General features: G+C 41.9%; 1 protein-coding gene and 1 non-coding gene across 4 annotated transcripts; both read left to right on the top strand.

Annotated features, from left to right (window-relative positions):
* The first annotated feature begins 240,244 nt into the window (after positions 1-240,244).
* Positions 240,245-574,245, top strand: PBX1 (PBX homeobox 1). Of its 3 annotated transcripts, none has more exons than XM_052636768.1 (9): positions 240,245-240,463; positions 243,704-243,777; positions 474,300-474,544; positions 480,615-480,805; positions 488,265-488,400; positions 494,104-494,263; positions 501,392-501,504; positions 502,797-502,886; positions 574,124-574,245. In XM_052636768.1, the coding sequence occupies exons 1-9, from the start codon at positions 240,273-240,275 to the stop codon at positions 574,142-574,144; spliced, it is 1,221 nt and encodes a 406-aa protein (XP_052492728.1). In that variant the 5' UTR covers positions 240,245-240,272; the 3' UTR covers positions 574,145-574,245. The 3 variants fall into 3 exon arrangements, with proteins under 3 accessions (XP_052492728.1, XP_052492727.1, XP_052492729.1); XM_052636767.1 differs by lacking the exon at positions 574,124-574,245 and adding an exon at positions 534,142-534,864; XM_052636769.1 differs by lacking the exons at positions 501,392-501,504; positions 574,124-574,245 and adding an exon at positions 534,142-534,864.
* TRNAF-AAA (transfer RNA phenylalanine (anticodon AAA)) lies at positions 362,420-362,491 on the top strand. Its single transcript has one exon. It is a non-coding gene; the product is annotated as a tRNA-Phe (tRNA).
* Positions 574,246-576,716: the final 2,471 nt, after the last annotated feature.

The following is a 576,716-nucleotide window of genomic DNA, read 5'->3' as shown; positions in this document are numbered from 1 at the left end:
CAAATTTCTCCATTCTTCCATTGAAATCCAACTACAGTTTGTAAATGTCACTTCTTTGAGCTAAAAATGGAAACCAACAAGAACCCAAATTTTGTCAATGCAATAATGATCTGGCTTCAATAATATGAGCAGAGTGAAATAAGGCAGAATCTATTTGGAGATCACAAGGTCAAATTTTATTTCTATATTTTTAAATATATTATTTCTATATTTTATTTCTATTCAAATTTTGTTTTGCTTATTTGATATGATTGTGTATAAGATGCTAAATAAATAGAAGCTATAATTTTGGCAGTCTTAATGATTGCTACTTCAGTGTTTGAACACTGAACAATACTCACAGAGTAAGCAATTTAATAAACTAGCAATTGCTCATGCAAGGGCAATTACCCCCATTTTGGTTTAATTATTAATGTGGGTTTTTTATATTCCCAACTTTAGCAAGCAATCTTGTTGTAATGAAAAAGTACAAACTGTTACATGCTACAATGATTATAAAATGATCATTTTATTAATATTATGGAATATTATTCCTAATTTATTAACAGGAATATTCCACTAATAATATCTCTTGAGGCTCTGAAATTCTGTCTTAATTCTGTCTTTATCCATGGGGAATGCCAAAGTTAGAAAAGCCAGTTCTGTACAGGTAAAGTTATAGAGAAACTTAAGAGGCACTGGATAATCTGTGACCATATTTATTTCTTTCAGAGACCTAGTATGATTCTTGAAGTCTCATTGTTACAGGGAATTTGTGCAAGGAAAAGAATAATCCTGAACCACTTAGTGCTATATGTGAAAGGGAATCCTGAAGAAACTCTGTCATGGGGTACTAGAAATACTAATATCTAGAGGTAGGAGTGTGAGGTGGGAGAGAGATCAAAACACAAGGGGTGGGGCACTTCCTCGATGTCCAGGGGTTAAGACTATATGCTCCCAGTTCAGGGAGCCCAGGTTTGATCCCCTGGTCAGGCACCTAGATCCTGCATACCTCAGCTAAGACCTGGTGTAGCCAAATAAATAATTTTTTAAAGGCAAGGGGTTAACTTCAAAAGCCAGTTCTGTTTTCTTTCTTTTTTCAATTTATATTTATATACATATATATATCATGAAGTCGCTCAGTCGTGTCCAACTCTTTGTGACCCTATGGACTGTAGCCCACCAGGCTTCTCCATCCATGGAATTTTCTAGGCAAGAGTATTGGGGTACTGCAATGTACTTTTTTAGATCCTTTTCTTATACAGGTTATTACAGAGTATTGAGTAGAGTACTCTGTGCTAAATAATAGGTCCTGATTTGTTATCTATTTTATATATAGTAATGTGAATATGTCAGTCCCAGTCTCCCAGTTTATCCCTTTCCTCTCCCCTCCTGGTATCTGTGTTTATTTTCAACATCCATGACTCTGAATAAATCATATAAGGCATCCTTCAAATAGACTGGATTGTGAAAGGGCATCTTCCCTGGACACCACTATAGCATTAAGAACTGCAGTACTGGAACTAAACTCCTGCCATTACTACTCCATCGAGCCTCCCATTCCTGATGACCTCAGTCATGACTAGAAGTCCAAGCCTGCTAGGCTATTCATCACCCTAACTCCACACCACATATTCTTTACATATTTGTTAGTGTGACTCAATCCTTCCCTCCTCCAGCTCTCCTAAATCTTCACTGCCTTCTGGAGCTGTCATTCTGTAGCCACCAGCTCCCTCAAATGACCCAATTTCATTCCACATCCTCTTCTGGAAATTTCACTTTACAAAAAAAATTAACTGTATCCCAAAGTCTTTACTTCCTCTACTGTCTATTCCAATGTAAGCGTATTCATCTTACACTAGCAGACCAGAAAGTAGGATTAGTTTTATTTTATTCTTTATAGCTAACTACATCTCTGTTCCTCTTATAATAATTCCTTCCTCCTCTAAGAAACTACCCAGTTTTACTTTCTGTTCTTACCATTATCTCTGTTAATGTGCACCATTCATTGAAATCTTGAACTCCTTGCACACAGTACTTCTTTCCAACCTAATTCTAGTTATAATATGTGGCAATTTCAATTGGTTATTCGTGTGAGTAACTCTGTCCTCTCAAAGCCTTGACCTTTCAGATCTTTGAGCTTTTCATCCCCAAAAACCATTAGCTCCACTCTACATCAGCCATTCTATCTGTATTAGTCAGTTTTTGCTTAAGGGTCAGTAAGAAACAGCTCCAACATCTCAGCACCTTGTAACAGGAAAAGATACATGTTTTTTCTTACTCATGTGAAATGTCAGCTACTGGTAAGCTGCAGCTCTGCTCCATATGTCTGGAATCTAGTGTGAAGGAGCAGTCCCTGTCTGAAACATATTGGGTTGTAGGGGGAAAAAAACACAAACAGAGAGAGGGAGGTCAGGAATGACCCAGTCATATGCTGGTTCTTAAAGCTGTTGCTCAACAATGATCAGTGTCACTTCTGTTCATATCCTATTGACCAAAGCAAGTCACATGGCCAAGCCTGACTCAATCAATAAAGAAAGTATTAATATGTCCCTTTCACAGGGTATAACATGAGGGAGATCAAGGCACATGTTAGGGAAAATCAGGCATAATACTGATACAGGGAGGAGAATATTACATAATTTAGAATAATAGTATAATTTATCACACTATTCCTTTTTCCAAAAAATATTTTATTATCAGAAACATCTTGATCATGCCTAAAATCTTGAATGCTAACTTCCAACTCTCTGACACCAACTTTTTATCCTATCAACTTTCTTATTCAAGTGTAACTACTATAGTTAATTCTACATCATTATAACCTATATACCATTGTTTCACTACTTTCTCACTATCCATCTATCTTCTTCTTAATTAATTTCTATTCTTGTTCTGTTTAGAAACCATGGTCCTAATGAAAACAATAATAAAAATCATAGTGGGAGCCATTCCATATCCTGCACTGGTCTAAACATTGTGCATGTAATAATGTGTTCAATACATGCAACAACCACAAAGTATAGAGGCTTTTATTACCTCTGTCTTCCTGATGAGGAGACTGAGGTGCACATATACTAATACTGTGTCCAAGATCACAAATTTAATAAAAAGAAAGCAGATACCTCACATTTAGCAGTTGTACAGTATTGTGCAATTACTCCTTTCCTTAAACCTTCAACTCCTTTGTTCCCAGTAGGGATAGCTTTTCTGTGCTATACATGAGGAACTAAACAGGAGGAAAATCACACAAGTAGATTAAAATGTTTTGCATTAAGCATGATCTCAAATGTAGTTGTACTCTATACTGCTTGGCATATCTACTCCATGTTTCCTGGGTCTCCAAGAGGATTCTATTTTATCTTCTCCACTTTCTTCTCTTCTCATAAGTCATACTTCTTCCCCTTACCCCTCATTCTCTGCTGATGACCTTGACTCTTCTATACAGTCGTTCCTTGGTCATTGCAAGTACCCCTGGAAGTGAAGTCGCTCAGTCGTGTCCGACTCTCTGCGACCCCATGGACTGTAACCTACCGGGCTCCTCTGTTCATGGGATTTTCCAGTACTGGAGTGGATTGCCATTTCCTTCTCCAGGGGATCTTCCCAACCCAGGGATCGAACCCAGGTCTCCCGCATTGTAGACAGATGCTTTACTGTCTGAGCCACCAGGGAAGTACCCCTGGAGGAAACCAAAATCTGAGGATGCTCAAGTTCCTTATATAAAATGGTACAGTATTTGCCTATAACCTAGGCATATTATCCCCTATATGTCAAATCATTCCTAGATTACTTATAGTGTCTAATACAATGTAAATGTTTTACTTTTTGAAGTTGTCTGAAGTTTTTTCTGAATATTTTTGATCCATGATTGCTCGAATTTACAGATGCAGAAGAACCCACAGGTATAAGGACCAACTGCATTTAGATATTCTAAATACATAAATATTTAGTCACTCAGAAATCCTTGATGGCCCATTACTACATCTACAAAACCACCTGCATCTATATCTATTTTTCTTTTTGTTCTTTCTTTCAGTTACAGTGGAATAATTTATTTTGTTTTTCTAAGGGTTATTATTTCATGTGGGTTCTGAAACCCCTTACTTTTTATAGACATCTCTCCTCTTTTGCATCACAAAATTTTTATTCCTCTTTAGTGGCATAATTCAGCATACAGAAATTCTTTATTTTCTCTCATCCTAAAACAGCTCTTCCTTGATGTGTATCTTCTCCACTCCTCTTCACAGTCTAAGTGCTCACAAGAATTGTCTATGCTCTTCTCCCCTTCCTTATATTCTATTAACTCTCCAAGCCACTGTAATCTGATTTCTGCCCCCATCATACCATAGCAACTATGACTGCCAAGGTTATCAAGGGCTGAAACTGAGAGTTACTTATCCGTCCTTATCTTATTTTCTTCCTTAAAAAGTGCTTTCATGATTTTGTGTTAATCTCTCTCTTATGGCTTTCCTCCTACAACTATAGTTACTATTCATTGTCACTGGAACATGCATTTCCTTCACTAAGCCTCTAAAAGCCAAAGTTTATGACCAGTAGAACCTTAACCCTTTATTCTTCTCCTTCCTTTCTGGAAGATCTAACAGTGCTCCTCCATTCATATGGTTTTAAATGCCATCTATATGTCAATAATTACCCACTTATTTCTCAGCCAATACTGCACCTCTGTGTTTTCTTGTATAACCAATATTTACCAAATATCTCTACCTTGAGGCTTCTTGATTACCTCAAGCTCAGCATATGCCAATTTAAATCCTTCAGTTATCTCCTCCTTCATATATATCTATTTATTTTGCAGTATTTCTCATCTCAGTTCATAGCAGAACTAATAACACAGTTTCTCAAGATAGAAACTTGCTTTCACCCTTGAGCTATCCTTCTCTATCATCCCAAATTCTAATTGATCATCAGTCTTGTAACGTCTCTTTTATCTTATTTTTTTTTATTTTACTTTAAAATATGTATTGGTTTTGCCATACATTGACATGAATCCACCACGGGTGTACATGAGTTCCCAATCCTGAACCCCCCTCCCACCTCCCACCCCATATCATCTCTCTGGGTCATCCCAGCGCATCAGCCCCAAGCATCCTATATCCTGTATCGAACCTAGACTGGCGATTTGTTTCTTACATGATAGTATACATGTTTCAATGCCATTCTCCCAAATCATCCCACCCTCGTCCTCTCCCACAGAGTCCCAAAGTCTGTTCTATACATCTGTGTCTCTTTTGCTGTCTCACATACAGGGTTATCATTACCATCTTTCTAAATTCCATATATATGTATTAGTCTACTGTATTGGTGTGTTTCTTTCTGGCTTACTTCACTCTGTATAATCGGCTCCAGTTTCATCCACCTCATTAGAACTGATTCAAATGTATTCTTTTTAATGGCTGAGTAATACTCCATTGTGTATATGTACCACAGCTTTCTTATCCATTCATCTGCTGATGGACATCTAGGTTGCTTCCATGTCCTGGTTATTATAAACAGTGCTGCGATGAGCATTGGGATACACGTGTCTCTTTCAATTCTGGTTTCCTCGGTGTGTATGCCCAGCAATGGGATTGCTAGGTCATAAGGCAGTTCAATTTCCAGTTTTTTAAGGAATCTCCACATTGTTCTCCATAGTGACCGTACTATTTTGCATTTCCACCAACAGTGTAAGAGGGTTCCCTTTTCTCCACACCCTCTCCAGCATTTATTGCTTGTAGATCTAAACGTAAGACCAGAAACTATAAAACTCCTAGAGGAGAACATAGGCAAAACACTCTCCGACATAAATCACAGAAGGCTCCTCTATGATCCACCTCCCAGAATACTGGAAATAAAAGCAAAAATAAACAAATGGGATCTAATTAAAATTAAAAGCTTCTGTACAACAAAGGAAACTATAAGCAAGGTAAAAAGACAGCCTTCTGAATGGGAGAAAATACTAGCAAATAAAGCAACTGACAAACAACTAATCTCAAAAATATACAAGCAACTTATGCAGCTCAATTCCAGAAAAATAAACAGCCCAATCAAAAAATGGGCCAAAGAACTAAATAGACATTTCTCCAAAGAACACATACAGATGGCTAACAAACACATGAAAAGATGCTCAACATCACTCATTATAAGAGAAATGCAAATCAAGACCACAATAAGATACCATTTCACACCAGTCAGAATGGCTGCGATACAAAATTCCCTTTTAGAATATACCTGGAGGGACTTCCCTGTTGGGCCAGTGGTTAACACTCTATGTTTCCAAAAAAGGGCACAGGTCTGCTCCTTGGTCAGGAAACTAAGATTCCACATCCCTGTGACATGGCCAAAAGAGAAAAGAGGAGACCTAATATAATAAAATATACCTGGAATCTATCAGTTTCTGTCAGTTTCCACTGCCTTAAATTCAGCTACTGAAATCTCCTACTTATACTACTAAAATATTTTCTTTATGATTTTTGTACATCCTTCTCTTGTTTCTGTAAATACTATGTCTTGCAAGGTAGATAAGCTAATGAAAATAAAACTCACATTTAAAATTTCCAAATAACTCATCAAATTCTTTCCTCCTTACAAAACCTGAATAATCAGACTCCTACCCCATTCTCCATCCTCATTTGAGGTTGTTCACCCCTCATCCAATATTCTTCCTCCTCTTTGTCTTCTTTTAATTCCTTGAACACATAGTTTTCTTTCTACCACAGGGGATATCATACTTTCTTTGTGAAATACTTTTCTGTACTTTTCACATGTGACTAGCTCATTAGTTTCCTTTAGGTCTCTGTTTAAATGTTTTAAATCTCAACCATATTTTTCCATCTTTACCACCTGGGTTTTCACGTTTCCGTTAAGGCCCCCATAGGTCATTCTATAGCATCTTCAACTCTTTTGTGGATCTTATTACAATGATTGCATGTGTATTTCTTCATATGCTTGCCTATTATTAGACTCCTCGCCACAACAAGACCCCCATAAGACAGGATCCATGCCTGTTTGATTTATGAACATATACTAGTTGTCTCCAGTAGACTGACATACAGTAGATGCTCAATAAATATACTTCTTGAACAAATGTATGAATTTTATTTCAAGTTATCCAAATCTCAGTTTCCTAACATTTAGAAAAGGAGAATTATTATCTAGGATTATGCTAAAAATCAGTGGTCTAAATAAAATAATCCCTGATAGAGTCTTTACACAATAAATACAAAGTCTTCTTTCCTGTATTCATGTACATCTTTCAGGTCATATCACAAACAGGAGGGCCTAAAGTATAAAACAATTATTTCAATGAATTAAAAAAAAAAAAACAGAATTCAGAGCCTAAAAGAGCTAGAAATTGTGGTTAGGGTACCAGAGAAAAGGGAGCTACAGGCAGAGAGGAAAAGACCTTGAAATCTCCTTAAAGTCACTGTGAGTCTAGCTGAATAAGTAAGCCATTTATTCATAGAGTGAAATTCCTTAAAATGAGGCAGCCATAAGTTGAAAATTTTCCATAACTCACACAAGATTGGGAGACGTTTGCATTCTAACCAAAGTACACAGACTTTACCGACTATCTGAACTAACAGGAGAGAAATGAAAGATCAGACCTCAGTCCAGGGTCTGAATTAGTCCTAAGAAAAAGTTAGCACCCTAGACTTACTCAGTAAATACAGTAGACTATTACTCAGCCATTAAAATATATATACAAATCAACTTATTTGCAAAGCAGGCTTACAGATTTAGAAAACAAATTTATGGTTACCACAGGGGATTGTGGGGCTGAGGGAGGAACAAATTAGAAGTTTGGGATTGACATATACATACTACTGCATATCAGATGGATAATCAATAGGGACCTCCTTTATCGCACAGGAAATCCTCAATATTCGGTAATAACGCAAATGAGAAAAGACTCTGAAAAAGAACAGATACATGTGTAAATGGAATCACTCTGCTACACACCTGAAACTAACAAGACATGTCAAATCAACTGTACTCCAATATAAAATAATCTTTTTATTGAAGGCTACCGCCCTAGGCTTACTCAGCAAAGAAAAAGTAGGCTCAGAAAGATGTCTGAACTGCAAGTAACTTAATGATCTAGCAAAATAAAATCATCACAGTTTATATTAAACATAAAAGTGCCAACATTAAAGCTGTAACATGACAATATCTAGAATCCAAAAAAATAAAATAAAATACTAGGTATACAAGGAAGTAGAAAATGTAAATTATAATCAAAAGGAAAAAATAGTCAATAGGAACAGGCACAGAAATAGCATACATGGAATTTAAAGGAGCTCTCAAAAATCTGATCAAGGCTTCATAGGGAAGCATAGACATAATAAGGAAAATATGAAAACTACTGAAAAAAGTCAAATGGAATTGGAGGATCAAAAAACATAATATCTGAAATATAAAAACTTCAGTGTGGGTCTACTACCAAATGAATGATCAGTGAAACTAAAGCATAGCAATAGAAACTAGCCAACTTGAATCACAGAAAGAAAAGAGGCTACACAAAACAGATGAAGAAAAAAGACTGAACACCATCCATATGACTAGTAGAATATAATTAAGTGTTTATCATGCAATCATGCATGTAATTGGAATCTTAAAAGGAGATGGACCCAGGAAAAAATATTTGAAGAAATAATAACCAAAATTTTTCAAAAATATGGTAAATCATGTACCCACAGATACATGAAGCTTAATAAATATCAGAGAAAAAACACAAATAAAATTACATCCAGATACATCACAAACAAATCACTGAAAACCAATAGTTAAGAGAGAAATTTTAAAGAGCCCGAAAAAAGAAAAAAAAAAAAGGTAAATCATATTCAGAGGAAAAAATAAAAAAGAATTACTACTAACTACCTATTAGGGGAAAAAAAGTACAAATCAGAAAATAATAGAAAGATATCTTAAAGTGCTAAAAGAAAAAAAAAAAAAAAAAAAAAAACCTGTCAACCTAAAATTCTATACCTTTGAAAATATCCCTCAAAAACAAAAGTAACATAAATATCTTTTAAGACCAACAAATCTGAAAGAATTCCTCACATCAGATCAGCAATATAAGAATGTTAAGAAAGAATATTAAACTAAGTTCTGAAAGAAAATGATACCAAGATAGAAACTCTTATCTACCCAACAGGAAATGAAGAATACTAGGGGTAGGGAGGAAAAGGCAATGGCACCCCACTCCAGGACTCTTGCCTGGAAAATCCCATGGACAGAGGAGCCTTGTAGGCTGCAGTCTATGGGGTCGCTAGGAGTCGGACATGACTGAGAGACTTCACTTTCATGCATTGGAGAAGGAAATGGCAACCCACTCCAGTATTCTTGCCTGGAGAATCCCAGGGATGGGGGAGCCTGGTGGGCTGCCCTCTATGGGGTCGCACAGAGTCGGACACGACTGAAGTGACTTAGCAGCAGCAGCAGGGGTAGGGGAGAGATAAACTGGGAATTTGGGATTAGCATACATATACTGTGTGTGTGTTAGTCGCTCAGTCATGTTCAATCCTTTGTGACCCCATGGACTCTAAGTAGCCTGCCTGCTGCTCTGTCCATGGGGATTCTCCAGGCAAGAATACTGGAGTGGGTTGCCATGACCTCCTCCAGGGGATCTTCCAAATCCAGGGATAGAACCCAGATCTCCAGCATTTCAGGTGTATTCTTTACTGGCTGAGCTACCAAGGAAACCCAGCATATATACACTGCTGCTGCTGCTGCTGCTGCTGCTAAGTCACTTCAGTCATGTCCGACTCTGTGTGACTCCATAGACAGCAGCCCACCAGGCTCTGCCATCCCTGGGATTCTCCAGGCAAGAACACTGGAGTGGGTTGCCATTTCCTTCTCCAATGCATGAAAGTGATAAGTGAAAATATATAAAATAGATAAACAACAAGGACCAACTGTATAGCACAGGAAACTATTCTACATCTTATAGTAGCCTATAATGGAAAAGAATATGAAAAAGAAATATATATTCTGAATAACTTTGCTATATAACTGAAATATTATAAGCCAGTTATCTGATAATTTTTTTAATGCCAGAAATAGTGGATGTGTGGGTAAATACGAAACACTGAAAAACATTCAAGGTTTTTCAAATAATAATTGATTATTTAAAACAAAAATAATATATTTTGGAGTTTACGTCATGCAGAAGTGAAAAACATGAAAGTAATAACAAAGAAATTAATGGGTGAAAATGCATATTGTAAACATTTTATATGTTACCTGGTATAGTAATCTAAATTAGAGTAGGATGAATTAAGGATGAGATTTTAAATAATAGAGCAAAAAGTAAAAGCTTAAAAGAGATGTGCAGTTATTAAGGCAATAAAAGAAATAAAAGTGAAATTACATAAATATGCAATAAGTCAAACAAAGCAGGAAATATGTAAAATAGAAACAAAGAGCATAAAAGATAAACAAAATAGTAAATGACACAAAACCCAACTATATCAACAATTACATAAAATTAGATTAGTATATCAAAGGATATCATCAAGAGAAAATACAATCCCCAGAACAGGAGGAAATATTGTAAGCCATGTATCATATAGACTTTTAACCAGATAAGATATTTGTATTCAGAACATATAAGAATTCTTACAACTAAACAACATAAAGACAACCTGATTAAAAATTGACAACAGGATTTAAACAGGCATTTTTTCCAAAGATAAACAAATGACCATAAGATGCTTAACATCATTAGTCTCTAGGCCATCACTTCAGTCACGTCCAACTCTTTGCAACCCTATGGACCACAGCCCACCAGACTCCTCTGTCCATGAGATTCTCCAAGCAAGAATACTGAAGTGAGTTGCTGGGCCCTCCTCCAGTGGATCTTCCAAACCCAGGGATCAAACCCACATCTCTTCTCTCCTGCACTGATAGGCAGGTTCTTTACCACTAGCACCACATGGGAAGCCCCATTAGACCTAGAGAAATGCAAATCTAACCCATACTGAGATATCATTTCACACCCTCTGGGATGTCTAAACAGACACAGACAATAATAAATGTCTTCCAGAAGCTAAAGAAATTTTTGAGAACCTTCATACATTGCTGGTAGGAAGATTAATAGAGCAGCCACTTTGGAAAACAGTTTGGCTCTTCTTGAAAATGTCAAATATAATAATTACCATGAAAGTGAAAGTGAAAATTGCTCAGTTGTGTCCGACTCTTTGCAACCCCATGGACAGTGCATGGAATTCTCCAGGCCAGAATATTGGAGTGGGTAACCTTTCCCTTCTCCAGGGGATCTTCCCAACCCAGGGATCAAACCCAAGTCTCCCTCATTGCAGGAAGATTCTTTACTAGCTGAGCTATCAGGAATAATTACCATATGATATAGCAATTACAATCCTAATATATAGATACTATGTAATATCTGTATGTTAGACATATGCCCAAGGAAAACGCATGTCCACACAGAAACTTGTACACAAATGTTATAGCAGAATTATACATAATAAACAAAAAATGAAAACAATTCATATGTTCATTGACAGATGAATGGATTTAAAAAATGTAATATATCCACACAGTGGAATATTATTTGACCATTTATAGGAATGGAGTGCTGATTCATAGTACAACGTGACTGAAACATTATGCTAAGTGAAAGAAACCAGTCACCAAAATACCAAAGACCATATGTCATATCATATATTTAGTGATAGAAGATAGATTACATGCTGGTGGTCTGGGGGCTGGAGTGGTGGAAAAGGAAGCAAAGTGGGGAAGAAAAGGTTGATGTGTGACTAGTACCAGACAAGGTTTCTTTCTGGGTTGATGAAGATGTTCTGAAAAGCATTAGTAGTGATGGTTTCACAACTCTGTGAATATACTAGAAATCACTGCATTATGCAATTTAAAAGGATAAATTTTATGGTATGTGAATTTTATGTCAATAAAACCATTAATTTTTTAAATGCACACATATATATATGTCTTTAGTCAGTTTTAGCTGAGACCACCTGGCAGAAATGGCTGAAATAAGGAGAGAGAAGGTTGAAAATGACCTTGACTTACTAAGAAAGAATCTGAATTCTAAGCCCTGCTCTTAGGCAGCTTATTGCAGGTGTCCTCTTCTTAATACATCTGGTCATGTTTAATATAGACTCTTTAAAAAAAAGAAAGAAAGCAGCACCAGGAAATGGAGGAGAGGAGAGAAGAGGAGAGTAGAGGAGAGTTAGCAGGATCACAGAAAAAGGCTGCTAACAGAAGGTGCCTAGTTACTTTCAAAATAGTCTATCTTTGATTAATAAGCTTGGTGAGAAACATAGATGCCCTACAAGAAAAGAATATGGATGTTTTGTTGCAGACTAAGAAAATAAATTACAGGACAGTGATTTAAAGAAAGAACAGCCTTGTTTTGCCTTTAGGGAAAAAGACATTTCCAGTATACTTTCCATGCTGGTCAGGAGGAGGAACCAGGAGCTCTGCTCTGGTGTTAGGTTCAGGTTCAAATATAAATTCCCCATCAGTTGTTAGCTGTGTAATTTGAAAGTCATCCTTTCTGAACCTCAGCAGTTTTCATTTGTAAAATGTGAATAATAAAATATATTTCATGGGATTGATATATAAATTAAATTAGACGGTAAACAGGAATTTTTACGTCTAGTGTCTATCACAATAATCCATCTATATCCTCTGCTTTTCCTCAACTTGTTTCTCCATTATTTCCCAAATAGTCATTAAATGTGTGCTCTGAACAGCACTGTGGATACAGAAACTTCCCAAATGTTGGGATATATTTTGGGTGGAATTAGCTGTGCACAACTCTAATCTGGTAAAGCCATCATGCAGAAAGAGAACATGTCTAATTCATCTTTTTTAACCTCAGTACTGAGAACAGTGCCTGGTGAAAAACAGGAATTTGATAGTTATTAGCTGAATAATTGAATGTACTAATTCAAAGCCATGCCTGCAGGGCAACCCAAGATGGGTGGGTCATGGTGGAGAGGTCTGACAGAATGTGGTCCACTGGAGAAGGGAATGGCAAGCCACTTCAGTATTCTTGCCTTGAGAACCACATGAACAGTATGTAAAGGCAAAATGATAGGATAACGAAAGAGGAACTACCCAGGTCATTAGGTGCCCAATATGCTACTAGAGATCAGTGGAGAAATAACTCCAGAAAGAATGAAGGGATGGAGCCAAAGCAAAAACAATACACAGTGGTGGATGTGACTGGTGACTGGTGATAGAAGCAAGATCCGATGCTGTAAAGAGCAATATTGCATAGGAACCTGGAATGTCAGGTCCATGAATCAAGGCAAATTGAAAGTGGTCAAACAAGAGATGGCAAGGGTGAACGTTGACATTCTAGGAATCAGCGAACTAAAATGGACTGGAATGGGTGAATTTAACTCAGCTGACCATTATATCTACTACTGCAGGCAGGAATCCCTCAGAAGAAATGGAGTAGCCATCATGGTCAACAAAAGAGTCCAAAATGCAGTACTTGGATGCAATCTCAAAAACGACAGAATGATCTCTGTTTGTCTCCAAGGCAAACCATTCGATATCACAGTTATCCAAGCCTATGCCCCAACCAGTAACGCTAAAGAAACAGAAGCTGAACAGCTCTATGAAGACCTACAAGATCTTTTAGAACACCCAAAAAAGATGTCCTTTATTATAGGGGACTGGAATGCAAAAGTAGGAAGTCAAGAAACACCTGGAGTAACAGGCAAATTTGGCCTTGGAATGCAGAATGAAGCAGGGCAAAGACTAATAGAGTTTTGCCAAGAAAATGCACTGGTCATAGCAAACACCCTCTTCCAACAACACAAGAGAAGACTCTACACATGGACATCACCAGATTGTCAACGCCGAAATCAGATTGATTATATTCTTTGCAGCCAAAGCTGGAGAAGCTCTATACAGTCAACAAAAACAAAACCAGGAGCTGACTGTGGCTCAGATCGTGAACTCCTTATTACCAAATTCAGACTCAAATTGAAGAAAGGAGGGAAAACCACTAGACCATTCAGGTATGACCTAAATCAAATCCCTTATGATTATACAGTGGAAGTGAGATATAGATTTAAGGGCCTAGATCTGATAGATAGAGTGCCTGATGAACTATGGAATGAACTTCTTGACATTGTACAGGAGACAGGGATCAAGACCATCCCCATGGAAAAGAAATGCAAAAAAGCAAAATGGCTGTCTGGGGAGGCCTTACAAATAGCTGTGAAAAGAAGAGAGGTGAAAAGCAAAGGAGAAAAGGAAAGATATAAGCATCTGAATGCAGAGTTCCAAAGAATAGCAAGAAGAGATAAGAAAGCCTTCTTCAGCAATCAGTGCAAAGAAAAAGAGGAAAACAACAGAATGGGAAAGACTAGAGATCTCTTTAAGAAAATTAGAGATACCAAGGGAATATTTCATGCAAAGATGGGGTCGATAAAGGACAGAAATGGTATGGACATAACAGAAGCAGAAGATATTAAGAAGAGGTGGCAAGAATACACGGAAGACCTGTACAAAAAAGATCTTCACGACCCAGATAATCATGATGATGTGATCACTAATCTAGAGCCAGACATCTTGGAATGTGAAGTCAAGTGGGCCTTAGAAAGCATCACTATGAACAAAGCTAGTGGAGGTGATGGAATTCCAGTTGAGCTGTTTCAAATCCTGAAAGATGATGCTGTGGAAGTGCTGCACTCTAAATGTCAGCAAATTTGGAAAACTCAGCAGTGGCCACAGGACTGGAAAAGGTCAGTTTTCATTCCAATCCCAAAGAAAGGCAATGCCAAAGAATGCTCAAACTACCACACAATTGCACTCATCTCACATGCTAGTAAAGTAATGCTCAAAATTCTCCAAACCAGGCTTCAGCAATACGTGAACCATGAACTTCCTGATGTTCAAGCTGGTTTTAGAAAAGGCAGAGGAACCAGAGATCAAATTGCCAACATCTGCTGGATCATGGAAAAAGCAAGAGAGTTCCAGAAAAACATCTATTTCTGCTTTATTGACTATTCCAAAGCCTTTGACTGTGTGCATCACAATAAACTGTGGAAAATTCTGAGAGAGATGGGAACACCAGACCACCTGACCTGCCTCTTGAAAAATCTGTATGCAGGTCAGGAAGCAACAGTTAGAACTGGACGTGGAACAACAGATTGGTTCCAAATAGGAAAAGGAGTACGTCAAGGCTGTATATTGTCACCCTGCTTATTTAACTTATATGCAGAGTACATCATGAGAAACGCTGGACTGGAAGAAACACAAGCTGGAATCAAGATTGCCAGGAGAAATATCAATAACCTCAGATATGCAGATGACACCACCCTTATGGCAGAAAGTGAAGAGGAACTAAAAAGCCTCTTGATGAAAGTGCAAGAGGAGAGTGAAAAAGTTGGCTTAAAGCTCAACATTCAGAAAACAAAGATCATGGCATCCAGTCCCATCACTTCATGGGAAATAGATGGGGGAACAGTGGAAACAATGTCAGACTTTTTTTGCGGGGACTCCAAAATCACTGCAGATGGTGACTGCAGCCATGAAATTAAAAGACACTTACTCCTTGGAAGAAAAGTTATGACCAACCTAGATAGTATATTCAAAAGCAGAGACATTACTTTGCCGACTAAAGTCCATCTAGTCAAGGCTATGGTTTTTCCTGTGGTCATATATGGATATGAGAGTTGGATTGTGAAGAAGGCTGAGCGCCGAAGAATTGATGCTTTTGAACTGTGGTGTTGGAGAAGACTCTTGAGGGTCCCTTGGACTGCAAGGAGATCCAACCAGTCCATTCTGAAGGAGATCAGCCCTGGGATTTCTTTGGAAGGAATGATGCTAAAGCTGAAACTCCAGTACTTTGGCCACCTCATGCGAAGAGTTGACTCATTGGAAAAGACTCTGATGCTGGGAGGGATTGGGGGCAGGAGGAGAAGGGGACAACCGAGGATGAGATGGCTGGATGGCATCACGGACTCGATGGACGTGAGTCTGAGTGAACTCCGGGAGATGGTGATGGACAGGGAGGCCTGGCGTGCTGTGATTCATGGGGTCGCAGAAGGTCAGACACGACTGAGTGACTGAACTGAACTGAACTAATTCAAAGAAAATTTGCAATTTTCCTACCTCATAACTTGAGCTTTTTTATCAAGTGCAGAACTAACTCGGAAAAAGTTATTCTATAAAACCCAGATGGGCCAGTTTTTAATGAAAATTAATATAAGAAATCAAGGTAGCCTGATATTCAAGTCACTTCTACATAAATTGTCAAAACCAAGATGACTGCCGTTCTGCTGGTGGAAATTTTATGATGTGAAGACTGCAATTTGGCTCCATCACTTATAGGCTATTCTGTGTTGGACAGGTCATTCAGCACTTTCAGCCCCAGCTTCAACTTCTAAACAGTTCCGTTGTTCAGTTGAAAAGTCGTTTCAGACTTTTTGCAACCCATGGATTGCAGCATGCCAGGCTTCCCTGTCCTTCACCATCTCCTGGAGATTGCTCAAGCTCATGTTCAGGTAATCAGTGATGCCATCCAACCATCTCATCCTCTGTCACCCTCTTCTCCTCCTGCCCTCAATCTTTCCCAGCATTGGGTTCTTTCCTGATGAGTCAGCTCTTCACATCAAATGGCCAAAATATTGGATCTTCAGCTTCAGCATCAGTCCTTTCAATGAATATTCAGGATTGATTTCCTTGAAGACTGACTGACTGGTTTGATCTCCTTGCTGTCCAGGGGACTCTCAAGTGTCTGGTGTGTCTGGTGACAAACATCAATTCTTTGGCACTCAGTTTTCTTTATGATCAATAGGGATCATAATATATAAGTCAGGGAGTTGACAGCAATGTCCAAAGAATACATGTAAGTATTTTGCATACCAACAAAAATTTGTGTAAATATGAGATATAATCATTTTCATAATATGTTTAATACCTGTTTTAACTTTTACCAGTTAAAGTTGTCCAGAACAATTTTTCTACACTAAAATGTCACAAGTATAACTTTAGAACAATGAACATGTATGCGCATCAAAAAATGCTAAAATTCACTAATAAAACATTTTTAATGCATTGAATTTTTTAACAATGTGCTCACTATTATACGGTGGGTTTCTCAACAGTCAACTACAAATAAAAAATTTATCTAAATGCTTATATGTGAAATCTAAAAAATGATTCAAATGAACTTATTTACAAAATAGACTCATGGACACAGAAAACAAACTTGTGGTTATGAAAGAGGAAAAGAGGGGAAGAGAGGGATAAATTAGGAGTTTGAGATTAACATATAGATTACTGTATATAAAAGAGATAACCAATAAAGACCTGCTGTATGACACAGGGAACTATAATCAATATCTTGTAGTAACTTAAAATGGAAAATAATCTGAAAAAGTATATATATATGTGTGCATATATATATACATAATATATATGTATATATATAAAGCAAGTTCAGTTCAGTTCAGTCACTCAGTCCTGTCCGACTCTTTGCGGCCCCTTGAATCGCAGCACGCCAGGCCTCCCTGTCCATCACCATCTCCTGGAGTTCACTCAAACTCACATCCTTCGAGTCCGTGATGCCATCCAGCCATCTCATCCTCGGTTGTCCCCTTCTCCTCCTGCCCCCAATCCCTCCCAGCATCAGAGTCTTTTCCAATGAGTCAACTCTTCACATGAGGTGGCCAAAGTACTGGAGCTTCAGCTTTAGCATCATTCCTTCCAAAGAAATCCCAGGGCTGATCTCCTTCAGAATGGACTGGTTGGATCTCCTTGCAGTCCAAGGGACTCTCAAGAGTCTTCTCCAACACCACAGTTCAAAAGCATCAATTCTTCAGCACTCAGCCTTCTTCACAATCCAACTCTCACATCCATACATGACCACAGAAAAAACCATAGCCTTGACTAGATGGACCTTATTCGGCAAAGTAATGTCTCTGCTTTTGAATATACTATCTAGGTTGGTCATAACTTTTCTTCCAAGGAGTAAGTGTCTTTTAATTTCATGGCTGCAGTCAACATCTGCAGTGATTTTGAAGCCCAAAAAACTAAAATCTGACACTGTTTCTACTGTTCCCCCATCTATTTCCCATGAAGTGATGGGACCAGATGCCATGATCTTCATTTTCTGAATGTTGAGCTTTAAGCCAGCTTTTTCACTCTCCTCTTGCACTTTCATCAAGAGGCTTTTTAGTTCCTCTTCACTTTCTGCCATAAGGGTGGTGTCATCTGCATATCTGAGGTTATTGATATTTCTCCTGGCAATCTTGATTCCAGCTTGTGTTTCTTCCAGTCCAGCGTTTCTCATGATGTACTCTGCATATAAGTTAAATAAGCAGGGTGACAATATACAGCCTTGACGTACTCCTTTTCCTATTTGGAACCAATCTGTTGTTCCACGTCCAGTTCTAACTGTTGCTTCCTGACCTGCATACAGATTTTTCAAGAGGCAGGTTAGGTGGTCTGGTGTTCCCATCTCTTGAAGAATTTTCCACAGTATTATATATATGTATGTGTATATGTTTTGCTCTACATCTGAAACTAACACAAAATTATAAATCAACTATACTTCAGTATATTTTTTTAATTTTATGTAAATAATAGCACCATTATTACTCCAACAAAGAGATACAACAAAAATGCAGAGAAACATTTATGTTTCTCACTGAACCACAGAGGTGAACATTCCAAGTTGGGGAGCTACTACATTCCATGTACCATTCATGGATCAAAGGTTCCTTCTACTCTGGTGCTGCAGGGCATTGTCCTCCTCTACATAGCTGGAATAAGTTCAAAAAGTTGGGCTGGAGAGAGGAAACAAAGAGGAAGGACTGTATGGTCTGAAGAATTCACTCACCTAGAAGCAGCACATTATGCAGAATTCTCATATTAGTCATGATCTACATTAGCAATGATTGCACAATAACACTACAGGAAAAGTAGGGTACTAGGTACACATTTAAAAAACAACATGATAGCAAGTGCTACCTTTCATTCAGTGCCATTTGTATTTATTTATTCCCCTCAACAGTCCTGAGACATATTATCCTAATGTCAGCAGTGAAGAGATGGGGGCCAGAGTGACTCTAACATTCTAAGGTCAAGCAGATACGAAATGACAACCAGAGTCACCCTGGTCTCTCTGATCCATAGTGTATGACCTTTCTATTTCACATTTGTTTCTTATTAGCCACAAAAATTTAGAAAACTGCCAGACTTTCAGAAAAACAACTTTTCACCTAGACTTGCAAGAACTTCATATTAGGTGGAAATTTTTCATTTTTATAGCTCCTTACAATTTATAAAGTGGTTCATGCTTGGCCTCATTTGCTTTTCATAACTCAGTGAGGCCAAAATCAATGCATGATTACCTCCATTTCTTAGACGAGAAAGGGGAGGGTAAAAGTATTTAAATAATTTCCTCTAAGAGGGAAAAACATCAGTGTTCACCATCCTGATCCCACGTCAAGGAATATTTTTTAAACAGCGTGATTATGTTACACTGATATTGATTACAATAGGATTTTACTTGTATAATCACTGGGAAATTTATATGATGATGAAACATGTAGAGAATTTGGAAGAGAGCCACCAAATTCAAGAATTAGGAATAACATTTAAAATAGAAATTGAGGGACTTCCCTGGAGGTCCAGTGGCTAAGACTCCATGCTCCCAGAGCAGGGGGCATGGCTTCAATCCCTGGCCAGGGAATTTAGATCCCACCTGTAGCAACTAAGAAATCCTGAGTGCTGCAGTTCAAATGCGAGCAGTACCAGGCTCCTCTGTCCATGGGATTTTCCAGGCAAGATTACTAGAGTGGGGTGCCATTTCCTTCTCCAGGGGATCTTCCCGACCCAGGGATTGAACCCCAGTCTCCCGCATTGTAGGCAGATGCTTTACCCTCTGAGCCACCAAGGAAGTCCAAAATAAATATAATAAAATAAAATAGAATTGGCTACCTTTTAGGAAATGAAACAGAATGTGATCAAAACTGGCTTTATGTTTCAAGAGAAAATAAATTAGTTTTAAATTGCAGCAGGAAAAGAAAAGAAAAAAAAACAGCTGTTAGATATTAGAAAGCACTTTTGCACCAAAGGAAAAGAAAAATTATATTGAATCTCCTTACCTAAAATCCTCTGATTCAGGATCAACAACTGAATTAGACAACACTTAGGTGCAGCTGAGTAGTGTCTTGCCCAGAGCTTTGAAGCTGGAGCAGAGGTTCCTAGCCTGCACCCACATATGTTCTAGACAACTCTGGGATCGGGAACCTAAGTCTGTTTTATGTTCATAATTATGCCCCATGTAATTCATATGATGTTAAGCAAGGCACTGAATCCTATTGAACCTACATCCTCAACTGGAAAAATTTGATAGCAATCCCTGCCCTGTGTCATAAACCTCACATGAGATGACCTAAGTAAAGGCACACTGTCAACCATAAATGCCTTCACAGTCACATTCATATTTCATAATTTTCTTGATTTAACCAATGTCAGTATATTTCACTTTTTACATACACAATTTCCCTCGATACTCTATCTTGTTTTATTTCTCATTTCATTTAAAATAAACACTTTACAAAGTCTTACTGTATAGCATAGGAGGATATCCTGTGATAAACCAAGATATGGAAAGAATAAGATATGTGTATATATATATATATATATATATGCACATACAATATATGTGTATATATATATATATATACATATATATATAATTGAGTCACTTTGCTGTACAGCAGAAATCAGCACAACACTGTGAATCAATTATACGTCAACAAAAATGTTTTAAATAAATACTTTGATATTATTTTTCATATGTCTGCTTAGACAATCAAGAGATTTTCTGCAAAAATCAAGACTGTATCAACCTCAATTAAAGCATCTGTAAACCAGAGAATATTTTGTTAGTCCTTCAACTGTCAAAGATAGTTCTAAACATATTCACAAGTCTGTCCATTTCCTAGGCTTATTACCTGGCCCTTTTGGAGCTGCTATGTTATTATTAATATTGGTGCTAACTTGTTTTGGCTTTGCTTTTTAGCATTACCTTTTTCCTTATTGGTGTGTTTTTCTAAATGGAGATGCTACAAGTCCCCCTTCCTCATGCTAAGTGGTCCTATAAAAATTGAATTTTCCATGAAGATATTCCCTAGAGTGTGAAATCAAAGCAGAATTAAGCCTGAGGCATCACTGCAGGATTTGGTATGAGGTTGAGACTTATAAAGGCTTCTCTGGTGGCTCAGAGGGTAAAGTGTCTGCCTGCAATGCAGGAGACCTGGGTTCGGTCCCTGTGTCAGGAAGATCCCCTGGAGAAGGAAATGGCAACCCATTCCAGTACTCTTGCCTGGAAAATCCCATGGACAAAGAAGCCTGGTAGACTACAGTCCATGGGATCGCAAAGAGTCAGACACGACTGAGCGACTTCACTTCACTTCACTTCACTTCACTTCACTTGAGGCTTATAAAGGGCCAGCCAACAGGAAACACGAAATATGAAACCAACTCTTGAGGCAAATCATCCTCATCTGTCAGTTTTTCAGTAACTGGAAGATACACTAGCATATTTCAACCAGTTGAAATCAAACTGTTGAATCAAAAACTTTCAACCAGTTTTATTTTTCATGACAAAATTGCTTTAATGCCAGATAGTTTTGTGGCAAAATGCTTGTGGAAAACATTTATGGCAAACAAGTTCATGGAGAAAACACTGGACTCTGACACAGCCATGCACACACGTTGCCATGGATGTAACAGATGGCAGAGTAAAAGGGCATGCGCTCATCTTCTCCTATGAGAACTCCAGAATTACAACTCACTGCTGAACAATCATTGACAGGAGAATATTGAATCCTACCAAAGAAAGATACTCCACATCCAAGGTCAGAGGAGAAGCCCAAGGAAGACTATAGGGGTGACTGTTTGAACTCAAAGGGTTCAAACAAAACCCTGTATGCACTAGGACACAGAGACCCCACAGAGACTGAGGCAGACCTTCCTTTGAGTGTTTGAGTGTCTCCTACAGAGGTACAGGTCAGCAGTGACCCACTGCAGGGTCAGGGGTTCTGGGTGCAGCAGACCTGTCTCACACAGCCTATGCCATAAACCCACTTGGAGGAGGTTGCCATTAGCACCACCATAGAGCCAACAGGCAGATGACCCACAAACTGCAAAACAATTATACCAAAGAAATCCTCACACTGTTAAGAAAGTTCTAGAACCCACAACAGATTTTCCAACCTGGGGAACTAGCAAAGGGACTGAGAACCCCCAGGGAATTTGACTTTGAGGCCAGTGGGATTTGATTACATAACTTACACGGGACTAAGGAAATACACTTGTGGAGGGCACAAACAAAACCTTCTGCACACCAGGACACAGGAGAAAGGAGCAGTGACCACACAAGAGACTGACCCACACTTGTCTGTGAATGTCCAGGAATCTCTGGTAAAGGCATGGGTCATGCAGCGTGTGGGCTACAGAAGGGTTGGGGGCACTGAGTGCAGCAGTGTTTGCATGGGACTTTTTGAAGGAGGTCACCATTATCTTCATTACCTCAACCCTAATTTGGTATCAGGTCAAACAACAGGGAGAAAACAGTCTCACTCATTAAAAAAAAAAAAAAAAAAACTGGATAAAACATTTACTGAGCATGGCCTCTCTCATCAGAATAAGACCCAGATTCTCCAACAGTCAGTCTGTCCCATCAGGAAGCTCACATAAGCCTCTTATCCTTATCAATCAGAGGGCAAATGGAATGAAAATGACAGCCACAGAAAACCAACCAAACTGATCACATGGACCACAGCCTTGTCTAACTCAATGAAACTATGAGCCATGCCATGTTGGGCCACCCAAGGTAGATGGGTCATGGTGGAGAGTTCTGACAAAATGTGGTCCGCTGGAGAAGGGAATGGCAAACCACTTTGTTCTTCTTGCCTTCAGAACCCCATGAGCAGTATGAAAAGGCAAAAAGATATGACACTGAAAAATGAACTCCCAAGGATGGTAGGTCCCCAATATGCTACTGAAGAAGAGTGGAGAAATAACTCCAGAAACAAGGAAGAGATACGGCTAGAGTGAAAACAATGAACAGTGGTGGATGTGATTGGTGATGGAACTAAAGTCTGATGCTGTAAAGAGCAATATTGCATAGGAACAAGGAATATTAGGTCCATGAATCAAGGCAAATTGGAAGGGGTCAAACAGGTCAAGAGTGAATATCGACATTTTAGGAATTGGTGAACTAAAATGGACTGGAATGGTTGAATTTAACTCAGATGACCATTATATCTACTACTGTGGGCAGGAATCCCTTAGAAGAAATGGAGTAGCCATCATAGTCAACAAAAGAGTCTGAAATGCAGTACTTGGATGCAGTCTCAAAAACAACAGAATGATCTCTGTTTATTTCCAAGGCAAACCATTCAATATCATGGTGATCCAAGCCTATGCCCCAACGAAGTTGAAGCTGAATGGTTCTACAAAGACCTACAAGACCTTTTAGAACTAACACCCAAAAAAGATGTCCTTTTCATCATAGGGGACTGGAATGTAAAAGTAGGAAGTCAAGCGATAACTGAAGTAACAGGCAAGTTTTGCCTTGAAGTACAGAATGAAGCAGGGCAAAGGTGAACAGAGTTTTCCCAAGAGAACACAAACACTCTCTTCCAACAACAAGAGAAGACTCCACCTGTGGATATAAACATATGGTCAATACCGAAATGAGATTGATTATATTCATTACAGTCAAAAATGGAGAAGCTCTATACAATCAGCAAAAACAAGACTGGGAGCTGACGTGGCTCAGATCATGAAATCCTTATTGCCAAATCCAGAATTAAATTGAAGAAAGTATGGAAAACCACTAGACAATTGAAGTATGACCTAAATCAAATTCCTTACAATTATACAGTGGAAGTGAGAAGTAGATTCAAGGGACTAGATCTGATAGAGTGCCTGAAGAACTATGGAAGAAGGTTCATGACATTGTACAGGAAGCAGTGATCAAGACCATCCCCATGCAAAAGAAATGCAAAAGACAAAATGGTTGTCTGAAGAGGTCTTACAAATAGCTGTAAAAAGAACAGAAGCAAAAGGCAAAGGAGAAAAGGATAGATATACCCATTTGAATGCAGAGTTCCAAAGAATAGCAAGTAGAGATAAGAAAGACTTCCTTGGCAATAAATACAAAGAAATAGAGGGGAAAAACAAGATGGGAAAGACTAGAGATCTCTTCAAGAAAATTAGAGATACCTAGGGAATATTTCATGCAAAGATGGACACAATAAAGAACATAAAAGGTAAGGACCTAACAGAAGCAGAAGATATTAAGAAGAGGTGGCAAGAATACACAGAAGAACTGTACAAAAAAGATCATCATGACCCAGATAACCATGATGGTGTGGTCACTCACCTAGTCAGACATCCTGGAAGGCAATGTCAAGTGGGCCTTAGGAACCATCACTATGAACAAAGGTAGTGGCAGTCATGGAATTCCAGTTGAGCTATTTCGAATCCTAAAAGATGACCCTGTGAAAGTACTACACTCAGTATGCCAGCAAATGTGGAAAACTCAGCAGGGGAGACAGGGCTGGAAAAGGTCAATATTCATTCCAATCCCAAAGAAAGGCAATGCCAAAGAATATTCAAACCACCACACAATTGCACTCATCTCACACGCTAGCAAAGTAATTTTCAAAATTCCTCAAGCCAGGTTTCAACAGAATGTGAAGCATGATTTTCGAGATGTTCAAGCTGGATTTAGAAAAGGCAGAGGAACCAGAAATCAAATTGAAAACATCCGTTGCGTCATCAAAAAAGCAAGAGAATTCCAGAAAATCATATATTTCTGCTTTATTGACCTCGCCAAAAACTTTGATTGTGTAGACCACAACAAAAATTTGATTGTGTAGACCACAACAAACTGTGCAAAACTCTTAAAGGGATGTGAATATCAGCCCACCTTATCTGCCTCCTGAGAAATCTGTATGCAGGTCAAGAAGCAATAGTTAAAACTGGACACAGAAAAACAAACTGGTTCCAAATTGGGAATGGAATACGTCAAGGCTATATATTGTCACCCTGCTTATGTAACTTTACAGAGTACATCATGAGAAATGCCGGGCTGGATGAAGCACAAACTGGAATCAGGATGTAGGGAGAAATATCAATAACCTCAGATATGCAGATGACACCACCCTTATGCAAGAAAATGAATAGGAACTAAAGAGCCTCTTGATGAAGGTGAAAGAGGAAAGTTAAAAATTTGGCTTAACAATGTTGAGGAAGAAGAATGGAACTGGAAGAATCAACCTGCCTGACTTCAGACTATGCTACAAAGCTACAGTCATCAAGATGGTATGGCACAGAGACAGAAATATAGATCAATGAAACAAAACAGAAATCCAAGAGATAAATCCACACACCTATGGACACCTTATCTTCAACAAAGGAGGCAAGAATATACAATGGAGAAAAGGCAATCTCTTTAACAAGTGGTACTGGGAACACTGGTCAACCACTTTTAAAAGAATGAAACTAGAGCACTTCCTAACACCCCACACAAAAATAAACTCAAAATAGATTAAAGATCTAAACATAAGACCAGAAACTATAAAACTCCTAGAGGAAAACATAAGCAAAACACTCTCTGACATAAATTACAGCAGGATCCTCTATGACCCACTTCCCAGAGTAATGGAAATAAAAGCAAAAATAAACAAATGGAACCTAATTAAACTTAAAAGCTTTTGCACAATGAAGGAAACTATAAGCAAGGTGAAATGACAGCCTTCAGAATGGGAGAAAATAATAGCAAATGAAGCAACTGACAAAGAATTATCTCAAAAATATACAAGCAGCTCCTGCAGCTCAATACCAGAAAAATAAATGACCCAATCGAACACTGGGCCAAAGAACTGAACAGACATTTCTCCAAAGAAGACATACAGATGGCTAACAAACACATGAAAAGATGCTCAACATCACTCATTATCAGAGAAATCCAAATCAAAACCACAATGTGGTACCATCTCACACCAGTCAGAATGGCTGCTATCAAAAAGTCTACAAACAATAAATGCTGGAGAGGGTGTGGAGAAAAGGGAAGTCTCTTACACTGTTGGTGGGAATGCAAACTAGTACAGCCACTATGGAGAACGGTGTGGAGATTCCTTTAGAAAACTGGAAATAAAACTGCCATACGACCCAGCAATCCCACTGCTGAGCATACGCACCAAGGAAACCAGGACTGAAAGAGACATGTGTACCCCAGTGTTCATCGCAGCACTGTTTACAATAGCCAGGACATGGAAGCAACCTAGACATCCATCGGCAGATGAATAGATAAGAAAGCCACGGTACATATACACAATGGAATATTACTCAGCTATTAAAAAGAATGCATTTGAATCAGTTCTAATGAGGTGGATGAAACTGGGGCCTATTACACAGAGTGAAGTAAGTCAGAAAGAAAAACATCAGTACAGTAAATGAACGAATATATATGGAATTTTAAAAGATGATAATGATGACCCTATATGCGAGACAGCAAAAGAGACACAGATTTAAAGAACAGAATGTTAGATTCTGTGGGAGAAGGTGAGGGTGGGATAATTTGAGAGAATAGCATTGAAACATCTATATTATCATATGTGAAATAGATCATCAGTCCAGGTTCGATGCATGAGACAGGGTGCTCAGGGCTGGTGTACTGGGATGGGATTGGATGTGGAGGGAAGTGGGAGGGGGGTTCAGGATGGGGAACACATGTACACCCCTGGCTGATTCGTGTCAATGTATGGCAAAAAACACCACAATATTGTAAAGTAATTAGCCTTCAATTAAAACATATAAATTAATTTTTTAAATATCAACCTTAAAACTCAATATTCAAAAAACACAATCATGGCATCTGGTCTCATCACTTCATGGCAAACAGATGGAGAAACAGTGGAAACAGTGGCAGACTTTATTCTTCGGGCTTCAAAATCACTGCAGATGATGACTGCAGCCATGAAATTAAGACGCTTGCTCATTGGAAGAGAAGTTATGACCAACCGAGACAGCATATTAAAAAGCAGAGATGTTACTTTGCCAACAAATGTCTGTCTCATCAAAACAATGGTTTTTCCAGTAGTCACGTATGGATGTGAGAGTTGGACTACAAAGAAAGCTGAGCACCAAAGAATTGATGCTTTTGAACTTGTGCTGCAAGGACATCAAGCAAGTCAATCCTAAAGGAAATCAGTCCTGAATAGTCACTGGAAAGACTGATGCTGAAGCTGAAGCTCCAGTACTTTAGTTCTTTAGCCAGATGCAAAGAACTGACTCATTGGAAAAGACCCTAACTCTGGGAAAGATTGAAGGTAGAAGGAGAAAGGGACAACAGAGGATGAGATGTTTGGATGGTATCACTGACTCGATGGACATGAGTTTGTAGAAGCTCCGGGAGTTGGTGATGAACAGAGACACCTTGCGTGGTGCAGTCCATGGGACCACAAAGAGTCAGACACGAATGAGTGACTGAACTGAACTGGACTGAACAGGAGAGAAGATGGGAGGGCTTTCAATGAACTCTAATTTTGCTCAGTGTCACCCTCAGTCATTCTCTCCCATCAGGAAGCTTCCATAAGCCTCTATTCCTTTTCCATCAGAGGCCTGACAGATGGAAAGACACAATCACAGAAAACTAACCAATCTGATCACATGGACAACAGACTTGTCTAACTCTAATGAAACTATGAGTCAGGCCATGTAGAGCCACCCAAGATGAATGGGTCATAGCGGAGAGTTCTGACAAAATGTGGCCCACTGCAGAAGGGAATGGCAAACCACTTCAGTATTCTTGCCTTCAGAACCCCATGAAAAGGCAAAAATATAGGACACTGAATGATTAACTCCCCAGGTCATTAGGTACCCAATATGCTACTGGAGATGAGTGGAGAAATAACTCCAGAATGAAGAGATGAAGCCAAAGCAAAAACAACAACAAGTTGTGGATGTGACTGGTGATAGAAGCAACGTTTGATGCTATAAAGAGTAATATTCCATACGAACCTGGAATGTTAGGTCCATGAATCAAGGCAAATTGGAAGTGGTCAAACAGGAGATGGCAAGAGTGAACATCAACATTTTAGGAATCAGAGAACTAAAATGGACTGCAATGGGTGAATTTTACTCAGATGACCATTACATCTACTAGTGTGGGCAAGAATCCTTTAGAATTAATGGAATAGCCATCATAGTCAACAAAAGAGTCTGAAATACAGTACTTGGATGGAATCTCAAAATTGAAAGAATAATCTCTGTTCATTTCCAAGGCAAACCACTCAATATCACTGTAATCCAAGCGTATGCCCCAGCAAGTAATGTTGAAGAAGCTGAACTTGAATGGGTCTATGAGACCTACAAGACCTTCTAAAACGAACACCCCAAAAAAGATGTCCTTATCATTATAGGGGACTGAAATGCAGCCCCCTATAATAGGAAGTCAAGAAACACCTGGAATAACAGGCAAATCTGGCCTTGGAGTACAGAATAAAACAGGGCAAAAACAGGGCAAAGGCTAATAGAATTCTACCACCTCCCCCCCTTAAAAAAAAAAAAAAAAAAACGCACTTGTCATAGCAAACACCCTCTTCCAACAACACAAGAGAAGACTCTACACATGGACATCACCATAGAGTCAATACCAAAATCAGATTGATTATATTCTTTGCAGTCAAAGATGGAGAAGCTCTATACAGCCAGTAAAAACAAGACTGGAAGCTGACGTGGCTCAGATGATGAACTTCTTAAGTAAAATTTAGACTTATGTTGAAGATAAGTATGGAAAACCACTAGACATTCAGGTATGACCTAAATCAAGTGACTTATGATTATATAGTGGAAGTGAGAAATAGATTCAAGGAATTAGATCTTATAGACAGAATACCTGATGAACTATGGACAGAGGTTCGTGACTTTGTACAGGAGACAGGGATCAAGACCACCCCCAAGAAAAAGAAATGCAAAAAAGCAAAATGGTTGTCTGAGGAAGCCTTAGAAATAGCTGTAAATAGAAGAGAAGTGAAAAGCAAAAGAGGTAAAGAAGATAAAGATAAAGAAGGATATAACATTTGAATGGAGAGTTCCAAAGAATAGCCAGAAAAGATAAGAAAGCCTTCTTCAGTGATCAGTGCAAAGAAATAGAGGAAAACAATAGAATGGGAAAGACTAGAGAACTCTTCAAGAAAATCAGAGATACCAAGGGAATATTTCATGCAAAGATGGGCTCAATAAAGTACAGAAATTGTATGGACCAAACAGAAGCAGAAGATATTAAGAAGAGGTGGCAAGAATACACAGAAGAAATATACAAAAAAGATTTTCAGGACCCAGATAATCACGATGGTATGATCACTCACCTAGAGCTAGACTTCCCGGAATGCAAAGTCAAGCAGGGCTTAGGGAAGCATCACTGTGAACAAAGCTAGTGGAGGTGATGGAATTCCAGCTGAGCTATTTCAAATCCTAAAAGATGATGCTGTGAAAGTGCTGCACTCAATATGCCAGCAAATTTGGAAAACTCAGCAGTGGCCACAGGACTGGAAAAGGTCAGTTTTCATTTCAATCCCAAAGAAAGGCAATGTCAAAGAATGCTCAAACTACCACACAATTGCACTCATCTCACATGCTAGTTAAGCAATGCTCAAACCTCTCTAAGCCAGGCTTCAGCAGTATGTGAACAGTGAACTTCCAGATGTTCAAGCTGGATTTAGAAAAAGCAGAGGAACCAGAGATCAAATTGCAAGCATCTGATGTATTATCAAAAAAGCAAGACAGTTCCAGAGAAACATCTATTTCTGCTTTATTGACTATACCAAAGCCTTTGACTGTGTGGATCACCACAAGCTGTGGAAAATTTTTAAAGAGATGGAAATAACAGACCACCTTACCTGCCTCCTGAGAAATCTGTATGCAGGTCAACAAGCAACAGTTAGAATTGGACATGGACATGGAACAACAGACTGGTTCCAAACTATGTCAAGGCTGTATATTGTCACCCTGCTTATTTAACTTATATGCAGAGTACATCATGAGAAACGCTGGGCTTGATGAAACACAAACTGGAATCAAGATTTCCATGAGAAATATCAATAACCTCAGATATGCAGATGACACCACCCTTATGGCAGAAAGTGAAGAAGAACTAAAAAGCCTCTTGATGAAAGTGAAAGAGGAGAGTGAAAAAGCTGACTTAAAACTCAACATTCAGAAATTAAGATCATGGCATCTGGTCCCATCACTTCATAGCAAATAGATGGGGAAATAGTGAAAACAGTGAAAGACTTATTTTTTGGACTCCAAAATCACTGCAGATGGTGATTGCAGCCATGAAATTAAAAGACACTTGCTCCTTGGAAAAAAAAAAGTTATGACCTACCTAGACAGCATATTAAAAAGCAGAGACATTACTTTGCCAACAAGGGTCCATCTAGTCAAAGCTATGGTTTTTCCAGTAGTCATGTATGGACGTGAGAGTCGGACTGTGAAGAAAGCAGAGCGCTGAAGAATTGGTACTTTTGAACTGTGGTGTTGGAGAAAACTCTTGCGAGTCCCTTGGACTGCAAGGAGATCCAACCAGTCCATCCTAAAGGAGATCAGTCCTGAATATTCATTGGAAGGACTGATGTTGAAGCTGAAACTCCAATACTTTTGCAACCCTGATGCTGGGAAAGATTGAAGACAGGAGGAGAAGGGGACAACAGACGATGAGATGGTTGGATGGCATCACCAACTCAATGGACATGAGTTTGAATAAACTCTGGGAGTGGTGATGGTCAGGGAAGCCTGACTTGCTGCAGTCCATGGGGTCACAAAGATTCGGACATGACTGAGTGACTGAACTGAACTGAATTTAGGTCAGTAGATTCAATGAATGCCTTCGAGGGGTGGATAAGAAATGGCTCTGGCACTGAGCTCCCACGCCAATAGCTACAGATGTCAAGTATCTAGTCTTCTTCATATGTCATTTTATTGCATTTCTCAATTTATTCTGCTTGGTAGATACTTTAGAATTTTAATTCAGATAGTTTTTGACATCTAATCATTAAAATCAAGAAATTAAAAATGAGAATCCATCCTATTCAATAATTTAATAAAGTTTAATTTGAAGCCGATAGTTTTCCTAAAAGATCAAATACGTGGTAGGGGAAGAATGAAAAGTAGGAAAAACATAACAAATTTTCTTTTCACAAGATTTTTCTGAGAGTGGCACAGCTCCAATTACACATTGCCAGCTCTTCATCTCAAGATGCCCTTGACTATTACATTTTTCTCTATTAAAAAATAAAAAGTAAATCAAACAACTAAGCTTGAAATTTAAGACAGACCCACTATCTCTAGCACTGTCCCTACTGAGTAAGTATGGGCTTCTCCTATGCCCCTTTTTCTTCATCACAAAGCTGGATAAATACCCTTTGCAACTCTGGCTTTTCTCATAATATTTAAGTTCTCAATACACATTTTTAACTGTAGAAAGCCACCAAAAGAGTGTGGTAACTCATACAAGATACCTAGAAGAGTCATAAAGTCAGGAAGTACACTGGTAGATGCCAGGGTGTGGGGGAAGAGGGGGGGGAATGGGTACTTAGTGTTTCATGGGGACAGAGTTTCAGTTTAGGAAGGGTAAAATTTTTGGAGATGGATGATGACAAGAGTTGCACAACAATATGTATGTACTCCATGTCACTGAACTGTACAGTTAAATATGGCTAAAATAATTTTTTATATTATGAGACTTTTGCCACACACACATACACACAAAACATTTAAAACAAATGTGGTGAAATGGATTTCCGATAATTTTCTTTTCTTTTCCCATTTACCTACAAACTAACTCTTCTGTAGCTTTCAAAGTTTGGCCTTCAATGTACACTAAAAATCTCTACAGTTCTGCCTCAAACTTCTACATTTCTCAACTCTTAATTTTGACATTACAGGAGGAAAAAAAATTGCTCCCACTTTTTCTCTTCATCTCTTATGTTCATTCTCATTCAGACTTTTAACCTCTCTTGGAGGAGACCTCTTCCTTGTCTTCTCTCTTTGCCTTCTCTTAAGTTTCCATTGAGAGAAGTGGGCATCTCCTCTACCCTCCAGAAAGGAGAAATACTTGAGTGAGCTCCACCATCCTTCCTTTATTCCCTGTACACCCATCCACATGATTATGAGAAAAATAATTAACAGATAACTGAGACTAGGCACTGACTGAGAGTCCAAGAGCAAAAAAATAAAATTATGAAATAAACTCTATCTTATCTTGCTCTTTATCCCTCAAAAACAACCTGGTCTACAGTGAGATGAGTTTCTCTCTGCTAGCTGACCCTGTGGGGTCAGCTCTTCATAGCTAGATCCTTACCCATGGGGGAAACTTGCTCATCTCTAGATTCTCATCCTGTGACTAAAGTGGGTAGGTTTGTTAGAGACCCAGACACAGAAGGTTCTATTGTGCTCCCCAATCCAGTCCAACCAATTAAAAAGCTAATATCACAATCTCTATTTGGCTTCTTGTCTGTTCTTAATTGCTTAGAAGCCAAAACAGAGACTGGTGAGTGATTAACATCCCCTAACACCAACATTTCCTCTTCTTTTTCTGTCTCTTTGCCTCTTGATCTTAATTAATTCTGTGCAGCATAATATGTCCTGAGCTGCTTTGTCCGTAAGAAGCTACTTAAAATTAAATCATGGACATAATGAAGAATTCAAAATAGCCCTTTAGTAAGAAAATTCTGACTCTCTTTCTGTTAATATGTGAAATAAATAGAGACCATATTGTGGGCCTAGCATGACACCTGGCACACAGTAAGTATAAAACAATTATTTGTTGAAAGAATACTAACTACAGAAATATTTTTTGACAATTTGTCCAAGGACTTACAGAGTAGCATATGAGAAAATGTATAGATTTTTTTTTTAACCTAAGAGTACCATATTTCCTGATTTTAAAAATCTAACATTTAGATATTTTAAAGTAATGATTATAGGAACCTTACAGATTAATTGGGGAAAAAATGTAAATTTCAACTGTTTGACCAGAGACCTTATTGCTAATCAATCCATCATCAAAATGGGGCATTTTTCAACCAGACTGATTCAATATAAAAACATCAAGGAGTTTTCCTAAGGTATCCATTCATTCATTCACTAACTGAACTTTTATTTCTGCTATAAGAAAGATACTGCACTTGGAAATAACGTGAAGAATGTGACTTTTTCTGCCTTCAGGAGCTTATAAAATAATTCACATATATAAATGGTTTTAATATAGGAGCCATTCCATGATATATAAGATGTATTTTAAGTAGTAAAAAAGGCCTGGGAGTTCCCTGGTTGCCTGGTGGTTAGGATTCCAGTCTTTCACCGCCATCGCCCAGGTTCAATCTCTGGTTGGGGAATTGAGAAGCCAAATGGTACAACAAAAAATAAATAAGCAGAAAGACAAATCAGCTATGCTCTGTTTTTGTTGTTGTTGTTGTTGTTGTTGTTGTTGTTGTTTTAGTAGCAAGGTGGAAGATTTGGAGGGATGGGGAAGCTTACTTACAGTCATGTAAATAGATAAATCTGTTAGGAATTAAGGTAGTTTAGGGAAGAGCTGTGGAGAGGGAAGTTCAAGAAGAAGGAAGACCAAAAACAGTAACACAGAAAAGAATGCAAATCGAAGCACAATTCACAGTAGGCAAAAACTCCAAATAGCCCAAATTTCTATCATCAGAATGCATGTACTATGGTATATTTATATAATATAGCACCATGTGCTGTGTGCTGTGCTAAGTTGCTTCAGTCATGTCCAAATCTTTGTGATCCTATGGACTGTAGCCCACCAGGCTCCTCTGTCCATGGGATTCTCCAGGCAAGAATATTGGAGTGGGTTGCCATGCCCTCCTCCAGAAGATCTTCCCTACCCAGGGATCAAACTCGAGCCTCTTACATCTCCTGCATTGGCAGGCCAGTTCTCTTACCACTAGCACTGCCTGGGAAGCACATATAATACCATTAGACTTACCTGATGGCTCAAATCGGATCTCAAATGGGAATCTGCCTGCAATGCAGGAGAGCTGGGTTCAATCCCTGGGACAGGAAGATCTCCTGGGGAAGGGCATGGCAACCCACTCAAGTATTCTTGCCTGGAGAATCCCATGGACAGAGGAGTCTGATGCATACAGCAATGAAATTCATGAGTCAACACTAAGTGCAGCAACATGGATGGACATCATGTGTATAATTTTGAGCAAATTAGGCTAGATATAAAAGAGAATATATTGTATACAATTCCATTTATATAACTTCCCAAGAGGAAAACTGATGGGTTAGGATAAAGATAGTGGCTGTGGTCACCTTTGTGAAATAAAAGGGGTAGTGACTGGGGAGTGGGGAGCACCAAGAGAAGCTTCTGGTGGACCAGGGAACAGGTAGAGTTATATTTATTGATCTATGTTGGTGCTCACATGTATGTATTTGCCTTGCGAGAATTCATTAAGCTGGACATTCATGTGTTATGCATTGATAACATATGTGTATGTGTGTGTATATATATGTTATCCCACAATAAAAACAAAACAAAAAGTACCCACAGAGATGAAAAGCTCAAGATATATGAAGAGGGAGAGAACGAGATGGTGGAGGAGTAGGTGGACACGGAGAACATCTCTCTCCATGGATACATCAGGATACACCTTCAGACACAGAAGTGTACGCAGAACACCAGCTGAGAGTGGGCAGAAGTACCTGACCAGAGGAAAAGAATGTATAGAATCACACAAAACTCAGTAGGATGAAGGAACTAGGGGGAAAAACAGGAGTGTTCATAGGACTGGACCTGCCAGTCCAGTCGGCGACTGGGGGAACTGAAGGAGGGGTTCAATCCCCACATTGGGGCAACTGTCTGAGTCAGAGGAGAAAAATTTAAGGCTGAGAGTGAAACAGCTGATCTGCAGCAGTCTAAGTGGAATGAGAATCAGACAGTCCTTGCTGCAGCCATACATATCCCAGAGATTAACGGTGGTCTCCTGGAGGGCGCAGAGGCTGGGAGATGGAGTTTAGGGATTGTGAAGCAATCCCAGGACGAGGGATGCTGTGGACTGCAGAGAGACAGATTGAGGGGAGGTGAGGGAGGAGATCATGGTGGGAAATGCTGGTGGAGGAAAGCCAGGCAGCCGTGGAAGCAAGGGGATACTGTTGAGTCACGTGTAGGGGATGGAGCCATCACCATAGCCTCTCTCTCCCCACACACCAGCATCAGGAGCTGAACAATAGAGAGGCTGGCCCTTCAAACAGCTGATGCACTGAACTACAGAGTAGGATCACACCCAGGGTGCTCCTGTCCATGACTGATGTGCCAAACTACAGAGTAGGACCCCAGCCAGGGGGGAGCCCTTCTATGTGCCTGATGCCCTGAACAACAGAGAATGACCCCAGGCAAGCGAGCCCTCTAAGTGCCTGAACAGGCAGACTGGCCAAAGAGGCCTTCTGATTGCCAGCTACAAGAGACTCAAAAAAGACTCTGATAGGGCCATAACTCCTGTAGCAGACACAGTCTGTGCCCCTGCACACTTGGTACCGCCAGGGTCCCCGCAAGCCAAGCAGCTATGCCACCTTCATACTCAACTCTCACTGGGGCAGAGCTGCCACAGGGGAAAAGAAAATGTCTTGCATCTATGGGTGCAGGGTTGCTTTGGTCATGTCCAACATTTAGTGAACCTGTACACTGTGGCCTGCCAGGCTTCTCTGTCAGAGAGGTGGTTCTCCAGGCAATACAGAAGTGTATTGCTATACCCTCCTGGAGCACTATATTTCCTGCTGCCCTAGCCGCCAACTCCCCTGAGTACCTGGTGCTGCCAGAACCCCTGTGACCCAAGCAGCTGCACCACCTCCATACCCGGCCCTCACAGGGGCAAACCCAAGCCCTCCAGTGCAGCCTCAGAAGCTAAGCCCCAGTGGACGACCCACTATAGAGGTGGAAATAAAACCACAATTGAAACTGAGGGGCAGTATGGCTAAGGAAGAAGCCCCAAAACCTTCCCACCAGCTGTGCTAACTGTAGATTAAATCCACAAGATCAACTAGGCAGGCTGTGTCTATGGAATATAAAAAAGGACAATGAGAGCTCCCACAAAAGAAAATGCACTAGTTCTGATACTTGTGGACAACAGAGGCAAGAACACACACGACTAGGACCAGATTAGAATCTGAGCTGCCCCCACAGCAGGTCCAGAGATTAGCGCAGTGTTGGAGGGCATTCTAGGGAGGTAAGGTGGACTGTGACTCCCAGCAAGGGAAAGGACCCTGACAGCAGTGACTCAAAATCAACAACAACAACAAAAAATTTATTCTTATTTTTTGACTTGTTGTGTAGATTCTTTTGGATTCTTTCTTCCGTTTTTCCCCCTTTGTTGTAGTTGTTGATTTTATTGCACTATGAAATCCAATTAAGCTTTTGAGTTGGCTTTTTTTCTCAGCCACATTTTTTAATTGTTGTCACAAACCTCTGCCTCTACACTGGGCTTTTGCAGTTTGGTAGGAGTTTTCCTCTTATTTATTTTTTTCTCTTTTTTTAATTTTAATTTATAATTTTTGGAACCTATTATTATTTTTCTATATTTGTTACTTTGTTTGCTTTTCCTACCACACTTTCTCTTTGCAGTTAACCTTTAATATTTATAAATCTTCTTTATCTACCTGTATTTAATTTTGCATATCTATTCTTTCTTTCTTTTCTTTCTCTCCTTTCCTCTCAACATAATTGCTACTTTTATTTTATTCCCCAAATGGCACCTTGCTTCAGTTTTGTTTTCCAGTTTGTGTTTAAGTTAGTTTTGTTCTTAACTGGTAAATATAATTTTGATTTCCTTTGTTCACCAGATCAATCTACTGTACTTTATTTTTGTTGGACTGTTTTCACTTTGCTCATGGGTATATATGTATATGTATATATTCCATTATTTTACTTATTATTTGCCTGACTTTGTAACCACCATTTGTCTGGGGTTCATCTTTGGTTTCTCGTTTTTGGATATTTGTTTTAATCTCACTTAATGCCATAAGGAACCACCTGTAGAATCTTTGTTCCTGACCAGAGATCAAGCCCTGAGCCTTTGGAGTGGGAGCACTGACTCCAAGACCCTAGACTACCAGAGAACTAACCCTAGGGAGTATCAGATAATGAGAATTCACACAAAGGAAACCACTTGAAAACAAGATCCTGCATCACCCAACAAACAGTAGCAATCTGTGCAGGATGCCTCATCTAAACAACAAACAAAACAAAAATACAAACCCAATCATCAGCAGACAGGATTACAGCCTCACTCAGCCTTGTCCATCAAAGGAAAAACAAACAAACAAAAATTCAGCACAAATCTCACCCCATAGGAAGCACACACAAACCACTGAACCAACCTTAGGAGGGCAGAAACCAAAAGGAAGAAAGAATTCAACCTTCAAGGAAAGAATTCAACTTTCCTTGAAGTCAAGGAAAGGAGACCTCAAACAAAATAACTTAAAAAAAAAAAGAAAAGGCAGAAAAATACTGCACAAATGAATGAATAAACTAGAAACACAGAAGTCCAAATAAATGAAGAGGAAATAAGCAAACTACCTGAAAATTATTCAGAAAAATGATAGTAAAGATGATCAAACCCTTTGAAAAGAAAATGGAGGAAATGCAAGTATCAATTAACAAAGACCTAGAAGAATTAAAGAATAAACATACAGAGACAAACAACACAATTACTGAAATTAAAAATACTCTAGAAGGAATTAATAGCAGAATATCTGAAGCAGAAGAATGAATCAGTGAGCTGGAAGATAAAATGGTGGAAATAATTTCTGAAGAGCAGAATAAAGTAAAAAGAATGAAAAGAGCTGGCATCAGCCTCAGAGACCTCTGGGACCATATCAAATGCACCAACATTTGAACTATAGGAGTTCCAGAAGAAGAAGAGGAAAAGAAACGGTATGAGAAAATTTTTGAAGAGATTAGAGTTGAATACTTCCCCAACATGGAAAAGGAAATAGCCAGGTCCAAGAGGCACAAAGAGTCCCATACAGGGTAAACCCAAGGAGAAACACACCAAGACACATACTAATCAAACTAACAAAGACTAAACACAAAGAAAGAATATTAAAAGCCTCAAGGGAGAAGCAACAAGTAACATACAAGGGAAACCCCATACACTTAACATCTGATCTTTCAGCAGAAACCCTGCAGGCCAGAAGGGAATGGCAAGATATGTTTAAAGTACTGAAAGGGAAAAATCTACAACCAAGAATCCTGTACCCAGAAAGGATCTCATTCAACACTGATAGAGAAATAAAAAGCTTTCCAGACAAGATAAAGGTAAGAGAATTCAGTACCACAAAACCAGATTTACAACAAACATTAAGGAGACTTATATAGCCAAGAAATACAAGAGAAGAAAAAAAGATCTACAAAACAATTGAGAAAATAGCAATAGAAACATATATATCAATAATTACTTTAAATGTAAATGGATTAAATGCTCCAACCAAAAGACACTGAATGGATACAAAAACAAGACCCATACATATGCTATCTACAAGGAACCCACTTCAAACCTAAAGACACATATAGACTGAAAGTGAGAGGATGGAAAAATATATTCCATGCAAATGGAAATCAAAATAAAGCTGGAGTAGCAATCCTCATATCAGACAAAATAGACCTTACAATAAAGAATATTACAAGAGATAAGGAAGAACACTACATAATAATCAAAGGATAAATCCAAGAGGAAGATATAACAATTGTAAATATCTGTGCACATGACATAGGAACACATCAATACATAAGACAAACACTAACAGATATAAAAGGAGAAATTGAAAGTAACACAATAATAGTAGGAGACTTTAACTCCCCACTCATACCAGTGGACAGATCATCAAAACAGAAAGTTAGTAAGGAAACACAAGTCTTAAATGATATGTTAGATGAAATGGATCTCATTGATATCTTCAGGACATTCCATTCAAATGCAGAAGAATACACCTTCTCAAGTGCACATGGAACATTCCCCAGGATAGACCACATCTTGGGTCACATATCAAACCTCAGTAAATTTAAGAGAATTGAAATCATATCAAGCATCTTCTCCAACCACAATGCTATGAGACTAGATATCAAATACAAGAAAAAAAGTGTAAGAAACACAAACACATGGAGATTAAACAACACATTTCTAAGTAACCAACAAGTTACTGAAGAAATCAAAATGGAAATCAAAAAATTTCTAGAAACAAATAACAATGAAAACATGAAAACTCAAAACCTATGGGATGCAGCAAAAGTAGTTCTAAGAGGGAGGCTTATAGCAATACAATCCTACCTCAAGAAAGGAGGAAAACATCAAATAGACAACCTAACTTTACCCCTAAAACAACTGGGAAAAGAAAAACAAAAATAACCCAAAATTAGTAGAAGGAAAAATGTCGTAAAGATCCGAACAGAAATATATGAAAAAGAAATGAAAGAAACAAGAGTAAAGGTTAATAAAAGTAAAAGCTGGTTCTTTGAGAGGATAAACAAAATTGACCAGCATTTAGCCAGACTCATCAAGAAAAAAAAAAGAGAGAGAGAAGAATCAAATCAACAAAATTAGAAATGAAAAAGGAGAGATTACAATAGACAATGAAGAAATACAAAGAATCATAAGATACTATTATGAATAACTACCTGGCAATAAAATAGGTAACCCGGAAGAAATAGACAGATTCTTAGAAAAGTTCAACCTTCTAAGACTGGACCAGGAAGAAATAGAAATTATGAACAACCCAATTACAAGCACTGAAATTGAAGCTGTGATAAAAAATCTCCCAAAATACAAAAACCCAGGACCAGATGGCAGCACTATTTACAATAGCATGGACGCAATCTAGATGTCCATTGACAGATGAATGGATAAAGAAGTTGTTGTACATATGCACAATAGAATATTACTCAGCTATAGAAAGGAATGGATCTGAGTCAGTTCTAACGAGGTGGATGAACCCAGAACCTCTTATACAGAGTGCAGTTAGTCAGAAAGAGAAAGATAAATACCATATTTTAACACGCATATATGGAATCTAGGAAACAGTACTGGAGAATTTATTTACAGGGCAGCAATGGAGAAACAGACATATGGACATGGCGAGAGGGGAGGAGAGGGTGAGATGTATGGAAAGAGTAACATGGGAACTTACATTACCATATGTAAAATAGATAGCCAACAGGTATTTGCTGTATGGCTCAGGAAACTCAGACAAGGGCTCTATATCAGCCTGGAGGGATGGGATGGGAAGGGAGATGGGAGGGAGGTTTATAAGGGAGGGGATATATGCATACCTATGGCTGATTCATGTTGAGGTTTGACAGAAAACAGCAAAATTCTGTAAAGCAATTATCCTTCAATAAAAATAATTAATTAAAAAAGATACATAGAGAGACTAACAAATCCATCTGGACTAGAAGTTTAAAGTGAATGAAAGGGAAATAATTTGTAGAGACCAAGCATCTTGATTGGGCTTCCCTGGTAGCTTAGATGGTAAAAGAGTCTGCCTGCAATGGAGGAGACCCAGGTTCAATCCCTATGTCGGGAAGTTCCCCTGGAGAAGGAAATGGCAACCCACTCCAGTATTATTGCCTGGAGAATCCTGTGGCTGGAGGAGCATGGTGCGCTACAGTCCATGGGGTCACAAAGAGTCAGGAATGACTGAGCTACTAACATTTTCACTTTTTTTTCAAGCATCTTGGTAGGAAAGTAGCTGGGCGGGGGGTGGGGGTGGGGGATGGGGGGGAAGCACCATTCAGTAATTATGCATTCCCTGTCTCTTCCCTACCAAAAGCCCACCCAAACTCCTAAATATTGTCATAATTCTTTCTAGGTTTGTAAACTTAGGAAAGGGTGTTTGGGACATGATGTTTGGGAGGGATATGCAGTGTTTGGTTTAATGTTGCTTTATACTTTGCGGCAGAGGAAGGAGTTGAAACAGCTTGGTAATGACACAGTTTATTCTCAGTTTAGCAATTCTCTCCTACTCTCAAATTAGAACAAATTACCTGTCTGTGGAGGGGTCAGAAGTTTCACTGGTGATGGAGAAGTGAGAGGGCTTTTTTAAAAATATTCCTGAGTTTTGTTGACTATAAAACAGGGTGAAAGAAATGGAAAGAAAAGCAGTTTCCTACAAATGTCTGGCATTTGTTAAGTACTTCTGTCAATATTTTCTCCTTTCAACAACCACTTCTTGAGCACCTACTGTGTGCCAGGCCCTATGCTGTGTTCTGGCAACACAGACCCAAATAAGACATTGTATGAACTAAGTAGTATTCAGATGTGTTCAACCAGCCTGTCTCCCCTAGAAGAGTGTGATCATTAGAAAGAGAAAATACCCTGAGGGTTATGGGAGTCCAGTGGGCACTGGGAGGGCCCTCCTGTTCATAGTCAAACTTTGCTGCTTTGGACTAGAGTCAACTTGGCAATGGAGTATTTTGTAGAACATTTGTAATAGATTTTGCCAGTAATAGGGCAGAAAGGATTTGCCCAGCAATTTACTGATGGAAACAAGGGAAGTGTTAGCCTAGTTGAAAATGAAGGGCTTTAGAAAGAACATTTGCATTCAAACAAAGAATATGCTAATTATAACAGAATCTCACTCGCTTGTTAAAGCAGTTACAAGAATTACCAATGCAGATACTTCTGTTCCTTCTTTCCCCACTGACAGGGTTACCATAAGGACCTCAGATTAATAAGCATATCTATACATCTACATGTAGTATATACAGAAATCTCACATCTTCGGATCTACTTTTGAACTCTCTTCTAAAACTCTGGACATGTTAAACCAAATAGACATTCTGCAGGGTCATTATAGCTTCCCTCTAGAATCTGCTCCTGTTTCAGGGCTGTCTGTCCCAATTACTGGCCAGTCAAGTCCCCCAAACCAGAAGCCTCAGAGCCTTCCCAGACTCCTGCTCCTCCCTTACCCCCAAGCAACCTACCAATTGAATCATTTTGTTCCATCTTCCAATTATCTCATGAATTCTTTTCCTCCTCTCCATCACAAGTGCACGAGTTTCTAGTCCTTAGTGAACATGTCTCAGTGAACTTTTAACATGAATTATATTTCTCAGTATTCTTATCTCCTGCCTCTCCTGGCTTCAGCCCACTCTCCTCAAGGCCTCTGCTAAAGATAGCTTTCTAAAATGTAATTCTGATCACATCAGGTCCTTTCAAAAACTACTGCCAGGAGAAGAAGGAAATTCAACTCAAAACACTAAACAATAAAGTGTGGGCAAAGGATATGAGCAGATGTCTCTTAGGAAAGGAAAAAAGCAAAAGTTTCTTACACATTCACAATAAGAGAAATGCATATTAAAATGACATGGATTCACCTGTCAGATTGACAACTCAAAAGCAAAACAAACAAAAAGTTTCATAGCAGTTTCTACTGGGGAAGCCATAAGGAATTGGCACTTTTGTATAGTGCCCATGGGAGTGTAAATTGGAAGAATCCTTTTGAGAGCAATGTGGCAATATTCCTCCAAATCACAGAGACCTGCAACACTACTTCAAAAAATGTATCTTATAGATACACACTCACACTGGAGAAATTACTCATATACAAAGTTTTGGGGGTTTTTTGTTTGTTTGTTTTTTGCAAAAGCAAAATATTAGAAACATAAATATTCTTTAATAGGAGACATTAAATAAACTATCATGTACCCACAGAATGGAATTATGTGGCTGTTTAAAACAAAGAAGAAAAGGGTAAAAAGAAAATAACAGAATAGTTTTGCATATACCTATATGGAAAGATCCTCATTATGTGTGAACACAGGCAAGGGGCAGAAGAGTACAAAGTCTGTTCGTATTAAAAAGAAGAAATAAATACCCACATATCTGTATTTAAATAAACACAGACAAAATAAATATTGGAGCATTAAATAAGGCACACATAGGAGTGGTTACATATAATGTGTGTGTAATTTTGACTATATTTCTTTTTATGCATCTTGATTGTTGGACCATATGAATATATTACATGTTCAAATAGTTAAATAAACTTATCTCTCAGATCATGCCTTGACATGGCACCAACACCTCGTCTTCATTACTGCCCTGCCCACCTCTATGTTCTTAGCTGCTGCTCTTCCACCTCAACCACAACTCACCCAAAGCACATCAGTTCACTGAAACTCTCATTAGTCTCTTTTCTTTAGTTGACTGTGAACAAATTTTCCTGCTCAGAACACCTTCCTACCCTTCTCCCTACTCTTCCCTCCCTACCCCATCACAGAACACTAGTCAGTCTCATAAGAATTCTCTCCCAAGAAACAGTGAGAGAAAGCAAGCAAAGCATGCTTGCACGTGCTCACTGTTTCCAGAATTTGCTCCAGCACCACCCTTCTTACAGGTATTTTTTTGAGGAGCTTACCATCCACTTAGGACACAGGTCAAGGGTTGCTCCTAATGATGCTTACCTGCTCTTCCCTGAAAAAGCTCCTTCTCCCTTCTCCCATAATATCCCTCAAAGCTATAGCATTTAACCGTGTTGTTTCCATGTTTCATTATCTAGTTTCTTCAGTAAAGTGCAAACTATCTAAGGGAAGTGCTTTTCCCTTAACAGTAATAATAGCTAATATTTATCACTTCTACGCTCTATGACACTACTACCCAAATAGAATTTTCTCTGAAAATGGAAATATCTGTAGAGGCGGCCAAGAGGAGCTATCCCACTTCTGAGGTCAGGGGTGGAGGCCGAGAGGACCAACCCCACGTTCAAGGAACAGCGGCTGTGCAGGTGCAGGAGGGCCGAGAGGAGCTACTCCACATTCAAGGTCAGGAAGGGTGACCTCGTCCAAGGTGAGGAGAAGCTGCTGCACTTTGCTGGAGCAGCCATGAAGAGATACCCCACGTCCAAGGTAGGAGAAACCCAAGTAAGATGGTAGGTGTTTCAAGAGCGCATCAGAGGGCAGACACACTGAAATCATAATCACAGAAAACTAGCCAATCTGATCACATGGACCACAGCCTTGTCTAACTCAGTGAAACCAAGACATGCTGTGTGGGGCCACCCAAGATGGACCAGTCGTGGTGGAGAGGTCTGACAGATTGTGGTCCACTGGAGAAGGGAATGGCAAACCACTTCAGTATTCTTGCCCCATGAACAGTATGAAAAGGAAAAATGATAGGATACTGAAAGAGGAACTCCCCAGGTTGGTAAGTGCACAATATGCCACTGGAGATCAGTGGAGAAATAACTCCAGAAAGAATGAAGGGATGGAGCCAAGGCAAAACAATACCCAGTTGTGGATCTGACTGGTGATAGAAGCAAGGTCTGATGCTGTAAGAGCAATATTGCATAGGAACCTGGAATGTTAGGTCCATGAATTGTGGCAAATTGCTGCTAAGTCACTTCAGTCGTGTCCGACTCCGTGTGACCCCATAGATGGCACCCCATCCCTGGGATTCTCCAGGCAAGAACACTGGAGTGGGTTGCCATTTCCTTGGCAAGGCAAATTGGAAGTGGTCAAACAGGAGATGGCAAGAGTGAACATAGACATTCCAGGAATCAGCTAACTAAAATGGACTGGAATGGGTGAATTTAACTCAGATGACCAATATACCTACTACTGTGGGCAGGAATCCTTAGAAGAAATGGAGTAGCTATCACGGTCAACAAAACAGTATGAAATGCAGTACTCAGATGCAGTCTCAAAAACGATAGAATGATCTCTGTTTGTTTCCAAGGCAAACCATTCAATATCACAGTGATCCAAGCCTATGCCCCAACCAGTAATGCTGAAGAAGCTGAAGTTGAAAGGTTCTATGAACACCTACAATACCTTTTAGAACTAACACCAAAAAAAAAGATGTCCTTTTCATTATAGGGGACTGAAATGAAAAAGTAGGAAGTCAAGAAACACCTGGAGTAATAGGCAAATTTGGCCTTGGAGTATGGAATGAAGCAGGGCAAAAGCTAATAGAGTTTTGCCAAGAGAACACACTGGTCATAGCACCCTCTTCCAACAACAAAAGAGAAGACTCTACACACAGACATCACCAGATGGTCAACACGAAAATCAGATTGATTATATTCTTTGCAGCCAAAGATTGAGAAGCCCTATACACTCAGCAAAAACAAGACTGGTAGCTGACTGTGGCTCAAATCATCAACTCCTTACTGCAAAATTCAGGCTTAAATTGAAGAAAGGAGGGAAAACCACTAGACCATTCAGGTATGACCTAAATCAAATCCCTTATGATTATACAGTGGAAGTGAGATATAGATTTAAGGGCCTAGATCTGATAAACAGAGGGCCTGATGAACTATGGAATGAAGTTCATGACATTGTACAGGAGACAGGGATCAAGACCATCTCCATGGAAAAGAAATGCAAAAAAGCAAAATGGCTATCTGAGGAGGCCTTACAAATAGCTGTGAAGAGAAGAGAAGCAAAAAGCAAAGGAGGAAAGGAAAGATATAAGCATCTGAATACAGAGTTCCAAAGAATAGCAAGGAGAGATTTAAAAAAGCCTTTCTCGGAGATCAATGCAAAGAAATAGAGGAAAACAACAGAATGGGAACGACTAGAGATCTCTTCAGGAAAATTAGAGATACAAAGGGAACATTTCATGCAAAGATGGGCTCGATAAAAGACAGAAATGGTGTGGACATAACAGAAGCAGAAGATATTAAGAAGAGGTGGCAAGAATACACGGAAGAACTGTACAAAAAAGATCTTCATGACCAAGATAATCATGATGATGTGATCACTCATGTAGAGCCAGACATCCTGGAATGTGAAGTCAAGTGGGCCTTAGAAAGCATCACTATGAACAAAGCTAGTGGAGGTGATGGAATTCCACTTGAGCTATTTCAAATCCTGAAAGATGATGCTGTGAAAGTGCTGCCAACAAATTTGAAAACTCAGCAGTGGCCACAGGACTGGAAAAGGGCAGTTTTCATTTCAATTACAAAGAAGAGTAATACCAAAAAATACTCAAACTACTGCAAAATTGCCCTCATCTCACATCCAGTAAAGTAATGCTCAAAATTCTCCAAGCCAGGCTTCAGTAATACGTGAACCGTGAACTTCCAGATATTCAAGCTGCTTTTAGAAAAGGCAGAGGAACCAGAGATCAAATTGCCAACATCCACTGGATCATCAAAAACACAAGAGAGTTCCAGAAAAACATATATTTCTGCTTTATTGACTATGCCAAAAGCCTTTGACTGTGTGCATCACAATAAACTGTGGAAAATTCTGAGAGAGATGGGAATACCAGACCACCTGACCTGCCTCTTGAGAAATCTGTATGCAGGCCAGGAAGCAACAGTTAGAACTGGACATGGAGCAACAGACTGGTTCCAAATAGGAAAAGGAGTATGTCAAGGCTGTATATTGTCATCCTGCTTATATGCAGAGTACATCATGAGAAGCACTGGGCAGGATGAAGCACAAACTGGAATCAAGATTGCCAGGAGAAATATCAATAACCTCAGATATGCAGATGACACCACCCTTATGGCAGAAAGTGAAGAGGAACTAAAAAGCCTCTTGATGAAAGTGAAAGAGGAGAGTGAAAAAGTTGGCTTAAAGCTCAACATTCAGAAAACGAAGATCATGGCATTTGGTCCTATCACTTCATGGGAAATAAATGGGGGAACAGTGGAAACAGTGTCAGACTTTATTTTGTTGAGCTCCAAAACCACTGCAGATGGTGACTGCAGCCATGAAATTAAAAGACGCTTACCCCTTGGAAGAAAAGTTATGACCAACCTAGATAGCATATTAAAAAGCAGAGACATTACTTTGCCAACAAAAGTCCGTCTAGTCAAGGCTATGGTTTTTCCAGTGGTCATGTATGGACATGACTGTTGGACTGTGAAGAAAGCTGAGCACTGAAGAATTGATGCTTTTGAACTGTGGTGTTGGAGAAGACTCTTGAGAGTGAGTCCCTTGGACTGCAAGGAGATCCAACCTGTCCATTCTAAAGAAGATCAGCCCTGGGTGTTCTTTTTGGAAGGAATGATGTTGAAGCTGAAGCTCCAGTACTTTGGCCACCTCGTGAGAAAAGTTGACTCATTGGAAAAGACTCTGATGCTGGGAGGGTTTGGGGGCAGGAGGAAAAGGGGACAACAGATGATGAGATGGCTGAATGGCATCACGGACTCGATGGACATGAGTTTGAGTGAACTCCAGGAGATAGTCGTGGACAGGGAGGCCTGCCGTGTTGTGTGATTCATGGGGTAGCAGAGTCAGACACGACTGAACGACTGAACTGAACTGAACTGAATGGCTAAAAATGTTGAGTACTGTGTATTTATTTATCATTTCTAGTGTTGGGACTTTGTGTGGTGTCTATATCTTTGCTCATTTTTCGCTGAGCTACCTTTGTTATTATTTTTCAGAAGTTCTTTCTGAATAAGGCCCTTGGTCACTCACTGGTTCACCAATGAGATTTTCTGTCAATCTATTGCTTCTCTATTCTTATCTTTGTTTGTATTATATTGAATTGTCCTTTTGAGTCAATTGTACAGTTAAATTGTTTTAACTGTACAATTGTTAAACTGTAATTATACAGTTAAATTGTACAGTATAATTGTTTAATTGCTTAAAGAGGTTTAATTGTACAATTAAACCTCTTGAGAGATTTAAATTTTTATGACTTCAAATTCTTCAAATTTCCCTCTATTGTTATTACATGTGGAGTCCTGTTTAAGAAATATTTGCCTACCCTCTGTTGCAAAGATATTCTCATTTTTTTCTAGAAGTGTTAAGGTTTTAGTAGCTGACTCTGTATAGAAGCATATTTTTCAACTGTACAAAATTGTGTGACCAATAAAGTGTAGAAGTACAGGAGTATGCTGGACTGTTGTTTAGTTGCTAAGGCGTATCCAATTCTTTTGCAACCCCATGGACTGTAGCCTGCCAGACACCTCTGTCCACGGGACTTACTATGCAAGAATACTGGAGTGGGTTGTCATTTCCTTCTCCAGGGACTCTTCCTGACCCAGGGATTGAACTCACATCTCCTTCATTGCCAGGCGGATTCTATAGCAGATGCAGAAACACAAAGTTCCCATGTTCTCGCTCTCTTTCCCACTTTATATCTAGCTCTTCTTTCTAACAACTTGACCTTGTGACCAACAGCCTACTAGAAACTGCTATGAATTCACAGCAGCTTTAGCCATGAAGAACCAACCACCTTTTAGAGGCTTCTATGCCACCCCCTTCTGTGGTCCTTCTCTGGCAGATTTACTGCAAGCATTGACTTGTTCAGCTCTACTGGGGCTGGTTAGCAAGCTCTCTTTCTTCAGCCTATACTTCCCTGCTTACTTCCACATTTGTGTAAAGACTAAATTCTATGACAAATGCCCTGTTTCATTATACTCAGAGTAGTGAAGCTTCCCTGATTGAGTCCTGTGAGGATTGAGACTGTGAGGAAGAAGTGGTGCACAGAATGGAAGGAGGAATGGAGGAGGGACTGTAAAACTCAGTGTCACAGAGGCTATTGGAAGCCACTGGCTTCTTCCTGCAACTGCAGCTGAAACACTGTGGTGTCATGGCTGAATAGTATAAAGGAAAACACACTATGTTTCATTCTCTTTTTTGCCACTTATTGTGTCCTCTTTGATAAGTCTTTTTAGCATTCATCTTCAGTTACGTTGTCTTTTTTTTTTTTTCTTTTTTTTTTTTTGGCTTGTTCTCTTGTCTCAAGAAATTCTTTTAAGGATACCATAAAATACAGTGTTCCATGCTCTGATCACTAACACATGCACTTTAACGTGTAAGCATTACTATCCTCATCATTGCTGTTATCATTCTTATAATTATTTGTTTGCATCTATATCAGGTAAGATAAGACTGTCATTCTGGATACCTTTGAAAGACCCAAATGAAAATTTAGAAGAGAAAAAAGGATTGAGAGCTGCCAAGTTGCTCTGAAGTTTTTTGATTCTCTGTGGAGTTCTGTTATTTTCCTTACACCAATTCCCCTTGACCACATAGACCAGAGCTGGTTGAACCACTCTTGCCCATGGGAGAATTAATGTATATTAAGGTTAAGAAATCATGTCTAGCCTTACAAAGCATCCTATCCAATAAGCTCTCAGCCACACCACAGGGTCTCCCACTCAAGGTGAGTTTATCTTAGATGTAAAAAAATAAAATAAGTACTTCAGAAAATAGTTTAGTGACATGCATCTGCCTTTTTCAAACTAATTGATGTTACAGTCCACTTTCTTTCCTTTGACTCAGTGAAGCAGAGTGGGAGTGTGGGAGATCTGAAATAACCACAGAAATAATAATAAGGGAAAAACATGGTATCTTTGGAAAACCATTTATTCAGTGGGGCTGAGTTCCAGTCTCAGCTTAGGGAGTAAACTTGGGGAGCTCCAATAAACTCTGGCATCTGAAAAGCTATAAAGTGGTGCCAGCAAAGTTGTTACCAAACTGATGTTCTGTGCTGGGGACAAGGCTCTGATCTGGCCTGTGGAATAGCCAGGGCATGGAGTGCAGGGCTGTACATCTCCTCTTTGCCTAGTTCAGTTTTGCACCTCTCTGCCTCCTACTTTATAAAGTTCAAAATAATATTTTACTAAAATTAAAATTATTTTGCTAAAAGAAAAAATAAAGCTTAAAAACATACTATGCCAAATATTCTGTAAAATGATCTGCAAGTCTAAATACTGTGAAATATAAGTTACAACCAATTTTCTATATCCTAGCAGGAACCACACATTGATTTCAATCATGTGAAACCTTATTTACTCATTCTTTTGTATTTTAATTAATTAATTCAACAAAAAGTTATTGAATACTAAATATAGAATTTAAGGCTGAAGGGGAGAAAAAATAGTTTTAAAACTTCCCTTTTCCATGGTCTCTCATAGGTCTAGGGGGTCAGGCAGACAAATAAAAAACTATAACAAGATGTGATAAACATAATAGAAATCGGTAAAAATTTCTATAAGAATGTAAAGTAGTCCATTTATTCTGCTAGAGGGCTTTTGAAATGTACCATATGAAAGTTTTCTATTTTTGCAATTCATTGACCTGCAGAATTTTGTTTGGGTTTATATTCAAATGAGTTCTTCATTTTCTGAGGAATGGAGAATAGTTCTAAGATATGCTGGATAACAAGGATAGGCCATCAGAGTTAGAAAATGTGCCACAGATAATTCACAAATGCAAAAACCTACATATGGACAATTCAGAAATTGTTTGACTGTCAAGTTGAAGAAAATCTTATGAAGACCATCCAAATGTATCCTTTCAAGTACACATTCTGTACATTACTGTAATATGAACAATAAGTATACTGGGGAAAGAGCTATGTTTTCCAGGTGCCTAAATCACTGCATCACGATCCTCTCTCACTAGGTTTGCATTTACTCTCAAGACACATATTTCACTTGGCTTGTTGACAGTTTATGAAGGGCAAGAAGAATTTCTCCCTCTCATGTCTGATCAAATGCACAAAGAGAGGTGCCAGCAATTAACTTAAAACTTTGGCAGCATCATGTCCCACGCCTCATTTAACAATAGGTCTACAACTTCTGACCCCAAAATAACATCGTTCATCAGTAACTTTTTCCTTCAGTTGCCTGCTGCTCACTTATCATAGATTTGTAGCCTTGAACCCCTCTTTGCCCCTATAAATTTCCAAAATCACAACCTTTCATGCAATTTGTGAAAATGTTTAATGCCAAACACAGAAAGTTATGCTTCCTTGTCTATAGTGAACAGTGTGAAACAAAAAGTTATAAAAAATTGGATTTTGAGGCTTATTTTCCAAACAAGTTTTTCATAATGCAAAACCTATTTATTCGTAGACACCATTAATTTCCTTATTAATACTGATGACTACTCTAACAAGATCCACTGAATATAAAAGTATTAATATTTGACATAGCTGGAATGTTATTCAAAGTGCTTTATTCATAACCATTTTGTCATTAGCAATACCTTGATTGTTTTCCAGCTGGAGATAGAATTCTAAATAAATTAAAACTCAACAACTCAAATGTATGCAGTTCATTATTTTCAGCACCAATTATTGGATTTCTATGATTATTTTTCTCTGATGCAACCTTTAAGACTCATCTTAAATGCCACCTCCTCTATGAAACCAGTCGCCATCTCAACTCATACAGACTCTCTCTTCTAGGAAGGAAGAGCTTCCTAGGCGGTTTACTTACCACCAATTCACTTTAAAAATACACCATGTCTTGGAGTAAAATTTTGCTAACATTCCTGTTAGTGGTTGTCTTCTTTACACAAAAGTATCTCCTTTCCCCAAGGAGTAATTATTTCATATTTCATTTCATGTGCTGCGCACCAGCAACCACTCATTGATTTATTCAATCATGCATTCATTCAGTAGCTATTTGATGAACCATTCTGTTCAGTTCAGTCACTCAGTCTTATCCAACTCTGCAAACACATGGACTGCAGCATGACAGGCCTCCCTGTCCATCACCAACTCCCAGAGTTTACTCAAGCTCATATCCATTGAGTCGATGATGCCATCCAACCATCTAATCCTCTGTCGTCCCCTTCTCCTCTCGCCTTCAATCTTTCCCAGCATCAGGTCTTTTCAAATGAGTCAGCTCTTCGCATCAGGTGGCCAAAGTATTGAGTTTCAGCTTCAACATCAGTCCTTCCAACGAACATTCAGGACTGATTTCCTTTAGGATGGACTGGTTGGATCTCCTTGCAGTACAAGGGACTCTCAAGAGTCTTCTCCAACTCTACAATTCAAAAGCATCAATTGTTCGGCACTCAGCTTTCTTTATAGTCCAACTCTCACATCCATACATGACCCCTGGAAAAACCATAGCCTTGACGAGATGAACCTTTGTTGGCAAAGTAATGCCTCTGCACTTTAATATGCCGTTCAGGTTGGTCATAAATTTTCTTCCAAAGAATAAGCATCTTTTTATTTCATGGCTGCAGGCACCATCTGCAGTGATTTTGGAGCCCCCAAAAAATAGTCTGCCACTGTTTCCACTTTTTCTCCATCTATTTGCCATGAAGTGATGGGACCGGACTCCATGATCTTTGTTTTCTGAATGTTGAGTTTTAAGCCAACTTTTTCACTCTCCTCTTTCACTTTCATCAAGAGGTTCTTTTGTTCTTCTTCACTTTCTTCGATAAGGTTGGTATCATCCGCATATCTGAGGTTATTAACATTTCTCCTGGCAATCTTGATTCCAGCTTGTGCTTCTTCCAGCCCAGCATTTATCATGATGTACTTTGAATATAAGTTAAATAAGCAGGGTAACCATAAACAGCCTTGACGTACTCCTTTTCCTGTTTGAAACCAGTCTGTTGTTCCATGTCCAGTTCTAACTGTTGCTTCCTGATCTGCATACAGATTTCTCAGGAGGCAGGTCTGGTATTGCCATCTCTTTCAGAATTTTCCACAGTTTATTGTGATGCACACAGTCAAAGGCTTTGGCATAGTCAATCAAGCAGAAATAGATGTTTTTCTGGAGCTCTCTTGCTTTTTCCATGATCCAGCAGATGTTGGCAATTTGATTTCTGGTTCCTCTGCCTTTTCTAAAACCAGCTTGAACATCTGAAAGTTCACAGTTCATGTATTGCTGAAGCCTGGCTTGGAGAATTTGGAGCATTACTTTACTAGTGTGTCAGATGATTGCACTTGTATGGTAGTCTGAGTATTCTTTGGCATTGCCTTTCTTAGAGATTGGGATGAAAACTGACCTTTTCCAGTCCTGTGGCCACTGCTGAGTTTTCAAATTTTCTGGCATATTGAGTGCAGTACTTTCACAGCATCATCTTCCAGGATTTTAAATAGCTCAAGTGGAATTCCATCACCTCCACTAGCTTTGTTCATAGTGATGCTTTCTAAGGTCCACTTGACTTCACACTCCAGGATGTCTGGCTCTAGGTGAGTGATCACACCATCGTGATTATCTGGGTCATGTAGATATTTTTTATACACTTCTTCTATGTATTCTTGCCACCTCTTCTTATTATCTTCTGCTTCTGTTAAGTCCCTACTATTTCTCTCCTTTATTGAGCCCATCTTTGCAGGAAATGTTCCCTTGGTATCTCTAATTATCTTGATGAGATCTCTAGTCTTTCCCATTTTGTTGTTTTCCTCTATTTCTTTGCACTGATCACTGAGGAAGGCTTTCTTATTTCTCCTTGCTATACTTTTGAATTCTGCTTTCAAATGGGTATATTGTTCTTTTTCTCCTTTGCTTTTGGCTTCTCTTCTTTCACTGCTATTTGTAAGGCCTCCTCAGACAGCCATTTTGCTTTTTTGCATTTCTTTTTCTTGGAAATGGTCTTGATTCCTATCTCCTCTACAATGTCATGAACCTCTGTCCATAGTTCATCAGGCACTCTGTCTATCAGATCTAGTCCCTTAAATCTATTTCTCACTTCCACTGTATAGTCATAAGGGATTTGATTTAGGTCATACCTGAATGGTCTCATGGTTTTCCCTATTTTCTTCAATTTAGGTCTGAATTTGGCAATAAGGAGTTCATGATGAACAACTACTATGTCAGAAACTGTCCTGGACACCAGGATTACAAACCTGTGTCCCAAACCTCAAGTAACACAGTTTAATAGGGAAACAAATCAGTACTTACCATGTAACATGAATAACATATTAATAAAAGTAAAAACTGGGAGAAGGGGCCACATAGGGATAGTAGATTTAGAGGCATAAACTACTATGTATAAAGTAAGCTACAAGGGTAAGGCTTCTCAGGTGGCATTAGTGGTAAAGATCCTGCATGCCAGTTCAGGAGATGTAAGAGATGAGGATTTATCCCTGGGTCTGGAAAATCCCCTGGAGAAGGGCATGGCAACTCACTGCAGTATTCTTGCCTGGAGAATCCCATGGACAGAGGAGTCTGTCAGATTACAGTCCATGGGGTCACACAGAGTCAGACACAACTGCAGCGACTTAGCACACATGCACATGAGCTACAGGGGTATATTGTACAACACAAGGAACATAAACAATATTTCATAATAACTATAAATGGAGCATGACCTTTACAAATTGTGAATCACTATACTGCACACCTGTAACATATAATATTGTACTTCAACTATACCTCAATTGTAAAAAGAAAATTAATGGGACCTATGAAAAAAATAAAACAAAAGTAAGCAGTGGGGGATTGGGAAACTCATAGGAAAGACCCTTAAACTAGAAAGTGGGTCATTGTTGACAACCTCGCAAGTGGGAAAGTAGGGAATATATTCGAATGAAAGGATGATCATAAACAAAAAAGCCTCGAGTAAACATAGCTAGCACAGAACTACTTAGAAAGAGATAGTCTGGAAATCATTTGATAGTTGAAATAAAATGAGCAGAGTAGGACCTAGTGAGGCTGGGGATTGGGGTGAAAATATAAGCTAAATAAACTTTAGGTTTTCCCCATTTTAACACAAAATATTAAAAAGTACCTGCAATTTTATCTCATAGTTGGAAGTCTTATGTGGAAAACTACTCTATAAACAATGCAAATAAACTAATTACTAAATATTAGATTCACTTCTTAAGAGAACAAATAAGATCCTCATTGGTGAAAAAAGAGATATTTAGCTACCTGAGGCAGCTTGCCTTATACAGGAAGCTAAATATTTTTATTTCCAAGGATGGGTGTATTTTACTCACTAAGATAAGCCTTGATTATACCCTTCCTTTCTAGGATACCAGAGGGCTGGGTGCTGTGTTGGTGCTGTTCTTCTTGAGCTAAATACCTGTGTATGTGCTGGAAGGACAGGGTAGGAAGGAGGGGTCAAATAAGAAACTAAGAATATACTTAATTGAACCATTTTATTTATTGTGTAGGAGCCAGAGATTCACAACAGGAGGATTTTCTAAAATAAACCAACCAAATAAATAGTGGCATTTGCTTGCCATGACTCAAATCTATCAGGAGATAATAATGATAATAATATCTACCAGTTATTAATAATCTATTTTGCACCTGAAAATGTACTAGCAACTCTATGTATTCTTTTGTCATCAAGACAACCCTAAAACCTAGATATTATTATTTGCACTAGAAAGTAATTAATAAGTGTTTGTTCAATAAGTGAATAAAATCTCTGCCTAACAAATTACTCCCAAAAGCAATTCAATTCACTCATCCAACAATAAAAATTGAGGAAATGCCACGGGCCATATACCTAAAAAATCTTTCAGTTTCCTGGGAACCTGAACCCAGTTGGCCCTTGTAGAAAACACAAACATCCATGCACATATAACTCATCCAAGTTACTTAACACATACTAGGTATTTACTGAATAATTGAACAGATTGAATGAATGAATGAATACAAGAAAGGTGAAGATGCTCCAAAGCCAGTACAGCAGTCCCCAGTTATCCATGCTTTCACTTCTCATGGTTACTCCAGGTCATCCACAGTCCAAAATATTAAATGGAAAGGTCCGGAAATAAATAATTCAGAAATTTTAAATTGTGCAACTTCCAGGTAGCATGATGAAGTCTTGTGCTGTCCAGCTCTATCCTACCCAAGATGTGAGACATTCCTTTGTCCAGTATACCCTGCTCATTAGCCACTTTGTAGCCCTTTCACTTATCAGATCGACTGTCACAGGATTACAGTGCTTGAGTTCGCCTAACTCTAATTTTCTTTATAATAGCCCCAAAGCACAAGAGTAGTGATGCTGGCAACTTGGATGTGCCAAAGAGAAGCATAAAGTGTTTCTTTTAAGTGAAAAGACAAAAGTTCTTGATGTAATAAGGGAAGGAAAAAAAAAAAATCACATGCTGGGGAATTCCCTAATTCCCAGCAATTAGGACTCAGTATTTCCACTGCGGGGCCCTGGTTTCAATTCCCAGTCAGAAAACTAAGATCCCTTAAACCAGACTGCACAACAAAAAAAAAGAAAAGAGAGAAAGAAAAAAAAGTCATATGCTGGGATGACTAAGATTTAAGATAAGAATAAATCTTCCTGTAAAATTGTGAAGAAAGAAAAAAAAATGTGTGCTAGTTTTGTTGTCACACCTCAAACTGTAAAAGTGACAGCCATAGTGTAAGTTAAGTGCAGAGTTGAGATGTGAAAGGCATTAAATTTGCACAATTAGCTATTTTGAAAGATACTACATTCACATAAATTTTATTACAGAATATTATTATATTTATTCTATTTTATTATTCTCTGTTATGAATCTCTTACTGTGTCTAATTTATAAATTACACTTTATCAAAAATATGTATGTGTAGGATAAAACATAGTATTAATATATATAGGTCAAGTACCATCCACGGTTTCAGGCATCTATGATGGCATTAAGGGTCTTGGAACATATCCCCCAGGGATAAGGGTGGAATACTGTATACTAAGGGACCACTAGAAAGACCAAAGAGAGAAACCACACTGCTTCATTCTGAAATAGAAAACCAAAACAAGCCTTTTTCCTTCAACTTTGGGGGGTGGTAACTTTCATTCTCAAATTCTGGGCTTTCCCACACTGCCACAAAACACCCCAAAACCAGATAGAAGAAAGAAAGTAGCAAGGAGAGAGAAACTGAATGTCACCAGTCTCTGCCTTCACAATAAAAGAGTTGGGACAAATTCGATGGATTTGATCAATGGATCTAACAAAATAATTTGAAACTTTATGGCTTATTGATCAAAGAACTATGCCTGAGAGGTGCCCATCCATCACCTTTGAGGCCAGAGAACTCCCAGAGAAAACACTGCTCCTGCTGCACATCACAGTCACCCTTCTGTATTCAGAAGTTCAGTGACTCTGTCTGCCAGAAAAACATCAGCAGGGCTGAACAAGGCAGTGTTCTTTCTGCAGGGGAAAAGGAGAGGATGAACTGTCAGTAGTCAAAATGAACCAGAAACTGAGAACATTGTGACTATAATGCTCACCATGACTTGTCAGGTTGATGTAGGAATCCTAATTCCACAGACAAGGAAAGTGAGGCTCACAGCAATTAAATGACTTATCACACAGATAGTAAGAACATTTGCTCCAGAACTTTACACTCCCTTCCCCACTCCTCCTCTCCAGCCAACTCATTGGACTCTATAAGGATATAATTTCTAGGGGAGTCCTGGGCCAGAATAGTTCAGGAACTACAATATTCATTTAAAAAATATTTTATTTCCATCCTTCTAGAATTCATTTTTCAAGGAAAAAAATTATTAAGCAGTTCCAAGGTGCCATGTATTAGTCGCAGTCATGTTTGACTCTAGTCCCATGGACTATAGGTGCCAAGCTCCTCTGTCCATGGAATTCTCCAGGCAAGAAAAGTGGAGTGGGTAGCCATTCCCTTCTCCACGGGATCTTCCTGACCCCAGGATCGAACTCGGGTCTCCTGCATTGCAGGTAGATTTTTTACCATCTGAGCCACCAGAGAAGTCCTTTCCAAGGTGCCAATATTCTTCTAAACACTGGGATAAAACAGTGAACAAAGGAAGACAAAGTCTTTCCCCTCGTGCAGTTTACCCTCTGATGTATAAGACAGAAAATACATAATAAGTAAATGTGCATGTGTATTAACTAAACAGCTTAGATTCCATGGAGTGTGAACCAAAAATCATCATAAGCTCCTTTGAATCATCATAAACTTGTTTGCATGTGCTATGCTGAAACTTTTCTCCAGAATCCCCAGTGATATCTAGGGCACCCAGCCTATCTTTTCTTATCATTTCCAGATAGTATTGAATGAGTCTCATTTTTTTAAATTTGAAACTCCAACGCAAATTAATATTGAAGTACTACTCTCTCTTCAACTTTTAGGTTTCAGTGTATTCTCCATCCTGGGCTAAGAAATGGGCAGCAGGAAAGGCGTGGGGTACTTTATGAGTTTCCTCTCTCTTTTTTGGTTCTCTTTACTTCTCATTCTGTTACCTCCTATTCCTTCAGGATTGGTGGAGAGTGAGAGAGAAAGTAGATGCACAATTAAGGGACAGGATAAGGTCTTAATTCTCTTCCTTTATCTATGATACAATGGATGTTGGCAATTTGATCTTTGGTTCCTCTGCCTTTTCTAAATCCAGTTTGAACATCTGTAAGTTCTTGGTTCATGTACAGTTGAAGCCTCACTTGGAGAATTTTGAGCATTACTTTGCTGGCATGTGAGATGATTACAATTGTGAAGTAGTTTGAACATTCTTTGTCATTGCCTTTCTTTGGGATTGAAATGAAAATTGACCTTTTCCAGTCCTGTGGTCACTGCTGAGTTTGCCAAATTTGCTGGCATATTGAATGCAACAGTTTAGCAGCAGCATCTTTTAGGATTTGAAATAGCTCAGCTGGAATTCCATCACCTCGACTAGTTTTGTTCACAGTGATGCTTCCTAAGACCCGTTTGACTTTGCACTGCAGGATGTCTGCCTCTTAGTCTTAGTTCAATGCCACCAAACCAGCACTACAAAACAAGCTTTATGACAAAGCTAAAGGAACTTCTCTAGGTGGAAAAGAAAATGCCACAACTAGAGACATGAAAATAATGAAATAAGAAATCTCACCAGTAAAGGTAAACACACAGTAAAGGTAGAAAGCCATCCACACACAAATACGACATCTAAATCAGTAATCCCGAGAGGAAGAGAATACAGGATATTTGAAGTGCATTTGAAACTACGAGATCAGCAACTTGAAGCAACCATGTGTGTGTGTGTGTGTGTGTGTGTGTGTGTGTATGTATACGTGTATATGTGTGTATACACACACACACACACATGGTTGCTTCAAGTTATATCAAACCCAAGCTATATCAAACCCTCGTGGTAATCACAAACCAAAAATCTATAATAGATGTACACACACAAAAGAAAAAGAAAGAAAAGAGACCTGCAAAAACAAATCCAGGAGACGGTCCTAAGATGGCAGAGGAATACGATGGGGGAGACGACTTTCTCTCCCATAAATTTATCAAAAGAACATTTAAACGCTGAGTAAATTCCACAAAGCGACTTCTGAATGCCGGCAGAGGACATCAGGCACCCAGAAAAGCAGTCCATTGTCTTCAAAAAAAGATGTTTTATCATCGGTGCTGTATAGAAGGAGAAGTCTTGAGACTACTGTAAAAATAAGACTGAAAACCAGAAGCAGAAGGCTTAAGTCCAAATCCTGAGAACATCAGAGAACTCCTGACTCCAGGGAACATTATCAATAGGAGCTCATCAAACGCCTCCATACCTACAGTGAAACCAAGCACCACCCAAGAGCCAACAAGTTCCAGAGCAAGACATACCATGCAAATTCTCCAGCAACACAGGAACACAGCCCTGAGCTTCAATATACAGGCTGCCCAAAGTTACTCCAAAACCACTGACATCTCATAACTCATTACTGGACATTTCATTGCACTCCAGAGAGGAGAAATCCAGCTCCACCCACCAGAACACTGACACAAGCTTTCCTAACCAAGCCACCTGTACAACCCCACCCATAGCAAGGAAACTCCACAATAAAGAGAACTCCACAAACTGCCAGAATACAGAAAGGCCACCCCAAACACAGCAATATAAACAAGATGAAGAGGCAGAGGAATACCCAGCAGGTAAAGGAACAGGATAAATGCCCACCAAACCAAACAAAAGAGGAAGAGATAGGGAATCTATCTGACAAAGAATTCCAAATAATGATAGTGAAAATTATCCAAAATCTTGAAATAAAAAAAGAATCACAGATAAACAGACTGGAGACAAGGATTGAGAAGATGCAAGAAAGGTTTAACAAGGACCTAGAAGAAATGAAGAAGCGTCAATATATAATGAATAACGCAATAAATGAGATCAAAAACACTTCGGAGGCAACAAATAGTAGAATAACAGAGGCAGAAGATAGGATTAGTGAAATAGAAGATAGAATGGTAGAAATAAATGAATCAGAGAGGAAAAAAGAAAAACGAATTAAAAGAAATGAAGACAATCTCAGAGACCTCCAGGACAATATTAAACACTCCAATATTCAAATCATAGGAGTCCCAGAAGAAGAAGACAAAAAGAAAGACTATGAGAAAATACTTGAGGAGAAAATAGTTGAAAACTTCCCTAAAATGAGGAAGGAAATAATCACCCAAGTCCAAGAAACCCAGGGAGTCCCAAACAGGATAAACCCAAGGTGAAACACCCCAAGACACATATTAATCAAATTAACAAAGACCAAACACAAAGAACAAATATTAAAAGCAGCAAGGGAAAAACAACAACACACAAGGGGATTCCCATAAGGATAACAGCTGATCTTTCAATAGAAACTCTCCAGGCCAGGATGGAATGGCAAGACAGACTTAAAGTGATGAAAGAAAATAACCTACAGTCCATATTACTGTACCCAGCAAGGATCTCAGTCAAATATGAAGGAGAAATCAAAAGCTTTACAGACAAGCAAAAGCTGAGAGAATTCAGCACCACCAAACCAGCTCTCCAACAAATGCTAAAGGATATTCTCTAGACAGGAAACACAAAAAGGGTGTATAAACTCAAATCCAAAACAATAAAGTAAATGGCAACGGGGTCGTACTTATCAATAATTACCTTAAACGTAAATGGGTTGAATGCCCCAACCAAAAGACAAAGACTGGATGAATGGATACAAAAACAAGACCCCTATACATGTTGTTTACAAGAGACCCACCTCAAAACAAGGGACACATACAGACTGAAAGTGAAAGGCTGGAAAAAAAGATATTCCATGCAAATAGAGACCAAAAGAAAGCAGGAGTAGCAATACTCATATCAGATAAAATAGACTTTAAAACAAAGGCTGTAAAAAGAGACAAAGGCCACTACATAATGATCAAAGGATCAATCCAAGAAGAAGATTCAACAATTATAAATATATATGCACCCAACATAGGAGCACTGCAATATGTAAGACAAATGCTAACAAGTGCGAAAGGGGAAAATAACAATAACACAATAATAGTGGGAGGCTTTAATACCCCACTCACACCTATGGATAGATCAACTAAACAGGAAATTAACAAAGAAACACAAACTTTAAATGATACAATAGACCAATTAGACCTAATTAATATCTATAGGACATTTCACCCCAAAAAAATTAATTTCACCTTTTTTCTCAAGTGCACATGGAACATTCTCCAGGATAGATCACACCCTGGACCATAAATCTAGCCTTGGTAAATTCAAAAAAATTGAAATCATTCCAAGCATCTTTTCTGACCATAATGCAGTAAGATTAGATCTCAATTACAGGAGAAAAACTATTAAAAATTCCAACATATGGAGGCTGAACAACACACTGCTGAATAACCAACAAATCACAGAAGAAATCAAAATACGCATAGAAATGAATGAAAATGAAAACACAAAAACCCAAAAGCTGTGGGACACTGTAAAAGCAGTGCTTAGAGGAAAGTTCATAGCAATACAGGCATATCTCAAGAAACAAGAAAAAAGTCAAATAAAGAACCTAACTCTACACCTAAAGCAACTAGAAAAGGAAGAAATGAAGAACCCCAGGGTTAGTAGCAGGAAGGAAATCTTAAAAATTAGGGAAGAAATAAATGCAAAAGAAACAAAAGAAACCATAGCAAAAATCAACAAAGCCAAAAGCTGGTTCTTTGAAAGGATAAATAAAATTGACAAACCATTAGCCAGACTCATCAAGAAACAAAGGGAGAAAAATCAAATCAATAAAATTAGAAATGCAAATGGAGAGATCACAACAGAAAACACAGAAACACAAAGGATCATAAGAGACTACTATCAGCAATTATATGGCAACAAAATGGAAAACTTGGAAGAAATGGACAAATTCTTAGAAAAGTACAACTTTCCAAAACTGAACCAGGAAGAAATAGAAAATCTTAACAGACCCATCACAAACACAGGAATTGAAACTGTAATCAGAAATCTTCCAGCAAACAAAAGCCCAGGTCCAGATGGCTTCACAGCTGAATTCTACCAAAAATTTAGAGAAGAGCTAACACCTATCCTACTCAAACTCTTCCAGAAAATTGCAGAGGAAGGGAAACTTCCAAACCCATTCTATGAGGCCACCATCACCCTAATACCAAAACCTGACAAAGATGCCACAAAAAAGAAAACTACAGGCCAATATCACTGATGAACATAGATGCAAACATCCTTAACAAAATTCTAGCAATCAGAATCCAACAACACATTAAAAAGGTCATACAACATGACCAAGTGGGCTTTATCCCAGGGATGCAAGGATTCTTCAATATCCGCAAATCAATCAGTGTAATACACCACATTAATAAATTGAAAAATAAAAACCATATGATTATCTCAATAGATTCAGAGAAGGCCTTTGACAAAATTCAACATCCATTTCTGATAAAAACTCTCCAGAAAGCAGGAATAGAAGGAATATACCTCAACATAACAAAAGCTATATATGACAAACCTGCAACAAACATTTTCCTCAATGGTGAAAAATTGAAAGCATTTCCCCTAAAGTCAGGAACAAGACAAGGGTGCAACTTTCACCACTACTATTCAACATAGTTCTGGAAGTTTTGGCCACAGCAATTAGAGCATAAAAAGAAATAAAAGGAATCCAGACTGGAAAAGAAGTAAAACTCTCACTGTTTGCAGATGACATGATCCTCTACATAGAAAACCCTAAAGACTCCACCAGAAAATTACTACAGCTAATCAATGAATATAGTAAAGTTGCAGGATATAAAATCAACACTCAGAAATCCCTTGCATTCCTATACACTACTAATGAGAAAATAGAAAAAGAAATTAAGGAAACAATTCCATTCACCATTGCAACGAAGAGAATAAAATACTTAGGAATATATCTACCTAAAAAACTAAAGACCTATATATAGAAAACTATAAAACACTGATGAAAGAAATCAAAAAGGACACTAATAGATGGAGAAATATATACCATGTTCATGGATTGGAAGAATCAATATAGTGAAAAAGTGTAAACTATCCAAAGCAATCTATAGATTCAATGCAATCCCTATCAAGCTACCAACGGTATTTTTCACAGAGCTAGAACAAATAATTTCACAATTTGTATGGAAATACAAAAAACCTCGAATAGCCAAAGCAATCTTGAGAAAGAAGAATGGAACTGGAGGAATCAACCTGCCTGACTTCAGGCTCTACTACAAAGCCACAGTCATCAAGACAGTATGGTACTGGCACAAAGACAGAAATATCGATCAATGGAACAAAATAGAAGGCCCAGAGATAAATCCACACAGCTATGGACATCTTATCTTTGACAAAGGAGACAAGAATATACAATGGATTAAAGACAATCTCTTTAACAAATGGTGCTGGGAAAACTAGACAACCACTTGTAAAATAATGAAACTAGAACACTTTCTAACACCATACACAAAAATAAACTCAAAATGGATTAAAAATCTAAACGTAAGACCAGAAACTATAAAACTCTTAGAGGAGAACATAGGCAAAACACCCTCCAACATAAATCACAACAGGATCCATTATGACCCACCTCCCAGAATACTGGAAATAAAAGCAAAAATAAACAAATGGGATCTAATTAAATTAACAGCTTCTGCACAACAAAGGGAACTATAAGCAAGGTGAAAAGACAGCCTTTGGAATGGGAGAAAATAATAGCAAATGAAGCAACTGATAAAGAATTAATCTCAAAAATATACAAGCAACTTCTGCAGCTCAATTTCAGAAAAATAAATGACCCAATTAAAAAAAAAATGGGCCAAAGAACTAAATAGACATTTCTCCAAAGAAGACATACAGATGGCTAACAAACACATGAAAAGATGCTCAACATCACTCATTATCAGAGAAATGCAAATCAAAACCACAATGAGGTACCATTTCACGCCAGTCAGAATGGCTATTACCCAAAAGTCTACAAGCAATAAATGCTGGAGAGGGTGTGGAGAAAAGGGAACCCTCTTACACTGTTGGTGGGAATGCAAACTAGTACAGCCACTATGGAGAACAGTGTGGAAATTCCTTAAAATACTGGAAATAGAACAATCCCACTGCTGGGCATACACACCGAGGAAACCAGAATTGAAAGAGACACATGTACCCCAATGTTCATCGCTGCACTGTTTATAATAGCCAGGACATGGAAGCAATGTAGATGTCCATCAGCAGATGAATGGATAAGAAACTGTGGTACATATACACAATGGAGTATTACTCAGCCATTAAAAAGAATACATTTGAATCAGTTCTAATGAGGTGGATGAAACTGGAGCCTATTATACAGAGTGAAGTAAGCCAGAAAGAAAAACACCAATACAGTATACTAACGCATATATATGGAATTTAGAAAGATGGTAACGATAACCCCGTATGCAAGACAGCAAAGAGACACAGATGTATAGAACAGTCTTTTGGACTCTGTGGGAGAGGGTGAGGGTGGGATGATTTGGGAGAATGGCAATGAAACATGTATAATATCATATAAGAAATGAATCGCCAGTCTAGGTTCAATGCAGGATACAGGATGCTTGGGGCTGGTGCACTGGGATGACCCAGAGAGATGGTTACAGGGAGGGAGGTGGGAGGGGGGTTTAGGATTGGGAACACGTGTACACCCATGGTGGATTCATGCTGATGTATGGCAAAATCAATACAATATTGTAAACTAATTAGCCTCCAGTTAAAATAAATAAATTTAAATTTTTTTTAAAATCCAAAACAATTAACAAAATGGCAATAAGAACATACATATCAATAATGACCTTAAATGTACGTGAATTAAATGCTGCAACCAAAAGACATACACTGGCTGAACAAACATATGCTGTTTACAAGAGACCCACTTCATATCTGGCATGGCCTTTTCTGTTATGGGGCTCTTTGTGGTTCCTTTGATGATCTCCTCCCTCTAGTGACCCTTAGAAACATGTCTTGGCACGGTTCTTGTTCCTCTCATTCAGGTGACCTCCAGACTTATGATCATTATGACCCCACCCACTCACTTACCTTTCTAACCCACACCCTTCCTGTGATGGTCTATATTACACCTCCAATCTTTCTGCTGGGTGCTTTCCACTGGCAGGAAATCCTCTTGAGAAAGATCCTCTTCAAGAAGATTAAAGGCTTGATTGGTGATTCAGATGTATCTGGTGTGCTGAAAAATGTGATTATCTTGGTCCTGCCATCAGTGAAGAAGGCTTGTTCTCACTGTGGTTTTTGCTCACTCTGCCTTCTGAATGGCTCCAGCTAGTCACTCTGGATCCAACCAGAATGACTGGTCTCTATAGACAGGAATCTGGTGTTGATCCCCATGTCTACCAGTCTCCTACACACACCAAGATCCCAGGGCACAGGTTACATTTGCTAAGCAGTTTTCATGTAGACAATTTACTCGGCTGATTTTAAAGGGGAAGTTCGCCTTCCCCCAAAGGGAGTCAATGACCAGCATTGTTGTCGTTTGGTTTACAAGTCATGTCTAGCTCTTTTGTGACCACATGGACTATAGCCCCCCAGGCCCCTGTGTCCATGGGGTTTCCCAGGCAAGAATACTAGAGTGGGTTTCCATTTCCTTCCCTGTGGGATTTTCCTGACCCAAGGATCAAACTTGTGTCTCTTGTATTGGCAGGCAGTTTCTTTCCCACTGAACCACCAGAGAAACCCAGTACAGCCACTGGCAACTCTTTAGAGAGATACTTGCCCTCTAGTCTTCCTCTCATCAATCATCTCACCTCTGCTTCCATGTCCTTGAGATATGTGAAGGGCCAAGAGCTGCTGGACAAGTTTTTAAATGTCCACTCACAGATATAAAGATCTGACACTTTTAAAAGATATATCAGCAATCCTAAAGGAATCAACTCTGACTATTTATTGGAAAGACTGATACTGAAACTGAAGCTCCAATACTTTGGAGCTGATGTGAAGAGCTGACTCATTAAAAAAGACTCTGATGCTAGAAAAGTTTGAAGGCAGGAAGAGAAGAGGACAACAGAGGATGAGATGATTCGATGGCACCACTGACAAAATGGACATGAGTTTGAGCAAACTCTGGGAGATGGTGAAGGACAGGGAAGCCTGGCATGCTGCAGACCATGGGGTTGCAAAGAGTCAGACACAACTAAGTGACCAAAAAACAACAGCAATTAACACATCTTGCTCCTACCTTTGAAACCTCAGATAAATCTAAGACAACAGAAGTATATCCTTGTAAACACAATGTAATTTCACATAGTAATGAGTGTTATGAAAAACAAGAAAACAGAGATATGACAGAGAATGTCAAAATGCTAAGTTGTAGGGACAAATCCAGACAGGGTCATAAGAGAAAACCAGTTGAAGGAAAAGACACTGAAGCAGATGCCTGAGCTCTGAGGGGTAAGTCATGCAAAGATCAGGGGCAAGAGCATTAAGCAGAGGAATTAGCAAATGTGCAAGCCCTAAACAGTAATGAAATTGATGTATTCAAGAAGTAAGAAGAGGGTCAATGCAAGAAGAGTTCAATGAAGGAAAGAAGTGACAGAAGTTAATATAAGAGAGGTGGGTGGAGACAAAATCGTGTGCTCACACAAGGCTTTGAGAGTGATGGACATCTTTGAAGAATTTTGAGCAGCATAGTACTATGAGTCTGGTTTCGTATTTCGAACATCACTCTGGCTGTTAAATGAATTCTAGATGGTGGAGTTGTAACCATCCATATGTGCAAACTATGTTGAGGATCTAGTGAGAGCATCATGCTTGATGTGTATGTTCAGCTTAGTTATAGAACAGATACACAACAGGGCAATGAAGGAGAAATATGATGCTAAGACTCTTTCTACCTTTCTTGAAGTATTATTCAGTCCAATGTCTCAGATTTGAGACTAGAGGTTGGAAAGGATGTATTCAACATCCCAGCAAGAGTTGAAAACAACGTAGTAAAGTTAACAAGTGTTAAGGAGAGACAAGAAAGCCTTATCTCTCCTTAGTAAGGAGAGATAAGAAAGCCTTCCTCAGTGACAAATGCAAAGAAATAGAGAAAAACAATAGAATGGGAAAGGCTAGAGATCTCTTCAAGAAAATTAGAGATGGGATGGGCACAATAAAGGACAGAAATGGTATGGACCTAACAGAAGCAGAAGATATTAAGAAGAGGTGGCAAGAATACACAGGAGAACTGTACAAAATTGATCTTCATGACCCAGATAATCATGATGGTGTGATCATTCACCTAGAGCCAGACATCCTAGAATGTGAAGTCAAGTGGGCCTTAGGAAGGAACATTACAAGCAAAGCTAGTGGAGGTGATGGAATTCCAGTTGAGCTATTTGAAATCCTAAAAGATGATGCTGTGAAAGTGCTGCACTCAATATGCCAGCAAATTTGGAAAACTCAGCAGTGGCCACAGGACTGGAAAAAGTTAATTTTCATCCCAATCTCAAAGAACGGCAATGCTAAAGAATGTTCAAACTACTACACAATTGCACTCATCTCACACGCTAGCAAAGTAATGCTCAAAATTCTCCAAGCCAGGCTTCAACAGTACATGAACCGTGAACTTCCAGGTGTTCAAGCTGGATTTAGAAAAGGCAAAGGAACCACAGATCAAATTGCCAACATCCGCTGGATCATAGAAAAAGCAAGAGACTTTCAGAAAAACATCTACTTCTGCTTTATTGATTATGCTAAAGCCTTTGACCATGTAGATCACAACAAACTGGAAAATTCTTCAAGAGATGGGAATACCAGACCACTTTACCTGCCTCCTACCAAAATCACAGTGTTTATAAGGATGAACCCTAGTCTGATCTCTCATCTGGGAAGCACTTCAGTGATCACTGCCTGGTGTCACTTAGAAGAAGGAGAAAGGTGGGAGTTATTTCTTCAACCAGATCTTTGCAAAGGACAAGTGCCTGAACTATCAATTGATGACAAAATGCAGTATCCAAGCAATGTGTAGTCTATTTGAAACAAATATTTAACTTGAAAAAGATGTTATAAAAAAAAAAAAAGAAAAAGATGTTATGTATATCGTAGCAATATAACATTGGGTTCTTCTGATCCATAAGCAGCAAATTTATACCTGTTTCTGAATTAAGCACAAGATAGAGAACAGCTGTTAATATTTTTTAAGAATATTTTAAATGGTGATTTTATATAATTGAAGAAAAAGGCTTGCTAATTTTACCTAATGTTTCATCATTAATCTCAGGACAACTTACTTCAGGGCCCAAAAAAAAAAAAGGTGGGGGGGAAATCATTTCCCAAACAGGACTATGAGAGTGGATGTAGGCACTAAATTCTTGAATTTTTCTAATCCATCTCTGACATAATAGAATCATCAATTTTGTGTAAGAGATTTAAATCTAAAACCTGAAGATGTTTTTAAAACAATATTAACAACTGTTAGATTTTAAAAGAATAACTGATCACATTTGTCTTCAGTCATTATGCATTGCTTTGTTTCGATCACAGTAATTTTTTCTTCAGTGCTTTGTAATCCTACTATTAGGAAAAAGTAAAGGGCTCATTGCTGTGTGATTTTAGTAGATTTGGCTAAACTACTAACAGGGGATTTTAAAAGTATCTGAGGGATTTGATGGCTCCGTATAATGTTCTCCCCGGAGAAGACAATGGAACCCCACTCCAGTACTCTTGCCTGGAAAATCCCATGGACAGAGGAGCCTGGTAGGCTGCAGTCCATGGGGTCACAAAGAGTCGGACACGACTGAGCGACTTCACTTTCACTTTCACTTTACCTGCCTCCTAAGAAATCTGTATGCAGGTCAGGAAGCAACAGTTAGAACTGGACATGGAACAACAGACTGGTTCCAAACGGGGAAAGAAGTATGTTAAGGCTGTACATTGTCACCCTGCCTATTTAACTTATATGCAGAGTACATCATGCAAAATGCTGGGCTGGATGAAGCACAAGTTGGAATCAAGATTGCCGGGAGAAATATCAATAACCTCAGATACACAGGGCTTCCCTGGTGCCTCAGAGGTTAAAGCGTCTGCCTCCAATGCAGGAGACCCGGGTTCGATCCCTGGGTCAGGAAGATCCCCTGGAGAAGGAAATGGCAACCCACTCCAGTATTCTTGCCTGGAGAATCCCATGGACTGAGGAGCCTGGTGGGCTGCAGTCCACGGGGTCACAAAGAGTCGGACACGACTGAGTGACTTGACTTTACTTACTTCAGATACACAGATGACACCACCCTTACAGAGAAAATGAAGAGGAACTAAGGAGCCTCTTGCTGAAAGTGAAAGAGGAGAGTGAAAAAGTTGCCTTAAAACTCAACATTCAAAAAACAAAAATTATGGCATCCGGCCCCATCACTCCACGGCAAATAGATGGAAAAACAATGAAACAGTGGCAGACTTTATTTTCTTGGACTCCAAAATCTCTGCAGATGGTGACTGCAGCCATGAAATTAAAAGACCCTTGCTCCTTGGAAGAAAAACTATGGCCAACCTAGACAGCATATTTAAAAGCAGAAACATTACTTTGCCAACAAAGGTCCACCTAATCAAAGCTATGGTTTTTCCAGTAGTCAGGTATGGAGGTGAGAGTTGGACTATAACGAAAGCTGAGTGCCGAGGAATTGATGCTTTTGAACTATGGTGTTGGAGAAGACTCTTGAGAGTCCCTTGGACTGCAAGGAGATCAAACAAGTCAATCCTACAGGAAATCAGTCCTGAATATTCACTAGAAAGACTGATGCTGAAGCTGAAGCTCCAATACGTTGGCCACATGTTGCGAAGAACTAACTCATTGGAAAAGACCCTGGTGCTGGGAAAGATTGAAAGCAGAAGGCAAAGAAGATGACAGAGGATGAGGTGGTTGGATGGCATCAGCGACTCGATGCACATGAGTTTGAGCAAGCCCTGGGAGTTGGTGATGAACAGGGAAGGGTGGTGTGCTGCAGTCCACGGGATCACAAAGAATTGGGCGACTGAACTGAACTGAACTGAAACATATTCAAGAGAAAAGCCTTAAAGAAAAGTTATTTGCACTCTATTTCTGCATAGCAAATTACTCCAAACTTGATAGCCTGAATCAAGGAAAGCATCTTTTTATAAAACCTAATTGTTTCTATGGGCTTTCCTGGTAGCTCGGCTAGTAAAGAATCCTTCTGCAACGCGGAAGACCCTGGTTCTATTCTTAGGTTGGGAAGATCCCCTGGAGAAGGAATAGGCTACCCAATCCAGTATTCTTGTCCTTTCCTGGTGGCTCAGAGGTTAAAGTATGTGCCTCCAATGCGGGAGACCCAGGTTCGATCCCTGGATTGGGAAGATCCCCTGGAGAAGGAAATGGCAATCCACTCCAGTATTCTTGCCTGGAGAATCCCATGGATGGAGAAGCCTAGTTGGTTACAGTCCATGGGGTTGCAAAGAGTCGGACACAATTGAGCGACTACACCTTCACCTTCAGATGGTAAAGAATTTGCCTGCAATGTGGGAGACTGGGTTTAATCCCTGGATTTGGAAGTTCCCCTGGAGGAGAGCATGACAACTCACTCCAGTATTCTTGCCTGGAGAATCCCCATGGACAGAGGAACCTGGCAGCCTACTCTCCATGGGGTCACAAAGGGTCAGCCATGACTGGGTAACTAAGCACAGCACAGCACAATTGTTTCTATAGGTGAAGAGCTGAGGGAGGGCTCAGCTATTGGCTTCTGAGTCAGGGTGTCTCGCGGGGCAACGGTCAGTTGGAAGCTGAAGCTGGAGCAGTGAGTAGAAGGTACGAGGGGCTGGGTATGCATTGCTCCATCTTCATTTAGTATTAGGGCTTCTCCATGTGGTTTCTCAACCAGGGCGACTTTGAATTTCCTCATATTATGGTGACTGCAGTGCAGTTGAAGAAGCCAATGGCACCCCACTCCAGTACTCTTGCCTGGAAAATCCCATGGATGGAGGAGCCTGGTAGGCTGCAGTCCATGGGGTCGCTAAGGGTCGGACATGACTGAGCAACTTCACTTTCACTTTTCACTTTCATGCATTGGAGAAGGAAATGGCAACCCACTCTAGTGTTCTTGCCTGGAGAATCCCAGGGACAGGGGAGCCTGGTGGGCTGGCGTCTATGGGGTCGCACCGAGTCGGACACGACTGAAGTGACTTAGCAGCAGCAGCAGCAGCAGCAGGGCAGTTAAATTATTTACATGAAGGCTTAGGGCTCCAGTACAAGAATTCTAGCTCACCAGGTGGAAGCTGAATCTCTTCTGCCACGTTCTGTGGTTACAAATGTATCATAGTCCCTTTCAAATTCCAGAGGAAGGGATACAGAACCCCACCATTTCCCAGTGGAAAAAATGCCAAGGTCACATTCCTGATAAAGAATTGGAAGTATTATTGCAACCAACTTCTGAGGAGTTATTTATTTATTTGGCTTATATATCTATTTTATTTACCCTGCAGTTGCTAAGTCATGTCTGACTCTTTGTAACCCCATGAATGGCAGCATGCCAAGCTTCCGTGTCCTTCACTGTCTCCCAGAGTTTTCTCACACTCATGGCCATTGAGTTGATGATGTCATCCAACCATCTCATCCTCTGTCACCCCCTTCTCCTGCTGTCAATCTTTCCCAGCATTACAGTCTTTTCCAATGAGTTGGCTCTTTGCATCAGATAGTCAAAGTACTGGAGCTTCAGTTTCAGCGTCAGTCCATCAAATGAACATTCCAGGTTGATTCCCTTTAGGATCGACTGGTTTGAACTCCTTGCAGTCTAGGGGACTCAAGAGTCATCTCCAACACCATAGTTTGAAAGCATCAATTCTTTAGCACTCAGCTTTTTTCATGTTCCAACTCTCACATCCATACATAACTACTGGAAAAACCATACCTTTGACAATATGGACATTTGCCAGCGAAGTGATATCTATGCTTTTTTATATGCTGTCTAAGTTTATCATCCCTTTTCTTCCAAGGAGCAAGTTTCTTTTAATTGCATGTTATCATATTACTCCTCTATATTATTGTCGTATTTTTTTTAATCAGCTCTTAGTTGTCCAGAATTTCATTCATTATATTCCTTAAGTTTATGTCCCCATGACAGTGTCACCATTGGCTCATATACTGGCTCAAATATTGTTGATTTATAAAAACAATTCAGATTTTTGTCTTCTCTTGAGAAATTGAATAATCCTCTAAAATAATGGTTCTATTTCACAGCAAGGCAAAAATTAACGGCAACTCAGAGAGTTGTCCCCGTTCATACAAATTTCAGCTGTCTCCTGATCAAGAAATTTCATGTTAGTTGAACCACTGGGCTTGCACTGTTATTCTTCTAATCAAGTGGAAAGTAAACAATTATATTGTGTTGAGGAGGATTTTTTTTTTTTGCCTTTTTAAATTGAAGTATGGTTGCTATATAATACTATAAGTTACAGGTGTACACTATAGTGGTTCACAATTTTTAAAATTTGTACTCCAGTTATAGTTATTATGAAATATTGGTTATATTATTTCATTGTAAAATATATTCTTGTAGCTTATTTCACACCTAATAATTTGTACTTCTTAATTCCCTGTGCCTATCTTACACCTCTTCCCTTCCTTCTCCCCACTGGTAACAGTGATTTGTTCTCTACATCTGTGAGTCTGCTTCTTTTATTTTATATTCACTAGTTTACTGTATTTTTAGATTCTATACATAAATGTTATCATACAGTATTTGCTTTCCTCTGTCTGATTTATTTCACTTAGCATAATGCCCTCTAGGTTCATCCTTATTACTGCAAATGACAAAATTTCATTCCTTTTTATGGTTTATATTCCATTGTATATGTATTAATATACCACATCTTTTTATTTATTCATCTGTCATTGGAAGCTTTGCTTGCTTTCATATTTTGATAACGGTAAATAGTACTGCTATGAACATTGGGGTGCACGTATCCTTTTGAATAATTTTTTGCTTTTTTCTAATATATGCCCAGAAGTGGAATTATTGCAGCCGACTTTGGAAAATACAATCTGCCCATGATACCTAAAGTATAGAAAACTATTTCAGGAAGGGTTAAGAGAATAGTGAAAACACAGGGAAGAAACAGGAAAAACGGCTTTTGGCAATCAGAAGTATTTAGTGGTAAATCAAAAAAAGGGAATAGAATCAAGACACTTATTTTGTACAACACTAGGAACAAAATATCTGCCTATAACAATAGGTGCCTATAATCATGTAGATCTATATGTGTGCGCACACACACACACACACACACACACATACACAACTATAGCTCCCAGAACCCTCTAGCCCAACACTGTAATGACTTCTACTCTGATCAGTATTTTTTATCCACAGTGATTGTGGCAACTGGCGCCTGAGCTCCACTACCTCTATATACATTTATATATCCTTGGAGAGCTTCCTCTGACCTTCTGGAGAGGGCTTGCTAATGGTTGTCCTCTCAGCTCAGGGCAAAGTAATTTCCTTGGAATCCTATTGTCATCCATCCTCCTCACATGAACAGCCTGTAGAAGTGGAGTTGCAAAGTGCATGGCTTGGATGCCAGTGGATTGGCAGGGCTCCAGCTTTTTACTCTCAGCAACCTTGTTGTGCCATTTCATGTTAAATATAGAACATAAGTGGGCACGGTGAGCATGCTAGTGTCCCAGACAAATTCTAATTCTTCCTGTTCCCCATCTATCACTATCTCTTTATCTCTCTCTTTTATGTACTTATCATCACAGTGCTTACTTAATTCCAGTCCTTTTATTTTGTAACAAGCTAATCCACACTTTTGTAGTGGGACAGTCTGCTTAAAAACATCACAACTAGATTTCCCCAGCAGTCCAGTGGTTAAGGCTCCACACTTCCACTGCAGAAAGCATGGGTTTGAACCCTGCTCTGGAAACTAATCCTGCCACCCATGCCCGTGCAATCAGAAAACAAGCAAAGAAACAAGACACATCACAATTACACATTCAACTAACTAATGTTAGTTGAAATTAACATTTCATCTAACCAGCACTATCTCACCAGAATCCTTAGTAAACCAGAAATGAGAGTAAAAAAACATCAAATCATAGAAGCCAACTTTATATTTTAAAAAGTTGCCAAGAGGTTTTGATTTGCATTTCTCTAATAATGAGTGATGTTGAGCATCTTTTCATGTGTTTGTTAGCCATCCGTATGTCTTCTTTGGAGAAATGTCTATTTAGTTCTTTGGCCCATTTTTTGATTGGGTCGTTTATTTTTCTGGAATTGAGTTGCATAAGTTGCTTGTATATTTTTGAGATTAGTTGTTTGTCAGTTGTTTCATTTCCTATTATTTTCTCCCATTCAGAAGGCTGTCTTTTCACCTTGCTTATATTTTCCTTTGTTGTGCAGAAGCTTTTAGTTTTAATTAGATCCCATTTGTTTATTTTTGCTTTTATTTCCAGAATTTTGGGAGGTGGATCATACAGGATCCTGCTGTGATTTATGTCGGAGAGTGTTTTGCCTATGTTCTCCTCTAGGAGTTTTATAGTTTCTGGTCTTACATTTAGATCAAGAAATGCAAATCAAAACCACAATGAGATACCACTTCACACCAGTCAGAATGTCTGTGATCCAAAAATCTGCAAGCAATAAATGCTGGAGAGGGTGTGGAGAAAAGGGAACCCTCTTACACTGTTGGTGGGAATGCAAACTAGTACAGCCACTATGGAGAACAGTGTGGAGATTCCTTAAAAAATTGCAAATAGAACTGCCATATGACCCAGCAATCCCACTGCTGGGCATACACACCGAGGAAACCAGAATTGAAAGAGACACATGTACCCCAATGTTCATCGCAGCACTGTTTATAATAGCCAGGACATGGAAACAACCTAGATGTCCATCAGCAGATGAATGGATAAGAAAGCTGTGGTGCATATACACAATGGAGTATTACTCAGCGTTAAAAAGAATACATTTGAATCAGTTCTGTTGAGATGGATGAAACTGGAGCCGATTATACAGAGTGAAGTAACCCAGAAAGAAAAACACCAATACAGTATACTAACACATATATATGGAATTTAGAATGATGGCAATGATGACCCTGTATGCAAAACAGCAAAAAAGACACAGATGTGTATAGTGGACTTTTGGACTCAGAGGGAGAGGGAGAGGGTGGGATGATTTGGGAGAATGGCATTGAAACATGTATACTATCATGTAAGAATCGAATCACCAGTCTATGTCCGATGCAGGATACAGCATGCTTGGGGCTGGTGCACGGGGATGACCCAGAGGGATGTTGTGGGGAGGGAGGTGGGAGGGGGGTTCATGTTTGGGATCGCATGTACACCCGTGGTGGATTCATGTCAACGTATGGCAAAACCAATACAGTATTGTAAAGTAAAATAAAGTAAAAATAAAAATTAAAAAAAAAATAATAAGTATAATAAGCCAAAAAAAAAAAAAGTTGCCAAGAGGGAGAAGAGGTGTGGGAGGGATAAATTGGGAGTTTGGGATTAGCAGATGCAAACTAATATATATAGCACGAATATCACTGTTTCCATTGTTTCCCCATCTATTTCCTATGAAGTGACGAGACTAGATGCCATGATCTTCGTTTTTTGAATATTGAGTTCTAAGCCAATTTTTTCATTCTTCTTTCACTATCATCAAGAGGCTCTTTAGTTCCCCTTTGTGTTCTGTCATAAGGGTGGTGTCATCTGCATATCTGAGGTTATTGATATTTCTCCTGGCAATCTTGATTCCAGCTTGTGCTTCATTCAGCCCAGCATTTAACATGGTGTTCAGTTCAGTCACTCAGTTCAGTTGACTCTTTGTGACCCTAAGGACTGAAGCACACCAGGACTCCCTGTCCATCACCAACTCCCAGAGCTTACTCAAACTCATGTCCATTGAGTCAGTGATGCCATCCAACCATCTCATCCTCTGCCATCATCCCCTTCTCCTCCTACCTTCAATCTTTCCCAGCATCAAGGTCTTTTCCAATGAGTCAGTTCTTCACATCAGGTGACCAAAGTATTGGAGTTTCAGTTTCAACGTCAGTCCTTCCAATGCATATTGAGAACTGATTTCCTTTAGAATGGGCTGATTGGATCTCCCTGCAGTCCAAGGGACTCTCAAGAATCTTCTCCAACACCACAGTTCAAAAGCATCAATTCTTCTGCACTCAGCTTTCTTTATAGTCCAGCTCTCACATCCATACATGACTACTGGAAAAACCATAGCTTTGACTAGACAGACTTTTGTTGGCAAAGTAATATCTCTGCTTTTTAATATGCTTTCTAGGCTGGTCATAACTTTCCTTCCAAGGAGCAAGCGTCTTAATTTCATGACTGCAGTCACCATCTGCAGTGATTTTGGAGCCCCCCAAAATAAAGTCTGTCACTATTTCCATTGTTTCCCCATCTATTTGCCATGAAGTGATGGGGCCTGATGCCATGATCTTAGTTCTCTGAATGTTGAGTTTTAAGCCAACTTTTTCACTCTCCTCTTTCAGTTTCATCAAGAGGCTCTTTAGTTCTTCACTTTCTGCCACAAGGGTGGTGTCATCTGCATTTGTGAGGTTATTGATATTTCTCCTGGCAATCTTGATTATAGTTTGTGCTTCATCCAGCCCAGCATTTCTCATGATGTACTCTGCATATAAGTTAAATGAGCAGGGTGACAATATACAGCGTTGACATACTCCTTTCCCAGTTTGGAACCAGTCTGTTGTTCCATGTTCAGTTATAACCATGTTCAGCTTCCTGACCTGCATACAGATTTCTCAGGAGGCACGTCAGGTGGTCTGGTATTCCCATCTCTTTAAGAATTTTCCATGGTTTGCTGTGATCCACACAGTCAAAAGTTTTAGCATTGTCAATGAGACAGAAGTAAATGTTTTTCTGGAATTCTGTTGCTTTTTTGATGATCCAGCAGATGTTGGCAATTTGATCTCTGGTTCCTCTGCCTTTTCTAAATTGAGTTTGAACATATGGAAGTTCATGTACAGTTGAAGCCTAGCTTGGAGAATTTTGAGCATTACTATACTAGTATGTGAGTTGAGTTCAATTGTGCAGTAATTTGAGCATTCTTTGGCATTGCCTTTCTTTGGAACTGGAATGAAAATTGACCTTTTCCATTCCTGTGGCTCACTGTTGAGTTTTCCAAATTTGCTGGCATATTGAGTGCAGCACTTTCACAGCATCATCTTCTAGGATTTGAAATAGCTTAGCTGGCTGTTTGTTTTTTCTGATATTGAGTTGTATGAGCTGCTTGTATATTTTGGAAATTAATTCTTTGTCATTTGTTTCCTTTGCTCTTATTTTGTCTCATTCTGAACGTTGTCTTTTCACCTTGTTTGTAGTTTCCTTTGCTATGCAAAAGCTTTTAAGTTTTATGAAGTTCCACTTGTTTGTTTTCATTTATATTTCCATTACTCTAGGAGGTGGGTCATAGAGGATCTTGCTTTGATTTCTGTCATCAAGTGTTCTGTCTATGTTTTCCTCTAAGAGTTTATAGTTTCTGGTCTTACATTTAGGTCTTTAATCCATTTTGAGTTTATCTTTGTGTACAGCATTAGTTGTGTTCTAATTTCATTCTTTTACATGCAGCTGTCCAGTTTTCCCACCACCACTTATTGAACAGGCTATCTTTGCCCCCATTGTATAGTCTTACCTCTTTTGTCAAAAATAAGGTACTCATAGGCAAAATGCACCTCTCCTATTACCTGTTTAGTGCAAGGCCACTGAATGTCAGCTCTATAATCTTTGTCAACCACTCTAGACCTCAGTTTCATAGTCTGTTAACTGAGAAAATGCAGTGGATAATTTCTCTGTCCCTATTTAGGTTTCTGACTTAAAGATTCAGAATATTGCATGTGGTATATCACAGTTAAATAGAATATTCAATTAATTAGAAAATTCATTACCTTCATTCTACTTAGTTAGGTTCTACTATAGTAGTGACAATAGTTATAGAATTTACCTGTACATCATTAAATTTCATTAATGTTTTGACCTTTATTTATGCTCTTATTTTATCTTCAAAATCTCCATAACAAGTTGGTGACCCATATTTTTGTGTCCTACCAAGTAAATAATATTGAAGGGAGAGAAGCAATCATATAACAGGCAAGAGATTCTGTTTGGTATAGTTTGTATGGTTCTTCTTTTCTTGAGTTAGAAAAATACTTTAAGGTCTTTCAAAATGAAAAGTAAAACTATGAAGATATAAGTCATTCAAAATTTTCCTGTATCAGAACTTTATAATAATTTTTCACAGACACATAGAAGAAATACCTAAGCTCATCTATAGACCTAAGTCAAGGTTAAATTTAAATCAACTGTCTAAGAATTATATCTCATACATCTGTGTCTCTTTTGCTGTCTCTGTGGGAGAGGGAGAGGGTGGGATGATTTGGGAGAGTAGCATTGAAACATGTATAATATCATATGTGAAGCAAATCACTAGTCCAGGTTTGATGCAGGATACAGGATGCTTGGGGCTGGTGCACTGGGATGACCCAGAGGGATGGTACGGGGAGTGAGGTGGGATGGGGGTTCAGGATGGGGAACACGTGTACACCCATGGCGGATTCACCATGGCATGTACACTATGTTGATGCATGGCAAAACCAATACAATATTGTAAAGTAATTAGCCTCCAATTAAAATAAATAAATTTAAATTAAATAAATAAATAAAATCATGTTACCACACAAAATAAATAAATAAAAATTTTAAAAAATTATATCTCATAATTTTAGAGCACTTTCAAGTTAGCTAATACTTTCACAGACTTTATTTCATCTGAATCCCACAAAGACCCTGAGTCACTGTCAACTGAAATGAAAGTGCTGATCTCATTTTATAGATGAATCAACTAAGATCAAAGAGGATAAGTGACTTGCCCAAAAACACAATAGTAATTAGAGAAAAAATCAGGACCTATTAGAACCATAGAATTCAAAGTCCATAGGAATCCTAATGGTCACCTAGTGAAATTTCTCATGAGGCATCAGTCCTGTGGCAATGATGGCCAACCATCACAATTAGGGACCCCATTTCCATAGTAGAGATTTATAACTGGGAGGTGTCTTTCCACCCAGGACCACATATCCCAGTCTTTCTGGTGTCTGCTGCTGCTAAGTCATTTCAGTCGTGTCTGACTCTGTGAGACCCCATAGATGGTAGCCCACCAGGCTCCCCAGTCCCTGGGATTCTCCAGGCAAGAACACTGGAGTGGGTTGCCATTTCCTTCTCCAATGCATAAAAGTGAAAAGTGAAAAGTGAAATTAAAGTCACTCAGTCATGTACGACTCTTAGCGACCCCATGGGCTGCAGCCTACCAGGCTCCTCTGCCCATGAATTTTCCAGGCAAGAGTACTGGAGTGTGGTGCCACTGCGTTCTCCTTCTGGTGTCCAGATATGATCAATTATCACCTGTATCTGATATCTAGGTATGACCAATTATCAGCATGATTGAGCAGAAGTTCTCTTTATTTTTTCTCTATCCTTTTCCACCCTAATTCAGAGGACACTGAAGCTCAAGGAAATGGTAGCCAAATAGAAAGTGCCTTGAATCACCCAAAGGAAGAAAGTTGTCTGCCAACTGGAACACTTGTACATGAACAAGAAATAATCTGAATTTGTGTTACAACAGCAGCATTAGATATTTACTGTTTTCCATAGTTAGCATTATCCTAAAAAATAAAATTGCTTACAAACCCCGTACCTCCAATTAAATAATATCAAGGGGATTGCTCCTACCATAGCAGTTCATTTCGTGTTTGAAGAGCTTCTGACTATGAAAAAGATTTCTCTGCATTAAGCAGATATTTTTTCCTGTTACTTCAGTTTGGTCTTGTTATGCCTCTTGAACACACACAAAACTGACCTTCCACTTATGTCAGCCTCTAACACATTATTACAGATGATCTTTGTTGTAGGAGAATGAGTCTTCATAGAAATTACATTTCCATTATAAGATTCTAAGTTTCTCCTCTCAGGCAATGCTTGCAATTTGGGACAAAGAACAAGGGTTTGATAAATACTGAATATCTTATGGAAGCTTGTCCTGATTTTGGAGTTGTGTTGTCACTTTTCTTCGAAGCATTTGTCAATTCATTGAGACCAAGTTAAGTTACTTCCCTGTTGTACCCTCACAGCAACTCACAACTTTTTCTATTGTAACCCACCCCACATGATATTATAATTGTAAATCTATCTACATCTGAACTAAGACTATAACTAGCAAGAAGCCCCCTATGGCTCTTTCATTTTACCTGGAGCTACAGCTTATATAATAATTCCATGGGATTTCATCCCCATTATAGTCCTTCAGTACGTGCTGTAAGGTGACCTTAAGATTCTCTTAGAGCCCAGAAAATAATGCTCATGTGCCCTTCTTTCTCTTTCCCTTAGGTTACCCCTCAGTCTACTTTGTGGGTACCTGGAAGTCTCATGTTCCTGTTTCCCTTGCTCACTCATTTTCTATCACTCCCGCTACACACACACACACACACACACACACACACACACACACCTGCTTCATCCTACCTGTGCTTCATCCCTTGCATTCAAGCAGAGCACCACTGAGATAACAAATTGTAAACATGCTATTAATATTGATACAACTCATAGCATAGCTTGAGAAATCACTATGCAAATTGAAGAAAGTAGGGAAAAACACTAAACCATTCAGGTATGACCTAAATCAAATCCTTTATGATTATACAGTGGTAGTGACAAATAGATTCAAAGGATTAGATCTGATAGACAAATTGCATGAAGAACTATGGATGGAGGTTTTTGAAATTGTACAGGAGGCAGGGATCAAGACCATTCCCATGGAAAAGAAATGCAAAAAGGCAAAATGGTTGTCTGAGAAGGCCTTACAAATAGCTGTGAAAAGAAGAGAAGTGAAAGGCAAAGGAGAAAAGGAAAGACATACCCATTTGAATGCAGAGTTCCAAAGAATAGCAAGGAGAGATTAGAAAGCCTTCCTTGGTAATCAATGCAATGAAATAGAGGGAAACAATACAATGGGAAAGTCTAGAGAGCTCTTCTAGAAAATTAGAGATACCAAGGGAATAGTTCAGGCTCCATAAAGGACAGAAATTGTATGGACCTAACAGAAGCAGAAGATATTAAGAGGTGGCAAGGATACACAGAAGAAATATACCAAAAAAAAAGATCTTCATGACCCAGATAATCACAATGGTGCGATCACTCACCTAAAGCCAGACATTCTGGAATGCGAAGTCAAGTGGGCCTTAGGAAGCATCACTACGAACAAAACTAGTGGAGGTAATGGAATTAATTCCAGTTGAACTATTTCAAATCCTAAAAGATGATGCTGTGAAAGTGTTGCATTCAATATGCTAGCAAATTTGGAAAACTCAGCAGTGGCCACAGGACTGGAAAATGGCAGTTTTCATTCCAATCCCTAAGAAAGGCAATGCCAACGAATGCTCAAACTACTGCACAATTGCAATCATCTCACACATTAGTAAAGTAATGCTCAAAATTCTCCATGCTAGGCTTCAGCAATATGTGAACTGTGAACTTCCAGATGTTCAAGCTGGTTTTAGAAAAGGCAGAGGAACCAGAGATCAAATTGCCAACATCTGCTGGATCATCGAAAAAGCAAGAGAGTTCCAGAAAAATATCTACTTCTGCCTTTGACTGTGTGGATCACAATAAACTGTGGAAAATTCTGAAAGAGATGGGAATACCAGACCACCTGACCTGCCTCTTAAGAAATCTGTATGCAGATCAGGAAGCAACAGTTAGAAACAGACATAGAAAAACAGACTGGTTCCAACTAGGGAAAGGAGTATGTTAAGGCTATATATTGTCACTCTGCTTATTTAACTTTTATGCAGAGTGCATCAATAGAATTGCTAGGCTGGATGAAGCACAAGCTGGGATCAAGATTGCTGGAAAAATATCAATAACCTCAGATATGCAGATGACAGCACCCTTATTGCAGAAAGTGAAGAGGAGCTACAAAGCCTCTTGATGAAAGTGAAAGAGGAGAGTGAAAAAGTTGGCTTAAAGCTCAACAGTCAGAAAACTAAGATCATGGCATCTGGTCCCATCGCTTCATGGCAAATAGATACAGAAACAGTGGAAACAGTGACAGAGTTTATTTTCTTGGGCTTCAGAATCACTGCAGATGGTGACTGCAGCCAAGAAATTAAAAGATGCTTGCTCCTTGGAAGGAAAGTTATGACCAACCTGAACAGCATATTAAAATGCAGATACATTGCTTTGCCAACAAAAGTCCATCTAGTCAAAGCTATGGTTTTTCCAGTAGTCATGTATGGATGTGAGAGTTGGACTATAAAGAAAGCTGAGTGCAGAAGAATTGATGCTTTTGAACTGCGGTGTTGGAGAAGACTCTTGAGCATCCCTTGGACTGCAAGGAGATCCAACCAGTCCATCCTAAAGGAAATCAGTCCTGAATATTCATTGGAAGGACTGATGCTGAAGCTCAAACTCAATACTTTGGCCACCTGATGTGAAGAGCTAACTCATTAGAAAATACCCTGATGCTGGGAAAGGTTGAAGGCAGGAGGAGAAGGGGATGACAGAGGATGAGATGGTTGGATGGCATCACTGACTCAATGGACATATGTTTGAATAAACTCCGTGAGTTGGTGATGGACAGGGAGGCCTGGCATCTTCAGTCCATGGGTTCACAAAGAGTTGGACACAACAGAGCGACTGAACTGAACTGAAGACCCCTCCTTATGGTGAGGAGAACTCATGTGTGATGGGCGATTGAGGAGCTGGATGGGGAAGGGAAAAGAATGAAAGAATTTGAAATCTCCTTCACTGCATGTGACTCTTAGATTTGTCTATATGTCTTCTCTTCCAAATTAGTATATGTTTATTTAGTCATTTATATAAAACTTCTGTAACACTTACTAAATGTTAGGATTATTCTAAGAGTTTTTGTAAATGTTAACTCATTTTACCGTCATAATCACTCCATAAAGCAGAGTATCTTGATGTCCCTATTTTATAGATGAGGAAATTGGAGACAGAGGTGGTGTAATTTGCCTAATGTCACTAACCTGTAAAGGCTGCCTCAGGATTTCATGGACTCACAAATTTATTATAAAAATAAATATATTGGATTATTTAAAAAAACATTATAAACTGTTAAGGACATCAGTCCAATGTGCTGTGGTCACAAATGTCAACAAAATGATGAGTATTATTCACACAGGTATGGTAAAATACAGAGCAGACTACATTCAGCATTTGCCCAGAAAAGAGAACGAATATATTGCCCTCTGAAATACAATGCTCTTCTAATTCCTATACCTCTAGAAACAGACTGAGAAATTAGAACAAATCTAGAATGAGAACATTTTAATGGCTTAGAGCATGGAAAGTAGTCATCATAGAAGGACAGCCTGAAAAGATTTAAATTACACTATGATTATAAAAAAGCAATTCTCTGCCATTAGTATCCCATATAATATTTAACAACATTTCTTAATTTAGTTATACATACATATTTAAAGTCTCAGATTAAATAAAGTAAAATGTTATTTTAGAAATAATGTTTCTTCTAACTCACATTTCATGAAACAATTATGCTCAAACTCTTCATATGCACTTTTAGTATGAATAACTCTTTCATTATTAAAGTCACATTTTGAGTCATCTAGCACAGTTTTGCAAAGCACATCCTCTTCACTGTCATTGAAATCATTTGAGTTGCAGTACTTTGAATCCATTTCTGATGCCTCACCAGAAATTGGATTCCAAATCACAAGCACCCATTCACATAGCACTTGGATAATTCATTTCATTCGCATATTATAATAACAGCACTATAATTTATTACATGTTTTCTCTTCAATTTAATTACCTATCTGTTCTGCTTTTATAAAGTTGTTTACAATGACACCAAACACTTGGAACTGTGAGATTATACCCACCCAGATAATGGCTAAATTATGAAAATCTTTGTCTCCTTTTATTTTAATAATTTCATCAGATGATTTCTCTAACCAACACAAGGTAGCATTGATGGAAATGATCTGAGTATAATTTGTCTTCTTTGAAAAATACTTTATTGTTTCAGTTCAGTTCAGTTCAGTTCAGTCACTCAGTCGTGTCTGACTCTTTGCGACCCCATGAATCACAGCACACCAGGCCTCCCTGTCCATCACCAACTCCCAGAGTTCACTCAGACTCACGTCCATCGAGTCAGTGATGCCATCCAGCCATCTCATCCTCGGTCGTCCCCTTCTCCTCCTGCCCCCAATCCCTCCCAGCATCAGGGTCTTTTCCAATGAGTCAACTCTTCGCATGAGGTGGCCAAAGTACTGGAGTTTCAGCTTCAGCATCATTCCCTCCAAAGAAATCCCAGGGTTGATCTCCTTCAGAATGGACTGATTGGATCTCATTGCAGTCCAAGGGACTCTCAAGAGTCTTCTCCAACACCACAGTTCAAAAGCATCAATTCTTCGGCACTCAGCCTTCTTCACAGTCCAACTCTCACATTAGTTATCCATCTGTTCTGCTTTTTTAAAGTTGTTCACAATGACACCAAACACTTGGAACTGTGAGATTATACCCACCCAGATAATGGCTAAATTATGAAAATCTTTGTCTCCTTTTATTTTAATAATTTCATCAGATGATTTCTCTAACCAACACAAGATAGCATTGATGGAAATGATCTGAGTATAATTTGTCTTCTTTGAAAAATACTTTATTGTTTAGGAAAATGTATTTCAGAGAGCATGCCATAATATGAGAGATTGTAGGCTCAAAAGTAACCATTCCTTCTTCTCTAAGAGATTATTAAATGATCATTAAAAGATCATTCACACATACAGATGTTAATTATGAATTTAAAAATTATAATAAAAGCTAAAGCTTTATTATTTCTTTTATACTTTATTGCCTAGGGCTTTGATTGTTCATGATTCAAAAAGATGCCAAACGTTCATTGAACACTTACTTTGTACTGAGGGCTGATGTATATGATTTCCCAGAAGAAGTAAAATAACATTCAGGTATAAATTTAATTATGTCGAGCATGCAAGTGAATTAATTGGGACTCAAAAAGTTTTTAAATACCTTGTTTTCCATAATCACTAAAGTGGTGAATTAGAACTGAGATGTCTCTGAATCTAAAACCCTTGTTTTTTCTATCATGTAAGAAAGCTCAAACTATTAGAACAAAGACCTATATCTCAAAGGTTTAGAGAAAAAATATAAAATAGAGTATATGTTGCTTTATGTAATACAGGAATTTATGTTTTTATAATGCCTTATAGTTTTTATAGTCTTTTTATTATCTCATTTTATAACTGTAAAAATTGAATGTCTCCCAAACAAGATATGGTCTAAAAACATGAAGTGACTCATTAGCAGTAAGTATTCCTGCAGCCTATCCATTATAGTATGTTATCAAAACTTAGAAGTTTATCCATCTGAAAGGTGAAAAGTGATATTTAATTCTCATTTTGTCTTGCATTTCTCATTATAATAAGTGAGACTGAACATATTTTATTGTTTTCAGGTCCTATGCCTTTTTTTCCCCCTGTGAACTCTGCATTCATAACTTTCATCCATTTTTTCTATAGGGTATTTGCAGTTTTTTTTGTTTTTGTTTCTCTGTTTTAAGCTTTTTATATATTAGGGGCATTAACCCTTTGTGTTGTAATTTGCAAATATTTTTCCATATTATTGTTTATGTTTTTATTTAGTTTATAGTCTTTATTGTCATTACATGATGGAATTTTGGGTTTTGTTTATTTATAAAGTCAAATTTACTAACCTTTTTCCTCATTGCTTCCAGAGAGTGAGGCATGTCTTGCTTGTTTTTAGGTTGTGAAGGACTTCCCCTGTGTTTTCATCTAGTCTATCTATGGTTTTACTTTTCACCACTAGTATTCATTTGGAACTCATCCTGGTACATAGTGCAAGGAATAAACCAACTTATATCCTTTTCTATATATCATTCCAGCTCCTCTGTTTCTTTTTAATTCTTAAATTTTTGAATATGAAATTTTTTCATACATTACCAATCATAGAGCTTCCCTGGTGGTTCAAATGGTAAAGAATCTGCCTGCAATGCAGGAGACCCAGGTTCAATCCCTGGGTTGGGAAGATCCCCTGGAGAAGGGAATGGTAACCCACTCCAGTACCAATTTTGCCTGGAAAATTCCATGGACAGAGAAGCCTGGAGGGTTACAGGTGATGGGATCACAAACAGCTGGATAGGACTAAGTGATGAACTTTCACTTTTCAATCATTAACAGTTTAAATGGCTATAGAATTCTTGATTGGAAATAATTTCCTTGGAATTTTTAGCACCCAGCATCCTCTTACACCCAACCCTGTTCTTGAGACATTCCATGTCATTCAAATTTCTTTTTTGGTGAGGAGGGGAGTGGTGTATGAAATCTGTTTTTTCTCCCCTCCTCTCTCTTCACGTCCTTTCCTTCTTTATCCTTTTTTCATCTCTCTCTTTTAGGTTAGGATCTTCTCTTGTTTGTTCTTGAAATTTCATGCCAAGATATCTTTCTGAGTTTATTATTTTTACATTGTGCTGAACACTTTGTGAATCTTTTCAATCTACAACCATATATCCTTTAACTTTTGAAAATTTTCTTATGCTATTCCTTTGCCAATACCTAGCTTTCATTTTCTCTACTTTCTTTCTAGAAATAACTAGTGGTAAAATGTGGATTAATTTTCTAATTTTCTTACCTACTTCTCTCTAATGTTTCATCACTTCAACTGATTCTACTTTCCAGGAGAGCTCCTAAATATTTTTCTCCAACTATAATATGGAAATTTATATTTCAACAGACTGGTTCCAAATAGAAAAAGGAGTACATCAAGGCTGTATATTGTCACCCTGCTTATTTAACTTTTATGCAGAGTACATCATGAGAAACTTTGGGCTGGAAGAACCACAAGCTGGAATCAAGATTGCCAGGAGAAATATCAATAACCTCAGATATGCAGATGACACCACCCTGATGGCAGAAAGTGAAGAGGAACTAAAAAGCCTCTTGATGAAAGTGAAAGAGGAGAGTGAAAAAGTTGGCTTAAAGCTCAACATTCAGAAAACGAAGATCATGGCATCTGGTCCCATCACTTCATGGCAAATAGATGGGGAAACAGTGGAAACAGTGTCAGACTTAATTTTGGGGGCTCCAAAATCACTGCAGATGGTGATTGCAGCCATGAAATTAAAAGACGCTTACTCCTTGGAAGAAAAGTTATGACCAACCTAGATAGCATATTGAAAAGCAGAGACATTACTTTTCAACAAAAGTCCGTCTAGTCAAGGCTATGGTTTTTCCAGTGGTCATGTATGGATGTGAGAGTTGGATTGTGAAGAAGGCTGAGCGCTGAAGAATTGATGCTTTTGAACTGTGGTGTTGGAGAAGACTCTTGAGAGTTCCTTGCACTGCAAGGAGATCCAACCAGTCCATTCTGAAGGAGATCAGCCCTGGGATTTCTTTGGAGGGAATGATGCTGAAGCTGAAACTCCAGTACTTTGGCCACCTCATGCGAAGAGTTGACTCATTGGAAAAAACTCTGATGCTGGGAGGGATTGGAGGCAGGAGGGAAAGGGGACGACAGAGGCTGAGATGGCTGGATGGCATCACTGACGACTCGATGGACGTGAGTCTGAGTGAACTCTGGGAGTTGGTGATGGACAGGGAGGCCTGGTGTGCTGCGATTCATGGGGTCGCAAAGAGTCCGACACGACTGAGCGACTGAACTGAACTGATTGCTTTTTTCCAAACTTTTTCCCTGAATATTCTATTATAATAGTATTCTTGTCTTTGTTTCTTAGAAGCAATATTTTTCTCTTATTTCTTTGGAGATTATAATTTTGAATGTTTATTTTATTTTTCCCACCTGCAATGTCAGTTTCTTCTAGGTCCATTTTTGTCTTTTTTGCTTTAGTCATTCTTTTTCATTCTGGAGGCCTTCCTCAACCATCTGACAACTTTGGCTTTTATTTTTAAGAGTGAATGTAGGGCTTTCTCTCAGAAAGCCCTGTAGGCAAAAAGTAGGGCTTTCTCTCAGAAGTTTCTTGAAAAAGAATAGGAATTAGAGATTGGCATTCAGTGGAGGCCATCGAATATCCTATCTCCAGAAACAAATCTTTCATTTTACGATGATGGGGGGTGGATAGAAGGAAGGAACGCAGCAGGTGTCTCTGGCTGTTGCACATGAGAAGAAAGTTGAAGTATATCATAGTATGCCATGTCGATTCTCATTTAATCCATTTGTTTTTAACCCATATCTCAATCCTGTACTCCTGTATAACCACTGCTATTCCAGAGACTGATGTATATACTTTCTCTACAATGTAAACCTCTGTTCTACCACCAGGAGAAACTGGAGACCACACCTAACCCCTGCTTCATGGGCAGGAAAGTTCACACGGACTCCAAAGACTGTGTGAAGACTTTCGTGTAACGCCACTTAGTGCAGTGGCTCACTTTGCCTTCCACGTATGCCTCAAATACTGAACTTCTCAGGGCTTTGCAGGATGAATCGGAACATTTCATAACAATGTCCAAAACTGCAGGTAATTAGTTATAACTTCATCCATTCCACTAACAAGTAACTCGTCTCTGCTTTTTTTCCCAAAATGCATCAAATTCTCCCACCTATGGTTATCACCTTTTCTTCTTCTGCTCTTGAGGGTTAATAATGCTTTTTAGTCCTTTTTTTTTTTTTTTTTTTTTTTTTTTTTAGTGATTGATTCTACCCTACTTCAAATTTTTTCTGCCAAAATATTCTGGCCCAAAGTAAATATACAAGCCCTACGATAATCTTATTTTGTCACCCACAGATAGATGGACAAATTCATAAAGAAATGAAAAAAGGAAAGAAGGCAAGAGGAAGGAAGGAAGGAAGGAAAAGAGACAGTTTAGATTTAAGAAAGGGTATGGCTTGCAGAGACTATATGACCCTGACATTTAATGTAAGAAATCTTGCCAAGTTATTATAATCTCTGGCATTTCCACTGAAAAAGAAATCCCCATGCCTGGCCCCAAAATTACACCTCCTGGCAGACAGTATGAAAGCCCTGGCTGCCTCTAACTATCATATATTCTTCCCTCTACCAGGCGTTTTCCTGGATGAAAAGAAGAATTGGTAGAGTGAAGTGGAGGAGAAGGGACAGTGTGGAAGTATCCAGCTCTCCTCTTTGCCCAGCAGGGCATTAATATGCTTTCCAGCCAGCATTGGGAAAGCAGCACCCACAGAGACCCTTCAACAGAGTTGCCCTGAACACAGAGTTGGACACGGTCCCTAACTTGGTGACCTTTTGAAAGAGATGTGCTCCCCAAATGCCAGCAGGCACTGCCAGGATGGCTGAAAGGAGCCTTTAGTAGGTTTCCTAGGTTTCTGCAAACACACTTCAAGAAGGTTATATGTGGTTTGTGCTGAGATGGTAATAAATTAAATTATAGCTCTGGACTAATTATCTACCATATAATGGTAGATTGTTTCACTCCCTGAAAAACCAGAGACTCGGTACTTTTTCAGCTGCCTTTGATTTTCCAAGCAGATGTCCTAGAAATTTTTAAAAAACAGGTTCTGTTCTCATCTGAAAATCTGCCATCTTATAAACACAGCAATTCTGATAGTCAAAAAATGTTTATACGTTTACTATGCCATTCACTTTTAAAGTGTCAAGTGATAGCAGATAAAACTTCTTTCTTCTCAAGTGTCCTTGTCACTGTCCTAGTTCAGGTTCTCATTCCTGCTAGTTTACTGCCACAGTCTTCTATCTGCCCTCAACTTTAACCTTCCCCTTGATTCAAATCTTGGGCTATCTGACTTCAAGAGTACGCTCTTTCTTTCTAGCCTGCTCAGCTGACGTAATAAGGAAAGGAATGCACCTCTGAGTAAATTAACCCTCTTTCTCTCTCTCTCTCCCTGATTCCCTCTCTCCATCTTTCTGTAGTTCATGCTGTCACAGACCCAAAAACCCACTTTGCTTATCTTTGAGTGCTTAGATAATCTACTATAGTATCTGATACATAGTAAATGTTCACTGAAAATTTATTAAAGAAATAAACCATTAATGTACAGAAGTCATAATTTTACAGCAAGTTGTGACTTTCTTGAATAGATGAAGTACCTGAAGTAAAGGAGCAGACAAAGCAAATAACTGGATTGGGTGGATTGTTCCAGAGTCTGCACCAGGTGGATGTGTTGGAGAGATACAGAAACAAGGTGACAAGAGTCCTTGTTGGTTGCCTGTTTTAAATATAGCAGTGTGCACATGTCAATCCTAAACTCCCAATCCTCACCTCCCAATCCTCACCTATGCCCTTAACCCTGGAAACCATAGGTTTGTTCTCTAAACCTGTGAGTCTATTTCTGTGAGTTGACTAAACAGAGAGGATGAAATGGTGTTTCTGCTGATCTGGGGAAGATAAGAAGTAAAGACTTAAAGTGACTCATAGTTTTGAAGAAAATGGAGCAGTTCAGGGATAGAAGGCCTTGAAATATAAAAATGAATGTAGTGCGAGTGAGATGAGCAACTTGGATAGAAGAGAGACTATGCAAGAGATATACTTGTGGGGAAGAGGTGGAGAAGTAACAGACCAATGTAAGGAGCAAGAATGGCCACAGATGAAGACTGAGAATTACATTAACAGAAAAGTTTAAGCAACTAGAATACATCAAAATCGTAAGGCAGTATTGCCAGAGTTTAGAATGGCATCCATTCTAGAAATCACCTGCCAACGCTTTAGCTGGTCACACTGACAGATGATACACGCCTTGAACAAAGAAAGGTTTTGGCTTGAAGGTGAAGGGAGCATGATTTATTCCATTCTCAACAAACAAGAGCCTACGCTGGATATAAGCAGGTAAGATTTGCACACAAGATAGACTAAACAATGCCGAGTTTCGAATGTAATAGAAACTGCTCCAAAAGAGTTGGAAGAGCACAAAGAAAGAAATATTGAGTACATGCCGAGAGTCATTACGGACCCTTAAAGAGATCTTGCCTGGAATGGAAAATTCTTAAAGATTTAGGATTACCAGACCACCTTACCTGTCTCCTGAGAAATCTGTATGTGAGTCAAGAAGCAACAGGTTAAAACCAGACATGGAACAACTGACTGGTTCAAAAATCAGGAAAAAGACTGCGTTAAGGCTACATATTGTCACCCTGCTTATTTAACTTCTATGCAAAGTACATCATGCGAAATGCAGGGCTGGATGAATAACAAACTGGAATCAAGATTGCTGGCAGAAATATCAACAATCTCAAATATATAGATAACATTAATACCACTCTAATGGCAGAAAGTGAAGAGGAACTAGAGCTTCCTGATGAGGGTAAAAGAAGAGAGTGAAAAAGCAGGCTTAAAACTCAATATTCAAGAAACTAAGATTATGACATCCAGTCTCATCACTTCATGGCCAATAGGAGGGGAAATTGTAGAAGCAGTGACAGATTTTATTTTCTTGGGCTCCAAAATCACTGCAGATGGTGACTACAGCCATGAAATCAAACTTGCTCCTTGGAAAGAAAGCTATGACAATCCTAGACAGTGTATTAATGGTATGGAGAGGGAGGTGGGAGAGGGGTTCAGGATGAGGAACATGTGTATACCTGTGGCAGATACATGTTGATGTATGGCAAAACCAATACAATATTGTAAAGTAATTAACTTCCAATTAAAATAAATATTTTTTTAAAGGCAGAGACATCACTTTGTCAACAAAGGTTCATATTGACAAAGTTATGGTTTTCCAGTAGTCATGTATGGATGTGAGAGTTGGACTATAAAGCAAGCTGAGCACCAAAAAATTGATGCTTTCGATTTGTGGTGCTGAAGTAGACTCTTGAGAGTCCCTTGGACTGCAAGGAGATCAAACCAGTCAATCCTAAATGAAATCAACCCTGAATATTCATTGGGAAAACTGATCCTAAAGCTGAAACTCCAATATGCAAAGAGCTGATCCACCTGATGCAAAGAGCTGACTCACTGGAAAAGACCCTGATGCTGGGAAAGATTGAAGGCAAAAGGAGAAGGGGCCAGCAGAAGATGAGATAGTTAGAAAGCATCACCAACTCAATGGACATGAATTTGAGCAAACTCTGTAAGATAGTGGAGGACAGAGGAGTCTGGTGTGCTGCAGTCCATGGGGTTGCAAAGGGTTGAACACAACTTAGTGACTGAACAGCAACAACAAATAAAAAGTGTGAGTGATCTGCTATTTTTTGTTCACTTCTCATTACCTATTAATTCTGACTGTATGTATATATTGGGTTCTTTATAACAGACTTACATATTGGCAGAGTCAAATACATGCCTCAATAGTCTGATTCTAGGACTGAAGGAAGTCTCACTATCTCTTGCCAGCCTGAAATGCAGCCAAGGGGACTGGTTATAGATTCAGAAAGTCATATGAATGTCATTTCTGCAAAGAGTAAATAATAGTTTAACTTCTCCCTGTAGAGAAAGGATGGAGAGTGGGAATGAAGACAGCATGCCAAGAAGGAAAAAAATTAGGTTACAGAACATTTTATTGGAGATGAAGGCATTAAGATGTGGAGAAAGAAGAATGCAGAAAAGGATAGGTAAGCTATCTCAAAGGCAGTTCTACCTTGCCACTCACTGTCACTAAGGACCTGGGCTGTTGATGCTTGTTCTCAATGACTCATGAACCAAGAACTCTGGTTCCACTTCCCACTGCAATTGGGAAACTATGCTTTTGACTTTAATTGAGGACTATATATCACTAGAGACACAGTGAAAAATTAAACAGAAAAACAAGATAGGCTAAATGAGATACATAAGGTACTTCTTTGCTGCATAGTTAAGAATATGACAACTGCAGAATCCTGTATCAAAGTCAACTGTTAATTTTGATTTCTTCACATTATCTCTTTGCTGGGAAATATAATGACTGAAACGTTTTCTCTCCCTCCCCCCCCACCATTTCTTTCTCACTCTTTATCTCTTTTCTATATGTCATCTGTCTTCTGTTTCTGTCTCTTTCTTACTTATTATCCTTCTCTTCTCCCACCCCCTTCCCATCCCCTCTTCTTCTCCTCTTTTTCTCCTTATCTTTCTCCCTCTTTCCTCTCTCTCTCTCTCTCTCCCTCACTATCAAGAGCTACCAAGGGAACATTTCATGCAAAGATGGGCTCGATAAAGAACAGAAATGGTATGGACCTAACAGAAGTAGAAGATATTAAGAAGAGGTGGCATTTGAGTATTTAAATTAACTTTGCTGCTGCTGCTGCTAAGTCACTTCAGTCATGTCCGACTCTGTGCGATCCCATAGATGGAAGCCAACCAGGCTCCCCTGTCCCTGGGATTCTCCAGGCAAGAACACTGGGGTGGGTTGCCATTTCCTTCTCCAATACATGAAAGTGAAAAGTGAAAGTGAAGTCGCTCAGTCATGTCCGACCCTTAGCGACCCCATGGACTGCAGCCTACCAGGCTCCTCTGCCCACGGAATTTTCCAGGCAAGAGTACTGGAGTGGGGTGCCATTGCCTTCTCTGTAAATTAACTTTATGTAGGTATAATTTACATACAAATGGACATCCATTCTAAGTGTACATTTTGATGAATCCTGACAAATGTACACACTTTGGCAACCATTTTCACAATTAACATACACATTATTATGACTCCTGCCCCAGAATTTCCCTTTTCCTTTTCTCAAGCAATACCGCTATCTCTGATCCAAGGTAAGCTCTGATATATTTTCTTTCACTATAGATTAGATTGTCTTTTCTAGATTTTCCAATGAATGGAATGATACATTATACTCATTTGTGCCTGCCATCTTCTCCTCAGCAAAATGAATTTTAGATTCATCATGCTGTTACACGGTGTCAGGCTCAATCTTTAATTGCTGACTAGTCTACACATGGACACCATCAGATGGCCAACACTGAAATCAGATTGATTATATTCTTTGCAGCCAAAAATGAAGAAGCTCTATACAGTTAGCAAAAACAAGACTGGGAGCTGACTGGGAGCTGACTGTGGCACAGATCATGAGCTCCTTATTGCCAAATTCAGACTGAAATTGAAGGAAAACTGAAATAGGGAAAACCACTAGACCACTCAGGTATGACCTAAAACACATCCCTTACAATTATACAGTGGAAGTGAGGAATAGATTTAAAGGACTACTTCTGATAGACAGAGTGCCTCATGGACGGAGGTTCATGACATTGTACAGGAGACAAGGATCAGGACCATACCCAAGAAAAAGAAATGCAAAAAAGCAAAATGGCTGTCTGAGGAGGCCTTACAAATAGCTGTGAAAAGAAGAGATGTGAAAAGCAAAGGAGAAAAGGAAAGATATACCCATCTGAACTGAACTGAACTGTTTCCACTCTGTTAAAAATACCCGCACCATATGGTAAATGTATGTTTAATATTATAAGAAACATCTCAGTCAGTTCAGTTCAGTCTCTCAGTCATGTCCAATTCTTTGCGACCCCATGGACTGCAGCATGCCAGGCTTCCCTGTCCATCATCAACTCCCTGAGTTTACTCAAACTCATGTCCACTGAGCCAGTGATGCCATCCAACCATCTCATCCTCTGTCAACCCCTTCTCCTCCTACCTTCAATCTTTCCCAGCATCAGGGTCTTTTCCAATGAGTCAGTTCTTTGCATCAAGTGGTCAAAGTATTGGAGTTTCAGCGTCAGTCTTTCCAATGGATATTCAGGACTGATTTCCTTTAGGATGGACTAGTTGGATCTCCTTGCAGTCCAAGGGACTCTCAAGAGTCTTCTCCAACACCACAGTTCGAAAGTATCAATTCCTTGGCACTCAGCTTTCTTTATAGCCCAACTCTCACATCCATACATAACTACTGTAAAAACCATAGCCTTGACTAGAGGGAACTTTGTTGGCAAAGTAATGTCTCTGCTTTTTAATATGCTGTCTAGATTGGTCATAGCTTTTCTTCCAAGGAGCAAGTGTCTTTTAATTTCATTCCTGCAGTCACCATCTGCAGTGATTTTGGAGCCCCCAGAAAAATTAAGTCTCTCACTGTTTCCACTGTTTCCCCATCTATTTGCCATGAAGTGATGGGACCGAATGCCATGATCTTAGTTTTCTGAATGCTGAGTTTTAAGCCAACTTTTTCACTCTCCTCTTTCACTTTCATCAAGAAGCTTTTTAGTTCTTCTTTGCTTTCAGCCATAAGGGTGGTTATACATATCTGCATCTGCATATCTGAGGTTATTCATATTTCTCCCTTGAATCTTGATTCTAACTTGTGCTTCATCCAGCCTGGCATTTCACATGATGTACTCTGCATAAGTTAAATAACTAGGGTGACAATATACAGCCTTGATGTGCTCCTTTCCTGATTTGGAACCAGAAACATTTGGACTGGTTCAAAATGACTATATCACTTTTCATCCCTACCAACAGTGAATGAGAGTCCCATTTGGTTCAAATCCTTGCCAACTCTCCATACTGTCTGTTCTTTTAATTTTCATCATTCTGAAGGATACATGCTGGTATAACAATGTGATTTTCATTTTTATTTTCCTGGTAAGTAATTATGTTGCACATATTTTGGTGTGCTTAATGCCCATTCGTTTTTCTTCATCTGTGGAGTATCTATTCAAACTATTTGCCCATCTTTATTATTTTTTTCTTTTTTAATTGAATTGTGGGAGTTCTTTATATATCATGGATACAAATCTTTTGTTAGATATAAATAGCAGTGGTCAAATGCGATTTTAATTTGGCAAATTTTAAATATAGCAACACTGGTCATAGAATTCTAGAACTATAAAATAAATGTCTCAGTAAACATTGGCTTTAAGGAACCTCTGAACTCTCAGCTTCAGGACAAAAGTCCCCATTTTTTGTGTCAGTATTTTTCTCATATACTCTGTGTTTAATTTTTCTACAAAAATATTTGTTTGGTTAAAACCTTTTGCCCTAATGAATTTGACCTTGATATACTGGGATAATGAGATTTTCATTCAAATTTTAGTGTATTCTATAGAAAACTATGTGTAAGAGTTTGTTTGCTTGTAGGGGTTGATAAACTGTAAAGAGCCTGGTAGTAAAAATTTTGGCATGGAGGATCAAAGGTCTCTTTTAAAATTACTCAACTCTGCCTCTACATGGCAGAGAGTGTATTGCCACAGACAATACATGAATGAATGCATGTCCCCATGTTCTAAAGAAAACTTTTTTATAAAATAAGTGGTAGTCTGGATTTGGCTTCCTGACTCATTATAGTATAAATGTGCTTACATACACACACATACACACACAAATATGCCAAAAATAATAAACTAAATAAGAATGTTAGTTTATTAATAGTTTCGTGAATTACATCCCTAACAGTTATCTCCATACCACTGCAAAATTGGTCAGACTCTGACACTGTTGAGGTAAATTTTCAGGTTCAACCTCAGTGTCATTCAGTTAAATTTATAGAGAAAACATTTCTACTGCAAGGTCACAAAATGCGGTCTTATCTCTGATCAGCTATCACATAAATCTATGCCAGTTATCACAAGGGAAACTGGTGGATCAATTCAAACTTAACACTCCCTTCAGTAATGTAATTCTAAATCCATATGAGGCTGAAGAGGCAGAAGTAACACCATCTAAGGAAACACTCAGAATCTGTAAAACTATTACACCAGAATAATGTATATATTATTTAGGATGAGCCTGTGTGTTTATAAGCAAATTACTCTAAAATTCTCACTCTTTTAGGACCCAGATATTAGTGACTAAGGGTTTCGCAGGTGGCTCAGTGGTAAAGACTCTGCCTGCCAATGCAGGAAACGCAGGAGACGTGGGTCTGATCCCTGGGTCAGAAAGATCCCCTGGAGTAGGAAAATGTAAACCTCCTCCAGTATTCTTACCCGCAAATTTTCATAGTTAGAGGAGCCTAGTGGGCTGCAGTGTGTGGAGTCACAAAGAATTGGACACGACTGAACAACCGAGCACACAGTAAGAGATAAATAACAATAACAAATCTTCCTTTGATCCACCCTTATGCACCATAGTACCTACAGTGCTCAATAATCACTATGAATATATATTACATCCTCTATCTTCACTTGTATCCAAAATGTATTGAGCTTAAGACCCAGTTAGTAAAATACTAATTCCACTTTATTACCCCAAACTGGTTCGTCATCCTGAGTCTCTGAATGTTATTAATCCTACATGATTTTTTCAGTCATCCAGCCAAAATCCTACCTTTGACCTGGATGGCACAAGAATCGACTGAGGTTAGAGCTTATCTGAGAATAAACAATAATTCTCTAGTCTGGAGAACCCAAGATTATTAGAAATGTTCTCATACCTTGTTAGTTCTTAGACCCAAGTGCTTATTTCTCCTTCTTATAAGAAGCATTTTAAGATTTATCTCCTTTGATACTTACAACACAAAATAATTAACTATTATTATTACAATTTTAAATGAGAAAACCAAGGCTTAAAGAGGTTATGCAACCCACACATTTACACAGATCATTAGAGTCAAGGTTTTCATCCAGTAAGACAGAGTCCCAAGACTTGAGGAGTTTGTGATCTAGTAGAACAATTTAGGCACATGCAAAATTTAAGCAATAAAGTCAAATATGTGTTATGAATGAAGTATCTACAGGGACCATCCGAGGCACAATAGAATAGTGGAGCCTGCGGGGCCAGAACAAAATGAAAAGTTTTAGTATTTTTTTCTTTAAATCAGCATGACTTCTAGGCCAACATTCAGCTTAGCTTTTGCCTGGAGGTATTGTGTACTGAGCACTCAAGCACATTAGGAAGAAAGTTTAAAAGAAAAATGAGATCAGGGCCTGGAAGCAATGAAGCAAAGGTGATGGGATCAGAAAGTTCAGCACAGGGAGACATGGTAGAGCAAGCATTCTGTGGTTTTGAAACTGGACCTCTGATGTCATAGGCCATAATATCATGTTATTTCTCTCTCTCTCATGAGCTCCTACAGGTGTCCATCCTATAGAAAAGTAAAAGCTAAAATATGTACTAGAAAATCCTATGTATCCAACGTGTCTTAGTTTTAGGTTTCTGTCAATATTGGTCAAAAGTCTCTGGAGTCTACACAAAGATTGGGCTATTAAAATGGGGTGACTTGTGATTCTTCAAGACCAGGATGAGAGGTGGGAATTACCCGCTGACACCCAGGGTCTCATGTTAGCCTTTTGCCTCCAGATTCTCTGCGAATCTCCTCAAGAAGCCTCTTCAACTGTCAAATACTTCACACGTTGTCACCAAAAATGTTTTGGCAGAGGCATCATCTTTAAGTTTTGACATAATCCCGAAGAGAGACTTTTTCAATTATTACTAATGGAACATTACACTCCTCTTTGGGAACTTCTGCATGAATAAAAAGGGTCATTAATGACATCTACTCTCAGCCCGGAAATCATTAGTCAGTGCTTGGTGCAAGGCTTTTTTTAAGCACCTCGTAATTTTCCACTCCCCCATCACCTTTCCAACTCAAATAGCAAGTTATTGAGTTGACTATAATAAAGTCAGTGGTATTGATTCCCTGCAGGTGAATGCTATTTATTCTCCATTGTTTTATTTCCCATTTAACATAATAATATCTCACATTCCTATAGCACTGCTCCTTCTGAAGTGTTTTGCCAGTTCAGTGTTATTTCCTGACACTGAGTAATAGGAACTGCTTTGGGGGTAGCGCCTATGTTCACTTTCACGTGTGAAAGACTAACTCAGGCTATTGAAACACTGCACTGGGAAGCCTTACCTATCTAAAGTGTATTGCAGGATAATTCCTAAGGAATACTTTGCCTACTGCATGGCCAATTCCACATCTAAACCCAGTCAAGAAAAGAGGCGATCTATTTAAATGTTTACTTACACTATCCACAAGAGGATTCCCACCATTGAGCCAAAACAAACAGACTTTTGAAGGTCTAAAAATGTCAAATTGATCATACCTCTTATTTCAGCTAACTAACCTGTATGGTATACCACTATATCTGATAGGATAGACCAATGGTTCTTAACCTCTCTTTCCTAATGTGTTCATATATGCAAGACAGATAAAATAGGAGTTAAATTTGTTTCCCAGTAATTATGACTCAAAGCATTGTTTCCTAACATAGGAAAACTTATGGGAGCACAAATGAGCAGAGTGATCATAATAAAATAACCCTGAAACTACTCTGATTTATATAAAAAGAAAGTCAACCACAAACTTTGGTCCTTTATTAGTAGCAATTTGCCTTTGATATACCTCATAACACACCAATAACAAAGCATATTATCAAAAATTGCTGGTTATATTGAAAATTACAGACATATTATTTCAGTATCAATGAAATTTATTGATTCCTTCTCCCCCTACCATCTGTAATTATAGTTTTATACAGGAAATCATAAAGATTATCTGCTTGTATGGCTATAATTTCAGATCTGTTCATTTCAGTCGCTCAGCTGTGTCTGACTCTTTGCAACCCCATGGACTGCAACATGCCAGGCTTCCCTGTCCATCACCAACTCCCAGAGCCTACTCAGACTCATGTCCATTGCATCAGTGATGCCTTCCAACCATCTTATCCTCTGTGGTCCCCTTCTCCTCCCACCTTCAATCTTTCCCAGCATCAGGGTCTTTCCCAATGAGTCAGTTATTTGCATCAGGTGGCCAAAGTATTGGAGTTTCAGCATCAGTCTTTCCAATGAATATTCAGGACTGATTTCTTTTAGGATTGACTGATTAGATCTCCTAGCTGTCCAAGGGGCTCTCAAGAGTCCTCTCCAAAACCACAATTCAAAAGCATCAATTCTTCAGTGCTCAGCTTTCTTTATGGTCCAACTCTCCAGTCATCCATACATGACTACTGAAAAAACCATAGCTTTGAGTAGACGGACCTTTGTTGGTTAAGTAACGTCTCTGGCTTTTAATATGTTGTCTAGGTTGGTCATATATTGAAAGTATTCTGGATATTCATAACATTAAAATGCTTTCTTAACAAATGTTAAAAAGAAACAAGGGATGTCTTTATGGTAAGAAGAGCTTCCATGACTAAAAACAGAATTATATCTAGAAAATGTAGTATAGCATAGTTGATAAGAGGCTTCTGTGGTAGCTCATCTGGCAGAGTCTGCCAGAATTAGCATTGTGGGAAACCCTGGTTCAGCTCTTGGATCTTACCCTGGAGAAGGGATAGGCTACCCACTCCAGAATTATTGGGCTTCCCTACTGTTTCAGATGGTAAAGAATCCACCTGCAATGCAGGAGATCTGTGTTCGATCCCTGGGCTGGGAAGATCCCCTGGAGGAGGGCATGGCAACCCATACCAGTATTCTTGCCTGGAGAATTTCCATGGACAGAGATGCCTGGTGGGCTATAGTCCATGGGGTCACAAAGAGTCTTGACACAACTGAGTGACTAAGCACAGCACAGCACATGGTTGATAAGAGCACAAACTCTGGAGCAGACTGCTAAAGTTTGATCCTTATTCTACCACTTACTGGCTGTGTGATTTGGGGCAACATGTTTAACTTCCTGTGCCTCCATTTCTTCATCTGTCACATGAAAATAATAATAGCACATACCTTACAAATTTGTTGTACAGATTATATATAAATCAATTGGAACATTCCTTCATGCACAGATAGTAAGTATTCGATATATGTGAACTTTTATTATCATCTAAGGAATAAGTGATGTTGATAGGGTGTCAGATTCTTTTAATTTTTACTTGAAAATCTCAAACACATGTAAATAATGACTTTTTCATTTGAATGGAACCATGAAAAAAAATGAAAAGCTGGAGATTACATTTTTTCTCTTGTATTCATTCTCCTCTTTAGCTCAAAGCACAAAATCTATTGATAAATATAGTTGCTTGAGGTTGCAGAAGCAGGGTGAAACAAGATTAAACTATATATAGATATAGTATTGGTTTGTTTGCTAATTTAGCATTTTTGCTAAGGCTATGTTCTGTGAGTGAAGCCAGAGGTGGGCTCTTTTCCACATAACTTCAACTTATGAGATGGAAGCTCCATCTTGGAGTGGCATTTTGAAGAGTATCAGGACCCCAATGTTGCATTTCTGGATTTAGTTCTATATACTATGTAGAGAAGACTGTCCTTCAAGTTGCAATTTTCAGACCACAACAGACAAATGTAAATACATGGCATTCACTACATATACAAGTAGAACTTAATACACCAAAATGTGAAATAGATGCTGTATCAGTTGGGAATGACTGAAAGTATTAGTCACTTAGTCATGTCCAACTCTTTGTGACCCCACAGACTGTAGCCCACCAAGCTCCTTTGTCCTTGGGATTTCCTAGGCAAGAATACTGGACAGGATAGTCATTCCCTTCTCCAGGATATCTTCCAGACTCAGGGATCAAGCCCAGGTCTCCTGTATTGGAGGCAGATTCTTTACCATCTGAGACACCAGGGAAGCTCCTAGAAATGATTGCTGCCTACTACCACTAGAAATTAAAAATGTGTAGCTTAAGCAAGGTAAAAGTTTGTCATTCCTATTCCTATCAGGGTCACTGTATAGGAGCCAGTCTTCAGTGCCATCATCAGGAATTCAGTTCCCTTCTATCTTTCTGCTCTGCCATCCTTAAAATGCTGTTTCAATTCTCAAAGACATCTCTAGGACCAAAGTGACTCCTGGCGCTACAGTCATTATGCCACATTCAATGCAAGAAACACTGAAAAGACGGAAAGAGTACAAAGTCTAATCGAGTTGCATAACCCCCTCTTAAGGAGCTTCTCAGAAGCTAACTCAGTATCTTTCACTTATACCTCATTGATCAGAACTGAGTCATGTGGTCACACCTAGCTGTCAGGAAACCTAGGAAATGCAGTTGTTTTAGTTGAGTACATTCTAATCCCAAGTAAATTTGGATCTGGTGCTAAGGGAAAGAAGAATACAGGTAATTTGCAGCCTCTGCCATATTCAGGTTGTCTAAAATATTAATTTCTGTTTATCAAATTTTGTGTTTGCAATTTTATATATTCCAACTACAAATACAGATAGATAGATGACAGTTTTTTTGGCAGATACTTTCAACAAATGTTAAGCATTTAATATAAGCATTAAGTTATAGTAGGCATGAGGAATATAAAGGTAAGTCAATTAGTAATTTTCTCAGTTTGTTTCCCTGGTGGCTCTGATGGTAAAGAATCTGTCTGCAATGCAGGAGACCTGAGTTTGATTCCTGGGTTGGGAAGATCCCCTGGAGAAGAGTGTGGCAACCCACTCCAGTATTCTTGCCTGGAGAATTCTATGGACAGAGAAGGCTGGTGGGCTATACAGGGTCTTAAAGAGTCAGACACGACTGAAGCAACTTAGCATGCATGTGGACAAAATAAGTGATAATTGCAATAAAAACTGTTTTTAAAAAATTGGGGGAGTTCCACTTCTGTCGAGGTAGCATTAGGAGTTTCCTGACTGTGAAACTGAAAAAAAAAATTTTTTTTTATTAACTATCTGGATATGACCTTAAAAGTTTATAGCAGACAAACATTCATTCAAGAAAATCTACTAAAATTTGATTAGAACAACAAGACTCTGATATTTAAATCAAGATCTGTTTCCTCTCTTCCTTCTCTCAACTCAGTGAGACTGATGAGGCCAAGAACACAGGGCTTCCTCTCTACCCAGCTCTGAGTTGGAGAGCTGTCTTCCTAAGACTGGTAGGATGTCACTCGTTCTCATCCAGCTCCTAGCTACTTGTTGCTAAGACTATGTTCCAGGTGAGTGCAGCCAAAAGATGGAGCTCCCTTCTTCCACCTAGCTTCAACTTATGAGACAGAGCCTCCATTTTGGAGTGGCACTTTCAAGAATATTGGGGTCCCAGTGTACCTTGCCCTGGCTCATATGGTGAAGCTGTCATGTTAGGAGAGAGAAACTGAGGTTACTGCCCTTTCTTCACCAAATACTCAGAGTTGTCATGTTAAATATATTTGAAGAATTAAAGAAGAAAATTATCATTTTAAAAATTATTAAAGGTTGCTTCAAATAAAGATTACCAATAAGGAGACAGAAGTTATTTTTAAAATAACAACAGCAAAGAAATTCGAGAGTTGGAAAGTACAGAAACTGAAATCAAATATTCAGTAAAGGGGCTCAACAGTAGATATGAACAGGCAAAAGAATTAGTGAACTGGATGACAGACTGATAGAGATTATGATCTTTGAAGAGCAGAGAAAAAAAAATGAAGTGAAGAGACATTCAGAAATATCAGACTCCATGAAGAACACCAATACATGCATTATAATATTACCAGAAGGAGAAGAGAGAAAGGAGCTGAAAAAATATTCAAAGAAATTATGGCTGAAATGTCCCCAAATTTATGGAAAAACATTAATTTGCACATTCAGTACAAATGAGGTGGGTGGGAGAAAAACTACTGGACTAAGGAAATGACCCTAGATAATAACTCAGATACACAGAAGCAAATGAAGAGAACCAGAAATGATAAATAAGAAGGTCAATATAACAAAAGTATAAAGGCATATGACTTTTCTCTCAATCTTCTCTAAAATTAGAGAGGGAGGTTCAAGAGGGAGGGGACATATGCATGCCTATGGCAGGTTCAACTTGATGCATGGCAGAAAGAAACACAATGTTGTAAGTCAATTATCCTCCAATTAAAAATAAATTAATTAATTTTAAAAAGAAACCACGTTTTAAATTGCAAAAAAAAGAAAAGTCACAAAATTATATAAAGTGGTAATTACAACAATGTAGTATTGAGTTTCTAACATTTATAAATATAAAACATCTAACAATACCATGAAAACAGGGACTTTTTCTTAGATGAATACCAGTGATAAACTTATCAACTGGGCTGCCATGTTGTCCTGGGACCATCCTTTCCCACAGACTACTCAAGATGGGGTCTTCCTTTACAGTTGGGCAATGAATGGACCTGTCTTAAGTTTCATCTTACTGCCTATTTTCTTGGCCCACTCCCAATAGTGCTTTCATCCATTTGGGTCCTCTAAGAAGCAGATGCCAAAATGACATGAGATATATAAAATATTTATTGGGGAACATGCTTAAGAAGGATAAAAGGAGAGAGAGCACACAGACATGATGCCAGACTTACATCTGCAAAAAGGGAAAGAGAAGGAAAAACTGGGTAAGAAGAACTTCAGATGGCAGAGAAGTTCTCAGAGGTCTTGGCCAGATCAACGGGAGTTCCTGACCAAAACTGTCTGTTAGAGAAATCCTGTCTCAGGAAGGAATGGCCTGATTCTAGTAACACCCTTGTTCAGTCATTGGCTGGGATTAGCCTATGAGAAGAATGACTTCAAAGTGAATGCCATGATAGGTCCAAAGGAGCAGCAACTAGAGAAGGTCCCTCAACTATGTTCCAGCAGCAGATCCTTTTGAAGGAAAATCTGAGCAGGGCATTTCCAAGGCTTCCACGAGACTGTACCTTTTTTCCTTGTAAATCCATTGTAGCCCCCATTAAAATGCTCACAGAACTGCTATGAATTGTTTTTACTTGAAATATCACTTTATAAAACATTACACTATTGTCAGTTATACACTAAAGTCATGCCCAGATGGCATTTGAAAAGTCAGTGCAGGGTTTACATAGAGGAATAAAATGATAGAGTTCATCCAAGTGCTTCTGAGCACTGAGCAAAAGCTCTGGGCTGTTTAGCCAAGCTGGATGGAGTGTGGTGCTGAGTCCAGTCACCAGGATTATATAGACAGCAAGCACTGCTTGATACTCCAGACAGCTGTCTCACCAGTGCATGCCCTTGGTCACAAGGGAGAACTGGCAAGGGGTTATTTAACACAAACTTATCCCTTTAATCACAAAGCTTGTTAGTGTCATACCAGGGGCAAAAGCTGGATCTACTAATGACCAACATCAGCAGTTTTCTTCTGAATGATTCTGCTTCTAAATTGTAAATGCAGACATAGCAGTCCCACATCCATGTCTTTTTTTCTCAATGAAAGACTTCACTGGTTTCATTAATAGAGACAAATAGGCAACCATACCAAGAAGACTTATTTTTATATTTATCCTGCCTTGACTTAAAATTACTATTATATCACTGGCCTATACTCCAAGTTCACAAAGTATTGGCCTGTATGCAGCAGGCCCCCCCCTTCTCAAAGAAAAAGGGAAAAGTGTCCCCTTGTCCAGTGATGACATCAGGCAGCCCTGATATGTCACCGTGTGTTAATGATCTCAATAGATTAAAGCCTGTTCCAGGAAGCCTAATTGAAAGTGGCTTGTGATTGTCTTCAAAGTCCTTATCGTGAAAAACTCTCAAAGGGAACAGCCAGAGTCAATTTCCCTGAAGGAAGAGTGAGTTCACAATGGCAACCCCCACTCAACAAACGTCTGTGAAGCAGCAAACACCATAGAGATTCCATGCTTAAACTCAGCTATTAAAGTCAATATGCTAGCATTTCAATCTTGCTCTGTTCTCTGTGTCCTTTCCTAGAAGAAGAATCATGTGAAAGAAGAGAGGATGAACACACCTCAGGTGTTCATGGTCCAGTGAGCTACCTTGTGAAGAGTAAGGGAGAAGGGAGGGAAGATACGCTTCATTGCAGCACAAAAGCAAAAGCATCCATGTCTTTGAACAATGTATTATGCATATTATATGATTTCTAACTTTGTAAATGAAATTTCTAATGACCAAATATAGGCATATTCTCACTATTAACAAGGCCATTTACTCCATATACCCAGCACAAAATAGTTAAAATAAGTGATAGGAAAAATATGTTTGGTTTTCATCCACAATTCCTGGCTCACAACTACCAAAACCCTTAAAATTTCCCGGGCAGTAAGAAAAATGGAATAATATTTTGTCTGTTATGCTCAGTCTCTGAAAAAACTTTAAGTTTTCTTTTGGTTCCAACTCAAGACCTTCCCAGGTGGCACAGTGGTAAAGAATCTGCCTGCTGATGACACAAGAGACACAGCTTCAATCCCTGGGTCAGGAAGATTCTCTGGAGGAGAAAATGGCAACCCACTCCAGCATTCTTGCCTGGAAAATTCCATGGACAGAGAAACCTGTGGGCTACAGTCCATGTGGCCAGAAGAGTGGGACACAGCTGAGCACAGAGCACACACAAGGGTGGGTGCTGGTTGCCAGGAGAACCCACTATGTAATTAGATGGTTGGAGCTTCTAATCCCACTCCCTGATTTCCTGGGAGGTGAGAGGGACTAGAAGTTGAATCAGTTGCCATTGGCTGATAATTGAGTCATGACTATGTAATGAAGCTTCCATAAGAAACAGAAGGAAAGCTTTTTGTTTCTTTTTTCCCCTAAGAGTTTCCATGTTGGCAAATCAGAATAATTCCATGTGCAAGGCCCCACACTTCACAAGGCAGAAGCTCCTTTGTTTAGAATCTCACCTATTTCTCTCTTTATCTATCAATTTGTATCTTCTAATACATATCTTTTTATAATAAATTGGTAAGAGTCAGACACAACTTAGTGACTAAACAACAGTCTAGTGAAGACACAAGTTTTCTAGAGTTCTGTGAGCATGCTAGTAAATAATCAAACCTGAGGAGGGGGTCATGGGAACTTCTCATTTATAGCTAGTGGGTCAGAAACACAGGTCAAAACCTGGGCTTGCATCTGGTGTTTGAAATGGAGGTAAGTATTGTGGGATGGAGCCCTTTAGCTGTGGAATCTGATTCTTTCTCTGGGTAGATAATGTCGGAATTGAGCCAAATTCTTGGACACTCTGCTGGTCTCCAAGAAATTTCTTGCTGGCCTAGGGATACCTGCACACACACACACATTTTGGAACTGGATCCAGGAACCCTTTGCATCCAGGAATGCAAGCATACATACGCAATCCACATAAATCTGTTGTCTCCTACACACATTACTTCAGGGTTTAACTAGCCATTTAGAGTTCCCACAGGCATACAGGGCTCATTGTATCCAGGGATCTTCCAGGGTCATTTGAAATCCAGGGTTGCCCTAGTGTGGCAACTTTATCCTTGCCTTTCAGTCTTATCTGAATTGAGGTAGAACCAATTAAATTATTTCCAAGAGCTGATTTCCAACAGATATTGGGACGGGTAGGACAACACTCTGCCTGGATTTGACACCAAAGGAATGTCATCTCTGTGTCAGCTGCAACCTGGTGTCAGGGAAGATCCCAGCCCTGAGAGTGGCGTCAGCATTTCTTAATGACCTCACATGTTCTGTGGAGAGAAGGATGACAGCCCAGAGCTCGGTGGGACTAAGGGCCTTAAGGGCAAAAGAGCCGTTACTCTTGTCAGGGAGGAATGACTGGAGCCATGTTAGGCCTGAGGCCATATCATTATCTGCCTTAGTTTGCTATATCTGGCTCACTTAACTGCCTCTGCAATGCACACTTTTATTCCATAGACCCTTCGTAGAGAAATATAGATGGCTGCCATCCATATAAACACCAGGAAGCTTGTAATTGCCCTCTGTTCCTTAGCCAGCATGACTATGGCTTACTAAGGGTACGAAGTTCAGGAAAGCATTAATAAATTTACAATCACACCCCAAACCAACAGTTCCCAACTATCGTGTCACAGCACTCAGGGAAATCATGATGGATTATGAAGTTTACTGAATGTAGTCTCTTACTAAAAATAAAGCATGGCCATTTTCAAATTGTTTGCTTTAAAAATAATAATAAATGGAAATTTATCCCAATGATAGTAATATCACTCCCTCCTACTTTCATTCTGATATGTAATCTTGAGATAGAGAGAGAAGAGTGGAGTTAAAGAGGGAATCTTGGGGTAAAATGTGTATAATCTTGGCCTGTTCTTACCTGTGTAGCTGCCTAAGTAGGGTAAGCATTTGGGAATATGTGCAGAGGTCATTATCAATGGTCACATTTTCAGGGGAAAAAAAAGAGAGAGAGAGAAAGATCAGATGCCCAGATTTGTTTAGACATGCAATCCTTGGTTTACAGATGAATCATGTTCCAAAAGAATATCTGTGACTCAGGCATTTTCCATAGGCTAATAATATTCTTGATGCTAATTTCTAACACCATTAAATATATTCTCAGGTTTTCAATGGATAGAACAATGGAAATTCACCCCTTTCTGGGGGCTGAAATGAAATACTGGGCTGATGGGAAATAGAACTAAGAGAGAGAATGCTTCTGACTCCCATTCACATGTGGTGATGCTTCTGATGTCAATCTCCCTAGGAACTACCTATCACAGACAGAGTTGAGTGAAGAATTTTATTCTCTAGAAGTGTTCCATGAGACTTCTTCAAAAGAAATTTAAGATAAGAGAAAATAGGCATTTCTTCAAACGAAAGAGGACCATAAAGCATGGCGCTGACAAAGAAGAGAGTGACCTGTCCTGGACAGAAGTAGGAGCTGTTGTAGGTCGTAGGAGGAACAACATGACAGGTTTACAGAAGGAAGTAAGTGGCAGAAGCAGTCCAGCAGGAAAGAAACAGGATTGACAAATGGCAGCGGAGGGATTTTCCTGAGCATTGTCCTAAGGATAGAACTTTGGGGAGAAAAATTAACATCTAGAGAAAAACAGTCTGGGAGGCTTTCTGTTTCACCACAGGACAAAACCTTAGATTAACCCCTTTCAGGAAAATCTTCGGTGAGAACTGACATCATTCTTCAAAGCTTCTGAAGTTGGGGTGGTTTCTCTTCATCACATGTCACATGACTGTGCAAAGGCTGGACCACCACCAACTCTTGTTCACAAAGAGGTCACATAAGGATTGATTCGTGCCCTTAAATTCACGAGATACACAGTATCTTTCCCTTGAATAAGTTAAACCTCCTCCAAGAATGCTTTGTTGCTGGATACTTGTAATACTACAGATTCTATCTTATGAAAATTATTAAGGATTGGAGCTAATTACTAAGCAAAAGTGAATAAAATTATTTTTAGAATCTCAATATACATAAAGTAGCATTATAAGTTCCACTAGGTTGAAGACGCTGTAATAGTACATTTTTTAAGTATTTGCATTGTACATTTAAGCTTATAAAGGATTTTTATCTACATTTTATCATTTAGGGCTTATAATAACCGAAGATAAAGGCAAGGTCAATGTCACAAGATGAGGAAACCAAAACTTACAGAAGTTACTTAACTTGCCAGTGTTCATCACAGTAACAAGCTAGAGAACTGAGCAAGCACCCATTACTTTCCACTTCAGATATAGTGAGTCATCTTCCTGTTATGGGAGATTTTAAAAAACAAAGAAAGAAACAAAAAATTATCAACCTAAGACAGAAATGGCACCTAATACTGCAAGGAAATGGGAAATTATTATACATAGTGGAATTAGCTCAGCTTTTGTTTATCTTCCTTTCTATCATGTGACCATTGAAATGCTCCTGAGCTTTAACTGGCTGCCCTGGATATCAACTCATTTCCATTATAACAACCTTGAAAAAATAATCCTCAGCATCATTTATATAAGAATGATTAGAGTCTATTGTTGCTTAATCTTAGATCCTTTGGACCATTTATCCACATTTGACCTCAGTCTTTTTCTAGGACCAGCATGTGAATTGAAGATGATCTTTAAAATAAATGAACTGAGGAAGTGAAATTTCTCCTTTGACCTACCCAAACAGTAAATCATCAAGATGTTAATGGGTGGGACTTCCTTGGTGGTCCAGGGGCTGAGACTTCATGCTCCAAATGCAGGAGGCTTGAGTTCGATCCCTTTTCAGAGAGCTAAGATCCCACGTGCTGCAACTTAGAATTCACATGCCACAACTAAAGATCTCACATGCCGCCACTAAGACCCAGCCAAATAAATACGTACATTTTTCAAATATGTTGATGGGCAAGTAATGTCATGTGAATCTTGAATAAATGTCTTAAGCATGTTGTTGTTGCCATTCAATCAATCACTCAGTCTTGTCCAGCTCTGAGACCCCATGGAATGCAGCACGCCAGGCTTCTCTGTTTTTCACTATCTCCCGGAGTTTGTTCAAACTCATGTCCATCAAATTGGTGATGCCATCCAACCATCTCTTCCTCTGTCTCCCCATTCTCCTCCAGCTATCAGTCTTTCCCAGCATCAGGGTATTTTCCAATGAGTTGGCTCTTCACATCAGGTGGCCAAAGTAATAGAACTTCAGTTTCAGCATCAGTCCTTCCAATGAATATTCAAGGTTGATTTCCTTTAGGATTGACTTGTTTGATCTCCTTGCAGTCCAAGGGATTCTCAAGAGTCTTCTCCAGCACCACAGTTCAAAAGCATTAGTTCTTCAGTGCTCAGCCTTCTTTATGGTCCAACTCTCACATCCATACATGACTACTGGAAAAACCATAGCTTTGACTAGACAGACATTTGTCAGCAAAGTGATGTCTCTGCTTTTCAATACACTATCTAGGTTTGTCATGGTTTTACTTTCAAGGAGCCAGAGTCTTCATTTCAGGACTGCAATCACCATCTGCAGTGATTTTGAAGCCCCAAAAAATAAAGTCTGTTTCCATTTTTTCCCCATCTATTCGTCATGAAGTGATGGAACCGTATGCCATGATCTTAAGCACATGGGTTGTTTTTTGTTTTTTGTTTTTAAATCACTGGATATATTTTTTTTCCATCTAGAATTAAGCTCAAAACAATCTTTTGACCAATTGATACACAGAGCCTTGTACAAGCTCATCAGAAATTCAGGCTTTATCTGTCAAATCACTCAAAAACTCTATGTGTCTCAGTTTTTTCATTTATAAATAGGGTAAATTGTATCTAAGTTGAAATTTTTTTGTGGGAGTTAACTGGGCTTTTATACATGAAATTGCCTAGCCATAGCACAAAAAAAGAAAGAAAAAAAATTGATCCTAAACATGATGTATAGCTAACCTGTTTTTGTTTTTTCTGGGAAAATTAAGGATTGGTTCCAAAATTCTAGCCAATTTTCTCTATCAGTTTTTTCAAACTTCATTACGATCATACTCAGTATATATTTCCTGTCCCTAATCTGTTTTTCTGTATCTGTGAATCTTTTAAATAGCTTCTGCACCCCTCCCTTGATGTAGCCTGAGTACTCCCAGGTATACCATGTCATTGTCCAAAGTCTGAAAGACTCTCTTCACCTCTATCCTGAACACTTTGTGTTGGTGGATGCTGTTCCCAGCATACTTGCCATGGCAGGTTTCATACAGATCTGATGATCTGCCTGAACTAAAACATGCTGTATGTTCCAGTGTATCAGATTCAAAAGAGGTCAAACTGATTGAGAAAATGGTAAAGGTGAAGAATCTAAGCTACTCCATTTTGTTAACAGAAAAACTCCATTTTGTAAGGTTCCAGGAAAAGAGCCTTTGGAAATCCCCTGACCTCACCCCACCACCCATGAGCCAATCGGACCCCAGACCAGAATCTCCTGACAACGTTCAGGAACTTGTGGTCTACCTAGGTAATAGGGACCAATCAAAAGCCAACACACAACCCTTCAAAAGAAAGTGACCAATCAGATGTCCCCCTACCTAGAAATTCTTTTTTTTATGAACACTCCCTATACAAGCAATGTAATCCAAAACCCGGGGCTCCTCCCTATAGCCGCTGCGTTGGTAACGGTGGGAGCCCTAGCTTGAGCTTGGTGATAAAGACTCTCTTGCTTTTGCATCGGATATTGGCTCCCTGGTGGTCATTGGGAGATTTCGTGACTTGGGCATAACATTTGGGGGCTCGTCCGGGATCTCCCACTGGCTCCATGGGAAGACCAATCCGGAGAGTCATCTATGGCTGGTAAGCTTTTTTTCTTTCTTTCTTTTCGTTTCTGACAGGGCCTATTTTCTGAGACCAGGTGGACGCGCTGACTGGTCACCGGTGTGGGTCATTGGGAGATGTCCCCGACCCCCTCGGAGGGGACGGAGTGCCCCTGTTCTCTGTAGACAATAGTGGGTCGCTCCTGCTGAATGGCCGGAGGCCGTCCTCTTAATTTCAGTTTTGCCTCCGGACTCCCGGAGGTCTATTTCTCCTGTCTCTCTGTCTGTCTGTGTGGCTGTTTGTATTGTCGTATTGTCTGTGTTAATTTACCAACATCTGACTGATCCAGGAACGATGGGGCAACATCAAGCTAGCCCTACTCCTCTATCTCTGATCACTGACCATTTTAAGGAGGTCAAGATGCGCGCTCATGACCTCAGTGTAGAAATTAAAAGGGATAAATTAATCACTTTTTTCAGCTCAGAATGGCCGACCTTCCACGTAGGCTGGCCCTCAGAAGGCACCTTTGACTTGGGAACTGTACACCGAGTCCGGGATATCATCTTCCGACCGCGGATCGGACACCCTGACCAAGTTCCCTATATCATAGTATGGGAAAATATCATATTGCACCCCCTCCTTGGGTAAAACCTTTTTTGCCTCAACAGGGATTTTCTACTGCTTAGGTGTTAGTGACACGTGTAGGAAAGAACCTGAAGAATCCCAAGGAGCCTGAAGCAACGGCGCCGCTATACCCCATCTTGCAGGGGGGAACAGAAGAAGAACTCCTCTTCCCTCCCCCTTACCAACCTCTCAAACCACCGCGGGCCCCCGCCATCCTTCCACCCAGGGCTGAAACACAGGAAGGGGGGCCCTGCACAAAATACTCGCCATAGGCGAGCCATGTCCCTGGAGGGGCCAGCAGACTCAACAGTGGCCCTCCTCTTACGAGTGGCCGGCCCCCCCCAATGAGGAAGGAAACCAATCTCATCAATATTGACCCTTCTCTACTAGTGACCTATATAACTGGAGAGCCCAGAATGCTAAGTTCTCAGACAACCCTAGAGATCTAACTAACCTTCTAGAGACTGTGCTTTTTACTCATCAGCCCACCTGGCTGCTCATCAGCCAACAGCTGCTCCAGATTCTCTTCACCACAGAAGAGAGAGAGAGAATACAGAATGAGGCCCGTAAAAGGGTCCCAGGGGCAAATGGAGAACCCACCACTAATAGAGATGAAATTAACACCTCTTTTCCTTTATCGCGACCTGACTGGGATTACAATATGGCACAAGGTAAGGAGAGGCTCCGGGTCTACCGCCAGACTCTTTTGGGGGGGCTTAAGGCAGCTGCACAGAAACCTACTAACCTAGCTAGAGTAGGAGATGTTCAACAAGGCCCCACTGAGAGTCCCACCGCTTATCTGGAAAGGCTGGTGGAGGCCTCTAGACAATACACCCCCATGGATCCAGAAGCAGAAGGCACTCAGGCTACTTTGATAATGCATTTTGTCAACCAGGCGGCCCCCAACATTAGGAAGAAGTTACCAAAACTAGAACGCCTGGGTGAAAACAGTATCCAGGATTTAATAACAGTAGCAGAAAGAGTCTACAACACCCAAGAAACCCCTGAGGAAAAGCAAGCCAAAGCAGCAGATCGCCAAACCCGTAACATGGAATGCATCCTGCTGGCTGCAACAGTTCCTGACTCGGGAGAGAGGGAGCGCCAGTTGTGCCGCCTGGCTGCTGAAGGTAAGAGCTGTCCCCGTACGCGACCAGCATTAGGAAAGAACCAATGTGCCTATTGTAAAGAGAAGGGACATTGGGCCAAGGACTGCCCTAAGAAAAAGAAGGAACCACGAAAGACCCCCATCCTGGCCATCGAAGAACTGAGCGATTAGGGAGGGCAGGGTTTGGCGCCCCTCCCCAAACCCAGGGTAACCCTAAGAGTGGAGGGGACCCCAACTGACTTCCTTGTCGATACGGGGGCTCAATATTCAGTTTTGCTAGAGCCCCAGGGAAAACTGGCTGGAAAGACCTCTTGGGTGCAGGGGGCTACTGGAATGAAACAATACCAATGGACTACCCGAAGATCAGTGGACATGGGTGCAGGCCAGGTATCCAACTCTTTCGTGGTCATTCCGGAATGCCCCTTCCCTCTGTTGGGAAGAGACCTGTTGACCAAAATGGGGGCCCAGATTCACTTCCTCCCGGGGGAAACTAAAATACCTGACCAGTTGGGCAGACCAATTCACATACTGACAATTCAATTAGAAGATGAATATCGGTTGCACCAAAAACTGACACTCCCCGAAGTGGACATTCAAAAATGGCTAGACGAATTCCCTGATGCATGGGCCAAGACAAGGGGAACCGGTTTGGCCGGACACCGTCCTCCTATATATATAGATCTCAAGCTGGGAGCTTTTTGCCTTTGAATGGTCTGACCCAGAAGAAGGAATCAATGGCCAGCTGACCTGGACCCGGCTGCCACAGGGATTTAAGAATTCTCCCACCATCTTCGATGAGGCCCTCCATGAGGACCTGGGTGAGTTCAGATAACAACACCCCCAACTAACCTTGTTACAATATGTAGATGACCTCTTAATTGCAGCAAAGGACCAACAGACTGACCTTATGGGCACCCGAGAACTATTGTAGACCCTTGGAAAATTAGGGTACCGAGCCTCAGCCAAAAAGGCTCAGATATGCCAACCAGAGGTCACCTACTTAGGGTATGTATTAAGGGAAGGACAGAGCTGGCTGTCAGAGGCACGAAAGGAGACGGTACTCAAAATTCCTACCCCAGATTCACCTCGAAGGGTGAGAGAATTTTTGGGGTCCGCTGGTTTCTGCCATCTTTGGATCCCAAATTATACAGAACTGGCTAAACCTTTATATGAAGCCACAAAAAGTACCACCCCTTTCAGTTGGACAGAGCAGATGGAGACCACTTTCAAGACTATTAAAACAGCCCAGCTGTCAGCCCCCACCCTAAGGTTGCCTGACATTACAAAACCCTTTCTCCTGTATGTAGATGAAAAACAAGGAGTGGCAAAGGGGGTACTGGTGCAACACCTGGGACCTTGGAAGCGACCAGTGGCTTACTTGTCTAAACGCCTAGACCCCGTGGCATCAGGCTGGCCCCCATGCCTCCGCATGATTGCAGCAGTGGCCCTAATGGTCAAGGATGCAGATAAACTGACACTGGGGCAAGAGTTGCAGATCACCGCCCCCCACGCCATTGAGGGTGTCCTAAAACAACCCCCAGATAGGTGGATCAGCAACGCCCGGCTGACCCACTACCAGGGATGACTGCTAAACCCCTCCAGAGTCATCTTTCTGCAGCCTACTGCTCTCAATCTGGCTACACTGCTTCCTAACCTGGATTTGGAAGCCCCAATCCATGACTGCAGCGACATACTAGTCCAGGTACATGGGACAAGAGAGGACTTGCAAGATCGCCTTCTAGTGGATGCTGAAGTTACCTGGTATACGGATGGAAGCAGTTTCCTCCGAGATGGGCTCAGGTATGCAGGGGCAGCCATAACCACGGAAACCCAAATCGTGTGGGTAGAAGCACTACCTCCAGGCACTTCGGCTCAAAGGGCTGAACTAATCGCCCTAGCAAAAGCCCTCCAGCTGGGGAAGGACAAAAAACTTAACATCATTACGGATAGCCGATACTCCTTTGCTACTGCCCATATACACGGAGCCATCTACAGAGAGAGAGGACTCCTCACAGCCAAGGGTAAAATGATCAAAAATAAAGAAGAAATAAAAGCCCTCCTCTCAGCATTATGGCTTCCTAAAAAACTAGCCATAATACACTGCCCGGGACACCAAAAGTCAGACACCCTGACCTCAAAGGGAAACAATTTAGCAGACAGAGCAGCCCGAAATGCAACCTAGGGCACCGTGATGGAAGCCACCCTTCAATTGCCCGATCCGGGAGCCCTGTTCTGCCAGCCTTACCCAACTCCTCACCAAGGGACTTGGACTGGATAAGAAGTTTGCCCGTGACCCAACAGCTGGCCGGGTGGTGGCGGGCAGCGGACAGCTCCCTGATCCTCCTGGAGGAACTAGGAAAGCAGGTGTTACTGAGGATGCATCACGCCACTCACCTGGGACCCTGCAAGATGCAGGACCTGATTAGACATGCCAAGATTACCATGAGAGACGTCAGATCGACAATAGAAAATATCGTATCAACCTGCAAGGCCTGCCAGCTCACCAACGCTGCCCGTCATCCAGCCAACCACGGGTCTAGAGAACTCGGGAGTCAGCCAGGAGCATACTGGGAGGTGGACTTCACTGAGGTAAAACTGGGTAAATATCGATACAAATACCTACTGGTATTCATAGATACCTTCTCAGGGTGGGTAGAAGCCTTCCCCACCAAGAGAGAAACAGCACAGGTGGTGGCCAAAAAGCTGATTGAAGACACCTTGCCACGGTTCGGGTTTCCTGCACAGGTGGGGTCGGACAATGGGCCAGCCTTCGTATCTCAGGTAAGCCAGGGGGTAGCCCGGGCTTTGGGGGCTAGGTGGAAGTTACATTGTGCTTATAGGCTCCAGAGCTCAGGACAAGTAGAAAGGATGAATAGGACACTCAAAGAAACATTAACAAAACTAGTTGCTGAGACTGGCAGGGACTGGGTGGCTCTTCTCCACTTTACCGGGTGCAAAACTCCCCCTACCAACTGGGACTTACCTCCTTCGAAATTATGTATGGGATACCTCCCCCAATAATTCTAACCTAAAAACAGAGGTGCTAAAAGAAATAGATGATCAAAGATTACTCTTTTGTCTCCAATCCTTACAATACTCCCACAGGGACATGTGGAAGAGGCTCAAGGCATTATATGAATCAGGCCCACCACCTGAATCCCACTGCTACCGGCAAGGAGACTGGGTGTACATGTGCCGCCATTGTCAAGAGACCCTAGAGCCCAGGTGGAAAGGGCCCTTCCTAGTTGTCTTGACGACACCCACTGCTCTCAAAGTTGACGGCATATCCACTTGGGTTCACTACACCCATGTGCGGCCTGCGGACCTGTTCTCCCTAAGGGAAGAATTCCTTCCCCAATGGAAGACCAAGCTGGACAAAACAAATCCACTCAAACTCAAGCTACAAAGGCGATAAAATTACTATTTATGCTGTTGTCCCTACGGCTTAGTGCTGCTGCTAACCCTCATCAACCAATGAACCTGACTTGGATGAGTCTAAGCGCAACTACGGGAGAAGTAATTAAGTCCACCTCGGCCATTCATCCCAAAAACACCTGGTGGCCAGACTTGGAATTCGACCTCTGTCTTCTGGCTGCTGGATCTTGGGACATCGGCAAATGGGAGGTAAAGACACCCGGCAAGCCTGAATGTGGGGCTGGCACTAATAGGTGCAATACTTGGCCCCCCACTAACTCAGGACCTGGATGCAGCCACTACATTCAACGGGCAAGCTTACGGGAAACACCCTTCTATGTGTGCCCTGAAGGGAGACGGAACCGGGCGACCATCAGTAACTGCGGGGGCGCTGACAAGTTTTACTGTGCCACTTGGGGATGCGAGTCAACAGGGACGGTCGATTGGGAGCCCCCTATTCGTGGTGACTTGATTACCTTGGGTCGAGTTCTGGGGCCCACTGGGTCAACTGGGGGACATGGAAGGGAGTCCCCGGCCAAGATAAGAGAAGGGCTGAGTCAGAGAAATAGAGAAAGAGAAAAGTCTCAAAATTGGTTTGAATCCTGGTTCAACTCATCCCCCTGGTTCGCAACTCTCATATCTTCCTTGGTGGGGCCCCTGATTATCTTGTTACTGCTACTCACCTTCGGGCCATGCTTACTAAACAAATTGGTGGCCTTCATTAAAAGCCGCATCAACACGGTGCAGCTCATGGTACTCAGATCCCAATATATGGCCCTGCCAATGGTCCCCTTAGTGGGAGACAATATAGAGCTGACCCCAGACCCATGATTGGGTCTGTCCTGGATCCTAGAGAAGGGGGGAATGAAGAATCTAAGCTACTCCATTTTGTTAACAGAAAAACTCCATTTTGTAAGGTTCCGGGAAAAGAGCCTTTGGAAATCCCCTGACCTCACCCCACCACCCATGAGCCAATCAGACCCCAGACCAGAATCCCCTGACTTAACATTCAGGAACTTGTGGTCTACCTAGGTAATAGGGACCAATCAAAAGCCAACACACAACCCTTCGAAATAAAGTGACCAATAAGACGTCCCCCTACCTAGAAATTCTTTTTTTTATGAACACTCCCTATATAAGCAATGTAAACCAAAACCTGGGGCTCCTCCCTATAGCCACTGTGTCGGTAACAGTGGGAGCCCCAGCTCGAGCTTGGTAATAAAGACTCTCTAGCTTTTGCATTGGATATCGGCTCCCTGGTGGTCATTGGGAGATTTCATGACTTGGGCATAACAGAGGGACAAAAACTAGGTGAGAAAAATAATTTTTTAAAACTATGCGGGAGACCCAGGTTCGATCCCTGGGTCGGGAAGATCCCTTGGAGAAGGAAATGGCAACCCATTCCAGTACTCTTGCCTGGAGAATCCCATGGAAGGAGGAGCCTGGTAGGCTACAGTCCATGGGGTCGCAAAGAGTCAGACACGACTGAGCGACTTCACCTCACTTCACTTCACTTCACTTCAAAGTTTGACCTCAAGTCAAATTCTTGGACCACAAAAATCTTGAACATTGATTAAGTTCATTCCTCCCTACTCCATGTCCCTAGGACTTTACACACCTACACTGAATTATCCCAGAAAGAGAGAGGGTGGTTAGTGCCTTCCTATGTAAAATGCATTTCTGGAGGAACTTCAAGTCTGATGAGAGTGATAGAACCTTGAGAATGATTCCATTTTCACATCTTCCTAAATGTGAACACTATTGAATGATTTCATCACAACCCATCCAACCACAACCCCAACTTTCACTGAACATGCTATACTCCCACACCAAGAGTAAAAAACAGAATAGGCTTCAAAGTAGGAATCCACAGGAGACCACAGACGATTCTTAGGACCATGGGATTATAAGATTTTATGTTCTTTTATGTAACTGCATCTGTGAAATAAATTATCAATGATGTGAATTAAACAACTCTTCCTTAAGGCCTCCCTGAAGTTTAAAACCCAGGGTTCGTATGGAGAAAATAACATGAGTAAGAAATGGTAGTCGATACTGTAATCTGCTTAGCAGCTTCTTCTCAGAACTGAGGTCCTGATTCCCCCAGGATCAAGAAGACACAGCTTCTTATAACAGACCACTGAGCCCCTCTTTGGGAATTGTCTTTAGCCAAAGGGAATCACCTCACCCAAAATTCTGCCCTCCCCAAGATGAGCATGTATCCAGTACCCAGTGTAGGGTACAGCCTCCTTACCTTGATTCAGGATGGCTCTGCAGGGCAATCCCAGTGCAATTCTCTGTAAGACAGGCTGAGGCTTCATTTGCAAATTCTTGGTAGCTCAAACTCTCCATTTCCCCATTGTTTCCTCCTTCGCTCCCTTACAGATGTCGAACTGATAGGTCTCCTGCATGCAAATCTCCATCCAGACTCTGCTTCCCAGGGAACCTGACCCAAGACAGAGACAGTGTCTCTGTTGCAATTACTTAATTCTGCCAGTGTTAATGCAAAAGCAGCCACCAACACTGCATGAAAATAAATGGCCAAGGCACTATTTCAATAACAATTTATTTCCCTAAAAATAGGTAATGGGCCGGATTTGGCCTTCAGGTCATAATTTGCTGATCCCTCCCTTACATTTCCCAGAAATTAATACTTATTAAATCTACATTGATAGATTTAATTGATCATTAAATCTACAATGATCAACTTAATCTTATGGTTTGCTCTTCACTCACCTAAAAATTATTTAGCCTAGAATTTGTTTCCCGGTTTATTAATGAGTAATTTGCAAAGGATGAGTTCAAAAGCCTTGCAAAAGTTGAGCTAGGTTATATCTATTATTCCTGTTTAATTAACCAGCCCTATAAACTTATTAGAAGAAAAATAAAAACTTCTGTGATATAAATTTATATGTCATTCCTTCTCTATAGAAAGCTTATGTTCCAGAAAGACTGGATATTAGAAGCTAATTCTACTTGGAACCCTTTTTTCAAAACTCTGGTCAAATGTCACTTGCAATACAAGTCTTTCACAAGTTTCAGGAATGTTGAAGCATTATTTTTTTTTTCCATCCTTCTATCTCTCAATGTTTTGCACACTGTATGGTACTCATGAAAAAATCAGTGGCAAAAAAAAAGTGACTGAACGTTACTCCGCAGAGAATAAGGTTTACATGAGTTCTTACTCAGTATATTGCCCTGTTACAAAGACTTTGTAAGTTCTTTTTCATTCAAGAATGTTCAATGGTACTAGAACCTTACCAAGAAAGTTTTGTAATGTCCATAGACTGGTCAAGATTTCATTAAAACTATAGTCTTTTTCCAGAGAATCCCATTAGTGCAGAATAAATACTGGCTGGAAACTTAGGCGATCTGAGTTCCAATCTCAGCTAGATTATTTTGCTGGATGACTCTGAATAAGCTTTGCTTTGGGCCTCAATTTCCTCATATGTGAAATAAATTAATGGGACTAGATGCACCCTAGAGTAACTTCTGTGTGCTAAACAATGCTGCCTAAAAAGGCCAGGCATTTATTTCCAACCCAGTGGTCTCTACTCATCATTGTCCTTGCCTGAAATCCTGGAAGAACAGGAACACTAGGGGTTGGACCCTTCCACCCTCCTCCAGAGTTCCAGCACTCCTTTTCATCTCAAAAATTTCACCTGGAAATTATTTCTTGCTTCAATATAAAGGGCACATACAGAGAAGTTTGGGACTCAGAACATTTGTGCAAATTCTCTGTGATATTAGAGACTTGCTCTAGGAAGGATGAGTCTTCCAGCAAGTCTTGGGTAACAAAGTGCCCCTTAATCCTTCTGGTGAATCTCCCCAGCATAGTTGTGCCACACCTGCAGGGACAAAGGTTAATTGTCACAGAATCAAAAGAAGAAATTTTGTCAATTCCTCATGAGTCATAGGGATACCTGAGAAGAGAGTTGTGGCAGACAAGCAGAGAAGCTTAAAAAAAAAAAATGCCTAAGGAAAAGAGAAACATAGGAAGTATTAACTGGAGAATACAGAAGACTTAATGGAGAAATGACTTATACCCATGTGCCTTTTTTAGGGAAGGCAGATTGAAACTCCACAGAGCTTCAATTTTCCTCTAAATGCTTGTGATTTCAGACACTCCCTGGGGTCCAAGCTCCCTCTGGAGAACTCTTAGCAGGGAGGAAGTTCTGCCACACCTGCTGCAGAAAGAGATGGCTTTTGTGCAGGGACAGAGTAGGATATCCCAGTGACAATGGGAAGGAAAATGACGCCATTCATTTGAAAGAGGGGGCTTAGCCAGAGAAGGAGCAATCTTAGTGAGAGGTTTCTAAGCTTTACATGTTCCACAGGTTTCACCTTCCACAGCAGTTGTCAAGGCAACATAGTGAGGTCACAACCAAAGAACAAATAGCGTCAGCCTCATTGAGTGTCACCGCCTTTACCTGCCAACTACAGGTACAAATAGTACCCTCTCTTATCTGGCAATAGCATCCTAGACCTACTCCCAGATTCACAGACCATAGAATGCAGAGAAAGAAAGACAGACATTCTATTGTTTTCCACATGTGCAGCTTCTTCATAATCCTATAAAGAAGCTGCAACTGTCTAAGGATCTCTCAAGTATAGCAACCTTTAAAAATATGTTATTTTTAACCATTCTGGCAATTTAGAGTTTCACACCATGGGAAGAAAGTCTTCTGTTTTGAAAAATAACCAGCCAAGGAATCTCAGAAAATAGAGCCAGCTTTTTTTTTTTTTCCCCGAAAAAAACTAGGCGTATGACTCTAAATGCTTTCCTTATTCATAATTTCAGAGGACAAAGTAAACAGTCAAATTAAAATGGGCCCAATAGCTCCAGGACATAAAGAACACAGACAACCTCAAGGACATCAGACTGTGCACAAGAAAGAAGTAAATATTCAAATTGTGGTGAGTCCCGTGCAGCTAACCATCAAGTGAAGCGACTGCCTTCCTCTCAGCTCCATCCCAGCCCAGTTATAAGATGCACCCCATCTGTGATCTTTCTAAGCGGGAAAAAAGCTAGGAAAACTGTATAATGAATTATATACTGAAATTAACTGATTCGCTCTAAATTTACCCATTTGCCCTAGAAATAAATTAGAAAAGCCATAAAAATGTATAAGTATGTATTTATCCTGGTTCCAGTGATAAAGGCCACTTGGTGGCTTACCCAGATATGCCAAAACTGGCTGCCTCTGTCTGCTAATGCGTTATCCTCACACTGTGCACATCATTTTTTAAAAACACCAGTGACACACTGTCCAAAATTGAGTTATTTTTATACCTGTCTTATTTCTTCATTAGATGGGATGGACCTGGATATTATCATACTAAGTGAAGCAAGTCAGACAGAGAAGAACAAATATCATATAATAGCTCTTATACACAAAATCTAAAAACAAAATGATACAAATGAATTTACTTACAAAACAGAAATAGGCTCACAGCTTTAGAGAATGAACTTATGGTTACCAGGAGAGAAGGAAGATAGGAAAGATAGATTGGGAATTTGGGATTAACATGTATGCACTGCTATATTTAAAAATTGATAACCATCAAGGACCTACTGTATAGCATAGGGAACTCTCAATATTCTGTAATAACCTAAATGGGAAAAAAATGAAAAAGAATATACACATTCATATGTATAACTGGATCAGTTTGCTGTACACCCAAAACTAACACAACACTGTTAATCAACTACACTCCAATATAAATAAATAAAGTTTTTTTTAAAAAAAGGATTTGAACTGCAGTGGCACCAGGGCCAGGTCATATACAAATACTAAAAAGAAAAGTTCCAGATGACACAACTCATTAGAACAGATCAGAGGGAGAGATATTTTGAAATCTCTTTGATTTATGACCTACTGTAAGATATGGAGAAGTTATTTATGATAAATATGTATACCTGCTAGCATCTCGCTAGAGTCACTGGTTGGTCAGCCCAATCCAATGGACATACTCTCTGTGTTCTTTCTATTGGTGTGTGTGTTAGCTGCTCAGTCATGTCCAACTTTTTGTGACCCCATAGACTGAAGCCTGCCAAGCTCCTTTGTCCGTGGGATCTTCCAGGCAAGGGTAATGGAGTGGGTTGCCATTTCTTTCTCCAGGGGATCTTCCTGACCCAGGGATCAAACCCGGGTCTCCTGCATTACAGGTGGATGCTTTACCATCTGATCTACTAGGGAAGCCCATCTTGGTGGGCTGGTACAGGTTCTACTGGTACAGGCAATGAATCTAGATGTGGTAACTAACATCCCTGAAAAAGGGACTGATTACTCCAATGCTTGGGGACCTGACCTAGAGATAGGAGTTTTCAGGGAGAAGGCAAGTTGGTACGAAGAAGATAGACTATAACAAGCTTCCCTCCACAATTTTCATTTGCAATTCCTTACAACAGCATCCTTCTATATTCACCTTCCTTAAAGAATCATGCAGAATTATTTTCAGGCCGTCTGGATGCTCACTATAAAACTTCCTCAACTTATTTCTTCTAATGCTGATACAAATGGAATGCCAATAAAGATAAAAACTAATCTAGATTGCCATACAATCAATCAAACTTTATATACCTTGAAAGTGAAAGTGAAGTCACTCAGTCCTGTCCAACTCTTTGCTACCCCACAGACTGAAGCCTGCCACGCTCCTCCATCCATGGGATTTTCCAGGCAAGAGTACTGGTGAGGTTGCCATTTCCTTCACCAGAGGATCTTCCCAACCCAGGGATCAAACCTGGGTCTCCTGCATTGTAAGCAGACGCTTTACCCTCTGAGCCACCAGGGAAGTCCTTTACCTTATATTATAGTAAAAGATATGGGAAATATAAATTAGGAAGTATAAGACATTAAATATTTTGTGCATATAAAGTATAAAAATTTTATGTGAATAAAATATTAAATAGGAGTGCTCTTGTTTTAAGAAGTTTCTTCTTTTGGTAGGGGCAGGGGAAAGATCCTCTTTCCCTAGAAATTTATAGATCAATCATATGTCTCTCCTTCCACTCAAATATAGGAATTTGAAGAGAAAAAGCGAGTTGGTAGAAAAGATAGGCTGTAACAAGCTTCCCTCCATAATTCTCATTTGCAGTCTCTACAGCAGCATCCTTCTATATTCACCTTTGTTAAAGAACCATACAGAATTCCATGTGCCTTCTCAGTTCCAGTATTTTGAACATGGCTCCCAATGCCTGCATCATTATCACTACATATACATCTCAGCTTCCCACTCAAAGGGGCTTCACTGATAGCTCACTTGGTAAAGAATCAACTTGCAATGCAGGAGACCTGAGTTCGATCCCTGGGTTAGGAAGATCCCCTGGAGAAGGAAAAGGCTACCCACTCCAGTGTTCTGGCGTGGAGAATTACATGGACTCTATAGTCCATGGGGTCACAAAGACTAGGACATGACTAAGTGACTTTCACTTCACTTCACTTCCCCTTCAAAATCACTCATACCAAGCATCACTTGACATTACAAAGCTCTATCTTGCTGGTAAATCTCAGTTTAAATATTCATTTTTCCAGGAGCCTTTCCTCAAGACCCTAGACTAGATGAAATCCCCCTAAAATGTGTTATGATAGCACCCTATATTCCCTCTAGCATAATACTCATCACAGTTCAGTTCATTCACTGTCATGTCCAACTCTTTGTGACCCCCATGGACTGCAGCACACCAGGCTTTCCTGTCCATCACCAATTCCAGGAGCTTGCTCAAACTCATGTCATCGAGTTTGGTGATGCCATCCAAACATCTCATCCTCTGTCATCCCCTTCTGCTCCTGCCTTCAATCTTTCCCAGTATCAGGGTCTTTTTCAGTGAGTCAGTTCTTCCAATCAGGTGGCCAAAGCATTGGACTTTCAGTTTCAGCATATTCATTCATTCATTCATTCATCCCAATGAATATTCAGGACTGATTTCATTTAGGATTGACTGATTTGATCTCCTTGCAATCAAAGGGACTCTCAAGAGTCTTTTCCAGCACCAAGTTCAAAAGCACCAATTCTTCAGTGCTCAGCTTTCTCTATGGTCCAATTCTTACATTCTTACATGAATACTGGAAAAACCATAGCTTTCACTACAAGGACCTTTGTTTGCAAAGTAATGTCTTTGCTTTTGAATATGCTGTCTAGCTTGGTCATAGCCTTTCTTCCAAGGAATAAGCATCTTTTAATTTTCTGGCTGCAGTCACCATCTGCAGTGATATTGGAGTGCAAAAAAATAAAGTCTTCACTATTTCCATTGTTTTCCCATCTATTTGTCATGAAATGGTGGGACCAGATGCCATGATCTTAGTTTTCTTAATGTTGAGTTTTAAGTCAGCTGTTTCACTGTCCTCTTTCACTTTCATCAAGAGGCTCTCTAGTTCTTCACTTTCTGCTAAAGGGTGGTGTCCTCTGCATATCTGAAGTTATTGATATTTTCCCCAACAATCTCGATTCCAACTTGTGCATCATCCAGCCCAGCATTTCACATGATGTACTCTGCATGTAAGTTAAATAAACAGGGTGACAATATACAGCCTTGAAGTACTCCTTTCCCAATTCGGAACCAGTCTGTTGTTCCATGTCCAATTCTAACTGGTGCTTCTTGACCTGTGTACAGATTTCTCAGGAGGCAGGTAAAGTGGTCTGGTATCCTCATTTCTTTAAAAATCTCCCACAGTTTGTGGTAATCCACACAAAGGCTTTGGCATAGTCAATAAAGCACAATTAGATGTTTTTCTAGAACTCTCTTGCTTTTTCAATGATCCAACAGATGCTGGCAATTTGATCTCTGGTTCCTCTGCTTTTTCTAAATCCAGTTTGAACATCTGGAATCTCACAGTTCATGTACTGTTGAAGCCTGGCTTGGAGAATTTTGAGTGTTACTTTGCTAGCTCAGAATTTGTGGGATGAGTGCAATTGTATGGTAGTTTGAGTATTCTTTGGCATTGCCTTTCTTTGCGATTGGAATGAAAACTGACATTTTCCAGTCCTGTGGCCACTGCTGAGTTTTCCAAATTTGCTGGCACACTGAGTGCAGCACTTTCACAGCATCATCTTTTAGGATTTGAAAGAGCTCAACTGGAATTCCATCACCTCAACTAGCTTTGTTCGTACTGATGCTTCCTAAGGCCCACTTGACTTCACATTCCAAGAAGTCTGGCTCTAGGTGAATGATCACAGCACTGTGGTTACTGGGTCATTAAGTTCTTTTTTGTATAGCTCTTCTGTGTATTCTTGACACTTTTCTTAATATTTTCTGCTTCTGTTAGGTCCATACCATTTCTGTCCTTTATTGAGCCCATCTTTGCATGAAATATTCCCTTTCTATCTCTAACTTTCTTGAAGAGATCTCTAGTCTTTTCCATTCTATTATTTCCCTCTATTTCTTTGCATTGATCACTAAGGAAGGCTTTCTTATCTCTCCTTGTGATTCTTTGGAGCTCTGCATTCAGAAGCTTATATCTTTCCTTTTCTCCTTTGCCTTTAGCTTCTCTTCTTTTCTTGGCTATTTGTAAGGCCTCCTCAGACAACCATTTTGCCTTTTTGCATTTCTTTTTCTTGGGGATGGTCTTGATCACTGCTTCCTGTACAATGTTACAAACCTCCACCCATAGTTCTTCAGGCACTCTGTCTATCAGATCTAACCCCTTGAATCTATTTGTCACTTTCACCGTATAATCATAAGGGATTTGATTTAGGTCATACCTGAATGGTCTAGTGGTTTTCCCTACTTTCTTCAATTTAAGTCTGAATTTTGCAATAAGGAGTTCATGATCTGAGCCACAGTCAGCTCCTAGTCTTGTTTTTGCTGACTATATAGAGCTTCTCCATCTTTGGCTGCAAAGAATATAATCAGTCTGATTTCAGTATTGACCATCTGGTGATGTCCATGTGTAGAATCTTCTCTTCTGTTGTTAAAAGAGTGTGTTTGCTATAACCAGTGCATTCTGTTGGCAAAACTCTGTTAGCCTTTGCCCTGCTTCATTTTGTACTCCAAAGACAAATTTTCCTGTTATTCCAGGTATTTGTTGACTTTCTACTTTTGCATTCCAGTCCCCTATAATGGAAAGGACATCTCTTTTGGTTATCAAATAAAGTGGTGGAGTAGAAGGACGTGCGCTCAACTTCTCCTGTGAGAACTCCAAAATTACAACTCACTGCTGAGCAGTCATTGAAAGGAGACTATTGGATCCCACCAAAAAAAGATACCCCACATCTAATGGCAAAGGAGAAGCCCCAGCAAGATGGTAGGAGAGGCGAAATCACATTTAGAATCAAACCCCATACCCACCAGAGATGCTTGGAGGGCTCAAACAAAACCTGTGCACAACAGGAGACCCCACAGAGACTAAGCCAGACCTGCCTTTGAGTGTTTGAGTGTCTCCTGCAGAGGTACAGGTCAGCAGTGGCCGGCCACAAGAGCAGGGGCTCTGGGTGCAGCAGACCTGGGTGTGGCATAAGCTCTCTTGGAGGAGGTCGCCATTAACCCTTCCATAGAGCTGCCAGAACTTACACAGGACTGGGGAAACAGACTCTTGGAGGGCACAAACTAAACCTTGTGCACACCAGGACCCAGGAGAAAGGTGCAGTGACCCCACAAGAAACTGACCCACACTTGCCTGTGAGTGTCAGCAGAGATGGAGGTGGTGGCAGGGGCCTGCTGCAGGGTCAGGAGCACTGAGTGCAGCAGTGAGTACATGAGACTTTTTGAAGGAGGTGGCTATTAACTTCATTACCTCCACCATAGTTTGGTTTCAGGTCAAACAACAGGGAGGGAACATGGCCCCACCCATTAACAGAAAATTGTATTAAACATTTATTGATCATGGCCCCGCCCATCAGAACCACACCCAGTTTCCCCCTCAGTCAGTGTCTCCCATCAGGAAGCTTCCATAAGCCTCTTATCCTTATCCCTCAGAGGGCAGACAGAAAGAAAACAACAATCACAGAAAACTAATCAAACTGATCATCAAATTCAACTAGCATTACTTGCTTGATAGTCTATTGTGTCAGCTAGACTGTAAGTCCTCTAAGAAAGGGGACCATGTCTGTCTCAGTCACACCAATCCAATAAACATACCATCTGTGTTCTCTGGCACAGCTTATAAATCCAGACATAACAACAGTCATTTATCTGTCTGAGAACATTCCTAGTTATCTGTTAGGTAAGAAGTTAGGCTTGAGCTAAAAAGGGTGACCTAGCCAAAAATGATTCAAACTTATCTCTAAACCCCACCCCAAAATGCCTCTATGCTGCCCAGGAGAGCTCACAGATACACTGCAAAATAACCACAGAGCCTTTTTCAACTCCAGCGCATGTACCCTTGAGGCACAGCTGTGTCCTCAAGTGACCTTAGGCAGCGGGAGCCTATTAAGGGTTCATAAATATTCTATACATACATACATCTGAGTATAACAGATTGAATTATGAGAAAGACATGCGCAGTAGAGCGTGTGTGTTATGTAACTTGCAACTGTCGATCAAAACTGTCAGTCCACGCCTGTCTAAATGAATATGTAAAAGTTCTGTCTTGAAAAACCCCCTACCTCATTTTATCAGTGCCAGTGCCTCTCTTGGCTTGGCCCACCTCTCCCTTGAGGTGTTCTTTCTGTTCTTTCTTCAATAAACTTATTTTTGCCACAGGTAAGACCTCAGATTTTTCTTTGCGTCCTTACCAAGAACCGAGGCCCACAAGGAAGGGTCTTCTTTGACTCTCCTTATACGGTAACATTATCCTCAGAGGCTAACTCAGAGTTCTGATTTTGGGGGAAGAAGATAGGTTGCTTAAAGGAGGATTTTGTGCATTACAGTGACCTGCAGAGTTCCAAGCAAGTAGGAAGTGTTTGGTACATATTTACTAAAGAATAAATATCAATGTAGTTAAGAATAAATCAAAGAATGAAATTATTACAAAATGTTCAGTGCTTATCAGAGAAGTGACTATAAATGCAATAACACTGAATGAAAAGTGGTGAGTCAGTCTAATGTTGTTCTTGATTTAGCTTAGTTCAGTGTTTGGAAACAAGAGTCGACTACTTTTTGTGACTTGAACATCCTTCCCTCAAAAAAGTCCACTTTTTTTTTTTTTTTTTTTTGCTTAAGAAGTATTTCTTCTTTCAAACTTGAAACTTCTATTTTATATTGGGGTATAGCTGATTAACAATGTTGTGACAGTTTCACATGAATAGTGAAGGGACTCAGCCATACATATACACATATCCATTCTCTCCTAAACCACTCTCCCATCCAGGCTGGCACATCACATTAAGTAGAGTTCCATGTGTCATACAGTAGGTCCTTGTTGGTTTTCCATTTCAAATAGAGCAGTGTGTACGTGTCCTTCCCAAACTCCCTAACTATCCCATTACCCTGGCATCATAAGTTTATTCTCTAAGTCTGTGAGTCTGTTTCTGTTTTGCAAGTAAGTTCATTTGTATCATTTCTTTTTAGATTCTACATATAAAGGAAAGGATGTCATGTGATATTTCTCCTCTGTCTAACTTACTTCACTTAGTATGACACTCTCTAAGTCTATCCATGTTGCTGCAAATGGCATTATTTCAATTTTTTTAATGGCTGAGTAATATCCCATTGTACATATGTACCACATCTTCATATAAACATTTAGGTTGCTTCCATGTCTAGACTGTTGTATACAATGGTCCAATGAACACTGGGGTGCATGCATCCTTTCAGATCATGTTTTTCTCTGGACATATGCCCAGGAGTGGGCTTTCAGGGTCATATGTTAGCTCTGCTTTTAGTTTTTTAAGGAATCTCTATACTGTTTTGCATATGGCAGCACTAATTTACATTCCCAGCAACAGTGTAGGAGGGTTCCCTTCTCTCCATACCCGCTCCATCATTTGCTGTTTGTGGATTTTTTGATGATAGCCATTCTGACTGATCCACCCATTAAAAAAAAAAACTCTTCCTGTTGCTTGTAACGGAGACTAATCCATTCCTATCTTGACATCACCAGATAGTTCAGTTCAGTTCAGTCGCTCAGTCATGTCCGACTCTGTGTGACCCCATGAATCGCAGCACGCCAGGCCTCCCTGTCCATCACCATCTCCCGGAGTTCACTCCGACTCACGTTCATTGAGTCCGTGATGCCATCCAGCCATCTCATCCTCTGTTGTCCCCTTCTGCTTCCCCCAATCCTTCCCAGCAGCAGAGTCTTTTCCAGTGAGTCAACTCTTCACATGAGGTGGCCAAAGTACTGAAGCTACAGCTTTAGCATCATTCCTTCCAAAGAAATCCCAGGATTGATCTCCTTCAGAATGGACTGGTTGGATCTCCTTGCAGTCCAAGGATTCTCAAGAGTCTTCTCCAACACCACAGTTCAGAACCATCAATTCTTCGGCACTCAGCTTTCTTTACAGTCCAACTCTCACATCCACACATGACCACTGGAAAAACCATAGCCTTGACTAGATGGACCTTTGTTGGCAAAGTAATGTCTCTGCTTTTCAATATACTATCTAGGTTGGTCATAACTCTTCTTCAAAGGAGAAAGTGTCTTTTAATTTCATGGCTGCAGTCACCATCTGCAGTGATTTTGGAGCCCCCCAAAATAAAGTCTGACACTGTTTCCACTATTCCCATCTATTTCCCATGAAGTGATGGGGCCAGATGCCATGATCTTCGTTTTCTGAATGTTGAGCTTTAAGCCAACTTTTTCGCTTTCCTCTTTCACTTTCATCAAGAGGCTTTTTAGTTCCTCTTCACTTTCTGCCATAAGGGTGGTGTCATCTGCATATCTGAGGTTAGTGATATTTCTCCCGGCAGTCTTGATTCCAGCTTGTGTTTCTTCCAGTCCAGCATTTCTCATGATGTACTCTGCATATAAGTTAAATAAGCAGGGTGACAATATACAGCCTTGACATACTCCTTTTCCTATTTGGAACCAGTCTGTTGTTCCATGTCCAGCTCTAACTGTTGCTTCCTGACCTGCATACAGATTTCTCAAGAGGCAGGTTAGGTGGTCTGGTGTTCCCATCTCTCTCAGAATTTTCCACAGTTTATTGTGATGCACACAGTCAAAGGCTTTGGCATAGTCAATAAAGCAGAAATAGATGTTTTTCTGGAACTCTCTTGCTTTTTCCATGATCCAGCGGATGTTGGCAATTTGATCTCTCATTCCTCTGCCTTTTCTAAAACCAGCTTGAACATCAGGGAGTTCACGGCTCACGTATTGCTGAAGCCTGGCTTGGAGAATTTTGAGCACTACTTTACTAGCATGTGAGATGAGTGCAATTGTGCGGTAGTTTGAGCATTCTTTGGCATTGCCCTTCTTTGGAATTGGAATGAAAACTGACCTTTTCCAGTCCTGTGACCACTGCTGAGTTTTCCAAATTTGCTGGCATGTTGAGTGCAGCACTTTCACAGCATCATCTTTCAGGGTTTGAAACAGCTCAACTGGAATTCCATCACCTCCACTAGTGGACCACCTCAAAGTCCCCATTGCCTCTCTCTGGAATGTGCAATGCAAGGCAGAAGATAAAAACCAATTTAATGATGTGTCTTCATTTGATCAATAACCCAAGCTCCATAGGTTTCTCTCTAGAAAACAGGCTAAAATGAAAAGAAGTGAAAGACAAAACCTGATCACAACTGTAAATTAATAGAAGTTGGATGTTCTTCACTTGGAAACCTTTGTGGTTGAAGTTATGAGGAGGAGACAATGGTCATTGCCCAGTGAATCACAGGTTCCCCTGCAACTGCTGTTTAAATGCTTTTGTCTGTGATACAGGAGCCCCTATTCCAGCTTCTCATCCTATTCGCCTAAATTGACCCTGACCACTGATGTGATAACTACTGATTGGTATTCAGAGTTCCCAATTTCAATACATTATTCATTTCACAATAATTTGTTGAGTTTGTATTATGTACTGGATACATGGGGTTCCGAGGTAAACAGAATAAACCATGGCTGTTGTCTTCATGAAATTTATAATCTAGTGAATGGGAAGGATTAGATCATAAAATAATATTGCAGATCATAAATGCAGAATTACAGATGGTGATGCATATCAGGAAGAAAAGGTATAATGTGTTATGGGAGATTTTAATGAGGAAATGTTTTAAATTAAGGGATGCTAGAAAGCTTCTCTAAGGAACCAGGAGCCTAGGGAGTGGATGGATTCAGCCAGGAAAAGACAGGGGACATCATGCTCCAAGCTGAGGGAAAAGCTTATAGGAAAGCTCTGAAGTGGGAGAGAATTTAGCCCATTTGAAGACATGGTAGAAAAACCAATGCAGACACAACATTTTGGGAGAAGGTGCAAGAAAAGCTTGAGGGGTAAGCAGAGGCCTGATCTCATAAGTCTTTTCCAGTGTGCCATGTAAGTTGTTCAGTTGTGTCTGATTCTTTGCAACCCTATGGGCTGTAGCCCACCAGGCTCCTCTGTCCATAGGATTCTCCAGGCAAGAATACTAGAGTGGGTAGCCATTCCCTTCTCCTGGGGATCTTCCTGACCCAGGGATTGAATTCAGGTCTCCTGCATTGCAGGCAGATTCTTTACCAACTGAGCCACCAGAGAAATCCACATAAGGCTTTGTAGGCAAAGGTAAAGATGTGGGTTTTCTCCATGAGAATATTTTGGCAGTGGATTGAGGTGATCTTAAGACTACTGCAGCTCTGGAGAACAGACTGGAGGAAGTGGGGCAGAGAGGATGCAAGGAGCTCAGGCTGGATGCCCAGAAAGAAAAAGAAGTGGACAAATTTGAAGCTCAAATTGGCAAAACCTCTTATTCCACTGAACTCCCATGAGTTGCTGGGTCTGCTTAAGCTACACGTGCTCATGTTCAGGCTGACTCTGCCTCAGTGAGAATCAGCTGAGAAGACTGTCAACTCAGCAGACCAAAGCTGTGTCTGCCGCAGTCTGGTTATTTTGGTCACACAGACATGGCCTTAATAACAGTCTCATCCTATCTATAGACTCAGTGTCAAATCTGGTTTCCGTTGAGCTAGATTTTTTCATCCTACTCAGCTTTGTGAGGGAAATTTCTCTCTTCAGGAACAACACAGAGAGAGAACCTGGACATAGAGCTATCAAATTGGAGGTGGAGGGACCTGATACAAGGTATCATTTTTTAGAACAACAATTTTATGCTTCAGATTCTAATTAATTTGTGGATCTCTCTTCCCCACCAAGGGAGTTGGCTGAGATGTTGAAGTTAGCAATTCGCCTGCCTCATACAGGCTCCATGTCCATTTCAGAATGTTTTCTGTGGATTTTTCCCACATCATCTATTAATTACCTAATTACATCGTCTAATTATGTGATTCTTCATGTATTTACACTGATTACGTAATTGGGTGCAATTACACTAATTAGGTTAATGATACAGAATAACAGACTACAAATTGCTTTAAAGGGACACTGAGAAGGCTGGTAGGCCAAAAACCCTTTGGTGGTAGGTCAGAATCTGTCTACTAGTAGCTCAGAGCTTTCCTGGGCTTCATCTTCATCCTGACCTTCAGATCTGATCTAGGGAGCAATGTGGAAAATTGGCAATTATTTCCCAAGATCAAGAGACCTGTGTGTGTGTGTGCTTAGTACTTCAGGCAAGTCTGATTCTTTGCAATTCCATGGACTGTACCCACCAGGTTTCTCTGTCCAAAGAATTTCCCAGGAAAGAATACTGGAGCAGGTAGCCATTTCTTTCTCCAGGGCATCTTTCTGACCCAGGGATCAAACTCATGTCTCTTGCATCTTCTGCAATGGCAGATGGATTCTTTACTACTGCACTACCTGGGAAGCCCAGGAGACAAAGCTAAGAAGTAGGCAAAGTTTTCCAGACCCATCCTTGTGGTAGACAGAATAATACACCTCCTCACAAAGATGTTTATCCCCTAATACCCAGAACCAGTGAATATATTTCCTTCCATGAACACTGCAGACGTGATTGAGCATAATGACCTTTAAATGGGAAGATTATCCTGAATTATCTTGGTGGGCCCAGCCTAATCATATGCATCCATAGAAATGAAGAGATTTTTCCAGCTGGATCAGAGAGATGCAACAATGGAATGCAAAAAAACATCAGTTGGAAAACAGCAACATAAAGACAGCAAGGAGATCCAACCAGTACATCCTAAAGGAAATCAGTCCTGAATGTTCATTGGAAGGACTGATATTTAAGCTGAAGCTCCAATATTTTGGCCACCTGATGCAAAGAACTGACTCATTGGAAAAGACCCTGACGCTGGGAATGATTGAGGGCAGGAGGAGAAGCAGGTGACAGAGGATGAAATCGTTGGATGGCATCATCGATTCAATGGACATGAATTTGAGCAAACTCAGGGAGATAGTGAAGGACAGCCTGTTGTGCTGCAGTCCATGGGGTCACAAAGAGTCAGACATGACTGAGAGACTGAACAACACAAGGCAAGCTCATAAAGCACGAGTAATAGTATCTAACTCACAGTGTTGTTACAAATATATAATGGAATTATGAATGTTGAGTGCCGAAAACAATGTCTGAGTCAGACAATGTTTATTGGATTTTCTTCTTTTCTCTGAAAAGAAACTGAGCCATCAGTGACCAACTTGGGGAAGTACTAAAAGAACAGGAGAACTTCCCTACACCAAAAAAAAAAATCACAATATCCTGAGACAAAATAATATGCGAGTTGATTTATCTCATATTACCTTGAAACTACTAGAAGGTCTAAAAGATGTTAGGTCATCACCCAAAGGAATCTGGGCAGGGGAAACTACTCAGAAATATTTACTAGCTTACTATACATGAAAGGGATATGAGCAGCGACAACTAGGTGGTGGAGTCGTCTCCTTCCATTACTGCCCGATGCTCACAGGTCTTAGAGAAACGAGAGAAAAAGACAGATCAGCACCTGCATTTCTGTCTCTGACTCCTGGCTTTTTTTAAAATAGATGATCCTAAGTGGTCCCTGAGAATATGTATGCTGGCAGAGAGAAAGGTGAAAATTATACAGAAAGATAATAATAATAGAAGTTGCCAAGACTTGCATAACATTGATTCTCTTGAGAGCAAAGCACTAATCTAGGCATTTTCTGTATATAAAAAAAATCACTTATCTCCCAATAACCCTTTTTGGAACGTGAGTACACTATTCTTATCTGCATTTGCAGTTGAGGAAAGTGAAGTACAAAGAAAGCAATTCTCTCAAGGTTATCAGCTATTAGGTGGCAGACCTGGGATTTGCACTTAGTTGGCTGGCACTAGACACAATGCTGTTAACAGGATACCATATCCTAATATTAGAGATTGGGGCCCAGCATCACCAGAAGGAGCATCTCTTGGTGAGTTTTGGCTGAGCTTTTCCAGTTCACATCAGAGCAATTAGTCTTCTTCATACTAAGGTAGTCAAAGTCCCAGTGCAATTGGATTGATCATATTCAGTTCATTTCAGTTCAGTTCAGTCGCTCAGTCATGTTCGACTCTTTGCGACCCCATGAATCGCAGCACGCCAGGCCTCCCTGTCCATCACCAACTCCTGGAATTCACCCAGACTCACGTCCATTGAGTCAGTGATGCCATCCAGCCATTTCATCCTCTGTCGTCCCCTTCTCCTCCTGCTCCCAATCCCTCCCAGCATCAGAGTCTTTTCCAATGAGTCAACTCTTCGCATGAGGTGGCCAAAGTACTGGAGCTACAGCTTTAGCATCATTCCTTCCAAAGAAATCCCAGGGCTGATCTCCTTCAGAATGGACTGGTTGGATCTCCTTGCAGTCCAAGGGACTCTCAAGAGTCTTCTCCAACACCACAGTTCAAAAGCATCAATTCTTCGGCGCTCAGCCTTCTTCACAATCCAACTCTCACATCCATACATGACCACAGGAAAAACCATAGCCTTGACTAGATGGACCTTAGTCGGCAAAGTAATTGATCTTATTAGCTTTCTTTAAATTTGGTCCAAATTAGGGTAAGAACAGCATCATAAGAGTCAGACTGATCTTGTTTAGAATTCCAGTCAGTTATGTCCTAACTGTACAGTCTTGGAGAGGTTACTTAACCGGAGTCCTTATTGATGGATAACAATGTCTTAAAGGGCTTCCCTAGTGGCTCAGACAGTAGGGAATCTGCCTGCCATGAGAAGAGGGATTCAGATTCTCATATATCCTTGTAAACATTTTATTTAAGTCATTAAGTCCATGGCAACTGGGTTTCATGGTATAACTTGAGGGATGACAAGCAATCTTCTGTCTCCTACAAAATGTTAACTTGTGTTATTATTAACTTGTGCTAATGTCTTATAGCTTCCCTTGTAGCTCAGTCAGTAAAGAATCTGCCTGCAGTGCAGGAGACCCCAGTTCGATCCCTGGGTTGGGAAGATCTCCTGGAGAAGGAAATGGCAACCCACTCCAGTATCCTTGCCTGGAAAATCTGATGCACAGAGGAGCCTGGTGGACTGCAGTCCATGGGGTCACAAAGAGTCAGGCATGACTGAGTGACTAACATTAATATCTTATCTGAAGTTCATATCTGGGTCAGGATATTAATCCACATTAAAATGGATGGACTTCCGGAGTAGCTGTACACCCATAAACTTAGTTTTTGACACCAAAGTGTGAATTAGCAAATAAACACCATTTTTGATGTATCAGTACTTCAAGCAGAAAATGACAAAAATACTAATGTCTATCTATCTTGAAGGGTTATTCTAAGGAACTTATGAAACAATGCATGTGAAAACAATTAAGTGAAAAGTGCTCTTTAGTTTCAATTCCAACAACTTTTATGTGGCACCTCCTGTATGCCAAGAATGTGGAAACAATTGTTACTGAACCAAATAGGTATTCTTTGAGGTCTTTTTTAGGGAATTCATCTAAGAAAAATGGAGATTAAAATCTTAAAATACAGAATGAGAAAGAACCCATGTGCATATCTCCATCATGTGATATAAACTAATGTTTTGTAATTATCAAGTTTAATTTCATTTCCATCTGACCCACTGAGCCATTTGCTTCTTGGGGCCTTTGTCCTACTTATCTTCCCAGTATATAACAAATTGCTTGACCCACAATAGGTGCTTAGTAAGTAATCAATAGTAAATCAGTGAATAAATGATTGAACAAAAGAGAATTTCTCACTAGAAAACTAACTGTAATCTTTTTACTCCTCCCAGTTCTCAGACACCAGGACTCTGTGAACCTCTACCCTGGGCTCTAAAATTCTCTTCTGGTTTCCAGGGTGACTCTGCAACCCTCACCCATATCTGGCTCTGTTACCACATCTGTCTCAGCCAGAAGACACACTTGTTTCTCCTGTCTGGCAGACTGGCCCTTTGGGCAGCATTCCTGCACTTATTCCTGGTGTCAGAGTTCAGACACTGGTGAAATCACTTATCTGCTTCTTCATTAGCTATGGCTGCTACCTGGATGCTGCACATAACATTACCCCACAGTTATTGATCTCGCATTTCAGGACCAGGTAGAATGATTTCACTTTCAGCTGACTAATTGTGTAGGGAAAGGGCTTTAAAACAAGAAGGGAAAAATTCATTAAATTATCTAAGACAAAACTGAGGTCACCCTGCTAAGTACAACACCCATACAGATGTGCTATTAAAACAGATGTTCATGCAGACAAGCCTAAACTGTTAACAAGATTGCCATTTCCCTGAGGATGTCTTGTTTTCAAATGACTTCCTAGGTTGTTGGGGTGCTTTGGGGAGGGTAAGGGGACAAGATCCTGGATACATACGAGGCAAACAATTCTATTAGTTTCTCCGACTCCTGTGGTTGTCATCACATAGCTGTTGTCCCAAACAGGAAAATTTAAAGACTATCCAGTTACATTCTATGGGACTTAGACAACTTTAAGGGTAAAAGATTACCTAGGCCAGTTTTTCAGACTATATTCCTTGGAGTTTTAGAGTCCTAAGAAGCTGCTTTAAGGGTTTTTGGGGTGAGGGGATGAGGGGGATCAATGGCAGCAGAGCTTGTGGGCTATTGGTTTTTACCATCTTTCACCCACTGCTTCCACCATGATTTATTTGTTGTATATGAATCATAAGATTATGTTTTTAAAAAACATAATTTCCCTGTTTAAAAATATTTTAAGCTATAGCTTCATGGCAAATAAATGGGGGAAAAGTGGAAACAGTGACAAATTTTATTTTCTTGGGCTCCAAAATCACTGCCAACAGTGACTGCAGCCATAAAACTAGAAGATGATTCCTCCTTGGAAGAAAAGCTATGACAAATCTAAACAGTGTATTAAAAAGCAGAGACATCACTGACAAAAAACGTCCATATAGTCAAGGCTATGGTATTTCCAGTAGTCATGTATGGACGTGAGAGTTGGACCATAAAGAAGGCTGAGTCCCAAAGAATTGATGCCTTCGGAATCCAGATTGGAAAAGAAGTAAAACCCTCACTGTTGCAAATGACATGATCCTCTATATAGAAAACCCTAAAGACACCACCAGAAAATTACTAGAGTTAATCAATGAACATAGTAAAGTTGCAGGATATAAAATTAACACAGAGAAATCCCTTGCATTCCTATACACTAACAATGAGAAAACAGAAAGAGAAATTAAGGAAACAATCCCATTCACCATTGTGATGAAAAGAATAAAATACATAGGAATAAATCTACCTCAGGAAACAAAAGACGTATATATAGAAAACTATAAAACACTGATGAAAGAAATCAAAGATGACACAGCTAGATGGAGAAATATACCATGTTCATGGATCAGAAGAATCAATATAGTGAAAATGAGTATAATACTCAAAGCAATCTATAGATTCAATGGAATCCCTATCAAGTTACCAATGGTATTTTTCACAGAACTAGAACAAATAATTTCACAATTTGTATGGAAATACAAAAAAAAAAAAAAAAACCTTGAATAGCCAATGCAATCTTGAGAAAGAAGAATGAACTCTAGGAATCAACCTGCCTGACTTCAGAATATACTACAAAGCTACAGTCATCAAGACTGTATGGCACTGGCACAAAGATAGAAATTTAGATCAGTGGAACAAAATAGAAAGCCCAGAGATAAATTCATGCACCTATGGGAACCTTATCTTTGACAAAGGAGGCAAGAATATACAATGGAAAAAAGACAATCTCTTTAATAAGTTGTACTGGGAACACTGGTCAACCACGGGTAAAAGAATGAAACTAGAACACTTTCAAACACCATACACAAAAATAAACTCAAAATTAATTAAAGATCTAAAAGTAAGACCAGAAACTATAAAACTCCAAGAGGAAGATATAGGCAAAACACTCTGACATAAATCACAGCAGGATCCTCTATGACCCACCTCCCAGAGTAATGGAAATAAAAGCAAAAATTAAAAAATGGGACCTAATTAAGCTTAAAAGCCTCTGTACAACAAAGGAAACTATAAGCAATGTGAAAAGACAGCCTTCAGAATGGGAGAAAATAATAGAAAATGAAGCAACTGACAAAGAATTAATCTCAAAAATATACAAGCAGCTCCTGCAGTTCAATACCAGAAAAATAAACTACCCAATCAAAAAATGAGCCAAAGAACTAAACAGACATTTCTCCAAAGAAGACATACAGATGGCTAACAAACACATGAAAAGATGCTCACCACCACCCAATATCAGAGAAATGCAAATCAATACCACAATGAGGTACCATCTCATGCCAGTCAGAATCAGTTCACCTCAGCTCAGTTCAGTTGCTCAGTCGTGTGCAACTCTTTGTGATCCCATGGACTGCAACACACCGGGCCTCCCTGTCCATCACCAACTCCTGGAGTTTACTCAAATTCATGTCCATTGAGTTCGTGATGCCATACAACCATCTCATCCTCTGTTGTCCCCTTCTCCTCCCACCTTCAATTTTTCCCAGCATCAGGGTCTTTTCCAATGAATCAGTTCTTCGCATCAGGTGGCCAAAGTACTGGAGTTTCAGCTTCAGCATCAGCCCTTCCAATGAATATTCAGGACTGATTTCCTTTAGGATGGACTGGTTGGATCTCCTTGCTGTACAAGGGACTCTCAGGAGTCTTCTCCAACACCACAGTTCAAAAGCATCAATTCTTTAGCACTCAGCTTTCTTTATAGTCCAACTCTCACATCCATACATGACTACTGGAAGAACCATAGCTTTCACTACAAGGACCTTTGTTGGCAAAGTAATGCCTCTGCTTTCTAATATACTGTCTAGTTTGGTCATAGCTTTTCTTCCAAGGAGTAAGCGTCTTTTAATTTCATGGCTGCAGTCACCATCTGCAGTGATTTTGGAGCCCCAAAAAGTAAAGACTGTTACTGTTTCCACTGGTTTCCCCATCTATTTGCCATGAAGTGGTGAGACCAGATGCCATGATCTTTGTTTTCTGAATATTGAGCTGTAAGCCAACTTTTTCACTCTCCACTTTCACTTTCATCAAGAGGCTTTTTAGTTTCTCTTTGCTTTCTGCCATAAGGGTGGTGTCATCTGCATATCTGAGGTTGTTGATATTTCTCCCAGCAATCTTGATTCCAGCATGTGCTTCTTCCAGCCCAGCGTTTCTCATGAGGTACTCTGCATAGAAGTTAAATAAGCAGGGTGACAATATACAGCCTTGACATACTCCTTTTCCTATTTGGAAACAGTCTGCTGTTCCATGTCCAGTTCTAATTGCTGCTTCCCAACCTGCATACAGGTTTCTGAAGAGGCAGGTCCGGTGGTCTGGTATTCCCATCTCTTTCAGAATTTTCCACAGTTTATTGTGATCCACACAAAGGCTTTGGCATAGTCAATAAAGCAGAAATAGATGTTTTTCTGGAACTCTCTTGCTTTTCCCATGATCCAGCAGATGTTTGCAATTTGATCTCTGGTTCCTCTGCCTTTTCTAAATCCAGTTTGAACATCTGGAAGTTCACGGTTCATGTACTGTTGAAGCCTGGCTTGGAGAACTTTGAGCATTACCTTACTAGCGTGTGAGATGATTGCAATTGAGTGGTAGTTTGAGCATTCTTTGGCATTGACTTTCTTTGAGACTGGAATGAAAACTGACCTTTTCCAGTCCTGTGGCCACTGCTGAGTTTTCCAAATTTGCTGGCATGTTGAGTGCAGCACTTTCACAGCATCATCTTTTAGGATTTGAAATGGCTCAAGTGGAATTCCATCCCTTCCACTAGCTTTTTCATAGTGATGTTTCCTAAGGCCCACTAGCATTCCAGGATGTCTGGCTCTAGGTTGGTGATCACATCATGGTGATTATCTGGCTTGTGACAATTTTTTATATATATATATAGTTCTTCTGTGTATTCTTGCCACCTCTTCTTAATATCTTCTGCTTCTGTTTGGTCCATACCATTTCTGTCCTTTATTGTCCCTATCCTTGCATGAAATGTTCCCTTGGTATCTCTAATTTTCTTGAAGAGATCTCTAGACTTCCTCATTCTATTGTTTTCCTCTATTTCTTTGCATTGATCACTGAAGAAGGCTTTCTTATCTTGCCTTGCTATTCTTTGGAACTCTGCATTCAAATGGCTGCTATCAAAATGTCTAGAAACAATAAATGCTGGAGAGGGTGTGGAGAAAAGGGAACCCTCTTACACTGTTGGTGGGAATGCAAAATAATATAGCCACTATGGAGAACAATGCAGAGATCCCTTAAAAAACTGGAAAATAGAATTACCATAAGACCTATCAATCTCACTGCTGGGCATACACACCAAAGAAACCAGCACTGAAAAAGACATATGTACCCCAATGTTCATCACAGCACTGTTTATAATAGCTAGGACAGGGATGTAACCTAGATGTCCATCAGCAGACAAATGAATAAGAAATTTGTGATACATATACACAATGGAATATTACTCAGCTATTAAAAAGAAAGCATTTGAGTCAGTTCTTATGAGGTGGATGAAACTGGAGCCTACTAAACAGAGTGAAGTGAGTCAGAAAGAGAAACATCAACACAGTATATTAACACATATATATGAAATTTAGAAAGATGATAATGATGACCCTATATGTGAGACATCAAAAGAGACACAGATATAAAGAACAGACTTTTGGACTCTGTGGGAGAAGGCGAGGGTGGGATGATTTGAGAGAATAGCATTGAAACGTGTATATTACCATATGTGAAATAGATCGCCAGTCCAGGTTTGATGCGTGAGACGGGGTGCTCAGAGCTGGTGCACTGGGATGACCCAGAGGGATGGGATGGGGAGGGAGGTGGGAAGGGGTTTTGGGGACAGGAGACACATGTATACCCATGGCTGATTGGGTGTGTATGTCAATGTATGGCAAAAACTGCCACAACATTTGTAAAGTAATTAGCCTCCTATTAAAATAAACAAATCAATTTTTTAAAAAAAGAACTGATGTCTTTGAATTTTGGTACCAGAGAAGACTCTTGAGAGCCCCTTGGACACCAAGGAGATCAAACCAGTCAATATTAAAGGAAATCAACCCTGAATTCATTGGAAGAACTGATGCTGAACCTCCAATACTTGTCCACCTGATGTGAAGAGCTGACTCATTTGAACAAGACCCTTATGCTGGGAAAGACTGAAGGCAAAAGGAGAAGGGGCAGCAGAGGGTAAAATGGTTAGATAGCTTCACTAACTCAATGGATGTGAATATGAGCATACTCCGGGAGATAGTAAAGGGCAGGGAAGCCAGGCATTCTGCAGTCCATGGGATTGGAAAGAGTTGGACACAACTTAGCAACTGAACAACAGCAAAAATAGGCAGTATACCATAGCAAATATAAAGGTAGACTCAAAAAAAGTAAATAAATAAATAAAGATGGACCCTACCACCAGACTGGCTGGGTTTCAATTTGCCCTTCATCATGTGTTGGCTGTGTGATTATGCCAAGCCATCCACCTATGCCCCGGATTAGATTCTCTTACATAAGGAGTTTGTTTTACTTTTTCTCTCTCCTGTTTCATCTTTTTTTTTTTTTTTTCCTTATTTGAACTATCCTATCAGGATGTAAATATCTTTTTAAAACAAAAAGAAATGATCTTTTGTTCACCTTTTTACCTGCTGTTACTATCTCTCCTCTCTTCTTTATTTTTTTAAATAAATTTATTTATTTTAATTGGAGGTTAATTACTTTACAATATTTGGGAGAATGGCATTGAAACATGTATAATATCATATATGAAATGGGTCCTCTCTTCTTTTTACAACAAAATCCTTCAAAAGAATAGTTCATCTTACTTTTTCCACTTCTTTATGCCCCCATGACCTGTGAATCTACTCTAGAAATATTGCTTTTGCCAAAGTCAATGACTTCATGCTTCAACTTTATTGGACAATTCTCAGTCTACTTTGTTTCATCTGTGTGTGTGTGTGTGTGTGTGTGTGTGTGTGTGTGTGTGTGTTATTCACTCAGTCGTGTCCAACTCTTTGCAACCCCATGGACTGTAGTCCTCCAGTCTCCTTCATCCATGGAATTCTCCAGACAAGAATACTGGAGTGGGTAGTCACTTCTCCAGGGGATCTTCTCAACCCAGGGATCCTACCCGGGTCTCCTGAACTGCAGGCATATTCTTTACCATCTGAGCCACCAGGAAAGTCCTTTGTTTATCTATTAGTAGCAATTAACACAGCTCGGTATGTTGGGTTTATGGACACTTTTAATCCACCACACCACATTTTCCTCTTCACTTCTTACCCCACAGACTGTTGTTTTCAGTCCCTTCACAATCCCCACTTCTTCTTCCTGAGCACTAATATTTCAGTGCTCCAAGCCTCACTCTTCAGACATCTTTTTCTTTTCTGTCTACAAACACATAAAAGTAAGCTCACTCAGTCCTATATCTATATTAATATCTCCCTTATATATCTCTAGCTTCCAAACTCTCCTCTGATCAATAGACTTACATGTCTACTTGTCCACTTGATGTCTCTACTTGAATATGTAACTTTGCATCTACACCTTTATACCTCCAAAACTGAACTCTTCATTGCCTTCCTCCTCCAGACATGTTCTTTCCAAAGCTTTCCCCATCACAGGTAGCATCAAGTGGCTCAGGCAAAACACCTTGAGTCATCCCTGATTTTGTTTCTCCTTCTCTCACTCTCCTCACCACATATAATCCAGTAGTAAATTTCAGTGGCCTGACCTTCAAAATATATCTTGGAACTAACTACATCCTACTGTCTTCATTGTTACCATTTTGGTCCAAACTGTTCTATTTTATTGTTGCAACAACTTCCAGATCTCTTTTCCACTTTGATTCTTCTGCCTCACATCACTCACTTGATCGAAACCCACCAATGCATTCCAAATCACAGAGAGAACAACACACAGGCTTTATTATGGTCTTCATAGTCCTCCCTGACTGAAGCTACCAATTCATCTCCTCTTTACCCTCTACAGACCTCGGTGAGGCTCCAGGGAACATGGTCTGCTGTTACACAGCCCATTAGCTCACTTCCAAAGAAGGCTGACCCTCGCTCAGAGGAGGCAAACTCATCATCACAGAGAGCCAAACAAAGGAATAAACATGTCTTCTCTGGGTCCTGACAGAATGCAACAGCTTAATCCTCAGCTTGGTAAATGCCACAGCTCCAACTGTGATCAGCTCAGTCTTGAAGGCAGTTTGAATGACTTTCAGGGATGGTTCTGGGCAACTGCCAGCTGAAGGGCCAAGATGTTGCTTGAAAGAGTGACTTTTGTGGGGGCTTCCCTAGTGGTGTGATTAAGACTCCAGGCTTCCACTGCAGGGGGACACACGTTCAGTCCCTGGCCAGAGAACTAAGGTCCTACAAGTCTTATGGCATGACCAAAAAAATTAAAAATAACATTTTAAATTAAATAAAAAAGAATGACACTTAGGGAGAGTGATTAACAAGATGCTCTTTCTCTTCATCATCTCTTACATTTCCTTCTACTTTGTGGTTTTACAAAGCATTGCCATACACATTGTTTCACTTACTCCTCATAGCAAGTCTGTGCATTTGAGCTTTTTCCTACAGCTGAGGCTTGTGGAAAGCTGGTCTCATGGTTAGAACAGGTGATCCCTAGAATGCTTTAGGTTTGGGGGCCATCACAGTTTACCACCTTGTCTTCCAGATCACAGTTTGCCTATCCCCATCTCATCTGGGTCTTTGTGAGCTCAAGCTAACTGACTTATAGGTGCTTCCCTGGCAGCTCAATGGTAAAGAATCCACCTGCCAATGTAGGAGACATGATTTTGATCCCTGGTCCAAAAAGATCACGCATGCCGTGTGGGAGCAATTAAGCCCATGCACCACAATTTTGAGCCTGTGCTCTAGAGTTTAGGAACCACAACTACTGAAGCCTTTGTGCCCTAGAGCCCATGCTCCTCAACAACAGGAGACTCTGCAATGAAAAGCCCGCATACCAGCAACTAGAGAGTAGCCCCCACTCACCAGAACTAGAGAAAACCCCATGCAGTAACAAAGCCCAGCACAGCCTAGATAAATAAACAAAATTACTTTAGAAACATATTGTTAGCAAAAAACACAACTGACTTGAATGGGGTGGGGAAGAGGGATGGATTGGGGGTTTGAGGTTAGCAGATACAAACTATTATACATAGAATGGATAAACAAGGTCCTGCTATAGAGCATAGGGAACTGTATGCAATATCTTGTGATAAACCTTAACGGAAAATAATATGAAAAAGAAGATACATATATATGTATAACTGAATCACTTTGCTATACAGCAGAAATTAACATAATATTATAAATCAACTATACTGCCATAAAATAAATTTTAAAAATAATTTTCTTAAGTGGTAGTTAACTTGAAGTTGAGCCGCAAGATTCCTCCCACTTGACTTAAGCCATAAGCCACCTAGGATTTTACTGGAGTCCTCAGTCTTGACCCACTAAGACCCCAATGATTTTGGAGGTTTATCATATCTACTAACTTTTAAAAATATGAACTGATTATTTTGCAATCCTGAAGATATAGACAACTTTAACGGTGATATTCATCAATCTGATGATATCATACATCCATGTATTTTCTTGCCAGTTCAGAGCATTCTGATGAAGTTAAGATGTCTGATGCTAAGGGATAGTCTTTGGCCATTAGAACAAATCAAGTTAGCTAACTACACTAATGGAAATAGAATTGTCTTAGTGCTTTATAATAAGTACTGGAGCTAGCAGGCCAAATTCAAGGTCAGACTCAAATTCAGTTCCCTTGAAAAATCCTACTCAAATGGGCTCCTCCATCTTTGGGTATATGTGAATTTTTACCTTCATGTTGCCACTGAAAATCTTTCAGGAAAGAACTCTGGCCAATCAATTCAAGTTAATAACTTTGGTATTGAAACTCAGGAATCTAGTTAGCAATCATTAAATTAGAAAACAGTAGCAAAGAATCAGAGTAAATACATAGAGGAACTTGTAACTATCACAAGATAAATTAAAAGAAGCTTTCAATTCCACCAATCTCAAGTTGGCATCTTGAAGATGAAATTGAATTGCACAAGCCTTAGCTTGACTTGAACATGAATTATCCACCACACTTCTAAGCAGCTGTTAGTTACTATTATTTATACCAAAAAGTAAAAGAAATTGAGATATCTTACAGAGGTAAGGGGTCTAACACACAGTCACATGGAAGATGGGGAGAGCTTAGAATCAGCATCCCAGCCAACTAATCTGTGGTTATGAAATCAATCTGCCAAATGATGCAAGATGTAATTGAATAAATGCCTATGCAGATGGCACTGTGCATTTAGTAGGCACTCAATAGATTTCATGGAATGAGTGAAAACAAAACACAGAACAAATATAAGTTTTACTAGGACTCCTAATCACACATGCCATACTCTGGCCTTGTGTTGTGCTGTGCTTGGTCACTCAGTCATGTCCAACTCCTCGCCAACCCATGGACTGTAGCATACCAGGCTCCTCTGTCCATGGGATTCTCCAGGTAGGAATACTGGAGTGGGTTGCCATGCCGTCCTCCAGAGGATCTTCCCAACCCAGAGATCAAACCCAGGTCTCCCACATTGCAAGTGGATTTTTTACCATCTGAGCCACCAGGGAAGCCCTAGCAAAAAGGTTTTAGAATCATCACACACAGGAAAAACCTAGAGAAACATGCCCTGTATCTAATGTCAGTTCTGTTCCCCACCCCACCCCACACACAAGATCACATTGCCCATCAATGCAAGCAGATTGCCTTCTGCCCAGCTGCTGAGTGATACACAAGGGTACTTACATGAGCTTTCCTAATGGAATGCTAAGGGCTGGCTATTGCTATCTCCACGACTATGGAGAAGTAGGAGAAGGTTCACAGATCACCAGGAAAAACACATTTAGATACTTGAAATGTAGGTACTGTAAACATACTGTGTCTTTCTTTATAATGATTGGTTTGGTTTTTGCTATATTTTGATAGGTGCCTTAAACCATATGGTTTTTCATATCAGTTATGCAAAAAATGAGTTCCTGGAGGGACAGACAAAAATAATACATTCCATATGAATTTCTCCTGGGGATCTTTGGTGCCAGCACATGCTGCTGCTGCTGCTAAGTGGCTTCAGTCATGTCCGACTCTGTGAGACCCCATAGACATCAGCCCACCAGGCTCCGCCATCCCTGGGATTCTCCAGGCAAGAACACTGGAGTGGGTTACCATTTCCTTCTCCAATGCAGGAAAGTGAAAAGTGAAAGTGAAGTTGCTCAGTCATGTTCGACTCTTTGCGACCCCATGGACTGCAACCTACCAGTCTCCTCCATCCATGGGATTTTCCAGGCAAGAATACTGGAGTGGGGTGCCATCACCTTCTCCAGCCAGCACATGCTAGATGCCAATAAATACTCTTTGAATTTTTGGTCCATCCAATGAAATTGTTTTTTTAATATTTTATTTATTTATTTATTTATTTATTTGGCTGTGCAGGGTCTTAGTTGCAACACTCAGGATTTTGATCTTTGTTGTGGCATGTGGGATGTTTAGCTGCCCCATGTGACCTCTTAGCTGTAGCCTGTGAGATCTAGTTCCCTGACCAGGGATCAAATCCAAGCCCCCTGCATTGGAAGCTTGAAGTCTTAGACACTGGACCACCACGAGAGTCCCCAGATGACATTATTTAACCAAACATTCTGGATATTTTCCTTTGGACATTTATCTGATAGTATATGAGGTCCTATATTTTGTCCTCTTTTACATAAAGAGTGATCCCTTGCAACTTCCACCTCATAATGTGGAACCAGGGTAATTTCTTCAGGCAGAATTGGGGTGCTTAATCAATAATAACCTCTCTTGAAGAGCAAATTACCTTACTTTGTGATAGGGTGATCATCATAACCTAAAATAAAAGAAGGTATAGGCCTCTGGAAAACTAAAGAAAGGTCAGTAAAACCATGGGGAGAAGCATTCTGCTTGTTCCTCCCTGACCAGAGACTTCTGAGTCTACCTACTAATCACCTGTGTTCTAGTGAATATTTTATAATGAAAATTTCTCATTAGCCTAATGGGGGAGCCACCTGATCAGAAACCAAAAAAAAACAAAAAAACAAAATTAATTTAGAGATTAGCCAGAGGTCTTTTTGTTACTGGGTGTTTTATTGGGAGATTTCTGGGGACCTTTTATATCTGTCTTTATAGTTTCATAATCAGATGAATTGCTGTCGATCATTTCAGAGGTATTGGGGGTGAACTTAAGGCAAACACCCAGAAGAAGCAAATACAGCATGGGCAGTCTGAGAATGTGAGCGGAGCAGGGGGACTTTTTGCAAAATCACAGAGGCCTTTTCAGCGGTTATTAAGCATTGCATGCTCTTCTCAAATCTAGTGTAGTGAAGATTAATTTAGTGGGGATTTATCAACTCTTCAAGGAAAGCCAAAATAATTTCACAAATATGCTGCCTTCAGGACTCTCTCACTGAGTTAGTGTTTCAAGACTGTCCTTCAGGAGAATGGGGAGCAGACTAGGGGTTTAGGATCCCTGCTGAAGGACAAATTGAACCCAGGCACACATGGCTGGAGTCCACAAAGAGAGCCTGTCTATTTTTAATCAGACAGCTAAGATCCGAGGAGTCTATGACTCTGCTTCTATTTGTGGAAATGGACAGCATCGAAAAAAGGGTGTATGGGACTTTGCTGTTCTGCTCGTGTTACACCCTGACAGTAAAGGGGCTGCCTGGTATGTTTGGGCCCCAGTTTCTTCATCCCCTATTCTGTGATTGTCTTCCCTAACCCTGAGACTTTCTCTCCCCAGGCCTCAGGTGCAGAGAAAGGGCTCAATGCCAGAGTCACCGTGAGGAAGCAAGCGAGATAATGTGTATAGCAATGCTTTGTAAAACCACAAAGTAGAAGAAAATGTAAGGGGTGACAAAGTGGAAGAGCATCTTGATAACTACTCTCCAGAAAAGTCATTCTTTCATGCAACCTCTCAGCCCTCCAACTGGGGGTTGCCCAGAACAGTCCCTGAAAGTCATTTGATCGGCCTTCAAAACTGAGTTGGTCACAGTTGTAGCTGTGGCATTTACCAGGCTGAGAATTAAGCTGCCTCATTCTGTCAGGGCCCAGAGGGGACATATTTATTCCTTTGTTTGGCTTTTGATGATGATGAGTGTACGTCCTCTGAGTGAGGGTCAACAGAGCATGTGTGCTGGGGCCTCACCAAAGCACTGTAGAATCAAAGCTGTGTCCAGTCCCAAGAGCAGAAATGGTTGAGACTCTGTCCTACTGGGAAAGCTTCCAGCAAAGCTAATGGCATTGGATCCCTGCGCTTCCTCTGCTCTTCCAATCACAGTTGCCGTCTCGGCAGTTCCAACAACCCTGCCTTGTGAAAAATAGCTACTCAGCCCCACTCAGGAGGGAGACTCTATTACTCAGAACCACCACATCAGGCTGCAGTAAAAGTACCTAAGAATACATTTTAGTTCTGTGTTATCCAAGTACATGCATATAGACACAATATAGAAATGCACACGTGCTGGTGGCAAGTTCCTGGGCCTCTATTTGCAAATGAAGGAAACTGCCTTTAAAGTCCTTGAGGAAAGGCCTGTTGTAAATACAGAGCATTTTTATTATTGCATCACTGCAAACAGTGTTATCACTTTCTTCTCTTCAATACATCTAACCTCACACAAAGGATAAGGCTATTTGCCAGATTGGATGCCACTGTTGGTGACAGGCTAGGGAAAGAAGCAGGGTTAGATGCAGACTGACAGTTTCGTAAATTTGATTTCTAATTTTATGTATTTATTTCTTTTAAAGAAAAGAGGGAGAGAGGGAATACTCACAGCCATGAAATCATTAAAACCAATTCCCTTTCTCTCTCCCCAACTCTCCCTCTTCCTGAGTATGTGTGTGAAACAATCTTTGCAGCTACAGAGCCATCCAATAGTATTGATCCAGGTGTGGAAATTGGTATTGACTGCTGCTGCTGCTCCATGCACTTCCCCAGCTTTTAAAGATACAGCATATAGGTGATTTCACTTTGTACATGACAGAGCTCTGGAGACCTGGGCTGAAACAAGTTAAATAATACAAATTAAAGATCAGGTTTTGTATCTTGCTCTCCCACTTAAACAGAAGGAAGCCCAAAGAGCTTCCAAAGAGATGGTGATAAAAATGAAAGTTCAATACCACTTTCTCAGGTGAGAAAAGGACAATTTGTGTGTGCTTTGATTTCAAAATGACCATTGGTAAATGTCTTAATACAGCCTCAATGTTGTTAAAATCCTTAGAAGATCTAGATGCTTAAAGGAAGTGTGGTCTGCCAGTCAGAGGTGCTGAAGTAGTTCTCTTTCACTGCCCTAAAATACTACCACAAATTTAGTGGCATAAGAAACACAAATTTATTATCCTACAGCCATGTAGGTCAGAAGTCCAAGAGCAAGTGTTAACAGTCTTGATTCCTTTCTAGAGGCTCTAAGTGAGAGCCTCTCATAGCCTTCTGCTTATTCAGGTTGTTGACAGAATTCAGTTCTTGGCGGCTGTAGGACTGAGGTCCCAGCTTTGAGAAGCCATATATATTCCTTGTCTCATGGCTCTTCATTATCTCCAAGGTCAACAGGTCAAATCCTTCTCCTGGGGCATCACTGTTCTGTATTTTCTCTTTCAGTTTTAAGGGCTCATGTGATTAGATTGGGCTGACCAGAAGAATCCAGAATAATTTCCTTTTATCATAGTCCTTCACCTTGATTGGGCCCTAAAAGTCCCTTTTGCCATGTAAGGGAACATATTCACAGGTTCTGGGAATTAGAACAGACGTACTTGAGGAGCCATTATTCTACATAGCACAGATGTCATGATTCTATGCTACTCTCAGTATCTTTCAGAAGAGGCTAACAGAAGCTAAAAAGAAAAAACCAGCATTGCATTTCTAATACCGGACCACATTATACCTGCATTGTGTGTGAGCTCTTTCACGATGGCTGCATACTCACACAATGCGTAGCACTGACCAGCCATGTGTAGTGCCATGTTCTAGCATCAAACTTGTCTTAAAAAGGCTAAATAAACTATTGAAAAAAGAGTTACTATATCTACTGGCTAGTGTGTTATCTAGACTCTTCAAATATCACAATAAACACAGTATATTCTAATAATAACTTTTCCAGAAAGTCACAGTTTAGAGCATAGATAAACATGGGTAAGGCAATTACAATACAAGGCACAGGAGCGCTGCCATTGTGGTCTGTATAAGAGAGTCAGCGACCAGAGCAACTAGCAGTGCTGACGTGTGTAACTGCCTCCCAGCACCTCCTACAGAGGCAGATACTTCCAGTTCTGTTTTACAGGTTGCTAAATGAAATTTAGAACTGAGAGCATCTGCCATTCAGCCTCATGGTGGCATATGGGAGCATGATGCTGGGTGTCAAGAGCCCCAAGTCCAGTCCTGCTCATATGCTGAGTACTGGTCCCCACAGGATGTCATGTAACCTAAGTAGAGATTTTCCACTTGCCCATATTTATTTAGATACTCCTGAAATCTTCCTGTGTTCTATGGGGAAACCATGATGCCTTAGCCTCTGCTGTACTATTATCACAGCCCAAGGCAAGTTTATTTCAGTCTTGCTTATGCCCTCAGACAGATTCATCATCTGTTTTTAGCCCATTGCAGGGTAAGGGCCCCGTGGCTGAGAGTCTTCTGTCAGCCTGAATGGCTAATTGAGACCTACCGTGCTCTGAGCTGGTGCAGATGGCCGTGAATGCAACACTGTTAGCCAAGGAGGGAAGGCAAGGCATCATGAATATTTAATGAGATAAAAGTAAATATTAATGAAACAATTGTCCCTTTAAATGGTTAAATTACTTTCCACGCTCCAGTCCATTTTTATTTCATCATGGTGCACACGCACACATGCACACACTCACACACATATTATATATTTCATCTGTGCTAGTGATTTCCAATTCGATCCTTTGAAGGTGAGAATCTCCCTTATGCTAGATATAAGCCTTCCTGAATTCATTCCCGAAGTTGAAAAAGCATGATTCTGCCCCGAAATATATAGTTCACAACTTGCTGGAATTCCAATGACATGCCTGAGTCTTGTCTGCTCTGATTTCATGGCACAAAGCCATGCATGCCATCGGGAGACAGGAAACCTTAACTTGAGCTCATGTGTGGTAATTGCTTTATTCTGCATGAACTCGTTCTAATTCCTCCTCCTTTTCAAAATAAGAGAGAACTTTAATTTTGCAGTTTTAATGACCATATTATGTAGCCCTCTGCTATTACCAGGTAAGCTGTCTGAGATTTCTTCAAATACATAGCTTCCTTTGATTATATCCCTCTGTGTTAATTTTCAACAAGACATCAATGAATTTTCTACTTTTATTTTATCTCCCTTGCCACTGACTTTCCCTCTTAATATTTTAGAAAGTTTATTCACTCCAAATTGTATCTCCTTAGACTTGTTTTGTCTGTTATCTTCTATTTCCCATTGTAGAATTTAGTCTTCTTTCTTTAATGGTCTCTCTTTTGCCTGAATTTCATAATTCATCTTTTAATCACTGCATTTCAGATAGATCTCTTTTATGCTTCTTTGTTTAGTCTTCTGTGTTGAATGCAGTAATCTCCCCTTAATGTTACTGAGATGTCCAAGAATCTCTTATCCTGCTTCTGGTCTGTAACCTCTTGGTTCCCTCTCTATCACTGATGATCACAAGAGCCTTTCTCCACCTTTTGAATGCATTGCTCTTTCACCTAAAAATAATTTCCTAATTTCCTTCTTATCATCAAGTGATTTAATGGCTTCCCAATCATTTTTCTGTCCACTCTTTCTAGCTCTTTTGTTATTGACCACATTCTGTGCTCCAGCAGTGATGAGTAATTGAATAATAGAGGTAAAAAACTCTTTTTCATAGGCAAATCCAATCTATTTCAATGTTTAATGAATCTTTGAACCTTCTCTGCAAGCAAAGAATTTTCTCTTAATTCCATAATCACATTTTATAGGCCATCTAAATTTTACACCAATCTTATTATCAAAATGTCATGTATATGTCACATATACATATATATGTATGTATGTATGTATGTATACATATTCAATATACATTATACATATAAAAATATGCATGAGTAATAAAACAGTTATTCCAATTTGAGCCCTAGTAAAGAAAAGCATTGCAGCCATTCACATGTTTACAAGCGGCATTCTAGAAGAAGGGAAGACATGGAGAGAAATCTCCTAACTTGTTTTCCTGTTATGCAATAAAAGCACAAGCCTTGGTCCCAGTCTCTCACTTTGCCCTTAACCTTGGTCCTCCCTCCTGCCTGCGCCCCTAGTGGCCATCACGGCCCACATCCTTCACCCAAACTGAGTCTATAATAAAAAATAGAAAGTGAACTGATTTGCTAACTCATAATTGTTTGGCCTCAGATAAGTCACTTGAATTCTCTGAATCTCATTTTCCTTATCTATTAAAATAAAAGGGTGAGTTCAGGGATTTTAAAAGCTAGAAAACTTTCTTCAAACAAACTCACACACAGACACCTCCTCTATAAAACTGATGAACTCTGGCAAAACCCAGAGAGCACCATGTGTCTCAGAGGTTCCTCATCAACATGCTGAGCTACTGCTGGGGCTCTGAGCAAAAACTGCTGGACCAGACAAAACTAAAAACCAAGTTTGAAATTTTGCATTTCTACAAAAGCAATGAAGCTTGGAAATAACAACATGCACACACTTACAGGCACAGTTCACTTTATAGATAGAACCTGTGGCAAGTCATTTCTAAAATAACACCCACGTTTCCTATTGAATAGCATTCCATTTCAGAATTGTTTTCTCTTTGACTCTGATCTTCCTTTGGTGACAGCAGCTAACATTTCCCTTTTTTGCTGTTCTATCTCTCCTTTCCTCCCTGTGAACATCATTGCCCAACACCTACTCACTGCCACACCCTGTGCCCCGTGCTTTTATATCACGTTTTTCTCACGTTGTTCATTTGCTCTTAAAGGGGAAATTACACTTGATTTTCATTGCAGGAAGAAAACTGCTTGATGGAATGAACCCTGGATTCCATCATTTAATAAAGTAAAAAAATTTAATTTTTGCAAAAGCACAATAAGACTATTTCCTAAAATATCTATTTGGTCAGTGTGAATGTAAAGAGTATCAAATTTGTATTTTGCAATAGTTTCAAAGTTTTTTGCATTAGGAGTGAGTTTAAGAAATGTCTATAGTGTCATCCTCATTTCTTCTGCCCTGTCTTTTAGATAGGATAAAATCACTCCTTTGACTTGGTTTAGTCATTTATTACCTGGATGAAACAAGAACTCCCAGGTCCTGAAGAAAGTAGTCCAAAGGTCAGCATAACACAGTCCCTGACTTCAGTGAGCTCCCAATCCTTGGACAAGACACATAAGTGTCTAATTATTGTGAAGTATCATGAATATAAGAATAGTGGTGTGAACAAACCTATTAGGGAAACAGAGGAGGCAGAAATTCATTTTCTCTTCCAGAGAAAAGGTAGGACCCAGGGAAGTTTCATGGAGGAATGACATTTGAATCTAGAAAGATGGGTAGTATTTCACTAGCAAGCTCTTGGCAAAAGGAACAGTCTGCCCAGAGGCAGAGGCTCAAAAACCAAGGCATGCTTATTGATTAAGACCTGAGGTCAAGCACAAAGTACATGGTATGTAGCCATGGACAATGAGGAAAAAACTGTTATGAGTGGATTGGGAAAATATATCTTACCTTATTCTACTCTACACCCAATAAGAAAGATTTTTAATCAAGGAAATGGCATAATCAGATCTGTATTTTCAATAGTCCTGATATGAGACACTTCAGAGGTGAAATTTATAGATTCTTGTGATGTATTGGAGCCATGAGAAAGAGAAGGTGGTCAAAGAAAATGCTAGTGTGCTAGCTTGGATAACTGTATAGATGGTGACACCATCAGAGATTAAGGGAAAAAGGGAGAAGCAATTTTTATATGTAATTGTAGGTAGTTTGTCTTTTAATATATCTTTTGGAATGCCTATTAATATATACAAATTGTAATATATAATTTATAGTATATTTATGTTATTTGTATATGTATAATTTGTGTATATATTATAGGTATTTCTAAAGACATATTAAAAGGCAAACTGTTTAATTTTTATGTTTTTATACATTTTATTAATTTATTTAATATACATTTATATATTACATAATAAATTATATTAATATACATTATATATCACATAAAGATATACTCACACTCAGATGTGTCCCTGTTCATACTTTGCTGGATATATTTTAACAGAGTCTAAAAAGTGAAAGTTAAGTTGCTCAGTCGTGTTCAACTCTTTGCTATCCCATGAACTATAGCCTACCAGGCTCCTCCGTCCATGGGATTTCCAGGCAAGAGTACTGGAGCGGGTTGCCATTTCCTTTTCCAGGGGACCTTTGCAACCAAGAGATCAAACTTGGGTCTCCCGCACTGCAGGCTTTACCGTCTGAGCCACAGAATCAAGCAGAGCTCAAACAAAGTGAAATCTAGACTTAATGGGAAGAAGTCATTCACAGGTATTAACAGTAGAGCTGATCACTGTGTAAACTACATGGGAATTCAGAGCTTGGTAAACCGGACCAAGGTGCATGAAAGAGATCAAGCTACAGAAATCAGCCACCTTAAAGTTCCCCTGTATAGGAGCAGGATTAACCAAGGAATCTGGGACTGCAAATAGTAAGTCAGATAGCATTGGCCTAGAAAGGAGAAGAAGGAGCAGGGCCATGTCAGGGACTGGGAGAGAGAATGAGAAATCATACCTATTTTATAGGATAGTTTTGAGAATTAAAGGAGATAATTAAGGAGCTTGGCATCTACACATATACAGGACTTAATCTTAGCCTTTTACATAAGCACTGTAGACCTCAAAAAAGACACACTACAACAATTATCATGTCATTATTATTAAGTAGCATTTGTAGTTCCTGTTATGTAGAAATTCATTTTATATAATTCCACAAAGAAATTATTCATTATACCACAATCCTATGAAACAACCTCCTGGCATATAACATATCAGAGTCCTAAGTGGCCATCCTGTTTGTATCCACCATCTTATTCTTAGTGCCACCAACTCCCCCTCTCTTGTATGTTATCATAGTTGGCATTCTGACACACATAAATTTTTCTACAATGGTTGCTCAAGAAGTAAATAATTACTTATCTCCAAAAAATAATGTAGTGGAGAAAGATGGTCATACTGACTCACCTTAGTAATCCTGTCCATTGCCTGATTCTCTCCCTGCTATCTCTTTACTCATCTTCTGCTTTCAACAAAGATCTTCTGAGGTGAAATTGATAAGGTGAATACAAAACTCTCACATTTTAATAATACAGAAGGCATTAAATGTGATTTCTCTGACATCACAGGGGCTCAACTCTGTTCTGTAAATTCTGTTTAATTAAAGCTAGGGTTCTTCATTAGCTTTGCAAAAAGACTTCTGACAAAATGGCTACTTCTTAAAGTCCCATCACCCAAATGGATAATATTCAGCTATCAAAATGTATGAACTAAAAAGAATTCATTATCTGATTATGATGCACATTTAACATTCCTATACATTTTCAGACAGTTTGTTTATCCATAGGATTTCTGGTTTTAAGAGCATTTAAGACAAGGTTTATGTGACATACAAGTGTTGTGCAGAGGAGTTTGCAAGAAAGCATCTTTCATATTGAGAAACACCTCTATCTTATTCTCAGATATTAATTCCCTCTCACTGCCTCATTTACTATAAAATTAGATACTTGGTCTTAAAATTTACTTCACAGGTTATTTTTAATTAAAATATCTAAATATCACCATACTATGCCAAAATTCTGCCACTTTCAAACTGGTAATAAAATCTGAAGGAGGTTCATTAAGCTTTGATTTTTCATAGGAGAAACTGTTAAATTTCACAATTGTTAAAATTTTGCTTAAATTTAGGTGCTGAAAAAGTAAAATAGCCCTCTAAATATGATTTATTAATAGTTAAAACAAAAAGACAAAAAACAAAAAAGAAATGATTCAAGACCAAGGAATCCATGCAAATAGAAAGTATTTTATTCATGGATAGGTATTTTGACAGAATAAAAAAAGTTCTGCCAGGACTTCCCTGGTGGTCCAGTAGTTAAACTCTGCAGTTCCGATGCAGACAGCATAGGTTTGATCCCTGGTCGGGGAACTAAAGGGGTCCCAGGTGGCTCAGTGGTAAAAATAAAATAAAAATAAAAATCCACCTATCAAGGCAGGAGACACATAGGAGACGCAAGTTCGATCCCTGCATTGGAGAAACCTCCTGGAGGAGGAAATAGCATCTCACTCCAGTATTCTTGCCTATAAAGTCCCATGGACAGAGGGGCCTGGCAGGCTACAACCCATGAGGCTGCAAAGAGTTGGATGTGACTGAGCATGCACACTTAGGGAACTAACATCCCACATGCCAGGCACATGGCCCAAAATTTTTTTTAATTTAAAATTTTAAATAAATAAAATTTCTGTCAGTGAGCATTGCAAATATAGACATAAACATAGATAGAGAAATTTACATACAAATGTATATATGAATGGCATCATAAAGATACCTGCATTCATACACACACTTGCACACACAAAAATATAAATAAGGACTTGGACTCACCTGTTTCAACATGCATTTCTAAATGTCTTACTGTTCTAAGATATTGCTGATAAAATTATACAAGTAAAAAGAATTATAGAGAAATACATTTTTTATTCTGAAATATACCATAATATTAGACAACAGAGTGATAAAAATCAACATTTTTATCACTTTGCAGAATAAGGTCTCATCAAAGCTCACCAAAGATTATGGCTGTTATCTATTGCTGTTCTCCCCTTTTAGAGCCGGAAACAGATGTACAGAAATCATATGACATCTTACAGACTACATCAGCCTCCAGCTGTCTTATTCAATACTCTGTCTAATAACTGAAAGAATAGATGCTTGGAACTACTTTCTCCCCTCTCTTCTTGTTTTTTTCACCCCCCGTCTCTACTACTGAAGAGAACAAGCAATGCCTTCGTTTCTAGTACCATAACTGGGATCATCTGCCAAAAAGACATTACGGTTCACAGAACAGTCAAGCTAATCAGATTTTGACTCCACTTACTTTTAAGAAACCAATCTCTTGGTCAAAGAAGAAACAAGTAAGGGGCTCTAGAACTATAACTCAGATATTTAAGTGACATTGTAACACAGAATCAGCAGATTATTCAAAGACGATGTCTTGATAATTATTCTTTAATTTATTGATTATAGATTCACTATACCTATACAAAATACAAAAGAAAAATACAACAGATAGGCCTATTAGAATGCATCTAAAAGTCACCAAGCAAATAAAACGATTAGAAGACAATGGCTATATCTACACAATAAAAAAGAACACCAGATCCCCAAATGACAAATTTTAGCTAGTTAATTTCACAGAGGAATTTACTGCCAGGTCCGCTCAAATTTTTGGTCTATCTGAAAGTAAAAAAAACTGACCTACAGGCAGTTTAATTTCCATATACATCAACCATCCTTATAAAAGAAACAGCATTTTTTATAAGCTTAGCATTTAGGAAAAGTGATGTAGTGATTCAAGGGCTGATATTAAAACAGACTATAGGGAATTCCCTGGCAGTTCAGTGGTGGTTTTCACTTCTGCGGGCCCAGATTCAATCCCTGGTTGGGGAACTAAGATTCCACAAGCCTTGTGGCACAGCCAAAAACAAAACAAAACAAAAAGCAGACTATAATGCACCACTGTAATTCAACTCTACTTCAATAAAACAATTTTTTAAAAAAGAACAGGCTATTATTTGAACTAGTCTTAAAAGCAGTGTTTGGAAAAAGCATGAGGATAAAGATTAAGTGCAAGTGTGGTGTGTCTGGGCTTCCCTGCTGGCTCAGACTGTAAAGAATCTGCCTACAATGTAGGAGACCCAGATTTGATCCCTGGGTCTGGAAGATACCCTGGAAAAGGGAATGGCAGCCCACTCCAGTATTCTTGCCTGGAGAATTCCATGGACAGAGGGGCCTGGAGAGCTACAGTCTATGGGGTCATAAAGAGTCAGACATGATTGGCAATACATAATATTAACTAAAGGGAAAAATATCAAGGAAGTAGGAAGACTGGCTATAGAGCCACACTGATTGTCCCAGACCTGATGCTGCTGCTGCTGCTAAGTCACTTCAGTCGTGTCTGACTCTGTGCAACCCCATAGACGGCAGCCCACCAGGCTCCCCCATCCCTGGGATTCTCCAGGCAAGGACACTAGAGTGGGTTGCCATTTCCTTCTCCACCCAGACCTGATGGGAGCCACTATAATAGTCCAACAAGCAGTCACAAGAGCTTGAAATAAGGTGGTAGAATGGGATAAAGAGATGTCAGGTATGAGAGAGGTCATGGAGGAAATATTGATAAGAATTGAAATCTGTTGAATTCAGGTGAGAGAATGGACAATAACAAAGATGATGACCAAGAATTTTAAAATTTGAGAAAGGAGAGCCTATTTTATATTGTTTAGGGCTTAAGGAAGCCCTCGGAGTTTATCTAGTATAGTCTACTACTACAAAGAAGAAAGTTCCAGGGAGTTTAGATAATCAACTCAAGGTCATACAGCCCTTAGTGACAGTTAGACTAGAATCTCAAACTGCTGACTTTCAGGTTCAGGTTACTTTTCAAAGGTTGGGAAAGTTATCTAGAGAAATAATAAGCCTAATGAAGAGCACATCCAAGAACAAAAATAAAGCTAAGTATAATAACAAGAAAAAAAGGGATTTCATTTAGCGCATGCTTACAATAAACCAAGTGGTGTACCAACTCTCCATTTATAAACTTACCACTGTAACTACTCTAAGATATAGGTGCTATTATCCCCTATTCACAGATGAAAAAACTGAGACAAAAGTTAAATAGCTTCAAAATCATAGAGTTAATAAGGGGCAAGGTCTGGATACAAACCAAGACAGTATGACTTCAGAAAGTACATTCTAGCCCATTTTGTGTCATACTGACTTTGAAGGACCAGTGAGACATCCAAGCAGATATCCAACAAGTTACTATAAAGTTGGTGCTATGTTTGGGTGGATTCAAGACTGTAGATGCAGATAAGGGCCAGTGATGAAGCCATGGAAACACATGATCCTACAAAAGTAAAGAACGTTAGAAGAGGAAAGAAGGAAAAGGGAAGGAGCTGACAGCATATTCCTTCAATGGGGTTGTATTACAGAGCAAGAGGAGAAAGGAGACTCAGAGGAAAGACAGTCATAAATATGGGAGGATAAACAGAGAGTAATGGACACACCTGCATATTTTTGGCTTCAGTTCAGTTCAGTTCAGTCGCTCAGTCATGTCCAACTCTTTGCGACCCCATGAATTGCGGCACGCCAGGCCTTCCTGTCCACCAACTCCCGGAGTTCACTCAGACTCGCGTCCATCGAGTCAGCGATGCCATCCAACCATCTAATCCTCTGTCCTCCCCTTCTTCTCCTGCCCCCAATCCCTCCCAGCATCAGAGTCTTTTCCAATGAGTCAACTCTTCGCATGAGGTGGCCAAAGTACTGGAGTTTCAGCTTTAGCATCATTCCTTCCAAAGAAATCCCAGGTTGATCTTCTTTTTGGCTTAGATTTTGGTTTAATTTTCCTAATTGAAGACCTCCAAGCAGACCCAAAGATAAGGTAAACAAAGATACTTGTCCTAGCACACGAACAATTTTATCTCAGGATGGCTTATTTGTCCAGAATTTGCATCTTTGCCACTTTCCACGTTTGTTAAAATATTAGATCTCAGTTTGGGGCCTGATCCTTGATTCCAATTTTTGTCTAATCTTTAGGGTCAGTTTTGCCTTGTCTTGTATTGTCTTTCCAGTTACAACTCATGAGACCCATCATCTCAGAATGATCCATCTAGTCTTGATCATTGATGTCACCCATCAAAGACTGTTTCATTTCAAGAAAGAGTAACAATTTGAAGCAATTTTAAGTAGAGGTGCCCCATTACTCAAGGCAAGGGAAAGTAGCTAGGCCACAAACATGGCTGATCCTGGACATGACACAAAGGCTCTCTCACTTTCTCTCTTTCATCCTCTCTCTCTCTTTGTCTGGTTCAGTCTTGTCTACATTGTGAACCTATTTTATACTTTCTCTACTATTACATAGTTATCAGACTCTGTATCCACAGAGTCATCCAAGCACTCCCACCCTTATGTACTTGCAATTTTGGGGACCACCATGAACAAACACAATTTTTAAGTCTCTTACTTCAAATTCACTCATTAGAGAATCTGATGGATTCAACTTGGTTTAACGGTTTACTCCAGTCCTCAGCTGTGACCAATGATGAGCAGTTTTAAAAGCTAAAACGTGGCCACTTATATCCACACTTTCCACGGGACTGGTAAGAAATTTCAAGGGAAAGAGCATGATGATGCCTCCTAGATCATTCATATTCTTTTCCTGTCCCTCTGACCTACTGAACAAGCGGCCTGCTTTCTGCTTACAACTCGGGGTTAAGAAGGGGAGAAGTTAGGATAAGATGGAATAAGCATGGAAAATCCAGAGAGGAGATAAAACTTGAATTTCTGTGCTTAAGATAAGTGAAATTTGTAGAAACAAAGATATTTCTGGAGAAAGATAAGTAACATAAGGAAAGGCATAGAGACGAGAAGAGCATAGTCTGAAGTGTCCAAGCTAATAAAAGAAGAGGGAATTTTGCACAAAGTTAGCCATTTCATGTTTTAGCAACCTCCCTCTCTGTGTTGAATTCTTCACATCAGCTTTTACCATACTCAAATTTCTATCTTAGTTAAAACACAAAAGCAGAAACAGTACACCCTGAACCAACTTCCTATCACAGGCCCTCCAGCTGACAGCAGCACATTGCCTCTTGCTGCCCTTCCACAGTCAAGCATCTCAAACGAGTTCTCTACACTCACTGTCTCCATCTTCTAGAATGTGTTTCCAAACCACTCCAGCATGACTTCTGTCCTCATTACCCTATGGAAATTGCTCTCAAAAGGGTCACTAATGACTTCTGTCCTTAAGTCCAGTGGAAAATGTCCAGCCGCCATCTTACGTGATCTATCAGTAGCATTTAACTCTGTTTACCAAATCATCTCTCCCAAAACAGTTTTTCACGGCCTCATGGAATGATGCGCCCTCTGCGGATCCTTCTTTCTCTCTGGTCCCGCTCTCACGCACTCTGAGATTTGGGTTTGTCAGATCTCAGTCCTCTTCTCACTCAGTATGCTCTCAGAGTCTCACCCACGTAGTTCTCATTTAAACACTGATGAGTCCAGGCTCCTTCAAGCCCAGGACTTAGATATCCAGCCAGTTCTCTACATTTCCCTCACTGGAAGCACTTCACAACACCATGGTCAGCGCCGTGGTGTTGGTAGGCTGAAACCTACCATGCTGAGAGCATTTACACTACAGAAGTTACCAAAAGCTACATATTTATTTCTTTTCTCCTTTTTGGAGATCCAGTTGTTAAACTTTACAAAGCACCACTGCTAAAGCTTCATAAATGTAATCCTTCAGAACTGAAGGCATACTGTCCCTAATTCATACAACTTGGTTCTCTTGCTGTGAACTCTATTTTTGTGAATATTGCCACCAGAAGTCCACTTCATAGTTAGGCTTACGATCTCCCTCTTCCTTATTTTTACCACTAATATGTTTTCAGTAGCACCAGCTAAATATTTCTCGATTCTATTCACATCTACCCATGCCCACTTTGCCATCACCACTTTTCTAAATTCCTTCAAACTAACAGTCTATTAAATGCTTCCACTATAACCTAAACTCTCTCTTCCACATGGTAGATTTTTGTTTGTTTGTTTTCATTTATTTGTTTGGCTGTGCTGGGTCTTATTTGTGGCATGTGGGATCTAGTTCCCTGACCTAGAGAACTGAACCCAGACCCCCTGGGATTGAACCCCAGTCCCCTTGCATTTCAAGTGCAGAGTCTTACCTACTGGACCACCACAGAACTCCCCATATTAACTTTTAAAAACATAATTCTGATTATGGCACTCTCTTTGATAATTCCCCATTGTTCTTGGTTAAAGATGAAACTCTTCAACATGGCCTTGAGTTCTTACCTGGGTTGGTTTTGCCTTCCTCTTCCTTGTCTCATTGGAGAAGGAAACGGCAACCCACTCCAGTACTCTTGCCTGGAGAATCCCATGGAGGGAGGAGTCTGGTAGGCTACAGTCCATGGGGTTGCAAAGAGTCGGACACAACTGAGCAACTTCTCTTCCCTGTCTCACATCCATCTCCTCTTCTCTCTACACTTCATTAAATGTTCCATGGTTCTTACTGTGCTCAGGGCTCAGTAAGGCCTTCTGCATAGGATAGTCTTTTTTCTCTTCTCCTTCATCTAAGAAACTCTTATTCATCCTTCAAATCTCACCTCATTAATACTTCCTCAAGGAACCTGCTTTGACCCCTTAGACCTCACATCTTAATGACATATTCACGGAACAACCTCTATCTTCTCTATACTTTTCACAATTGTAATCAAACAAGTTAACATAGAATTATTTGTTTAACATCTGCCTTTCACACCAGAATATTCTTATGAAAGCAGATACTGGATCTGTCTGTTCAACACTGAATTCTCAGTAGCAAGTGCAGTAACTAATACACATAGTGGCTGCTCAATAAATATTCAGTGAATAAATAAGTTTTCAGTAAATTAAGACCATCTTTTTACTCTTATATTCACTCATAGAGAATAATCCATTAAGTTTCCTAGGCCAGATTTGGAGGGAAAGATAGGCCACAAAGATAGTTTCAGTGTGAATGTTTCCTATATCTAAAATAAAAATAGCATGATAATTGCAGAAATACAACTACTGCACCCACCTTTGGACCCAGAAGAACAAGATGAAGTGGATTCTTCCATTAATGGTCAATCTGACAACCTAAGAGTCAGAAATACCACTGAAATTTTGGGTCAAAAACATAGTGATAGAAATGAATAATGATTCCATTCCACCTGAACCATATTCAAATAACAGGAAATGCCCTTGACTCTTTCTTACAAGACTCTTCAGAAAGAATAAACTCAAAATGGAATGTAAAAGGGCAACTCTAGAAAAAAAATTTTTTAACCAGATGCATACTCTTTTTAACCACTCTCCTAAGATTATTCTGCAAATATAAAATTCAGAGAGATTCTGGAATGATTTTGAGGCAGGAGGAAGATGGGTCTCCCATAGTAAAGCAATTGGAAACTCATTCCCTAAGGACCAAAACTCCAAGACAAGAATAACAGGACAATTAAGGGAAGAGGCTGGGCCTTGCCCAGATCATATATTTCTCATTGATGAAGTCAAGAGACCTCACCCACCAAACATGCACAAAAAGGCTCCTTGAAGGTCAAATGGGAGTGATACTAGCTAATGCCAGGCTACCCACAGGCCTCTTTGGTAAAATCTCATCTTGGCTAAGAGATGCATACTCACACATGAAAGGATCCTGCTGCTGCTGCTGCTAAGTCACTTCAGTCATGTCTGACTCTGTGCGACCCCTTTTAGACGGCAGCCCAACAGGCCCCGCCATCCCAGAGATTCTCCAGGCAAGAACACTGGAGTAGGTTGCCATTTCCTCCTCCAATGCATGAAAGTGAAAAGTGAAAGTGAAGTCGCTCAGTCGTGTCCGACTCTTAGCGACCCCATGGACTGCAGCCTTCCAGGCTCCTCCATCCATGGGATTTTCCAGGCAAGAGTACTGGAGTGGGGTGCCATTGCCTTCTCCAGAAAGGATCCTGAAGTACACCAAATATGGACTGTTAACCAGGCAAGTCAAAATAATTGGCCAAAGGAAACCTGGAAGAAATGCCCCATAAAAGCAATTCAAACTGCCACGAGGGGCAAGATTCAGGGACTCTCTGAGTCTGCCTCTGTCTATTCACATGTACTATACTCTTTTTTCCTCTGAATAAACATTCTCCTTGCTTCACTACTTTCCATCTTTGTGGAAATTCTTTTCTGCAAAGCTGAAGGCCCAGAGCTCTTGTCACTGACAACCAGTCTAGTGGCTAGGATCTGGTGCTTTCACTGCTGCAACCCAGCTCAGTCTCTGGCTGGGAACCCAAGCTCCGTTTCATGCTGCTGCAAGCTGAAGTCACCTGACAAAGTGACTCAGATTGACTCAATACCTGTCATAGGGGCAACATCTGTTCCTGACTATTGCTATTTCTCTCTGAAATTGATTAGAGTCCAGTCTATCACAATATTGTCATTGATTTTGAATGCATAATAGAAATAATACTGATACTAATATCAACAATAATCATAACCATTTCTATTTTTCATAATTATAGACAAGAATCATTCTAAGTATTTTTATATCCAACCACACATTTCATCCTCACAATAGCCCTAGTGACATGTTATTTCGATTTTACAGATGAGTTAACTTACATAAAGAAGTTCAGTCATCAGCTCAGGGTCAATAAGGTTTTCCCAAGTTTGCACAAATTCAGAGGGAGCTAAAATTTGAATGCAGGCATGATACATGATCATTATAGAACATATCTCTGTTTATTTACTCAAGTTTCAGTTTAGTAGAAACTCTTTAGTGTTTCCTTGGTGGCTCAAATGGTAAAGAATCTGCCAGCAATCTGGGAGACCTAGGTTCGATCCCTGGGTCAGGAAAATTCCCTAGAGAAGGGAATCGCTAACCACTCCAGTATTCTTGCCTAGATAATTCCATGGATAGACAGGCCTGGCAGGCTACAGTCCTTGGGGTCACAAAGAATCCAACACACATGCGTGACTGACACTTTCACTTTTCTCTAGAATCAAGCAGAGGTTTGCTTAATCAACCTGTACATTTACATATGCAAGGAGGGAAGGCAATGGTCTTTCAGTCCTATCACTTTTGTGTTAGAGCCTGGCATAGAAACATCTGCACAGCATGATGGGTTGAATCTTATGGTTCCCAGAATCTTTCCTTTCTCTTTCCCCATGCTCCATTTTCCACCATCTTGATATTAGAGTCTCCTACTTAAAGTGGATGAAAATCAAATGCTCAGCCACATAGAAAAATAAGAGTATTCCATCCATTGAAGGCTAAGACTAAACTGGCAGGGGAATGGGAAAACTGAATGCCATGGGCAGCCTTGCAGGAACTCCTCTCCTGACACCTCATGGCAGTGAAAAGCAAATGTTACCTGTGGTTTGCAGTCTCTCCCCTTGTTTAGTTGAATCTTTTCAGGAGTGAACTATAGATATTGTTAAAATCTCCACTGAGGGGTGAAAAGAATGTCACAATCATATGGGAGTTTGAAAGGTCTCTGCTTTTCTCATGTAAAGTCGAGCTTTCTTTGGGGGAATCTCTTTCGCAGACACAATGTTTATGTGTTTTGAAGAAAATGATGTGTGTTCTGCTTTGTAGTTTTGCTAAACATTTAAAAGCATACAAGAATCTTTTCAAAGTGTAACTGCAGTCAAAACACCTAGAGAAGAGAAGCATTAGAAGTGGCTAGCAGAGGCATGTTCCAAAGCACTGAGCACAATGTTCAGTTGGAAGGAGGATCAGAAGAACTACTGGAGTTAACAAAAGCACTGTTTACAGAAGCAGCAGAATGGAAGAAGCTGATGTCTACACTGATTGTTAGGTGCTATATTTGCTGACTTTTTTCAAATGCGTTTTTGATGAGAGCTAATGGACCTGACTAAGAGTGGATGTTATTTACAGTTCTGAGTTTGTTAGAAACACATACATCTGTGTGCACCTATGGCTCATCAGACGTGGGTGTGTCCTAGATGTATCAGAAGACCTGCCTTGGAATCACATCCATGAGCCAGTCCCACATTTTCAGGTCTAAGGCCATGGTGCTTTTTAAAATAGTTATATTAAGAAATAGAGTAAAGGAGCAGGATTTTCATTTTCTGATTTGATGATATGAACATGCTCAGCCACTATAGAGTTTTAGGGTAAAACCCAATGGCTTTTAAGACCTAGGCCTCCAGGTCATACAGCTGTTCCTACAATTTTATGTTTGTTTGTTTTTTTTAATTTCATGCATTCCTCATTTTTAAAGCAAAATCTCTGGCCCCTGATGTCTCATCCCGCTGCTCCCAGGAAAAGAGTATGCCCTTCCTCTTCTCTTTTTGTGCTGGTTATAAGGAAGATGAAGTCAGACAGAAGCCCCTTCTCTTTTCTGCCTTGCCTCTGACTACCTTCCTTCTCTGCCTTAGGCTTTGTCGGTTCCTTTCTCTCTACACTGAATCTCTTTTAGTTCCAAAAATAGATCATTCAATTTAGGAAGAACAATTAACTGGGATGAAAGAAAATCCGAAGTATGAGGAGGCATTCTCTATCAGGCATGAAGTAATTGGCACCACCAGGCAGCGTCTTTACTGGGGATACATGCTCCTTCTTCAGTGTGAGCTTCAGAAAAACCGGGGATGCAGAAAAGTCAGACTCAGTTTCTACAGCACTTCCCTTCTCAGCTCCAAACATGCCACAGAGCATGACACAAAGGAAAGACTCTCCTGCTGGGATTTCATGAATGTCTCTACTGGATTTGCTCCATTTTCTAATGCATTGACCTGTCCTTTGAAAACTAATGTATCAGGAGCATTCTGATAGCTCCAAAGGGGTTTTGATTCAAGACCGCTCTTATCCTAGGGCAATATTTCTCATTTTTAGAACATGCTTCAGAATCACCCAGAATCCTTGTTAATAAGGCAGATTCCCAGCCTACTTCTCAAGCAGAATATCCAGGTGACACTCATGTTTGATAAATGCTAGCTTAAGAACTCCTCATGAAGACATGGCAACGTTAGAAAGTTAAAGACCCTCTAGGGCAGTGGTTCTCAACTGGGGCGATTCTGCCTTTGAGGTGGTAACAGATGGAGGAAGTGGGTGCTGCTATTGGCATCTAGTTGGCAAAAGCCAGCAATGATGGTAAATGTCCTGCAACGTACAGGATAATGCTCCAAAAAAAAAAAAAAGAATTAATTCTCCAAACTAAAATGCTGCTGTGAGCATCATTTTTCAATAGCCCAGACATAAAGATAATCTAAATGTCCATCAGCTGATGAATGAATAAAGATACAGTGTATATTTAAACACAGCCATAAAAAATTTTTAAATGCCATTTGCAGCAACTTGGATGGACCTAGAGATTATCATATTAAGTAAAGTAAGTCAGAAAGAGAAAGACAAATACTACATGATATCACTTATATACAGAATTCTAAAATATGAGACAAATGAACATATCTACAGAAAGAAACAGATTCACAGATATAGAGAAAAGACACGTGGTTGCCAGGGGCATGGGAGATGAGAGAGGAAAGGATTGAGAATTTGGGATTAGTAGGTACAAACTATTATATATAGGATGGATAAACAAGGTCCTACTGTGTAGCACCAGGAACCATATTCAATATCCTGTAATAAATCACAATAAAAACTTCGAAAAGGAACATATACATGTATAACTGAATTGCTTTGCTATACAGCAGAAATTAACACAATGTAAAATTTTTTTAAATGCTGCTGTAGAGATGAGTCATTTCTGATCCCAACTTGGAATTTCCAGTTGCTATATGGAAATCCTAAGTTTTTTGTTACTCATAAACATAATAATAAAATATTTGCTATATTAAACCATGAAATTTTTATTTCAGTTGTATGTGTGCATGCATGAAGTTGCTCAGTCATGTCTGACTGTTTGCGATCCCATGGACTGTAGCCTGCCAGCCCCTCCATCCATGGAATTTTCCAGGCAAGAGTACTGGAGTGGGTTGCCATTTCCTTCTCCATCAGTTGTATATTGAACTTAATTATTGTAAAAATAATTTTACAATATTAATGTATAAAAGCGGGTATCAAATGTATTTCAATTTTATGTATCTTTTCATTATTAAAAATATCACATACCCTCAAAAATATACAAACCAACACTTCAGTTTAGTCGCTCAGTTGTGTCACACTCTTTGCGACCCCATGAATCGCAGCACGCCAGGCCTCCCTGTCCATCACCAACTCCCAGAGTTCACCCAACCTCATGTCCATCACAGAGAAGGCAATGGCACCCCACTCCAGTACTCTTGCCTGGAAAATCCCATGGATGGAGGAGCCTGGAAGGCTGCAGTCCATGGGGTCGCTAAGAGTCGGACATGACTGAGCGACTTCACTTTCACTTTTCACTTTCATGCACTGGAGAAGGAAATGGCAACCTACTCCAGTGTTCTTGCCTGGTGGGCTGCTGTCTACGGGGTCGCACAGAGTCGGACACAAGTGAAACGACTTAGCCGCAGCAGCAGCATTTCCATCGAGTCGGTGATGCAATCCAGCCATCTCATCCTCTGTCGTCCCCTTCTCCTCTTGCCCCCAATCCCTCCCAGCATCAGAGTCGTTTTCAATGAGTTAACTCTTCACATGAGGTGGCCAAAGTACTGGAGTTTCAGCTTCAGCATCAGTCCTTCCAAAGAACACCCAGGGCTGATCTCCTTCAGAATGGACTGGTTGGATCTCCTTGTAGTCCAAGGGACTCTCAGGAGTCTTCTCCAACACCACAGTTCAAAAGCATCAATTCTTCGGCACTCTGCCTTCTTCACAGTCCAACTCACATCCATACATGACCACTGGAAAAACTATAGCCTTGACTAGACAGGCCTTTGTTGGCAAAGTAATGTCTCTGCTTTTCAATATGCTATCTAGGTTGGTCATAACTTTTCTTCCAAGGAGGAAGTGTCTTTTAATTTCATGGCTGCAATCACCATCTGCAGTGATTTTGGAGCCCCAAAACATAAAGTCTGACAGTGTTTCCACTGTTTCCCCATCTATTTCCCATGAAGTGATGGGACCAGATGCCATGATCTTCGTTTTCTGAATGTTGAGCTTTAAGCCAACTTTCTCTCTCTCCACTTTCACTTTCATCAAGAGGCTTTTTAGCTCCTCTTCACTTTCTGCCATAAGGGTGGTGTCATCTGCATATCTGAGGTTAGTGATATTTCTCCCAGCAATCTTGATTCCAGCTTGTGCTTCTTCCAGTCCAGCGTTTCTCATGATGTACTCTGCATATAAGTTAAATAAGCAGGGTGACAGTATACAGCCTTGACGTACTCCTTTTCCTATTTGGAACCAGTCTGTTGTTCCATGTCCAGTTCTAACTGTTGCTTCCTGACCTGCATATAGGTTTCTTAAGAGGCAGGTCAGGTGGTCTGGTATTCCAATCTCTTTCAGAATTTTCCACAGTTTATTGTGATCCACGCAGTCAAAGTTTTCGGCATAGTCAATAAAGCAGAAATAGATGTTTTTCTGGAACTCTCTTGCTTTTTCCATGATCCAGCAGATGTTGGCAATTTGATCTCTGGTTCCTCTGCCTTTTCTAAATCCAGCTTGAACATCAGGAAGTTCATGGTTCATGTATTGCTGAAGCCTGGCTTGGAGAATTTTGAACATTACTAGCGTGTGAGACGAGTGTAATTGTGCGGTAGTTTGAGCATTCTTTGGCATTGCCTTTCTTTGGGATTGGAATGAAAACTGACCTTTTCCAGTCCTGTGGCCACTGCTGAATTTTCCAAATTTGCTGGCATATTGAGTGCAACACTTTCACAGCCTTATCTTTCAGGATTTGAAATAGCTCCACTGGAATTCCATCACCTCCACTAGCTTTGTTCGTAGTGATGCTTTCTAAGGCCCACTTGACTTCACATTCCAGGATGTCTGGCTCTAGGTGAGTGATCATACCATCGTGATTATCTTGGTCGTGAAGATCTTTTTTGTACAGTTCTGTGTATTCTTGCCACCTCTTCTTAATATCTTCTGCTTCTGTTAGGTCCATACCATTTCTGTCCTTTATCGACCCCATCTTTGCATGAAATATTTCCTTGATATCTCTGATTTTCTTGAAGAGATATCTAGTCTTTCCCATCCTGTTGTTTCCCTCTATTTCTTTGCATTGATCGCTGAGGAATTCTTTCTTATCTCTTCTTGCTATTCTTTGGAACTCTGCATTCAGATGCTTATGTCTTTCCTTTTCTCCTTTGCTTTTCGCTTCTCTTCTTTTCACAGCTATTTGTAAGGCCTCCCAGACAGCCATTTTGCTTTTTTGCATTTCTTTTCCATGGGGATGGTCTTGATCCCTGTCTCCTGTACAATGTCAACAACACTTAGGACAAACTAAATATCCATTGACAGATGAATGGATAAAGAAGATGTGGAATGTATGTGTTTATACACATGCACACACAGCACACACACAGTGTGGAAATATTACTCAGTCATAAAAAAATAGTGAAATAATGCTATTTGTAGCATGACCAAGAGATTATCATACTAAATGAAGGCCAATCAGAGAAAGACAAATATATGATAGCACTTACATGTAAAGCCTAAAAAAAAGAAAATGATACAAATGAACTTCTTCACAGAGCAGAAATAGACATACAGACTTAGAAAACAAATGTATGTTCACCAAAGGGGAAGGTTGCTAGAAGGGATAAATTAGGAATTTGGGGTTAATATATACACACTGCAATTCATAAAGCAGAGTAACAGAGACTTACTGTATGGCACAGGGAACTATACTGAACATTTTGAAATAACCTATAAGAGAAAGGAATCTGAAAAAAACATATAAATATATACATACACTATATACATATACATAATGGAATCACTGTGCTGTATACCTGAAACTTAACATGATGTAAATCAGCTATACTTCAGTAAAGTAAGATATAAAATAAGTATATAATCCATAAATATGTAACTTAATGAATTATTATATTTATTTTGTTATTATTACAAGGCAAACATTATGTAAGCATCACCCAAGACAATAGAATGTAGTAGCTCAAGAACCCCTAGGTACCCTTTACATTAAAATCCCTGTTTTCCCCACCAAAGATAACAATGATTCCAACTTTGATGGTAATCATAGCCTATTTTTCTTATAGTTTTAAGTGTGCATCTCCTTAAGTAGTTCAGTTGAGTTTTGTAGATTGAACTTTATATAAATGGTATTCTATTACTATATCTAACCTCTTTTATTCAACTTTATCTTTGAGAGATTCACCTACATAATTGTACATAGCAGTAGAGCAGAAATTTTTATGCCCATATAATTTTCCAATGTGTGAATATACCAATATATTTTTTCACTCTATTTTTTGGACTTTGGGATTGTTTTCAACATGAGGCTATTATGAATAATTCAGATATGAGCATTCTTGTACATCTGTTTGTACACATATGTATGACAATGTTAATATATACTTAGGAGGGACATTGATAGATCATAAGGTGTGTGCATATTTAACTTTAGAAAATTATGTTTTCCAAAGTATGTGTATTAACTTACATTCTCATCTAAAGAGTATTGAGAGTTCTAATTTCTCCACATCCTCACTGCACTTGGTATTGTGTGTATTTTTAATTTTAGACATTCTGGAATTTGTGTAGTAGTATCATGGTGTCATATTGCAGTCCTTAATTATTACTAAGATTGAGTATATTTTCATATGTTCACTAACCAGTTGGATATTCCATTTGGTGACATACCTGTTCGGGCTTCCATGGTGGCTCAGTGGTAAAGAATCCATCTGCCAATGCAGGTGCATTTGATGGGCTTGACCCCTGGGTGGGGAAGAGCCCTTGGAGAAAGAAATGGCAATCCACTCCTGTATTCTTGCCTGGCAAATCCCATGGACAGAGGAACCTGGCGGGCTACAGTCCATATTGTCGAAAAAGAGTCAAACATGACTGAACAACCAAAGAAATATATACATTTAAGTTTCTTGATCATTTTTGTACCAGGTAGTCTGCTCTCTTTTTTTAAATTAATTTGTAGAAATCTTTAAAATATTTTCTATAAAGCCCTCTGTTAGTTTTATGTGTTATAGATATCTTCTCTCAGTGAATAACTTGCCCTTTTAACCTTCTAACCATCTGATGAATAGAACTTCTTGATTTTTAATCAAATTGACCTATCTCTTTTATGATTAGTGCTTGTTTTAATGTTTTTAAGTATCATTCCCTACCCTAAATCCAGGAAGATACATTCCTACATTACCTTTCAGTAATTTTATTTTATCAGATTTAGGTACACAGTCAACCTGGAATGATTATAATGAGAAGTAAAAGCAAAATTTTATGATTATCCCATGTGAATAGCTAAGTGTCTCAGCCTACATATTCAAAGGATTATCCTTGTACCAGAGTTGTGGAGTGCCAACTCCATCATAAATTGAGATTTCACATGTACGTAGATCTGACTCTGAGTTTAGTGTGCTATTTTATCTTATTTTCCTGTTTGACTGTCCTTAGTAGAGCATGGCAACTCACTCCAGCATGCTTGCTTGGAGTATCTGATGGCCGGAGGGGTCTGGCAGGCTACAGTCCCTAAGGTCACAAAGAGTTGAACCAACCGAAGTGACAGCACAGACGCACGGGACAGTAACATACTGTGTTGATTAGTGTGGGGTTTGCAAGCGAGTCAGTGGGAAAGAATCCCCCAGCCAATTCAGGAGATTTGGGTTCAATCCCTGGATTGGAAAGAGCTCCTGGAGGAGTAAATGGCAACCCACTCTAGTACTTTTGGCTGGAGAATCCCACCAACAGAGGAGCCTGGTGGGCTATGGCTTACAGGGTCACAGAGTTGGACCTGAGCTACTGAGCACATACACATAAAATCAGTTTATCTTTACGTCTTGATGTAAGGTGAAATAAATTCTCCTGTCTTTTTCTTCTTCAACATTGTTTTGTCTCATTGGCCCTGTGCATATCCATGTAGCTTTTACAATCAGCTAGTAAAGCTCCTCAAAACATGCTATGGGCATTATATTGACTGTATCAATCAATACAGAAAGAATTGGCATCTTTAAATATTAAATCTTCTAACTAGAAAACATGATACGTAACTGTATTTAGATCTTTCTAAATTTCCATTAATTAAAGTTTTCTGCAGAGGGATTTCATATATACTAGCTTCTATTTAGTGATGACATATTTTTTGATGATATTATATTTTTGAATTTTAGTTTCTGTTTATACTTGATTATGGAAATACATTTCATTTTTTGTTTTTACTTGAGCTTGTACTCATCAAATTTACTTATCAATTCTAACATTTATCTGGAATTCTTTGGGAGTTTTATATACACATATCATAAACAATGACAGTTTTATTTCTTACATTCCAATTTTTGCTCTTTTTGTTATTCTTTTCCTTTTCTCATTGTTCTGGATATGACCTCCAGTAAAAGCTCTAGGAAAATAAATGTAAGCCTGGATATTAAGCATTCCTGTATTGTTCCTGATCTCAAAGGGAAAGTTGCCAACACTTACCCATTAAGAATCATATTTACTATAGTTTTTCATCGACAATCTTTATATCAGATTAAGAAAACTCCCTGTTTTCTAATTTATAAATTATTTTTATCATGAATGGATGTTGGATTCTATTACATGCTTTTAATAGTTCTGTTCAATTGTCTTTTTTCCATTATTCTGTTAATGTTTCAAACTATACTGATATTTTAATGTTATATCAACACTGTGAATTAAACTCAATTGGTCCCATCATACCCTGTTTACATATTGGAGGATTTGGTTTATAATGAGTATATTTTTTAGGATTTCTGCATCTATGTTCATAAGAGAGGCAGGCCTATCATTATTTTTTCTCACAATGACTTTGTAGATTATTGATATTGAGGTTATGGTGGCTGTAAAGTATTTTATTTTTCTCCATTTCTCTAGAAGTCTATGTATAAGGCTGCACACTTTCAGTGTCATCCTATGGTCATTTTAGTAAATTCAATGTACTAGAGTTTGTTACTTCATTATTGATACATATTTAGTCACAACTTATTATCTTTTCAGTTGCTACATAATCTGTATTGATAGCCTTTTTAAAGATTCCTAATAGTAGTTATTTGGGGTTTCTTCCTTTTTCTCTGAATCAGGCTTGCTAGGAATTTATCTATTTTATTAAGCTTTTAAAATATCTAACCTATCAGTTATTGAGAGAAATGTTTTAAAAATCTTTGCCCAAGATTGTGTATTTGTTTATTTCTCTTTGTAGTTTTAAAAATGTTTTATTTTATATATTTTTGTTTGTTTGTTTGTTTTTTAAGGTGTTTAAAAGAAACCTTTTATTAAGCACAAACAACTTTTAAGAATGTTTTACTGTGTACATACAAATTTAGAATAACTGAGTATCTATTTGGAAAAAATTAAGATGGATTCATATCTCAAATACTTATCAGAAACATATCACACACACACAATAAAAAAATCTTTCAAAAATAATAGGAGCATTGCTTTATAATCTCATGAGAGCATATTCCAAAATATCTAAAAGTCCTAAAATAAGATAAATTTAACTATATAAAATAAAATTTTTCCACATGGCAAAAAAAGTCTTAAGTAAAAACAAAAGATAAATGACAAAATGAAAATAAAATTCCAAACCAGATCACAAGAAATTAATTTCTCTAAAACATAAAGAAACAAAGAAACTTTCAAATATTAGTTATAGAAATGAAAATTGATATAACCTCAATGAAAGGCTATATAATATAGCAATATCGATCTAAATAAAAATACCTTTGACTTAGTAATTCCAAATTTAGAAATTTATCCTACACATACATGTGTATATGTGCAGAATGGTGTGTATAAATACTATTTACTTCAATCATTTCCTATTATTAAATAAAAGTTAACATGATCCAAATATCTACTAATAAGTGACTAGTTGAACTAATTATGGTTTACTCTGAATATGGAGGATTAGGTAGTCAGAAAAATGAGGGAATACTGTGTACTGATATAAAATAATCTGAAATATATATAGTTAAGTAAAATGAACAAAGTACAAAACAGTGTATATGGGATGCTGCTATTACATAAAAAGAGGTAAACAATGTATATATTTTGCTAGTATTTTCAAAGTAAGGTATATATTAGAATGTATACAGAAGAACCTCAAAACACTACTTTCTAATCAGAGTAGGCCACAGGTGCCTTAGCGGCAAGAGAATAGAGATAGGAAGGAAGATTTTTCACATTTTATTTTCTACCTTTAAAAACTTTGTTGTTCAGTCCTTCCGTCATGTCCTACTCTTTACAGCCCCATGGACTGTACCACACCAGGCTTCCCTGTTCTTCACTATCTCCCCAAGTTTGCTCAAACTCATGTCCATTAAGTCAGTGATGCCATCCAACCATCTCACCCTCTGTTGTCTCCTTCTCCTCCTCCCTTCAATGTTTCCCAGCATCAGGGTCTTACCAATGAGTTAGATCTTCAAATCTGGTTGCCCAAATATTGGAGCTTGAGCATCAAGAGCAGTCGTTCCAAAGAATATTCAGAGTTGATTTCCTTTAGGATTGATTCGTTTGCTCTCTTTGCTGTCCAAGTGACTCTGAAGACTCTTTTCCAGCATCACAGTTTGAAATTATCAGTTCTTTGTCACTCAGCCTTCTTTATGGTCCAACTCTCATGGGCAGTACATGACCAGTGGAAAAACCATAGCTATGACTATAAGGACCATGGTTAGAAAAGTGATGTTTCTGTATTTTTTTTTATTAATCTATTTTATTGAAGGATAATTGCTTTACAGAATTTTGTTGTTTTCTGTCAAATCTCAGCATGTATCAGCCATAGGTACACATATATCCCTACCTTTTTGGGCCTCCCTCCCATCTCCCACCCCATCCCACCCCTCTAGATTGAAACAGAGCCCCTGTTTGGGTTTTCTGAGCCATACAGCAAATTCCCTTTGGCGACTATCATATGGTTTTTAATCTTTCAATTTGTAAATATGGTATATCACATTGATTGATTTGTATATATTGAAGAATCCTTGCATTCCTGGAATAAACCCAACTTGATCATGGTGTATGAGCTTTCTGATGTGTTGCTGAATTCTGTTTGCTAAAATTTTGTTGAGGATTTTTGCATCTCTGTTCATCAGTGAATTGGCCTGTAGTTTTCTTTTTTTGTGTTACCTTTGTCTGGTTTTGTTATCAGGGTGGTGGTGGCCTCATAGAATGAGTTTGGAAGTGTTCCATCCTCTGCAGTTTTTTGAAAGAGTTTTGGAAGGATAGGCATTTCTCGTCTCTAAATGTTTGATACAATTCTCCTGTGAAGCCATCTGGTCCCAGGCTTTTGTTTTTTTCAAAGGGAGATTTTTGAATCTCAGCACAGCTTCAATTTTAGTGCTTGTAATTGGGTTGTTCATAAATTCTATTTCTTCCTCCTTCAGTCTTGGAAGATTGAACTTTTCTAAGCATCTGTCCATTTTTTCCAGGTTATCCATTTTATTGCCATCAGTTCAGTCACTCAGTCGTGTCTGTCTTTTTGAGACCCCATGAACTGCAGCACACCAGGCCTCCCTGTCCATCACCAACTCTTGAGTCCACCAAAACCCATGTCCATTGAGTCAGTGATGCCATCCAACTAACTCATCCTCTGTTGTCCCCTTCTCCTCTGCCCTCAATCTTTCCCAGCATCAGGGTCTTTTCAAATGAGTCACTTTTTTGCACCAGGTGCTCATAATAATCTCTTATAATCCTTTGTATTTCTGCATTGTCTGTTTTAACCTTTCTTTTTTCATTTCTAATTTTGTTGATTTGAGTCTTCTCTCTCTCTCTCGTTTTTTTTTTTCTTGATGATTCTGGCTAAAGAATTTGTGAGTTTTGTTTATCTTCTCAAAGAAGGAGCTTTTAGTTTTATTAATCTTTACTATTGTTTCTTTAATTTCTTTTTCATTATTTCTGCTCTGATATTTATGATTTCTTTCCTTCTGCTAACTTTGGGGATTTTTTGTGCTTCTTTTTTCAGTTGTTTTACATGTAAGAACATGTTCTCTATTTGAGGTTTTCTTGTTTCTTGAGGTAGAATTGTATTGCTATAAACTTCCCTCTTAGAACTACTTTTGCTGCATTCCATAGGTTTTGAGCTGTGTTTTCATTGTCATTTTTCTCTAGGAATTTTATTTCATTTTATGTCATTTTTCTCTAGGAAATTTATTTCTAGGAATTTTGATTTCTCAGTAATCTGTTTGTTAGAATCATATTATTTAATCTCCATGTGATGTAATTTTTAGGTTTTTTTTTTTTCCTTGTAATTGATATCTAGTCTTACGGCATTGTGGTCAAAAAAGATGCTTGACATGGTTTTAATTTTCTTAAATTTACTGAGGTTTGATTTGTGACCCAAGATGTGGTCTATCCTGGAGAATGTTCCATGTGCACTTGAGAAGAAGGTGTATTCTTCTGCATTTGGATGGAATGCCCTGAGGATATCGAGATTCATTTGTTCTAATGTGTTAATTAAGATTTGTGTTTCCCCAGAATTGAAAGAGAATCATGTACCCCAATGTTCATCGTAGCACTGTTTATAATAGCCAGGACAAGGAAGCAACCTAGATGTCCATCAGCAGATGAATGGATAAGAAAGCTGTGGTACCTATACACAATGGAGTATTATTCAGCCATTAAAAAGAATACCTTTGAATCAGTTCTAATGAGGTGGATGAAACTGGAGCCTATTATACAGAATGAAGTGAGCCACAAAGAAAAACACCAATACAGTATCCGTTCAGTTCAGTTCAGTTGCTCAGCCATGTCCGACTCTTTGTGACCCCATGAATTGCAGCAAGCCAGGCCTCCTTGTCCATCACCAACTCCCGGAATTCACTCAAACTCACATCCATCGAGTCAGTGATGCCATCCAGCCATCTCATCCTCGGTCGTCCCCTTCTCTTCCTGCCCCTAATAACTCCCAGTGTCAGAGTCTTTCCAATGAGTCAACTCTTCACATGAGGTGGCCAAAGTACTGGAGATTCAGTTTTGGCATCATTCCTTCCAAAGAACACCCAGGGCTGAACTCCTTCAGAATGGACTGGTTGGATCTCCTTGCAGTCCAAGGGACTCTCAAGAGTCTTCTCCAACACCACAGTTCAAAAGCATCAATTCTTCGGTGCTCTGCCTTCTTCACAGTCCAATTCTCACATCCATACATGACCACAGGTAAAACCATAGCCTTGACTAGACGGACTTTAGTTGGCAAAGTAATGTCTCTGCTTTTGAATATACTATCTAGGTTGGTCACAACTTTTCTTCCAAGGAGTAAGCGTCTTTTAATTTCATGGCTGCAATCACCATCTGCAGTGATTTTGAAGCCCCCCAAAATAAAGTCTGACACTGTTTCCACTGTTTACCCACCTATTTCCCATGAAGTGATGGGACCAGATGCCATCATCTTCGTTTTCTGAATGTTGAGCTTTAAGCCAACTTTTTCACTCTCCTCTTTCACTTTCATCAAGAGGCTTTTGAGTTCCTCTTTACTTTCTGCCATAAGGGTGGTGTCATCTGCATATCTGAGGTTAGTGATATTTCTCCCAGCAATCTTGATTCCAGCTTGTGTTTCTTCCAGCCCAGTGTTTCTCATGATGTACTCTGCATAGAAGTTAAATAAGCAGGGTGACAATATACAGCCTTGACGTACTCCTTTTCCTGTTTAGAACCAGTCTGTTGTTCCATGTCCAGTTCTAACTGCTGCTTCCTGACCTGCATACAGATTTCTCAAGAGGCAGGTCAGGTGGTCTGGTATTCCCATCTCTTTCAGAATTTTCCACAGTTTATTGTGATCCACACAGTCAAAGGCTTTGGCATAGTCAATAAAGCAGAAATAGATGTTTTTCTGGAACTCTCTTGCTTTTTCCATGACCCAGTGGATGTTGGCAATTTGATCTCTGGTTCCTCTGCCTCTTCTAAAACCAGCTTGAACATCAGGAAGTTCATGGTTCATGTATTGCTGAAGCCTGGCTTGGAGAATTTTGAGCATTACTTTACTAACGTGTGAGATGAGTGCAATTGTGCAGTAGTTTGAGCATTCTTTGGCATTGCCTTTCTTTGGAATTGGAATGAAAAAGGACCTTTTCCAGTCCTGTGGCCACTGCTGAGTTTTCCAAATTTGCTGGCATATTGAATGCAGCCCTTTCACAGCATCATCTTTCAGGATTTGAAACAGCTCAACTGGAATTCCATCACCTCCACTAGCTTTGTTGTAGTGAAGCTTTCTAAGGCCCACTTGACTTCACATTCCAGGATGTCTGGCTCTAGGTGAGTGATCACACCATCATGATTATCTGGGTCATGAAGATCTTTTTTGTGCAGTTCTTCTGTGTATTCTTGCCACCTCTTTTTCTGTTAGGTCCTCTGCTTCTGTTAGGTCCATACCATTTCTGTCCTTTATCGAGCCCAACTTTGCATGAAATGTTCCCTTGGTATCTCTAATTTTCTTGAAGAGATCTCTAGTCTTTCCCATTCTGTTCTTTTCTGCTATTTCTTTGCATTAATAGCTGAAGAAGGCTTTCTTATCTCTTCTTGCTATTCTCTGGAACTCTGCATTCAGATGCTTATATCTTTCCTTTTCTCCTTTGCTTTTCACCTCTCTTCTTTTCACAGCTATTTATGCCTATATAAGGAATTTAGAAAGATGGTAACAATAACCCTGTATGCGAGACAGCAAAAGAGACACAGATGTATAGAACAGTCTTTTGGACTCTGTGGGAGAGGGAGAGCGTGGGATGATTTGGGAGAATGACATTGAAACATATATAATATCATATATGAAACAAATTGCCCGTCTAGGTTTGATGCATGGTACTGGATGTGTGGGGCTGGTGCACTGGGATGACCCAGAGGGATGGTACAGGGAGGGAGGTGGGAGGGGGGTTCAGGATGGGGAAAACGTGTATACCAGTGGCAGATTCATTTTGATGTATTGCAAAACCGATACAATATTGTAAAGTAATTAACCTCCAATTAAAATAAATAAATTTATATTTAAAAAAAGATTTGTGTTTCCTTGTTAACTTTCTGTTTTGATGATCTATCCATTGGTGTAAGTGGGGTGTTAAAGTCTACTATTATTATTGTATTACTGTGAATTTCTCTTTTTATGTCTGTTAGTGTTTGTCTTATATATTGAGGTGCTCCTATGTTGGGTGCATAGATGTTTACAATTGTTATCTCTTCCTCTGGGATTGATCCTTGATCATAATGTAGTGTCCTTCCTTATCTCTTGTAATCTTCTTTATTTTAAGGTCTATTTTCTCTGATATGAGGATTGCTACTCTAGCTTTCTTTGATTTCCATTTACATGGAATATAGTATTCTGTCCTCTCAGCTTTGGTCTTTATGTGTCTTTAGGGCTGAAGTGGGTTTCTTGCAGATACCATATATGTGGATCTTATTGTATCCATTCAGTCAGTCTGTGTCTTTTGGTTGGAGCATTTATTCCATTTACATTTAAAGTAATTATTGATATATATGTCCCTATTGCCATTTTCTTAACTGGAGTTTGTTTTTCTAGATCTTTTCCTTCTTATGTGTTTTCTGACAATGTAAGACAGTTTAACATGAGTTGAAAAGCTGGATTTGTGGCTCCAAATTCTCTTAACTTTTGCTTGTCTGTAAAATTTTGATTTCTCCATCAATTTTGACTGAGATCCTTGCCCAGGTAGAATAATCTTGCTTGTAGATTTTTCCCTTTCAGTACTTTAAATATATCCTGCAATTCCCTTCTGGTATACAGAGTTTCTTCTGAGAGATCAGCTGTTAAATGTGTGGCATTACCCTTGTGTGTTACTTGGTGCTTCTCCCTTGCTTTTTAAATATTCTTTCTTTGTGTTTAGTCTTTGTTACTTTGATTAGTATGTGTCTTGGTGTTTTTCGTCATGGGTTTATCCTGTATGGGACTCTTTCTGCCTCCTGGACTTGGTTGACTATTTCCTTTTCCATGTTGGGGAAATTTTGAACGATCATCTCTTCAAAAATTTTCTCATACCCTTTCTCTTTCTCTTCTTCCTCTGGGACCCCTATAATTCGATGTTGGTGCATTTGATATGGTCCCAGAGGTCTCTGAGACTGTCCTCAGATCTTTTCATTCCTTTTACTTTATCCTGCTCTTTAGCAGTTATTTCCACCATTTTATTTTCCAGCTCACTGATTCATTCTTCTGCTTCAGATAGTCTGCTACTGATTCCTTCTAGAGTATCTTTAATTTCAGTAACAATGTTGTCTTTTTATGTTCATTCTTTAATTCTTCTATGTCTTTATGACTTGATTCTTGCATTTTCTTCATTCTATTGTCAAGATTTTGGATCATCACTATCATTATTCTGAATTGTTTTTCAGGTTGTTTTCCTATTTCCTCTTCATTTATTTGGACTTTTGTGTTTCTTGGTTGTTCCTTTTTTGTGCAGTGTTTCTCTGCCTTTTCATTATTTATTTATTTTTAACTTACTTTGTTTTATGTCTCCTAATCCCAGGCTTCAAAGTTGAATTCTTTTCTCCTTTTGGTTTTTGCCCTCATGAGGTGGGTCTAGTGGTTTGTGTAAACTTCTTGTAGGGTGTGACTTGTGCTCGCATTCTGGTTGGAGAAGATGAAATATTTTTTGTTTTTGTTTTTCCCTTATGTACAAGGCTGTGTGAGGTGGTAATTCTGTCTGCTGATAACTGGGTTTGTATTTTTGTCTTGTTTGTTGTTTGGATGAGGCGTCCTGAAGAGGGTGCTACTGACAGTTGGGTGATGCAGGGTCTTGTAGACAAGTGGTTGCCTTTGTGGGATTTCTCACTATCTGATGCTCCCTAGGGTTAGGAGTTATCTGGTAATCTAGTGTCTTGGAGTCAGCGCCTCCACTCCAAAGGCTCAGGGCTTCATCCCTGGCTGGGAATGGAGATTCCACATCTGGTTTGCTATGGCATTAATTGAGGTTAAAACAAACACCCTTAAATGAGAAACAAAGGAAAGACCCCAGATAATTGGCAATTACAAATCAGGCAAATAATAACTAAAAAACTGAATAAACACATATACGTATACATCTATAAGCAAAATCAAAACTGTCAAAAAAAAAAAGTGCAATAGATTGACCTGGTGACAAAGGAAATGAACAATGATATCACCAGTTAAGAACAAAACTAGCTAAAGCACGAACTGGAAAACAAAACTAAAGCATGGTGCCCACTGGGGAATAAAGCAATAAAACAAAACAAACTAAAAAATATGGTGAAAAAAAGAAAGAAATGAAAGAATAGAAATGCAAGGTTAAATAGAATTAGATAAAGAAGATTTATATAAAGATTAACTTCAAGGAGAAAAGAGCAGTAGGAAAAGCAAACAAAGGAATAAAGGTAGAAAAATAATAATAAATTTAAAAATATAACAACTTAAATTAAAAGAGAGAGATAATTAAAGAAAAAATAAAAGGGAAGACTCCACAGAAATGCAAAAGGCCAATAGAGGCAGAAGCTTACAGCAGAAATAAAGGGTGTGATTAAAGAAAACAATTTTCAAATGCTTAAATAGATTTAATAGTACTAATGAAATCAACCAATACAACACCGGAGGTGGGGTGGGGGAATGGGAGAAAAAGAAAAAAAAAATCCAGAAGAAAGCACAGAAGGAGTTAAAATAGACAAATAATAAACGTTTTTCTTGAGTCGCTGCTGTCAGAGTCCTTTCCCTTGCTGGGAGTCACAGTCCATCTCGCCTCCCTTGAATGCCCTCCAACATCACGCTGGTCTCTGGACCTGCTGTGGGAGCAGCTCAGACTCTAATCCGGTCCTACTCCTGTGTGTTCTTGCCTTCAATGTCCACAGCTGTCAGAACTAGTATGTTTTCTTCTGTGAGAACTTTCAGTGTCCTTTTATGTATCCATGACACAGAGTCTGCCTAGTTGATCGTGTGGATTTAATCTGCAGCTAGTACAGCTGGTGGGAAGGTTTTGGGTCCTCTTCGTTAGCCACACTGTCTCTCGGTTTCAACTGTGGCTTTATCTCCACTTCAGCATGTGGGTCATCCACAGGGGTTTGCTCCTGAGACTAACCTGGAGGACTTGGGTCTGCCCCAGTGAGGGCCAGGTGTGGAGGTGACACAGCTGCTTGGGTGATAGGGGCCCTGGCAGCACCAGGTACTCAGGGGAGCTGGTGGCTAGGGAAGCAGGAAAGATGATGCTCTAGAAGGGTATGGCAACACATGCCAGAATTCTTGCCTGGAGAATCCCCCGGACAGAGAAATCTGGCAGGCCACAGTCCACAGGGTCACAAAGTGTTGGACACATCCAACGTGACCCTGCATGTACAGACACAGGACTTTTTCTAGCCTGTGGCAGCTCTACCTCAGTGAGGATTGAGCATCAAGTGGGGCAGCTGCTCGGGTTGGGGGGACCCAGGTGGCACCACGTGTGCAGGGACATGGACTGCCTCAGCCACAGGAGCTGAGGCCCTATCAGAGTCTTTGTCTAGCCTCTGGCAGCTGGTGATCAGAAGGTCTCTGGGCAGTCCTTCCTGTTGCTCTGCCTGCTCAGGCACTTAGAGGGCTCCCCGGCCTGGAGTCCTTCCCTGTTGCTCCGCATGTCAGGTGCCTGAAGGGCCAGTCTCTGTTGCTCACCTGCTGGTGGTGGGATGTGGGCAGAGACAGGCGATGGTGCTGGCTCCACCCCCTGTGCATGACTCGGTGGTATCGCCTTGCTTCCATGGCTGCCTGACTTTCCTCCACAGGTGTTTCCCACCACAATCTCCTCCCTCACGTCCCCTTGGGATGTCTCCCCATAGTCAACAGCAGACCTCACCCTGGGATTGCTCCACAATCCCTAAGCTCCAGCTCCCAGTCGCTGTGCCTTCTAGGGGATCTATGTTCCTGTGGGGGGTACATATGACCATGGCAAGGATTGTCTGTGTGATTCTCATTCCGTGTAGGCTGCCACAGATCAGCTACTTCACTCTCAGCCTCAGATGATTTTCCTCTGACCCAAACAATTGCCCCGATGTGGGATTTGGACCGCAGCTTCAGTTCCCCCACCCGCTAGGGCAGGTCAGTTCTACCAGCTCCTGTTTCTTCCCCTGGTTCCTTTGTCCTACTGAGTTTCGCGTGGTTCTATGTGTTCTTTTCCAGGGGTCAGGTACTCCTGCCCACTCTCAGCTGGTGGTGTGCAGTCACTTCTGCGTCTGAAGGCATACTCCTGATGGAGAGATGTTCTCCAGGTCCACTGACTTCTCCACCATATTGTTCCTCCTCACTTTCCATTATGTTTTTTTTTTTTAATCCATTATGTTTTAATAGATACTTTTCATTGCCTATTTTATATATATATATATATATATATATATATATATATATATATATATATCTCCTATTATATTTTTAATTCTTAAGAACCCTTTCGTATTCCCTTATTTTGGGGCAACTGTTACATAACTTCCTTTATCACTCTGAAGATAAAAATATATTTGCTTTTGACATTTCTTTGAGTGTTTTATCACTTGCCTTTTTCTCCAAGTTTCCCTCTTATATTTGTTTGTTTTGGTCTCCTTTGTGTGTCCTAGTCTTTAATGCCTAGGACCTTTGTGTCTATCTGCATTTATAGAGGAACTTTAGGAGGTTGATTGAAATCTTTGTGGGGTTGGCTCATTGACTGGTGGGTTTCAGATGATGATCAAGCCTGTCATGGCCCATTCATTGGAAGCTCTCGAAAACTGGTTTTCCTCCAGAGCTTAGACCTAATCTATTTTGCCAGAGAACAACTCAGGTCTCCCACTCCCCCATGAGGACATAAGCTTTTATGTTGGCACTTTGGAGGGCAGGGAAAGGAAACTGAGGTTTTCACATTTAGGATGCATAACTTCTCTGAAGTGTCCTTCTTTCAGGAAAGGAATACATTCTCACCTTCTCTGTAGCCAGTGCACCTAGTCCACTGACCCTCATTTGCTGCATTAGGTCAGATGCAGTCATCTAGGTTTATTGTTTGGTAGATGGATCTGGATGCAGCATTCTCCTGTGTAACTTTCTGTAATGCTGGACGTATTCTATGTTGCTCCACAAACCAGATATTACTGTATGATATGTGGCTTGCAAAACTGTTTAAAACTTTTTTTTAAATTTATTTTTTATTGAGGATAATTGCTTTACAGAATTTTGTTGCTTTCTGTCACACCTCAATGTGAATCAGCCACAGGAATCCGTATATCCCCTCCCTTATGAAACTCCCTTCCATCTCCTGCCCCATCCCACCCCTCTAGATTGAGACAAAGCCTCTGTTTGAGTTTGCTGAGCCATACAGCAATTTCCCGTTGGCGATCTACTTTACATATGGTAATTTAAGATTCCATGTTACTCCTTCCAAACATCTCACCCTCTCCTCCCCTCTCCTCATGTCCATAAGTCTATTCTCTATGTCTGTTTCTCCACTGCTGCCCTGTAAATAAATTCTTCAGTACCATGTTTCTAGATTCCGTACATATGTGTTAGAATATGATATTTATCTTTCTCTTTCTGACTCACTTCACTCACTTCTCTATTATATACTCACTGTATAATAGGTTCTAGGTTCATCCACCTCATCAGACCTGACTCAAATACATCCCTTTTTATGGCTAATATTCCATTGTGTAACACAACTACTTTATCCATTCATCTGTCAATGGACATCTAGATTGGTTCCATGTTCCAGCTATTGCAAATAGTGCTGCAATGAAGAATGAGATACATGTGTCTTTTTCAATTTTGGTTTCCTCAGGGTATCTGCCTAGGACTGGGATTGCTAGGTCAAATGGTGGTTTCATTGCTAGTTTTTTGAGGAATCTCCATGCTGTCTTCCATAGTGGCTGTATCAATTTACATTCCCACCAACAGCACAAGATTGTTCCCTTTTCTCCACACCCTCTCCAGCATTTATTGTTTGTAGATTTTTTGATGATGGCCATCCTGACTGGTGTGAGGCAATATCTCATTGTAGTTTTGATTTGCATTTCTCTAATAATGAGCAATGTTGAGCATCTTCTCATGTGTTTGTTAGCCATCTGTATGTCTTCTTTGGAGAAATGTCTGTTTAGGTCTTTTTCCTGCTTTTTGGCTGGGTTGTTTGTTTTTCTGGCATTGAGTTGTATGAGCTGCTTGCATATTTTGGAAATTAATCCTTTGTCAGTTTTTTCATTTGCTATCATTTTCTCCTATTCTGGGGGTTATCTTTTCACGTAGTTTATAGTTTCCTTTGCTGTGCAAAAGCTTTTAAGTTCAATCAAGTCCCACTTGTTTACTTTTTTTTTTTTTTTTGTTACTCTAGGAGGTGGGTCATAGAGGATCTTGCTTTGATTTATGTCACCGAGTGTTCTGCCTATGTTTTCCTCTAAGCTTTATAGTTTCTGGTCTTACATTTAGGCCTTAAGTCCACATTGAGTTTATCTCTGTGTATGGTGTTAGAAAGTGTTCTAATTTCCTTCTTTTATGTGTAGTGGTCCAGTTTTCCCAGCACCATTTATTGAAGAGGCTGTCCTCGCTCTATTGTATATTCTTGCCTCCTTTTGTCAAAAATAAGGTGCCCATAGGTGCATGGGTTTATTTCTGGCTTTCTATCTTGTTCCATTGGTCTATACGTCTGTTTTTTGTGCCAGTGCCATACTGTCTTGATGACTGTAGCTTTGTAGTGTAATCTGAATTCAGGAAGACTGATTCCTCCAGCTCCATTCTTCTTTCTCAAGACTGCTTTGGCTTTTCAGGGTCTTTTGTGTTTCCATATGAACTGTGAAATTTTTTGTTCTGGTTCTGTGAAAAATGCCACTGGTGATTTAATAGAGATTGCACTGAACCTGTAGATTGCATTTGGTAATATAGTCATTTTTCACAATATTGATTCTTCCTACCCAGGAACATGGAATATCTCTCCATCTGTTTATTCTTTGATTTCTTTCATTAGTGTCTTACAGGTTTCTGTGTATAGTTCTTTTGTCTCCTTAGGTAAGTTTATTCCTGGATATTTAACTCCTTTTGTTGCAATGGTGAATGGGATTGATTCCTTAATTTCTCTTTCTCATTTTTCATTGTTAGTGTATTCGAACTGTTGCATTTCTAACGCAAGCGATTTCTGTGTATCAACTTTGTATCCTGCAACTTTGCTAAATCCACTGATTAGCTCTAGTGGGTTTTTGACACTATCTTTAGGGTTTTCTATGTACAGGATCATGTCCTCTGCAAACAGTGAGCGTTTTACTTCTTTTCTGATCTGGATTTCTTTTATTTCTTTTTCTTCTCTGATTGCTGTAGCGAGGACTTCCAGGACTATGTAGAATAATAGTGGGGAAAGTGGACACCCTTGTCTTGTTCCTGATCTTAGGAGGAATGCTTTCAGTTTTTCACCACTGAGAATAATGTTTGCTGTAGGCTTATCATATACAGCCTTCACTATGTTCAGGTAGGTTTCTTCTATGCCCATTTTTTGAAGTTTTAATCTTAAATGGGTACTGAATTTTGTCAGAGGCTTTTTCTGCATGTACTGAGATGATCATGTGATTTTTATCTTTCAGTTTGCTAATACTGTGTATCACATGGACTGATTTGTGTATATTGAAGAATCCTTGCATTCCTGGAATAAACCCAACTTGATCATGGTGTATGAGCTTTCTGATGTGTTGCTGGATTCTGTTTGCTAAAGTTTTGTTGAGGATTTTTGCATCTCTGTTCATCAATGAATTGGCCTGTAGTTTTCTTTTTTTGTGTTGCCTTTGTCTGGTTTTGCTATCAGGGTGATGGTGGCCTCCTAGAATGAGTTTGGAAATGTTCCTTCCTCTGCAATTTTTTGAAAGAGTTTTAGAAGGATAGGCATTACTCGTCTCTAAATGTTTGATGGAACTCTCCTGTGAAGCCATCTGGTCCTGGGCTTTTGTTTTGTGGGAGACTTCTGATAACAGCTTCAATTTTAGTGCTTGTAGTTGGGTTGTTCATAATTTCTATTTCTTCGTGGTTCAGTCTTGGAGGATTGAACGTTTCTAAGCATCTGTCCATTTCTTCCAGGTTATCCATTTTGTTGCTATATAGTTGTTCATAATAGTCTTTTATAATCCTTTGTGTTTCTGCACTGTCTGTCGTAACCTCTTTTTTTCCTTTCTAATTTTGTTGATTTCATTCTTCTCTCTTTTTTTCTTGATGAGTCTGGCTAAAGGCTTGTCAATTTTGTTTATCTTCTCAAAGAATTAGCTTTTAGTTTTATCAATCTTTACTATTATTTCTTTCATTTCTTTTCTGTTTATTTCTCCTCGGATCTTTATGATTTCTTTCCTTCTACTAATTTTTGGTGTTTTTTTCTTCCTGTTTTTCTGGTTATTTCAGGTGTAAACTTAAGTTGTCTAGTCGATGTTTTTCTTGTATCTTGAGGTAGGATTGTATTGCTATCACATTCTTTCTTAGAACTACTTGTGCTGTATCCCACAAATTTTGAGTTGTCGTGTTTTCATTGCCATTTGTTTCTTTAAATTTTTTGATTTCCCTTTTGATTTCTTCAGTAACCTTTTGGCTCTCTACAAAGGTGTTTTTTAATCTCCATGTGTTTGTCTTTCTTAGAGTTTTTTTTTCTTGTAAATGATATCTAGTCTCATAGCATTGTGGTCAGAGAAGATGCTTGATATGTTTTCAATTTTCTTAAATTTACGGAGGTATGATGTGTAACCCAAGATGTGGTCTATCCTGGAGAATATGCCATGTGCACTTAAAAAGAAGGTGTATTCTTCTGCATTTGGATATAATGTCCTGAAGATATCTATGACATCCATCTCATCTAATGTATCATTTAAGACTTGTGTTTTCTTGTTAATTGTCTGTTTTGATTATCTGTCCATTGGTGTGAGTGGAGGTTTAAACTCTCCTACTTTATTGTGTTACTGACAATGCCTCCTTTTATGTTTGTAGTGTTTGTCTAATGTATTGATGTGCTCCTATGTAGGCTGCATAGACATTTAGAATTGCTATGTCTTCCACTTGGATTGATCCCTTGATCATTATGTAGTGTCTTTCCTTATTCAGTTCAGTTTAGATGCTCAGTCGTGTCTGACTCTGTGATCCCATGAACTGCAACACACCACGCCTCCCTGTCCATCATCAACTCCCGGAGTTTCCCAAACCCATGTCCATTGTGTCGGTGATGCCATCCAACCATCTCATCCTCTGTCGTCCCCTTCTCCTCCTGCCCTTAATCTTTCACAGCATCAGGGTCTTTCCAAATAAGTTAGCTTTTCACATCAGGTGGTGAAAGTATTGGACCTTCAGCTTCAGCATCAGTGCTTTCAATGAATATTCAAGACTGATTTTTCTTAGATGGACTGGTTGGATCTCCCTGCAGTCCAAGGGACTCTCAAGAGTCTTCTCCAATACCACAGTTCAAAAGCATCAAACCTCAGTGCTAAGCTTTCTTTATACTCCAACTCTCACATCCATACATGACCACTGGAAAAACCATAGCCTTGACTAGACAGACCTTTCAGCAAAGTAATGTCTCTGCTTTTGAATATGTTGTCCAGATTGGTCAAAACTTTCCTTCCAAGGGGTAAAGTCTTTTAATTTCATGGCTGAAATCACCATCTGCAGTGATTTAGGAGCCTAGGAAATTAAAGTCAGCCACTCTTTCCACTGTTTCTCCATCTATTTGCCATGAAGTGATGGGACCAGATGCCATGATCTTAGTTCTCTGAATGTTGAGCTTTAAGCCAACTTTTTCCACTCTCCTCTTTCATTTTCATCAAGAGGCTCTTTAGTTCTTCTTCACTTTCTGCCATAAGGGTGGTGTCATCTGTATATCTGAGGTTAGTGATATTTCTCCTGGCAATCTTGATTCCAGCCTGTGATTCTTCAAGCCCAGCATTTCTCATTATGTACTCTGCATAGAAGTTAAATAAGCAGGGTGACAATATACAGCCTTGACATACTCCTTTTCCTATCTGGAACCAGTCTGATGTTCCATGTCCAGTTGTAACTGTTGCTTCCTGACATGCATATAGGTTTCTGAAGAGGCAGGTCAGGTGGTCTGGTATTCCCATCTCTTTCAGAATTTTCCACAGTTTATTGTGATCCACACAGTCAAAAGTCTTGGCATAGTCAATAAAGCAGAAATAGATGTCTTTCTGAAACTCCCTTGCTTTTTCGATGATCCAGTGGATGTTGGCAATTTGATCTCTGGTTCCTCTGCCTCTTCTAAAACCAGCTTGAACTTCTGGAAGTTCATGGTTCACATATTGCTGTAGCTTGGCTTGGAGAATTTCGAGCATTACTTTACTAGCATGTGAGATGAGTGCAATTGTGCAGTAGTTTGAGCAATCTTTGGCATTGCCTTTCTTTGGGATTGGAATGAAAACTGACCTTTTCCAGTCCTGTGGCCACTGCTGAGTTTTCCGAATTTGCTGGCATATTGAGTGCAGCACTTTCACAGCATCATCTTTCAGGATTTGAAATAGCTCAAGTGGAATTCCATCACCTCCACTAGCTTTGTTTGTAGTGATGCTTTCTAAGGCCCACTTGACTTCACATTCCAGCATGTCTGGCTCTAGGTGAGTGTGAGTGATCACACCATCATGATTATCTGGGTAGGAAGATCTTTTTTGTACAGTTCTTCTGTGTATTCTTGCCACCTCTTCTTAATATCTTCTGCTTCTGTTAGGTCCATATCATTTCTGCCCTTTATCGAGCCCATCTTTGCATGAAATATTCCCTTGATATCTCTAATTTTCTTAAAGAGATCTCTAGTATTACCCATTCTGTTGTTTTCCTCTATTTCTTTGCATTGATCACTGAGGAAGGCTTTCTTATCTCTCCTTGCTGTTCTTTGGAACTCTGCATTCAAATGGGTATATCTTTCCTTTTCTCTTTTGCTTTTCACTTCTCTTCTTTTCACAGCTATTTGTAAGACCTCCTCAGACAACCACTTTGCTTTTTTTACATTTCTTTTCCATGGGGATGGTCTTGATCCCTGTCTCCTGTACAAGGTTACAAACCTCCATCCATAGTTCATCAGATACTGTCTATCAGATCTAGACCCTTAAATCTATGTCTCACCTCCACCATATAATCATAAGGGATTTGATTTAGGTCATACTTGAATGGTCTAGTGGTTTTCCCTCCTTTCTTCAACTTGAGTCTGAATTTGGTAATAAGGAGTTCATGATCTGAGCCACAGTCAGCTCCTGGTCTTGTTTTTGCTGACTGTATAGAGCTTCTCCATCTTTAGCTGCAAAGAATATAATCAGTCTGATTTCGGTGTTGACCATCTGTGATGTCCATGTGTAGAGTCTTCTCTTGTGTTGTTGGAAGAGGATGTTTGCTATGACCAGTGTGTTCTCTTGGCAAAACTCTATTAGACTTTGCCCTGCTTGATTGCATATTCCAAGGCCTAATTTACCTGTTACTCCAGGTGTTTCTTGACTTCCTACTTCTGCATTCCAGTCCCTTATAATGAAAAGGACATCTCTTTTGGGTGTTATTTCTAAATTCTTGTAGGTCTTCATAAAACCGTTCAACTTCAGCTTCTTCAGCATTACTAGTTGGGGCATAGGCTTGGATCACCATGATACTGAATCATTTGTCCTGGAAACGAATAGAGATCATTCTTTCATTTTTGAGATTCCATCGAAGTACTGCATTTTGGACTTTTGTTGACCATGATGGCTACTCCATTTCTTCTAAGGGATTCCTGCTCACAGTAGTAGATATAATGACCATCTGAGTTAAATTCACCCATTCCAGTCCATTTTGGTTTGCTGATTCCTAGAATGTCGATGTTCACTCTTGCCATCTCCTGTTTGACTACTTCCAATTTCCCTTGATTCATGGACCTGATATTCCAGGTTCCTATGCAATATTACTCTTTACAGCATTGGACCTTGCTTCTATCACCAGTCACATCCACAACTGGGAATTGTTTTTGCTTTGGCTCCATCCCTTCATTCTTTCTGGAGTTATTTCTCCACTGATCTCCTGTAGCATGTTGGGCACCTACTGACCTGGGGAGTTCCTCTTTCAGTATCCTATCAGTTGGCCTTTTCATACTGTTCATGGGGTTCTCAAGGCAAGAATACTGAAGTGGTTTGCCATTCCCTTCTCCAGTGGACCACATTCTGTCAGACCTCTCCACCATGACCCGTCCGTCTTGGGTGGCCTCACACGGCATGGCTTACTTTCATTGAATTAGACAATGCTGTGGTCTGTGTGATCAGATTGGCTAGTTTTCTGTGATTATGGTTTCAGTGTGTCTGCCCTCTGATGCTCTCTTGCAACACCTACCATCTCACTTGGGTTTCTCTTACCTTGGATGTGGGGTATCTCTTCACAGCTGCTCAGCAAAGCACAGCCACTGCTCCTTACCTTGGACGAGGTCGCCCCTCCTGACCTTGAATGTGGAGTAGCTCCACTTGGCACTCCTCGCCTGCGCAGCCACTGCTCCTTGGACATGGGGTTGATCATCTTCTTGGCCACAGCCCCTGTCTTCATAGAACCATTCAAATTCAGCTTCTTTGGCATGAGTGTTTGGGGCATAGACTTGGATTACTGTGATATTGAATCATTTGCCTTTTAAACAAACCAAGATAATCTATGTAAATTATTTCTTATTCATAAATAAATGAAAGGCCAAAAGTGTTGCTCTCAAAATTGTTAGTCAGGTTTACATACTTTACTATTTTTCATTCTGTTGGAAGACAATAAATTGTAGGAAATTCTAAAAAAGATGGGAATACCAGACCACCTGACCTGCCTCTTGAGAAACCTATATGCAGGTCAGGAAGCAACAGTTAGAACTGGATATGGAACAACAAACTGGTTCCAAATAGGAAAAGGAGTATGTCAAGGCTGTATATTGTCACCCTGCTTATTTAACTTATATGCAGAGTACATCATGAGAAACGCTGGACTGGAAGAAGCACAAGCTGGAATTAAGTTTGCTGGGAGAAATGTCAATAACCTCAGATATGCAGATGACACTACCTGTATGGTAGAAAGTGAAGAGGAGCTAAAAAGCCTCTTGATGAAAGTGAAAGAGGAGAGTGAAAATGTTGGCTTAAAGCTCAACATTCAGAAAACGAAGATCATGGCATCCGGTCCCATCACTTCATGGGAAATAGATGGGGAAACAGTGGAAACGGTGTCAGACTTTATTTTGGGGGGCTCCAAAATCACTGCAGATGGTGATTGCACCCATAAAATTAAAAGACGCTTACTCCTTGGAAGGAATGTTATGACCAACCTAAATAGTATATTCAAAAGCAGAGACATTACTTTGCCAACTAAAGTCCGTCTAGTCAAGGCTATGGTTTTTCCAGTAGTCGTGTAAGGATGTGAGAGTTAGACTGTGAAGAAAGCTAAGTGCCGAAGAATTGATGCTTTTGAACTGTGGTGTTGGAGAAGACTCTTGAGAGTCCCTTGGACTGCAAGGAGATCCAACCAGTCCATTCTAAAGGAGATCAGTCCTGGGTGTTCTTTGTAAGGAATGATGCTGAAGTTGAAACTCCAGTACTTTGGCCACTTCTTGTGAAGAGTTGATTCATTGGGAAAGACTCTGATGCTGGGAGGGATTAGGGGCAGGAGGAGAAGGGGACAACAGAGGATAAGATGGCTGGTTGGCATCACCGACTTGATGGACGTGAGTTTGAGTGAATTCTGGGAGCTGGTGATGGACAGGGAGGCCTGGTGTGCTGCGATTCATGGAGTCTCAAAGAGTCAGACACGACTGAGCAACTGAACCAAACTGAACTGATTCTGTTGGGAAATAGAATTTGGCAGTATCAAATAGTGTTCAGTATAGAAGAAAATTTGAGGAATATTATGCGTTTATCTTTCTTAGCAATGGAAGTTTTGGTGATTCATATTTGCCTTTGCAATGTTCCATGTCTTAAAGTCCAATTAGTAGAGAAATATAGGAATACCTAAACCAGTGGATTTCTAACCTTTTTTGACATAATTAAGAAAAAGAAATACATCCTCTATCTTGACTCAGTGTGTGTGTACACCAAACACACATACACACACACTCATGTGTACATAAAGATATACACATACACAAAAGATCCATTTTAGAATTTAAATTGAAATTTTAGAATTCTAGTCACTTTTATAATTTTTTATTTCCAACAAATGATGTTTGCAATCCATTTAATTGATTTTACAATCCACCAATGGACACTATCCAGAAATTTGAAAATATTAAAATAGCAATAGTGAGAGTAGTTTGGGGAATTCCTTAGCCTTACTGTAATTTCCATCAGCCAATGCTTTTCAGTGACCCCAAAATGAACACACAACTTATTTATAAACCTAAATTTGCTATGCAAACTCACTTCAAGACTAACTCCCAAGCTCCCTTTCCATCCCATAAGATTTCTGCCTTATACCCCACATGTGGAGAAATCCTGGAGCCACCATTGTATTCAACTGATAATGAGGCTTTATCAAGTAGCTAGTTATCTTAGAAAAAAAAAAATGTTAAAAGCAATTAAAAGCTGCAGTCTGGTTTCCCCATGGTTCTCTTCAAAAATCACACTAATATTACTCTAAGGATGTTGTAGGAGTAATGGATATGAACAAATAATGACAAAAAGAATCATAACAAAGACAACAGCAAATGAGACAAGTCAACATATGGAGGATAAAAAACATTTGAATCAATGCTATCCTATCTAGGCTTCTGGTCTATCTAAACTGTTGCATGTGCTTAGATTTTGAGAAGAAAGATCAAAGCAAGCCCACAAAAGACAAGCTGGTTTACAGTACAGATGCCAGAAAAGGCTCAGGAATGAAAGGTACAGGTTACTGCTGAAGGCAAATTTGGAGGCTCAGGGTGAAAGTCTGTTTAAAATTCTTTAGACAAGTTAAAACTTGTAGATCTGTGCTGTTGAATGTAGTTGCCACCATGTGTGGCTACTTATATTTAAAGAAATGTAATCAATTGAATGACAGAATGAGATGGTTGGATGCCATCACCGACTCAATGGACACGAGTTTGAGCAAATTCATGGGGTTGCAAAGAGTCGGAATCAGCTTAATGACTGAACAACAAAAACAAATCTATTAATTAAGATTTAAAACAGAGAGAATAAGATGGTGGAGGAGTAGGTGGACGTGGAGTACGTCTCTCGCCACAGATACATCAGGAACACACCTTCAGACACAGAAGTGCATGCAGAACACCAGCTGAGAGCAGACAGGAGTACCTGACCAGAGGAAAAGAATATATAGAACCACACAAAACTCATTAGGAGGAAGGAACTAGTGGGAAAAACAGGAGTGTTGTTAGGACTGGACCTGCTCTCGGTCGGTAGGGAAACTGAAGCAGGGGTCCGATCCCCACATCGGGGCAATTGTCTGAGTCAGAGGAGAAACAGTTAAGGCTGAGAGGGAAATAGCTGATCTGTGAGAGCCTAAATGGAATGAGACTCACACAGTCCTTGCTGGAGCCACACACATCCCAGGCAGGGACATAGGTCTCCTGGAATGTGCAGTTGCTAGAAGCTGGAGTTTAGGTATTGTGGAGCAATCCCAGAGTGAGGGCTGCTGTTGACTGCAGAGAGACGGATTGAGGGGAGCTGAGAGAGGAGATTGTGATGAGAAATGGCTGTGGAGGAAAGCCTGGCAGCCTTGGAAGCAAGGGAGTACTGCTGAGTCACGCATGGGGGTGGAGCCATCACCAAGTCCTCTCCCCACACGCCAGCATCGGCAGCTGAACAATAAAGAGATTGGCGCATCAAACTCCTAACTCACTGAACTACAGAGCAGGACCCCACCCAGGGTGCCCCTTTAGGTGCCTGACCCGCCAATTTACAGAGTAGGACCCAGTCAGGGGGAGCCCTCTATGTGCCTGATGCACAGGACAGAGAAGGACTCTAGGCAAGGGAGCCCTCTAAGTGTCTAAATGGGTGGAGCTACAGAGAAAGATTGGCCAAAGAGAAAAGAGACCTTCTGACCGCCAGCTACAAGAGGCTCGAAAAAAGACTCTGATAGGGCCATAACTCCTGCCACAGAGGCAGTCCATGTCACTGCACACTTGGTGCCACCAGGGTCCCCACAAGCCAAGCAGCGGCACCGCCTTCACGCTCAACTCTCACTGGGGCAGAGCTGCCACAGGCAAAAAACGTCTTGTGTCCGTGCACACAGGGTCACTTCGGTAGTGTCTGACTCTTTGTGACTCTGAAGGCTGTGACCTGCCAGGCTTCTCTGCCAGGGTGGGGTATTCTCCAGGCAAGAGTACTGGGTTGTATTGGCCAATATTGATTGCCATACCCTTCTAGAGCACTGTATTTCCTACTGCCCTAGTCGCCAACTGCCTTGAGTACCTGGTGCTCCCAGAACCCCTGCGACCCAAGCAGCTGCACCACCTCCACACCTGACTCTCACTGGGGCAAACCCAAGTCCTCCAGGGCAGCCTCAGGAGCAAATCTCAGTGGATGACCCACATGCAGAGGTGGAAATGAAATCACAGTTGAAGCCCAGGGGCAGTGTGTCTAAGGAAGAAGACCTAAAACTTTCCCACCAGCTGTACAAGCTGCAGATTAAATCCACATGATCAACTAGGCAGACTCTGTGTCTATGGAATGTATAAGACTATTGAGAGCTGCCACAAAAGAGAACTCACTAGATCTGATAGCTGTGGACATTGGAGGCAAGAACACATAGGAGTAGGACCAGATTAGAATCTGAGCTGCCCCCACAGCAGGTCCAGAGATCAGCACAGTGTTGGAGGGCATCACAGGGAGGTGAGGTGGACTGTGACTCCCAGCGAGAGAAAGGACTTTGACTGCAGTAACTCAAGAAAAACATTTAATGTTTTTATGTTTTGATTTCTTCTGTAGATTCTTTTGGATTTTTTCTTTTTTCCCTTTTTTCCCCCCCTTGACTGTAGTTGTTGATTTTATTGGCACTATGAAATCTAATAAAACTTTTGAGCTTTTTTAAAATTTCTTTTTCTCAGTCACATTCATTATTGTTGTTATAAACCTCTGCCTCTATGTTGGGCTTTTGAAGTTCTGTGGAGTTTTCCTTTTTTTTTCTTCTCTATGTTTTTAATTTTAATTTTTTAAGCCTATTATTATTTTTTCTACATTTATTCTTTGTTTGCTTTTCCTACTGTTCTTTTCCCCTTGCAGTTAATCTTTAATGTATATAAATCTTCCTTATCTACCACTATTTAACTTTCATATATATTCTTTCTTTCTTTTCTTTCTTCCCTTTCCTCTCAACATATTTGTTAGTTTTATTTTCATTGCTTTATTCACCACTTGGCACCTTGCTTTAGTTTTGTTTTCCAGACCATGCTTTAGTTAGTTTTGTTCTGGTAGATATAATTTTTGGCTTCCTTTGTTTGCTGGGTCAATCACTGGACTTTAAATTTGTTGGGCTATTTTGATTTTGCTTATGGGTGTATATATATATGTGTGTATATTCAGTCACACTTTTTATTGTTGTTATAAACCTCTGCCTCCGCATTGGGCTTTTGCAATTCTGTGGAGTTGTCCTTTGTTTTTCCCTTTTGTTTTTCTTCTTCCATTTTTCTTTTTCTTTTTTCTATCATTTTAATTTGTTTAAACCTATTATATTTTTCTACATTTATTCCTTTCTTTGTTTTTCCTACTGTTCTTTTCCCCCTGCAGTTAATCTTTAATGTACATATACCTTCTTTCTCTACCACTATTTAACTTGGCATTTCTATTCTTTATTTCTTTTCTTTCTTCCCTTTCCTCTCAACATATTTGTTAGTTTTATTTTCATTGTTTTATTCCCTACTTGGCACCATGCTTTAGTTTTGTTTTCCAGTTTGTGCTTTAGTTAGTTTTGTTCTTAACTGATAAATACAATTTTTGATTTCCTTTGTTTGTCAGGTCAATCTACTGTACTTTATTTTTGTTGGACTGCTTTTACCATGCTCATGGGTGTATTTGTATATGTGTATATTCCATTATTTTAACTATTTGCCTGATTTTGTGACTGCCCTTTGTCTGTTCATCTCTGGTTTCTCATTTTTGGATATTTGTTTTAATCTCACTTAATGCCATAATAAACCACTTGTGGAATCTTGCTCCCAACCAGAGATCAAGTCCTGAGCCTTTGGAGTGGGAACACTGACTCCAAGACCCTAGTCTACCAGACAAATAACCCTAGAGAGTATCAAATAGTGAGAACTCACACAAAGGAAGCCACTTGAATACAAGACCTGGCATCACCCAAGCATCAGTAGCACCCTGTACAGGACACCTCATCTAAACAACAAACAAAACAAAAATACAAACCCATTCATCAGCAGACAGGATTACCGCCTCACTCAGCCTTGCCCATCAGAGGAAAACAAACAAACAAAAGCTCAACACAAATCTCACCCTATATGAAGCTTACACAAGCCACTGGACCAGCAACCTTAGGAGGGCCGAAACCAAAAGGAAGAAAGAATTCAACCTTGAAGCCTGGGAATAGGAGACCTCAAACACCACAAGTTAATAGTAATAATAATGAAAGGCAGAGAAATACTGCTCAAATGAAGGAACAAACTAGAAACACAGAAGGCCAAATAAATGAAGAAGAAATAGGCAAACTACCTGAAAAAGAATTCAGAAAAATGATAGTAAAGCTGATAAAAAAAACCTTGAAAAAATTGGAAAAAATGCAACAATCGATTAACAAAGACCTAGAAGAATTAAAGAATAAACATAAAGAAACAAACAACACAACTACTGAAATTAAAAATACTCTAGAAGAAATCAATAACAGAACATCTGAAGCAGAAGAATGAATCAGTGAGCAGGAAGATAAAATGCTGCAGATAACTTCTGAAGAGCAGAATAAAGTAAAAAGAATGAAAACAAATGAGGATAGCCTCAGACACCTCTGGGACAATATGAAATACACCAACAGTCGAACTATAGGGGTTCCAGAAGAAAAAGAGGAAAAGAAAAGTTATGAGAAAATTTTTGAAGAAAAAATAGTTGAAACTTTCCCCAACATGGAAAAGGAAATAGACAATCAAGTCCAAGAGGCACAGAGTACCATACAGCATAAACTCAAGGAGAAACAGGCCAAGACACATACTAATCAAACTAACAAAGACTAAACACAATGAAATAAAATTAAAAGCAGCAATGGAGAAGCAACAAGTAGCATACAAGGGAATCCCTATATGTTTAACATCTGATCTTTCAGGAGAAACTCTGCAGGCCAGAAGGGAATGGCAGGATATATTTAAAGTATTGAAAGGGAAAAAGTCTACAACCAAGATTGCACTACCTGACAAGGATCTCATTCAAAATTGATGGAGAAATAGAAGGCTTTACAGACAAGCAAGTTAAGAAAATTCAGTACCACCAAACCAGATTTACAACAAATGTTAAAGGGAATATATAGTCAATAAATAAAGACAAGACAGAAGATCTATGAAATCAACCCCGAACAATTAAGAAAATGGGAATAGGAACTTATATATCAATAACTACTTTAAATATAATTGGGTTAAATGCTGCAACCCAAAAACAAAGACTGGCTGAATGGAGAAAACACAGAAACAAGACCTATATATATGCTGTATACAAGAAACTCACTGCAGACCTAAAGAAACATATAGACTGAAACACAGAGGGTGGAAAATTATGTTCCATGCGAATGGGAAGCAAAAGAAAGCTGGAGTAGCAATCCTTATATCAGACAAAATAGACTTTAAAATAAAGAATATTGCAAGAGATAAGTAAGGACACTACATAATGATCAAGGGATGAGTCCAAGAGGAAGACATAACAATAGTAAATATCTATGCACCCAACATAGAAGAACATCAAAACATTAGACAAACACTACAAACATAAAAGGAGAAACTGACAGTAAAACAATTATAGTAGGAGACTTTAACACCTTACTTACACCAAAGGCTGCTGCTGCTGCTAAGTCGCTTCAGTCGTGTCTGACTCTGGGCGACCACATAGACGGCAGCCCACCAGGCTCCCCTGTCCCTGGGATTCTCTAGGCAAGAACACTGGAGTGGGTTGCCATTTCCTTCTCTAATGCATGAAAGTGAAAAGTGAAAGTGAAGTCGCTCAGTCGTGTCCGACTCTTAGCAACCCCATGGACTGCAGCCCGGCAAGCTCCTCGAACCATGGGATTTTCCAGGCGAGAGTATTGGAGTGGGCTGCCATTGCCTTCTCCGCACACAGGTGGACAGATCATAAAAACAGAAAATAAACAAGGAAACACAAGTCTTAAATGATACATTAGATGAGATGGATCTCATTGATATCCTCAGGACATTTCGTCCAAATGCAGAAGAATACACCTTCTTCTCAAGTGCACATAGAACATTCTCCAGGACAGACCACATCTTGGGTCACACATCAAACCTCTGTAAATTTAAGACAGTTGAAATTGTATCAAGCATCTTCTCTGACCACAACACTATGAGACTAGATATTAATTACAAGAAAAAAAAACTCTTTAAGAAAGACAGACACATGGAGATCAAACAACACGTTTCTAAACAACCAAGAGGTTACTGAAGAAATAAAAAGGGAAATCGAAAAATTTAAAGAAACAAATGGCAATGAAAACATGACAACTCAAAATCTGTGGGATGCAGCAAAAAGTAGTGCTAAGAAAGAAGGTGATAGCAATACAATCCTACCTCAAGATACAAGAAAAACATCGACTAGACAACCTAAGTTTACTCCTGAAATAACCGGAAAAACAGGAAGAAAAAAAAAAACAAAAATTAGTAGAAGGAAAGAAATCATAAAGATCCGAGGAGAAATAAACAGAAAAGAAATGAAAGAAACAACAGTAAAGATTGATAAAACTAAAAGCTAATTCTTTGAGAAGATAAACAAAATTGACAAGTCTTTAGCCAGACTCATCAAGACAAAAAGAGAGAAGAATGAAATCAACAAAATTAGAAAGGAAAAAGAGACGTTACAACAGACAGTGCAGAAACACAAAGGATTATAAGAGACTATTATGAACAACTATATGGCAACAAAATGGATAACCTGGAAGAAATGGACAGATGCTTAGAAACGTTCAATCCTCCAAGACTGAACCACGAAGAAATAGAAATTATGAACAACCCAATTATGAGCAATGAAATTGAAGCTGTGATCAGAAATCTCCCACAAAACAAAAGCCCAGGACCAGATGGCTTCACAGGAGAGTTCTATCCAATATTTAGAGACAAGTAATGCCTATCCTTCTAAAACTCTTTCAAAAAATTGCAGAGAAAGGAACACTTCCAAACTCATTCTAGGAGGCCACCATCACCCTGATAGCAAAACCAGACAAAGGCAACACAAAAAAAGAAAACTACATGCCAATTCACTGATGAACAGAGATGCAAAAATCCTCAACAAAACTTTAGCAAACAGAATCCAGCAACACATCAGAAAGCTCATACACCATGATCAAGTTGGGTTTATTCCAGGAATGCAAGGATTCTTCAATATACACAAATCAGTCAACGTGATACACAGTATTAGCAAACTGAAAGATAAAAATCACATGATCATCTCAGTACATGCAGAAAAAGCCTCTGACAAAATTCAGTACCCATTTAAGATTAAAACTTCAAAAAATGGGCATAGAAGAAACCTACCTGAACATAGTGAAGGCTGTATATGATAAGCCTACAGCAAACATTATTCTCAGTGGTGAAAAACTGAAAGCATTCCTCCTAAGATCAGGAACAAGACAAGGGTGTCCACTTTCCCCACTATTATTCTACATAGTCCTGGAAGTCCTCGCTACAGCAATCAGAGAAGAAAAAGAAATAAAAGAAATCCAGATCAGAAAAGAAGAAGTAAAACGCTCACTGTTTGCAGAGGACATGATCCTGTACATAGAAAACCCTAAAGATAGTGTCAAAAACCCACTAGAGCTAATCAGTGGATTTAGCAAAGTTGCAGGATACAAAGTTGATACACAGAAATCGCTTGCGTTAGAAATGCAACAGTTCGAATACACTAACAATGAAAAATGAGAAAGAGAAATTAAGGAATCAATCCCATTCACCATTGCAACAAAAGGAGTTAAATATCCAGGAATAAACTTACCTAAGGAGACAAAAGAACTGTACACAGAAACCTGTAAGACACTAATGAAAGAAATCAAAGAATAAACAGATGGAGAGATATTCCATGTTCCTGGGTAGGAAGAATCAATATTGTGAAAATGACTATACTACCAAATGCAATCTACAGGTTCAGTGCAATCCCTATTAAATCACCAGTGGCATTTTTCACAGAACCAGAACAAAAAATTTCACAATTCATATGGAAACACAAAAGACCCTGAAAAGCCAAAGCAGTCTTGAGAAAGAAGAATGGAGCTGGAGGAATCAGTCTTCCTGAATTCAGATTACACTACAAAGCTACCGTCATCAAGACAGTATGGCACTGGCACAAAACGACAGAAAAATAGACCAATGGAACAAGATAGAAAGCCAGAAATAAACCCATGCACCTATGGGCACCTTATTTTTGACAAAAGGAGGCAGGAATATACAATGGAGCAAAGACAGCCTCTTCAATAAATGGTGCTGGGAAAACTGGACCACTACACATAAAAGAAGGAAATTAGAACACTTTCTAACACCATACACAGAGATAAACTCAACATGGACTTAAGGCCTAAATGTAAGACCAGAAACTATAAAGCTTAGAGGAAAACATAGGCAGAACACTCGGTGACGTAAATCAAAGCAAGATCCTCCATGACCCACCTCCTAGAGTAACAAAAAAAAAAAAAAAGTAAACAAGTGGGACTTGATTGAACTTAAAAGCTTTTGCACAGCAAAGGAAACTATAAGCAAGGTGAAAAGACAACCCCCAGAATGGGAGAAAATAATAACAAATGAAACAACTGGCAAAGGATTAATTTCCAAAATATGTAAGCAGCTCAATGCCAGAAAAACAAACAACCCAGTCAAAAGTGGGAAAAAGACCTAGACAGACATTTCTCCAAAGAAGATATACAGATGGCTAACAAACACATGAGAAGATGCTCAACACCGCTCATTATTAGAGAAATGCAAACCAAAACTACAATGAGATTTCACCTCACACAGGTCAGGATGGCCACCATCAAAAAATCTACAAACAATAAACGCTGGAGAGGGTGTGGAGAAAAGGGAACAATCTTGCATTGTTGATGGGAATGTAATTTGATACAGCCTCTGTGGAAGACAGTATGGAGATTCCTTAAAAAACTAGCAATGAAACCACCATATGACCTAGCAATCCCACTCCTAGGCACATACCCTGAGGAAACCAAAAGTGAAAAAGACACATGTATCTCATTCTTCATTGCAGCACTATTTGCAATAGCTGGAACATGGAACCAACCTAGATGTCCATTGACAGATGAATGGATAAGAAGTTGTGTTACACAATGGAATATTACTCAGCCATAAAAGGGGATGTATTTCAGCCAGGTGTGATGAGGTGGATGAACCGAGAACCTATTATACACTGAGTATATAATAGAAAATTGAAGTGAGTGAAGTGAGTCAGAAAGAGAAAGATAAATATCATATTCTAACACATATGTACGGAATCTAGAAACATGGTACTGAAGAATTTATTTACAGGGCAGCAGTGGAGAAACAGACATAGAGAATAGACTTATGGAAATGGAGAGGAGGAGGAGAGGGTGAGATGTATGGAAGGAGTAACATGGAATCTTAAATTACCATATGTAAAGTAGATTGCCAACGGGAATTTGCTGTATGGCTCAGCAAACTCAAACAGGGGCTTTGTTTCAATCTAGAGGGGTGGGATGGGGCAGGAGATGGGAAGGAGTTTCATAAGGGAGGGAATATACAGATTCCTGTGGCTGATTCACATTGAGGTGTGACAGAAAGCAACAAAATTCTGTAAAGCAATTATCCTCAATAAAAAATAAATTTAAAAAAAAGTTTTAAACAGTTTTGCAAGCCACATATCATACAGTAATATCTGGTTTGTGGAGCAACATAGAATACGTCCAGCATTACAGAAAGTTACACAGGAGAATGCTGCATCCAGATCCATCTACCAAACAATAAACCTAGATGACTGCATCTGACCTAATGCAGCAAATGAGGGTCAGTGGACTAGGTGCACTGGCTACAGAGAAGGTGAGAATGTATTCCTTTCCTGAAAGAAGGACACTTCAGAGAAGTTATGCATCCTAAATGTGAAAACCTCAGTTTCCTTTCCCTGCCCTCCAAAGTGCCAACATAAAAGCTTATGTCCTCATGGGGGAGTGGGAGACCTGAGTTGTTCTCTGGCAAAATAGATTAGGTCTAAGCTCTGGAGAAAAACCAGTTTTTGAGAGCTTCCAATGAATGGGCCATGACAGGCTTGATCATCATCTGAAACCCACCAGTCAATGAGCCAACCCCACAAAGATTTCAATCAATCTCCTAAAGTTCCTCTATAAATGCAGATAGACACAAAGGTCCTAGACATTAAAGACTAGGACACACAATAGAGACCAAAACAAACAAATATAAAAGGGAAACTTGGAGAAAAAGGCAAGTGATTAAACACTCAAAGAAATGTCAAAAGCAAATATATTTTTATCTTCAGAGTGATAAGGGAAGTTATGTAACAGTTGCCCCAAAATAAGGGAATAAGAAAGGATTCTTAAGAATTAAAAATATAATAGGCAATGAACAGTATCTATTAAAACATAATGGATAAAAAAAAAAAAAACATAATGGAAAGTGAGGAGGAACAATATGGTGGAGAAGTCAGTGGACCTGGAGAACATCTCTGCATCAGGAGTATGCCTTCAGACGCAGAAGTGACTGCACACCACCAGCTGAGAGTGGGCAGGAGTACCTGACCCCTGGAAAAGAACACATAGAACCACGCAAAACTCAGTAGGACAAAGGAACCAGGGGAAGAAACAGGAGCTGGTAGAACTGACCTGCCCTAGCGGGTGGGGGAACTGAAGCTGGGGTCCAAATCCCGCATCGGGGCAATTGTTTGGGTCAGAGGAAAATCATTTGAAGCTGAGAGTGAAGTAGCTGATCTGTGGCAGCCTACACGGAATGAGAATCACACAAACAATCCTTGCCACAGTCATATGTACCCCCCACAGGAACATAGATCCCCTAGAAGGCACAGCGACTGGGAGCTGGAGCTTAGGGATTGTGGAGCAATCCCAGGGTGAGGTCTGCTGTTGACTATGGGGAGACATCCCAAGGGGACGTGAGGGAGGAGATTGTGGTGGGAAACACCTGTGGAGGAAAGTCAGGCAGCCATGGAAGCAAGGCGATACCACCGAGTCATGCACAGGGGGTGGAGCCAGCACCATCGCCTGTCTCTGCCCACATCCCACCACCAGCAGGTGGGCAACAGAGACTGGCCCTTCAGGCACCTGACATGCGGAGCAACAGGGAAGGACCCCAGGCCGGGGAGCCCTCTAAGTGCCTGAGCAGGCAGAGCAACAGGAAGGACTGCCCAGAGACCTTCTGATCACCAGCTGCCAGAGGCTAGACAAAGACTCTGATAGGGCCTCAGCTCCTGTGGCTGAGGCAGTCCATGTCCCTGCACACGTGGTGCCACCTGGGTCCCCCCAACCCGAGCAGCTGCCCCACTTGATGCTCAATCCTCACTGAGGTAGAGCTGCCACAGGCTAGAAAAAGTCCTGCGTCTGTACATGCAGGGTCACGTTGGATGTGTCCAACACTTTGTGACCCTGTGGACTGTGGCCTGCCAGATTTCTCTGTCCGGGGGATTCTCCAGGCAAGAATTCTGGCGTGCGTTGCCATACCCTTCTAGAGCATCATCTTTCCTGCTTCCCTAGCCACCAGCTCCCCTGAGTACCTGGTGCTGCCAGGGCCCCTATCACCCAAGCAGCTGTGCCACCTCCACACCTGGCCCTCGCTGGGGCAGACCCTAGTCCTCCAGGTTAGTCTCAGGAGCAAACCCCTGTGGATGACCCACATGCTGAAGTGGAGAGAAAACCACAGTTGAAACCGAGAGACAGTGTGGCTAACGAAGAGGACCCAAAACCTTCCCACCAGCTGTACTAGCTGCAGATTAAATCCACACGATCAACTAGGCAGACTCTGTGTCATGGATATATAAAAGGACACTGAAAGTTCTCACAGAAGAAAACATACTAGTTCTGACAGCTGTGGACATTGAAGGCAAGAACACACAGGAGTAGGACCAGATTAGGGTCTGAGCTGCTCCCACAGCAGGTCCAGAGACCAGCGTGATGTTGGAGAGCATTCAAGGGAGGCGAGATGGACTGTGACTCCCAGCAACGGAAAGGACTCTGACAGCAGCGACTCAAGAAAAACGTTTATTATTTGTCTATTTTAACTCCTTCTGTGCTTTCTTCTGGATTTTTTTTTTCTTTTTCTCCCATTCCCCCACCCCCCTCTGGTGTTGTATTGGTTGATTTCATTAGTACTATTAAATCTATTTAAGCATTTGAGAATTGTTTTCTTGAATCACACTTTTTATTTCTGCTGTAAGCATCTGCCTCTATTGGCCTTTTGCATTTCTGTGGAGTCTTCCCTTTTATTTTTTCTTTAATTATCTCTCTCTTTTAATTTAAGTTGTTATATTTTTAAATTTATTATTATTTTTCTACCTTTATTCCTTTGTTTGCTTTTCCTACTGCTCTTTTCTCCTTGAAGTTAATCTTTATATAAATCTTCTTTATGTAATTCTATTTAACCTTGCATTTCTATTCTTTCATTTCTTTCTTTTTTTCACCATATTTTTTAGTTTGTTTTGTTTTATTGTTTTATTCCCCAGTGGGCACCATGCTTTAGTTTTGTTTTCCAGTTTGTGCTTTAGCTAGTTTTCTTCTTAACTGGTGATACCATTTTTCGTCTCCTTTCTTCGCCAAGTCAATCTATTGCACTTTTTTTTTCTTTTTGACAGTTTTGATTTTGCTTATAGGTATATATGTATATGGGTATATTCATTTTTTTTAGTTATTATTTGCCTGATTTGTAATTGCCAATTATCTGGGGTCTTTCCTTTGTTTCTCATTTAAGGGTGTTTGTTTTAACCTCAATTAATGCCATAGCAAACCAGATGTGGAATCTCCATTCCCAGCCAGGGATGAAGCCCTGAGCCTTTGGAGTGGAGGTGCTGACTCCAAGACACTAGATTACCAGATAACTCCTAACCCTAGGGAGCATCAAATAGTGAGAAATCTCACAAAGGCAACCACTCTCTACAAGACCCTGCATCACCCAACTGTCAGTAGCACCCTCTTCAGGACGCCTCATCCAAACAACAAACAAGACAAAAATACAAACCCAGTTATCAGCAGACAGAATTACCACCTCACACAGCCTTGTACATAAGGGAAAAACAAAAACAAAAAATATTTCATCTTCTCCAACCAGAATGCGAGCACAAGTCACACGCTACAAGAAGTTTACACAAACCACTAGACCCACCTCATGAGGGCAAAAACCAAAAGGAGAAAAGAATTCAACCTTGAAGCCTGGGATTAGGAGACATAAAACAAAGTAAGTTAAAAATAAATAATGAAAAGACAGGAAAACACTGCACGAAAAAGGAACAACCAAGAAACACAAAAGTCCAAATAAATGAAGAGGAAATAAGAAAACAACCTGAAAAACAATTCAGAATAATGATAGTGATGATCCAAAATCTTGACAATAGAATGGAGAAAATACAAGAATCAAGTCATAAAGACATAGCAGAATTAAAGAATGAACATACAGAGACAACACTGTTACTGAAATTAAAGATACTCTAGAAAGAATCAGTAGCAGAATATCTGAAGCAGAAGAATGAATCAGTGAGCTGGAAGATAAAATGGTGGAAATAACTGCTAAAGAGCAGGATAAAGTAAAAGGAATGAAAAGATCTGAGGACAGTCTCAGAGACCTCTGGGACAATATCAAATGCACCAACATCGAATTATAGGGGTCCCAGAGGAAGAAGAGAAAAATAAAGAGTATGAGAACATTTTTGAAGAGACTATTGTTGAAAATTTCCCCAACATGGAAAAGGAAATAGTCAATCAAGTCCAGGAGGCACAAAGAGTCCCATACAGGATAAACCCATGGAGAAACGTGCCAAGACATATACTAATCAAAGTAACAAAGACTAAACACAAAGAAAGAATATTTAAAAAGCAAGAGAGAAGCACCAAGTAACATACAAGGGTAACACCACACATTTAACAGCTGATCTCTCAGGAGAAACTGCAGCCCAAAACGGAATGGTAGGATATATTTAAAGTACTGAAAGGGAAAAATCTACAAGCAAGAATTCTCTGCCTGGCAAGGATCTCAGTCAAAACTGATGGAGAAATCAAAAGTTTTACAGACAAGCAAAAGTTAAGAGAATTTGGAGCCACAAATCCAGCTTTTCAACTAATGTTAAAGGGTCTTACATTGTCAGAAAACACAAAAGAAGAAAAAGATCAAGAAAAATAAACTCCAATTAAGAAAACGACAATAGGGACATATATATCAATAATTACTTTAAATGTAAATGGAATAAATGCTCCAACCAAAAGACACAGACTGACTGAATGGATACAATAAGATCCACATATATGGTATCTGCAAGAAACCCACTTCAGCCCTAAAGACACATAAAGACCGAAGCTGAGAGGACAGAATACTATATTCCATGTAAATGGAAATCAAAGAAAGCTAGAGTAGCAATCCTCATATCAGACAAAATAGACCTTAAAATAAAGAATATTATAAGAGAGAAGGAAGGACACTTCATAATGATTAAGGGATCAATCCAAGAGGAAGAGATAACAATTGTAAACATCTATGCACCCAACATAGGAGCACCTCAATACATAAGACAAATACTAACAGACATAAAAGGATAAATTCACAGTAATATAATAATAATAGTAGACTTTAACACCCCACTTACACCAATGGGTAGATCATCAAAACAGAAAGTTAACAAGGAAACACAAATCTTAAATAACACATTAGAACAGATGAATCTCATTGATATCTTCCGGACTTTCCATCCAAATGCAGAAGAATACACCTTCTTCTCAAGTGCTCAAGGAACATTCTCCAGGATAGACCACATCTTGGGTCACAAACCAAACCTCAGTAAACTTAAGAAAATTAAAACCATGTCAAGCGTCTTTTCTGACCACAATGCCATCAGACTAGGCATAAATTACAAGAAAAAAAAAAACTAAAAAATACATCACATGGAGATTAAAGAATATGATTCTAAAGAATAAACAGATTACTGAGAAATCAAAAGTGAAATAAAATTCCTAGAGAAAAATGACAATGAAAACACAACTCAAAACCTATGGAATGCAGCAAAAGCAGTTCTAAGAGGGAAGTTTATAGCAATACAATCCTACCTCAAGAAATGAGAAAACCTCTGATAGACAACCTTTTCTTACACGTAAAACAACTGGAAAAAGAACAAAAAATCCCCAAAGTTAGCAGAAGGAAAGAAATCATAAAGATCAGAGCAGAAATAATGAAAAAGAAATTAAAGAAACAATAGTAAAGATTAATAAAACTAAAGGCTGCTTCTTTGAGAAGATAAACAAAACTGACAAATTCTTTAGCCAGAATCATCAAGAAAAAAAAAAAGAGAGAGAGAGAGAAGACTCAAATCAACAAAATTAGAAATGAAAAAAGAAAGGTTAAAACAGACAATGCAGAAATACAAAGGATTATAAGAGATTATTGTATGCACCTATATGGCCACCTGGTGTGAAAAACTGACTCAGTGGAAAAGACCCTGCTGCTGGGAAAGATTGAGGGCAGAGGAGATGGGGATGACAGAGGGTGAGATGGATGGATGGCATCACTGACTCAATGGACATGGGTTTGGGTGGACTCCAGGAGCTGGTGATGGACAGGGAGGCCTAGCGTGCTGTGGTTCATGGGGATGCAAAGAGTCGGACACGACTGAGTGACTGAACTGAACTGAACTGAATATGGCAATAAAATGGATAACCTGGAAAAAATGGACAGATGCTTAGAAAAGTTCAATCTTCCAAGACTGAAGCAGGAAGAAATAGAAATTATGAACAATGCAATTACAAGCACTGAAATTGAAGCTATGATCAAAAAATCTCCCCCCAAAAAACACAAAAGCCCAGGACCAGATGGCTTCACAGGAGAATTCTATCAAACATTTAGAGACAAGTAATGCCTATCCTTCTAAAACTCTTTAAAAAAATTGCAGAGGAAGGAACACTTCCAAACTCATTCTATGAGGCCACCTTCACCCTGATCCCAAAACCAGACAAAGGCAGCACACACAAAAAAGAAAAATACAGGCCAATATCACGGATGAACAGAGATGCAAAAATCCTCAGCAAAATTTTAGCAAACAGAATTCAGCAACACATCAAAAAGCATGATCAAGTTAGGTTTATTCCAGGAATGCAAGGATTTTTCAATATACACAAATCAATCAATGTGATATACCATATTAACAAATTGAAATATAAAAACTATATGATAATCTCAATATATGCAGAAAAAGCCTCTAACAAAATTCAGTATCCACTTATGATTAAAACTCTTCCAAAAAATGGGCATAGAATGAACATACCTCAACATCAATTCAGTTCAGTCACTCAGTGGTGTCCAACTGTTTGCAACCCCATGGACTGCAGCACCCCAGGCTTCCCTGTCCATTACCATCTCCCAGAGCTTGCTCAAACTCATGTCCTTTGAGTTAGTGATGCTATCCAACCATCTCATCATCTGTCATCCCCTCCTCTACCTGCCTTCAATCTTTCCCAGCAGCAGGGTCTTTTCCACTGAGTCAGTTCTTCACATCAGGTGGCCAAAGTATTAGAGCTTCAGCTTCAGCACCAGTCCTTCTAATGAATATTTGGCACTGATTTCTTTAGGATTGATTGGTTGGATCTCCTTGCAGTCCAAGAGACTCTCAAAGAGTCTTCTCCAACACCACAGTTCAATAGCATCAATTCTTTGGCACTCAGCTTTCTTTAAAGTCCAACTCTCACGTCTATACACGACTATCAGAAAAACCATAGCTTTGACTAGATGGACCTTTGTTGGTAAAGTAATGTCTCTGCTTTTTAATATGCTGTGTAGGTTGGTCATTATTAGAGAAATGCAAATCAAAACTACCATGAAATATCACCTCACACCGGTCAGGATGGCCATCATCCAAAAGTCTATAAACAATTAATGCTGGAGAGGGTGTGAAGAAAAGGGAACACTCTTGCACTGTTGGTAGGAATGTAAATTGATACAGCCACTATGGAAGACGGTATGGAGATTCCTTTAAAAACTATGTATAAATAAGGCCAGCATATGACCCAACAATCCCATTCCTAGGCATATACCCTGAGGAGACAAAAATTGGAAAAAGACACATATATTCCAATGTTCATGTTCATACAATATTGTATATATGTGTTCATATATACAATGAAATGTTACTCAGCCATAAAAAGGAATGCATTTGAGTCAGTTCTAATGAGTTGAATGAACCTGGAGCCTATTATACTAAATGAAGTAAGTCAGAAACAGAAATATAAGCATCGTATACTAATGCATATATATGGAATCTAGAAAGATGGTACTGATGAATTTATTTGCAGGACAGTAATGGAGAAACTGACATAGAGAAGACTTATGGACACGGGGTTAGGTGGGAGGAGAAGTGAAATGTATGGAGAGAGTAGCATTGAAACTTACATTACCATACGTTAAGTAGATAGTCAATGGGAGTTTTCTGTATGACTCCAAAAACTCAAATAAGGGCTCTGTATCAATGCAGAGGGGTAGGATGGAGAGGGAGATGGGAGGGAAGTTCAAGATGGAGAGGACATATGTATTCCTAAGGCTCATTCATGTTGATGTTTGACAGAAAGCAACAAAATTCTGTAAAGCAATTATTCTTTAATTAAGTTTTTTTAAAAAAGTTTAATTATAAAAGAAAGCATAATGGATAAAAGTAAAATAATAGACATTAAAAAATAGCTGGCTTGGAAAAATTAAAGAAATCTCCCAAAACAGTAGAATAAAACCAAAAAAAAACAAAGAAGGAAAGAAAACTAACCTGAAGGAAAATGGTGGGAAAATTTTAGATACTCAACCAGGAGGAAGTATGATATCAAACAAATAAAAGTTCCAAAAAGAGAGAAAAGATGGAAAGAAATTATCAGAGAATTTGAGCAGGAAGAAGTCTAGTATTTTTCTCTTTACCCTCAGTACTTCTGGCCACCATATTGGGGGCATAAGAAGGGTATTTTCCACACCATCCAGTTCTCCAATTCTCCACACATCTGCTCTGTGTGCTATTTACAATTCAACTCAATAGAATTCAATTCTGATACTATCTACCTGTAGTTAACATCACATCTCACAAGGTAAGAGCTCAATGGTACAAGCTGCCCCTCCCACTTCAGACACCAATCCCAAGTTCCAGGTGCTTCTGGATGACTGGTTTTGAGTTCCCCTGGTGCCTTCCTTGGATTTGATACTTTGCTAGAAGCTCATGGACCTCAGGAAAAGAGTTTACCTACCAGACCTCCGATTTATTATAAGAGGATACAACTCAAGAACAACCAGATGGAAGAGATGCCTAGGAAAGGACACAGGGAAAGTGGGGGGAGCAGTGCAAATATTAACTGCCCTCTCCAGGTCCACCACTTTCCAAACACTGCATGTGTTCACCCACCTGGAAGCTCTCCAGATCCTTAGGTTAGGGTTTTCAAGAGGATTCATTATGTAGATGTGTGCAAGCGTGCATGTGTGCTAAACTGCTTCAGTCATGTCGGACTCTTTGCGACCCTATGGACTGTAGCCAACCAGGCTCCTCTGTCCATGAGATTCTCCATGCAAGAATCCTGGAGCAGGTTGCCATGCCCTCCTCCAGGGGATCTTTCCTACTTAGGGATCGAACCCTAAGCTCTTATGTTTCCTGCATTGGCAGGCAGGTTCTTTACCACTAGCGCCACCTGGGGAGCAATTATGTAGGTATAATTGATTAAATCATTGCAATTGCTGATTAAGTCAATTTCCTGCTCCTCTTCCCTCTCTGGAGGTAACAGGTAGGGCTGAAAATTCAAATCCTCTCATCTAGTTTGTTTCTCTGGCAACCAGCCCCCTTCCATCATTAGGGGCTTTCCAAAATTTGCCTCATTAACTTAAATTTAAGTGTGGTAGAAATAGGCATGTTTTGAATAACAAAAGACCCTTTCTCCCTGTTTTTTTCACTTTCACTTTTATTGCTCTTATCATTTGGGAAAATCCAAGAGTTTTAGGCCTTCTCTGTCAGGAAGGGACACAGATCAAGCATATATTTCACATTACAAATCACAATTTCACAGAAACAATATAGGAAATTTTCCATTGAATGGTGTAAGATTCCAGATCAGAAAGGCCTAGTAAATGCCCAGGACAATGAATAAAAGGCAATACAATAGAAAATTAATACATAAAGTCTTGATTTAAAAAAAAAAAAGCAGTAGTTTAAGTGTGTTAGTTAGAAATATAGAAGTATTTTAAAAATGCCAGAAGGAACAATTAACACCGCTTATTATTGTCACTTCTGGGAAATATAATTCTGATGAAAAGAGAAAGAGGATCATTGCTTTTGGTTAAAGGCCTTGAAGTACAATTTGACATTTAATACTATATATATATATAACTTTGATTTTTTTTAAATGAAGAAGAATTAAATGTAAAAAATACAACTCAGTTAAGATATGATGCCCTATTTCAAAGTGTCCTTCCAGAAATTTGTTAGAATTCCAAATACATGTGCTGTGCTCTGCTAAGTCACTTCAGTCCTGTCTGACTCTTTGCAGCCATATGGACCATAGCCTACCAGGCTCCTCTGTCCATGGGATTCTCCAGGCAAGAATACCAGAGTGAGTTGCCATTTCCTTCTCCAGGGGATCTCCCCTACCCAGGGATTGAACCCTCTTACATCTGCATTGGCAGGTGGGTTCTTTACCACTAGCGCCATCTGGGAAGCCCATCCAAATACATACTTGAGGGCAAATGCAATGATAACTTTGCCAATCTTTGGGTGGAAAATTCTTAAAGAGGTAGGAATACAAACCACCTTACCTGCTTCCTGGAAAACCTGTATGCAGTTCAAGAGGCAAAAGTGAGAATCCAACATGGAACAACAGACTGGTTCAAAACTGGGAAGGAAATACGTAAAGGCTGTATACTGTCACCCTGCTTATTTAACTTATATGCAGAGTACATCATGCAAAATGCTGGTCTGGATGAAACACAAGCTGGAATCAAGATTGCCAGGAGAAATATCAATAACCTCAGATATGCAAATGACACCACCCTTATGGCAGAAAGCAAAGAGAAATTAAAGATCCTCTTGATGAAGGTGAAAGAGGAGAGTGAAAAAGCTGGCTTAAAACTCAACATTCAAAAAATGAAGATCACGGCATCCAGTCCCATTACTTCATGGCAAATAGATGGGGAAACAACGGAAATCGTGAGGGACTATTTTCTTAGGCTTCAAAATCACTGCAGATGGTGACTGCAGCCATGAAATTTAAAAAAATTTGCTCCTTGGAAGAAAAGCAATGACAAACTTAGACAGCATATTAAAAAGCAGAGTCATCACTTTGTCTACAAAGTCCATATATTCAAAGTTATGATTTTTCCAGTAGTCATGTCCAGATGTGCTGCTGCTGCTGCTGCTAAGTCGCTTCAGTCGTGCCCGACTCTGTGCAACCCCATAGACGGCAGCCCACCAGGCTCCCCCGTCCCTGGGATTCTCCAGGCAAGAACACTGGAGTGGGTTGCCATTTCTTCCTCCAATGTGTGAAAGTGAAAAGAGAAAGTGAAGACGCTCAGTCTTTTCCGACTCTAACAATCCCATGGACTGCAGCCCACCAGGCTCTTCCACCCATGGGATTTTCCAGGCAACAGTACTGGAGTGGGGTGCCATTGCCTTCTCTGCTATACAGATGTGAGAGCTGGACAATCAAACACACTGAAGAATTAATGTTTTTGAATTGTGGTGCTGGAGAAGACTCTTGAGAGTCCCCTGGACTGCAAGGAGATCAAACCAATCAATCCTAAAGGAAATCAACCCTGACTATTCATTGGAAGGAATGAACACCAATACTTTGGCCACCTGATGTGAAGAGCTGACTCATTGGAAAAGACTCTGATGCTGGGAAAGATTGAGGGCAGTAGCATAAGGGGATGACAGGATGAGATGGTATCACTGACTCAATGGACATGAGTTTGAGCAAACTCTGGGAGATGGTGAAAGACAGGGAAGCCTAGCATGCTGCAGTCCACGAGGCTGCAAAGAGTCAGACACAACTTGGTGACTGAACAACAACAAATCTTTGAGTGGCAGTCTTCTGAATAACCTCAGTGAACTCTAGAAATATAGTAATTTTAATAACCTTTATAAGTTGCATAACACATTTACAGTAAGTTGTCCTTAACTGTTTATAGAAATACATATATATGGAATTGCATATTATTCAACCTGGAAGAACTAAGGATGTGTCCTGACTTTTTGGATCACTCCTTGGTTAATCAAAAAGACTCTTGGGGTTCAATCTTCAGCCGTAATCCATAATTTAAATATGAGGTGCCTCCTCCTAATTATCTCCTCTTTTTCGGGGAGTCTAAGAATTTACCTGTGGACTCATTAAACATGTACTGAAGTATTAATATATGTAAAGCAGATACTTTGCTGGATGTTGAAGATAATAGAGGTTAGGATCTAATAATACGGCCAATGTCCCAGGGATTCTAGTGAATCTCGACTTGAATTAATTTATCCAGGTTGATGCAGACATCCGAGAAACTTACAAGTTGTGATTTAAAACTCTGTCACAGGACACTGGACAGGTTTGAAGTGTCCCACCATTCAGAACTTTAAAAATACAGAGTCAAAGGGCCCTGTGATGGATCCTGTTGGCTATCTCTCCATATCCACTCCCATCACTTCTATTTTTCTTTGCAAGAGAAATCTGGTCACAATGGTTATGGTCACAATGGACCAGTGTCAACAGATGGATCATAATATGCTTAGCCAATGTGACGATTGTGGTTAAGACTTTTGAAACCTCCCTTACAGCTAAGGATGTTCACATGACCAGTTCTGACCAATGATATTAAGGTAAAGTTTGTTGGAGTTTCTGGGAAAGCTTCTGTCATACAGATAAAGGCAGAAAAAATGAGTGATAACTCCTCTCCCTCACTCTTTCTGACTTAACACGGATGTAAGGACTGGAGCTCTAGCAGCTGTCTTATAATAAGAGACAGAAGGCAAGGGCTAGTTGAGCAGAAATACAGAAGGGTCTCAGTGGCAAAGGGCACCACTGAACATGTGACCTAAAGGCAGCAACAGTCTTTCTTTGAGTTTTGTTTCTACATTATATCGGCTTCTTTCTCTATATTTTGGCCTTGCTGTGCTGTATGCAGGATCTTAATTCCTGGACTGAGAACTGAATCCATGTCCCCCACATACAGAATGCAGAGTCTTAACCATTGGACTGCCAAGTCCCCTAAGATCTACTTCTACCAACGGAACATTCCTGACACCAGTGTTTGAGGGTTTTTTCCCTCTCACCAATCAATTCTCTGACACCAGCTTGGACGCCTACAATTTAATTCATTCTGAAACTATCTGCCTGGAGTAAGCATCAGATCTCACCAGTTCTACAAGACCATTCCCATTTCAGACACCAATTGTCACTTCAGACCTCCCATACCCCTGACTGACCAGCTGTAAACCAGGGGTTCCCACAGCCCTTGCTTGGGTTTGATAAATTGCTAAAATGGCTGATAGAACTCGTGAAGACAAGTGACTTACTATCACTGGCTTATTGTAAAGGATGGAACTTGGGAACAGCTAAATGCGAAGGCTGTATAAGGCTAAGCATCAGAGGAAGGAGTGCTCAGAGTCTCCATGCCCTCTGGGGTGCACCATCCTCCCAGCATTAACATGAGTTCACTGACCTGAAAGTTCTCTGAACTTCACCTTTTAGGATTTTATTGGAGGTTCTATTCTGTAGACATCATTGGCCATTGATGATTAACTCAATCTGCAGCTAACTAAAGGTCAGAGATGGGCTGATATTTCCAACTCTTTAATAATGTTTGATATTTCTGGCATTTCACATGCTATCAAGCTTATGCTCAAAGTCTTACAAGCTAGGTTTCAGCATGAAATGAACCAAGAAATTCCAGATGTATAAGCTGGATTTAGAAAAGGCAAAGGAATCAGAAATCAAATTGCCAACATTCACTGAATCATGGAGAAAGCAAGGGAGTTTCAGGAAAGAATCTACTTATGCTTCATAGACTACACTAAAGCCTTTGACTATTTGGACACAGAAAACTGTGGAAAACTCTTAGAGAAAGAAGTACCATATGTATGCAGGTCAAGAAGCAACAGCTAGAACCAGACATGGAATAACCAAGTGGTTCAAAATTGAGAAAGGAGTATATCAGGGCTGTAAATCATCACCACACTTATTTAACTTCTCTGCAGACTACATTATGGAAAATGTCCAGCTGGATGAATCACAAGCTGGAATCAAGACTGCTGGGAAAAATATCAACAACCTCAGATATACAGATAATATCACACTAATGGCAGAAATTAAAGTGGAAATAAAGAGCCTCTTGATGAGGGTGAAAGAGGAGAATGAAAAATCTGGTTTGAAACTCAACATTCAAAAAACCAAGACCATAGCACCCAGTCCCATCACTTCATGGCCAATAGAAGGAGAAAAAACAGAAGCAGTGACAGATTTTATTTTCTTGGGGCCCAAGATCACTGCAGATGGTGACTGCAGCCATGAAATTAAAAGACACTTGCTCCTTGGAAGGGAAGTTATGACAAACCTAGACACATATTAAGAAGCAGAGACATCACTTTGCTGACAAAAGGCCAGATAGTCAAAGCTATGGTTTTTCCAACAGTCATGTATGAATGTGCAAGTTGGACCATAAAGAAGGCTGCATGCCAAAGAACTGATCCTTTTGAATTGTGGTGCTGGAGAAGATTCTTGAGAGTCTGTTGGACTGCAAGGAGATCAAACCAGTTAATCCTAAAGGAAATCAACTCTAAATATCCACTGGAAGGACTGATGCTGAATCTGAAGCTCCAGTGCTTTGTCTACCTGACTACCTGTTTACTGACTAGAAAAGACCCTGATGTTAGGAAAGATTGAAGGCAAAAGGAGAAGGGGACTGAAGTGGATGAGAGGTTAGATAGCATTACCAACTCAATGGACATGAATTTGGACAAACTCTGGGAAATGGTGAAGGACCAGTGAGCCTGGTGTGCTACAGTCCTTGGATTCACAAAGAGTTGGACACACTTAGTGACAACAACAACAAGTTTCTGGCAACCAACTCCCATCCTAAAGCTATCTAGGAGGATCAATGCCACCAGTTATCTTGGTAGCATACAAGAAGATCTTCATCACTCTGGAGATTCCAAGGAGCTTAGAAGATTTTGTGTTACCAAATGCAGTTGGGGGAGGATGCTAAGACCAAATAATATAATGAAAGATGCTCCTATCAGCTCTGTCACTCAGGAAATTACAACGGTTTTAGGAATTCTGTGCCAGGAAATGGAGCCAAACACCAAATATATATATATTTCTCCTCGTATCACAATATCACAATAAAAAAAATAAAATTCCTATTTATTTAAGCCACTCTTGGTTGTATTTTCCTTCACTTGTCTTCTAATTGAAACAGGATCTGAATCTCTTGTTTTGTAAATGGGGAAATCCAGGCAAAGATAAATTCAGCAATGTAACAATGTAACTAATGTCAGCACATCTTGCTGATGGCAGAAATAGGAATGGAAAAACATAGGAATGTGCCAAACCTTAACATGAAGGAAAGATGGGCTGAAAATGTTTATTCAACTGTGTCTTTGATAATTACATTCTCTTAGTTTCCTTTTTATACTAGACTATCGACTATTAGAGACTCTTGAAGAAAAATGAAGATTCCTCAATGAGATAGACTTTCAGGAAGTAGACTGAGTGGGATCTTTCAATCATTTCACCCCTTCCTCACTCTATCAATATGTATTTATTTATCTTTTTTTATGTATTACTTGATTTTTAACATTTGCCTTTAGAATTTACTACTCATTTATTACAAGCCCTCAGCATTAAAAATTATTGCTCATAGCAACACTTCCCTTCAAGACTGGCACTGTAATATTTACCTTATGGAAGAGGACACTGAGGTTCAGAGATACAGTGTATTGAAATCTGTCCTCACTAAAATATGTTGAAGTCCTTACTCCTGTTATCTATAAAGGTGACTTTACTTGCAAATAGGGTCTTTGCATATGTAATCCTGGGCTTCCCAGGTGGCGCTAGTGGAAAAGAACCCACATGCCAATGCAGGAGTAAGAGACTCGGGTTGGATATCTGGGTTGGGATGATTCCCTGGAGGAGTGCATGGCAACTCAGTCCAGTATTCTTTCCCAGAGAATCCCATGGACAGAGAAGCCTGGAGGGCTACAGTCCTTAGGATCCCACACAGTTGGACACAACTGAAGCAACTTAGAACTGATACCCCAGAAAGATGTCCTTTTCATGATAGGGGACTGGAAAGCAAAAGTAGGAAGTCAAGAAACACCTGGAGTAACAGGCAAATTTGGCCTTGGAGTACAAAATGAAGCAAGGCAAATGCTAATACAGTTTTGCCAAGAGAATGCGCTGGTCATAGCAAACATGCTCTTCCAACAACATAAGAGAAGACTCTACACATGGACATCACCAGATGGTCAACACCAAAATCAGACTGAATATATTCTTTGTAGCCAAATATGGAGAAGCACTATACAGTCAGCAAAAACAAGACCAGGAGCTGACTGTGGCTCAGATCATGAACTCCTTATTGCCAAATTCAGACTTAAATTGAAGAAAGTAGGGAAAACCACTAGACCATCCACGTATGACCTAATTCAAATCCCTTATGATTATACAGTGGAAGTGATAAATAGATTTAAGGGACTAGATCTGATAGACAGAGTGTCTGAAGAACTATGGATGGAGGTTTGTGACACTGTACAAGAGACAGGGATCAGGACCATCCCCATGGAAAAGAAATGCAAAAAAGCAAAATGGCTGTCTGGGGAGGCCTTACAAATAGCTGTGAAAAGAGGTGAAAAGCAAAGGAGAAAAGGAAAGATACACCCATTTGAATGCAGAGTTCCAAAGAATAGCAAGGAGAGATAAGAAAGCCTTCCTCAGTGATCAGTGCAAAGAAATAGAGGTAAATAATAGAATGGGAAAGACTAGAGATCTCGTCAAGAAAATTAGAGATATCAAGGGAATATTTCATGCAAAGATGTGATCAATAAAGGACAGAAATGGTATGGACCTAACAGAAGCAAAAGATTTTTAGAAGAGGTGGAAAGAATACACAGAACTGTAAAAAAAAGATTTTCATGACCCAGATAATCATGATGGTGTGATCACTCACCTAGAGCCAGACATCCTGGAATGTGAAGTCAAGTGGGCCTTAGAAAGTATCACTACGAACAAAGCTAGTGGAGGTGATGGAATTCCACTTGAGCTATTTCAAATCCTAAAAGATGATATTGTGAAAGTGCTGCACTCAATATGCCAGAAAATTTGGAAAACTCAACAGTGGCTATGGGACTGGAAAATGTCAGTTTTCATTTCAATCCCGAAGAAAGTCAATGCCAAAGAATGCTCAGACTACCACACAATTGCACTCATCTCACATGCTAGTAAAGTGATGCTCAAAATTCTCCAAGCCAGGCTTCAGCAATATGTGAACCACGAACTACCCAGATGTTCAAGCTGGTTTTAGAAAAGGCAGAGGAACCAGAGATCAAATTGCCAACATCCAATGGATCATCAAAAAAGCAAGAGAGTTCCAGAAAAACATCAATTCCTGCTTTAATGACTATGCCAAAGCCATCCACTGTGTGGATTACAATAAACTGTGGAAAATTCTGAAAGAGATGGGAATACCAGACCACCTGACCTGCCTCTTCAGAAACCTGTATGCATGTCAGGAAGCAACAGTTAGAACTGGACATGGAACAACAGACTGGTTCCAAATAGGAAAAGGAGTACATCAAGGCTGTATATTGCCTTGCTTATTTAACTTATATGCAGAGTACATCATGAGAAACGTTGGGCTGGATGAAGTTCAAGCTGGAATCAAGATTGCTGGGAGAAATATAAATAACCTCACATATGAAGATGACACCCTCTTTATGGCAGAAAGTGAAGAAGAACTAAAGAGCCTCTTGATGAAAGTGAAAAAGGAGAGTGAATAAGTTAGCTTAAAGCTTAACATTCAGAAAACTAAGATCATGGCATCCAGTTCCATCACTTCATGGCAAATAGATGGGGAAACAGTAGAAATAGTAGCTGACTTTATTTTGAGGGGCTCCTAAATCACTGCAGATGATGAATGCAGCCATGAAATTAAAATATGCTTATTCCTCGGAAGGACATTATGACCAAACTAGACAGCATATTAAAAAGCAGAGATGTTACTTTGCCAAAAAAGTCAGTCTAGTCAAGGCTATGGTTTTTCCAGTAGTCATGTATGGATGTGAGGGTTGGACTGTAAAGACAGCCGAGCGCAGAAGAATTGAAGCTTTTGAACTGTGGCGTTGGAGAGGACGCTTGAGAGTCCCTTGGACTGCAAGGAGATCCAACCAATCCATCCTAAAAGAGATCCGTCCTGAATATTCATTGGAAGGACTGATGCTGAAGCTAAAACTGCAATACTTGGGCTACCTGATACAAAGAACCTACTCATTTGAAAAGATCCTGATGCTGGGAAAGATTGAAGGCAGGAGGAGAAGGGGACAACAGAAGATGAGATGGTTGGATGGCATCACCAACTCAATGGAGATGAGTTTGAATAAACTCCGGGAGTTGGTGATGGACAGGGAGGCCTGGCGTGCTGCAGTCCATGGGGCTGCAAAGGGTTGGACAAGACTGAGTGACTGAACTGAACTGAACTGAAGCAACTTAGCATGCATGGATGCATATGTAATCCTGTTAAGAGGAGATCATACTTGATTAGGGTGGGCCTAAATCCAACCTCTGATGTTCTAAATCCAATGAGGACATAGATGCACCCAGACTGAAGATGGCCATGTGACAGGGGAAGCAGAATTTGGAATGATGGAGCTACAAGCCAAAGGATACCAAGGATTGCCAGCAACCTCCAAAAATTGGGAAGACTCAAAGAAGTTTTTTCCCTGGATTCTTCAGAAGGAGGATAGCCTCAGTAATACCTTGATTTTGAACTTCTAACCTCTAGAACTAAGAGAATAAATTTCTGCTCTTTTAAGTTACCTGGTTTGTGGTAATTTGGTATGGAAATTACTACAAAGGTTTAAATAATTTGCTCTCTATAACATAACTGGAAGCAGTGGGACCTACAAGAAAACATTTCATTTAACTTGTGCATTGGAGCAACTTCAATATAACCCAGGTACAGTGAGTTGAACAGTTGCTCCAAATTCTTCATTTATTCTACAAGTTTTGTAAGTATTGATGCACTCCAAGAGAAGAGCTTTCATGGAGCTCCCAATCTATTTTGTGGTTCCTGAAAAGCAGCATAGGATATCATTATCCTTTACTCCCTTTTCTTTAATATCCCTAGAAAAGTTTCCGCCCCCCCCCCCCCCCCCCCCCAGTTAATAGATATCTACTTTAGCTCTTATTTTGATTCAGTGGTTTACAATGATTACTCCCATCTTTTGGCCTAAAATGCTCCTACTAAGAAGTAAGCTGTCCAAAAAAAATAAATAAATAAAATTTTAAAAAAAGAAGTAAGTTGTCAGTCTTATTGTTGAAAGTAATGTGTGAGGGAGTTCCCTGGCAGTCCAGTGGTTAGGACTCAGGATTTTTCACTGCCAAGGAACTGAGTTCAATAGTCCAATCCCTGGTGGGGGAACTAAAATCCCACAAAGCCATGAGGTGCAGCCAAAAAAAAGTAATGTATATATTTCTCTGACAGTTCTTAGATATCCTTTTTCATCAGTTTTCAGTAGTTATATATACTATCATGTGCCTCGATATAGTTTTCTTTTAATTTATCATGCTTGGAGTTCACAAGTATTCTTAAATTTTTGGTGTGATGTCTTACATGGCTTTAGAAAGTTTCAGCCCATTTCTTTTCTTTCTTCTTTTCTTCTTTTTTTAATAGGTAAGAACTGGGTTTGTTTACAGAGGTACACATTTCGTATCGTTTTGCCTTTTCATACTGTTCATGGGGTTCTCAAGGCAAGAATGCTAAAGTGGTTTGTCGTTCCCTTCTCCAGTGGACCACGTTTTGTCAGAACTTTCCACCATGACCCGTCCGTCTTGGGTGGCCCTACACAGCATGGGTCATAGTTTCATTGAGTTAAACAAGTCTGTAGTCCGTGTGATCAGTTTGGTTAGTTTTCTGTGATTGTGGTTTCCATTCTGTCTGCCCTCTGATAGATTTCAATGGATGTGAGTTTGAGCAAACTTCAGGTGATGGTGAAGAACAGGGGAGTGTGGTATGCCGCATTCTATGGAGTTGCAGAAAGTCAGACATGATTGAGTGACTAAACAACAGCATTAACACACATTTCATGGACATCACGTGGTCCATCTCAAAAGATAAGAACAGCCTTAGGAGAAACACACTTCACAATAGAGTGTGGCCCATCTCAGAAGACTAGAGACCCTAAAATATAGGGTGGTTAGTTTTTATGGGCTGGGTAATTTCATAGGCTAACGGATAGGTAGATTATTCCAACTGTTTTGGGGAAGGGGCAGAGATTTCCAGGAACTGGGCCACCACCCTCTGAGCTTTTATGGTTGGTCTCAGAACTGTCGTGGCACTGGTAGGTGTGTCAGTTAGCACGTTAATGCATTGTGATGAGAGTATAATGAAGCCCATTTCATTTCAAACACTGCTTTTGACCTACTGTATCTCTCATCTCCTTTTACAACTCCAATTACAGGTATATTAAGCCTGTCACTATGTCACATTTATACCATAGGATCTTTCCCGTAATATCCATCTTTCTTCTTTCTATGCTTCAGTCTACTGACATCTCCTGGGTTACAATCCTTTCTTCAGCTACATCTATTTCACTGGTAAACTTGTGAACTGCACTCTAAATTTTAGTTAGTAGGCTGCTCAATTCTAAGATTTCTTTTTGGTTATAGATTACAATTCTCTACTAAATTTCTCCATAGTTTTTTATATTTTCTTGAACATATAAATCATACATTTTAAACTCTACATGCAATAACTCTAATATCTGAACCTCCTCTGTGGGTCTGATATATATCTATTTTTTCTCTTGGTTTTTGCTTATTTGGCCTTGTTTATCAGTATGCCTGTTTTTTTTTTTTTTGAGGTTAATTTATGCTTTTATTTGCCAGTATAATTAACCACAGTGGCCTGTAGGCTTTTTTGATCTAAAAAAAAGTACATTTTATATCACAATCCAACAAACACACACACATATATAATATGTATACATACATAAAAGTGAAACCAAAGTTTTGCCAAAAGTATCTACCCTGGGTGTTAAATTTTTGGCAGGAGATCTTTCTCTTTTTTTAAAGCAGTTTTAGGTTTACAATAAAACTTGACAGGAATGTACAGAAATTCCCCATATTTTTTTAAAATGATGATTAATGTGTATAAAAAATTGTAGAAGTAATATGAGACTCAGACTGATGTCAGATATTTCTGGAAAGGATGTGATTTCACTTCTGAGAGGCAGATAGACAGAGTCAAATCAATTTAACCCAATCTGTAATTGTGCTAATTAGAATCTGGATTTCAGGTTTTGTGAGGGCTCTTCTAGGTTTTGGATCACCTCTTTTCTGATATAGCACAGAGGCACATACCGTACTCCTTCCCTCTTAGCGGGCCTGAGCTATAATTTTTAAATCTTCCTAACACTGTGAGACTATTTATTCAGTTTCTCAGTCTCTTGATAGCCACTTAAAAATCAGCAAATAACCTGAAAGGCAAAACAAAGCCGAAAGCTAAGCTTACCTCTCAGAACTTTCCTTGTCTCCTGGATCCTAGGGTCTTAGGTCTTTGCTCAGTAATTTTCAAATACCTTCAAACAGATTTTTTTATTTAACCCTTTCCAGTTGTTATTGTCAGGAGTATTTGTCAGATACAGGCTAGTCAGGACTGCTTGCTTTTTGTAGCCTTGGAGAACTGAGTTGCTGCTGCTGCTGCTAAGTCGCTTCAGTCGTGTCCGACTCTGTGCGACCCCATAGACGGCAGCCCACCAGTCTCCCCCATCCCTGGGATTCTCCAGGCAAGAACACTGGAGTGGGTTGCCATTTCCTTCTCCAGTGAATGAAAGTGAAAAGTCAAAATGAAGTTGCTCAGTCGTGTCCGACTCTTAGAGACCCCATGGACTGCAGCCTAGATGGGTCTTATTCTATAGTGAAAAAAAGAAACAGATTTCAGTTCTTCTGTTCTTAAATAAGCCTCCATTAAAGGGAGTGAGCCTCTCCTTACTTGTGTAGGTTGTTAAAGGTATCACCTTTGCCTGTGAGAAAGCAAGGTGTTATGGATACAGGTATAACAGCTCTCATCTATCCTTCACTCTTGATTTGTCCAGACAAGAAGACTAAATCCAGCAGAACTGTGAATTAGTGGCCCCTTTCTATTCTCTGTCCTATTTGATAAGTAACACCTTGCTTTCAGTCACCTCACAATTTGGGCAAATGTCAGATAAAACAACCCTTTAATACCAACTAATGTAAGTAGTTAACATTGATCTGAGAAAGATATTGCTATTAACTTATATATTTAATATCAACTTTATAAAATGTGATGCAATGAAGAGAAACATAAAAATTTCCATCATATCATATCATTACTTAGTCTGTTTAACTATTTCATGCTGCCTTGAAATTTGCCAAAATTCAAATTGCTAATTCAGGAATGTGAAGTTCACCGATTTCAATTTATTTTTATCTACATATAAATATAAAGAGAAGTTTTGGACAGTTCATTGTATAATTGAATTCTACTACTTTTGAATTTAAAATCTCCTGATACAACACTTTCAAGGAAGATAACTTTGAATAGAATTTTGGAGCTAGAAAGGATCTTAGGTGTCTTTGTAGTCAAACTCTTTTCTGAAGTATAAATCCCTCCCTTCAAAAATAATTGCCTGAAAACACTTCAACTTTGTATATAATGACAAAGGTTCAACGTAATATTAATTAGAAAAAAATAAACAAGGACAGAAGAAAAACCCCTGTGGTTGAACTCTCTCCTTTCTTTCCTCTTTCCTAGATCTGAGGAGATGTCTGTTAGTGCCAGCCATCCAGGAACTGAAGCTCCCCTCAGGGCACTCACAGCCCACTAGCAGATACTCACCCATAAACAAAGGGTTATGTGAAGAGCATACGAGGGTCCCAGGAGAATTAATAATTAATTCGCCTGAGGAAATCAGAAAGGAATTTGAGCTGGGTTTAGCCAATGAAAAGAGACAGAAAGATACTTCAGGGAGAGCACCTACTGTTTTCTAGAATTATTTTTGACACACTTGGGAAGCAGAAGTTCAGTGTAGAAGCAATGGTAGGAAACAGGGCTATAGATATAACATGGGAATAGATTTTGAAAGTCCTAATCTGCTATGCAAAGGAATTTGAACATTATTAAAATGCAACGCTTCTAAAAAACCATTACGATTGTCAAGGAAATCATTCAGGATCTAAGCCATTTCTAGATTCCTTTTCTACCATCTGTAGCAACACCTTTCATTCTCATGGTCTAAAGATGGCAATTTTACTTCCAGGTATTACCTCCATGTTCAAGCAACAAATAAGAAAGGGGAAAAGGCATGAGTATGCTAAATTGTCCAGTGTTACTGCTAAAAGCTTTCTCAGAAGCTCAGACCACTACGTTTCTTTTATCCCATTGCCCAGAATTATGACACTTGACCTCGCCTAAATGCAAAGGAGGCCTGGGAGATTTAGCTATTTGCTAGGTACCTTGCTGTCAAAATAAACTGTGATTTATAGGAAAGAATATTTGTTGGGACATACAGCTAGCTGAGTCTGCCAGACACATTTCCCTTTAAAAAAAAATTTTTTTTATTGAAGTATAGTTGATTTACAATGCTGGGCTAATTTCTGTTCTACAGCAAAATGACGCTGTTATACATGTATATTCTTTCATATTCTTTTCTATTGTGGTTTATCACAGGATGTTGAATATAATTCCCTGTGCTACACAATAGGACCTTATTGTTTATCCACACATTTGCTTTTAAATATAAAAAGGTAGAATGTTTTCTTATGGGTCATAATTTCTACTGATGTTTTTGATACAGGGTCGTCTCTCAACATCTATTAAGGGGATTGGTTCCAGGACCCTTCTAGATACCAAAATCCACAGGTGCTCGAGTCTCTTATATAAAACAGCATAGTATTAACATATAACCTAGGAACACCCTCCTATATACTTTAAATCACCTCTAGATAACTTATAATACTAAACACAATGTAAATAGTTGTAAAAATACAGTGTAAATGGTTGCTGACATGCAGTGAATTCAAGTTTTTGAATTCACTTTTTGAAGTGATGGATTTTTTTTTTTTTTTTTTTGGAGTATTCGTATCTGTCATTGTTTGAATGCAGGGATGTAGAACTTGTGAATATACAGGCTGGCTGTGCCAGTACACTAAAAATAGAGGAAAGGAGCAGGGAGATTCTAAAGGAGGAAGGCCACCTGAGAATAGGAGTCTAACTTTTCTCCAGGTACAAGTGAATTTCTAACCTGTTCCTTTTTCCCCTTCTAGCTGCTCACTTTTGTGGAATAAAAGAAGTGCTTAGGGTTCCAAGAAAATACTGATCCAAAAAGGCTGGACTTGAGAACACAGCAGCCTGGATTTGTGTTGCTGGAGCAAACAGAGATAGGCTGAATTTTACCTATTAACTCATTAGAAAGAAATGGAGGATACTCGAAGTTAACAAGGACAATCAAACTCTCCATCTTGATTCTTAATTCCAAAAATGTTACCAATTTCTTCATCAATCCCTTTGCAATGTGACTTTGCAACTACTATTGTCAAGAAATGGTGTTGGTAGTGCCAATTTCCCAACTGTAAAATGTGGGCTGATCTTGGGGCATGATTTGGTCAAGGGAATGCTGTAGAGATGTGTCAGGTCTCAAAAGACTGTGTACTTTCACTTTCTCTCTTTGAACCCTCAGTTTGGTTCAGTTGCTCAGTCATCTCTGACTCTTTGCGAACCCATGAACTGCAGCACGCCAGGCTTCCCTGTCCATTCACTGTCTCCTGGAGCTTACTCAAACTCGTGTCCATTAAGTCAGTGATGCCATCCAACCACCTCATTCTCTGTCGTCCCCTTCTCCTCCGGCCTTCAATCTTTCCCAGCATCAGGTTCTCTTCCAATGAGTTGACTCTTCTCCTCAGGTGGCCAAAGTATTGGAGTTCAGCATCAGTCTTTCTAATGAATATTCAGAGTTGATTTCCTTTAAGACTGACTCGTTTGATTTTCTTGCAGTCCAAGGGACTCTCAAGAGTCTTCTCCAACACCAAAGTTGGAAAACATTGATTTTTTGGTGATCAGCCTTCTTTATGGTCCAACTCTCACAGTTGTACATGACAACTAGAAAAACCATAGATATGCTGTTGTCAGCAAAGTAGTATCTCTGCTTTTTAAAACACTTTGAACCCTGGAGACCATGTAGTCAAGTCTGAGCTAGACTACTGGATGACAAAAAAGGCAAGATCCAATCATGCTGTTACCCCAGACCATAGCAAACAAGCCATCAGACATTCAAGAGAAGCTATTGTAGACAAGGCAGGTCCCCACCAATCTTCCAACTGTCTTAATAAGTCCAGTTACATCCAGCCAAGCTTGAACCAACTCATCTGTACAGTTGTGAGCAATAAAAAGTGGCTATAGTTTGAAGTCACTAAACCTTTTGAGAAGGTTCAGTTCAGTTCAGTCGCTCTGTCATGTCTGACTCTTTGCGACCCCATGAATCGCAGCACACCAGGCCTCCCTGTCCATCACCAACTCCTGGAGTTCACTCAGACTCACGTCCATTGAGTCCGTGATGCCATCCAGCCATCTCATCCTCTGTCGTCCCCTTCTCCTCCTGCCCCCCAATCCCTCCCAGCATCAGAGTCTTTTCCAATGAGTCAACTCTTTGCATGAGGTAGCCAAAGTACTAGAGTTTCAGCTTTAGCATCATTCCTTCCAAAGAAATCCCAGGGCTGATCTCCTTCAGAATGGACTGGTTGGATCTCCTTGCAGTCCAAGGGACTGTCAAGAGTCTTCTCCAACACCACAGTTCAAAAGCATCAATTCTTCGGCGCTCAGCCTTCTTCACAGTCCAACTCTCACATCCATACATGACCACAGGAAAAGCCATAGCCTTGACTAGACGGACCTTAGTTGGCAAAGTAATGTCTCTGCTTTTGAACATACTATCTAGGTTTGGTGCACAACAATAAATCATTGATATATTGACAATTGGGATTTCCTAAAATAAATAGTCTTCCTTTTGGAGACTTTACAAGTATCTCAGAGGTTTACACTTATATATTATTTATATTGTAAGTAAAGCGCTTTAGTCATATCTGAATGGGAATAGTCTCAAGTAAATGATAATTTGATTTGGAGGATAGAAAAGAGAAAATACTGAGGCAGGTCACTAGGTCACTTTCTGGAAGGACTGTGAGATTTAGGAACTATGGAGGAAAGCATGATATTATTAGTGGACTCCAAGGCAGGGAAGGGCTTAAGGAAACTTAGATGGCTCTGGGAGAAACTACAAAAGATTAATAGTAAGAATTAGAAACTTAGTCATCTATTGAGCGCCATACTAAATGCTTAACACTCATTGTGATTTGACTTCAAGCTAACCACTGTCTTTGAAGTTGTGAAAATGAGGCTTTGTATAACTTATCTCATTTGGCTAAGGTCAGAGAGTGGTGAGTTCCAGAGCCAGAGTCTGCGTGACCTCTAAACACTGGGCTCTGCCTTTCGTTTTGTTTCTGTGGGTAGGACTCCGACGGTAGTTGCTGTGCAACTGAAGCTCTTGTCTGCACTCTGACTGTAGATGATAAATATTTGAGTTGCTATGTCAGAACTTTTTGCTACACTGTCAACCTCAGTTCGCAAAGAGTTCATTCTAGCATCTCCAACACAGATTGTTCTTAAGTCTAGGTCTTAATTCCTCTCCTTCCCCTTTTTTTCATAGATGGAAAAGATAAAGGAATGGGGGAAAAAATCAGAGTGTTGCTTCTGACACTGTTCTCAGCAAGATTATTAGCATAACATATGGAAACATCCACTCATCCAGCCCCCACACACTCTCATCCCTTCCCACACACACATGCACACACCATACACACACTATATACTACTTGCCTTGATTTTGCCATATATGTTCTTTTTCCAAAATAATCAAGCAAATTTTGCCCATCTTCACTCCTTGTAAAGATGCTGCAGTGGATGAGAAGTATATACTTCAGGATGATATACATTGAACCTCAATTTTCTCATCTGTAAAATGGAAGGGATGATAATATTTACTTGAAAAGAGATGCCTTCTTTATCTCAGTTTCACCACTTATTTAATTAGTCAAACCAAAACCCAGATGCGAATTTTGATTCCTTGTCCTCCTCTTCCATCCATATCCCAGCCTCTAGTGAAACTCATTGACTTTACCTCCAAAAAGTATGCTGAATCCAATCATTTTGCACCATGTCCAGTACTACTGTGCTTGTCCAAGGTGCCATCATTTCTGGCCCAACCTACTGTAATACTTTCTTAAACATTCTGTTTCTACTTATCCCACCCCCCACCACCATTCTCCATACTGAGGCCAATAATACTTTTGGAACAAAAGTCAGATGCTGCTGTTCCCCCATGCTCTATGCTGAACATGTGTATCCCTCTGAAGTGCATATATTGATACCTAATGGCCAGTGTGGCGCTTCCCTGATGGCTCAACTGGTAAAGAACCTGCCTGCTAAGGCAGGAGATGCAAGAAATGTGGGTTCGATCCCTGGATCAAGAAGAGCCTCTGGAGAAGGAAATGGCAACCACTGCAATATTCTTGCCTGGAAAATTCCACGGACAGAGGATCCTGGTGGGCTGCAGTCCATGGGGTTGCAAAAAGTCAGACAGACTGAGTGAGCATGCGCACAGAATGCCCAATGTGATAGTGTTTGGACTTGGAGCCTTTGGAAGGTGCCTGGGTCAGAAGGTGGAACCTCTCATACATGAGATTAGTGCTGTTATAAGAGACAGACCCTGATGCTGGGAAAGACTGAAGACAGGAGGAGAATGGGATGACAGAGGATAAGATGGTTGGACGGCATCACTGACTCAATGGACATGAATTTGAGCAGGCTCCGGGAGTTGGTGATGGACAGGGAAGCCTGGTGTGCTGCAGTCCATGGGATCCAAAAGGGTCGGACAAGACTTGGCGACTGAACTGAACTGAACTGAACTGAAGAGATGGAGCTCCCTTGCCCTTTCCATTCTCAAACGATACAGCAAGAAGATGGCTGTCTGCGAATCAGAAGCAAGTACTCTCCAGACACAGAGTCTGCCGGTGCCTTGATCTTGGACTTCCAACTCCAGAATTGTGTGAAATAAATTTCTGTTACTTATAATCTGCCCAGTCTATGGTATTTTGTTACATCAGCCCAAACAGACTAAGATATTCTATTTAAAACCCTTCAATGCTTTTCTGTTTTTAAATGTAAAACTCGCCTACCTTTTTGATCTCAGTTTTGTACCACACTCCCATCTTGCAACTTTGGCTTTAGTTCTCATCTCTCAAACATTCTAAGCATCTTCGTTCCTCACTTACAACCATCGTGTTGGCTGTTTCTTCTGACTTTACTCACTTGATTTACTCCTTCCCATTCATGTCAGAGCTTAATGCCCCTCCTCATTTCGCCCTCCATGGCCACTGAATCTACAGTAGCTCCCAGGTCACTTTCCACCCCACCTGTTATCATTGCCTGCTGTTTGCTTGTTGCTACATTCATTTACTTATTTCATTAGAATGTAAGTTCCATGTGACCAGGGAGAACCCTGGTCACATGACTGGCATATTTACCAGTGACAAGGGAGTGCCTAGAATATAGTATGTCATCAAAGAGTATTTGTCAAATCAATGTTCAGTGTCACGCCTTTACTTAGCACACTCAAGTGAATCTGAAACCAGCAGTTAGTGTAAAATCCAAAGACTTTATCATGGCCTAAAAGTTTATGGGTTTTCTGGGGTCTGCTTCCCTCTCTGATTCCTCCTCATAAAATTTTCTTTTGTTCATTATGTTCCAGTCTCTCCAGCTTTCTTTCCTTCAAGTTTAAATCCAAGCTCAAGCCCTTTGAAAATATGTCATTTCCTCCTTCTTGCCCCTCTTCCTCCATTGTTTTTTCCCAGGATCTACCTATAACAGGATTCTTATCCTCAAGTTCAACCTCAAATGTCAGCTTCTGGAAAGCCCTTCTCTGACCACATTATTGATGTTGCCTCCCCAACTTCACATCATGTTACTCTGTTTTATTCAATGTATTTGTAATTCTCTGAGCTTGTATTTTTCTTTATTTGCTTGTTGTTTATCTGCTACACTAGAATGCAAGCTCCATGAAATCAGAGAATCGAGTGTGTCTTGAAAGTGAAAGTCACTTGGTCGTGTCTGACTGTGATCCCATGAACTGTAACTCTACAGGCTCCTCTGTCCATGGAATTCTCCAGGCAGGAATACTGCAGTGGGTTGCTATTCCCTCCTCGAGGGGATCTCCCAACCGAGGGATCGAACCCCAGTCTCGAGCATTGCAGGCAGATTCTTACCATCTGAGACAGCTAACCACCACTATATTCTCAGTACCTTGAACAATACGGCAATGTTAGTGTTCCACCAAAGATCCTTAACCTCTCTCTTTTGATTTGCTTCAAAGGCATCTCTTTAGCTCTGATATTGATATTAGATTGACCATCATTTAGTATCCAGTCCTAATGACTATCATGGCTTTCCAAATTGGGAAAGGAGTATGTCAAGGCTGTACATTGTCACCCTGATTATTTAACTTATATGCAGAGTACATTATGAGAAATACCAGGTTTGATGAAACCCAAGCTAAAATCAAGATTGCTGGGAGAAATATAAATAACCTCAGATATGCAGATGACACCACCCTTATGGCAGAAAGTGAAGCAAAACTAAAGAGCCTCTTGATGAAAGTGAAAGAAGAGAGTGAAAAAGCTGGCTTAAAACTCAACATTCAAAAAATGAAGATCATGGCATCTGGTTCCGTTGCTTCATGGCAAATAGATGGGGAAACAATGGAAACGGTGACAGACTTTATTTTCTTGGGCTCCAAAATCACTGAGGACGGTGACTGCAGCCATGAAATTAAAAGACACTTGCTCTTTGGAAGAAAAGCTATGACAAACTTAGACAGCATATTAAAAAGCAGAGACATTACTTGGCTGACAAAGTTCCTTGTAGTGAAAACTATGGTTTTTCCAGTGGCCATGTATGGATGTGAGAGTTGGACCATAAAGAAAACTGAGTGCTGAAGAATTGATGCTTTTGAACTGTGGTGTTGGAGAAGACTCTTGAGAGTCCCGTGGACTGCAAGGCAAGCAAACCAGTCAATCCTAAAGGAAATCAGTCCGGAATATTCATTGGAAGGACTGATGTTAAAGCTGAAGTTCCAGTACTTTGGCCCCCTGATGTGAAGAACTGAGTCACTGGAAAAGACCTTGATGCTGGGAAAAATTGAAGGTGGGAGGAGAAGGGGATGACAGAGGATGAGATGGTTGTGTGGCATCACCAACTCAATGGACATGAGTTTGAGCGAATTCCGGGAGTTGATGATGGACAGGGAAGCCTTACATGCTGCAGTCCATGGGTTCGCAAAGAGTCGGATACTACTGAGCAACTGAACTGAACTGAACGTAACACCATGTGGTAGTGAAGTTATTTTGCTGACTATGCCAGGGGACCCATGTCTTTGACATCATTTTGTTTTCTCGGAAAAGAACCAGGGTCCTTGCACATTCCTCTTGCACTGCACTCTCCATCCCTTAGTGGAGGGGAGACTTTGTGCCAATGGACTTCTAAAGAAGTTTGAAAGACCATCCTTAGAATAAACAAAATCCTGATGTAGGAGAGGTAAAGATGGTAACATGACTTTGTAGACATTAGAATAAGCACAGATTGAGAACTACTTTGCTAGTTAGCCAAATTTTGGTAATGACTCATGTAATGTCCTTAAAGCATGACTCAGTGGACTTATTATTCTGAAGAAATACAGCATGATTATTCATCACTCAGTCTTTCAACACATATTTAATAAATATCTATTAGAATTAAAGCACTGCTGAGGCATGGAAGGTACAAAAAAGCATTATCCTCCCTCACCACAACCCATAGGGTATATACATTTCACATGCAAATTTTTCCTCAGAATCTACTTTAAAAAGTTTTTTTAAAACTGCAAATAGAAGATTCTAATTTCCATCCTGCTTCGCCTTTGGTAGTATCACCTGTTAACTTCCTTGGTCCTCTGTGAAGTATTAAAAATAAGGGAACTTTTAAATACATACTTTGTCCTGTAATTTAACTTCTAGGAAACTTGGTTTCTTCATCTGCAAAAAGGAGATTATAACCTTACAAGGATGTTCTTAAAATTAAGTGTCAAATTGTTAAAATTAAGTGGTAATGTGCTGAAGCTCAATCTCTATTTAACAATTTCTATCTATAGATATTATTATTATTCTGTTAGTGCCACTGCATTCTTCTCACCCAGGCTTGAAAACATTTTCTTTAAAATAAAATCACAAAACCACATAAAATCAATTATTAAGTTCTATTGGCTCTTTCTTGAAAATGTTCCTCATAATTGTCCTTTCCTTCCCATTTCTACTGCCACTTTCTTAATTCCCCTTCCTTATTTCATTGCCTCAGATTTTGTGTTGGGGAAGCAGATAATTTTTCTTAAGACATACTTTTTTGTCCCCCTCCTTTTCTTTTTTTTTCAAATTGTTTAACTGAAGGATAATTGCTTTACAGAATACTGTGGTTTTCTGTCATACATCGACAAGAATCAGCCAAAGGTACTCCCATGTCCCCTCCCTCAGAGACCTCTATCCCATCTCCTTCCCCACCCCATCTTTCAGCCTGTCACAGAGCCCCTGTTTGAGTTCCCTGAGTCATACAGCAAATTCCTACTGGCTACCTATTTTACAGAAGGTATTATAATTTTCTATTTTACTCTCTCCATACATCTTTCCTTCCCCCTCCCGCCATTTCCGTAGGTCTGTTCTTTATGCCTGTTTTTCCATTGCTTCTCTGAGAATAAATATCTGTTCCCCCTTTTAAGACAACTTTTCTCAGTGGCTCCCTCTGTGTTAGTCACTCGGTCCTGTCCAACTTTGGACTGTATCCCACCAGATTCCTCTCTCTGTCCATGGATTTCTCCAGGCAAGAACACTGGAGTGGGTTGCCATTCCCTTCTTCAGGAATCTTCCTGACCCAGGGATCGAAATTGCATCTCCTGCATTGCCGGCAGATTCTTTACCACTGTGCCACCGGGGAAACCTATCAGGGACTCCCTCCTGCTGCTGCTGCTAAGTTGCTTCAGTTGTGTCCGACTCTGTGCAACTCCATAGACAGCAGCTCACCAGACGCCCCCGACCCTGGGATTCTCCAGGCAAGAACGCTGGAGTGGGTTGCCATTTCCTTCTCCAATGCATGAAAGCGAAAAGTGAAAGTGCAGTCGCTCAGTCATGTCCGACTCTTAGCGACCCCGTGGACTGTGGACTGCAGCCCACCAGGCACCTCTGTCCTAGGGATTTTCCAGGCAAGAGCACTGGAGTGGGTTGCCATTGCCTTCTCCGCAGGGACTCCCTAATATACACCAGATAAAACACAATAGCTGCTGCTCAGAGTCCTCACAATTATACTTTTCTAATCATTTCCATTGAACCTGAAGAACCCTGTGCTTCTATCACATTCATTCACACTATCTCCTGGATCCATCAGTCGTGTCTGACTCTCTGTGACCCCATGGACCATGGAATTCTCCAGGCCAGAATACTGGAGTGGGTAGCTGTTCCCTTCTCCAGGAGATTTTCCCAACCCAGGGATCGAACCCAGGTCTCCCGCGTTGCAGGCAGATTCTTTACCGCCTGAGCCACCAGGGAAGCCCAAGAATATTGGAGTGGGTAATCCATCCCTTCTCCAGGGGATTTTCCTGACCCAGGAATCGAACCGGGATCTCCTGCATTGCAGGCGGATTCTTTACCAACTGAGCTATCAGGGAAGCCCTCATCCCTCAGAGCCACCTCAAAATCTTTTAATCATTCTAATGGAATTATCCCCTTATCTCAAACTTTCATGGATATCTAAGGTGTAGCATCCCTTCTATAGCATTTATTTTGTATTAAAGTGTATTTTGGCAACACCATAGTGTTGGCAACACTAAAAAAGCATAGGTTTTCCGGCCAAACAATTGTGGTGATTAAATTAATAATGCACCTTGAATATACCTAATCCTTGTAAAGTACTTAATAAATACTATCATTTATATTATTGTTGTGTACATTTTTTATTTTCCTACTAAAATGTTCCTAGATGACAATGGTACTGGTGGTACATTTTCTAGTACATTATCTAGTAAACTTTTATTAGATTTTTAGTAATTCTAATTACTTGCTCATACTGATTTCTTATAGGCTGTGGGTTACTTCATGCTTTAAGATGTGATAATTTCATCACAATAACTTCAGCACATTGTCAAGTATGTGCTAACTCATGTTCACTGTGATTGATATGTGATTTGAAGAGTATTAGTGTTGATTAAAAAACCCATTTAACAAGTTACGGTACATACGTGGATAGAACAGTTGTTTCAAGTCCTATGACATCTGAATTGCAATTAACACTCCCTGCTGCATGCCCCTACGCCAAAGAATACCAAGGAGCTTGAGAAGTGCTCAGCTCCTTATCTTGCAAAACTTGTTTTTTTGGTTTTGATTGGGAAGGAGGTTGGACTGATAAAAAGAATAACATTTTAGTTGAGGATCTCAACGCATCTGATGAGGTTACAATCTATTTTGCAGATGAAGTACACTTAGGTTTGTAGAAGTTCAATGCATTTCCTTTGGCTACACTGTCATCCAGGAAGAGAACTATCTACACAGTATAATATTTTATATTCCAAAACACTATACTTGCCTTTTCCGAAACAATTCATACGCTCTTTTATCTTGTGGCCACTGTGACTCAGTCAGAGTTCCTCTCTTACATGCCAGACGTTAAGACAGGAGGCAAACTGATGGTCTACCTAGAGTAACAGAATTGAACTTGAGCTGTGAGGTTCTTACTAGGATTTTCCCCTGATTTTATTTAATTTTTTTTTCATTCTCTCCTACTTATTTTTAATTTGGGTCAGTGTGTTTCAATATGTGTATTATTTTAAGCATCTTAAAAAAACATCGAAAATGGCATCGAAAGGGAAATAAATCCCATTTCCAACATGATGAGTACATAACTAATTTTTACACTATTTATACATTTCTGTTAGATGGAGACACTCCTTCCTTGACACTTAATAACTATGGGACTCAGAGAAGTTATTTAACAGTTTGAAGTTCCCTCCCTGTAAAGTGGAACTAATAATCCATAACTCTCAGAAATGTCTTGGGGATAACTCATGTAAATTACTTGGTGCATAGTAGGCATTCAATAAATGTCAGTTTGCTCTTTATTCCAGTTAATAATGCTTATTAAACTATATTAAAAACTAGAACCAGACTGTGATAATGCATTTCTTTATTAAGTACTTAAGCCAAATAACTAATTTCCCCCAGGGAGAAAGGAAAGAGAGATGTTGAATTAGTTTCATTTGGTCAACTTATTTATTAGTCTTTTTTTCAGCATTATTTAGTTTAACAGTCCATAATTTAGTTTCCATGCAACCAAAATGTTACGGTTCAGTATTCCTTTTAGCTCTATTGTGATTGTTCTTTTTAATCTATTTTTACATATGCCATTTATTAGAGATCATTATTAATTATATTAACAGCTCGATTGTGTTTCATAACAACTTCGTGCTGACAAACTTTGGCTCACAACAGTTTCCCTGAGGTCTAACGAATTAAAAAGATCAACTTTTAAACGGCAATATTACAGGAAAAAAAAAAACCCGGTTGCAGGGGAGACCCACACTGTCTATATTCTTTCGTGTTAATTTTATACGTTTGTATTTAAGTAGAGCCACATTTTTCTCAAGGACGGAATCCAAGTGAGGCAGGAAGGAAAAGTGGGAACGTACTAACCGAGCCGGCGCTACGGTATCATTGCACCTTTAAGGACTGGAGACTCGGTGTTAGCTCGGCCTCCTTCCCAGCCCACCTCTGAACTCTGATTGACAGGGCGCCGGGCGAGGAGGAGCCGAAGGAGGCCGAGGAGGAGGCGCAGGGAGGAAAGTAGAGGGAGGAGGGGCCTGTCTTTTCTCCAATGACCAATCAGGGGAGGGGGCGGGGCTACGAGTGCCCTCCTCTCTCCTTCCCTCCCCCGCCTCCTGGCTTCCCCGCCTCCCTCCTCCCCCCTTTCCTCGGCCCCCTCCTCTCTCCTCCTCGTCCTCCTCCTCCTTCTCCTCCTCCTCTCAGGCTGTGGTTTTTCTGTATATGTTTCTGGAGTCCTGAGCCTGAGCTAAACAAAAGCAGGAGGCTGACGGGGCTGCTGGAGTTTGCAGAGACACGGAGGAGGAGAGATTCTGTGCTCTGCCTTGCCGCCGTGGCTGGGGGAGATCTGGCTTTTGCAACAGCCCACCCCCTTTGAGATCACTCTGGCCCGGAGTGGGGGTGGGGGGTAGCGGGGGGTGGGGGGGGGAAAGTTTGCATTGCAATCCCCCTGCCTTCCTCTCCTTTCTCCCGGCCGATGCATATTTGCAAAAGGATTAAGCCACAGATTTAAGCGCCGGGAGCCCATTTCTGCCTTGCAAAGGAGACGGACTGAAAAACCAAAAGCCAGCTCTGATTTCTTTTCGTCAAGTGGGAAGGTGGTTTATTTTTCTTGCTTTTTTTGGAGTCAACACCCGTCCCCACCAGTCCTTATCCCCACCCTCACCCCGCAACCCCTTCACGCCCCCCTCCCCCTCCCCACTCCCCATCCTCCCACCATCCTCTAAAGAGGCAAAGGGATTCTTTTTTTTTTTTTTTTTTCTTTTGGTCTTCTTTTTTCCCCCTTCTCTGTTTATCCTGAAAAGGATTTGAAGACAGCTTGAAGGATAAAAAGCCTTGGTGCTTCCCAGGAGCCGAGCCGAGGAGCAGAAGAGGAAGAGCCGGGGGCTGCCGTTGCCTTTGGAGATGGACGAGCAGCCCAGGCTGATGCATTCCCATGCTGGGGTCGGGATGGCCGGACACCCCGGCCTGTCCCAGCACTTGCAGGATGGGGCCGGAGGGACCGAGGGGGAGGGCGGGAGGAAGCAGGACATTGGAGACATTTTACAGCAAATTATGACCATCACAGACCAGAGTTTGGATGAGGCGCAGGCCAGGTGAGATGGAGGCTTTTCTTTTCCTTTCTTGGGGTTTTTTGTTTTTCTCCCTCTCGCTGGGGGAAACAATGGGAACCGAATCACCACAGCGCTTTCTTTTTAAATGTTATTCCTTGGCCCATTTTGACGAGCAACTATATGGCGGAGGAGTAAAATTTGAAGGAGCGTTGTTATCGAAAGTGCAATCTCCCATGCGGTGATGTGGCTGTCTGTATGTATATTTTCATATATTGTGTGTGTGTGAATATAGAGATCTTCATATATATCCACACAAACACTCAGGCAAGCCGAAAATACTGCCAACTGATCCAAAAGCGGCCCTCGGCACTTTTTACTGCTTTAAAAAAGTATCAGAGAGAGCAGAATTGTCAAGTTTTGAACAGCATTGCATGTCTTCTTGTTGAGGGACTCCGTAACATTACAAAATAAAATGTCCCATGAACACTTTATTTGCAAATATAGTTGACTCCTTACGTAAATCAGAAGCTTTGAATTTTCTGTGTGGACGTACTCCTCTAAAATTAATTTTTATCTTTCCCCCTTTCCATATTAAAAAAAAAAAAAGCAGAGTAATTCTTTGTCAGTAGTTGTCAGCCATCCAGAAAATATTTTGCATTCATTTAATTGTTTCAAAAAGGCTGATGTAAAGAAGAGATAGTGTTGCTTTTAAACATGTTTGTTCGGTTTTAGAGACTCGGATATGTAGTGTAACTTTATTGTCTCTTATTTTGAGAGGGTTACTACCCTTCTGTGGCACAGAATGTATGGTTCTTTAAAAAGGGGTGGCGGGGGGGAATCAGGCATACTCTTTTTCCCATGCTTCTTTCAGGACCACTTAGATGCTAGTAAAATAGAAATGAAGGCAAATGTGTATTTTATATATTTCCATCCTATAGGACACAAAGATCTTCATTAAGGAAGCATTATAAAGAAGCTGTGTAGCTTCTCAGTTAATCCACTGCCAAGTATATAGTTCTCCACTCTAGGATTTTACAGTAAATTCTCTTTTAAAAAAACAAAACATAAACTAAATGGCAACCCACCAACTGCTTGCCCAAGGCCGATCTTGAAAAGAAGAATTTAAGACACTCTAATGGCCACATATGTCTTTCCAGTTACCCAGCTTTATTAAATCTCAGAAGTAGCTGGTTTTTTAAGTAATACGTACACAGTTTCTCTACCTCACAAGACTTAGTTCTATGAAGAAGACATTATTATATGTATTTTTGTTTCAGAGAAATGGGAATTTGAATTGAGAAAATGAGAAGAAGCAATTTCAAGGATGATATGAATTACACTCTTATTTTAACTCTAAGCACATGCAACATGTAAACTCAAAAGTCCTGAGGTTTATGGGTGCTTGAAAACTTGGAAAGGTTCAGAGACTGGAACTATGCTATTTATTTTTTTTTAATAGAGGAAGGTTTTCAAAAATAATTTGGTGCCTTTTTGGAATTTTATTATCCGGAGAAAAGCTAATAGGTAGGGTCAATGGAAGATTTCCCACTGGCAATCTCTTTTTGAATTGGAACAGATTTCTCCATTACATTGTTCCAGAAAAATAAACTCAGACATACCAATAAACGCCTCTAATAACAAGTTTGTGCAGCCGAAGGGGCTGGTAGCATTGAGAAACACCACTTTTCTGATGTTTAGTCCCGCTCCTTTTTGTACTACTGAGGACAGCTGTGACTTGGCGGGTTCACCCTTTTAATGGCCTAAATGTTAAGAGAATCAGACACAATTTTGGGATAGGGAGATTTTCTGTTCTCTATAACCCAACCCCATGGACGTGCTTGGCAATACAATATTTCTGCAAAGCTGCATAGAATTTTTTGTAGTTGTTATTTGTTTTGTATTTGGGCCTTTATATAAGAATACAATTAATGAAAACTCCTTTAAAAGGCTCAGAAAGAAATCTTTGATACCATAAAGTCTTCTTCACCATTTTTCTCACCCTACACCAGAACTAAATCACCACTAAGCTTTTCTTTTTAGTTAAACAATGTAACTCAGCAAATAGTTTAACTGGGTTTTCCTTTCCTTAGTCACATCTTCATAATGTACATTTATTATTTATATAGAGAACCCTTCGTATTTTAGACACAATGTTTATTTTGATACTCTTGAATTTTGAGATTATGACTCTTCTACTGTACAGTAGATAGAGCGTGCTTCTGGTTTCCCTTCCTCAGGATGTGTATCTATTTTTTAACTTTGAAAGGAATTTAAAAAGAACTGCATGTGTCTTGAGTGCCAGAGGTTTCCATTTATCTTTATACATTCATTTTAGTTAGTCAACACAATTCCCTTAACTAATAGCTGATGTGATCAGTATTTTGTTTCCAAAACAATATCCTTCTGTTAAGTGCTTCCAGAGTAAAATCAAGGGAAAGGTATTGTTTTGGTCCTTAAGTGCATGCTGTATACAGACACACAGGAGAACCAGGTAAATCACTAATCTAAAAGGCAGAATTGTATTTATTTTTTCCCCCAATGGGTGCAAGGTCCTAATTGTAAATAATTGAATTTCAACACCTGCAAATAAGCCGTGTGTGCACAGGCGACATAATGTGAACGCAGAGAAATGAATCTATTCCCCATATGGGTATGTTTGCCCCCTGGCAATGCATTTCCATACTCTTTAACTTGGGGACTGAAATTTTATAAATTGACAGTTCTGCTCAGAAGACCTTTCAAGCATCTTGTGTTTATGAGAATACAGGGGCATCTGCAGAATGAATTCAAACACATGGATGAATTAAATTTGAAAACACACACACACACACACACACACACACACACGGACTGAGAAGCAGACAGCTCCTAGGCTATGGTGGTTGCGTAGATTATACAAAACTGTTAACCCGTGCATTTGACTCTGCTGTGTTTTCATTGCCCTGGATAGGATTATTGGTTTAAGACTTCCACTTGGATTAAACTACTCATAAAAAACGAAACAAAACAAAACAGAAAACCCCAAACTCTTCCTAAATGAGCATAATTGAGGTTAGTTCTGTTCTGTAGTTAAATCCCTGCTCTCTCCCTGCTAATTAACATTATTTCTTTTTCTATGGCGGGACTCTTTATATTAAGTCATAAAGCAATTGAAGCATGCCACAGAGTTATGCTTGGTCTATAATTTTGGCTAAATGCTCGATTTTTTTCCCCCTGTGCATTATCAGCAGCTTGATCCCAGGAGTCCACCTAAACTATTCTGTTGTTGTTTCTTTCTTGCAGAAAACATGCTTTAAACTGCCACAGAATGAAGCCTGCCTTGTTTAATGTCTTGTGTGAAATCAAAGAGAAAACAGGTAGGAATGAGATTCCAACATTTAAGCATTTTCTTTGGCCAATTGACCACTTAACTGGCAATCAGGAACCCATTATTTAAATATTAAAATTTCAGAATAGACGTACTTTCAAGATTGATCGCATATTCCAATAGGAAGTCCTAGTAGCCTTGCTTCCTGGAACAGAAAGCACCAAGTTTCTTTGACAGTTATTACCAGACATTAGCGGTTTGCTTGCCTTAACTCTATTCCTGGCCTCTTTGAAATTGAAGCTAAAACAGAGGTTCTGAAGGGAAATTTACAGAATGATGTGCCTGTGGGGGAAAAATATGAAAGTAAAAGTCTAATTCTTAAAGGAATATATTTTGGCCCATCTTTAAGACACTGTTTTTGGAGTTGGGCATGGGGGTGCTAAAGTGTTTAAAGTTTCCTCTTCTTTTTTTCTTGTAATTACACGAAGCAGCAAACTAGAGTTCTTGACAGAGTGTTGTCAGATACCTTTGTGGAACGCGTCACACAACATCAGGTTATCTGTATTTGAGTGCCCTGTGATTTTATAGCTGGGAGAATCGCTGGGTTTAGGAGAACAGAATGTGACGAGCTCACTCATTCTGTTGTTTTTCTACTTTCTAGACCTCATATCATGAACTAACACACTTATAACACATCCCAGGAGGGCATTTAAATTTTAAAGCAACAATTAAAAAATAGCAGTCATCAATCAGAGGTGTTCTTAAACAACAGATGCTCTGGGAAGGACACTTAGCAACATCCTCTTGTTTGTTTATTTTAATCCTTAATTTTCCAAAGTGAGTGCGTCTCTCCCTTGTAAAAAGAAAAGAGTTGAGAAGGCAGTCTGAAGCCAGGGCATAAAGATGAGGAACGAGGGGTGGTTATATAAAGCGGGAGCTTCTGCTGGCCTCTGACTTGGTCGCTCGCTGCAGAGCAGCGCGGAGTACCTGCCACCCTATTTATTTATTTATTTTTTACAACAAGGAGTGTAACAGTCAATAATTCATATCTAAACCATATAAGCAAGGGCATGACATGAATGAAAGTGACAATAAATATGATTGCATGCCCAGTTGATATACATTGATAGTTACACATAAAAAGAGGAAGGAGGGGCTCTGAGGGCACGCAGGGTGGCTTTCTTTTTGAGGGCTCTTTGTGTTTCTGTTTTAAAAAATAAATAGTTTCAAGATGTGACCATTGATCAAGTATGTAATTACTCGGGTCTTGAAATGTATGGAAAATTAGTAAGCAGCTCCTTTGTTGAATGTTATTTGTGTTGTGCGTGACATCCCAGACAAAGCACCTGAGCAATGATGTTCAGATCTTTTAAGTCTTTCAGGTTTCCTTGCCAAAGCCTAACCTTATTGCAAAGCTGGGAATTGCATTATTTTAGCTGTGATATACCTTTTAAGAAATGTATGGGTTGTGCATTCAAATATCAAAGGGGCTTTCTCAGTTTGTCACACTTTTTAGTTTTTTTTCTCTATTAGCCTGGAGCAGGAAACCTAAGTGTGTAGATATTTATCATTTGTTTTTTTCTTCCTTCTCAGTTTCTTTTTTCTCTGATTCTTATTTACATGGGATATTTGGTTTGTTGAAATTTGTTGCTTATTGGGTATGCATTCCTGCTGATCTTGCTTCATAAAATACAGAATCAAGCTATAAATGCATATTTGATAATTCAGTCTAGAGAGACTCTGTTTTTAAGATGCCCTCAGATTTTCATGGAAAGGAAGTCTATCAGGGCATTTAAATGTATATTGTGGTCAAAGTGTTTAATTCTAGTCTTCTAATTAAAATCTACTGCTAGGGCAGTAGATCAAGGTGAATGGATGTAAATATAGATCTGGTTCTGGTGTGGATTCAAGAGTTTGCTCCTCACATGAGTATTGCCTAAACTATGGTGATAAGAAGCAGTTGTGTCGGTCAGAATCGTGCTCTAAATGTATAATTTATTGTTGGATTATATATTTTGTTTTAAAATTTTTCTGTTATTGAGTTACATTAATGTTTGGGGCTTTTTAAAAATCTAAATTAAGGTTTTGTATGCTGTCTTTCAAATAATATATTAAAAAAAATAGTTTAGTGAATACTGTAAATTGAAAATAATGATTACTGACCCTGTGTTAAGAGGGAAACACACACACACACACACACACAAGTTTTGGATTAAGAGGGCACCTATGGGTGAAAGTACAAAAAAAGAAATAGTAAAATAAAAAGAGAAAAAAAGAAAGGCCTTTCTCCTGTTCCTCAACTTGTGTATCAGAAGGATTAAGGAGAAGGAAGAAACCTCTCCTGGAATGTTGAGTGTTCCGTGTTGTAGGTAGGAGACAACTGCGGTGTGCTGAAAAGAACTCTTTGATTGTAAAGCACGGTTACTTACTGAAGATCGACCTCACCCTCATTCTGGAGAGCTGGCGAATCTTCCATATGGTTGATGTGTCTGCAACACATTGTGTCTGTAAAGTTGTAGGAGCTCTTTTCTCTGCCCCCCACACCCCTCCCGCTTCTTGATACAGAGCTAGTGACAAGATTGTTTGGATGATCAGTTCATGTACATTCTTTCATTGTTTTGGGAGTTTCCCTATTGTTACTTTCAAGTCTTTACGCTGAATGAGTATTTTTGAGCTTCCTTCACAAGTATTGTAGAGGTTATTTGATTTAGGGTGGGCTCTGTTTGTATTCTCACAGGAGTACACTAAGGGGGTTTACCTAGGTCTTTACAAGGAAGTCAGGACCCTGAAGGAGCGTGGGGCTTGCATTCCTTGGCGGATTTTGCTTTTCTGATTTTGGTCAAAGACTTTCATTGGAAAACTCAGAAATTTGGAGGGAAACTAGCTAAGACTGTCTTACCAACCTTTTGGAACTTTAAAGAAACAGACGCGCATAACACCTAAAGTAGGCGGCACCGTTTAGATTACAGTTGATTGACAGGTATTTAGTCAGAAATAACTGTGGGGATATTCAGGGAAAAAGAAAAAGAACCCAAGTGTCTTCTTGTTGAGAAATGTGGGTAAGTTTTTATTTTGATACCTTTTTGCTTTTTTAAATAAAAATGCCAAGAACAAGGAATGCCTGAACAATTCTCAGGCTGCAAATCTCAGTAAGAAAACTCTGCAAGACCTCTAGCAAGTATGTTTCAGAGGTGGCTTTTATCTGCTTGTTCCTTCTAGGAGCATAGAGATTTCATAGAGTTTTGGACCTTTTAATACCTCATTTTCTTTCATTTCTTAAGAACTATTCCTTGTCTTCTGACATATTAGCAATAGGCTGGGTTTTGCATATGTGTAGAGGTGGTGGTAGTGGGGTTGATGGGATGGAGAGAAGGAGAAAAAAAAATTAAAAAAATTAAAACATACTGAATTTCTTAAAAGGACCTTAACTATATTTTTAAACATTTCTTGATTTAAAAAAAAATTTCTGTGTCAAAAATCATGCCGGTTTAAAAATGAGGAAAAGACACAAAATATTGGTTGCCATTTACTAAGGAGACTGTTTGTAGATAGTAATGAATAGCTGTAATTGTTGTGAATAGTTTTAAATTTTAGAACAAAATAGCTATATATGGCAGTTTTCAGCAAATTTTCCTCTGAGCATCCTCTGCTCTGAAGTTAAATCAAATAACTGAAGGATGTTAAAAAATTACTTTTTGCTTACTTAATGCCCTTTTGTTCTCTCTCTCCTTCCTTTATTCTTTCTCTTCAATTAACACTCCCATCACAGGCTCTAGTTTTTTTTTTTTTTCCCTTTAACTCTACTACTGTATTTCAGTTTTTTTCCACCCTCTTATTCTCACCTGCCACTTCTTTTTAGTATAGCAATTACATTATGAGATTCCTGCTTCTCATCTTTTTATAGCTTTAGAGAATAATTTGTGTGTGTGTGCACCCACCTGTATACGTGTGTGTGTGTGTGTGTTTGTATATGTAGGTGGAGGGGACACCGTGGAAGGAAGTTTATATTTTAGGAAAATAATTCTGAAAAGATTAGGCCTTGAGCAGAGAACAGGAGGGAAATAACTTCAGACAATTTAGAGATGCCTCTAATCATATTCTTTTGGGGCTGACATGGCAGCAGTGACTTTTCATAAATGTTCATCTCTAGAAGGCAAAAGCAAAAGAACTTTTTCTTGCTGATGATAGAATTCAAATTTTTTTTTTTTTTTTTTTGTGGAAGGGGCAAAGAGAGAAAGGGAGCAAACAAAGGGGAGTTACTTGATGCGGTTTTACTTGATCCACCCTTTCAGGCACAGTGTGTTAGCAGAAGGTAGGTGATTAGACCCTATATATTTATTCTGATCTGGATACGAGCAATAGACCTACAATAATAAGACTCCGTGGAAGACACAGTATCAGCTTCTGATGAGAAGCATCCCTTCTCTCCAGTCGTTTTGTGTCATCCCCTTTTAGAAGCCGATTTGGACCCATTCTGGCAGCTGAGAAGTGGGGAGAAGGGTGCAGTGAGCAGCCGGGGTCAGATCTACCCGAGCGAGGTCTTTGGAAACTTGGTGTCACGTTTTCTAGCTACTGGCTGTCTACGAGGACCGGGACTGAGGAGAATTTAAGTGAAACTGAGGAAGCTCGAAGAAGGTTCATGAGTCGGGGAAAGGCACGGGGGAGACCTGTGGTCTAGGCCTTGTGGCTGCTGGGAGCTGGGAGCAGTGAGGGTGCTGGGACCCCAGGCGGGTGGCAGGCTGCACCCAGGGTGGGGAGGTGGCAAAGTCTGGCTCGCCGCTGGGGTCCGGCCTCTTCTACATGCCTTTGCTTCTCTGTTCTGCTGACATTCATATGCTTTTGGTTATTGTTGGCAAAATTAAAAAATTATCCCCAAACAAGCAAACCAAAACTCAGATATTAAACATATTTAAATAGGAAAGCATTTTAATTTTTTCATTTAAAGCATAACCCTGGCTTCTCTTGAGACATAGTTTTACATGCATGCTTTAGGAGAACTTCGGCTGCACTTTGGTTTCCAACTGCTGTTGGATGAATGCTGTTATGGTTGGAACTTGGTGTGGTGATTCTAAATATACTTTTTACCTTTACTTTTTATTTAAAAAGTCACTCAAAATGCCGCATGATTGAGGCAGTGTCCTAGGTACAGCTCCCAAAGACAGCTCTTACTCATTTTGCTATGCTCCTGAAAGCACCCTGTCCTTTGCATGGACATTTTAGCCTGGGTTAGAGGAATATAGTATGTCTATCTCCTCTCTTGCACCCTACCTGAAATGGTGTGGTAAGGTTTAAGGAATGTAGTAATTGATGAATAAAATAAGCAGAGGATTAATGAGTTGTTTGTAAAGTACTTTGAGCTCCCTGGATGATACAGATAAGAAATACTGTATTTTCTATAGTAAATTATCTAAAGACTTGCATTCTATTCCATTTCGTAGTTTGCCAGTGTGTTAACTCTTCCTTTGAATATATAATTGAGTGGTGAGGTAGTCATTGTGTCCCATCAGGAGAATTTTCTGGTTGAATCTTTTGTCTCATCTTCATCTTAGCGATAACACTTCTCAGAATTTGGCAGAGTGAGTTCCAGAATTTAAAAAAAAAAAAGGAGTGTGAGTATAACTGACATAGGATTATATAACCTATCTTCCTTCATGGCAGAATAAGGTCAGTGGTGACTTCCTGGAAGGTCTTCTTACTTCTGACAGCTCTCTTTCAGGCTCTCAATTATTGGTGGAAATGAAGATTGCAGTGGATGGGAAAATGCATCCATTTTGGTTTAGGTCATGGTATAGTTTAGGTCAACTGTATCTCTCATGGATTCTCTGTCATTAAGCAGAAACTGGGGTGGGTCCCTCACACCTGGACTAGCTCTGGACATACCACTAAGTAGTTTTAAGATGACAAGTAGATAGCTTAAATACTTTTAGGAGAAGCTATAATAGTAGCGGTTGAGGATTTGATCTCTGAAGCCTGACAGCCTGGGTCTGTATCCCAGATCGCCAACTTTTTCAGTTGTGTGACCTACTTAAGTTTACGGAACTTCTCTGTGCCTCATTTTTTTTTTTCACTTAGAAAATATAGATAAAAATGGTAGCTATTTTGGAGGGTTATTGTGAGGATTAAATGAAGTAGTACATGTAAATTACAGTGCCTGGCATAGAGTAAACAGTCCATAACTGTTAGCTTTTATTATTTCTGGCCCTGTTTTCTTACATGAAAAAGAGAGGCTTGTACCAGATGGTCTCTAAAGACCAAGCCAATTCTAAGACTCTGTAATTCTGTGCTGAAAAAAGAAAAATAGTGCTGAATTTAAGATTTGTTTTCTTATGTTTCTCTTGCCATTCTCTTGAAGTGAGAATGAGTTGTATCTGGCCAAAAGGCTGGGCAAGGTTGGGAGAAGAGGGGAAAAAAATGGATAAGAGCGAAAATGAAGGTTTTCAATTATCTACAAACTGGACAACAACCACCTGAAAAGTTACAGTGGCATTTTTAGTGATGACATTTTCTTAGCATCAGCAGCTGGAGATATTATGTAATGATAGTTAAAAATATTTTCCCTCTGAAAACACATAGGCCCGTGCATTCGATTCACAAAGTTTCCGAGGAGGAAGAGTAACATAAAGTGAGGTTAGGGCAACCTGACCTCTACCTGTCTTCCTCATATGTTCCTACTTGAGGGAAAAATGTTATTTTTGTCATAACAACAACCTTGATACTAGTCAGTTTATTTATTTTTTTATAGCTTTCTTGGGATATATTTCATATACCATGAAATTCACCCATTTAAATTATACAGTTCAGTGGTTTTGGTCTATTCACAAAATTGTGAAACCATCAACACAACCTAAATTTAGAATATTTTTATCACTCCCTACAAAAAAAAAACCCCTGTACTCATTACCAGTCAGTTCATATCTCTCCCCTTGCCTAGCCCCTACTAATCACTAATCTCTGTCTGTTTGGATTTAACCATTGTGGACATTTCACATAAATGGAATCATATAATATATGGTTTATTACTAGCTTTGTTCTCTTAGCATGGTGTTTTTAAGGTTCACTGTGCTATAGCATGTACTGATACTTCATTCTTTTTTATAGCCAAATAATATTCCATTGTGTAGATATACCACATTTTATTTATCCATTTAGCAGTTGATGGATATTTAGGTTGTTTTTATATGTTGCTGCTGCTCTGAACATTTGAATGAAGTTTTATGTGGCCATGTTTTTATTTCTCTGGATATTTACCTAGGAGTGGAATGTTGGTTCATATGGTAACTCTGTGCTTAGCATTTTGAGGAAGTGCCAAACTTTTGCAGAGTAACTGTAGTAGATGTATTCTTAAGTTTTATTGTAAATGACATTAAATTTGGTCTTCAGCACTTTCAGCATTCCATTTTTTCAGTCTTTTTCTGCAGTCACTGGTCTTCCTTTTCCTCTGTGTGTCAAGGTTTACTGTATTTTTTTATCTTCTCAGATCAATACCTACTCTAAGAAAAAGTATTTTGATAGTTGCTTGACTTGAAGTGAACATGATCAAGATTTACATGAAACCTCTCTCAGAACTATCTGCATTTTAGAGAGAAAAAGAAGTTAAGTCAAAGGAATGAATCTCTACGGCTAAAATTTCAGGTGTCAGGTTCCCGGAGAAGAAGACCTTTGCCAAGAAGACCAGACAGTATTCTGAAGAGCAGTCTAGTATGACAGAGAGCGCAGGGTATCTGAGTGAAACCAGTCTGGATTCAGATCCTCACTTGAGTGTAACACTGGAAAGCTGATTTAACAGAGCTTCAGTATCATTAGCTGTACAGTAAAGACAATGCCATGTAGGCTTGCTTGAGGGACTAAACAGGACAATAATATAAAGCACTCAGTTGCATGAGTGTGCTAAATAAAAAGCAACTACTGTTGTCTTTTCAAAACCACATGACTGACTGTTGACCTCTGGTCTCATTAGTTTGACACTGTCTACTCAGGTTGGGTTTTCTACCAGCTCTGGCCGGAAGCTTTTGAGACTCCCTGAGATACTTCCTGACAGTGCTTTTAAGTGCTTTAAAAGATTTTCTGTGTGAAAGGGGGGAACCCCCAAAACTCAGCAGAAGGTATCCCAACACTCTTGTACTTCCTTCAATCCTAGAGTTCTAGCGAGAGAAGAATCCCATTGAATAGTGCTGTGCAGTGAACCCATATTTCATTCCAAATTTAATGTTTTAAGTTTTGTTTTAGTCCACTGGAAAAAAAAAAGTGAAAAGAAACAGGTGAAATTAATTGTAATAATACATTTTATTTGAATCCAAATATATCTAAAATATTTCAATATGTGGTCAATATAAGATTATAAATGAAATATTTCCACTGTTTGTATTAAGGCTTTCAAACCTATTGTATATTTTACATTTGTAACATCTTCCATTTGGACTAGCCATGCTCCAGGTGTCCAAGAGCCTCATGGGACCACTGTCCTCCATATTGGACAGCATGGCTGTACAGTGGTTGTTCTGGCATCAATCTTTGTTTTGTCCTTTTCTTGGCATAATTTTCACACTCTAAGGAAGACTCCTGCTTGTTCCCTACTCACACTTGATCTGGTGGTTCTGCACCAATTGAAACTGGTTCGTGATGGATAGCCATGTTGAGAAAAAAAAAAAAAACATATCTAAGGCATCTCTTTCCAGCAGGGAATATCTCACTCCTGGGAGCCAGGATGAGGTAGTTCCCCTTTAACTCCTTCTGCTTTTACTTCTTTCTTTCCTTGACTCTATGTTTTATGGTTTGATTCCTTATCCTTAACAGAGTTTGAAATGTTCCCTAAAATAAAATAGGTGGTGGAAACAACCACCTTTTATTTATTTATTTTTTTGTACAGCGAGAATACAGTGGAACAAGTACAGAAAATTCCATGTGGAGACAAAAAAAAGTTTGCTGGACCCTAAGTCAAGAGTTCTAAGTCCTAACGCTGCCTGCCTCCAAGTTACTATGTTATTTTGAGAATGCCATTTATCCTCATGGTCTCATATTTCTGCATCCATGGAATGGGCCACTCCAGTGAGCCACTAATCTGAGCCCACCTTTCACAGATCACGAGGTCTAACATGGTCCCTGCCAGGGCCTGGATACATAGCATTTATGAAAGGAAATTCTTCTTTCATTGTTATGGCACTTCTAATTTATCCTCTGACTCCTTATATCTTTTCTAGACAGTCATGTAAAACTGGTTATGGTGGTGTTAAAGTAACTTCCATCAATCAAATTGAGTTGGAAAGGCAAGCTGGGAGGAAAAAAAAGTAGTGATTTTTTTTTTCCTAATTGAAGCATTCAATATCACATTTTACAAAGCCAGCTGGAGGCCAGTCCCAGTTTAATCCACCTTGTTGACTCCATGACTAAATGCAAATTATGTTTCTTTTGCATCCTATCTGTTTGTAGCTATTGGATTCTAGACTGAAAACTGCTTTTGGAAAATACAAAGATTTATGGTTGCAGACTTGGAAGTTCGGTATACCTTTGCCAAGTTCATATGGTGCGGCCCAGGAAGTCAGGAAATTTAGGTTTGATTTTCACCTTAGAATTGTGAACAGTTGCTTGTTCAGTGTGCCTCAGCTGAAATACTGAAACGATGTCTGTTCCCCACCTACCTGTCAGCGGGGCTTCTGGAAACTTAAAGTGAAGATATTTAGAAAGATGTTTGACTTTCCTTAAGAAAGTGTCAGTGTGAGAAAAGTTCTCTATTTGTCCTGCTTTGAGACAAGTTTGAATCTGCCAGTAGGTCAAAGGAATAAATTTACCTAGTGGCCTGTGCTGGTAGGGCCGCCAGTCATTTTTCTGAGGGTTTTAGGTGATTTGAGCCCAAGTCTTTTCACTGTAAGAGAATCCTCCTTGTAATTACCCTTGTTAATAGAACTGAAAGTTTGCATTTATCTTTGGTTCCTGACAAAGAAAGCCTCTCAGAGACCCTGATGATGAGCCCAGCCTACATCCCTTCTGAAAGGCTCTCTGTGGATACCAGGGTATAGACGCTAATTCCTCACTGCAGAGGTGCTAGGGCCGCGCACCCTGCTTACATTAACAAACATTTAAAAACAAAGCGGGGGCGATAAGCACGGCTTTCCCCTGTGTGGTCTCTTTACTGGTGACTGTAATCCCTAACCCCTTGCGAGGGAGATGTGAGGTTGGGTGCGGGTAGGTGGTGATGCCCCGGGCAGCACAGAGTATAAAGGCCGGAGAAGTAACCAGATCCTGTGAGGAATAAATTAAAGCCACTTCCTCCCGAGGCCAATCAGTGGGGAAGGAAAAAAAACAAAAACCCTAGAGATGAGAGAGCCTGTTTGCTTAGATCTGGTGGAAAAGAGAAATCGGAGTTTCTGAAAAGGAGTTTAAAGGGACGCATTACAAAATAAAACTTTGGGAACTTAAGAAAAGGCTAAGAAACCGTGGAGGAGCAGGACAGTGAGCCACATGGCCTTGTGCTAAGAGAGGCCCCTTCAGACAGGATTGTAATGCCTCTCGCTGGGCCTGGGTAGACGGGAGCCTGGGTCTTGCTGCAGCATCCCGCTTAGCTAAGGCTTTCAGAGGAGGGGGCTCTGCAGGGGACGCGACGCCTTCTGGAAAACTGGTGATCTCACCGCGGGGCCGATAGGGATGCTGGGGAGCGCCCGCCGGCTCCGGTCCCCTGCCAGCCAGAGGCCTCCAATGAGCCCCGCAGGGCTGCGCTCACTGGCCAGGAGCCGTCGCCCCGCGCAGAACCGGCCTGGAGCCCCCGAGCCCGGCGCCGGCCGCTCTCGAGTGGCCACGGAAGCTGAGCATTCCGGGAGTGGAGCTTGGTTGTGTCTTCACGGATTTTCTCCGCTTTGGCACCCCAGGCTCCCTCTCTTCCCAGCCACCTCCTTTCTGGGCTGCCCTCATCATCAGAGGACCCAGTCCTAGCCTATCATAGGGAGAAAGCCATCCTTCCTTTATTAAATACCCCCCAGGCCGGGCTTGGACCCACCTTGCCACAGCAATCGGAGCCTCTGGTGAGGAGCAAGGGTGTAGAGGTCTGTCACCAGGGAGCCGGGCGCGGGGGCTGTGCTGCGTTTTCCGTATGCACAGTGGCTGAGCAGTACAGACATTGGGGGCGGGGGGGGGGGGGTGGTTTTGCATACAGAAGTGAAATTCAGAAGGCAGCGTGCAAGCACGTGGGTGAGTGTATGCGGGTGCCGGCGCTCACACGCACACATCTTAATTTGCAGCTCCTGCTTAGCTGCCTCGGTGTTGTTTCCTCTCTATTCGGTAAATAATCTGGTTGATGCTTTATGGTATTGAAATGAATCAAGTAACATAATCAGAAGTTCCTGCAGAAACCCTCCCATCTTCTCTCTCTCAGCTCTTAAAGGGAGCATCTTCCCCTGGGGAGATTTTTAACCCAAAGAACCTTGATGTACATTAAACAGCATTGGTATTTGTTTTCGTTAAGCTTGGTCTGATTTCCTTAACACTTGAAGAAGGTTGAGGGCCTTCCTACAGACCTAGTTGCTGATATGGCAGCTTGGCTTGGCTTGTCTCAGAGGAAGGCCTAAAGGGGCCTCAAGCTGCTTTGTTTTTGCAAGTCTTCTGAAAGTAAAGAATTAATTTTGGTGGTTTGGCCCCCCCTCTAGCCCATACACACAGTTGCCTCCCCTCCCCCACCTAGCCTGCTGGAGCCAAGGCAGGAAGGGGCTGTCATCATGCTCAGGCCTAAGCCATATTACTTTATTTTTCTTTGTAGAAAGTTACACTACGAAAGATGTTCTTCATGTGTGATTATTATTCTTAAATGGATTCTTGTGCTTTCCTATCATTGCTCTGTTACAGCCTCCCGGGGCACCCATCAGGTCTTCTAATTAGACCCTCCAGAAACGTTCTGTTGAATGAATGTGGGAGAGTGAGAAGTCAGAAAGGTTGAATTCCTTCATTACTTTGAAAATCTTTGAATTAATTCTCTCTATAAATTTCTACTAGCCCAGTCTCTGATCCACCAGCTGAAGAATGAGGCCCATTATTAATTTCACAGGATAAGTTTCTCATCCCTGTAACTCTGGGGGAGAAGATGGAAGCGTTATTATATAGGCTGAGAGTTCACATGTTCTTTCTGACTGTTATAGATATTATAGCTAAAATATAAGAGTAGCAATACTAATACCGATGATGAGGATAATAAAGAATGAAAATAATTGGCTTTTCTCTGTTCCTGATTTGGACACTGCCCCCTCCTACTCATTTACCATACTGTCTCTTCCCTTTGTAGACATTTCAGGCTGGAATATCTTGGTAACTACAACTTTCCGTTAACTTCGTAGAGGTTTACACGAAGGAGAAAATCTCCCCACTGTGTTACATTTGGACTTAAGTATGCAAAGATTGGTTGTCTTGCCAATATCTCACAAGAATATATCTTCTTCTCACTTAGGCTGGCTAAGGTCACCTACTGAATGTTGGCCTTCATAAGTGAGAGTCATGGATGCTTGATTGCTTTGAAGTAAGTTTGACCGCATATATTTTTAAAAATATTTATTTATTTGGCTGCACCAGGTCTTCATTGTGGCATGCAGGATCTTCACTTGTGGTATATGAACTCTTACTGTGGCATGTGGGATTTAGTTCCCTGACCAGAGATAGAACCTGCAACCCCTGTGTTGGGAGCATAGAGTCTTAGCCACTGGGCTGCCATGGAAGTCCTTGATCACATATTTTTGAACACAGACATTTCTGGAGATATTGGGCCAAACTCTTATCTCCCACAGGTTGAAAAGTGAAAAAGTTAAAAATAAATTCCTGCCCTGCTTGGGTTTAATTTTTCAACACCAGTTAGACATTTCATTTTAGACCTCCTGTAGGACATGATGAAATTACAGAGTCTGCATTCTATTTTGGCCCATTTGTTGCTGTAGCAAATATTTATGAAACTTCTCTGTTTGAAGCATGAAAGACACAGAGAAATACAAATGTGCCAGCGATGGCCCTTACCCTCGGGGAACCTACAGCCGCATGTAGGCCCGGAATCATGGTCATGATCTTTGTAGCACGGGCAGCAGACTTGCTCCCAAAGGCCCGTACCCAAGACAGGACTGTGTTCCTTAGGGCCAGGTGTGTGTCTGAGGAGGTCATTCCGAGCCAAAGATGTCACACATGCAGGCTGATAGGCATGGCAGAGCGCTTTCTTTCATTCAGAGGGTGCAGACTGTTACGTAGGCAGCCCAAGAAGTGTTCTGTGTCTGAGTTCTCGCATAGCTCGCCTTCTTTCCCCGAACACTGCCTCTGCTTCTTTTCCTTTCTGCCTCTTCCTTCCACTCTCTTTTGTTTTTATTCTTTTTTTCTCCCCTCCACTGGGGCCTCCCCCAGACCCCCAAATCGCTATTTGCCCAACCTGTGACCTGAGACCACTTGGCATTTCCCCAGGATGGCTGGAATTTACCGCCTGCCGAAGAAGCGTCTGTGACATTTGCTCACCTGGGCGGCTTAAGCTACAGGGTCCGTGTGGAGGGACTGCTGAAAGGAAGTGTGAAATTTACCTCTGTGCACCAAGGTTCTCGCCAGCAGGGAGACAAACAAGGATGTTTTCAAGAAGCTGAGATTAATTTTTATCAGGGTATGCGTATATAGTCCTATATATTCATACACACATTTATTATGTATTCAATAAATGCGTGTAGACAATTTGTACATTATCTGTTATTCTCTAGTCATTATTTTAACAAATTAAATTTTCATGGTTAGCTTCATCTTTCACATTCATACCCTCCCCTTGCACAGCTCACTTCTTTCTTCCTCTCCCTCCCTGCTGGTAGAAGACACTGGGTTAACTTAATGCTCTTGGAGGCCTTGTGCCATCAGCCCTCCTGTCTCCTTAAGGCTTATGAGATTCTGTTGATGGCTTTCTCACTGTGGTGGTCGGCCCAACCAGGCCCAGTCGTTCTGCTGGTAAGGAAATAGCTGCTTGTCTCTTAGGATCAATCTGGTCTAGGAGCTTGTTCAATCCAGTTACTGGGATAGGCCAGCCCTGGAGGCTTTGCTGGCTCTTAGAACATACGGACACACAGTCTATCTGTCCTGGCTGTCAGCCGAGGAAGGGAGGCAGGCAGTGTAGATGGTTAAGCTGTTACTTTATACTCGTGTTTACCCTGTCCAAGTGATTTGAAGGGGAAGAGTGCTCCAGGCCCCAGGCTGGGGGAAGAGTGCTGGTGGGTCATTTTAGCATGAAGCTGAATGGAAAATGTCAGCGGAAGTGATGCCCCATTTTCCCTTTCGAACACGGAATTCTGTAATAATAGTTAATGCATGGAACACTTAAAATATGTGGAGCTCCTATTGCCCCAACTTTTAAGGTGAAGAAACTAAAAGAAAGTTTCATAAACTTTCCGAAAGTCACACAGCTCAGGAGAAGATCCGTTGACACAAGTTTGACTTAGGAAGTTTTACTAAAAGTAAGTGTTTTTACCATGGTATTCATTCCCATTAAGTGACAGCCCTTCAGCTTGTGATTCTTCCCAGAAAATCCCATGGAATCCTACTCAGTTGTCCAAATAACAGATCATTTGGCTCTGCCTACTTCTGGTCCTGTTGCTCAGGTACATGAACTTCGTTATCTCTTGGCTAAGGTTGGCTGTAAGGCATAAATAAAAGGAGATAAGTCCAAAATTCTCCTTGGGCCTGTTTCCTGATTTTTGTTAGGCTCCTGCCTTTGCTTTTTAGAATCTACCTGACTTCCTTCAGGCAATGAACATGACTTATCTTCATCAGTTCAGTTCAGTTGCTCATTCGAGTCCGACTCTTTGCGACCCCATGGTTCGCAGCACGCCAGGCCTCCCTGTCCATCACCAGCTCCCGAAGTTCACCCAAACTCATGTCCATCGAGTTGGTGATGCCATCTCATCCTCTGTTGTTCCCTTCACCTCCTGCCCCCAATCCCTCCCAGCATCAGAGTCTTTTCCAATGAGTCAACTCTTCGCATGAGATGGCCAAAGTACTGGAGTTTCAGCTTCAGCATCAGTCCGTCCAATGAACCCCCAGGACTGATCTCCCTTAGGATGGACTGGTTGGATCTTCTTGCAGTCCAAGGGACTCGCAAGAGTCTTCTCCAACACCACAGTTCAAAAGCATCAATTCTCCAGCGCTCAGCTTTCTTTATAGTCCAACTCTCACATCCATACATGACCACTGGAAAAACCATAGCCTTGACTAGACTCTGGACCTTTGTTGGCAAAGTAATGTCTCTGCTTTTTAATATGCTATCTAGGTAGGTCATAACTTTCCTTCCGGTGAGTAAGCATCTTTTAATTTCATGGCTGCAGTCACCATCTGTAGTGATTTTGGAGTCCAAAAAAATAAAGTCTGACACTGTTTCTACTGTTTCCCCATCTATTTCCCATGAAGTGATGGGACCAGATGCCATGATCTTCGTTTTCTGAATGTTGAGGTTTAAGCCAACTTTTTCACTCTCCTCTTTCACTTTCATCAAGAGGCTTTTTAGTTCCTCTTCACTTTCTGCCATAAGGGTAGTGTCATCTGCATATCTGAGGTTATTGATGTTTCTCCCGGCAATCTTGATTCTAGCTTGTGCTTCCTCCAGCCCAGCGTTTCTCATGATGTACTCTGCATAGAAGTTAAGTAAGCAGGGTGACAATATACAGCCTTGATGTACTCCTTTTCCTATTTGGAACCAGTCTGTTGTTCCATATCCAGTTCTAACTGTTGCTTCCTGACCTGCATATAGGTTTCTCAAGAGGCAGGTCAGGTGGTCTGGTATTCCCATCTCTTTCAGAATTTTCTAGTTTATTGTGATTCACACAGTCAAAGTTTTTGACATAGTCAATAAAGCAGAAATAAATGTTTTTCTGGAACTCTCTTGCTTTTTCAATGATCCAGTGGATGTTGGCAATATGATTTCTTAGGTGGGCTAAAACTTGATTGCCCCTTTGTTATATATATATATAAATGTATTTGGCTCCTCTTTCCCCTTGTGCTCAGTCATGTCTGACTCTTTGTTACACCATGGACTATAGCCCACTGTATAGCCCAGAGGACTATAGGCTCCTCTCTCCATGGGATTCTCCAGGCAAGAATACTGGGGTGAGTAGCCATTCCCTTCTTCAGGGAATCTTCCTGACCCAGGAATGGAACCCGGGTCTCCTGCATTGCCGGCAGATACTTTACCGTCTGAGCCACCAGGGAAGCCCAAATTGAGAATCCTTTAGCCAGACTCCCATCCAAGTACTAACTAGTCCTGACCCTGCTTAGCTTCCAAGACCAGATGAGATCAGACACGTTCAGGATGGTATGGCTATGCATGTGTACACATAATCCATAGCTCACCTTTTCTGGTTCCTTCTCAAAAGCCTCGGACTTGGGAGCTTAAAGCAGGGCGCAGTGTCTTATGCTTGCATGCCCTTCCTGGTCTTGCTGTCCTCCTGTCCCACCTCTGTGTGTGGTCACACTCTGGCCTGGGGCACTGCAATGATTCTTTTTTTTTTTTTTCTGGCCACATCATGTAGCATGTGGGATCTTAGTTCCCTAATCAGAGATTGACCCCCACACCCCCTGCAGTGGAAGCCCTGAGTCTCAATTGCTGGACCTCCGGGTAAGTCCCCTCAGATGGTTCTAAAGGTGTGAATGGAGGTTGCTTGGTGAGACTAGAAAGTCTTACCCACCCAGTTGTGGAGCCGCTCTTGTTTTTGAGGAGTGGGTGTTCTCAGTTTAGAGAAGGGGACAGTGCCTCCCAAAGTGGCGCGGCCCAAAGTGCAGCCAGCCTGATGTCAAGGACCTGGGTGGGGAGCAGGTCCTGGTGACTGGCGTGGATGCTGGTGGTTCAGGGCCTGTTACTGTCATATCGCCCCAGGGGTTAGCAGGGAAAGAAGGATTTCAAGGACTTATATTTAAATGTATGGTTTAGAAAACATTATAATCCCAGGAAGATCTTAACAAAGAACATTTTATAGAAACAAATAAATTCACTGTTAATCGTATGGCCCTAGCTCAATATCTATGATAACCCCCCATGTTTATATTTTTTTCCTGTCATTTTCCTTGTGGCTGTATGAATTTTCTGTTTCTTGGAGATGACTGTATACTCAGGGATGAAATTTTCTTCTGTTTATCAACAGAACCTATTATATATGTTATTTATTTATTGCTCATTTTGTTTCAAAGAGGAATTCAAGTAGCTTACCAGAAGGTACAAATAAAACAAAGAGATTTGCTAGAGAAATGAGGCAATTAGAAGAGAAAAGATAGAAAAATATAAAGTGCAAGGGAACATTAGTATGTAAAATTGGGTGCACCAGATCGTTTCTCATTCTGGCCTTTTGCTGATAAGTCAATAGCTTCCTGATTCTTTGGAACAAACTAGTCTTAGGACCTTGTTCAATCTAGGTCCTGTACATGGCTGTGGATTTGACACTTTGTTTCCTGGTAGCAGAAGTAAAAAGGGTAATAGGATCAGTTTCAAATTTCAAAGCATTTAGTATTGAAAGTGAATCAGTTGTTGGCTGCATGCAATTTCTGACATGGTTCCTAATAAGAAGATGCTAAATGATATGATAGATGTTGCCCTCAACATAGGAACAAAATATTCTAGTTGATATTTTACTGTAGCTGTTTCTATGTAGCATCCCCACAGCACTAGCCAGATTTTTTTATAGTTGTTTGTTTACAGTCTGACTCCCTTATCAGGCTAATGAATTCTGGAAAATAATAATAAGATCTTACATGTTCTCATGAACATTCATATAGTAAATATATATATAGTAAATACTCAATATTTTATGAATTGAAATACTGATTATCCAAAAGGAGGAAAATCCATGCATTAATATTTATTGAGAATTTTTACCAAAAAGAAGAATCAAAAGCCCCTTCCCTAGAGGAATTTATGGTCTGCTGGGATAGATACATCTTAACTGATACATTGGACCCTAGCTTGATACCTGCTATATAATAAAGATATGAACATTTTATTTATTTTTTTTGGTGAAATGAGGCATGAGATTGCTTAAAATGCACTCCCAGGCGGCTTGCTTCTCCATTTGGAGTTTGGGCTTTGGCTCCTTAAGCCAAGAGGGGAGGGGAAAATCAGGAATAATGAGTGCATCTGAGAGGAAAGAGGCCACTGTCTTACAGTTTGCAGTTCCACTTCCTTTCTCTTTTAGGGGAGAAGGTCCTTAGCTCACTCACCCAGCCTCCATGACCCCCAACTCTCTGGGATGAGGGAGGGGTAGGGCTGCAGGGAGGTAGGGACTTGACCTGGCAGCCTCAACAGGGAGACTCGTTCCTTTAACCCCTGCCAGCAACATGAGCACCATCACCACCATTCCTGTAGTGACTTATAGAGAACACTGGATCCTAGGACCAGGAAGATTGAATGATCCCTGGGACATATTTGTAAAATAAAGAGTGAACAGAGTAGATGACTCCTACATCTGACTTTTACCCAGGTTTATTAATTTTCCCAGGGATCAAACCCGGGTCTCCCGCATTGCAGGCAGATTCTTTACCAGCTGAGCCACAAGGGAAGCCCTGTTAATTTTTAGTTATTCGTTATTATATTAATCAGAGAATTTTTACCTTCATATTTCCCTTTTTTCCCGCTTTTCCTTTCCTCATTAAAAAAAAAGACAAAAAACATTTACTTGGTATGGACTTCTAAGCTAGGCACTATGAGAACTGCAAAATAAGACCTTGTCCTTAATTGCTTATCCCTGGGAGAAGGTAGAGAGGCTCAGGGCAGCCACCGCTCAGGGCCTTGCAGGTCACCTGAGTGTAGGACGGCCTTTAACCCTCAGTATGCCCTGAAAGTTTCCAGAAAGATGGCTGCAGTTTTCTCTGAGACTGTAACCTTCTTCCCCCTCTAGATGGTGGACCCCTAGTGTGCAGTGCTTTGTTCATCGGGCATACCTAGCACCATGCTTGGTAGATGTGCGATACTCACGTGTTAGTTGAAGGAAGAACGGAAAAAAGGAGTCACATATAATTCATCTAAATCTGAATGGAACTTATTTCTATCTTCAGATTACCTATCTTAAGAAATTATTTCCAAAATTACTACTATCTGCTGGCTTCTGCACCTTATGTGTGTGCTTCTGCGATGTGTCAAAAAGTAGAAGACAGAATGTAAATCGCTCTTAGGTCTATTGGATCACTCCTGTGAAGTGCTCCAAAATCAGTGCTCAGAGAGAAAAAGGTTTCTGGCTAGAGTCAACCTGTTATTGAATGGGGACAATTCTTGAATGGCTTCTTTGAGTCTGGTTTTCTGAGTTATTATCTTGGCCTTGGGGCCATGAAGGATGCTCAGGGTATCCTTGGATAGATGGAGGGGTGGGGAAAAGTGTGCAAGAGAGGACACATGAGAACCATGTAAAGACAAGTGATAATCAGATTGAGGAAGCTGGCTCCTCACAATCTTCCAATGGGAGAGGCGGAGGTGGGAGAGGCTGCTGCTTTAACTAGTCAGTGGCTCAGATTCCAGGACCTTCCTTTTACTCCCATCCTCAAATTGTCTTGTCTTTTCCTATCTGCAAAGCCTCCTCTTTTCTCTTTTCCTTCTCCCAAATGTTAGGACAACTTTCTCTTTGCTCCTGCTGACTTTTTACCCAGGTTTACTCCTATGAGTTCAATTAGAATGTTGGAAAAGGACTCCTCCATTAAATAATAATAATAAATACAAATAAACTTAAGAAGTTGAAGGTGAGATGTTTTAAAATGTGAAAGTGATTGCAGACCCTGAGGCAGGGGAAGTGATTGAATAAGAAGCTCTCTTGGGCACACTCCACAGCTTCTCCCCTCACCCCTCCCAGTGTGAGCATGTGTAATTTAAACCTGTCCTTGGACAGGAGGAAAGGAAGACTTGCCCCCACCTTCCTCCTGCCAGCTCCCTCCCTGTGTGGAAATTCCTTGGTTGGAGTCTGTGATATCTCAAACTGGGCTGTCACTTTTCAGGGTCACTCTCTGGGGCTATCCTTCCCCATCCCAGCGCAGTTCACATGTTTCTGAGTTAAGAGTAGCAGAAAGCTCATTTTCGCTACACATTTCCCTCCTTATGAGCCTCTTCCACGGAGGGTCCTCCATGTGCTCGAGTGCCTTTGCGATTTAGGCCTCTCCTGGGGAGGATGGGTGTGTTTGTCTTGGACCAGGAGTCTCACTATGGCCTTTGGGGAGGGCTGTGGTCTTTGAGGATCAGTACATTTTTTAGAAAGTCTTGAAGATTTCCTTTGGCTTGATTTTGAAGACCACTTGAACCAGTTTCTCTATCTGATTCTCTTCCGTGGCTGTTCCACTCTCTTCTTCAGCAGAGTCACTCTATCTAAGGCTTTTTATCCTCACTCTTCTATGTTGCCAAGACTGTTACCTTAAATTGGGCATCTCAGCAGCTAATAAAATGAATGTCTAGCTGAGAAACGTTTAGCATTTTGCTTTCTAATCTTTTTTCTTTATATCCTGTACGCATGTGCAGTTTTTTCTTAAATAAGGACCCCTTTCCTTTATGTTATTAATAAGCAAAATAGCTTTCAATTTACAGTCTCACCCCTTTTATATACCAACCCTTGCATAAGTTGTGCTTATAGACATTCATTCATTCATCCAGATATTCAAAAATGGTATCTTCCTGGGGTACTAAAGTTAAATAGAAAGAAATCTGGAAACTCTGATATACACAGAGAAGATATGTGTTGTACTCCCACTCTTGGAAATTAGAGCAGTTTGTAGTATCTTGAAAGGACTGTAAATATAGGTGATCACTCTTACAATCCTACTGGCAAATTCACTCATCAAACCAAATAGGAAAATGCACCCAACATCCACTGCTTATGTTTAACGGTTTATACTGGTGGAGTTGTTCCTCTAATGCATGCAGACAGATAGGAATAAGCAGGGCAAAGGGTGTTACTTGCAGAAGATACAGGTGTGTCCATGTCATTGCTGGCCTGGAGAGTTGCTCAAGGGTGAAGATGCTATAGTTACCCTCTCAAGAGCAAGCCTCAAATACGGCACTAGATATGTGATGAGCGTTCAGTAGACGCGTGTTTTTCTTTCTTCATTTCCAAAGCAAATCAGCAACATACAGGCCCATTTGGAGCAGCCCAGTGATGCAGGGGGACAGATGCTGGCCTGTTCTACTTTTACAGAGTTGGGTAGAGAGGGGCTTGCCACTCAGGCTAGCCAGTCTTCTCACTTGTACGGTGTGTATTGTTACACTCATCTGCCTGGTCCTCTCCGCTTCCAGGGAGATTATGAATCTCCAGTGAGATCTAAGTGTAAAATGCATTGTAAATTACAAAGCACAACCCAACTTGCAGATTTTTTTATTTTTATTTTTTTCTCTAACTTATCCTGTCACCACTGCTTACAAAATTGAAGCAAAAGAGAGAACTCACAGTTTGTCAGGCATGTGGAAGGCTGATTTAGAACATGGCATAGATTTAGAAATCTTGTTGAACACAGAATTGGTGGGGCATGCAGTTGAATATGGAGCTTGAGATCTCAGGAGAGTTGAGCAGAGAGGTGTGATTGAGAGTTCGATGATGGTGCGTTGAGACCGTTATCCACAGAGGGAACATGGAGATAGAGGTTAGCTGCCCACAGAGAAAACAGTGGTGACAGTCCACCAGGATTTGTACGGAGAATGGAACTTGGCTGTTGACCTCGTGAACCTTCACATCTAAGGATAAAGCGCAGGACAGTGTACATGAGGGAGACTGCAATTGTGGTTTGATGTGAACAAACCCTGTCTGTCTGCTTCAATTCCCTGGTTCATGCACCAGGTGGGATGAACTCTGGCTGATCTTCAGTTAAGGGGTACTGATGTTCACTTTGGATGGATGTACTTGAGAAGTGTATGGGTCCAGTTTTGGTAACTGTCCTTTATCTTGAATCCACTCCTTAGCTTCACGGAAGCAAGGTGTGTAGTGCACAGAACACTGGATTGGGGTATTACGGAGAGCTGGGACGGGTACGTTCCTTTTACTCTGGGCGTCTTGGCTGCCTTATGTTTAAGTAAAGGGATTGGATCTGAACGATGTAAGAGGTCTCTTCCAGGGCTTCCCTGATAGCTCAGTTGGTAACGAATCCGTCTGCAGTGCAGGAGAGCCCAGTTCGATTCCTGGGTCAGGAAGATCTGCTGGAGAAGGGAAAGGCTACCTACTCCAGTGTTCTTGGGCTTCCCTTCTGGCTCAGATGGTAAGAAGTCTGCCTGCAATGCAGGAGACCTGGGTCGGGAAGATCCCCTGGAGAAGGGAAAGGCTACCCACTCCAGTATTCTGGCCAGGAGAGTTCCATGGACTGTATAGTGTATGGGGTCACAAAGAGTCAGACACGACTGAGTGACTTTCACTTTCACTTTCCAGGGCTAGGCTTGTAGCACATCTTTTGTAGGACAAAGAGCCCTTTTTGGAAGGTGAATCCTCACATCACATAATGTTTTTAATCTTCCCTTTCTTTGTTGTTAATTGCCAGTCTTTGTGTGTCCAATTTGCTTGAGCGAGGACATCAGACATACTTATTTGCTGTGTGGAGTTTATCTTCCAATTCATAGGAATGCAAAATGAGGGGTTTTCAATACACATAGTCCCTTCCTAACGCCAGTTTCTCAGAAGCTTCAAGAATGGTCATCTCATTCGTCCATCTATCTGCCTCTCTTTATCAGACAGAGAGGTTTTGTGTGTGTGAAGTTGTGCCCATCTAGAGCCATGGGGCACTTCTGCTTCAAGAAACAGCTTCACGTGTAGCTCCCCGGGGGCTGTTCCCAGGAGGGGTAGAGAGAGAAGAGCCAGATGTTCTAGCATCCCCCACCCCCCACCCCATTCTAGCCCTGAAAGTGTGAATCTCCCACCCAGTCACTTAAGCCTATGTTTCATATGCAGAATGAATGAGAAGGGAAAGCCCTGGGGATGTGAGGAGGCCTTGTCCCCTCTCATCTCTGCTTGCTGGGATGGACAGCTGATTTGGGGGAATTGAAATCCAGAGTCTGAGGCAAAGAGCAGAGGACAGAGGCCAGACCCGAAGTGACTGTGAGATGGCAGGCGGGCATAAAATGATTGAATGAAATAGGGATACCATCACTGGGAGCTGAAAAACCTCACGTCCAGATGTGGTCAGAGAGGTTCACAGAATGAAAGACAGTCTGATGAGTGAGATACACACGCCTGTAGAGTACAATAGAAAAATCAATAGTAAGTGGAGGTGAAAGAGTTCTAGCCGGCTTTTATTGAGCACAAAGAAGACAAACTGGCTTTTGCAGTGGTTCCAGCTCTATGTTAATGGTGCATTTTAAAGAACTCCTGTACAGTGTAGGGAGAAAAAGTCAAACAGGAGAGGTTGCCAGCCCGGACATGCAAAACATACACATACACACAGATAAGGGAAAAAGAGAAACTGACTCTGGACTGAACATTCTGGGGTTTATGCTTGCGGTGAAGTGTGTCTTAATTTTACACACGTATTTTGGACTTTCAGATGGCATAGAGTTTGATCTGTTTTTTCCCATCTGTCTTTTCCTTCTTCCCTCCCTTTGCTTTCTACAAGTCTACTGTGGCTTTATTAGGAATCCCTTTGGTTTAAGGGGGGAAAAAGAAAGAGAGACTGGCTGGAGGGGAAGAAACCAGACTAGTTCTTGGCTGGAGCCCACAGCATGGGCCCAGAGTGTCAAGCCCTGGCCTTCTGTTTGCTTAAGCACACGCCTCTCACCCCCACCCCCACGGTGCCCCTTTTTTCTGTAAGGGGGCTGACGAGACTCTTTCTACCCTCCTAACCTGTTTTTTTTTTCTTTCCCTTTTTAGTTGTTTAAAGAGAATCTTTCCCTTTCTCTCTCTCTCTCTTTTTTTTTTTGAGTTTTTCTTTTCTTTTTTTTTTGAGGCTTGAGCCCAGAAAGCAGTGAATTTCTCCTTGCTGGCCCCTCCTCTCCTCCCCAGCCCCCTCCCTGATGAAGAGTTCATCCAAAGTTCGCATCCAGACTCTGAACAAAGTGGCCCAGACCTTTTCCTGACTCCTCACCCTTTGTCCTCATCACTCAGTGACAGACAGGAATCAAAAGCTGAGGACCCAGCCGGGAGAGGGCCGTGGGGGAGGCGGGAGAAAGGAGAAGAGTTCCCATTAACTGGCCGGGCCCTTAACAACCTCGGGGAGGAGCGAGGTCCTGGAGGAGGAGGGGAAGGAGGGGAGGAAGGCGGAAGAAAGAGGGAGGGGGGAGGAGGAGAGAGGAGGGGAAGGGAGGGGGAAGAAAGAGGTGGTGGCCCCAGAAAGGATTTTTGTTTAAGTTTCCCCAGGCACACTGAGCATTCCCAAGTTGTTTGCAGACGGTTTCATCTGGTTTCTGTTTGAGAAGAGAGAATGGGATGATCCATAAGGAGATGGGCCTGGCAGAGGGGGAAGAACGGGACAGGGAAAAAGATAGGGGAGTGCGTTTTTCCTAAAGCTGGAAACATGGAAGCTTTCTGATCCTACCGTGAGAAAACAAATTCTCTGAGAGATCAGGGCTCACCTTTTGGAGGTGGATAACACTTTTCAGGACACGGGAGGACTATAGAGCAAATTACTTCTTCCCGAGTGCTAAATGATTCCCTGGTGCCCTGGAAAGAGCCCGTTTACCTCCAAAAGGTGAATTGTTTATTGCTGGCAAGTAGAATATTGGCTGTAATGCTGGCTCATCCATCCTCTTGCATCCCTGTGAGGTATTCAGGGTGGAGGTGATGCTATCCACCTGTCACCGCAGGAAGAGGGCTGACAAATGCCTTTCTGACTCCTGTTCCTGGGTTTGAATTGTCAGGGAAGGAGGGGAAGTGACTTTTCCAAGGTCTTAGAGTGAGTGAGCCACTGACTGAGGTGGAATTAGATTTCTGCCCCTGTTACAATGCACTTGTTTCTCAGAGAAACAAGTTAAGCGTCTTAACTCTGATGTGGAACCTCATGGAGAAAGGCTGGTAGGAGAAATACCTCGGCCAGCTCTCACTGGGAAGGGAGAGGCCAAAAGGAGGATGCTTCTGTGGTTGTCCCAACCTCATTAGGTTTTTCGGTTTTTATTAGTGCTCTGGGTCTCTGGCTGTCTGCTCATTTGTACTCTTTGTCTCATGCACTCTTCTACCCGTGGTTCCCAGTGGTCACCATCTCCCATGCCTCCAAGGTCAGGTATATGGCTGAGTTCAGGTGAACAAGCATGGGGGGTGTGTGTGTGTGAAAAATGAGGCCTGAGTTGGTGAGGAGGAAATTAAGTTGTGAGATGCCATTTTTGGTGAGCCTTAGTGCAGAGGACAGCAGTGTGAAATCCTGCTTGATGTTCTGGCCAGAGAGCTATTGCTTTTTTTTTTTTTCTTTTTGATCTATTGCTTTTTGCTCCCCTAAATCTCCAAAATCATAGTGAACTCTGTGACTCCTGAAAGCAGGTGCTGTCACCTAGCCCTTCACAGTTTGGATGATGGAGGGAATTGGGAATTCCTTCTGTTGGGGTGAATAGGGAATGGATCTCAGGCGTCAGGGCACTTGGGTTCTGTATGTCCTTCTGACTGTGGACTTATTATAATAAACAAATGTCTTCCAGGTGGTGTAGTGGTAAAGAATCTGCCTGCCAGGGCAGGAGACACAAGAGACGCGGGTTTGATTCCTGGGTCGGAAAGATCCCCTGGAGTAGGAAATGGCAACCCACTGCAGTGTTCTTGCCTGGAAAAATTCCATGGACAGAGGAACCTGGTGGGCTGCCTGACTGAGGTCACAACAAGTCAGACACAAACAAGCACAAAGGAGAGAGAGAAGCCAAATAAAGTATAAAAAAGATTCTTTGTGGTGATGTTGAGGTTTGGTGATATTAAAAACTTCAAGTACATGATTATTATTCAGGTTTTATGTGCCACAAATTATGCATAGTATTTCTGTTCATATATGTTATTTCATTTTAAAGTATATGACAATCTTATGAGGTGGAAGTAATTCACAAGTAAGGAAATTGAGGCACAGGGTGATGAAAAATAACTTGCCTAACATTAGTAAATAGTTATTTGCGTTATCACAGAAATACAGTGCATATCCAGTGATTTTTTTTCTTTTTTTTTTTTTAATAGAACAGCTGTGTTCACAGAGAGTTTTAGAATCAAAGGACTATGTTATTCATTAGAGTTCTGGATAACTTGGATACTGATTCATTTCAGGCTAAGTTGAGTGAAAGCTTACCTTTTCACAGATTAACAAAGTCGGTGGGGGTGGGGGGCGGCGCTTTCTAACTATATTAATCACATAATAGTGTTCATGGGAATATTTATCCCGCTTAGCAGAACAGACTTTCCAAAGATTTAGCAGTGGCATCAGCATCCAGTAAATGTTTTAGTTACTAATGACTCTTCCCAATTAGTTAAAAAGTATGTCTGTCATGGTGCTGCTTTCTTGGCAGCACTTTTATTGACAGTGAGTCTGTGTGCATATTTAAGTCATACAAGGGCACTAGTTTTCACCATTTCCTAACCTAGGTTTTCTGTGGCAGAACATCCTTTTAGCATACAGGTGTGGATTTTCCTGGTCTACAAGTCAGGAAACATCCCTACCCTGGGCCAGAGAGGAACTTGGTGACAGGGTCTACATTCCAACCTGGCGCTCCCACATTTTCCTGGCTTCTTGTTTCTTGTGAGCTTGTCAAGGCCATTTGCAAAGTTGGGGCCCTCTGTGAACAGGGGTGCTTGCTGCTGCAGTTAGATGAAGTCTAGACTTTCCACCTCCCCTGTGGCACTCTTGGCAAGTTGACAGGTATAATTGATGAGTTATTCTAAGAATGCGATTCCTGAGTAACTCTAGAGTGGAGTGACTGTGTTTCTGAGTAGTTAATGTGGCTGGAGGGAAAGGCAGATGAAGGGGGTGGGGGCTGGGGAGCCGGCGGGGATGGGAGGGAATGTCTTTGTTCCAGCCCAGGTGTGTTCCGAGACTGTGGCTCCGAGTGAGGGCAGCGGGGAGTCCTAGCACCCGGGATCCTCTTAGGGCTCATGGTTTCAGAAAGTCCATGTGGCTTTCTAGTTTGCCCGCCATGTGTGTCCTAGGAAGGGGAACAGAAACACTTCACTTTAACTTGTATACTTCCACACCACCCTTCTCAGCTGAGTTGATGGGAACTCCCAGAGCTGCTTTCGTTGCTTCCAGTTTGCGTCATTGCTGACTGTCCAAAGTTTTGATCATCCCTGGTTGGCCATTTAATTCTTCAGGGTTTGCAAAGTCTATGGTCTGTTGAGAAAGGAAAGAAGTCAAGGCCATGGTTGTGATCATGGTTTCCCATTGCCCTTGAGGGTGAGCGGTGTCTGAGGGTGTTGGGACTGGGCCCAGGAGCCCTCGGGGTTGGGTCTAGCCTGGCTCAGGGGAAATGAAAGAGGTTGACTTTGCTGGGTTGGCATGGCACCTCCACGTGGTAAGTTGGAAAGCAGTGCAGGGTCTAAAGCCACAGGTGGTTGGCCTGGTGTCAGGGCTTCAAATTCTGTCCCTGGGGGATCGCCCTCCTTCCCACCATGCCATCACCTCTCCTGAGTGGAGTCTGCTGCTTCCTGGGACACACCTGTCCCCTCACTCACTTCCTGCCCCACTGGCCTGGCTGCTGATGAAGACGCCTCCTGGGTTTTCTTGTGAAGACTCAGTTATGACAGGTTCCTTTTTCCCTCTGCTCACTCTGGGAACTAGTACCTTTCTGGCATTCATAGCACACAACTCTTCTATTCTTTTAAAACCCAAACCACCTATTTATAGACCCAGACACAATTATCTTGTTAGCGTTTGACTGTGGGTGAGTTCCTATGATGGTAGCACTTCTAGTCTCCAAATGATAGGTGGACCCCAGATTCTGGGACTGCTTGAGAATTAATCTGCTTCTTTAAAGGTTAGAAATACTAAGTCTACCCCATACTTACTCCCTATTCCTCCTGATGGGAAGAATTAATCAGGTAGGGAGACATGGATGTGAATTTCAACTTCTGTGGTTGCCAGCTGCCTGACATGGGGTAAGTTACTTAATTTCTATTTTTGGTTTTTTTTTTTTTTAATCTGTAAAAATGTGGGTATTTGGCTTACCTCTAGAAGCATTTGGGAGGGTTAAAAAGTAATGAAACAATAGCCACTAGTTTGTAAAAATATTGCTTATTTTCTTTTTTTGCTTTCTAACTTTCGTTAGGTCAGAAACACTGTCTTTTCCTCTGTGACCACGGTGCTTTTCACACCCAAAGCAGGCACTGAGTAGGTTTTTTCCCTAGCTCTGAGTGATAATTCTGGGTCTCTCGGCTTGTAAGAAGGTTATCTCCAGTTCTCTCAGGGTTCATCTGTGCCTAGAAGCTTGGTAACATCTAGGTTAGGCTGATGTTCTCCTCCTTTGAAAAATCTAGCTTTCCCCCCTTTCCCCTTCCTTTACGTCTGTCATTCCAGGTTGCTGGAAGTAATAAGTATAGTGTGATAATTGTAACAACTTAATTTGGATGGCACTGTCTTAATTTCAGATCATTTTTTTATTTCTTCTCACATCAAATGTGGCCTTATCCCCATTTTAGAGTTAAGGAAATCAAGTCTCTGTGAGGAAAAAGATTTACATTCTCTTCGGCTGATAACCTGCTGTGAGGAAGTCACTCAGAAGCACAAAATAAAACACAGATTTGTTAAAGCTGCCAGAGGCTTTAGAGATCATCTAACCCAGCTCTGAGGAATAGAAAATTTAATGGAAAATTTGGGATTTGCAATTAGCATGTTAAAAAGGTCAAAAGGAACAGGTGAGATGAATTTTAAAAAGTATGTCTCAGGGACTTCCCTGGTGGTTCAGTGGCTAAGACTCTGCACTCCCAGTGCAGGGGGCCTGGGTTCGATCCCTGGTTGGGGAACTCGAGGCCACATGCTGCAACTAAAGATCTCACATGCCCCAGCTGAGACCTGGTGCAGCCAAATAAAGAGCAGTGTATCACAATATATCTAAAATGTTATTTCAACATATGAGCAACATAAAATCAGTAATGAGATATTTTATATTCTTTTTGGTACCGTTTGCAACGTTGTGTGTGTGTTTTACTCTTCCAGCACAGTTCAGATTAGACACATTTCAAATGTTCTGGCCGCATATGGCTAGTGGTTTACCTTATTGGTTGGTATACAGCTAGCCTAACCATTTAATTTTGCAGATTAGCACACCCAGGTTCAGAATTATGATTAACTCATAAGTGGCAAAAATAAAACAAGTCTGCATCCTGAACTCGTTTCACCTCTACTGTCTGTATGCAACTGTTATGAACCTGGCTTCTGCTGTAACTTTACATCTTGCCTCTTTTACTCGTTTGGTTTTAGAGAAGGCTCCCACTGTTAACACCCCACTCCAGTACTCTTGCCTGGAAAATGCCATGGATGGAGGAGTCTGGTAGACTGCCATGGAGTCACGAAGAGTCGGACACGACTGAGCGACTTCCCTTTCACTTTTCACTTTCATGCACTGGAGAAGGAAATAAGACAGTGCGTGCTTGTCCACAGAGTAATACTGTAGTCTAGCTCATAGCAGGGGGATCTTTGTGATGCCTGAGCATGCCATTGCTCTTGGGGCAGTGGGAGCCTTGTAGATTTCTTCTCAGTGGAATGGGGTCAGTGCTGCTCAGAACTTCCCTCACTTAACCCTGTAAACTTGGACTTGATTCTTCTGAAAACAAATAAATAAATAAATAAATCCCTGGAAACCTAAGCAGCGCTCTTGGCCAATGGCACTGGTGAGCCAAGTGGGCAGTGCCAACAGGGCAGTTTTCAGTCAGGTCCCACGGTGGCAAGCTGGCTGTAAAGCAGTTGAGGATGACATGAATGATGTCTGTTGAAGCTAAGACTGAGCATCCTTAATGGAAAACAAGGTCAGTTACCTGCCTGGATGATGACTCGGAGAGCCTTTTTTTTCAAAGGAGAAGAGGAGCTTTTTATTAATCACCGCTTTCAGCATGCTACATGTGATTCGTTTGCTCGTTGTCACAACCCAGCTCAGCTCCACTTTCAGCAGTTGATCTCCAAACGGAGACGATCTTTGTATATCCACCAGCTTCCAGAAAACACCAGTGGGAAATCTTATTTACAGTGATGATAGTTATGGTTATGATTATTGACAACCATTATTATAAACATCATTATTATTTAGTGTTAATCAACAACAGTGTGAAAGGTGCTCTAAAGAATGCAGAATTTGATCCTGTCCTTGCAAATGGGCCCGTAAGAAAAAAATGACAGGAAGAGACACCCAGCCTGGGCTAGCTAGGAAAAATACATTCTAGGGAAATACAGCTGACAGAATAGCTCCAAAGGTTATAATTTTTAGGGCTTTGGTGGAGTTCTGTATGGCACCTTGAACACAGATTAGAGAAAGAGAAAGTAGAATTTCTCAGTTAGAGAAAGTCAGTTTCAGCCTAGTTTTACTGTTAGACCAAGTTGTAAAGAACAAATACAAGGGAAAAGTTGGATGTGTTTTGTTTCATTGGCATGCAGGTTTATTTTTATGATCCATTTTTATTATATACTATTTGCATTTTTTAATGACTTTGAATATCATCAGAGTCATTATGGACCCGCCCATGATATGGGAGAAAAATTGGATCTAGTGGAAAGAGCATTTGTTTCTGGGACAGAAGCTTCTGTTTCATTTATCTTGGTTTCAGATACAACATTTAACTTTCCAGCTTCAGACTCCTTATGTATAAGATAGGATACTAGTAACTACATGATGGGCATTCCCAGTGACTCAGTGGTAAAAAATCTGCCTGCAGTGCAGGAGACGCAGGAAACATGGGTTCGATCCCTGTGTTGGGAAGATCCCCTGGAGCAGGGCATGGCAACCATTCTGGTATTTTGCTTGGAGAATCCCATGGAGAGAGGAGTCTGGTGGGCTACAGCCCATGGGTTCTGAGTCAGACACGACTGAAGCAACTTAGCATGTATGCATAGCATTTTGAGAATTCAGATGTTATTATTTCTACCTCTATTATTCTACCTTGATTTTGTTTACTAATTCTGATTTTAGTTCTGTTGCTCAATTTCTCTTAAAAAATAATTATTATTATCTAGGAGGAAACTTTTGCGTGGAGGATCCCATGGACGGAGGAGCCTTGTGGGCTGTAGTCCATGGGATCGCTAGAGTCGGGCACGACTGAGTGACTTCCCTTTCACTTTTCACTTTCATGCATTGGAGAAGGAAATGGCAGTCCACTCCAGTGTTCTTGCCTGGAGAATCCCAGAGACGGGGGAGCCTGGTGGGCTGCCGTCTATGGGGTCGCACAGAGTCAGACACAACTGAAGCGACTTAGCAGCAGCAGCAGCAGCAGGAGGAAACTGGACTTCCCTGATGGCTCAGTGGGTACAGACTCCTCCTGAAATGCAGGAGACACAGGAGATGCAGGTTTGATTCTTGGGTTAGAAAGATCCCCTGGAGGAGGAAATGGTAACCCACTCCAGTATTCTTGTCTGAAAAGGCCCATGGACAGAGGAGCATGGTAGGCTAGAGTCCAGAGGGTTGCAAAGAGTTGGACCACAACTGAGCCACCCAAGTACACAGGAGGAACCTTCGGCTCAGAGAAATTTAGTAACTTGCTTAAGGTCACACAGGTAACGAGTGGCGTAGGTGGGATGTAAGACAGGGCCTCCTGTCTTGAATAAATCGCTTATTTTCAGTTGTGTTCATTGCAGTCCTGGGCATTCAAGGAAAGCATGCTCAGGACACAGTTTTTGAGATAGGAGTTCTCAGTGATCTTTGTTTTGTTTCATAAATTGCTCAATATTTCTTTGGAGTGATAGTTATTGCAGTTAAAAACTATTTTTTTTTCGTCTTTGTGGCAGTTAAAAACTTTGGAAACATGATTTCAAGTCATGTTGACTCTCTGTATTACCAGTTATCTCACTTCTTAATCTAGGGTGGGTGTACATGGCCCCTGAGGGCATACTGGGAAGAACCTCCTCTGCCCCTGTTTTGTTGAAAGAGTTGATGGTTATCTGAAAGGCTGTTCATCTTCTGAGAAAGTAGATAAAGTTTGATGGTTGGAAAATACAACATAGTTCTTTATGGCATGGAACTATCATAATGGAGCTTTTGGCATGGCACAGAGATAATTGCCTACCATACTTCCAAATTTGTTGGCCCGAAAACAAGAATTTCCCAATTCTGTATATGGCCTTAAGAATTCAGATGTTATTATTTCTACCTCTATTATTCTACCTTGATTTTGTTTACTAATTCTGATTTTAGTTCTTCTGTTGCTCAATTTCTCTTAAAAAATACTTATTATTATCTAGGAGGAAACTTTTGCCTGGAGAATCCCAGGGATGGGGGATCCTGGTGGGCTGCAGTCCTTGGGGTCGCTAGAGTCGGGCACGACTGAGTGACTTCACTTTCACTTTTCACTTTCATTCATTGGAGAAGGAAATGGCAGCCCACTCCAGTGTTCTTGCCTGGAGAATCCCAGAGACGGGGGAGCCTGGTGGGCTGCAGTCCTTGGGGTCGCTAGAGTCGGGCACAACTGAGTGACTTCACTTTCACTTTTCACTTTCATTCATTGGAGAAGGAAATGGCAACCCACTCCAGTGTTCTTGCCTGGAGAATCCCAGGGACGGGGGAGCCTGTTCATGGCTTTCCTGAAGGCCTCTAGGTTAAAGAATCTGTCTACCGTGCAGGTTCTACCCCTGGAGTGGGAAATGACATCCCGCTCTTACCTGAAGAATCCCATGGACAGAAGAGCCTGGTGGGCTACAGTCCATGGGGTCGCAAAGAGTCAGACCCAACTGAGAGAATGAGCACACCACAGCAAAGGGAACCGTGACATCCATTTGGTTGCCCCCCTGCTAGGATCCTTCTAAAGTTGTGACCTTGCTATGTACTTTTCCTCTACGAATTCCTTAAGTTTCTATATTTTAGGACTTTACTGTTAAGAATGGATTTTTTATGGCCTTTTTGGGGAGTCTAGTGGCCATGTGGTACCTCAGAAGAGTTTGTAGCTTATAACTCTGGGCCCTCAAGAAGCCTTGGCCTTTAAAGAAATTGATCTGAATTGTTGCCAGATTTTTCTGTAGAGTTCCCAGTTCCTGGGCTTCTGGTTTTTGTTTGTTTGAGCTGACTACTGAAATAAGAATATGTTTCCCTTTTTCTCTCTTTTCCTTTTTTTTTCTTTTTTCCTCCCTTCCTACAGGGTGGTAGAGTCTCCAGCTGGTGAATTTCAGACTCGAGTTAGATGGAGACAAAGGCATGTGGTAGAAAGCCTAAGTCATTGTCTTCACTGTGGCTTCTTCAGATATTTCTCCACTTGAGCCTACCCAGATGCCTGCCATACCCTCTTAGCGCTAAAAGAGACTTCTGTTGGAGGTGAACTAGTTTAATTCCTAGAGTTTTCTGATAATCAAACTAATGTCAAAGTGGAAGCGGAGTCTTTAGCATATGGTAAAGACCTTGAAGAACCAGATGGCAGTTGGTTTTGTCATCAGTTCTTACCCTTTCTGCGCAATAGATTCTGCCCTTCCCAGTTCTGCCCCTTTTATTCTTCTTGACTTTTCCAAGGGCTTCCTGGGCAGCCACATTTTTCATAAAGAGTCTAAAATAGCTTGACATTTGTATAGTACCTTAGAGTTTACAGCACATTTCATTTATATGATCAGATTTGACCTTTAAAACCACCTGGAGGAAGGAAGGAGAGGTATCATTATCCTCCTTTCACCTAAAAAGAAATGGAGGCTCAAAAAGGTAAAGTGACTTGCCCTACGTTATGCAACAGGTATGTGGCAGGGCTTGAATTCAGTCCTGGTCTGTGTCATTATCAGTTTCTCCCTGCTGATAGACCAAACCATGTTTCTTTACACCAGACTCAATTTTCATCTCTTTTTCCTCCTGATTTTTCATCAGAGTCAGCCATCCTAATCAATATGATTTCTTTTTAGCCCTTCCCATGTCTTCCTACAGATCTCATGTCCAGTCCCACTCTTTCACCCATTCCTTGCTCACCTCTGCTGGGATTGCCATTTCCTTCTCCAGCATGAACTCCAGTTTTCCCCAAATTGTGTAATTCTTTCCTGATAGATTCTGAATTTGATCCCAGTCTCTGCTGCTTGATCACTTCTCCCTTTTTCCTCTTTTGTCTTTCTTTAGGCAAGTCTGGAACTTCTGGCAAATATTTAGCTCATTATTATTATTTTTTACAGTAATCTCTTGTGAATATTTTGGCAGTGGCCTCTTCTTAATTGCAGTCCTCTCTGGGGGAGGGTTAATAGTTCAAACCCATCATTTTTCTTGCGAGGGTTGAGACTTACAGAAGTTGCCTAGAGTGAGACTGTCCCTCAGTGTGGGGGGAGGGGCTCAGGCCTGGGATGGGGATGACTGGGAATCAAGTTGGGATGCTGGTGATCATCAGGACGTGTGTTTTTTCTTGCCCCGCTGTAGAAAAATTGCTTGGGGGAGCATAGACTCAGTGGGTTGCACCCTTCTAAAAGCCTACTGCAGAAGTTAAGAGTGGAAATAGCCTGATGTGTGTCCTTTTTCATTTTTTTTTCCTATTGGTTTGTTAAGAGCAGGCTTTATGCAAACTCCCTCCCCGCCAATTCACCGTCCCCCCTGCCCCCACCACTCCCGGCTTTTCTTAAAAGGCTTCTGTGTTCTTTTGAAACAAGCCAACAAAAGTTGAAGCCAGTGTGTGTTTGTGACTCAGACCTCAGGAGCAATACTTCTCCAAAGCAAATTTGAATTCACAGCTTCCAGTTTGGGGCACTCACATCATCCTGGCAGTCTGAAGCACTTCTCCCAGTATTGAGTACTTTCAATATGATGTTCCTACTTCCCAATTTAGTCTGTTGGACCTGACAATTAAGGGAAAATTTAGATAGAGTATTTGAGTCAAGACTGTCCTAAAAAATCCAAGATACATGGTCACTGTTATGTTCTTTATACTGCTTTTTAAAGCTGCCTCTCTTGACACAAGAAGCAAAAAGGGAGTTTGGTACTTTCCTGTTGACAGGGACGACATCACGCCTGTTGAAAGTTGTAGGACTCAGCTAGTTAAAGCACTGGGCTGGTACACTCACCCACTGTGGGCTGTTCATTTACTGTATCCCTTGACCACAGATTCCATCCTTAAAGTGGTCTCACCTTTTCATAAATGTTCGCTTCTAGTGACACAGTGAACTTGGGGGATCAATGTCCACGTGAGACTGGAGGAATTCAAACCGGTATTTTTGGTGAGTCAGCACTTATGATCATTACACCTGAGGAGCTGTGTATATTCCATACAGATCAGAGAGCCCCCCTGCCCTCAGAAAGCAGATGCAGAGGTGAATTTAAGCTTCATTATTCAGTAGCAACCACTTCTAGGGCCCCTGGGCTAAGAAAACCTCTGCAGTTACAGTAAAATAAAGAAGAGAGAAGAGGAAGGTAACTTTGTGTGTAGTTCTTTCTGAGACCTTTGACTGTGTGGTTAAGGGGGTTTTCCCTGGAAGCTGCATTTAAGTTCAGGTGGGCCAGTTGTAAAGATGACAGGAAGTTTACATTTGACGGAAGTGGGGAAAAAGGACTTCAGTTTTGGGGTTTGTATGCTCACTAGAAGAAGGCAATGGCACCCCACTCCAGTACTCTTGCCTGGAAAATCCCATGGACGGAGGAGCCTGGTGGGCTGCAGTCCATGGGGTCGCAAAGAGTCGGACACAACTGAGCAACTTCACTTTCACTTTTCACTTTCCTGCATTGGAGAAGGAAATGGCAACCCACTCTAGTGTTCTTGCCTGGAGAATCCCAGGGATGGGGGAGCTTGGTGGGCTGCCGTCTATGGGGTTGCACAGAGTCGGACACGACTGAAGCGACTTAGCAGCAGCAGCAGCAGCGGCGGCAGTGAGAAAAGCACAGAAACACTGTTTCTGGAGGAGGTGAGAATGAGGGAGTCTTTGGACTTTTAAGTTGTGGTAGGAGAAGGTGGAGCTCAAGTCATCTGGAACAGGGCTAGGCGTGGCTCCACCTGACCCTTGCACCCCCATTCCTGCCACCTGCCTCACTTGGAGCTTTTGCTTTTTTTCCTCTCAGGGTCACATGGCTTGAAATGTTTCAGCTGGATATTTTGAAGATGAGCCCCCTTAGCCTGTTGGACCCATTTTCCACAGAGCTCATTCTGGGGAGAGCAACTTGGCAAGGGAAGCTAGTTTGGACCAGACACTGCCCTTTGTTCCGTCCCAGGTCCTGGCTGAGCGTTGTGCCAACCTCCTTCTAGCCTTGCACCCTAGGTGGTGGGGATCTAGCTCCCTGGCCCTGTGAAAGTGAAACCTCAGTGTTAATCCGTTTAGGTAAAGCTGTTGGCTCGAAGGTAATATGTTGAGCCTCCCTTTCCCCATTCTCCTCCTTCTGCAGCAGGAGAGGGCGTTCAGGTCTAATTCCAGGACTCTTGGGCTTCGGCTGATTGATGGTTCATGGTGGCCTTGGGAGAAAAGCCGCCTAACCAGTTCCTAGGCCCTGGTTCATTACAACCACGCACAGGGGTATGGGCTGAAGAGAAACAGAGCTTAGGGAAAGGCTTGCTGAAGGACTGCTGGAGGGTGCCATCCTTCACGCCACCCTTCCCCCCTGAACTAGGTTTCAGTGTGTGCAGCTTGGGCTAACCTTTAGTGTTATGCTGCTGCATTCGCTGAATCTGTAAAATAAATGCTGTCTACTGGAGCACTCTAGGAAGCTACCCAGCAATGATTGTTTTAGTGAGATTATTTTACTTTATTCACTTCTATTTTATTCTTTTGATGTTCTTGTTTATTTAATTGCTTGAACAAGGATCCGGCTGCTTGGGAAGAGTCCCCATCTGTAGCTCTGTTCATGAAAGTGAAAAGTATTAGTCACTCAGTCATGTCTGACTCTTTGTGACCCCATGGACTGTAGCCCACTAGGTTCCTCTGTCCTTGGAATTTTCTAGGCAAGAATATTGGAGTGGGTTGCCATTCAATCCCTTCTCTAGGAAATCTTCCCCACCCAGGTATTGAACCTGGGTCTCCTGCATTGCAGGCGGATTCTTTATCATTTGAGGCACCAGGGGAACCACACATCCCACCAACACCCCCGACACAAAACCTCTATTTTCCCCCACAGACACCTGGGCACCCCAACCCTTTCCACTCCCCTCACCTGCTGACTGGCTGTGTGTATTTTTCACTCCACCCTCACCCCACACCCTATCCCTGAGAGCCCCCAGCAGACAAAAACAAATGTGCTAAATTGCTTGCCTACGCGAAAGGGCTCTAGCCTTGGAGGGGAGCTCTCTAGGCACCTAATTTCTCTTAGATTTCTGTCTGTCCTCAGAGGTCCCCAAAGGTACTTGTAGAATGTTTGCCCTTAAACGGTCGTAAATTAGGGACTGAGAGTATGAAGCATTGATGAAGGCTTCGACTGGAACCAGTCTGCCTCCCCAGGCTGGCACATGTTTAGTCCTGAGAAGTTGTTTCTTTGCAGGCCTTGCGTTCCTTAGTGTCAGGTTTCAGCTCCCCTTTCTTCTCTTTCTTCTTTTCTTCCACAGCTTGTTTCCCTCCCCTACCTTCCTTATCTTCCATCTTTTCCCTTTCTTCCTCCAAACCCACTCCTCCCCCAACTCAGTTTTCTAAAAGGAACCACTAAGGATCCGAGTGAAACTAACGAGGCCAGGAAAGCAGCCTTTATTAAGGCAGGGGCAAAAGAGTTCATTCTTTTTTTTTGTTTCCTTCTATTTTTCCTTTTTTCTCCTTGTGTTTGCTTTCTTTCTTTATCTTGAAGCCAAGTTCAGAATGGATACTTGCAGAAGAGTGGAATTTTGAATAGCTGCCTAAGGTAAACAGAATGCGGAGGAAGTTCAGCTTTGTCCCATGCTTGAAAAATTAAAACTAGAGAAGAATAATGCAACTCAACTCAGACCTCAAGGGACTGGCCAGAGGCAGCTAGGGCACCATCACAGCGCTAATACAGTTATACCTGGGTAAGGGAGAGTCTTCATTATGTGAAATTATGGATCATCAGAAGCATATCCAAAGATGCATGAAGAGGTCTTTGGGTAATTCAACACAATAAATGCTTTTAAGCAGCCGTATACAAGTTGTGCAAGATAACGAAGTCTTTTTAGATAACAAACTCCTGAATTTGCTTAAGGTGTGAGTTCCTTGCCCTAAATCCATTTCTTCTCCAGTAGGGTACTTTTGACAGATTGTGTGGAGACTATCTACATATTCCTCTTCCTGGGATCAGTGTTTCCTGTCACATCTACTCAAAGTTCACTTTGAGGTGCTTTTTAATTTAGTAACTATGAACTGTTCCCATGAGAGAATAACATGTAATTGTAAAAAATATTTCTATTTTGTTTATTTATTGGACTGTGCCAAGGCTTAGTTTCCACGCACAGGATTTCCATCTTCATTGCAGCGTGTGGGACCTTTAGTTGTGGCATGCTGGCTCTTCCTTGCGGCGTATGGGATCTAATTGCTTGACTAGGGTTGAACCTGGGCTCCCTTCATTGGGAGTGTGGAGTCTTAGCTGCTGGACCACCAGGGAGGTCCCCAATAATACAGTAATTTTAAGCACACACTGTTTGCCATAGTGTAAAGCCCTTTGTTCATTATCTCACTTAACCCTATTATCATTTCCATTTTAGAAATGAAGAAACTGAGGGTTCCAGAAGCTATATAAATGGCATTAGACTGCTCTGAATAAAGCTGCTTGATTTCTTATCCACTAGTATTTGACCCTGATTGCCGTGTGATCCTACCAGTCTTAGGGTTACAGTCTGACTTCGGAGGCCATTTCCACCCTGATACTTCTTCATTCGTTCACTCTTTGGTTATATGTATTGAACACCTACTTTGTCCTAGGATGCTCTGTTATTCAGACCAGCACTTGCTGATAACTGTTTATCACAGGATCTAATGATTTAGCCTTGACAGATCAGGAGTGGATGCGGCCTTTGCATTCTATCCCCCGAGTCCTTGCTGATGCGATCTGCTTATTACTGTGGCATCCATATGTAATAAATAACTTATCAGAATAGTCATAAAGGGCTTGGCAGACAAAATAAACTGCTGGAGAAGACTGCATTAAATTTTAATAGGAAGAATTTTAAGTAATAAGCTGAAAATGCGTCCTGGTATAGAGCTGAGCTGTTGCTCTGAGGCTTTCCCTATGACCTTGTTATGTCTAGGACTGAATTTTTTTTTTTTTTCATTTATGAAATATTTCAGTTTTAGATAAACGGCCTTTGAAATTTCTTACTGTGTTTCCCAAACAAGTAAAACAAAAATAAAGAGGGAATGAAGGCAAGACAAACACCTTCCTTTATTCTTTAGAGGTCGAGTGCCTTCCATATATCAAGCAATGTGTTCATTGCTAGGAAGACATCAGTGATCACATTATAGATCCCGATTGTTAGGAACTTGTATTCTGAGGGGAAAGACAAGGAAATTGTTCTCATTCAGGGTGTGAAATGCTGTGATGGGGTTACAGGTGGAGTATTATGGGAGTGTTTAGGTAGGTACCGCTCCATCTTGATGGTGGTGAGGGCCATAGAATTTTCTTTGGATAGAGACATGTGAGTAGGGAGCTAAGAATGAAAGGGAGTGAGCCAGATGGGGTGGATATAGGGGTGGAGAGGAGCAGAGTGGAGGAGGACATTTTTGTGAAAATGCTTCTGTTGTTTTGGAGAAAGATGACTTTTGGTCCTCTGAAATTCTACAACAGAGCTTCCAAGACTGTAACAGAGTTGAGTTGTCCTAAAGCAGATGAACCAGTCTTTTGGAATGTGAGTTTAAGCCCCAAGGAACTCAAGTCTCATTGACTCTCGAATTTGGTTTTTCCTCTTCTTTCATGTTAGGCATAACAGTCTTCTAAATTCCAACTCCAGTGTTTAAAATATTTGGTGATTTGTGAAAGCCTTCCCGTTAAAAAAAAACAACAACAAACAGTTGATCAAGCATATAAATAATATAATTAAATTAATAAATATGTGCTTAGTCGCTGAATCATGTCCGACTCCTTGTGACTCCATGGACCACCAGGCACCTCTGTCCATGGGGATTCTCCAAGCAAGAACAGTAGAGTGGATTGCCTTGCTCTCCTCCAGGGAATCTTCCCAACCCAGGGATCGAACCCAGGTCTCCCGTGTTGCAGGCAGATTCTTTATCATCTGAGCCACTAGGGAAGCCCAATAAATATATGTTGAGCATTTAAAGTTTAGGGTGCTGAGTATAGATACTCAAGATTGCTCAAGGGACTATATAGCCAGTTCAAAGTAATAAACTTTTAAAGCTTACATGAAGGGAATGATATGTATTTGCATACCAATTCCAATAAGTACTCTATTCAAAAAAAGTATGTTTGATGGTGCCTTTTTGTAGAAATAGTTTATTAACAATTAGTAATCATGTCTTATAAAGTTAAAAAATTTTATTTTTCACTAACATTCTTTAAATTCAGATACTTGTGGTAATTCATGCCTTCCCTCTAATCCCCCTGGACTGGGAAGATTAACTGTCATTGCACTGTGTTCTTTTAAGAACAGTAAGCATGTGGATGATGGTGACTATGAAGAAGGGCATGGGCAGGGTGACAGTAATTCCTTTCAGCTTTAAGGGACTTAAATTATTTTTCATTATTCAAGAGTTATAATTTTTGTGTATATTTAAAACAAGTCTCATCTTCCGTCTTCTCTAATAGGTAAGTTCTGTAATAAATTTATGATGTATGGTAATCTGATATTGTATTTGCTAAACGTCTGTGTTTCCCACTGGAATATAAAATCCTTGATAGCAGAGACTTTGTCTTATTGCTCTATTCTTAGCACCTAGAACATGCCTTGCCACATGGCAGAGACTTCCTATCTATTAAATAAATGAAACAGTTAATACTTTATTCGTACAAGGAAACAGATGATACTTGCAACATTTGCATAAACTTGATTGCATAAACATCCTGCCTTATAAGTTTTTTGATGAGAGAGAAATTTCAGAATCTTATAAACTCATTCCTTAGTTAGGATGACATAACTAACTCTGCCTTGAAGTATTGGGAAAGTATTCCCAGTGACTGGAGTTGGGTTTCTGGATGTTGAAGAATGCACAGGTGTAGCGGGGGTCTGGGGTATATACCAGGCTGAATGCACATCATGGGTAGGGGCTTAGAGCCATATGACCTTTATTGCCAGAGACTTGGTCCATCACAGTGTCAGATTAGCTGGTTAAAGGATACCGGCAATGGCACTCCACTCCAGTACTCTTGCCTGGAAAATCCCATGGGTGGAGGAGCCTGGAAGGCTGCAGTCCATGGGGTTGCTGAGGGTTGGACACGACTGCACGACTTCTCTTTCTCTTTTCACTTTCATGCATTGGAGAAGGAAATGGCAACCCACTCCAGTGTTCTTGCCTGGAGAATCCCAGGGACGGCGGAGCCTGGTGTGCTGCCATCTATGGGGTCACACAGAGTCGGACACGACTGAAGTGACTTAGCAGCAGCAGCAGCAAAGGATACCAGGAATATCAGAGGTGGAACAGAGATGCTAAGGATGGGTAGGGGGAAGAGAGTTCATGAGTTAGGAGTTGAGTAACGTGTTGGTATTCAAGTGGATATGTAGGAGGCTTTTGGAAATACATGTCTGAAGCTTTGGGGAGGCCTGGGCTAGGGACATAAATTTGGGTGTAATCAGCATGTATATGGCAATTGAAGTTAAGAGAGGGAACGTGATGATCCCAGAGAGTCTATACAGAATCAGAGAGGACCAGAGCAGGAGCAGAACCCCGAGAATGCCAAAGTATGGAAATTGAGTAGGAAAGGGAGTGAGGAAAGGACTATCAGAGATACAGAAGAAAAACCTGGAGGGAGTGGCATCTTAAAAAGCAAGGCAAGTTTGAGAACTCTCAAGTTTATCCATATCATTGGGTGCCATGACCTTCTTTTGGGCTTTTAATATTTCTCTCTTAACATATACTGTGTTACATTTGTCTGTTTACTGCCTTTTCCCTCTTCAGGAGCTCCGTGAAAGCAGGGTTAAAATGTGCTTTGTCTTTGTGCCTAGGTCAGGAATGGCAAAGAGGTTTCATTTCCTATGCCAAAGCTGAGAATTCTGTGCCAAGTCCAGGATCTTCAGAGAACCGTGCCTTAATCCATTAATGATTTCAGATATGGGTTCAGGATCAGAAAGCGATGGCAGCTTGCCATGTCTTCTTCATCTCTGCATTAGGCACTCATTCATTCATTATTCAGCAACCATTTACTGAGCCTCCAGCATGTGCCAAGTACCGTGCCAGGCGCTCAATAAATGTTTATTGAATAAATGTAGAATGGTTAAAGGCTTGCAATGCAACCAGCCTTTACCAGCAGTGATAAAGAGACGTGACTGGGGTTGGGTAGCCTTTTGAGAATTGTGTGCCTGTTAATCCTACTTAAAAGGTGCAGAAGTGTACTAGTTAACCCAAAGTCCTTGTAAATGCAATGCCAGATGTCAGTGATTTTAATATAAATACTGTTTGCTTTATAAGGATTTAACTTATTAGAGCACACTTCCATCTCACTTCATCTTTGCACGATTCCAACAAGAGTGAGAGGTCAAATGTTGTTACCTCTGTTGGACAGATGAGGTAATAGAGGTGCATATTTCTGGAATGATTAACAAAGCCAAGGCTGAAGCAAGAGTAGAAAACAGGTCTGACTTCCACTTCTAGCTCTTGGGATTATGGCAGAGGGGTTGACTTCTGTGATCAGACATCCAGGGCTGCTCTTCGGGCAGATGCCTCATTTTTCAGAGGGGTTTTCCCATGAAACCCCATGGGTGACAGGCAGCATTTGGGGTGGTGGAAAGTGGGTAGGAGGAGGGAAGACACTATGGGCTCCCAGAGGCTTTGTGGACTCCCAAGTCATGATTCATGATTCTTTCTCTGTAGCTAATTTTTGTTAAGTATAAGAATTCCAGGAATCTTTCAGGACTTGGGGGAGACTGCTCTCTCCTGAAATATAAAACATCTGCTCTGGGTCTCATTGGAGCTCCACTGTCTGGGGGGAAAAACACGGGAAAAGAGTTGATATGAAACAGACATTGTTTCAAACAATAAACCCCCCTTTTACTCATTAATGAGGAAATAAATTAGGGGACAGAGGTGTCAGACTTTTCAGTAGGCCTTTCTTAGCACTAATTTTTTTTTTTTTTTTTTCTGAGAAAGTGAGACGTTCAGAGCCAGAGACCAAAGTCTCTAAGAACACAAAATTGAGGGGTTGATAGGATGTGGCCTTTCCTTATAACCCTGTCATACTTTAGCATGTTAGGCAGATTTTTTTTTTTTTTTTTTTGATCAGTGCTTTCTTCCTGATAATCAGAGACATTATCCCTGAGGGATAGAAGCTTGGCAGGACATGTATAAGGATCGACAAAAATGTGGAGGGAGATTGCACCTGCATCCTTTCTTTCCTTTTCCGTGCCCCCACCAAATTCCCTTTCTCTCCCTCTGTTCCTTGAGATCTTCCCATCTACCACTTTCCTGGGTACTCTGAGATTCTCAGTATCTGCTAGAATCTGCTAGAATCTCAGTATCTGCTCAGGATTTACCTGAAGAGCAACACCACATGGCTTACATGAAACCACTTTTCTGTTGAGTTTGGTAAGAACCTTAGACTTGGGGGAGAGAAAAGGAAGGCAAGCAAGTTTCAGGGGTGAAGACTGCTCTCATTTTGCCGATCACTGTATTCCCATCACCTAAGCCAGTTGGTAAAGCGTCTGCCTACAATGCAGGAGACCTGGGTTTGATCCCTGGGTTGGGAAGATCTCCTGGAGAAGGAAATGGCAACCCACTCCAGTATTCTTGCCTGGAAAATCCCACTGACGGAGGAGCCTGGTAGGCTACAGTCCATGGGGTCGCAAAGAGTCGGACACGACTGAGCCACTTCACTTTCACTAAGCCAGTGACTGGTGCATAGTCGGCTGTCCGTTCCTACTCAGTGAAATGTGTCAAATAATTTAATTGGGGAATATTGGCAAAAGAAGCAGAGGAAATTAGTGTATGGGCATCTTCAGCAGAGAAGGAAATCTCATGGGGGCGCCTGCTCCACCGAAGGGCTGGTGCAAGTTCACGGACGCCCTCTGTCCAAAGCCCCCACCTTCTGTGTCTCTGCGGCTCTTTTGTCCCGTCAGGTTCTGTTCTGAGGCGAGTGGTGGCTGCCACCTCAGCTGCCTCCCCTGCCCCCATGTGTCTCCGCTTGCCGTCAGCCAGCAAGCCTTAATGCATCACACTCTGGCGCCAATAACAGTCTCCCCGCTGAAAAAAGAAAGAGACTTGAGGGACTGGAATTGTGAGGGAAATGCAAGCTCTGTGCTTGGAGGGTGGTCCGGGGCCCCTCCCCCTTCTCTTTGAACCAGAGAGGGGGCTGGTTCCAGGCTCAGTGGGAAAGCTCTTTCGAAGGGCGATGCACTTGGACCACGGGGCACCATTTCACTTTAGTTGAGGGGGTGCCTGTTGTGTTGCAAAGAAAATGGGGTGGGGTTAACATAAAAGCAGAGTTTAGCAATCGGGAACCCAGTGGTCCCAGTGGCCTGATTTTTTAATTGATGATGAATTAAGCCCACAAGGCACTGGGGGTGGGTGGGGAGAACTTTTGTAAGAGGTTAAATTCTTGGTAGAGTGATGATAGGATTAGAAACAATTTGGTGGAAGCAAGCAGAAAACCAGCAGAAATACAAGTGATCGGTTGGGCGCCGTGTCCTCGCGTTCTCTGGTTCACCGGTGGCCCGTAGGCCTGTTGTCCTGGACGACCACAGCCTTCTGCCGCGGGGAGCACATTTGCATGCTTCCCTGTGCTTCCAGGCTGAGCTGGGAAGAAAGGAAAGAGAAAATCAAATGAAATGTTCAACCAGCAGAATTCTGTCTCCACTCAGGCTGGCTTACATTTGTCTCGCTTTCTATTTTCTGAGCTTTCTCTCACCATAAATCCTTTGCTTCTTTTATCCATTAAAATGTTTTTAATCTTTGTGCCAACACTTTGTCTTTTGGCTGGTTCTGTGTCTGTCTCAGCTCTATTATCCTCCCCACATTCTTTTTTTTGTCTCTTTATTGTCTCCTGATCTGAACCCCAGTCCTTCACTTTGAAATGCCTTTTTTTCCTTTTTCACATTTCAGGATTTCTTGCTTTATGATTGGATATTCACTTGTCCCTTCTTGGGGTCAGTATTTTTTCTCTAACTTGTGGCCATATCCACATTTTTGTGTTACTTTTGTGGACACACACTCATTGGGACTCTGTTTCCCCTGGGTTGTCTGTTAAAGAGATGTGAGTCCCGCACTCCCCTCCCCCCACCAAAAAAAAAGCGGCCCCTGGCCTTCTCTGTCTTACCTAAATGCTTCTTTGCTTTGGGGCATAGGAATAAAACTTACTAAGCTCATCCACCATAAGAAAGGAGGGCAACACACCGCATAGGAAGTGGGGCCAGCCCCGTTTTGGAGGGAGTCTGCCTGATTTCTTGGGAGATAGGGAACAGGGCTCTGCTCGGCCTCCCACTTACATTTCTTGTATCTCACTTTACCTCTAGCCAGAGGAGGGCTGACAGCCTACAACAATGGCCTTCTTTCTTCTCTCAGGGCCTGTGTTTTGATAGTGTCAGGTTACACCCCAGCCTCCCTTTGGCCCATTTATAAACTTGACACGGGCAACATGATGTAATGTTATTTTTCAGGATCTCAATGAGGGAATTTTTTGCCCCAGGTCAGAAGAGTGCTGGTTGATTTTTGCTGAAATGATCCGTGGCATGCTGTAATATATGGGCTCCCAGATCAAGAAGGTGGAGGTAGGAGAGAGAGCAGGGTCTGCACTGGAGTTGGTAGTGAGGAGTACGATCTTTTGTGTGTGTGGATCTTCCACTTCCGGGTGCCTGAGCCAACCTTTTGCTGTTGGGCAGTGCTCCTGTGGCAAGAAGCCTGGCAGCTGCCCCTTTCAGAGCCGTCTTGCTGAGAGCCATCGTTGTCTTGATCTCCAGTGCATTGCCACTGGGTGGCTGCAGTGGCTGAGCCTGCGCTAGAAAGTGACAGTAGGGAGGAAGCAGGACCTTGGGGGACTTCCATGTAACCGAGTTTGTCTTGAGTTCAGCTGCCTGTCGCAACCCTGGTTCCTCTGCTGAGCTTGGGCTGGTGGTGTTCGGCGTGGCTGGGAGCTTGGAAAGGGAGGCTGACAGAGAGCTGATGGGCCTCTGGGCCCCTTGTACTCCTTCCCCTTAAGCCTTGACTGTGGTCTTTTTGCGGACACTGCCTGTATCTTAACATTTTCAGAAATGTCCCATTTCTGTGTTTATATTTACTTGCTGGGAGCACTGCCCTACGCCATGCTCCCAGCGCAGACCACCTGTGTCCCCCTCTATCCTTCCCCTCTCACCTTCTGGAGATGAGCATGTTACCAGTGCCTCAGGAGAGGTGGTCAAGCACTGCAGTTAAGAGCAGTGGAGTTACACTCCAACTCTACTTTCCAATCCTGGCCGTGGTATTAATTGGCGTATTAACCTTGATCAAGTTAGTTGAACTCCGCTTCCGAGTGCCCGATCTGTTAAATGGGAGGAATGACAGATCAATGGTTACTGAGCAGATTAAATGAGTCAATATACTGCTTAGAACTGTCCTCAGTTCAGTTCAGTTCAGTTCAGTTCAGTTCAGTCGCTCAGTCATGTCCGACTCTTTGCGACCCCATGAATTGCAGCACGCCAGGCCTCCCTGTCCATCACCAACTCCTGGAGTTCACTCAGACTCACGTCCATCGAGTCCGTGATGCCATCCAGCCATCTCATCCTCGGTCGTCCCCTTCTCCTCCTGCCCCCAATCCCTCCCAGCATCAAAGTGTTTTCCAATGAGTCAACTCTTCGCATGAGGTGGCCAAAGTACTGGAGTTTCAGTGAAGTTCGGTGGCTCTATGGTGGGCTTAATGGCGACGCCCTCCAAGAGGGCTTATGCCGTTCCCAGGTCTGCTGCACCCAGAGCCCCTGCCCCTGCAGTGGCCACTGCTAACCCGTACCTCCACAGGAGACACTCAAACACTCAAAGGCAGGTCTGGCTCAGTCTCTGCTGGCGTGCACAAGGTTATTGTTTGAGCCCTCCGAGCATCTCTGGCGGGTATGGGGTTTGATTCTAAACGCTATTTCACCTCTCCTACCATCTTGCTGGGGTTTCTGCTTTGCCTTTGGATGTGGGGTATCTCTTTTTGGTGGGATCCAACATTTTCCTGTCAATGGTTGTTCAGCAATGAGTTGTAATTTTGGAGTTCTCACAGGAGAAGGTGAGTGCATGTCCTACTCTGCCTTCTTGGGTGTTATTTAACATCTTTGCAGAATACATATATAACTTATATGCAGAGTACATGTATAAGTTAAATAAGCAGAGTACATCATGCGGAATGCTGAGCTGGATGAAGCACCAGCTGGAATCAAGATTGCTGCAAGAAGTATCAATAATCTCAGATATGCAGATGACAGCACCCTTATCGAAGAAAGTGAAGAACTAAAGGGCCTCTTGTTGAAAGTAAAAGAGGAGAGTAAAAAAGTTGGCTTAAAACTCAGCATTCAGAAAACTAAGGTCATGGCACCTGGTCCCATCACTTCATGGCAAATAGATGCAGAAACAATGAAAACAGTGACAGACTTTATTTTGGGGGGCTCCAAAATCACTGCAGATGGTGACTGCAGCCATGAAATTAAAAGACGTTTGTTCCTTGGAAGAAAAGCTATGACCAACCTAGACAGCATATTAAAAAGCAGAGACATTACTTTGCCAAGAAAGGTCCATCTAGTCAAAGCTCGGTTTTTTCCAGTAGTCATGTATGGATGTGAGAGTTGGACTATAAAGAAAGCTGAGAACCAAAGAGTTGATGCTTTTGAACTGTGGTGTTGGAGAGGACTCTTGAGAGGCCCTTGGACTGCGAGGAGATCAAACCAGCCCATCCTGAAGGAAATCAGTCCTGAATATTCATTGGAAGGACTGATGCTGAAGCTGAGACCAATATTCCGGCCACCTGCTGCAAAGAACCGACTCATTAGAAAAGACCCTGATGCTGGGAAGGATTGAAGGCAGGAAGAGAAGCGGACAACATTGTATGAGATGGTTGGGTGGCATCACCGATTTGATGGACATGAGTTTGAGCAAGCTGTGGAAGTTGGTGATGGACAGGGCAGCCTGGCATGCTGCAGTCCATGCAGTCGCAAAGAATCAGACATGACTGAACAACTGAACTGAACTGAGAACTGTCCTTGGCATGTAGGGACCACTGTAGGAGAATTCTCTTTAAAAATTCCTTCTAGAAATAATTTTGACAGATTACAACTAGATTAATATTTTCTGTACCCAAGTTTCTCTTTCTGTGTCTTAAAGGTTGAAGTGGCTCATGTTCAGGCCTTGTGTTCCAGTGTTTGACCCTGAATGCCTTGTCACCATCCCTATAGACAAGCCATCCCAGGCTGTCGCCTAGACATTTATGCTGAGAGCCACATTGGACTGCCAAGAAATGCATCTTACCCCAGCGGCACTGAACTGTCACTGTTCTCAGAACAGGTCCCACTCCTTGTGACTCTCAGCGGCTGCACTGTGTCCTCTGCCTTGTATGCCTTCCCTGCATTGCACACCGCCTGGCAAACTTTTCTCCCTCCTCCAAGGACCAGCACCATTATCAGAGGTGCTGGAAAGCACTTCTTACCTTCCCCAGCCTTCTCCTGGGAGTCCTCAGAGTCAGTGTGGGGGTTGGGGGGGTGGTCACTATGCCCCTGTCCTGCTCTGTGCGTGTGTGTAGGTGGGAGCCCCTGAGGTCTCCCAGACCAGCTCCAGCAGTCATATCAATGTCTGTTAGACAGTTAACGCTCCATATCTTAATAAAACAAACAAGGATTTTGTGGTAATAACATTATACATTCCTTTGTCTCACCTGCAGGTTTGGTGAGGACAAAAGCAAAGAAATCAAAGTGCATGTTAGGGTCAGTCTGAGGTGGGATGTCTCCAGAGCATGGGCTGTTTACTGAGGGGCTGCAGCCAGAGTGCCCCTTGGGGTTCTTTCTCTTCTCCTGGAGCCTAGGGTGGTGCTCCCATGGGGTACCCAGAACCTGGGAAGACCTGGCATGGCCTCATGACCTTGCTAGAGGTAAACTCCTTCATCAACTCCCAGGGCTGCCTTTCCTAGAATATTTCTGTGGGGTGTCTAAAGGCAGGGGGAGGGGCGGAGCATAGGATTGAAGAAACCAAACACAATTCTTTGCCCACACTAGGAAGCAAGATGTAATTCTGTTCTGTACATGCTGCTGCTGCCAAGTCGCTTCAGTCGTGTCCGACTCTGTGCGATCCCATAGACGGCAGTCCACCAGGCTCCCCCCCCGCCCCTCAGTCTTTGGGATTCTCCAGGCAAGAACACTAGAGTGGGTTGCCATTTCCTTCTCCAGTGCATGAAAGTGAAAAGTGAAAGTGACATCGCTCAGTCGTGTCTGACTGTCAGCGACCCCATGGACTGCAGCCCACCAGGCTCCTCTGTCCATGGAATCGTCCAGGCAAGAGTACTGAAGTGGGGTGCCACTCACTGCCTTCTCCGTCTTCTGTACATAGGGGCCTCCAAAAATTGGGCCTTCCCTCTGTGTGCAAGGACAGGAAAAGAGAATGGAGAGAAATTTAGAGAATGCATGAGTAAAGTGATGCAAAGAGTGATGAAGTGACTTGACCATGGACACGGACATATTTTATGATGAAGGCCTGGTCTCCAGATCCCGCACCTAACCATGCTGCCTTCTGAATGCTAGGTCCACACAGCCGAGTCAGCCCCTCGAAGCCTGTCTTGTCTTCTGTTGCTCGTTTCTTGTCTGACTTTTTTCTCTCGACTCCCCTCTCCCTCCCTCCTTCCTCATTCTCTCTGTGTCTGTTGACTTGTTACTCTGACAACATTCCTGCCTAGGCCATTGATTTTTGCCGATGGATTGACGAACGGTCACTTCTTCCACTTGGCTCTGTCTTCATTTTTACCCTCTAAAATATAGCCCCCTCATAAAGATAGGGGCTTCCCACACAACTTGCAGGTCTAAATTGGGTCTTAATATAATGCATATGGTAAGATAAACAGGTTCAGTAGGGCATGACCTGTTGGCGGCTTAGGCTGGCGCTCCTGGGCATGTCAGTTGAACTCTGTAAGCCTGTTCAACTTTTCCCTTTATTGTAGGAGAGTGAGGACTCCTCAAAACTATGTATTTCCCAGGTAGTCAAAGGAAGTTTATACACACAATTTCTGCATGTAGTAACTGTGTATGAAAATGAAAGAGTTGAGTTGAAACTCACTTATTTTCTTATTAACTATCTTTGGGTTATCCTGTGACTACTTTGCTTCTATTTCTACTTCTGGTTGGAATAATCTTGTAAATAATCACAAGGCATTAAAAAAGAAAACTTATTTTTTTCTCCACATCATATTTTGCCTGCACTGATACACAGAGCATTTATTTTTCTGGAGTAATTTTTCCTTCTTTCAGGCAAATGACTCTGTAAAGGTGGCATATTGCTTATTTTATATGGTGTTGATTCCCCACAGATGACAAGTGCTCAAATGCCAACCTCCGAAATGTTAGGTACCAGATTGACCTTTCGTGATCAATTTGTTTTTATCCAGCTTTATTAACAGTCGACCACCACTCCATTGATTGGATCGACAAGGTGGTGATGTGGGGCAGTCGCTAGACGTAGCCAGGGTCACCAGACTGACTTTTGTTTGGTTTTTGTTTTCTGGACAAGGACTCTGTTAGTTGGAACAGCATTTAATTGTACCCACTGCAACTGCATAAAACCCGCGAGACAGTTACAAATGACCTGTCAGAAGAGGGGAGAAGTGAAGTGGGAGAATGAGCGGGAGGGAGGGAGGGAGGGCCTGCAGGCCTTGTGGGAACAACCACAACACCCTCCTGACGTTGAGATTTGGCTTCCTGGGGCTGGAAATGCCTGGAAAGGTCTCAGGGCTTAAGAGCCAGGAGGCTGGGGAGGCCGAGGGTTATTGTACTTGGTGACTGAGTTGACTTCCAGGTGGGCACTGTGGAGACCTTTCTCACTGGAGTCTTCTGAGATGTGTCGTGTGGAATACGGTTTTGTGAACTGCGGGATGGGGCTGGAAAGGCTGTCTTACTCTCTTTCTATATTTGGCCTCCGGAGCGGCTGCTCTGACCCTCCCAGTAAACTTTCCAGTGGCTTCTCTCCAAACGTGGGGTGATTCAGTGTGTGAACACGCCCAGGCTGGTCCTTGGCGGTGTCGCCAGGGCTTAGTTGAGAGGCTTGCTGCTGTGGGTCTTGCCCCTGGAGTCCACGTGTTCATGCTCTCAGCCTCCTGCTGTCCCTCTGCCCTCCAGGACTCCCTCCCAACTTTTTCCTTCCTCCGACTCCTCTGATGTGTGGTAGGGAACTCCATTTACACATCTATATTGGTGGGAAAGTCTAGGCTAGGGCAAATAATAATACCTTGCAATTACTTAGCGTTCTATTGGGTGTATCTCCCTTGAGAAATATATTCCTGGGAGTATACCTGGAGAGTGAGTTTCAGTTAGCTGAATCATATTTTATGGCTTCTTAAGTTATTAATTTAAAAATCTGTTCTCAAGGACAAAACCCTGACCAAGGCCGTCTCAACCACACACTGAAATTCTCAGCGAAGGTTTAAGAGGCATGTTTGCTGATAAATTACAAGGTGAAAACACTTTATATAATGGAGAAACAAAAATCCCAAATTGCATTTTCTTACTGCTTACTTGAGAGAGAGCTGCATTTTCTGAGATTATTTAGTGCTTTTGAGAGTAGTAAGAGTAACTAATATTTAATGATATTTCTTGTGTGCTAGGTACAGTGGTAAATCCATCGACAGATCATTTTACATAATCCTCCTAATAATCCTTTGAGGAATGAAATATATTTATCCTAATTTACAGGTTTTGAGACCGGATTCAAATAAGTGAAATAATTTGCTCAAGGTCATACAGCTATTAAATGGTAGAACTGGAATTTGAACCCACCTGGAGTCCAGTTCCAGAGGTCAGATCATATTACCCCCTGACTGTTTCTTTTCCTGTTATGAGTGAAATAGCATACTTTCATCTCAAAAAAATATTATTTAAGAATTCCTTAAGTTTATATGCTAAAGCCCATAGGCCATATGTTGGTGCCTTTAAACTTTTATTTCCCTGAGAGATTATAACCAAGGCTAATGACGGACTGGTCAGCTTAGTTGGTTAGAGCTAATGGGGCCAAGGTGACAAGATTCAACCCCCATATGAGTCTGTTAACTGGTCTAAGTTTCATGGCCGTGGAATTAACCTTTCATCTGGGCCAGCTGCCTCACAAATGAAGGTTGTTCATCTAAGAGAATAAGAAGGAAATTGTGGATAAAAGAGTAGAAACCACTTGACTAGCCACCTAAGACTATGACTGGTCATTCAAGAATCTTGTCTTTCCAGTTTGGAACTAGGTATTATTACCATCTTTTTTTTTTTTTTTTTAAAATCAATTCAAACAGCGTTTCTTACTGTGCCCCATGGAGCTAATACTTGTAATGTGTGTTGGAAATCATCCAGAGAGGTGTGTACGGTATAGTGAGGTTGCTTTTCAGAATTTATTTGAGCTGGGGACATTCTCCCTGGATTGGGATTCTTAGAAATACCCTTTAGAAAATGTTGTCTTAAAGTGGGTTTACTCTCTTGTTCTGTTTATTTTAGATCCCTGTGGCAGTGATGTCTCTCCACATCAGAGGAGAGCCAATTACAGTTGAAAAGATCAGTTTCCACCTTCCCCAAGCTTCTGGGTCTGTGTGGATCTCCTTTTAGCAGGTTACAGCTTTGCCCCTGAAGTGCATCTGTATCTCTTGTCTCGTTTCTTCTTGCCTGCATGCATTGTGTACCTGGAATTTTGAGGCTGCCCACACCGCAGACACCACAGCAGCGATACAGCAGGGACTAGAACCCTGATCTCCGACTCTGGCCCATTTCTCTTTCCAACAGCCTATGCTGCCTCCCAGTGGACAGAGCATTTGCAGGGAGCAGAGATGTTCATACTTGATTCTTCTCTTGAAAAAGAATTGCTTAGTAACCTAGCATTTCTTGGACCGCTCTTGCTTTAGTTTGTAATGTAGCATTGTCTTAACTCTCTGTGCTAGACTGAAAACTCCCCTTTATCACTTCCCCCACTCCCAAATTAGCAGTATTATTAGTAAACACTAGAAAGCATTCCTTAAAAGTTCTAAGAACAGCTTCGAAATTGACTTTCTATTGGGAGAATAACCGTCACATTAGAGGAACTCACGAGGTGATCAGCACCAGCTCCTAACCTTCTCCTGGGGATGCTGAAGCGCAGTGAATCTTGTCAAAGGGGCCCTGCTACTCAGTGCTCACTTTCATTCCTCTCTGTTTAACTGTTCAGCTCCAGTGGCAATTTTGGTGGGCTGATAATTTGGAAAATTAGAGAAAGATAAGTTTTATTTTACTTAAAAAGTTAAGTCTAAGTGAGTAATTGCGAGGCTCTATCCCTCAGTCATATTTAGATGCTACTCCTAAAGAATAGTAGGGCTGCCAAAATCAGTAGGGTTTTTACCAAGCTCTGCTTCGGTAATCCTATCACTTGCCTGAAGAATTCATTATGCTGAAATAAACACATTAGGAACTCTGTGGTCTTTTACATCTCTAATAGTTATGAAGTACTGAGGCTCCCAGCCAGCAATAGGGATGCAGGTAATTCCCAGCAATCAGTTAAATAGATGTTGGTTGATTTGGATTGCAGAATATAGGTACTTGGTTAGTCCCATATATGGACGTGCATTGTTCTTCCGTCATTCAAAAGCTACCTAATTATGAATATCGAAGCATAGTGTTCTGGCTTTTAACATGAGGCACTTACCTTTTAATTGGCCACAGCTTTGTTTTTAGCTGGGCTGTATCTCCACTGAGAGTCAAATGAAATGGGGAGATAATCAGCCAGTGAGCAGAGAAAGGGGTAAAATGATCATGGATTTATAAGTGGCAGCAGGAAAAGTTAGGGTTAGGCTAAAGGGAGAGAAACAAAAGAGAGTAACTCCCGGGACACCAGCTCCCTTTGCTGCCGCACTGCCAGGCACACCTCTTCTGCAAGCACCTTTTAATTTCCCTCTTTGGCTTTCAGGTGGGACATATGGACACTTTTGAGCTGACATCTACCAGCTTGATCACAAGCTTGACTCTTCCCTACCCTTAAACTCTGAGCCAAGCAGAGGGTGGGGCCTTGGATCCTCACTGCACAAACTTGGCAGGGAAAAAAAGACCGTTAAGTGAAGGCTAATTGGAAGCTGCCCCAAACTGCACTCTGTTGGAGCTATTTACAATATCTTTCAAGCAGCGACTTAGTAGATTATTCAGTTAAGGGGCTGTGGGTTTAGGAGGGTCCTCAAGGGGAGGAAATTGACCTGAAGGACCAGCTGGCTTGGACATAGCAGTGGATGCTTTCTCAAACTCTTGAAATATTAACTCCTCCATGATCTTAATCCTTGGCATACAGCCTTAAATGATTCCCCTTACAGCAAGAGCAGGACACATCTTCTGGGTCATGTGTCTCTTTATAGTCCAATGAAAGCTATGGCCCTCCTCCCAGAAAATCAATTTACATACACACACACACACACACACATATATATATATATATATATATTTTTTTTTTTTTTCCCGTGTGATTTGAAGAAGCTAAGGAACCCTTGAAAGACCATCCGTGGATCTTCTAATTTTGTCAGTTTAAGAAAATCCTGCTTTAGATGGAGAGATAAGACCAGGAAGTTTGCTAGACTCTGCGGATGTAATAGTGTGGTTACCAAGCACACCTCAGTGAAAGCTCTGCTGAAATGTGGCTTTTTGGAGTATTCTGTTAGCTATTTCTCCCCTCTGGCTTCATGATGATCATAGTAAGTTTTATTTATGTGATTTTGTAGTTTACAGAGTGCTTTTTAACAGCCCATTTAGCTCTCACCACAATCCTGCCAGGTATGTGGATATTGTTTTCCCTGTCACTAATTGCTTTCTCTGATACAGGTCCCAGTTCGTCCCAGTTCTCCCTGAGGCTCCCTCCCACCTAAGTATGTGTTTGGTTGATGGAAAGCAAGAGGGGTTGGGTGGGGGGAGGGGCATCTACCATGAGTACCACGCAGAGAAGTGAAGGTGGAACCGTTGACTTGGCTCAGAGGTGAGGTGCCTTCTCTCCATGAACTTCTGGTATGAAGATGAGGACAGGGGAACTATTTTTCCTTTATCGTGGCCACATGTCACCAAGGCTGATTTTATTGATTTTGAATTTGTGATAACTATTGCAGAGACGTGGCTGAAGTTCACTTTTGAATCAGTGATAAAGCTGGCCCATCAAATACATATTGTAAAGATCTAGGCAAACTTTTATAGAAAATCATAGACTGCCTTAAAAAAAACATTTGTATTCAAGTAATTAAAAAACACCTGTTTGTATTTAAACATCTGAGAAGCAGATCTATTTATTTTCATTTTATTGACAGAAGTCTCATAAGTCACTATTTAGAGGCTCTGTTATGTTAGTGGAATTCTAGCTAATTCTAATTATTGTAGGCATGCAGAAATGATAGCATTTTTCTTTTTAAAAAATAGTCCTTATCATTTTATGCTCTATTACCAGTTTACATGCTTGCCTGTGCTTGTGCATATGTTTATGTTTATTTATTTTTTTCCTTCCATACAGTTCCCCTGAGAAGAAGTAAGGACTTGTCCACAACTGTACCCCCATAGCCTAAAACCAGGGGCGGTGCGGAGTAGACTATTCAAGGCATGATTGGATTTGTAATTATCGACTTCAGATTTGGGGAGGAAATCCTGGGAAATTTTTTTCTTTCAATTCATCTTTTCCAGTTTTTCAAGTGTCCTCTTTTTGTGTTTTGCTTTCTTTTTCTTTTATAGTCACAGAGGGAGAATTTAGTTTTCAAAACCTGTTATGGACATTTGCCTGGCTGCTAAAGATGCGGGAGAACATTGCAGAGGACAGCCTGGAGGGACGAGTGGGGTCTGGGCCTTGGGGTGCTGACTGGCTTAATACCCGTTCTCTAGAGTCAGTTTTAGGTCAGAGGCTCTGCCGGAGTTAGCCATTCCACAAGCAACAAAGGACTTTTGAATAGAAGTAATCATGAATTTGGAATTCCTTTTGTTGTACATTCCATCTATTTGGCCATAATTAAGAATCTTTTACACCCAAAGTGCATATTTGGCCAGTGGAGGTTTTTAACAGCTCCGTTGAGAAAAGGATGGATGGGCATACCTAATCAGAAAGGGTTTTGTGGCTCTGGAATGCAAGAATTACAGAGCTCACAGAAGATTACTGTTGTAGAATGTTTGAACAGGCATTTGGCTAGATGTTTTCTACCATTTTATTTCTGTCTTCTTTAAGAATGGAATAAATTAAAGCAAGGGCTTCCCTGGTGGCTCAGATGGTAAAAAACCTGCCTGCAGTGCAAGAGACCTGGGTTCAATTCCCGGGTTGGAAGATGCCCTGGAGAAGGGAATGGCCACCCACTCCAGTATTGTTGCCTGGAGAATTCCATGGACAGAGGAGCCTTGACAGGCTATAGTGCGTGGGGTTGCAAAGAATCAGACATGACTGAGCAACTAACACACACACACACACACACACACACACACACACACACAGATTAAAGCAAAAGGCCCCCATCATTCATATCAAATGTAGTCTATAAGATCAACTAACTTTTATTATCCCTTCCCAGCTCAGATGGTAAAGAATCCTCCTGCGACGTGGGAGGCCCGGGTTTGCTCCCTGGGTCAGGAAGCTCCCTGGAGAAGGGAATGACAGCCCACTCCAGTATTCTTGCCTGGAGAATTGCGTGGACAGAGGAGCTTGGTGGGCTATAGTCCGTGGGGTTGCAAAGAATCAGACGTGACTGAGTGACATAGTTGCTACACTAAGTGTGTCCTGGTTGTTTAGACATACCAAGTCATGGAATCATTGAGACCCTATTAAGGCCACTCATTCAGATGTCAATTAGTCTGTCTTCTGTTTAGGTATCTTCTGAGCTTACCCAGTCTCTTTTCTCCTGTGGCAGTGACTTTAATATTTGTAAATGCTGAGTTAGGTGCTTCTTTAAATGGCCTTAGAAGGCAGGGTTGCGATGGAAATGATCCCTGCAGAGGAAAAGGCATCCTACTGGGAAAAGGTGGTTTAAAACAGTGGGTTGTCAGACGTCTTGATTTCTGTTCCCGTTGTTGCTTCTGTTGAATTCATTCCGGAAAAGCCATTGTGACCCACCCCCCTCTCTTTGCTGAACTGCCAGTGCTTTGGGGAGTTTCAGTTTATCTGTATGAAATCTCAGACTTGGAGATACTAGCCCAGAGAGTCTTCTGTACTGGACATGGATGGGACTTCAACTTCCCAAGATCCTGACTGGTTTTTCCATATAGTCGTGAGCAGAGGAGTGAGAGTCGCTCGGTTGTTTCTGAAGTTGTCCTCCTCTGCCCTCGGCCTGTGACCACAGTGTACTCGTGTGGACCAAGCTTTTCTTTGTTCAGGACGAATTAGGCACTTGGTTTGCACATGCTCTTAGCTCCTCTCTCCAAATTCCTTCTCATTCTCTACCCAGCATATGCTTATCGCTTTCCTAAACCAAGGTCTTGATTCTGTCTTTGTCCTGTGAGTCCTAACATTCAGAAACATTTTCATCATCTCAGACTGAGATGACTGTCCATGTCTGGCACATGGCCGGCGTGGGCTCACACACATGCTGACACACCCTCCTCTTACAGACACAGTTACCATGCTTTAAATACTCTCCTTCTTCTCTCTTTTGCACATAGCATGCCTGTCATCTGCGGAGGTAAGACCTGCCCCATTACACACAAGATGGTTGTCACTAATGCAGTGGGTACGGATAGATAGAGACATCTAGCAGGGTGTTAATAAAGGGCCTGGTGAGGAATAGAGAAATGTCGCCCCCAGGTCATTCTTATAGACTGCCTGCAGTTTGCAGTAACCAGGACTGGTGAGGAGGTGGCAGAGGAATGGGGGAAGCAGGTGCACCCCTGTGTTAAGTCAGAGGAAAGGCGATTTCTGTAGTTGGTTTCCTTTCTGTCTAGGAAATTTTAAAAGCTTCTTCTGCTCAGGCAGATTAAGAGCCTTGCCAGCTTTCAATTCCCTCCAAGCTGGGAAGGGTGCATTAAACCTCATCTTCTTGCCAAACAGCCATCTAAATGCCAAACCCATCGAGTTTCTGAGGCTTTCTTGAGGGTGTGCTTCTCTGCCTCCCCCTCTTTGCCTTTGTCCGTGTCTCCGTCCTCCTCTTGGTGGCTTGGCATCAGCGCCTGGACAGTCCCCGCTTCTGTGTGTCTAGGTTCTTGCTGAGGCTGCCTTGTGCCTTTCATTACCACGCTAACAAACTCGAGTCGTGCCTAACGAGGACGCCTCATACGTTATGCTAATGATCAAGAGACATGTTAATGATATTTTAGAAGCCTAATTAGTGGAATATATAACTATATGCAATTTGGTAATGGACTGTGACAACAAGTTGTTAAAAGGGGGCTTGACAAATCCAGTTGCATGTGGCCTCAGACAAACAGGAGCTGAGAATGGATGAGTGGGAATTGGAAAGGGAGGTGGAGGGAAGGAGGTGTGTCCTAGGGGTGGGAATGCCTATGTCCATTTATGGGGAGGTCAGTCTTTTATGGATTATTGCTTTCCTATCATCCTTCCACGGTTTCCGAAAACCTTAGGGCTAACTGGATAGAAAGAATTCTTTGTTAATGTTTCTTAAGCAGTTGCTACTCTGGTTATTGATCATACGCATAATCTTTGTTAGAAATGTTATTTTGATTATGTTATTCTTTGCAATACTCTTGCTTAGCATTTGTAATAGGAAATGTATATACAGTAGATAGAAGATCAGATCTTGCACCAAAGAGAAATTTTATTGTGTTGTAAACTAGCAATCAAGACTATATAAACTGGGAAATTATCTGTATTGTGTCTATCAACATTTTGATGGTGTTGGTAGGAGTAAAACGAGGAGGTGTGTGTAAAATCGTTCAGCTGTTTGAATGTCATTTTCTCTCAATGAAAGAATTGGTTCGAGGCATAAATTTCTTCAATTGGAATCTTCTCTCCTCTAGTACAGTGATTCCCATTTTTTGGGCCATGGACCCTGCGGAAGCCATGAAGTTTTCGAAAAGGTTTGGAAAATCCTTACATACACCAGGCATTGTCTATAAACAGAACAATGTCATGTGCTTACATGCAGATGTATGAGATGCTATTGGGGTTAATACAATACATGTTCATGTAAGAAAGCGCTTTTCAGTCCCTATTGGCTTTTCGTCATGTGCATCTTTTGTCCAGCTTTTGAAGCTAAAATTAGAATGACTGACTTGTAGTGGTCCTTACAATTTTTTGGCATGAAAAAGTCACAAAGGTTGGGAACTGTTGCCTAGCCTGTTATCATCAAGTGTTAGTAGCTCGGTTGTGTCTGACTCTTTGTGGCCCCATGGACTATCCCACCAGGCTCCTCTGTCCGTGGGATTCTCCAGGCAAGAATACTGGAGTAGGTCACCATTCCCTTCTCCAGGGGAGCTTCCTAACCCAGGGATCAAATCTGGTTTGCCTGCATTGCAGGCAGATTCTTTACCATCTGAGCCCTCAGGAAAGCAAAGCTGCTTATAAAAATTTCAGCAAATAGCCTTCACTTTTGGCAACTGTTTTATCTAGAAAGTGTATTTGTGAAAATTACCTAAGTGTTGTCTGTTTCTCCAGTGACTCTTATTATAAATTGGGAAGTAGAAGCCAGGCGGGCTGCAGCCCATGGAGTTGCGAAGAGCTGGGCGTGACTGCGCACATGTGCAGTGGTTCCATAGGGTAGAAAGGTCCCCACAGTCAGAACTGAGTGATTTTCCTGCAGAACATGTTCTGCCACAACTTGCAACATAGATTTTTTTTCCTGTATATACATTTAATCATTTTTGAAGTGTAGTTGATTTACAATATCAGTTTCAGGTGTGTGTGTGCCCAGTTGTGCCCAGTTCTTTGTGACCCCATGGACGGTAGCCCACCAGGCTTCTCTGTCCGTGGAATTCTCCAGGCAAGAGTACTGGAGTTGGTTCCCATTTCCTCCTCCAGAGGATCTTCCTGACCCACGTATCAAACCATATCTCCTGCATCTCCTGCTTTGGCAGCGGTTTCTTTACCACTCGCGCCACTATAGCACAGCAGTTCAGTTCATACCTCTTCCTTTCCCTTAGAGGTTATTGCAAAATATTGAGTATATTATACAATAAGTCCTTAATGGTTATCTAGCTTATGTATAGTAATGTGTGTATGTTAATCCGAACCTCCTAATTTATCACTCCCTCACCCTTTTTCCCTTTTGGTAACACACACACACACACACACACACACACACACACACACACACACACACTTCATTGAATGTATACCAACAATGGAATATTACTCAGTCATCAAAAAGAAAGAAATATTGCCATGTACAACAACATGGATGGATCTAGAGGTTATTATACCGAGTGAAGTAAGTCAGACAGATAAATATATGATAAAACTTATATGTAGAATCTGAAAAGAAAAAAAAGATACTGTTTACAGAAGAATCCAAACAAACTTCTTGGCCAGCCCAGTATTTCCAAAACAGAGACTCACGTAGTTGCTTGAGCACAGCAGGGTACACTTGGCACTAGCTTATGGGAACCTCAGTTCTAAAAACTTGTTTTCATTTATTTTTTGGTCTAGAACGAAAATTTCTTAGTGTTTTGGGCACCAAGTCTATACTCTGGAAATGTGTTTTCTCAGGTTATTGGCCATGAGGTGGGTTTGTAGTTTTTCACTGGCCATTCTTCCAAAGGCAATATGCCCTATTACTGTTGAGGAATGTGGAAGGGGATAGATTTCTTTGTTTGGGTTTTATCATTTACTGAGCACTACCGCTGTTAGATGTTACTCACTGGCTCAAGCTTCATCGTATAACCTTCCTCTTTGTTGGCTCTAGGACATGGGCCCGGGGACAGAATGGCTTCCCATAATGATGCTTATATTAAAATCTGAGGTTGTCTTCCTTTGGCTTACCCTTTGTTACCTAAAGGATTGATTGTGAAAAGAAAGAAGGAAAAATGTATCGCTGCACTTAATAGATAGTGCCCTTTTGACGTGGAGACATTTAGTTTTCTAAATTTAGGCACTGCCCATCCCTGTGCTTGTGATCAATGCTTGCTGGTGAGAGAACTTGTCTTTTAAGGGACATGGTGGTTAGTGATTGTCTTTTGAGAATTGTGCTGAGAAGACCTCCCTAGAATTCCCTTTTGAATTCAGTGAGTCAAAAAGACTGTGGTTATCAGACCAAGTGAAGTAAGCCAGACGAAGACAGATACCATGTGGTGTCATTTATATGCTGAATCTAAAAAAAAATGATACAGATTAACTTTTTTACAAAACAGAAAAAGACCCACAGACATAGAAAAGATATGGTTACCAAAGGGGAAAGGGGAAGGGGGAAACAAGGAGTTTGGACTTAACGCATACATGTTACTATGTATAAAACAGATAATCAGGAAGGACCTACTGTATAGAACAAGGAGCTGTGCTCAACATTTTGTAATAACCTATAAGGGAAAAGAATCTGAAAAAAGCATATGTAATTGAATTACTGTGCTATATATCTGAAACTAATACAACATGATAAATCAACTAAAATTTTTTTCAATTAAAAAAAATCAAATTGTCGTGGAAAAAGAAAATCTAAAATGCTGTGTGGTTTTGGTGCTCTGAGAAACTTGTGTTCTTTTTCCTCTTGTGTGCTGTCTTCTCTCCCTCTTTGACTGTAGCCAGCATTGAGACGTCAGAGATACGGATTCCCAGCTTTGAGGCCTTGAGTATAGTCCCTGCTTTCTGTATGTAAGGTTCAGCCTTGTGCATTCCACCACTTCAGCATCCCTGCGTTTCAGCTGAGCATCATTCTGTTCTTTCTCTTTTTCTATTTCCTCTATATTTTTATTGATAAACCACTAGAAGAAGATTATGCATGAACTCAGAATTCTGTTATTACATCTGATGTTTGCTTCCAGTTAAAAATGAGGACGAATTTTGAGGAGGGAGGCAGAAAGGGAAAAAAAAGTTTATAAGTGAGCCGGTGGCAAAAGCACATTCATTGTCAGTGTCTTTCTCACTGAGTCGTTTGAAGCTGGGAAATTAGCAGCCGCTTTGAAGCTCAGAAGATCTTTCATCTTTGTGTGTGTGAGTGTATGTGTGTGTGTGTGTGTTAATATTAAGCTGAGATTCTTTTTCTTGCCACTTATTTGGTTTTTCTGCTAATAATGAAATTATAATGAGATCCCTGATGGGATTAAAAAAAAGAAAGAAAAAACACCTCACATGAATTATCCTGTTTCCCCCTCACCCGCCTTCTGCCTTTCTGTAAAAATCTATTCTGCATAATAGGCCTTTGTCTCTGGATTTGAAACAGAATTGAAGAAGGCCAGGAGTCGGAAGTGCCCCCATTGTTCCTTTGGGGGCTAGGATGCAAAGTTTTGTTGAGCAGGGAATGCTCTCTTTTCTTCCATCTCCCAGTCCTGTTTCTCCCTGGACCCTGACACCCCCATCCTCCAACTGCCCCCTCCCACATGCTGACTTTGAGTAGGGAAGAGCTGAGGGCAAGTATCGGGTGTTTTTGCAGGCCAAATGTTTGGTTTCTTTGAGGGCTACATACTCCCTCTCCCCTTTATAGCTTTAAGCATTCATAACTTGGTCTTTTATAAAGGCACCAAATATCTGTCTTGGTTGGCAGAAACTGGGTGTTTTGAAACCCTGGGAAAACTTGCTCAGGATGGTTTTGTGGTAGCAGGTTTCTCTTCCATCACCTCGCATTCCTGTCCCCTTGCCCAGTACGGCTTTGGTAAATGCCTCTGATGAAAGAGGCCTCATTGCCCTGGCTGAGAGTTCCTTGTCCAGGCCTGGGTTTCTCCACGTGGGTGAGTAGATGGAATCCTTGGTGGAATAAATCTCTATACAGGCTGTTTAAGACGGATGCACAGTTTTCTAATTTCAGAATTTCTCTCTGTAGAAAAGGCAATGTTGTGGTTGATTCCAATGAGCAGTTTAAGCCTTGGCAACTCTCAGAAAATTCTTCCCTAATTCTGCTTCAGTGTTTTGTCTGAAGTCAGGGATAGCCAGCTGCTGTGTTGGTCTTAGTACTCTAGAAAAATGAGGTGTGAAAAATGGGGGGGGATGAGTATGCCTTGTCTCCCTCTGTGGCTTGGTCAAAGGCTATTTCCTGAATATATTCCATGTCTAGGTTTCTTTCTGATCAACGCTAATAACCAGTTTCAGGACCTCACTCCCATTCATGTCTGTAGGTTCCCCCTCTCTTTCTTCCTTCTCACCATTAAACAGGTATAATAAAGCAGGGGAATCTTTACAGTTGGTGATTTTATATCATAGATCAAAGATCAAAGCAGAGGAATACACAGCAACCGTAAAATTAACTGCTTTTTCAATTTTACAATGCTTTCAGTGATAGAGAATCTTATAAATTTAATATTAATTAAACACTTAGCTTTTAACCTCCTCCTGCATCTACTTTTGGCTAGTGGCTGGGAAAAATTAATTGGGCATCTTAAATCTTGTGTTACTCACGCTTTGACAGGAGGGGTTTCAAAAGCACTTATAACTTTAGCAGAATGCACTTTGGAGCATTTGTCCTTCCACTCACCTAATTGAAAATGCCTTTCCCCCCACTTAAGGTAAAATGAACCATTTACTAATTTTCTTTTTTTAAGGAGATATAACTTATAGTCTCCTTTCATAGCCTGAGCTTTAACTCAGCCTCTTGGCACATTTAACACTTCACAAAATGGAAGCCGTTGAACTTCCATTATTATAAACGTCTTTTTGATTTTGGATTGTGTTGGGACACACGTGTGGCTGGTAGTTGCTTGGCCTGATCATCGTGTCACCTGCAGCCTCTGGGTATTCAGTTTGGCGAGAGTTGCCTCCTGCTTCAGAGAGCACGGCTTACCTTGGCAGTGCTGAGCCCACATGGTGACCCAGATGGAACTCGAGAATGGACCCTTGGTAACAGGACAGGAGAGTCAGAATGGCAGAGAAAGGAAATACTATTCTACCTGAAGGATGGCCCAGTGTGCTGGACAAGATATTTTGAGAGTGCTCCGCTTGATTGTTCGTGATTCCTGAACTACTGAAAGGACTGAACTTGGCCTTTAGTTAGGGGATGGGTGTTAGTCTGTCTGTAGTAGCCAGGCGAGTATCCGTGTCTGTGCTTCAGAAATGGCTCAGTAGAAATAATAATACGGCTTCCCAGGTGGTACAGTGATAAAGAGTCCGCCTGCCAGTGCAAGAGATGCAAGAAATGTGAGTTTGGTCCCTGGGTCAGGAAGATCCCTGGAGTAGGAAATGGCAACCCACTTCAGTATTCTTGCCTGGAAAATTCCATGGAGAGAGGAGCCTGATGGGCTGCAGTCTGTGGGGTCACAAAGAATTGGACACGACTGAGCATAACACAGAGATAATAATACCAATCCATTGCATCTTTATAATATTTTTTCTCCAGTGAGCATGGCGAACTTTCATCCATATGATCTTGTTTTTAATCGTGTATCACTGCAAAATACTTAGAGGTGGCCTCTGCGTTTAAGCAAGCTGGCTTCCTGCTGGGGCCGTGCATTTGAAACTGGTGGCCTGGAGTCACAGCAAATGGAGCATGGGCTCCAAGAAGGCATCTTTCTGTCCTTGTTTTAGTTTCAGGTGACTGAGAAGTAGTACCTTAATTGCTTTTGGGGATGTCTGTTCTTAACACAGTGCGCAGTGGAAATCCTCAGGGTTATGTGCACCTCACCTTGAAAAAAAATTCATAGAAAACTAAATTTGGGAGAAAAGAAATGAAAGGAGTCATATACTTTAAAAAATATTTTTTAAAGGCGTCTCTAAAATTATTGACTACAGGTTTGCTTTAAATGGCCAAGTCTTTTAGTCCTATAGTCTTCTAATAAGACTCTGAATCTATTTATGGCCTGTGCTTCGGGAGCATATTTCTGCGGGTAATGTGACGGACATAGACTCAGAGCATAGTGGTCTATCTTCTGCACTGAGCCGCAATGGTTCTTGCTCTTCAAGTCCCGAACAGTCACTTTGACAGTCCCTGATGGCAGTAGGAAAATGGTTAATCCAGCTGTGAAATAATAAATTAGTGTGGAGTCACCACTAGAACTGAGATTCCTAGCTTTATGCACCTGGTTGGTCTTACTCCCTGTGAAACCATCACTGTTCCTTTTCATTGCAGCTGAGCTTTCTGAACCTTTTAAGAACTGAATTGGTGGGATGTGGAATTTGATAGCTGATAAATTAAGGATATTGGTAAATTTAACGACTCTATTAGAAGATGGCATTTCCAGAATCAGAGCAACATTTGCTTGTGTGTTTGTGAGTGTATCTGCAGAAATCCTTTATATATGTATCACTGTGTTTTTCTATCTATCTAAAGCTATATGATATGTGGGGTGCTATAAAATTTTTATAGCCTTAGTTTGGGTTGACCGCCTTATTACTCACGAGTGAGCTATACAGGTCTTCCTTAACAAGTGGCAATAAAGGCTTTACAGCACCCCTTACACCGTCACATATTTTTGTTTAGGCCACATATTGTCTTTTTCTTTTTAAGCCTCCCTTTGCTCATGTCCCTCTCAAGTACCTTTGTTGCCATGGCAACCGTTCCATCATGGCTTGGGGTGGAGCAGACTGACAATGCTCCTGCAAGCTTCTTGAAGTCATTGCTTGTTTGGGTTGACCTCCAACATGCTGCCGGGGCCAGGGCTGGGGCCCTTAGCCTGGTCATCGGTGTCACTTTTTTTCTCTTTAGTATCTGTAGCTTTGCTTATTTGACTGCTGTGGCTGTTCCTATATTAATCATTCTGCATGTCTTCATGGACTTGTCCTCTAAGGAATATGAAGAAGCTGGCACTCATTTTCCAAAAATCAAAAGTTAACATTGAACGTTTTGAGTTAAACTTGGAGCTGTGTTAAGTGGCTGGCTACTTAGGAAATACTGAGGCCAGACGGAAGGAGGAAAGGAGCCCTCTGCTTATCAAAGTTGTCTTCTGAGTTCCTCCCAGGCACCGTTTCTGCAAGTTACTACATGCATTTTTAGGTCCTCCATCTTTCTTTTTAAGGTTGTCCACTTCCACCAGATTTTCCCATTCCTTGACTCATGGGCTGTTAGTGTCGGATAGGAGTCATAGAACTGAGTCCAGCCCACTCATTGCATTTATAGGAAACTGAGGTGCAAAGGGCCATGTGGCTTGTTGAGGTCACTCAGCATGTAGGAAACTTGCCCAACTGGGATGAACACCTCTGTCTCCTGGTCCTCAGCTGGACTTCATCTTTGCCACGATTACTTGATTCTTCAAAATAGAAATTATTCAGAAGGTTTTACTGTCAGGCCAAGTTTCCCATCAAGCCACCTCAGCATTTCTGTTAAATGTGGTGGTAGCTGTAGTAGCGAGATCATTTGGCAGAAGTAGACAGGTGGTGAGGCTGTGCCTCCAAATCTCTCAATTCTTTTCCCAGTGAGAAGGTTGGCTTGCCAACTCCTTGATAGAAGGTAGTAGTTCCTGTAATCTGTTATCTCAGCCACATTTGGGATGCTTGTATGTATGACTCCATCTATTTATATATTTTATATGGGCAATATTTTGACTGTTTCTTTTTTGAAAGACAGTGTGAATGAGTATGCCAAAAATCACAGATGATATGAAAAACGCTATCAAAAAAACCCCCACTTTCTCAGGAAGGTGAATAAAACAACCCTAGAACAATGTGCAATTTGTTCTGATGTCCTTTTGTGAAGTCCTTAGGAAAGCTAGTGCTTGTGATCAGCGTGGGGGTGATTCTGGACATCAGTGACTCTGATTAGGGAAAAGATTTCAGATCTCAGAGTCTTGGCAAAGAAAGCAGGATTTGTTGAATCCATTCTTGGATGACGTGAAGAAGGATCCTGAATATATTTTTCTTTTCTGAGTTTCTTAAGTTTGAGGTATTTTATAGGCCTGGGGTAAGGGGCATTTTAGGAGAAAGGTCTCTTTTAGATCTTCTGGGTTTTCTGACCTATAGGCGTGTGTGTGTGTGTGTTAGTGACTCAGTTGTGTCAGTCTTTGCTATCCTATGGACGTATAGCCCAGGCTCCTCTGACCATGGAGTTCTCCAGAATACTGGAGTGGGTTGCCATTCCCTTCTCCAGGGGATCTTCCTGACCCAGGAACTGAACCCATGTCTCCTGCATTGCAGACAGATTCTTTGTCCTCTGAGCCACCAGGGAAGCCCTGACCTGTGGGCATGGTGCTCATGTATTTGAATAGGCAGTTTTTATATATAGGTCGCCCATGATAATTAGTGATTTTCCATTGATCCATCTGTCAATCAAGTGACACTGTAATGTTCCATGTGATAACGTTTTTCTGTTTCCCGAAAACCAGGGAAAAGAGAAAGCAGATGAAATGAAATTATCTGTATAAAGCACATTGAATGATCCTGAAAGGGTTATTGTTTCTGTTTAACAGATGAGGAAACTGAGCCCCAGAGAGAATAAATAAAGTGTCTCATCTCCTAAGACTAGTAAGTGACAAAACTGAGATTTCTCGGATACAAACCTACAAAACTGTTCCTCTTGGTCACACTGTCCCATTAGATACTTGGCAGTTACTCTCTTGCAGTCTTTGGATCCTTTTCTTCTATCATGTGCTGAATTCCTTCCTCCACAACTCGTAGTAAAACAAGAATGGCAAGCATTTGGCATCATCACACAAAAGCTGGGGAGTCTCACCTTCCTATAAAGACACCTCGTCTGCTCTAGCAGGTTTCCAGGTAGTTTGATGTCACCGACAGAGTGGATTATGAAATAGCAGCACGTGGGCTCCATCCGGGAGATGTAGGAATCTGACAGAAATTGAGGGGTGGGGAGGGAAAGAAGGAAGAAGCAAATATATTAAACCCAGAGTTGCTTATTCTTTTTCTTTCAGATTAATGTATATAGCTGTTACCACACTTTTAAAAAAATATAACTCTTAAAAGCCTCCCTCTGACTTAAGTGCTGGATGAAAGTTCTGGTTAAAATAAAGCAAGTAGTTTTATAAACCTAGTGGCAGAGAGAATTTTTTTCCTGCAGTTTTCAGAGTACTTTATGAACAAACTTAAATGTCTTTAGATGTAAACAATATAGAGAAGCTAGAAACTATAGCTCTCAGATTCATGGAATAAAAGCATGGGGGCGGAGGAGGGGAACAAAAAAAATTAAATAAAAGGAGAGTAAACGCTATCACTCTGTGCTGACCCTTTTACTGAGATAAGGGGCAAAGCATAAATATTCCACACAGAGAGTGACAAGTCCACTTACTTAATTCATTATTTATTTTACTTATTGGAGAAGCTGCTTAGCCTCTGGGCATATTTACAAGTGTGATAGAGAAAAGACAGACTCTGCCATTACTGTTTACAGTCCACAATAGATAATATATAAACAGGACATATTGTCTTTGTAGACAGACACTTGCATCAGATACACTTTGAACACACAAGAGAAAAGCGATTAAGATGCATATGAAATCACTGAGATAAATCAGTATTCATAGCCAATGAAGGGAAATAATACAAATCAAGGAATTGGAAGTAGATTTGATTCCACATTTGACTGTTTTTGCAGTTCAAAACAGGATTTTGGAAGCCAGTGTGACTGCAGTAGAGTCAGGAACCAGGCGATCAGTGCTGTGACTTGCTTGTTTCATAAGCAGAGCCTGGGCAACACTCAATAACCCCCTCACCTTCATGGACCATCAGCCGGAGAGAGGCAAATTAGGGAAGTGGCATAAGCCACAAATCACAGGCTGTTGTGAGATTCAGTCTGACCCTTAGCATCATTTTATCTGAGTCCTCTTGGATTTAATGGGATTCCCTTCACACTACCCCTCTCTCTGGACAAATACTAATATGGTTATCACTGTGATTACTTGGGGCTGACCTAATACCCTTCTGCCCTGAAACCATAGGACCTTGCCGTGGCCTCGGCATCAGTGGTCCTGGCAGCACCTCATTGACTCGGCAGAACCAGAGTTGAAGTTACAAAGAAGGGAGGTATCCTTTAGTGCCCCCCACTGCCCTCACCCCCTTCATTATGCTCTTTCTTCCCTCTGGGATGCTACCCATTACTCCCAAGGAATTAAAAGCTCAGATATCCTGATTGCAGAGGGAGGTAGGGAAGAAGTCAGGCTCGGCTGTGAGAACAGTGAGACCTGGGGTACCTGTCCTGACGTTCGTAGCACAGCTTTTCTCCTGCTGAACATGGGAGGGAGAGAAAAGCCAAACTCTGTGACCTTGAGTGTATTTATAGGTTTTCATAATCCATAAATAATTTCGGGAATTAGAGATATCCTGTCAGTGTAGAATAGGCAGAATGCCCACTAGGTATTCGACACTGCTCCAGACCTGTGTTTAAGCTTTTTTCTCAATTTATTGCTTTATATCAACTACCACAGCCCACTTGCAGCAAGACCTTTCTGATGATGAAGAGACTGGGGAGAATCTGTGGCCTGGATGCATTAGATCCGTATGGTGGGTATGGTGTAGACAACAAGCAACCTGGACTCACCGCTGCTCTCCACAAGCACGACGGTTATGGAAGGGGAGAAATGGAAGCACAGAACGGTGTTATTTGGGTGACTGAGAATAACCGAAAAAGTGGGATATTGATTTTATGGTGTTTGGACCTTCAACCTGCTCATACAGATCTAGAAGAAACCTTAGAAATGCCCAACCACTTTGTTTTACAGAGAAGAAAGCCCAGGGTGGATATTAACCCGCTTGAGTTCATACACATAGTGGTGTAGCTAGACTCCGAACCAGTTTTCCTGAGTGCATATCCACTGTACCACACCCTCTGTGTGGAATGTCCTCAAATGAATGGTGCTGAATGACTTTTTATTGGTTTTCTCAGTCATCTCCTTTCCTTTTTTTATGTTATTAATTATCACATCATCTTCTATTATTAATATTTTCATTGCCAGGCCCATTTTGCTCTTATTCAAGGGTCCCAACATGGACTGTGTCTTATATCTGGTAGAATTTGAATGGAATTGGTGGAGGACGTGATCATGTGCTAGATAAGAGCCTGGCTCTGGACTCTTGACGGCTAGGGTTTGAACCCCAGCTCTGCCATTTATGTGCTAGGTGACTTGGACATATTACTTAACCTCTCTTTGCTTCAGTATCTATTTGATAGGAAGGATAACAGTGGTATCTCTTTCATAGATATCGTTCTCATGGTTAATATTCTTAAAGCCATTGAAACAGCACCTGGTTCGTGTTAAGCCTCGTACGATTGTATTTATTTTCATCATCTCCAGCACTGGCCTCGAGCTACCTAGAAGGTTATATCATTTAATCTCCCATTTAACCGAGGAAGGAACACGTTTGTAACCGTCCTGGATAACAGTTACCCAGCTCTCTGTAGCCTTTGAGAGCCGGCTCACCACGACCTGTGCCAGCTTTGTCTTCTGGACCCGTACACAATACGTCTGTTCTTTCTTGTGCTTTGGAGACAGCTTCTAAGTTGCTCACTGAATATTCCTTCTGCTTTCTTAGAACCTATCGTTGTAGATTTCAGGGCGATTCGACCAAAGGCTCCATCAGGGATGTTGTGGCCACGTGTCACCCAAGAGGCTGAGGTCGGTGCGGTTGGTTTGCAGCAAGACCTGGCCTGGTTCCACACCTGCTGGGGTATCCCTTGGACTGATTATTATACTAAGGCACTGGTGCAGGTGAGAGCTGTAAAGAAATAAAATTTACCATTTCCTCTCTCCCTTTGTGATGCCTTAAACATAGTGGCATTTTATAAAGGATTCGAAGAGAGAGTGCTTTTTGAACTTGACGGCGCTTCGCGTCTGTTTGTCCTTCCCTTCCTCTCACGATGCCCATCGGGTTCTGTTTCTGGAACACAAATTGCCCACGTTCGTTGTAGTGTCTGTTGGATGACTGTCCACTCCAAAAGGGATGTGTCAGCTTCCTACTAACGTAACTACCGCCATCCCAGGGGCACAAACTTCCTTTTCATGCAGCACTAGAGTGGAAGGTCAGGACTCTGTTGGATATTGTTTAGGGTCCTTTTCCAGGTATGTGTTTTTGGGGAGAACAAAACCTGTTAGTTGTTTCCTAGCCGGTCTGGTCTTGGAAAGGCCCAAACACTGAGTGTGCTCCATGCACCTTGTTGAACGTTGTTCTGCCTGGGTCTGTCGCCTGGCCCCCCAGCCTCCTCACGGCCTCATAAGTGACAAGACGCTGCGGTATCTGTCTTTAGAGATGGCAACTCTGAACAGGAGTTAGCTCAGGGGCTGCAAATATGCTGAGCCTCCTTTCTTTCCCCTTCGAGGAGGCAGAGATGCATCTTAGAGAAGGTGGGAGCGTGTGGGGGGGGAAGGGGGAGTGAGAGAGAGGGTGGGGGTGGGGAGGAAAGGAGGAACAACTGTAAAAAATGTTAATTTATTAATCACTGAATATATAGCAGTTCATCTGAAATGCTGTTGCTATGCCAACACCCTGGGAGTTTATTTTCTTAATCCAAGAGAGGAGCTCTCAGTCCCCTGCTCCCCTGCTGTGTCATTTGAATTTGCTGCTGCCACCGCTGCCATCCCGGTATCTGTTTTAAAAAGTGCTGGGGGGGGGGGTGGAGATGTGGGGGAAGGGGGGAGTGTGTGGAGGGGAACTGGGCTGAACCACCAAAGCAGTCATATGCAAAGCAGCAAGAGGCCTTTCTCCGTACGACTTAGTAAAAATGACACAAATTAATATACTCTACTTAAACCAGACCAAGATTAATGGTTCTCTTTCAGTGCAGCTTAGCCCAACTGTCACTCGACAGGCGTTTGTCGGACAAAATCAACACTAATCAACATTTATTCGTCTCTTGCCCTTGGGTCTGAGGCGCGCGAGCGGGCTGCACCGTCCTTCCGCGCGGCTCGCCACGCTTTTCACCCTCCATCCAGCTGCTCCATACATCACCCTTCCTCCTGGTGCCGCTCCTCGGACGGATCCACACACTCAGCTATCAGGGTACATTAGGGGCATGATAGATTTTCTGTTTTAATTTACATCTATTATATTACAACATAACAGATTTTGATTCAGGCGAGACCAGTGTCTCCTATAGCCAGACTCCTTGGGAGGATTTCTGCATTAACTTATTAAGGTTCGTTAGGATGCTGCTTCAAATAGGCTCCTTCTCTCTCTCTCCCCGCCCCCCTTTCTCTCTAACATGCTCAGTAAAGATGTCTGGGTGCACCTTATTCACAAGCACAGCTTATTCTTTTCAGACTTGGCTTCCTGCACTGGGTCACATGAGGCTGGCTGGGTTCCTCCCTTACTTTCTGATTGGACTTTGATCAGCCAACAGTGGGAGCTGTGAGCTCCTTTCCGTGCCCGGGTTAATGGGCTCTGACAAATCTGGTGGCCTGGAGTCACTGGGCACCCCCTCCCAGGCTTCAGTCTTAGCCCCTAACATCTTTTTTTTTTTTTTTTTTAATCTCTTTTTCCTTTTGATCTCAGTTACAGTTATATTTTATTTTTACTGAAACACAGGCCTATAGAGACGGGGGAAAAAAGAGCAAACAAAATTGGTTGAGCTAACTAAGAAAAGGTAGTTGCAAGGGTGGCTGAAGGAGTGGATCTGAGTGACTGCTTGCCTTTCTTTGTGACCATCTTGGAAACATCTCATTTCAGCTTGGAACACCAGGGATGAGGCCAGCTTGTTTCGAGCTGGTGTGTGGGATCTTACGTTTATAGTTCCCTTGTAGAATTCCTTTCCACCTCATTTATGAAATCGGGTTTTTATTTTCATCCTCTCTCCTCTTCCTTTCACGAGTGCTGTAGTGTTGAGGACCTCTTTTATTTGGTGATCCAGGGTTCCACCATGATTTTGTGGTCAGACTAGAATGTTTTAAGGCCACACTTAGCTCTAGCTATTGAGTCACCTGTTTGCTGGCTGTCAAGAAGAGAACAGAAATCCTCCCATCTGGTTGGGTCCTTTCACCCTGGTTACTTTCTTTGTGGACACCATGGCTTTGTCAGACGTCCAGGAAGGACTGTGGCTTTCTTCTCACATTGGCTCTAACACTAGATCCTGGGCCGCTTAGAAGGCACAAGTGTTTTCTGCCAAGCCATTGATTCTAAACTGTGGTAAGGTTCCTTTTGTGGTCACAAATGCAGAGAAACCAGGGGCTGAGTTGGAAATGTGTGGTTTGTGTGTATTTGAGTGTGGCTGCTGAAATGTAGGATGTGTTAGGAGGAGAGCTTAGCACTTTCATTTTGGTTTCTTATTACATAGCGATAAAGTAAATGACGCTTAGTGTAACTTCGCACATAGAGAACTGTAGCTCAATTTGAGAAACAAAACTCCACCCACAGGAGTACTCAGTATCTTGAACTTGGGAAATGGACCTTGTTAATTTGAATGATGGGAAAAATTCTCTAGCAGGGACTGAGATGATGATGAAATACCAATAGGGTTATCACTTTGGATGATCTCACTGAATTTGGAGTAGAATCAGAATGATGCTTGGAGAATTTTCTAAAATCCTGGAAACAGATTTAGAAGGGAATACATATGCCCCCGATGGTATTAAGAGATGGATTGCCTGGTGGGCATAGCAGAACTTGTTTTCGTTCTTCTCAAAGAGGCTGTTAGAAAAGTTAACACATTTAAAAGTTGAGTGGAAATAAAACTGAAAGAAAAATATACACGAGCGTGATTCTTGTGTGAGTCTAGCTTGAAAACAATGAAGCTGGGACGATAGTGGCTGCGACAGTTGGCTGGAGCCGAGGGCTGCTGAGTTCAAGTGCATGCTGGGACACTAACTTCCAGTGGGATTTGGGGCATCTGTTTCTTTATCACCCAAAGACAGGAAGTGGGCTAAGGGCGCCCTGTTATACGGTAGGCAGCTCTTTGACTTGAACAATAAGTTCATGATTTTGGCTTTGCTGTTGGGGAGCTGACAGATTGTGACCAATGAGGTTAGGATGACTGTCGGACAATTTTGCCCTCAGTTAGCACAGGCTTGCCAAGTTCCCCTGGCATTGGGCAGGGATCACAGAGAGAAACATCGCCATTTAAGGTATTTGGCTCTTTTACTTTATCCCAGTCCTCTACACAGGCGATCCTGGGAAAAGATCTTTATTCTACCAGTGAGTTTTTGGAGGTATGGAGCATAGAGCTCAGACTTTTCTTCTCCAAAAGTGTGAGCCTGCTGACTCAAGCTCCTTTCCCATCTCTCTGGCATGTCACTGCATTCAGTATAAGATCTGTGCAGCCATCAGGCACAAATTCATGAGTCACTAAAGGGACGCATTTTGATTGAATGGGGCCATCTTGCTCTAAGGGTATCTTGTGGATACCTGGATATCTGTGGAATGTTACAGGGGACCCATTCAGGATTCTAAGGTCCTTGAATTTCAGTCCTTTTCTCTGAAAGCTGTAAGACAACAGTTCAAGGCACTTGTGCCACTGCGATGACTGTGTGTGTATGTCATGGGAAATGCTGGTTGCCAAGCAGCAGGGAATGGACATAACCGTGCTGCCTAGCAACAGCGGCAACAGCGTGGTCACTTGCGCAGGTTTCTGCGCCTGGAAATTAGAGATGGCTTCCACGGGTCGCACTTTGCCCTGGCCACAGTCAGATGTAGGAAAACATAGTGAATGAGGGTGGATAAATATACAGATATGTGCTTTAAAGTGGTTACTTTCCAAACTCTCTCAGGCTAAGCATTGATTTTTGTGCAGTATTCCTCAGTTTCCCCTTTGGAGATCCTGTGTACAGCTGGACCTATGGGTTGATGGCTGAGCCAGAAGAGGGGTTCCAGGAAGGTACTGGCCTTCCCTGGTGCTGCCTGTTCTGAGTCTCGTGGGGCCTTTACTCTGGAGAGCATGTGTGAATATAATATAAAACAGTCAATTTTCTGATATAGACATACACACACAGTCAGAGCCCATGTGAAAGAAAGACAAGAGGAGCAGAGCGTGACCACCTATTGTTCTTTGGGGTCTGAGGAACAAAGCGGTCGGGAGAGAGAAAGGCAGGCGAGCTTTGGCCCTGCTGACTTGCCCTTTCTCCCAGCTCTGACCGGCACCTCGCGCACGGCGCTCCTCAGTGAGGTCACCTGCGCAGGGTCGATGCTGAAGGGGCTTCTTGCCTGAGGCCTCCTGGGTCAGAGTTGTGTGTATGGAGCACTGGGAGTGTTTGGAGCTGAATTCTGAAGGAAAGTATTATCTGGCAGCAAGAGAAAGAGTGTGCGCACACCATCCCCTACCCCGCCTGGTGTGAGTCGGTCCTGCCAGTCCAGCTCCTGCCACAGGAGTTGAGTGGCAGCCAAGTGCAGGCTTGGCATCAGAGGACCCTGGTTCAGTCCTTAATGTCACTACCTGCCAGCGGTGTGGCTTTATGCAGCCACTTGTCCCGCCTGAATCTTTATGTTTCTGTCTGGAAAGGATAATGTCGATATCTGCCTCTTAGGGTGACTTTGAAGGTTCAAAAACGCACAAGTGTGTTGGCCCATCTGACCTGTGGCACGAATAAAGGGCTTCGTGCTGTCAACCTCCTCCTCGTGGCTCCAGAGCAGGAAGTGAGAAGGTCAAGGGAAGCCCTGTAGCCTGCCTGCTTAGCACAAACTTGTTGATTTTTCTCCCCAGTCTTAGCCTTCTGAATGAAGAGCTGCTATTTCCCTCTGTTGAGGTTAGAGAGGATGAGAGACCCCTCCTCTTTTGAGGCTTGACTTGGTTCCTAGGGAGCCTGGAGGGCACTTAGGAATTTTTGGTAATTTCTTAGATAATCCTTACAGGGTTAGTGAGGATGGTTGGCTCCCATTTCAGCGATGATGAGACAGCCATACAGAACAGTGAGATTATCTGTTTGGGATTCTAGAGACCACTGATTCCAAGACAGGATCCAAATCCCAGGGCCTGATGGAATAAGTGAAGCCCCTGGCAGAGTCAGAGGGGATAGGGTAGCGCAGGAAGTCCCATAAGTCAGAGGGGCTAGGAGCTGCCAACACTTGGATTTTAGATTTCAGGATTGCCAGGTCAGCACACCCTCTGGATGGACCACAGCATGGCTTTTGAAAGCCTAGCTGAGCTGGGTTGGAGTCGGGCCTGTGTCTTCTCTGTTGTGTTTAGATTTATTTGTGTGTCCGCTAGTCTTCAGAGGGGCAAAGGGGTTCCCGTGAGGAAGCTTCAGCTTCTCACCTTTCCTTTCATGGAAGTCCTGCTGAAGACTCTCATTCTCAGTTTCCCAAGCAAGGATGGTGATCGGAGTCAGATAAGTCCAGCGTTGGTAATTACCGCTTGGACTGCTGTGCAAGTGCTCCGTTCGGGATGGTTCCATGTCCTCCACAGGTCCTTGGAAATGTGGATCCCAGGGCTGCCTGGATGTCTGTGGAATGTTGCATCATACCACCACGAGGGACAGTTTGTACTTCTTCTTCACTGGTTCCTTGTGTCTTAAAGCAAACACAGGCACAGTGTTCTGGATTGACCACTGTTTTTTTGTTTGTTTGTTTTTTAAGTGTTTATTTATTTGGTAGCATCAGGCCTAAGTTGTTTCTCCCTAGTGGCACGCAGGTTAGTTGCCCTGCAGCATGTGTGATCTTAGTTTCCTGACCAGGGATTGACCCCAAATCCCATGCGTTTCAAGGCAGATTTTTAAACACTAGGCCACCGGGGAAGTCCCTGACAACTGTTAATAGCTTCACTTCTTTGTCAAAGGTGGGGCTTGGTCTCTCAGAACCCTTTTGGCTCTGGCATTTAGAACCTCTTCGTGATACAGGCATCCTCAGCCATTTCTGTGCACGGAGAGATTGCCTCTCAAAAATTTTCCCTTGGAGCAGCCACTGGTGGACTGTGAGCAGAAGGTGGATAGCAGTGTGGTTCTAGAATTCCATGCCACCTGTTCTTTGCGCTGCGTCCTGAGCTGCCTCTGACAGTCACATTTCATGGCCCTGGGCCACAGCTGACTCATGATACTCATCTGAGTGTTTTTCTTTGGGGTTGGGGGCAGGGAGGAAGGCGAGAGAATAGAGGAGAGGAGAGACGTGGGTGGGATCATTGCCCCTGCAGTTCGCTGTTAACGGGGTGCAGCAGCTCCTGCTATGTTACCCAGAAGACTTGCTCAGGCCATGGGGACACCCAGTGACCTGATCTAGACCAGTAAAGCAGTTTCGGCCTTTTCTTGGCCAGGAGTGCTTCCCCAGCTGCCCTCCTGTAGGGCTGCATGTGGAAATGACCTGTCTTCTTGTGCCCTGGCTTCACGTGGTTCTCTGCGTGCGAGTCTAGCAGAGCTCTTGGTTACCACCAAAGGCAGCTTCTGGGGCAGCCTGGGCCCCAGCCTGTCTCAGGGCTGTCCCCTCAGCTGTTTCTCAGGGAGGTATGAAGAACTGCTTCCAGGTCTTGGGTCTTCTTTCTTTCTGTGCATTTTAACCATTTCAGCTCTTACTCTACATCAGAGAAGAGGGTGAGGAAGGAGATTTTATTGTCTGCTGAGTTTCGGCCCTCTCCGGTGGCGCCGGCCTGTGTTGTGCATCCTTCCCACAACAAATGGCACGTATTGTGTTTGGTTTTGCGTGGTCATAGTGACTTCTGGTATTCAGCTAGGACCCTTCCTTTAAGGAAGTTAGAACACTTGATGGATTTTAGGCCTTTGATTTTCATGAATACTCCTGGAAACCTGAGGTCCACTGAGATATGGTAACCTTGATTAGTTCTATAACACGGAGGCTGCTCTTTTGGATGTCTCTCGTCTCCCTCGTGTACCCTCCCCCATTTTCTCCCTCTCTTCCTCTGTCTCCCTTTGTTAGAAAATTGAATGTTTACGTTCACGATATTCTATTTTCTTACCGTAAGTCCTGTCTCTAATACTGTTCATTACTCTCATGCCTATTTTTCGGAACTCAGGTGTATTTCTGCATTTCTGTCATCATCTTCCTGCGAAAGTATACATGAGAAGTTGGTAGTAACCCCATTTCAGAACTGAAGGGACTTAGTACAGGCTTATCCTGTCTTGTGGAGACTGAGTCCCAGTGCGTGGAAGTGTCTTGCCAAGGGGGAAGTGAAAGTGAAAGCCACTCGCTCGTGTCCGACTCTGTGCGACCCCATGGACCATACAGTCCATGGGATTCTCCAGGCCAGAATACTACAGTGGGTAGCTGCTCCCTTCTCCAGTGAATCTTCCCAACCCAGGCACTGAACCCAGGTCTCCCACATTGCAGGCAGATTCTTTACCGCCAGGGAAGCCCTGCCAAGGGGGTGTGACTCTTAATAAGAAAGGGAACTAAAAACAGACTTCAGACGTTTCACCTGGCTCTCTTCTGTATCATTCCTCAACTTGGTCCTGGTTAGGACATGCAGGGCATCGATCTGTTTTCATCTGGAGAATTACCACCCAAGTGTGTCCCAGTGGTTGATTAGGGGGTGAAATCCCGTGGAAGTGATGTTGAAACTCTAAACATGGGGGAGTTGCTACAGTCCTGAGGATTAACATTGCAGTATAACCTTGTCTTGTGAAGTCTTTATAGCGAGGAGGTATTCAGATTTACGAATTTGAGTAGGTGTTTTTTATCACAGATAACACAGGTCTTCATTCTCAGCAAGGACGCAGTGAACATGAGCTGCTTGCCTTAGAAAGCAATACACATCATGAGATGTTGAAAGGAAGCAATATAACAAAAACTATCTGCCCTCAAGGAGCTCATAGTCTAGTCATGGAGAAAGGACAGAATACTGGATGTCTGTCCTTTGCTTTGACAGGTGTCACTGTGATGATTTGGAGGCACCCAGCTACCTCTTGTTCTTTTACCCAGCCCAGCTGTTTCAGATGAAAGAAAGGGATAGAGAGGCGGGCTTCTGCTGTGACGGAGGTGATGTTCTATTTTAAGATAAAGTATGGAAGCAACTGATTGATGGATTATAAACTGGGAGGTCCAGGCTAAAGCTTCATTCTAGGGGCATCAGTATGTTTCACTGGGAGCCTCCTGGGCATTAATTCTGCCGTTAATTTTGTTATTAGAGACTTAGCCAAACAAAGGGAGGTGGCGAAGCTTGAGGCTGGTTTAACCTTGATGAAACAGTGATTTCACCAAGGATGATGTTCGCCCATCTATCTTCATCCATCAAGGCACTGCTGAAATATGCTAATGAAGCCCAGAGATAGAAGCCCAGAGCAGTTAAATGGGGCGTTGCAGACGCTCTCCCTACCCTTGTGACAGGGCGATGCCACTTACAGTCCAGATTTAGTGGAGACGAGCAGCGCTGGCGTGGTCTTGTGGTTGAAGACAGAGTATTGGTGGAGGGGCCGCTTAGCAGAAATGAAGAGCAAGATTCGGAGATGCACGCTCCGAAATCGAGGGAAAAGTGCGGGTTGTGGCGAAGGGGACATTTTCTTTTCTTCTGTTTGTCGCACCTTCTAGCTAATCCATAGTGCAGATGAGGAAGCATTTTTGTTTGAAGTTCCGGCATGCGACCTCCCACCTTGTACCACAGCAATGTATCTGTCACCAGGTTAGTTCATATCACTGCGCTTCTTTCCAGTGATTAAAAATGGGCTAATACCTTTTTTCTACCAAATTAGTTTAAGTAGCTTAATCTAATTCATTGCTTATAAACACCCTTGAAGAAGTGAAATTATAACATTTATTTTACAGAGGAGGTTTGAGAGATTAAATTCATGTCCAAATCACATAGCTAGTAAGTGAGATGTTTGGGATTCGAACACATGTCCATCCAACTCCGAAGCCCTTACCTCTGTGATCTGATGACTCTTATGCAGGGTGTGTCTGGGAATCCTTGCTAACTCTTGTGGGTAGCTTGGCTCACTTATATATTTACATATTCTTTGAGTTCGCTGTATCTTTATTATTCTCTTTATAGTTCTTTCTTTCCTAAATAGACCGTAAGCTCTCTGAGGCCAGGGCTAGGATCCTCAGTCTAGTGCCCCAAACACTGGACATTTTGATTAATAATGCACCTGTCTACTGTTGCTACCCCTAGCTTTCATGTAGAGGGCTTAATTTGTCACTGAGCTTTTAGTTGATGGTGGAATAAAGCTGGTCAGCTGCTTTCTGGTTTTCATACTTTGGATAAACACCATGGAGGTTTGTATCTGTCTTTACAAACTTGACAAGAATCACAGTAAAATTTCTTGGTAAATCCACTTCTGTCTCCTCCTGGCTTTATCCTGTCCAGCCCATATCAGACCACACAGAGGGAAAAAGGAAATAACAGTCAAGTTTCATTATTACTCAGTAAATGGCATCGTCAGGCCAGTCTCCTCTAGGAGCTGTGTACAAAATGGTGCTGATCCTAGACAGTTAAGGTAGCAGCCCATCTTCCTTCCCAGGATGCTAATCCTGAACTATAGGTGGTCCTGGAAATTAGGTAAAAGAATCCCCAAATCTAACAATGAATTATCAGCTACCCCGCCACCTTTACACACACACACACACACACACAGATGGAGGAAAGCAGAAGCAAAAAAAAGAGAAAAGAAAGATAGATTTTTGAAAAAAAAAAAAAAAAAAAGAATTTTAAAATAAGATGCTCAGTAACATTATTCCCTGAAATAAATTGTGCTAGAGTAAAAGCTCCATCTTGGCTTTGAGATCTGCTCTGCCATTTATCAAGCCAGCTCTGAACTTAGGGGACTCTCGGCTGTTATTAAAGAGTTAAAAACCAAAGGCCTGGAGCTTCCAGGATGTCGTGTAGGTCAGTGGATGTTGCCAAAAGGTAACATCAGCCAGTGGAGTCAGTTGGGCTCCCCGTCTGGCAGATCTGTCTTTCTCAGCTGCTCCTCCTCCACTTTCTAGGCTTGGAGTTCACATACAGTAAATCTTTCTCTTAATAAAGCCGTTTTTCAAATCTGACTTTGGACTAGGGACTGCTTTTTCTCCAAATGCAACAGCTGTTAAACATGGCGCACTGGGCACAGTGTCTATCTCTTTGTTTAGTTTGGGGTTTTCATATGAGCAGAGCCCTAACGGAGTGGGAGGATGCTATCGATTTCTTTCTACCCCTGAGTCAGGCACTGGGGTTGGAAAGAAGGCCTCCAGCCTCGAAAGGCCTCCGGGCTCCGTGGACTACTCGCCCTTGAAGCCTATTGTCCCCTAATAACCGGTGCAGGGTGCCCCCTCCTCTGGGCAAGATAGAATTGTGGAACTCAAGGTGTCAGCCAGCAGAAGCCAGACCTCTTGGCCCCTATCTGTCCCGGTTATGCGGGGAAAGGCATTTTTGCCCCCTTGCTCTCTTGTCCTTCTGTCACTGTCTCTGTCCCTAGTGCACTGGGGAGCGTTAACTCCCTGCAGGGGAAGAAAGTTCACAAAAGAAATGAATTATGCATATGGAATTCATTTCCTTGATGAATAGGGAATCTGAACAAACTCCATGGCTGCTTGATTTTAAGGCAGAGGAGAAGGGCGGGGGAGGGGTTAAAGCAGTTTGAAGGGGGCGATTGAAAAGAATCTGGAGCAAGAGGTGGAAGAAAAACCATGGCAGAAGGACTTGGGTTTGAAATATTAAGGACAAAATAAGTGGCCCTTTGAAAACTGTTCATGGTCCATTCATTATTCTTGCCAACACATACACACCAGTATCTTCCTCACTCCCAGTGACTGTGCGGATTTGTCAGCAGAGAAACTGAAGGTGCTGGTAAGATACTACTGGGGAGACGTGACACCACCATCATGACCAGACTTGCTGAATTAAATGTTTTACAGTGGTTTCTGGCACATTTCAGTACAGTTTAACAATTGGCACCTGGAATTTTGAGGCAGAAGTTTTGTAATGGGTAAAGCACTGTGTTTAGAAGTAGAATTCCTGGATCCAAGGTCAAGGACAAACAGACTGTATGCCCTTGAGCAAGTCACAGCCTTTCTCAGCCTCAGCTGTCTCATCTGTAAATGGGGAACACGGCATCTGCCTAGTGGAGATCAGAGGGTGAAATGAAGGAAAGATGGAATGAGGAGGATTTCCCTGCTTGTGTTTTGACAAGTAGCCCCAAATACAGATCTGAAGAGATTTTATTTTTCTATCTCTGCCTCCTTTCCTTGACAGCCTTAGAGATGTTCAGATCTAGTCCTTAAGCAAGCCAGGCTTCCTTTGGAGCAGAATAAAGGAGACAGTGATTTGGAAGCATATAGTGGGTAAAGAAATAATTAAGCAGACAAGCAAAGAAACAAAAATTCTTTGTAATCTTGACTTCCTCTGTGTTAGGGAAATCACTTAAAATAATCAGTGTTTATTTCTGGCAAATTTAGCCACTGAACCAGTAGTTGTAACTGCATACCTAGTTTGATAGGGACGCTTGTCATTGACAGCCACATAAATGAAGGAATCTACCTGAGGGTGGTTTGTAGTTTTTTTTTTGTTTCTTTTGGGTAGAAATGACTACCAGGAAGAGGCAGCCTCTCTTGATTGCCAAAAGCCTGTGGATGCTTCCAGGTAGGAAGTGTGACCATACTGACTTCCTTGCTTTGAATTGTTCTCCATTATGATTTCCCCTGTGGCTCAGCTGGTAAAGAACCCGCCTGCAATGTGGGACACCTGGCTTCAATCCCCGGGTTGGGAGGATCCCCTAGAGAAGGGAAAGGCTACCCACTCCAGGATTCTGGCCTGGGTTCACAAAGAGTCGGACACGACTGAGTGACTTTCACTTTCACATGCCTTCCTCCTGAATGGAAAGAGTGTGCGGGGTTCCTGAGTCTTCAGGGGAGATAACAGACTCCCAGGCATGTATGCACGTATGAAGAAGAGGAGGAAATCCTGGGAGGAAAGAGATTTTTTTTCTCGTTTTGGCCATGGCATGTAGAATGCGGGATCCTGGTTCCCTGACCAAGGATCGGATCTGTGCCCCCCGTGCTCGGCGCACGGAGTCCTAACTGTTGGACTGTCAGGAAAGTCCGAGAGATTTTTTTGATAATCTTGGGAGACTTGAGTGCCTTCTCAGGATTGAGTGGATTGAGTAGGTCTCACCTGCCACAGTTCTTTATTTTTCTTACAACCTAATTGCAACGCATACTCTTTTCACAGTGGTGTGCTTGTTTTACAACAAACGCCTTCTCTTGTTTTTTGGGGACTGAGGATGTGTAGGCTAGTGAAATTGTATCCTTTGTGCTGTCCATCACGAACAGGCAAGACAACCTCATGTCCTGTGGTGAGGAAATTTTCCATCTACCCCTCATAAGATCCTAACAATGGGTGAAGGTGCCCTATGGCAGCCCTTCTGGCAGCAGCAGGGAGTGGGTGAGCCTCTGGGACTCTGGACCAAACTCCAACTTCAACTCTTGCACGTCTGTATCATGGATTTCATTTGTTTGACTTTAGGGGTGAGAGTCGGTTTCTAAGAAATATTTGAAACCCAGTGGTGCAGAGAACAGACCAATACCTAGTATGAATTATTTATTTGTTTATTAAGATTTTCATGGTAACTTTTCTCTTCAAGCTCCAGGCACTATATGGAACACTTCAAACTGGAAGCATTTAGCACTAAAGACTGAAAACAAGGCCAGCAGGGGAGGAAATTCTGGGAAGGATGGGACAAGAAAGAAGAAGAACAGAAGAGAGAGTGGGGGCAGACAGTTCAGGCCTCAGAACTTGAGCCAAAGGAAGTAGGTTCTAGAGACCCAGCGATCTGTGGGGAGGAAGCCAGCTTTGCCCGTAAATGTCATTGTGTTATTAGCGGAAGTTGCTTCACCTTCCCAAGCTCCTCCCCAAGATGGGGGTGACCTAGTTGACCTCCCTTGTCCCTCCCAGGTATGGCTTTCACAGAAGCTGAGAAGCTTACCTTTTTTGGTGTTCAGGCCTAAGACTCCTGCCACGTCATTATGGCCATAAAAAATGTGCATTTAATGTTATGCATAAACCTTTTAATAACAAGTATATTTGGTACAGAGTGGCTTTCAATCCTGGTTGCCCATTAAAATCACTTGGGGAACTGTTACAAATGACCAGCAATACCGGGGCTTCACCCAGAAACCATGAAATCAGAAATTCTGGGGCCTAGTGCTGAGCATTAATTCTTATTTTTTTCAAAGCATCCCAACCTTTAATATTATGCACATAGAGGCTTCCCTAGTGACTCAGACTGTAAAGAATCTGTCTGCAGTGCAGGAGACCCAGAAATTCAGTCACTGGGTCAGGAAGATCCTCTGGAGAAGGAAATGGCTACCCACTCCAATATTCTTGCCTGGAGAATTCCATGGACAGAGGAACCTGGTGGGCTACAGTCCATGGGGTTGCAAAGAGTCTAACACGACAAGAGTGATTAACACTTTCACTTTCACCAAGATTGTAGAATATTGCTGTGGGGACTGGGGGAAGAGTGGTGATTGGAGAAGTGAGGTTAAGAGGTTGAAGATGCCTAAAGAAGAATAAGGAAGGCCTTATAACTGATTTTAAGTGCTAACCATGGGGGAAGAGAATTTCTCATGGCAGCTCACTCCAGTATTTTTACTGGGGAAGGCCCATAGACAGATATACTATGTGGGTATACTATGCATAGGGTTTCCCACGTGGCTCAGTGATAAAAGAACCCACCTGACAAGCAGGAGCGTTGGGTTTGATCTCTGGGTCAGGAAGATCCCATGGAGAAGAAAATGACAACCCACTCCAGTATTACTGCCTGGGAAATCACATGGACAGGGGAGCCTGGTGAGCTGCTAGGGAATTGGGCTTCCCTAGTAGCTCACCTGGTAAAGAATCTGCCTACAATGCAAGAGATGTGAGTTCGATCCTTCAGTCAGGAGGATCCCCTGGAGAAGGGAATGGCTACCCACCCTAGCCTTCTTGCCTGGAGAATTCCATGGACAGAGGAGCCTGGCAGACTACAGTCCATGGGGTCACAAAGAGTCAGACATGACTAAGTAACTAACATTTTCACATTTTTCGCTTTTTTGATGTTTATAAGCTATAGATTATTCTGGTAGTATGTGTAGTATTTTGGGCTTGTGCAGCTCCTTTTTCACATACTTCAAGGCAGGGAAACTTCAGAACTGTCGCAGCAACTTCTTTGGACACTGTTGCAGCTACCTGGTTCACTTTGAAAGAGTTTCTGCCACATGCCAGGCACTGCTGGGTGTGTAATACTTACTGTCTTTAAATTGAATGTAGCACAGATGTTGGTGTTATACTAATCTCCATTTTACAGAAGGGGAAACGGAGGGCCACTGAGGCTAAATCCCAGACTTGTAACTAGTGGAGAAAGAGGATCAAACCTGTCTCTCTCTCTCTTTCCAAAGCCATCCCCCTCTTTCTGCTGTGCTCCCTGCCTCTCGGGACCACACAGGAGTTGTTTGTCAACTGCCCCGTCTTGCTGGGAAGGCTTTCTTCTTTTAGATAAGTAAGAAAATGTGAGGGGAGTAATTAACTTCTGTAGGGGGGATCTTTGAGATGGGGAGAGGCCATGCAGGGTCACGAAAATGTACAAATGAAAAGGGCCTTCTGATCTCAGGGCAAGCTTGAAATTCCAACTGGGCTAAAAGACATAAAACTGTGGGCCAGTCCAAATGTGAATCAGTCGTATGGGGAACATGCTTCTTGTTTAGGGGCTGTTCTGTGGTGTCCTTGATGTAACCTGAGGTTACTGCTTCTCTTGATTCAGCATGGTGGCCTGTGTGCTCACCACGGATTCCGGGCTCCCCTTCAGGTGGTCCATGCTAGATGAGATGACGCTGGCCTTCAGGTCTCGCTCCGCTCTTTCCTTGAACTTTACTCTTAATCGGCCCATTTACGCCTTCCAGAAGAAATGAACCGTGTGTCTGCTTCCCTTAACAAAATGTTCTATACTCATATTTTTGAGCATAAAGCAAAATTAGTCTCTTAAAAGTAAAATGCTTTTAAAGCACCGTTATTAATGGATTGCTTCCCTTCAGGGATGGGAATGCTTCATATAGGGTGTTAACTCCTTTATTTCCATGTCATCCAGGGGAAAAAGGCCTGAACCATTTCTGATGAGGAAACTAAGGCCTTGTCATTGTTGAGTGTAGGTAAAACTTCTATTGTGTCTCTCTAGATCTTAAACCCAGGACACACCTGACAAAATTGTCCCCCATTTTGTGATGCCTAAAACCCATTATTTTCTCCAATATTTGGAACAGCTAGGCAATCTTCTGATATTGGTTGTTCATGCCCTTGGTTGGAGCCATGGCTGCTTAGCTCCCTAGTGCATACCCACCGCATTAAAGTGTAGAGCTTGCACTCCTCTTCCTTGGCTTCCCACATCTTCCACATCCCTGCAGCAGAATCTGCAGCAAACTAGCGAGTTAATTTTTTTGGAGGCCTCTACCTGCCTGGCCTGGTGTGAGACAGGGCACACTTAGATTCACATAGCTTCAAATGACTGTGCTGGGTCTGTTCTAAGTCTGAATTCTGTCATTGATCCAGCCTTCATAAACTTTCTTTTGAATGCTAATTAATAAAAGTAACGGCCTTCTTTTCCCTTCTCATAATAATATTGCCAGCTTTCAGAGTTCTCTGAAAACCTTGAGATGTCCATGGCCAAAGAAAATAGGGATGTTTGGCTTCAAAGTATGGGCTTTGGCTTACATATATACTCTCTCCGAGAAAGGCTGAAAAGAAATAGTGGAAGGTTTTCCAGGGAAGGGTTTGCAAGAAGTGATCCAGTCTGGTTATGTGGGTCTGCTGATGACATTGGGGAAAATGGAACCCTCCTGATACCAGCCCTGGGCGTCACGCAGGGGCCAGCCATAGGAGTCTGTTCTTTTTGGAGATGAGGAACACCCTTCTCTTAGGCAAATCCAGGAAAGAGAGGCTCTCTCTTTGGTCCTGTGGATATAGGATTATTCTCTTGGAAGAGAAGGAGGCTTAGTTTGACTACAGCCGGTTCATTCCTTCTGTGTTGTGTGCAAAAGGGCAGGTCATCATAGTCCCTAAGCCCTCCCTTGTCGGTTAACTCTCTTGACACCTGGTAACTGGGAGCAGGGCCCTCGCTGCCCTTCCTAGAAGTGTCCACATGGAGGGCTTTTCCCAGTCTGGCTGTGCTCTTGCTGCCGTGCTCCGTGGCCGAGTACACGCTGCCTAAATTTTCTTTGTCAACACCTCCCTGCCCTTCAAAAAAAACATGCAGAGAAGCCAGCATTTCTATTTCTTCTCCTTCACCAATGGTTCCTCTCTCTCTTCCTTTCCTCCTTCCATGCCGCTTTAGTAACAGCGAGTGATGGAGTTACAGTGGTAGAAGGGGTGGGGGGAGGATGCGAACTCAGAGGAGAATCAGCCAAGAGAGCTTGGGGTGGGGAGGAGGAAGGCAGGAAGGCTCCAAGCATCACGCAGCCTGTGCCCACCCCCAGCCTCCTTGTGCCTGCTGTCTCCGAGGGAGGGGGATAAATTTGGTTTGCGCCAACATTAAACTGATAAATGAAATTTGTATGTTAAAACAATGGTAATTTCATTGTGTTTTCTCTCCTTCTTTCCCATCCACACTTCCACGTCACCCCACCTCTTCCTCACTCTTCAGCTTTGGGTAAGGGGGGCAGTGGTGGGGAGGGGGGCTTTGCAAGCTGTCGGTTTGCATTGTGCGGACGGGGAAAGGTCTCTACCTGGCTCATTTTGTCCCCTTTGCTCGGGCTGTCACTGCTGACAGTCCTCATGTTTATTTCATCTCGCGTGGTGGCTGTCTCGTTTCCCTACCCTCCGATGTCATTAACGCACAGAGAGCGGGCCCTGTAGTGTTGAGCCTAATGAATTCCGCTGTGGCTGCTCTGCTCCCCACCTCGTTACCAAAGCTCAAGGTGTCAAATTAAACCCAGCCTGGAGAGAAAGAGAAAGAGAAAGTATGGGCGAGAATGGAGAGCCAGGAAAGAGGGAGGGCATAAACAACTGTCCAGAAAAGAGCAGATTGGGGAGTGGGACACAGGGGGTGCCACCGATAGGTGAGTTCCTGTGACCAAGTCCACTCTGAGCAAGGTGACAGCCAAGACTCTCAGCAGGACCTAATGACCTCTTCCTCCTGGTGTGGGGTTTTGCACCTTGGCCTTGGATTACAGTTTGTCACCTTTTTCTCATTGCCTGGTTGATTGATCCTCCTAGTTTATGTAGATCGGGCACCTTGCAAAGCAGATGGAGTAGCTGGGGCAATGGAGAGCAGATAGAGCTTATGGAAGCGTGTGTGTATGTTCCCTTGTGTAAGGAAAAGTGGAGGCCATGTGCTTAGTGGCCTGAGTAGCTGCAGAATCCCATGCTTCAAAATGGGAGAAAGAGAAAATCGTCGCATAAATGAACATTATCCCAGTGGGGGATACCCTTTCCTGACCCCTACCCTAATCTGGGGAATCATGATCTCTTCTGTTTATCAGATGATACTATTTACAAAGCCGTTTTCTGTATGGTGTTGGCATTTATCTTTGGTGTATTTTGTTTGGAATGACCGTGAATAAGATTTTCCCATTTTGCAGGTGGGGAAAATGTGGAGTAGAGATATGTTAAGATGATAGAGCTAGAAGGTGAGAGGACTGGGGTTATATTTCAGGTCCTCTGTTTCCAGAATTCAGTGTTCTCTCCCTTGTACTTGCTAGACTGAGCCAGAGGTGGGAGGAGGTTGGTGATGAGTAATCTTGTGAATTTTAAAGCCTGAGGTAAATTTACAAATAGTAAAATGGACAGATCTTAAGTATACACTTTGATGTGTTCGCACAGGTGAGTATACCCATGTAACCAGTGCCCCAGTTAAGATCTAGACTGTTTCCATCACCCTGAAAGTTTCTTCTGACCCTTTCTACCTCAGTTCATCACTTTCCCCTCCCTCACTTCTCACCCCCAACACCCATTATTCTAATTTTTTTCATCCTATGCTAATTTTGCCAGTTCTTACACTTTCAATGAGTAGAATCATGCAGTATGTGTACTTTGGGGCCTGGCTATTACTCATCATCATATTTTTTTGTGTGAGATTTACACATATTGCTGCTTGTATCAGTAGTCTGTTCCCTTGTAATGCCAAGTGGGTAGTCCATTATATAAATGTATCACAGTATATTTATTCAGTCTCCCTTGTGATTTTTCTCTAAGGAAAAAAATCTTTGAAATTAATTTGATACTTGCTGCTACTGCTACTGCTAAGTCGCTTCAGTCGTGTCCGACTCTTAGCGACCCCATGGACTGCAGCCTACCAGGCTCCTCCGTCCATCGGATTTTCCAGGCAAGAGTACTATTTGATACTTTTAGGATATTCAGAATATTCAGAAATATTTTGGAGCACATGGTGGTCCAGTTGACCTGAGTCTCCTGGATTCAATGAGAGGACCAGGGTGCCAGGCAATAGGTATGGGAGAGCTGAAGCCAGGGTGAACAAAGGCTTTATGGACATACTTCTCAGACCTTGCCCCACAAATTGGTGCTTTAAATGGTTTGGGATTTACTTTTCTCTTTGCTTAGGGTTCGTTCTCCGGCTCCTTGTCCTTTGCTATTCATGACAATAAGTATGATGATGGAGCAGCATTTCCCTTCTTCCTTGAGGTTTTGTCATTCTGTGTTGATAATTTGACTTTAAAACTCTGCTCCTCTCCAGATTAACATGCAACTTTATTTTTGAGGAATTCCACCATTATTTTCTAAATAGTAGAGAATAATTCAAGGATATGAAAAGATTGAAACTAGAAATCTCTGGCAGATATTCTATAAACACAATGAATAGTGAGGTGTCTAACTATATATACTAGCTTCATTTTGTAGATGGGGACAATGTGGAGAACTTTGCAAACAGGTTGTTTGCTAACTTATAATAGCAGGGACATTCAGGTTCCCTGACATACAGCCTATTGCTTTTACCTTGAACCAAGCAGGCAGGATGTGTGTGTGTTTCCAGGGGCCCTGAGAATTGCCAGAAAAGAGGCCCGGGCTTTGGTGCTCTGGTTAAAGTTGACATCATGGCAAGACATTGGTTCTCGGGTCTCTTTGATTTAAAATTTGTTATGTAATATGATTATGTCCTCAATGATGGTTTTTTTCATTAAATCCATTGTAAAGATGGGGATGAGAAAGCAAGAAATACAGAATTTAAATTCTCCTTGCCTTTAAACTTTCCCTATTGATGTTTATACTTCCCCAAGGGTCCAGATGGGGAGAGAATGGTCTGAGAGTATTTCTGGGGCAGCACACCAGTGTCCTGTTTTCTTCTCCCCTCTGCTCTAAAAGTCACAAAAAGAGAATTATGTGGCACTATGAGGCCTATTTAGGAAAGACTCAGTTGCCATTGGTCAGTGGAAGAACTGAGGCAGTTAACTGAATCTCAAGCATTCATATATTCATTTAGCAGCATTTATTGAACTGGGGATGAGAAATAGTCAGTCCTTGCCTTCAAGGAGTTCACGGCTGGGAAACAGTGGGTGGTGTGTATTATCACTGGGATGAGGGCAGAGCATGATGGGAAATGGAAGAAGGGCCTTGGACATGGCTTGCTTGGGTCAGGGATGGCTCCCTGGAGAGGAAGCCCCAGGGGAAGAACTGACTTTAGGGGAATGAGCCAAAAGGAGTTACTCTTCAGTACGTCCCTCTCCCCATCTCCAGCAGCTTCTTTGAGTACTTATCTTTTTCAGGGCACCATGTTACAGGGCGTCCTGGCTTCTAAAGTACAAAAATCCAATGTTGAATAAATAGAGATGGATGAGGCACATGGGCATTGGAACTGCTCTTAACCTCCCCCCAAATGAGCCACTCCTGGTGATGTCCCAGTGGGATGGTCAGGACAATGCCAATATTTCGGATAACGACCGGTGAATTTTCTTTTGTGATCTGTCTGATCTGGTTTTTGTGTTTGCTGATCTGGAGCTCCAGGTAACCTCCTTGACTGGGGTCATGAGTTTCTGTTTTGTTTGTAACAGGCTTTAGCTTTACAAAACACTGTAGACAGTTGTGTGGCGTAGTTGCTCTAAACCTTACTGAATAGGCTTTTGCATGGCATGGATACGCTAGTTCTCCAGTAAAACTATGCACTGTTAATAAGGACTTGATGAAGATTCTATGTGATAAATGAGGGTGTGACAGCCTTTGGAGTCAGTAGATTTTGTGCAACAAGGAAGTGATGCAAATATTCACCATTATAGTGTACACCTCTTTGACTGCTGTGGTAGAGAGTGGAGTTAATGTGGTATAGACATTATATTTTAAGAGAGTGAAAATAAGACATTCTCATTATTTGATTAATGAGCAGAGAGTGGGCTCCTTAATATAATGAAAAACCCTTGGAATCTGTCGGTTTAATTCCTCAGTGGTAAGAAATGTCATATATGTTTTGGTCTAGTATATAAATAATGTAACTCTGGTCACATGGCTGAACCGGTATGGAAGCTGAGGAATGGAGTAGTAAAAGTGAGTATGTCCTGATGAAATCTCAGTCACAGTTGACTCGCTACTAGGATCAGGGATCTTTTTCAAATCAATAATAATTCAGAAGGCAAATGCTTAGTGTGTCTCTTGGAAATTTTTCCCCCAGCCATCTTCTAATGGATCTAGTCCATATTTTACAGAGTCAGAAAATTTTAAATAATAATAGAATTCACCTCATCTAAGTTCATTTATGGAGAAGGCAATGGCACCCCACTCTAGTACTCTTCCCTGGAAAATCCCATGGACGGAGGAGCCTGGTAGGCTGTGGTCCATGGGGTCGCTAAGAGTTGGACACGACTGAGCGACTTCACTTTCACTTTTCACTTTCATGCACTGGAGAAGGAAATGGCAACCCGCTTTGGTGTTCTTGCCTGGAGAATCCCAGGGACGGTGGAGCCTGATGGGCTGCCGTCTGTGGGGTCGCACAGAGTCGGACACGACTGAAGCGACTTAGCAGCAGCAAGTTCATTTAGATCAGCAAACTGGTAATGCTGCACATTTTCACTTCCTTGAAACTAAATTATGAGAAATACTTCTTCATAGCATTTCAACACTAAACAGATTCCCAAATCTGTGTAGGACCACAACACATCTATTCCCTTCATTTTAGATAAATTATAAGGAGAAAGCTGTCTGGAATTTGATGGAAACATGGCATGCCATTTGATGCCACTGGAGGATTTGCTGTGTCAATTTGAGTGATGGATGCTGAGGAATGAAGGAAAAAACTCTTTACAATGTGAAATAAAAAATTAAAGGACAATAAAATGTTAAAAAGTGTGGGGAATTCTTATAACATGACTAATTGTGTCTGAGGTGGTGAATATCAGTTCTACATCTTGAATCCTGAAGTTATATAAATGGTACATATTGTACTATCATATTAGCTTATATATGTTGCATATAATATGTGATTATACTCTGTCAAAAATAGGTGATGTGATTTTTCATCCCCTGGTGAGCTTGATGTCCAAATGAGTTTAGGAATGGGTTAACTGTGGATTTTATATGTATGACACCAAGCCTGTGTTAAGAATGAAAAAAAAATCTCATTTGTAGGATGGTGGACTAAAGCAATGATATTAAGACAACATATTCTAGTCCAGATAAGCAAATGATCTGTTGTTTGGTAAACAAAACAGTGGAGTGTATTGGTACTGTTTTCCATAGGGTGGAAAAGTAACAAGAACATACAGAGAAATGATAAAAGCTATTTGACTTCAAGAAACAAGCTTCTGAAAGACTTGGTGACTGCGGGTCATAAGAACACTTACTTCAGTGACTGATATTTCTACCTGCTCCAGTTAAGCATTTTAAGGATGTAGGAGATGGATCAGGCTTTGGTATCTGTTGGGAAGGTGGGGACATCTGCTGTCTTTCAGGGAATCAGGAGACGGTTATCTCAACAGGAGACAATAATAATATGGTAAACCAAACCTCATATTATCATGATGTACTAAAACTGGATTAATCGAAGCAATAAAATCAAAATAACAGTAAGTGCTTATGCAGTGTAAGTAAGATTTACTTCAAGGCAGAAATAAAGCAATGACTTCACAGTCTTAGTATATTTGATGATACCTGTTCTCTGAGGGCAGAAACTAGACACAAAATCCATACAGATGTTAACAACTTTAGTTGGTCCTGAACTGTGGAATGTGGGATGTAGGAACATTTACATCACACCTCCCTGTTCAGCCTGAGGAGTGTGCCCGGTATGTCTGTTTTGTGCTGCTCAAGTCAAAAGGAGGCTTGCTTTTACTTTGATGGGGTGCTTGAGGAAAGAGATACTCCTGTTCCTTCCCCCGTTAGATTTGTTGTCTTACTGTCTTTCATTGACTCACTCGGATCTGTGTGGCTTTATCGACCGCCGTGGTTAAGCCCATGCAACCTGCATGCTGTGTGGGAAAGAAAGGTGATGGACAGATAGTCCCAGGGTTACACAAACTCCGGTGCCCTTCCCTTCCTGACCTGTCATCCCACCCTTCCGGTGGCTTTGGGGATGCCCACCTGCTAAGGCACCCCTGCAGAGGCGCCCCCAGCAGCTTCAGTGGCGGTTGGCATTTGTGCTCTGCTGTCAGACACATTCTAGGGCAGAAGGGAGCAGGTGACAGGTGAGAGGTGGATTTGGAGACCTAAAAATTCAGAGGGTGGTCCCCTTTTCTCTTAAACACAGTGGCATTCAGAATTTGTGGTATTTCTCAAATAATAGAGAAGAAAAAGCAAGAACAAAAGGAGAACTGGTGGGGACAAAAAAAAGAAAGACCAATCGACCTTATAACCCACTCTAATCCTGTAGCCATGATTTAGCTGATTTGTAAAAGTGACCCTGTGCCCAAAGGCCAGGAAAGTGAACGAGTCGTTTCTAAAGGTTCTCATCAGCCTGGTGTGTATAGAGCAACCAGTTGAAAACTGCATTTTATCTGCTGTGGTTTTAAAGCTTTCTGGGAATTCCAGTCTTGCCTTTCTAAGAATGACCAAAACAAGTACAGATAATCGCTAGGGCTGAAATACTGGAGATCTGTTAATATAGATAATTGCTGTGACAGTTCCTCAACATTCACAGCAGTGGAACTACGGTTTTGGCTCTGGACAGCAGCTTGAATGTGTTTCACACTCTAGGCGTGTGGATGCAGTATGGTGTCACGGAAATAACACTGGCTTTTAGAGTCAAATCTGAGTTTGACACTCCAGTTCTGCTACGTTTCTGCAAACATGGACCCACTTTATGACCTTGGACAGAATACTTAGCCTCTGCAACCTCAGATTATTGATCAGTAAAATGGGGATTTTAAAAGCTACCTGATAACAATAATAGCCAGTATTAGTGCCTATATGCTAGGTATTTGTTATAATCACTTTACCTACATTATTTGTTTGAATGCTCATTACATCCTTTCAGGGTAGAGGCCCTTACTATGCTCATTGTATTGCTGAGGAAACAAAGGAGGCAGAGGCTGAATAACCTGTCAAGTGCACACAGTTACTAAGTAGCAAAAGATGCTGATTTCCAGAACTCTGGCCTTCAGCATCAACTTTGCAGTTGCCTCATCACAGTCTTTGGGCGGACCAGTGGCAATCATACTTAGCACTTGTGTTGTGCAGTGCCTGGTGGATAGGAGGCGCTTAGAAAGTGTGGCTTCCATCCCCACCCCTCCATCCCTACCTGTGACCAGCGTGATATCAACACAGTGTGGAAATATTTCTTTCCCCTGATAGTTGGAAATTAGCTGTGTTGTTTCTAGCTCTAGAAACCACATCCCAGGGATATGACCAGACTTGAAGCTACACATTGATTCATATCATCTCGTTTGGAGGCAGGTGAAGGTCCTGTTGAAATATGATTGGAAATTCTGTGTCCACAGGTCTTTTCGCTTTGAATTCTAAGCCTGGAACATGCGTTTCTCTGCCACCTCCTCCTTAGGAATATAGCCCTCCTCCCTTGATTTTAATGCCTGAGTTCTCTGAGAACCGCAACTCTATACTTTCCTTGAATACCCAAAGCACATTATACAGGAGGGAAAATATACTGTATATTTTATTTCTATTCTGTCACACTCCTTGCTGAACAAAGAGGACTCTTTTGAGTGACTAAAGGGAAGTTGGGGTTTGTACCGAGAAAGCAGGAGCTGAATCTGAGAAGAGTGTCCTCCTGCCGTCGAGGGGCTTTGCAGAACCTGCACACTTCTCAGACACCTTCCTTTTACCCAGGAGCAGGGTCACAAGCGCTTGCACTTGGCTGATTGGAACCATGTGCTACAGGCAGTACGGCCGAGGTAGCGGCAGAACTGGGGGTGGTGGCGGTGGCTGGTCTGTGTCCAGAGTCAGCCGCAGAGTGCCTGTCTCCTAGCTGACGTCCCGTGGCAGCGCTTTGGCTGTGGTCTCAGCTGCCTGGGCTTATTTTTCCGAGGTTGGTTCCCCAGACTTCCTGTTGATTCTGTGCGGCACTGAGTATCTGTCCAATAAATTCCTTCCCTGAGTAGGTGAGCCAGAGTCCATGCCTCTTGTTTGCAGCCCAAAACGTTGACTGGTAGAAGAGGCTAGGGAGAATCACATGCTGTTGTGGTAGAAAATAAAGTGTATGCAAACTGGAGAAGGATTGTACCTTGCTTTAATATTAAGGGAATGTTGTCTAAGCCTGAAATACTGGTTTAGTCTTTGACTGGAGGCCTTTGGGGACCTTACCTCCACGGGACATGCTGGGGCCTGGAGCCTTGGGGAACTTAACACTGGATTTGAAAGCGGCTGCCGGGAAACTGGGGCCTCTCAGTTGCAGCCGACACGGCAGGGCTGAGAAACTCAAAACACCTGGATGGTGACTTCCCTGGCGATCTAGTGTTTAAGAATCTGTCTTCCAAGCAGGGGACACAGGTTCGATCCCTGGTCAGGGAATAAGATCCCACATGGCGTGGGACAGTTGAGCCGGAGGGCCGAAACTATTGAACCCGCCTGCTGTGGAGACCGTGAGCCACAGGCAGAGTCTGCGCGCCGCAGTGAAAGAGCCCACGTGCCACAACTAAGACCCGCTGCGGCCAAAAGTAAGTAAATAAATTAATAAAGAAGACCGAACGCCTGCCTGGGGAGATCGGCACAAGGTCAGGGATACTTCAGGACTCTCCTCTTGGGATAAAGTGAAGGATTTTTGCCATCACATAAACTTCCTTTATATTAGCTTGTTGTTCCTGGGCACCCTATCAACTATGTAAAACCCCATTCAGTTGTAGGCAGAATCAGCAGAGGAAGAAGGAAGTGGTTTTGTGTCGAGGTCCCATTTAGTGGTTGTACTGCTTCCTTCTGCCATCACTCTCTTTCCTTGGTTAACAAAACAGTGCTGCTTTTATGCATATTACCCTTGACTGCAGCGTTCTCCCTCATCTTGGAGTTTCGAAAACCAAGCACAGGGTGATTTCTTTTTTTTTTTTTGGTACAGTATTTCATTTCAGTTCTAACAATAATACAGATTGTGGTCTGTGCCTCTAAATAAATAATGCATCAGCTGTTGATACTACTAATTCCCTTTCAAGGATTTATATACTCCTTCCCACAAATTTCTATTCAGCACAAGGGTTACCTACCTTACCTGTGGAGCTGGGCACTTTGATTAATATCTGCAGTATGCTTCTGCTGGGGGGAGACAGCCTGATAATTGCTGCATTCAAACAGCTGAGCACACTTGGAGGCAAACACACGGCTTGTTGCTGTGCCTGTTCACCTTGTTTAAGGCAACCGAGATTGGAAATAGCCAAGAGAGGAAAACTCTTCTCTGTTTTTCTCTATAGCTACCAGCTGTCCCTCATTGGGCTCTACATTCTTCATCAATGGAACCCCCTACTGCCATTTTCTTATGCTTTACTTCTTTTTTTTTTAAATTTTTATTTTTACTTTATTTTACTCTACAATACTGTATTGGTTTTGCCATACATTGACATGAATCCACCACGGGTGTACATGCGTTCCCAAACATGAACCCCCCTCCCACCCCTCCCCATGCTTTACTTTTGCAGCATCTGTAGTAGTCAGAAAGCAAAGGAGGGCCAATGGTTGAGGATCTGTGATTGAAGACAGCAGAGCCCCTTGCTCCTGTGTGTCTGAAGGACATTCCGTCTGTTGTGATGGGTAATAGTCCCAGTGGTTCATGTCCAAGAAATACCCACAATTCACAGAGAGAGCCCTGAGACTATTTCCTCAGTTTGGTCCAGGGGTCACTGGCAATTTCACTGTCAGCCAGTTTCTTGTATTGACCTTTGTAATTTTATTTTTTGGTTATTAGTTAATGTGTACATAAGCATCATCACCTCATTGGATGTTCAAATCTAAGTAGCCTCAGCTCTTTTTGCATTTCATGTTTTCAAGCACGAGTGGTTAGGTTGGTTACAGAGTGAAAAACAAAAAGACCTGAAGACCTAAAAAATATACCCTCAATGAGAGCATCAACTGTCTGAATGGTTTCTAAGATACTGTCTAAATCTGATCAAATCAGTTCCTCCCAGACTTGAAGAATGAGCCTGCTTTTAATACTTGCTTACTCTGTTTTTGGAACTGTCATCTTGGCCAGAACTTCAAGCCATCTAGGAGACAGGGTTTAAGCAGAGTTCATAGGACCTTTATAGAGCACCATGAAGCCCTGGAAAGCCCTGGGTGCGTCCTGCTGCCTGTGTTGTCAATACTGAGTTTCCATGGTTAGTTACGGTGGTCTTGTGTCATGCATGATGGCTCAGGGCTGGAGGAGACATGTTTAATTCATTCCAGACAAGCCTGGAGCAGCCCTACACTCATGGGGTTCGAGAGTATGGACTTTGACCATCCCCTGGACCAGGGCCTCCTGCACAGCTGAGTTGGAAGTGGGATGCTTTTGGTCCACACTTAAATTGCACTGGTTTTCTTCTGTAATTGTCTGGAGTTTGGTTGCTTGGCAATTATGACCACTCTTTCTGCTCCCACAGTTACCTCCTTATGATGTGAAGATTGTTATTCTGTGTTACGCATGCACACGGTGGTACAGGTACACTGATTTCCTTTGGGTAGCAGAGGGTTAATGTGCAGGACTCTGATTAGAAGTAGTTTTTCTTCCTCCTGAATTAGAACTATCTCCCTCCCTTATCCTTTTATTATTGTGTTATTACAAACAACTACATCTCTAAAACACAAATGTTTTAAAGTTGACTATGATATCATAGAAATGCATGGGTGCTAACATAAGCACAGCTTGTGAAAATATGTCGTGCCTAGCTTTGTAAGTTTCAGATGTTTTCCAGAAGCCACAGCCTTAGTGTATGTCAGCCAAAGGGATGACTTCAGCAAAATCTAAAGTTTTTTTTTTTTCCTGTAGGTCTTTTATCTTGAGATTTGAACAGAGCAGAAGGTATCTTAGTGGGGCTCCTCTCCCCATGGGTACAACATGACCTTGTGTAATAATATGTTATTGTTCATGAAACATGGAGCCTGTTTGACATTTTGTGCTTTGGGCTCTGACCCGTAGCTTGCCTCATCTAGGCTCTGCAAGTGAAGATACTTATCATTGACACGCTGTGTGTTCTTTAGAGTAAAGCTATATCAAAGATACTTACATTTAATGAGATGATTGCACCTGTCTGTCATTGCAATTAAAACATTTATGAGATCATCAAACACCTTTTTGAGCGCTCTGCAATGTATTGCTCTTGGTATGATATCCTATCCATCATAGTCCTATGCAAATAATTACGTTAAGGAAGTATGGTGAAGTGTGTTGGCGCCTTAAGTAAAATACCAATTGCCAGGTAAGTTTGGGGTGAACTCCAGGCCACCTTTCATACTACAGCTATGACTAATCAGATGATGTGTAAGTTAATTGCTCTTCCCAGAAGCCAAGTGTTGAAGAAAGTTAGGTTGTGGTCCTGTGTGTGGGAATCCGAGCACCTGCTGAATGATGCCTGATGGTTTTGTCAAAGGGTTTCCAACAGTCTCCCCATTCATGACAGATAAACCCTGAAAGAGCAAAAGGCTGTGTTGTGAATGGGAAACTAGCAGCCGCTTTGCCCGTGGTGAACGTTATGAATTACTTAATGTTAATCCATGTAACAGGGAAGTGGCTACATGGCAAAGAGGACACAGATGTCTCAGCTGAAACAGATGAACTGAGGTCATGGAGTTTAGAAGGTCCAGCTTTCCCTTATTCTCGCATAATGAAGGCTTTCCTTTGTAATATGAGCTGATGTTCACCAGCTGGGGACCTTGTCCAGCTGTCTTGACCTTTTGAAACTGTTTGTCTTCCTGTGTGAAGATGGGGGAGATTTTTAGTGGGGGGATGTTCCCTCTGGTTCGATACCGAAGCTGCTTCTGATGACAGGTGGCAGCAGTGGTAACTACAGCGGTCTTGGTACCAAGCATAGTTTGTTAAGGTTTAGAGCTTGAACCTTCATTGTGAGAGGCAGGTCGTGACATCAGGCTGCATTGTTCTGGTGCTTTGTGGGACAGAGACTTGGAATTTGTGTTGTGGGATCTTAGAAAAGAGACCTTTGTCACGAGTGGGGGAGGAGGAGGACGGTGAACCTTCCCCATGGGTGTTTCAGTCCTGTAATGAAGTCCATGAGTAGTTTACTTTTAAAATTCTTGTCTAACTGGGCAGAAAGAATTGTTGATCTCTTTTATATTGACAGTACAGTTGTATTGGTCAAAAGTTTTGGTTGCAATAGAAGTCATACACTGGCTGCTCTCAACAGAATAAAAATTGTATTAAAAGATCTTTTAATCTTTAAAAATGCATGGGACACTAGTTGGCTCACAGAATGTCTGGAGAGCCTGGCAGCCTTTGTCTCTGCTGTTGGCAGTCAGGACACTTGTACCTAAGGCCAGTGGTTCAGCCACTTCTGCCCCTGAAGAACCACATGCTTCAACCCCATGGTTACCAAAAGGTCACATCCTCTGAATGCAAGTGCTGCTCTTCCAAATCTGAGTCTCATGAGTCTTCTGCAAATACGGAACCCATTTCATCTGCCTGCACCTAGTTACAAGGGAATGTGCAGTATTAAGTCCTATGGTTTGACCTTGGTGAGATGGGACTCATAATATAGGAAATTATCTGGATTGTAATATCTCAAAAACGTCAGGAATCCAAATAACTTAGGGTGTCAGAATCCTCAGCTTGGGGCAGCTTCAGGAGACAGTGGCACCTGAGACCAGCTGGAGTCGAGGAGCATGAGTGTGAGTCCTGGGTGCTGTTTGCTGTTTCTGTGGATGCCTCTCCTCCCAGAGGAGGCCCCCATTTGTCATCATCTTGAGGTGTGTGTCTGACTTAGTGGCACTCTGCTGGGGCTTTCTCAACTGCCATGTGGCAGTTCAGCTCTTCCCAGCAGCTTCGGAAGCTGGATGGAAAGAAGGCTCTGTTCATTTCTGCATTCAGTGGACACTTTATGAATGCTAAAAGGAGGCATAAGTCCATGATTATCCATATTCTTATTTGATGCTTTTGTATAAATATGCCTAGGGTTTCAATGATTCAGTGATATATTTAGCTAATGCTTATGTTGTTCTAATGTACTAGTGTCTCGTTTCTCAGTGTAGTCTGAGAAAGAAAAATGAAATAATGATGGCTGCTCTAAGAAGCCTGATAACAGATTCTGGCTGCTGGAACAGATATTCTGCAGCTTGATAAGCTCAGGAGAACTGTGGGACTTTTGTTATTGCCGTTCTAGTAATGGAAATGTCCCTAGAGTAGCTTCAAAGACCACCAGTAAGTAATGCTAGGAGAGGAGGTGAAGTAAATATGAAGGATGAAGAATGGGAATGAGAAGATTCCTAAGAGTCACTGGATATTAAAATTGAGAGATTCCAGGCTAAAGTCCTGGCATTTGCTCTCCTCTCCCTCCCCCCTGCAAAAGCAATACATAATAATTTAATAATTGCTGTCGTTTTTTTTTTTTTTCAAAACAAACCTTTTGAAAATGACTTGTGAACAAAAAAAGTGTGGAGGGGTGAGCATCGGCCTTGGGGACTTGAGAGTTGAAATGAAGCTTGCAGACATCATTGTAGTTGAATCTAAATAGAGACTCTAGGGAGCCCTGATCCCTGGTGGACGTCTTGATCCTGCCCCTCAATCTGAGCCCATGTGTCCACGGTGTCCCATCCAGAGACCCTGTCATACTGACTTCAGCTGGACCACGAGATGGGACCCCTGCTGACCAAGACTGGCTAATGGTAGGGCTGGGAACCTGAACAATTGCTACCTTTTATTGAGTCCTGAGTATGTGCTGAGACTATCTCATTTTATTTTCATAGAACTCAACATAGGGCAGCATTAATTCCCTTTATTTCAGTCGAATGAACTGGTTAGAGACTTTATGTAACTGGTTTTGTCATGCATTTTGTCGCAGGTAGAGCTGAGATTTGAATCTGACTTTGGTACTAGGCTACACCTTAAGAAGAGAGGATGGTATTATGTTTGTCTTGGGATGGTTCTACCCATGATAGTTAATCTTTTACAAATGTTGTGGCTCTCCCCATCCAGACTAACACTGCTTCTGAAGGCTTTTTCAGGCCCATGGTGCCATCTTTCATGAACCCCTGGCCTTCAGACCTTTGCTTTTTCTTACTGATCTCACTTTGATCATCCAGTGGGTTTGTGTATTTAGTTCTGATGTTTACGTGGCTGTGAACTAAGGAAAAAGCAGTGCAATGTTTTAGCTAAGGTCCTTTCCTTATAGAAGTTTATAATCTGAAAAAAGATAAATATTGGCAAAGCAATAACTTTGAGTCTGATGGGACTACAGAGTACAGTGAAGCAGAGGGCATTTGGGCCAAGACAGGAGGCTTGGGTCATGGTCGTTGAGCTGTATTTCAGATCCTTTGGGTCACCCCTTCAGCCTGAAGATATCATATGGACATGACCTCTGTCATAATTTGATAAGTAGTTTTTTTGTTAAGCACAGTAGACCTTTGGTATTCAACGATTTCATATTTTTGTTTTTGACAATGAAAAAATGACCACTAATGTGTATGGTGCATAATCAGCTTTAATTTTGCTGATTTGAATGAATCATGCCCATTTGAATGGTTTATGCAAGACTCATTTAGCTGGTACAAGCACCTAGCCTCATCTCCATGATTGGGATTCTCAGATATGGGGATTCCCGGAGGTGTCCGGACAAGGCTTACGGTAAGTGCAGCTTATTCGCCCAGAATTTTGTTTCTAGGCCTGTCCTGGCCTCAGGTGGCCCAGACAGTGAGAGATGTGCGGCCAGCAGGCTCTCCTCCTGGCTGCGTACACCTGGCTACCCCACCCACCTTTGGGGGCATGTGGAGTAGTTTGCAGGTCCCTCCTTGACTGAGAAGGCTTGTCTGTGGAAACAGTAACTGCTCTCCACTTCTACATGCTTTTCCTCGGTTCACCTCCTGTCTGCTTACATTTTGGCCAAGAACTGTCTCCCATCACCTGTTCCCAATAGTCAACCTTTGGCTACCTGGTCCTGAACTTGCCTTTGCAGGGCTCCGTGAAATCCAACACAAAGTCCCACCCCAGAGACTCTTTTTTTCACTAGGAATCTTCTGTTGTCACCCTCAGCAGTTGGTAAAGGGGGTTGGTGTACTGGGTCCCTTTTCATTTTTCCCCACCCAACCTGATTGTGTCTTGAGTTGGAGGAAGGTGGGGGCAGGTTTGACCTTGAGGCTCAGAAGGACTTCACTTCCGTGGCAACAGTTGGACAAGTAAGTGTCTACAAATCCTCTCTTCCATGCCAGCATCCTCCTCCACTCAGCCCACCTCCACTGTGACTCACGGTTGCCTGAGAGAGTGTGGTCTCCCAGCCAATGCCAAGCTGGGCTGGGTCCCAAGGTGATCTTTAGGTAGGTGTAGATAACAGGGAGACTCAGAGCCCTGCCAAAAGCACTTGGCCAAGGACCCAAGATAATATTTGAAGTCCTTAGTTGTAGAGATCATCAAAGTATAATGGACTCTCCCCCTTTAGCTTTACCTTCCCCAGGCGCGGCCTATGCTTGACGTCTTTTTATCAGATGAGCTTGGCACTGCCAGGACGGGCTCCTCGCGCCAACGTGGCAGCAGCCACAGCCCCTCAGCTTGTTAGACTGAAAGAATGTGCCGTTTTAATTAATGATATGTAAATATCCTTGAATGGGCCACATTTGCATATTAAGAGAGATTTGCGGAATCTGCGGAGTAATATATTTTAATTAAGGATTAATTAAAAATAATGGGAATTTCATTTCGCCTGGCAGAATCCGTTTAGATTTTAGCACACGTCTGCTTGGGAGTCTGGTAGGAAGGCTCTGTGTTGCGATTCCTGCAGATGAGAGAGGCGCTCTTGTGTTTATCATCTTGGAACCCCATTCTGGGGAGCAAAGGGAATATAAAGGGGGGACATCTTTCCTCTTGCCTTCCCCAGCACCCACCCCTCTTCTTCCCTCCTTTTTGTGATTTTAGGGCTGTTTTGGTATTCTTTATGGTAAAGTAAGTAAATGGCTCTGAGACACGGAACACTAGTTGTGTTGGCAATTATGTTAATGGGATGCTATTAGGCTATGATTCTATATGAGCAATTGGGGAGAAGAAATGCCTTACTGAGAGAGAATGATACAACAGACGTCTGTCTTATTGATATAGCTCCAGTGGTGCTTTCTGCATAATTACACTCGGCCACTTTCTTTAGGTGGGGGAGAGGCCGCTGCGTTAGGGAGTTGGGAGCAAGGGATCGGGGTAAGGGGTGCCCCCTAAAGATGCAGAGGATGGTGGGGGTGCCGGGCAGACTCTCCTAGCAGATGTGGGTATTGCAGGTGAGCAGGACTTGTTTCACAGAAATCCTCGGATTCTCTTCCTTTTTCTTCTGCTCCCTGGGGAGAAGTAGTCTCAAGTATGGACCGAGGGCTAATGCCAGGCCTCCTTTCTAGAGGCTGAATTCTCTAGAAGACACACACTGCATCTTCTGTCTGTGGGCTACTGTCCTTTCCTGAGTTTACACTGCACATCCTCGTACATGTAGGGAATTCACTGTTGTACCCTCAGCCCAGGACACGCGTGCTCACAGCCTCCCAGCACTTCCTGGCTTTTGCAGTTGATTCAGCCACGTGGGAGCTTTTCCTGGATCCTCAAGGGCTGGCCCCTGCAACTCTTTCCTCCTCTCCCAGCTCTACAATTGCTGCTGGTATGGAGGTTGGGCTACCTACTTACCTTTTCTGAGGCTGGAGAGAATTCCTCTTGCCCATTTGACTGCTTCAAGAGTATGAGGGTCTCTTGAAGTGGTGGGTAGTCAAGGGTCTCTTGAAGTGGTGGGTAGTCAAGAGAGGAAGCCAGACTCTGCCCTGGAGGACGAAGGCCCCAGGCTCCTAAGAGCTGCTATGACAGAGAAGGCTTATTTGGTTTTCTTCCCTTACTATAACACACCCTCTGGGAGATCCAGGGGAAATAGCCTCGGACCTCTTTGAGAGCTGATGGCCTGAGGCTTGCATCTTTAAAGCAAATTTCCTGATTATTTTGATGACTGCTGAGCAGAAATGCTGGGGAGGAACTTAGAGTGGGGGGCAGGGATCTAGCAATTATGCTTCCATGCACAATCCCTTTCCAGGAGAATCCCCTGGTGGAAAATTTTCAGCACTTCCACTGGAAGCCTTAACTCAGTTTTCCACTTACTCTCATTAAAAAATATGTATGTCAGCTCTCTCCACCCCCTGCCTTCTCCCCCACCCCTGGGGTGACTCCTGGTAATTCCTGAATATAGGGGAAATCTACCTATATGCACTGATGGATGGCCTTTCCTTGTAGGCATCCTGACATCTCAATAGCCAGCTGACTGAAAGCGTTCGGGGTCAGAAAGATGGGGTTGAGCTGAATCTGTTGACACCACCCAGAGCAACGGGGCTTTCAGAGCGACAAGGCGACTGTGGGGCAGAAAAATGGAGTAGGGAGCAGAGAGAGAGAGGGACCGAAGGTGGTCGGGTGAGGCGCCCTGTAGACCTAGGGAGACCGAGGGGACAGTGAACAAAGCCTGGGGGCGGGGGCGAGGAAGGAGCCTTCCCTTTCTGCCCGAGTCCACTCGCTTGTGTGCACTTTGCAAAGGCAGCGGTGCCGTATCTAATGCAAATGGAGAAAATGCAGTTTCTGGTAAGTGTTCCCTAATAAATAACATCAAGTCTTCTTCCCTATCAGCTGGTGACATCCCGCATTTCTCTTCCCAATGCGCCAGCCCAAGACATTTAATGATGTGGTGCTCCTTATGGGATGTGAGGTCCATGCTAATATCTCCACTCTCACAAAATGGTGGGAACAGATTCAGCCTGGCTCAATTATTCTGCACCGACAGGGAGCACCGAATAAATATATATACATTGCAAATACACATAGTCCTTTTTCTTTATGTATATATATATACACACACACACACATATATATATGTATATATATATTTAAGTCAGTGAAGTTGCTCTTGCTTTTTCTCTTCGTTAGGTAGAAATTTGTTGAAGGCTAGGTTTTGGTCGCTGGAGGATTTCATTAACGGAACGAAGTCAAAATAATCAATTTCAGATGTTCCCAGTGTTTGTGGTAATGGTCTCGCTAACAATTCTGGTGAGCTGGAACCTTCCTTTAAATGGCTGAACGTTGACGTTCAGTACCAGCCAACTTTGAGAGCGCACGCACCCACACGTGTGCCCGCACCCGGGGCTGAGCGAGAGGGTTCTGTTTTTCACCGCTCTCTTCCCTCACTGTTTTACAACTTGCTTCATGTTTAATTTCCCCTGTCGTAACCCTTTCCCTCCATCAGTACAGTGTGTGAAAGGCTGTTCTCTGTCCTTTGCTCTCTCCTCATAAGTCTGGGCCATTTCTGGGAACATGTGTGACAGGCTGAATTGTGTGTGTGTGTGTGTGTGAGTGGAGGGGGAGAGTAAGAGGCTGGTGCAATCTGCATTCAAGTCAATAGAGAGCCTCGTCGTCAGAGTAAAGGTTTTCTGTGAGTGTGGGTTTCTGAATCCTGGTGTATATTATCCTGGCATCTCTACCAAGCCAACTGGGAGCTCATCAGAAAGTGCAGGCTTGCCCATATGCCTTACCTTTCCTTTCTTCCCTGGGCCCCTTGTACTTTCAAAGAATGAATAAATTAAGTTGAAGGGAGTCCACCGTGGATTTTCCATTATTAATATGTCTCTTTTTATTTATTTTTCATGCATTTTTCTTACTCGGGCTGTTTTTCTTTCTTTTTCTTCCCCCCTTTTCTTTTTCTCTTTGCTCTCATTCCCCTGTTGACACACCAAGTGTACAAGCTCTGTCCCCACAAGCCTCCCCACCACACATGAACACGGCGCTTTCTCGGCAGCCTGTTTGTGACTCGACACAGACTCTCGCAGATGTAAACACACCAGAGAGGGCCACCGCATGTGTGAATTGTTTGTACTTTTTCCCTTTGATACGCTGTCATCTGTGGGCACTGCTCAGGGATTCGATCCCACTGATCTCTCGACCCCGTGGAAGACAGTAAACACCCTCCCAGACCCCTTGCTCTGCCTCTGTGTCTGAACCTTTCACTCTCCTTTAATGAGAATTTCTCCTAATTATTTCAGTGGCTGCAGCAGAGGGACTGCAGTGTACTTAGATCTCAATACTGGGACGTGACTGTTATGCTGATAAAGGCGAGAGATCAATAATTTAGGCCCCAGCTTTAATGGCAAAGCTGAGAGCTTCAGTGTCTGCATTCAGGTTGAGTCTTAGAGGTTCTTAGCGTATTCATGATTTCCAGAGGATTGTCTCCCCTTTTTTTTAAGCTACAGCCGATCGGCATTCTTATAACCACTCCATTGTATTTATAAGAAGATATCTGCCTCATTTCTTTGAACTTCTGTCTGTGTATCACGTAGATGTGCGGAGACACACCTGTGCCCCTTGTGTGTACATCTGCTTATTTGCAAATGTGTATATACACTGAAGCACATTCAGATTTTGATTTTTGTTCTTATCTGGGGAGGATCCTCAGTCATGTTGTTTTGGCTTTTGGGCAACCTGTGATTTGTCTGGTTCTGAATTCATCTGGTAGATGTGTGGGCTCTCCAAAGGCAGGGGTATGTCATCCTTTTTTTTTTTTTTTTGTCATTTACTCTGTCTGCTTTGCTCCTCTGTCTTACAGCTACAGTTGTGCTCAATGCAAAGGGGCCACACCAAAGCACCGCACTCACGCACATGCGGACGTGGATGTATATGGAATACCTTTCTGAGTTCTTCAGTGTCATTTTCTGAGGAAATCCAGCAAACCTATCTGGGCTCCAGCAAATTTGTACAATACATACCTGCTAAGCAGACAGATAAATGCTGTGATATTATATTAAATTTGAAAAGCGAGGGTGGAAGCATTGTACAGTTAAGGGATTATCTTAGACAATTAGCCATATTCCTCACCTGCAATAATTTAAGACTGTAAATGCATGGTCAGTGCTGTCCCTGAAGGGTCAGAGTAGGGCAGGCAAAACCCCAGAGTCCAAGCTCCAAGATTTCTCTCTACTCTCGTCAGTCTTACTTTCTCTGAAATTTTTTCCTTCTGAAAAAGTAACTGACATTTTTAAGTTTAAGACACTAAACTCTTGTGATTCCGCTTATGTTTTGGCATTGTAAATTCAGTAGAAAGAGCATTTCTTTCTATTGTAAACTTCCCAGCGGGATGGAATTGTTTTGGGAAGGCGGTGGATTTCACGCTAGGATCTCAGCAGGTGCAGCACCCAGCCGCTAGGGGGCAGAGCGACAGACTTGCGGTTCCGCAGGTCTTTGGAGGAATGTCTTGTCCAGTGCAGCAAAAACACAGTTATGGGGAAATTGGTAGCGAAAGTTCAGAGAGGGATTTGAATAACTATCAGTGTTTTACACATAACCTGGGGCACAGAGATGAAGTGATGCTGAGCTGAAAACAAGACATGGGTCTGTGCAGTTTCCAACAATGAGACAGCTTCCCTATCCAGTTGACTTTCATGGGCAAGCTTACCTTTTAGTCATCAGCCACTGGTCAGTCCCATCTCTGTTCCTCTAGTTTGTTAAGGCTGGGACTTCATAATTTCATGAGATGGCCCTGCTTTGTTTTGTCCCTAAAGCTTATTTCTAGAAGTAGATTTGCTTTCATGGTATCAAGTCTGGTTATCTTGGCGTCATGACATATACCTGAACAAGCAGGAATGCAAAGTTGAACTTGTGTCTAGCAAAGAACCTTAGCATTTTTTGTGTTTTCAAGACCTTTCTAGTTGATTCTGTGGCTGAGGTTTACAAATAGCTTTCTTCGTATGATCTTGACTTTGTTCTGCCACGGTCATTCTTGCTTTGCTAAGTTGGGATGCTGCTTTTTGATAATTGCCACTAAAACCCTTTTTTGAGTTAAGAGGGGCAGGCTAGGGATTTGGAGTGATGCTATGAATCAAGGAGTTCTGAGAAAATTATAAATAGGCATGGAATGTCCTGGATAAATCTGTGGTGGAGGAATTAATTCTGAACCACTAAGTACCATTAAGAATTTTATGCCAACTAAATAGGCAGAAATTTTTTCAGATGCTGCCAAAATTTAGAAACCACCCAGTGTGCCACAGCTTCAGGGAGCAAAATCATTAATTTTACCAAACTGGAGAAAAATGAAGAAATACTTAATAGGTCAGAATCCATCTGATCCCAGAGGCCACTGGTTTTGGGCTAACAGAGGCCAAAAGTGATACTGGGTGGTTGGTCAGAGGAAGAGAGCACAGGCTCACACATCTGAAAGGGTCTTTAAACTTGATGAAATGATGTTTTGATTTCATGGTACTCAGGCAAGTAAACCCTTTCTTTGACATGGTGCTTCAAAGACTAAATATTTTCGCATCTACATTCTTATTAAAAGCAACCCTAGGAGATTGGCCACGAAAATACAATTCACTGTTGTTGTTTTTTTTAAGATGAGGATACTGAGGTTTCGAGATCTGACGTGGCTTGTTTACAGTCACATAGCTGGTAGGTGGCAGAGCCAGAAGAACAATCTAAGTTGTAATTCTTGGTCCTGGACTGATAGGTGATGTCAACAGATCTCTCCCCTAGGAGTTTTAGTGGAAAAAAAATTGTAAAACCACTTCATCTATAGAAATGGGATAGAAATAATTGTTCCCTTCTGGGTCTTTTTTCCTACCTCTGGCATCTAGTCCTTAGCATTAAAGAAAATAGGAAATTTCTTTCTTTTACCATTCACTTAAGAGGTGTTATTGGTGATAATAGTCCTTGTTCTCTGCTGTCCTGTTCCTTCTTGGTGAAAACAGTGGTCTCTGCATGATGCAGCCACCACCCCAGGGTCCAGCACTGTTCAGACTGAGCCAGCCAAAACCAGGCCTGGCAAATGGATGGGGACTTTCCTTGTCAAGAAGGGAACTCTTCTGATGTGTACCATGTGTCAGCTTGCCAATCATTATGAGGGGTCCATGTACTTTCCTGGCTTTTCCTTTAATGTCCTCCCTTTGTATATGCAAGATCTTTTCCCGTGATATTGTTCATCTCATCATGAATGAACTCCAGGACCCTCATGTGATGCTAAGGATTAAGTGCTGCCATCTTGGGTTATATTCCACTGAACTTGCTTGGGTGAAAACTTCTCAGGCAGATCCTGGTGGGGATTGGATGTAAGATTTCTATATTCCATCAGACTAGATATATTAGTCAGCTCGGGCTGCCATAACACAATCCGTAGCCTGAGTGTCCTAAGCAGCAGACATTTACTGCTCACAGTTCAGGAGGCTGGGGCCTGAGATCAGGGTGCCAGCAGGTTTAGCTCTCAGTGAGGGCCCTCTTCCTGGCTTGGGGATGGCTACCTTCTCGTTGTAGCCTCACAAGGCAGAGAAAAGATGCTGTGATGTCTGTTCCTCTTCTTCTAAAGGCATTAGTCCCATTGTTAGGGTGAGTCCTCATATTATCATTTAACCTGATCATCTCCTCTCTGCTTTTATATCTGTGCTGTTTGTCCAGCTTATTGCCTGGGCTTCCCCTTGCGATTCATTCCGTTTTCAGATCCCTTCCTGATAAGCAGAACCCTTGCATTAATGGAGTTTTGTAGTAGAAGTAGGATACTGCTGGCCCTAGACCAGCAGAGAATAAGTGTGAATTAGGATAAGAAATTAAGATCATGTCCAAGTAGGGCAATGTGTCAAACCAAGAAGGCAAGGCACAGAGGCAGGGTTGTGTGTAAATGTGGAAACTAGCGCTCCCAGGCGAAGTAAGGTGGTTCTAAGGACACAAAGTTTCAAGCCATGGTGCCAGATTTATGTTCGAGCACGTTTTTGGTTCAGACACCAAGTCTTGAAATGGATTAGAATGAAGTATTTAGGAGGACAGCCTCTGAAGTGGATTCAAAGCCTGTCCTTCAACTTGCTAGCTAAGTGATATTGAGGTTTTTAACTGTCATGAGTAATACATGTTAGCATTATTTTCTTCCAAGAACCCTGCCTGATTCACTCCCTAGCTGCCTAGAGTTTTTTTCTTTGGTAAAGCTTAAACCTTGACCCTTAAGCCAGGGGCTGAGTTTTGCCTTTAAGTGGACATGCTGCCCCACAGGGTCTGCCCTACCCATGACAGTGACTACTTGGGTGTTTCTTTTTTCCCTTTCCTTGCATAAGATTGTCATGCCAGACTCATCTGATGACTGTCGCACGCATTTGGACACTTCAGTTCAGATTCTTGGCCTAATTTCTATCCCTTGTTCAACTGGTGAAAATGAAAGTCGCTCAGTCGTGTCCAGCTCTGTGCGACCCCATGGGCTATACAGTCCATGGAATTCTCCAGGCCAGAATACTGGAGTGGGTGGCTGTTCCCTTCTCCAGGGGATCTTCCCAAGCCAGGGATCAAACCCAGGTCTCCCACATTGAGGGCGGATTCTTTACCAACTTAGCCACCAGGGAAGTCCTGCTCAACTGGTAGGTACTGTTAAGATCTTAACATGAATAATAAGTCAAACCTCCATGGTTTATGGCAAGTAAGGATATAGTCCACATATATACTGCTTTACAGTTTATAAAGTGCATATATTTGCACTCTTTACTCACAGTTTTTAAGGTGCTATGGGGTCCATAAAAAGTGTAAAAGAACTGATACCTGCTTTTCGGGAGCATCTAGTGTTTGGGAGACTAAAGTATGAGCTGCAGATGATAATGTCCAGTGAAGTTGTTTATTGGGTGTCACGGATTGAAAGTGCAGTGATATTTCAGAGAGAAAATCAGGGGCTTGGGGTTCATGGTAAGTAGAGCTGGATTCATGGAGGTGAGGTAGAGGTGGGGTCAGGTAGCAGGAGGGAGGCACTTGAGTGATAAGGGGGGATGAACCAGTGCTAAGGAAATATGGAGCTGGGACTGCATTTGGCCTGGGGAGGAGGTGACGGGGAGGGAAATGGTCTGCCTCTTGTGCATAGAATTTGGGTGAAGAGTAGCGATAGAGGAAGGTCTACTGTAGGCTGAATGGTTGTGTCTCCCCCATCAAATTCAAATGCTGAACCTAATCCCCATTGTGATGGTATTTGGAGGTGGCACATTTGGGAGAATACTAGGTCATGAGGGCAGAGCACTCAGGAATGGGTTTAGTACTCTTTTAAAAGGGGCCCAGAGGGCTCCCTCACCCCTCCTACCACATGAGGATACAGAAAAAAGGTCAACTGTGAACCAAGAAGTGCTCCCTCACCAGACGCCAAATCTGCCAGCACCCTAATCGTCAACTCCTATAGCCTCCAGAACGGTGAGGAATTTCTCTTGTTTATAGACTGTTGGCTACCAGTCTGTGGTGTTTCTATGATAGCAGGCTAAATGGACTAAGATAGGATGAATAGGGTCAGGTTATGGAGATGAGGCAAACAAAGTTTTAAGCAGGTCGTTCATGTATGTATTTTGTCATTTAAATTTCCAACAACCCTATAGATTTAGTATTATTGGCCCCATTTTATAGAAAGTGTATCTGATAGTGTACATGTCCAGGTCAGTCTAAAGCCATGTTCTTTCCAGGTCAACATCATGCCGTGCATTCAAGGCAGGATTGTAAGACTGACATGGTTGGTAATGGAGAATCATGGCAAATTCCTAACAAAGTGTAAGTGAAAGGGGATTGTTCACTGCACATGGATTCATCTGCTTATGTAGGACAAGGAAATCATTTGGTGGAACATGTAGAGTGGTCAGAAGCCAAATTTTGGGGCTTCCTTGGCAGTCCAGTGGTTGGGACTTGGCGCTTTGACTGCCGGCTCCCAAGTTCAGTCCCCGTTTGGGGAACTTAGGATCCCACAAGCCACACAGTGAGGCCGAAGAAAACAAAAGAGCAATCCTGAAAATCAGACCATGAACTTCACTCCCAGGATCTGCATCCTTTCCCTGTGTGCTTGCAACGTCCAGCTCCTTTGTATCCACAGTTTTCTGTCTGTATCCCAGCCTGCATGAAAGGCATGATCCTTCATGGGTCTGTGTCTCTGCAGTTTATGATGCTTTCAGATCACCAAACACAATTCATTTGGCAATGAAAGAAAATAGTTTTGTGCTATTGCCCTCCGTGTGTGGGAAATTGCATTTTTGATGAGCAAAGCTATTGGCCTTCTTCACATGACAGGTTGAGAACATGAACTGGAGGCCATGGCCTCAGGTGAAAAATCTCAGGAACCCAGTTCCTCATCTGCCGCAGTCTAGTGAGGGTGAAACAGCCCCCATTCCTGTGGTCCTTTGAGCTATGTTTGTAATCTGTTGGTTTTCATTAGCTAAGACATACACTCATAATTATTCCTGTAAAAGAACTCTTTATTAACGAAGATGCATCCCTGTGATACATTTTGTTGTCAGAAAGTTTCTCACCTACGATTGAAGTATGAGGCTTGGGGACGCATGCCAGTTTCTCCTTATCTCATGTGTGTATGTGTGTGTGTGTGTGTGTGTGTGTGTGTGTGAGAGAGAGAGAGAGAGAGAGAGAGAGCGAGGTGTTAATGATGTGATCTTTCTTAACTCACAATTTTTCAGGTGAAAAGAGTATTGAGCAGTTTTGTTGCCTGGTATTTGTTGGGAGTGGGGCAGAGGTGTTCAAAGGAGAAGAGACAGGAGCATGAGTTCTTGCTTAGTTCAATCCAGGGCATTCTTTCTCCCAGTCCCTGGGGAACCCTAGAAGTGAAACTTTTTTCTCAATTACCTCTAAGCTCACCAGTGGGAGATTTTTTTTTTAATCTCCTAGAGATCATTTCCTCTTCCTCAACCTTTGCCACTACCTACACAATGCTAAAAAGACCAAATTTAAGGACACCATCGCTAGAAGCCCCTCTCTTGCCCACCATCTGCAGAGTAGTTTTATGGGCAACTGCTTTTTCCACTAAAGTCATTTGTTAATTAGGGCATGCTGTATTCCAGACTCCAGGGGGCAGCTCTAAGTTCATTTTAATTTAGATTTATCTGAGATGGTAGAAAAATCTTGTACACGTTGAGGAAACTGCCCTCACCTAGGCAGGAGGAGTTGAGAATGAAATCAAATTCTTCACATATCTGCTAATATTGAGACTGATGTTTTGAGAAATGGACTTGCCAGTAAATATATATGTATATATATATAAACACTGATAGCTTTTCCTCCTACTCTTCATCCTCCCCCTAAAGGTTACATGGGCTTCCACACTCTTAATTAACCTCATCAAATAATTTGTTTACTAGGCTCAGCTTTTTATTCAGTTGACAAATGATCACCAGGCAGGAGATGATGGTGAGGAGATGGAAGAGGACTGGGAAACCCTGGCCAAACTTGGTTTGCACTTTGAAAGAGGTTTAAAACAAACAAAAAGAGGTTCATGAGACAATGAGGAAGACAGTCTGCTGCTGTGAACACTGGAGAGGTAGTTGGCATGATGTGCTGTGAGGAGTTAGGGACCTCAGGAGGAGACACGTAACTATAACATAATCAGAGTTATGATACAGGCTCCATTGAAAATTGGTGGTGGACACAGTATGTGTAATCGTCTGGGCTTTTACTGCAAGCAGCCAGCTCTCTTTTGGTCTTTTTATTTATAAAAAGATGAGATCATCGGATTGTCAAGCACAATTAAAAATTCCCAAATTACTAGATCTGAGACCTAATTTTTTAAAGAAAAAGTCAAAAGAAGTTATATTCATTTAATTGTAAGTAATTAAAAGGTAGAATTTTTAATGCTTTACAGTTATTTAACAAAATTTATCCCGAAACAGGCCCTAACTTGTGAAGAGCACTGTAGGTTCCTATTAATATTTGTGCTCTCGTTTGATCTTTGTAACAGCCCCTTGAAGGAGGTTCTCAGGACAAACACAGATTCAGCCTTATTTTAAAGATGGGAACTCTGACAGAGAAAGCGAGTTATGGGGTAAGATTCACAAATAATGTCTTCTTATTCAAACGCCTGCTTTTTAAATCCAGTGATCTGGTCTTAGCTGGACCAGGGAGGTGTCATCGGAAATATCAGTGACCATGTGCAATCAATTAGTGGTTTCTTCCTTCTTAGTGAGAATGAACCCACAGAATGGAGCCGCTGCATTACTCTATCGCAGGTGGAACTGGCCCCTATACTGTGGGTTGGGTGGACCTTGATGGTTTAATAAAAGTAGAAAGAAAGCCTATTTCCAGGAAGATGGGTCCAATACGTCTTTCATAAAGAACTAGAAGTCAGTTACTAAAGAACTAGAAGTCAGTTACTAAAGCATTATATTTTAGAAGATCATAAAGCAAATGTTTATCATATTTATTTGCCTTTTTAAAAAAAAAAAAGGAAGCAAAGCCCTTGAGCTTGTTTCAGGAGTATCTGAGAGGACATTACAACATATGGAGGCTGAACAACACGCTGCTGAATAACCAACAAATCACAGAAGAAATAAAAAAGAAATCAAAATATGCATAGAAACGAATGAAAACGAAAAAACACAACAACCCAAAACCTGTGGGACACTGTAAAAGCAGTGCTAAGGGGAAAGTTCATAGCAATACAATTTTAGAATTGTAGATTCAAAAGAGATTTAGTATTAAACTCCTACCACTACAATGATAGAACTGGCTAATGTCATCTGAATATTGTGTAAATACTTCTAGAAATTGGTAGTGAGATCACAGCATTTTTCTACCTTAAAGGACCCTTCAAGGTAATTATTATTTAACAAAAAGGCTGTTATATACATGAAACAGGCTGTTTTCTCTTGAGGAACTGAATCTGCCTTAGTGAAACTTTTCTCCCATCTATCTGAGGCCTCCCCTTGGGCACCGTGTAAAGCAAATCCATTGCTCTTTTGCACAATGACTGCTCAAGTATTTGAAGACCATTATTATTATTTTTTCCATCAACTTTTCTTCCCTGGGCAGAACACTCTGAATTCTTTGAGTTTCTGTGCTATTTATGCTTGTTCTTAACTTATAACTGTACAGATATTTATAGAGCACCTACTATGTGTGAGTCTGGCATTTCTAAATTTAAACCTTCTCTTTGCAGTAAATTGTAAAGGAAAAGAAAACCAGTTGTATTCTTTTCTGTTATGCTCAGGTAATAGAAAATGAAGTGTGTGTGTGTGTGTGTGTGTTTGCTTACACACATGTGTATGGATAGATGTATATATGCACACACATCTATATATTGTACAGATCATAAAATGTGGGGAATGAAACTGGAAAGGTAATAAACAAGTTGGAAAACTAATTGGACATTTAACATAAATCTTTTTACTTTTGATGGTGTAAGAGAAGAATTATGGGGCTAATTATAGCTGCTTTTTAGAGATAGAGCTGTCCAAAGATGCACTGCAGCTGACTGGCAGTCCTAGATGCCTGTAAGGAGAGAAATGCAGTTTTAACAGCCTGCTGAGTTTTGTTCCAGACTAAGACATAGACAGTAAATGAAAACCAAATTGCAAAAAGAAACAACATTAATTCAAATTCTGCTGTTGGCAAAGTTTTGATCTTCTGTCCCAGTAAAGTCCAATTTACCTTTGTCTTCAGTGGTAAAAATATTTACCAACTGATAAGTAAACTTGCTGAATAAATTAATAGTATAAAAAGACTTCAAGGGGATGTTCCAAGTATTCATGCAAGCAAACTAGTACTTTCTAGTATTTTTGTAGCATATAAGTACTCAATACAAATATATGATTATGTCTTGTTAAAGTATCATTTACATATAATATAATATAATTATAAGCCTTTCTTATAGATTTATTAAAATAGATGAGATCTACCAAGGATATTATAGGCCCAATGGGAAGAATTAGAAAGAAATCATCCTATTTTTCAATAACATACCCTCTTAGAGAGCTGTCACTAATTCAGACAGGTCTTTCTTGTTATTCTAAGTTGGTGAGAAAATAGCATATAAATTGGATTTTGACCCGGGTTCAATCCCTGGGTTGGGAAGATCCCCTGAAGAAGGAAATGGCAACCCTCTCCAGTATTCTTGCCTTGCGAATCCCATGGACAGAGGAGCCTGGCGGGCTACAGTCCACGGGGTCACAAAGAGTCGGACACGATCACACACACACTCTTTTTGCAGGTATTTAGAAATAGGAGCAGTAGTTTTGGTATGGCTCTTCCTGGATGCACAGGAAGGACCTATTCATCCATTTATCCTCCTATCTGTCCTTCCGTTTGTTCATTGAATAAATACTTATTGAGCTAGATGCTAGGTGCTAGGCACTTCTAGATGCTAGGCACTTCTGCTGCTTAGCAGTAGAATAAATCAGTTAATCAAAACAGAGAACAAAGCCCCTTCTGACCTCAAAGAGCTCTTCTTTTAGGAATAATGGTCATTAGTCACTAATTACTGTTTTTATCAACTATCAGCTCTACCTGTGAGCTGGGTATTTTTAACTTCAGTTCAGTTCAGTTGCTCAGTCATGTCCAACTCTTTAGGTGACACCATGGACTGCAGCATGCCAGGCTTCCCTGTCCATCACCAACTTCTGAAGCTTGCTCAAACTCATGTCCATTGAGTTAGTGATACCATCCAACCATCTCATCTGCTGTTGTCCCCTTCTCCTCCTGCCTTCAATTTTTCCCAACTTCAGGGTCTTTTCCATTGAGTCAGCTCTTTGCATCAGGTGGCCAAAGTATTGGAGTTTCAGCTTCAGCATCAGTCCTTCCAATGAATATTCAGGACTGATTTCCTTTAGGATTGACTGGTTGGATCTCCTTGCAGTCCAAGGGACTCTCAAGAGTCTTCTCCAGCACCATAGTTCAAAAACATCAGTTCAACTTTAAAAAAAAAAAAAAAAACTAATCACGTGCTACAAGATTAACCCAGTTTCAGGTTCTTCTCTTTATTTTTTGCTTTCTATTAGATAGCCACCTCGTTCCTCAGGCTGCCAATGGAACTGGTGGCAGAGTCCTCTGGTGTAAGTGCTGGGAGTCTCGGCCATAACAGAATCCCTCATAGACTGAGCTTGTCACTAGGAAACAACTTGAATAGGAAGGGGATTCTTCCCATTCCCGTTTTGCCTCCTCACGCCTTCCTTCCTTGAAGATAGGATAATTGCAAGGATGGACCATTTGACAGTAGTGGCAGGCACGTTTCTTCCTTCTATTTATTTTCCCCACATGCCAGTCCTGCTGAGAACCCAGGCTGTGAATTTTTGATGTGGAGAGCTCTTCACTAAGCTTGTCCTTAAGAAGAGGATGAAGGGAAAGTGGTGGTTCTATAACCATCATCAAATTTTGGTTTAATGCTCAACATTGTCAGATGGGTGTCAGTAAGCAAATGAAAGCATACCTTTGCATGAGCCTCTATTAGCCAATCACGGTAGCATTTGTGTTGTGGTATACATCTTCCCACATGTCATATCAGATGTCATCTCATTTGATCCCCATCAGGGTGCCCTAAGGCAGAAGATAGAGCCCTCCTTTACAGAAGAGGAAACCTAGGATTACAAGGAATTTGCCCCAGGTCAAATAGCTAATGTCCAAACTAAGACTTTAACCCTGACCTTGTGATTCCAAGACCAGTACTCCTTCTAACAGGCCACATGGCTCACTTTTAGTATCTTGACTTGCAGTGTTGGAGATACGCAGGGTTCCTGTTGCTGTTTTCCCTGTGTTACAAAGGAAAGTCCTGAGACTTTGCCAGGGTTGAATAGGCAGTGGTAGAATTGAGATTTAAATCCAGACCATCTGAATCGAATCGTAGTCTTTCTGCTGTATCACCTTGCTGGCTGTAACACACGCGTGCACACACACACACACACACACACACACACACACATACACGTACACAGTGTGTGGATTAGTTATAGGGTAAATTAGGTAAGGACTGCTAAACCTGGTCTGGAGACCTACTATGATGGGAAAATGTGCTTGTGCTTTTGATGTGTGCTTGAGTTGTTATACCGTGCACCCTGTTCTTCCTTTTAGTATCGGTGGGCGATCACTCGAGGCTTTATGATTATTCTTAAGATTTCTTTCCTTTTGTTTCTGTACTGAACATCTAACAGCTAGAGTCACATTTAAAGCAGCCATGAGGATATCCTCGTGAATACTTCCAGCTTGAACGTACTGTTTGCTTTTTGTAGTTATATCTATAGATCTGTCTACCTATCTCTGGCAGAGAGTATTATCATCGTGTTTTCCCTGTTTCTTGATACTCTGTGAAAATATTGCAGAAATAAAAGAACTGTCTTTATTCTTTGATTTCTCTTATGCTTTATGAATTCTGAAAAATTGAGGGAGAACAAAGGAAATCTATGCTTTAGTGCTTGCCCTTAGTATTGAGAATCAGGTTTAAAAGATGCTTTAAAATTTTAGAAGCCAGAATGGGAAGACACTGGGAAGAAGGATCCCATGTGGTCAGGCAGACCAGGTATTTCTTTGACCCCAGCCTTTGGGTTGAGAGACAGGACTTCCCTGGTGGCTCAGACGGTAAAGCGTCTGCCTAAAGTGCTGGAGACCCAGGTTCAATCCCTGGGTTGGGAAGATCCCCTGGAGAAGGAAATGGCAATCCACTCCAGTACTCTTGCCTGAGAATTAGACATTAATTCCTAGGACCAATTACTAATCAGGAACCCACGTCTCAGAGAGTTAAGTGACTTCCTTAAGGAAACAGGACATTACGTGCTGTGACCAATACTGGAACCTAGCCTTCCAAATGCAGCATTTTAGCTCTGTTAAGAAGAGTCTAATGACCCAAAGCCTTTACGGAATCTTCCAATGTTATTCAGACTTTTATGTAGCTCACTTTTTGAAGGCTTCCTGCTGTCACAGCTATCCTGGGAGATGGGAATGGCTTTTCTTAGATCTTTCTGCATTATTATTGTTGTTTTATTTTTAGTTCTATTTTCATGAAAAATGCACTTTTAGCCCAGGAAAGTAGCATAGCAGCACTTTATCAGAGTGTTCCAGCACCGGTGGCGGGGGGGGGGTCCTTACCTCACCTACAAATTAAGGGTACCTTCATGGTTCCCACTCCAGTACTCTTGCCTGGAAAATCCCATGGATGGAGGAGCCTGGTAGGCTGCAGTCCATGGGGTCACGGAGAGTCGGACATGACTGAGAGACTTCACTTTCACTTTTCACTTTCATGCATCGAACCCACTCCAGTGTTCTTGCCTGGAGAATCCCAGGGACGGGGGAGCCTGGTGGGCTGCTGTCTATGGGGTCACACAGAGTCGGACACGACTGAAGTGACTTAGCTTAGCTTAGCTTCATGGTTCCTGGGGTAGAAGGAATGCACAGTCAACTTGCCCGCAGTGGACAGCTAAAGCCGGAGGTCACTCGTCCTCTGCCTGGTCCCATGCTCCACTCTTCCTCCTAGCTCTTCAAGCCCTGACACAGTGCAGGGAATAATTCTGTTTCCTCTGCAAATAGAAGGAGGTTCTGGAGACAGTGGGAGAATAAATATTCGTTGAACACTCGCTCTGTATAAGGAGCAATGTCCGGACTCTGATGAACATTTTCTCAATAACTGCCGTGGTTCCATGAGTTCGGTGTCATCTCCATTTTTCAGATGGGGAAACTGGGAGCAGAGTAGCATTTCCAAAGTGGCACAGGTAGTGTGAGGGGAGACCTGGACAGGAGCCCCGACCTGTATGGTCCCGAAGCCTGCGTGCACTCTGTCTACATGGGATGCCCTCCCTCCTGCTGGAGAAAGGCACAGACCCTGGCTTTCTTGCAGTCTTCTGGCTGGAGACCATTAAGTGCCAGTCGCCTATGGATAGTGTCACAGAGCACAGCGCCACCCAGAGGGAAGAGCCTGGCTGGACTTAGGAGTTAGTCAGGCCTGGGTTTGAGTCTTAACGTTAGCCATTTAGTATTCATTGCTTCAGCATATTGCTTACCTGCTGTAGACCTTCATTGCTGCTGCTGCTGCTAAGTCGCTTCAGTTGTGTCCGACTCTGTGTGACCCCATAGACGGCAGCCCACCAGGCTCCCCTGTCCCTGGGATTCTCCAGGCAAGAACACTGGAGTGGGTTGCCATTTTCTTCTCCAATGCATGAAAGTGAAGTAGGGTCAGCTGCAGCATAGGGTAGCATCAGGAACCGCTGGACTACAAGACCTCTCCTCGGCTGCTCCAGAATGATTAGAAGGAGGTGTGCATTAAGGTATTACAAGGCAGAAAGAAATTGGGGGACTGAGAGTAGCAACCAACCAGGCTGTTATTATTTGCAGGGCCAGGGAAGTGGGATGGGGGCCAGGGGTGATGCCTCCTTGGATTCACAGAGGTGAGTCAGTGAGAGAGACAAGGTTTCTATTTACTTTCCCTGGTCCGCTGGGTGCAAGTCAGGAACATTCTCCACCTTAGTTAAGCTTGTTTGATAAATGAGGGATGCGTTGATCATTGTTAATGGTAGGATGCAGAAGTGGTCTTCAGACTGTTTGACAACAGCCAGGGTGGCATGGTCACCAGCTGGGGAGAGTGGGCAAGGGTCACAGTGCTGGAGCAGGATCCTCAAGACAGGGCTCACTTCTGTGTGCTGGCCAGTAACGCTCAGCTGCTGGGGCCTCGGAAAAGCACAGGAGAGACACTGGGGCAAAAAGAGTGTGTCACTTGGAGGCAGAGAGGTTGGTTAAGGCACAGCTTTTGTCAACTGGTGGAGAAATATTTCAGGATTTGAACCAGTGGTCCACATGTACTGGTGTCTACCATGTACCAGTCCAGCTTGTGTGATCACAGGGATTTTCAGTGTGCATTTGAATAAAGCCCCCAAACGTGCAAGGCTTGAAGAGCATTTTGTATGTCTCATTGGCAGTATTTCACCGGTGAAATATTTCCTTGGTGAAATCGTTGTCTAGTAACCATCACCAGCACTGGTACTCCGTCCTGGGTTCTTTTTAGGGATCTGTATTTGGAGAAAGTGTGGACTTAGCACTCACTTAAGGAAGAGTAACTTTGATAAGGGCCAGGTCGGTGTCCTTTCTCATGACTGGTTTCTTGCTTTGCAGATCTCCCTAACTCCCTAGCTGTGTCCTCCCGTAGGCACCTGTTTGAGACCCTGTGTATCACGTTACTCCAACAGGAGCCCTTTGGGACTACCATGGTGCTTTCTGGGGACTAGTCTTTGTGGCAGAGGCCTTTGCTGGGGGAATGCCTGGCTCTCCCAGCTCTTCCTTACTCATTGCAGGGCCCATGTCATCGTTTCATTTTCCTTTTCTCAGATTTAGTCAGGGTGATGTCTTTGAAACATATGTACATCTACCTTTAGATAGTTTATCGTTTGCTGAAAATAACCCTCCAGACAGACTTAAGAGTAGTTTTCCAGCTTATTTAAAAGGTTTCTTTATATCAGTGAAGTGTTTGCTAGTGGCGCCTATAAATAGATGCTCTGGTGTATTTGAGAGTGTATACATTAACAGCTTGAAAGAGAGGTTTGCTGCATTGCTAAAGAACTTTTAAAGTTGCAAATGCAATCAGAAATAGAGATACATATGAATAATACTCTGATTATCTGTTTAGTCTTCTCACTTTGCCAAACTCATCCACACATTTTCTCCTGTGGTACGGGAGGTCTCCATCTCCGATTCTTTGCAGATGGAAAGGCTGTCATGTACATTTCTAATGGGTAGTGGGGTGGCTGGAAGGTGTTACCAGGAGTCCCTCCAGTTGCACTTCTTGCAGCTATTTTAAGGTCTTCATCCAGTGACGCATGGTCCTCTCTCCATGCTCCCATTTGTCTTTCAGTATTTACCTTTCTGGATTACGAGGCTTTGCTCTTCTCCATAAAATGGTTGGCATCCTCAGATTTAGGCCAAGAAAAAGTAGACTTTAATTTCCATTCTAGACTCCTGTTAGCACACAGATTTTCGGGAAGATAGCAGTAGCGCAGTCTGGATCTTCGCTGGAGGAGTGGCCCTTCGTGTCGCCATCGGACCGAGGAATGGTGGGTAAACAGTTCCCTCTGAGAAGAGCCAGCCGGCTGGCGGGTGGAGCCGCGCCTTCTGCTGGCGCCCAGGGCCGCTCTGAGAGCCAGCGACCTTCCTTTGGGGCTCCTGATATCGAGCTGGGGAATGAGTAATTGGGGCTCGCCAAAGTGTTTAAACACCAGAATTGAAATTAATGTCCCCTCATTGCCAGCTACGCTGACAATACATTACAGCAAACACCTTCCCAAAGTGAAATGAATGTTTGTTTATCCTCATGAAATATACATCAAAACATGTTGGTGGAAGAAGCCCTAATGAGAGGGAAGGGTCCAGGTTTCCTGTTAATTCCAGGAGAGAGCGTTAACTGAGGTGAAGGTTTCTTTTTTCTTCCTTTCTTTTCCTTTCTTTCTTTGCTTTTTTTTTTTTTTTAAAGAATAACCTGTCCACAGCTGTGTATCTAGGACATTAATATGGGTTTAATGAAAACTCCAGTTGATCTGTCCAAAGATATTGATGAGCATTGCCCAGCAGTATTAATCATCTCCTTGAGGGAGGAAATGAAGGGAATGGGCGAGCAGGTTTCTGTCAGATGCCAATCCAAATGAAGAGGTGTAAAAAAAGAAATTTTTTTTTTTTTTTGAACTCTCCACAGCTACATCTATTTCCCAGGACATAGGTTGGGCCAGCAGGGAATGAGAAGGGCCCATGACAGCACAGGAAATTCTGAGGCACATTTAACGTTAAATCATTACGCTTCTGCCAATAAATCCATTACTGTTAATTATATTGAGATGGCCAGCGATCCGCTGATAGTATTACTTCATTGATTTTCGTTCGACGTGGATCGAGGTTCTGGCTTTCATCTCTTTGGTGATTTTATTCTTTCGTTTCTTCCTCCCTCTCCTCATCTTCTCCCCCTGCTCTCCACACCCACCCCTCCCTTCCCGCCTTCCCCCTGGAGCTTCTGCAGTAATGCAGTTCGCCTCTCGCTGGCGATACAGTTCTCTCCCTAAGTGCCAAATGTTTCTTGATAGGAACAAGCTACATTTCTTTATGGCTTATGGCAAACTGCCTTGATTACTTCTACTGCTGTACCCATTATGTGAATTAAATATGTATTCAGTTGCATGCTGCTTGCAATGTTATTGCAGGGTGACATATGGTACTGACTCAATTAGAATGAAACTAGCATTAGATAACCCTTCTGATTACATGAATCCTGACCGGCTCCTCCTTGGCCTCCCCTCTGTGCTCGCGCGCTCTCTCCAGTGCAGGTTTGCATTATCAGTTATCATCTCTACCACGTTGGATGCTGGCTGGGGGTTGGGAAGGGGGTTGGCTGTGGGTTTCTGGGAAAGAAGGCATCTCAGACAGACAGAAAGACAATAAAAGGGCTGATGGGGAAGGAATATAAAGGACTTTATGCTTGCCTTTGGAATTAACCTTTAATGTTATATTTTTTTGGAAGTGGTTGTCAGGCCTGCTGTGAGAAGAGGCCAGAAAGGTCTCTCTAAGGTTAGAAGATCAGAAAAGGAAAGAAAAAGAAAGACTGTGAAGTGACTGCTGTGTGTGTGATGAGTTGGTCCTTACATTGAAATCTTTCATTTAAAAAATAACACCTTTTTTTCGTATCTCATACTTATTCTAACACCAGTGGTTCATTTTGTTTTTATAGCACACCTGGATTCAACATTAACCCATTTGGTTCCCATCAGCATCTGATATTACAGGTTGGGCAGAAATTGTTGCCCCCATTTTGCAGATGAAGCAGTGGAGACACAGGCCACATTACATTGTAGTTCAAAGTCACAAAGTCACAGGATGGCAAAATGAGAAGGAATACTTAAGAATGCAGAAGGTTCTGAAGGGCAGCTCAAGGATGTGCTAAAAACGGAGAATTTTTGGATCTTACAAAGGAAGTGCTTTGACTCTCTGGGCAGGGACAATTCCTGGAAATTCTTGTCCCAACACATGCAATTCACCAGAGAGCAGCTGGCATATAACATTTCCTTCTGAAGAGTAACTTCTTTCCTTGATCATTTTCACCACCTTTTAAACTGTTCTAAGCTACCTTCCTTTTGCTTTTCCTGCTCTATCTCTTCTACTTGCCAAGTAAGAGCCTGGAGAGCATTTGCTTACTCTCCTGTAGCCACACCTGGCTGGGCAGTCTCCCAGTCTGGAGCCTATGCCAGGGCCTGCAGGCCATCTTGGATTTTCTCAGGGTCTGAGAGGAAGGCTGCTGGACCCAAGGCTGCCTGCGTAACTGTTGTAGCACCACCCAGTGGGACTTCTGACCCGTGACCGTCTCAAGTCTGCAGGTCTGTTTGAACGTCTGTTGTGTGTATTTGTGTGCATGTATGGCTTGTTGCTTCAGTCACGTCTGATACGCTTTGTGACCTTATGAACTGCAGCCCGCCAGTCCCCTCAGTCCATGGGGTTCTCCAGGCAAGAGTACTGGAGTGGGTTGCCGTATCCTCCTCCAGGGGGTCTTCCCAGTCCAGAGATCAAACCTGTGCCTCCTGCACGGGGTTCTTTTACCACTGAGCCACCAGGGAAGCCCCCAGATGTATTTGTGTGCAGCACACCGTATGCTGGGAGAAATATTAAAAGTGTATAGTGTATATGGTCACTGGCCATATACAGCTCATAGCCAGGCAGAAAAAATAGCATGAGGGTCAGGGTAACTATAAATGAGAATGATGTGAACCAGAGGTTCCATAGATGCACTTACTAACTTTAGCTGGAATTTCTAGAATGAAGCTTATGCTTAGCCCAGTACCTTGAGTATAGCGGGCATTCAGCAAATGATGAATGGATGCATAAATGAACGAATGAATGAGAGAGATCAGTGTGCTCATGGTAATAATGAGGCAGGTTTTTGTGCAGGAGGATGGGGCCGCTTATAGATAACACAACCACCCATCCCATCCTGCCCTCCTAGCCTGCTTTCCCATTACAATAATGATCACTAACTGATAGAGCGCTTTACCCTGAAAATAGCCTTTCAAAAAGCTCTAAAAAGATACACACACACAAAGGAATAAACATGGTTGCCCGTGGAGACTCGGAGTGAGGTAAGGGATGGAGAGAATGGAGGCAAAGTAGAGACCAAGACTCAGCAGTGAATGGGAATCATAATGTGTTCACTGTGGACGTGATTTTATATTGTAGAGAGATACCTACTTAAAAATAAGATTAAAGTAAAAAAACTTTCCAGGAAGCATTAACTTACCTAATTTTCACAGCAACCATGTGTGTATAGGGGAATATTTGTATTATGTTCTAATTTATATAAGGAAACCAAGGCACAGAGAGGTTAGGTAACTTACCAGAAGCTGTGAAGTTAGTAAGTTGTAGCTTGAAGACTAAATCCAGATGCGTTCTTTCCACCATACCATGTGGCATCTGCGAGCTTTGGCCCAGCTGTGCCAGGGGGTGCCTCTGTGTTGGGATCCTCCCTGGACCTCTGTTGGACACTGTAATGGTGTGTGTACTGAGGTCTCAGCAGAAGGGGAGAAGGGGTGGGCCTAGAGGCCCTCCCCACTGCCACTGAAGCCTGGCGGACTTATATTCCCAGTAAGATCTGACTGGTGCTATAAGAAGAGGGGTCTCTGCACCAGCCCTGGAGTTCAGGCTCCCTCTGTGGGATGGAAGGCAGCATGGTAGCTTGAGCCTGCTCCTTAGGGTGGGCCAGCCATTCTCTGGGCGCCTTGGAGGAACCTAGAAGGAGCTGAGGACAAGTCTGGCACAGAGAAATGCCAAAAATTGCTAGTCTTATAAACTTAGTAAAGTGCAGCATATGCTTTTGAGGGTAAAGTGCGGCCTTTGTGTGGCATCCTTCAGGTAGATGTGTCCTTTACTCTGTAGATGGTTACAGTGCCTAAGTGGTTGGGCAGAGCTCCCACCTCGCCACCCCTGGTCCCCCTCCACTCTTTCTCCTTGGCCTCCACCTAGGGCTGACTCGTCCGGCAGGACAGAGTGAGAGTGGTGCCATCAGCTGTTCTCACGTGGTGTATCCATCATTCCGCTGTAGCTTTCTTGTGCTTTTGCTCTCCAGGTCCAGCTAGTTCAGAGGAAGGCCTTTTCCTGAGCATCACGTAGCCAATGAAGAGTGGCTCTGACCGTAGACTCCAAGGGTGATCTGCTGCCTTGAACACAAAATAACTTTTAACACCTGTTTCTGATCAGAGGTTATCTTATGCCTGAGTGCCCTTCAGAAGAGTAAGGACAGTGTTTTCTATGGCCAGCCCTCTGGGTGGGCCATGTTCTGTTCTGATTTTATCTGAAACTGCCCGTTGTTTCTTCTGTATCTAGTGACTCAGGTCTTGCCTCCCCATGAAGCCTTCTGGTAGGACTGTTCTAGGCGTCACACCCCCTCCAGTGATGCTAAGATTTCTAACTTCTAGAAACTTCCTGTGCTTCTGCTGAGGTGAGATTTCTACCTCTCCAGGTCATGGGAGCTCCCAGTTAACAAATCCAATCTACACTGTTTTCAATAGTAGATTATTGCTGTATTTAGTTCCAGTGATACTTCTATGATGAGACTCTCACCTCTCCGCATTTCCATTTCATCCTGATTTGCTTCATAGCTCCTTGGTGGAACCTTCTCAGTTAACCTCAGTGGTGCCTCTCTTTTGACTGAAATACTCCCCACCATTGCCCATGACTTCATTTATCACCTAAATACTCATGGCTCACAAATGTATCACTTGTAATCTCACTGAGGACAGGGGACTTTTCTTTCTCTACATTTCCCCCTTGAACAACACAATGCCTGAACCAAGGTGAATGTCCAATAAATGTTTATTCAACAAGTGGTAAATGAAAACCTGTATTTTCCTCCCAGACTGATTCTTTGAATTTCAGATATGCATGTATAACTGCCTAGCAGGTATCTCTACATCTACATTCAACACAATCCTCAAACTCTACACATCCAGGGCAGACCCCCTCAGTCCCTTGGTCCACATTAAATCTTCTTCCTCTATTCCTTCTCTCTTTCATTTGAAAGAGAAAAAATCCAGAAGCCTCCTATTTGTGTCGAATTCTTTTTTTTTAAGCTTGCCCCACCCCCATCAAAATATTAGCCAATTTGTGTTAATTCTAACAGTCAACATTTATTGAGCACTTTATGCCAGACTTGGTGCCAGGTGAGGGAGTATAAAGGTAAACACACACACCCTAACTATATCCTGTATCATCCGGCCTCCCCATCTGCCACAGCCCTCTGTCAGGCCCTCACTGCCTTTCACCCAGACAGCTGACCTCCTAGTTGGTGTCTCTGCCCCAGTTCTCTCTGTTTGCCCTCTCTAGGATCCAATCCACCTTGACACTCTTAACCTGTAAACCTGCTTGCCATACCCCTATTGAGGATTCTTCACTGGCAGCCCCAGTGTCAGAAGCTGTAGTCCTGATTCTCAAAACTATTGTGCTGTGATCGGTTGTGAAGTATGTCACAAGTAATTTTGATATTAATAGTAGTCTAAGACCTGAGGTTTGCAAATTATTTAAAAATCTAAACTAATTCAAATTATCGCCATAAAAATGTCACTTTCACTCACTTGAAGTCCCATATGCTGAGCCGAGTAGAGTGGAAGACATAACTCTACAGCCTGCTGGGAATTGTGCATTCCCGTGACACACCCTCGGGAGTATCCTTTAAATCTGATCCTGAATGGGTGTGTGTGTATGGTGAGCGTGCGAGGCTGAAGTCTTCATGACTGACCCTGAAATCTTTAGGCTAGCCTACATTAACCCCATGATCTAGCCCTTGTCTATTTCACTGGGGCTATTTCTTAACATTTCCTTAATACTTAAGAAATACTTAAAAGCTACAAATACTTAAAAGCTGCCCCTTTTTTTCTTCCACTCTTAAAACCATCTCTTCTAATAGGAATTCCTGTACCTACCACCTCCACTGTAAAACTACTGCTAATCATGCAGATGCTAGCAGAGACTCTTCTCACGGACTGTGACCCAGTCTTAGATAGTCCTTCGTTGTGTTCACTTTGCCTTGTATATTCCTTCAAGGTAATATATAACTTATATTACTTAGTCTTTGTAATTTTATTTTTTGCACCTCATTTTAATTTTTACATATTTAGTTTCCCATTGGACTATAAGCACTTTGACTTCAGTGTCTTTTTATATTCTTCCAATTTCTTAGGACAGGCTTAGACATACAGTGGGGATGGTGGTTTAATCGCTAAGTCGTATCTAACTCTGTGACCCCATGGACTGTAGCCTGCCAGGCACCTCTGTCCGTGAGATTTTCTAGGCAAGACTACTGGAGTGGGCTGCCATTTCCTTCTCCAGGGTACCTTCCTAACCCAGGGATCAAACCCTGAGATAAATACCATATACCAACAAAGATAGCTACCATCTTACCCACTAATACCAATGTTCTGCAGAGTCAGGCATCTTTAGTACAAAATTCTATCTTGATGTCCCTAGACAGGGCAACTGAGGAGAGTCCTGACTCATCCATGTGTGGATATATAGCCCTAGATATTTCCATAGAACTTGTATACACCTGTTTCTATCTGCCTGGTCTGCTTATGAGACTGTCTTCTGAAATGGTCACTTGAACCAAATTGGAGGAAGTATGGAGAAGAGGCTATAGTGGATAAAGTGAGGCCCCTGTGATTGTTATTGATCCTGTGGCCCCAAGTGTCCACCAGAAGGTTCCAGATAAGTGGTGAGAAATGGAGACCCAGTGGTTACTTGAGCACAGATGGCATATGCTGGAGCCAGAGTTAGGAACTTTCTGTCTGGTAAAAATGTGCAGAATATATTAGACTTGAGAGAGAGTGAAGACAGAGCTTTAACCAGGAGACAAAAGGACCTGGGGTGTGAATAAGTGAATGGTATTTCAGGAATGAAAAGGATTAGACTGTTTTGAAAGTAAGATTAGCAGAGCCTGGTAAGCATCCAAAGATGGAGCCTGAAGGACAGGTATGACTCAAGGATGACTGAATCATTTAAGTCATCTATTAATTTGGCTTCTAGAAAATGTTTGAGATGAGAGATGACTCAGTATAATGAAAAGCTGTTTAACGATTATAACTGACCCTAAATAGCTGGAGGGTGTGGTCGCAGATACCACCTAAGCCTGTAACTGCCAGCAATGAGGCTTCGCCAGGGTTAGAGGCCTCTGCTGTGTTGTATCCAAGTTGGACCTAGGTTCTGAGGTGGTGCCGTCTCTACCTATGTGTCTTCATGTGTAGGGTTTCTGATCTGGTTACTGGGAGGATGGGCTTGGCGTTAATAAGAACAGGGGAATTAGGGAAGGAGGGGATTCGAATGAGCGCTAGAGTCTTGTTCATTACAGACGCGGGCAGATTTTCCAGTTTCATAGAATATTGTGGTTGCTGCTGTACAATTGTTGACATTCATTTGACTTTGTCTCCCCAGAGAGAAAGCACAGTCTCCGATAATCACACTCTATTTTCAGGGGCTTCCAAGGCATAGCTCTCAAGTTTCTGGGATCTCCTTTCTGGGAGGAGCCAGGGTTTGTTGTGGTGGGAAAGAACGAACTTGGACTTTGGAGTCAGACAGACCTGAATTTGTGTCCCAGGTCCTCTGTCTACCATGGGGCACTGGACAGGTTACCTAGTTTATGTTGTGTCTGTTTTCTCAATGATAAAAGTGGAGTGTATTTAGTTCATAATATATATATATAATCTCAATACTAGCATCACCTACTTCATAGGGTTTGGGGAAGGATAATCATAATAATAGTAGCTAATATGAGCTTACAGTTTATTTGCCAAGCACTGTTATTTTACATTCATTATTTATTTTAATCATCCCTGCAAAACTGTAAAGGCTGTATTATCAGTGTACTCATTATATTGACCAGTAAAGTGGGCTTAGAAGTGTTAAGTAACTTCCTTAAAAGACCCAGGTAGTAATTGACAGAAGGAGGATTTGAACCTCGGTTGAATGATTGCAACAGCTGAGCCCTTAAAGACTGAAACAAAGCTTTGTAGCCTCCCAGATATCAATCTTTCTGTGAAAATCGGGAAGCTCTCCTAAAACCCATTCAGATTAATCGCCTCCTCTACCATGTTCCTGGAACAAAATATCTGTGGTTTTAATAAGCATATATTTTATGATTTCAATCCTTTATTCAGCCTTTTAGTCATTTGTTTAAAGTCCTTCTTTTTTCACTAAATTATAAGCGTTTGAACACAGGAACTGTGCCTACCTGTGTATTTTCCCTCCAATACCTTCTTTATACATAGGTGTTCTCAATGTTAATTTGTTGGAAAGAAATTATATGAAAGGCTCAACCTTCCCTAAGGAGAGTTACCTTTGGTACCTCGGGGTCACTTTTGCCTGTCATCAAAAGGAAAGACTAGAGTGTCAAGTAGTACTATAAGCACCACTAATGAAATGTGATCATTTAAAATAATGAAGTAAAGTCAGCCTGATATAGTCCTTACCTCACTTCCTCACCCCCAACACACAAATGTCATAAAAACAGAGGTGATCTTTGCTCAGTCAGTAAGTTGTTTGTGACATTTATAATTGAACCAGATAAGAAATAAAGTATTGGAAACCAGTTCCTCTTTGCCTCCAGGTATCACACACGCTATATCCCATTTGGTCTTAACTTTTTTCTCACATCAGTCCCTTCAGTTGGAATGCAGGCCTTGCGCTGAAGCTGAGCGGTGCTGTGGTCTGACTTCCCATTGGTGGAGAGTGGGCCTGGGCAGTTGAGGTGGACGTAAGTGAATACCATTATCCTCACTTGAGACAGAAAAAAGAAAATCCATGACCGCTTGGGTAGCAGCAAGGCCTTTAGGTTTAAAGTGCATGATTAACAGATACACACTACTGTGTATAATACAGATAAACAATAAGGACTTACTGTTCAGCATAAGAAACAACATCCTGTAACATCCTATGATGGAAAAGAATTTGAAAAAAACTGTGTAAACTGAATCACTTTGCTGTACACCTGAAACTAACAAGGCATTGTGAATCAATTATACGTCAATATAAAACAAAAACAAAACAACAGCAAAGTGCCTTTTAGCTGCTCTTGGTTGCAAAGCCGAGTGATGATAATGGTCCTGTTGGTAAAAATAATGATGCACAGAGCATTTCATCCTCATCAAGGTACCTCTTATCCCTGTTCTTTGAGCAACAGCCCCGTGTGGGTGAATAGGAGGAATCACAAAATTGTGTTCAGTAAAAGGCTGTTAGTTGTTCTTGTTTTGTCTTCTTTCCCCCTCAGCCCTGTTCTTTCCTGATCCTGAATGAATCTCGCTGTAGTTACATCCAGCACACACTGTTGGCAGCCTTCCCCATGTGAAGCTATGGAGGCATTGGCACGGGAGGCCTCTGTATGACCCACTAAAGGCTCTAAGCACACCAGTCCGTGCAATTGACTGGACAGGGGGCCCAGAGGCCACCCATCCCCAAATCCTTCGCCTCTTATTTCAGACATGATTCTAACTGGATGGTTGTCTGGTTTCCCTACCCCTGCCAGAATATATGCATGGTCATCACCAATATTTACTGAGCAGTACCTGCAGATCTTGGTTTAGTCACCTTGGCTATGGACTCAGGGAATCCTTACCACCACCCCAGGAGCTGGGAAACATGACTGTCTCCATTTTCCCGGTGAGGACCCAGCAGGGAGGGAATCAGAAACAAGGTCCCACAGCCATCAGTCAAGGTCAGGTTTGGCTTCCAGGATCCAGTACCACAGCTGTGTGAACTCGAACACTGTGCTACCTGTGAAGAAGAGCAAACTCCGAGAGGCAGTGAAGCTATAAAAAGCCCAGCAGATGGAGTTTACATAGGACAGGCTTGCAGATTCCCACCTAGCAGTGGGCCTGGGTGATAATTGGCATTCATAATGATAAATGATTTGGGTCCTGAAGAAGAAGCCAAGTTACGTTCAAGATTCGCATCTATCTGTCTATCTGGATATTTTTCAAAAGTGAAACAAAGCAAACAGAAAGAAGCTAGAGGAAAGATAACGTTTTAAGTGGCTTATAGCTAAAATAATGAAAATCAACACAGTTTTGGTTAAACCCCTAGGAATAGGGAGATGAGGCAGCTTTCTGGAGTGGTTTCTTTCACAGGAGTTAATTTTTCCTTCCTTATCGACTCCTGGCTTCCAGAATCTCTGTTCCCTGGGTGTCTTCCCCAGCACAAAGGTTATGGACCCATGGACTGCTTGTACCTTCTCCCTGGACTCCTGTTCCAGAAAAGATGATGTGAATTTATGAATCACCCTACACTGTGAACAGGGTGCCTTGTGCCTGCTGTTGCTTTGCTTTTGGGGTGGCAGGTAGAAGGAATGCAGTTCAGGAAATAGCAGTCCTTTCTTAAACCACCAAGGATGTGGAAGGGGGGTGATCAGGGGATTCGAGAGCAGAAAGGGGAAGTCAGGTCTTTGTCTGGAGGGAAATGCTGTGACCACCCCTTCAGGTCTGTTAAGCGTCTACTGGATAAGAAGGAGATTCTCTTCCTTGCTTCCACCTCCCCCTATCCCCGTTCTTTTTTCTCCCCTGGTAGAATAATATAAAATAAAAAAGCCCAGCAGAAAGGGAGCTGTGATGCTGTCGTCCCTGGCGTTGATGTTATTTATTTTCCTCAGTTGCTGCTCTGGAAGCCCGGAGTTGACAGAGCGGTTTTGTAGAATAGAAACATTATAGACTGTTACTGTCAGAGTGTTAAATGTGATGGATAGAGAAATAGAGGCGAAGGAGGGGACTTCATACGGGGAGCCAGGGTGCTCATGGGAAAGTAAACCATCCGCATATAAGAAATGAATGAGGTAATGTGGCGGGAGGTAATGGGCTTTCGCAACATGCCGGAACAGAGATGCTTATTACAGGGTGTGCTTAACCCCTGGCATGCTGACTTCCTTTTGTGGGTTCCTGGGCTCTCCGCCGTGTCCCTCGGTGTGAGCATGTGTGTGGCTTTTCTTCAGGCAGGGAAGCAGGCTTGTGCAGGAGTGGAGACAAACATGGGCTTAATAACCCAGTGTTAGCGGCAGCCTGTACATCAGAAAGCCTTGGCAGCTCCCGAGGGACTTGGAATCCCTGGGGCTGCAGGAGATGGAATACGCCCTGACTGCTGGGTTAGGGAGAAGCAGGGAGGCACGCTGGGGGAGCTGGGAGCTCTGCTGATTTCTCCATGGGGGACTTCTGAGGGGTGCTTTGGTTTCCTGGGAGAGAAGTTGATTCATGCTACTTGGCCTCCTTAGTGGCCCTGGAAGATGCCCTGCTGCTTTATGTAGACAGTGCCTAGCTGTTCTCCTACTGTCCGGAATGTGGTGGCTTTGCTACGAGATGGGAGGGAGAGAAGCAGAGAGCGAGCATCTGTATTAACTCCTTGTCAAGTTGTACAGAGCGTGTCAGGGGGAGACCCAGCCTGAGATGGGATGATGGAAGGGGTCTGGCTAGCCTAGGAGAGGTGGAGGGAAGTGAACTGAAAGGTGGCCGGGTTCCGTGAACAAGGTGCTTTCCCTTTGTATTGGGTTCCCATGAGATGGCTGGATGACATCACTGACTCGATGGATGTGAGTCTGGGTGAACTCCGGGAGTTGGTGATGGACAGGGAGGCCTGGCCTGCTGCGATTCATGGGGTCGCAAAGAGTTGGACACGACTGAGCGACTGAACTGAACTGAACTGACTTTTCCTACCTATCTTTGTGTCCTGGTGGTGACCAGCCCTGTGACAGGCATTTAGCAAGCTATCAGGGCTCGGTTAATGGGGCCCTCATCTAGCTTTGGTGATTACCTGCTGTGTGGTCTTGATCAAGTCGTTTACCCTCTCTGGGTGTTGGTTTTCTCTTCTATGGTATGGAGATAATAACACCTCATAGGTTTATTATCAAGATTAAACATACTCATGCTATTGAAAGGGTAAGTAGGCTATAAAACATTATGTAAACACCAAAGTATTACCAGTATTTCAGCAGTTAGTGACAGAACAGTACCTGTCACAAGGTATTAAGGATCCAGTAAAAAAACGTCACCCAATAAATTAACATTTTCAAGCTAGCAGCTTCATATGCTTTTAGCCAGACAGCACTGCTTTTGTCTGCTGTTAAAGTGTGTCTCTCTGCTTTCAGTGGTGGTTACTTCAGCAAGGACGCTGCCCTGGCTCGATGTTTATATTTTTGGCACTGGGTCAGCAGGAGCCTCAGAAACTCTTGCAGGGGACGATCGTCACCTAAGAGTGGGGGTTTTCCTCCCCTTCCTATTCAGAGGTTTCACAGAATCACTGAATGCTGTGAAATTAGTCTGTGTCCATCATTGGCCTTGATGTAGTTTGGAAGGTGCCTCTTGCTGAAGCACAGACCTCACCTCTAGCAGCTTTTGGACCTTTCCCCGGAGCTCTTCCATACAAGAGGTTCCTCAACCCAACCTCATCCTCTGAGATCTAGCTGCCGCCTCTGAGGTCATGTCTCCAGAAGGCCTGTCCTTAAGATGGTTCACATTCTGGGGATTTTTTGGTTGTCACTGAAACCTGCAAGGATCCTCAGTATTTCCACAGAAGCAGAAGGACCTCAGCTGGCTGGCCTGATCAGCCATGGTCTGGACCGTGTCCCAGGTCTTAGGCTGGCATGTGGTGCCCTCTGGTGAGACACAGGCCTGGTCTCGGGCACTGCTTCTTGTTCCCTGTCTCTCTTCCTCAGTCAGGGGTCTGGACCTCCCAGGCAAATTGGTCTCCTTTCTGTCTCCCTGCTCCCCGTGGGATGCCTTTATGTCGTCCATGTATATCTGGTTTCTATTCATCTTTCAAATTTGCTCCTTATTTTTTTCCCAGTAATTACAGCTTTAATTGTCTTCTCTTGATTCTTCAAATTTATTCTACTCTATGTAACAGCTGGCTATATACAGTTTTTTGGTGTTTCTCTGGCTGTTTCACATGAGACTATCTTATCTTTCCAAGAGTATTAAATTTTTCTCCAAAAAAGGGATAGCCCTGTATATATTTTTTCTTATAATTGGCATCCCACTGCCCTCTTCTGCAATCATTTGTCATCTATGTCATTATAATGCTTCTATAATATAGAGCTTTTTTTTTGCTTATTTCTGGGCTTCTGGAAAGACTGCTGCTGCTAAGTCACTTCAGTCGTGTTCGACTTTGTGTGACCCCATAGATGGCAGCCCACCAGGCTCCCCCGTCCCTGGGATTCTCCAGGCAAGAATACTGGAGTGGGTTGCCATTTCCTTCTCCAATGCATGAAAGTGAGAAGTGAAAGTGAAGTCGCTTAGTTATGACCGACTCTTAGCAACCCCATGGACTGCAGCCTACCAGGCTCCTCCGTCCATGGGATTTTCCAGGCAAGACTACTGGAGTGGGGTGCCATTGCCTTCTCCACTGGAAATAGACTAGCAATGCCTTATAGAAAAAAGCATTATCTTAGGTATCTTTGGCTGTCCCAAGGTGACTAATATATAGCCCCTCTTGTTATTTCTTCGATTTATTGGCAGTTTTTAACAGAAAAGTTCTCTTCCTGCACTTAATCTAGTTTACATACTCAGACCTCCTTATATTCAGCCTTGAATGGAATGGTAATAAAAAATTCATGTGTAAAGGGAAAGGGTACCAACATGTGATGGGGTCTTGTCTCTCTCTCAGTAATATTGTTGGTACATGTCAGTGACCGTGTCTCTGAGGATTAGATGCAATGATGGATCTCAGAGTCTTGAATGGTGTGTCACATAGAGCAGGCATAGGAACTTGTTAGTTACAGTAGTGGCAATAGCATCCACAGTAATAATAATCGTAAGAAGTAGTAGTAGTTGCAATAATTTCTGTTGCCCAGTTCAAATGCCTTTTTTGCTCTGTTTATGTTTTGATCGAGTTTCAGATACAATCAAATAATAGAGAGAATCTATAAGCTGGGGAACAGTAACACCAGACTCTCTAATCATAAGTCTTCCCTGTGCTAGTGGGATCCCTCTGCTCCTTCTTGCTCTAAAGGCGGGAACCTTATCACGCTGTCTTCCTGAAGGCCTCTGTACCAGGATTTTCTCTTCAAATATGTGCCTACAAAAGCCAACTCCTCTTGGGTTCAGGAAGGAAGGTGTGTATTAGGACTCAAAAAAAAGCTCAAAGCTCAGTCATGTCTGACTCTTTGTGACCCCATGGACTGTAGCCCGCTGGGATCCTCTGTCTATGGGATTTCCCAGGCAAGAATACTGGAGTGGGTTGCCGTTTCCTTCTCCAGGGGATATTTTGGACTCAGGGTCTCCTGCATGGCAGGTGGGTTCTTTACCACTGAGCCACAAGGGAAGCCCTGTATATTAGGAATAATGAGGTACAAATCCTTAGATTTGTTTAAAATTTATAAAAAGGAAAGTAATAAGGGATGAGGAAGACAGATCTAATTTCTGGCCTTTTCAGGAGATTTTGCCTCTGCATTTTTAAAATTCCACTAGGATGCCTAGAATAGTAAGACTTGCACACTGTGGAGCTCAGGCAAAAGGCAGAATGATGCAAAGCTTCATGGATGATACTTTTCCCTTGTTGATTAGTGATTTTTCTAAATCCCTTTTTTTTTTTCTATGTCAAAACACAGTGCCAGTCTTTGAACCTCACCAACTATGATCTCAGAATTGTGTGCACTGAGGTCTGTGAAAAAGGGAATGAACAGGGTTCAGGAGGGGGCATTGCTGGTGTATGCAGTAGGCAGTCAGTTCTCAAGAATAACCTGGGGGTGTTTATAGAATGCGGATTCACAAGACTGGTCCCAGCAGGTTTGCTGTGGTGTAGAAATCTGCATTTCATAAACACTTTTGATGAATTTGATGCTGGTGGTATCTCTGATGCTGGGAGGGGTTGGGGGCAGGAGGAGAAGGGGATGACCGAGGATGAGATGGCTGGAAGGCATCACCGACTCGATGGACGTGAGTCTGAGTGAACTCCGGGAGCTGGTGATGGACAGGGAGGCCTGGCGTGCTGCGGTTCACGGGTCGCAGAGTCGCACACGACTGAGCGGCTGAGCTGAGCTGGTACATACTTTTTGGGAAATAGCTCTACCTCCGCATCTCCTCCATTCCACTTGTGCTGACGGTCCTCTTATGGGTCCTGAAGCTGGTAACTCATTGCCATGTGAGAGAATTTAAAGTGCTGCATATGTGTTCACTTCAGTGATATACAGAAAGATTGAGGACACAGAGATGAATGGCATGGGTTTTGCACAAGGGTGATGTGCATTTGTAAAGCATTTCATGTTTTTCACTGAGCTATATACTTGTGAATTGTGTACTTTTCTATATCTGTGTTATATACCAAAATATTAAAAATATCTATCATCTTTTTATTAATACCACTGGTATATGACCCAACCCAAGAACTTTTGATCTACATCAAGCACCTATTTTGAAGAGAATAAGAGCTGATAGTGTGGATCCATGGTTTTCTAGTGAAGAAAGCTGAGCACCAAAGAATTGATGCTTTTGAACTGTGGTGTTGGAGAAGACTCTTGAGAGTCCCTTGGACTGCAAGGAGATCCAACCAGTCCATTCTGAAGGAGATCAGCCCTGGGATTTCTTTGGAAGGAATGATGCTAAGGCTGAAACTCCAGTACTTTGGCCACTTCATGCGAAGAGATGACTCATTGGAAAAGACTCTGATGCTGGGAGGGACTGGAGGCAGGAGGAGAAGGGGACAACAGAGGGTGAGATGGCTGGAAGGCATCACCGACTCGATGGACGTGAGTCTGAGTGAACTCCGGGAGTTGGTGATGGACAGGGAGGCCTGGCGTGCTGCGATTGATGAGGTTGCGAAGAGTCGGACATGACTGAGCAACTGAACTGAACTGAAGAGTCATGTCAGCCCCTTTGGTTAACATATGTGGCTTGTAGCAATTCTGGGTGGCATTGAGGGTAGGAGGGGACACAGAGCTCCCCTGAGCCTCCTGGTAGTAAGAGGTGATTACCATGATGAGGTTTTTTTGGTGTCTACCATTCTTAGATTAGAATGCTTGTTGTCCAGACTGGGTAACAAGCAAAAGAGGAGCTCATCCTGAGCTCACCTTCACAAGCACAAGGCTCAGACTCTGCCCAAAGTCATGGAGATATTTTTTTGTGACCTCATTCTGGTAGAGTTGCTGTATTCACAGATATAATTTTGCATTTACCCTCTCACATCAGAACTTCCCTATCTTGAGTTTACTGTTCATTTTGAGTTGTGTTTGAGTGTGTTTGTGCACTCATAGGACTATACAATGAGCATGTACATGCGTATATGTGTGTGCCTGTGTTCATGTGATGGAGCATGTACACGCATATATGTGTGTGCCTGTGTTCATGTGATGAATGAGTGTGTACATGCGTATATGTGTGTGCCTGTGTTCATGTGATGAATGAGTGTGTACACGCATATACGTGTGTGCCTGTGTTCATGTGATGAATGAGTGTGTACATGCATATATGTGTGCACCTGTGTTAATTAGATGAATGAGTATATACATGCATATATGTGTGTGCCTGTGTTAATTGGATGAATTAGTGTGTACATGCATATATGTGTGCACCTGTGTTCATGTGATGAGTGTGTACATGCATATATGTGTGCACCTGTGTTCATGTGATGAATGTGTACATGAGTATATGTGTGTGCCTGTGTTCATGTGATGAATGTGTACATGCATATATGTGTGCACCTGTGTTCATGTGATGAATGAGTGTGTACATGCACATATGTGTGTGCCTGTGTTCATGTGATGAGTGAGTGTGTACATGCATATATGTGTGTGCCTGGGTTCATGTGATGAATGAGTGTGTACATGCATATATGTGTGTTCCTGTGTTCATTTGATGGGCCAGCTTGTTCACATGATCTCTTGGAGAGACTTTGTTCCAGAATGCAGAGATAGTTAACTTTTTGTGCCAGTTCCATGGATAGCCAGTCATATAAGGGCTTTTGAGTTTTAACAACCTGGTATTTCCAAGTATCTATTATCCCTCTCTGACTTGTTCCACTGTGCTATTCTGAATGGGAGAAAAGGCAGGGACACTTGAAGAGGCGAAGTAAAGTTAAGAGAGAAAGGAGAGTGTTTGAGTCAAGCTGAGTTGTGTGTCATGGACTGCTGGGTATTGCTGAACTATGGTGGTGGAGCTGGAGGAGGAAAAGGGCAAGAGATCCTTTACCCTCCAACACCCCCATCCTCTCAAACACTCATGGATACAAACACACACACAGTGACTCTTTGCTGATTATCGTGAGCCTAAACTCATTTCATATGAGATGACCTGCTTGCCAAGAGCCTAAGCCTCCATGAGACAACTTGGGTGTCTGCCCTTGCTGGTCAAAGCCACGGCATCCCTCACTGGCTGTTAATCAGGGTCTAGGAAACGGCAATCCACTCCAGTGTTCTTGCCTGGAGAATCCCAGGGACGGGGGAGCCTGGTGGGCTGCTGTCGGTGGGGTCGCACAGAGTCGGACACGACTGAAGTGACTTAGCAGCAGCAGCAGGAGGCTCTAGCCTTGTGCTGGACTAGGCTCTCTGTCTGAGCCCGCCAGCATAGCTTCTCTCAGACCCAAGACAGGCTGGGAAGGAAAAGGGATGGTTCCTCCTCCTCCTTTTTCCTAAACCTCTCCTCCACACACATCCAACAGCACCCCTGAGGACCCAACCACCTTGTTACAATGGGCTCTGGGTTCAGAGCAACTTTCCTACAAATCTCTTTTTATTGGCGTCTCCTCCAATTTACCCATCCCGAATTGCATTTGAATCAGTGGAGAGAAGGAGAGAGAAGGGGGGAGGTACCCCCCTCCCCCAGCTCTTGGAGAAGCAACTCAGAACCAGCTTTATTTGGTAAAATGCTGCAATATATGCTTGTCAGAAATAATTTATTCCTGTTAGCTGTAATCTGAAGGAAAACAGATACAAGTCCTATAGTTAAAAAAAAAAAGTAAAGTAGTCTTGCTTTCGCTGACAGTACAAAGGTGTCATATACAAGAAGGATTGACACAGACCAAGGGGTCTTGTGGGAAATATGATAATAACTATAAAGAAGACAGATTATTCCCCAGTTGCCAACATTCAAACCTTTTTACAGTCAGTTCAAACATATAAAACTTTATTGCTCTAGCAGAAAGGGGAACAATTTCTGGTTGCACAGCTTTCCCAGGGCTGGGTTTATACTGTCTGTGTTATTGCTCTATAGTGGCATTTTAAAGTTTATTGAACAAGACTTTTACAATTGAAGGAAGTATATAAAACTGTAAATTTATTAGATTTTTCAGGATAAGTGCCCTTTCTAGTTGTGCTCAAGAATTCGGAGCTATGAGAAACTGCTAGTTACAAGACTTATTAATATTAAAGACTGAGGCTATGCACATTTTATACCTTAACTGATCGCAAAAATAATATTATTATATTACTGAACGTCAGCGCTCTGATGCTGTGGAATTGGATGAATACACACATGTAGACCTTTAAGTACCAGACGTGTCTATGTTTCACTGGCTAAAAAGTTAGCTTTTGTTATATCTTACTTTATTTGATTTTAACACAATCGGTCAAGATACTCACCTGTTCAGTGAAGAATGTCTCAGGGTAAGTGTTTTGGTCTAAGATCCTTGCTGATTTCCCAGCACTTCTCACTGTTTGACTGTAATGCAAGTACAAGTGGTAGATTTTAAGAACATATTTTAGGTGAAGTAATATATCATAGCATCCACAGAAAACAGTTATTCTTTTGATAATCAAAATACTACTAAGAAAAGGTCTCTTTTGTGTTTTCCACCTTCTCATTGTTCAAGTCTTTGAGGGATATGATTTGAGGAGTTTTGAAATGTTTGTGATAATTTGTATCAGGGTTTCTCAACCTCTGACCTATTGACTTTTTTAGGTCAGAGCTTTCTTTATTGGGAGGGGCTGTTCTGTGCACTGAAGATGGTCAGTTGCATCTTTGTTTGCTACCGTAGGTACCAGCAGCGTCTCCATTCCTCCACTGTGACGACCAAAAATGTCTCCAGGCAGTGTCTCCAATGTTCCCTGGAGTGTGCTCACCTCATGTTGAGATGCACTCATTTATACAGTAGCATGTCTTTGAGAAAAAATAAACTTTACTCTAAATAGAGAATATGGGTTATGTCTGAATGATGACATATGATGAAAAAAAAGAAAAAAAAAACCCTACAGTTACCAAATATGATAAATGATAGGATTATTTACTTCCAGAAATATCTGACTGTGGACTTCTCTTAAATAGTGTATTCCTCAAAGAATGTAACAGAACTCAGTCCTGAAAACTCAACAGATGATTTCTCAGGACTGTATCCCTCTGTTAACAGATGTCCTGCTGGCCCATCTGTGTCAGAGGGTGTGTGCTGCAGGGTATATCTACTATGAAACTGGGTTACATATTCTTTTGTGTTACCTATGATTCATCACTATGCGTTTGCCTCTTTGATTTTTCACATGCATATGCAGAAACATATGCATATATATACATATATATGTTTATATTACGTGACTACACATGGAAGAGTTTGAGAAGTACAGAGACAGACAATTTTGATTATAATTTTCTCACTTGACAGCTTTAATTTTGAGGTACCATCAACTTGCCTTTAATTTTCAATTTGTGTTCTAGCATTTTTTTTAACCTCTTCAGAAGGTTTTATTAGTGGATACATTAAAAACATTCCAAGAAGTTGTTTTTAGCACCTGTTCACCTTCATGCTGCCTAATGTTATGCAAGTTGTCTGTGTGAAGGGCACTTTGATCTAGGGTTTTGTGTTAATTTGCCTAATAGCCACAGCATTTACAGAAATAATTAAGATAACATGTTTTCAAAAGAGATTAAATTTTAAAAAGCCTTTAGGTTTTGATTGCCTGAGTTTTTGAAGTCCTACATTTCCATTTTATTTTTTTTTCTCTTCTTTTTAAAATTCTAGACACCTGTGACTTACTGAACAGTATCTTGAAAGGGATCTGGATTCTATTGTCCTGTAGCCACTGCTCTTTTCTCTCTGTCTCTGGCTTCCAACGGCTGGGTGATATTAGCTGTATGACAATATGTCTTTTCTCCTTTTCTCACCATCTCTGTAGGTGGACCCCTACCCTGTAGATGCATCAGGGAGTTTCTTTTGTGAAGATGCATGACATCCTTAAGAAGTATGGGATAAATTCAGCTTATTCACTAAATGTCTTGCTGATAAGCTGGCTATACATTGAATGAATGGAAAGCAAATCATATTAGCAATCTGTCATGGTTCTGGCTAAGACACCTATGGTGATTCTCTTAGTAAACTAGAAGATCTGTTCACAGGCACCCCTTTAGTAATATTTGACTTCCTTAAATCATAATACACCTTGCTTGAATGGTTAGATTACCTATGTCCATACCAGTATTGTATTTGCTGTGTAACACACACATGTAACATATCAGTCTTTGAACTTGGCCATCAAAGAATGTATTTGGCCCCTTTGAGGGACTTCCACCTCTAGAAATGATAGCCTCTATGCTTTTCAAGGCTAGATAATACATATCGTCTCTGCTTTAAATCATAATATGAACTTGGAAGACATGGAAACTCTGAGTCAGACATATGCAACCCTCCCCTCTAAAGCACTCAGGGTGAAGAGCGGAAATCTTCATCAAGTCTTGTTACCCTCCTAGATTCTTAAATCCGACTTGCAGGCACTGCAGAGGAGGCAGCTGCACTGTGACCTTAGGAAAATCCTCAACTGAACAAAAGAAGTTGACAAAAGAAACTCAAGAGCACTAGCCCAGCCACAGCTAAACTCCCAGGATGACTTAGGCCCTACATTTGCCCTGAGTTCCTAGACTTTCGCAGCGAGTTTGCCATCTGCAGGGGTGAGTAGAAAGGGCCTGTGGACTCTTTGGAGGTGGAAAGCGAGCGAGCAGGAACAACGTGAAATAGCAAATGTCAGGGAAGTCAGGAAGCTGTGAGTCTTTTATGAGACCTTGGATATTCTGAGCACAGCTCCTCTGACACTGAGATTGGAATACAGATTACGGGAGGGAGCGTCTGTGACATGAAACCCAGGCTTAAATCTTCCCAAGGTTTTAGTGGGCCTTACCATATGAATATTTTGTTATTTTCTTTGGCAGTGTTCCCTCAGGGGTGGGGCAGTTCTAGAGGTGGGAGGGATGAGAACAAGATTGAGGCTAACACTGTTGTGGGGTGTGTGTGCGCACGTACATAGTGGGGAGCGGGGGAGATTACGAGAGAGAAAAAGAAAGGAAGGGGGAGAGAGAGAGAACGAAAAAAATCCCCATCTTATATAAGGCCCTGATACTACAATCACTGGAGCTGCTTGTGAATTCATGATAGCTTCACCATGAAAGGAAGCAAAGAGGACGAGCCCCCCGTGCTGAAATGAATTTTATGCTTAAGAGCTTCTCTTGGGAAAGCAGGTGTGTTTAAGAGTCTCTGAACTAAGATGGCCTTTTGGGGAAAAGGGGAAAGAAAAATCTCAACAACTTTGGAGCCTGGGAACAGTGGAAGGATGGATGTGGAAATGAGAAGCTGCCGCTCCCGTGAGGGAAGCCACGTGTCTTGCTGAGGTGATGCTGTGGGCCTGAGGGAGGTTGTCTGAGTGTTTGGCCCTAAGCTGGTTTAATGAGATCCTGGTGAGGACTGCGGGCCAGGCAGGCACTCTGCACCATCCCGACTGGGGGCTGTCACGGCAGGAAGAGGCTGGCAGAGCCCCAGAGTGGTGCAGGCGCCGTGGGGCATGTAGTGAGGTTCATGGAGTGCTAGGCTTCCAGCCGCTTTGCCAGAACATGACTTGGCAGCAGATTTGAGAGTCTGGAGTTTGCTTTTGCACACGTGTCCACGTCTGGTAGGTCATGCTGTCTCATATCCAGTCGTGCAAGTCAATTAGGTGAGGCGGGCTACCCCAGACTGATGGAGGCCACAGAAACCAGGAGACTTAGGAACTGGGTGACTGTTGGAGCCCCAGCACAGCGGGTACCAGAACCGGGGTTCCTTATGCAGCCCTTTCTTTGGTCAGAGCAGGTCAACTACTATAGCTGCTATTCAGAAACAAGAAATATCTCTGTGCAGGTGACTGCTATATGCCGGGCACTGGGCTGTGTTTTTGACACACGTAATCGTCGTGACACATCTGTGGCAATGGTACTTTGATTATCCCCATTTTAGAGATGGAGAAACTGGGAGCAAGGCAGAGTTAGAAAGTGTGGTGGAGCCAGGCGTGCAGTCTTGGCTACCTCCAGAGCGCATGCCCTTGAACACCCAGTGGGCAGATTGGGGTTGAATGTGTTCTTTCATTTCAGCCGGCATTTATCGGCTGTTGACTCCATGCTCCATGCCACGCTAGGGGCTGGGGTGACAGGCTGGAGGAAGACAGCATCCTGGTCCTTCAGGATGTCAGAGTCACGGCGATACCCAAGCACACTGGCAATGGCAGCAGTGTCGCAGACACTCTGAGACGGCTGGGCACAGTCCTCCTGGGGCTTGCCAGCCCGGAGCGGCAGCATGCAGCGGGGCCGGATGGCCACAGCCCACCAACTTCTTGTGATCATATTTGTCACCGCTGACTACCCGGATGGCTCACCTGCCTCTACTGTGTGACCCCGAGAGAACTGGCCTTCCTTCTGTGACAGTGGAAGCTTCTAGGAGAAGAGAGCTGTGGACAAAATGCAAAGCAGATCCTCCAGTTGCTTATCTCAGGAAATCCTCTAGTCTTGTGAGCCTGAAATTATGGAAGAACAAAGCTGGGCCCATTGAAACAGAAAGAATAAGAAAACAAAAATAGCAAAAGGGAGGAGAGAAAACACTTTGAGTAAACTACCACCGCGAGCTGCCTCAGCAGTTCAGAGCGGGATTCTCATGTTTCAAGGATATTTTCAGATTCTGATGGCAATTAGGGAAAGACCACTGTAACCTTGGAACTTGGTCTGGAGGGACTGAGTTTAAGACCACCAAGACATTGCACGCAGACCACCCACTGCGGACTTTCTTGCCGAGATCTGCTGGCCAGTCTCTCGATAATACTGCAAGGCAACCTAAGCCATATTTTTTGGGAGAGTGGAAGAATGGAAGCAGGTGATGAAAAGCCATGAAAAAAAGAATTGAAACAAAAATGTGCCTGAGGCTCTCATTTCAGCTGGCAGCAGAATTTTCCTCCTCTTTCCGTTTTGAATTTGATATTATTACAGGAACATTAGCACAGACTCAGTTTTCACTTGACAGTGAAATACCAGAAGTTGTCTTGAGGCCCGAGTGCTTTGTCGGTCCTGGGGAGGCGGGCTTCCTGTGAGTCATTGTAAATTTGTGAAAAAATTGCATGGGGATGGAGTGGTGGTGCAGCTAGTCACGAACTTCCAGAGACCTCTGGGAAAGGTTTCTCCCTGGATGTGAGCTGGTGAGGATCAGAAGACACAGGAATTGTAGAGATGCAGCCAGGAAATGGGTCACTTGGGTGTGAATCATAGAATCATTTTGAGGGTTAAATCAGCAAATTTCTGTAGCATGCTTCCACTAGTGCCTGGCACATACAACCCATGCTCAGCAAATATCAGCTCTTGTTACCATGTCTTTCTCAGCAGAGCAGTGATCTTTCTCTGCAGAACTGAAAACTGATGTCAGGAAAAGAGGGTCAGCCTTGTGGTTGGAGGGAATGGTTTCTGGTTCGGTTATCTTTTTTCCTTTTTTTCTCCTTTCATTTCTCTCTTTTCTTCCTTACTGGAAAGCCACCAGAAATTGAATATGAGCTGGAAGACTTCTCCAGTGCTATTGAATTCGTTAGGTGTGTGTAGGGGCAGTGGAAGGTGCTGGTTTTCTGTGATTAAAGTGAAGGGACAGTTGAGAGTTTAAGGAGGAAAGCAGAGGAGATGAGCAAAGACCAGGAAAGGAAGACCATGTGGAAGTTGTTTAATTGTTTGAAATGTTGACACACATGGATGCTGAACAGGAGCGTGAAGACTGACAGCTGAGTCCAAGGTGGGGGCCCGGTGCTTATCTTCCGTAGATTTGGAATGCACCTGCTCTTGTTGACCCCATCTGGCCAGCCAGGTGTGAGCCTCAGTACAGCAGCGGTGGCGGCAGCAGGAACCACAGGCCGGTGCAGGCTGCAACAGACACACTCATCTCCCTGTACCCTCCTGCCCTCGGCTCTTTCTCTCTCTTCCTTCCACTTTGGTGACTCGGGGGGGGGAGGGGCGGGAAACATTGCATCACCCTATGAAGGAGCCGGGGGGTGGTTGGCTATGTGCCATCCGCAGTGACCCAGGGCTGAGCTGTCAGCCACCACGACGTCTGCTGACCTGGAAGCAGAGAGGTGAGCCCTTTCGTCAAAACTTTTCCATCCCAATTTTCTCTTTGGGGGATGCCCCCTGACTGCCCTCCAGTCCCACAGATAGTTGACTTTCTGTGAAAAGCCAGAAGAACAAGGAGAAAGAGGAACCCAAAAGAGCAGAAGGAGAAACTAGATTGAGGAGATTGCTTTCTGGACACAAAATCCCTGCAAGCCTGGGCTTGCCCCTTCTTCAGACATCATCTTGGTTGATGTCTGTGTCTACCTGTGAAAAGCTGAAGGAGATGCTATACACGCCACCATATATAGAGGGCTGGCTCTTTTCCGGGCACTGGGATGTGGCATTCCTAGGCTGGGAAGGGGAGGGTCTCTGAAGAAGCAGCTTGATCATGGGGCAGGAGATCAGGGTTGAGTAAGAGGGTGGGTTATTAAAATTGAATTGGGGGCTGAAGGGCAGAAAGAGCTGTACCCCACTCCCTCCCCAGCTTTCCCCTTTGCTGGCTCTTTTTTTCCCTGTAAGAGAATCATAAGGGTCCCATCTGCCTTTTAGGGAGGGGTCTTGCTTGCTAACTGCTAACATCTGGGGCATGGTCCAGTTCATTATGCCACCCGGAATATCAAAGCAGTTTAGGCACTGGAAACCAGGGAAGGAGGAAGGGATTAAAAACAAAAAAAACCCAGCCTTGCTGCCAGTCGGGCAGCTCTCTGTCTGCTGTCTGCAGGCTGCCACTACCCACTCGTTACAATTAAAATGAAGTGTCCGTCAGCGGCTATCTTCTCTGTGTGGCCCATATGTTTCTGAGCTGATACTGTCCGGATTATTCTGTTCGGGAAAACGATAAGGGCTGTTTATAACCTTGGCAAAGACTGAGGCCTAATCAGGCTGGAGCACATTTTCACCGACTGGCTGATAACAGGCTGTTAGCAGCCTTATCGCTGGGGAGAGATAGGCCGAAATAAGCAGATCTGTGAGCACAGGAGCCCAATCGAGTGGTACACACTCTGGCCCCAGCTTTATTTTTAGATTCCCTTTTCTCGGTTGGTATCAGAAGGCACAGAGGAAGGAGGTGGGGTGGGTGCCCCCATGGGGGTCAGAGGGAGGCGAAGGGGGACGTCAATCAACACGAGAGGCAGAGGGTCAGCCCAGCTCCCCGTGCTCTGGGCTCCCCTCCAGTGAGGGAAAACACGCTCAGGTCTTAGGGGACAAAGGGAGGGATGGGGCTGAGTTTCCTGGCCTGGTGTGTGGGCCCCAGCGCTGGCTCAGCTGTGTCTCCCGGCTGCTGTTGTTTCTGTCCAGACCTTCAGGCATGGATGCTGGGTCCTTTCCACATTCCCTCCTGCTGCAGGGACTGACCTTGGCTTTTGGACTTAATCCACATTATGGGTGTCTTGATGGTATCCCTCCAGAGAGATTTTCCCCATTCAGCTCATCCTCATGCAGGCTTGGAGGCCAGACATGAGTTACATTAAGAGGAAAGGAGTTCAGGCAGGTCCATGGGTGCAGAGATTCAGACACTGATTGAGGCTTAAGGAGCTGTATAAACTGGGGACCCACGAAGCTGTGGATTAATAACCATGCTGGCTTTCCTGGTGGCTCAGGTGGTAAAGAACCTGCCTGCAATGAAGGAGACCCAGTTTGATCCATGGATCATGACGATCCCTTGGAGAATTGAATGGCTACCCACTCCAGTATTCTTGCCTGGAGAATTCCATGGACAGAGGAGCCTGGCAGACTACAGTCCGTGGGGTCCCAAAGAGTCAGACACGACTGAGTGACTAAACACTTTCACTTTTTTTCAGCCTCCTCAGGGGTGAGCTGAAAGTTTTCAGAGAGCTCCAGGTTTCTGCCTCTCACTAAAGCCTTCAAGGAAAGACCCTTGGAACTTATGGCTATCCGCTGACAAATAAAAGCTAAATCAACAGCTAGCTTTTGCTTCTAAGACCTCATTCTCTGGGCCGTGATGTGTATGGTTCTAGAACAGTTCTGAATCTGACATGCAGAGGTATGAATGTGAGATCAAGCATGTTAAAATAAAAAGGAGGAGGAAAGATGGAGAAGGCAATGGCATTCCACTCCAGTACTCTGGACGGAAAAGCCTGGTAGGCTACAGTCTATGGGGTCGTGAAGAGTCGGACACGACTGAGCGACCTCACTTTCACTTTTCATTTTCATGCACTGGAGAAGGAAATGGCAACCCACTCCAGTGTTCTTGCCTGGAGAGTCCCAGGGACGGCAGAGCCTGGTGGGCTGTCGTCTATGGGGTCGCACAGAGTCGGACACGACTGAAGCGACTTAGCAGCAGCAGGAGGAAAGATACAGTTGTGATAGGCAACAAATGTCCGAAAAACAGGGAAGTTTGAAGGTACTGTCTGCATTAGACAATGGAAGTCTTGTACTTTCTGTTTATTTCGCATAAACCTTTTTGTCCTAGGGTACATTTTATCCTAAAGTGAAACACAGTCTACTGTGCTTCTGTCTGTCTTTCTGTCTCCATCTCTTGCCTCCTCTTCCTATCCTCTCTTGCTCTCTGAGCAGCTGCCTGATTCCTGACTCACTTTTGTCTGCCGAAGACTAGAAGAGTAGAATCAGGTGGTGGGAAAGAAGGACAAGGGGAGCCATGCACGGCGGGGCGGGGGGAGGCATTTGTCGGGGCACACAGATTGAAGTAGGCACAGAAGGGCAGCAGAAAGCATTATTACCATTATCATGCTAATCTGTTTACAAGGCCCCCTTTATTCATTAATCTTTGAATAGCATGCAGCCTGAAGTGAGAACCACCTGTGCCTCTAGGATTAAAAAAATAAGTGTTAAGGACAAATGGAAGCAGGAAAGGAAAAATTAAATATAAGCAAAAGGCTTTAAACCAATCTTTCTGTCGTTTAGACCTTCACACATATATTTTACAGCTCACATACTGCAAAGTGGCCAGCTGATTGGCAATTTAGAACACATCCCCCAAGTTCCGAGAGAAGTCTAAAAATGTAATAAAATTATTAAATGGTCTGTCTTTAAAAATCCAAACAGAGGTTTTTCAACACTAATTTTTATTCTTCTTTTTGCAAGTTAGTACCCACACATAGAATAGAAATGAGTTAACACTTTAGAGTCACTGGTTAACTCCATACAGGAATCTTTTACATTCTCTTCACAAAATTCATAGTCGTGTAATACAGAAAGCTAATGCTGGAAGGGACCTTACATATGACCTAGTTCAGTCCTCCGACTGTCTATTAAACTTTTAATTAAGAGTTCTTTACATGCAGTCTGTACCTCCATTTGTCACGTCGCACACACAGGCTGGTTACATTATCTTTAGAGTAGTTATTTTTACAGGGAGCAACATAGCTCTTCCAGACACTTTTTACCCTGTGTTATAACAACTAGCAGGGGCTGGAGAGAGGCAGAGGAGAGCTGCAGCTTTCTTTGCCATTGTTGCTAAGATGGCAGCGATACTAGTTAGAAAATCTGCAGAAGCCGTAGCCCACCTAGATCTAAGAATCTTCTAAGAAGAAATACAACAGGCCAACAGAATGGAATGGCTTCCATATTCCTTTAGATAGGACCGGAAGTTAGCTAAATAATAATTCTTATCAAAAGACCTTCCCTTTGTCAAGAGACTTTGTTCTCTAGTTGTAACCACCAAACCTTGTTGGTCACAGGTGGTTGTTCAGTCACTCAGTCGTGTCTGATTCTCTGTGACCCAATGGACTGCAGCACACCAGGCTTCCCTGTCCTTCACTTTCTCCTGGAGCTTGTTCAAACTCATGTCCATTGAGTCAGTGATGCCATCCAGCCATCTCATCTCACTCTCACAAGTGGCAGAGTCATAGAATCTCAGAGCTGTAGGGTTCTCCCTCTAAACACCTACCTCCTTATTTTTCAGAAGAGGAGACTGAAGCCCCAGAGAAGGGACTGGGATTAGAACTAGAATATCCTACCTTCCAGCTCAGTGTTTTCCATCTATATGATGACTTTATGATTTAGCTATAGGATGAAGCATTTAAAATAAATCCCTTAACTGTCCATGCCACTGTTTACTCATCTGTAAAATGAGGATTGTAATTTCCCAATTGATTTTTAAGTTCCTCCCGAGCTGGGACTGTGCCATCCATCTCAGTATTTCCCAAGGCACCAAGCTCTCACGGTGCTTTGCACACAGAGCTGCTCAATACATGTTGACTATTGAATAATTGAATGAATGAATGAATATGACTTTTAATTGGACTTCTCAAGTGATGACTTTTTCATTAAATGATTTTCTCAGTTGTGTGCCTGTTCTTAGCCATTCATCTCTTAAATCTCTTTTAGGAAAAGCAGTGAGAAATGATGATGGTGTCTTTGGTAGTTCTGCTGGAGAATCTTTCAGGACTGCAGAGGCCCAATTTCAATCACAGAATGGTTACTTGTTTTGTTTGCAGTTGGTTGTTCGTGGAGCCTTAGGAAGGCTTAGTGATCTGTGAGTCCTTTGACTTTGAGATTCTCAGCAGCAGGGTCATTGGGGAACCCTCTCCAGTGGATTGCTCTGGGATCTTTTCATTTTTCCTGAAGATAGAGAGGAAACTTACCGGGGGATCATGACTGGGGACTTTATCTAACTTGTTTCCTGCTATATCCTAGTTAGGATATAGGCACTAGGATCATAGTAGAAATCTATACTCGAATACTTGGACCATAGTAGAAACTCAATAAATGGATAAATTCAGTGTAGACAGAGGTCTGCTTTTGCTTCACGGTCTCGTGCCTTCAGCACAAGAAGCTGGGCTGGGGCGCTAATATTTCCTTTCCAAGTCTGTGGATTATCTGATTGTGTTCCTCTGACTCAGAAATCCTGACCAGGATCAACTCTTCGCCTGAAAGCATGAATTCTGTCAGTCTGTTAAAAATCTGTGTCTTTGGACCTATAACTCACATTGCCAAGGCCCTTTGTATTCCAAGACTTTTCTCATCACTACTCCATGAAATGACCTCCCGCAAAGGCTGGTTGCCCTCTTCTCGGCTTCTGAGAACAGTCATTCACAGAGGTCAAAATCCAAGCAGAGAGATTATTTGGGGGGAGGGGGTTAGAATAAAATTGCTGTTTTGTTCATTCTAACTTGCTTCTCAGAGGCACATGACTGGCATATTTGGGTCATTAAATATAAAGAAATTCTTCTTATGAATTATGCCAGCAAGATGTTTTTGAATCATAAGAAAATGGTGTGTGTGGTGACTGCCAAGTCGTGTTTTTATATGTGACTCTGAGCACATCACCCATGGATCTGTATGTAAGAGGCAGTGAGACTGGGTACATGTATAGCATCATTCATTCGGGCCCTCAGAACCTTTCATAAACATGCAGTCACATAAGACTCCTGTGAGTTAAATAAATAATAAGATCCTTAGCCCCTTGAACAGAGTATGAAACCTAAATATTGAAAAATCAGGTAATTTAGCCCAAGGCTGCATGTGCAGAGACAGCAGGGCCCAGTGAGCTGCACCTAAGCGCCAGCAGCAAGAATCTTACCAGTGAGAAGGCATGAAGGCAGGTCGTAGTGTGGCTCTGAGAAGAGGCTTTTATTCAGCACCTGGTATGTTCCTGGTACTGAGTTAGAAACCCTTAAAGCGGGGAAAAGGCAAAACATACCCAAGTCTTTTCTCACAAGGCCTAAAAAGCAGTCTTTTCAATTTGTTGAGCTCACGCCGGGTGTGACAATTCAATACTGAATAATTAAAATATAGAATGCTCTCCAACAGTCACCGTTTGGTCTTGGAGGCAGAGAGCAGTTCTGTTCCAGGGTAGTGGTGGGGGGAAATTGACGGTAATGGAGAGGAGTTGGGGCAGTGCGTTCAAAAATAGTTCAGTTTGGAGTCAACAGAGAATAGAAGAATGGACCTTACATTTGAGAAGAACCCAAATAAACAACAACTGAGAGATCAGAGAGAGGTTTGTGCTTTCATAGCACTTGCCACTGAATCTGTTCTCCTTTTGGTAAAAATGAAGGAAATGATATCGGTTAGTAGCGTGCTGCCATGGGAAGCACAGCTGAGGGTGGTTAACGTGTTGATGGTCACCTCGGTGAGATGCTCAGTATTTGATCTGTGTCAGCATGGTATTAGGTACCTGCTCTCTTGAGAGCATTTAAGAACGTGACGCTGGAGGTATTTCCATGGAGACATCTCTCCACCAGGTGTGTGGTATGAGCAGAACCAGACTTAAGAGAAAGGCCCTTCTTGGCTGCAGGATGAATACTGACCAGCAGATAGAACCGTGTTGAGAAGGAATCCTTGGGTGTCCCTGGGGCCTCTCCCTTCCAAGATTGAGCTCTGTCTCGGATTGTCAGGCAGGTGTTCAAATGAATAATGCAGCTAAAAATACTTGCAGCAGCAGCTGGGATGGTCTTTGAGTAGCTCTGGGATGGTGGGAGTACAGCATCCCAGCTACTTGGGCAGCTGTGTGTTGGCTTCAGAAAGTTAGAACAAACACTCTCTAGACACCTTCCCTACATTGACCAGGCCGCATTTCTGATGGAGAAACAAAACACAATTTTTGTTTAAGCCTTGCCTGGAAACAGGTGTGCCTTCACCAAACCCAGCACAGTTAAAGAACAAATTAACAGGCGTCCACTAGGGGGAGATTGTGGTTTCAGAGCAGTAAGTGGAGTTAATGTTTATTCGTTCCCTGTCTAGTTCCTGCCCACCACTAATACATAGTACCTAGTATAACCTCAAGGACAGTAATCTCTATTAATAATCATAGCAATAACTGTTACTGTATTAGCAGTCTTTTATTAATCACTTGAATGATGCTAAAGCTGAAGCTCCAGTACTTTGGGCCACCTCATGCGAAGAGTTGACTCACTGGAGAAGACTCTGATGCTGGGAGGGATTGGGGGCAGGAGGAGAAGGGGACGACTGAGGATGAGATGGCTGGATGGCATCATGGACTCGATGGACATGAGTCTGAGTGAACTCCGGGAGATGGTGATGAACAGGGAGGCCTGGCGTGCTGCGACTCATGGGGTCGCAAAGAGTCGGACACGACTGAGCGACTGAACTGAACTGATGTGTCAAATACCATATTTGTTTTATTTACTCTGCAAAACAAGAATCAAGGTAAGTAATATTTATCCCCATTAGTATAGTTCAGAAACTGAGCTTCAATAGTGAAACTTGCCCGAGGGCACACACACTTAAGTCATGGAGGTAGGAGTTCAGTCTAAAGCCTGATTCTTGAGCTTTCTTGGACATTTTAGTAAAAATGTTAGTTGTATTTCCATGTGAACTTGGTCATAACAGCATGCTTTACCTGTTATTTTTTTACTCTAAACTTATACATATGGACTCATATATAATGATACCATGTGGTATTGGCATTGTAGCTTGTTCAAGGTCATTTTGGAGAATCTAGATTATGTTTTGCGAAAGGGTCTGTCACCCGCAACGTGCCTGGGGTGAAAATCAGTGACTACTAGGTGAAGCCCCTGGGTGGATTGCCTTGGGGAACTCCGACTCTGACTCTGAGTGGTCTAGATGTGGTGACTTTCAGTATTGTGGATGCTGAGAGAACTAACTCTGGTACATGGTGTGTTGAGGAATTGGGTGGCAAAAGGGGTCTTTAAGATGATTCTACAGATTTACTGTGTTAAATGTTATCACATGATGAGTATTCATGTGGCATTGACCTCAGAACACATGAAGATCCAAACCCCAATCGCCCAGGCTTTGGCGATGAGCTAAGCCTGACTCTGCTCCTTCTTGAGATCAAAGCTGATGACAGAGGTTGCCTGGCTGCAGCTCACTGGAGACTCGGGGATGCTTTTGACCATCCAGACTTGACGTAAACATGACGGAGCTATCGACGGACTCTTTATTTTTTGTGGCAGGGACTGGTTATGAAAGGGAAGTCTGTTTCAGAATTTCAGATTTTAAAATGGAAAAATGTGGATTTCAAGTAAGGCCTATTTTAAGTCTTTTGAAACTGAACTGCAGTCCTGTTTTTCCAGTCTTTATGGTAAATTCTCCTCCCTCAAAGTTGAATCACACTTGGATTTACTGAAAGAGGAAGGGCTGACCTTTGGGAACTGGCCAAATGACAATTTTTGGTTGATAACAAAATTGTTGCAGAATTCTACTCAGCCTTGCTTCTGGCCAGAGATACCATCAGATTAGATAAATTGAACAAGCCAGGGGGTACCAAGAACTGCCCGAGGAGACCTCCCCAGGCCTACTGGTCTGTGAGAAGGACACACGGGCAGGATGTGTCCCAGGAGCAGGCAACGCCATGATGAGCCATTTTTCTATACATTTTCATTTGGGTTTAGATCTGAGGCAGGTGGGGGGTTGGCAAGAATTCTTCTGTCTGTACCTCATCCTGGAGAGAGAAGGTTAGGAAGCTAATGGTCTGACATCAGGGCTATCATGTGGAATGTGAGCCCTGATCCCAAATGTGATGCAATTCTCTGATGAATCCACAACCAGAACCTGGACACCAGAAGTACAAGCCGTTTTAACTTGGCCTGAGTATTGGAAAGCTTTTGTAGGCTATTAATTCAAATTGTAAAAATCATATTTACAAGAAATCTGGGAGAAGATGGATGGCATATTAGAATTATCTGGAGATCTTTTTAAAATCGTGCCTGTCCTGGGTCATAATCTCTTGATGTGGGGGAGGCCCAGGCGTGTGTATTTTTGCAAAGCCCCCCAGGTGATTCTATGCCAGGCCCCACTGAATTGAAACCCAGGGATTTAGATTAATTAATTAATTAATTCCATAGTAACATTGTTTTTGTCCCATCCAATGAGCATGCCAGCTGTGGCCCACTATTCCTGTCATTGAATTTGGAAGTGTTTTGGCTCCTTAAAGTGCATGGGGTCTGTGTGTGTGTGTGCGCGCGCGTATGTGTGTGTTTATTTGTTTTCTGAAGCATGCAGCCTGCTGCTGGGCCTGTGACATGTGATCAGAGCGATGTGGACACGGTGAGCCCGGGCACACTGACCCTCCCCGTTTCACTCTGCCTGCACACAGAGTTAACATCCTCTAGGTAAAGCTCTGGAATCCCATGCTGACCTTTTCGTGAAGCATTAGAATCAAGTAGAACATTAACAGTTTTACCACAAATGCTTGCCCCATGGGAAAACACTTGCCTACATTTTATGACAATTGATTCTGATTTTGAGGAACTAATTTGTATTGAATGCAAAATGTCCAGCCTCACATGGAAACTGGAAAGTCCCCACATCTAGGCAGGTCCAACATTGTGTTTCTGTTGTAAAGACAGGGGAAACAATGAAAGATTGTGTTTTCTGTTTCAGAAAATCCTTCCTGCATTGTTCTGCATATTTTTATTTCTTACAGTCCTGTGGCTCTAATGATGACAGTTACAGATATCTGGGCTCATGGGAAACTTCATCCTGTCTGGTTCTGAGTTCCGAGATGGCAGAGGCGGCTGGATCTTTTACTGTGAGAAGTTCCCATTGTGCCAAGGATCCCGATGTGATCATGCTGACTGCTCTGAAGGATACTTGCATACAGGACTGACTGACATTTGGACTCTGCAGGGAAAATCAGCATTTCACTCCCTGCACTGTTGCTCTGTCCACCAAGGAAGGAAAGTGGCTAGGACTGACTGTATGGTATACCCAAGAACTCTGGAACCTTCTAACCTCATCTGGAAGAAGTCACAGAGACAGTAGCTGCAACCTATCAGGCTAGCATCTGCTGACACACACAGGAGCCCCTCAAGCATACCTTCTGCCAGTGCCCAAACCAGGGGCTCACCTAGAGAAGTATCACTGATGCTTGAGTACCTCTGCCCCCAGTCCCAGGGCTTCCCAGGTGGTGCTAGTGGTAAAGAACCCACCTACCTGGAGAAGGAAATGGCAACCCACTCCAGTATTCTTGCCTGGAAAAGTCCATGGACAGTGGAGCCTGGTGGGCTGCAGTCCATGGGGTTACATGACTGAGGATGCGTCCATGAGGGTGGAGGGAGATGGGTTGGTAGCAATAAACTGGTAGAACTAAAATAAATTAAAAATAAAACCACCTAACAACGCAGGTTAGACGTAAGAAATGCAGATTTGATCCTTGGGTCGGGAAGATCCCCTGGAGAAGGGCATGACAACCCACTCCAGTGTTCTTGCCTGGCTGGCTACAGTCCGTGGGGTTGCAAAGAGTCAGACATGACTGAAGCAACTTAGCATGCACGCATGCCTCCAGTTCCAACCAATGTTTTCTTCAGTAGGAACAGCAAGTGGTATTTGAAGAAGGAGATGGCGAGATGCCTGTTAAGGTAACAGAGATGCTCAGTGGAACATTGCTTGTTGGTCTCGTGATCTCTGATCCAAGGGAGGCACTTCTTCAGTCCTGGAGCCATGGTGGGCTTCAGACTTCTGTGGTTTCCTTCCTGAGGGCTAGTCACAGTCTATTCATTGCAACAAAAGACAAATTCTAAGAGAACCCTCCTGCACAAGGGTCAGGGGGCTTTTATCCAAAAGAATGTCAAGACAGATGATAGTCATCCTAGTCTCTATGTGAACCCTTGAGAAGATGGCTGCGGGGGTTGGGGCAGGTGTGGGTATCCGTAAGGATCTCTCTAGTCCCGAGCATCCGTAAGCTTTCTTAAGTTCATGCAACTGTCTGTTCCTGTTTCTGGGATTTGCCTCTTGGCATTGTTGTGCAGGGGACTTTTTTTCCAGTTGTGCTTGTGGTAGAAAGGTCAGCCGTGCACCCACGAACGTGGCAGTCACTGTTTCTTCCCCACGGGTGCTTACGCAAGTATTTGACTGGGTTGCAAATGAATTTGGGAGCTTGCTGGTCTTAAAACTCTCTTCCATCTGATTTTCTGTGTGGCCAGAATTCTCTTTAGACTCTGTTCCACATCTCAGAGACTTCATCTGTAAAACTAGGGGGCAAGTGTCTTCTGGTTGGTTGATTTGTTTTTTGGTCCTTCATAATATAGGATTGACAGAGAATGGAGGTAGAAAGGTAATGCCTTAAAAGCTGAAACATTTGACTTTTCTGGGCTCTAGTAGGTGAGGGCAGTTGTTTTCTGCTGTAGAATACCTTGTAAAATGTTTACCTGAGTTCCCTTTTTCCTGTTTACTGTCTTAGCATGAAAGGTTGAGTTGCTAATGGTCCACTCCTGTTCCCCAGACATGAATACTGAACATCTCATTTGAAGAGATTTCTCTTCCCCTGCCTAGTGTTGGCTCACCCCAGGGAAAGGAGGAGTCTCACCCAAGGACGAGCAGGGTGTGGGAGCATGAATTATCACATATGCCTTATTCACACAGGGTTTCATCCATTAGTCCATCATTTAACAAGTGATGCTCATTCACGTGACAGAACTGTTTTGAGCGTCTTTATTGGGTCAGGCTATACTCTAGGCACTAGGGATGAGCACAAACAGAGCGGACAGAATCCTTGTCCTCATGGAGCTTCTGTTTTATGAAAGAAATAGACAATAAATATGTTATCACGTGGTATCAAATGGCACACGAACCTGTAAGATGCTCTTCTCTTTTAAACCTAGTTTTGCCTCTTTCCCTTGGATTGACTTTCAGCTCTAGGCTCCCTGGCAAGTGGTTGGTCCCTCATGTTGACTCCCATGCCTGGCTGTCACTGAATGTAGATATCTGCAGGCTTACTTTCATGCTGTGTAACCATTTTCCGTTACAGCAGCTTCTTGCTGCTCACCAGAGCCTTAATCTCTTATGCTGCGATCAATGGGTGTGTGCCTTTCCCACTTGGATGCTCATTTTTTAATCCTTACTGCCTCCCTCAATGTCATCCTGTTCCATTTTTCTTTATAGACTTTCAGGTCTACTGTACCTGCTGATTACTTAGTGGAAAGTGCCAGACATCTCCCTTAATTAATTCCATCGATTTCAAATCCCACAAGGTTCGAGGTCCTTAGATTTCTGAAGCAGTTAAATGGAATGTCTAAATTCCAACCTTTTCCTTCTACAAATTGTTTTGCCACAAAGTAGCTGGGAGAAGGCTGCTGCAGTTTTATTTATTTCAAGGAGTGTATTAATCCACAGAGGACTCTGGATTCTTAACTGGCTGTTTGTACACAAGAGAGAAGGAGAAAGGTGCTTGGTTGCCTCTTTCTTCCCTTCTTCTCGCATTTCTCCTCAGGAAACATTTTTCTCACTCTCTCCTTCCTTTTGGTCATCTTTCCCCTTTGTCACTTATTTCTACAGTCCTGGCTGAACCGGGACTTTGTCTTAGCAGCCAGTTGTTTCTTAATTCTTTGAAAAAAGGTGTGACCGGGACTTTTAACTACCCAGGGTCTTTTCCAGGAAGGTATGGCAGTATGTGAGTTATACATACATGGTTTTCTAATGCTCTTTGCTAATAGTAAGCATGGAATTTCTAGAAAAGTGTTATCAAATCTGGCTCAAGCATCGTAAGATTTGTAAGAACGGTAACCTTTCCGCATGGAGAAATCATCACTAGAGGAACTTTGAGATGCTGTGAACTCGATTCCCTCATTTTATAAATGCACGTGTGGGGTACAGATTGAAACCTTATCATGAACCGGACCTGATACTAGGCATTAGACATATATGATCTCTGAAGGGTGGGGGAACTGATTTCTGGGCACATTACAAGCTGCACCTAAAACCCAATTCATTTGCAATCACCGTACTGCCTCTTCTTAAACCAAACAGCCGAAGAGAGGAAAGAGAGACTTAGTGCAAAGTTCTTTGGACTGACTCCCAAGAGGCTTACCCTCCACCCTGCCTGCTAGGTTGTGAACAATCGTGGACCCTCCTCGAAAGCTGGCACTGGCAAATGCTGGGTGGTGGCTAGCAGTGGGTGGTGCTTGGAGCAGTGACAGTCGTCAAAGAGTTAATGTTGGGTGGTGGGCGTATGAATGGGTTTGGAGGAAGAGATCGACAGATGAATACACCCTCCCAGCCCCCATCATGCCATCTGACCATCTGAAGTTGCGTACATGGTGGAAGGCCAAGAAACGTTCTAAGAAGGGGCGTGGACGTGTCTGAAAGGACTTTTTCCTTTCTGCCCAGGCCAGCCAGGCAGCAGAGCCCTGCACTGCCTGCGGCTGGGGAAGACTCTGTTGCTATGCGCCGGAAGCTTAATTTTATTATTGCTCTCCCCTATTTAATGTCTGTCTCTCAGGCAGCTGGTGATGTTTTAATGAAGCTGGAATTGTATAGTCTGTAGCGCTGGATAATCATAAGCTGCCGAGTCAGAATCAAATTAATAATTCATGAAATTAAAGTGTATAATTAATTTGAACCGTGCAGATGAGAAGAAGGGCCAGAGCCCACAGCCTGGAAGGAGCTGAAGTGTGGGGAGCGTTTACTGAACTCAGCTTCTATCTCCAAATAGTGTAAATCGGCTTATAGGACAGGTGTAGCAAGTCTGTGGGTCTCTCTGCACATATAGGCTTACCTGAAACAAAGTACTTTCATCTCAAACTTGGATTAAGCTTCTTAGAAGCTGCGGGGCATTTTAATTGGTTTTGATTCACCCTTCCTTGGCCCCAGAAAAATCTTGTTTTAATGGGAAATGAGATTGTCAGATGCTGTCGGTTATGAATCTCGGTGGCATGTGGGTCGCTTGCAGGCTCTGTCAGAACGTTTGCTCTTTTCTGCATTCGGCAGAGACATAAATCACAGTCCCCAATTATGGAGTCCTTGAGCTTCCTAGCCCCTCGATTTCTCTCTCATGAGTGTGCTTCTTCTCATATACACACAGACATGCACACAGGGAAATATAAACGACTTCCTGTAGACCAGAGAGCCCCAGCCCCTGGGGTCTAATGCTTGATGATATGAGTTAGAACTGATGTAATAATAATAGAAATAAAGTGCACAGTAGTGCGCTTGAGTAATCCTGAAACCATCTCTTCACCCCCACCGCTTCCACTCTCCATCTATGGAAAAATAGTCTTCTATGAAACTGGTTCCTGGTGCCACCAAGGTTGGGAACCACTGCTCTAGACAGCAGTGATGGTACGTCTCGCATCTGGTACCTTCTTTTCCTGCTCAGATGTGTTTTGCAGTAGCTGAAGAAAGGTATTCTCGGTGCCATTTTTAGCAGCAAAGTGAAGGGAGAGGCGCCTGAGGATCTGCCTCATCCAGAGATGGGACCTGGTCCACAGATTTTGGAACCGCATTGCCTTCCTTGTCTGATGCTTTCAGACTGCTTTGTGATGCTCGTCTTTGTCCCCTCTTGAGGTGGAAGAGGGCAGGGGTTCTGCTTATTCCTGGTCATGTTGACGTTACTTACTGGGCTTTTGCCTGTACTCTGCAGCTACTTCCTGGGATCCCGTTATTGTAGCTTTGGGATGCCTGCCTTGGTCCTTCTGTGTGTGCTTGGCTTTGAATGACAAATGCCGTAGTAAGCAGAGGGACCTCTGGGTTCCACTTTTCATTGGAAAATCCCTTGTGGTGTTTTAGGCTCCTAAGCATGGCATGTTCCTCCCCCAGTGGAGACATGCAGAGAGCAGGAAGGCAAAACAAGGACCTGCATTTGTCCCTTCCTCCTTGTCAGGCCTTTGAGAGTTCTTGTTCTAAAGGGACACATGCTTGGAGGCTCTGATATTGGCTAATAATGCATAAATTCCCCCAAGGTTTGTGCCAAAGTGAGCCTCCGCTGACTTTAGCTTCTTGAGTCTTCAGAATGCTTATTTGTCTCTCACAGAGAGGCTGCCGTCTACCCCTGTGTTCACACATTTAACCAGAAACCCCAGGAGGAAGTCCTCCTGAAGAGAAACCTCCTTAATCATCCAGGGCCTCACACGCCAGAGTGCAGTTCTCTTGACTCTCTCTTGATCTTCTCTAACCTGGTCTGTTTGCATGGCCTTCACTTCCCTACCACCTTTCTGCTTCCCCACAGGTAAGCTTTCAGCCCCTGGTGATTTGCCAGACTGACTGATTACCCATAAACACAGCTCACGTTCTGTTTTGCTTCCAGCAATCCTTAAACCATTGCATGTCTAACATTCTCAGACTAATGCACAAATCAGGAACATTTGATGCTCAACCCATAACAAACACGTTTTGGGGCAGAAATAATGGTCCTGTAACATGTCTGGCTTCCTATCTTCAAAGCACTTTACATACACAAGTAAATCCTTAAAGTAGCTATCCGTCTTTTTTTTTTTTTTGGCAAGAAAGCCAAATGGAGAATTAAAGTGACTTGCTCAAGGCAACTGGAATGGTTGGCACCTTGATGGGTTTTGTTTTGTCCTACTTTTTGGTTGGTAGAGGGAATCTTAGACAACCTCAGGATTTGGAAATGAAATGTAACCACCTAAGAGCTTCTGGAATTTCCTTCTCTTGTGTTCAACTAAAAATTTTTGACTGCCCTGGGTCATTGGATATTATCTCTGAAAAAGTGATATCCTATTACATGGTGTCTTGTACAGACCTTTAGCCTTAGAAGTTTAGTCTGTTTTTGACCAGATTAAATTTCATTTGAGACTACTGTGGGACAATCAGAGTTTGTACCTAGTGTTTATTTGTGAGTTCTCTTTTTATGTACCAACAGTTTGGTCAACCCATAGCTGCTTCCTCTAGGGAATAGGATCTTTCTGACTTGAATAAGTAAAGTTTACAGACATTATGGTCTTTTTCTGGGTTTAATGTAGAAAGAATAGGATGGGATGAGAATGGTGGCTCCTGGGTCTACCTGTCCATCAGTTGAGTAACTGGACTATGACCTGCCAGTCCAGTTGTTTTAGCCATGCTAACAGTGATTAGGTTAGATTGCAAAGGATCAATCAGTCTAATCAACCAGATGGCGTTCAGCCATGAATATGGCTGGAACCAGTGAATTAACCAGAAAAGCGCAGTCATACCTGGGTATTTGAGCAGATGCATGCTGAATCCACACCAAGGGATTAATGTAAAATGGGAAGCCCAGCCACTTTTCTCAGTGCCATGTTTGAAGTCTACTGTGTATAAGGTGGAGCTTTACGAAGTGTAAAATGTCTTTAGAAAGTCTTATAGGAAGAGAGGTAACTCGTAAAACCTATAATGACGAAAGAATGCGTTACTAGTAAAAGTAGCCCTGCACCTCACACTGGGAAGCAGATCTTCTTAGATGTCCTTTGTTCGGATCTTCATTGCACTCTTTGTACAGGACTGGGAGAGTGACTTTTACATAGAAAGAAACAGGCACATCTAGGGGCAGTGACAGCATCAGATTCCCTGTGAGCAGAGGCAGAAGCGGAGACAGGCATCTGTCTTCAGTTCAGTTCAGTCGCTCAGTCGTGTCCAACTCTTTGCAACCCCATGAATCGCAGCATACCAGGCCTCCCTGTCCAGCATCTGTCTTAGCAGTCGCTTTCTCTAAGAGCCTCTCTTGTACTCCCATGATGCAGGAAGAAGCCCTTCCTCTAGCTTTCTGCGTTCCCTCCAGCCACTCTTTTTGATCACTTCATTTTTGTCAGATGCTTCAGCAGTGCAATTCGGTGTTCAGTGCAGTTCAGTCGCTCAGTCGTGTCCGACTCTTTGCAACCCCATGAACCGCAGCACGCCAGGCCTCCCTGTCCATCGCCAACACCCGGAGTTCACTCACACTCATATCCATTTAGTCGGTGATGCCATCCAACCACCTCATCCTCTGTCGTCCCCTTCTCCTACTGCCCTCAATCTTTCTCAGCATCAGGGTCTTTTTCGGTGTTAGGGTTTTGCTAAAACTCAACACCAAGCTTAGGCTTTATTAAGTTACAGACCCCCCGGGATAAATATTTTGACCCTTTAGCAGCTCCTGAATGAGTTATTACACTCATCCCTTGGCATGTACATAATGAACATGTAATGAAATTCAGTAATTAACTTATTTAATTTATGTATTTGTTTAATGTGTGCCCTTAATATCTGTCTTATGATCTTAGGAAATCTCTGCAATTCTGTTGGTTTTGATTATAAGATTCTAGGACACAGGGACTGTGGCTGTGCAGTTTTATTTGCCGTTCACTGTGTCACATTAATAAAATTACATTTGGTTGTAATTCAAAAGAATAAGTTCCTGTATAGAGTATTTTAATAAAGTCCATTTTGTAAGAACTAACATAGTTTTGAAAGTAGTAAGGCAAATAAGCTTCACTTAGTGATTCTGAGCAGACGTGGGGTCTTCTGGCCTGCTGCATCCATTCTTGCAATTGCAGTTGTCTTTTATTATTGAGATTTAGAGATTGATTTAGACTGTGAGGGACACACACACCTCTGATGGTAGGGTCTTGAGCTGGTTTGGAGCAGAAGCCAGCAGTCCCTTCTTAGGCACCAGAGATGACTCATGGTCACTTTCCTTTGGCACGTGAAGAGATGGCTTCTGCCATGCATGCTATGAGACTTTTTGCCTTTGTCAGCTGCTAGAATTTGGATGTAGGCATATGGTACAGTTGCTCTCGGGTGCCTCACGTGGTGAAAGAATCCCCCTACCAGTGCAGGAGATGCAGGGGACATGGGTTTGTTCCCTGGGTCATGAAGATGCCCTGCAGTAGGAAATGGCTGTCCACTTCAGTATTCGTGCCTGGAAAATTCCATGGGCAGAGGAGCCTGGTGGGCTACAGTCCATGGAGTTGCGAAGAGTTCAGTGTGGCTGAACACACACACACACACACACACACACTACATGGTACATAAGCTTATTTTGTTTGTGTGCCAGAGGTCTTTACCCCAGCTTCGAAGTTAACAGTTAATATTGTGTCCCCCAACCTGTAAAGGGCACTGGTGGGAGGTCGTTTGTCCCAGATATAAGAGGGAGGCTCTTACCTCACTGATGATTTTAGCAGAATTTGAGCATTTGCATCTTCTTCATCATCTGTTACGAAAAATGGAGATGGCTCATTCCAGCTGATCCTGGTGAGAATGGGGTGGCTCTGGTTAACACAAATGACCTTTTCAGACTGTGCTTCTTGAGAGGGGAGCAAAGCGCCCACAAGCACTGACAAGATCCTGCATGAACACATTCCTATTTCTTGTGCAAACCAATAATTTATTTGTTTTCCAAAGTGAAGCCCAAAGCATAGAAGGTTCGTAATTTTCAAAAACTATTTATTATCATTATAACACTTCCCCACAGGCAGCAGATAGCCCATTATTCAGAATTATAACCTATCCTGGTTTTCGATCCTGCCTGAATAATGAAATTGGAAGAAATGCAGGAAATCTGGGTATTCGTGTTAACTAACCATACTTCACTCTACAGGAGGCGGGAACCTCGCCCAACCAAAGATTTGTTTATTTTTTCAAAAAGGCATATTTTGTGCTCAGGGCCTCTGGTTTTTAACTTTCTAACACCAGTGAAGAGTCATTGAGTAATTTTTAACTGTAGGATGCATCTCTTTCCCCAGATTCTCCCCACCCACTGCAACATATTTCAGTTTAAATGGCCTGTTCTTTTTCTTCTTAGAGCTGTATCTCTGCATGGGTGAGAACTACAAAACCGGTCAGGAGGAATTTGATATGCCAAGTGGGTCAGCTCATTATAACTTCTAGGAAACCACAAGATAATTGTAGGGCTCTTGCTGGTAGGCTCCTCAGCACTGTGTTAAGCATTTTAAACTCTGCTCTACTTGCAAGAGCTGCTTCTCTTTACAGTCCCTTTTATAGGACATCAGAATAAAGGTGGTTGACATGTATTTTCAAGGCAGAATTTTCCAGGCAGTGTCCAGGGCTTATCTGGTAACTGACTTTAGCGTTTTAAAAGAGCAAAAATAAAATATGTGACTCAATCCCCATAGTAAGTAGGAAGTAAATTTTGGATAGTCAGCTTCAAATCATCAGAATGCCTCTGATGATAAAGAGTGAGTTTTTCACTAAATGATAGCTATTTCACTATTGATGGATTCACTCACTATGAAATGGTCAGAATTGGCCAACTGAAATACCTTTTGCTCTTTATCCCTGTGCTCAGATTTGTGCCTTCATTTTTTCCTCCCTCCTTTTCCTCATCTTTATCATAATTAAAAAATATTTTTATGATAGAAAAATCATCTTCCTATTTTTATCATCAAAAATATTTATTATTATAATAGGCAACATTTATATAGCATTTACAATATGCTTGGGACTCCTCTTGGCACTTTTTAGGCAATTTAGTTAAAGGAAACAAATGAAGTAGATTTAAATATTCTTTCTGTCTTACAGTTAAGGAATGTGAAGCCCAGAGAGGTTAACTCACTTACCTAAGGTCACACAGCTAATCAATGGCATATTGAGTCTATGTAGGCAAGTGGTCTGTCTTGAGAGTCTATGCTTTTAATCAGTAAGCTGTGCTGCTTCTCAGTATAAATGCAGTAAGCAAAGGAGAGATAATAATAATGATATTAATAATAATGAATTGTAACATTAGTAGTAAACATTACTTAATATTTCCTATGCATCAGGTACTGTGGCAAACACTTTAAATCACTGTCTCATTAATCTGCCCAGTAATTTCATTACGGTTAGTATCCCTTACTTACTTCGCATATTTAGAAACTGACGTAGTTTCTGAACTTGCCCCATGTTACACATATAGTAAGTAGCAGAGCCACTTACTATTGTTGAGATAAATCCTGGAGGGCTTCAGGACATTTCAAGGCCGCATAAATCTCTGAGAGGAAGCAGAAGGTGGAGTGGGGAGTGGGAGGAGTTTTGGGATGGTAGGTCTTTCTGATGAGTCTATAATCAATGAATCCATTTCTTGTCTGTTATTTGCTCTGCTCCGTGAACATAGCCCCTCATCCTCAGTCCCCAGCTTGATGGCCTTGATGAGAAGGGTGGGTGTGGAATGGCACAGAGCCATCGCCACAGCCAGCTCTCTCGCCTTAAGTGATGCCTCGTGACCTGGCAATGCCTGCCGCGTGCCCAGAAGCCAGGCCTGTGGACATCCTGACCTCTCCTTTGCTGCTCGAGAAGAGGCAGTGTGGGTCCTGAGACATGGTGAGCAGGAAACTGTGCCGCTGTCTCCCCCTTGGTCCTCAGGCTCAGTTCTTACCATCCCTCTCCTGTCACTCTGAGAGGTTCAGTGTCCTCCTCCTTGAAAGGTCTTCCTGGTACAATGGCCCTCCCTGTCCCTCTGGCTTTAGCCATCACAGCTAAACCGGGGGCTGACCAACCTTGGAGTCAGGCTCCAAGATTAATTACTCAGAAGAAGTTCTGCTTTGTGTGAACTTGGTCAAGTCTAGAACAGCAACAGAACATAAACTCCAAAAGTTTCAACTGGCTCCATTCTATTGGTGTTAAAGAAGCAACTCAATCACCATTTATTGCAAATTTTAACCATATTTTCCCTTAAGATTTATCAACACCTTTCTCTGGATGGTGGGGTTTTGAGTGTGGCCCTTTTGTTTTTATGTTCAAAAATGTAATGCACACATGGGTGGCACTCATGAGAATGAAGTCAGAAAAATAGAAGATTCCAGTGTTTTTATCCCGGTTCATTCTTGCTCTCTTATCTGTGTATACATACACGTGTGTGTCTGCTCATGTCTGAGCCTGTGACATGTGGTCAGCAATGTCTTTTGGGGGCTGGCCTCCTTCTCTGTCATCTCTAGGAACGTCTCCACAAGGGACAACCCCCTTGAAGTATTTCTGTAAGTGTCTTTCTCCTTGTTTCCCACTGTTTGCTTCCATTCCCCCATCACATGTTAATGGCTCACATCATCTTCCCTTTTCATCACCCAAAAAACAAAATCTCACTTGGCTTCTCCTCTGATTTCAGCCTGTCACTTGATGAGGTCCCTGCTATTTATATTTTTGTTTGTAGGAGGGAGCGGGGAACATATAAATAAAGCCCAGGCAAACCCAACCGCCCGGCTGGATATGAAGGGACTCCCTCATCTCATGGCAGCAGGGCTGCCTAACTGGTAGTTAAGCAGGGCCCGAGAGGTCCACACTGTGAATGCCGTTGAAAGGGTTACTGGGAAATGCAAACAAAAACAAGATGCAAATGAGGCTGCCAGCAACAGGTAGACTTAATCAGATGCTGTCAGATGAATTCAGCATCTCCCCGATTGTCGCCTCTCTTTGCCTCCCATTCGGAAGCCCTCATCTGCTCCAGATGTGGTTTAATTTACTGCGACTTGGCTAATTACTGTAATTAAGGATTAATTACTGTTAATTACTTTCACATAAACTCAACGCCAGTCAAAGAGCGGAGCCTTATGAAGTCTGCCACTGAAGTGAGCACGGCTCGGCGGCCTGTGTGAGCTCTGCAGGTCTCTGTGTATTGCCTGGGCCCCTGCTGCCACAAAGCTGCCTGACCTTCCAGCATCAGCAGTGGGATGGGAGGGCCAAAAGTGCAGGAAGGGTCAGCGCTCCAGCCCGCACAGGGCATCAACTACCAGGCACTGCCTTACACCGTGGGCAACCAGGAGGGCAGGGCTGATGTTGGGGAGATGGCCTGAACAGCCTGCAGAGAGAGCCACGAAGCACCAGCCGTGCCCTGTGAATGTGGGAGCCAGTTTCGTCTTCTTTTTGTGCTATTACCCTGTTGGCTTCGTGAGCTAGAAAGAAGCCAGAATTCCACATTGGTGCTGAGGCAGGGGAGAAGTTCACCGTAGGTAACTGGAACAAAAATAAAAGAGATGGCCAAAAGTCAGCCCCAGGTCATCCATTTCTTCCTGAGTGCCCCCTGCCCTTCTTCTTCCCTAGGCTCCACCTTTCTCCAGCTGTTTAGAATCTTTCCCTTTCTCATGCGTATGTGCTTAGTTGCTCAGTCGTGTCAGACTCTTTGCTTGCGCCCCCTTGGACAGCAGCCCGCCAGGCTCCTCTGTCCATGGGGATTCTCCAGGTAAGAATACTGGAATGGGTTGCCATACCCTTCTCCAGGGGACCTTCGCAACCCAGGGATTGAACCCAGGTCTCCCGCATTGCAGGCAGATTCTTTATCATCTGAGCCACCAAGGAAGCCCTTCCCTTCCTCATTTCATTCAAATGATCAAAGACGGAAATTGTGCCTCCTCAACCACTCCAGTTCTTCCTTTGTCTCCATCCTTGACTGAGACTGCTCTACCTAACGATATCAAGGCTCCGCAGTTGCTCAGTGCAACGTGTGTTTTCCAGTTCTCATCTTAATGGACTTCTTTCTTTGATGTATTTGATACTTTCCTTCATGACCTCCTCTTAGAATCCCTATTCTCTTGGCCTCTGTGATTCTGCATTGTTTCTCTTTTGCCGTAGGACCCTTAGATATTGGTGTTTCCCTCAAGTTCTGATCTCACATGGGCTATGAATGGATCCCATTCTACATACATCCTGACTGATTCCATCCATCTCAGGATGTCTGTGACTCATCCTCCAGACTGAGAGCTCCTTGATGCCACGCTGTGTGTTTCATTCATTGCTCTGTCCCACAGAGAGTGCCATCACCATGATGCTGTTCCTGTTTTCTGGACCATGCCACCCTGAGTCATGCACATCTTCTGGTGTCCACCAGCGTGACTTTCAAGGGTCTGTCTTGTTTCCTGCTCCACCTTTACCATTGCAAAGGAGCATTTTTCTGTTGGCGTGACGCAGGCCTTTGAATGTGTCATTCAAGAAAATCCTAGGACTAGATTGTTTCAAAGTGGGGTCTGAAAAGGGTCTTTTTGATTGTGAAATTCCAAAAGATGTATCACTGATGCAGAAAAAGAATGCTGGAATACTTTGTGATATGTTTTTATTCTCTATATTATCATCTCTATAAAAAGTAAGCTGCCTGGACCTAAGTAGGGTTGTCTTCATATTGACCAAAGGATACCACTCAAGTGTAAAGGAAACCTTAATTGAGGGAAAAAGAAACATTGAAATGAATTTTTTACTATTGCCAATTAAATTTTTCAGTAAATTGAAAAAAATAGTTTTTATATTTGAATCAATTATAAGTAAGATTTTAACTTGTATTAAATATTTTTAAATCTTATACTAAACCTGCTGATCAATTAAAGAAACATGTTTCATAAAATTAAACTGTGTGTTTTTTTTAAATAGACCCTTTATGTGTTTGTTTCTATGTCACAGAAATACGCTATTAATTTTTTTCTGTAGTTGACTAGAGTGCAAATGGGTTATTGGTATTGCTCATACCCATGCAGGTATTCACTTACTCTGTTACTGTGTAATGTAAGTGTAGATTCATTTTGTATGTGTAATGTATTATATTTTGTATATGCTTGTATTTTTCACTACATGTTTGCACTTTGTTATTTGAATGGGTGTTCAGGTATATGTGATTTCAGTGGGGGTACACTTTATATACAGAGCAAAGACATCAGGTGCTAGGACTGTAGGTTTTGAAGTTAGCTGCTTTCTTGTTTTCCCCTGGAATTTTATGTTACGGGGTATATTTCTGGAAGTCTAGATTCCCAGTGATGGTTTAAAGGAAGTATTTCTTATACACTGTGAACCAGAATCAACTTCAATGGACAACTCATTTGCAAGTGTAAAATAACAGAAAATATCAAACTACACTGTGAAATTATTTAACTGCATTCTAGTATTTCTTGACTGAATAATCAACTGCATGATTTGAATTTCTCCTTCCAAGTGATTTGTAAGCCATCACCGTCAGATAATGTGTTTGTCATGGCTATGTACTAACTCTTGAAATCAGGTATGGGGTATCTTTTTCCTCATTGTATAAAATGGCTATAACATAAATGGCTCACTTAATGTACTGTTTGAATGCCTGTTGTATGTCACACACAGGACCGAGCCCTGGGGATAACATGGTATTAAATTATCTGTAGTGATGAATTACAGTGTGATAAAATTAATAATAACCGTTACCATGAGAAACAAATATAGTTTGACATATTGAACACTTTTTTCTCTTGTGGTGGTATGCATTTACTTAAATGTCTGGATAGCATGGAAGGAACGAGGAATGGAAAGATGATACTATGATAGAACTGTGATCTGGAGGGGGAATAGTTATATAATTTTTCTGCCAAAGCCATCAGGTATTTCAGGAATATCTCTGAATAAGGAAATGTGGAATAAAGAGGTAATATCATGACATCATTGTCCAAACTGGAGAGCAAGAACTGTAGTTATTAGGTGAGAAGGCCAACAGAACATTTCAGATTTTTCTATAATTCATTGATGCTACTATAAAAATATACATCTTCAGGTAAAATTTACTGTAAATGCTTAATTTGATTATATGTTATGCAGTTATTTATGTTATATTGCATAAGATACATACCCACTGTAGTTTTGACTCATCTCTATTCAAATTACAATATGTGTTCCATATCTGCAACACCACAATCATTTGAAACAAATATATATCACTTTTGTAAAATGAATTATTTAGATATAAGTATTCATTCAACATTTAGTGCAAAAGAATTTATTGAAAGGATAGAGAGACCCAAAGTAAGCATGCATAAATATGCATAGTCTAGATAGAATGAGACTAATTTGTGTACATTGTCCATGTATAGAATATGTATGTTTTTATACTTAAGTTTCTTTGGTAAATATTAGAGATTCATATGTGCCTATGTATGGGCTTGCATCCCCATGGACTGATTCAGGGACTCGTGTATAGGAGGATCTCCTTGCTGATAGCAGCAACAAAGCTGAAAAGAAAGCAATTGAGAGAGCAAGGGAGAAGGGAAGAGAACAGCCGTGATTAAGTCGGCATTGTTCTATACGACGCCGGCTGCCTGCTATTGTTTTCCAGCATTTGAAGATGAAACATATTCATTTAGCTTTCAGAACGGATGGCTTTAATAAGGGCAGAGCAGAGAGGTGGGGTAACACTGATGACTAGAGAGACCCATCAAGGCTCCCCCTAAGGCCATTCCGTCAGAGCCGAGGACCACATGACCGTTAACTCCGCAATCAGGACAAGTTTTCCACCTTCCAGGGTATCCTTCAATGGCAGAAAGAGTCGTTTGGAGTCAAGGGAAGATGTATATCAGCAGTAATTGGATTCTGGCCAAAGCTCTTAGGACAGTATTATCTATGGTGAGGGAATTGGGAGGGGCTGGGCTGAGCCAAGCAGGTGTGATCCCAGCCACAGGCAAGAGAGCAGCAGCCAGCGCAGGCCTCAAGCTGGGGGTGTCCCGGTACACCGAGCTGCAGGTTTGCCCAGGAGTCAGTGGGGCCTGTCTGTGGGTGTAAGTGATCCTCTTTCCCCAGCGGAAAAGGGTTTCTGAATATCCCAAGGGATGAAACTTGGGGCTGTCAAGGATGAGGCCACCCTGGTGGCACTTGACTAAACAAAGCTATTTAAGGCCTGAAAGTGCCCCATGCACCCTCTCCCCACTGCTGCCCCCTCCCCTCTCTTCACCCTGACTACTTCATTACAATCTGCCTTCAGGCCGGAATTGCCCTGCTTAAGCCTCAAATCATTATAATTACCATTATTAGAAATAGCTGCGGGGGAGGCATTGGAACACCAAGTAAAAATGTGTGAGTGTGTCCGCCGGCCCTGGAATCACTCCTTTTGAGCTCAGGGGACCACAAGGCATGAAGGTTCCACCAAAGCCAGCTAATGCGATGGCTGTCAGCTCTACTCACCCCACCTGTCAAGACGGGGATGCAGTGGGGTTCATTTTTTTAATTGACACCTTCCTCTCTCATTCCATGCTCTCTCGTCTCAACCTAATTCCTCCTTTCATCTTCCTTCTTTGAGAAAAATCCATTCCTTTGCTCTCTGAATAAAGAAAAGGGAAAAAGCCACGTAAGGAACAGTGATACACATTATCCTCCAGAAAAAAAAATAAAACATAGATTTTAACAAAGGTGCAAACCAGGAAAGGCACCAAAAGTCAGAGAAATAATTGTCAGCCACGTATGAGGCAGACAAGATGGATAGATGGAGGAGAGAGATACGAAAAAAACAAAGCAGGGTAGAGATAAAAAGAAAAATTTGCTTAAAAATCAGAGAGAGAACAAGATAGAGAAGAGATGATGAAATACTGTACGTTTCTCATTGTCTAATTTCCTTCTAGTCTTTCTTTAAATGAAACCTAGAGTTTCCCGCAATTGAAGGAAAGTTGAGTTGGGAATATGGTGGAGCCAGAAAACAGATGTCACATGAATGTCTTTGATTTTTCAATTCATAAGGACTACTCTCTGTAGACTTTCAGGAAGGGTTGTGAGGTGAAATGGAATGCGGTGCTATTGACAAAGATTCAAGGAGACAGGGAAGAAAGGTGTGTGTCCAAGTGGATTCTACCCAACAGTGGTACCTAAACATCTCCTTGTTTTTATTTTCGGCAGCCTTGGAAGTTTACCCACTCTATGTTTTCTTAGCACCTGATGGGAGAGCCTCCTGAGAAAAGCTCCTTCTGTAAGCTTTGGGCTGTTAAACTTTTAGACCTCTGAATGATCATTTATTTGAAGTTAGATTGACATGAATCACATATAACATTAGTGGTATTTAGAGATGGACTGGGTCAGTTAGTCCCTTAAGTCAAGAAATATTAGGATGAAGTTAGGGAAATAAATCTTTTTATTTCAATGTATTATTTGTTTTGTTTTCATGTTTAATTAACTCATGATATAATTTGCATAAGTAAATGTTTTCATGTGTCCTGTTTGATGAGCTTTGACAAATATGTCTATCTCCCCCAATCACCACCCCAGTCAAGATAGAGAACATTTCTATCCTTCCAAAACATGCCTTCATACCACTGTGCAATCAGTTCCCCTGCCACTATCCCTGGCTCCTGGCTACTATAGACTAGTTTCTAGATTTTCATGGAGATAAAATTGTACAGAACGTAGTCTTTTGTGTCAGCTTTCTTATCTCTAAAATCGCAAAAAATAATATTTTGAGATGCGTCTGCACTGTTGCTCAACTCAGCAGTGTTTTCTTTTTTGTTGCCGAATAGTATTTCATTATGAGAAAATACCTCAACATGTTTATCCATTTTTCTGTTGATGGAAATTTGGATCATTTCCAGTTGTATTCTCAAGAATGAAGCTACTGTGAACATTTGTGTGCAAATCTGTGTGTGACATATATTTTCACTTTACTTAGGTAAACACTTTGGATTAATGTCCCTAAGTTGTATAATAACTGTATATTTAATTTGTAGGAAACTGTTTTCAAAGTGGTTATACCTCTTTCTCTTCTTGAATGAGACCATACATTCTTTTCTACAAAAGGAAAATTAGATGAGATATTACATAAAGTGATACAAATAGGTATGGCGGTAGATATAAGCTTCTCATATTCTGTAAAGCTATATTTATGCTCAGATGAATAGTTTAAATTATCCCATTTTTAAAATTAAATAACCTTAAATAAAACCTTCCCTAAAATCTACAGGTCTAAATTATTAATTGATCTCATTAAATGTGCAGTTATCTAAGGAAACGTGCAAACACAGTTCTAATACTCAATGTGTTATATGGCCTAGTTTCTCATCTTTTCTAAAACATCTTCCCTAATCAGCTCCACCCTGAATTCCCTTAATTCTCATTCTTTCTACTCTTACTTACGTCAGTAATACTGTAATGCCATCCAGTTTGGACAATATTATTTCTAGTTGGTGTAGTAGTTGGTCTGCTTAGGAATACCAGTTTTGGAACAGATCCCTTACAAACTGGAGCATATTTTCTCCTCTTCATAGTCACCATGCATCTTGCTAATGTCAGGCGTACTCTACGTGCTCAATAAATACTTGAATAAGTGAACCTAGTCCCCAGGAGTTATAGTTTAGAAAACTCACTACCCCTCTGTACTCTAAGGTGAAACATCTTAAATAACACGTAAGGGTCCCCTGGTGTAAATCAGTCATAGACAGACATTCATACTCCATTTTATTATAAAATCATCCTGCCTGTTCATGTGCCTTAAATGGGCTCCACATTCAGCTCCCTGCCTTTGAGTAAATAATCACGCGCTAAAGCTCAAGAAATACTTGGTTGTGGGTTTTCTTTTTCCACCCCGGCTGCTGACGTGTTGCCTAGCGGGCTGTATTCTGCGCTGCACTTGGTTCCCTCTCACAGCTTGTGGTGAGTGAAATTATTCCAAGATTCAATGAATACCTGCTATTGAGAGGCTTCCCTAACCACCCAAACTGGTCTTTTGTTAGTGGTTATTGAGAGGATTGTCACAGCCATTGACCTACTCAATTTTACTTCAAAAGAAATGAGCATTTTTCTTCCCCTTTCATTTCTAAAAGCAGATATGGCAATTTGCTTAAATTGCTGTCTTTAAAAGTTTAGGTGATTATAATTTTTTTCCCTCCTGCCTTTTTTCTTCCCTTTCACTTAAGCAGCACAGCGCCGTCTCTTTTCCTGGGGTTGGACACACTTCCTACTGTAGGCTTTATGAAGTGACTGTGTGTGGCGGGGGGAGCGGGTGTGGGTATGTGGGTCCTGACACATTAGTATTCATTTACCTGAGATCTCCAAGACAAAATAAGATTATATTGAAATTGGTGATTAACATTTTAATTCTGAAGTTTCTTTTCTTTAGGCACAAATACTAGAGGTTTATAGCTTTAAAAATTCACCTAATGGAAGGTCTTGATTTCTTTGTGGAAAAAGATATGGCAGCAACTAACTTCCGTAACTGAGAATAGAAAGATAGGTTACATTTTAAAGATGTCTGTATCTGAAGAAGAGACGATTTGATGTAAATGTGGAAAGATGAGATAAGAGGTACAAGTGAAGGACTAGGGTTGGGGTGTAGGGAAGAACGAGATGATGATGAAATAATACGGCCATTTGGCAGAGGCCATGAGAGGGTCCTGTTCATGGGTCTGGTTTCCGTGGGTCACAGTTATCTTTACAGTGACCTGTGGCCAGGTCAACAAGACATACTGAGCCATTCCTTCACACCAAATGTTTTATATGTGCTGAAACCTATGATGAAGAAAATACATCTTAAATTGCGATATGGAAAAAATGAAACCTATGGCAAGACTCAGTTCTTCCTTCTGGGAGCTCAATGGCCATAAACCTTGCTCCCAGTGGCAGCCAGCTCTCTTACAAATAGGTGACCACGGCAAGTAGAGGATGAATGGAAGGAAAAGACAGACAATCCTGGTGCTAATTTGGGGGAAAACCCCTTTAAAGCTCGGACCCCCATTATTAAGAGTTTGTATGATATGGGATAAGTGTATTTTCTCAGTAATTGGTATGTGCCAGTGATTATATGAGGTGCTTGGGACACAGAGATGAATTTATTAATTAATTCCTAATATATTGAATGTGTATCTCCTATGTGCTAGGCATGAATAAGACATTATCTCTGCTCTCAAGGTACTCACAGTTAATGTGAAAGACATACATAATCAGTTCTTTCCAATACATAATAACAAGTGCTTGGTAACATAGATATTTGTAAAATTCTATGAGAAGACAGGAAAACTAATTCTGCCTGTGCATATTGATATTTGATCTCTGTTACTAGGTATAGGATAAAGATTTTAAAACCATCAGACTTAGAACATTATTAAATATGTCAGCCAAAGTAAAAATATAAAGATGAAATGCTAAGAATTCATAATTTATATATGTGTGAGTGTTGTTATTAGTAAAGGGGCTGTTTGTTTCTCCTTTTTTTTTTTCTTTGTCATTATGTGGGGTTAATAGTCCTGCCTGTCCCAGCTGAGAATTTGACTGATGGGCATATTTTCTAAGATGTACACGGAGAGATTGGCCAAGTAGTCATCGTGGATATTTGGGGCTTGTGGAGTGAAGCCGGCATCCATGGCCTCTGAAGACAGTAGCTCTGGATTTAGTGGACTAGGAGACTTTTTGGTAAAATTCTTCATAGTGACCCAGAATTCATATGTTCCAGATGTACGCCTTTACTATTCCAAAGAATGCTGGATGAATTTTTAAGGTTATAAATTGCAATTCCTGTTAACAAGCAACCAGAAGGAGCCCTGGAAGTAAAATGTGCCTCAGATCCAGGAGTGAGAGAATGATATAGTGGGCCATATAGCCTTTTGTTTCTGTCACTTAAATGTAATATCTTTACAAGGAAGTAACTACAGAGATGGGCCTTGTGTCCCTGTAGGTTGCCGTGGTGGATGGTAGCCAGGCCTTTTTTCCCTTTCTGTTCACTGCACTGTTCTAATGAATGGTGAGAGTGTTTTAATAAGTCCCCTGGTCATCATCGTAGTTATGATCTCTAGATGAAGACAGCTTTTTGAGGCTGGTGTCCTAGGAGGCTGGAGTCAGCGTGTGTGTGTGTGTGTGCTTGCACTTGATTTATAAACCACCAAAGCCACGATGAAGTACTAGGGTGAAAATCACCTACGTTAACAGCAAAGAAATGTCACCATCAATCCCAAGAGGGACTTGTAAACCTGGAACTAACAGCCAATGGTTTAATTCTTTTAAAATAGCAATTTCTTCAGCCTTTCTAGGAGCAACTGCATTCCATCAGGGGAAAAAAAAAATACAAAATTATGGGCAAGAAGAAAAGCTGAGAGTTGTAAAAGTTAAAGAAAAAAATTCTTTCTCTTTGAGAGGCAGTCTTCCAGGGATTCTTGAAGAGAAGAGTACCTTTCCTATTCAAGGTACAGTGACTTCTGGAGAAACTCCAGAATGGGGAAAACTGCAGATACTTTGTTCTGAGAAAAGGGGAGAAGGGCCTGCAAAGCCTACAACTACAAGGTGTCTGTATTATTTGGGACTGGAAGACCTAACATACATTCAACACTAAGGATCACAAAGTTAGATTTCCAGTATAGTGTGTGTTGATCACTCAGTCATGTCCGACTTTGCAACCCCATGGACTGTAGCTCATCAGGCTCCTCCGTCCATGGAATTCTCCAGGCAAGAATACTGGAGTGGGTTGCCATGCCCTTCTCCAGGGGATCATCCCAAGCCAGAGATCGAACCCAGGCCTCCTGCATTGCAGGCGGATTCTTTACTGTCTGAGCTACCAGGGTAGCCATACTGTATTACAGTACAGTAGTAGACTCACTTTAAACAGTCAATGGATCAATGAATGACACATTGAGGCAAATGTCAACATTAGGACTCAGGTATCTGTTTTAGAAACTGCTATATAAAAACAGCCTGTTTTTGTTTTGTTTTGTTTTTTACCATTCTTCTTTTAACCTTTGATTTTTAAAAAATGAAATCAAAGAACTACAACTTGCCCCTGAAAACACCAAATGAAGATCATTTTAACCAAATTTGAGCTGTTATTTAGGTGTCTACAGAATGGGAGTTAATAGCCTTAGCCAGCTTGCTGCTTGAAAATGCTAGAGGCATGAATCTGAGGGTGACTATAGAGCAGTTGACAGTGATGAATGTGAAATAGTAATGAATAACTTCATAATGGAGCAGAGATGCTGTTGCTTTGCATACTAGTTATTGGGCAGAAGGAGTGGCACCAGGATCTGACTCCAGTAGTACGGTTGACTTTTCTGCTGTGGGTCACTTCTGGCAAGCAGGGTATAAGCCAGTGAAGAGAATTCCTAGTGGGGCAAGGCTCGTGATGGACTAACCCAGCAAGCGTTAGTGGTGACACTTCAGCTGTTACATTCCTTCCGCACAAGCATCCAGTCAATGACAACGTAATAAGATGGCCATGATCATAGTAATATTTATTGCCTTGATAACAAGTTGATAATGGTTCTATTGATCTCTTTTGTTCATTTCCTTTCTGCACTGCAGTCAGAGTCTTGGTTAGCCCTGACATGCTGAAGTATTCCTTTTGTTCTTTGTCTCTCCCTTTCTTTGTAATAAGGCTTCGTCAGGGCTGAAGGATCCAACACTCCTAGCCCTTGCCATCTGCTACTTTGAATCTTTTTACTCAAATACTTACTTCCCTCTGCTGCTGTTGAAAATGATTTATGTTGAACCTGTACTTTTGCATAACCTTGTGTTTTAGACCCCTCAGAATTTATTAAGTACCATCTCTGAGACTGTGCGTCATCTTTCACATGTTTCCTACATTGATTCCAAGGAAATCCAGTATTCTGTCAGATAGCTTACTAACACTGTATCACTTAGGATTATATTTGTCTGCTAGCACCATTCTAAAAATATGGTGGCTTAAGCAATATGTTATGGAATAGAATTCCAAAGGTAAGTCATCAGAGAACCAGGGGACTTATAAAGGCATCATTCTGCATTTAATGCCCATTTTCAAGACCACCTCATAATTTAGTATTACTGCTGAATTTCCCAGCCATCTCATTAGTATTCCAGGCAAGAAGGAGGGAAAGACAAGGCTAAATAGGGCATACTTCTCATTTGAGTTAATTCCCTTTAAAGAGTCTTCTTAAAACTCTCATGTAACAGTACCACATGCATATAATCATACATAAACATATATACATGCTTTTATATATATATTATCCATATATATGTTTTTATATATAATCAGAACTTAGTCCCATGGCCATGCCTAGCGTCAAGAGAGGCTGGAGAAAGCTAATTATTTACCTTGGCATATTCTTTAAATAAGCTGGATTTCTATGTCTAAGGAGGACAAGTAGGATGGGTATTGGCTAGACAACTGAAAATCCAGTGGGATCATATGGACACGTGTGATTATCATGATAACTTTGTTTCACATTTGTTCCAGAGCACCAGGAGATGTGCCAGGAGGTAGGGTCAGAGAACAATGTTAGGGTCAGAAATACTGGAAGATACAGACCAATAATCCCATATATTTGATTTTGAGAAATTGAAGTCAGCAGTTCCAAGTCATATATCTGACTCAAGTGGCAGATCCCACTTCCTAGGCTTATTTCTACCTTAATCTTGTCATTTTAGAAGATCCCTCTTCTCTGTTTCTTAGTTTCTTGTTACTTCCTTATGTATGGATTCAGATACTTACTACTGAAGAAGTTCCAACCATACATCCTATATATGTCCAATGAGCAGGTAGGTATTGAACGCAGCTCCTCTTATGTGAAATAACAATACACCATGGTTAGTTACTCAGACATACCTGTACATCTCCATAGGGTACCTGATGAGTTCAAATCTATTGCCTTGTTGCCTCCTTGAAACAATCCTACAGGTCCTGGGGCTTGTCTGTGGGAGAACCTCCTGATCTGTCTGTATCGGTTCTGCCTCTCCCGTGGCTAGGACGATGCCTTGTACCTGGTGCTTGCCTAATAAATAATTCTCCCTACTCTCTTATAGGAAGGGGGTTGAAAGGGCTAATAAGCAGAAGTTATAGACTTGGCCTCTTTTCTAAAATAGCTGTTAATCAGGAAGCAGGAGATATATAAGTAATCCGAGGAGATTTTATTCAGCAGCATAGTTAAATTTTTTACATAAGTCCCAACTCTTAGTTGAGCTATTTGGGTATCTGAGAAGACATGGGGTGAAGGGCGGAGAGAAAGGAGGATTGCATCCTGGTTGATTACCTGTCATCTGCAAGACCTTATTTCATGTAATATACCAAACTTTCAAGGCAGTATTCTTATTCTCTACACTAAATGTACAGAGTCATATTTTCTACACCAAGCTTGAAAATGAATACTTGCATCGTCATTTTAAAGACGGGGAAACTGAGTCTGAGAGATGAATAAACCTGCTCAAGGTCACATACCCAGTGAGTGGCAAAGCTGACATTAAAATCCATATTTTTTTCACTATGGCACATTGCCTCTCCAAGGAAAAATATCAAAGAAGGAAACTTAAACTTTGTAGTGAAAAATTGCAGGAAAGCATGGGCCACAGACTGAGCAATGGCCTGGAAATTAGAATTACTGAATTCTGTCTCCCTGACTCTGCCCTGAGAGTTTCTTTATCGTTAGAAGCTGTGTGTTGAAAGTGCTTTATAAAGACTTGAGACTTTGCTATACAAATGCTAGTTCATCTTAATAGTAACACATATCTACCCCTGCATTTCTGCCCCTATTGAAATTGGGCTAATAATACTGTTTCTTCTCCAAAGTCCTGTAATGACTGATGTGTTGGAAGATACTCAGAGAACTACAGATGAAGTGCCTTCTAAATAGCACCATTTCTCAATACAGTAAATGTGTAAAATGATTTTGGATTTTCTTTTCTAAATATTTTCAACTGTGGTGCTGGAGAAGACTCTTGAGAGTCCTTTAAACAGCAAGGAGATCCAACCAGTCCATCCTAAAGGAAATCAGTCCTGAATATTCATTGGAAGGACTGATTGTGAAGCTGAAACTCCCAATACTTTGGCCACCTGATGTGAAGAACTGACTCATTTGAAAAGACCCTGATGCAGGGAAAGATTGAAGGTGGGAGGAGAAGGGGATGACAGAGGATGAGATGGTTGGATGGCATCACCGACTCAATGGACATGAGTTTCAATAAACTCCGGTGGTTGGTGATGGACAGGGAAGCCTGGCCTGCTGCAGTCCGTGGGGTCGCAAAGAGTCGGACACAACTGAGCAACTGAACTGACTGATACTGGATCTTAGTTACAGCGTGTGGGATCTAGTTCTCTGATCAGGGATCGAACCCAAGCCCCCTGCATCTTAGCCACTGGACCACCAAGGAGGTCCCTGAATTTTCTAATTGAGTTGCATCACTGAAATTTTAAGCAGTGGAAGAAAGTAATAGTTACAATATTAATGCAGTAGTAATTAGTCATAAACATAGTCAACCAGCTACAGGTTAGGCCAGTGCATCTGTGATTTTCTGTCAGAGAATTAACTCCCGCTGTAAGATGGCCAATAAAGTCATTAGCAGGATAGAGCACATCTGAGATAAGACCTTTTCAGGAGCCTTCAGAAAAATCTCTTCATGAATTCTGCTGTGTGTCTTAACAGATGCATATATAACTGAATATAACTAACATTATATTCCTGGGTTCCATTCTCCTCTAAATACTTTCATTTTCCAATCCAACCCAAGCTGACCTTATGCGCTTATGAAAGATTTTCTTCCATTGGCCTCCATCATGCACCGTAAATAGCAGAATAAACAATCACTCATTGATGTGTTGTTCCCACAGGGTCATTGGCATTACCCAGGAAAGCATATGATTGTTTTACAACAGAGCAGTGTAACACGTGTGTGCGGGTATGTGTGCACGGTTGCTTCAGTTGTGTCCGATTCTTTGCTACCCCATGGACTATAGCCTGCCAGGCTCCTCTGTCCATGGGATTCTCCAGGCAAGAATACTGGAGTGGGTTGCCATGCCCTGCAGCGACTCTTCCTGACCCAGGGATCAAACCTGCATCTCCTGCAGCTGGTCTGCATTGCAGGCAGTTCTTTACCACCGAGCTACTAGGGAAGACCTTGTGCACATATATGTGTCTGTACATATGTAGCTAAATGTGATTTGCTTTATTAGAAAAAATACTCAGGCAAAGTCTATAATCAGCAGTTAACTTGTATATTCAAGTGGCCATCCCAAGTACTTTGAAGTAAAGTGTTAAATCTAATTTTCTTACTGTCAAAGAGAAGCTCAGAAACTCGGCTTTTATGTTTCAAAAGCGTTGAGAAGGATTTTGCCTGTGTTTGGCATCTTGAATGAGCAAGAGGTTCTGAGCTGCCAGTATAGTAATTTAAGGCATCCCACTTATGTCTTAGTCATTTACCATGGAATTCATAGGTAAAAATGGTAGCAACATTCTTAAATATAACCCGGGAAAGTTATGGTGGATAGTTACTGCTTTTCCTAAGTGACTTTCAATCTAGATTCTTCCTACCTCATTTTAACAGCAGCAGTATTCTATCACCTTTACATGGATTATCTCAAATACTTTACCAAGAACTCCATAGGAGCCTCATGGTTCCCCGTGGGTGCCTGGGCTGGTGATGAGTTGAGGGCTGAGCAGGTGAACTCCTACAGGATCCCACTTTTCTTCTGGAGTCGGGCCACTGTGGTCTGTTTTATATGTTGGTCTTCTAAGTAATCCTAAAGAAAAGATTTCATGTTTCACAAAATTCTTTAAAAAATCACTGCATTTTCTCCTTTTTGTCACTCCACAAGTCTTTGAGGAGGAGTTGTTCCCATTATGCAGATGAGGAATCTAGGCTTCAACAAACTGAGTTTCTGGAGAGTACCTAACTCATAAGTTGCTGAGCACCCACTCAAGTTCTGATCTTCTGTCTCTAAATTTTGTTTTCTTACCACCGAATTACTGCTGACTCCTTTTCCCAAATTTAAAATACTAGTAAATTTGAGAATGCTCTTGTTTCTTTTACCAGGCCCAGGTTGCTTTGTAACTTTCCTGCTTATGTAAATGTGACATCTATATGTGCATACACCACATACATACGTATGTGTGCACATATATATTTCATGTGTATATATTTCAAAGTACAAAAGGTAGGACTAAATTTATTCAAAAAGATGATTTTGTTCATATTCTTGGCCTTTTATGGATATAATATGACTGTGCATTTCTGTATAATTTGTGGTCTGCTTCTCTTCTAGCTCTTAGATTAGAACCGTCATCAGCTGTATGTAACCATAAACAGGTAACTTTCCTCTCTGAATCTTTAATGACATGGACTCACTGGAAAAGAGGATATTTGCCAGTTTCCACGTGAAGAATGGGTAGAGCACGATTTTGTTTGCAGCCCCTTCTTGGATCATGGATTAGAGCAGTTGTGAAACAGTAATTCTTTTCAAGGAGAAATTTGCTAAATCTTATTAATACTTAGGTATCCTAGGACTTGACCTAAGGTGCAGTGAGACCAAGGAAGTGGCTACCTGCGTGTTCCTGGAGGAATTCTGTGCCAGGACATGCCAGGGCCAGGAAGGCTCAGATTGGAGATCAAGAGCTAGATGATAAGGCCCACAAACAAGAACAGAGACATTTCCTACTCCACCTCTTAATACATGCATAGATTATTGGCGTTAAAGTGACGCACACCAAACAGTCTTGGAAAAAGTATCCACCTGCCCTCCTTACTTGAAAATGAAGAAGTTCAGCCATTGTGATAAATGGCATGGGTACGATTCATTCTTTATTTTGGTTTGTCAGGAGAATTAAAGGTACAGCTGATAATACAGTAGGCTAGCAGGATTTGAGGTGCAGAATGTTGAAAACTGAGAGCATCAAATCCAAACCCTGTATTCAAGATACAAAGATAAAGAAAGACTACATTTTATAAACTGGTTATACAAGACAAAGCGAGGATGTATATGTGTGTGCATTGCCAGGGGTGGGCCAGAGGGGCCAGGTCACTGGGGTCCCACTGACTTCTGCTGCTCCACGTTTCCTGCTGACTTTTAGGAGCAGTCATGTATATCCAAGGACAGGCCAAGAGATAATTAAGTGGAAATAAGAACTCTACATCCAGCCTCTTCAGAAAGAGGTAGCATATCCTCCTAATCAGTTCTGATTCCTGCTGGCTTTGTTGCGTAAGGTCAGCTTAACGGTCATTGAAAGAGGTCATGGTAGGCTCCGTGATCTCTATCACCTGAAGTTAAATAATATGTCATTAAAAGGGTCAATCAGAAAAGAGCAGATTCTTCTCCGATGACTCACATATTTTGCAGAAGCTTTTTGCTTCTTGGAGTTTCTATCACAAATTTCAAACCTCACAGCAGAAATGTTTATACGTTGAAGTTGGACTGGATTCAGAGGAAGCTGTCCTGAACCCTGATGGGAATGGGAATTGTGGTCATGGGGAGCAAGCATCTACGACATTTGCCTTCGCCCCAGTGAGGAGCAAGGTCAGCATGCTACATCAGATCTCGAATGGGACTTGGAAGAGACCGCCATGACGTCATGGGAACAGCTCAGGGTGAAGTGAAGCTGGGAGTAGTGGTGGGTGATGGAGAGGACAGAAGAAAGCTTTCTCTATGTCAAGATGGGTCAGAAGAGGACACACACACAAATCACAGGTTTACAGTAGGTCTGACTTTAGCCGACGCTTTTCATCTTGACATTGCTGAGTAGGTCTTACTCCCTCTTCAGGAACTTTTCAGGCCACCAGAAGTCAGGAAAATCAAGTACAACTAAAGCCTTTTAAGGTACCCTTCCTTCTCTATGTGATTATCAAGACAATATTAAAGCAACAGGGAACTTGGAACACAAAGGGGAAAGCGCTGTTAGTCGTCTCCCCTCAATACAGCCACTCTCCACATTTTTTTATTATCCCTCTTCAGTTTTTATCCATTTGCAAACTGACAGGTAAGTAGGTGGGTAGGGAGACATAGGTTAGATAGCTAAAACTGGTATCTGTACAAGTGTCCTGCATAGTAAACTAAACATTTGTAATATTGTCAGAATTTTTGATGTTGCTATATTACTTTCAAATCATTATTTTTAACACCTGATTAGTATATTTTAGTTTTAAGAATCTCACCTTAGAGATAGGTGAAAGTGATGTCAAACAGCATTTGTTATTATTGTCAGTTCTGGGCAGACACAGGAATATAATAATGTAGTTTTGCTTTTTTCTTCCTTCAATTCTGCTGGGTATTATTTGTCAGCAAAACAAAAATGAAAGTTGGTACATATTCAGATATTTGGTTTTTGGAGATTTTGGGGTAGATTTGTTGCTTCACATGAACATATTGTTATTAGCAAGGTTGGACCCTTTGCCTACACTGAACGCTGTAAAGAAAGACAGTAACTAAGCGATGATTGGATGAATGGATGGATCGATGTGAGAGGAGGAAGGAGGAGATGGATCTATCGTTGATCAAAGCACAAGTATATGGTTTAGAAGAACTGTGCACTAAGAGCACTATGAACAGTCAGCTCCATCTCATGGTGGGTACCATCACCTCTTGGATCAAGAGTCAGTATGTAGGAAGGATGTTTGAATGGGTATAAACATACCCAAACCTTTTGTCCTCTACATGAAAAGTTAGGATTTAAAAAATAAAAACATTGTTGATAAAGGAAAAGGCTTATTGCCTTTTGAAAAATACTTTGAAGATACTCTCTGAGCTAAAAACAGTGTAGTGTGTGTACTTCTCTGAAGTCGCGTTTAAAAGGAGCCTTCAAAGTGGGGACTGGAGTGTGTGTGTGTCTGTGTGTGTGCGTCTCTGTATGTGTGTGTGTGTATGTGTGTATTCCCGGAATGCTCATTGCTAACTGTGTAATGGCCTTTCTTACTAAAACACATGTGCATGTATCTTTGTGTATGTATGAAATATCGGAGAATACAGTATTTAGACCCCATTAGTGAGGGTAAAAATGTACAGATAAACTGTATCATTTATGGTTATGATATGGCTACTGTCAAAATAACATGCTATTTTGACAGTTGCTTTGTCTTTACTCTCACTGAGTCTACAATAAGAAACTAGTTTCTTAGCAACTAAAGTATATTCTCAAACAAGAGCATTAAAAGGAGGGGGGAGCCCACAAAAGGAAAAAAAAAAATACACTCACAGTTAAACTCTGGGCAAGCTATTGCTATTGAGTAGGAATGAAACTGATCTGAAGTAGTATGGGGTCCTTTGCCCGTCTGTCTGCCCCGGGGCAGCATCACTGGCTGAGACAGCTTCTGAGAGTTTAGATGTGAGAACAGGAGGCAGCTTGCATGAGGGGTAGGAGAGTCTGTCTCTGTTTTTCCTTTTTCTTCCTGTCAGCGTGTGTTTTCTTTTCAACCGTTGTTTATATCCTAGGTAAGAAACTTCTATGAGAACTAGTACCAAAGTTATGGAACAGAGACTGTATTCAGATGTTTCTTCATTGTGACTTGCAGCCAGTGGCTTATGTATTGTGTCATTAGCTAAGTTGATCATGGTAGGGACTAAGGAAGCAAAGAAAGAATTCACCTACTTCAGGCCTCTTGTGTTATGTTCATAAAACATTTTGAAATTCTCGAAAGTGACATTTCTCAAATTATAATCTGGAGATCCCCAGACCTTTTTGGGGAACCATGAGGTGAAACTCATTGTAATAATACCAAGAGATTATTTGCTTTTTCACCCATGGTCTTTCATGAGGGCACAGCGTAGCTTTCTAGAAGCTACTTGGTATAAGATACTGCCGTGGACTGAATGCAGAAACAAGGACGAGAATCCAGCTGCCTTCTATTGTCAGACACTAAAAAGATCTTCAAAAATAGAAAACAAACTCTTAAATTTTGTTTCAAAACTAGTATTTTTCATAAAACGTGATTTCTTTTAACATGCGATGGGCTTTTGATTGTTTTAAAATGAAACAATAAACAGTTTAAAATATTTTCGTTTCAAATTACTAATACAGGAACTATTGATAGAATCTGTATAAATAAAAGCTCTTCAGAGTCCTCAGTAATTCTTAAGAGGGTAAAGGGGTTCCAAGCCCCAAATGTTTGAGAATTACTGCTTCTGCAAACTGGCTATCCATACCCTTATGTGTCTCACGGGTTTGGGGAAGTCACCAACTGTTTCCTTTCAAATGGTGGGGGACGTTTTCAAGTGCTTCCACAAGAAATGAGCAAATCAGAGGAGTCGGGCAATTAGTGTCACTTTAGCTCTCTTCAATTTCTTTGTTTGTTTGTGTGTTTTGGGTGTCTCCATTGGTTAGATGTATTCGGGTAGACAGAGAATCCACTCTTAGGAAAGCCCCACCTTTCCTCACCTCCCCATCATTGCCTTCCTCTGGTGGCATAGCCAAGGCATCTCTAAGGAGAATGGCCCCAGTACCTAGGGGCTACCCTGCTAGCGGAGAAGGAAATGGCAACCCTCTCCAGTATTCTTGGCTGGGAAATCCCTTGGACAGAGGAGCCTGGAGGACTATAGTCCATGGGGTTGCAAAGAGTCGGACTTGACTGAGTGACTTTAGTTACTCAACAACAATCCCGCCAAATGCCAAGCTTCCCCTTCCAAAACAAGATCTGAGAAATAAGATATAGGGGAGAATGAAGAATATGGAAGGATGAGAGGGGGGAATTCTTAATTAAGCTCTATTAAATATTAATTGAAATATAAATTGAAAACCTCACCAACCCCTGACAGTTATATAATTTAATTAAGTGGTAGGGCCTATTGCCCCACAGTGTGATTGGGTGTAGTAAGGGAATAAAGTGACCTTCTGCTCATAAACACCATAGGGGCTTTATTAATCCAAGGCGCTTGCCAATAAAGTACATGGAAAAATCGGCAATAATAATAATTTTATGGAGCATGGAAGAATTGAAGGGGCAGTTTTGACCTGGGTGGAAGTGCAGTGAATCAGCTGAGGTGCTGCCCATGTGATGCTGGGGCATTTGTCCCTGGGGCAGAGGAGATGAGATCCTCACATGCGCCCTTCCACATTTATAGAAGTATTCTCTGCACTTGGAAAATGTCTGCTGAATTCTTGGAACTAGTTTCAGTTTTATAAATTACCTTGAAGTGAAAAAGTGTGCATGCATATATGTGTGTTTTGACATAAAAGTTTCAAAGGAATGCAGCTTAAAAGGGTTTTGGAGAAGTATTTTGATTTCCTAACAGCAAAGGAAAGTTTGTGTTTAGCAGTTTTTGTTAAGGTAGTTATGGTGAGTGAACTGTAAAAATGACCTGAATTCGGTATATATGCTGCAAAAGAAAAGTTGTATTATTATCTTTTCTAGCTTTCTAAAGTTCTTAATGGAAAGTAAAATAGTACACGATATTGTCTATGTGCTTTTGTATCTTTGAATTATTTTTTAATTGTTTAAAATGTTTGTGGTTCTGAGATCTTTTTTTTTTTTTAAGGTGGTACAATTCAATTTTGAACATAATTATCACAAGTTAAATCAGCAACCCTTAGTCTTTACATCAGAAAAGCTCCTAGACGACTGCCTCATTCCTTTCTCTGCACAAAAGCACGGTTATGGGAATTCTGCGTGTTCTTTTGTTGTGTGACTGTTTCTTTTGGTGGTGGTTGTCTCAGACAGTTTTGTAACAGGACTTTGTACTCCCTGGTTTTACACTGTGCCGGTACATTGGTCTCCAGGTTTGAGAGATGATGCTTCAGGTTTAGAAAGGGAGCTCTTTCAAATTTAGAAAATGCATTATTTTGCCAGACCATGTTTGCCATCCTAAGGTCTTGGAAGCCCTGTTTGTGAGGGACACAGCCTGTTGGTGGCTTTGACCCCATGAAAGAGGCTCCTCCTTCCCTGGGCCGCTGGGCTAGCTGGTCGGGCTTGGGGGGAAAGCACAATAGAACCTGTCACAGAGTGTTCCCTTACTCCTCGTATGTTAGCAATTTTACTGTGCTCTCTTATTTCCTTTTCAATTTGGGCCTGAGTAGTTTCTTAAAGGAATGTGCATAAAGGCTCTCAGTTTCGGGAGCAGGAATAATGCAGTTTGAGTAGTTGCCTCACCCTGTCGAGGGGCCGGAGGAGCCTTGAAAGCCCCTACGTGGAGAGCTCGCTGTTTCGTGTGGCCAAGAGGAGCTCAGTGTTCCTTGCCTTCTTTTGGTATTAATAATAATAATGTCAAAGAAGACCAGTGATTCTCTGGGCCCTGGAAGCGTGGGCCAGGTGAATGAGTGCATCTCGGCAAGGCTGGATGGGGCAGGTGGGGGATGAGGGTTTGGGACCCCCTCTGTCTCCCCAGCGTCTCCGTGCCAGTGCACCCGCCGCCCTGCTGCCTACGTGCCCGGCTCGCTCGTGGACAGGAACACAGATTCGTGTGCTCGCGGGTAAAAGCAGAGGCTGGGCACCTTTGGAGAGCTTGGCAGAGGCATCCCTGTTCGCTGAGGAGTGTTTCTTTTCTTGAAGCCAGTGCTGAATCTTGGGTCTGCGCTGCTGATGCTGTAGAACATGAGAAAGCGCCGCGGCAGCAGCCAAGTATCTGCCAGGCTGTGTCGGGAGAACCTTTATCATTTCTGTCAGATACATCACAACTCGCTTGTCTTACCATACATCTTCCTAAATGTGACAGGATATTCAGCTGTTATTAATTGAATACTCTCTAATTTAACTGCTTAGCAGAAGAAAGAGTGACTGGTTTGTTTCAACACGTAAAACTGGCATCAACCTGTATGTGGGTTTTGATGCTGTTGCATTGAAAGGCCTGAAAAAAGTCGTTGTGTAGGGAGAAATGACTAACCCCCTTTCAATATGGTAACTAAGTTCAGTTTATTGTTCCAAAACAAATAGAAGGGTGTGTGTGTGTGAGAGAAAGATCTGCATATCAGGATAATACAGATTGTCTTACGGGCATGTTTACTTTTTGTGATAGGTGGCTTGTAGATCGAAGGATAGCTCCTGATGTAGTTCAGCTCACCTGGAAGGCTCGAGGGCCCTGTCAGTCTCTTTAATTGGAAAGCTTACTCAAATAAACTTGATTCATCTGTTTTTATCATTTTAATCGATAAAATATAAAAAGGGAGCCCTACAAATTTCTATATCATATTGAATGCAGTGCTAAGAATTGAGAGGCTTCTTGGTGAGAGAAATTGGAAGATTGAGGGTGGGATGATTTGGGAGAATGGCATTCTATCATGTATACTATCATGTAAGAATTGAATCGCCAGTCTATGTCTGACGCAGGATACAGCATGCTTGGGGCTGGTGCATGGGGATGACCCACAGAGATGTTATGGGGAGGGAGGTGGGAGGGGGGTTCATGTTTGGGAACACATGTAAGAATTAAAGATTTTAAAATTAAAAAAATAAAAATAAAAGAAAATGAAAAAAATAAAATTAAAGGTGAAATTGAGAGGTGAAACAGCATTTCTCTCCTTGAGAAAAAAGTTCTTCCTTTGGTGGAAGAACAAAAGCTAGTCAACCGTCAGTTTCCAAAGCTACCCCAGGAGAAACAAAACCATATTCCAATTTATTGATCCAGGGAGAAACCAATGTGCAAACTATATATCCTACTAAACTTGGATGGATTTTAACATATATTTACATTTATGTCATTGATCAGTTCAGTTGCTCAGTCATGTCTGACTCTTTGCAACCCCATGGACTGCAGCACACCAGGCTTCCCTGTCCATCTCCAGCTCCCAGAGCTTGCTCAAACTCATGTCCATCGAGTCAATGAGGTCATTGAAGGTTTTCCTTTCTAAAGAAGATATAAAAATGCACTCAGTGTTGGAATACAGTGTATACATGTACAATATATTCTTTTCTTAAATAAATGAATTCAAAGTGTGACAGTAAGTAGAAGGCAGGCTTGGCTGGAACGAAACACTCTCCATGTGGAGGTTAAGTGAATCAAAAGGCTGTGTCCCCAATTCTACCATCAAGGTCAGCAAAGTGTGTTTCGCCGCTTTGTAGAGATGGATGAGAGTCCCAAGACCGCAGACAGGGAAGAACATACCTGTAGTCCTTTGAATCGCTCATCATGGGACTATTAGCTTGAGCGTTCTGGAAAATATTATTACCCCCAGGGCGCCATGTAACTCCCTGGCTCCTGACAAGCTGCCAGCATGGCTCTCTCTGGGCTGCAAAGTTGGAGCTCCCCTGGCAGGTTGCCAGGGTTTTAAGAAGACTCTGGGGGCCCAAGGTAGCCTCCTGGTACCAGTCAACATTCATTGTAAAACCCAGTTCAGAAAAAAAAAGAAAAAAAATCACCCTTCCCTGCTCTCCCCTCTGCACAGAGCTAGCTGGCATACAAGGAATATCTATGCTGGCACATTGTCCCTCATTTTAGGGGCCAGCTTTTGCTTTGAGATGGCATGGAGAAGGGGATTATTTGCACTATGGCTTTTGATGTAAGCCATCATTGTCATATTACGTGAATAGCATTGCACAGGGATGGCTGGACACAAAGACTAGCTCCCCTTCCTCCCGCATACACTGCCCTGTGTAACCCAAATCCTCAGCACAAAAGCGCTTATGGATTTTTTTTCTTTTTTCACCCTCCATAGTCTTATGGAAAATAGTGGTCTCTGTTGGAAACCTCAGTTTTTAAAAAGGCCTTTTAATTCAGGCATCGAGAAACATGCTAAAAACTAGTAGAGTGTTTTTCTCCAGGGAGGTAATTTCTACATTTTTTTATGCAGAAAGACTGTACACATACACTCACAATCATATTTATAATTACTTTTTGGGGGCTGAATTTAAAAAAATGCAGTTGGCTATGAGGGCTTAGGGCTTAAGGTACCCTAATGTTACATATGCAGACCAGGGGGTGGGGGGAAAGGTTTCCCATAATTTTGGTAATTCAGAATACAAGCTTCCCCAGTGAAAATACCAGAACCATAAAATCTACTCACTGCAGGAAAACTGATTAAACCAGATTCACTGTTTATAAGACAAATGGAGGAAGTTAATATATTTAGTACAAACTCTACATTTGTGTGTACTTACATATAAATATATGTGTTTGGGCTTGTCATGACATGAACCTATATTCACAGAGATGAAGGGTAGAGATTGGTACCTGGAAAACTCCTAATGTGATAATATAGCACAAAAGCGTGATTCAAATCCTTGTCAAAGATAAAGTCTAGACAAAGAGAAAAAATTTGTATTTATGTAGCAATTCGTTGACAAGCTCTACAGTCTTAGCTCAGGGTGCATCGGGGGTTGTAGAGGAGGGAGTTGGGAGGCCAAGGAACAGAAGTGATGTTTAGTCATATTTCTGAAACTAACCCTTGATCAAGGTGGGTTTCTACTGTTGTTGGTTGATAGTGCACAGAGCAGAGAACATAGCAATGAACAAGACAGAAGACATGACTATCCCCCATCCCCCATGGAACTGAGATTCCTGTAAGGGAAGCATATATAACTATGTTGGGGTTTGAGGACGTAACTTGATAAGATGCAGTGATGTTTTTGATGGGCTGATCACAACTTTCAAAGAGTACAAATGAAAAAAGTCATGAAATGTTGTCATTTTAAAAATCGGCACTACACCTGGAAAGTTCAGGACTAATAGTGATTGGTCCTATATTACAGTTTTTAATTCTTCAACTCAGGAGGCTTCATATTTTCTATTCTCGTCTGAAGTTTGACCAAATAGGGAGCGCAAAGGTGTTGATTAAAAGACTATAAATAGCGGTCCTAAAGAAACATTTTAATTTTCAAGCTATTGAAAGAGGTTTCGGGACTCAAGAGATGTTATCTCATCTACCTTTGCTGACAAAGGTCTGTATGATAGTCAAAGCTGTGGTTTTTCCAGTGGTCATGTATGGATATGAGAGTTGGACCATAAAGAAAGCTGAGCACCGAAGAACTGATGCTTTTGAACTGTGGTGTTGAAGAAGACTCTGTGGTGTTGAGAGTCCCTTGGACTGCAAGGAAATCAAGCCAGTCAATCCTAAAGAAAATCAGTCCTGAATATTCATTGGAAGGACTGATGCTGAAGCTAAAGCTCCAAGATTTTGGCCACCTGATGTGAAGAGCCATCTTAATGGAAAAGACCCTGATGCTGGGAAAGACAGAAGGCAGGAGGAGGAGGAGAGGATGAGAGAGGACAAGATGTTTGGATGGCATCACCAACTCAATGGGCATGAGTTTGAGCAAGCTCTGGGAGGTGGGGAAGGACAGGGAAGAGTGGCTTGCCATAGTCCATTGGGTTGCAAAGAGTTGGGCATGACTGAGTGAACAGCAACAGCAACGAGCCAGTGAAGTCAGTGTTTCCACCTGCAGTAGAATTTTAAAAGATGTTTTTCCAAAGTGGTTTCAGCCTTTAAAAAAACAAAAACAACAAAACCTTCTGAATCACGCTGTTACTGTTTTGTGGCCCAGCAAACGTTCACACAAGTGAAGTTAGACACAACATACTAGGAAAACTTCCTGAGGTTTGCTAACCACCAGGCCAATTCAGACTATAACCCAAGGCCATGGTCTGCATCTTCAGTGGGCTGGTCAGTGTGCACCTTGGCATCTATTTGGATCTAATGAGAATCAGTGAGTACTCATGCACTTGAGTAATTTTCACTATAACACTTTTCATTTTATCATTTAAAATGATGCTTCATGGTTTTTGAAATTATTAGACCTTGGGGGCACGCTGGACTCTGTTGGTTGAGCAGCCAGTGCCATCTCGCTGGCCACCCAGACCCTCACCTATGACCACTCATGGTTCACAGTAATTTCATTTCTTTGATACAACCATCCCCCACCTAAAGAAAGAAAAAAAAAAAAAAACCTGCATTATTTTCACCTCTTATAAAACCACAGGTCAGCAAGTTAGGCTAACCACAGGTTAGCAAGTGATCACAAAACACTGTTGGTTATTCTGACTTCTTCCGTGGTTGTTTTAGACAACCACCATTTTCTTGCTCATTATGACTTAAATTTATCATCACAGAGTGTCCTGACTTATGGCTAGTACAGCTCCCACTCAGTGACTGCAGCTGGCATGGTGGGAAGTGACTTTGCACACCACAGGCCGACTCTGAAGTGGCAGGTTTTAGATGTTCCCAGATGCCAGGGATTCATCTCAGCTCTGTGGAGTGGAGGACGCACGAAAAGCAGAAGACAGAAGGGTCCCTGCCAGCACACGAGAGAAGGACTTCCCAGGCCCTCGGTCGCGTGGATACTTCGCTGCCTTCTTCCTCTGTCACCGTCAGGATGCATGCTGCTGCCTTTCTGCTCCTCCTCAACAGCAAGCCAAGTGCAAGACAAGAGTGCAAACTCTGATATAAAATTATACTTTGCCTGCTCAAAGTGTGTTAGCTAGAGGACTTTTTTTTTCTCACTCTCTTGATGCCAACAGCAAGACGCTTGAAGCTAAAATCTGTTTCTTTTCCCTTTCAGTTTAGTCAGTTCCACGCTCGCATGGTGGGTGCCTGATGTACTCACCTAGTTCGGTGCCTGGCACGTAGAAGGTGCGCACGAAGTGCTCCCTGAATTACTGAGGGAATGGGAGTGCCAGGCCCTGTGGGAGTGATGAGGAAACAGAAGGGAAAATCAAGTTCAAAAGCAAGCAAAACCAACCTCTGGGTAAGAGGAGTCAGAATTCTGGTTACCACTGGAGAGAGTGACTGGAAGGGGGGATAGAATTTCAGGATGTGCTCATGATATTTTTTGTCTTGATTCTGATCCTGCATATCGGGCTGCACGTACTTTGCGAAAATTTGTGAAGCAACCAACATTGATTTGTATACTATTATTTAAGGTAGTCTACATTGCAATTTTAATGTTTTTAAAGGTTGTCCTCAAGTAACTTAGGATCTAATTGCAGGTGCAGGTGGAAGGCAGGAGGTGGTAAGCAACATATAGGCAAAAATTATCATGTTGTTTGGCGGAATCCACATTCCGGTAACTGCGGTGAGAGCAGCGCACAGAGAGCTTCATTCCAAGCTCTGCCCTTAGGGGTGACATTAGCATAGGTTTCTGGGGGCGGGTTACCTCTTGGGCTGAACCCCCCAAGTCTCACGCACAAGAATGTCCAAACTCAGAACCCCGTCGATGACGTAGAAGCCTGGGTGACTGGTTCAGCTTTGTCTGCTGGCTTCCATTTATGATTTTCTTTTTTCTTTTTTAAAGAAAGAAACATAAGGAAAACATTTGCTTTGACATTGAATCCACCCCCACATGTAACAGTAATTGCAGGGCCTGGAGGAAAAAAAAATAGTATCATTCCAATTTGGGGCCAACCAGCCTTGACAATATTGTGTTAAACCTTTTAAAGAGATGAAGCCAGGCTGCAGGGAGGCTGCCCTGGTACAGGTGAAGAATGGGGGACACAGAAGCGTGGCCAGGAGAAGTTTCTGAACCAGCAGACGTGAGGGCGCTGACACTTCGTTTCTGACAGTCTTCAGGAAAGACTGGTAACTCCAGACCTGGTCCTTGGATGGGCTTGTGCTACTGAGCTCCCCAGGGAAGGGGTTTTGGCTGTGAGCTAGTCAGATGATAAGATATGACCACTTGACCTCCACTTGGAGCCTGATTGGATCCCCCTAAAAATGACAGCTAGAAAAGCACTATAGAAATAGGGGCCTCTGAAAAGTCCCAAAACACACATGCTTTTTCCTCCAGTCTCTGTGTGTCTGTGAAAGTTCAAATACTGAGTCAAGTTTATTGTTTCTATCTCGTTTATTTTAAGTATAGTTTTACACTTTATTATGTGCAGTGACATCTTAAATGGAGCCTGTCACTCCGTCTTGACTACTGCTAGGGGCTAGAGCCACTTACCATGTCACACAATTCAGCAGCCCTGATTAACAGTATCTGAATGAGCAGCTCCATCTCTCCCCCTCTCACCAAAATAGTGCCCTATTTACATGAAGCAAAATACTAGAACAACGGGGTCTTAGGCGAAGTGAGAGGGATTCTAAATTGATCAAGTTTGAGCTAGCCTTTTCTTTCATCTCTCTTTCTCTCTTTCCTTCCCTCCTTTTTCTTCCCTCCCTCCCTCCCTTCTTTTTTTCCTTCCTTCTTCCCTTTCTTTCTTCTTTCCTTCCCTGTCTCCTCTTCTCCAGCTTTTCTAAGAATAATAAATAGATTAAGAGTTTTTGTCTTCCCAGGACATGCTTTGGTCTGTTTTCTTTCTCTCCTTGAGAATAACATTTTGTTAGGTTAATCCAATACCTTCAACAACAATATAAAACAAAACACAGCCCCCAAAACTTGATTTTCTTCATCTCCCCTCCCCTGTTACACGTCAGTTTTTGTAGCCCTCTCATTATGTGAGGTAGCCTAGAGTAATTTGAATATTTCATTCTCCCGGCTGCTAATGCAGCATGCGTTACAGATGGTACTTGCTTCATCCTTCTGGACCTGGTTCAATTATAAATGAAAGTAGGGAGCTGAGATTTGTCTTTTTGTCTCTGCTTAGTTGGAATAACACAATAAAGCTTGATGGGTAGGAATTTCTCAAACTGCTTCTTTTTCGCCTCAGACGTTTCTCAATTAGATCTCATCTCGGAGTACTCGGGTTGCGCTCACATTTGAAGTCAAATGTGTGATTATTTCTTTGAATACTTTTTTCCCCTACAACTGGACTCAGGCTGTATTTGAAAAGTACAACTGGCCTCTGCCCCAACCCCCACCTTTTTCTTTTGAGTATTTCTCATCGATTCCTTAGCTATGACTCCATGATTTATTCAAGAACCTTGAGTAAAACCACTTCCCTTCTCTGTGACCTTAAAAGGCCTGTCCCCTCCCATTATTCCTCCTTGGGACATATTGGCAGTCAGGGACAAGGATTTTTCTTCACATTGAAGTATGTATACCCAGCTTACTAACTCAATATATAAAAATAGAACACACGTGTATAGTAAATTATGCGAACTTATGAGTGCAATCTTATATGCACATATTTATTAGATACTAGTAGTATTTTAAATGTGTGTGTGCATGCTGAAAGACTTGGGTTTGTTTTGTTTTTCTGGAAGTCTGAAAAATAAACATTGTGTATCTTTTATTGAGGCATTATTTTCATGAACATTTTTGGTAAATAGTAAGGCAGTTAGTAAATGGTAAAGCTTACCTCTGGGCATGTGTATTTGGGATCCATGTAAGGTTTTTTTTTAACCCCTTCAATCCCAGATTCATGCAGTGTTATAGATAAGCTTAGAGGAATGACTGATTTCAAATATCTATCAGTAATATGAAGAAAGCAGTGAGGGGCAGACATTGACTTTGGTTTCTCTTAGATTGGTTGATCAATTAATTGATATTTCATTAGATTATGTGGGTGCTGCATGTAGATCAGTTTTTTTTTTTTAATTTCACTTCTTCACCCACTGTTGGAAACCAGCTGTGCATGGTCATATGTGTTATCGTTTCCATCTCACTCTCATGGTCTATTTTAGTAAAGCTAAACAGGAATATACATTTGTAGTATCTCCTAATCGCCTACATTTCTATAAGTTAAAGTCTTTAGGCAGAAGGATAAGGGGCCTGCAGAGAGACACTGCCAGTTTGAAAGGGAGAGTATTAGAAGGTTATGGTAAGAGCTGTGGGGCCCGAGCAGAAGCAGCCTGGTCTTCTGCTCTTTCCGCATAAGAGTTGCAGCAGTTCTCAGCTCAGCAATTCCTTCTTTTTCTTACTCAGTTAAACAGAATCTGACCTAACCCTAGAGATAACAGTGAAAATTAACCCATAACAGAAGGCTAGGTTTTCCAGATACATGACATATTACAAAAAATAAAGTGCTTCATCTTTCGTTGGTTTATGCTTCCGCACTTGGTGGAGGTGATCTTGTAGTCGAAGGCCTGGGTCTGAAGTGTGCTGTGCATACTCCCTCCCTGTGTCTCAGTTCACCTTGATTCCTGGCCTGGCTTACGTACCCAAATGATATTAGTTGAGCAAGAGGTAAAAACTTTGGACCTAAGTGGAGTAAGAAATAATGTTGTTCCCTGTTTCTTAGGTAGCTAAAATAACTCCTTGGCAGCCAATTTTCTAGGAACACAACAATTAGAACTGTTTAATAACCTGTGGTCACTTTCATACAACTCATTATCTTGGATTCACTTTCTGTTAATAAAAAAATCTTGCCATAAAAATGAAATTGGACTTCCTATTTTTAGCTAATTTTAATTAATCATTGACCTACTTTTCTCTGGAAATTGGAAATAAACTGGAAAATAATAGAAACGATACTGGTATTGATATAGTGATTGTCCATGTGCAAAGTACTTTCATGCACATTGTCTCAATTTTCACTCTGAATATATTAAATTTATTTTTCTTAGTTTAGAGATTGGAAAACAAACTTAGAGAGGTTAAACAACTTAATCAAAATCATAGTTCAAATCCAGTGTGAATGTGTTAGCATTAGGTTCAGCTGTAACAGAAACCACATTCCCCTCATTTTAAGAAACATAAGTCAAGTGTGATCTTTTGATATCCTCATGATCCAAGATGGCTACTAGAGCTCCAGCTATCCCATATGCATCTCAGGCAACAGAGTGGAAGAAGGGTAGAATTATTCTCTTTTAAGAGGGCTTTGTAGAGTGTGTAACTCATACTTCTGCTTCTATCCCATTGACTAAGGCTTACTGATACAACTATACTTAATTATAAGAGAGCCTTGGAAATGCAGCTGGGTGTAAATGTTTCAGCTATCTCTGAGAAACTAGGCAAGTTTTAGAAATGGCACTGTACTTCAGTTTAGAAGTGAGAACTTTAGCCCCCAAGTTTCCTCTGACTGGTAAGATAGACTGGCCAGTCATTTTTATTATCTAGATCAGATTTGGAACATAGGCGTCAATAGTATACCAGAGAGCCTAAAGGCAAAGACAAATCTTGATTTTGTTAATGAATGTTTACTAAACTGGTGTAACTAAACATATTTGTGATGAGGCACATCAGAAAAGAGAAGGTGGTATGCTTTGAACAGTAACACTAAAAAGGGCCTGACGCTAATCACACCATGGGTGGCCAGTCCATGGAGACAGGAGTGATGCTCAAGCCCACTGTAAATTCTTAATGATAACTTTGTGTGCTTCCAGCAGTTTTTTTTTTTTTTTGGTATTTTGTTTTGTTGTTTTTCAGAAAGTAGCTGCCAAATTCACATGCCCCCTTGGTATTACTTCCACCTAAATTATAAAAGAATGGTTTGAAGCATTCTGGAGATTGATAGGTTCCGTTTCTTGGTTCTTCTGTTGCCATTGGTCAGGGAACCTAAACGTTCCATATGCCCTCAGTGGAGGGGGCTGTATTTCTGGAGGAAAAGTCCAAGTTTCCAAGTCCTTGGGCAGGTATTTTTTGCTTTGTGGCCCAAGTGTCCTTCGAGTCTTTGTCCATGAGCTGAGCACGTCGGCTTCCTTCCTCAGCACCTTGTCAATTGTATCAACTGTCTTGAAAGCTTTGGGAGACAGACCATACACATACATCTCAGAGGTACTAATGGCTGGCCGGTGGCTCCCATTTATTTATGTTTTTCAAAGAATAAGATGAAAATCAGGCCCCTATATGTTCATGACAGGAAGGATTTTCTGTATGTTTGTGTATCTGTATATAATATTTCACATTGTATATCACTTGAGCTTCTTAATATGATTTTCCTTAGGTCACACATCCATATCGAATATTTGACAGCATAGCTTGCTCTAATATTTTTGTTGCAGTAATGTGGGGATGACCACATTACTCATGAGTGAACACTGCTGGTCTCTTCAGAATGTCAGGGGAAAGTTTATGGTGCTGTTTGCACCATCACATATTTTATTTAGACCACAGATGTTTGGTCCCATAATTTTGTTGTCTTATTCTGTTACATTTTCAGCTGCATTTTTCTTTTATCTAGCCTTTATGATTATTGGAGTTTGTCTAAATAGCTATAGGTCACCTACATGGAAAAATACTTTATTAATTGCAGCATCTTTGGCACACAGACCTATATATATGTTACAGGATTTGAAACGCATACTGAAATGTTTGATAGAATTTTTTTTCACAACCCTGTATCACATATTTAGGTCACTGAAACTTTCTTTACTCTCACTGAAACTAGTGTCTATGTTTATGATGCCTCAAGACATTATTCCAGTTCAAGGCTTTTGTTACATTTTGGTAAGTCAAGTTGTCATAATTAAAACTCTTCCGTGAATTGAACTTCTTCTTTGGGAAGGAACTTTTCAGCACAGCAAGACAGATATCCATGTAGTTACAGATTAAAATACTTTTCTTCCAGCTTGGCCTTTCTAGCATGGTAGCTTCTACTAGTGACCACTTATATGGTCATCAATAGTATATGGATATTGATGAAGCCTCAGTTTCAGAAGCATGTATATCTAATGTCTTGACATAGTGACAGGCAGGTTAAAGGCATGTATGCATACAGTCCTACTATTAATTCATCCATGATGTTGCCACTGCCCAGCAAGTTAAAGGTTATCTTTTTAAAAAATTTGCCTTGTGTGTGCAAGTGTGTGTGTGTGCATGTGCACATGTGTACGTGCACAAGCACACATGTGTAGCTGGTTGGAAATTACAGGGTTTTTTTTTTTTTCCTGATTGAAGAAAATAGCATACTTTTTGCTCTGATTTGATTTGGAAACTTGGACAGGGAAGGGAAACTTGGCCTCCTCTGTTAACTTGATTGGCTCCTGATAATGCCTCTTCTGGTCCAAATTTAGGGAAGGAGGAAGCAAACAGCTCATGGAGTGATAACTGTTCCAACTGAAGTTCACCTAGTGAAGTCAGGACAGAGCAGCTAACACTTACTGGAGGCTTTCTGCGTGCCGAGTCAGTCGAATGACTGCACACACGTTTAACTCTGTGTTTAACTCTGATAGCAATCTTGTGAGATAAATGTAACTCTTCTCAGTTCACATACTAGGGCTTCGAGAAGGTAACTAACTCACCCAGAGTCAGAGAGCTAAGAGGAAGCCGTGGACTCAGAATTTACCTTAGGTCTGTCCGATTATAAAACCATCCCATTTCCAGGGTACCACGGAAACTTGTGTCACTGGGAGTCAGATACACCATCAGAATGTGAAATGTGCGTTAACATTCTGTTATACAAAAGTATGACAATGGCTTTCGGGGCTATCTTCATGGACCCTTACCTTGTTGGACTTTTACTGCTAGCCTCATGGACTCTTACTGCTTACCTTGTTCAACTAAATTAGAAGTATTTATGGAACCTATTTCCCACCCCTAGCAAAGTTCCAGATGCTATAGGGGTACAAGAGAAGGGTAAGGTGTAGTCCCCACTGTTGGATGGTAACTCTTACAGGCAGTGGGAAAACATTCTGTGGAATGACTGATAACCACGACAATTTTTAATAAATCTGACTTAGAGGGTATCAACTGTAACTATAGACCTATATGCTTTTATTCAGGGAAGATATCTAGAAGCAGAGAAGGGGGAGACTAATACATGTAACGTTGAATAGAACCTAGAGTGACACTTTAAGTGTGGTTCATTGGAGGGCTGATGAGAAACCCTTAGAGAAACAGCATTGGCTATAGAAACACAAAGTATTTGCCATCATCTGCAGGTATGAGGGTGACATCTGTCTGGTCTGGCCCTTTACAGTTCTTTTAAAAACTTTTTTTTTTTTTGTATTGGGATATAGCCAAATAACAATGTTGTGACAGTTTCAGTTGGACAGCAGAGGGACTCAGCCATATATATACATGTATCCAGTCTCCTCCAAATTTCCCTCCCATCCAGGCTGCCACATAACATTGAACAGAGTTCCATGTGCTATACAATAGGTCCTTGCTGGTTATCCATGTTAAATATAGCAGTGTGTGCATGTAAGCACTTATATTTCCTTATCTCATTTATCCTCACTTCCTCTCTTATTGAGATTTGGATATTATTATTAATATCATCATATCACTCCCTTTTACAGACAAGGAACACCAATCAAGCACTGTTTCAGGCACTTTCTGGGCTCTATGAAAGGCTCTGGAAGAAATGAATGAAAGACACTGGGGCTGAGAGGGAAGAGGATCACACTTGTTCAAGTTCACGTAGCTAGTGAGACACAGAGAGTTGGCCTGGCCCCAAGTCGTCTGTCTCCAGTTTGGGTATAAAAAGTAAGGGCTTTTCTAGAGTCTGATACTTCCCCTCAGTGGGTTCCAATTTATGAACAGGTTGTACTCTAGATGTTTCCTTTTTTTAATCCTTTTTCCCCGCTTACAACTTCTTATGATACATTTCTGAAAGTGTTATATAGCTAGATACCCAGGTTCAAACATAGATGCATGTTATAAAATAGAATGTGCCTTGCGTATGATATGCTTGTTCTATTTCAGTGTGGAGATTTGGCTTAGAATACAAGGAATACCTTTTATCCTAGAACATTTATCATGGCCTCCCTAAACAGAGTGGGGAGAAGGCATATGCCTGTGTCTGGGCTGGGAAGGAGCAGGGTTCAGGGTGCAGGACTGTGCGGGGCGGGGGAGCGGGGTGGCGGCGGTGTCTTGTCTGTGTGGCTATACCAGGAATGTGTTAACTCTCCATTGCATAAGGAAAGAGCTCTGTTAGTCATTCTTGAAGAATTCTGATCTGGAGCAAAGGAGAGAATAGAGAACGGGGAGGCAGCACAAACATCAGAAAATGGACCTTTAATACTGCCAACTGCAGATTTGGTTCATTTTCAAGTTTATTATGTAGAAGTCCCAGCACCTTCCACATATATTTCTAGCACAAAAACAGATGGGATCAAAACTTACACAAAAATCACATCTGCCACTCTGGACAATTAAGTAAGACATGAAATTGCAGCTAAAACCACAGTGTATTTAAATAGAACAAGATTTCAAATGAAGGACTCATACTGTTGAATGGGAACATGGTTTAACTCTACATCTTCTGAAGGAGGGAGGCATTTTTTTTCCTGTTTCTTTTTAAAACCCCCTTCATTTTTACATCAGTGGATGTACCTACTTAACAAAGATAACTTTTCTCATTCACAAGCGGGCTAAGCCAAATTTTAGTACTCTTGAATCACATCACCCAAAGGAACATGAAAAGGGAAAAAAATTCCTAACATTTATTTCACACAAACCATGTACTAGGGGCTCACCAAGACTATAGATGGAGAGCCCTGCCAATTTTATTTTATAATTGAGGAAAGAAGCTCTGAGATGTCAACCCAGGTCTCCCTGCCAATAATTGATAGAAATAGGATGTAAAGTCTGAGTCTAAAGCTATACTCTCCTCATACATGAGATAATCCATCCTATTGGAAATTCCAGCACAGAACACCAGAGACATGGGCAAAACAGGGCCTGCAAAGTGAGGCAAAGTCTCAACCTTATAGGAACACTGTCACCCAGAGGGCGGACTCTGCCATTCCTATTTACTCCGTCCTTGTGGATGCTGAGTACTGCTTTGTAACTTTGCTTCGACTCCCTTGCGTGTTTCTGAAATGGGACTTGGATATATAGCTCACATCACCTCTCCCCTTGCCAGTGGTCCCAGCAGAAGCATTCCAGCCAGCAAGAACAGGTGCGTTGGGCTCGGTGCACCACAGCTGAGTGAAGCATATCCACTCTCCCACCAGAGAAACAACTGCCTTGCCAGTCTCTCTGCCCACTCTACTCTGCCTCACTTCCCCACCTCAGACTCTGAATATCATCAGCCTTTCAGTGGGAGATAAGAGCACATTCATTAAGGAGTCCTCTCAAATTAATTTAAGCCTCAGATCTAACTTGCATGTGTCTGACCCCATTACAAGTGACTTGGACATGCTGGCTCAAGCTTTGGAGGATCAGGAAGACCCTCACAAAAGTTGAATGAGACTGGACCACACTGTGGAGCTGTACTCTGGCTCATCTCATTTACTGGTCCCTGTAGAGCTGAGCAGAAGACACAATCCTCTTTCACTTCAGAAGCTGCTTCATCTTTGACCCAGGCCCTGAGGGGGTTTGTGTGAAGCAGGGGAAGAATTAAGCTCTGAAGACCCTAGAAAGAAAGAAAGCACCTTGCCCCTAATTAAGGCACCTGGATCATGCTCTCTCCATCCCTCAAAAACTGGAGTCTCACTTCATCATGTATTAAAAGGGCTTAACAGAACTGGTCCTCTTGTAATGATTAAATGAGGTATTGTGTGTGCTGTAAAACTGCAAATAATATCATCATAATCAGAAACCTAGAGTTTGAGTTGGAAATTCAGGAAACGTGTCAATGTGGACCTTGAGCCAATTTTTACTACTGTGGCACCGAATGGAATGGTGTATGGATAACTGTTCTAAAAAAGATGAGACACTGTACTTCTGGAAGGGGTTTGGGTCCAGGTGCTGTCCTCATGCCTCCCTGCCTGCAGCCAGTGCAGAAGTTGGTGCTCATGCCTCTCACCACACTCTCTGCCCAGCTGTACCCACTGCACCTCTCTGCCTCTGGACTGCCCCCTCCAGCTCATAACGTGGTAACTGACTTGACACCAGAACATCCCCCCACACATACACAGACAGTCCGTGCTTCTCCGAACAGCAGGCCACAAGCGCAGGATTGTAAATGCAAAAACCCTGGACTTGGAAGAGCTGGACTTAAGTGAACTGTGTAAGTCTGTACTCTCTGAGCCAGTTTCCAAAAAAAAAAAAAGTGTATCTAAGGTCAGTCCCTGAAGATTGATGTGAGGTGCAGATGAGATATTGTGGATGAGATAATATTGGTAATATTGGTTCTTGGTAGTGTGTCAAGCTGTATAGCAGAAAATGCATTCAAATCTGGTCCAAGGCCCTCTGACTAGCTCTTCCCATTTAGAAAATGATTGGATTTCCAGAGACAAGTCTTAATAACTGAAACCTTTAAAAATGACCTAAGGAACTCTCTGTTATGCTTTCTATCAATAAAGTAAAATGACTTACCCAAGACACCAAAAATCAAGTGGAAGACCAGGGACATCAATCTTACTTAGAAACCAGAGTTTTTCCCCATGTAGTTGCCACCTGCTGTGACATCACTGTGACCACTCAGAGTCACCTCTTGTACCCAGCTGCCTCGGCCTCAGGCTGGTGGACACGCCCTCTCCTTAGTGACCAAGGCAGGCTGGGGCCCTTCTCCTGCCATGCTTCATTGCCCGGACTGTCTTACAGACGATGCCTGTGGCCCTTCTGCTTTTGTGTGGGCTCACCAGTGTCCTGGCCTTTTGAAGGCTATGGCCAGACAGTCATCCTGCTTCTCGTCTCTTCTTTCTGCCATAACTTTTGGAGCTCATCATTGTCCCCACCAGTTCATACTGCCGGTTCCGGTACTTTGAGAGCGTAGTACCTTTCTGAAGTCAGGTCCCACTGCTGACGTCCCTAAATCCCCTTGTGTGTGTGTCTCAGCTGTGTCTGACTCCTTGTGATCCCATGGATCTTGACTCTTGGCCAGGCTCCTCTGTCCATGGAATTCTCCAGCCAATAATACTGGAGTGGGTTGCCATTCTCTAGCCCCCCTAAACTTCCTTAGTCAGATACATAGTGAGGATGTTGATGTGTATTACACAGGCGTGAGAGAAGTGCAGAGCAGGAGTTGAGGAGGGCTCCAGCCTCTAAAGGAGATGCTCACACACCCACTCACTACAGACTGCCTCATGGGCTGCTTTTGGCCAGCCTCTTTCAAAGGCAAGGCCCGTTAAAAAGTAGGTACCTCTTCATACTGCTGCCTTAAGATCCCAGCTTTCACAGGAGGGGCGCATCTCACCCCCAGGCCTCTTGAGGGCCCGCCTCCACCTCCGTCTTCCTACTCCCTGAAAACCTTGAAAATCTGGAATACTTCTGCCCACATTTTCAACCAAGGGACTGCCAGGGGATTTGAGAGTTTATTGCTTTTTTCTTTGGAATTCGAATAGCTCTGACCAGCTACTATTTGAAAAACATAGAAGTATTTTTTGCTTATTATCAAAAGGGAGATGGAGTTTTCCTGCAACTAAATGAGAACTTGGTATCTTTTTTGCCCCGAGGAGTGTGTGTGTGTGTCTGTGTGTCTGTGTGTGTGTCTGTGTGTGTGTGTGTGTAGAAGTGGGGAGGGGTAGCAGGGGTCCAGCCTTCCCTTCCTTCATCTCTGTCTCCTGTATGTGTGTGTGTGTGTGTGTGTGTAGAAGTGGGGAGGGGTAGTAGGGGTCCAGCCTTCCCTTCTTTCATCTCTGTCTCCTGTGTGTGTCTGTGTGTGTGTGTGTGTGTGTCTGTGTGTTTGTGTGTGTGTGTGTGTATGTAGAAGTGGGGAGGGGTAGCAGGGGTCCAGCCTTCCCTTCTTTCATCTCTGTCTCCTGTGTGTGTGTGTGTGTGTGTGTGTGTGTGTGTCTGTGTGTTTGTGTGTGTGTGTGTGTATGTAGAAGTGGGGAGGGGTAGCAGGGGTCCAGCCTTCCCTTCTTTCATCTCTGTCTCCTGTGTGTGTGTGTGTGTGTGTGTGTGTGTCTGTGTGTTTGTGTGTGTGTGTGTGTATGTGGAAGTGGGGAGGGGTAGTAGGGGTCCAGCCTTCCCTTCTTTCATCTCTGTCTCCTGTGTGTGTGTGTGTGTGTGTGTGTGTGTCTGTGTGTCTGTGTGTCTGTGTGTTTGTGTGTGTGTGTGTATGTAGAAGTGGGGAGGGGTAGTAGGCGTCCAGCCTTCCCTTCTTTCATCTCTGTCTCCTGTGTGTGTGTGTGTGTGTGTGTCTGTGTGTTGTGTCTCTGTGTGTGTCTGTGTGTCTGTGTGTGTGTCTGTGTGTGTATGTAGAAGTGGGGAGGGGTAGTAGGGTTCCAGCCTTCCCTTCCTTCATCTCTGTCTCCTGTGTGTGTGTGTGTGTATGTCTGTGTGTGTGTGTGTGTGTGTGTGTGTGTATGTCTGTGTGTGTGTGTGTGTGTGTGTGTGTGTGTGTGTGTGTAGAAGTGGGGAGGGGTAGTAGGGGTCCAGCCTCCCCTTCCTTAATCTCTGTCTCCTGTTGCCAAGCCCACCTTCTGAACCACACTGAGGAGGTCAGCCCGCCTTCTGCCAGAGGCAGACCATCAGTAATGAGCCCCTTGCCTGCCTTTCCCTGTCCTCTGTGTCTGTAGGACGCACCCCTCTGTCAGTCTGTCTCTTGTCTGCAGGCAGCAATTGTCTGGAGCGCAGAAATCCCCAAACTTGACAATTGCTATGGTCTTTCTGCCTTTCCTCTTAAACAGCTTTTTTAAAGCCCCCAGAGACCCTTAAAAAAAGAATGCAAATGGAAATTATGTTAGAAGCTGAAATGAACATTGTTGTGAGTCATGAGATCCTGGCCACACGGGGACAAACTATTTTTTATTTTGGGTAATATTTCTTCTTTGGCATTTATTACACCTCTGTTAAACACAGCTCATGTGACACAGTGTTACTCATAGGCAATCAGAGAAAAAGCTGAAAGTTGAGCCATCAGTAGGGCAGGGCAACTTATTGTTAATAGCAGCCATTAAAGCTGAAAGGAAAAATTACCCATCTGCCCTGGCCAGACCTGCAGCCTGGGACCCAGCGGGCCTCCAGGCCAGAAAGGGGGTTGGGGGAACATGAGGGAAGGCGAATGGAATGTAGAAACCTGAGACCTTGTGTAGGGCAAGGTAGCGCTCAGTCAAGTTTGGGCCCTACCCCAAGAATAGGAAAAGCCACGCTGCTCTCAGGCGCTCAAGCCACACTTCTGTCTGATCAGCCTTGTTCATGAAAGCTCCTGGTGGCTTTAAACACAAGGTTCATTTTAGCTACAGATCCGAAACTCAACAGAGATGCAAAAACACCTTCTAATTATGCAACGGTTTTCCCCACAGAATGGAATTTGCAACAGACCTACTCTACCCAGATTCTTTGCCATGTGACTTTTGGAGTTCAGCGATTCAATTTTTTTTTTTTTTTAATTTCGCAAAGTCTGTATTTAAAAGAGCATACGGTTTCAGATCCTTTCAGACATGTTAAAGCTTAGCCAAAGATGCAACACCATTACCCACTCTGACAAGCCGCCTTGACAGCGTGCTTGTTGATAGGGCCGTATAAGATGTCAGCTGGGAAAATAAATTTGAGAGGGCTCTGCAGAGAGCGTGTGGATACATCTCACACCAGGTCTGGAAGGGAGAGGCAGCCTCCCGTTTGCGGACTGTGCTAACTCACTCGGGTGCAAAGATTGACTCTTGTTATCAGCATCACATATCAATTTGGAAAGCTGTAACTGATACTGGACGTGTGGTTTGGAGGATGGCCCCTGAACAGCAATGCCCACTCCCCTTCCCCTGCCCTTCCTCCCCCTCAAGACGGCTGGCATGTGAGGGACAGTATTTGCAGCCCTGCATACTGTTTTGGGTGGAGATACTGGAATGAGGTTTGAAAGGCCAGTTGGAGGGCCCCAGGGATGACACTAGGGTTGGCTGAAAGTCTGAGCAGAGATGGCAGTACTTTGCACTGAGGCAACCCCTGAGTGCAAGATAAGTGGTGGGGCCTGTCAGAGAGGGAGGTGCCTCTGACTCAGACCCAGAGAGGCCCTCTGTATTCATAGTGTCTGCTTTCTCAGATCTGATTACATCCAGTTCTGGGCTTCAGCCCTGACTGTTCCTTGGCTATCCAAACTAACGTGAGGTCAGGTCAGCTTAATTCAACACCAAAGACGTTCTCGATAGAGCTCGGGTTCTTCTTGCCTTTGCTGGCTTCGTCCTGCTAAGAGCACGTGTTCTCAGCCTTTGTGTTGGTGGCACAATTTTGAATCCTAGAATTATTTTCGGTTGCACCTTGGAGTGAATTCTTAGTGCTCGGAGGATCTTCGGCACATGTCACTCATTGAACAGAGCTCTGCCTTCCTTGATCCAGATCTCAAACACAGGTGCCACACACAGCCCTTGAATCAATGCTCTCTCTTATCTGCTACTCTCAGTGGATGGATGGTACCCTGATAAACTGGGGGACCCACTCAGCTCAGCTCTTGCTTATAGACACACCAGTATCGTATGTGCACTGGTGGTTATACTGTACCCTGCCTGATTGTTTTAAACAGTTTCACACACTTATCAATTGTTGTAGTGTCTGACAGTTTGGGCTTCACAATTTCATGTCAGACACCATAGAGTTAAAAGGCTCTGCTGTGAGGTTTCCATGCTGTGATTATGGGTGAAGAGGGTTTGGGGGCTGCACATCTTAAGGGGTAAGGCGGTGAGGGATGGGATGGGACTGGCAGGACAGGCGGCCCACGCACATCCTTTTACCTCTCACCTTGCTGGTCACGGCTCCTTCCTTCCTCGCCGGTAGATTCTCTCCAAGGGCACTCATGTTACCGCGAGACACCTGCTAAGTGTATCAGGAAGAATTTGGTGTTGGAGAGAATTAGAGGTGAGACTGTACTGGAGGGAAGCTAGTCTGGCGGGGACCCCTGGGGGAAGGGGCAAAGCTGAGCAGGATGCAGTGGATCCTTCTTGAGAGGGAGGGCCAGGATGCAGGAAGGTCAGGAAGTCGTTTTCCTGGCATCCCTCACGCTAGCTCAGCTTGTATAGACTCCGCCTGCAACGCAGGAGACCCTAGTTCGATTCCTGGGCCGGGCAGATCTACTGGAGAAGGGATAGACTACCCACTCCAGTATTCCTGGTGGCTCAGGCCGTAAAGAATCCGCCTGCAATATGAGAGACCTGGGTTCGAGAAGGGAATTTTCACCCCCTCCGTATTCTGGCCTGTAGAATTCTATGGAAAGAGGAGCCTGGCAGGCTACAGTCTGTGGGGTCGCAAAGAGTCAAACACGACTGAGCGACTTTCACACGCACACTCCTCATGCTAGTGGAAGCAATTTCCTAAAATGTTATGTCCACTTTGGATTCTTTGATCTTTAAGAAACATGAATAGGAAAAAAGACTCGATGTCAAGATAGATGAGAAATTACAAAGGAAGCCGTGATTCTTTATTTTTAGAAGAGAAGGCCACTGGCCTTTTGAACTGTTTTACTTAGAGAGCTGCTCTAAGAGGATGTGAAGAGAAGTTCATCACCAAGAAATGGGCAGAGTAAAAGAAAACAGACTTAGAGTAAGATGTTTTCCTTTTTAGGTAGGATATAAGGGTCCTTTGGGAAGCTTCAAAAAAATTCAGAATTTTTTTTTCTCCTATCATGGAATTTACTAAATAAAGATGACGTTTTCACAAGCCTGTCATTAAATGCTGGCCTCCCAAGTGAGATGAGACGTCTCCATGGTGGGCGATAGAAAAGGCAGCTGCTAGTTGGTTTGGGTTGGTTTGGCATCTTCAAAGTGAGGATGGGATTCTTAAATCATTTTATTGGATTTCTGAAAAGTGAAGTGAAAGTCACTCAGTCGTGTCCAGCTCTTTGCAACCCCATGAACTAACTATACAGTCCATGGAGTTTTCCAGGCCAGAATACTGGAGTGGGTAGCCTTTTCCCTTCTCCAGGGGATCTTCCCAACCCAGGGATTGAACCCATGTCTCCTGCACTGCAGGCGGATTCTTTACCAGCTGAGCCACAAGGGAAGCCCAAGAATACTGGAGTGGGTAGCCTATCCCTTCTTCAGTGGATCTTCCTGACCCAGGAAGTGAACCAGGGTCTCCTGCATTGCAGGCAGGTTCTTTACCAACGAGCTATCGGGATTTCTGAGGCCCAGTACGAATTCCTTTGTGATTTCCATGTCAGCCATATTCCCCGCTCCACTCCCATACCTGGACCGCAGGATGTGCACAGCACTCCTACGCCATAACCCTCACTGTGGTTAGAGACAGTGGGATCTGTGTCATAGACAGCAGTGAAGTATCTTCTGTGGCCAACCAAGGGTAGAGTTCACCCTTAGTTATGATTTAGGGGGATAGTATATTCTTAATGGACCTGCAAAATCTTTTCAAGTGCAGTCACTTTAAGAGCTTCCAAAGCCTGGAAGGAGTACAGGGAGGACGTGGGCACCAGCTATAATCTAATTTTTCTCCCATAACACTTGCTTTCCCCCGTTGCTCAGTTGCTGTCTCCCAGAGTCATTACCATCACAAACGTTTCCTGTCCATCCCCTGTAGGTACACCACATCGCGCCAACAACCCATGGCCCAGCAGGAATATACAGTATCCTTTGCCAGTGTCGATCAGAGCTTGATTACACTTCACGGCTGTAATTCAAGCCTGCTAATCCTCCTCCACGTTAGGAAAAGAGGCCTGTTCTATTAGATAAGCTGATTACTGTCTGGTGTGTGCTTCATGCCGAGCAAGAGTTGTTTATATGTGGAATTATTGCTGGTTGGAGCCTGGGTTTCACTGCCCTGGGTAAGCTTGCATAGAGGCGTGGGGGATCTTCACCTCAGCTCGGGGAGGGGTGAGAAGCTGAGTCTTGATTATAGCTGCTGCTCCTTCAACCTCTGTGCCTGTGGTTAAATATTTACTTTTCTTCTCTGGTACCGGAAGAAACGAGTTCAGATTTTGAGAGTGACTTTTGCCTCCAGGACGCCCTGTCGAAGATCAAGCGAGAAAGATCACTGCCCCAGACTTTTCACGTGCTGGTGAGGTTTGCAGAGCCACCCCAGCTGTGCGGGTGTCTCAAGGGCTAAATGAGAGAGGAATACGCTGGGAAGAAGTTGAGCCTGTGGTGAACTCAACGGCCACAGACCCAAGAGCGCCCAACCACAGGGCCAGGATGCCTGCAGAGACTATTTGAATGCTTTCTCACATTCAGAGACCTTTTCTTCAAAGCCACAAAAGCCTTAAAACCACCTTTGCCCCTCCCTCCCAGCCCATCTCTGGTCTGGTGTGCAGCTTGTGGCTTGGGTGCAGGCTACGGAGCCCCAATTCTTCCCGGAGGAGGAAGTGCATTTGTTAAGATCGCCTGCCAGGGGTTGCTGGCATGATGGATGCTGGCTGCACTCTCAGAATTCCCCCACCCCCTGTTCACTGAAGCAGCTCTCCAGGGAGAGAGGGTGGGGTGTCCTGTCCTGGGACGCAGAGCTGAGGCTCTGCTTACTAGTGGCTCTTGAGTGTTTAAGTCCTGCAAGCGGTTGATGCATTTATCCATGTGGGGCTGTGGTGAGGCTGAAACGGGAGAACGGGAGCACCTGGTCCCTGGCCTTGGTCCACCTCTGTGCCAGCATATGTTGGTGTCTGTTTGTGTATTTGAATATGTGACAGCCTTTGCTGGAGTAAGGAAATCAGGATGAATGTCAGCACACTTAACTGTGATCATATCACAAGCAGAGGCCTTTTGGAGGGTAAACTTCCTCCACACCAGGGCATTTTAAAACTGTTTATTTCTCTGTTTTCTCCTTGAAACCATTTATTCCTTTAGGCAGGCATTTTGCTTTTTTTATTTCTGTGTCTCCAGTAAACAGTACTGCCGGGCATTTGCTAAGCACTCAGAGAAAGGTGCTTTTGATTTAATGAATGAATAACCTAATTAATATATTGCAGTAAAGAAGGTTTCTGCCTAAGAATGAATGTAAATATAAATTGTTAGCTATTTATCGTAGCTCACTGCATGTGTATTCCTTCTCGTACCTTTCCTAGTATTCTTTCCCGGAAGGAGAGACTCTGAGGCCGCAGGGACACAGACAGGTGTCCATTCCTTTGATGTAAAGGGCACAGCCAGCTAAAGGCAGTGCAACACATTGCAAATCCAAGTATCTTGTTAGGAAGGATGCTGTGACGTGATTTAGAAAGAAGGGCCTCTGTATAATGTCCTAACCACTGAGCATCTGGTCTGTGTAATGCCTTTTTTTTTTTGCTTGAGGGATCTTAGTTGCCCAACCAACCAGGGATCGAACCCCCGCCCTTGGCAGTGAAAGTGCAAAGTCCTAACCACGGGACTGCCAGGGACTTCCCAGGGTAATTCTTGATCCACGAACAACTTGAGGGTTATTTTGTCTTCCTCTTGTCTTCTGCTTGTTTTTCTCCACTATTTTCTTTCTCTCCCCACCCCCTACTCACATCCCTTAAACTCTCCTTTCTCCCTTTACTAGGGAAATCGGTGTCTTTTAAAGATCAACACATTCTCCAAATAGTTAAATTGTTCTCCCTTGGGAGATTTATTTTTCTTTGGAACTGAATTTATACTCCTAGGAAAAATCCAGAAGGAACCACACAGAGGGTTGTCCTACATGAAACAAAGCAATTGCAAGGTTTTAAGTCTAATTTCAGCCATGAAAGCTTTCTTTGACATACACGGATAGACTTTCTCTTCCCTAAATTTACAGGATGATAAACCTATACCCTTAATATACCATCACTGTATGTATGGCTTGAACTTCTAAATCTCAGTTAAAATATATGGGCTATCTACATGTGATGCCAGGGATGTTCCCAGTGTGTATGACAGAGTATGGGTGCTGTCATTCAGATGATGGAGGGGCAAGTAATGGAGTTCTTTCCTCTTCTCTGCATGAACGGAGTAAATGCTTGGCTATCGAGAGAATAATTGTCCAGAGAAGCCGTACCTTGAAATTCACCATAGCATCTTTGAGATAATCTCAGGATTATTTCAGAGTGAAGAAATGAAGAGTGACGCTGCGTCCCAGTGATTCTGCCTCTGACCACAGAGCTGGCTGTGCGCATTTTCTCAGGGGACCTAAGCACAGACTGATGACTTTCGAGAGTCTTATGCTGTAGTTGTTGCTTAATCGCTAAGTTGTATCTGACTGTTTGCAACCTGGCAGACTGTAGCCCGCCAGGCACCCTGGTCCATGGGATTTCCCAGGCAAGAATACTAGAGTGGGTTGCCATTTCCTTCTCCAGGGGATCTTCCAGACCCAGAGATCGAACCCATGTCTTCTGCTTGTCAGGATTCTTTACCACTGAACCACCTGGGAAGCCCTTTGAGAGTCTAGGGTCTTTGCAGAGAGAAAGCTGCTCAAATAGCAGTAAGGCAGAGAGCAATTAAGAAGACCTCTGTTTTTTATTCTGTTCATATTTCTTTCCATCTCTGTCACCTAAAGGCTGGGCAACTGTCTCATCTTAGATATGTTTCTTCCAGCCTGAGTTTTAAGACCAGCAGCCAAATTAGCTAGGTTTGGGCAGCAAAACAAAAGGGAATTTAAAAGTGTAACAGTGTGGATCCACCCACCCACACCTGCATAGCCATTAGGTGGCAGCTAGAAGGAAATGGCACCCCACTCCAGTACTCTTGCCTGGAAAATCCCATGGACAGAGGAGCCTGGTAGGCTGCAGTCCATGGGGTCGCTAAGAGTCAGACACGACTGAACGACTTCACTTTCATGCATTGGAGAAGGAAATGGCAACCCACTCCAGTGTTCTTGCCTGGAGAATCCCAGGGACGGGGGGCCTGGTGGGCTGCCGTCTGTGGGGTCACACAGGGTCGGATACGACTGAAGCGACTTAGCAGCAGCAGCCGCAATAAGTAGTAATTTTGCTATATAAGACTTATATTGACCACTTTCATGTGCCACTGCAACCCACCCCCTATTTTTAAAAAACAACTTTCACAGGCATAGTTAAGAAATGCCAAAATAACGTAAACAATGGACCTTGCATGATGGTGCCCTAAGGCCGCAGAACCTTCCTTAGGGTTCCGGGAACCAAAGTTGGTTTCCTGGTATCTTCTCTAGAAGAGGAAAGAAAACTGCATGTACGTAACTTGCTTTGGTATACTGAATTTTTAAATTAGCTAGCTGTTTTCCCTGTGTTGCCATGATTTCATCACAGTTTGATATGTTTGAAGATGAGGAGGAAAGGCTGAGAATAATTCCATAACTTAAATTTTTCTAAACAAAAGGAATATATAAGAAAATATAAATGTACATATATATGTGTACCCATTTAGCCAAATATTTTTACATTTTAATTTTGTTTTTATGCCACATTCATACCCCATGTTGTAAACAAGACTTAGATGATCTGTCGAATTTCAAAAATGGAGAGAAGAATACGTGTAACCATCATGATGCAAGTGCTCAGCACTTTTTCATTGGAGGACATCAAAGCGGCTGTCTCCTCATTTTCCCATAAGCCTAAGTGTCTTTTGGTAGCAGGAAGGCAGAGAGATGGCCTCATGGTTCTGCTTTGCAACCTGGGAAGAGAACCTGGAACTGGAGGGTGTGCTGTCAAACCTTAAGGCCAAGGTCATGTGCCAGGAACCCATGTCATACATTACCAAACAGACCAACAGCACAGCAACCTAAATTTCACTTCCACATCTCTTGGCACAAGAAGAGAAAACAAATTTGGCTTAAAAAGGTTGTGCCACTGCAAACTCCTTTTTTGGTGCGTAAACAATTCTGTGGCTTTTCGGTTTACTTGAAGTAGTAAGCAGAGCGCATTGAAGTTGGGAAAACCATGTGTGTGTTGTTAGTTGTTACTCTTGGTTTAGCCTGGTTCAGGAGAGCAGAGAAATGAGATTCTGCAAAAGGCAGCATGAAAGTTCACCTTGGCCTTCAACCTGTGGAAATTGCCAGTTGTTAATTCCGGCCCTAGAGGCCTGGGTCAGCCCTGTACTTTACTCGGGGCCCTGGCCCTCGCTTGCCTCCTAAGCCTGGCTAACACTGGAGGTGGTTGTTATGCAGAGGGAAGGGCCTGGATGTGAGTCCACTGCATAACTAGTTGTGTGCCCTTCTGAGTCCCCTGTGCTTCCATTCCCCCATCTGAATAAAGGGATAATGATACCCCATAGTGTTCAGGTGAGAATATAAGCAAATGAGCTCATTTTAGGCAAGTTGCTTTGCAAAGTTTCATTCTCACACAAGAAAATATCCTGTTTCCACATCTCCCATGCATTTATCCACACACCTATTTGATCGCTTTGAGTCCATCATCAGCTGATACTTGTCTTTCTCCCACCAGTCTGCAGACTTCTCTTATTTCTGGTCGAGTCTCCCCAGCTGAAATAGGATCCAGTAGAGAGTAGATACTCAGCATATGTTTGTTGAGTGACTGCTTGACCAAGAGACCATCCTGGGTCCTTGTCGGAGTGGCAGTGTTGGTGAAATTGTGCAGGCCAGCCACACTTTGTGCAGGCTGAGAGATTTTTATTTTGACGGAGCTGTAAGGCTGTCACTAAACATAAGTGGACATGACTAGTCTGGCACAGTCAGAGTGCCACTGGAAAGCAAGCAGCCTGGAAAGAGAAAAGCAAAGTTGGCTTCTGAGATTACTCTCTGTTACCCCAAAGAACATGAGCCCCTGTAAGGGCTCCGATAAACTGGGGACAGCTAGGGTCTCCTCTCTGTCCTGCTGGGACTTACTGGGCAGTCAGCCCTCTGCAGCAGTGTCCTCAGCAAAACAGATGCAATTTGCTAGTGACGTACCATCACTAAGGGGCCTGAGAAAGGGCTGTGCTAACATCCGCCCGGTGGAACAGTTGAGAGAGATTTTGTGGGTCGGAGAGATGTCAGCTCATTCAGTGGAGGAGGAATCACGATACCTCTTCAGATAAATATAGTAAGAATCACAGTAAATAAGGCCTAGCCTCAGGGAGGCAGATCTTTAAAGGAAAATTAAGATCCCCATCATCTGTCTCTCTGTCAACCATTGATGTATTTAGTGAGCGCCTCATGGAGCTAAATGCTTTTTGATGATGGTAGTTGTGATGACCACCTTACCTCCCCACACGGGGAGGGCACCTTCTGTGTGAGAGTTCTTGGTGGGGGGTGGGGGGCCTCTATCTCTGGCACACAGAAAGAAGGAATGGTCCAGAGAACGCGTCTCTCCCCTCTCCCAAATGTCCTGGTTTTACCAGGATGTAAACACAAGCAGAGGCAATACCGACAAGAAAAAGCCCGGCTGAAAATCAGAGCCTAATCGCTCCCATCTGCTCCAGTGCTGCTTCCCCTTGCTGCCTGCCAGGATGTGTGCCGCAGACGCTAAGTAGCACATTATTTTCGATAAGTTGCAATCATTTACTTGAAATCTACTTCTCCTTTAAGATGTCCCCCTGGAAACTTGAGTCGGCATTTGAGAAGCCCTGTTCAGGGTGGAATTTGAATGCTTGCACTCACGTTCAGGAAAAGTTAAGCCTATTTGATGGACAGGTGTTTATGTTTTTAAGATTTCGGCCACATGGACTCTAGTGGGAAGAGGGGACACCGTGGAGCACAGCCTGGGAGCTCAGAGCCACCGGGCAGCTCATTCCCTAAGGAAAGGCACAGGTGCTGAGATGGGAAGAATTGCAAATGATGGCTCCATGGATTCTTCCCTGAAGCAGAAACGTCACAAGCCGAGACCTCTCTTGGTCCCCCTGAGATGTTTCCCCTTCATGCTGAGACAGGACTGGTGGTGACTGAAGGTGTGCTTTGCAGCCTGGAGCCCATCGTCTCAGGGCCCTGCCCTCATTCCACCAGCACCCCTTGTTCAGCATCCTCATTCTCTTGCCCAGGATGAGACTCTAGACACAGCAAGCATCCTGTCCTACCATCCAGCCTTCTCTCAGTCAAAGACTTAATGCTTTCTGAGGCCCACACTCAGAAACTTTTGAACAGCAGCGAAAACCTCTTGCCTCTCCTGCCGCCTTTTTGCCGGCAGATTCTGCAGCCCCCGGTGTCTGAGAATGATTCTGGTGACTCATTAGCACCAAGACCTGTGCTTGGGGTGGTTTTTGTAATGACTGGTGATGGATTACCCACATGTTTTCCCGGAAGGACCCTGACTGACCTTGTGTGCATTTGTGAGATGATGGTCCGGGGTCACAGGTGGTGTTTGTGCTCATGGAAAAAGGAAAGCTAATTGGCAGGTGTTTTGAATGGACCTGGGGTGCCCAGAAATAGACCCAGTGTCCTTCTGCTGGGGAATTTCTGCTACCACCAAAGTGAGTGGAGGTGATTTCTGCTTTAAATGGGTCATGCTGAGGTTTTCTCTTCTCCTGTGTCCCTCTTCCACTCCTCTGGAACTGGCAGATCTCACAGGCCAATTAGAGTACAAACATTGTTGTGCTATAGTGTAAGGAAATATACAAATACAAGCTGTATACAGGAGGGTAAGTCCCAACAGCCTACAGTCATCTATTAGAACTTGGTCTCACATATTGCTCCTTCTCTTCTCTTTAGCTCCAGGATGGCAGCTTAGCCTGTCTTAGCTTTCTGCTGTTCGAGACAGAGTCTCTCCACTTCTTTCATCACAGAGGCAGCAGAGCACTGTTGGCTGCTTTGCCCATGCAGCCACCCCTCACCACCCTCCTCTCCCTCCTGGTTTGAGCTATACTCCCCCAGGCCACCAGCACCCTGACCAGGAGGCCTGTTGTTGCCATGCTCCCTCTCTCCAGACTGCCCAGGTCTCTCACTTCTGCTAAGAGACTACATGGCACCCAGGAGAGACCCCTCTAATAATCAACCCTTTTCTATCTGTTCTAAATCTTTCCTTTTAGGTTTTTTTTTTTTTGTTGTTGTTGTGTTTTTTTTTGTAGGAAGAAATTCTCTCCAGTGGCTACTCAGGTGTTTCTGTGACTTGCCTCTGGTTATTAAACCTGCCTCTTTCTAATTTTCTCTGTAACACTCTACCCAGCATGAAATCACTCTGCCTTCTAGAGTTTATTCTTTCTTTTTTGAAGAGTGTATTAGCTTAGATTGGTTAGGCTGCCAAACACAAATAATACAAAACAAAAACCTCCCCAAATCCCAAGATAAATTGGCTTAAACAAAACGCAAGTTTATGCAGAGACTTTACTTTGCCGACTAAGGTCCGTCTAGTCAAGGCTATTGTTTTTCCAGTAGTCATGTATGGATGTGAGAGTTGGACTGTGAAGAAGGCTGAGCGCCGAAGAATTGATGCTTTTGAACTGTGGTGTTGGAGAAGACTCTTGAGAGTCCCTTGGACTGCAAGGAGATCCAACCAGTCCATTCTGAAGGAGATCAGCCCTGGGATTTCTTTGGAAGGACTGATGCTAAAGCTGAAACTCCAGTACTTCGGCCACCTCATGCGAAGAGTTGACTCATTGGAAGAGACTTTGATGCTGGGAGGGATTGGGGGCAGGAGGAGAAGGGTACGACCAAGGATGAGATGGCTGGATGGCATCACGGACTCGATGGATGTGAGTCTGAGTGAACTCCGGGAGTTGGTGATGGACAGGGAGGCCTGGCGTGCTGCGATTCATGGGGTCGCAAAGAGTCGGACACGACTGAGCGACTGAACTGAACTGAACTGAACTGAAGGTGACCACAGGCTGGTCTCTAGGATATGAGGACGTCTATCTGGTTTTTCTCCCTGCTGTGGCTTATATTCCCCAGGTCAACTCATGGTCCAGAGTGGCTGCCAGAGCCCCAGCCCTTATATCCATGTTCCATCTAGCAAAAAGAAAGGAGAGATGGGAAAGAAAGACATTCCTTCTTTAAGGATAGAGTTTTATATCTTATTTCCATTCATCTATCACTAACCAGAATTTTGTCACTGGAGATATGACCACATTTAGCTGCAAGGGAAGCTGGGAAGTATCTTTCCTCCTATAACCATGACTTAACCAAAAATCAGTGTTCTGTGTCTATGGAAAGGGATGGGTTGGAAGAAACCAAAAGATCATCCTTTTTCTTCAACTTTGCACTGAAACTCTCTGTCAGGCCCTTTCTTAAGCTGTTTCCTCTCCTATGTCCCATATAGGAGAGAGACACATGCCCCCATCACAGCTCATCTCTCAGTGTAAATATTAGCATAGATAATACACAGATTTAGTTGAAATGATCTTCTTATCTGTGTTAGTTTAAGTCATACGGTGGTCCTGAGATTCAGTGAGTCCTTCCCATCCTCTTGTAGATTCCAAGGAATTGTGTTCCTAATGGAGGGAAAAGTGGAAGGACCAAGTTAAAAGAGGCCGGAGGGATGGAACCAGCCCAGGTGTTGCATGCATTTCCTGATTCTGGACCCTGTGTCCGACCCTAGTGGAGCTCGCTGTTTGCCGACTGTGATGTCGGCCCTGTGTGTCCTTGGTCAGACACCTCTGTGGCTGTCATCCTGTAGAGGTGTCCTTTCACTCCTGTTAGACAGTAAGCCTCCTCTTGCAGGACGAAGGTGGACTCTCACTCGTGGCATGTGTCTTCTGTAATTTGTGGAAATGGAAATAATCTCAGAATGAGTTAAGACTGGGTTATCGCTATCTTTGGTGAGGACCCCTCAAGATCAACAGTACAATGTATTAGGAATCCTGCCACTGAATTATTCTGTGATTTTCAAAACTGGAAGCATTTCTGTGAGAACAAAATGCTCTTTATTTAAAATTTAGTTCTGATGAAATCATTTGGAAGGTTGGAGGAAAAAAATAGTTCTGCTGTAATGGAGCTTGGTAATATACACAAGAAAATTTCGCTAGTCACTTGGAGAAGGCAATGGCACCCCACTCCAGTGCTCTTGCCTGGAAAATCCCATGGACGGAGGAGCCTGGTGGGCTACAGTCCATGGGGTCGCTAAGAGTCAGACACGACTGAGCGACTTCACTTTCTCTTTTCACCTTCATGCATTGGAGAAGGAGGTGGCAACCCACTCCAGTGTTCTTGCCTGGAGAATCCCGGGGACGGGGGAGCCTGGTGGGCTGCCGTCTATGGGGTCGCACAGAGTTGGACACGACTGAAGCGACTTAGCAGCAGCAGCAGCAGGAGCCGGAAAAGCATTCTCTGTCCTGACACAGTGGAATGATGTCAAGAAGTTAAGATCACACATCATACAAACATAGCAGTATCCAGTTATCTTTTAATATTTTGAGTGTGGGGTTTCTCTGTGTCCCAGCAGGAGAGGATGACATGAGGTCTGAATCCCCCCGAAGAGTCAAAACTGCCATACACTTCCTCAAACCTCCATCGTGAATAGCGCTGCTATTCCCGTCTGGGTACAACGTCTTTACTTTCAATGGAAACTTGAAAGCCACCATTGAAGAGGGTGTCCAGGCTAGCTTGTCTGACATACGGTGAGATTGCCCCAGAGCTGAGCAGCTCCCCGAAGGGCCTTTCCAGCCTTGCGGAAGGGCTGCATCTTCCAGTGAGCTCTGCCAGGGCAGCATGCTTCCTGGCTGAGGAAGACTGGAGCCGGGGGCTCTCATAAAGAGGGCACATATTGGGCGTCAGAGGAAGTAGGGTTCTTATCATGCTTGGGAGAAGAATAGCAAGAAAGGTACATAAAGAGGGGAGAAGGGTGAAAAAAGAAGACATTTTGGTATTCATTCTTTGAGCTCAGAATCGATTTCCTGGGCTTGATGGTGTCAGTCTGAGTTTGCCTAGAAGCGCAGCACAGTGAGGTGGGGGGGGGGGTGTGTGTGTGTGTCTGTACTCATTGACTTAGCCTGGTGTGGGTATATGTGTCTGTATACTCACTGACTTAGCCTGCTGTGGGTGTGTGTGTGTGTACTCATCGACTTAGCCTGGTGTGTGTGTCTGTATACTCAGGTACAGGGTGTGTGTACTCACTGACTTAGCCTGGAGTGTGTGTGTGTGTGTGTGTGTGTGTGTGTGTGTGTATTCATTGACTTAGCCTGGAGTGTGTGTTTGTGTGTGTGTATTTATTGACTTAGCCTGGTGTGTGTGTGTGTGTGTGTGTCTGTATACGCACTGACTTAGCCTGGTGTGTGTGTGTGTGTGTGTGTGTCTCTGTATACTCACTGACTTAGCCTGGGGGGTGTGTGTGTGTCGGTATACTCACTGACTTAGCCTGGTGTGTGTGTGTATACTCATTGACTTAGCCTGGTTCCTTCCACCTTGCTGATTTCTTTCATATAAAAAACAAACTCTTAAGTCGGAATCTATCTTGCTTTCTTACTCTTCCCAAAGGGACCTTTATCAATGGGATTGATGTAGATTTAACCAACCATTGAAAACTAACCAGTTACCAAGCCCAGACATGTGCTTTTGTAAAAATAAACTTATTTAATGCTTTAATGAGAGTCAAGCTGTGGTTGACACTATGTTATTGACTGTCAGGTGATAAAGAAACTGCGCTTAAGGGAGGCAAGGTCGTGCAGTGGGAGCCTTGGACGCTGCTCTGTACGCTTGCTCTTCCTTCCGGCCATGTTGTGGAGCTCGCAGAAGAGGGCTTAGGCCCATCCTTGCCCTTTGGGAGGATGCTGAATTCTGATGGGAGAGGAAATCTGTCAAGAATTAGCACTTGCCAGCAATGTGCTAGGTGCGTAATTGATGTTATCATCTGAATCCAAGAGAACGGTGAAAAGCTCTCTTGCTTTCCCCACGGTGTCACTTCCTTGAGAAACTGCCATTGTAGAGAGAAGCCTGCGTCTCTGGGATTGCACAGCGAGCTGCCAACCAGTGGCTCTCAATTTCTCACACATTTTATACACAACTGAGTAGGAAACCGTTGCTTGCATCGCGGGCTACCAGGTGCCATCCTGGCTTCTCGCACCCTGCGTTGGCCCTCCCTGGGAGCTGTTCTTCTCTCTCACCTCCAGGCATGGTAGTCGAGGCCAAGGCTGCTGTGATGTCACACCCTCCTCCCAACTTCTGCAGCCATTCTTGAAGCCAAGGGTGTCCCCCAGCAGCAGTCCAAGCTAAAGTTACTAAGGACCAATGCCCCCTCACCCGGGCAGCCGGCACCCATCCAGGAAGGCAGGAGTCTGCTGCCCAGCACATAAGCCTGCTCTCTGCCAGCTGGCCTGGGAGGCTCCATGTGCCAAGCAGGGGACGTGTGATCGGGATCCGTGCCCGAGTGTTTCCTGAGAAGTAGAAAGTGCATGTGACCAGAGCCACTGCAACCTGGCTCAGAAAAAGAGATGACAAGAAAAAGCATGGTATGTTTCTCTAAAGGAAACCCCCAAATATAAACAACAACAAAAACTCTAAAACCATCTCAAGAGTGTCATAGATTTTTATGCTTACCTCCTGCCCTAAAACTTTTCATAAAGCCCTGAACATAGTGGTGGTGGGTAGATCTGAAGACATGAATGTATCCTTAAGGTCCTTTCTGGACCACAGTTTATTCTGAAGTTCAGCACCGAGCTTGGCACTATAAGATGCTTGGTGAGTATTTGCAGGATACAGTGCTTGAGGAATCTCACAGTCTTGCTATTGACTGACTAAAGCCCTCAAGTCCTGTTGCTTGGTTTACCTGCCTAACAAACCAAGGAAGGTTGAAAGGGCTAGAAGACATCTTATCTTTATGTCTAAAGACCTGGTGATGCCATAAGAATCCCTAGACCCACGGATCCCAGCCTTGGTGTCCCTGAGCATCTCAAGAGCTGGCACACAGATGGCTGGCAGTCTAAGCATGGCTTTCACACTTGAAGACTCCAGGAACTTGGATTTCTCATCTGAGCCGCCTCAGAGATCTCTGCCTGCACTGGACGGTCTCCACTAAGGTGGTCACTGGTTCTCCCATGCTCACCAGAAACTCTGACTGGCAACCATCTCTCAGGCTGGCTTGTAAAATTCAAAAAATCAAATTGTTAGTCATTTCCCTTTGTTGGATAGACAGACTCTTTTCAAAATGCACAGAACACCTTTTTCATCAAACAAACGAGAAGGTTGGTACTGGAAAATATCAGGACACAGTACCTTAAGCTTCAAACCACTGACATCAGATTTTGGTCCCGTTCAGAAGAATCAAAATATGTCATAGTTGTTTTGCAGCAGAAGCTTGGAATTTATGATTTGTGAGTGCAGTTGTGCTTGTGGGAAATGAAAGAAACTAGAGGAAGGATTAGAGGGTATGTGTCCATCGGCATTTCTGCTTGCTTTCCACCTACTCTGGCAACTTGATGTGCTCACTCTGAAGGGACTGGAGGAGTCTAACCCTGGGCTTCCTGGAAATCTCAGCATCCACCCCATTCCTGGCTCCTTCGAGGTGCTCAGTTAGTGATTTTTTGAGTGAACTGAGCATTCCGCAGAGGGCTCCTTTGGGTAACATGGTATGCATAGCCCCTTCCCTGGGGGCCACTGTCAGCCCTCCTAGGAATTCCTCCCCAGGTACCAGTCACATGCCAGGCCTTCCCCAACACCCAGAGCCTTCATCATGGATAATGTTGGCTTGCTGGGGACATGCCAGGCTGTGGGTTCTGAGGCTCTAGCTTAATGACAGTGTAGATTTGTGTGTTTAGCATTTTCAGGCTGATTTGACAGATTTTTGAAGTGGGGTGGAAGAGGTGACAGAGGGAAAGGGCCTCTACCAGAAGGTAACTCTGGTCCAAACTGTAACTGGACCAGAGGGAGAAAGAGCGAATATCTAAGGAGCTGACTGGCTTACAAACAGTGAACCGACTCAGGGGTCGTTGGAGAGCCCATCCTGCAGCCTTCCCTCCTGCACTGTTTCTCATACATTAGGAGATGCTCAAATAGGTCCTCAGTGCCAGAGGCTCTGTGAGGTCATGGGGGGATACATAGGTGGAGGACAGGTCATCACAGCCTTTCAGAAGCTCGCAGCCTTGCTGGCGAGGTGGCAGGTGTGACGGTGGTGGCTCTGAGATGCGCTGTGTCTGTGGTGTGCTGCTGCTGCTGCTGCTGCTAAGTCGCTTCAGTCATGTCTGACTCTGTGCGACCCCATAGACGGCAGCCCACCAGGCTCTGCCGTCCCTGGGATTCTCCAGGCAAGAGCACTGGAGTGGGTTGCCATTTCCTTCTCCAGTGCATGAAAGTGAAAAGTGAAAGTGAAGTCGCTCAGTCGTGTCCAACTCTTAGCGACCCCATGGACTGCAGCCCACCAGGCTCCTCCGTCCATGGGATTTTCCAGGCAAGAGTACCGTGTCTATGGTGTAGATAGCGTTAATACTTGCTTGGTGGCTCAGTGGCAAGGGCGCTCATTTCTAGCTATTATCTATCTGGGTAGGTTTCTTGGAGATTTCAAATGGAGATTTGAAATAGGATGAGATTGCGGTAAGTGGGTTTTTCTGAGAGGGAAGAGGGCATTCTATCACAAGGCTCAATGGCTCTAATCATGATGGTCCTATTGGCAGAAGGTAGTTGAAGAAGACCAGGAAATTTTAAGGAAATTAAGAGGTCAGGAGGAAGAACTTCCTCCCTTCTCCAACTCGTGTCTGGTTGTTTTCTGTCTTGCACGTCAGCCACAACCTGAGCAGCAAAAGACATTGTGTGCATGTGTGTGTATACACGCACACATATGCAGAGTTGAAAGCACATCCACCCGATTACCACTGGTGACAGAATCCTAATGTTAGAGTAAAGGATAAGTGTGTAAGAGTTAAAGACCTAGATTCTAGTTGTGGCTTGTCCCATCTGCTTTGGTTTTGGGGAAATTACTCTGCCTTTGTAATCTTCAGTTATCTGCTATCTAAGTTTGTAATATGACTTCATGTTCTATAAGGTGATACAATTCATTGTGCACAGGTACTTTCTGAACAAATAAAACGTCTAACTGTGATATTTTCAGGAGGCAGGCACTTTGCTCTATTTCTAAAAAATGCAAGGACAGCGTATTTTTGTCCCATACGTCTGTCCAAAGTTCTGCCCCCTGGAAGATGGCAGAGCAGGGTTTGGTGAGTCTGGGAGAGCTTCACTATCCCAGCTTTTCTGGTCATATGTATTGAAGACCAGTTCGTAGACTGTGGAAAACCTGCATGGAGGTTCAGTCTTGTGCCTTCAAATCAAGCAAAGAAATTGGCCAGAAAGCATGAGGCCCCCCATCCTGGGAACACCTCATGCCCTTTCCCAAACCGCCTGTCTGCTTGTGTGCTAAGTCGCTTCAGTCACGTCCAACTCTTTGCGACCCTTTGGACTGCAGCTCTCCAGGCTCCTCTGTCCACAGGATTCTCCAGGCAAGAATACTGGAGTGGGTTGTCATGCCCTCCTCTAGGGGATCTTCCTGACCCAGGGATCGAACCTATGTCTCTTATGTCTCCTGCACTGGCAGGCAGGTTCTTTACCGGTAGCACCACCCTGGGAAGCCCCAAAAAACCACCTGTCTGTTGACTGTCCATCATCCCTCTCTGTCAGCCCAGCTTTGGGTCCCTAAACTGCTGTCCAGATTTGAAGACGACCCTCTCCGTAGATATGCTCTTCCTGTGCTGCCTGCTGCACCCCTGGAAGCATGAATCTCAGCAGGGGCATTTCCCCCGGCACTAAAAAAACCTGGGGACTGAAAGCCGCCCACCTAGCACAACCGGTCCTTGGTGAAGAAAGAGTGCCCTCTAGTGGGCTGTCTGTGGAGCTGCTCTGGATCGGTGTCAGGGCTCAGCCAAGGACAAAACAACCCGCTTGCTGCCCTCCTGCCAAGGATCTTGAAGCTGCCTTTGGGTTTGGTTTGTTTTTCTCCGCGTGTGAAGAAACAAAGAAAGAACAGCAGGAGATCAGTTGTGAGAGCAGCCCCGACTGTGCTGTGATAGCCTTCTTATCTTGGGCGGTTCACCAGAGAGTTAACCCCAGGGCCAGTGATGGCAGCAAGGTAGATGGTGACATCGGATGCTTTTTAAAGGGCCTGTGACAATTTCTGTGTACGTCAGTCACCTGTCTTGACCAGTCTCTTACATGAGGGGTTAGATCTGTGAGAAGGAAACTCCTTTAAGAATGATGACCGAAAGGGTTAAATATCTTATTGCGTGACCCTCTTTGCAGAGCAAATCCACTGCAGTTGATTTTATTTTTGGCAATGGAAGTATACAAATCTCAGTATTAAAATCCTGTATGTACTGATATAAACAGGGGTTTTTTTCCCTTTAAACCTGAGTAAAAGCTGTTGGGCTGCGGAGCAAAGAGGGGAGGAGGCGAGGGAGGCTGCGGGGCACCCATCAGGGAAGCAGGAACCTGATCACATGTGATGGTTGCTGGATTAGGTAACAGCTCCGCTGGTTGAAATTGGATCTTGGAGGATGAGTGTTAACATCTCTGGTGTCCTGGTGAAAGGTTCATTTGAGACTTGCGTGGTGCCACAGAGATAAAAAAAAAAAAGGAGCTTTTAAATAATCATTTTGTCTCCTATTTGGCAGAGTGCTGGCTTCAAGCAGTAAATAAGTAGCGTCACTTTGGCTTAGACGTATCGGCCTTTTCATTTATTTATTTAATGTTGGTGGGATTTTTTTTTAACTCACTAGCTGAACAGCCTTCCGTATCAGTGAATCCCAACGCCCGTCTTTATAGTGGTACATTCAGATCCTCTCCTTCTGGGCAGAGATCTGTCCATGCCGGGTTTTTACAGGTCCATCCGGGCCTCGTCGCAGCACACATGCATAGCCGAAGACCCTCAGAACCAGAATCTCCTGTGTTAGATAGTGGAAGAGGAAGGTTTTGTTTTGTTTATGTTGTGTGTGTGTGTGTGAATAGTTTTTGTGGTGGTGGTTCTGATACATACTCTGAAATTTCTGTTTTCATAATGATTTGAGTGTAATTTGAGGGGTATAATTTGGAGAGGACTGTTGGGTTTGTTTTTCTGTTTTTCCTATTTTTTCTATCTTTTATTTTCTTCAAATCTCTGGTTTGGGGCCAATTTATGTGTCCTGAACTCTAAGGATAACTGCAAGCAAGATGCATTTCATTTCTATCATACCTGTTCCTTCTTGGCCACATTTGGAAACCTATTATATTAAATCTTAGTGAATCCAAATTTCTTTTTAAAGAGTATTTGTATTCAGGATTCATCAAATGATACGAAAGCTAAGCAAAAGGATAACCCTTTCCTGTGCGTGTATGTGTGTGTTTTCCCCCCCTTTACCCTCTGTGACTGTCCTGGGACTTCTCTTTTCAGTGTCCTTGGCAGCTTTAGCATTTCCTTTATTTCATTTAAAAGCAGTTAGATTTTAAGATCAAGAAAAATATTAAGTAGGTAGGTGTGCAGACTTTGTGTGGACAGTTCGTGCTTCCCATGGATTGTTTAAGAGAAAAACTGAGGCATGGATGTGGGTGCAACTGAGAAGGGCTGGAAAGGGAAAATATTCTTTGATGTAAATATTGGGCACATGGGAAGTACTAGTAGTAACATGACCACCGGGTCCCCTACCTCGTACCTGGAGGAATCAGCACCAGCACTTTGTTCTGTGTCTGCCTGACTCCTTTTCTGTCTCATTCTTTTCAGAACAAATGGAATTTTGCTAGAATAAGTCAATGGAGTGAGTGTGTTGGTGTCAGGCACAGGTCTGACCATCCTTACCATCACCTCAGATAAGACAGTGTGTAGGTAGCCCCAGGAAAGTGTATCCTCACCAGTTGACATTATTCTCTTTTACTTTGCTACCACTGTTGAGACCGGTCAGTGCTGGATCTGTCAGGAAGAGTTGTTTTGGAGTGATGAGGAAGAGCCGCTTGGAGGCGTCACGGCCCGGCTCAGATGTCACCAGCCTCAGCATCTTGAGGAGGTTTCCCATCGGCCGAGGTTTGTGGCCTCTTCTGGAGCGTATTGGTCATGGGATTCCAGAGAGTGGAGTAGTGTCAAATTTTGCCCCAGCACCAATTTTTTTAATGATTAAGTAAAAGTGCCACAATTACCAAATGGCTCAGAGGTGATTCTTTTTTCACTCTTAAATGACACATAGGTATTTTGTTGATAAAGCAATTAAAATGCATTCAATGAAATTCACTGGGGAAACATCCATAAACCCCCCCACACTAATGTCCTCAGCTGAAAGCATTCACTGGGCTGTACAGGTGAGGAAGGAGAGGTCCAGGGCTCCAACACCATCTGCCTGGGGGGCCACGTTCTTCTCCCCGCCACCCCACACCTTTAGGGGCTGGTATTCAGGAAACAGTTGCAGCATTCATTTCCTTTCTTAAGGAAATCTTTGTTAGTGGTGATATGTTCTTCTGAGGACTTTGAAGATTTGAGTAAATAAGTTCAAGGAACTGAGTAACATGATTAAATCTTTCTTATTCTGAGATCAGGGGGACGATTTCCCATGTAAGTCTTCTGAGTCTACAAAAGAAGGATTTCCTTGGGAAAATGTCCGCAAAATTAAACTCCACAATCCTCTAACCTGTGCTGTCACCAGTAAAGCAATTTTATTTTAGTAGAGCAGAACATTAAAAATTCAGTTGCACGAGGAGAGCCTGGGTCCTGAAGTGTGGGCTGTTCCTGGATCCTTCTTTCCCGGCAGCTCACTCCCTTCCCCACGCCCTCCTGTTGCCTTCTCCTGTCTTTCCTCACTCCCTCGAGGGGCACATGTGTCTCCCCCAGGCCTTTAAACTGCCGCCCCGGTCCACCTGCTTGACTGTCCACGTGACTGCCTCGTGTTTCACAGCAGCGATGCTGCCATTTTCCTTTAGCACAGGACTCGGGCTTTCCTTTGAAACAACTTTCAAGGTTGCTTCTCGTCAGGCCTGTTAGAAGCCAGGAGCATGTGGGCACAGCCAGCAGTTATGCTGGTATTATAGGTGATGGAATGCCCCGAACGCCTCCATGTCCCCTCGGATTGAGCTCAGATCCACCTCTCCCGTCACTGCCCCGCGGGGCTGCCTTGCTGAGATTCGAGAGGCGGCTGCACCTGTCCCTGTCCCCGTGGGGCTCACCAGATGCACCCTAGCCAGAAACAGCTCTGGACTCCGTGCTGTGCTGTTGCTCACAGTCCCACCCGGGCCCCTGGACTCTGGCATCTCCACCCCCAGGATTCGAATGAGCAGAGTCTGCTTCTTCTCTGCCTTTAGTTACATCCCTCCTTCCCTACTCTGCCCTTAGTTTTGTTTTTTCTTAATTGGATATTCTTTCCGTGTTCACTCTCAACAAAGACTTGGCTGCTGACGACTAAACTGGGTTTAGATGAGTGATTTACTTTATGGCAGGTTGTATGGCGGTAGTAAAACGAGGCTGCCTAGCTCTTCCACTGGCTTACTAAATCACTTGATCTCTTTCAGTCCAAATCACCCCTTCATCCCCTGCAAATGGTCGTGGGGGGTTAATAAAAAGGAGCCTTTCGTGGAGCCAAGCCTCCTTCATCCTATCAGAACCCCAGCTTCTCTGAATCCCTGAGGCAGCTTGTTTAAAGCACCTCAGCCTTGTTTGTACCAGGACGGAGCTCTTACCACCCGGAATAAATTGATCTCAATTTTGGAAAATAGAAATCCCTACTCCAGGGGAGAGGTCTTCACACTTTACTCAAATTAACTGAATTTGCCTGACTTAGGTTATTTTGGAAATGAAAATTTAGGCTGATCCAATATCATAAAGTCATTGAGTGTAAAAACTTTGTAATAACAAACTCACAGAAAATGTAAAACTAGAAATGAGAAAGGAAATGCTATTCCTTGAGTTAAAATTTAGCAGTTTGGGGATGAAAGTGAAAATTATATTCTGTTATAATTTGTTTGTAGATTTGAAATTTCTTTCATTGTGGTAAAATAGACATAACAAAACTCAGCATTATAACTGTTTTTGAGTGTACAGTTCAGTGGCATTATGTACGTTCACATTGCTGGGCAGCCATTACCACCATCCATTTCAAGAACTGTTTCAGCTTCCTAAAATGTAACTCCCTACTGGTTCATTCAGTTTTGTTCAGTTCAGTCGCTCAGTCGTGTCCGACCCTTTGCGACCCCATGAATCGCAGCACCCCAGGCCTCCCTGTCCATCACCAACTCCCGGAGTTCACTCAGATTCATGTCCATCGAGTCAGTGATGCCATCCAGCCATCTCATCCTCTGTCGTCCCCTTCTCCTCCTGCCCCCAGTCCCTCCCAGCATCAAAGTCTTTTGCAATGAGTCAACTTCGCACGAGGTGGCCAAAGTACTAGAGTTTCCGCTTTAGCGTTATTCCTTCCAAAGAAATCCCAGGGTTGATCTCCTTCAGAATGGACTGGTTGGATCTCCTTGCAGTCCAAGGGACTCTCAAGAGTCTTCTCCAGCACCACAGTTCAAAAGCATCAATTCTTTGGCGCTCAGCCTTCTTCACAGTCCAACTCTCACATCCATACATGACCACAGGAAAAACCATAGCCTTGACTAGACAGACCTTAGTCGGCAAAGCAATGTCTCTGCTTTTCAGTGTGCTATCTAGGTTGGTCATAACTTTCCTTCCAAGGAGTAAGCGTCTTTTAATTTCATGGCTGCAGTCACCATCTGCAGTGATTTTGGTGCCCCCGAAACTAAAGTCTGACACTGTTTCCACTGTTTCCTCATCTATTTCCCATGACGTGATGGGACGGGATGCATTACCAGTTCCTTATCCCCCCCTTCTCCCAGCCTGTGGTACCCACAGGTCTACTTCCTGTCTCCATCAGTTGGACTATTCTAGGCAGCTCATATAAGAGGAGTATAATTAATCTCAGGAACAAATCAGACTCTCCTTGCATTTTCTAGTCCTCCCATCCCTCTCTTTTTCCAGCCCTCTTCACGCCCATTGCTCAGGTGCCGTTTTGTTAAATGATTTGAGACTTCTTCAGCCAAATCATACATTGGGAGTTTCCTGTTGTTTTTAAATGTTACTCCGTTGGGTTGCTGTCAACACCTCCCCCCTCTTTTGTATCTCCCTGCAGTTTTGAGTATCCGGGGAGCCCAGGAGGAGGAGCCGACAGACCCGCAGCTGATGCGGCTGGACAACATGCTGCTGGCCGAGGGGGTGGCGGGGCCCGAGAAGGGCGGGGGCTCGGCGGCGGCGGCGGCGGCGGCGGCGGCTTCTGGAGGCGCCGGTTCCGACAACTCAGTGGAGCATTCCGATTACAGAGCCAAACTCTCACAGATCAGACAAATCTACCACACGGAGCTGGAGAAATACGAGCAGGTATTCACAGCCATGTGGGGTCTGGGCCCCCCAGCCCTTTAGGGCAGGGCGGAGAAATCAAGAACTCTGAGCTAGGAGGGATCCGAAGCAGGTAGCCTTTCCTGGAGATTGCCGTCCGGGATCCAGTGTTTCTGGCCTCCCCGCAGAGCCACTTGTTGAGCTTGATCCCATCAAGTCCAGGGTCTCCACTGTTGAAAACTCAGGCAAACTGGAGATAAGATCACTTAAAAAATAGTTTAAAAAATAGATTCAACTGATGATTTTAGGAAACTGAGTCTATGTACAGAAACAGCGCTGTCCCTTGGCATGCAGCTCTGGGGCTCTCGGTGCTACAGTCACGAGCAGAGTCTCCAGGTTAGCTGGGGAAGTGTGTGTGTGTGTGTGTGTGTGTGTGTGTGTGTGTGTGTGTGTGTGTGTGTTTGGTGGTGGCGGGGGAGGGGTGAGGAGGGTCCTCTGGCTCATTAATTAGGAAGATGCCTCACCACCCAGTGCTCATGGAAGCCTATACTAAACCTGGCCTTAAATTCCTTCACTCTACCCAGATTAGTTCAAATGGAAGTCCATCATACTCTGACTTTTATATATAGTATGTAATATGATACACATCTCCCTCTATAAAAAAAGTAGAGGGTCTCAGGGGACCCCTGGGAGTGGACAGAGTTGACTCCCAGCCCTGACACATTGCTGATGGTCTGTGGGACCCAGTGGTCCACATTCTGTGCCTCAGTAGCTGGTAGTATTCAGCAAAGAGCTGTGGATTTGGAGCCTAAGCTCTCAGAGAGCCATAAAAGGATCATGTGAAGGACAAGTTTAGAAAGGCTTTAAGTCACAAAACAGTATATAGATGTTGTATGGTATTCTAATAGTACCCCTCTCTACTAGAGCCCCCCCCCCCCAACACACACACATGAATTTAAATGTCAATATTGTTTCCTCTGGTCAGTATGAGCAACACTATTTTACTAGGAGTCCTTTAACATCAGGATTTCCTCCCATTATTTAGCTGACATTAGTTGGTTGTCATATTGTTGGATGTGACATTTTCCTGAAATTCTAAGTTAATGTACTTTCATAGAATTGTTAGATTTCTGGCTTGCTTTCTTTTTTAAGAATCATAGAAGGAGAAGGAGAAAAATAAAAAATAAAAAAGTAGAAGACCCTGTACCATCCACTTAGGACAGTCTAAGTAAAAGGCAAATGCAAACTTAATAGAATATATAAATTTTAAAATAGAAATGGGCATTTAAAAATTTAAAGTGGAGAAAGTTTCATTATTGCACTCCTATCTACCTTTGAAATGGATTTCTACAGAGTTTCTTCTTTTATGAGGGAAGAAGGTTACTATGAAGCTGGAAGCCAAGTGTGGTGAATTTCAGCCACAGGACAGGTGTAGGGAGGTGTGAAGGGAAGCAAAACAAAAGTCATTTTGGGGTAAGAACCTGTGGATCGTCACCCTCGACCCTCTCAGGGAAGAATAGACATTCTTACCATGATGTAGACTCTTGTGGACATTTTATCAGACCCCAGGAGAGGCTCAGCTCAGGTAAGCTGGTGGATCCATGACACGTTCCCCACCTGGGCCATCACGTTAGAGTTCACAGCCTGCCCCAACCAAGGGGATAGTTTGGGAAGACTCACGGGGACATTTCCTGGAAAGGTCCCTAGCTAGCCACTTGGTTCTTCCTCCCCATGCTTTTCCCATTGTACCTTCACCACTCAGCTTGGTCTCTGGCATAACCACCTATCTAGACCTGGTTTCCAGGCTGTGTTAGTTGCTCAGTCGTGTCGGACTCTCTTCGACCCCATGGACTGTAGCCCACCAGGCTCCTGTGTCCGTGGAATTCTCCAGGCAAGAACACTGGAGTGGGTTGCCATTCCCTTCTCCAAGGGATTTTCTTAACCCAGGGATCGAACCCGGGTCTTCTGCATTGCAACTAGATGTTTTACTGTCTGAGCCACCAGGAAACGCCAGGGGCACAGAGTGTGGCTTCCTCCCAAACCTACAACTGAGGTGGATATTAGGCTGGATGGTGTTAAAAACTAGCTTTCTTTGTAGCTCAGGTTGCCAGCAACAAAGAAGAACAGACTGTCTTCTTGACTTAACCCCCCCTTGTTGCTCTTCCATCTTCCAAAATGTCTAAAGCACTTTTGTCAACCTAACTGCACTTGTTCCAGCACTTTCATGGATGCCGTCCTCTCCGTTCTGATACAGGTGAGGAAATGGAGGTCAGAGAGGTCAGATGGTATATCTGGGTCACACATCCAAGGAGGGACAGATTACCCTGGAATCTAGATGTGGACCCATAGCCCAAGGCTGTTGCTGGAGCAACACTCAGCTCCACTTAATATGGAGCGAGTGTGGGTGTCTGTAGACAGCGAAATAACCGGCTTGTCCTCTCTGGTACTTTCATGGAATAGACTGAAGCTCTCTAAGAGAGACTAGTGATAAAAATACTTTCCTTAAGAAACTTCTCATAGACACCTACATATTCTGAATAACATCAATGCTGGAAATCGGGAACTTAAACTGCATCCATTTTGCTGACGGGGGTGGGGTGGGGTGGCTATACTCCCTCTCCGTCACTTGTCTGGTCCGAGGTGGCCCAGTCCTGAAGTCTGCAGGCTCGATGGTGGGGTTGACGGCGACCTCCGGGAGGATTTATGCCAACATGCGTCGCCCACAGCTGCTGCCGCCGCCAGTGTCCCATCCCTGCGGCAGGCCGCCGTCGACCCACGCCTCTGCAGGAGACCCTCGGACATTCACAAGCAGGTCTAGTTCAGTCTCATGCGGGATCAAGTTAGGTCAAGGTAGTAGTAGTAGTCTGTATTTATTATTCTTAAGAAGTACTAAGAAATTATTGCCTTATTTCTTTGGACATTTGCTGGGTAGGAACTGAATACTGTTTAACACACTGTGTGCCTAATAATTTATTAATATTAGTTGTATTGTTAATTAGAGTAAATGGCAGATTGTGAGGAAATTATGCCATTAACCTTCTAGCTAGTAAGTCTGAAAGATAGATCTTCTTCATTTTTTCTGTAAGCATTCCTCACGGGACCTTTTTAAAAAATAGGAAACCTCAGTAAAAATGTCAGTCTCTTAATAATACCTAGATGGTTGCTGGATTGACTATTTAGAGTCGATTCTGTTGTTTTGATTTGTTTTGTTTTTAGTTTGGTGATGATAGATAACCAGAGCATCAATTAGCTCTCCAGTAATTAACTACAGTAACCCTCCTTACCCTTCCCACTCACCGTGTGCTCTCCCCCAACCCCCACCAAAAAGACCTGAATCAGCCATTGTTTCACCCTGAGGTTATGAGATAAAGAAGGCTTCTAGTGACTTGCATTAGAAAGAAAGGAAAGAAATTGTTTTCTTCATTAAAAAGGGTCGGTAAACACCTTTTCAGCCAATCTTGTTGGTAGCTGAGGTATGTAAGAACTAGCTAAAAAAAAGAAAAAAAAGCTGGCATATTTTGATAGATAAAACCAGGATATCAGAAAACGGAATTTTCTTCCAAGTGCTGTTCAAAAAAACAACAAAAAAAAGATACTCTTGTAGCTTTGCAGAGTTCTTCAGTTTTTGTAAGTAATGCTGCCAGGACATTGACAAGGCTTAGTCTCCAAGGCTGAACTGGGGTGGGTTAAGTAGTCCTTTCACAGCCAAGGAAGTCTTAAGATCCCAGTCATATTCCTTGCTGAAATTGGCAGCCAAATCCAGTTTGAAAGACTTAGAGATGAATATGAGTTGAAGAGAGTGCAGGAAGGAAGCTTCAATTCTAGGATTAAATTGCTTATACTAAGCAAGATTTGTGAAGAGCTTCTCTTGGGTCGGCTGCTCCTCAAAGTGCCCTTGCCCTGGAACCCGGGATGTCTCCAGAGGCGGCTGGAGGGGTAGCTCCAGAAGGTGACTGTCTTTAGGACAGTCTTCAGCAGTCTCCTCGTCACAGAAACCTTCCGCCTGCGAGGGTTCCATTTAATTAATAAATCACTGCTACTCCCCATTCCATCAGGAGAACCTGGCCTCACCGGAGTAGTGCAGCTTCCGAAGGCGCTGAGCTTGGGGAACTGAGGAGGAGGCCTGGGTAGTTCAGGTCCTGGAAGAGTCTGGATCATTGTGTTCTGCCCATCTAAACGGACTTGGAGTTTCTGTCTGTTGTCTGTTGTGTGTCCCCAAGCAGCTGTTGAGCAGCTGCCCTGCTCCACCTCAGCAGTGGGTGAAAAGACTCCACTGTCTGTTTAGGGCAGAGCAGAAAGGGCCCAGCATCCAGTGCCCTGAATAAAAACCAGATATTGTGAGTATTTTTATTCACCATAATGAAGCACATTATTAGCCAAGTACTGTGGCTTCCCTGCAGAGAGGGTGTGCACCTGACAATACCTCCTTCACGTCCAGCCCCTCCTCACTTTGAACCCCCACCTAGTCTGGGGTTGGGGGGTGGGTAGGGCTGTAGCCCAGCAGGGGTTGCTTGCAGCATACCTCCCCATCATCCCTCTCCAAGGCCTCATAGACTTCCAGCCAACTCGCTGCCAGGCTTTATTTTCCTCCCTTTGTTGTACAGCTTCGGGGTGAAGGGGCTGTTTAAGTTGGGGACAGATGAAGCTTATAATAAGATCTCGTGTTTATGTAGCAATTTTCATAGTAAGGGCAAATTGCTCTATGGACCTGATCTTCTGTGGATTTCATCTTCAGCATATATATACCTGCAGAGTAGAAAGAAGCTATTTGTGACCTCCTTTATTTGTACCACGAGGGAAACTGAAGCCTGGAGAGGGTTGCCCCATTGTGATCATATGCTGGGTTACTGAGTTACCTATACTTTAAAACAGATAATAAGGACACACTATATGGCCAGACACACAGTAACTCATCTTGTCCTTACCACATTCTTTGAGATACTGTCCTCATTTTGCAGATAGGAAAGAGAAGGCACAGGGGTCTTGCATGACTAACCAAAGCCCCACAGTGAAGTGAGTTCCTGGGCAGGGTGTGAACGCAGGCGGTCTGTGCTCTTAGCTGCTGCCCTGCTCGTGTGAGTGATTTACTCCATCCACAGCTCACTGTACAAGGAGCGTGAGGATTGCTGGCCTTGCTAAAGGGGTAGGAATGATTAAATCCACTCTTGGATGAATAAAACAAGGCGCTGAGTAGTGAAAGCAGTTGCCCACATACTCATGGAGACAGGGTCAAAAACCAGGCTTCCCAGCCCCCAGTGTAGATACAGCCCATTGGGTGTGTCTGCTGATGTATCTTTGGCCAGCAAACCTCAAAGGATTTCGAGAAATTAACAGTGAATGTATTACTGTTACTACATAACTGACAGCTGTGAAGAGCTTTGTGTTGTAAAAAACAATAGCAGTGCAGCCTGAGCATTAATGAACATGATTCTGCAGTATTAAGTTGGACACTTTGAGTCCTTAGTTCTTCAACCTTCAGAGCATCATCTTGCCTTTCTTGCTAACAAATTTTCCACAGTTTTCCAACACTGCTGTGAGTTAAGTGTGAGTAGATGTTTTACTGAATGTTCCTTAAGAAAACTAGACTACAATGATAAGTAATAGTAACTAAAAGAAAGGGCAGTGGTATTCCAAGGAGCAAGTTCAGAGTCTGGGAAAGAACAGACCCCCTGGCCTGGGTTTAGGGAGTGTTCAGGCTGCTTTTTGATGTGGGCCTTCATCTCTTGGGCACAGTTTTCCCAACTGTAAAATAAGGAGGTGGGAAAAATGATCTCCAGTTTCACTTCCAGAGCTGATAGTATATTGATCTATAACCTGAGAGTTTTCTCTCTGCAGAGGTATTTCCTAAACCCTCTAAATCATGTTTTGAATTTGTTTCTATACAGATTCCCTATTGTAAATTTCTTCTCCCCTTAAAAAAAATCCACATAGTGATGAAAATTATAATCAAATGGGCTGAAAGGGGTTTCTGGTCATCTCTTTTCTTTTTTTTTTTGACAAAATGCCACAAGCTAGCCCAGTTTTCTTTACCTGTACACATCTCTAGAAAGACCTGCACAGCCTCACAGCAAGGACCCTTACCACGTCCCGTGTCTGTCTTCCTCCGTTCCAGGCATGTAATGAGTTCACCACCCATGTGATGAACCTCCTGCGAGAGCAAAGCCGGACCAGGCCTATTTCCCCAAAGGAGATCGAACGGATGGTCAGTATCATCCACCGCAAGTTCAGCTCCATCCAGATGCAGCTCAAGCAGAGCACGTGTGAGGCCGTCATGATCCTGCGTTCCCGGTTCCTGGATGCGCGGTGAGTCCCCAGGAGAGGCCTGTCCTTTGGGAGAACCACTGATTCAGGGTTAGAATCCAAGCGGGCCCTCTCCAGAGGCTCCATTGTCACTGTGTTCAAGGCTGAGCCAAGTAGTAGCCTGAGAAAGGTCAGGGAAAGGAAGGCTGCAAGCGTGGATAGCCATGGGTTTTATACAACTCCAGGAAAATGTGGGGATGGGATCATTTTTATGACCACTGCTACTCACTCTGTATGAGAAATTAGGATGATTTAGCTACAGGGACAGAAGAAGCAGGACTTTTTGTATTCATACCATTAGTGGCCTTTTTCACAGGAATAGGTTGAAACTATAAGCCCGTAGAAGGTTAACCAGGTATTGCAATGACATCTTTTCTTCAGGAAAGATGGTTCCAGTTGAGAGCTGGGAATCTCTGCCACACTTCATGTTGGCGGAGAGGGTACCTAGTTAGCTTCAACAAATATTTATAACTAGATTACCATGTATCATACTCTGGGCTGAATTTTAGGGGCACAAAAATGGAGAAGACATGGTCCCTTGGGCATGGAGGGGCAAGGGACTGGTCTCATATGGGCCAGATTTTCAATCAAGATTTAAAATTTTCTGACACTAACGTGTGACCTGAGTTGTGAGTTCAAAGAATCCAATTGAAACCATGGATAGAAAAGTCCTTTAGGACAAAAACTAAAACCATAGAGCAGATAGTCTTAGGCCCACTGCTCTCTACACTGGTGAATTTGTGCAAATCCTTCTGATTTCTTTGGCTTCTGCTATCCAGCATGTAAGATAGTGCTAGTCATTATCTTTCATCTACTCTAGAAAGTGGTGTTGATAATTGATCTAATACATGAGTTTTCAGTGTATGGATATCCTTTGTGATCCACAGCTCACCTTAAATTAGTCATTTTCTATAAATGCAGATTTCATCATTCATTGTTTCAATTCCTGAATATAATCCCGATATATGATTTTTATTATAAAAGCACTAGCTATGTCATGGTCATATACCATTTAATGATCTGTGTTGAGTTCTTTCTCAATCAGACACACAGATTCTCTGCTTTTTCATTTTTTTTTCCACCCTAGAAATTATAGACTATTCAGCTCCATTACCTACACTTGTGTCTGTCTTCACAGCTGTGGTCTTTACAGTTCACAGACCTTTTTAAAGCTCCCTGGCACCTCCAAAACTCCCTTTCATTCACTGTGTTTTGGGTCATGTGGAATATGAAATAGGAATGTCAGCCAGCAAACTGTATCTCTGGCCTAATAGAAATACATAAAGTCAAGAGAAAGTCCAGATGAAGAGAGCTTTTCCCAGCTGAGCACACTGCTGAGAGAAGGAAGGCCCAGGCCTGCTGAAGCAGGACACCCCTGCCCCAGGTATCTCCCTTGCCCTGTCCTGCTGCCAGCCTGGCTTCTTTACAGCAGGCTGCTCCCCATGGTATGAAGTGCAAGTGACTGGTGGCCTGTGTCTGGGTCTTTCTTTCCCCTGTGTTGTGGCCGCCATCACTCTGCATGTATTGTTTACATCCCCCCATGGTAACTCCCCTCGTTAAAATGCTGGTGTTGGCATTTATGTTGGCAGATATTGGAAAAAAATTAAAAAGTTGGGCCCAGACTGGGTTCTTTTCAAGAAAGAAGAAATCAGAGAGAAAGGAGGAGCAGAATCATTTTCTCATAGGACTTCCTCTTTCAGTAATTCAGCTGTGCCCAGTTGAAGGTCAGACTCCAAAAGGCATGAAACCAGGCAAGCTTTGTACACGGTTCCTTTCCCTTCCATCAGCTTTTGTCTAGATTGTTCTAGTTGGCACCACAAGGACAGTCATCATAAGAGAGGATCTTTTTCCTACTTTGGTTGCAACCTTTGAATCATTGCCTCTGAGCCAAGGTTCAAAACTAAAACAATTAACCAGTTGTCATTATTATTAACATTAACTTTGAGGGTGTATTTAGTATCACTGAGAGAATATGACCCCAAATGCCAACACAAGGATGAGCAAATGGTTTTTCCATCTCAAAAATGAATGTTTGCCTGGACCTCATGATCAAAGTAATTAATATCATTGCTTCTGGTGCTATCTATTATTGGGAAAGCTAGTTAAACACACTTTAGTAAGAAAGACACACTCACTGTTGATATTTACTTGCTGCTCTAATCCATGCATCTGATGGGCAGGACTTCATTAAGAAACGATTTCATGGAAGACAAATGAAATACAAGGGAGACTTGATTTAGTAACAGGATTAGTCTTCCTAATATAATGGGTATGCAGAATTGAATATTACAGCTTTGTTGTGTAACGTTCCTTGTATTTTCTGCTCTTGAAGAACAGATTACCACAAATTTAGCAGCTTAGACCAACACAGAGTTGTCTCATAGTTTCTGTTGTTCAGGAATAGCAGGTTAACCTGGATCCTCTGCCCTCGTCTCACAAAGCTGTAAGCCGGGGCTCAGCTGAGGCCGTGCTCACAGCTGAGGCTCATTCCCACGGGGGCAGAATTCAGTTCCTTGTGATAATACGACTGATGTCCCCAGCTCGTAGAACCCACCCTTCCCGTTGACAGGGCTTACAGCTTGGCTGCTTCCTTTCTTCCTGGATAATGTCGCCGTTTTAAGGCTTTAACCTAATCTCCCATTTCATTAACACAAAGTCAGCTGATTAATAACTTAATCATAGGAATGATATCCTATCATTTTCACTGTCTCCCCAACATACACATTCAAGGCGGGGGGAGTACTCCAGAGTGGAATCTTACAGATCTTCTTAGGAGTCTGCCTTCCATACTCCCCAGCTGAGCATTTGGCCAGGTTGTGTCCACTTGAGTCATATCCTTCTTTTCTTCCTTATGTTGATTTAACTGTGCCAGAAAAGTTTAACTTAAAAATTCTACTCATTCATTCAGTCAACTTTTATTATTGTATGTTTTATATCAAGCATAGTGCTGTGATAAGTCTTTGAGATGGAACTTGTAAACCTTCTTAATGGTTTTCAAGCAATACAATAATTTTAACTTTGTTTTGTAAAAAATAGTATCTTGCTGGAGAAAGCAGCAAGCGCATGTTTGGAAATATACCTCTGCACCCCACCATTCCAGTTAAGGTTATAGAAAATTATTGAAAAAGAGGATTGCAAGAAAGGAAAGGACATCCAATATGATCTGGCTGAACTGCCACGATAGTTAGATTTATTTACTTCTATAACTGAGTTTTTACTCTTCCAAATGCTGTATTACAGCCTCTGGAATAACAAAGATGAAAAGAATATGTGTAAATGTGGGTCCCACCTTCAAGAATAATCTCCTGGGCAGGTGCTGTTATAACTGAGCATAAAACTGCACATGATCACAGAAAGTACAAGCACCAAATTCACCCAAAGGGGCAGAGACTGGAGAACTGGGGAGAGGCAGACAGTGCTGAGTCTCAGAGGACTACCAAATAGACGTTTACCAAATAGAAGGCATCACAGAAGCGAAGTAAACAACATAATTCAACTTCGACAGGCATTACTGACTGGGATGCTTACTATGTGTCGGGCACCAGGGTTTCAAATACGTGTGAAACACGGCTCCTCCCCTTGAGGATTTGCTGTTTAGTTGGGAAGACACATGTAAACTTGTGGCAAATGCTGTGGGAGAGAAATACACAGAGTGGTTTGGAAAGGCACGGGAGCATGAACGCCGTGTGTGTCTGTGGGGAATAGGAGAGCATATGATGAATCCAGATGAAATTAGGAAGAGCATGTGTAGGATGAGGGGAAACGAGACGCTGGGGATGGGCTTGATCCGCTGAAAGACCTCAACTGTGCCAGCAAAGATTGCCGATTGTCCTGTGAAGCAGCAGAAACTCTGAGCTGTTTACGGAAGGAAAGGTGAAAGTTCTCAAATGACACTGCTTGGGTTCAGATTCTTGCTATAACCCTGACTACATCTGTGATCCGGGATAAATGGCTTATCCTTCCTAAGACTCAGTTTTTGTGTCTCCAAAATGGGAATAATTCTATACACAGGAAAAATAAGATAACATATTTACAATATAGTGTCCAGAGCATAGTGTTCACACCATAATTCAGCTATAATATAATAAGGATCACTGTGGTATATTATTATTGCCATCATAGTGTTCACACCATAATTCAGCTATAATATAATAAGGATCACTATGGTATATTATTATTGCTATCATTATTATTATTTTTATGATCAGATCCATGGTTTAGAGGAATTCCTGTGGTGATTTTCTTAAGGAGTAGCTGAGCCTTGTGCTTCTCAAACTGGGGAAATACAGAATAAATATAAAACACCTTCTCAATTTTACTCAAATATGTGGAGAGCGATATGTTCAGATAAACACTGCTATATGATGCAATAAGATTCAAGGAGGAGGTGCTGAAGACATTTAGGGCACCCCATGGCTGAGAGCCCAGGCTCCCCTCCCAGGAGAGCTATTTGGGCACCATTTCAGCCTATAGTTGTACTGTCTAGTCTGTGGCTTCTTGATTTTTAATCTATATTAATTACAATATAATGGGGCTTCCCTGGTGGCTCAGAAGGTAAAGCGTCTGCCTGCAGTGCGGGAGACCTGTGTTCGATTCCTGGGTCGGGAAGATCCCCTGGAGAAGGAAATGGCAATCCACTCCAGCACTCTTGCCTGGAAAATCCCATGGACGGAGGAGCCTCATAGGCTACAGTCCATGGGGTCGCAAAGAGTCGGACACGACTGAGCGACTTCAAACAAAATTGAAAAATTTAGCTCTCCAGTTGTACACATCTTATTTCAGCCACTCAGTAGCAGCTGCTGGCTACTCCAGTAGGAGAACAGAGAACATTTATTTTCCTCATTGTAGAAAGTGCTGTTGGACAACTTTAGTAAGACCATTATACAATAGACCATAGTTCCTCTAAACCCATTTCAAAAAAATCAATGACACTGAGGATGGAACAAAAGGGATAGACTTGAAAAATAGAACTGGCAAGACTTGCTCTGGGGCCCATCATCCAGTGAAGGGAAGAGAGTGAGGGGAATTGAGAATCATTCCCAGGTTCTGCTGTGGGTTAGGTACTCAAATAGTTAAAGAATGAACGAACAATTGAATGGAAGAGCAAATTAGCAAATATAATGAACTTTGTATGTATGGTGATATTATTATATAATGTGGGGAAAAATGAAAATGAAGTTGGTTTGAGTGAAATGTGATACTTGTCGTAGAAACAGTTCATTGGAAGTGTCTGGGATATGCAGTGGTAAATGGAGTATCGGCTCTTAGGAGAGGCATTTGGGCAGAGATAACACGTGTGATGGTCTGTGGTGCCTACACTCCTCGTTTTGAATCACTGTGATTCTGAAGCTTCCATTCCTAAAATTTCATCGACTTCCACATTTCTTACACTTACCTGAATACCCATCAAAGCTTTTGGTTGGCTTGAAATAACAAGCGTTAACTCACCAAGCTGAAAACCCCTCCAGCCAGAGCAAAGAAACCAGGCATCTTAGTTCAAATAACCTTATTGTCAGAAGTATATTATTTTCCCTGGGTTTCTTAAAATTCTGTAAACTCCTAATTCTGGGATTTCAAGGGCCGTGGATTGAGACAGGCTCTGCAAGAGATGATCAGTGCGGTCATCAGAGTAGATGCAGCCACCTAAAGGAAGATTGCACGTCCCCAGGAGGAGTCAGGAACAGCTGTCTGTACAATCCCAGCACCCCAACTCATTCCAGAGAGGCTTCCTGTGAGTTCAATTGGAAGAGTCCCAAGAAATACACTGTAATGCTAATGCAAACAAGTCCCAATTAGAGGAGCCTTCAGGGGCCACTTCCCCAGGCCTAAAACAACTGTTTTCTTGAGGCCAAGAGGAAGCCAGAGGTTATCTAAAGACTAGCCTGGAGACTGGGTTCACTTGGCTACCTTCCTCAAATTCCCATCATGCAAGACCTTTTAATACATATCTCCTTTTTAGTTGGGCCTTTTAATCTAATCTGCCCAATTTCTGATGTTGGGTGACCCAGAAACTCAGCATGATTTGGGAGAGTGACTTGGGCTTGGCATAATCTGGACAGATGTGGTTAATACCTATGGACAGATGGTGTTCATCCGGTAAAATCAGGCACTTTATTGTGTTAATTAATCCAAGTGGGACCCTGAAAATACAATATTAGCTGAATTTTCTGTCTAGCAAGGCGATCAGTGCTTTCCGTTGGCTTAAATTGGAAAACTTGATATCCTGGCATAACCAGGGATGTTCTGGAAATTTTTTTTTTTCCCCATAAGGAAACAGTTTTGATAAAAGCAAAAAGGCAAAAGTGCTAATGGAGCTAATTTAAAGATAGAGGCCTTGCCCCCTCGAGGAGGGCCAGCAGACATCTGCAAGGAGTCCAGCATCCCTAAGCAAACCCCAGCTATCCCCAGGCCTTAGCTGGGAAGAGGCCATAAAGTGATTCTCACTTTAAATTAGTTCAATTAGCACTTTTTTTTTTTTAAGGCATAAAAATGCTTTTATTCAAAGAGTGGTTTTCTTCCTTTTAGCAACCTATATGTTAAAAAAGATTTCTCTGGGCTTGTGTTTCACCATTTAGCAGCTGTTCCTGCTTAAGAAGTACTGTTTATCTCCTTTTAAGGAAGGTCAAGCAGTCAGGGGGTTAATTTCCATCCGTTCCTGCCGCTCTTCCCCAACGTTTTAAACATGTTGCATGCACTTACATGGGGATAGAATAGAGAGAAAATGATAACTTATTTTTAACTTATGGCTGCAGAGTCTCTGTGTAATTGCCAGGAGGCAATTTGTATATAAAAAGAGGCTGGGTTTTGTACTCGGGCAGACTTGAATGAATATTTTAGCTCTGTAACATACTAGCTGAGCAACTTTTAAACTCAGCTCTTCATGGGTAAATGGGAATAACCATAGCTACCTCACTAGTTGTGAAAAATGAATAATTTGTATCGATGGCTCTGAAGGATCAGGTCCGAGGCCTGGGGCCTGGTAGGAAGAAGCCCCAGGAAGTCCTAGCATTTGTCCTGTACTAGGCACTGTGCTGAGTCCTGTCTTTATATTGATATGACCTCCTTTCTCCCTTCCTCTCACCCCATGAGGTTGGTTTGACTCTTTTGTCTGTCATTTGAAGAAGCTAAGGTTTGGAGAGGCATTCCAAATCACCCAGCTGGTGCTCAGTTTATCTAGGGCTCAAAACCAAGACGGCGGATTTTGAAACTTCATGCTGCTCCCCACTCTGTATAAATACGTGTGACTGTTCTGCTGTGTCCCCACAGTGAGCACGATGAGGTATACAACAAACACCTTAAGAAATGCTGGCAGCATCTGGCTCCTTAGAACACATCTCCTCTCATTCACTCAAAAACATGTCTCCTCCCAAATGTAGATCCTCTCCCCTCCCTCTTTATATGCGTTTGTTGTGAACCTCTTTTTTTGTCCATTGTCATTGTGGTTTCCTTGCTCTTTACGAAGGCGGAAGAGACGAAATTTCAACAAGCAAGCGACGGAAATCCTGAATGAATATTTCTATTCCCATCTCAGCAACCCTTACCCCAGTGAGGAAGCCAAAGAGGAGCTAGCCAAGAAGTGCGGCATCACAGTGTCCCAGGTAAGACACCCCAGAGAACTCAGCCCAAAGCCTGGCCATAGTGGTGTTGCAGGGCAGGGTCTCGGAAGCCTGGCCTTCCTGAACTTTCATGCCTCGGAAGTTCCATCAGCTAGAGCCTTCAAATGGCAAGGTCAGCTCATGGTGTGTATAAGAAAGTCTCCAGGGAAGGAACCTGGAAGAACCAGCGGAAGTAGACTAAGTGGAGTGCAGTTAAAGCAGGGCTGGAGCTCCCCGCTCCGTGCGCTCCCTTTCTTCAGACAGATGAGCGTTTCTGCATTGACTTGGAGAGCTACCAGCACTTCTCATGTCATTTTCTCAAACAGGGTCAACTCCTCGGCCCATATTTTTTTTTGCCCAACTCAGGAACTTTTTAAGAGGCAGTGAATGGAACTTTTAAATGAAAAGTTCACACGTCCTCTCTGGATGTCCTCACTGTAGCTGATGGAGTGTAGGAATTTTAACATGTCACTATGATTGCACTGGAATGATGGCACAAAATGTCACTGAGTGTCCCCTTTCCCCCAAGAGCAATAACCATAAGAGGTGCCTGTTGACGTGGAAAGATACATGACATAAAATTTTTATGGACCTGGAGTCTTCAGCATTAATATGAAGTAGAAAAGGAGGCAAGTTTTATATGTATCTACCTTTTTTTTTTTTGGCTATACCGCGTGGCTTGAGGAATCTTAGTTCCCTGAGCAGAGATTGAACCTGGGCCCTCGACAATGAAAGTGCTGAGTTCTAACCACTGAACCAGGGAATTCCCATCTACATTTTGTCTACTCAGAGAATCCATCCATACTTCTTATGTGATCTGAACCTCAAATACCACCACCAATCTCTACTGAGACCAGTAGTGATAGTTCTGAAATCTCTCAGAGAAAATTTTCCTCAGAATTATGTCACATGCCAAAGAATTAGATGTACTGGTATTTACAAAAAGGGTGAGAGTGAGGGGGAATTGGAGAGAAGAGGCCTACTTTAGTGAGAAACTTCACTTAACGTTTTCCAAAAGCAGTAGATGCTGTTTTGTGAGCATCTATACTTCTTGAACTGAAGCCTGGCTTCTGCTGCCCCCCGCCAGGTGCTGGTTCCTTCAGCCTGTGTTTAGCTTAAGCAAAAGTGGGTCTAGTCAGAATGAAGACCTCCACACAGAGGGTCTGCAATGAAGAGGTTGCCAGGGTCTCCCCAGCATGCTGTGGGTGATTTTGCAGCAGTCTCGAAAACCTCCTTTCAGATAAGTTAGAAACGATTGCCTTATCCTTTTCAACTTGGACCTTCCCCAGGTACTTGCTCCCCACTGAAGCTCGTTCCTAGTCTTGGCAGCCCTAGGAAAGTAGAATATCAGTGGTCTAAATTCAGGTGGCCTGGTATTATCTAGGTTTCTAACCATTCTTGTCCAAATCTAGACCCATTGTCCATAAGAAAAGATGGCTGATGTTTTTTGATACTTGCTGCATTTTTGCAGAATAGTTCCAGGTATGAACCACATCACAAACAGTGAATTTCAGTCATGAGGTATTCTGCTATTAAAGCTGAAAATCATTATATTGTTTGAATTCAAAATCTGGGACTTGGATTCCAAATCCCTATTGAAATAGAATGAATTTTCCAGGATCTAGTCTGCATTGTATCTGAATAAAAAAATAGAATCTTGGCCTATTCCAGGAACCTTTGCATCCTTCATTATGGAAATCCACGGTGCAAATAGTTTGTTCGTTGAAGTGATTTATACATATGTTGCATCGCCTTTGTCTTTCCGCATCCCAAGGCCATATCATTCTACATTCCCTATTACATCACTTCTTCCCAATCATAACCAGACTGTTTTACCATTGCTGAACAAGTTTCAGTGGTAGACAGTATGGTATCATAGAAAGAACCTTTGCTAGGAGCATGTTGACCCATGCTGAGTCAACCGTGGGATTTGGGGGAACTCGCTCTTTCTATTTGGGTTTTAGTTGCCCCATCTATCAGTCATGGTTGGTTGGACCACATGATACACAAAATTTCTGTCCCTTGTTCTCAAATCTAGTAGATGCCTTTGGCTATCATCCTGGGTTTTTTGTTTTGTGTTGTTTGTTTCTTTGGGTTAATAATAACCCATCTGTCTTGAAATTCTCCTACTTCGGCTTCCTTGACGTTGTTCTCTCTGGAGTTTCCTCCTTCCTCTTAGGCTGCTCCTGCTCAGTCTTCTTAGAGGGTCTCCCATCTCTACATATCCTGAAAGCATTGTTCTTTCTTTAGCCCCATCTCATCATGTCCGAGCCCATTAACTATATTCTGACATATATATTTTTTTAAATTCACTTACTAATGAGTCTTCCTTTGATTCCCAAATGAAAATATGTTCATACCCAGAAACCTCCATATGTTGCCATAGATATATGCGTGTGCATGTATATAGATATAGATAGATACGGGTGTATCTGAACCACTGTGCTGCACACTTCACCCTAACACAATGCTGTAAATCAACTAGACCTTATTGTTTTTTAACTTCTTGGGCCTCACCCCAGTCCTTAATAAGAATTTCTATTGGGAAGGAGGGCCTTCCCAGGCGGCACAGTGGTAAGGAGTCTGCCTGCCAACACAGGAGACACGGGCTCGATCCTTGGGCTCGGAAGGTCCCTTGGAGAAGGAAATGGCAACCCACTCCAGTATTCTTGCCTGGAAAACCTCACGGACCGAGGAGCCTGGCGGGCTGCAGCCTCTGGGGTCACAAACAGTCAGACACAACCGAGCATACATGCATGAAGGGGGAGTGGGAAGCAGAAGAGGAAGCCAGGACTCTGTCTTAATAAGCCTTCCAAGAACCCCTGACTTTGAAACTTTGAAAAGCACTGTTCTACACACTTAATTGGAGCGATCCCCTCCTTGCTCACAGCTGCAAATAGACTTCTCTTAGAATATCCCCACGAGACTTGTCTACTAGAGTGCCAAACTCATCTATCTCACTTTCCACGGGACTTCACCGTGGCTCTGCCCATGCCGGATTGTTCAGAACGCGAATCAAGCCTCTCCCTGAGGATCTATGATTCTTTCTGCATTGGTTGTCTCATACCGTCAGTCATCTACGTGTCTCTAGCACCCAGCACGTAGTAGACCCTGGTCAGTGACTCTTGCACAGTTCAGTTCAGTCGCTCAGTCGTGTCCGACTCTCTGCGACCCCATGTATTGCAGCACGCCAGGCCTCCCTGTCCATCACCAACTCCCGGAGTTCACTCAGACTCAGGTTCATCGAGTCCGTGATGCCATCCAGCCATCTCATCCTCGGTCGTCCCCTTCTCCTCCTGCCCCCAATCCCTCCCAGCATCAGAGTCTTTTCCAATGAGTCAACTCTTCGCATGAGGTGGCCAAAGTACTGGAGTTTCAGCTTTAGCATCATTCCTTCCAAACAAATCCCAGGGCTGATCTCCTTCAGAATGGACTGGTTGGGTCTCCTTGCAGTCCAAGGGACTCTCAAGAGTCTTCTCCAACACCGCAGGTCAAACACATCAATTCTTCAGCGCTCAGCCTTCTTCACAGTCCAACTCTCACATCCATACATGACCACAGGAAAAACCATAGCCTTGACTAGACGGACCTTAGTCGGCAAAGTAATGTCTCTGCTTTTGAATGTGCTATCTAGGTTGGTCATAACTTTTCTTCCAAGGAGTAATCGTCTTTTAATATCATGGCTGCAGTCACCATCTGCAGTGATTCTGGAGCCCAAAAAATAAAGTCTGACACTGTTTCCACTGTTTCCCCATCTATTTCCCATGAAGTGATGGGACCGGATGCCATGATCTTCGTTTTCTGAATGTTGAGCTTTAGGCCAACTTTTTCACTCTCTTCTTTTACTTTCATCAAGAGGCTTTTTAGTTCCTCTTCACTTTCTGCCATAAGGGTGGTGTCATCTGCATATCTGAGGTTATTGATATTTCTCCCAGCAATCTTGATTCCAGCTTGTGTTTCTTCCAGCCCAGCGTTTCTCATGATGCACTCTGCATATAAGTTAAATAAGCAGGGTGACAATATACAGCCTTGACGTACAGTGAATTAATTATCGAAAGCACTGATTCTATACATTGTTGAGTACATATGATATCCCCCTAGTGGTTCATGTAGGAAATGCCTGAATTGACCCAGCATCTTCCCTATATATGAGGATCTGTTCTCCTGTTGAACGTAATCATCTAGGAATGGCTCGTTTTCCACCCTTTCCCTTTTCACCTTTCTCTCATGTAACTGACCACAAGCATTTCCTTCCCTCCTCAAAAGTCATTCCGAACTATCTTCATCTTTCCCACTTTCTTCCAGCTCATCCAGTTGCCTCAGAAAAAACTCTCCCTACCTCCTTTCCTCTCTGTTCCACTTAAAAGTAAAAAACCAACCATGATTATGATTGATTCCTATGAATAATGAAAGTTACATCAAGAAAAACATACGAGTTTGAGAATGAAATTAGATAGGCAGCAGTCCTTAAATGGACCAGGAAGTGTCTTTCCTCTTCTAGTTTGACTCTTACTGTAGGCACTAGCATTTATAATTAATAAACCTTTTTCTGAATTTTTTTTCTCTTGTTTACTAATATTGCAATGATATGGTTTGATTTTTACAACAGAGGCTTGTCATTTCTGCTATAGTATAAGCTGTTTAGGTCTATTAGGGGTTAGCCATATAAGATTTAAAATTCAGCCAATGCACTTTAAAAATAAGTGTAGTTTTGCAAGAATTTTCTTTATGTGCCATTGTTGGGATAAATTAAGTTACATGTAAAGCTGTGGTACCTGTGTTACCAACTTTTCCTTTCCTCATCAAATTCATGGTTTGTTTTGTAATTGTAAAAAATCACAACATTTTAGTTTGAAATCACATCTGGAATATGGAGTATGAAATTCTTCCTAAAGCAGGAATCATGGGAATAAAACTTGAATTTCACTGTGTTTCCACTTGTCTCTGGCAGAGGTCTTTGTGTAAAAGGAACAGGTAAGAATCAAGCCAGGATGGCCACTGTGAGCCACGTGAAGAAAATAAATTAACAAATGAAAGTAAATTAGGATTATTTTGTGTTTTGGCATTAACATTTAAAGCCTGAAATGCAAAGGAATAATCATTGCTATGCTTCAGATTTTCCTTATGTAGATAACGCCAAGATTCACACAAAATACTTAGTGAAATTTATTGGATTGAATTATACTGATCCTAAGGTCAGTAGTAGTACAGTGCAGCTAAGAACCTAGTCCATAGTAAAGTTACTTGACTAATAAAAATGGGAAATTAATCCATCCATGAAAGCACCCATATGTTGATCTAGATTTATATGGATATTTAAAGGTCTGTGTATTTTGATTGCCTAGAGTCAGCTTTGGCATTGGTAAGTAACAGGCATTTCTCCTGAAATGCTAAGTTTTTTTAGTCATATATTTACGAGGTAAGCAGATTTAAAATGCTTGCCCTAAAGTAAAATGGTCCTAGTTAAACGAGCAGCTCCTCCATAGAAAAATCTTTGTCGCAGTGGTTTTCCTAGATTGTGTTATATTAAGCAAGAGAATCTCAGTTTATATAGTTTTCTTCAGGTCTTATCATTGATGCTGAGAAGTCAGAGCTGGGATAAGCCCAGTGAAACCCACCTCTTCAACTCTCTCATAAGCTCTGCCTTCTGTGATGTTTAAGCAGGAGGAAATGGTAACTTTCTCACCTTCTCTTAAATCCCTCTAGGTATCAAACTGGTTTGGAAATAAACGAATCCGGTACAAGAAGAACATAGGTAAATTTCAAGAGGAAGCCAATATTTATGCTGCCAAAACAGCTGTCACTGCTACCAATGTGTCAGCCCATGGAAGCCAAGCTAACTCACCCTCAACTCCCAACTCAGCTGGTTAGTGTTTTCTTTGATTTGGGGGAATGGTTCTCCATTTTTACATGTGCTTTCCCTGCACTGGGATTTTCTTGTTTTGGATGGGTTGATTTATGTGTGTGATTGTCTTTTTTATCATTGATGCTACTTTGGGTTTTTCTTTTTATTTTCAAAACGCAATGTGTTTTGCTGTTTATAAGATGGACTTGGCTGAGGGTTTGCAGTCATGTGTCTATTTAAGTTGGACAGAGGTAAATTGACTGGTTTTAAGAAGGAGACCTCTAAATTCTCCTTTCAGAGATTTTAATAAGTAAGCTTGACTTAATACTTTGAGATAGTCTCTTGGGGTTCACACATTTAGTTTGTCTCATATATCTATTTTGCTGATACCATCACATGATGTCTGAGTCATTTACTACCATGCAATCTACTCAGGAGTATTCACTCTTCTTTAAACATTCCATTAGAATGTTCTGGTCTGCAGAGCCAACTATGATTATTGCTATCAATTGTTTATTGTTGTTGTTCTTTACTGTTTTATTGTGTTGGGTTTTTTAATGTAAACTACAAAGAAAATTGCCAGTCATTAATTCAAATGATCCAGATTCCAGTTTTCCTATTATAGTATCTGTTATGTGCTATGCTCCTGATTTTATTTTAGTAAATGTGCATTATATCACTAATTTCAGGCTAACATATTTTAGGAGTGTGCCAGTTCTTAATTTCCACATGTGAAAAAAAATCATCTATAATACATAAAATATAACCTTGGTGTTTGTACGCTTGGTATTTATGGAAGGTATCCATGTTGGTGCTTTTTTAAAGGGAAAACCAGAAATAGTTCTTATTAAATAATGTATTTATGTATTAATAATTAATATTAACAAAAGGTAGATTACAATATTTCTCCCCGTAGTGAACCAGATGCATTGATTTTGGCTATGGGGTGCACATTTAAGAAAATTGGTGCCTTCAACTTTAAAAGGTCACAGATTTAAATGTGTTAGATCATAATATGACTTTTCAATCTAATGTCTAACATTTGGGGAGGTATGTGGTATCTTTGACCTCCCAGCTTGTTTGCCCACTAAAATAAGCTATCTTTCTGCCTTATGGTAGATTGTTATTGGAAATATGTAAGGCTCCACACACTAATGTTTTCTGTCAGCTTCTGGACACTTCTAATTTGTTATCATAAGGTTCTCCAAGTCACAGGGCTATACCATCGCAGACTTCTTTTGTTTAAGTGGAATCATGCAAGAAGAATGGCCTGGGCTTTGTAAACATGGATATGGTAAAGACAAGGTGGAATTCAGTCCAGTTTTACTTTGCCCAGCACTCCAGATTAGGTAACCATAGGGAACATGTTTACTTTTTGAGGTTCTGTGTATGAGTGTTCATCTCCTTCTTTTCTCATCAAGGTTTTATTGACAAAGGATCCAGGCTAACAGGTTCAGTAACCAGAGAGTTTTCTTCTTTCCCATCTGGTCAGTTATTAAAGCATTTCAGACCAAACAGCACCAGTTGAACTGCACTGCTAGGCAGACATTTTCACTTGTCTTTGTGGAAGTTTTATTCTGTCAACATTAGCAAAAACACACTCAACACTCTTGCAAAGGTTATCATAATGCAAAACAGATATCAAAATGACTTTTTCCTGTCCCTGCTATATCTGCCTCGCAGATGGCTTAGCATGATTTATGACTAGTCCTTAGAAGGGCCCCATGGACCCCCTTCATTACTGAGTCCGTAACTTCTTTATTCTTTCCTAAAGCACTTACAAAGAGAAAAGTAAGCATTTTAACCCCCTCGTCTGTGTTTAAGAATTGTTTTGGCTCTCTTGGAATGTCAGTCTATGATTACAGTTTTCTGAGGAATTTTTCTGGTAGCTTAACCTTCATGTGACTATTCTGAGCACAAAATAAATTATTATGGAAAATTTGAGCTAAGCTTTCCAGTGGTGCCTGAGTTGTTGGAAATAATATGCAGAGAAATCCCTTTGTATTTTTCTAAAATAGAGACAAAAGAAAATACTATTGTATATGTGCAGTAGCATGAATTTTGAAAGATAAATGTGTTAACAAGAAAAGTTATAAATGGGTTTTTCTATATTTTCTTTGCTCTTAACACAACCCAAATCTCTACTCAAATAAAGGGAGAACTTTCAGCTTTTCACATAGTGTGTTTATAATGTTGTATACCAGCTCCTTGATAATGATGTCAAAGAGTAAATGATAACTAATATAGCAAGTTTTACATAAGAGGGTAGTAAGTGAAAATATATTTTGTTTGAATTTGAAGTCCAGAGTTCTGAAACCTGGAAACTTTTTATATCCTCAGTATCGAAGCAGGAGTTTTTCCCAGAAGCTTTACTAAATATAAATACTTATTTCTACTGCAAGATATTTTGCAAGTAAATCTTCTTCCTTATAGAGGCTTTTGTGTGGAGAGCAGTATTTCACCATCTTTATTTAGGCCACTTCTAAATATTCCTGTTTGTTGTTATATGCCCAGCCTCCTATTTCCTTAGGCGTGATTCATAAAAGTCACACAGGGCTAAGTCCTGTGAGGAATTAGCAAGCATTTAGAGATACTTGGAATACTTCATATTTTATGCCAGCAGAGCTGGGCAAAATGGATGGAACAAGGATGAAGAATAGAAAGAAGACAAGAAAATTAATTGTTTTGAGAAAAAATGGGGATCAATTGAAGCAATAGTTATAACCCTGGGTCCATAATTCTTCTGGAGTGAACTAAAGTGATGCCTTTTCAATTTCTTATTTTTGATGGAATGATGAAAGCAAGAGTTAATATCTCAGAAAAATAAGGCCCTTTTAGGAAGGTTGGATTATCTACTGGGAAAAGTTGGAGAACTTTTTAATATCCAAGAAGAAAGAAATTGGCTTGTGGGTTATAGATATTTTCTGTAGCATGGTATCACCATTGATATTTTATCAGAATCTTTGATTAGCTCAGCACTACATTTTTTTAAGGCTTGGAACCCATAGATTAAATTATTTTGCTTAGCTTTATGTGCGTGTGCCAAGGACAACAGGAGAGTCAGCCATGACAATTCTTCCTCCTACACTATAGAGACAAGCTCTAAACTCTTTAATATATTCTTATTGTACTCCTGAAAGGAAGTTTGGTGTTCTGAGGGACTGGTGGAAGATTATCATATTAAAATCTCTGGATGCTGGCTTCCTAACAGGAATTGATGTATGGTACACATGGCTGGAGAGGAGAGGACACCGCCAGAGAAGTTCACTGACACTCACACTAAATCTACAGACACTGCATGGTTTTGTTTTTTAAAACCAAGTGAAAGAATTGATCCCACTGATGTTTTCTGCTGTGTTCCTTCTTCCCATGTTTCTACCCTTAATTTCTAAGTGGAAGATGAAAACACAGCCTCCTGGAATTGGAGCTCTGGACATGTACAGTTACTAAAGTGATTTCATACTGAACTAGATAAACATGCCCTCTTGTACTTTGCCCTGAGTAGAAAGCAACAATGATTATTTGATTTTGAGAGGGGGAAATCATGGAAAATAGAGAAATGAGCATGATAGAGTTGAGCTTACATTGAGCAAACAGGCTCTGTCTTCCAGCCTTCAAATAGTATGGGAGTCCAGTCTGATCAGACTGGCTACCTAATCTATGTGGCGCTTTGATGTCTAGACTGCAGAATTTAAGGCAATACTTGCCATTAGTCTGCTTCCTAAAAATTCTGTGAGTTATAATGAGCTAATAGTTTTAAACACCTTGCGTTCCTTAGGAAGGAAAAGGAAATTCATTTTTGTTTTAGGTCATTGGTTCTCAGTTGGGGTAGACTTGACATTTTTAGCTGTCACAGTCATCAGGGGGTAGGTGTTCCTGGCACCTGTTAGATGGAGGCCAAGGATGTGTTTGACCATCTTATAATACATGAGATATTCCTCCACAAAGAAGAATTATCAGGTCGAAAATGTGAATAGTGAATCCAAGGTCAAGAGATTCTGCTCTGGGTTTAGATTTTATGATTATTATACTTTTTTTGGATTTTGAGGTTAGCTGAGCTTTTGTTTTTATTTTCTGAAGAAATTTAATTCTGAAAACTCTTTAGAGTAAAAATAAAGTGTTCAGGAAATTGTCTTATGAAAATGGATGTTAACACATCTCCACATTGTGTTTGAGTGAGCAAATGCCTCAAAATCCATAGGTGATCTGTTACTTCTGTTTAGTTGAGTGCAAATTTAGTTTTTGTATATGCCTCCCAGTGTCTAGATTACAGTGTAAATGAGCCACTTGCCTCCCTCCCCAAGCCAAACTCAGAACCATTTAACTGGTAAGCATGTCTAAAACCGTGCTTCTAGTCTTTGCCATTGCTTTATAGCCACTCTCAGGTGAGGGTTCAGACTGACATTCTCAGCAAGCCAGGTAATTCTGTGTTAGTTCTTTGAGAATTCCACAGCACCTCTGAGAGAGCCCATGTCCTGTCTGTCTGTGATTCACATCCTTCCCAGGAGGTTAGCCAATCTAGAATAAGTTCTTGGCAACTTGCAGTGCCAGAGGAAGAATGTGTCTTCCGGTCGTTGCTGAGGTCTTTGCGTGGACTTGTGTCTGCCTTACTGCAGTAGTCATGGCACCTAGTCTTTTCCCCCAGTGCAGTCACTGCCTCTAGATACTTATCAGAGAAGCAGAAACCGTGGCGCTGTTGTACACGGATGTGCAGAGACAATGAAATGCTGAAACTGCACGGCCAAAAGCACGGGGACTCCTGCAATTACTGCTCTGATTCAGATGCATTTGTACATGAAGTACATTGATATGCGCATATTTGTCTCTATGTACATTAGGCAGCCAGACATATTTACAGTTTATCTATGCACATATATTTTTTAAAATCATCTGTGTCAATTGCAGTGTCTGTCTTGTAAATGGCACATTCCGTGCCTTCATGGTTCTGTGGATGCCATGTTCCTTGGCATCAACGTAGCCCTTTGGGGCTTTCTTCCGTTTCTCAGTCTGTGTGCTAATTTCCAATAAAGAGTCAACCAAGCATATAGAGTGTATGTTTATTACATGGTATTTGGTTGGGAGAGAAATAGAATACCTGAGCTTCAAACTGAATCCTCTCAGGGGAAAAATCTGATTCATATGAACAATTATAATTTGTGTTCTTTGAGCTGCTGGGTCTTGACTCTGACGACATCTGCATGTGAGCATGTGTTGTAATACTATAAAGGTATTAAATACTATTTCGATTATGTTGCTGTGGTTGAAAGAAGGACGTGAGAGGGATGTAACTATAGATCATATATTAGATATCTTAACATAAGAATGTGGTCTGTACTATGCACTGTTTCACCTACATGTTAGGGAGGACTGTTTGACAGATGTGCACCACATTAATGGAAAGAAAGTCCACACCAAAGCCTCCGCCTACTGACTGGGTATAAACCATACCTGATCAGATCTTGTACTTATTTTGCCTAAGACCCAACTTTTCTAGTTCCTTTCAGATAAATTAAACCTAGAAATGTGTTTCCCGATGACATGCACAAGACACGTTGCAGAACCATGAGAATGTCATAGTTCTTTGGATGGTGCTTGCCTTGTCCCCTACTGCTCAAAGCAGTCCCGTTTTCACAGGAGAAGGAAGGAAGAGTAGAGGGTCTGTCTACATAGCAGAATAGTAATACTGAGCTGGTTCCTTGCATATGGATTAACACCCCAAAGAACAAAGCAGGAAGGAGATGTTTCTTAACTTGAGGTTTTCCCCAGGTAAATTGTCCTCAAGTAAATCATCTGGTCACTAAATGACTCTTGCCTTGGAAGGAGGAGGGTACCATGAAGAGTTAAGGAAAGTGGCAGAGTTTAGAAATCACCACTAGTTCAATGGTCCTTCCATGGAACAAACAAACAAAAAACCTCCTCTTCTGCTTAGCTGCAGCTCTTCATGTGAGGTGAGGCAGCTCTCTAGGACAGCCCAGATCCCCATCTTGGGAGAAAAGAAAGAGTCAGAGCTGGGGCATGAATCATTGTTGTGTGATTCCACACGGATGATGGTGGTCTCAGAACTCAAGGGCAAGAGTGCAGTTTAAGCACTAAAGGGATGGAAAAAATAGAGTGGAACTGACCTGGGTCCCTGAGGTCTCTCCTTTTCCAGGCTAATGTCATGTTTTAACCAAACCTTGCACGTCGAGCTTTCTTTCCTAATGCGCTGAGCTGCACGATGACTTCAGAATAATAATAAGTTTTTCCACGGCCTTGTGTTTAGGTTGAGGGGGGGGACTAGGTTTACCATAGTCGAACCAGCAGAACCCGGTAGTGCCTGCAGGCTGAGTCTGGGAGAAAACGTCATCTCTAGGAGTTGAAAACAGATGGTTAAATGCTCTTCTGGAGACCCACTTGATCATTATTATTACAATTTCATATTTCATGCATGCTTAAGAATTCCTGGTTCAATTTCTGTCTCAGCTTCCTCCAAAACGGCAGGTGGCAAGAAGAGCATATTATTTTCATTTATTTTTTTAGTCTTTGTGACTCTCTTAGACTGTTTGCCACCCAGAAGGGGACATCATCTTCTTTCTAGAAAATCAGGAATATCAGTGACTTGTACCCCAGAGCCAGCCCTACTGTGCAGCGTTGCCTTCGTGCCCTCCCACCCCCAGGTGCTGCTCCCCACATGAGGGTAGATGGGTGTAGCATTAGCTTATTTAGAATCTAGCTGACAGTTCAGGTGCTCCATCGTGGTGGCAGAAATATCATCAACCAGCCCATAGTCTCCAGCTCACGGTCCCCCAGCCAGTCCCAGAGTTTTAGAGGCATGAAAAAGAGATCCAAGGGGCTGGAGGCTGTCTCCAGTTCAAATAGACCAAGTTGAGAAGAATACATGTTTCCTTTCTCAGCTTAAAGTTGCTAAGGGGAAGCAGTCCTACAGTCAATTTGCAGGGAGATGTGGGCTTTACATAACATGAACAATATGCACCCTTTATTGCTTGCTCTGTTCTTCATGCTACTAACCAGACTCTGTTGATATTGTTTTGATTTTAGTTTTTGTTTGAGGGGGGTTGCTTTGCATGTCATTCTTCCTCTTGGCTGTTAGTTGCGGGGGTTGAGCCTTTTCCTTTCTGTGATTCAGGTGCCTCACTCTTTCCTTTCCAGGTTCTTCCAGTTCTTTTAACATGTCAAACTCTGGAGATTTGTTCATGAGCGTGCAGTCACTCAATGGGGATTCTTACCAAGGGGCCCAGGTTGGAGCCAACGTGCAATCACAGGTAGGGACCCAGCCAATGTGCCGCCAGGTGAACGCCTTAGAGTCCAGGAGCCGTCAGTCGGACTGGCACTTCCTGCTTCTGTCCAGACAGAAAGAGACAGAGGGATGTAGAGACCAAACCTTACCAACAACCAAACCAAAACAAAGACAACCACTGTCGTGGGGAATCTTGTCCACACTTTGTGAATGCATTTGGCTCTGGCTTGTCAGTCATACGAGGAAGGCAGGAGAGGAGCGAGCGCAGGGTGAGGTGACTGAGGCAGGTGGACCCAGTGTGTTCTTTGCTCACAAAAGGGAAAGGGAGGAGTTCAGTCTGTCGGCTTGCTTTCCAGGTTTCTTTCTGGTTTGTTGGTTTTTCCACACTCGACATTTGCCCCATATGGAGGTCATTAATGACTAGGCACATACCTAAGTATCTCAGGTTTTCATGTTAGCCTTTAAAAATACCCAGTCAGGTTGACTAAACTCATCTTTGTAGTCATCCTTGAGGGTCAAGGGACTTGAGCTTCTGGTGACAAGTTTGGTCCATGCTGGGAAACAAAACTCAAGTCGTGTGGCGTAAGCCCTCAGCACTCCTTAGTCAGCAGCTCGCCTTCACGACAACTCAGAAGCCATCCTTCTGTGTGAGCACACAGCCTGACGTGATGGGGTGAAGTTGTGTGCTCTGGGTCAGGGTCGCCAGGGCGATTCTGAGCCATGCCCACCCAGGGTCCCACCTGCGTGAGGAACAAGAAGCATTACGTGCCTGGAGTAGACTAGCTGGCTGGTGATTCAGCCCCTTGCTTTGGAAACATTGCCTGGCACCAAGTATGAAGACACACAGTCGGACTTTGGCCAAATGACTAGACAACTGGCCATTATTTAAGTCCTCAGAAAGACAGCATTAGTTGCACACTGTTGTCTCTGTGAGGTGGCTGGCTGGCCCTTCTAAATAGAACCTTGACTTTTATAAGCTCCTGAGCAAAGAAGTTATATAGGATGATCTGGAGAGAAGGGAAGAATCTTTGAGTCTCGCCACTCACCCACTCCCTGCTGTCTTATGCAACAGTAGTTTCATTGTTGGGAAACCCAGCTTTCTTTGACCGTTTTTGTCTTGCTTACTAAGCTCAGAAAGGATAATGGATTTGGCAGAGAGTGGAGGCCCAGCCTCCTAATGGTTCCTTTCCCAGGAAGAATATCTCCAATGGTTGCATTAATTTGGCGTGCCCAAGTGGTAGCCTGTGTGGTGATGACCTGTCTCACTTATCCTGCATCTCTGACTAATCTCCTCTCTGTTGTTGTTCATCCGTTTAGGTGGATACCCTTCGCCATGTTATCAGCCAGACAGGAGGATACAGTGACGGACTCGCAGCCAGTCAGATGTACAGTCCGCAGGGCATCAGTGTAAGAAAACAAGGCTCCCCCCACCCTTTGTTTCTATTCTATCACTGCCAATTATTTCAAAGCCGTAGGGCTCAGAATGCCACTTAGTAGGACTTATTTTAGCTTTACGGTCACCTAGTTTCTTGTTTCTGTATCAGTCATGCCATCGGCAGCATTCTACCCTCAAAAAAAGTGGCGATTGGGCAGGCTTCATGCAGGCAGCTGGCGTCTAGGGCTGTCACACACAATCAGTGTTTGCATGGCACCTGCGGCCACATGCTTTCAGCTGAGAGGGGCTGCCAAACAGGTGACACCTAGTACAGTGGTAGGAGATGTCGCCACAAGCAGGGACCGGAGAACCTGGTGGGGAAAGACCGGTAACCGGAATCCCTTGCATCCTGGTCTGTGGTCTTTAAAAAAACACCTTTCTCCAATCGAAGGATGATTTTTAAAAAATTAACACCGAGGCTGGCGAGGTTGAAGGGGTGGGGAGGGGTGCAGGCCATCTTCTGCTTGTTCTTGGGTGCACTGGCGGCTCCTGACTAGCATGAAAATTCATAGCGACAAGCTATGTCGCACAGAGTGAAATCGATCAGACAGACACAAGGAGAACCGAGTGTAGATTTGGGACAGCAATCCAACTTGATTTCTCAGATCAATCGTCCGCTATCTCAGCAGCGGTGACAGCAAGCTGGGACAAGAGGGCAGTCTGGAAAAGGAGGCTGTTCTTTGGATCAGGGGTGATTGCCTAGGCTTTTAGAGGTCATGAGATGCTCCAGTAGAACTACTGGCTCAGAACTAACTAAGAAAACTATGATTGGATGACGGTGAGGATTTGTTTTTTTCGTTTCTGTTGTTGGGATTAAAATACATTGGGGATGGAAGGAAGGAAAGGTGGGCATTGTATGTTAGTGTAATCCTCACCTATACTAATTGAGGCATGGCATCTGCAATGAAAATAGTGAGAGCTTTTCAACTCTACATTGGTGTAATTGTACATGACGATGGCCAGACTGGAAGGAAACAAGAGGGTACCAGCTGTTTCATCAGATGAGGAATGGTTGAAAAAATTAGGAACTCTTAACCTATTAAAGAGAAGGTTTGAATGGTAAGTAATAGTCTGAGACATGCTGTCATCTGTGAGATACTGGCTTCATTCTGAATGATCTAAAGGGAATAGGGTAGAATCCTGAGTAGAAATATTTTACTTCAACATCGGAAGGGCCTTTCTTACAGTCAGCACTATCCAAAGAAGGGGTCTATTGCCTATGGAAGCCAAGGATTCCCCATCTTTGAGCATTCAGGCATGGTCTGGCTAATTATTAATACTTGGTCAGGATGTTGTGGAAGAGGGTTAAGTACCAGGTGGTGACTGTCTTGGTGACTTTCAAGGCCTCTTCCAATTAAGAATTCTTTATTTTCTACCTTCCTTTGGCAAAATCTCTTCTGAATTTCTATAAGATTTGTCAAGTTCCCCTCTGGGAGGGAAGTGGGAGGTCAAAGCTGACCCTATTAAACATACTCTGGGCACCTGTGTCTGTTTTTTAGAAAGAGTTTCCAGAGTAGAAGGATTTTTCCCTTCTTGTGCTTATACTAATTTTTATTCTTGTGTTCACGTCTGACTTGCCAGGTGCTTGCTTAGAAAAACCCAAGACAGTATGATGGAGAATTCTGTTCTCAAAAATGGATTCCAAATGAATTAAGTTGTTCTGTGTTGGGGGAGGGGGGTTTGTTCAAGTGCACAGGGATGTATACATTGCCTGGATCTTTCTGAGCTGGAATATAGGTCTTTCCATGAAAAGTTTTGCTCTGTGTATAAGGGGATGAGAGGAACATAATGAAGGATAAGAGTGTGGGGAGGAGACTGTGGACACACTCAGAAAGAGAACTGAAGAAACTCTACGTGACTGGGCAGGAAGTTGGGCTGACAGTTGTGCTATTTGGCATCTTTCCTAACTGAGCAGAAGAGAGCCGCCCTCAGACTCAGGGGGCTCACCATGGGCCCCTCTGACGTCATCTTGTGGGCTGGGAATCATTTCTGGAATAGTGTAACCACACATGTGCAGACTATTACGTCTGATTACATAAACCCACCACAAAAACTGGGCTGGAAAATGCCACTTGAAAGAGTCTCATTTTGCATTAATTTTTTTCCCCTGTGAACTGTGTTTATTTTAATTCAGAGTCTTCAGTACACAGGGTAAGTGAATCAAAGGCTGATCATAATATGGTCTGTTCTTTTGGTATCAACTTTAAGCTGTGTCACCTGCAGGAGACTAAGCTTGTCAGGGCTATTTTTGGAGAGTGGTATTAGATGCCGAGACATGTGTATGTACAGAGAGGGGTACTGGCTGCTGGGAGGAGAGAGAGAGAGAGAAAGGAGTGAGATGAGAAGAGACAAGGACAGGAATGAAAGATTTGAGCCAAGAAATAAAAATAAACAATTCCAAAACCCAAGGAGGCAATGGAATTCCCAGCTGGGCTCTGGATTGTGTTTCACTCAGTGGAGGACGTTTTCTGGGCAGCCTTTATCTGCTCTCCTGACTAGGTTTTTACAGCACCCACATCTTATCCAACCAGCGTCTATTTTAAACCTCATGGAGTTCAGACCACTTGCATTAACCCAGCCCATGTTCAGTGGGGTCACAATGTGTCGTGGCAAGAACCCTACGCTGGGAGTTGAGAGACTCTGGTCCTTGTTTCTCTCATGTGTCCATGGGCAGGCATCAAACCTTGCCTTTTATAAAATGGGGGTGGTGTGTCCCACTCTTAATATCTTCATGGCTGCTTTAGGGGAAATGAGAAAATAAGTAGGAAAGGGCTTGGCAAAGCATCAGTTGTTCCACGTGAGTGCAGATGAAATGTTGTCAGTGATAACTTTCTAATTTGACCCTTTTCCTCCGTGTGAGCAGTTTTCCCAGTAGGTAGTTCCTAGTGAAGATAGGTTAGGGCACAGTTGTCACATTTTTTTCCTCTTCTGATGGAAAGGTATGCTTTTGAAAAGGATACAGAGTTATACAAGGCTTAAGGACCCCCTTCCTTAGCCATGGTGAGCGTTAAATTATAGCTCCTTAAGTGCTTTGTGTTCTCAAATGACAACGGGCAATGTTTACTGGGCTTAGAGTGGTTCTAAGAGATGGAGGGAGATTATTGCACTTCTCTGTTCATCAGACAGACTGAAAGATCACTTAGCTCTCAAAGCCACTCTTTCCTTTCCTTTCCCATGGCCACCATCCTCCTTCTAGAAAAGTTTATTAGCTAGGCTATTGTGAATATTTCTTAATTATCATTACTGCCTTCAGTATTGCCAAGAAATCATGAGCACCTCTCTATTGCCTACCTAAGAAAGTGCAGTCCCTGAGTCTGACATTCAGAATCCTCCACGCTCTGGCCCTATCTACCTATCCATCCCCCTCATCCTGTCACCCAGTAATCTTTGGATACCAAGCAATGTGGTCAGCTCACCTTTACCTGGCTACACACATCCCCCAACCTTCACACCTATGTGTCATCTATGGAAATATCCTTTCTTCCTATATTACCTTCCGTTTCCCACCCACTCCCCCACATCCCACTGACTGCCCCACACCTAGCTCCTCCTTACTGTTTGTCTTCTTAACACTCCTTCCCCTCTTCTCTCTATCAATCATATAGACACATTCCTGTGCATTACAGATATGTGCAGAGGCACACTTTACACTCTGTATTTCATTCCCAAATATATGTCCTGAAATGTATATATTAGTTGCTCAAAACATGTTTGTTGAATGAATAAATCAGATAGAAGGAGACAAGTTACCACTGAATTCTAAAACGCCACATCTTACATACAGCTGTAAAGGATCCAGTAATGACTTTCCCCTTAAATGACTTACTAACTCACACTAGGCTCTCTTTTTAACTCAAAAAGCTTTCTAAGTATTCCTTTTCGGAAAAACTTTTTGACCAAGGCAAATTCTCTGAGAATAAGAGTCAGATGAGCATTAAATAAATTCAGCTGTACAGTGATGACATGTTCAAGAGAATTATCACTTTGAATTCCTTAATGCTATCTTTCCTAAAAGAATCCCCTTCCCAAAACCTGTTTGTGGGGTAGCCATCCACATAGCAAGAGAATATATTTTCTTTTCCTAAAAAATTTATTGAACTGTAGTTGATTTACAGTATTGCCTTAATTTCTTCTGTACAGCAAAGTGACTCAATTATACATATATATACACACACATTCTTCTTCATATTCTTTTCCATTATGGCTTGTCACAGGATGTGGAATACAGTTCCTTGTGTTATTCAGTAGGACCTTGTTGTATATCTATCCTATATATAATAGTTTGCATCTGCTAATCCCAAACTCCCAGTCCTTCCTTCCCCTCCCCCAGTCCCCCTTGGCAACCACAAGTCTGGAGAACATTGGTTTTTATCGGGTTCTCAGTGCTGTCTCTACCAGACTTTGGACCAGAACCTGTACGAACAGGTGAAAGGTGGCAGCAACTTGAAGTCAGGAAACTTGGATTCTTCTTGTGGCTTTTCTTCTGGCAAGTCTCTTCGTCTCTATTTCATTCATCTGTCAAATTTTCCCAATGAATAAGCTCTAAGGTCCTTTCTGCTGCTGCTGCTAAGTCGCCTCAGTCGTGTCCGGCTCTGTGCGACCCCATAGACGGCAGCCCACCAGGCTCCCCCGTCCCTGGGATTCTCCAGGCAAGAACACTGGAGTGGGTTGCCATTTCCTTCTCCAGTGCATGAAAGTGAAAAGTGAAAGTGAAGTCGCTCAGTCGTGTCCGACTCTTAGCGACCCCCATGGACTGCAGCCCACCAGGCTCCTCTGTCCATGGGATTTTCCAGGGAAGAGTACTGGAGTGGGGTGCCATTGCCTTCTCCGAAGGTCCTTTCAGCTTAGTTAATTCTGGAGTCCTACAAGTATGTTTTTTGATTTCTACTGTTCACTCCAGGGACACCAGACTCAACCGTAAGCTCCTCTCGCCAGACAACTTTTCCATTTGAGTTAGGCTCCACCATGCTTTCTCGCTGCTCCATCACTTACCTCTCTGATCGGATCTTAAGGGAAGGAGAGAGCTTGCCCATGTGAACTTCTCCCTTTGAATCCAGAGATTTGTAGTGTCAGAAAGCATTCAGTTGTTAGAGTGAAATGATTTATTTTTAATTATTTTAGAATGTGACTTAAGTAAGTTCACTCCAGTCCCCTCTTAAATATTGATAGATAACCAATGTAAGAGTTTTCTTACTCAAAAGATGAAGTGAAAATGGAAATAAAGTGTTGGTATTCTCTCTATAAAGGCAGAGTGCCATTAACATCAGTTGATGACAGAAAAATCTCATTGATTTTACTTTGTGATAATTATAGTAGTGGAAAAATAGCGATGAAGCTTTGATCTTTGTAAACCATAACTTACGTGTTTTTATTTTTGTTTTTGCTTTTTCCCCGTTAGGCAAAGGGACAAAAGGACATTTACGAGGAAAATAAGTAAAAAGTAGAAATTGGGGCAAAAAATAGTGAACTATTTTAGTGAACATGTTTCAGGCATTTGGATATCACAGAGGTTACTTGGTAATACTTGGCCACATGCCATCATTTTAATTTTTTCTTAACTCCTTCTGAGAGACCTCCATATAAGATGTTGCCACATGTGGAATTGTAGGGAATTGTGGGGAATGAGAATGATAATTAAAATCATATACAGATCTTTAAAAACTCACTTTAATTATATGAAGTCTTAATTGTTATACTGAACCAAATGTGAATTTTGAAGATATTAAAACATTCAGATGTGCCCCCAGTTAGTTGCCTTTGGGCTCCTCTGGTCCTGTGGATAGGTAGCAGTGAACAGCCCCAGGCTAGAGGGTAAAGTGAGGACAGGCTTGAACATAGTGAACCAGTATCTGCACGGTTGAAGGCAGGGGTACAGAGCTGATGGACTCCTGCCTTCCAGAAGCCTATAGCCTGGTTCTCCCTGATGACAGAGCCAAAAGGAAACAGAGTAAGTCCCTTTAGCTTCTTACATGTTGTGGCCTTTAAGCCTCAATAGTGTATCAACTGAGCATTTGAGACCAGAAAAGTATTCTGTTTGAGTCCACAATATTTGAAGCAAAAAAAAAAAAAAAAAATCCCAATATTGTAATTTCATATGTAATCCATTGGTTTTCCTCAGCTGCCAGGTAAAAGTCCTTATAGGTATAAAAGATGAATGAGGCCAGATCATTCAATGGCATACAGTGGCATATTCACATATTTATTCATTCATTTACTCATATATTCATTCAATAAATATATCATCGATAGCATTTTTGACCTAAGGGAATGAGGCTACTTCATAATATATTCAGGTCAAGTTGGAGACCCTGATGCCAATCAGGATGTATTTTAACTTTCAGTCTCACTTATTTGAGATTAGGCTTCCTATTCTTGGAATACTAGGTAGGACAAGGGAACCAATAAATTCTGTAGTTTAGGAGGCGATTTGAAATTAAGTTATAAAGCAAAATAGGGGAATTCAAGACCAACTAGCAATAGTTTGAGAAATCTACTCCCCTCCTGACAAAAATGTCATGCCATGGAGCTATAATAAAGTAAGTATCCTTTTGTGGAGATGACTTTCTCTTTAGAAGGAGAAGTAGTCACAAAGAATTTTGTTGATCTCAAACCTAGTGATACAGTCACTCCAAACATGATCACATTTAAAGTGTATGTGGGGAGATGTGTGTATGTATCTTTCATTTCTGCTACTTTCTGCCTGTGTGACTGGACAAGTCACTTTCTCTTGATAGGATTCAGTTTCCTGAACTCTAGAAAGGATAGTTGAGCTGAATGATGTCAAAGGCCTCTTCCAGTATCCCTGTTCTTACAAGCATGATGTTTTTCTATTCCTAAGAAAATATGGGAGGAAAGGAAATATACTTAAAAGCTATAAGGAAAAGATAAATTTGTATTTTGGGGCAGAGTGTCATCCATGATATAACAATGGTACCATGCTATTTTCACTGAAATTGATATGTTGCATCATCCTGCCCATTTGGGCCCACATGTGTCCCTGGACAGTCATGCTATCCTTGGGCTAGGACCAGGTTAGTTGTTCCAGATTCAAGTCTCCCCTGCCTTCTGCTCTATAAAGAAAAAAATTACAACCTCCAAAGGGCAGTTTGTTTTTGTGGTTGCTCCTGAAGGTGGCATAGCCCCTTAGACCTAAGTAAATATTAAGCTAATTAAATTGGCTGAATTCAATTGTGGGAAAAGTTAGTATTAATTTCAGAAGATGGCCCCCTTGCCCTCTGGGAAAGAGTTTCATGTTCTTAGACAAACTTATTTTTAGATAAAATATTAGACCTCTTTTAAAGAAAATACAATTGTTTTTTTTTTTCCTTTTCTATTTTTTTTTAATTTTTATTTTTACTATATTTTACTTTACAATACTGCATTGGTTTTGCCATACATTGACATGAATCCGCCACGGGTGTACAAGAGTTCCCAATCCTGAACCCCCCTCCCACCTCTCACCCCATATCATCTCTCTGGATCATCCCCGTGCACCAGCCCCAAGCATCCCGTATCCTGTGTCAAACATAGACTGGCGATTTGCTTCTTACCTGATATTATACATGTTTCAATGCCATTCTCCCTAATCATCCCACCCTCTCCCTCTCCCACCGAGTCCAAAAGTCCGTTTTATACATCTGTGTCTCTTTTGCTGTCTCGCATACAGGGTTATCATTACCATCTTTCTAAATTCCATATATATGTGTTAATATACTGTATTGGTGTTTTTCTTTCTGGCTTGCTTCACTCTGTATAATCAGCTCCAGTTTCATCCATCTCATTAGAACTGATTCAAATGTATTCTTTTTAATGGCTGAGAAGAACTCCGTTGTGTATATGTACCACAGCTTTCTTATCCATTCATCTGCTGATGGACATCTAGGTTGCTTCCATGTCCTGGCTATTGTAAACAGTGCTTCAATGAACATTGGGGTGCATGTGTCTCTTTCAATTCTGGTTTCCTCAGTGTGTATGCCCAGCAGTGGGATTACTGGGTCATAAGGCAGTTCTATTTGCAATTTTTTAAGGAATCTCCACACTGTTCTCCATAGTGGCTGTACTAGTTTGCATTCCCACCAACAGTGTAAGAGGGTTCCCTTTTCTCCACACCCTCTCCAGCATTTATTGCTTGTAGACTTTTGGATCGCAGCCATTCTGACTGGTGTGAAATGGTACCTCATTGTGGCCTTGATTTGCATTTCTCTGCTAATGAGTGATGTTGAGCATCTTTTCATGTGTTTGTTAGCCATCCGTATGTCTTCTTTGGAGAAATGTCTATTTAGTTCTTTGGCCCATTTTTTGATTGGGTTGTTTATTTTTCTGTAAGTGAGCTGCATAAGTTGCTTGTATATTTTTGAGATTAGTTGTTTGTCAGTTGCTTCATTTGCTATTATTTTCTCCCATTCCGAAGGCAGAAATATAGATCAGTGGAACAAAATAGAAAGCCCAGAGATAAATCCACACACCTATGGACTCCTTATCTTCGACAAAGGAGGCAAGAATATACAATGGAGTAAAGACAATCTCTTTAACAAGTGGTACTGGGAAGACTGGTCAAACACTTGTAAAAGAATGAAACTAGATCACTTTCTAACACCACACACAAAAATAAACTCAAAATGGAGTAAAGATCTAAACCTAAGACCAGAAACTATAAAACTCCTAGGGGAGAATATAGGCAAAACACTCTCCGACATAAATCACAGCAGGATCCTCTATGATCCACCTCCCAGAATATTGGAAATAAAAGCAAAAATAAAAAAATGGGATCTAATTAAAATTAAAAGCTTCTGCACAACAAAGGAAACTATAAGCAACTGTTATTTTAAAATTTAGTACATTTAAAAAATCTCTATCTCTGGCTCTAATTGAGTTTAGGGAAATTCTCTTCCATGTCTTTAAATATTCTCCAGTTTCACAGAAATATAATGCAGAAGGCATGACTGACTGAGTCAGAAGCAACTAACCAAATAAGTAAATGAATAAATGCTTTATTCAACAGATTTATTAAGAACCTTCTGATACCCAGTGCCAGGAACGCAAATATCAATAGGACATGGTTCTTGTACTCTGTAAAGTCACAGAAAGCTAGAAGGACTGGGAGTTTCCTGGTATAGTCCCCAGCTTCTCTGAAAGGGAAGGACTATGGCACCAAATATCATCAATGTAATATTATTTTTAAAGAATTTGGGGAATGGCCATCATAAAAGGTACTTACATATATATAATATTCCTATCAACTGAAAATATATGCTTGTAAACATGGATTGACTTTGCCATTCATTTATAGATTTGCAAGGTGACTCTGCCAAAAGTTGTGCTTTCCAAAAGAACTTTTTTACACAGGTGGAAATTTCACTGATGTCCTATACGTTAACCATTAGCCACATGTGGTTGTTAAGTACTTGAAATGTGGCTAGTGTGAATAAGAAAATGAATTTATTAATTGTGTCTAATTTGATGGCTGGTGGCTGCCATGTTGGACAGAGCAATTTTAGATACTCTGCCCGTCACCAAAAGTGGCGCAATAGTGTTCACGCTGTGAAACAATAGACTTCCTAACACAGAACACAGAAAGGCATGCTTTCTGCTTAAGTAAGCCTTTCCTTGTATAAATTGAACTCTATTAAAAATTAACCATATGCAAGAAGTTAACTCAGATTAGTGCAATAATGTGCTTTAAACAATGAAATAATTATAAGAAGAAAGATTGAAAATACAAATACATAAATACCAACATTTAGTATGGTTCTATTTGCAGCAATTTCCAACTCTGTCCACTCCTAATCATCTAATCTAATAATTTTCCAAGCTTAAGTTAGACATGTCTTTGAATTCATCTTGATTTAAGCCTTTCTTTCGATAAAGCATCTGCCTGCAATGTGGGAGACCAGGGTTCGATTCCTGGGTCGGGAAGATCCCCTGGAGAAGGAAATGGCAATCCACTCCAGCACTCTTGCCTGGAAAATCCCATGGACAGAGGAGCCTGATAGGCTACAGTCTGTGGGGTCGCAAAGAGTTGGACACGACTGAGCGACTTCACTTTCACTTTCACTAAAATCCCTTTGGGAATTAGGGCCAGTTTCTGTTTTGGACCTCTCAGATGACCAGTCTTTGCTGGCAGCCTCTGCTTAGATGTTCCTTCCTCCCAAGTCAGCATCCTTTGCAGCACCTGGGAGCTTGAGACTAGTGAAGAATCCCAAGCCTCACCCAAACTCTTAAATCAGATTTCACATGTTAACCAGGTCCCATGGTGATTCCTAAGCACATTGAGTTTGAGAAGCTCTGTTCTATGGGTAAAGCCTTTCAACACTGCCTAAGACTTCCCTAAGAAAAGGAATTATGTAGCTATCTTTGCATTAAAGATTCTTTTTTTTAAAAAATTTTTCCAGTTTTATTTTGAAATTTTCCAACATATAGGAAATTTAGAAGAATTTTATAGCAAAACTTACCTGTATACCTACCACCTAGATGCCGTCGTTAATGTTTTACTCCACTGGCCTCATCATTCATCCTTCTTTCATGTCTGTGTCCTTGTACCTATCTATCAGTCCATCTTTTTTTTCTTTTTTGGGTGCATTTCAAAGACAACAGTGCACTTTCACCTAAATAAATACTACTGGTAAGTATATCATTTACTGGAGTTTGATATTTGTTTGTATTTTTTTTTCTCTTCTGAGGTAAAATTTTACACAATTAAATGTAAAAACAGTAAGCCTGTATTCTCTAAGTTTTGACAAATGAAATATACTTGCATCTAAATTTCTTACGTTCCCTTTCTTGGGTCTACCCCTTTCTCATAGTTTACAAAACAATCAAAAAAGAAGCAAAGGAAGCATGGACTGAGCACCAAGTTATCCACAGAAGAGCCTGTTCTTTTCCAGCCTGTCAGATGTTCCCCTCCTCTTTCCAGCCCTAGCTACTTCCCACCCCTTCACTCTATCTCATACCCAAAAAGGCCCATTTAAAATGGAATGAGATGGTTTATTCTACATTTGCTTTCGGTTCTGACTTGATGTGCCTGCTTTTAAGGCTTTTAAGACTTACAGCCCTCTTCCATACTAAGAACTTTCGAAATCTATGTAGACGTAGAGACTAATGATGTTTGGAAGTTAAATTGTAATATGATTTCCTCACTTGTAAGAAATTACATTTCTCCCCGTTTAATCTTTTGCCATTTCTTCCCTTTCTTCTCTAGTGTCTTTTAGTTTGAAGTCAAATTCATTTTCTGAAACCTCCCCCAAACTTCTGTGAGCTTATTAGTTTCTCGAACTCACACAGCCATCTAAAATCATGCTCTATTTCTCCTTCAGGAACTGATCTAGCCTGGGAGTGTGTAAGTCAGGCTCAGGCAGCCTGTGGGCCTAGAGGATGCTCTAACAGTAAGAGAATGAGGTTCTGATGAGGGAAGTTTCTCCCTCTCTCATCAGAACTCAGGATACAGGGACCCAGCATAACAACTGAAGGTTCTGTGCCTTTTTAGAGGCGTAGAAGAACAAAAGCACAATTAATTACATGCTTAATGTTCTGGGGATAACTTGAGCCTCCACCAATATCCATGTCTATACTAAGAATACTAACTCATAATATCTATTGAGTGCCCTATGACAACCCACTCCAGTTTTCTTAGGGGCTTTCCTGGTAAAGAATCTGGGCTCAGACGATAAAAAATCTGCCTGCAGTGCAAGAGACCTGGGTTCATTCCCCTATTAGGGAAGATTCCCTGGAGAAGGGAATGGCTATCCTCTCCAGCAGTATTCTGGTCTGGAGAATTCCATAGACAGGGGAGCCTGTCCATGGGGTCACAAAGAATCAGACACAATGGAGAGACTAACACTTTCAGTTTTTCAGTTTAGACCAGTGTCTTTATAAACATTCTCATCTCCATTTTAGAGATGAGAAAATGGAGACTCAAAGAGGTTAAGTGGTTTGCCCAAGATCAAACTGCTAGTCAGTGATTGAGCCAGGGTGTGGACCCAAGATGGTCTAACTACAAAGCTTCTGTTCTTCCCCTTTATCCAGACCGACCTTTGAAACCCTAGTCCTTAAACGCTTAATTGAGGTGGCAAGAACCTTACAGTAAGAGAATCCATTATGTTTCCTGATAATTTATATTTTGGGGCCAGGCTGAGGTGGGAAAGAGCTATAAGAACTCAGTTATGACTTTTCTGTTATATATCTTATCAGGGTAGGTAGCATCTAGAAGGCTTAAGATTGATTAGTTCTTTTATTAAAAATAAATCTAAAAATTATATAGAAAGTCCTTACCTGGATACAGCTTACTCTATAGCATACTGTGTCATATTTGGTTAGCCAGCTTAGCCAGGGATCCAGTTATCATACACAAGATGGAAGATGAGCATTGAGGAAACTGGGGCATTAACTATAGAAGTAACAGTTTTTCTAGATCAATAGAAAAGATAAGAGGGAGCCACCCTGCTTCATAGGGCCAGGACCTCTACCAAGTGTCCCTCTTTGTCAACACTTAATACTTGGCATTTTTAATAATTGAAATGAGTAAAAATTTTCAAAAATAAGTTAAATGAATAAGTGCAACAAAGTACATGGATAACAAGGATAACAAGCTTTATTCATCTATGGATGAATGAGGCTAAAAAATAGAAGAAAATAATGGCAAAGTATAAAGATCCAGGAAACAAGAGAAACATAATTAAGAAGAAAGTAGGCAATGAAAGGATAAAAATGGCCAGAGATGGAGAAAATTGCATGTGAAATGGCAAAATGAAGGTTTCAGGCAATTATGATACACAAGCAGTTAAAGAGAACAATTAAGACATAAAATAAGCTAGAATGAGTGGCTGAAATAAATAGCATCCACTGAGAACATACTTACAAAAATTATAAAACAGATCAAGTAGTAATAAAATAAGGAAGTGGTATAAAGCAGTAAATTAAAGAACAATTAAAAATCAATAAGAAGAGAAAATTAACAGACTAAAATGACATTTAATAATTGTATTAATAACTAACACTTACTGACTTCTTCCCATGTGTTAGGCATTTTAAATGCACTAGCTTATTTAATTCAAGCTTATTAAAATAATTAGGATATTTTAAAAATGTAAAACAAACAAAGTTTAGAGGATGGTAAAATCAAGTATCTCAACAACAGCAACAAAAATCTAAAGGTTGAAGAAACATGCCTACAGGTGTCAGTTTTCATTCTTTGTCTAGTTTAATTGTTTTTTTGCTGCTGAAAGTCACCAAGTATCTGCCCTGGTACTTCTCCAGATCACATTCTACAAGTGCCTGGGACTGTAAATGTTGGTTTTGTTTTTTTTTTTTTAACCCCCTTGTCCCTGTAAGCCTGGCCTTTCCTGGAAACAATTGCTGGTAGTTAAAATCCTCAAGCAGTAGAATCCATGGTCCAGAACCCGTGGCAAGGAGAAAGCATTCATCATCCTACTCAGCTTACAGGGTTTAGATGAGGATTATCTCCTCCCAGAAGTTCTTTCTAGTTCCTACGTAGTATTTACTTACTGCACGGGGCTTGGAATGGGAGTTCTGTTTTCTCTATTTTTAAAGAGACTCCAGAAATCTGGATTTGGGCAATATTTTCTCTATTTATTTTTTTCTTTAAATTTTTAATTTACATTGAAGTATAACTGATTAACAATGTTGTGTTAGTTTCAAGCATACAGCAAAGTGACTCAGTTATACACAAACATGTATCTATTCTTTCTCAAGTTTTTTTCCCCCCATTTACATTATTACAGATTATTAAGCAGAATTCCCCGTACTGTACAGGAGAGGCTTGTTGTTTATCATTTTATTTTTTTACCTTTATATTTTGTATTGGAGAATAGTCGATTCTTTACTTCCTCTCAGGCCTAGGTTTCTGAAGAGGATTCTAGTTTGGATTTCAGCCTGCAATCAGACCTAGTGCCTAGCAGTTCATAATGCCTGCTTTTTGCAGTGAACTACTTGAACCTATTGTCAAGAGGTTTTTCTTTATTTTTTTTCTTATTTTATTGTTTTAAATTAGTAACCAGCTTGTGGCTGGATTTTCTGTCTGTCTGGAACCACTAAATGTTTTTGTGTTTGTGGTCCAGAGTCTTCCCTTTAGAGAATGGTTTTCCTTCTTTTTATTTCTATTTATCACATCCTTGTACCCATTTTTACCTCCAACTTACATATATATCCTGTTACCCAATAATCTTTACGATTTCCCCTGAGAACTCTTTAAGGGGTGTGTTCAAAGACCAGATACCTGTTTCTGTTTCTTCTCTTCCTCATACTTTTCTCTGGGGCAGGTGTTGTCTCTGAGGACTTGAGCTGAATCTGCAATTCCTTCATTTATTTATTTAGTCATTTATTCATTCATTCACTCTGTAGATCAGCAGGCATTTGCTTGGAATTTATTATTAACCAGTTATTGCCGTGGCACTGGGGCACAACAGAAAACATAAAGCAGATCAAGTGCTTCTTCTCAAGCAGCTCTCCATCTCGTCCAAGTTAATTGCTATGTTTAACCTCCTTCCTTTGACCCTATTTTTGTAGAATGGGAAAAACAATTGATTAAGACTCTTCACAGGTAATTATATTTTGAGAGAGTTGTGAAATCACCTGCTAACGCTTTCTTCTCCAGGCAAAAGAGTCTCTCTTAACCTCTATCTTTTTTCCTCAGACCTAGATTAGACCATTAATTGCACTAGTCTTTTGTCCAATGAGCTCTGGAGGTTGGCCATGACCTTTCAAACATGGAAGATTAAGATCTAAATGAGATATGAACTTTCCTTCCTATGCTTTGTTTCAATTTTATATTTACTTTTTTATTACCAATACTTAATGTGGAAAATTTAGAGAATGCAAGAAAATCACTGTTAACTTTGTGCTTGGCAGCCTCCTAGCATCTTGTGTATAAGTATTGTTTTGTGTGGGTGTAGAAAAGTTAGGATCACATGGAACACATCATTTTGTAACCTACTTATTCTACTAAAAATATATTATGAATATTTTCCATATCATTAAACATTCTTCTCAAACATAAGTTTAATAGCTGCATAAGAGCTTGTTACTGGGAAAGTCCATAATTTATTTAATCAGTCTCTCCTGTAGAACATTTAAGCTTTTTTCTTTTTTTATCACTATTATTAATAACACCATGGTAAACATCATAGTACAGAAAATTCAGTGCATATTTTGCATTATTTCCTTGAACAAATTCTATGAAATGGAGTTGCTGGATCAAAGCATATGAAAAAATCTAAGGCCTTTGTGATGTACTGTAAACTTTTCTCCTGGAAATGCCTATTAATTTATCATTCCCACAAGCATTTTTGATCCTTTCCATTTCCTCATATTCTCAGTAACAATGTTTTAGCAGTCTTTCAGTCTTTGTCAATTATCACATTATATAATGGCATCTCATTTTTAGATTAATTTAATTTGTATCTCTGATTTACTAATGAGATTAAACATTTTTCATCTGTTAGTCTTTTATATGCATTCTTAAAATGTTCATATTTTTCTTATTCATTTCTAAGAACTTACATAGTTCAGTTCAGTCACTCAGTTCAGTTCAGTCATGTCTGACTCTTTGCAACCCCATGGACTGCAGCACACCAGGCTTCCCTGTCCTTCACCAACTCCTGGAGCTTGCTCAAACTCATGTTCATTGAGTCGGTGATGCCATCCAACCATCTCATCCTCTGTCATCCCCTTCTCCTCCTGCCTTCGACCTTTCCCAGCATCAGAGTCTCTCCCAGTGAAGTCAGTTCTTCACATCAGGTGGCCAAATAATTGAAGTTTCAGCTTCAGCATAAGTCCTTCCAATGAATATTCAGGACTCATTTCCTTTAGGATTGACTTGTTTGATCTCCTTGCAGTCCAAGGGACTCTCAAGTCTTCTCCAACAAAACAATTCAAAAGCATCAATTCTTTAGCACTTAACTTTCTTTATGGTCCAACTCTCACATCCATACATGACTACTGGGAAAACCATAGCTTTCACTACAAGGACCTTTGTCGGCAAAGTAATGTCTCTGCTTTTTAATATGCTGTCTAGGTTGGATATAGCTTTTCTTCCAAGGAGCAAGCATCTTTTAATTTCATGACTGCAGTTACCATCTGCAGTGATTTTGGAGTCCAAGAAGATAAAGTCTGTCACTGTTTCCATTGTTTTTCCGTCTATTTGCCATGAAGTGATGGGACCAGATAACATGATCTTTTGTTTTTTGAATGCTGAGCTTTAAGCTAGCTTTTTCACTCTCCCTTTTCACTTTCTTCAAGAGGCTCTTTAGATCCTCTGCTTTCTGCCATAAGGATGGGGTCATCTATATATATGAGATTAACTGATACTTCTCCCAGCAATCTTGATTCCAGGTTGTGCTTCTTCCAGCCCAGCATTTCTCATAATGTATTCTGCATATAAGTTAAATAAGCAGGGTGACAGTATACAGCCTTGATGGACTCCTTCCCCAATATGGAACTAGTCTGTTATTCCATGTTCAGTTCTAACTGTTGCTTCTTGACCTGCATACAGATTTCTCAGGAGTCTGGTATTCCCGTCTCTAAGAATTTTCCATACTCTGTTGTCATCCACGCAGTCAAAGGCTTTGGTGTAGTCAGTAAAGCAGAAGTAGATGTTTTCCTGGAACTCTCTTGCTTTTTCTATGATCCAGCAAATGTTGGCAGTTTGGTCTCTGGTTCCTCTGCTTTTTCTAAATCTATGTTGAACACCTGATAGTTCTCAGTTCATGTACTGTTGAAGTCTGGCTTGGAAAATTTTGAGCATTATTTTGCTAGCGTGTGAGATGAGTGCAATTGTATGGTAGTTTGAACGTTCTTTGGCATTGCCTTTCTTTGTGATTAGGATGAAAACTGACCTTTTCCAGTCCAATGGCCACTGCTGAGTTTTTCAAATTTGCTGGTATATTGAGTGCAGCACTTTTAACAGCATCATCTTTCAGGATTTGAAATAGCTCAGCTGGAATTCCATCACCTCCGCTAGCTTTGTTCTTAGTGATGCTTCCTAAGGCCCACTTGACTTTGCATTTCAGGATGTCTGGCTATAGGTGAATGATCACACCATCATGGTTATCTGGGTCAAGATCTTTTCCGTGTAGTTTTTCTATGTATTCTTGCCAGCTCTCCTTAATCTCTGCTGCTTCTATTAGGTCCATACTGTTTCTCTCTTTTATTGTGCCCATCTTTGCATGAAATGTTCCCTTGGTATCTCTAATTATCTTGAAGAGATCTCTAGTCTTTCCCCGTTCTGTTGTTTTCCTCTGTTTATTTGTATTGATCACTTAAGACTTTCTATTCTCTCCTTGCTATTCTTTGGAACTCTGCATTCAGATGGGTTTATCTTTCCTTTTCTCCTTTGCCTTTAGCTTCTCTTCTTTTCTCAGCTATTTGTAAGGCCCCTCAGACAACCATTTGCCTTTCTTTCTCTTGGGGTTAGTCTTGGTCACCACCTCCTGTACAATGTTACGAACCTCTGTCCATAGTTCATCAGGCACTCTTTATCTATCAGATCTAATCCCTTGAATCTGTTTGCCACTTCCACTGTATAATCGTAAGGGATTTCACTTAGGTCATATCCGAATGGTCTAGTGGTTTTCCCTACTTTCTTCAATTTAATTTGAATTTTGCAATAAGGAGTTCAAGATCTGAGCCATAGTCAACTCCCGATCTTGTTTTTGCTGACTGTATAGAGCTCCTCCATCTTTGGCTGCAAAGAATATAATCAGTCTGATTTTGGTATTGACTATCTGGTGATGTCCATGTGTCGAGTGTGTTGTTGGAAGAGGGTGTTTGCTATGATCAGTGCATTCTCCTGGCGAAACTCTGTTAGTCTTTGCCCTGCTTCATCTTGTACTTCAAGGCCAAACTTGCCTGGTACTCCAGGTATCTCTTGACTTCCTACTTTTGCATTCTAGTCCCCTATGATGAAAAAGACAACTGTTTTTGGTGTTGGTTCTAGAATGTCTTGTAGGTCTTCATAGAACCATTCAACTTCAGCTTCTTCGGCATTAGTGGTTTGGGCATAGACTTGGATTGCTGTGATATTGAATGGTTTGCCTTGGAAACGAACAGAGATCATTCTGTCGTTTTTGAGATTGCACCTAAATATTGCATTTCGGACTCTTCTGTTGACAATGAGGGCTACTCCATTTCTTCTAAGAGATTTTTGCCCACAGTAGTAGATGTAATGGTCATCTGAATTAAATTTGCCCATTTCCATCCATTTTAGCTCACTAATTTCTAAAATGTCGATGTTCACTCTTGCCATCTCATTCCATTACTTCCAATTTACCTTGATTCATGGACCTGAGAGTCCAGGTTCCTGTGCAATATTGTTCTTTACAGCATTGGACTTTACTTCCATCTCCAGTCACATTCACCACTGCACGTTTTTTTCACTTTGGCTCCATCTCTTCATTCTTTCTGGAGCTATTTCTCCACTCGTCTCCAGTAGCATATTGGGCACCTACTGACCTTGAAAGTTCATCTTGCAGTGTCATATCTTTTTGCCTTTCATACTGTTCATGGGGTGCTCAAGGCAGGAATACTGAAGTGGTTTGCCATTCTCTTCTCCAGTGGACCACATTTTGTCAGAACTCTCCACCATGACCCATCCATCTTGGGTGGCCCTACATGGCAGGGCTCATTGTTTCATTGAGTTAGACAAGGCTGTGATCCAAGTGATCGTTTGGTTAGTTTCCTGTGATTTTGGTTTTCATCCTGTCTGCCCTCTGATGGATAAGAATAAGAGACTTGTGGAAGCTTCCTGATGGGAGAGACTGGCTGTGGGGGAATCCGGTTTTGTTCTGATGGGCAGGGCCATGCTCAGTAAATCTTTAATGCAGTTTTCTATTAATGGGCATGGCTGTGTTCCCTTTCTGTTATTTGGCCTGAGGCCTAACTATACTAGGAGTAATGGCGGTAATGGCAACCTCCGTCAAAAGGACTTTCTCGTGCACTGTTTTATTCAGTGCCCCTGACCCCGCAGTAGACTGCTGTTGACCCACGCCTCTGCTGGAGACTCCTGGACACTCATAGGCAAGTCTGGCTCAGTCTCTTGTGTGGTCACTGCTCCTTTCTCCTGGGTCCTGGTGTGCACGAGGTTTTGTTTGTGCCCTCCAAGAGTCTGTTACCCCAATTCTGTGGAAGTTCTGTAATCAAATCCCACTGGCCTCCAAAGTCAAGTTCCCTGGGAGTTTCAGTCCCTTTGCCAGATCCCCAGGTTGTGGGTCCTAAAACTTTCTTAACAGTATGAGAATTTCTTTGGTATAATTGTTCTGCAGTTTGTGGGTAGTCTGTTTGGTGACTCTGCTGCTGCTGCTGCTGCTAAGTCGCTTCAGTCGTGTCCGACTCTGTGTGACCCCATAGACGGCAGCCCACCAGGCTCCCCCGTCCCTGGGAATGGGGGGTCTAATGGTGACCTCCTCCCAAGAGAGCTTATGCCACACGCTGCGTGTCCCAAGTCTGCTGCAGCGAGAACCCCTGTCTGCATGGCCTGCCACTACTCACCCACGCCTCCAAAGGAGATACTCAAACACTCAGAGGCTTACATAACAAGGATATAATTCCATTTCTCAGTCGGTCAGTATTTAGAAAATAGAGAAAATTTTGTTTCTCAACAGAGGAGGATGCATGAGGAATAAGGCCCCAGGTCTCATTCTGTCTGTTTCTGTGGAAAGTTCTTCAGAGTGAAAGCTGGATAGTTACCCTAGGAAAACTAAGTGATCTTAAAAGAAATCTGAATGCTGCAAACTGAATTAGCATGACATTTTCTGTATTTCTAGTGTATGGGAAAACTCAGGACTATAAAATAGAAATCAATAGTTGTCCAAAAGAACCTAGAGATACATTAGTCTGTCAAAACTTTCCTTGAAGATTTATCCCATGTTTAGTATTCCCCTAAGAATTAGGAGTTGCCCAATAAGTCATTGACTAGTTTATAGCCAGGTGGAAGAAATAAAGCTACATATAATTTAAAAGCTTACTTATGACTTTAGCTAAACTTAAGTCTGAAAAATGGTCTTTTGAGTGACTAGATGTTTTCTCATATTTTGGAGCCTCTATCTGTCTCCTTGCATCTTCTTTTACCATCTGAAAGGCAGCACATTCTTCTAGATGATTGAATTTTGACATTTCACCATCATCAGTCCCCTTGTCTGCCTTTCTCATTCCCTGGCAGAACACATACAGAAAAGCCAAGTCAGACTCCTGAGCCCGCTGCACAGCTGGAAGATTTCCGCTGCACAGATTGCTGGGACAATCTAAAAGGGAAAAAAAATTAAAATTTAAAAAACATCCCACTTTTATACTTGGATGAGAATCTCAGAATGAAAGAGATTATCCGCCAGCATCCACTGAAGATATCTGGGGTGGTGTCAAAATAATTCATTCTTGAATATGCAGTTTCCAAGCACTTGCCCTCATTTTGGAGGTAAATAGAATTCTCAAAACAACAGGATCATCCCCTAAATAAAGCACAGTGGAGCCTCATTCCCCTTTCTAGCACATTGCCCTCAACATTCTCTGTCTGCCTTTCCCCTGCTACTTCCCAGCATCCCACCCTACCCCCATCCTTCTGTTAGCTGTAATGACCCTGCAAACACTAAATGGCATTTGAGTGCATTAAGCAGCAGACTCTCCGGTGACATGGCAATTATGGCTCTGAAATAGATTTGGTGCGTCACGGAAGATAAGGGTTTTGAAAGTTTCTGTTGTGATTATAGCCTGTAACTCCCACAAATAATAGGCTTCAAAATAAGAGGCTGCCAACGGAGCCTTTGTGGCTTTGTCTCAGTGATGGCACGTAAATTGCTATTAATGTCCTAAGTGTACTTGAATATGCCAGTCTTTGGGATGTGAAGTTGGCTCGGTGTCTCTCTTTACGCAGCATGTCATTGTTGGTCTGATAATCTGGGGTAATTGCTGTCTCTTGGATGGTCAGGAAAGTGTAAGAGGCTTTAGCTTCCTGCGTGATGGTAAATATCCTCGAGGTTTACACCACGAGTTATGTCTGTTTCATAGCGAGCCACCGTTTGTTGTTCAGGTGTGTATACAGTCCCTGTGAGTGCCCTGAGTAGATAACAGCCTTTCAACAAAGCCAGGGCAAAATCAAAGGTTATGAAAATAAAATGAAGAATCTGGGGCTGTCTGTATCAGCCAATCAGTTAATTTATACTGAGAGTAAAAAAAAAAAATCCTTCATTTGAATTTTTCATATTTGGCTATATGAGTAAATATAATTATCTGTTGTCTTAATAGAGCTATACTTCTCCAGCATCTGCAGTATTTCTCTGTGTGTATGCACAGTTTTAGGTGCTATAAGTATTTTCTGAACATGTATTAGCGCTACATCAATATGATAAAGTGTGTGGAAGTTTTCCATGTTTTTGTACAGTTTGTAGATGTGTATAAGTGTGTGTGTGTGTTGATTTTGTAGATCTGGGCGTAGAGGATGTTTATTCAGATATAAATATCTTTCTGCACAAAGACACTTCTATTTAGCTAAAGCAAGCTGAGCTTATTTTTCTTTGTCTCTAAAAAGTTAAATAAAATAAATTTGCAGTTTTCACTTCCTGTGTATGCATTTAACCTAAGGATCCCCTAAGTCTGTGAGACATGGAAGTGTTGTATATAACTGTCCTATTTGCACTTCAGAGAGAAACCGCAAAGCATCCCAGCCTTAAACTTGGAAATGTATACTACCTCATAGCCTGTACAAGCTATGGAAGGTTCAATCCAGACCGTCCTCTGTGTCTCAAGCACCTTACGTGGCAGTGTTAATTCTGGGCCTTCACAACTGATGAATTAGAAAAGGGTGAAACTCGGGAGGTGCCAAAATAGATCTTGATCTGAGTTGACATACACGTCATTTCCGTCGTGTGTCGCTGGCTTCTGGCAGAATGGTGCACTGTAATGGTGCTGCAGTTTTGCAGTTGGCTTTTGATTGAGTGCCCTTGAGAGCATGCTGCAAAAGGTTAGACATAATGATTTGCACTAAAAGAGCTCACAATCATACCAAACAAACTTGGTTTGGGGTTCCCATCTTACTATAGGTCTAAGCTCAGGAGCTGACATCACCAGTGGACGACATAATGTATAAACTAGAGAGATAGCAGGACACACGGTGCTTTCTCAGAAGTATGACCCCAGAAGAATAGAGTTTGTCTTGTTCAAAACCAAGTTTGTTAAGGTAGGTTGAGGCTTTGGAGTAGAAGGTGGTAGAATCGCCTGAAAGACTTCTTTGAGGCTGGTCTTGTGGATCATAGGTTCTATCACCTTGAGAAACAGCACGAGGATTCCCCGAAGGTGAACTTAAGAGCGTGAGTCGTCTGCCTTCAGCCCTGAGATTGGTAGCAGCCATGCTCTACATGTAATACACCACAAGCTTTTGAAACTTGAAATGTCCAAAAGCTATGGCATATAGTGGTGGTGAAGTTTGGCAAATTCTTGTTTCTGAGTCCTAGGTTTCTGACTTGAGAGGTAAGAATAGGAGTTTGCACTGACTTGTGTCCTATTATGTATTCATCAAGCAAAGTAAGAGAATTACCATTAGGATTCCTGCATAATTACAAAGTCAGCATGGGCACCAGCAGCCAGACAGACTTGTAGTCACAGGGATAGGCCCCAAAGGAAGCTTTCATTTTTCTATTCATTCAACTCAAGTACTTAATTGAGCAGCTGCATGGTCAGGCATGATCCTTGTCTTCTAATGGCTTGTGGCTAATGATTTATCATCTCTCTGAGGATTAAAATCAAAGCCCTTCACTGTCCTGCAGACTTTGACATGAACAACCCATCCCATTCTCCAGCCCCACCCTGGTGCGCTCACCACTCTACTCCTCTGCCCCCCTCTTTCTGATCTTCTTCAGGTCCTCAGAGCCCTTGGACAGGTTTCTTCTTCTGCCTGGAGGGTTCTGTGTCCCGGCTCTCTACTTGTCTGTTTTCTGTTCACTTTTAGGTTGACTTTTCAGAAGCCCCAACCTCAGATCCCTGCTGTTCCCTCTCACAGCACTTATTACTACCTGGAATCTGTGTTGTTTTGACGATGTATTGAATGTCTTATTTCCCACAAGACAGCAAGCCTCATGAGAGCAGACACCACATCTTTTAAAAATGTGTTGTATCTACCATCGTATGCCTAGTACATAGTATGAGGTGGGCACTGAATGCTTATTTGTAGAACTTAAGAATTAAAGGATTGCAGTGAATAAGATCTGGTGCTTACCAAGAGCTGCATGTGGTTAAATGTCAACATGAACAGTCAAAAAGTCAGTCATACTGGAATTTAGAGAAGTTGGTGAGGGTTCACCTTGCAACAACTTGCAGAAAGGAGGCAGTGCTCAGGCCGGGCCATGAAAGAAGATATGGGTTCCTAGAGACCAGAGGAAGGGGTGGGCAAAGGCACAGAACCGCTCAGTTGGCTCCACTATAGAGTAAGAAGCAGTCTCACTTTGGCGATGGGAACTCTCTTATTTCTTCAGAGCCGCTCAGACTGCTAATGTTGGTTCTCTTCCAGGTTATTTGTTCTCTACCAGGAATGGCTGATGACACTGCTCAACTTTCTTAACTTGTAGATTTTCACAGCAAAATCTCAGGGCTCAAGAGGCTTTGGTGGGAATCAGACTAGCATGGGGTATGGTGGTATCACTTGGATGTAAGGTCACCAGGGACTGACCTAGTGGTGAGTGGCAGTCAGAGAGAATACCCCCACCTGGCAGAGGGCCATGGAAACAGGAATCCTAAAGCCAGTGGCATGGGATAATTCAGGCAGAAGATTGGCTGTGGGGAAATGTGATGAGGCAATTGGTGGGCTTAAGTTCCAGAGCAGGTTTTCATTTGCAAGAGCAAGTTACTTCCTCATTCTTTTTTTAATTGAAGCATAGTTGATTTACAGTGTTGCGTTGGTTTCAGATGTATAGCAAAGTGATTTCATTATATGTGTGTGTGTGTATATATATAAATTTTTCAGATTCTTTTTCCATATAACTTAATACAAAATATTGAGTATAGTTCTGTGTGCTATACAGTAGGTCCTTGTTGTTTATCTGTTTTTTATATAGTAGTGTGTGTATCGGAGAAGGCGATGGCACCCCACTCCAGTACTCTTGCCTGGAGAATCCCATGGACAGAAGAGCCTGGTGGGCTACAGTCCATGGGGTCGCTAAGAGTTGGACACGACTGAGCGACTTCACTTTCACTTTCCACTTTCATGCATTGGAGAAGGAAATGGCAACCCACTCCAGTGTTCTTGCCTGGAGAATCCCAGGGACGGGGGAGCCTGGTGGGCTGCCATCTATGGGGTTGCACAGAGTCGGACATGACTGAAGCAACTTAGCAGCAGCAGCAGTGTGTGTATATCACTACTTCATTCTTAAATGAACTGCGATAAATAGGAAACTTAAGCAGAAGCTGATTAGCTTGACAGAGGTGGTCGCAGCCACCGGGAAGACTCCCTGTATGAAGATGCAGGTGCAAAAGGTCAAAGCAAGAAAAACAGCACAATTGTTCTGGCTCAACTAGGCTAGAATGCGAATTGATTGGCTGATAGTACATGTTCTTCCCAGATAGGGTTGCCCAGATTTACCAAATGAAAATACTGCATGGGACATACTCACAGTAAAAAGTTATTTGCTGTTTATCTAAAATTCAAATTTAACAGAGCATCCTGTATTTTATCTGGCAACTCCATTCCCAGGTCCCAGGGTAGAAGCTGAAGCTGCATGTGGGTCTCAGGCCTGGAGAGACTAGAGATGGGCAAACCCTACAGGCCACTTAGGGACTGTATCTGTTCTGTGCCTTTTTCTGATTCCCAGGATGCCTGAGGTGACTACGAGACTTTAAGGTAGGACATTGTCCTATTCCTTGTGCCTAGTGGAGAACACTCCTTGTTGAGATGGAATTGCAATAGGCAGGATCTAGTGTCTTTCTCAACTGCTCTCCCCCAAAAGAAAACAGAACAATATAAATATGAATCATAGTTATTTGTTTGGGAAAAGTATGAAGTGCCTGATCTCCTTGATGCCTACTTATTAGCAAGAGAAAAGTCCACTTTCTAGATGTCAAAGCTACCTTGAACCCTGGTGCTACCTCTGCTCTGCGTCTTGAATAGTTTCTAGGTGTACACAGCTCCTTACACATAGTTAAACTGATCTGTGGAGGTACAGACACCCTACTGTCTGTCCACACCCATGGTGGAGGATGGATGTTACAGTGCCTTTAAAGGTTTATTTACTTCTTAGGTTCCTCCAAGAGATCGTTATTAAAATCTGTACTGTGTCAAGCACTGTGGTAAGCACTTTAGCATCAAAGATAAACTTCATAGCCCTGTTCTCATGGTCTAGTAGGGGAGTGAGCCTTGTGAAAGGATGAATGCAGTATGGCATGACAGTTGCTGTGCAATTCCAGGGTGCCTGCCAGGACTTGTAGGCAAAGGAGAAGTTGCCGGGGGTCAGTACAGGTGCAAGGATACTTAACCTCAATCTTGAGAAACAGTCAAGAAGAGAGTAGCTCGAAAATAGATGAGTGGGGCACCACATTCAAGGGAAAGGAAACAGGCATGAAATGATAGCTCTGTTGTGGGAATGTCTAAGTAGACTGATATATTGGAATATTAAGCATGAGCATTGAGTTGGAGAGTCAGCAACGTCAAGGACATGGTAGACCTAATAAGGACATTGAACCTCATCTTGATACCAGTAGGAAGCCATTGAAGGTTTAAACAGAGAGGTGACATGATCAGAACTACGTTTTTGAAAGATCATGCTGCTCGGGCAACTGGAGAGAGGATTGGAGGGGTGGCGGAATAGGCATGGATCTGTTTACTGTTGTGAAATTTCCCAGGGAAATTTTGAATCCTCTGTCCCCTGGGGGGCTTTCCAATAGCATCTTTTCATCCCAGAGCATTCGTTGGTAAGTGCTCATGGTATAATCTTGGGGAAAGTTGATGCATATTGGGAAAACGTAGTCCTATCTTGATGGACCAGTGTTGGATCTAGGGTATGACTCCACTGTGTGAGCTGATGTCTCCCCTGATAAGTGGTGACTCTGTGTGTGTGTGTGTGTGTGTGTGTGTGTGTGTGTGGTGGGTGGGTGGGTGTGTGTAGAGGGGGTTGGGGGGGAGGGTGCATCCATGTCTCTGTTTTTCTTCCTGGCCGGCCCTAGCAGGGCCAGGGTGATTGCGGACCTGGAGCACATCCACCTCCTCACCCACGCTGAAGGCATTGCTGTTGATGGCACTTGGCCCATATGCAGATCGAGCTCGCCTCGGTGCTGACATCAGCCGGTTTGTGGCACCTCAGCGTATTTCTGGGTTGCAAATGAGAGTTTCTTAGTGCCGGACTCACTTGGGCTGTCACATCAGGTGATGAATTCTCTGCATCAACTGAGTGCTGCTAAGATAAGCTCAGAGGAAGAGCAGGAAAAAGCGGAGGATGGGACCAGTGGCTCTCAGCCCAACAGCCGCTACTCTGGGCTACCAGCAGTACTGGCTCCACAACAATGGGGGAGAGGCAGGTGGCCCTCTGAGTTCTGACTCAGGGATGGTGTCAGAGGAAAGGAAAGTCAGGCCCTCAACGGCAGTTCTGTGCTCTTGTGAATGTGTGGGTTTTGCCACCCACCATTCCTCCCTCCCCTTCTCCATCACTAGCTTCCTCTGCCTCCTTCGACAGGAGTGCTTTGCCTAATGGATGCATTAGATGGGGTTCTGGGAAAACTTGGTGTCTATCAAATTAGGTGCCAAACTCATTAGGATAGAGCATAGAGTAGTCATTTTTGTTCCTAAAATGATTTGTTCCCAAATACCTTGAATTTGTGTTTTGAAAGTCCGGATTTTCTTAACTAGAAAATTTGCTGCAAGTTTGTCCTAATTTAATATTCCATTAGCCTCCTCTCCCATGATGTTCCAGGTTGAGCCTGCTGCTGACTTAGGCTTCCCCCAGTAGAATTAAAAGATACATCAAGTCTTTTTACCCAAGTCACAGGCTACGGAATTAACCTGAAGAACTGGGTGTGAATGCGAACTCTCTCCCATTAGAGGTTTTGGGATAAAAAGGGCATATTTGGCTTTGCAGATTCCTGTCCCTGTCACCCATGAGGGTGGTTTCTGACATCAGCATTTTACAAAGTGAGTGTATCCATTTAAAGGCTAGTTTGCATCAGAGAGTGAAGGAGGAATTTAGGTGCAGAAGAAAAATTGAAGTGAAAGTCTTATTTTCCCACCCCCATCCACCCCATGTTCGTTAATGAGACCATCTTCCAATCTCACTGTGCCCAGAGATAAATAAACCCACAAAGGCGGGTTTCCTACTTAATATTCACCCACAGTGGAGGAAGAGGAAAGAAATTGCTCCCCGGGGTTAACGTGGCAGAAAGCGAGGTCAGCTGTTTCCCAAGACGGTGCAGCCTCTGAATGTCTTACATTAAAGCCGGAATGATACAGCTGAGGCAGCCAAAGTGATTTATGGAAAACCCAGTTAGGGTAGGTTTGCTCGCAGTTTCTGATCTCATGGAGGTTTTAACTGCAGTAGCAGATGATATACCATGGTAGAAAGCACCTTCAGAGAGAGACAAGCATCCTTCAGCATTTCCCTGTGTGAGACTCGTTCGTTTTAAAAAGTACTTTCACTCATCTAACTTGAAACTCATAGGCTACAGTGTCCTGAATTTGGCAAGAAGTTGAGGATCATAGCTGATACCCTGGGGTAGGTTGATCTGGGACTCCAAGCCCCCTAGTCCATTAAATCCCTGAGTCCTGGGCACACTGGAGCTGTTGATCACCCCATCTGAGGTGTGTGTGTGTACATATGTGTCTATATCTTTGTGTTTGTGAATGGAGGGAGAGTGAAAAAATGACAGATAAAGAGATTCATTTTATTTCTTTATTTTTAATAAGGATTTTTAAGATCTTACATATTTTTTTTTTTTACCAGACCAACTCTCATAGTTAAAATGCTAGTTTTGGTATCAGCCTGAACTAATTCCTGTCTCCACCATCTGTGAGTTTTCTGTCCCCTCTGGCATCCTGTGCACTGGTCTGAGAAAACAGAACTTTTGAAGAAAAGAGATCGAATGTCTGCTGTTTGAGTTATTTCAACTCAGAGATGACTCGAAAAGAAGTCTGCTAGAACCTTCCGGTCAATACACTGTGCTTTGCTAATTCCCTCCTAATGAAACACCATGGAGTTCATTTTCTTTACTAATGGCTTCATTTGGGGCACTACTTATTGTTATTTTAAGGAATTATAGTACGACTCAATAATAGCCATGGTGGTTATTTGTGAGCAATGTAATGACATGTCTTTGTGCCACATGCTGCTGCTGGTGCTAAGTTGCTTCAGTTGTGTCCGACTCTGTGCGACCCCATAGACGGTAGCCCACCAGGCTCCCCGGTCCCTGGGATTCTCCAGGCAAGAACCCTGGAGTGGGCTGCCGTTTCCTTCTCCAGTGCAGTGCCACATGCTAGATCATGGATATTTGCTGATGTAGAGAGCTCCCTCCCCTGCTTGTCTCATACCAGGTGGAGTCTAAAATACATGACTTTTATCTTCTTTACAAGCACCTGACTCTCTGCCTTATGGTGATGTACTTATGGAGCCCCTGGCATGTCTCCTAAAATTCCACGCTACCTGGTGGCTCAGCTGGGAAAGCGTCTGCCTGCAATGCGGGAGACCCGGGTTTGATCCCTGGGTCAGGCAGATCTCCTGGAGAAGGAAATGGCACCCCACTCCGATATTCTTGCCTAGAAAATCCCATAGATGGAGGAGCCTGGTGGGCTACAGTCCATGGGGTTGCAAAGAGCCAGACACGACTGAGCGACTTCACTTTCACTTTCAACAGACACAGATACACACACACACACACACACACACACACACACACTTCCATCTATTTAACTAGTTAATTAATTTATCTATCTATCTCATAAATATACTAAAAAATTGTTAGGACATATGTCAAAATGCTGAGAGTAATTATCTCTGGATTATGGCCATGGTACACTTTGTTTTTCTACAATTTTCCTATTTTCAAATATTATATTGCATGTGCAATTATTTGCAAACATTATATAAGCATATTTTACTTTTATTGGAAATGGCAACCCATTCCAGTCTTCTTGCCTTGAGAATCCCAGGGATGAGGGAGCCTGGTGGGCTGCCGTCTGTGGGGTCACATACAGTCGGACACAACTGAAGCGACTTAGCAGCAGCAACTTAGCATTTTACTTTTATCATTCGAAACGATAAATGATGCTAAAGGATTTTCTTCATGGAAAAAATAAATGTAACTGCTATTGTCATTCAGCCAAAAATGGTACCAAAAGAACATGTGTATTCTTGGTTGAGAGAGGATGCTAAGATATTGTTGCTGCTGTGACCAACCTGAATGAGGAAATTGAATTAACTCTGTCCTTGATTATGATCATACTGATCAGATTCTGAGTCTTGGATCCCAAAAGGTAGCAAAACCTCCTGTTCTAAGAGAAAGAATCCTTATTGTTCTCTTTCTGATCTCTCTTTCACAAACAGCAGGGGAAATGTCCTCCAACAGAGAGGGGCAGTGGGAAGAGCTGCCTGACTCAGTGGTTTGGAGATGGAGGTTTGAACTTGAGAGCAGGTATTCATTGATCCAAGACTGAAGGAATGTGTTCTTGGCATTGCCCAGGACCTTTTGCCCTCTTGGTGTCCAGATCTGCTCTTATAGTGAGGTGTGGGAAAAAAATTGTACCCTCGTGTTGAAGTAACTGGTGGGAACTGCTTTGATTTAAAAGCCTTGGTTTTCCTGGGAAAATTGGAGCATGATTTGGGTGAACTAATAATAGAAGGAGCCAAATAGATGGAAAGGGCAGAGAAAAAGGAGTCTGGTTCAAAGGTTAGGAAGCCTGTGTCCTATCAGTTGTAATCTAGAAGCTCGATTTTTACTTACACCTGTGCTTTTTTATGAATGAAATGTGAATGGATGTTTGCCAGGATCTATTAAGTGCCAACCATGCTCCTAAGTATTGTGGATTATGCTGGAGTAGAAACCATGGTCTGTCCCAAATGGCAATAATAACACCTACCCCAGGTACCCCATGTACTTGAGGGAATAAAAGAAGAAGGTACAATAAAAATAATTTACGTGCCTAAAACCTGGTCTGTTCGGTATTAACATTTCCAGTGTCAAGGGTCTGTTAACTCCAAAGAAACACAGTGATTGGGGAAAAGAGGCCTTTTAGCACACTTGTGGTTCAATGCTTTAAAATATATAAGCAGTCATGAATTAACCACTATAGCAAATCATTGTTTAGCTATTTAATGGTGGGATATTTTTTAAAGGAGTGGTCATTAAAACAAATCCTTTTGGAACAATATTACTGTTTTAATGCATCTGGATTTAGAGTCTTAGAAGGAAGATCTACACGTATAGATCAAAGTTATAGCTTCCTGTGTCACCACCTTTTAGATATAGTCATACAGACCAGTCCCTATGGTGTTGACACCATTGTTTTACCTGTTTGATTCATCTCATCACCCTCTGTACTTTTTAAGGCTTACCTCAGAGAGTTCATCCTCCATGAAGCCTTTGCTAATGCTCCATCAAGAGGAGATGTTGCGCTCATTTGAATCTTCATAACAGCTGGGGGTACCATGTGTTAGGTTCTGCTTGAAACTCTGGTTCATTCATCTGCTTGTCTCATACCCATCCTTGAGGGCATAAACTGGATCTCAACCTATCATTATATACCCTTGAGCATCTAGGACAGAACCTTGCATAGAACAGGTGCCTGAGCTCGCATTATACATGCCACATCCAGAGCTGGAAAGGACCTGAGAAAGCATTTAAGCTGCCCTTTCAGTTTTTCTTAAGGGGTACCCAAGGCCAAACAGGGGAGAGTGCTTTGCCAGAGCCAATAGCTAACCATTGCCAGTCAGAGCTAGAACTCGGTCCCTTGGCCAGCAGAGTGGCCGCAATCATCCTAGAGCACACAGAATTTCCCTCTGATGGCCTGGACTGAATGACAAAGCCTGTGAGAAGTGGACGTGCCAATACTGTGTCCAGAGGCTCGCTGGGAGGACCAAACTCATCTGAGGGTGGGGTTGGGGGGTGGATATTATTGACCACAATCATAGCCATCCATTGGCTGTGTCCCCACATGCCAGGCACTGTACTCAGCCCTTTTCCTCAGTTGCCTTATTGTCATTGTCTGCAAAGAACAGCCACCCAATCTCAGAGGACTGACTTCTCTCCCTTTTTCCCTTCTAGGCTAATGGAGGTTGGCAGGATGCTACTACCCCTTCATCAGTGACCTCCCCTACAGAAGGCCCTGGCAGTGTTCACTCTGATACCTCCAACTGATCTCCCAGCAGTCGCATCCCGGCTGACCCTGTGCTCCAGTCGAGGCAGGGCCAGGAGGGAGGGTTTCTCAACGCTGAAGCGGTCAGACTGGAGGTCGAAGCAATCAGCAAACACAATAAGAGTCTCCTTCTCTTCTCTTCTTTGGGATGCTATTTCAGCCAATCTGGACACTTCTTTATACTCTCTTCCCCCCCCCTTTTTTTTTCTGGGTAGAAGCCACCCTTCCCTGCCTCCAGCTGTCAGCCTGGTGTCCGTCATCTTCCCTGCCCCTTTCCCTCTGTCCTAGACTCCCTGGGTCCCTGCCCTCTCTTACATCCTTGAAGGATATTTTCAACAATGATAGGAATTTAAAGAGGAAAACGCAAAGAACATAATAAAAGCATTTGTATATTTTCCTGCTGGTGGTTTGAGGAGCCAGATTCCCTCCCTTGGTCCCTCGCTCCCTCTGCTATCAGGCAGTCCTTCTCTGTTTCTCTCGTTTACTCTCACTACCTCTCGGCAGGAATACGCCACGTTGCCCTGCTCGTCCCAGGCCACCCTGCCTCCTCTTGCTCTGCCTTCCCTGAGGACAGTACTGCTTAGGACACAATTCCTCCTCTTCCTTGTCGCCCCAGGTATTCACTGGGGGCTGTCACTGCTGGGCTTCTGCAAGTGCCACAGTTTCTGGTTTTACCCCCACCAGGTTGATTCCCAGGCAGGAAGTCAGGCAGCAAAAGAGGGCTTGAGGAGCAAGAAGGGCAGGATTCTTAGAGGCTTTTGCATCTTTCCAGTGACAGCTCTTGGTCTCAAGAAGCACAGTCTTTGGAGACCGTGCTGTAAGCAATGTTCAGAACCTATTGCAAAACCAGGTCTGAGTTAGGCATGGTGGTGAATGCATCCCTAAGGAGTGGAAGGCTCTTATCCTACAACCCTTAACCTTATCCCACCCCTCCTCCCCACAACACACAGGTATACAAACATGTACACCCGTGCACAGACACACATTCACTTGCCCCAAATCAGTCACATGCCACATATGAATACCTGCGGTAGTAACCATAGCATTACACCTTGTGAGCGCAAGAGAGCAAAACAGCCACTCTGAGTGAAGGTCACTGACATAGAGAAGCAGTGTGTGCCTGGGGCTTCCAGGGCCCCAGCCTGCACACACCAGAATGGCATACACAGGACTTGAACATGATGAAGGGTAGACTTCCTAAACTGTTGGTGTTCCCAGCACCTTTGGAGCTCTTGGGCAGCCACACAGTACTTCCAGTGTCTGCAGTGGATTTGGTTCTGTCTGGTTTTTGTGTTTGTGTTAGGGACAGTGCATCAATTATCCAAAGTGTCATATGGCACCACATTCTTGTCCTGGAGGAGAAAATTGTTTAAGAACATGGATGAGACAAACTTTTTGTTTACTTATGCAGAAGACCTGAGAGTGATGGGGGACAGGGAGGTAGTGCTTTCAGTTAAATCATTTGTGATTTTTATTGCCTGGGAATATCTAAGAGTGAAGAGTATGTGCTATTACACTGTTTTCTGATTTTACCTGAACTCACAGTCTTCATAGCCAACTGTGCCGAAAGAAAAGATGGCATCTTTTTTGATTAAATGGGAAGTGTTCAGATCTCTTGGTGCCTCATTTTCTTCGTCTGTAAAATGGGTTTATGCCTGGCTCACCAAAAGACTGAAGAAATTGATTTCGTTCATACCCAATATATAATTGTGAAGTCAGGGGAAGTAGCTTCCCTAAAATAAACTGGCCCATGCTGTGTCGGGAGGATACATGGTTTTTCTGTTCTAACTTTTGATTAGCAGTAATGCCTGAGGTCGTCACCATGAGGACGAAGAGCAGAGTCAGTGTTGTTGCTTTTCTTTGTTTGTTTAGGCCTGGCTGGTTTGTAGAGTAGAGATAAGCTTCTAAACTGGAAAAATGTGATCTGGTTCTCTCAGCTTGTACTAGAATCCAACATGTGGCCTCATAAGCATTTAGTCCCCTGTCTCATCTGCTCTGTTTGAGAAAGCCTCTGGGAGAGGTATAAAGCCCTGAGGGGGGAAGATGACCAGCTGACAAGATCATGGACATTCTGCACGGCACTGCAGTAATGATTAGAAAATGCTCCTGTGTGTGGGTGTTGGGAGGTAGGGGAAAGCAACCAGAAGGTGTGTGTATTTGAAGGAAATGCAAAAAGTAAATATTTGGCAAGATGGCATCATACCTGGATGGCTAAGAGGAGTAGGAAGACTGTGTCTACTAACCTGTGCCATCATCAGAACAGAGCTTGATAAAGAGGCTTCCTGGAAGGAAACATCTTGTGACCATTCTACAGTGATTAGAACCAGGGAAGAACTTGGTCTGAGTGGCAGGGATCTATTGAAACTACCCACACAGGAATATGGTAGGATTGTATCCCCTTGACTTGGGGCAAAGTACGAAAGAGACACAAAAGGGTTCTCTTGGAAACAGGAAGGATGATTGCAGATTTGGTTTGAATGATCACCATTTTAAGCTGATGAAAGAGATCAGAGTGGTGCCACCTTTGCACAGGCAGTTTCTCTCCCTGCAGTGGTTTGCACTGATGCTCACCCCTCACTGTGTCATCCCTACCCTGCTCGTCACATGGCGCTCTTTACCTTCCCCCCGCTCACCCATGATCACGTCGGACATGGCGGCCACCAGCCGTTTTTGTATTAAGGGAAGCATGAGAATGCTGACAGTGGAAGGATGGGTATGGAAAGAGCGTGCCTCTGGAAATACAGTTCCCTGGGAATTCTTATTAGGTCAGTCATACAGATACCAAAATGTGCCCCAAGATTCCTTCATTTTCTGATGGAAGTGGGAGTACTCCATTTTCCCCGCAGCCGACTTCCCCTGAGAAGTAAAACTCGCCCTAAGCTTTGCCCACCTTGTGACTCTTCATCACACCCTCCTTTTCATCCCTAACTCCTGCCCCTGGTGTCGAATTGACTCCTGTGCAGTAGTTTTGCCAAGTGGCACCTTCTTTTTTTTTTTTTTGCTGTGGTAGTGTTTTTTTATTTGCCAATTGCCTTTTCTCACGTATCTTTCCCTGCCCCCCTTGCCTTCTGAGTTTTATTTTTCTGCCCAGAAAAACCTGACTTCGATACCAAAAAAAGATGAAACTACAGAAACTCAAATTTAAAAAAAAAAAAACCTAAAAAAAAACAAAAAAATACTCAACGATTCTTTCAGCTTTATTAACATTTTCCATTGTTTCTTGCGACTTGTGTCTCGTTCTTTGTAGTATTGATGATGAACATTTGATAATGAATGTTCTTGTATATTCAGATAAAGAAAAAAAAAAACCAAAAAAGCGGTCTGAATTTAATAGTGTTTATAATAAAAATTTTAAAAATGACCCTCTTAGCACGCAAAACAGGATGGGGAATTTCCCCTCTTCTTTCTGTGACAATGCACATCATTCCTGCATTAGTTTTTAACACCCAACTACCTACATTCACCATTTCCCCCATTTTTCTTTTATTTTCTTGCATTTGTGAATTAGTTCAAGAATGCTAGAAAAGTGTCGAGTTGTGCACATCCATTTCCTGTTTCACAATGTTTAAAAGTGACAGTAATTCATTTTGTAAACTAAAAAAAAAAAAGTTTGGAATAGTGAGCATAATAGGTACAGCCTAACATGTTATTATGTTTATTAACTTTGAGACCCAGAAATAAATTCTTTACTTTTCTTTATCCTGCTCTTTAAACTATATTAAAAAAAAAATTGTGTTATTTTTGGTTTGTTTATGGGAGGGTGCTTTTTTAATTTTCAGGATTATGATCTTGGTGTTTTTATTTCTTAAATATGTATCCGAGGTGATGTGAAAAGATGACATTTGTAGAATAGGCTGTTTCCATGTACTTCTGTTTGCTTAAGAATTCAGTTGACTTCAGAGACAAGCCCCACAATGACGTCACATGACTCACCTGTATTTCTGGAGTGTGTGGCATTCCAAAGTCCCTGGGGGAAAAAAAAACAACTGCAGGGACTTGAAGTTCCTTTTTTTGACCTTTAACACTTCAAGGAATTGGTCCAGGGTAACTTTTTATATTGTAGGGAGAAGTTTTTGCCTTGGTTGATTGTGAATGTCACATTAAAATGCTTTCTTTTCTTTCTTCCTGATTGATAACAACCTTCCACAAAGCCTTTCCAACTAGAGAGGATTTTTTTCTTCCAGAGGAATTTCACAGGAGATTCTGGTGGGGTGTGTACCATTAGCTGAGTAGACTAGATCCAGGAGCTGTCCCGAGAGCCCTGCAGCCTGGATTTATTTCCAGCCAGACTCAGTGCTGAGTGGTTATGCTGGTTTCATGGGCTAACTCTCACTAACTTTTGATTTAGGCAGCTGCTTAAAGCAGATTGTCAAACTGGCTTGATTCGGAATGTTTTTGTTAAGTTAGGGGAGAAAAGAAAGCAATGTTATCTGGAGAAACTTAATTTAAATGGTTTTCATTCCACAGATGACTAAGCATTCAGAAAGCAGCCAGAACCTAAGCAAGAAAAGTGAGCAACACTTTAGGAAGTGTCTCTACCCTAATGCATGCACTGTTGTTTTTAAGTCATAAAAAAACAATGACGACGAGCTTTTCACATCACCTTTATGGTTTCAATCCCTAGCTCAAAGCTTTCTGGACTCTCTTTATTTTTTTTGTAAACATTTTTTTTTTCCTTTTGTTAAAATTAATAAAACATTCAATGTTTTCCCCTTTTCTCTCTTATTCTTTTCTTTCCTTTGGCGTTTTCAATTATTTTGAAGTGCTTTCCTTTGGTTGTTGGTTTTATTCTCCCACTCCTCCTCCCCTGTTCTTATTATTCAGAGTATAAACCTGCAAAGCTCTGCTCTGTTTTGGTTTTGAAATTTTAAGCTTTTCTGCTTCTGTGAGAGCACAGGCTTCTGTCCCTTTTGATTCCAACTGAAATTTTGTGTTCTCTAATGATACTAACACGGTGTAGGTTTTACAGTCTCCTAATTTGTACTGGTAATGCATATTCCAAATAAATAGTTTCTTTTGTTGCAAAAAAAAAAAAAGTATACTTGTATTTGGTGTAAATTTATTTTCTTACCTGCTGATAACTTGTCTTTCCCCAAACTATGATTTAGTTTAATGTGGATTATAATTTAAACTGTGGCCCTCATCATTTTAAAGGCTACATTTGCAGTGGGACAAATTGAGTTACTTTCCTCACACACAAAGGAAGGGAGGGAGAGAAGGAAGGAAAGACGGATTTTTTTACGTGCGAATATTAGCTGTGCTGCAGGAAGGCAGAGCACCCAGTTTTGTCTGCTTGTCTGTGATCGGCAGCCATCAGCCAAATACCAGTTAAAATGTTAGGGTGATGTTCCACAATAAATTACAAGTTTCTGAGTCACAGCCATCTTCCACCGGCTCTCCTTTCCTTCTCTTTGCTTTGATCTGGTCCTAAGGAAAATTGTGGTACCAGAAAGATGCTGCAGGGGAAGGAATGAGTCTAAGTTAGAAGAACCACCCAGCTCTGGGAAGTATGACAGATGCTCCTCCACTGGGCAAACATGCCTGCCGTGTGTTACGTGTGCCATCCCGTGTGGTCGTCTCTTGCAGAGGTTTGTCTACACTCGCAATGAGCCCCTGACCTTTGGGGTTGTGGTCTGTTACAGAGTTTAATGTCTCAGAGTGTTCTGGCTGGATCACCACTTCAGCCTTCAACACCTACGTCTGCTTCCAGGCCCTTAACACCATTTATTTGTGCATAGAGTGGGATGCAGCTTCTTGCCTGCCATTCCTCATATCGTTCCTCGAGAGGCATCACATGCATCATTTTCTCATTCTTAACACCTTAAGCTTCAGGAGGCTCTGCCCAAAGCCCCAGAGAGGCAGGTCTATATTGAAAATGCCAATCACTCACCCTTTCATCCCTATCATGATTCTAATCAATAGAAAGCAGATGAAAAGAATGGACCATCATAGGAGGGGGTCAAATCATCATTTTTCTTAACAGATAAGCTAAGTGCCCAATGGCCTCAAAAATATAAAGCTGTCTTGCCAAGGTTGATTTGGAGAGCATGTTCAGCAATCAAAATGGAGACCTCATGTCTTCTCTGCAAATTTAAACATGGGAGCATTTATGGAAGTTTGGGTATACAAGGTAGTGTTAGACCACTTCGTCCTTCAGTTGCCCGGAGAATTGTGAACCTCACCCACCCACCTAGTTTATTACTTAAGAGTGGTACTAAACTGTTGTAGTAGACCAAGACTGCTGCTGCTACTGCTGCTAAGTCGCTTCAGTCGTGTCCGACTCCGTGCGACCCCATAGACGGCAGCCCACCGGCCTCCCCCATCCCTGGGATTCTCCAGGCAAGAACACTGGAGTGGGTTGCCATTTCCTTCTTCAGTGCAGGAAAGTGAAAAGTCAAAGTGGAGTGGCTCAGTCGTGTCCAACTCTTCGCGATCTCATGGACCGCAGCCTGTGCCTCGAATTCAGTACAAGTCTGTTTCTCACTAATAATGGTAATAGCCCCCAGCAAACATTCCTTGTCAGGATGCCTTGTCTTCATGCAGTGATTCAGGGATCCAGTTCCTTCAGCCTGCAGGAATTTGTAGTCCTCCACATCTGACCTGCAGGAGGGAAAGAGTGTGTAGAAAGGTCACCACTTCTTGAAAGCCTTAACCAAGAGCTCCCTTCCATTCATATTCCTAAATGCAAGAGTTGAGGGGTGGGCAGAAGGATGGAAAAGTGGTCCCTGTCTAGGCAGCCACTTCCTGGCAATAACAGCACACAATAACTCCTTGAGTAGTCAGCCGTCTCATCACACCTAATGCTCCAGGATTAGTGAGAAAAGCAAGTCCACAGAGCTGTTTCACTGCACAGGACAGACTCCCAAGAAAACCATTTTCAGTAACATCCCAGGGTTGGCTCTGTTACTTTTCAGCAGAGAAGACCCAGAAAGAGGTATAACAACGGGGGCCAGAGCTGAGCCACCTCCTCAACAATCTCCACACTTGGCTGTTGTCTAAACTCCTGACTTCAGTACTCAGCCCACGGTCATCATGAAAGGAGAGCTGCTGTTCCTCAAGGCAGCCTGCCTGGCCCTTAAGGAAGTCTCTCCCATGTTTATTGCTCTCTAGAAGGGTCAGATCTAGTGGCCAGCAGTTACTTCAAATGAAGTCGAAAGCATTAAGAATCACAAAATCTGATGAGCTCAGCACTCCACACCCGCACCCTCAACATAGAATTTCTACCTGCTTCTCCTTGTAGACTTCTGTGACCTCCCCTACGTGAACAAGAAAGCAGGACACCAATGTTCCAACCACCCTTTGTTATCCAAAATATGGCCTCCTTTCTGGAAATATTCAGCGTGAAGGATGGCACAAGAGTTTAGTCTTAGGAAGTCATTGGGTGAGGCAAGGAAGGTGCTTTACCCTATATCTTTGTACCAGAGGCCCAGAGAGGCGTGAAAATTCCAACAGTGACCAGATAAAGAGAGCAGGGGATTTACTGTCTGAGCCAATCAGACACAGGGAGACACAATCTCTGGCTTCTAGCCTTAGGTATACTTCCCAGACCACTCTGGGCAGTGTAAGAGTAGGTAGGCAAGACGAGTTGTAAGGGGCCACGTGCTTGGGAGAAACGTTGACCTTGTTTATTTTCCTGTATGTGTGTGTGTGTTAATCTCTCAGCCATGTCTGACTCTTCATGATCCCATGGCTTGTAACTCACCAGGTTCCTCTGTCCATGTAATTCTCCAGGCCAGAATACTGGAGTGGGTTGCCATTTCCTCCTCCAGGGTATGTTCCCAACCCAGGGATCAAACTCAGGTCTCCTGCATTGCAGGCAGATTCTTTACCAGCTGAGCCACCAGGGAAGCCCATATTCTCATGGAATCCATGCAAAAAACAGCTTATCTCATGCTTCTGGATTCCTCTGGATAAATCATAGGGTCCATTCATTAATCATAGGGTCCATTCATTATGTCCAGGTGACACTCCAAGCCCAAATTCCATCTGTCTCATGAAAACCAACCACACCGTCCAGTGAAACTCACCAGTATTGACAATGAGCACTTCTGAACAGCATAAAAGTAGCTTTTTGGTGGTCAGACGGTAAAGAATTAGCCTACTCTGGATCTGTCCAAGGCTTCCATTGTTCAGACAGGTCCTGCTCACCTTTAATCCCTTTGAGGGGTCCAACTCCACAAGAGGTATCTTTCCATTGCCCGCTGAGGTATTGTTTGCCCAATAGGTATGTTCCTGCCCTCCCCAGCCATCCCCTGGGCTGCAGTTTCAGAACACAGGACATGTCTGCATTCCTATACACACTAACTACTGTGCTGGAATTCAGTAATAATTCTTGCAGTGTTTTACCAGGATCTTCTTGATTTTTCCCTTTTAAATGTGTCCACATTTTCTTGTATCACCTAGTGAAACCTATAAAGTCACCCACTGGAACATCTCCAGTTGCTTTCATTACCTACCCACTAACTGCAGCTTTCAGTGGGTCTTTCTTAGAACCTTTGGTGTGAGGGATACATGTAGTTTGCTCACTGAGATCTTAAAAGCCAGACCACGTGAACTTGAATCTCTGTCAGGTTCTCTGACACTAAATGAGAGGTTTTTATTTCATATCAACCAATTCTCAAACATTCCAATAGATGTCCTACAATCCTATTCAACTCTGACACTAACTATTGAGGGTTAGTGTCAAACCCCCACAGGCTTCAGGGCTCCATTCCACAAGACTGCCCTCACTGCAGACACCCATAGCAAGCATCAGGTCAGCCGCACTTCTGGTTGGCCAGTTATCAATCAGACAATCCCACAACCCCCATGTCAGGTTTGATCATTTGCTAGAACGGCTCACAGAACTCAGGATGCCACTAAGCTTATATTTACTGGTTTATTATAAAGGATGCCGGAGAAGGCAGTGGTACCTCACTCCAGTACTCTTGCCTGGAAAATCCCATGGACGGAGGAGCCTGGTAGGCTGCAGTCGATGGGGTTGCAAAGAGTCGGACATGACTGAGTGACTTCACTTTGACTTTTCACTTTTATGCATTGGAGAAGGAAATGGCAGCCCACTCCAGTGTTCTTGCCTGGAGAATCCCGGGGACAGGGGAGCCTGGTGGGCTGCTGTCTATGGGATCACACAGAGTCGGACACGACTGAAATGACTTAGCAGCAGCAGCAGCATGAAGGATACAGATGATCATCGATATAAAGAGAAGGTCTGAAAGGGATCTGAGTGCAGGATCCTCTGACTCCATGGAGTTGGGTTGTCTCACCCTCCCAGCATGTGGGTGCTATGGCTTAAGAGGTGTTTGTGGTGATATCAATACATGGGTTAAATTGATTAAATCATTGGCCATTGATGATTTTCTCAATCTCTAGCACTTCTTCCTACATGGTGATTGGGATTTGGAGCTAAAAGCTTCAATTTTCTGATCAAGGCTTAGTCTTTCTCTGACCAGTTCCCATCCTGACAAAATTAAGGAGCCCACAAACTAAACATACTCCTATCACTTAGGAAATATGAGGGTTTTAGGAACTCTGTATCAGGAACCAGGGATAAATACCAATTTAACATCAATATAAAAAAAAATGAAAACAACTTAGAATAACACCTGATACACATAAGTGCTAAAAGCATGTTTATTATTAGTATTATTTATACTTCTGATTATCTGGGTGCATCTGTATCCCTGAACTAGTTGCAATCAGGATGTCCTCTTTTTCCATAGTTCCATTGTAAAGAGCTATTAGCTATGGGCATATTTTCTCTTTTCTTTCTTTTTTTTTTTTTTTAATATCAGTCTAGCCTGGCTACTAAGATCTTGTCCTTCCTGAGAAAATTCCTGTTATCTCTCTGGCTCAATTAATGTGTCTTCCATCATTTCTCACTCACTTTTGCACTATTCCTATCTTAAGAAAATGTAGGATTTTTTTTTTAAACAAGTTGATGTTTAGAAGTAGATAAGCAGAGTTGGTCTTGGACAGAACTGTGAGGTCATTAAAGTTTCTCTCCCACATGCCAACTTCTCTGATCCTTTTCCAGGGTGAGAGGATGTGATGTGCTCTTACGTCTTATTTTAATGGCTTCAGCTTGCAACCTCTTTCCTCAAAGGATACTCTGCTCTCCAAATGCTTCGGGATTTTTTTTGCAAGTCCTTCAGGCCGAACTTACCTACGTAGAAGGCTGAAAGTTTTCTAGTTTCTTATTAATCAGTACAAGTAGCAGTAGTTGAATGAGAATCAAGACTTTCACAGCAGGATGACTGCAGTTAACAAGGCTGTATATTTGAAAGTTGCCAAGTGAGTAGATCCTAAAAGTTCTCTTCATGAGGAGCGAACCTTTCCCACCCCCACCTTAAGTCTATGAGATGATGGATGTTTACTAAAAATTACTGTGGGAATCATTTCACAATATACTCAAGTCAAGTCATCATGTGGTATACCTTCAACTTATCTCAACAAAAAAGAATTTTTATTTATGGTCAAAGAGATGCTGAGTTTGGAGAAGGAAATGGCAACCCACTCCAGTGTTCTTGCCTGGAGAATCCCAGGGACGGGGGAACCTGGTGGGCTGCCATCTATGGGGTCACACAGAGTCGGACACGACTGAAGTGACTTAGCAGTAGCAGATGCTGAGTTGCTCTCTAAATGCAAGGGTCTGGGAAACTGTCCTAGGGAATATATCTGACCTCCCTGCTCTTATCTCAAATTGAAAATAAAGCCTTTTTGTGCAGATCTGGTCTGAATCACCCACCAAGCATGTCTAAGAAGACAAACCAGAGTATAGATCTTTGGAGAGCTCTGACTTCCTCATGTGCACATGGCCTGGAAGTTCAAACAGGGCCCTCTGCCCCTGTAGCCAGATAACAAAAGACTGTGACATCATGCATCACATTAACCACTTGTCTTCTGCACCCAAGTTTGTATCAGTTAGTTCATTGCATCTTGACCTTCAATGACATGGTGAAAATGGAAGATTTAGTCACTGAGTTGTGTCTGTCTGTAGCCCACCAGGCTCCTCTATCCATGGAATTCTCCAGGCAAGAATCCTGGAGTGGGTAGTCATTCCCTTTGCTAAGGGATATTCCCAACTCAAAGAGCAAACCCACAATGATATAAACCCAGCTCTTTTATTTCTGGGTCTTCGATCTTACCTCTCTGCACATTACTGCTTTTCAGTACAATTCCCTCTTTGGGATTTTCCTTGCTTGGCCCAGACCTCCTCTGTGGCAATAGCAAATCTCTGCTGAGAATTCTGCAAGTGCCCTGGGCTCCTCTCCTGAGACATCGCAGACGGTTGCCAGACAGGCCACAGGCTGTGTGACCACCCTTACATTTCTCCAGTAAGCAAGCATGCCCTTGACCACCTCCTGCGTGCTGACAGTGGCTCTGTACTTCAGAAGGACCTTAATGTCTAGCGGGACTACCACTGGAAAGACTTTTTCAACAAGACAAAGTGTTAAACAAAAAACAACACAAATCTCTAAGCCCTTGCTCGTGAATAACAACTGTACTCATCAATTAACAAGCTTGGGCAAGGTTTTAAAACTATGATGTCCATGAACAAAAAGCTCAGATCCAGGGGGAAATGGGATTAGGCTGGGCTGATGGAGCAGATGTAGATTAGAATGAAAGCATTCTTGCTACTGGATGATTTGAAGCGACTAAACCCTTCAAAGGATAGAACGATAGGAAGCCCAAGAAACTGCCGAGGAAATGTATGACCGTCTCCATTATTTTAAATCATCTAACTTCAAGGAGAGGTGGAAGGATGCTAGGCAAGCATCCCTAACCCCCAGAAGCAATGATAATGTTGAGTCAAAGCCTTCTCAAACTTGGAATATTGTTACTGTTCCTTCCCCTAGTCGTACAGGAATTCAGCTCCATCCAATTCAACGAATGCCTCCTGGCAGCTGTGTGCTAGGAATATGCCAGTGAAGCAGATCACTCGGATCAGTTAGTAATTGCTTTCTTGAAACATCTGTACATAAATTTAGGTTGCTCTGTAGAGATAAAGAAACAATATTAGAATGATAGAAAATATAATTCTGAGAGTCTTTCACTAAGCTAGCCTCCTTCTTCCTGTAAGCTCAAATAAGAACAACTGGCTGTAGCCGATGGTCTTCTCATAGTACCCCTCCCCAAATTCCAAGCTTCTTCCTTTGTTTTAACCTTTTTGCAAATTTCGCTCATGATGTAATTATATCAACCACCTAAAATGATGGCCCTACCTTATTCACAGACCCACTTGGTCTTTTTTTTTTTTTTTTTTAATGTGGTTTTATTGGTTTTTTTGGTCATGAGACACATGGGATCTTAGCTCCTTGACCAGGGATCAAACCCATACTCCCTTCATTGGAAGGTAAAGTCTTAAACACAAGACCACTAGGGAAGTCCCCACATACTTGTTCTTTAGGCATAGGTCCAATTCCTCTAGGAAGCCTTTCTCCTTCCTGGAGTTATCTGTTCCTCCAAATATCCTCCAGGGTGTGTATCTTTGGCTCTGCCTTGAAATGTTGTTAAATATCCTATCTCCCCACATACATTATTAGAGTTCAAGGGGCACCATCTTACACACCTAACAGGCACAGACAAAGGAGAAACACACCTCAGACAAAGGAGAAACAATGGGAGGGAGAAAGAACTGAGGGAAGGAGGAGGAGAAGAAATAAGAAAAGATAGAGAAAAACTGAAGGTAGAGAGAAGGGGTAGGAAGAGATAAAGAGGAGGGTGCAGAAAGAAAATGGGCAGCAAGGAGAGGAGAATGGGACAGAGAAAAGAAAAGAGATCGAAGAAGAAATAATAAAGGACAGCAAGAGTGGAGGGGAGAAAAAGAGAGGAAGACAGCAAGGCCAAGTAAGACCGTGAAGGGAGGTCACACTCCCCCACCCCGCCAATAAGATCCCTGGCACTTGGGTAGTAAGAGGTCAGGAAAGAGGGTGTGGGGACTTCCCCGGCCCTCCAGTGGTTAGGACTCCACCCTTCCATTGCAGGGTACATGGGTTCAATCCCTGGTCAGGGAACTAAGATCCTGCAAACTGCTGGCCTGGCCAAAAAAAGGGGGGGAGTGGTGAAGAGAGATAAGGTCTTGAAGCACGCAGCAAGGATAAAGACAAATGCCCATGGCATTACCTCACATAGTTGGTTAAGAGCAGCTCTGCCAACTTCACTCTATACATGAAGTCTGTGATTCATTTAAAGCTAATTATTTTTGGATTTTTTTCAAATATCTTATGACTATACAGTGGAGGTGACAGATTCAAGGGATTAGATCTGATAGACAGACTGCCTGAAGAACTATGGATGGAGGTTTGTAACATTGTAAAAGAGGTGATGACCAAACCATCCCCAAGAAAAAGATGCAACAAGGCAAAGTGGTTGTCTAAGTAGGCTTTACAAACAGCCAAGAAAAGAAGAGAAGGGAAAGGCAAAGGAGAAAGGGAAAGATATACCCAACTGAATGCAGAGTTCCAGAGAACAGCAAGGAGAGATTAAAACAAACAAACAAACAAACAAACAAACCTTCTTAAGTGAACAATGCAAAGAAATAGAGGGAAAAAATAGAATAGGAAAGAACAAAGCTAGTGGAGGTTATGGAATTGCAGCTAAGTTATTTAAAATCCTAAAAGATGCTGCTGCACTCAATATGTCAGCAAATTTGAAAAACTCAGCAGTGGCCACAGAAATGGAAAAGGTCAGTTTTCATCCCAATCCCAAAGAAGAGCAATGCCAAAGAATGTTCCAACTACCATACAATTGCACTCATTTCATATGCTAGCAAGGTAGTGCTCAAAGTTCTTCAAGCTAGGCTTCAACAGTATGTGAGCCAAAAACTTCCAGATGTACAAGCTGGGTTTTGAAGAGGCAGGGGAACCAGAGATGAAATTGCCAATATTCAATGGATCATAGAAAAAGTAAAGGAATTCCAGAAAAGCATCTACTTCTGCTTCATTGACTATGCTGAAGACTTTAACTGTGTGGATCACAACAAACTGTGGAAAATTCTTAAAGAGGCAGTAATTCCAGACAACCTCACCTGCCTCCTGACAAACCTGTATGCAGGTCAAGAAGCAACAGTTAGAACCAGACATAGAGCAACAAGCTGGTTCAAAATTGGCAAAGGAGAATGTCAATGCTGTATATTGTCACCCTGCTTATTTAACTTCTATGCAGAGTACATCATGTGAAATACTGGGCTGGATGAATCACAAACTGAAATCAAGATTGCCAGGAGAAATATCAACAACCTCAGATGATACCACTCTGATGGCAGAAAGTGAAGAGGAACTAAAGTGCCTCTTAATGAGGGTGAAAGAGGAGAGTGAAAAATCTGGCTTAAAACTCAACTTTCAAAAAACTAAAAACTAGATCATGGCATCAGGTCCCATCACTTCATGGACAGTAGAAAGGGAAAAAGTGGAAACAGGGACAGATTTTATTTTCTTGAGCTGCAAAATCACTGCAGATGGTGACTGCATCCAGGAAATTAAAAAAAAAAAAAAAAAAAAAAACTTGCTTCTTGGAATAAAAGCTATGGCAAACCTAGACAGCATAATAAAAAGCAGAGACCTCACTTGGCTAACAAAGGTCCATATCGTCAAAGCTATGGTTTTTCCAGTAATTATGTACAGATGTGAGAGTTGGACCATAAAGGAAGGCTGAGCACTAAAGAATTGATGCTTTCAGATTGTGGTGCTGGAGAAGACTCTTGAGAGTCCCTTTGATAGCAAGGAGTCAAACCAGTCAATCCTAAAAGAAATCAATCCTGAATATTCATTGGAAGGACTGATGCTGAAGCTGAAGCTGAAGCTCCAGTACTTTGACCATGTTATGTGAAGAGCTGAGTCACTGGAAAAGACCTCAATGCTGGGAAAGACTGAAGGCAAAAGAAGCAGGAGAAGGGAGCAGCAGAGGATGCGATGGTTAGATAGCATCACCCACTCAACTCAATAGACCTGAATTTGAGAAAACTCTGTAAGATAGTGGAGTACAGAGGAACCTGGCATGCTATAGTCCATAGGGTCACCAAGAGTCAGACACAATTTAGCAACTGAGCAACAACATATTCATTTATCCTTTACTCAGCCAACACTGAACAAACACTCTGCCCTGCCTGCCAGGTTACTAGTCTAGGACTCCCATGGGAGCGGAAAAGAGAGAGGAGACAAAATAAATAAGAAGGATGGTATGGTGTGCTGTGCTGCGCTTAGTTGCTCAGTCTTGTCCGACTCTTTGTGACTCCATGGACTGTAGCATGCCAGGCTCCTCTGTCCATGGGCATTCTCCAGGCATAGAATACTGGAGTAGTTTGCATGCTCTCCTTCAGGGGATCTTCCCAACCCAGGGGTTGAGCACAGGTCTCCCACATTGCAGGTGGATTCTTTACCATAACCTGAGCCACCAGGTATGTGGGATGATGGTTAGTGCTGGGGGAAAGTAAGACAGGATGATGAAAGTGCTATTGAAAATCAAGACAGAGTGGTCCAGAGGACTGACTAGAAAAATCAGTTTGACCAAACTGCTAAAGGTGGGGAGGGAGGAAGCCACTGTGATATCTGAGATGATTCCAAGCAGAAGGCCCTGAGGCAAGAACACATCAGGAAGCTTTGAGGAATCGCAAGTAGCCCAGTGTATTTGAATCAAGAGAGAATGAGGAGAAGATTATTGGGTAATATGGCCAGAGAATGGACAGTGCAAGGCAGAACATACAGAGCCTCTTGGAGGACGTGGTGAGGATTTTGGCTCTTCCTTCGCATAAACCTGGAGGCAGAGGGTTTGGGGCGAGGAGTAATATGATAAGACTAAGTTTTAACAGTATGCCACTGGCAGCGGTGTTGTAAGTAGACAAAAGGAAAATAAGATTGGAAATGGTGAAGCCGGTTAGAAAACAATTGGAGTATTTGGGGCAGAGAGGATGGTGGCAAGGACTCTGAGAAAATCTAGTGTAAATAAAAACCCAGTGCCTTTCCCAGGACCTGCATTTGTACATGCATTTTTTTTGTCAGAAATGACTTTCTCCCTGCTAGAGTTTGTTGTTGTTCAGTTGCTAAATCGTGTCCGACTCTGCGACCCCACGGACTGCATGCCAGGCTCTCCACTCCACCATCTCCTGGAGTTTGTTCGAATTCATGTGCATTGAGTCTGTGAAGCCACCCAACCATCTCATCCTCTGTCACCCTCTTCTCCTCCTTCCCATATTTCAAGGCTCAGTGCCCCTGACAGCATCCCCCGAGTCCCCAGGGAGGACTGTTGTCCCTACAGCACCCTGCCTATGCCTCTCTTGTGGCACTCATCAAGTCATGTTGCAATTATTGGTTCCTTCTGCCTCCCTTCTACATTAAGAACATGTCCATTTCAATTTGGTTCCCAAGCACTTTTATCAGGGGGAATAAAAAGGTGAATAAATTGCTATCCCATTTACAATCTAATACAGGAGCCTGAACAACTGTTCCCATGCTTACCATGGAGTTTCACTCATAGCTGTCAAACAAATAAGGGAACAAGAAAACTACCAGAAGCCAAGTCCCCAAGGCTGGCCTCCTAATTTACAGTGCTGTGTTAGGAGTCACAGGGTATGGTCTGGCCTGTTGCTCTGACAGCCTCCCCTGGTTATTTCTCCAGTTCTGGTCCAACAAGACACCCACACGTATGTGCTACAGAGCTGAGAGCTAAGGACCTTTCTGTGAGAGAGGGAGACCCTGTGGAAGATTCCAGGCCGTGGTGAGTGCAAGATGATTAAAAGCGGCCAGAGATATATCTATTTTTTCCATAGTACTGGTGGCTGATGCAAAGCTCTCTCCCCAGAGTCTCTTGGTGACATTTGTTACTTGGCTTTTCAATCCTTAAACAGAAATTCTGTCCTTTTCACTGAATTGTTCCTCCTTTGCTAATGTTCTCTCTCCCCCAAGTCCCAGGAAGAGCATTTGACATTTGTTATTGGTACAAGAGCATCATTTGCTGACTGTGAACAACAAAAAAAAGACTTTTCCCCAAGGTGAGAAATGAATGATTATCTCAGATCTCCTTACCCTTTTTCCTGTCCCTTCAGACACAATAGCAATCCACAGCCATGTCGGGCCCTGGTGGAGAGCTGCCCTAATCAGTTTTTGCATTCTAGCTTGGTGGAGATGAGCTGTTATTATAACTGTAAATGTTTCAGTGGAGGGTGAAGGGTGGTGCGTCATGGAATCATAGGATGTGGTGAGGGCATGAAGCTTCAGTGATGACCACTGCATGTAGGATAATGAGATCTCTAAGGATAAGTCCTGTTCCTCCAATCAATGTTTCCTGAGAACCTACTGTGCACCAGGCGTTGTTGTGGATACTGCAGATGACAGGCAAAAATAAAAATACCTAGTCTCTATTCTCAGAATGCTTTCTGCCTAGTGGAAGTGTTTAGCATCAATTCATTATTCACAGAGATAGGTGTACATCTGCAACTTGATAAGTAATAAGAAAAAAGATAGATGATTCTGAGAATTCATAATAAAGAGAATTGAATCAGTCAAGGGGGTCAGCAATGTTTTCTGGAGGCTTCTTGGGCTGCAAACTAGAAAATTAGTTAACTGTAATGATGGATGAGAGGAGGATTCTAGGCAAGGGGAACAGCAGGTATACAGAAGTTGTCTTGGAAGAGAGAACCTGGCAGGTGCAGACCAGAAAGAGCAAGAGAAAGTCCCCGGGGAAGACAGGGAGCACAGGGAGGTGGACATGGGAGGACCACAAGGGGCCTGGCCACCGTGCTCCCCACCTCCCTGCTCTCTACTCCAGGGGGCCCCGCTAAGGAGGTCCTCAGCAAGGGACCCAAGCTCTGAAGAGTAATAGCTCATTCCTTCAGCCATCCAGCACTGACCTATGGAGCAACATTTTGGCATCTAAAAGTAAGGATAACAGGGGAACAATTTACATGCTCATCCCTCCTGAGATCACAGGCTGGGAGATGGGTAGAAATAGAAACACGACCCCACATTACAGGACGTGGTCTCAGCATGTTGCGTTTCAGTGCCGCAGAGTGGCGTTGACTCTAGCAGGTGAGCTGTGGAGGGGCCGAGGAGACTGGAAGAGAAAGAGCGACATTGCCACTGGAAACTGGAACACCCATTCTGCCCCCGTGATTAGCACCACTGTTACTTTCCCATCTCTTTTCTCCCAGCCCCTAGCCCTTCAGTTTCCAGTGCCATTCAGTGTAAATCTGTCTTGGAGGGTTGTTTCTCCTTGTGGTCATATAGTAACAGGCTACTAAACCTGCCTGTGGGGTGAATTATGAGCTGGTCTCTGGAGCCCCGGTCTCTGTTGCCCACGGAATGAATTGTGGTGCTCCATCCAGGCGGCTGGGCTCTTTATTTATTTATTTGTTTGCTTTAGCATATTTTAATCTGATCATTAAATTGCAATCTGCCACCCATCCCCACCCCCGACTGTCTTCCGACAGAACAGATTTTTCATAGGTAATGATACCTATAAACTTCAGGGGTGGCTGTCAGCAGAGCAAACTGGGAAAGGGAGTGGGGAGAGGTTGCAGAAACACGCGAGACATCCCGACCCTCAACCCGCACCGTGAGCTGACCTTGGCTGCTCTGCTCAGCATGATCTGTCCCTGGGGAGCTGGGATGCCCACATTCTCCCGGGCAGCACCTGTGGCCTTTTCTGGCCCAATAAACAGGTGTCTCTGCACTTTGTCCTCGACTGCATAAGATCATCACTGCTCTGCATTGTGCCAGGCAGTAAAGGTGTCACCAAACTCGTGCTGATGGTGCTGCACAGGGATAGCTCTGCACTGATAAATCAGAGGCAAAGAGAATGCCAGATGGTGCCCAGGCACCCGTGTTCCCGAGGTCACCCATCTGATCTGGTGCCGCTCTGCACCAGAGGGATTGCCACCTGTGGCAGCAGGGCCACTATCCTGGAGAGAGTGACAGTTGTCAAGTTGGCGACACCAACTTGTCCAGCTTGTGCTGACACAAGCCTTTGGAGCCTGACCTGTGAGCAGGTGTTATGATACCCATTCTGAAATTGAGAGGCAGGAACTGTGGAGTGAATTGCCCAAGGTAGTACTGGCTCCTAGGAGGTTCTCAACAAGTCATTGTTGAGTGAATGAATGAATGGGTTTGTGCTGCCCTAAAGCAATCTCAAAGCCACCTCTCATGGTTTGCTTCTGGAACCACATCCAGAGGAAGGCCTGGGACTAAGGTCCTAGGAGCCTACAGCACCTACCTGAACCAGACAGGTGAGGAATCACCACAAATGACCCATAAGCAATTCTCCATGTGGGGGGCTCAGTGCTGGAAGGGGCGCCTTGAAGGTGTGTTTGTGTGACAGGCAGCTGGAGACAGGTGTCCGCCTTGCTGTGCTTCTGACGGGCAAGGCAGAGTTCTAAGGGATACATCCACTTCTTTAAGTGTCTCAACAAATCTAGATAAGTACTATCATAATATCCATTACAAATGAAGAAACCGAAGCACAGAGACATTGAACAAATTTCCTGGAAGTTTAAAACTACAGAGTGAAGGAGCCAGGTTTAAACTTCAGCAGTCAGGCTTCGGTGTCTGGACTGTTGAGCACTCTCTCATACATCTTTTTCTTCCAGAATGTGCATGCTCTGCTCTCCAGATCTCATTTCAGAATGCATCTGATTTCAGGTACAGGTGGCAAGAAAGAAGTGGTTCTGGCCTAGGTGTGTGACTTGAAGCAGGAAAGGAAGGTGGTGGTAGGTAACAGCAGATATTTTTCTGGGCTAAAGAACTCACATTTTAAACACTCCCTAGCCCATGGCAAGTCCCTGCACTTTCTATGGCATTAGGAAATGGACTCAAGGCACAAAGCTACCTCAATTCTTTCAAAAAATTGAAATGTGTAGTCCTATCTAGATATAAAACTCAAGACGTCTAGCCTCTAGTCCAAATACCAACCACCAGATCATGGTCCTTAAAATGAATATTATTTTCCTTAAGCAAAATTTTAAATTTTGTAAAAGCCAAACAAATGTCTCTATTCATTATTCTGTAACTAATTTGACAATAGTGATCAACTGGCATCTCAGGGAAGGAGGCGAATTTCCATAATCTGGGAGAAAAGAGATAACTCAGGTCATCTAATCACCCACTAGGAACTTCATACTTAAAGATACTCAAGCCTCTTTTCCAGGGTGGGCAACCATGGCAGAGAGTCTGTTGGTCCAGCCTCCTTCTGTTTCCCAGTCCAGTATCCAAGACTCCTTCCTGTTGCCCAGCCATGGAGTCTCAGAAAGCGTCAGATGCCAGAACGCTCCGTGACAACACAAGGCTGCAGCAGACCAAATGTGCCCCATTGCACCCTGCAATTGTCTTCAAATGACTTTCCCTGTTGATGATCTTACTTAGATTGTGAGCTACCCACAAAGATATAACCTCAGTCCTGACCTCATTCTAACCAGAACCATGGACACGAACCCTCATCTGGCTCGACTCATGACACTCAGAATAACTTTAACCATAGTTATTAACTTGTAACTGATAAGTCGTGGATTACATCTTGATTATTTTGTCAATATTATTTGTGCCCTGAAGGTTCTCAAGTTAAACAAGTGACTATGCTTTGCAGAATCATTCCAAAACAAGTTTGAAGAAATTAATTGAATTTTAAAAGAAGTAACTTGGATGGCATCTGAGTTTCAAAAGGCACCAAAGAAATCCCCTTGCCCACTTCTCCCATTCCCAAGTTGGACCCCACCTCTTGCCATCCAGTATGTGGGATCTGGTCTCTGATATGGCAACTCCTGATGGTTTTCAACAAGAGAGAAATTTTTATTGAAAACCGGAATTTCTGAGGACTGTTCTAGGATGAATGGATTAAAGAGAAGGAAGGCAGCACCAGAGAAGGAGTCTAAGTGGAGATTAGGAAATTTATGAGACAGCATGAGACAGACAAAGAGCACATACTTGGCACCTGGAAAGCCCTAGGTTTAAAATCTTTGTTCTGCTGCTTAAGAGCTGGGAGATCATGAGCACATTATTCAACCTCTCCGAGCCTCCTGAGCCTTTCTCTTCATCTGTAAAGCAGGGATCTCAGAGCTGTCAGGATTCACGAAACACTCTTTTTCAAAGGGCACAGTGCATGCGTGACACACAGCAGGTCCTTCATCCATCAGGTTGCCTGGTGAGCTTGCCCAGCATCCCACATTTGACTTCACATTAGGGGCATACTGGGAGACTGAGCTACAGAGATTCTGTCTCAGAGACCAGGCAGAGAAAAATGTCCTATTGAGGTTCCGAGTGCTTCTAGGTACTGAGGAGAAAGCTACCATTTGTAATTTGAAAATTCACACCCAGGTGCCCGGGGCAAAGGGTGACCCCAGCTCAGGCACATCAAGTGTGTAAGGTTGAGCATCCCATCTGGAATGCTGCCCAAAGGCTGTCTTGTGCCCTGTCTCCACACACCATGCCCATTAGCTCTGAGAGTTCAAGAAACATTTTCCAGAGAAGAATGCTAAACAAAGCCCCGGATCAGCCAGATCCTGAGAAGGAAGAGAAGGAGGGGTGGAGTCAGGCCAGGCTTCAGTCACTGATCACCAACTGCTTCCTATCCCCCATGGATTTCTTGTCAATGATTATTCAATCTCAGGCCTGACCTTTCTATTCTAAATAACACTGCAATATCAGCGTGGCCCAGCCCGCAGCTTTCGCAGGAAATTAACTGTATCTGGCTCTCACAGGAGACCCAAGAAATCCCCTCAGTAACTAAGCCCAGACTGGTTTACAGAAAAAAAGACCCAGCATTATCTTCTTCTTATACACTCCTCCTAATACCCGTCTAAATATCACAGGGCTCCCAGCTGTTTAATTCTAATAAATACTCATCTATTCTCAAAATAGACAAATGTTAGGTCTCAGGTGGGCCCCAAGCATTCTGTGCTAGAGAAAGAAGAGAATATGGAGAGAGACAAAGAAGAGAGGGTCTCAGAGTCAGCTGCAGATTTTTGCCTGTGTACGACGGCAGCTTAAGAAACTGGCTGATGCTTTCCTGCTTGGCCAGAGTCAGAGGTGACTTCTGAGGGAGGCCACTCTCATAACTAGTGTCCCCATGAAGTTGTCCTTACTTCCCTTGAAGGAGCCAGGTTTCAGAGCAGCTCTTCAGGGCAGAAAGGTCTTTCAGAGTCCCAGGACCAAGTGAGATCATTCTCCTTTCATCCTGACAGCTGGGGGGCTGGGAGGGACTGTTAAACTGTAACATGTTCCATGGTTAAGGGTTCAAGCCTTTACTGGAAAATCTTATTCTGAATTGATGTTTGGACCTGGGTTTACAGGGTTGCCCCACCCACAGTAACCCCTACATGGAGTGTAAGAAGGGTGGAGACAGCAAGACCTCCTGTGATCACTGTGGCCATGTAAGTGATAGTCCACGGGATGGGAGGGGCCAGAGGGAGGGCCACACGGCACTTTGGATCGGAAAATGCCTGGGGACGCCTGGATCTGTGTCACTGGGCGTGAAGAAATTCTCTGTCTTGTGTTCCTTTGGCCCTTGAAGGATTCTCAGTGGATGGGAGTTGATGAGAGGCTCGTACAGAAGGTCTGGGCTCACAAACGGAGGCCCCTGATGGTCGTTGGGCCGGCACCCCCCTCCCTCAGGTGATGCTCAGTTGGGAGCCGGGTATGGAGCAGGATACAGATCGGCTCCAGGGTGGTGAAACATTTCACCATCGTCCGAACACTGTACGTTGCTCATCCATGTCAGTGGCTCTCTAAGTGTCTGGGGACACTCGCTGGCCGATGACAAGGGTTCTCCCGGCCGTCGGCAAATAGGCCTCTGACAGTTTGAATGTTGGTTCTTGCCTCTGACACGGATTAACAGTGAGTTTACACTTTAACAGAACCTAAGTATTATCTCAGGGATGCCCTGCCCCAGTCAGCCCCAGACATTTGATTCATCTGCCAAGGTTTATTTAGATGCTATGTGACAGTTGATGAGGTGGTCCATGGGGCCTTGACTTTACTGAAAAATCTGAAGTTTACAATTTTAAATCCATGGTTAAAACCCCATGAGATCCATCTGCCTCCTTCTGCTGTGCTTGTTAGGGGCCCTGGCAGCAGGCCAGGAGGAGGGGGGGTGACTTCTAAGATTTGGCTCCAGGTATCTCTGGCAGGTTTCTAGGAAAGACGTGAGGACCAGAATATGGCTACCTCTCTGGCCATTGGCTCACATGTCCTTGAATCTTGCAGTGACTCTCCTGGGCTTTGGTTTCTGTCCCAGTCAGCCCTCTCACTCATTTAACAAGCATCTACTAAGCACTTTCTACGTGCCGTTTGTTATTGTTGTTCAGTTGCTCAGTCATGTCTGACTCTCTGTGACCCCACGAACTATTCAACACGCCAGGCTTCCCCCTCCCTCACTATCTCCCTGAGTTTGCTCAAACTCATGTTAATTGAGTCAGTGATGCTATCCAAGTATCTCAAATTCTGCCTCCCTCTTCTCCTCTTGCTCTCAGTCTTTCCCAACATCGGGGTCTTTTCCAATAAGTTTGCTCTTTGCTTCAGGTGGCCAAAGTATTGGAGTTGCCGCTTCAGCGTGTCCTTCCAATGAATATTCAAGGTTGATTTTCTTTAGGATTGACTTCTTTGATCTCCGTGCTATCCAAGGGACTCTCAAGAGTCTTCTCCAGCACCACAATTTGATAGCACATTGATTTTTGGAGCCCCAAGAAAATGAAATCTGTCACTGTTTCCACTTTTCCCCATCTGTCTGCCATGAAGTGATGGGACCTAATGTCATGATCTTAGTTTTATGAATGTTAAGTTTTAAGCCAGCTTTTTCACTCTCCTCTTTCACCCTCATCAAGAGGCCCTTTAGTTCCTCTTCACTTTCTGCCATTAGAGTGTTATCATCTGCATATCTGAGGTTGTTGGTATTTCTCCCAGTAATCTCGATTCCAGCTTGTGAGTCATGCATCCTGGCATTTCCCATAATGTACTGCGTATATATGTGCTAAGTATCAGGAATAGATAATCAAATGAAGCATTTAAAAAAAAAACAAACACTTTCTCTCTGAGAGTTCGAGGTATAATAGAGGAGAGATACATAAACAAAAATAAATAAGTAAACTATTTAGTGAATGTTAGTAATAAGCGCGAAAGAGAAAAGTTAGCAGAGGAAGGAGAGAATGAGTGTTTGGCTGGGGCAGGCAGCAGGAGCAGGTAAGTTTAACTGGGATGGCTGGGGAGGCCTCACTGAAAAGGTGACATTTGAACAAGACCTGAAGGAGATGAGGCAGCAAGCCACGTGGATATCTGGGTCAAAAACAATCCAAGCAGATACAGCATTTTCAAAGGTCCTGAGGGAGGAGCTTGCTTGATATTTCATGGAACAATGCCCAGGCCAGCCTGCCTGTAGCAGAGAGAGCGAAAGGGACAGAAATAGGTGCAGTAACTAAGGGACCCTGTAGCCCATTGTCAGGACTATACCCTCTACTTGGCCAGACGTGAACCTAGAGGATTTAAGCAGAGAAGCTCTTACTTGGAACTCAGGCAATCTAGGTCCTAGTCTCAAATTTGCTACTAAGCAGTTCTATAACCAAGTCATTTTAGTTATCCTTGACCTAAAATTACTTTGCTTCTAGTGACTTTAGTTTCATCACCTATAAAAGGAGGAGTTTGTATTTCTGAATCTAGCATCTTTTTCGCTCTGACACTCTGCGATTCTAGCCAAACAAGTTTAAAACTAAATCAATGGAACTATTAGCATTGGAAGAGCACGTTTCAACTCCTTGCTTGTCCATAGTTCCTCTGGACATATCACTATGAGAGACTAGGAGGGCTTTACTCCCCACTTCCTATCCAATTTAATGTAGCGACCAATCAGAGGTATAGAAAACTCATTTACCTCTCTATGGGGGTCTTAAATCCCATATCCACTCCCTTTTCACATATGCTTGACAACCAGATCAAGCTGATTATCTGAAACACTTCGGTTTTATAATGATTGTTCCCTTCTATTTAACTGAGCCCCTACAACGTAAGCTGCCCCAGGAAAAGCTTAATGGAAGATAGAAGAGAAGGATTTAAAACAGTTTCTCCATCCCTGGAGAAGTGATGATCATGTCAGGCAAGAGTTGTCTCGTCTAAAACTAGACAGAATGTGCTCATAGGATCCAGCTAAGTGACAATGCAAAATGGTAAACAGCAGGTGCCTAATGACAATATACATAGTGGGTGCTGCAGAGGTTTAGAGAGCAGGTGCTCTTGGCAGGCAGAGGGCCTGAGGGCACCTCTGAAGGGTGTCCAGTGAGAGCCAGGTCTTGGAAGCCAGGTAGATTTTGATGGGTGAATATTACTACCTCTAATTTATTGGCTCAATAAAGCAGGCATTACATGGTGGGTAAATAAATGTAAAGCAGGTTGGCAGCTTAATATTGTGCTCACAGGCCCAGGCAGTGGGTGATTTGGGTTTTCATGAACTGATCAAAAACATATTCCTACAGATTTCATGACATCTCTTTTTGGACATTCTAGTAAGCCTGCCCCATCATAGTTACATAGGATGGATCTTGGGGGAAGGTACGATCTAGACATAAGCCATTTTCAGAATCTTCTGGGACTCTCAAGATGTCTGCTGTTTTGCTAAATTTCCATCCCCTGGAATCCTTGGTAAGTCTGTGAGCACAGCGTTTACCCAAAGAGTGGTGAAGGAGGCTGATGGAGTCCCCAAATCACAGAGTCAGAGGGCACCTCCTTCCAGGAAGAAAGGACCACTCTCTTTCCTGTTGCTCTTCTGTACATCATTCTCTATCACAGCACAGATAAGGAATCTTTTACACTTGTTTGTTTAGAAGAACACACCAAACTCAAAGTTTCCCTTTACAAGGCTAGACATAATACCTTCCTCATCTCTGTGACTCTAGTACCAAGACTAGTAGCATAGAGTGGATGTCCAAATTTGAAAGCAATAGTACATCAACTCAGTTTATCTTCATCTTTTCAGGGTAGTTTTTTGGGTTCCACAAAAGATTTGAAGAGGTCATGAACGCTCTACCCAGAGAAAAATGAACTTCTGCACACACTTACAGGATTTTGCAAACAATTTCTGGGGGCACATGGGCTGCAAGTTGAGCCCTGTTCCAGGGGGTATATTAATCACTTAATAATATCCTTTGCAGGTGATTCTGAAGCCTCAGCTTGAATGCTTCCAGGGATAGGGAACTCAATCCCTCCCTGTTTGTGACAGCATTGATAGTTAGAGGGCTTCCCTGTGGCTCTGATGGTAAAGCGTCTGTGTGCAATGCAGGAGACCCAGGTTCGATCCCTGGGTCAGGAAGATCCCCTGGAGAAGGAAATGGCAACCCACTCCAGTACTCTTGCCTGAAAAACTCCATGGACTGTTGCCTGAGGAGCCTGGTAGGTGACAGTCCATGGAGTCTCAGAGTCGGACACGACTGAGCGACTTCACTTTTCTTTATTTTGCACATCAGCCTTCCTTTCTGTAATGCCACCCTCATCCTAATTCTCCCCTGAGCAACATTAAACAGGCAAAGAGTTAGGAATTTGTATTACCAAGCTCTAATTCATCATCAAGTACATAACTGCTTTCTCATGTTTGTAAACACTTATCCTAAGCCTCCCTGGTATTCCCTGGCCTCCGCTGTTCTTTGCTTTGACTGAGTTTGTGTCTCCTCACTGTCCTGATTCTGTGTCTTTTGAAAAAGCCCAGCTTATCACCACCCCTATTAAAGTGTAGTACCCAAGTGTGGTCATGGAGACAGGCATTATTTCTCCCTTTGTTCCAGACAATGAGCCTTTACACTGCTTAAGACTGCCTTTGCTTTTTGGCAGCCACTTCACCTGATTGACCCATTAATGAGCAAAGAGTCATGCAATGCCCCCAAGTCTTTTCCAGGTGTGCTGTTGATAAGCCCTATCTCCCCACTGGGCACGTGTGCAGCTTGCTGTTCAGACCTAATTGCAGTACCTTTACATTTATCTTTGTTAAATGCCATCCTATTAGATTTGGTCCTTGAGTCCAGCCTGCTGAGACCTTTTTGGATCCTGATTTTGTCATCCAACATATTCTCATTACTCTCAGACAATGTATTCGACATGCAGCAGAGTTACCATTTTGGGAGCCTGTCTCTGCCAGACACTATGCTTTACACAGCACACTGTTTCACTCTCCCTTCCCCAACTCTGCTGAGTATGTGATGTCACCATTTTATTTTATTATTTTATTGTTTATATTTATTTATTAATTTGCACCAGGTCTTGGTTACAGCACGTGGAATCTTTAGTTGTGGCATGTGGAATCTAGTTCCTTGACCAGGGGTCGAATCTAGGCCCCCTGCACTGGGAATGCAGTGTTAGCCACTGGAGCACCAGGGAGGTCCCTGTCCCCAGTTGATAGTTAAGCACACTGTGACTCAGACAGGCTAAGCAACTTGTCCAAGGATACACAGCCAGTATGTAGGAGAGTCAGGATTTAAACCCAGCTCTGTCTGACTCTAAAGGCCAGAAACATAGCCACCCGCCCTTGCTACTTTCATTCAAGTCATTAATATTTTGCACAGGACAGGACAGGCCCAGAGCCTTGTAGAAAAATACTGGAGACAAATTTTGGCTGAGGGTTGATTCATGTATAATCATTATTCCTTCCCAGGAACTGGGGTGTGACTTCCCACAGTACCCACTCTATCCTGAGGAATACCAAGAAAGATTTTGTACACTGTCCGAAGGGACAGGGCTTCTGCTTCTAGCACATGCGGAAACATGTGCTGGCCCGTGAGTCCCCTTACCAAACAGTGAATGACATGCATGTGTGGTGACTTCTTTTTGGTAGCTTCATGCTGACTTCGTAAGTCCCAAATTCCTTTACTACTTGCTCTGAAATGGTCGTTTAAATAACTAAGTCTAGAATATTGCTGAGTCTTTATCATTGGCATTTGGGGGGTATACCTTCTTTCACCAGGCCTTTAAGAGCTTCAGGGGAATCTCTCTCAAATATCCTACATGACCTTCCTAATTGATTACAGATCAAATCTTCCATGAGTTTATATTAAGCTTTGTTGAATCTGTGTTAAAGTCTTAACCAGTACGACCTCTCAAATTACAGACTTCTATTTACACATGTGATTCTCAGGGCTGGTGCCCAATGACAGCTGTACATTTAGGCCTTACAGTGACAACTTTTTTATGATAATCATTGCATAAATAGATTCTTGTTGGCTTTTACTTTCAAAAACCCTAATTAAGTCTCTTAACAGTTTCTTTTGTGGCAGACACCTTTGACCAGAGACCACTGAAGAATCCAGAGAAAAGGTGGAGACCAAGCTTTTTTCAAAAATGGCTTAGAGAACAACAGTTTAAAAAAAAAAAATAGGGACATGAAGAGAAAATCAAACCTCCACAGGTGAAAAGTCTGAGCATCTGATAAGGGAGAGTTGCATCTCCCAGAATTCTGAAGTATGCCCTGTCCAAGGAGTTGTTCCCTTTTGGGGTGGTTCATTTAAACTTTTTCTCAGGGACCATCAGACTCAGGTATTAGATCTTCTAAGAATGCAGTTCTGTCTTCCCTATCTATCAGTGAGATCTCTCTATCTGTTTTCTCTCTGCTCTGAGATCTTCTGTCTTGACCAATATTTTATGTATGTATAAGAATTAGATCACCTATGATATTTATTTAATTCTGTTTTTCATGTTTTATGTGTAATTTTCACACTCATCAATCCACACTCATAATCATCTTTCTATTGTACATTCTAACAGAGTTGGAATCATCATAGGTTATTGTAGATAGGAAAATAGGAGGACTCTTGAGTTTGTTCCTTAAAATCTTTCTCCATCACAAAACCTCTTGAATGAAGGCTAAAGGCACAGAATTTATATTAATATCAAACTCCATTCCACACAAATTCATAGGTGGAAGGATGGAATAAATGGAAAGACCTTTGAAAGGACCAAAGCCAATCATCCCGATAGAGTGGTGAAAATTTTACAATCCAGAGACACTTGCCTAAATGACATGCTTATTGTCAGAGTATAAACTCTAGGTTCATACTGGCTGGCTGGGTTCTCTGGGAAGCAGACACTGAGGTAAAGCAAGGACTGAAAAATGTTTATTGGAGAGTTGCATCTGTGACGGAAAAGGGGAAGGAAGCGTGACTGGGTAGAGAAGCCATCAAATAGTGAGGTACACCTGTAAAAGAGGAGCTCTGAAACAAAGCCTGTTTGAGATGAGCCTCGTGTTGGGCAGAAGTGGCCGACACATGGACCGCGGCCACACTTAGTCCCTGTCTGAGGTGGACATTGAAGACCCCAGCAGCCAGAGACGCCAGCTAGCACACTCCACCCGGCCAGGTGACGAGCCCTTTCTTGACAGAAGATGTAGTGGTGGGTCTCCATGTCTGCACACACCTGGGGTTCACTCTTGTCGCCTCTATACAAGTTCTAGAGAGACACGGCTTCAGTTACTTATTTATAATGTTGTTTAGTCACTAAGTTGTGTCCGACTATTTGTGTCCGACCCCATGGACTGTATCCCAGCAGGCTCTTCTGTCTATGGGATTTTCCAGGCAAGAATACTGGAGTGGGTTGCCATTTCCTACTCCAGAGGATCTTCAGAGGATTTTTAATAGTAATGCTTATTTTATTCATTGTAAAGAAAGAGTATTATCTCAGTAGATACATTATAAATGCCAAGGAAAAAATAGATATATATATATACCAAATGGTTTTTCATTAAAATATTTCACAACTGGTACTTGGGCATGCTGTTGGAAACGGCCTAAGGTGTCTCCAAAGTGGAGGTCAGTGAACTCCAGACAACCCCTTGAATTTTCCATTAGTGAGTAGTTAGATGAAGTAATAAATAAATTATTATTAAGCACTTGCAAATCCAGTGTTATGTAAATGCTAAATAATCATAATAATAGAGTCGTATGCTGATCTTGATAAACGGGTCGGCTACCATGTCATTTAAAATGGACGGCACAGCAAAGTCCGTGAAGATGAATGAGGTCCTCGTTCACAGAGCTCAACACCAGCGCGGTCTCTTCTGCTGGGCTGCTCTGGCCTCCACGTGCCCACTGCACTTGCCCCGCCCTTGTCTCTGTGGGACAGTTAGACGAGGAAAGGGATGCTGGCCGGCTCTAAGGCGGTCCAAAAAGGCTCCAGTGTAGGGATATTGAAAGCCTACAGAGGTGAGTGCGTAGGCATTTGCATTTCTGAGAAGTCGGGACTAATCTATAAGGCAGGTGGGGGAAGAGAACGAACTGAGTGCCTCGCGCGACCCGCACACTGTGTTCAGGGCTCTGCGTTTATTATTTCATTTATCCTCCAGGCCACCACATTAAGGTAACAGCAGTGGAATAAAGCAGAAGGTATGACTATTTTCTGTAGAGATGCAGAAAGCCTGACCCCAGTGGTGTAGTGGTTTTCTTCATGTAACTGTATGATTTTGAGGGTACAAAAGTAGCTTGTGTTTTTTAAACAATTTTCTTGAGCATAATTGACATTCAATAAACTGAACATATTTGAAATACACGATTTGGTTAGTTTTAACATATATACGCACCATCAGCATCACCACAATCAAGATCTTAAACATACCTATCAGCCTCAAAAGTTTTCTTTTTGATTCGCCCTTTCCACCACTCCTCACCTAATACCCTCCCCAAGCAGCAACGCTGGTCTGCTCTTGGCCACTCTGTAATTAGCTTGCATTTCTAGAGTTTTATATAGATGGAACCAGGTAATATATACTTTTTGTTGGTCTGGCTTCTTTCACTCAGCATAGTTATTTTGTGATTCATCCAAGTATTTTTCCTTTGTTTTACTTACAGAGATGTAAGGACTTTGAATAAATGGTATGTATTTTGTTTAATTTTAGCTTTGGACTCAGTCCAGAGTTAATATTCTAGTTCCGTCGCTTCCTATCTATGTGTCAAGTGGTAAGTTTCTTAACCTCTCTAAGGCTTAATTTTCTCATCTGTGAAACAGGTATAATAAAAGCTGCATTATAGAGTTGATGTGCAGTGCACAAGTTAGGTGAGATAACATAGGTAAGCTGAATAGCACAGAATCTGTCCATGGTAAACAACTAGTTTTGCAATTAAAATTTTTAAATGATCAAACCTTTTTTTTTTTCATCAAAATCCCCTTTGATGTCCTTCTTTTCTCACTATCAAGTAATATAATCATAGCTGTCTTATATTGTATCAAATGGAGTAGTAAACGCAACTTATGAATTAGTTCTTTTAATTTTCACAAGAAGCCTAGGAAGTATGTGGAGACATTATTGCCCCCAGTTAGAGATGAGGAAGGTGAGCTAGAGAGATATGGTCATTTGTCATTCTCACAGGCAGTAGGTGGTGGATCAGAATGTGAACTGAGGCTGTCTGGCTCAAGACCCTTCCTTGATTGGGCTGCCTTTCCATATGCAGTAATGTCATCCACTGACATTAGGGCTCATGCTTCAGGAAAAAAATAGATATGAAATCCACATCAGGAACTAAGTAAAAGTTAGAGAAATAACTATAAAATAGAAAAAAAATGTTGTTGAGACACCAGTTATTAAGAAATTCCAAAGACTTCCAATGTATTATAGGCATATACTTGTACTTAGACATTATGAAGAATATTCCATACCTGATTCTATGTTTACCTGTGAGTAAGTTCAAGACAATGAATCTGTAAAGAAGTAATGAAGGCAGCTAGAGTAGATTCCGCCTTTCCTGCAAACACTGGAGAAACTGCTGAGTGTTCTAAGTCTGAGCTGTAAATTTTAGAGCGAACCCAGAAGGTAGGCCTGTCGATGAGGTTGTATGGTCCCAGCTGAGAAGACTGTACTCACCCCAAGTTTAGGGACTGACTGTGATTTTAGAGTCCATTGGAATAGCTGTTGCAGTAGAAGAGAAACTCAACTACATCTTCAGTTGTCTTAAGTACAGTAATTGATTTTCACTAAAGATTTGGAAATTTGGTGGAACAGAGTAAGGGAGATTTTAATTCAATTCAGATCAACAAGTATTGGTTATTTGCCTGATATGCACGGAATCTCTGCCTTTAAGAAATTTGTTTGAAGTAGGGGATGGAAGATGAAAAATACAAATAAAATAGTTTCAGTGGCAAAAATGACTTGAATGGGAGACATATTTGGAAGGCAGAATCAGTAAACTCATTTTCCATCAAGAAGACCACATGAAGGAAAGGTTGGGTTTCTGGTTGGGAAACTGTGAGCCACTTGAAAAAACATAAAATTAAGACAAGCAGACTTTGCAAACTAGGTGATGAGGGCAATTTTGAGAATCTTAGATATGAGGTGCAATAGGTGATTCAGGCACTTGTGTTTCTGGATCCTAAGCTCAGGGGTGAGGTCAGGGCTGAAGATAATGGCTTGTGAGGTTTCACCGTATGGGATGCAATAGAACTGTGGGAATGGATGAGATCTCCCAGGGGAGGGTATGGAGGGAGAGGAAATGAATGGATGAGATCTCCCAGGGGAGCATATGGAGTGAGAGAGAAAATGGTCATCACAGTTTTGGGGATGGTTAAAAATAGACTTGACCAAATACCAGACTTGTGGACACAGTGGGGGAAGGAAAGGGTAGGACGAATTGAGAGAATAGCATTGAAACATAACATTGCCAGTGTAAAACTAGATAGCCAGTGGAAATTTGCTGTATGACTCAGGAAGCTCAAATCCGATGCTCTGTGACAACCTAGAAGGGGTGGGATACGAGGGAGATTGGAGGGAAGTTCAAGAACGAGGGGACATAGGTATACCTATGGCTGATTCATGTTAATATATGGCAGAGACCAGAACAATACTGTAAGGCAATTATTCTCCAATTAAAAATAAATGAATTTTTAAAAATTATGGGAATGAACAATATTATCCTTTTTTTTTTTTTTTTTTTTGCAGTTCGCTCAGTCGTGTCTGACTCTTTGCGACTCCATGGACTGTAGCCCACCAGGCTTCTCCATCCATGGAATTTTTCAGGCATGAGTACTGGAGTGGGTTGCCATTTCCTTCTCCATATTATTATCCTATAGATCTTTCCTATTCCAAATTTTTTCAAATCCACTCATTCCAAGCAAGATGCCTTATATTCTGTGAGAATAGATGCAAATTATAAGTCAACGTATTCAGTTCAGTGTATCTCATAGAAATGCAGCACTTCAAAGGAAAAAAGACCCCAAAGCAAACACAAAAGCCTGCTTTGGGTGTGGTCCTTCACCTACTAGTGAAGGCAGGCTGCACTGGAAGACCTTGGGGTGAGGGATGGTGGGCAGAGGTGCAGGTGGTATAGAATAGCTCTTCTGTGAATACAGACCTGACGTCAACAGTGTGGTCTTTCTGAACCCGTTTTCTCTTGTCAAGATCGGAGGGAGTTGTCAAGGGTGGAGATAAAGATACTAAACTGAAAAGTCAGCTTACATTTTATATTTAGTTGTGTGCTGACTTCTGCATACCGTGAACCGTGCCTACCCATCTCCTCATACTTCTCTTTCTCTTCCATTCAGTCGGCAAGTGCTAGGGCCACAGAGAGGAATTGTATTTGGTTCTTGCCCTGGAGGCAGAGACTACACTTATGGTAGTGTGCTAATTACCAAAATGTTTCCCATTGGCATAGTTCTTTATATGTGACAAGAAATCTCATCTTCATTATAGTGTTGCAGTTTTACAACATAGCTATGAAGGAAGTAGAGCAATGGTTATTATTATTCATATTATATATGTGATCTTTTAATATATATGATGTATGTTGTTTAGTCGCTAAGTCGTGTCCAACTTTTCTGCGGCCCCATGGACTGTAACCTGCCAGGCTCCTCTGTCAATGGGATTTTCCAGGCAAGAACACTGGAGTGGGTTGCCATTTCCTTCTCCAGAGATATGTGACGCATATGTCCTGCATATTATTATTATGCCTGAGTAGCTGAGACACAGAGGTGAAGCGACTTGGGGAAGGTCAGTCAGTGGCTAAGATCCAAATCTTTTGGCCAAGTGTTCTTCCTGCTAAGGGGAATGTTTTTCCCTGGCTCTCTCATCCTGGGCACCTTGCCTTTGCAATTTCCAGGTTGTCTTTTTTATCTTTCAGTTTACAAATTTGGCAGGCCCTTAGGGAACACTGACTCAAGAATAACTTGCTTTTGCTGAAGTACTAGATCCCACAGGTGTAAGACAGACTTTGGAAGGGTTACTCTCCCTCTCACTGCCCCCTCAAAATCCCCACTGTTTGTCTGGAGGGAAGTGTGCTTATCAGTTCTGGACATACCAGGGAGCAGCTAGCAAAACCAAATTAGCTCAAACTGGCTGCCATTCAGGTCAGCTAATTAAATTAGCTATTGTTGCATTACTGATAAGGACAGTTTGGAAAAGGAAAAAGGCTACTCATCCCAGCAGCCATAAGGCCAATGCCAAGAAAATGTGTTAATGGGAACATTCTGAAAGGAAACCCCTCTGACTAGCAGCAGTACCTAGAGGCTTTGGTGGACTGTTCTCTTAGCCATCTGCTCTGAGTTCAGTGCTCCCAGCCCTCTCTGGCTCTGATCCTTGCGGGCACTGCCACGCTCAAGCTTTCTGGTACCCAGCCTCAGCCAAGGCGGCCCTTTTTTTTTTCCTACCATGGGTTCATCCTCCTGGAAGTCTGGAGAGAAATGGGAATTTTTCTGGAAGAAACCAGTTCACTTTTGTGTGCTAAAATCTAATCTCGCCATAGCTTAAAAGCCAGTTGACATTTGCAAGAGAAAGAAAGAAAGGAAAAGAGGGGAAAGAGGGAAGGAACAAAAGAAGGAAGGGAAGAAGGAAGAAAGGAAGGAAGGAAGGGGGAGGAAGTAAATAGCTAGGAAGGTCCTGAAAGACTACAGTTTTTATTTCCCCGCATCTACCCCTTTAGCAGCAGCACTTCAATGAGACTTCCCGCTACATCGCACCCCCACCCCCACCATCAGCTTCTACCCTCGTCAACTCACCCACCGAGGGGTCCTGGCTCTGTCTTTTTCTAAGACTAATTACCCAGGCTTCCTTAAGTTCTGTGAGCCAACTGATATCCTTCTAGAACTTTCCTTTTCTGCTTAAATTAACCAGTCTATTTCATGTAATCCAAATGATTTAAAGATTGTTTAATCCAAAACTTTCCTTAAGTGATTTTAAGGAAGAGAGAGATAAGAAAGAGAGATATTAAGTGATTTTCTCAGAATCGCATAGATGACAATTAGAACAGGCCTAGAATCCAGGCCTCTAACTCCATGAGAATACATCTGAATACAGAGCCTGCTGTGCCCCTCCTGAGACAGTGAGGCAACCCCCAGAACTGCCTGAGAGTCTATGAGGAGGGCCTGGAAAGTTTTCAGTGTTACCCTCACCTCATGACTCCCTCTTCTCTCTGTGTGTGTGTGTATCTGTGTGCACACACGTGCACAAATTTTAAATGGAAGTAAAATTTGCATATCATACAATTAACTATTTAAAAGTGTACAATGCAGTGGTATTTAGTATATTCAACAATGTTGTACAATAAGCATCTCTCATGAGTTTCAAAACATTTTCATCACCCTATATAAACAACACATGCCCATTAAGTAATTACTTCCCATTCCTCCCACTTTCATTGCCTGGTGACCTCTAGGTTATATATCATATAAAATGAATCATATGATAGGTGAGATTTTATATCTGGCTTCTTTCACTCAGCATAATATTTTCAGTGTTCATCTATGTCATAGCAAGTTATCAGCACTTGGTTCCTTTTCACGGCTGAATAATATTCCATTGTGCGGCCACGTCATGTTTTATGTATCTATCATCTGTTGATGAGAATTTGGGTTGTTTCCACCTGTTGGTTACTATGAACATTCACATGTGAATCAGTTTCTGAGGGAATGTATAGTTATTTCTCTTAAAAAACATACTGAGAATGGAATTGCTGAGTCATCCTGTAATTCTATATTTAACTTTTGGAGAAACTGCCCAATTGTTTTCCACAGCACGTTGCTCCCAGAAATTTTTTTCTGACTGCACCTTTCATAGACAATGAAGGAAATATTTATAACTGTAACAGGGACAACTAAAGAGAGAATGACATTCTTGGAGAAAAAATGAGTGTGAATTTTGAGGTGTCAGCATTATGAGTGGGTGTGAAGATCTAAGAGGAAGGGTGGTAATGGTCTTCATCATACAGGGAGATGAGTTTGGAGTGCTCAGCATAACAGAAAGGAAAACGGGAGGAAAGGCAGAAAGAGGAGGAGGAAAGAGGAGGCCAGAAAAGTGGCAGAAATCTGAGTACTGAGTGATGGGTGATGTGATTCCTCCCAGCCTTGGCTGTCCAGAATTATTCCATAAAATTGAGCATACTCTCAATACTCTCTCTCTATGTATATATATATATGCATATAGATATAATGTTATATAATGTATATAAACATATATATATATATATATATGCTGCTAAGTCTCTTCAGTCGTGTCCAACTCTGTGAGACCCCATAGACAGCAGCCCACCAGACTCCCCCGTCCCTGGGATTCTCCAGGCAAGAACACTGGAGTGGGTTGCCATTTCCTTCTCCAATGCATGAAAGTGAAAAGTCAAAGTGAAGTCACTCAGTCGTGTCCAACTCTTTGCGACCCCATGGACTGCAACCTACCAGACTCCTCCATCCATAGGATTTTCCAGGCAAGAGTACTGGAATGGGGTGCCATCACCTTCTCCGATATATATATCCTATATACATACATACATACATACATATATATATATGTCATGATAATGTTGTGAGTTGATAATTCTGAAAAGGGTTTAAATTTTACATTGGACATGACATGGTATAAGACAGAAGCAAAGTTCAAAGAGTTCCTAAGAGGTAGAAAGGCACAGACACAAAAAGTCTCACCTCCTCTATGCCAGACCTCACTACTCCTACCTTGAATTAGCAGAAATCTGGGGGAGGCAATGCCCATATTCAGGCTATGGAATTCCCTTAGATGGCAAGAGGTGGGGAGGACTCCCTTTTCCTTTAATCTGATAGATTTGCTTCAGATTTTTAAGTCATGAGATAATATCCTCCTTTAAGAAAACAAGTGAAATGGAAACCTAGTTTTGAGACTATGTGCCGGATTCTTAAATGTGCAATGTCTGTCTCACTGTAAAACATGAAAACTTCCTTGTTGTTGTCAGTCGCTCATTTGTGTCTGACTCTGTGCAACCCCATGGACTGCAGCGCGCCAGACTTCCGTATCCTTCACCGTCTTCTGGAGCTTGCTCAAACTCATGTCCATTGAGTCGGTGATGCCATCCAACCATCTCATCCTCTGTCATCCCCTTCTCCTGCCTTCAATCTTTCCCAGAATCAGGGTCTTTTCAGATAAGTCAGTTCTTCACATCAGGTGGCCAAAGGATTGGAGCTTCAGCTTTAGCATCAGTCCTTCCAATGAATATTCAGGACTGATCTCCTTTAAGATGGACTGGTTTGATCTCGTTGCTGTCCAAGGGATCTCCAGCACCATAGTTTGAAAGCATCAGTTCTTCAGTGTTCAGCCATCTTTATGGTCCAACCCTCACATCCATACATGACTACTGGAAGAACCATAGCTTTGACTAGACGGACCTTTGTTGACAAAGTAATGTCTCTTCTTTTTAATACACTGTCTAGGTTTGTCACAACTTCTTCCAAGGAGCAAGCATCTTTTAATTTCATGGCTGCAGGCACCATCTGCAGTGATTTTGGAGCCCAAGAAAATAAAGTCACTGTTTCCATTGTTTGCCCATCTATTTGCCATGAAGTGATGGGATTGGATGCCTTGATCTTCATTATTTGAATGTTGAGTTTTAAGCCAGCTTTTTCATTCTCTTTCACTTTCATCAAGAGGATCTTTAGTTCCTCTTCACTTTGTGCCATAAGGGAGGTGTCATCTGCATATCTGAGCAAGTTTATTCTTAAGCCCTTAGTACCAATGGAGAGAGTACTTTCTGCTCAACTAGTAAATATTATAATTGAGGAAAGCAGTAATATCAAGGAGAAGAACCACTATACTTACTTCATAGGGCAGGCTGTAATTATAGTTGGAAAAATATGATAAAAAAAATAAGCTGTGCTCCACTGTGATACCATATGTACTTACTTTCAACTTGAAAGTATTTTCTCTAAGCCGCAGTTTCTTCATTTTCAGACAGGAAAGTTTAACTCTTTTCTCCATTAAACTCCAACATTCTAAGCTACTTGGGGAATTATAAAATCTAGTGAAATAAATGAGAAATTATGAAAGTTAGTGAATTGGGCATAATTTCCTGAAATAATTGAAAGAAAAATCTTCCAAGCCTTTAAGATAAAAATACAAGAAAAAGCTTTGCTATAGAAGGCATTCCAAGTGACTTTAGTCCAAAAAGTCAAACTCTACATCACTGCTCATTTTGAGGAGTACTAGTGGAAATTGAGGCCAGTGCTACTTGGGTATAGAGTGCTAATTCCATAAGAACCAGTTCCACCTACAGGATGTCACTAAGAACAGATTAGTGCTTCTAATTCAGAAGTCTGTCTTCCAAAAGTGTCAATTCAATAAACTGTACTAATGGGACTTTGATGGAAAGAAGTAACCTAGTCCTGGGCAAATGGGTACTTTCACAGCATCCAGTGAAGTGAATATAATTATTGGTTTATATCTTCCTTTTATATTATAAAATACCAATAATATAATATCATTACAAAATATGTAAAATTGTAGACATTTCTTCATAATCCTATCACCTTAACACACAACAGTACTGATTTTCCTTATTTTCTTTTAGCATTTATTCCTGTGTATGATGAATGTTTTGACAATTTATCGATAGATTGATCTATGTTTAAAAGTTTTTCAGCTGAACTTGGCCAGTATGTAGAAGTATGATTCTTTCCCTAACTTTGTTGTAGCTTCTCCTTTTTTCTTCTTGAGCCCACAGTCCCAAAATGGAAACATTGACACCCTGTCCCCATTCTGTAGTGATTGAGGGTGAAACATCATGTCTGTGATGCTTCTCAATGATCCGGAGAAAAGTACAAGTTAATATTATGAGCTTCCCTGGTGGCTCAGTGGTAAAGAAACTGCCTGCCAATGCAGGAGACCTGGGTTTGATCCCTGGGTTGGGAAGATCCCCTGGAGAAGGAAATGGCAACCCACTCTAGCATACTTGCCTGGGAAATCTCATGGACAGAGGAGCCTGGTGGGCTACAGTCTATGGGGTCACAAGAGTCATTATTAACTTTTGAAAAAATTTATTTTTTCTCTAAAAAATCTGTTTGTCTTAAGGCCGGGTTCTGTGTATAATCACTAAAAGGAAAAACAGTTCTATAATGATTTCTTTCAAACTTTACTGACCCTTCATAATAGGGTCAGGAGAAACTGTCTTTTATCAATCTTTTTTAAATGGAGCCATAAAAATGAGGTGCAAAGGAAAACCACTGGGATCAAGTTAAAAGCCTGTCCATATAATTCTTGGGTTAGTAATTTATTATCTTAAGCAAGTCATTTAATATTATTGGGATTAGTTGCTTCATCTGTAAATTAAGGGTAATTTACAGGGTTCTTATGAGGACTGAGCAAGCTAATGTAGGGAGAAAGGCAACACAAATGATTTACTTTTTCTTTCTTAAAAGAAAGGAAGTACAGATGGGTTACTCCATTGAACTATTCCTAATATTTATCGCAGAGAATTTTTATTCACGTTACATGAATGAAAAAGTAACTTCAATTTTGGATGGCTGATGAGCCATTTCCTGTATCATCTAGGTCCAGGCCTTTTTCTTCTCCTATTTTCAGCTGGTTAGCTGCTTATTGAGCTCTTGCCAGAGGGTGGACAAAAGAAATAAAAACTGAAATCGGTCAATTTGACTCTTTGATAGAGGTCCTGATGAAAGATGTGTGGGTAGAGGGTATTAAAGTTGTGAGTTAAACTGGAATTCTGCTTCTTACCAGGATATTGCAAGAACCTACTGATGGTTTGGATGACCTGGCGATAACAGCTACTCCTCTTCTCTTGACTGAAGACATGTCTTCCTCTAACTGGACAGTGGTCTATCTTCCAGAATGACACATACTGACTTTTGAAGAAGTAAGAGGATACCTCCTGGCCAGTCACATCAGTCAGAACAACTGTGGTGAGCAGTGGGCTGGCACATGTTGCAGCCAGATGACTGTTGCAACAACACAGTCCCAAAGCAATAATCACTCTTCCTTCTCTTCCCCACTAACCCAGCAATCAAATCATCACTTGCAAGCATTCACTATGTACCGCCATATAATACAAAATATGGTGAGCACTTTCATATAGAAGACAACGTCTCAACCCTCAATAAAACTGTAACACATTAAGAAAGCAAGAATTGTGCATGTAGAAATACAACTAATTACGTAGGGGAGAAGGAAGAAGGGGAGAAGGTAAGGAACACATTAGAGCATCCCCTCTATCCCAGTCAGTCTGCAAGGCGCTCCGCACATTTTATCTAATGCTTACCACATCCCTGAGACACAGTTCTATCCCTGTTCCATGGATGATGATACTGGGAGGTCAGAGGTGTTTAATAACTTACCCAAGATCGCAGAGTGAGAAAAGTGTGGAACCTGCTTTCAAGTTTAGAAGCTCTAGCTTTATAGTCTATGCTCTGTTACTCACTGCCACTGAAGGAGTCAGAGTTGGAGACATCATTTTTGTCATCAAGCCAAGACTCTTTAAAATCTCTCTCATTAAATATGTTGCTAAAGCTTTACAAGTCTGTTCATCGGTGTGGGAAAGATTCTAGCCAGAGAATAAATGTCTGGATTCTGGAGGAGGCAGGGATGGTGTGGCAGAAATGACAGCCCTCCGGTCTCAACTCTGCCATCATCTACAAGTGTCGCAAGTCACCTCCATATAAGGGGTTCTGCTCCAAGAGCACATTTATAAGTCCAATTTGTTTGTTGAGCCCTACAAAGTTAGCTTAGGTACCCAACTAATACAGTTGGCTATATAGTACTATACTGTAATAGGTGTATAAAACTTTCCACACAAATAATACACGAAAAACAAACACAAAAAATAAAGAAAACATTTAAAATCTTGCAGTACGGTACCTTGAACAGTAGCACAGCAGTAGAGTACAACAGCTGGCATTTAGGGGCTGGCATTGAGTGAACAGGGAAGAAGAGTCACTGACTGGAAAAGGGAGAGAGCGTGGGAGGTGCTCGAAGGGTCATCAGCAGTAGGAGATGGAGGGCGAGCTGCAACGGCACTCACACCTGACGTTCATGTACCAGTCTATGTTCAGGTCCTGTACCTCTGAAACTTAACAGCGCCTCCTCAAATGGAGCTAACTTACATGACTGGACATGCGAACACATGTTTGCAACTTTGAAAGCTCACACTTTAAAGCTTTCACGTGCAGGGCACTTACTGTGTTCATCTGGGCAAGTTCCTTCCCTCTTGTAGACTTTTGTAATGTAGAGCATTTCACTTACACTCCATCACCGGACAGTTATATTATGTACCAAGCCTCATGTCAAGTAGCCTTGAGTTTAAATTCTGGCTCCATCCTCAAGCAGTGGCTCTTTAGCAAAGTCATTTAACCATCTGTAAAATGGAGATGATAATACCTACCTCAGGGTCTCTGCCCTTTATTGTTCGTTCTCCTTGGAATGGTCTTCCCCAGTTATCCATAAAAGGTCACTCTGTTACCTTCTCCAGGTCTTTATTCAACTTACTTTTTTAGTGAGACTTTCCTTCAACATGCTCTCTGAATTGCAAACCATCCAGCATTTCCTGTCTTCTACCCTCATTTTCTTATACTCCTTAGCACTCAAGACCTAACTTACTATATACAGCACTTAATTATCTTATTTATTGCTTGTTTCCCCACCTCTAGAATGTAAGCTCTATAAGGGCAGGGGTTTTTTGTATTCTTTACTGCTGTATCTCCAGTTTCTAGAGTGATTTAGGTGCTTAATAAATATTTGTGGCATAAATGACTGGTTGTTGTGAAAATGATGTGAGTAAACTGCTTTGCACAGGCTTGGCACATAGTAGACACGGCATGCATGTTGTCTGTTTAATACGCAGTGTCATTATTATGTTCCCAAGCCATAGTGGGTCAAGTATGTTCTGTTTCTCCTCCAGGGAACCTAAAATGAGCATTCTGATTTTCTTGAAGAATGTGAAAGTTTGGCTCTGTTGAAATTAACCTGGAAGCGAGGGGCAACCCACTCCTGTAGTCTTGCCTGGAGAATCCCATGGACGAAGAAGCCTGGTAGGCTGTAGTCCATGGGGTCGCAGAGTCAGACATGACCGAGTGACTTCACTCACTCACTTAAAGGGAATTAGTCATTGTGAAGGAAATAAGGGAGAGGATCTGCACAGCAGATACTTCCAAATACCTAAAGGAGTGGCCATTTAGATAGAAATTCTGGGATTGCTGCTGGAAATTCTGGTGCATAAGAAAGGATTTCCAGAAAAGTGGATGTCTAATGATGATATAAACTGACTCAGGAGATAGTGAATTGCTCATGCCTAAAGATCTCCTAGAAGCTGGATAAGCAT

The sequence above is a fragment of the Budorcas taxicolor genome, chromosome 3 (assembly GCF_023091745.1).
Source record: "Budorcas taxicolor isolate Tak-1 chromosome 3, Takin1.1, whole genome shotgun sequence".
Classification (NCBI taxonomy): Eukaryota; Metazoa; Chordata; class Mammalia; order Artiodactyla; family Bovidae; genus Budorcas; species Budorcas taxicolor.
Note: the sequence above shows the minus strand (reverse complement) of the source record. Positions and strands in the feature narration are given on the sequence as shown.

Bases quoted from the DNA above. Each gene is read 5' to 3' on its own strand.
- PBX1 (XM_052636767.1), top strand. From the start codon at position 240,273: ATGGACGAGCAGCCCAGGCTGATGCATTCCCATGCTGGGGTCGGGATG. The intron at 488,401-494,103 runs GTAAGACACCCC...AAATCCCTCTAG, and splicing joins GCGGCATCACAGTGTCCCAG to GTATCAAACTGGTTTGGAAA. The intron at 502,887-534,141 runs GTAAGAAAACAA...TTTCCCTTCTAG, and splicing joins ACAGTCCGCAGGGCATCAGT to GCTAATGGAGGTTGGCAGGA.